General features: G+C 40.9%; 3 protein-coding genes across 6 annotated transcripts; 2 read left to right on the top strand and 1 right to left on the bottom strand.

Annotated features, from left to right (window-relative positions):
- Nucleotides 1–91916: 91916 nt before the first annotated feature.
- On the bottom strand, nt 91917–358073 carry LOC124782512 (adenylyl cyclase-associated protein 1). Of its 3 annotated transcripts, none has more exons than XM_047253947.1 (9): nt 357959–358073; nt 153765–154008; nt 153007–153202; nt 152737–152822; nt 148533–148795; nt 130827–130999; nt 120802–121008; nt 107231–107374; nt 91917–97100 (listed from the first exon to the last, which is right to left on the bottom strand). In XM_047253947.1, the coding sequence occupies exons 2-9, from the start codon at nt 153881–153883 to the stop codon at nt 97017–97019; spliced, it is 1272 nt and encodes a 423-aa protein (XP_047109903.1). In that variant the 5' UTR covers nt 153884–154008; nt 357959–358073; the 3' UTR covers nt 91917–97016. The 3 variants fall into 3 exon arrangements, with proteins under 3 accessions (XP_047109903.1, XP_047109902.1, XP_047109904.1); XM_047253946.1 differs by lacking the exon at nt 357959–358073 and adding an exon at nt 155163–155265; XM_047253948.1 differs by lacking the exon at nt 357959–358073 and adding an exon at nt 154099–154481.
- A 58449-nt stretch (nt 358074–416522) lies between these two features.
- On the top strand, nt 416523–418196 carry LOC124789714 (U5 small nuclear ribonucleoprotein 40 kDa protein). The gene has a single exon (XM_047257168.1). The coding sequence runs from the start codon at nt 416821–416823 to the stop codon at nt 417853–417855; it is 1035 nt and encodes a 344-aa protein (XP_047113124.1). The 5' UTR covers nt 416523–416820; the 3' UTR covers nt 417856–418196.
- Nucleotides 418197–431311: 13115 nt separating this feature from the next.
- Nucleotides 431312–548129, top strand: LOC124715438 (zinc finger protein 62 homolog). Of its 2 annotated transcripts, none has more exons than XM_047243097.1 (7): nt 431312–431680; nt 431850–432032; nt 452643–452959; nt 453239–453427; nt 488482–488658; nt 489387–489576; nt 547742–548129. In XM_047243097.1, the coding sequence occupies exons 1-7, from the start codon at nt 431546–431548 to the stop codon at nt 547895–547897; spliced, it is 1347 nt and encodes a 448-aa protein (XP_047099053.1). In that variant the 5' UTR covers nt 431312–431545; the 3' UTR covers nt 547898–548129. The 2 variants fall into 2 exon arrangements, with proteins under 2 accessions (XP_047099053.1, XP_047099052.1); XM_047243096.1 differs by lacking the exon at nt 547742–548129 and adding an exon at nt 518230–518320 and having other exon boundaries at nt 431404–431680.
- The last annotated feature ends 16240 nt before the right edge of the window (nt 548130–564369 follow it).

Genomic DNA, 564369 nt, shown 5'->3' with positions numbered 1-564369 from the left:
AGTATGAAAAATGTGTTAAATATGCGAAATGCATTTAAATATGGCGCAAACAAAATATTAGGCAAACCCACACGTCTTCTGTTACCACAACATTCATTTCTCATTCGCCGAGTTCCACGACTGTCAACAAAATTATTGCTTTTCAACCTAATGTAGACCTCAGACTATGCTACAAATAAACTTGTTACTCCAACCAAGGTTTTTAGCGAAAAAGGGGAAGGGGTGGGGGACAAAATCCAATATAGTGCTCTTGCCCAAATATGTGTTCTTGCCTACTATGTGTTACCGATATGCTTAAATTTTGATCGTCGTTGTTCTGTAAACAAACAGCTACAAGGCAATCACATACTCCTGCACTGTCAAACAGGGTTACTTGGGACTGCAGTCCAACTTCGGACAACATAAACGCAAACTTCGAAATATCTTTGACATTCATTGCATCAGTGAAGACCTACCATAACGCAACAGGTGTCTGAAACTGTATGTTTACATGCAAGATACACATTTTTCCAGGAAATAGCAAGGTAGGGGTGTAACTGTAGTTGGATTTAAGTGACGTACCTAATTTTCTCGAAAAATACACGTTAAAACTTTGTACGTATTAGCTTAGGTAATGAAATTGTAAAGCTGATGAGGTTGCATTGTTATAACCCTACTTTTCAACAACAGCAGAGTTGCTTTGTATTCTGCATAGCTGCCAACCTAATGAACCAATTTTTTTTAAGTTGTGAATTTTAGTTTTGGGTTTACTTGGGACAGTGTCCCAAGTTACATTTGATTCAATAAGCGTCCACAAAATTAGTTACTATTGATTGTTTTCACTACTATTGATTGTTTTAATTATATTTCAGACTAATTAACATGCCAAGGCAGTACAATAGGTGGTTAGGAGCCCGAAAATACCATGACTTTTCGGATGATAGCCTTCAACTCGCTTTGGAAGCTGTGAAGAAGAAATAAATGTCAATAAGGAAAGCTGCTGAGAGATATGGCGTATCTAAGAGTACAATAGCTCGTAGAATAGCTGGGAAAAACACCAAAAAATATGGGCATCCATGCATTCTATCAACAGATGATGAAAAAATATTGACAGATTCTATACTCCTGATTGCAGACTGGGGTTTCCCTTTGACCGAATTTGAAGTGCGACCAATTGTCAAAAGATATCTTGCCAAAATTGGTGTGCAAGAGCCAAGATTCAGAACCAACATGCATGGTGTTGACTGGGTGAAATCATTTCTGAAGAGACAATCTGATCAACTGAAAGTGAGGTTAAATGAGAACATCAAGAGAGCCAGAGTTGCTGTAGATCAACAAATAATAACAAACTACTTTGAAGCATTACAGGTAACAGTAAATGATGTGCCCACCGAGGCAATAATTATGATGAGACAAACATGTGTGATGACCCAGGAAGGAAGAAAGTTATTGTTCAGCAGATAGGCAAGCATCCTGAATGACCGGTAGACTTTTCTAAGTCAAGCACTTCAATAATGTTTGCTGGAACAACCAGTGGGCATTCACTGTCCCCCTATATTGTTTATATGGTAGATCGCCTATATCAAACATGGGTGCAAGGAGGACCTCAGGGAGCAAGATACATCAGATCAAAATCTGGGTGGTTTGGAGGTCCAATTTTTGAAGATTGGTTCTTTACTCTAGTTTTAACATATTTGAAATCATTAGGAGATGGACCAAAGGTTATTATTGGTGACAATCTCTCAAGTCATATTTCTGTAAGAGTGATCCAAGAATGTGAGAAGAACAATATCAAATTTGTTCTACTGCCACCCAATGTAACACATCTGCATCAGCCACTAGACCTAGCATTCTTCAGACCCTTAATATTTGAATGGAGAAAGGTGCTAGAAGAACGGAAAAATAAACATTGCGGAGCAATTCCTAAGGACACCTTTCTATGTCCACTGAAGAAGGGTTTAAATCGTCTTGCTGAGAGAGCAGGCGAGAATTTGATAAGTGGATTCCAGGCAAGTGGAATCAGTCTACCTGATGCACAACAATGTTAGCAAGGCTACCAAAAACAACTATTGAGGAGAGTCACTGGACAGCATCACGACAAGAATTTTTGCATGAAACTTGGACTTCTGAAACTAAAATCCCGAAAAAGCAACAGAGGCTTCAGCTCACTGCAAGTCAAAGCATTTCAACACAAATGATTGAACATCTGAAGAACAATGGGACTAGACGGGCCCACCCTAAGGAGCATAGAACGGGTGATTCCAGTGAAGTGAAACATGAGGTAGACTCCAATTTAGTTCTGCCTGAGACCCAAAAACAGAAGCATTGTGATAATGATGACTCAGAGTCTGCATCTGATACTGCATCATTCTCAGGTCATAACACGTGTGATGAATTTGACTTTGATAATTTTGGTGCATCAGATGAAGAATGTGACTCCGAGTTTTTGGATCCCATTGCAAATGATAACAAAAATTTTGAGGAACCCTCTGGAACCACCCAGCCAAATGTTAATGATTTTGTGATTATACAACTTTTGTATAATGAAGGCAACAAGAAACAGAAGGAAAAGTTTTTTGTATGGCAAGTGCTTTCAATAAAAACTGACAGAACCTACAGGTGCAAATTTCTTCGTAGCTACCAAGGAAAGAAAACAAATATATTTGTATTTCCTACAGTTGATGACATAGACAGTGTTAAGACACATCAAATAATGAAAGTTATTTGGCCAACTAAAGTAATTAGTAGAGGTAGATATGTATTCAATGTTCCAGTCTATATTTGAATCAAGTGCAATATTCTGTAATTTGATATGTTGTGTACTAAAGGGGAGATAAATGCATTAGTTTGGAAATAAATCAATGATTTGTCTTATTTGTTGTTTCTGCAATGTGCCAAATAACCAAAAATATAGGTTAACTTGAGACACAGACATCAAGATATATGAATACTGTTAAGATTAAGTTACTGACCCAGGTTACCCCATATCAAGGGTAACTTGGGACAGCAAGAAAATATTACTTTTCAGGCATAAGCAAAGGATAAATACTCAGTTCATGTCAAAACTAATTAGAACATACGGCCACTGGTATTCATGCACAATCAATGTCTTTGTGACACTTAATTTCTACAGTTTACAGTAATTTGAAAAATGAAACCATCCTAAGTAGCCTCACTTGACAGTACATAGTTTTTCAAAACCAGTATATTTTTATATGATCTTTTGATAAAAATAACTGAATGAGGGATTATTAGTACGAGGTGTGTTTTTTAAGTAAGTACCATTTTGAAATTAAAATAAGACATGCTAAGATATCTCAATAATTTTATTTTTACATGAAAGCCTGCACCTTAATCTACTTTTCTACATAATTTCCGCCAATATTGAGGCACTTGTCATAACGTTGTACCAGTTTTTGAATACCCTCCTCATAGAAGTCTGCCACCTGACTTGTTAACCACTGCATCACCACTGTTTTGACTTCGTCATCGTCTTGAAGACGCTGACTGCCCAAGTGTTTCTTCAAGTGCAGGAACAGATGGTAGTCACTGGGTGCAAGATCAAGGCTGTACAGAGGATGATCTAGAGCTTCCCATCGAAAAGATGTGATGAGATCTTTGGTCTGATTCGCCACATGCGGACGGGCATTGTCTTGCAGCAAAACGAAACCCTCCCTCAATTTCCATGGACTGTTGCTTTGATTCTGGTGTGACGTAGGCCACCCATGTTTCATCACCCATAGCAATTTGGCTTCAGAAATCATCACCGTCGTTGTGGTACCGCTCAAGGAAAGTCAATGCACTGTGTAAACGTTTGGTTTTGTGCACATCCGTCAACATTTTCGTTACCCAACGTGCGCACACTTTTTGGTAATTCAAGTGCTCGGTCACAATGCCATACAAAACACTGCGAGAAACATTAGGAAAGTCATCCTGCAAGGTAGAAATCGTAAAGCGTCTGTTTTCTCTCACCTTATAGTCCACTTCCTGCACCAAACTTTCATTAACGACCGAAGGATGCCCACTCCATTGTTCATCATGCATATTTGTGCGGCAATCTTTAAATGCTCTCACCCACTTTCTTACCATTCCATCACTCATAATTTTTTCTCCGTAAACTGCACAGATCTGACGATGAATATCGATCGCTTTTATGCCTTCAGCACTAAGAAATGTTATAACAGCCTGTCTGTCTTCACAGTCGGAGGGACTCACGATTATCAGAGGCACCTTAAACACTCAGTACACAACGGAAACAAGGAAGAATCAGACTGTAATGGCGTCAGTGCGTAGATTAAGGTACAAGCTTTCATGTAAAAATAAAATTATTGAGATGTCTTAGCACATCTTTTTTTTAATGTCAAAACGGTACCTACTTAAAAAACACGCCTCGTAGATCCAAACCATACTGTTATCTCCAAATTGTAAGACTGTTATAGCTGCAACTCACTGATTGTCAGGTACAGATAATTGTGGAAGAAAACATTTGAAATAAATCACGAAGCTTTAGGTTAGTTTCAACTAATATTTTGTAATGTAGTAGGCAGTCACAATTTTCTTCCATATTTTAATATACAGAGGGGTCCAAAAAATGTGTCCACTGTTTAAACGTCCATAACTTGAAAATTAATTGACGGAGTTGTCTCATTTTTGGTGAAAGTGTAGCTTAAAGTCCAACTTAAAGAAATCACTGTAGGTGTTCGAAATTGTCATCATTAACCATTAACATTCACACACAAACGATGCCGCCGAACTGCAGCACGAACTACTGACTGCAACGTGTTCAGTTGGATATTTGCAAGTGAATGTACGATGGATTCTCGAAGTTCATCCAATGTGCGTGGCTTTTGTCGATAAACGACGACCTTTAGTGTTCCCCACAGGTAAAAGTCCAGAGGAGTTAGGTCTGGGGAACGTGGTGGATACTCCACAGCACCTCTATGGCCTATCCATCTTCCTGGTAGATTTTCGTCGAGATACGCCCTAACACGATTTTGGTAGTGGGCTGGGGCACCATCTTGTTGAAAGTAAACTCTTCCATCTCCATACAAGTCTCGGATGCCAGGTAAAATGGATGTCTGAAGCTTCTGAAGGTACACCTCACCGATAACTGTGCCGTCAAAGAAGACTGGCCCAATCAAGCCCCAGTAAGACAACCCACACCACACATTTACTCCTGGCAAACTCACAGCTTTGTCTACTTGGATGTTCGGATTTTCGGCGGCCCAGTAGATGCAATCGTGGTGATTTACTGTGCCATTGAGTTTGAACTGTGCCTCATCAGACCACACAATCATCTCTGCAAACTCTTCATCATTGCGTACCATGTTAGTAAACCACTTGCAGTACTCCATTCTACAATCTGGGTCGTCCTCGTTCATTGTGTGTAGCAGTTGTGGGATGTAGCACTTCCACTTTCTGTCTTCAAAATTCGCCGAACACTTGAGTGACTCACTCCAGTTTCATGGGCACACTGTCCCACAGACTTCTGTGGTGAGTGAGTGAATTGTTGTAACACACTGCGGGAGTTAGTTGGACTGTCCCGAATGCGACGAATCGCTAAACGTGTCGGTGGCTCTGTTTGATACTCATTTCGCCATTGCCGTTGAACCTCATTAATGTTTTCGTACTTAAAATACCACTTCAAACTGACTTCCTTTCATCGAATATAAGCCTTGCGCCAGCCATGTTTAGTCGAGTAACTAGGTGCAACTAAGAACAAAACACTGACTATCTGGGGACTGTCATCTGACAAAACAAAACAACGCAATACAACGCGATTGCCGGAGCTACAAACTATTACACTACCAAAGATGAGACAACTCTGTCAATTAGTTTGCCAGTTATGGACTTTTAAACAGTGGATATATTTTTTTGGACCTCTTTGTATATACATACTACACAAGCAACCAAATAGTGCACGGAGGAGTGTACCTTGTACCACTATAAATCATTTTCTTTCCTGTTCCACTCACAAACAGAGTGAGGGAAAAAAGGCTATCTGTAAGCCTCCATACAAGCCTGATTTTCATATGTTCTAAATTTTCTCAATAGTGATCTACAAAAAGAACATTGTCTTCACTCCAGCAATTCTCATATAAGTTTGCCAAGCATCTTTGCAATACTCGCACAGTGTTTGAACCTACGGGTAACTTATCTAGCAGCCCACCTCTGAGTCGCTTCAATGTGTAGGTTAATCTGACCTGGTGGGGATCTGAAGCACTGGAGCAGTACTCATGAATGGGTCGCACAAGTGTTCTACATGGATGTGTAAGTGATCTTCCCCTCATTTCCAATCTTGCAAAACATATTCATCTTCCCAGAGAAAGGAACTAAAGTTCCTGAAAGCTAGAAATAGCTTTTTATTCAAGTGCTGTTTTTCTCTCATACTTCATACAAAGCATTTCATAATTTTACAGAGAGTAATGTCAGCATTACATATAATTCTGTATAATATGAACCTTACTGTTAACCAGCATATGCAACCTTGAGCCCAAACATTACACTTAATTATAATCAGTTATAGAAGGAGAGGCTAATAAAATAATTTTTTACATTGCATTTTTTAATATCTTAGGATTTCCAGTTTTATGCATGATGTCTAGCAGCAACTTGTTAAACACTTTCATATCAGAATGTAAAATTCCATTCTGAATCACAGGCAGGGATGCATTGTCCACATGGACATTATATCTTTTCTTTTTTCAAGCCAAATCAATTTGAAAACTCCACGGAAAGAAAATGACTAGTAGTGGTACAAGATACCCTCTGCCACACTCCACACTGTGGCTTGCAGAGTATTTGTGTCGATGTAAAACTATGTTAATCTTTCCTCAGCAATTTTCCTTTCTCAAGTGCATGTTTCCAGGCAATGCTTTGATTATACAACCTAATTTGAAATTATTTTAAAATGTTATGTTTTGTATTTATATAAATTAACTTATGCGTGACATTGGATCTGTTCTTGCATTTAGCTAAGACTATCCGCATGTAGTTTGTTCATGTGAAAATGAAAGTTTTATAAATGCTCGCAAAGCATGTAACTGAGGCAGGACTTGGATACCAGCCCAGTACTCACCTAACAGGATGTTGAAAACTCCCTAAAAACCATATCCAGGTTGCCTGGCACACCAACCCTCGTCGTTAATCTGTCGGAGGGACACAACATGACCTGTGACCAGCGCACCTCTCCATCTCAGAAACGGCGTTTTAACATTCACACATATCTAGGTGTGTAGATTGTGTCTTGCTTTATGTGCATTAAAATTTCTTTTACCCCACTTGTGAAATATTATGTTTAACATAGTGCCAAATTTTTACTGTGATCTGATCTAATGTATTGTTTATAATATTTAGCTTTTGTATAAGATATTTATTTCTCAATTGAGTCTGAACCTCTTTAATGACCAATGCTGCTTTGGGAAATATATCATATATGGTGCCATCAGCTATGTTATTTCTTCTTAAAATACCACCTATTTCTTTATACAATTCCACATTGTGTTTTTGTCACAGTATTTAAAGCTATACATGAAAGACTCCATTAATTCATATTTGCGACGTAAGTTGGTATTGCTTGGATTCTTAGCGACCCTGTCATGTCCAAGGATTTTTGTCTATGCACAGATGCCTCATCTGACGGCCTGGGGGCATGCTTGTTCCAGATACGAGAAGAAGAAGGTAAAGAAGTACCTAAGGTCGTCAGTTTTGCTAGTCGAACACTATCAGAAGCAAAAGGATCTTACTCTGTATCAGAATTGGAAAGTTTAGCTGTAGCATGGGCATTTAAAAAGTCTGAATATTTTTTGTGGGGTAAGAATACCAAAGTTTACTGTGACCATCAGTCACTGTTATTTCTTTTGACATGTAAACTATTGCACCATAGATTAGCTAGGTAGTGTCTGTATTTACAAGGATTCAGTTTCGAGATCATTTATATTAAAGGAAGTCAAACTGTTATTGCAGATGCCTTGTTTAGGTTACCACAAGGTTTAGAGGAATTTAGTGAATTAACAGAGCATAGGAATCAGGGAAGTAAATGGGTCTCTTCCATGGTATTGTAGATTATGTTCAAAGGATAGGAAAACTGCGGAACAGGAAGGGAAAGTTAGAGCCCTTTAGGCTGAACTGGATAGTGCTAGGGAGGAACTGATGAGGTTAAGGGTGGAGGAGGGTGACGACAGGTGGGAAGTGGTAGCAAGGAACAGGGGCCACAGAAATAGAACAGTTTCAGACAGTTTCATCATTGGCACAAAAATAGATCAGGTAGATGTAGGTGTAGTCAGCACTCAACAGACTTAGACTAGGAAACCAACTGTTGCAAAAAAAGTAGAAAGTAGGAGGAAAGTTCTGTTGTTAGGTAGCGGCCAAGGAAGAGGTGTGGGACAGATTTTGCAGGAAAAATTAGGTGACAGGTACCAGGTCACAAGTATTTTCAAGCCCAGAGCATGTCTTGGCCAAATGATAGAGGATGTAGGATCATTGTGCAAAGGTTTTACAAATCAGGATCATGTTGTGGTAGTGGGTGGAGCAGGAAACAGTATTGATAGGGATCAGGGCTACAATATTGAGTGTGACCTGGTAAAAATAGCATCTGCAACGAACCATACAAATGTTGGCTTGGTTCCTGCTTTCATGTGGATGACCGGCCCCAATTAAGCAGCTCTGTTAGGAGGGTCAATATGGAGCTAGATCAGCTGCTTTGGGCGGCTACTTTGTCAAGCATAGTTTTGGTTCCTATTGATGGTATTGGTAGGTGGGACTTCACAAGACATGGTCTGCATCTCAATAACAAAGGGAAGGGTAAAATGGCTGGGACGATAGCAAAATCTTTAAGAGGCGGCACTGAAACTCATGGGAGTACTTTTTTAGGCTAAGATCAGTATACAATCATCCTACATTGATTGAAATTAAGCTTAATGAAAAGTTCAGACAGGCAGGTACTAGAGATGTGAAAATATCACAAGATTCTCATAACAGTACAGTGAAAACTAATGTTAGTATGTCACAAGGTTCACATAAAAGCACAGTAAAAAATAATGTTAATGTATTGCATCTGAATATCAGGGGATTAAAAAACGAAGTAGATGAGCTTCTTGTTTGTATAGAAGATTCAGAAACTCATGGTGGAATAGATGCACTATGCTTGTCTGAACATCATATAGTCACAGGTATGGAAATGGTAAATGTAGGTGAATATAAGCTTTCAGCACGTGTAAGTAGAAACACTATGGGCAGAGGAGGAGTTGCCATATTTTTTAAAATCAGTCATAGTGTGAAAAATTTGGAAACTAAAAATTTTTGCGTAGAGCAACACATAGAAACATGTGCATGTGGGCTTAAACTAAATAAAGGCACTTTTATAATTGTAGCCGTGTATAGGTCTCCATTGGGAAATTTTCAACTATTTTTGAAGAACTTTGATTCTTTGTTGTGCTACCTGTCAGACAAAGGAAAGCAAATTATTGGTTGTGGGGATTTCAACATAGATTTTCTGAAAGAGTCAGATAGAAAGCTTGACCTTGAAGTATTACTTGGTTCTTTCAATTTGACATCAGTTATTGATTTTCCTACTCGGGTGGTACAGGAAAGCATCACACTGATAGATAACGTTTTCATAGACCAAATAAAAACTTTTCCTGTTAAGAATGGTCTGTCTGATCATGATGCACAGCTAGTTACAGTATATGATATAGCTCCATACAGTAATGCAAAACAGTCCTCCAACATAGTGTGTTCCATTAACGATTTCACACTTCAAAAATTTAGGGACAACTTGCAACAATTAGACTGGGATGAGGTGTACAGGGAACATGATGCTAATTTAAAATTTAACTTATTTCATGATACCTTTGTGAGTATTTTTGAAAGCAGTTTCCCTAAGAAAACAGTGAAATATAATTCTAAGAAACCATATAAAAGGCAATGGCTTACTAAAGGGATAAAAATATCTTGTAAACAGAAAAATGAAATGTATCTTATAGCTAGAAGGAGTAATGATCCCAAAACAGTGAAACATTATAAAAACTACTGCACTCTATTAAGAGAAATTATTAAAAAGTCCAGAAGTATGTGCATTATGTCTGAGATTAGCACATCTGATAATAAAATTAAAACAATTTGGAATATTGTGAAAAGGGAAACAGGGCAACTGAGAGCACAAGAAGACAGTATTTATGTCAAACACAATGAAAAGTTTGTTAACAAGAAGTCAGAAATAGAAAACATTTTTAATAATCATTTTTAAGTGTTATAAATTGGTTCCAGCTAGTCATTAGAAAATGCAAGGAAGTATGTGGAAGAGGCAGTACCTATGCAATTCGATAAAACTGAAATTCAACCGACCTCTCCCACTGAAATTAGGAAAATAGTAAATTCACTCAAAAGTAAAAGCTCACATGGAATTGATGGCATTTCCGACAGAGTACTAAAAGCTTGTTTCCAACAAATAAGTAGGGTTCTCAGCCACATATGTAGTAGCTCACTGAAACAGGGAATTTTTCCATATAGATTGAAATATGTTATTGTTAAACCATTGCATAAAAAAGAGAATAGACCTGATGCTAACAACTACCGCCCAATCTCACTTCTTACAGCTTTATCCAAAATTCTTGAAAAAGTAATGTATTCAAGAGTAGCATCACATATTTGTAAAAATGAAGTACTAACAAAATGTCAATTTCGTTTTCAGAAAGGCTTTTCAACAGAAAATGCTATATATGCTTTCACTGATCAAATATTAAATGCAATGAGTATCTGAACATCACCCATTGGGATATTTTGTGATCTCTCAAAGGCTTTTGATTGTGTGAATCATGAAATTTTTCTAGATAAGCTTAAGTATTGTGGTATGAGTGGGACAGTGCACAAATGGTTTAATTCGTACTTACCTGGAAGAATGCAGAAGGTTGAAATTAACAGTACAGATAGTCTACAAAAACCAGCATAGTCCTCTAACTGGGGAGGTATCAAGAATGGTGACCCACAGGGTTCAGTCTTGGGTCCCTTATTGTTCTTAATACACTCCTGGAAATTGAAATAAGAACACCGTGAATTCATTGTCCCAGGAAGGGGAAACTTTATTGACACATTCCTGGGGTCAGATACATCACATGATCACACTGACAGAACCACAGGCACATAGACACAGGCAACAGAGCATGCACAATGTCGGCACTAGTACAGTGTATATCCACCTTTCGCAGCAATGCAGGCTGCTATTCTCCCATGGAGACGATCGTAGAGATGCTGGATGTAGGATCCTACGGTCTTGGCGTGCATCCGTGCATCCCTGCGGTCCGGTCCCAGGTCGACGGGCACGTGCACCTTCCGCCGACCACTGGCGACAACATCGATGTACTGTGGAGACCTCACGCCCCACGTGTTGTGCAATTCGGCGGTATGTCCACCCGGCCTCCCGCATGCCCACTATATGCCCTCGCTCAAAGTCCGTCAACTGCACATACGGTTCACGTCCACGCTGTCGCGGCATGCTACCAGTGTTAAAGACTGCGATGGAGCTCCGTATGCCACGGCAAACTGGCTGACACTGACGGCGGCGGTGCACAAATGCTGCGCAGCTAGCGCCATTCGACGGCCAACACCGCGGTTCCTGGTGTGTCTGCTGTGCCGTGCGTGTGATCATTGCTTGTACAGCCCTCTCGCAGTGTCCGGAGCAAGTATGGTGGGTCTGACACACCGGTGTCAATGTGTTCTTTTTTCCATTTCCAGGAGTGTAGTATTTGAGAGTTGTAGCATCGCGCTTTAGTGTTTACTTCGTAGATTCTTACTTAAATTGGGTGTGAGTTTCGTATAGGAGGTGTAATTTCGAGTTTTAGTTACTGTAATCGTAAATTCAGGCAGATTGTAGCGCAGTCGTTAGGCATTTGTACAGGTTAGTTAATACATTCTTTGCGTGTTTCCCTTGCGTTATCTAGGCACGGACTCGTGTTTCAGTAACGGTTGGTCAACATCGATTAGAATGGACAGGGACTGTGATTGCTGTGTTCAGATGAGGGCTGAGTTGGCATCCCTTCGTTCACAGCTACAAACGGCGCTGACTTCGGTCGCGCAGCTTGAGGCTGTTGCCAATGGGCACCACTGTGGGAGCCGGACTTGGGTATCACGGGGATGTCAACCTCGTCCCGTCTGTCCCCAGATCGGTCTGCCGCTGTGGTTGCCCCGGTTGCTGCCCGCAGTGGGGCTGAGCCCTCGCCTGTGGTTGACTGGGAGGTCGTTCCAAGGCGTGGCAGGCAGCAAAAGACCTCCCCGGAGGCTGATCAGAAAGCCTCCCCGGTGCGTCTGACAAACAGGTTTCAGGCACTGTCTCTGGCTGAGGCAGATGCAGCTGCCTGCCCTGTTTCAGAGGATGATTCTCAGCCTTCAAGGTTTGGGCAATCACAGAGGGTGGGCTTATTGGCAGTTGGGAGCTCCAATGTTAGGCGCGTAATGGGGCCCTTTAGGGATATGGCGGCTAAGGAGGGGAAGAAATCCAGTGTGCACTCCGTGTGCATTCCGGGTGGAGTCATTCCTGATGTGGAAAGGGTCCTTCTGGATGCCATGAAGAGCACAGGGTGCAACCAGCTGCAGGTGGTGGCACATGTCGGCACTAATGACGCGTGTTGCTTTGGATCTGAGGAAATTCTCTCTGGATTCCAGCGGCTATCTTATTTGGTGAAGGCTGCCGGTCTTGCTTACGAGATGAAGGCAGAGCTCACCACCTGCAGCATCGTTGACAGAACCGACTGCGGACCTTTGGTGCAGAGCCGGGTGGAGGGTCTGAATCAGAGGCTCAGACGGTTTTGCGACCGTGTTGGCCGCAGATTCCTTGACTTGCGCCATAGGGTGGTGGGGTTTCGGGTTCCGCTGAATAGGTCAGGAGTTCACTACACTCAGCTGGCGGCTACACGGGTAGCGGAGGCTGTGTGGCGTGGACTGGGCGGTTTTTTAGGTTAGAAGGCCTCGGGAAAATACGGGGTGGGCTGCAATCTCAAAGGGTGCATGGCAAATACAGGACGTTCTTGGATCAAGGAACAGTCGGAATTGTAGTTGCAAATTGTTGTAGTTGTGCTGGGAAAGTCCCTGAGCTTCAAGCGCTAATAGAAAGCACAGAAGCTGAAATCGTTATAGGTACAGAAAGCTGGCTAAAGCCTGAAATAAGTTCTGCAGAAATTTTTACGAAGTCTCAGATGGTGTTCAGGAATGATAGATTAGGCAGAATTGGTGGTGGAGTGTTTGTGTCTGTCAGTAGTGGTTTATCTTGTAGTGAAGTCGAAGTAGATACTCTGTGCGAATTGGTATTGGTGGAGGTTATACTTAACAGCCGAACTAAGTTAATAATTGGCTCCTTCTACCAACCCCCAGACTCCAATGATATAGTTGCTGAACAGTTGAGAGAAAATTTGAGTCTTGTAACAAATAAATACCCCACTCATACGGTTATAGTTGGTGGGGACTTAAACCTTCCCTCGATATGTTGCCAAAAATACTTGTTCAAAACCGGTGGTAGGCAGAAAACATCTTCCTAGATTGTCCTAAATGCTTTCTCCGAAAATTATTTCGAGCAGTTAGTCCACGAACCCACGCGAATTGTAAATGGTTGCGAAAACACACTTGACCTCTTAGCCACAAACAATCCAGAGCTGATAGAGAGCATCATGACTGATACAGGGATTAGTGATCACAAGGTCGTTGTAGCTGGGCTCAATACCGTTTCTTCCAAATCCACCAGAAACAAACGCAAAATAATTTTATTTAAAAAAGCGGATAAAGTGTCACTAGAAGCCTTCGTAAGAGACAATCTCCATTCCTTCCGAACTGACTATGCATATGTAGGCGAGATGTGGCTCAAATTCAAAGATATAGTAGCAACAGCAATTGAGAGATTCATACCTCATAAATTGGTAAGAGATGGAACTGATCCCCCGTGGTACACAAAACAGGTCCGAATGCTGTTGCAGAGGCAACGGAAAAAGCATGCGAAGTTCAGAAGAACGCGAAATCCCGAAGATTGGCTAAAATTTACAGACGCGCGAAATTTGACACGGACTTCAATGCGAGATGCGTTTAATAGGTTCCACAACGAAACGTTGTCTCGAAATTTGGTAGAAAATCCGAAGAAATTCTGGTCGTATGTAAAGTACACAAGTGGCAAGACGCAGTCAATACCTTCGCTGAGCAGTGCCGATGGTACTGTTACCGACGACTGTGCCGCTAAAGCGGAGTTATTGAACGCAATTTTCCGAAATTCCTTCACCAGGGAAGACGAATGGAATATTCCAGAATTTGAAACACGAACAGCTGCTAGCATGAGTTTCTTAGAAGTAGATACCTTAGGGGTTGCGAAGCAACTCAAATTGCTTGATACAGGCAAGTCTTCAGGTCCAGATTGTATACCGATTAGGTTCCTTTCAGATTACGCTGATACAATAGCTCCCTACTTAGCACTCATATACAACCGCTCGCTCACCGATAGATCTGTACTTACAGATTGGAAAATTGCGCAGGTCGCACCAGTGTTTAGGAAGGGTAGTGGGAGTAATCCATCTAACTACAGACGTATATCATTGACGTCGGTTTGCAGTAGGGTTTTGGAGCATATACTGTATTCAAACATTATGAATCACCTCGAAGGGAACGATCTATTGATATGTAATCAGCATGGTTTCAGAAAACATCGTTCTTGTGCAACGCAGCTAGCTCTTTATTCGCACGAAGTAATGGCCGCTATCTACAGGGGATCTCCGTATTTCTAGATTTCCGGAAAGCTTTTGACACCATTCCTCACAAGCGACTTCTAATCAAGTTGCTGGCCTATGGGGTATCGTCTCAGTTGTGCGACTGGATTCGTGATTTCCAGTCAGGAAGGTCGCAGTTCGTAGTAATAGACGACAAATCATCGAGTAAAACTGAAGTGATATCAGGTGTTCCCCAGGGAAGCGTTCTGGGACCTCTGCTGTTCCTGATCTATATAAATGACCTGGGTGACAATCTGAGCAGTTCTCTTAGGTTGTTCGCAGATGATGCTGTAATTTACCGACTAGTAAGGTCATCCGAAGACCAGTATCAGTTGCAAAGCGATTTAGAAAAGATTGTTGTATGGTGTGGCAGGTGGCAGTTGACGCTAAATAACGAAAAGTGTGAGGTGATCCACATGAGTTCCAAAAGAAATCCGTTGGAATTCGATTACTCGATAAATACTACAGTTCTCAAGGCTGTCAATTCAACTAAGTAGCTGGGTGTTAAAATTATGAACAACTTCAGTTGGAAAGACCACATAGATAATATTGTGGGGAAGGCAAGCCAAAGGTTGCGTTTCATTGGCAGGACACTTAGAAGATGCAACAAGTCCACTAAAATATATATGACGGTAGTATCTGTTCCCGAAAGAACAGTTACCGTGGATGACCATGCAGCTTTGCTAGAAATGAAATGATAATTAAATGGACACCCTAGCTGCAAGCAGGCGTTGATATACTTCATTGAGGACATGTTGAAAATGTGTGCTCCGACCGGGACTCGAACCCGGGATCTCCTGCTTACATGGCAGATGCTCTATCCATCTGAGCCACTGCGGGCACAGAGGATAGTGTGTCTGCAGGGACTTATCCCTTGCATGCTCCCCGTGAGATCCACATTCCCAACATGTCCACACCACTATATTCGTAGTGCGCCTAATAGATGTTTGCCCATCATACTCATTACTCGTGGCAGATTAATCTACCAAGTCCCGTACGAGTTCGGGCGTAGCGTGTGCTGCAGCTAGGGTGTCCATTTAATTATCATTTCAAGTCCACTAAAGAGACAGCTTACACTAGACTCGTTCGTCCTCTGTTAGAATATTGCTGCGCGGTGTAGGATCGTTACCAGGTGGGATTGATGGAGGGCATCGAAAGGGTGCAAAAAAGGGCAGCTCGTTTTGTATTATCACGTAATAGGGGAGAGAGTGTGGCAGATATGATACGCGAATTTGGATGGAAGTCATTACAGCAAAGACGTTTTTCGTCGCGGCGAGATCTAGTTACGAAATTTCAGTCACCAACTTTCTTTTCCGAATGCGAAAATATTTTGTTGAGCCCAACCTACATAGGTAGGAATGATCATCAAAATAAAATAAGAGAAATCAGAGCTCGAACAGAAAGGTTTAGGTGTTCGTTTTTCCCGCGCGCTGTTCGGGAGTGGAATGGTAGAGAGATAGTATGATTGTGGTTCGATGAACCCTCTGCCAATCACTTACATGTGAATTGCAGAGTAGTCATGTAGATGTAGATGTAGATTATATACATAATATGGTAGTTCATTACATGTTTGTATATAGCATGCTGAAATAATGTTCAGTTTGCTTTGTTGTCACTGCAGGGTTTTGTGCCTGCGCACTAGTAGGTTTGGCGGCAATACATGAGCCGCTAATGGTCAACATGCTAGTTACTACCATTGTACTGCATACACCCATTTCTTAGTGTTAATTTCACATTGAGAGTCACACTTTCACCTGAGTATTACATATTAAAGAATTTCCGTGGCATTTGTCTTCATTCTGTGTGTGTGTGTGTGTGTGTGTGTGTGTGTGTGTGTGTGTGTGTGTGTTAGTGTGTGTGTGTGTGTGTGTGCTTATTGTTCAAAATCTGATGCTGTGTCAGAAGATCTCCATTCTTATGGCTCGGGTGTCATTATTACCATGGCCAACAGCATCCGTTGACGAGGTAAGTACTGGCTCGAACAACTATACTTCACTTATTAATGTATCAGGCACACTTTGCCATCCAAAACATTGTATAAATTGCTTGTTATAAAGTTCACTCCTTTATATGGAGTTTAGTTTCCAATGAAAGTTCATACAAATATTGAGTTACAACAATATATAACATGATAGCTTCTACCTAATTTCTTAAGTTTTAAAATGTCATAAATTTTTCATTAACTGGTTTCTGTTACTACAGTTTGTTTGCTAATTTTAACTTATCTTCGTTCACATCACATCACAAATTAATTACATTGGACATTATTATGGTACAATACAAGCATATGATACATTTTTACTTCTTTTTATAGACAGGCTTTTATCACTTAAGGAAGCTTATTTCTTGCTTGGGCAGAGGAGGGAGAAAAACATTCAAAATAGGACTAAAACGTTACGCATTGCCGGCCTAACTATGCTTGGCGCCGCCTCCTTTTCATGGGAGAGAAGGAAGGAAATACTCATCTACCAGTTCAAGGATTTATGAGGAAATGTTACTCGTGCAATCATGGACCAGTTGCCAAGGAACACTTGTTTCAAGGAAATAATGTGTACTGACTAATCATTCATGTATTATCATGTTGTTTCTTCATGCACTAGTGCTGTTTACTTCAAGTCACATGTAGCTTAGTGTTAATTATGAAGGAGTTTCAACCATTGTAGACTTATCTTTCTCAAATACCTGGAAGTGTCATTATTTATGCTTTCATGTGAAATGATAAAAAGTAATTGGTTTTTGAAAAATCACATGCTTAAATGTTTATCTGTACTTCGCAGCGAATAGGACTAATAAATGTCACGGAGCTATACTGTGATGATGCATATTTTCATTTTTCATTTGACTTATGACCTCTGTATAAATACCCTTATAACTAAATTGTTTACTTGCGGTGGGGTCGACTTCTTCGTTCGGTACCTGCTACTCTCGACGTAATTCTCTTCTTCTTCACCATGACAATGCACTTGTCACTTAAACAAAAAACCTTTAAACCAACTGAAAACTATTTGCGTTATGTAGTTCGATGGCCACTGGTACATTTGGTCATTACATCCGTCCACAGATATTTCCATACTTTGTTTAAATTCATAGACTTTCGTTTATTCTGTTTCCCTTTATGATCATTTACCCTGCAAAGAAAAATATTTGACATTTCTTACGGTATTTTATCGTTTCTTCGTAGCTTAGACGGCTCATATTTTTTATCATAATGCTTCCCTTTGCTTGTAAATATGTTGTATGTAGCTTAGTATTTAATTAAATTTTGTATGCATATATCAGTAGTTTCCTTAGTTCTTATACGGTAGATGTAATTGCTTGGTATTTCCGTTTACTTTGTATTTAAGTTAGGTACTTGTACATATTGAATCCCTAATTGGTTGCGCCTTCTGCCAGTCTGTCACTCATGTGCACACGTCAATGCCTCCTCTCATGCTACTGATGTTAGCGCGTATTGTTCAGTGCACACAGCTGATCCATAAGCTAATTCTGGCTATATTTTCGCTTTGCATGAAGTGGTGTATTACTTCTCATTCCTGTTGATTTTATGCTTACGTGTACAAATCAAAAGAATTACTTATATCTATACACGTTACTTTATTCAAAACTACCCTCCAGAAAAAAATTGCTCTTAGAGTTATGTACATTACGTACAATACCCTGTGACAGAAAGAAAAATGTTACCTTGCTTCATGATCCTATAAAAGCTTTTATTTCTTTGTGAGGGTGGAGACCTCTGTCGCTCCCTGTTTTCTCATAGACTAATTTTTATGTTCCAGGGTAATGTATTTTTTACATTTTGTATGAGCCTGGATAGAGTAATTGCCACTTCTTATTCAGTTTGCCAAATTTTGTTGATTTTATGTGTGCCATAAGAGGACGTGTTGCCCTTCAAAAAATTGTGTAACACGTTTCAGTTTCTTATTATAAATTTTCTTTCTGTACTCAGCCCTGTTTTTTAGTGGAATCATGGCTAGTTTGATTTTGTCTTGTAGTGTCATTTCTGTAGTGGGTACTTTTGGTATAGGCGACTCCCACTCATTCGTGTGTTTTGTCCAGAACATCAATTTGTTAGGTGTGAAATCTGTTGAAGCATGTGGAAGGTTATTTATGACAATTATGATGAAAGGAGTTATTCTACCCATCGGGTGTGTTTGTGAGGGATGTATATCCTAATAAACAGGTTAAGTTCCTAAAGACTCATTCTACTGGGCTTGCTTCTGGGTGAAGAAAGCCTGCTAGTACACGTTTTATGCTCCGTGTGTGTGTCTTATAAATTCGTCGATATAATACTGAGGAATACATACACACCATTGATCGGATTTTTCATGTTTCCTGTGAAACAAAATGCCTTTGTGCTCCTGATACCATTTACTTGCCTTTCCACCTTCATCTTGCTTGAGGTATTGTATGACTTAACTCCATCTGCGATCTTGCTGTTGCATAATTTTCATTTGCTTACAAAACTTATTGTACTCTGACTGTTGTGTTTTAACTTGCATTAATAACATTTTGATTTCTGTATTTTGCACACATACATACAAACACACACATTAATCCTTGTTCCATATATCATGAATACGACATTTCGTTATGATGTGGAATGTGTCACTTTAACGTACGTTTTCTTTACACTAAATAATTAATTAATTTTTTTACAGTTACTACTTCATATCTAAGAATTCATCTATTGAGTAGAAGAAGTTGTCATGCAGAAATTTTTTTAATTTGCTTTTAAATGTTGGTTGGTTATCTGTTAACTTTTAATACTATTTGGCAAATGACCAAAGATCTTTTGGCAGCATAATTCACCCGTTTATGTACCAAAGTGAAATTTAATAGTGGATATCATCCTTTCTTCTAATGTTATAGCTATGCACTTCGCTGTCATTTCTTAAATGGGATGGGTTATTAATGACAATTTCATAAGAGAATATATGTATTGCGAAGGTACTGTGAATATCCCGAGTTCCTTAAATGAATGTCTGCAAGGTGATCTTGAGTGGGCTCCAGCTATTATTCTGATTACACACTTTTGTGCAATGAATACTTTCTCTCTTAATGACAAATTGCCCCAAAATATGATGCCATATGAAAGCAATGAATGAAAATAGGCATAGTAGGCTAATTTACTGGTATGTTTATCACCAAAATTTGCATCGATGTGTTTCTTCCAATTCAAGTTCTCATCAATGCACACACCCAGAAATTTTGAGTATTCTACCTTAGCAACAGACTTCCATTCATAGTCTATATTTATCAATGGTGTTATGCCATTTACCGTACAGAATTGTGTAAACCGTGTTTTCTCAAAATTTAGTGAGAGTCCATTTGCAGAGAACCACTTAATAATTTTCTGAAAGACATTATTTGCAATTTCCTCGGCTGATTCTTGCTTCTCGGGTGTGGGTACTATACTTGTATCATCATCAAAAAGAACTAACTTTGCATCTTCATGATTATAGAGTGGCAAGTCGTTAATATATACACTCCTGGAAATGGAAAAAAGAACACATTGACACCAGTGTGTCAGACCCACCATACTTGCTCTGGACACTGCGAGAGGGCTGTACAAGCAATGATCACACGCACGGCACAGCGGACACACCAGGAACCGCGGTGTAGGCCGTAGAATGGCGCTAGCTGCGCAGCATTTGTGCACCGCCGCCGTCAGTGTCAGCCAGTTTGCCGTGGCATCGCAGTCTTTAACACTGGTAGCATGCCGCGACAGCGTGGACGTGAACCGTATGTGCACTTGACGGACTTTGAGCGAGGGCGTATAGTGGGCATGCGGGAGGCCGGGTGGACGTACCGCCGAATTGCACAACACGTGGGGCGTGAGGTCTCCACAGTACATCGATGTTGTCGCCAGTGGTCGGCGGAAGGTGCACGTGCCCGTCGACCTGGGACCGGACCGCAGGGATGCACGGATGCACGCCAAGACCGTAGGATCCTACGCAGTGCCGTAGGGGACCGCACCGCCACTTCCCAGCAAATTAGGGACACTGTTGCTCCTGGGGTATCGGCGAGGACCATTCGCAACCGTCTCCATGAAGCTGGGCTACGGTCCCGCACACCGTTAGGCCGTCTTCCGCTCACGCCCCAACATCGTGCAGCCCGCCTCCAGTGGTGTCGCGACAAGCGTGAATGGAGGGACGAATGGAGACGTGTCGTCTTCAGCGATGAGAGTCGCTTCTGCCTTGGTACCAATGATGGTCGTACGCGTGTTTGGCGCCGTGCAGGTGAGCGCCACAATCAGGACTGCATACGACCGAGGCACACAGGGCCAACACCCGGCATCATGGTGTGGGGAGCGATCTCCTACACTGGCCTTACACCACTGGTGATCGTCGAGGGGACACTGAATAGTGCACGGTACATCCAAACCGTCATCGAACCCATCGTTCTACCATTTCTAGACCGGCAAGGGAACTTGCTGTTCCAACAGGACAATGCACGTCCGCATGTATCCCGTGCCACCCAACGTGCTCTAGAAGGTGTAAGTCAACTACCCTGGCCAGCAAGATCTCCGGATCTGTCCCCCATTGAGCATGTTTGGGACTGGATGAAGCGTCGTCTCACGCGGTCCGCACGTCCAGCACGAACGCTGGTCCAACTGAGGCGCCAGGTGGAAATGGCATGGCAAGCCGTTCCACAGGACTACATCCAGCATCTCTACGATCGTCTCCATGGGAGAATAGCAGCCTGCATTGCTGCGAAAGGTGGATATACACTGTACTAGTGCCGACATTGTGCATGCTCTGTTGCCTGTGTCTATGTGCCTGTGGTTCTGTCAGTGTGATCATGTGATGTATCTGACCCCAGGAATGTGTCAATAAAGTTTCCCCTTCCTGGGACAATGAATTCACGGTGTTCTTATTTCAATTTCCAGGAGTGTATAATACGCCCGAAATTTATGAATTAAACAATGCAACTACCCAAAAACACGCAAAGAAAGTAAGAATTAAACTATGTAACAAACAAGTAAGCTAGGGGTATACGACTTGCTGCTGCAGCTGCTTATCCAACGACGGCAGGGAGCACACTGGCTGTGACCAACCGACACTGACCGTTCAAAACAAAAACAGAAGACAGACGACTACGCGAATTTACACTATTCAGGTACTAAAGCGCGATGCTACAACTCTCAAATACTATAATACGCCCGAAATTCATGAATTAAACAATGCAAGTACCCAAAAACACGCAAAGAAATTAAGAATTAAACTATGTAACAAATAAGTAAGCTAGGGGTAGGCTATACGACTTGCTGCTGCAGCTGCTTATCCAACGGCGGCAGGGAGCATACTGGCTGTGCGTTCCGTTTAGTTACATCTATATCATAGTCCGGAAGCCACCTAATGGTGTGTGGCGGAGGGTACTTTTGGTACCATTATCTGATCCGTCCAACTCAGTTCCACTCACGAATAGTATGTGGAAAGAATGATTGTCAGTAAACCTCTGATTGTCTCTAACTTCTCGAATTTTCTCCTTGTGGTCTACAAGCGAGATGTATGTGGGGGGAAGTAATATGTTGTCTGACTCCACCTGAAAACTGCTGTCTCGAAACTTAAATAGTAAATCTCTCCGTGATGCACAACACCTCTTTTGTAATGTCTGCCAGTGGGGTTTGTTTAGCATCTCCGTAACGCTCTCTCGCCTGCTAAACGATCCCGTGATGAAATGCGCCACTCTTCATCGGATCCTCTCTATCTCCTCTATCAGTCCTACCTGAAAGGGATCTCAGATAGATGAACAATATTTAAGAATCTGGCAAACAAGTTCCTTATAAGCCATTTCTTTCGTGGATGAGTTACATTTCCTTAAGATTCTTCTGATGAATGGTGTCTGCTTTTCCCACTATCTGTTTTAATGGTCATTCCATTTACGGTCAATCTGGATAGCTACGCCGAGACATTTTATGGCAGACGCTGTCTCCAGTTGTTTTTCATCAGTAGTGTAGCTGTACAGTAGTGTATTTCTTTTCCTATGTATGCACAATATGTTACATTCATTTACGTTCAGGGTCAACTGCCCAAGTCTGCACTATTCATCAATTCTCTGCAGGTCATTCTGCAAGTTCTTACTATCTTCTGGCGTTGCCACTTTGGTATAAACAAATGCATCATCTGTGGATAACCTTAAAGAGCATCCGACGCTTTCTATTAGATCATTCCTATATATATATATATATATTGTAAACAGCAATGGTCCTATCACACTTCCCTGTGGTACTCCGGATATTACCGTTGCATCTGTCGATTTAATTCCGTTAAGTGCTAGATAGTCTTGAATCCAATTGCAGGTCTGCTCTGATTCTCCATGAGCTTGTATTTTTTTTATTAAACAGCAATGTGGGATGGTGTCAAAAGCCTTACTGAAATCAAGGAACATTGTGCTGTGGCTCTCATGGAGGAACAGAGCGAGCTAAGTTTTGCAGGATCTCTGTTTGTGGAAACCATGTTTATTTTTATAGAGGAGATGTTCATTTTCCAAGAACATCATAATTTTTGAGCATAAAACGTGTTCCATAATTCTATAACAGATTGACATATGGATCTGTCTTACGGCCTTCCTTAAAGATGGGAATGACATGTGCTTTTTTCCAGTCATTAGATACCTTTCATTGCTCAAGCAAACTACGATAAATTACTGCTAGAAGGTGAGCAAGTTCTTTCGCATACTCTTTATAGAATCTTATAGATATCTCATCTGGTCCTGAAGCCTTTCCGCTACTAAGTGACTGTAGCTGCTTTTCAATTCCGCGATCAGTTATCTCAATATCTGCCATTTTGACGTTTGCACAACGATTGAAAGGAGGGACAGTGTTACGATCTTCCACGGTGAAACAGCTTCAGAAGACCGATTTCAGTATTTCGTTCTTCTCTCTGTTATGTTCCGTTTCGGTGCCGATGAGGTGGCTGAGAGAATGTATAGATGATTTTGACCCACTTACTGATTTTACATATGAGCAAAATCTCTTGGCGTTTTTACTTAGATCGGTTGACAACGTCTTACTTTCAAATCATTGAACACTTCTCTCATTGCTCTCCTTATGCTCATTTTCACTTCGTCCAGCTTTCGTTTGTCAGTTAGGGTTTTACTTCTCTTGAATCTGAGATGAAGTGCTATTTGTTTACGTAGCGCTTTTCTAACAAGGCTATTAATCCATGGTTGATCTTTCCCATCCCTTAAAACCTCACTCAAAACATACTTGTCAAGGGCATATTGAACAATGACTTTGAATTTTTTCCATTTGTTTTCCATATCTTCATCCTCATCACCGAATATTTGATGCTGACTTCTGAGATATTCTGAAATTTATACCCTGTCACCCCAGCTGAGCATATATTTCTTCCTACCTATCTTAACATTTCTTATAAGACCCATAATCATAAATGCTGTCACAACATTATGATCACTCATACCTTCCTCTCCGTTAACTGATTCAATAAGTTCAGACCTGTTTGTTGCCAGGGGGTCTAAGACATTACCCTCTCCAGTTGGTTCCCGAACTATCTGCTAAAGTAATTTTCGGACAAGGCATCCAGAACAATGCCATACGATTCACTATCTCTGGCACTAGTTTTGACAGCATAACACTCCCAATCTATACCTGGAAAGTTGAAGTCACACCCTATTACAAGGGCATGGTCAGGAAAATTACCAATGATATTATGCAAATTCTGTCTGAAGCGGTATACAACTATAGATCCAGGTGGTCTATAAAAGTATCCGATCACCATTTTTTACTATTCTTTGATACTCAGTTTCTCTCAGATTAATTCACATTTGGAATCCGTGATAACCTCACTAGATTTTATCGAAATTTTTACTGCAATAAACATGCCACTACCACTGGTGACTAACTTATTCTTATGATAAACATTCCAGTCTGAGTTTCGTTGTCAATGACGTCTGGTTTCAACCAGCTTTCTGTTCCCAATATTATCTGTGCATTATAGCCTTCAGTGAGCGATATTAATTCTGGAACATTTCCTTGGATGTTCCTGCAGTTTACTAAAATCATATTAATCTTTTCTATCTCTGATCTGCGACGATCAAGATTCTCTGAGGTTGCTGTGGCTGATTTAAAAGGCAAATTGCCTTTGCACCCAAGGAAGGGCTCCTCTAACCTAAAAAAAGCCCCATGTGCATGCCACACATACTCCGCTACCCTAGTAGCTGCTTCCTACACGTAGTGCACGTCTTACCTATTAAGGTGAACCCTACAATTCTGCACTGGATAGTGGAGGTCGAGAAATTTGCATCTGATACCATCACAGAACCATCTGTGCCCCTGGTTTAGACCTTCCATTCTGCTCCAAATCAGAGGACCACGATCAACCCTGGGTACAATGCTACTAATAGACAGTTTAGCCTGCACCCTGTGTAAATTGCTAGTTGCCTTCACCAAATCAGCCAGCCGCTGAAAGGAGTCGAAGATGGCCTCAGAACCCAAGTGGCAGGCATCATTCATGCCGACATGTGCCACTACATGCAGCCAGTTGTATCCAATGTGCTCAATAGCCACCGGCAGGACCTCCTCCACATCACAGATGAGACCTCCCAGCAAACATACCGACTGCATACTGGAATTCTTTTCCATCTTGCCTGCTATCTCCCTGAGAGGCTCCATCACCTGCCTAACATTGGAGCTCCCAATGACTAGCATACCCACCCTCTGTACTTGCCGGGACTGGGCAGGAAAGTCAACCCTGGTCCAATAGGAGAGGCATCCTATGCTGGCTGAGAATTATCATCAACACTGGATAGCACCTCGTACCTGTTGCTAAGATGTAGGGAGCCAGCTACAAGGCCTGCTCCCTCTTTTGTCTTCTGCCCAGTGACACGCAGACCTACCACTGTCTGTCACCCACTCTGGGGTGAGGACGGACCAGTCAGATGTTGTATACTGGAAGCTGCAGTGACGTCTGGGCCACCAGGGGATTCCAGTGGTATCAAAGGTATCACAGATCTCGTCACTGACGCCCCAACGTCACCACAACTTTGAGTATTACCTAGAAGCTTGTCGATGGTAGTCAATGCAAGTACAAGCTGTTTATGGATAGCAGCCAACTCTCCTTGTGTCTGCACACAACCAGCAAAATCCCTAGACATATCGTACTGTGTATAAAATAGATATAAGGTCTCAAATGGCGCTACTGAGTTTGAAAATATAACAAAGGAGAATGAGGTAACACTAAAGTCCCTTTGCAGATTTCTCACTGTTCTCTGAGACTGCAAGCTATTAAACAGAAATAAATTTGTCTACTGAAGTTGATGTATTTAAACACGTACCTGTTATTAGAAATCCTGTTTGCCAAAAAGTTACTGCACGAGATAAATATTCAGACTAGAATGCACTGATCTAAACCATGTGCTGCCTACTAACACAAGATCAGAACTGAGTGGCATAAAGGAGTTTCTGGCGACAGGAAAATTTACACAAGGAAGCCGCCCTACACAAGGATATTCACAAGACTTATGGAACAACAAAAGTTATGATTAATTTTCTAACCACTAGTGTACACAGTAAAATACACACATACAGTTCACTTCCTTGTACAAGCACATAAACAAAAAACTAAGACTAAATTAATTTACAGTTTATCTGACAAGTCTGCCGCTGCTCTGCTGCATGTTCTCTTGGCTTGGCAGCTGCTGCTTGTAGAACTCTAACATACATAGGAAAAGCTGACATATCCATTCCATTGGATGAAAGAGAAGCCACCAAATCAATGGCATCAACTCCTATCAGCAAATGTAAATATATGTTATGTACATGCAAAAACACTGTACATCTCCATACTATGTCAATGTATAGTGAAGGAGCAATTGTGTAGGTACATGGTGAAAGACCCCCCAGATATAGTGAAGTTAAAATTTATTAAAAAATGAAACAGCGATAATGACAGAATCAAAGACTAACCATAATTGTCAGAAAGGACATTAATTATGAATGCACTGTAAGGTGCAGACAAATGAACAAAAAACATCATTCACTTTTTGTACATGATTTTGTTCCACTCTCTTGTATGTAGAAGGATAGCTAAGATGTATTGCTCAGAGTATGATGTGCTATGAGTGTTTTGTATTATACGTGATTCTGAATAAGAGAAGACTTAACAACACTATTAAGTGTTTTTATTGAACTGAAGTGGAGCCAAGTCGGGAAGAATTTCCTTCATGTTTTATATCATCTTGAGGGGCACTGGTGTTCCCTGGACCCGGCTGCCTACATCTACAACTGAAATCGGATGGTCATATTTTTGCAAGAGTAACAAGAAGGAGAAGCATTCAGAAGATGGCAAATACTATTAAAATATATATAGTGATGGACACAGAAAAAAAGAGAAGATGGGAGGTAAAGTGAATGAACAGCAGCACAATTTTATACACACAGAACATTTAATAATAATGCAATTGTACTATCTATTCATTTTTCCATATATATATATATATATATGTATATGTATATATCCCTTTTTTATTATTATAGTACACGGTATGGTTTACCACCCTGGTCATGTGTGAACAAAGAGATCATCACTGCAATAGAACGGCTCTCGAAATATGCAGTCAGTTTACAAATTGAATGTTCTGGATATTAATAGTACCGGCTGAATATTCTATACCACAGGCAGCCTTCATTTGAATGGCCTTGTGGAAAAAGTTCATAACTCAAAAAAAAGTCAAAACAATCACATTTAATTCTCTCAGTCAGATACAAGAGAAGTTATAAAAAATTTGTACCTCCCACTACAAAAAAGAGAAATAGTGATTATTTGCACTGCAGCACATTCCTGTAGTAGTTAAAACCCAAAGAAAACCTTTTTTAGACTAGGGGTATAGGAAAAGTTACAGAGTAAATGTTGTACCCTTGAATAATAATTTAGCTCATATCAAATCAAACAAAGAACCCTGTCAGAAGTGCAATAGTTTACGTGAATACTATAAAAATATTTCACCAAAACATAATAAGCCTTCTAAAAAAGGCAGAACTATTGCTTTTTCTTCAGAAAACTGATGAAACTATTGCTGATGTACTCTTCCTAACTGGACATCACCTAGAACCTACAGAAATCAATTGAATACTTTTAAGTAGTTACAGAATTGTTTCTTACTACTGTGGGACTGTAAAATCCAGAGGGCTTGATCTTTGGACCACTGATTTTCCTGATCTACATTGACGATCTACCAGTTACAATTAATGAAGAGCAAAAATAGTTATGTTTGTAGATGATACATGATTCAGATCACGGGTCTCAACTCCACTATGCAGGACACAGCCCTGACAGTCACTAACCAAGTATGCATATGGTTCACAGCAAATAGCCTAACCCTACATTTTTCAAAAGCTAACATTATATTGTCACGTAAAAGGAGGTGTAATTAAATGAATGATGAACACTAACTTCATTTAATGTAGTTTTATTCAGCACTTGCACATACAAGATCACTCAGCAAACTGCCTCCGGCCAGAACACATATAGTACATATACAGATACAGAACTTTCCAGTACAATAATTCTTGACATTTGTGGACGCTTCTAGAATGTACTTAAACCAAATATAGAAATTAAAATCGTACAATCCAGGTGAGTTTCGAACTCACGACACTCAAGCCAACAGTTTAGTATCATAACCACTACACCACAGTGCTACTCCACGTCTTGTACAACATGGCTCTCTCCTTCTGCGAACAGCGTCTCGGTGTTACGTCATCCTAGTCCGGGAACGAGTCATCGGTCCTGCATATTCCGACTCCTGATGACTGATCCTCACCCTGGAGGTGTTCTTCTAAGAACTTCTTCCACCGCTTCTTGGCTGTCGCTGGAGCTTCGAATTTACCCTGGGTTGCAGGATCCTTGTACGGCATCATTCGAAGGACGTGGACCGTATCTCTGATCTTTCGTTGTCTTGTGTTGGGGTCGAAATCTTCAGCTTCATAAGTAACATCAGACAACTGTCTTACAACCTTATAAGGTCCAAAGTAGCGCCTGAGGCGCTTCTCAGAGAGACCAACCTTCCGAACAGGAGTGAAGATCCAGACGAGGTCAGCAGACTGGTAGACAACAGGGCAGTGGCTGACGTCATACCTTCGGTGATCGCTTCGTTCAGCCTGCAGAGTGCGGAGTCGAGCTAACTGCCGAGCTTTCTCGGCTCTGGTTAACACCTGGCCGATGTAGGTCTTCGTCCACGTCATCAGAATGTAACAGAACACAGTCTCCATCGTAGTAGTCGCCTCACGCCCATGCACCAGGATAAATGGCGAAATCCTGTGGTGTCTTGTTTGGTGGTGTTGTGGGCAAACTTCATGAAAGGTAGCACCTCATCCCAGTTGCTCTGCTCAACATTGACGAAGATTGATAGCATGCCGGCCAAGGTCTTATTAAGGCGTTTAGTAAGCCCGTAAGTTTGCGGATGGTAGGCAGTCGTCATGTGATGAGTAATGTTGAACCGACGGTTTACCTCTGTCACAAGATTCGATTGAAAAACTTTCCCTCGATCCGTAACTAACGACCTTCGGGCACCATGTTTTAATCCAATGTCTTCCATGATGAATTTGGCTACCTTGGATACTTCGGCTGTTTTAACGGCTTTTGTAATGGCAGAGCGTGTCAGGTAATCAGTGAAAACAATAATCCATCTATTGCCACTAGCAGACGTTGGAAGTCGACCGAGGACGTCAATCGCAACACGCTGGAAAGGCGTTTCGGTTGGTGGAATGGGTATGAGTCGGCCAGGTGGTTTTTGAGGAATTGCCTTTCTCCTCTGGCACGCTCGACAGTGCGACACCTAGTGACGGACACTCCTAAATAAACCTGGCCAGAAAAATCTCTTGCGAATTCCATAGTAATTCTTAATAAATCATAAATGTCCGGCCTCAGGTGTATCATGGGATTTCTGTAGAGCATCTAAGCACATGTGTTTAGGAATCACTGGTAGCCACCTCTTTCTTAACGGATCAAAGTTTTTCTTGCAAAGTAATACATTAACTACCTTAAATTGTCCTTTCACATTCTCTGACCGATTTAAGGCAAGCATAATTTGAGATATCTTGGCGTCCTTCTCCTGCTCAGCAGAGAGATCCTGGAATGGAGCGAGACTGTCACTATCTTTATCAAAGTCTTGATGGTCTTTCACAGGGTTTCTTGAGAGACAGTCGGCATCTTGGTGTATTCTTCCATTTTTGTACACTATGGTAATGTCATACTCTTGAAGACGTAGTGCCAACCCGGCGAGTCATCCTGTTGGATCCTTAAGACGTGTGAGCCAACAAAGTGAATGATGGTTTGTAACATCTGTGAATGGCCTTCCATAGAGATACTGTCGAAATTTGCACATGCCACAGATCACAGCAAGACGTTCTCTTTTTGTAGTTGAGTAGTTTCTCTTGGATTTTATAAGTGTCCTAGAATCATAGGCTATAACCTTCTCTTTTCCATCCGAAATTTGCACCAGAACACCTCCGATCCCATACCCTCTGGCATCTGTGTGTAGTTCCGTAGGTGCTATCTCATCATATATACCAAGTACGGGGTCAGTCATCAGAGCTTTTCACAGCACATCGAAAGGATCTTGTTGAGCACCACTTCAGATAAATTTAGCACCAGCTTTTAATAACTCTTGGAGTGGCCTGGCTTTGATGCAAAAGTCCTTGATAAAACGATGGTAATAAGAACATAATCCGAGGAAGCTTCTCACATCTCTAATACTTATAGGAATAGGAAATTACGTTATAGATCTCACCTTTTCTTGGTCTGGCCACACACCTTCGTTTTACACAAGGTGTCCAAGTACTTTAATTTCTCTTGCTCCAAAGAGACACTTTCTTGGATTAAGTTTCAGTCCGCCTTGTTGGAGACACTTAAGAACGGCCCTCAGTCTTTTTATATGTTCATCAAATGTCTCTGAGAACACTATAATGTCATCTAAATAACAAACACACATCGTCCACTTGAGGTGCCTTAGAAGATTATCCATCATCCGCTCAGAAGCTGCTGGTGCATTACACAAACCAAACAGCATTACCTTAAACTCATACAGGCCCTCAGTGGTGATGAATGCAGTTTTCTCACGATCAGCCTCATCTATTTCGATTTGCCCATAACCCGAGCATGTGTCCATGCTTGAAAAAAACTTAGCCCCTTCAGACAATCTAGCGTATCGTCAATTTGTGGAAGAAGGTAAACGTCCTTTTTAGGTATCTTATAAAGCTTCCTATAATCAACACGAAAGCGCCAACTGTCATCTTTCTTCCTGACGAGAACCACCAGTGACGACCATGGGCTCTGCGAAGGCTGAATGATGTCATTCTTCATCATTTTCTCTGCCTCGTCGCGATTTATACGACGTTCCATTGCTGACACATGGTATGCTCTCTGGCTTATTGGTTGATGGTCTCCAGTGCTAATCTGGTGTTTCACTGTCGATTTGTCTAATTTCCTCTTCACCTGTGGATTGAAGCGTTTGGAGAACCTTTGAAGAATGGCAAGTAGCTTGTCCTGTTGTTCTTTAATGAGATCTGGTGATAGTCGAGCTAGAAGATCTTGTCTCGTAGTGGTAGCTCCAATTTCGCCCAAAAACTAGGCATGGGAGGTTTCTATGACACTTAACTGTTTTTCTTCTTGGCGACAGTAAACGATCCACAATTCACCAATTCCGTTCTTAAACGAGACAACAGAGGCTGGGATAACCAAGTTATTCTTCAGTGGTATGCTTCTCTTACATTCCACTACAAGATCCATGGGTTGACGCATGGCGTGAAACGTGACAGTTACCTTTCTAGCACTGACTGCAGGAATGATCACTTCATCCAGCACACACCCAGATGTGCATCTTTCTGCCCACGGTATCTCATCTTGCTTAGCATAATCTTCGAACGACCACAATCTATAATTGCCTGAGAAGTTTTCATGAAGTCCCATCCGAGAATGACATTATGACCACACTCTTGTAAGACGATGAGTTCTAAGAGCCGTGTATGGCCACTTATACCCATATGAATGGTACATCTTCCTGTAGGTTTTACGTATTTCCCATTAGCCACCTTCAGCAGAGATGTTTTGCTGTCAACGAGTACGGTTTTTTGCAACTGGCGACGGTACTTCTCCGAAATGACTGAATATGATGCTACAGAGTCCACAAGAGCTTGGGCTGGTCGGCCACCCATGAGTATATCGTAGTTTCCTACCATTTTTTTAGTAATCGGCGGTGGAAGATTTTTCTTTTTGATGGCCTCACCTCCATGAAAGGTCGCAACCTTTAGTTTTCCATTTTGACAAAAGTTCAGTCTTGATCACACCATTTATGTTTTAATGATATAGGTAACCGGTTTCGATTTTTTTTACAAAACCATCATCAGACCTGTGAATAAATTTTAGGAAATACTAGAAACCAATCTTTAAATAAAATGAAAGTGTCTAATGATCTCAAAATTTAACAAAATAAAATAAAATTAATTATACCCATAGCTCCCTTAGGATGGAAGGCGGAGCCCTCTTCGCTGCTACGCAGTCAACTGATGGTTATGAGTACTGAGCACGAGCTTAAATATGCAGAGGCTCCGCCTTCTTCCTGTCACACTACTTCACAACTGCCAATCAGCGTTCATAATATGACGCTATCGTCAAAGTATAAAAGTAGGAAATACACTAATAACATAAAACTGATTCATTTAAATGTCTGATTAACAGATAGTTAGTATGTGTACAGCTTATTTATATTTTGGATAAAATCAGTAAACTACGATGTGTAATAGTTGTGCCCTCTATGGGCAACCTTAATACTATTACAGTGTCAAAATATAATAATTAATTGATCACTGTTTTCCAAAAATGTTTACGAAAATTTAGTTTTCCAGGTTGCAGTGGCTATGTGATCGGCTGGAGCTTCTAAATGGCGATGGAGACCTTGATCAGCATGTTGAGGAGTGTCCTCTCCAGCGGCTAGCTTGCGGTGATGGTGACCTATGTCGTCCTGCAATCACGTATTCTTGTTCATCTTCGTCGTCCTGGAGTTGGTGTCGGCTAAGATTGGTCTGCTGTCTTCTGGCGCAGGTGTCATCAAATATCCACCGTCTTTCTCGACAATACAGCACCTCATGTCCCGGTCGTCCACAGTGGAAACATACTGGTTGGTTATCCTGGGTCCTCCAGACGTCAGTCTTTCTTGGTGCCCAACAGGTCCTCATGCAGTATTGTAGGAACATAGCTTCGCCTGGGTCTCGAATTTTTCACCGTTTTAAAGGGAAATGAAGGACGAGAGATCGGGTTCAATGTCTGTTCTACATCCTCCCTTACGACCTCTTGAAGCGTCTCGTTTTTTTTTTTTTTTTTTTTCTAGCCGTGTAATCTAAGTGCCTTCTGCACTTACTCTCTCACTGTCTGACGAAGAACACTTGTGAAATCAGTTCCTTCCTCCATCACAGACATCGATACGACGTTTGGAAGCTGTTCAAACTTCTTGCGTGTAATTCTTTTTTGATGCATTGTATCGATACACTGGCACCATTTTATGAAGTTGTCTGCTGTCGAAACCTCCTTCAGGAGTAGGGCTTGATACATGTCCTCAGCAACACCCTTCATGAGATACGCAACCTTATCTTCCTCGTTCATTCTACGATCCACTATTTTACTCAGCTCCAAGACGTTTTGAATGTAGGATGCTGCAGCTTCTCCTGGGCGCTGTGTCTTGCATTTTAATTTATCTTCAGCCTTTCACTTCTCTTGTTGCGAGTCGCAAAAATACCTTTGCAGTTCCACCTGGAATACTTTCCAGCTTGTGAACTTATCCTTGCTGTTCTCATTCCATTGTTTGGCAGTAACGTCCAAGTAGAAAAATACGTTAGCCAAACACACAGTGTCATCCCATTTGTTAAATTGGCTATTCGCTCATATACTTTCAGCCACTTGTTTGGACCTAGGCCATCGTCACCAGAGAACCAGGAAGGATGTTTCATGTGGTGGCACACAGTTGCTGTCATCGTAACGTTCTCTTCTTCTGTCTCCAATAGATGGCGATCTGTTGAATATGGCTCGAACTCGGGCTCACATAAATGGCGGCTCTCTCGTGGCCTGATAGGAGTAACTGTGTCGTTGATAATGTGCGCTATCAGAAGTCCCAATACCCAGTGTCTCCACCAGAATAATGTCACATAGGAGGTGTAATTAGATGAACGACGAACACTAACTTAACGAAGGTTTATTCAGCACTTGCACATACAAGAGAATTGAGCGAACTGCCTCTGGCCAGAGCACGTACAGTATATATACAGATACAGAACATTCCAGTACGATGATTCTTGACATTTGTTGATACTTCTAGAATGTCCTCGAGCCGAATATAGAAATAAAAATTGTAGAGTCCAGGTGAATTTTGAACTCACGACCCTCCAAGCAAAAGTTTAGTATCATAAACACTACACCACGGTGCTACTGAGCTTCTGCTGCGACAGTATCGTTTCAGACAGTAAACAAATAACTCCAAGTTCCTGAAATGGAGATCAACAACCAAACCATTTATGAAACTACACTGTAGCGGTTCACCTTTATTTCTTCATTGACTGTCCTCTGTGTTGACGTACTGCATTGTTACACTGGCTGGAAAATGAGGTTTCTAATTCTGACTGTAAATGATGTAGCGAACCAGTGCAGAGTTGCATTTCACAATGCGTTAATTTCACTGTTTACTACCCCCCAATATTACATAGTTATAGACCAGGGCACTATTGCTTCACTTTCGATAAGCCTCATTAATAGTTTGCAGGCGAATTTCCACATACTGTTACAATAGTTTACTGTTGAATATCTGTGTGCAGTAAAAACAGAACCACAAAGTCAGCAGTTCTTTCGGAATAATCAGGTATGTATGGAGCAGTCACTGTCAGTGGTTTAACACACGTCGTACTGGTGTAACACTTATTTCACTGTTAAGTTAATGTACTGTTGTCATTCTAACCAACGCAAATTCCTCGTCTGAAACTCGACCATGAACTGACTGATACGGGACCAAAAATCGGACCCTTATATATCATCACAATAATAGATACTGGAATTACAAATTGATCAAAGTTAAATTTATAGAAATTACAATTAAAACTTCACTCATTAAATTAACTGAATACATCGAAAAATTCCGTCTTTTTAACAGTTTCTTCTACTGCAAGGTTTAGGCTGAATATTTTTTTTAATGAAGAAATTAACGTGTATAGTTATGTAAACAGTACTTTTGAAAAAATGTTAATTACTTTGGGATTAATGATGGGGTGGGTTTGCTAACATGTTTTCGAAAAGAGCCAAATAGATCCTTTAAGAATGCTACTGTTCCGTCTCCCAAATGTTTATAATTAGTACAGAATTTATATTTGTTTGTACGTCAACAATAGAATTTAAGTTACGGAAGAATCGGTGATTTCACTCTATAACAAAAGATACTACAGAGAAATAGTCGAAATAAATTAGCAAATCAATTACATATGTGGGTATTACGTGGTGTAGAATCGTAATGACACACTTTTGCAGTCGAATGAATATTTATCTTACCACTGAACAGAGCGAACACAAGAGAAGCTGACGAATATGGCGTGCAGTGACACAAAGTGAACTGAAAGTAAAGTCAAAGAACATCGGTTCAAAGACATGGAACTTCACACCAGACCAGATGTGCCACAGAGCACTCCCCCCCCCCCCCTCGCCCCCGGCAGTTCTGAGCACGAAGCTAGCTCACGTCAAGACAAAATCCTTGTGCCAGTGCAGCAGATAAAGGCGACGTCCAGCATGCAAAGTGGGCATCTCGGAAGACGTGTTGGTCAGCTGCGCAGGCGGTGGTGAATTGTTGGAGGCCGGGTCAGTGGCATCAGTGGGCAATGTGTCGGTGAAGGCAGGCCAGCCGGGGGCAGCGAAACATGGCTTGGAGATGGACCAAGCAGTTTTTAATCAGTGTCAGATGTCCATTGAGTAGAATCACGAAGGTACTAACTCTGTGGCGTTAGACGTGGTGCAGACCAGGTGGCTGCGGAGCCGCCCATACAGAGTCGTCTCATAGCATGACGAATTCGCATGATGCCAGGTCTTCGTGTACAAACACTGGCGGCGTCGAATGAGCGCGAGGTGAGGGTGGGCGAAGGCGAGCGATGTGCGCACACACTCATTCTACAAGGGCCAGAAGGTCGGTTACGTCGATCAGGGGTGTGTCCTCGATTAAGCGGCTGGCAGGACGAGAGGTTCTCCATATAAAATCTATGCCAGCGAAGCATTCGTGGGTTCCTTGTGGGCAGAGCAGATGCCGAGAAAGACCCAATGAAGAGCCTCAGACCAAAGTCCACCATGGCACATTAGTGCAGCTTTAAGAGTTCTGTGCCATCGCTCAACCAAACCATTTGCCGTGGATGATAGGCCGTCATGTGAAATTTCGCTACTCTGCACAACTCGCACAGTCGAGCGAAAAGCGAGGACTCGAATTGTCGTCCCTGGTCCATAGTAAGTGAAAGGGGGCAGCCAAATCTCCCCACCCACGCCGATAAGAAAGCACGAGCTATACTCTCTGCAGTAATGTCAACCAGAGGAACCACTTCAATCCAACGGGTTACGCGGTCGATCATAGACAAAATGTATTTGTACCCCTCGGAAGGAGCAAGAGGACCGATCACATCAAACGTTCACGTACCGCAGGCGCCCCTTGGGGACGTTGAACTGTCCTAAATGAGGCTGCGCGTTTCTTCCCACTTTACTACATTGACAAGGAACACACACGCATGCCCAGGAGCGGCAATCATGCCGCACGCCTGGCCAGACAAAACATTCAGTCACTAGTCTTGTCGTTGTTCGCGTCTCGAGTAGGATCAGATTGTAAAGCATCGATGATCCCGCGCCAAAGGGCGGACGGCACCAAGGGGTGGGGGAACCAGTAGAGGTGTCACAGAGGTCGACGACCCGTACACGATAAGAGGTTTGATGGTCAGCGAATATTTGTCGTCCGAAACCAGTCGCTGGATGCCCGCGTCCTCAGTCTGATGTCACGCCATTTCATCTAAGTTCAAGGGTGCGGAGATCACCCAGATACAAGACAGAGTCAGCTACAACATTTTCCGCACCGCGGATGTAACAAGCATCTGAAGAATGTTGGCAAATGAAGGCCATGTGTCGGAAGCGGCGCGGCGGTAGATCCTTCGCCGTCTTGCGTATTGCGTCAACGAGGGGTTTATGGTCCGAGTAAGTAGTGAAAGGACGCCCCTCCAAGTCGCTCCTGAAGTGTTTGACTGCTTCATAAACCGCGAGAAGCTCGCGGTCGAAGGCCGACCATTTACACTGACTCCTGGTTAGTTTTTCCGAAAATAAACGAAGCAGCTGCGAGGAGTCCGCGGTGTGCTGTTGCAAGACAGCGCCCACAGCTGATATCTTAGCGTTAGTAGTGATAGAAATAGGGGTCTCAGGGTCGCAGTGAGTGAGAGTGACTGCTTACATGATGGCCGATTTCTGATTGTCGAAAGCATCGAGCATGGGGTGAGTCCAGTCCAACTTTCGCTTCCTCGTGGTGCTTTTACCGGAGAGGGTGTCGGTGAGAGGCACTGGACAGAGGCAGCCTGGGGGATATGGCGTCGATAAAAGTTTATCATACCCAGAAAGTGCTGGAGTTGCATGTAATCCTCAGGAAGAGGCAGTGTGAGAATGATTTCAACACGAGAATCCACTGTTTGGAGGCCGTCGGCCGACACCATATGACCAAGGGCCGTAACTGATGCCGAGCAGAGGTGGGATTTGTCGTTGTTGATAATCACACCGTTGGCCGCGAGAGCCATACGAACTGCGTCAAGGTGACATTTGTGTTCCTCGGCAGATGAGGAAAAAGTAAGTATGTCGTCCAAATAGGCAAAAGCGAAACGCAGAGGTAGGAAAATTGAATCAATGAAGCTTCGCCACGTCTGCGCAGCGTTTTTCCCGACGTAAGGCACGTAACAGTATTCCAATAGACAAAGGGTGTAACGATGGCCAAATGATGGCTGTCTTCGGAATATCAGGTGGGTGCATGGGAATTTGGTGGTACCCCATTGAACAGTCTAAAACAGATAAGAACTTCGAGCCATGCAATAACTGAGTGAAATCCTGGATATGAGGGATGGGATAGTTATCAAATGGTTCAAATGGCTCTGAGCACTATGGGACTTAACATCTATGGTCATCAGTCCCCTAGAACTTAGAACTACTTAAACCTAACTAACCTAAGGACATCACACAACACCCAGTCATCACGAGGCAGAGAAAATCCCTGACTCCGCCAGGAATCTGATAGTTATCGATTATTGTCCTAGCATTAAGGGACCTGTAGTCTCTGCATATGCGTAGCGAGCCATCCTTCTTAGGCACAAGGTGGATAGGCGAAGACTAGTTGGTGTCCGATGGTTGGAGCATGCCCCAAGCCAATAAATCCTGAACAATTTCTTTTGCTCATAGCAATTTGCAAGTGTTATGTCGTCTAGCGTTATGACATACAGGTGGGCCATCCATGGTGTGGATTCTGTGACAAGTGTGATGAGTGCCGTTGCTGATTGCCGAAACCTGTGAAGGGAGGCAGATGGGGGTGGACGAAGGGGGCGGAAGGGGGGCACAAACAACGGCGGTTCGCTGACCTTGCTGGGCCGGAATGGGGGGAATGGGGTGGGCAGTGCGTTAGCAGCGGACGACGACAGAGGGTGTGGCGAAGCAGCCATACGATGCGAGGGATCCCACGGAGTGAGAACATGCACGTCCTGTAGGTTCAACTGGGATGGTGCGGAACAGGAACCAGGGGACGATAAGCTCGGCCTAGCAGTGTTGCAGAATGAAGATGCAGCAGAAGCGGCTGACGAATCTGAAAGAACTGTCTCTGCAGACAGACTGCCATGCGTGAAACAATTCAGTCGAGGGGACAGCAATGCGTGTGCATAACTTCTATTTATGTGTGCAGGGCCCAACGATCTGCGTTTGGACGTCTCCCGAGTCTACATATACATCTACATGGATACTATGCAAATCGCATTTAAGTGCCTGGCAGAGGCTTCAGCGAACCACCTTCACAATTCTCTATTATTCCAATCTCGTATAGCGCGTGGAAAGAATGAATACCTGTATCTCTCTGTACGACCTCTGATTTCCCATATTTTGTCGTGGTGATCGTTCCTCCCTATGTAGGTCGGTGTCGACAAAATATTTTCGCATTCCGAGGAGAAAGTGGGTGATTGGAATTTCGTGAGAAAATTCCATAGCAACGAGAAACGCCTTTCTTTAATGATTTCCAGCCCAAATCCTGTATCGTTTCTGTGACACTCTCTCCCATATTTCGCGATAATACAAAACGTGCTGCCTTTCTTTGAACATTTTCGATGTACTCCGTCAGCCTATCTGGTAAGGATCCCACACTGTGCAGCAGTATTCTAAAAGAGGATGGACAAGCGTAGTGTAGGCAGTCTCCTTAGTAGGTCTGTTACATTTTCTAAGTGTCCTGCCAATAAAGCGCAGTTTTTGGTTACCCTTCCCAACAACATTTTCTATGTGTTCCTTCCAATTAAAGTTGTTTGTAATTGTAATACCTAGGTATTTAGTTGAATTTACGGCTTTTAGATTAGACTGATTTATCGTATAACCGAAGTTTAACGTGTTCCTTTTAGCACTCACACTTTTCGTTATTTAGGGTCAACTACCACTTTTCGAACCATTCCGATATTTCTTCTAAATCGTTTTGCAGTTTGTTTTGATGTTCTGCAAATAACCGAAGACGGCTGCTCAGATTGTCTCCCAAATCGTTTATACAGATAAGGAACAGCAAAGGGCCCATAACACTACCTTGTGGAACGCCAGGAATCACTTCTGTTTTACTCGATGACTTTGCATCAATTACTACGAACTATGACCTCTCTGACAGGAAATCACAGATCCAGTCACGCAATTTCACTACGAGCTGTGGTACAGTGTCAAAAGCCTTCCAGAAATACGGAATCGATCTGAAATCCCTTGTCAATAGCACTCAGCACTACGCGTGAATAAAGAGCTAGTTGTGTTTCACAGGAACGATATTTTCTAAACCCATGTTGACTGTGCAATAATACCTTCTAGCAGAGATGCCCAAGTGGAAAGCGTCGCCAAGGTGGCGGAGAGTGGAGTCGTGATGAACTCGTTCAAGCACAGAACGTTAGAACCAGATGTGTGGCAGAGCGTTGTGTCCTGCAGGTCTGGTGAAAGTTCATAAGGGTGAAGAAAGTCCAATCCGATCACAGGTTCATCCACGTCGGAAATGTGGAAGGTCCAAGAAAGGTTGTGACCGATGATAGACGAAGTGACATCTCGATGGAGCCGAGGACCGTGACAGGATAGTGATTTGCAGCTATCAAAGCGAGGTTGGCAGGAGAAAGCGTGTTGCCTGCTATCTTGGCCGGGATACCGCTGACACCAGTGCCAGTGTCAACAAGAAAGCACATGCCCGATGACAGGTCCTTGACATAGAGGCAACATGCCGCTGGAACAAGCGGTGCGGCGTCTGAAAGTAGGCGCCATCGACGATCATGGTGGGATGTGACGCCTAAACGCGCCCGCCAGAATCGTTTGGGTACACACAGGGCACTCGACAGTTATGAGTGGCGTCCCCTTATGTTGCATGGTACCAGCATAGGAGTGGTGCAGAGAGGGAGGAGGACATAGCTGACTGCGTCGTTGCCTGAGACCGCTCGGGCTGCTGCTCAGGCGAGGTCGGCTGCTGTTGCGAGGTCGCAGGCAGTACCTCCTGTACGTCACCAGGAGGCACCTTCTGGCAGGCCACTGAACTGCTGAAACACGGGCGCTGACCCCTACTGGCAGGGTGCGGGACCAAAGATGCAGGCATGCCAAGGAAGGTGAAGGCGATGTCGTCCGTGACAGATGGTGTCGGTGACAAATGATTCAGTAGACCTGATCAGTCATGTGTAGATGAAAATCGAGAGGGTCTGCTACATGAGATACTAGGTGAAGTTGTAGGTCCGACTGAAGCCTGACCGTCCACAGGGTCCACAGTGCGGCGTCTCGTAGAGCTTGGTCATCAATTAATGCACAAAGGCACCACCAAAGCTGCGAAGATGTGCAGTCGTCGATGTGCTTGTCATGGATGGTGTGGTGGATAGTCTCTGCTGGAGGGCGAGAAAGGCGTTCAATGAATAATGTTTTTTTCCGTTAATACTTGGGCAAGGCAGGCGGTGAGAGGAGCAGATCACTGATGAGTTCTGGATGAGCATGGAGGTGGCTCACCAGGCAGACGAAACATGCGTCGTTGTCCAAAATCCCGTAGATATCCAGTAGATGATCCACCAATGTTAACCAAGACTTAAGGTTATTCTCTTGCAACGCAGGCAGCTTAGGAAATCTGCCGAGTAACACATGTTGATGCAGTACAGGAAGGCGAAGATATGTGTGAATGGTGTAGGAAGCCCCCGACGCCAGGAGTGCAGTACAGGGGACGATGCATTGATCGAGGTCTGCGTGGGGGGGCGGCTGCAGGCAGCACACGATGTGGAGTAAGCCGGTGCCACTGACGGCATGATGTGTCCCAACTGCAGGCCCGGAGGTGGGCACGGCGTGCGTGTAACGGCCGGTGCCGTTACAACAGCATGCGGCAGGCGGTCGCGATGCAGCCAAGGAGGGCCAGCTCCAGAAACTGGCACAGACGAAACGGCCAGTGCCTTTGCGAGAGTGGGTGGAAGGCGAGTGTGGTGTGACCACAGAACGATGGTCGCAGAAACTGGCACAGTTGAGGTGACCGGTGCCACTGAGACGCCGTGCGGGGGAGGGGGGGGGTGGGGTGTAATGACGTCAGGCATATAAGAGTGTGCAACCTCGTGTACATGAATGTTCGAATTACAGTTCTCAAACTTCGTTGTTACTCAAACCAACCCGAAGGCGACTGTTTATCTGCGGCATGAAACACAACGTCCTTCACATGGTTATCGTTCACAATGTCACTAAGCGGCGTGCACTGCCCGTGCAGCAGGTGTTGCTGCATAGTAGCATTTGACGGTGGCCATGTTGGGCCAGTAACAGTTAAGAGGCCACCAGTATATTTGGGGCCAGGTAATTGTTCACTTTTAACCAAATGTACATCGAGAACACTAGTAAGAATGCAAGCATAGTTAATAGGGTGCGAGGCACAAAACGATACTGGTATATCCATTGTTCCGAGGACAATAGGGGCCGGCACACGAAGTTCGTTAATGATGAAAAGAAGCACAAAATAGTTTTCGAACACACGACAATGATGTCGGTATCACCACTGTGGGTATCACGTGGTGTAGAACCATAATAACACACTTTTGCAGTCGAATGAACATTTATTTTACCACTGAACAAAGCGAATTCAACAGAAGCTGTCGAACATGGCGTGCAGTGAGACACAAAGTGAACTGAAAGTAAAGTCAAAGTACATCGGTTCAAAGACATGACGTTTCAAGCCAGAGGCGCCACACATACATAAAACTAAGCACAAAATTAGATCTGGTGTTATATTTTCTAAAACTGAGGGCCACTCTTTCTCTTTTACGAAAATTCAGATTATATTCAGGTAGGTTAATGGTAATTAATTCAAAAATGAAAAAAAAAATAATTTTAAGGAGTCATATGGCAAAACAAGAGGGGAAGTAAAAATACCCCAGCTTGCTCTGTCACAACATGTACAAAATTCCTAGGCATCCAGCTAGCTAAAATAGAGAGAGCAAATTGATCAACTGGTCAACAAACTTAGCACAGTGTGTTTTGCCCTGAGAGCTATTTCTTATCTTGTTGACAGAGATATATTGGTTTTGTCATATTTTGCATTTTTTTATTCTATACTCTGATGTGGTATTATCTTCTGGGGAAATGCTACAGGAGTTGAAAAAGTCTTCATACTACAAAAACGAACAGTGCGGTTAATATGTGGAGCCTCAAACAGAAAATCCTGCAGAGGTCTCTGTAAGACTCTCAGGATATTTGCTTTATATATATAAGAGAGACAAGAAGGCATCATGGCTCGATAACGAATGAGGTAGTATCATCTCGTAATAAGTGGCCTATATCTGGACCTGAGACGGGAATAAAAGTACACAACAAGCTTCCCATGAATATGAAATAGGAAATTAATGACGTATAAGTATTCAAAAGAAAACTAAAAGCATTCTTCAGAGAACAAAATGAATGAATTCTTACAGTAATAAGGCATCCTTCTGAGTAAAAGTAGAGAAAATCACTTAGATTAAAAAAACCACTCTTAAAAGAAAATCTTTACTTATGTCACGACGATAAAATTGTGTATTCTTAACATAAATTATAATGATAAAATGTAAATATATTTATATGTTAGGTTAAAATGTGTTCTACCATTTATTCTACACTACTAAGTATATCTTGAATTTACTTAAGTGATGAAAATTAAAAAAAAATTATTTTAATTTAAACCTTAATGGCAAAATGTAAATTTATTTATTTGTGGTACCGAGATAAAAATATATACTTTGATTCATCTACTATTTTCAGCATACACTTCAACTAAAACCAGTAAAATGCTGGGTGTAATGTTGTCTGCATCCAATCGTTCACAGAAAATAAGTATTTGTGTGATATATAAAATGCTCACACAATTTTGTATTATTCCACTTAACTTGTCCTGTATAAATAAAAGTATAAAAAAAATTTAAATCAAATCAAAGACTTGCTGCCTTGGGGCTTTCGTCACATGGTCCTCATTTGTCAGTACACCACTGTCTCTATACCAAAGGAGCCGAGAACATGATCGACAACTACATGTCTGATGTGCACACTATCTCTCCACTGTGGGGTGACATGGTACGGCTCCAACAGGATGGTCCAGATATAGGCCACTTATTACGAGATGATACTATCTCATTCGTTATCGAGCCATGATGCCTTCTTGTCTCTTTGTGTGTGGTGCTACGTGACATCTTTGCAGGTACCGTACACCTCCTCGTCCCAGCCCCCCCCCCCTATGCTACAAAGTCCTCTTGGCTATGCATGAGCTCACCTATCCTGGTATTAAGGCCACTACTTGCCTTGTTACCAAACGTTTTACATGGACGTCTGTAAATTGGACTGTCACACCAGGACACATGCATTCCTACCATACCAACACAGTAAAGTTGGGCGCCACACCTGCTCTTCCTCTGGTAAATTCAACACTCCCAAAGGACGGTTCTGAAGTGTTCATCTCAACCTCATCAGTCCTCTTTCCCCTCAGAGGATTCCAATTATGTACTTCTGTTATTGACCATGTCACCAGGTGGGTGAAGGCTGTTCCTGTGCTGAATATTATCGCAAATACTGTCACTACTGCAGTTGTCACCTCTTGGACTGCTCACTTTGGTTGCCCCTAATCTATTATTACTGACTGATCAAGGGCGACAGTTTAGATCCGTCCTTTTCAGCAGGCCCTGCGACTTGTGTGATGCCAATAACTTCCACACTACAGCTTGGTGCCCATAACTTCTGGACTACGACTTATCATCCACGAAGTATTGGGTTACGAGCACTAGCACTGTACCCCTAAGGCAGCACTCATGTGTCATTCTATTTCCTGGTCCAAGGCTGCCCCCTAGGTCCTAATCAGAATTCACACCACGTTTCAGGTGGACTACAATCTTCCGTGGCTGCCATACTTTACAGTGAACCCCTGACCTTACCTGCTGAATTCATTGAAGACTCAGAGCCGTCCCCACTTCCAAGCTCTCACCACTAGTCACGTGTATCCACGCTCACATTGCTCATATCCATATTCTGCCCGCAAGCCCCCACACTGCCCCATGTGTGTTTGTTAACAAAAACATAGAGCACTGTGATTGTGTAATCTTCTGCAATGACACCATGTGGTCCACTCTCCAACAGCCTTGCTCTAGCCTTTGATATCCTCTTACATGGTAAGCCACAAACTGTCTCCATCCTCCATCAAAAGTCTCAAGTCAGCCTGAGCAGTTGATGGTGACTTCCTCCCCCCCCCCCCTCCTCAATCCAACGGATACCCTGGCATCTCCTCTGGCTGAAGAGTATGCTCCTTCCGTTGTGGCTTCCTCACTGTCTGACTGCCCTAGTGCTGACAATGCCTGCAGTCCACGTTCTTCGTGTGCTCCATGTGCTATGGGTACTGTGTGTGACATTCCATCCTCCAACACTGGCACCATGAGCACTTGTCTTGAACCTCGCAATTCGCCCACTCCCCCTTATGTCATACATTTTAATGTTGATGTCTCTTCTCTCTCTGTCAAGGACCTGAGCTTGGATGATGGCACTCTCTTTGTGCTCCACTCGCCTCACTGTATGCTCAACACCTCCACTCATAATGTCACACTCTTGCGTGCCTTCCTCCTTCATCCCGATACGGAGGAAGTCAGCATCATAACCTTGATCAATGCCCCTCGTCACCTTACTATCCACATGCCTCTTGCCACGAGTGCTGCTGCCACAGGACAGGACTGTCAATTCCTGTCTCCTGCATAGGCCACCCTCTCTGCTGTATGGGATGGCATCAAGAGTATGTCATTTCAGTCCTACACAACTCTGTACCTGCCCGTTCTACAAGAAGTGGTCCAGCCGTGCCCCCCTCTTGGGCAGCCATGATACAGCTGCTTAGTCACACTGGCCACACAAGATGCCCAATGTTGACCGACTGCCACATCGCCTCACTGACCTTGGCTCCACTATCTCACTTCCTCCCCAGTGTTCCTCACTGCCAGGGAGGGGGGGGGGGGGGGTTGAGGCGGGGCTCTATGGTGACCACCTATATCAAACATGTGGTTATTGACTTTGACAAAAACTACTGTGGTTTGTGATTTGAGAATCTTTGACACAGTTTTGTATCAATGGCCATTGTAAGAGTTCGCTTCTATTACTGTATGGTGCTTATGCTAATAAAGTGCTTCATTTGTTTGTACAATTGTGCTGATGATCTCCTCTGCCCAACAGTTCACTGTGGGAACAGAAATTGCCACAACTTTTGTTCTCTAAAACTGCATTACATAAAATGAGTGACAAGCCAACTTGCTGTCTCACTCCTGCCTGCATATCAAACAAATTGGAGAATTCTCCCGTGAACTCACTATAGATATTATATTTGTTCATGTTTGCTGGAATAGCTTTCTAGTCTTATCTGCCATCATTTCTTCCAGTGTGCTGAAGACTGTTTCTCTGCTTATGGAGTCATATACCTTCTATCACTACATCAAGGATTTTTGAAAACCAGCACTCGATAAAACTGAGGATGTGACATCATTCCCATGCTAACACATTTGCTGTCACTGGTGTTTAAACAGTAGATGACATTATGTAACATAATTCTAAGATCTGGTAGTTTTGGCTCACTTGCAGGTAGATGGAGAAGTGTGTGTCAGATTCATACAAGTATGGTCACATCCGCTTTCTTTCTTTTAAGAGTTCTTACTCAACTGACACAGAACTATTTTAAACCACTGTTAATACGCAGGATATTTCACAATTTATGTTACACACTTCTAGAGGTGGTAGCACAAGTTTTACATAGGAACCCATGTCCTGAAAGGATTTGTTTCCATGTAACAAGGAAAATGAGAGGTACAGATGTCACTCATGTTTACCATGATATTATAAAAGCCGTTCGATGTGACAACCACCAAGTTCAGTGCACATGGTGTATCTGTGCAGTAAGTTTACATAAACGCTGTCCAATGTGTGGCGTATGGTTTTATCATTCCTGCTGCAACCATGATCTATGAAGCAGATCTTCTGCCAACTTGACAGGCGACTCTCATGTGATCCAACAAGAAAAAGTCCAATCTGGGGATTGTGGTGGCCAAGCATCTTGTGCACCTCAACCAGTCCACTTGTCCTCGTAGACTACATGCAGATGATTTCAGACACGAACTGCAAAATGTACTATCACACCATCATGATGGAACCACAAATCATGCCGAATTCTCAATGGCACATCTTCCAAAACTCCACCAGCACTTGTTGCTGGAATATCAGATATCTGATACCAGTTAGATGAGGAGGAAGGATGTATAGCCCAGTCACAAGAACATTGCAGATACCCACTCAAACATTTATGCCACAGGGGTGCTGAATTCTTCATGCACACATGGATTTGTGATATTATTGATCCCAAATATGGCTATTTTAAGCATTCTAAACATTTTCCCTGTTGAAATGCACTTCATCACGAAACAAAATTTGCATTGGAAACGTGAAAATCCACATGATGGTGTAAAAACCAAGTACAGAAATTGACAATTGGCACAAAATCCACCGGGAATGTGGGTTGTACTTTGTGAGGGTGGTATTGGTGGAGTTGCCATTCATGTAGAACACACCTGATAGATGAGTGAGGCACATGCAAGCCATGTGCAATGGATCAAGTACTCATTGATGGATGCTGTTCAATTTGATGAAGTGCTTCCTCTACCATTACAACAGTGCACTGCCTTCAAGGAGCATCACAATTTGCTATATCGCTTGTGAATTTCCCACTTTCTTGCAATTCTTTGTTCTGCTCTGGCAAATACAGGATGAGATGGAGTCACATGATTTAGAAAGTATTCATGGTACAGATGTTGAGCTTCTCTTCCTTTACGGTGAGCTTCGCTGTAAGTCAATAACATATTGATGTACTCTGCGATTGTGTACTCAGGCATCTTGTTACTGCAGTGCTAGTCACCATTGACGTCAACTGACGAAGAAGCGTGAAAACAAGGCAGATGGAATCGGAGGACATCACATGACATTGCGCCATTGTACTGTTCATGAACATTGGTAGCCTATAATAGCAGGTGAACTGTGTAAAAAAACATCTAGAGCATGACTGAGTAACTATTTTTTTCTTTGTAACATTGAAATGAACTATTTCTCGACATGGGTTCCTATGTAAAATTTTATCTACTAAGTCACCTCCACAACCTCCAGAAGTTTGTAACATGAATTGTGAAACACACTGTTTATATATATATATATCTCCTCTGTTGACTTGTCCTTTATCTGTACATGTCACAGGACTAAAGTTAAATAAATAAATGTACTCGAAATTTTGGAGAACATTGTCTGGTTCACAAGAACAAAGTGAGTTGGGAAATATACTTCACCAGAGGAAGTTGCTCAAAACAAAGAACGTGCTATGATTTCGTATGAATAAAACTAGAGAAGCTGCTTCACTCAAGTGGAGAACATTCTCTGTTTTCTGAAGTGAGGTTTGTAGAATACTTAGAGCTGAGTACTGTTGTCGGTAAAGTTTTACCGACTTTTTGGTAGTAATGGCAGAATTTATGCTGCTTGGAAGGCAAAGTACAAGATGCATTCCATAAGTAATGCGACCAAATTCATAAAAAAACATTTATTGAATATATTCGTACAAATAATCAAAAATTTTCAAAATAGCAACCTTTTGCGTCAATACACTTGTGGAGGCGGTGTTTCCATGCCTGGAAGGCATCCTGGAATGCCTATTCCGGAATGTCCTTTAGAGCTGGTGTAACATGCACCTGGATGCTTTAAATTGTGTCCCAATGTTTTCCTTTCATGACTCCTTTTAACTGAGGAAACAAAAAAAAGTCAGTGGGAGCCAGGTCAGGACTGTAGGGAGGCTGGGGAACCAATGGGGTCTTGGTCCTAGCCAGGAAGTCGTTGACAATGAAGGCGCTGTGACTCAGCACGTTGTTGTGGTGAACTTTCCACGTGTCCTTGATGTCGTTTCGGCAGTGCGAGACCCTCCTTTTGAGTCTTTTGAGCACTTACAAGTAGAAAGCTGAGTTCACTGTAGTCCCAATAGGTACGAATTCGTGGTGGACAATGCTTCTGACGTCAAAGAAGATAATGCACATGGTTTTGTTCCTGGACCTGCTCATGTGTGCCTTGTTGGAATGGGGCGAAGATGGGGTGTACCACTCTGAACTCTGCCTTTTTGTCTCAGGGTCATACTCAAAAATCCACGACACATCACCAGTAATAACTGAGTTTAAAAAATGAGGATCATTTTCACACATTTCCAACATTTCTCGGCATCGAAGCACTCGCATGTGCTTGTGTTCGTCGGTCAACACGTTTGGGACGAGTTTGGCACACACTTCTTGTGTTCAAATCTTCGGTCACAATGCGGAAAACGGTTGTTTTTGACATGTTTAGAGTTTGTGGTGTCAATTGAAGGCTCAGCCGTCTGTCAGAGTTCAAACAATCGCGCACACGCGTCACATTTTCGTCGACTCGTGGTCGCATTACTTATGGAACACACTCTGTAGATATAGGTAGCCCAAAGACATACTGAATGAGTTGATGACCGTCCACTGCGAGGTTCGTTGGTGATCTCCTCTCGGCCCTCCATGAACGACTTGTGCCATCGGAGAACGTGATTTGGACAAGCAATCATTTCCAACATGCTGAAGTAATGGAAACGTTTCGGTGGCGGATTTCCAAAGTTTAACGCAAAATTTGATAGCGCACGTCCTGACTCTCTGGCAGCTCGTAGCCGAATGAGACAAAGAGCGTTTTGAAGCTAACACCCCCCTCCACTTAGCCCAGCCGGTTACAACACGCTGTGGTGTACCGTTGCGTCAGAAAAAAATTGGTCGCATTACTTATGGAACGCGCTCTGTAGATATCGGTAGCCCAAATAAATACTGAAGAGAGAAACTATAGAATTTTGTATGGGTTTAACATAAAACATTATTTGCATGGCGGACTGACTTCCAGAAAATTTCGAAAGGAGAGGGGTGATCTTTCAAATGAAGCGAAAATTAAAACATTTTTCTCACTATTTAGCTGACACAAGTTTTCAGACCGATTTACGGGAAGACTCAGGCATACAGTAAACTACTGTGTTATTGACATTTACAGATATTCATTACTATGCTTCCTCACTGCATAAATTTTATATATTGCGATGTTAGATATATGTAGGCGGATCAGAAAAATTGCTAACTGGTTTGTTACAAACGTAGCGATCTAACAAACCATATGGGTGACTGCTTACATACTTGATATGCGTCGTATTTAACGAAAATTATCTTGTGTTGGAAAACTGACAGAATTCCCGTTTGGAGTAGATGAAAATGTTATGTAATTTTAAGATTTCCTTCGCATATTGTGTTCACCTAACATCAATAACAAGCATGTTTCCCGCATGTCGAAAATTCGGTAATATCGCAAGAAAATGCATTTTACTAAACTGTCCGTAGTCGTCTTAATAATTTGTTGCCGCACATAAAAGTAGAACTGGAATATAGTGCAACTCTTCTAGAACACACTGATGCCATGATGCCAGTTCCGTATTTTTGCACCGAACAGTTTGCCTGTTTGAGCAGGTTGGATGAAATGCAACATTACACATGCATTCTGTGCCAGACAACACACAGCGAGAACATCGTCAAGAAGAAGGGAAGGTAGTGAGAAGGAAATCCCTCGTCAGAGAATATTCTTCCAATTTTTTACTCATACGAAAACAAGAACTTCCTCAGAAAAAGTTCTTGTGCTCTGAGAATCTCTTTTGGAGAATGTTCTCTTTCCCATTCATACGACCCATTAGGCTCACTGCAGGGATACTTCTCCATGACGTCAGTCACTCCATTTACATGGGGCTGGTATCTGTACAGATCACTGCTGGTATCTGTCGAGATACCAGTCGTGGTCTTGCAGCTCTCGAAGAATGAAATTACAATAAAATCAGACCTTTAGCTGCTTGCAGGCGTTAATGAATATCAACGGGGACAGTTGAAAAATGTGTGCCCCTACTGGCACTCGAACCTGGGACCTCCTGCTTACATTGCAGATGCTTTATCCGACTGAGCCACCGATCTTCTCCAGTGTAGATGCACTCCGATTACCAGAACTCTTACGAGAATCAGTAAATTGACTGTTGTGAGTAATGAATATGTTGGGCAGGGGTACTACAAATGTAATGTATGGACAGAAAGTTGGAAAGTGTGGGTCTGACAGGGAGCACGCCAGAGATAAGCCCCTGCAGTCCCACTATGCTCTGTGTCCTTGATAGCTCAGTCGGATAGAGCGGGGACGGCTCGGGTGACAACGCGGGCGTCACCGCAAGAGGGGGGGGGGGGGGAGAGGAGGGGGGACACCCCGAGTGCTCCCCATATGTATCCGCCACTGTATTGTGGTCAGCTCAGGTGGAGGCACGCTTTTCCTACGCCAGAATAACTGTCGATGTCGCAAAATTTTCTTTGGTCATAAGCCTGCTCGACCAGCGATATGCTACAGAGACCAAAGACATAATAATAACTGTTCTGACGGTAAACGCCTATGACACATTAATAGCGGAGCTCATACGCCTTACAGCGCCTTCACAGGAAGATCGAATTTGCCAGGCGCTGGCTCAGGAAGAAAGGGGCGACGGGAAGCACTCACGATACCTTTGCCATCTTTGCAACAAAGTGGACTTCAGCACCATTCCTGACAGCCTCCTGCGCACAATTTGGAGCAACCGTCTGCTGGCCCAGGTAAAAGCCATTGTTGTTACACAGTCGGACATGTATCTGGACACGGTCGCAGAATTTGCTGACCACATTCAAATGCCATTACGCCATACTCGCAGGTCAATGCAGTAACTGTTCCTACTAGTGTTACGTCCATAACCCAACAGTATCACATTCCAATTACGGTACGCTAATCGCCAAGATGGATCTCTTAAGCTCTGATGGCAGCTCTGCTTTCACGCAGTAATAACGAGCCGCCATAGAGGGCATAGCCGACAAAATTCATGGAGTCGCACCACTTCACGTTCCATGGCAGAGTCTAGCTCCACAGTTTACTGGTACCATTGCAGATACAGCGAACAGTCGAAAAAGTGTACAAGCACATGCACATTCCCAAATGGGAACGTCAGTCGTTAGTAGGCGCCACGGACTGCCACACCACCTATCGGCACCTATATATAACGGAATGGATCTCTGGAAGGAAATATCTATTAGTTACAGGATCTGATCTAAGCATTTTACCTACGAAGTCACTCCGCTGCTGCAGGCACCGCAGTCAAGTTGGCAGCTGCTAACAATACAGAGATCCGAGCTAATGGTACACTGTGTGAAATGTGAATTTAGGCCTGCGTAGACAATTTACATGGAATTTCACGGTAGCGGACGTGGCGGTGGTGATTATAAGCGCTGAATTTTTCGCATATTTCAAACTTTTGCCTGATATATCTAGTTCCTGACTTGTGGACAGCCTTTCTGGTTCGACAGCCGCCAGATGTCACCATGACACTAGAACCAGTAGCATCCAGCTTGTGCAACTAGCGTGATTTTTCAAGATTTCCTGGCCTTAAACAGACCACTGGGAACGCCACAACAGGTGTTGCATGACACTATCTACCACATCAAAACTACAAATGGACCACCTTCGTCATATCACATGGATATCTCACAATAACAAATGCAGAGTGTGCCTTATGTTGAAGGAGGGAATTATTCTCCTGCCATGTAGTCCGTGGGTGTCAGCATTACACCTAGTCCCTAAAAAAAATGGAGCCTGATGTCCTTGTGGTGACTATCGAATGCTGAATACCATGACTATTCTCGACCACTACCTGGTACCATTATTACATGACTAAAACCACGTCGTTCATGGCTCAACAATATTTAGTTGCGCAAAGCCTTACATGCAGATCCCGGTCGTGCCAGAGGACACTCCCAAGATGGCCATAATTACGCCCTTCGAGTTGTTTGAGTCGAAGTTGATGACATTCAGGTTGCGGAACGCTGCACAGACATGGCAGCGGTTTATAGGTACCGTCTTGTGTGGGCTACCTTTGTGCTACAAATACCTCGATGACGTGCTGATCCATTCAGAAACCAGAGAAGAGCATCACTAGCACTTACGTGAGTTTTTTAAGCGTCTGGAGAAGTATGGCGTGGTTTTAAACACTATTAAATGCATTTTTGGCCAGCCTGAAGTTGAATTTCTGGACCGCTGCACATCGTCCTTTGATTCTGTTCCACTACCAGAAAAAGTTAAGGTCATATTACAAATGTCAAAGCCTACCAATGTAGAAGGGCTATGCAGATACCTCAGGATGTTAAAATTTTAGTGGCATCACTTACCACATACTATTGAGCAACAAGCGTCGTTAAATGCAGCACTATCAGGTACAAAGGTATGAGTAATGCTCCCATGCAATGGAATGAAATTACGGAAGCGGTGTTCAAAGCATGAAATGCAGACTCAGGTCGCGCTACTCGCTCGACGCTCCACTCGTCTTGGTCGTTGATTCCAGCCCGTTTGCTATCGGCGCGGCCTTGCAACAGCTGGTAGATGATGTATAGCAGCCACTGGAATATTTTTCGCATAAACTGACGCCATCACAGAAGTGCTGGAGCGCATATGACAGGGAGCTGTTGACCATCTACAAATCCGTCAATCACTTCAGGCCACAGATTGAAGCATAGGATTTCACAGTTTATACCGATCACAAAACGCTAGTATATGCACTTCGTAAGCACAGTGATAGGTGTTTACCACGGCAGTACACTCAACACGAGTTTATAAACCAGTTCACTGCAGACTTGCAGCACATTTCCAGATTGACCAACATGGTGGTCGTCTGCTTGTCCAGAGTATTTGGCATTTCACAACCATTGAACATGACAGAACTAGCAGCCACACAGCAAGAAGACCCTCAACTACAAGCAGCATTATGCGATGACAGAAGTTCGGTAAAATTGCAGCTGGTCGACATTCCAGGCGAAACCGGCAAGGTCTAGTGCCATGTACTGCATGGCAGATCACAACTATATGTGCCGACTGCATTCTGCTGGACAGTTTTCTATAATCTCCATAACATGTGTCACCTGTAGTGGGTGCGACTGTTAAGCTGGTGTCAGAGAGGTTTGGGCACCAGTGCATGGACAGAGATCATTGTCAGTGGACTAGTTCTTATGCGAAGTTGCCCGACACATGCACGCTCCAATAGGGGAGTTCCTCAATATCAGTGTGTGTTTTGCTCATATTCATCTAGATGTGATAGGACCCCTGCCTCCCCCAGACGGCTAACGCTGTCTAATAACATATTGGCCGGAAGCAGTACCTGCTGACGACATTTCAGCAGAAATGCTTGCAGCAACTTTCATGTCAACATGGCTCACCAGATTCGGTTGCCCTCTCTATATAGCAGCTGACAGGGGGACACGGTCTGAGGCTGAATTGTTCATGCAACTAGCCACTTCTGCGTATACTCGCACCATAAGACCACAGCCTACCTCCTGGCTAGTAATGGCATGCTGGAAAGGTGGCACCATACATTGAAGGCAGCATTGATATGTCCCAGAACCACATGGACTTCTGCACTGCCCATCGTTCTACTTGGTCTGAGGACTGCATTCGAACCAGATATTAAGGCTTCAGCAGCAGAGCTTGTGTACAGAGAGTCACTGCGTCTGCCAGGTAAATTCGTCGATGCCTCATAGGCATGTGACGTTAACCATCAGCCACAATTCCTTTGTACTCTTTGTGAGATGGTAGACCACATGAAAAAAGTGAGAGCCCCTAGGCGTGGACTGCACATGACGTTCATGCATAATGATCTGGACACGTGCACTCAGGTTATGCTTTGCACGGATGCTGTCAAACCACCACTGCAACCACTCTACACTGAGATCAATTCTAGTGTTCCGTTCCACTCGTTAGCTTCGAGCAATGACGTCATACCTAAGGCAAAGAAGCTATCTATAGGCAATCTATGAAAGCAATGGATCATACTCGTGAACATACATATATAGCATGCAATGAAATTACAATCACATTTCACGCAGTTATTTACTTAGTCATGAATTAGATCGAAACGAATTGAAGATAACGAAAATAATTAAGAGCAAGAATTTAAAAAAAAATTCGCATGTGATAAGAATTTATTTATGAGAGTACAAAAAGCACAGATAAACTTTTAAATTGCATTACAGTAAAGTGCATGGCGAAGTCATACTATTGTAAAGTAGGTTTATTTTTAGTATTAATTATTGAATCTAACAGAAGAAGAGTAGGGAAGTTGGGGTTTTGGACGGGGAGAAACTAAAAAGTAACAGAATAACTGGAAAATGAAATGAATGTTAACAAATACGAAACAATAGCATGAAATATGGAGAAACCGACACACTAAATTCTAAAAGAAAATCCGGTGCAAAACTAACGAAAATCCACAAAAAATAACGAATATTGGAATCCATAACTAGAATTAGCCTATATAGCTAAATCACTGTCACCAATTCCAACCTTTCCATGGTTGTATATAAATTCTTTTTGCAAGAGTTTTATGCACTCAAACGTAATAGCATTTCCACGTTTGTAATTGCTCTCCAAAACGACTATGGTGAAATAACAAAAATTGGAATTGGTAACTAGAATTGGTTTATATAGGTTCCTATGTTAGTCATTTTCTGCAGAAGTTCAGAGAGCAATTGCAAATGCAGAAATCCTACTAAATTTCAAGTGCATACACCTGCTGGAAAAAAGAGCTAAATTATGTACAAAGAGTGTTTAAAAAGTTTTGCACAGTCGTCTCTAAATTTTTTTATTTTTTGCAGGAGGAGAATGAAATTTTTGTGAACATACTTGGAACATTTAGCTATACATTGAGCCTACTCAATGTAGCCTCCATCAGCTGTGACGCATCTGGCCCAACGTTCTTTCCATGACATAAATGCGCTTTGGTAAAATTCTGGGTATTGACTTTTACACCATTTGCTTGACACAGGAATTAAGCTCTTTCTCACTATCAAATGTGTTACCATGCAGGTGGGCCTTCAGACGACCAAAGAGGTAAAAATCAGACGAAGCAGAATCCAGACTGTAGGGAGGATAAGGAACAATTTTCCAACCCATTTTCCTAATTTTCTCCTGCATCATAAGGGCTGTATGGGGTTTGGCATTGTCATGGTGTAGTCTGATGAGCTCACCCTGAAGCTGTGGTCTGTGGGTCTTGATGGCTCGTCGCAGCTTGTCCAATAACAAACAGTAACGATCCCAGTTGATTGTGGAGTCAGGGTCCAAAAAGTCAATGAAAATGACTCCTTCTTCTGATCCCCGAAGAAGGAGGCCATCACATTTCGGCCTGCTGTTCATGAAAGTCTTGGTTTCTTCTTCAAAATGGAACCCGGATGACGCCACTCCATGGATTGGGTTTTGCTCTCAGGTTCAGACAAAAACAACCATGTTTCATCCTGGGTAATGATGCCATCTTCAGTAAAGGTCTTCATGAGACCCTCGCACACATTCTTCCTCATCGTTGTCATTTCTCTTCTCAGTAATCTAAGCACCCAACGTGCACAGATTTTTCTGTACCCTAGTGACTGTACCAGTGATACCACACTACCCAATGACAAACGAGTCATTTCAGCAAGCTGTCGTGTCATCACACATCTGTCATTCTGGACGATTCGATCATTGGTCTCCTTATTCACATCACTCACTGCTATCGATGGTCTACCGCATTGTGGACTGTCCAGTAGAGAGAAATCATCTTCTTTATACCTCTGCAACCACTACCGGATACTGCTGCGATCCACTGTGTCCTCCCCACAAACTGGGAGCAACTTCCTGCGAATCGACGTGGCAGAGTCATCGCCAGTCTTGAAGAGGAACTCCATCACCGACCGTTGTCGCAATCTGACATCTACTTCACGGTCCATTATGGCTCACTTGTATAGAAGAAAAAAGTACTTTTATATACCAACTTATAGCTAAATGTTCAAAGTACGTTCACAAAAAATTTCATGTAAAAAATAAAAAAATAGAGACGGCAGTGCAAAACTTTTTGGACGCCCTTTGTACCATGGAATGGTTGGAATCAGTAACTAGAATTGACCTATATAGCTTAATTCTAGTTAGGATTCCAATATTTGCTGGACCATACGTTTTGTGAATTTTCGTTGCTTGTCTACTAGGCCCTTAGTTTTTAATAATAATTATTAAATCTAAACTTTATTTCACAATATTATGACTTCATCATACGCTATACAATAATAGATTTAAAGGTTCTCTGTGCTGTTATTACTTGTATAAACCACAATAATATTTTATTTCAGACATGTATACTCCCCTTTTTATGTTCTTATTTATTTTCGATACCTTCAGTTCTTTTCGACATAATTTATGGGTAAGTAATCACGTGAAGTGTGGTTGTAATTTTATCGCATAGACCATATATAACATAGACTGCGCATGTCCCTACCGCTGCCTTGTTATCGCTTGAAACCAACATCTATATCATGTGACTCAGGGAAAAAAGTCGAGCTCCTGTCATTACACGCTGTGTGGAGCTTAAAGTTACAGTTTTTCTCATTTACAGCTGAAATCAAGAACTGATTTTGACAATTCAATGAACTGTAGCACTACTCTTACACATGTAACAGTGCAGTTAACTTAGTTTCTCCGAAATTCCTGATTATAAAGCAATGGTTATCATTTTACGTGTGGTCAAGTTGAAACGGAAGTGCTTTAGTAAATACTTGTTTTGGACTCTGAACTCTTATAGTTTACCACTTCCACAGGAGTGGAAGCAAAATAACAATTTCGCTCGCAGCTCTAGTTTTCTAACGATTCCACAAGAACACGTGTGAAATGTTTTAGTATGCTTTTGTAAGAAAGGAATTCGTTTATGTGCATAATGTCACGTATTTGCACTAAACAAGCGCATATGTTTTCCGACATTTGCTTAATCCACTACAGATACCGAAACGATATCAAGATAGGAAGCGTAATATATTGATTATACTTGTGCAGTGAGCTAGATCTTAACGATATGTCGTCTCAAAATCTTAGCCATTCATCAAGTTTTACAGGCAGGGACCAAAATCCATCCTAATTTTCACCTCATGGAAATACCTCTGCAAGGATTTTGAAATATTTCCCTTTCATAACTGAGATTTTGATCCTTTTGTGAAGTGTGTAGGGTCAAAAGAAGACTTCTCTGGTCGTATATGAAGGTCATTAATTATGCTGCTAATTCAAAACACAAAATTTGATCTGGAACGAAACTAAACTGAAGATGGAGAACCCTCAGGGATGTGGAATGAGTCAAGATCTACAGTAACAAACAAATTGTAGACAATCGATATTAACATTAAAGTACCTATCTCTATACTGCACAATTGTATTCATACCTACAGCAGCTAATTAATTAAAGTAAAAAGAAAGTTGCTACTCTGAAAAAAAAAACTTCAGTATCCACAATTACACTTGCAGTGCATTAGTATTTAGCATACGGATTTACAACAAACATTCGTACCTACCAAGTAGCCAACACAACTTTTTAATTATTGGGTCTAGATCTTCAAGTAATAAGAAGAGTGGTTAATTTAAGTATAGTTTTCTTTTGAGTTAATAGAAATTTCCAATTTCTTGCTTTGTGTTAGATGGGAGCTCGCTGAGTACTTTTAACGTAAACTGGAAATCTTTTAGCTCTTATGGTTATAAATGGATTTCATTTCTTATAAATCCATAACAAAACATTTCACACGTTGTGTTGAGGAATCATCAGAAAACTAATGTTGCCTGCCAAACTGCTATTTTGTTTTCCACTCCTGTGGAAACGGTGGACTAAAAGACCCATAGTGCAACAAAAACAAATACCCACTGAAGAACTGTAATTTTGATGCTTGTAAACATAGCTGTCAGTATGAAACTTCCTGCCAGATTAGAACTGTGTGCCCGACCGAGACTCGAACTCGGGACCTTTGCCTTCCCCGGGCAAGAGCTCTACCATCTGAGCTACAGAAGCACAACTCACGCCCGGTACTCACAGCTTTACTTCTGCCAGTATCTCATCTCCTACCTTCCAAATTTTACAAAAGCTCTCCTGCGAACCATGCAGAACTAGCACTCCTGAAAGAAAGGATACTGCGGAGACATGGCTTAGCCACAGCCTGGGGGATGTTTCCAGAATGAGATTTTCACTCTGCAGCGGAGTGTGCGATGATATGAAACTTCCTGGCAGATTAAAACTGTGTGCCCAAGAGACGAGAGACTGGCAGAAGTAAAGCTGTGAGTAGCGGGCGTGAGTCTTGCTTCGGTAGCTCAGATGGTAGAGCACTTGCCCGTGAAAGGCAAAGGTACCGAGTTCGAGTCTCGGTCGGGCACACAGTTTTAATCTGCCAGGAAGTTTCATATCAGCGCACACTCCGCTGCAGAGTGAATATCTCATTCTGGATAGCTGTCAGTATGTTTCACCTGGGCACACGTAAAAAACGATAACCATCGCATTACTATTAAGAATTTCGGAGAAATCAAGTTAACTGCACTACTACATGTAAAATAGCATTAAGGCACATTGTTTTCCTGTTAAAATCAATGCTTCATTTCAGCTGTAAACGAGAAAAACTTTAATTGTCAACTCATCTTCACACAGTGTGTAATAACAAATGGTTCAAATGGCTCTGAGCACTATGGGACTTAACCGCTGTGGTCATCAGTCCCCTAGAACTTAGAACTACTTAAACCTAACTAACCTAAGGACATCACACACATCCATGCCCGAGGCAGGATTCGAACCTGCGACCGTAGCGGTCACGCAGTTCCAGACTGTAGCGCCTAGAACCGTACGGCCACTTCGGCCGGCGTGTAATAACAGAAATTCGGCGTCCTGCCCTGACTCACGTGACTTAGGTGTTGGTTTCAATGTAAAGACGTCACGCGCAGTCTGTGTTATCTATGGTCTACGTTTTATCGTACGTTAAATTCATTTGCTTACGAATATCATCAGCTGCTTTCAAACATTGCCTCTATGTAGCTTCTCTGCCTTAGTGTGACATCACTGCTCAAAGCTGAAGAGTGGAACTGGACTCTAGAATTGACCCCTACACTGGACTGCACTGTGTTCTGCGCAGGAGTTTGGATACCAAGGACATTCTCATTAACGACAAACAAGTTACAGTTTCAATGAATAGGATTAAGTCGGCCTACATGTTCAAAGAGATGCGGCCTACACTGCTGAAGATTTTGAGAGGAGAAAGGAAGGGGCTACAAGCCAGCCTCCCTCTCCCCACCACAACTGCTTCAAGATAAGCCACTTGCTCAGAAAGATATGTTCATTTTCCTGGCAGGTACAGAGAAAACTTACCATCCTCCGCTCTCGCCAAGGGGTAGAAGGAACTGTGGCTGCACTTCTTTCAGAGATGTACTTTGGCTGAAGCACCTGGATGAGACCATATTGAATTTCGTCAAGCTCGTATTTGGTGTATTTTATATTACAGTCAACTTATGATTTAGGTCCTATAAATAAATGCTTTTCCAAAATACTAACACATTGAGGATCTCTTGAAAAGGTACCATATATTGGTGCTGAATTTCAAGTAAAGAGTTATCAGCATTAAAAGCTTCAGTGTCTGTATGACACAAAACAAAGTCACACATTTTGTAGTGGGTAACTTAATTTGATTAGGTTAAATTGCTTGGGTAGAAATTTTGGTTCGCGTTCCGCCATCTGCAAAAAATTTTAACGTTCATCTTCATGTTTCTAACAGCTTCTGTGACTTGTCAATGTCAATCATTTTCAATTTAAGCATGAAATATGGAAGTGAGAATGAATATTAAAAACACATTGTTTATTTGATAAAAGCTAACTACTACTCATCATCTCAACAAAAAACATAAACGAGACTGACATGTCTGACTCTGCAGCGGAGTGAAAATCTCATTCTGGAAACATCACCCAGGCTGTGGCTAAGCCATGTCTCCGCAATATCCTTTCTTTCAGGAGTGCTAGTTCTTCAAGGTTCGCAGGAGAGCTTCTGTAAAGTTTGGAAGGTAGGAGACGAGGTACTGGCAGAAGTAAAGCTGTGAGGACGGGGTGTGAGTCGTGCTTGGGAAGCTCAAATGATAGACCACTTGCATGCGAAAGGCAAAGCTCCTAAGTTCGAGTCTCGGTCTGGCACACAGTTTTAATCTGCCAGGAAGTTTCACATCAGTGCACACTCCACTGCAGAGTGAAAATCTCATTCTGGATACCTTTCTACATCTGTTAACTCGTAACTAGGTGTGTACGTACTTATGAGAATTGCATTTCCTACTGTAATCTGCAATTAAGAAGTGTTACTGATTAACAGTACTACAACAAAATTCAATTTAAGGGGGGGTAGGACGTCAAACGGGTCGACTTGGAGCATGAGAGGCACCACAGGACATTTTATTTTCTACTGTCTATACTTTTACAAATAAATTCATAAAACTTTGTCAGCATGACCAGGAAGGATTCACAATTCACACTCATAGCAGTGGAAGTGCAAAAACATAAGAAAATAATTTTTTTTAGATATGAAATTTCATCATTTTTTCACTTACTGTTGGCTGCATTTGTTGCTATAGGTACATTTTCTTCACAAGTAAGAGAGATTCTTTGATGAATTTTGCACAGCATACAAATCATACTTACAGGTGTATGAAACTCTAGAATTTTCCAAACCTATGAAAAACTATGGTAAAAATTGAGATAATTAACTACAAAAATTTGATTTTTTTCTAAACATAAAGTTTAAAACGTAACAGCTCATTCATTTTTTCATAAATGAAATACATTCTAGAGTTTCAGACACCTGTAAGTATGGTTTGTATGCTGTGCAAAATTCTTCGAACAGTCTCTCTTACTTATGAAAAAAAGTGTACCTATAGCAACAAATGCAGCCAATAGTAAGTGAAAAAATGATGAAATTTCACATGTAAAAAATATATTTTGTTATGTTTTTGAACTTCTGCTGCTACGAGTGTGAATCCTGAATCCTTCCTGGTCATGCTGACAAAGTTTTATGAATTTACTTGTAAAAGTATAGACAGTGGAAATTAAAATGTCCTGTGGTGCCTCTCCTGCTCCAAGACGGCCCATTTGACATCTTACCCACCTTAAGATCAGAACTCAACATAAATGATATAATGGCTTGTTAATAGCATTTAGTCTCTTTTGCTTAACAGTCCCCATTTCATGCAAGAAGGGATACCTTATGCAAGCGATAATCATTTTGGCATGATTTTAATTTTATTGTACCACAGTACAGCCGTAACAAATTATAAGTAGGCCTATAGACTTACAATCATTGTAGGACTCATAGCAGTATGACTCCATAATAGTGGATTCCAATAGAAGATGCAATTCTCGATTGTACGTACACTCCTAGTTATGAGTTAACAGGTATAGAAACATAGTTTGTCTGCTGAGTTGAGCGAGGAAGCAAGCTCTGGCCTACCTTCCCGGCGTATGCGCTGCGGCCTGTCTTTCTTGTAGGCCTTGGACACTGTGGTCAGCATGTGCTCTAGTCACTCGCGCCAGTCTCAAATTTTGTTCGACACAGTTCACAAGCGACTGTGACAACAGAAGGAGGTTGCCCTGACGCTGCGCGCTTCTGCCGCTAGGGGGGCGGTGATACACCTGCAGCAACATGCTACACTTTTCTTAGAATAGCAGAGTAACTACTGATTTTTACTCTTTGTTTGAGACGTTCTGCTACTCAGTTTAAGAACAACGCCAAATATAGTAATGTGGCTTTGAGAGATAATGTTGAAGTTCCATCTCATTTTAGATTGAACGTAAGTGCAAGTGCAGAATACTCTCACATAGTTGTACATCGTGTCAATGGTTTGTTGTATTATACATATTAACGTTTTTTTTTAATTTAGAAGCAATATAATCACCAAAAAACTGAAATTCTTAATTATGTTCTGCATCATTTCTAATGCATTTTTTAAGATAGCATCAAAATCTGCCATTATAATTTTCTTCCTTTTGTAAGGGGTCTTTGCGACTTTGGTTTCCATAAATTTTTCCTTCAGAACTATCTGACTATTTGTCTCCATTCATTTTCTTTATTTCTATGTCAGATACCCAAAATAAATATCATAATGTAGTACATATCTTATTAGTCACATGAGGAAATCCCAGATATAACTTTTTATAATTTTAGGTACCTTCAACAGAAGAATAATTGTTACTGTGGTGGCCCCCCTCACAGCTGTGCAGACGCTAGAACTACTATCATGGCTGACACAGCATTTGCAGCGCGTGCGTGCACAGATTTACCATTAGCCAAAAGCCTGGCAACGGCGCAGCACACACCAGACGTGTGAAGACAAACCAAGAACCAGTGGGAGCCAGGCAGCAGAATGCACCAGACTCATTGCACGAAGAGCTGTGCTACCTAGTCACAAAGCACGTGGGTTGAGCGATTGCGGACTCCCCACACGTGCACACGCAGAAGCCTGCCTGTCCGTCTATGCAGCCGCTTCTGCCTCGCCCATGAAAAACGTCACACTCCACGGATAGTGCCAGGAGCCGGCCGTACAGAGAAGAAGCATGGAGGTAAAAATAAGAGGAGTTGTCATGACGTCACAAACTTGAAGCCGATCCAAGAGAAGGTCCGCCATGTTAGCTACCCCAAAACATTCGCTTCTGGTGGTTTGATTCCGTGTAGTCGTGAAGTGTTTTGATAAAAAATGCCGGCTTGCATCGCTCACGGGTGTACTAATCGTTCTGATTGTAGCCTAAAGTTTAAACAAATCACATTTCATTCGTAAGTGGACTTATTTAAGTGCTATTTTCTTATATATACTTGAAATTCTGATGCACTGTAAAGTTTTACAGTATGGTTTTATTTCTGTGATTTAACTTTAGATTTCTATCAATCCAAGGCGAAGAGCTGTCTGGAAGTGAGCATTACACTTGGTTTTCACTGTGTGGTTATTCTGAAGTAACTGAAAAGTCCTGGCAAGAAATATCCTGGAAATGGGGACTAATGTTTTAATATGCAATAATTTAATATAAAACTAATGTAACTAAATGTAGTTAATTAAATCTTCAGTAAAATGTGTGGAACACCTGTTACAGTGGTTAAATTATAAGTACTTAAATGGTTACATATTTGTTAAAGCAAAGTTCCCTATCGAAGTCCAGGCTTAGATCATTACATTAATCACTGTGTTGTCGTGTTACCCTGTAAATTTCTGTTCTTAGCCACACTGAATGTCATTTGGTAGGTACAATTTAAAAAGAAAGCAGATGTGGAAATTGCAATGGGCCTGACAATCTTAAATTCAGTTCTGTTCCTTCGTAATTTAACGTATTTTTCACTTTGTTGACATGACAGTTGGCTTGTTTATATCATCCCTGCATACATCTATGGGACACCAAAGGAAATAAGGTAAGTTTCTTGCAAACGTGAACATTTAAAATTTGCATTTGACTTGAAAATGTAACGAATACAAATCGGTGCCTCTAAACTATCAATCATTGTTTTTGGAGTTCTGGCTTCATCAATTATCGACACAAACACAATGAAAGTGAATAGAAATGGATTACAAAAGCACGGTTTTCATAGCACATACGTCTCTTCTCGGTTATTCTAAGTGTATAAACAAAAAGGAATTACAGTACTGAGGCAAGAAGCGTAACATTTTTACGTATTACTGTATCAAATACGCATTTAAGACCAGAAAAACGTTTGAAGTTGCGTCCCTTATGCTGTGTTGTTCACTAAAACCGAGTAACATTTACTATATAAAACAAATGTCATGTGCACACGACATAAATAACGAACAAGAAGCAATTGTAATCACTCGTCTGCTAATGTTTTGGGGGATCCAAGATGGCGGCAGGCCTCGCCCACTGGCTTCAAAACAACGTACAGCGCAAGTCTGTAGCGCCATCTCCCCTTATTCTACCTCCATGAGAAGAAGCGTCTCGTGGGCCCCGAGGAATCATGACGTCACATCATGACATGACGTCGTCTCTCACGCTAGCCAATATCGCTGGTAGTTTTCGAAACGCGGATATTCTAAAGCTTTTCAATCACGGGAAAAAATTGATAATACTTGCTGCAAAAGGAGAAAGGATAGTTTATATTCCAGATAATGGACGGTTAGCAACTTCCGTTAGTAATCTTATAATGCTCAAGAAAAGTAAAGTGTATGGTAAATCTACAGAAATTTCATTCTTTGTGCCTATAGTATTCTGATGCATTGTTACCCAGTAAAGTTTCTTTCAATGCATCTATGTGGATTATTTGTGGTAATAGCGTATTCTCATAACAAATGGCTTTGGTATTTAAGTTGCAATCATCGTAACTTTTTCCTGATCAAAAATTGTGTAGTAACTGTATTCTAACGTCAGTAACCTGCACATTTGAAAACTTTTGAATGTTCAAAATTACATCATTCATCATAGTCAATATTTTTTACAGTAAAATAGGTATGAATTGCAATGACTGAATCCAGATTTGTGAGTGATGTAATCTGTTTTTGTAATGGATGTTTCAGTTTCTGAAGTGAAAATCCAAAGAAGAGAAGACAGCGAGAAGTAGCTTTTTGTCTGTTTCATGGTTTATAGGCCTACTGGGGAAACTCGCCATGTAAAAAAATCGAGTAACGCTTCAAGCTTGGTGCCTCTATGGTGATGTGGAAATCCGAGCGTTGTTAATAAAGAAATTAATTCAGTGTGTGTGTGTTTCTTTTGATTCCTTTATCATGTTGCTTATAGTAGACCAAATTTAATTAAAGTACCCAAGTGATAATCTCAACATAAATTGGACTATGTGCATAGCTGTTTCTAATGGCTTTGGCGCTTCTCAGAGGCAAAGTATGAATATTTAGTATCCTCTGGCATGTGCGTTCACTAGTCATTTATGGCAAAAGAAATCACTGACTGAAAGCAAATTTGACTTGGTAGACATAATTGGAAATGACCTTTTTAGTTATAATTTTACGTTTTTAGATTATAGTACTCCCTGAGAGATCATCATCCGCATTTCTTGACCCTGACATGACTAGTAATGGATGTTTCACCACCAGGTTACGCATACAGCATTAAGTGTCCTGCTCTGCTGTGAGCAGCATGGTAGTGAATGTGTTAAGCAGGCATTTAGGAATTTTGAATGTGAAGTATATGCATCTGTACAGTCGTGGCTAAAAAGAACAGCTAGAATGCTAATTACTGTTTCAGGAATTATCTTTTACCCAGTTAAATATGTATCTAAAAATGAATTGATGAATAACTTTGTAGTCATTTAATCCTTTGGTTTTGGAAGACATTTAAATAAAAATACTGCAGACCCAAAAATAGTCTGGAAATGGCAAGGAATATCAAATATAAGTAAATATTTTTCCTCAGTAAGATAAAAGTGTAAAATTGCTGATACCTGGTTGTTATTATATCACTGCTGGCCCCAGCAGAGCAGTCTGCTGTGACCACCGGCACATTCATGCCAGCCAACAGGTTAATACACAAAACAGGGCAGTGCAAGACTTGGTCTGTAATTCTCATTGGTTGAAGCAACTAAAATCAAATTCCTGAGGTGTGCTGGAACTGTGTTATTGCTATATTCCCCAGCATGATTTAAAATTTTTGCATTGAAATGGCACTGACAGTGCATAACATATTTTGCAACTGAGAATAGATACTAAAAAATTTATGTGGGAATATATTTCAAGAAACCCTTTCATACCAAACCTGACAATTATATTGACACACAAGTAAACCCATCTGAATGGCACACTGGGCTATACAAGCATTAGCTGTAGGTGTAGAATAGGTAATTTACACAGAAAACTTTTCATACAAATTTTATTGTAAAGCACACTAAAGTTAAGGGAAAGGTGCAATGCCTAGATGAGATAAACGTGGACACGCAAGAACTGGTTTTGCTCAGATATATGGAAAATTAACTGTAGTATTATATGACATACAACACATCTGAGGTGCAAATTTGTGGAGAGGAGAGATTGCATTGAACCTGTTGTGGATGGTGCACATTTTGTTACAGTGCTGGGATGATGTCATCCAGATTTCAAAATTAGTGGTCTAGTAATGGAACTGCCATCAGTTTTAATATTTAAAAATAAACATGCCTGAAAAAGGAAGCTGAATTAGGACTTTCAATTAAATTGCAAAAATGTTCTTGTTTTGCACATTCACTGTGGATGACACTTAAAAGCACGGTGTTCGTAGCTCTTATTGACCTTTGTGTCAGCCACAGTGAACATGTTGAAGGTTTTAAAGTAACAAAGTAGTTGTTGACATTGAGGTATTAATGGATGACAGCAGGAAACAGCAATGAAATAATGTGAATTACTTAAACCAGGAATTAAACCAGTCTACATAGCTTTGAACACAGCCAAAAAATGGTTGGTTCAAATGGCTCTGAGCACTATGGGATTTAACTTCTGAGGTCATCAGTCCCCTAGAACTTAGAACTACGTAAACCTAACTAACCTAAGGACATCACACACATCCATGCCCAAGGCGGGATTCGATCCTGCGACCATAGTGGTCACGCGGTTCCAGACTAGCGCCTAGAACCACTCGGCACCCCGGCCGGCGAACACAGTCATTTCACACTTCTTATTCACTGCATATTTGTGTGCTATAACTAATACAGCAACCTTTTATTTTCTCATCTTTGATCTGGAACATGTGTCACATCTTACTTGTTTTCCTAGAGCAACTCTAGGTTCACAAGATCCACATTTCAGAATTCTGGTAATTGCTAGTCCTACCTCATGCTGAAAGCGTGGGTTGATAGCTGTCTCTTCAGATATGATCTCATCAACTCCCATTTCAGAAACTTGAAGCAAAAATGTGATTATTCAATTTTCTGTCAGTGATGAATCACTAATGTATAGGTATATTCATGATAGTATAGAACAGTGCAGGGCCATCATCTGGAACACCTGCTGGGTAGACTAAACTGTGCACTTCACATCCAGTGCATCAATTTCTTCATAGGTAGTATCATAGTACACTACTATCTCAGACTTGATTGTTGCGATGCTCAATGAAACAGCATTATGCCTTGAAGACACTAAACTAACAGCCTTCTTAAGTTTTTGAATGAAGGATATAAGAAGTAATATATCCAAAAACAATTAAGTTTTACATTTTGCTGTCAGGAACTCTTTTGGAATCTTTGCTTTTATTATTGTTTTGTACATGTGTGGCCTTTTTGTTTCCTCGTCACAGTTTGACAAGCACATCTGATTTGCTTAATGGGGATATTTATGGTTACAAAAAAAATAAAAAATAAAATAAATAAATAAATATGTGGATACAATGCAACCTGCAAACCAAGGTCATCCTCCAAAACTTTATGAGCCTAAGAAATAAGCACAATGATTTGGACATAGCAGCATGTTTTAATAAACCAGATGTTTCAGTTATTACTGAGCATTGGTATACCAAAAAAGAATCTTATTATGCACCCATTAACAAAGAATTTCTGCTCATCTTTCAGTAGGGATATCAAACCTTATGGTGATGTTCCAAAAAGTGGCAATAATTGGTGCTCAAAGATGTAATTCCTATGTGTTGAAGGTGTTACTCAACTTTCTGCGATAAGCTATAGATGGGAAAGGAAACATAATTTTAGATATAGACAGACCTCCATCTGAAATTACAGATTTGTTTTAGCTAATCTCTATCAGTTGCTTGTAGAGAGAGATAGTAAATACTAAGGGAAAACGGCTGGTAATTATGCTGATAACTGTTCACAGTTTGATAAAACCTTATCTAACACAAATCAGTTTTCACTCATAAGGATGGCGAGTGGCACACACAGATCTAACATTACTTATAGGTAGTACAGGGTACCCATGACTTTGTACTGGGATACTTTCTTTTGTTGATTTGTGTAAATGACAAAATACTGCTCCTCAAATTCAAGGATAGTTCTGTATGCTGATGCTACACCCATTGCATGCAAGTGTAAAGATCGTGAGCAACTACAAAAACTATGAAACTGCATTACAAATGAAATAACTCAGTATTTCTATGAAAGTCATCTCATTGTCAGCACAAGATAGCAGCAGTAACGGATTTTCACCCCACAAGACAGATTTTTAAATTCAGTTGTGCACTGGAACTGATATTGTCATCAAAGAAAACTACTGCTTGGTTACAGTTAAACTTTCTATATTTAACATGTTATAACAATGGAAATAAACGGTCCTTATCAGAGCCAACTTTAACTATCATATCTATAAATATTGAAGGCATATCATCAGCCTATGCCGTGACAAAAAATGCGACGTCCTGTGTATACAAGAGACGCATAGAGATGAGCGACAGAGACGACCAAAAATACCGGGCATGAAACTAGCTGCAGAAACACCGCACTCTCAGTACTGAAGTGCTATATTTGTAAGACCAGGGCTTCAGATAACCAGTGCTCACTGCACCGTAGAAAATAACATCGAAGTCATCTCAGTGGAGCTGAGTAACTGCGGGGCTACCTCTGTGTATAAGCCCCCTTCGGCTGCATTTTCCGTCACACCACCCAGGAACTTCCATAACAGCAAGACGTCTGTAATAATCGGTGACTTTAACAGCCATAGTCATTTGTGGGGATACTCTGAAGATAACGAAAATGGGGAGGCAGTCCTCTCCTGGGCTGAATCCTGCCAGTTGTCTCTTATACATGACAGCAAGCTACCCCCTTCCTTCAACAGTGGCAGGTGGCAACGTGGATTTAACCCCGACCTCCTCTTTGTGAGTGAAGACATCACACAGCTTTGCTCCAGATCAGTGTGCTCGCCCGTACCAAAGATGTAACACAGGCCACTACTGTGTCAAGTTCTTCCAGCAATAAGGCCACACGAGATGAATTTCAAACGGAGATACAATTTCAAGAAAGCTGATTGGAAAAAATTTGCTAAGATGCTGGACAAGGAGATTAAGTCTGTGTGACCTATTCCTGAAGAATATGACAGCTTTGTTTAAACTGTCAAACATTGCTCCCGGGCATCAATTCCAAGAGGGTGTAGGACAATGTATCTGCAGGGTGTGACACCTGAAACAGCTGCTCTGCTGGAGGGATACTATCGACTATATGAAGAAAACCCTTATAGCGAGGAGACTTATCTGGCTGCGCAAAATACTCTCTCCTCAATCTCTGAGGCGAAGAGAGAACAGTGGATTAAACTGATGACAGAATATGAGATGAGTAGAAGTAGTCAAAAGGCCTGGAGATTGTTACGACACCTTAACAATGATCCCTCCCAACCCAATACGCATACAAATGTGAAGGCAGACCAGATCGCACACCAGCTTTTGAAAAATGTTAAACCTGACCATACCAGTAAAATCGGGAGACGAACCCTGGAAAGGGAGCCCGAACAAGAGGGAAACACTCTGTCTCGACCATTCAGTTTGAATGAGCTCAACTCAGCTCTAAATAAGTGCAAAGTCGGAAAAGCAGCAGGGGTAGATGACATAAGAAGTGAACAGATCAAGAACTTTGGTCCAGGCGCAAAGTGCTGGCTACTCGAGCTAATGGATAATTGTGTCAAGAGCGGCAAGATACCAAAATCTTGGCGGAGAGCAAAAATTATAGATATACGTAAACCAGGGAAAGACCGGGATGACCCCAAAAGCTATAGGCCAATCTCCCTCCTGTGCCACCTGTATAAGGTATTGGAAAGGTTGATCCTCCAAAGAATTACAGATATGATAGAACCATTACTGATCCCTCAACAGTCAGGATTCAGACAAGGGAAGAGCTGTACAGCACAGGTGTTGAATTTGACACAGCATATAGAGGACGGCTTCCAAAGGCGGCAGATAACAGGAGCGGTGTTTATAGATCTTTCAGCCGCCTACGACACTGTCAACCACAGACTCTTGTTGCTGAAGCTATACAACCTCACCACGGACTACAAACTAACCTGTCTAATTAGAAATCTTCTGCAGAACCGAAGATATTTTGTGGAATATCAAGGACAAAGAAGCAGATGGAGGCAGCAGAAAAATGGATTGCCACAGGGCAGTGTACTGGCACCCACCCTCTTCAATATATACACTAATGACCAGCCGTTACCAGAAGGAACACAAAGCTTCATATATGCAGATGACCAAGCAATCACAGCACAAGATCACAGCTTTGAGAGGGTGGTGTGGGAGCTAACTGATGCTCTGAAGGAATTAACTGCCTATTACAGGGACAATCAATTGAAACCAAATCCTTCTAAGACCCAGACCTGTGCTTTCCACCTCTGAAACAGACAGGCTAGTAGAACCTTGCAGATAGATTGGGAAGGAATCTCTTTAGAACACTGCAAGACTCCAAAATACCTCGGAGTCACTCTGGACCATGCTCTTACATATAAGGAACACTGCTTAAAAACAAAGCAAAAAGTGGCTGCCAGGAACAATGTGGTTAGGAAGCTGACTGGAACAACATAGGGAGCACAGCCAGACATAGTGCGCACATCCGCATTAGCCCTCTGCTACTCTGCAGCTGAGTACGCTTGCCCAGTATGGTGCAGATCTACACATACGAAGAAAGTTGATGTTGCTCTGAATGAGACATGTCGTATCACTACGTGTTGTCTAAGAGCCACACCTGAGGAAAAACTGTACTGCTTATCCGGCATAGCCTCCCCGGACATCCGAAGAGATACAGCAGCAGAACATCCAAAGCCCACCCACTACATGGCCACCAACTGGCACAGCAAAGACTTGTGTCTAGAAAGAGCTTCCTTCACAGTACAGAACCATTCGCTGACACTCCACATCAACACCGGGAGAAGAGATGGCAGGTCAGATGCCAGCATCTGGAGGAGTGGCTGATCCTGCAAGAAGTTCTTCCCCGAGGCCACACAGAGAAACAGAGAAATGGTCCACTTGGAAATCACTCAACTGCCTGCGTTCTTCTGTCACAAGATCCAAGAGTAATATGTAGAGGTGGGGCTTCCAGGTGGACTCTCTCCAGTGTGACTGCGGAGCTACCGTGCAGACATCAACACATCTACTACAATGCACATTACCTCCAACTGAGTGCACCATGGAGGACCTCGTAAACGCTACACAAAGTGCACTGGACGTTGCAAATTTTTGGGCATCCACTGTATAGATTAAAATTACCTTATGTTTGACAACACAATCTGTGTCTAATCATTTATTTCATTCTTGACTAGTTTAATTTATAAACCATAATGTATGTATGTATCTAATATTGTTTTTTTTAGTTTGCTTCTGACACGATAAATAAATAAAATAACATGGAAACTAATTACCGTACAAGAACATAACTTGGTAGCATTAATGTCAAGGACATGGGGAAGAGAAATAATGCAGAATCAATTCAATTGAAACACTTTTAATGTGCTGCTACAGTACACCATACCATTACATACCAGTACCATTACTGCTGATGGTGATGGAGGCTGTTATGAAAAGCTTGCAATATTATTCAAATCTGATATGGCAAGTTAACAGAACTTTTGATCCATGTGAGTAAAATTATTGTGTAAAATCGATAATGCAGCTTCTTACAGAAGTCTCATCAGGGCCTTCGGAGTCTTTCACTTTCATATCAATATATTTACTCCCTAATAGTATTTGTTGTTCATAATAGGGGTAATTTTACTCTGTTCAGTGAAATGAACTTGCAAAATACTGGAAGGAAAAACAATGTCCATGTAGACTATACTTCCCTGCCTACGATTCAGAATGGAATTTCACATTCTGATTGAAAGTCTTTAAGAGGTTGCTGCTAGACATCAGGCAGAAAACTGAAAATCCTAAGATATTAATAAAATACAAAGTAAAAACATTATTTTATTAGCCTCTCCTATAACTACAATTAAAGGTAATGTTTCGACTCAAGGATGCATATGCTAGTTAACACTAAGGTTCAAATTAACAGGGTTTTAATGTTACCATTATATGTAGGGCTGCCAGTATTCATTGTAAAATTCTGAAATGCATTGTACGACGTATGAGAGAAAAACAGCACTTGAATAAAAAAACCATTTCTAGCTTTCAGGGTCATTACTTCCTTCCTCTGGGAAGATGAATACGTTTTGTGACTGGAAACGAGGGGAAGATCACTTAGACCACCCGTATAGAAGACTTATGTGACACATTGATGAGTACTGCTCCAAAGTTTGAGATCCATGTCAGATTTAAGCAACACATTGAAGCAACTCAGAGGCTGGATGCTAGATAGGTTACCAGTAGTTTCAAACTATGTGCGAGTATTATTTTGTATAACACTATTGAGAAAATTTAGAAGGCATGAGAAACCAGGGCTCGGATGATAGACAGCCTTTCATCCCTCTCTCTATTTGCGAGTGGAACGGTACCATTTGGTTGCTTGTGTAGTATGTATATACATAAAAATACGGAAGAAAATTGGGACTGCCTACTACATTAAGAAGTAATAGTTGAACTAACCTAAAGCTTCGTGATTTACTTCAAATGTTTTGTCCCACTGACACACTCTGACAATCAGTGACTTCCATCTATAGCAGTCTTACAATATGGAGATGTCAGTATTGATTCGATCTATTAATATTCCGTCATTGAGCTCTTTTTATGTTAAGATCACATAAACTGGATTTTTGAGAAACTACATACAGGAAGATGTGATTGGCATATAGCTGTTTGTTTACAGAAAAACAACGATCAAAATTTGAGCATATCGGTAACACGCACAGGGCAAGAGCACATATCTGGGCAAGAGCACTATACTGGATTTCGCCCCCTTTTCCCTAGAAACCTTCACTGGAGTAATAACTTTATTTTAGCATAGTCTGAGGACTACATTAGGTTGAAAAGCGATAATTTCGTTGACAGTTGTGCAACACAGCGAATGAGAAATAAAGGTTGTGGTAACAGACAGACGTGTGTCTTTGCCTACTATTTGTTTGAGGCATATTTAAATGCACTTTCCCACATTTAACGCATTTCTCATAATAAAAAAAAAAAAATAAAACTACTAGGTCATCCCCAAAAAACATATATTAGAAAATGAACAAGCATCCGACGTGTTTTGATGCATATTACGTACAGATATCGTACACAAACTGGAAAAATGCAATGGGCGTTCCACTACGCATCCTTTACCATATTTGATTCGTTTTTCCGCATTTGCTACTGCTGGTATGGGTTCAAAGACAAATTCGTGCTGCAAACGTCTCAGTGGTAGTTAGCCTACATTAGTAAGCTGCAGTTAATGCGTTAAAAACATTTAGACACATTGTCCGCAATGCGTAATATGTGTTATGCTATAAATCACTCTGCCTTTCGACCAATAATTTGTAATCAGTTGGCTTCAATCAATCACATACGGCTCTAATATGTAACTTTGACTACGCTGCGAATTTATCATGTCACCATAATACAGATTATTCGCATTTAAACCTTCTTTCTACATTTTATTCTGTTAACAGAAGCTTCATTCAAACAATCTGGATTGATTTGACATTCCAAAACAACAATTGAAGGCAAGTCTGTATAATCACTGTAGCCAACATGGAGGTAAGAATAGAGGGAGACGCCGTGACGTCACAGCTGTGTAGCTATGTGAAGCCGAGGGTAGCCATCTCAATCCGACCAAAACATTGCTGCTGTAGTCTTGTGTGCATAGGCTTGTCGCTCGCTTTTGGAAGGATTTTGCGCTATTATGGTGACTTGTGTGGTGTTCGGATGTACGAATCGTTCTGATTGTGATGCGAAATCGAAGGGAATAACATTTCGTGTGTAAGTTGTCTCGTTAAGTGTGATTTTACAACTTCATTGTGAATGAACGTGTGCTACATCGGTACTCGCACTATAGCGTGTTTTTCTCCTGTATGATTTTAGATTTCCTAAAAATGAAAGTCGGAAAGCTCTGTGGGAGAATGCCGTGAGGAGGAAGAATTGGCGTGCGTCTAAATGGAGCACTATATGTTCTCATCATTTCCGAGAAGAGGACATAGACCGAACTTCCCTTTCAACAGTAAGGCTCCGAGAAAATGCTGTACCATCAGTTTTCCCTACACAACCAAAACATTTGCAAAAGGTATGTTAATTCAAAGAATTAAATTCCTAGTTTTCAAGTTCACGTTTCAGTATAATACGCACGTATCGTCGATAGAAGTGTTGAGTAACTCACGTTGTCTTCATCATGTACCAAATTAAAAGCTAACACTACATTAACTGGCGTAAAGTATAGGCCTAAACAGGACACTGTGTAGATTTGCCATTCTATGTACCATATTTCAGTAAATATTGGTGGTAATGAACAGTGTTTCCCAATAGTGTAACGTAACGGAAATGTCCCAGTACATATTACAAACAAGATGTATTTATGGGGCTTTGGAGGGAGGGTATAGCTAACTTAGTTTTCAGTTTCTATTATTTAGTTTGTGATACACGTTTATTACTGAATTAACAAAATTGTATCGTTTACATTGAAGGCTAGCTATTCGTAATATTACATTAAAAACTATTTTTAATCAGAAGAAACGCGGAATTTCGTCTTTACGAGATTTTATTTTAAACAAAAACTTTGAAACAACCAATCTGATGACGTTACATGCGTATATGGTGCAATTAGCGACTGTAATACACGCAGCGCTATAGCACACTGGCAATGTTTTGGTGAGAGTGTCATGGCAGCGAGCCACGCCCCCATGGCTTCAAAACGTAGTACGGCTGGGATACGTAGCGCCATCTCCCCTTATTCTTACCTCCATGGTAGCCAACGTGTGACGTCACTTACGTCAACAGACTTGTTTACAGGTCTAGTCACCAGGCAGCGCTGTCACGCTTTCAGCCTTTTTGATGACGTCATGAAGCGATTCCTCGGGGCCCACGAGACACACGTGTACAGAGACTTGCCCGTGAGCACACGGCTACGTGATGTCTTTTGGAGTGTATACCCTCTGGATCGCGCACTCCATCACCTCAAGCTGTCAACCGCGGTCACGCAGTCGGCAATGGACTATATCAGGCACAATTGTACACATTTCAATCATTGTAATAATTGTGGTTGCCTCATGCCAGCATTTCATTTGTATTCAGTTACCTTGGCCTCCTCCGAGCAAAGTGCGTGGGCGCGACTATAGGGTTGGCTTATCACACAAATAATCGTAAGCGGAATTACGAGCAATGCCGCGCCACTGGTGTACCCGGAGTGATGTAAAGGCCAACGCGTGGTGACAAACTTTTCTTATTTACTGTTTTCCGTGCCTGAAACCGCTTATCTATGCTTATGACCTTGCACAATGACGATTTTTTTGTGATCCACAGTTGTGTGTGAATGCAAGCTAAAGAGTGGTTTTTGAGTTAAAATTTTGTGTGAATTTGTCTATCATTGTGTAAGATGGCAACTGCAGAGGACCTGGAAAGAACAGTCCAGGACGTGCTAAGGCGCAACTGGGTGCTGAAGGCTGAGCTACTGGCATGAACAGCCCGCGAGGAGCCGGCCCTCGAAAATTCACGCAAGCCTGCTGCTATCAAACCGGCAAACCCTACTACAAGCACAGGATGCGTGTTAATTAGGCTGCCACTTTTCTGGCCATGCGATCCATTCCTGTGGTTTAGCCAGATGGAGGCAGTAGAAGTGTTCTACAGCTACAACGTGTCGTGCGAGCGCGCGAAAGTCGGCCACGTCGTAAGCCAGCTCGACCAGAACGTCGCTGTTGTAGTGCGAGACATTATCACCACCCCACCAACACAGTCCTCATATAAGCGGCTGAAGGACGGACTAATCCGCCGTATTTCAGCATTGCAGGAGCAACGGGTGCATCAGCTGTTGCAACACCAAGAATGCTGCAACATGAGGCCCATGCAGTTCCTGCGCCATCTACAGGACCTGGCGCAGCCCGATATGGTCTTGGATTCGCTGTTATGCGCCATCTGGGTGCACAATCTGCCAACGCAAGTACAAGCAGTGATTGTGGCCCAGCCTGAGAGGGAGTTGGACGGCATAGCAGACCTGGCCAACAGAGCCCTCAATACACTCTCAATGGCGCCAAACACCGCCTACTCTGCAGCCTGTGCCACCGTAGAGCCAGCACCAATGCTCGGCCCACATCGAAACGCTGTCCCCGGCCACACCACAGCGGATGCTGAGCTCCACACTGGCTGCCCAGGTGGCATCACTAACCACACAGGTTGAGTGCTTCTCGTGTTACCCTCCAGAGTGCAGCAGGAACTGCAGCAACAGCCGTTCTGGCTTCGGACAATGCAATCCGAACCGCAGTAGCTGGCCTGGTGGTACGTCACAGACATCCGAGTCAACGCCTGATGGCTACTGCTGGTACCACACCCACTTTGGCAATGACGTGACAAACTGCCAGCCTCTGTGTTCACACCCAAATGCCAACCGCAGCCAGTATTAGATGCACCCAGCTGCAGTGCCATATCAAGGCATCTCTGTGTAGCAGAGCAGGATGACGGTGTCAGTTACCTAGTAGACATGGGCTCCAACCTGTTTATATACCCAAGATCTATGCTCAGGGACAAAAGATCGGCCGAGTTACTGTCACGGACCACGGCTAACAATTCCTCTATAAAAACGTATGGCACGTACTACCGAGAATTGAAGTGCAGGCTGTGCTGCATACTCGCATGGACATCTACTTTGGCCAATCCTGGGTGCGGACTTTCTGGTGCACTTCATTTTGCTAGCTGACATAGCGAACGCCCAGCTGATCAACTCTACGACTGGGTTGCAGATAGCGGCACAGCAGCAACACACTGCCTTCTTCAATGTGAAACCAGTGTAGTGCTCCGGTCCCTACGCCTACATACTAGACCAATTTCTGGAACTGACTCGATACCTGGCGCACCGAAAGAAGTCAAACATCCACAGTACATCACATATTATCCACAACCGGTCCACCCACCTCTAGCTGACCACATTGCCTTTCCCCCAATCGGCTTGCCATAGCTAAGGCTGAATTCGAGGCTATGTTGCGACAAGGCATCATCTGCCCGTCAAGCAGTCCCTGGTCTTCCGCCTTGCATCTAGCCTGAAAAAAGGAAAATTTGTGGCGTCCATGCAGTGACTACCATGTGCTAAATGCTTGAACGGTGCCAGATCCCTACCCGGTACCATACCTGCAGGACTTCAGCCACACTCTGGCGGGGTCTGTACTGTGTAGCAACACCAACTGTGTGGAGGCATTTACACAGATCCCCGCAGCACCCAGTGCATGACATTGAGCAGCCATTGTATCAGACGCCAGCCAGACAGCTATAGGCGTGGCGTTGCAACAATGCATCACCGATAGCTAGCAGCCACTCACCTTCTACACCAGGAAGCTCTTCGAATCGCAACGCGTTTGGAGCACTTATGGCTGTGAGCTCTTAGTGATATTCGAGGCTGTGAAACACTTCCGCCCATCTGTCAAAGCTCGTCCTTTTATTATATTCACGGACCATAAATCGATCATGGACATGTTTGTGAACAACTGCAACAAGTGTTCACCATGCCAGTTCTGGCAGCTGGAGCACATCTCGCAGTTCTCCATAGAGATCTGCTGCATCTCTGGCATTGACAACATTGTGGCCGACTGCCTATCTCATGGATGTGCCGTCATCTCTCACCCTTTGAACTTTGTGGACATTGCCAACGTACAGGAGAGTGACGACAAACTAAATAACCTCCGCCACGATGACTCCAGTGGCCTACAACTCGAACTGGTGCCTGTGCCCAGCTCCAATCGCAAGATCTGTTGCAAGACTTTGACAGGCAAGCAGCAGCAGTTTTTTCCCAAGAAATTCCAGCACACCGCCTTTGACCGTGTGCAGGGACTCTCGCAACCCGGTGTCAACAGCACTATGTCGCTTGTGGCTACACGTTTTGTCTGGCCAGGGATGTGGAAAGACTACAATCAGTGGGCATGTGCCTGCATTGCATGCCAGCGTGCCAAGGTCGGCAGACATCCAAGCGCCTGTCAACGCGTTCCCCAATGTGACATGGCGCTTCGAACATGTTCACATGGACATCATGGGTCCTCTTCCCTCGTCCCATGGCAAGCACTACCTGCTGACCATGGTAGATCGTTTTACACGCTGGCCGGAAGCGACACTGATTGCAGACATCACCGCCGAGACAGTCGCCACCACCTTCGTCGAAACGTGGGTGGCCCACTTTGGATGCCCCAGCCACATGACCACTGACCACGACCACCAGTTCGACTGTGCACTATTCACACACGTCGCCTGACTGTGGAGTGCAGCTGCAATAAACGACAAGCTATCATCCAGCATCCAACAGCATGGTAGAGAGGCTCCACAGGACGCTAAAAGATGGCTTAACTTGCTGCAACACGACTTGGACAGAGGCACTTCCCCTGGTACTGCTCGGCCTATGAGTTACTCCCAAGGAGGAAATCGGCGCTTCATCTGCTGACCTCATATATGGACACTCACTGGCTATTCCAGGGACTTCGTGGAGGAAGCACCACTACTGCATAGACTGATGGCTGCGCTGTCATGCAGCTCCCAAGCTCCGCTCTACAAGGGGGGATCTGTGTGGCGGCCCACCACACAGCTGTGCAAATGCTAGAACTACTATCGCAGCCAAAACAGCATTTACCATTAGCTGAAAGCCCGGCAACGGCGCGGTGCTCACCGGTCGTGTGAAGACAAAGGGAGAACCACTGCGAGCCAGGCATCGGAACATGCCAGATGCATTGCACGAAGAGCTGTCCAACCTACCTGTGAAGCACATGTGTTGAGCGATCGTGGTCTCCCCACACAAGCACATGCAGAAGCCGGCCCGTCTGCTTATGCAACTGCTTCCGCCTCGCTCACGAAAAACGCCACTCTCCATGGATAGTGCCGGGAGCTGGCCGTACAGAGAATTGCCCGCGAGCACATGGCTACGCAATGTCTTGTGGAGTGTACACCCTCTGGATCACGCACCGCTCCACCTCAAGCCGTCTACCGCAGTCACGCAGTCGGCGATGGACTATATCAGGCATGATTGTATGCATCTCAATCATTGTAATAAATGTGATTGCCTCACGCCTCAGTCACCTTAGCCTCCTCTGAACAGAGTGTGTGGGCGCAATATAGGGTTGGCTTGTCGCAAAAATAATCGTAAGCAGAATTATGAGTGATTCCATAACATTACCAATTGCTAACAATTGCCAACAGTTTTGCAAATGGATGAGATCTGTCAAACTGTATTTGTGCTATGAATGCGAAACATGTAGCCAAACACCCTCCCAATAAAGAAGGCAGTGTATAGTTAAATTATAAAGGCACACTTAGCACTGTGTTATTAGGACTGGTTGGGCCTGACTATAGAGTTCTGCACTTCGATGTAGGCAGTAATGGCTGTGGAGTTTTTAATAACTGTAAACTGTAGGAATGCCTTGAACATAATACTTTGAATTTACCAGTTCCTCCCGCCAACTTTAGAGCTGTTCTGACTCCATATACCAGCTGATAATGCATTTTAGAGGTTACCCAATGCAGCATCGAGTGTTTGATTATTGGATCTCTTACAGCACGAAATTTGCATGAAAACATCACTACTTTTTAATGAGAGGAGAGTATCACATTTGACGCTAGAGCTTCCCAAATTCAAGGAGAATGGCACAAAGATAGACAGTAGGCAGAAACAAATGTACCACTGGAACCCACAAAAGTACACGATTAAGCACAATAAGCCGAATTTACAAGTTCCTTTGATTCGCCAAAAGGGGAAGCAGACTGGCACTACCAACGTCATTAAATTTTCACCGAATTCTGCCTGTTAGCATGCACATGTATCATGTTTGTAAAAAAAGGTAAAAGTATTATTTGTAAAATGTAAAATTTATGTCACATATAAATTTATCGTCCATCTCCTTTGGCGTGCATCAGCGAAACATATATTTCAGTGAATCGAAATATTCCCACTTGTTTCTGTGTACATCACCAGCACTCTGTCCACTTTTCAGTTACCTCATTTTGTTGTGTTCCTGCGCGTATTGTGCGCCCAAATTAATATTGTTTTTTCGTATTTCGGCGTCACTTGTACAGAAATCTGCCACTATATTTTCGAGAGCGTTCTGTTTCCTTATTCAATTTTTGAAGTACACCTGCCTTACATCCCACAATACAGGGAAGCATTCCACTTTTTATATTAACAACTGCGTTTTCTCACAACGACACTGACATTTTTAACAAAACACAAAATGTCTGCAAGTTGAAGAAAGCTTCCAGCAAACAGCTAGTTTGACAAGTAGTTGGAGCAATTCGCACGAAAATGATCCACTAACTTGCGGAAGCTACTTCTGCAAGCTGTCCGAAATCGACTTGCTGCGGGTATTGCCACATCAAAGAGCTTGCAGAAGTAGCTTCTGCCCATGATGCTACTAGCATTCTTAATTAGGGAGTGATCCGGTGACCTTGCTGGCCAAGATAGGTTTTGGCAACCACAAGAGCGGCAGAAACACTGGCTGTGTGTGGACGCGCATTATCTTGCTGAAATGTAAGACCAGAATGGCTTACATGAAGGGCAACAAACCAGGGCGAAAAATATTGTCCACGTACCGGTACCGCTGGGATTGAAGGGGTGCTGTAGGTGATAACCAAGGGCGTCCTGCTATGAAATGAATTGGCACTCCAGACCATCACTCCCGACCGTCGGGCCGTATGGCGAGCTACCATCAGGTTTATATCGTACCACTGCCTAGGGACGTCTCCATACTAAATGACTGGAGTAGAATTGTCTTCAGTGACGAGTCGTTCTTCGAGCTCAGCACCTGCTATTACTAAGGTACTGTTTGCTCATGACACTTTGGTGTACAAGAAGATCTCGTCTTCAAATGCCTGTAGGGGTATGCAAGATGACGTAGACAGAATTTCTTATTGGTGTGATGATTGGCAAGTTGTTCTAAATGAAGAAAAATGTATGTTAAAGCAGATGAGTAGGAAAAATAGTTCTGCAACGTTCAAATACAGCTTAGTAGAGTACTCGTTGACGCAGTCACATTGATTAACTATCTCGGTGTAACATTGTAAAGTGAAGTGAAATGGGATGAGCTCCTCAGTTTGACAGCAGGGAAGGTGACGCTTCACTTCATTTTACTGGGAGAACTTTGGGAAAATATATCTCATCCATAAAGGAGATGGTCTACAGAGCGCTAGTGTGGCTCATTCTTGAGTACTGTTTGGGATCCCCACCCGGTTGGATTGAAGGAAGACACTGAAACAAATCAGATACATGCTGCTAAAGTTGTTACTGCTATATTTGATGAGTGCACAAATATTACTGAGATGCTTTGTGAAGTCAGAGGGGAATCCCTGGAGTAAAGATGGCATTCTTTTCACAAGGCACTGTTGCGGAAATTAAAGGCAGCAGCATTTGTGGCTAACTGCAAAACGATTCTACTGCTGCCAACATACATTTAGCATAAGGGCCATAAGGATTAAATGGGAGAAATTAGGACTTGTATGGAGGTTTTTTAGACAGTCTTTTTTCCCTCACTCTATCTGCGAGAGGAACAGGAAAGTAAATGAGCAATTCTGCAAGGTGGTAGCCTCCTCCTTGCACTATACGGTGACTTGTGGAGTGTGTACAAGTTGACACTGATATTGCCGTAGATGATGTTAAAGTTTGTAGTCTTCTATACAAGTATGTACGAAACAGAGATGTTGTTCAATTTATAGATAGGTTTATCGATATACTTCTATTCATGTGGATATTCCATAATGAATACATAATCACAGATAGAATTCACATTCCAGAAACATATTTAGTAATTACTTTGAAGTTGAAGGCTTTTTACTGTGACAGCTGGCTTCTCTGAATTATATGTACAAGTTGTGAAAGAACTTACAATTTGTTTCCGTACTGTAATGTTGTAGATTGGCTGCCACCTAACATCATAGCCATTTTCTTGCACACTTTCTTTTGCAGGCTATCATCTGCATGTCAAGTCCCTAAAAGCAGGCTTCTTTATACATTTTATAACAATTTTTTCCATCCATGAAAACAGAAAGCTCCTTCTGCAGAGATGCAGTAACAACAAAAAATAATAAAATGTAAAAAAATACACACAGCTGGAACAGCATCGATGGCCGGCCACACACCGGCAATCTAGCACGAGTGCTGGCCCATTCAGCTGCACACAACTTTGGGCAAAGTGAATAACTGGCTGAAGGCTGGTCGCTTGACAAAACACTGGTTGGATGGGGCAGCAGTTTGCAAATTGGCTGTGTGAGTGTTGCACATTCGCCTGTCTTGTAAACCAGCAGCAAGTGTGGCCATGGCTACACTAGTGTGCCACAATGCCCTTTACGGAATTATGTTTCTCTAACACAACTACCCCCCCCCCCCCCTCCACTGCCCCGTTGCCAATTATGGGGGCTTCTGCGCCTCAGCGACACAGGTAGTCATACTGTAGGTGCAACCACAAAAGAGAGGCATATGTTAAGACACGAGACAAGCATGTGGTTCCTGAAGACGGCCAGCAGCCTTTTCAGCAGTTGCACGGGCAACAGTCTGGATGATTGACTAATCTGGCATTGTAACATCAACCAAAACGGCCTTGCTGTGCTGTCACTGCAAATGGCTGAAAGTAAGGGGAAGCTACAGCCATTATTTTTCACGAGGTCATGTAGCTCTACTGTATGTTTAAATGATTATAGTATCCTCTTGGGTAAAATATTCTGAAGGTAAATTAGCCCCACATTTGAATCTCCAGGTGAGGACTATGCAGAAGGACGTCATCATCACGAGAAACGAAACAGGTGATCTACAGATCGGAGTGTGGAATGTTAGATCCCTTTATCAGCCAAATCAGTTAGAAAATTTCAAAAGGGAAATGGATAGGTTGAAGTTAGATATAGTGAAAATTTGTGACATTCAGTGGTAGGAGACCAGGACTTCTGGTCACGTGAATACAAGTTTGTAAATACAAAATCAAATAGGGGCAATGCAGGAGTCAATTTAATAATGAATAAGAAAATAGAAAATAAGAAAATAGTAAGCTACTATGAACACCATAGTGAACATATTATTGTAGCCAAGATAGACAGACACGAAGCTCAGACCCACCACGGTAGTACAATATGCCAACTAGCTCTGCAGAAGATAAAGAGATTTAAGAAATGTATGATGAGAAAAAAAGGAATTGTTCAGATAGCTAAGGGGATGAAAATTTAATAGTGATGAGGGACTGGAATTCGATAGTACGAAAAGGAAGACAGGGAAAAGTAATAGATGAATATGGAGTGGGGGAAAAGGAAAGGAAGAGAAAGTAACCTGAAAGAATTATGGACAGACATATTCATCACAACACTTGGTTTGAGAATCATGAAAGAAGGTTGTATACATGGAAGAGACCTGGAGACACTGGAGGGTTTCATATTAATTATGTAAATGCAAGACAGAGATTTCCGAACCAGATTTTAAAATGCAAGATATTTCCAGGTGCAGACGTGGGCTCCAACCACAGTTAACTTGCAAAAATGTAGGGAATTAAGGACACGGGACCTGGATAATCTGAAAGAAACAGAGGTTGCTGAGAGTTTCAGGGGGAGCATTAGGCAATGAATGACAAGAACAGGAGAAAGAAATACTGTAGGAGATAAATTGTCAGTTTTGAGAGATGAAACAATGAAGGCAACAGAGGATCAAATAGGTAAAAAGACAAAGCCTTGTAGAAATCCTTGGGTATCACAGGGGGTATTGAATTTACTTCATGAAAGAAAAGAATATAAAAATGGAGTAAGTGATGTAGGCAAAAGGTAATACAAACATCTAAAAAATGAAATAGACAGGAAGTGCAAAAGGTCTAAGCAGGAATGGCTAGAGGACAAATGTAAAGATTTAGAAGCATATATCACTAGATGCCACCTAGCGGAAAATTAAAGAGGCATGTACTAATATCACGAGCTCGACTGTAAAATGAGTCCTAAGCCAAGAAAGTAAATATGAAAGGTGGAAGGAATATACAGGGTGTTTCAAAAAGGACTCTACAACTATAAAATTTCATATAAATTTATTGAAGGAAGATGTAGAGCTGGGTTTACTGTTGTTTTATAGAGAAACATGTCAAGTTTTTTTTACCTTGAACCAAAGATGTTGTATGTGGCTTCTGTCAGTTATCCTGCACACATCCTATCATAAGTCAATTTCTCCCCAAACTTGCTGTGGCATTGCAGGTGTAACTTGCTCAGTAGCCGCGTAAATTCTTACTCTTAAGTTCAGGTATAGAAGACGGCACAGTAGGTACAAACACGATATCCTTGATGAATCCTCATTAAAAAAAAAAAGAAAAAAAAGGTGAAAAAAAAGAAAAAAAAAACAGTGGTTTCAGGTCTGAGGAACGTGGGGGCCATGCAATTGGCACATCATGGCCAATCCATTGACCTGGAAGGCGGTCACTGAAAAAATCCTGGACGTCACCCAGATAGTGCCGTTCGTGCAACATCTTGCATGAAGTAAACATTTTGTTCTTGATCATCCTCATCAATCTGTGGTATCAAAAATTGTAGTAACATATCCAGGTACACTATCCCGTTGATGGTTCTCTCATGGAAAAGAAAGGGTCATAGACTTTGTTCTTGCTCAATGCACAAAAAACGTTCAGTTTAGGGCTATCATGAACATGTTGCAATGTTTGATGATTTTCACTGTCCCAAATCCTACAGTTGTGTGTGTTAACCTTGCCACTTAAGTGAAAAGTTAACTCATCAGAAAAGATGATTTTGTCCAAGAAATGTTCATCCTCATGTAATCAATCTGACATATCAGCACAAAAGTTCTCGGGAGCAATTTTATCAGTGTCTTTTATCGCTTGTATAATCATCAATCTGTACGGTTTCAAATGCAAACGGTTTCGCAACACACGCCAAACAGTCTTATGTGGGATTTGTAGTTTGCGAGATGCATGTGGGTCGATTTTGTACCACTGTTGACAAAATCCACTCTATGATATTGTTAGAAGTGCATGGATGACCTGATGATTTTCCATGTCTTACCGAGCACCTTGTTTCTACAAACTATTTATGCCACTCATCAATTGCAGACCTACTAGGAGGATCTTTAGAGTACTTGGTACGGAAATTATGCTGGATTATTGTCGCCGACTTCAATTCTTCAAACCAAAACACATCTAGAACGCTAATGTCCAGTGAAGGCAGGCATCTTTAATGCAACTGCCGCTAGCGCTCCATACGGTGCAATTTGGCACTAGTGTATTACGTGAGACAAAACTTGATGTATTTCTCTACAAATTGACACTAGATTTACCTCTGTAGGTACTATGAATTAATTTACATGAATTTTCAAAGTTGTAAAGTCCTTTTTGAAACACCTTGTGTAGAGGATCTATATAAAGGAGGTGTACTTGAAGGCTGCAGAAATGGAAGAGGACGTAGATGAAGATGAGATGGGAGATATGATACTGTGAGAATAATTTGACAGCACTGAAAGACCTAAATCGAAACAAGATATCACGAGTAGACAACATTTCAGCAGAACTAGCGACAGCCTTGGGAGAGCCAGCCATGACAAAACTCTTCCATCTGGTGTGGAAGATGCACGAGACAAGCGAAATAACCTCAGACTTCATGAAAAATGTAACAGTTCCAATTGCAGAGAAGGCAGATGCTGATAGGTGTTAATATTACCAAACTATCACTTTAATAAGTCATGGCTGCAAAATGCTAACACAGAAGAATGGAAATACCGCTAGAAGCTGACCTTAGGGAATATAAGTTTGGATTCCAGAGAAATTTAGGAATACACATGACAGCACTGACCCTATGACTTCTCTTAGAAGATAGGTTAAGGAAAGGTCAACCCATGTTTATAGCATTTGTAGACTTACAGAAAGCTTTTGACAATGTGGACTGGAATCCTCTCTTTGGAATTCTGAAGCTATTAGGGATAAAATACAGGGACCAAAAGGCTATTTACAACCTGTACAGAAACTAGACAGCAGTTGTAAGAGTCATGGGGCAAGAAAGGGAAGCAGGGGTGGAATAGGGAGTGAAACAGGATTTTGTAGCCTATTGCCAATGTTATTCAACCTGTACTTTGAGCAAGCATTAAAGGAAATCGGAGATCAGACTGCTGAAGGAATTAAAGATCAGGGGGAAGAAATAGAAACTTTGAGGTTGCCAATGACATTGTGATTCTGTCAGAGACAGAAATGACTTGGAAGAGCAGTTGGACAGAAAGGACAGTGTCTTTAAAGGAGTATATAAGATGAACAACAACAAAAGCAAAACGAGGATAATGAAACATAATTCCATTAAATCAGGTGATGCGAGGGACTTCAATTAGGAAATGAGAGAAAGTGGTAGATGAGTTTTGCTACTTGTGCAAGGAGGATATAAGAAGAACATCAGCTAAAGCAAAGCAAGGACAATGGAATATAGTTGCATTAAATCAGGTGATGCTGAAGGACTTAGATTAGGAAGAGAGACACAGTAGTAGATGAGTTTTGCTACTTGTGCAGCAAAATAACTGATGATGACCGAAGTAGACTGGCAATGACATGATAGGCATTTCTGAAAAAAGGTAATTTGTTAACATAGATTAAGTGTTACGAAGTCTGAAAATACATGTATGGAGTGTAAGCCATGCATGGAAGTGAAACATGGACAATAAATAGTTTAGACAAGAAGAGACTAGATACTTTTGAAATTTGGTGCTACAGAAGAATGCTAAAGATTAGTGGGTAGATCATGTACAACTAACTAATAAGGAAGTACTGAACAGAATTAAGGAGAAAAGAAATTAGTGGTAAAACCTGACTAGAAGATGGGATCAGTTGATAGGACACATTCTAAGACATCATGGAATCACCAATTTAGTATTAGAGGGAATTATGGGAGGTAAAAATCATAGAGAGAAACCAGGAGATGAATGCAGAAAGCAGATTCAGAAGGGTGTAAGTTGCTGTTGTTATTCAGAGATGAAGATGCTTGCACATGAGGGAGTGGCATGGGAAGCTGCATCAGAGCAGTCTTCAAACTGAAGACCACAGTAACATGATAACTGAGAATTCCCCACACTTCTTGCACTTAAGAAATGGGCTAGCTTATTTAGTTTTACTTGCTTTTAGGAGTAACATCCCATTGCTAAGTTGCTCAACTGATTTTAGTGATGTTGTTAAACATCCAAGCACTTTCCCATTTCAAAAAGAAGACAGCTATCAAATGTCCTCTCCACCCATTTAACAACAATAAATACATTTTGACACACATGTATCTTGCCACTGTCGACATTTCTGAGGCATTGCTTATTGCTCAGGAGGATGAGCCTACCAAGCACTCTTTGGTGGTTGGGTGGGAGGTACAACCAGTGGTCCACCTACCCACTGCAAGATTTTCTTTTTGCAAATTATGAAACATCACATTCCCATGAACAGCTAGGGAAATAAGAGTCCACCCACACAAAGACCCACTGTTCTAGGTAAGTCTTATACAGCTGAGATACAGTAGGTTCCACGGAGGCTGCCCACTAGGAACCATTTCACCTCAACAACCATTTACCTCATCAGCACAAGCAAACCTTAAGGTTGAGGTTTGGAACTTCCTCACAATCTGGGAGATTAAATCAAGATTCCCTTTCCCTATGATACACAACATTCCACCAACACACCACACAATAATTGCTGAAACGTGTGCAGAGCTTATGGTTACAGAGGACTAGCAACGCTATCCAGCCCCAAGAGCATATGCGGCTTCATTGACAATACCCTGGACATTGTAAGCATTACCATGCCCTCTGCTGTGCCATGGGTGCTGTACTGCCATTATACACTGGGGGTTTACTATCTCAGATACTCTCATCATGTCTCACCTTTTTGTTGCTCTGGGCATTCTACAGACATTGAGAGAACTAAGAGTATTTATTGTAGCCTTCGGCAACAATACAGTCTCTAAGAAAAGTGTGAAAATTTCAATCCACAGAAAAATAAGATATATTCTGAGATGTCATCTATTAGGTTTTGAACAAATAATAAGGTGTGGTGAGTGCCACCAGTAATGCTGGAATCAAAAGGACTTCATATTACACCACAACTAAATGATTAATGAGGGTAGGCCTACATCTCAAAACTTCTACAGCACCCAACTGCATTTGGGGAATGTCAGCGCTGAACTACTTTAAGAGCCAACCACACTCGGGACATGTGGCACTTTTTGACACCTGTGGAAGTTCACTGCAGTACAAGAGTTAATACATTTTTCTCTCTGTCTCATGGTGTGTTGATTGTGGTATGAAGACTTTTAATGATGTATTTGCTGACTAACACCCCTATAGTATTAAAGGTGATGGATGTGCATAACTTAAAAACGTTTGTTCGTAAGAGCTTTGTTCGTACAAAATGGTCTTATATTACAGCTCTTCCTTGCCATGTGCTATGAGGGCTTCAATCGTCTTCAACATGTGATACCCACTTCAACAGTAGACATGTGTGTAGCAACATAGTTAATAACAAGCACCACCATTTGAGGCAATGATGACCTAAAACAACATGTGGTAGAGAGGAAGATATGTTTCAACAGTAGGATAAAATTAGCTTCAAACCATCTGCACATCCTGGATCAGGTATGACAGTCTACTTTGTCACAGTTTGTGCATAGGCTGAGCAACCCAGCTCAGTGTTGAGTTAATTTCTCAGGATGGTGGCAGTTATTTCCTTCAAATGACTTACCGTATTTACTCGAATCTAAGCCGCATTTTTTTTCCGGTTTTTGTAATCCAAAAAACCACCTGCGGCTTAGAATCGAGTGCAAAGCAAGCGCATGTTCTGAAAAATGTTGGTAGGTGCCGCCACAACTAACTTCTGCCGTCGAATATATGTAGCGCTACACAGGCATGCTTTGTAGGCACAAAGATAAATACTGGCGCCAAAACCTCTGCGTCAGTAAATAAATTAAAAAAAAAAAGGTGGAAGACGAGCTTTTTTTTCCTCCGCCCCGAGCTTCGACCATTCGACCACTGCATTTTCATACATTATCCAACGAAGTAAATACAAATTCCGTATTGTTCATCTTCGAATGTAGCAGAATTTCAATGTACTACAAAAATCCGACTGGCAAGACTGTTTGGGATGTTTGTCAATATGGCCAACTCTACGTTCTGAATTTTTTCCTACCTGTGAGAAGAGATCGTTGCTAATAGGAACCTGATGAAATGTGAATCACATGCAGTATTCTCTTCACCATAAGAATAATACGAATATAAACATTGTGCCATGTATTCTTTCGTGTTTGCTGCAATCGCATTTAAATCCTGTCTGCCTAATAAACTACGAAACTAGAGTGAGACAACAGCAAACGCGGAAGAATATACATATCGTGTCATGTTTATATTCGTATTATTCTTATGCCTAATAGTGATAGTCAGAAATGAAGCACGGCAACTGACTAGATTTTTAAATCTAAGATGACACTAATTTCCGCGCAGAATGTAATGTACTAAAGAGGCGTCTGCAAAGATTTTCAGACGGAGAAAATTTTTCATTAAATTCTCATTCAAAACATTTTCTATCACATGCAGTCCATTATTTGGTTTTTGTTGATCATTATCAAAGAAAGCAGCAGTGTAAGTAACAACAAATAGCAGTCTCTTGCCATTGTTTCGCTAGTGAGACGATTCCTCTCTCTCTCTCTCTCTTTTAATTGTAAGCGGCGGTAGCGCGCACAAATGCAAGCCATGCCGCGAGTGGCGGCAGGCCATAAACACGCACTATCAGAATGCAACAAACAATGCATGACTGAGTACAGTAATGCATTTTCAGCTTAGAGTGACGTAAACACCTATAACAAAGAAAACGGCACTTATCAGATCAAAGCAAAATAAGCAATCGATTCAAACCAGACGAAGCACGTAAAAAAGGAAGGGTACTCGTATAAATACGGATGGAGCGCCTGACGCATAGCAATGGCTACCTGGTAAAGCTTAACTGCTAAGCTTACGACTTGAACCAAACTACTGTAGCTGTATCATCATTCATTCGACGTAAATTGTGTCTCGTATTACAATGGACCAACTTTGTTTCGATTTGGAGGTGCGGCCTAAAACTTTTCTCTCCCTTGAATTTTGAGTCTCAAATTTCACATGCGGCTTACATTCGGGAAATTTTTTTTCCCTTTATTTCGAGTCTCATTTTTCAGGTGTGGCTTAGATTCGAGTGCGGCTTAGATTCGAGTGCGGCTTAGATTCGAGTGCGGCTTAGATTCGAGTGCGGCTTAGATTCGAGTGCGGCTTAGATTCGAGTAAATACGGTACCTAATACATCACTAATCAAAGGAAATGGTAAACTCCTAAAGGATGTAGCAATGGTTATTTTGTAGTGTGTATTTCTCATTAGTTACACCATCCTTTGTAATCTCTGAATGCATGTACACACACACACACACACACACACACACACACACACACACACACACACACACACACACACAGCACCACCACAACAACAACAACAAATTGCACTTATTTATGCTAACAAGGGAACCTCCCCATCGCACCCCCCTCAGATTTAGTTATAAGTTGGCACAATGGATAGGCCTTGAAAAATTGAACACAGATCAATCGAGAAAACAGGAAGAAGTTGTGTGGAACTGTGAAAAAATAAGCAAAATATACAAACTGAGTAGTTCATGGGAAGATATGCAACATCAAGGACACTGGAAATGCAGGAGCGCCGTGGTCTCGTGGTAATGTGAGCAGCTGCGGAACGAAAGGTCCTTGGTTCAAATCTTCCATCGAGTGAAAAGTTTAATTTTTTATTTTCAGTTTATGTGACAAACTCTTATGTTTTCATCATTTTTTTGGGAGTGATTATCACATTCACAAGAAAACCTAAATCGAGCAAGGCAGAAGAATCTTTTTACCCATTCGCCAAGTGTACAAGTTAGGTGGGTCGACAACATATTCCTGTCATGTGACGCACGTGCCGTCACCAGTGTCGTACAGAATATATCAGATGTGTTTTCCTGTGGAGGAATCAGTTGACCTATGACCTTGCGATCAAATGTTTTCGGTTCCCATTGGAGAGGCACGTCCTTTCGTCTACTAATCGCACGGTTTTGCGAAGCGGTCGCAAAACACAGACACTGAAGTTATTACAGTGAACAGAGATGTCAATGAATGAACGGACAGATAATAACTATGCAAAAATAAAGAAAGTAAAATTTTCACTCGAGGGAAGACTTGAACCACGGACCTCTCCTTCTGCAGGTGCTCACGCAACCACGGGACCACGGCGCTCCTGAGCTGCCTGTCTCCATGATGTTGCCTATGTGGCCCATGGACTACTCAGTTTGTATATTTTGCTTATTTTTTCACAGTTCCACACAACTTCTTCCTGTTTTCTCGATTGATCGGTGCTCAGTTTTTCAAGGCCTATCCACTGTGCCAACTTATAACTAAATCTGAGGGTGGTGCGATGGGGAGGTTCCCTTGTAAGCAGTAAGAAATTTACACAACACTAAAGTAAAAAAACTATTATTAATAGATATTATCTTTGTGAAAATAAGAAGTTGCTCATATTAATCATCAATAATTTAAATTTATTTTTTGTAGATTATTTTACAAAGAAGACAATCTAAAAATAATCCCTACTGATAAAATATGTGAAACACCTACTAAATGCAGAAGCTGAGGAAAATATACAGCAACACTGACTCACAGCGGAGGTGCACAGGTAAATTTTATGAGCAAATCATGTTTCCACATAAACATCATGCCTGAAAGTACATTCAGCAATCTTTCCACTGCAAGAAATACTTGGCATAAAATACCAATTTTGCTAAAAATAAAACAGTACCATCTTTTTCAGTTTAATATGATAAGTAGCAGAAATTTAATAATAGTGACAATTTTATTTACATTATCAATGTAGAACACAGTATTTAAGCTTTTTTCTGAATATTTTTGAACATTTACACAATTTTCAGAAAAGCTTAATGTATATAAAATTACATTCTATTATTTATGCCAACATGTATCAATATGTCAGGAAAAGTAGCTATAAAAAACGTTTTAAACAGATAACCTTTCTGTTACGATATGATCCTGTTTAACAAGTAGTAGCCTACACAGTTTAGAGATGTGAACAAAAATGCTACTCCAGATAGTTAAGTTTCAGAAGTTTATTTCTTGGTATACACTATAAAATTTAATATTTGTTATTATGAATAAGAATTTTTAGTGTTTAATGCTTTTATTTTTATTTAGTAAATATGTCATTCTAAATATTGATACAATTGCTTATATAGTAAAACCACCGAAGAAAATGTACAGGGGATTTTTAATTACAATTAGCCTATATCCACATTCATGGAAGGCAGTGATTGTTCATTTTAAGTTAATAACCAAGAAGAGCTCCCATACAAGGATAATATTGTGAACAGAACAAGAACACATTACATTCTCTCTACCCGCATTCACTAAAAGTGAGAAACTCTGGAATCTCCTGTATGTAAACTACTTTGGGCAGGGCAGGGGGGATGCGACACAAATATAACTCAGTCATTACACAAAACCAATAGTATGTAGTATGTCAAACAATGCATGTTTCGTTGTTTCATGTTTGAGACCTATAAAATATTAGGCTTATATCATTAAATTTCAAGTTATATTTCTGTCACAGGAATATTTATTGCATCATTCTTTAAAACTGAATTTTCTTCAGGAACAGTGTAACATTTCATTAACTCACTTTTAGCTTAAACAGCTCAGGGATAAGGTTTTTATGACTGTTTCCACTAATGCTTCCTTTTGTACATGTATACATGCAATACAGACCTTGGTGGTTTCACTCTATAAATTATACAAACAACTACCATGGCCGTATTATGTTATGTCTAAATGGTATTCCAAAAATAGGTATAGTGTTCCTGTAAGGATAAAACCACTTAACATAGGAAGTAAAAACACTACACCTGGAAATATTTCCAGTGTGATTTATTACAGGCAGTATAATCTGACTCACTCCCGTCTATGATGCACATTCAGAAATAAAAAAAATGTAATTAAATGAAAATGACTGAACCTGATTGCTTCACTACGGTTTACGTGTGAAAGGTAGCTACACAGTTTTGTTCAGCTATTTGCAAATCAGATGCTGGGTCAGCAGAGTTATCACATAAATCTGAGCGCTTTAAACAGTTCAATTTTTTCTTCAAATCCATACAAATAAAATTAATCATCCTGTCAGAAATAGTGTGCTGGTGGTAGCTGAGTGTTCCCAGAAATAAGATTTCTGATTAAAATTGATTTTATTATTAAGACAAAGCAATTGCTCAGGAATAAGTTGACTGTCTTCACGATAATTATCTGGACAGGGAGGAATTCATTTGGTATTGTAAATCTAGTTTTGATGAAGCACTAATTTTACAGCTGTGAGACAGGAACTACAGAAGAACATGTCTCCCATGCCAGAAGCATGAGAACTTGCAGTTAGTTTTATAATTCAGATGTTTGTGTGAGCTACGTTATTCATATATCGAAATTTTTTTGGGGGGAAGAAGAAACTCTAGCATGTTGTATATTTCAGGATCCCAAATTTATAGTCATGGACATTGGAACCTTTGCCAGTCATCTGTTCAGTGCTCCATTGATATTTCTACACCATTCTTGTAAGAATGTGTTCATGGTAGGAGTATAATGACTAAAATAAAATAAATAAATTAAAGTTGTTGTTCCTCAAAGGTTCTGAAGTACTATCGGCTTACACTGCTGAAGGAAGAAGAGCCCAAGCTGAGATAAAGTATTATGTATGTCAGCATTAATATTGATGAATGCTAGATTTTAACTCCATTTCCTCCATCTATGTACTAAATGATGGCAAAAATTTAAAGAACAAAAATTGTATTCCAAGTACGCTTTGCAAAAGATGTTGTAGCAGAATAAATATTATTTTTGTTGAATCCAAGCAACTGCTTTATTTGGAAGTTTGGTGAATAACTGCAGATCTGATAATGAAGGTAATGAGTGCATAGTTTCACAAAATTTGCAGATGTTGATGTGTTGCCTGCATGGTATGGAGGTAATGGTCCTGCCCAAAACAAGAATAAGACACTGTCATTAAGAGTTGGATAAAAGATTGGGATTACCTAATGATATTTTGACTGCAGGATGTGGTATATGAAAAGCACAGAGTATCCAGGTAACAGGAAACTGGGCCAAGGAAGTGCTCTCTCTCTCTCTCTCTCTCTCTCTCTCTCTCTCTCTCTCTCTCTCTCTCTCGCCCACACACACACACACACACACACACACACACAACCTTTTTTCACATGGGAAAGGGGGGGGGGGGGTAGATTAGACTTACAGCGTCATGTAACTATTTGCAGGGTGACCAGAAACTACGAGTATAATTACAATTGATTGAAGTTGGTCCAAATCTAATAATCATTGAAATCTAATAAAATGTATAAGAATTTACATTTTGAACAGTCTGTTTTGTTAGTAATGGCATTTTGTAAATACCATACTATCCCTGATTGTCTCTTGCTTTGAGCAAGAGATGCTGGCATCATCATTGTTACCTGTGGTGGAAGGAACATCAAATGTGATATGTGATAATGTAATGATGTGCAGGATAACCCACAATATTAAGCATACCATATTTGGTGACTGTGTATCCTACAAAATATGCAAGATATTTTACTCTGCTAACTGAAAATAACTTTCCACCACACTGTGGACATAGAGCACATTAGATTTTAAAAAGAAGTTCAGCATGTAGCAACATTTAAAAATTAAGTTGTGATGCGTATGTAAAGTGACTTGTTTCACATAATTAAGAATTACTGTGCAAATGATCAACAGAACGTGAAACTAACTAACAATAAACTGCAACTGTCTGTAAATAACAACTCCATCTAATGGAATTTGTATTCCACTCAGGACTTTTCACTATCATATTTGTAACTCCATCAAATGTTCAGGTCATCTGTAAAACCTTAAACCTTCAAATAATGTGCAGTTCTCTCTTAACCATCCCGCTATTCTCTGTAAATCTCACTCGCTCACACACACACACACACACACACACACACACACACACACTAGCATTTAGTCTCTCTTCTTCTGCAGCAGCACCTTGAAAAAGTTGTTTATCCACAATCATTCTTTCAATTGTTATTCAATATATTAGTTTCCTGGAATACTGCCAATCTTCTACTATTTTCACATGATCATAACATGCTTCATTTAGAAAGCTCTTTTGCTGTATACTCCTCTGGTCACAGGACAGAGACAAACATCAGCAAGTATTAAAAAACCTAGTGCAACCTCAACAATTTACAATACTATGCAAATCTTATTTCTTTTCTTTTTTACACGTTCATCAATTTAGAATGAAGTCTGCCTTGGAGTTCAAATTAAAATAGTCATAGAAAACAATATCTACATTGCAAATGCACATGTCCATAAGCCACAATATTGGCTGCTGTAAATGATACAATAAATTTCAAGTGATATTTATTAACTTCAACACTTTCAATAATTATGGCCAAAATATTTAAGAAAAGCTTAACACATATAGTCATGCTGTAATACACAGAAATTTTCCACACAACTAAAATAGAAGGTAAAAAAAGTCATTTTCCAGGTGTAAAATAGCAAGAGAAGAAATGAATGTCCAGTGAATAAACAAAATTATGAACTATACGATTAATTCAAACCCATTTTCTTTCTGACAATGAGATGATAAGTATGACAACAAAAATGACTGCTGCTCAGATAAAAGGATGGAACAGGCGATATGAAAATATATGAAACTGTATAAATGCTAATTACAAATTTAGCACCCATAATAGTAGAAAAGACAATATTTTTGTTTAAAAAATAGCACCATTTACATAATACATAGTACAGCTTTATTGATTTGACATAATTCACACATTAAAAATCTTTTCAAAAATGATGTGTCAAAAATGTGACCACTTTAATAAGAAGAAAATAATTTATCAGCTGTAAAAATTAAAAAATCTGTACACACCCAGCATCATGATACTTGCACAATAATTCTGACAGTTCAAAAGTACAATCTTAACTCTCAGAGTGACACACACTATCAACTGACAAGTAGCACAAAAAAATAATAATCAACAATCTGCATTGAAGTACTATTGAAGTCAAACAGGGAAAACTCTCACACCTTTGTCTGCAGAGGAGTCATAACAGCGTTACTTTCAGTCTACTGAGAAAATTATTTCTATCTGCATTTGACAATAGCAAATTATAGTAAAATTTTATAATAGAAAATATGAATGAAACTTCATTTCCAATCTTTAACATAAGACAAATTTCAATTCCTTGTTCTGCATTAATGTTCATGACAATGTAATAAGAAACCCTAGAGTAAGACTTTCATTACTCTTAAAAATATATATACATAAACTCAGTTGCTTGTTATTGTTCACTACGGCTTTCAAAAATGATACAAATTTCAAGCCACAGAAACGTCTAAAAAGTAGATTTATCACATCAAGCAATTATCCTGTACACCAAATTTTAACAGTTCATATACTGTACTCCTTGCATCTATCATTCTTGTCACTTATTTTTAATATGAAGATAAAAAAATGATTGCATATTGATTTATGATGATTGCACAATATTTCTACATCTAATGAAATGGTTTATCCTTTATTTTCAACAGCAATGGTCTGCAACCCCTTTTGGCTTACAGTAGTTTTAAATTGTTCTGGTACAGGGAATTCCGCCTGAAACAAATCAAATTAGTAGACACTTAAAGCCAGTGTAATATGCAATAACAGCTGATGGATATACAAGAAAGAAACTATTACATCACTCACATTTAGTCTTCAAATAATTTGACAAACTATTATTAGTCTACCAATATCTTCATGTTACAATGAATTACAAAGTTGGTGCACAATATTATAGAAGAGGGAAGCTAGATTTAAAATGGAGGAAGAAGCACAATCATTGAGTGCATTCTTTAATGGGAGGCTGGCAAAAGTATCACCTAACTTCTCTCTGCCTTGTGCATGATGCATAAACAGTGATACAAACTTATGTTTTACTTATTACCTGGCCAACCGAACTACTAACCTGGCCAGTGTGGCATCCCCATCATGTTTACACAAGGGAAGAAGGGAAGGCAGAACAGCACACACTTACAAGTGAGGTGCTGCCACACACTACATGTCTGTATGTCAGTGCACTGCTGTTTAAGTGCAGCTTTGAATTTATACATGCATCTAGTGTTTTTAGAATCGATGATAGGTCTCTGGGGATAATGAGGAAGTCAGTTTTCCTTTTTTGTAATTTGTCTCGCACTTCCTTAGTTTTATGTCCGTGGAAGCTGTCCAAGACCAACATGTTACATAAATTCAGTAATGCACCAGGACGACGTTGCCAAACATGTGTCACCCAGTCAATCACAAGGTTATTGTCTACCCACCCCTTCGGATTTGCTTTCACTAATATGCCTTTCTCTAATATTTTTGGAATAGTTTTTCTTTTAAATATCACGTAAGGTGATAGCTTTCGTCCATTGCCTCTTACACAAACCATCATTGTACACCTTTGCTTCTCACTGCCACCAGTTCTTATCATGATGCTGAATTCTCCTTTCCTGTTCACGGTGTTGTCAAGCGACATCTCACAATACACTGGCATTAAATCCACATTACCAATTTGCAATAATATATAAGACTATTTGTGTCACAGACTTACCACATAATGATGAAAATACACTATTTTTCCTCATACCCACCTGGAAGCCATTGAGTGATGGTCATTTTCCTTCAGAATCCTAATCCATTTCAGTTGAAAAATCTTGATAGCCAACCCTGGCTAGCTTTGAAATTGGTAATGTGTAGTTCTTTGGCTAAAGCCAATGCTTTAAGTTGGCACATTTCACTCATCACTGCACATCTGTATTATCGCTTCTCATCTTCATAATCACAGAGCATTTTTTTCAAGGTCCAAATGCGTCACTTTTTGGCCGTGGATTGCCCGGTGATTACTGTTAGTTTCTTGAAGTCATAGTTTTTTTTGCCAGTCGCGAATACAACTCTCATTCACATCGTACTTTCTTCCAGCTGCCCGGTTTCTAACTTTCTTGGCTTCTTCAATAATTTTCAGTTTTTCTTTAGCAGTGTACAAGCGATAATGAGAACTCGTAGCCATAATTAACAAGTTTGAAGACATTGTTAATACTTCACTTCTAACATGCTACTATGCATCACAGACTGGGGCCACAACAATGCAATAATATAATGGGATCTATTGTTGGAGGCGGAGCAGTACTAACCTTGTTTTGAATAATCGTCCTCAAATTTGGGAAAAAATGTGTGGGTTATTCAAGTATATGCAGTAAATTGTTATATATATTACTTACTGTCTGGAAAGAACCACTTTGAAAGTAAGAACCACCTACCTCTCATGCGGGTGTGTGTGTGTGTGTGTGTGTGTGTGTGTGTGTGTGTGTGTGTGTGTGTGTGTGTGTGTGTGTGTGTGTTTGGGGGGGGGGAGGGGGGGGGGGGGAGGGGAGCTCATGACATACAAACAGCCAGACTGTATTCACAAAATACTTGAGAGTGAGAGCACTTAGTGACGTGCAACCAACATCAAAAATGATTTCAAATCTTTAGAGAATTTTATTGCTGCAACCCCCCCCCCCCCCCCCAAACACCATTCTCTCTCTCTCTCTCTCTCTCTCTCTCTCTCTCTCTCTCTCTCACCCCCCCCCCCCACACACACACAAAATGATGAAATGTAAAAGGTTTATTGCTTATTACATTTTCACTGTTCACGCATTAAAACTTGAGCATCAGATGCAACATTTTAATTTATTACTTCTTCCCTACCAAATCTATTTGCAACACAGTTGCAGACACTATCCACATATAGAACTGAACTTACCTGCAAAATTATACAATTAAATGACACATAGTTCAGGAGATATGACATTGTAAACATTAAGCTGCATGAAAACAAAACCGAATAGCAAAATTCGCGAGATATACAAGTGAAATATGTATACAACTATGCGTGAAATACATTAAATACATGTGACGTATGTGTGCGCAAGCAAAGCCCTGGGTAAAATGCTCCTCCTAAATCCCTGAATTGATTTCATCCAAAATTGGTACACTTATTACTATCTGGAAAGAAATAATGTGGGGGGAAGAACCATCAGTGGGAGTGATAATGTGGAGTGAGTATGGGGTGAGGAGAAGATGAACGGAGGGGAGAGGAGGAGGTGGGTTTAGAGGGGGGTGAGAAGGAGATAGAAGGGGGAGAAGGTGACAGAAGGGGAAGGAGGAGATGGACTAATAGAAGATTGGAATAAATACGTACTAGTGAAACAAATACTAACAAAAAGATAGAGGGGCTGGCCAGTACTTACCTCAGCTCAGTACAGCCGATAGATAACACAAAACAGAACAGAAAATTTACATTCCTGGCTTTCAGAACTTTGTTCCTTCATCAGGGAGGAGAGAGGGGAAGAAGGGAAAGTGGATTTAGTTACTCACAACCTAGGTTATGAAGCAGCAGGGAAAGGTAAACAGGGAGGGTAGCAAGGATGGATGGTTGTCAGAGGAAAATGTAAATTTTCTGTTCTGTTTTGTATTATCTATTGGCTGTACTGAGCTGAGGTAAGTACTGGCCAGCCCCTCTATCTTTTGTTAGTATTTGTTTCACATCTTTATATGAGATTTTCCATTAATCACTTAAATACATACTAGGACAAGGCCAGGTACCCATCTAGTAATAAATGAATTTGTACCTACCTCCTGAGTCATTAATCATTTAATTTTATCCCTTCATAATCTATTTTGTAACCAACACAACTAAGGTGGTTTATAGGTATCATCAAAAGTGAAAGTAGAGCAAAAAGAGAGAGAGAGAGAGAGAGAGAGAGGACAGAATTCATTTTATAGTAGGATCGAACCCGGAAACTCTGTGTAATGGGTTGCGACCTAAAATATTAGGCTATCATTAGGCTATCATGTTATTTTGCAGACTGCAGTTATTTTAATTCATCATAACTAAATTCATCTAATCACTTCTTTTGACTGGAAGCCACCTAAGATGACTGCTTCTAGAATAAGACACTGTGTACCTTAAACTGTTCCACTATTTAGGCAGTTCTCTGTTCCCCATCTCTGACCACATGCACTCCTCTTGTCAGTTTCTTTACTAGCTACCACTTCTATACGACACAAGCTGTAAAGTTCTAGCAATGTTTCTATTTCCTTGTGTTGTTCATAAAAGCACAGAAATTGTTGCTGAATAACACATTTATCCACAATGTCAAGGCAGGTATGCCTCACATTTTGCTTGCACATTCCATCACACTTCCCTTCCATAGCAAAAAAAATTTAATTTTGCTAACAATATAACTATCTGTTAACGATGTCTACCACTTTAACTGGAGTGTAGCTATATCTAGTCAAGCGAACAAGCTAGTTTCTGCTACTGTTGGAATATGTTTCACTTTGCCAAGGAATATCTCCTTTGTTTGTTATCAAAATGTTAGTGATTCATACAACTACAGGGTGTATATGCAGACAAGGGGATTTTTCCCAGATCTCCCGGTTAAAAATGCACTTTCCTCCCAGGTGAAAATACACTTTTTCTGTGTTAAGTGACAGTATACTTTTCCTAGGAACTGTACGACTTGTCAATCCTTTGATTAGTTATGGCTTTATACAGAGGCATAGAATTTCCCGGCACTTTAGAAAACAAAACTCTCGGTGGGGCGTGGAAGGGGGGGGGGAATCACTTTTTGGAAAGATCTTTGTGGTGCAGCAACATGTATGCTGTATATTTTTGTATTAAGAAAGTATAAATTCGAATTCCACCAAACACCACATGTTACTTTTTAAAGCATTGTAATCAAGATTGTGCTGTGCTTTTGTAAGCCAGTCATAGCTCATATCACGTGATCTCACCAGCCGATGACGGCGGATATTCAGAGCGTAGGACATGTGATGTAGTCAACCAATTGCAATACCACTGTTATGTAGCCCAAACACACAAATAGGAAAAGTTAATGGTTTAAATTAATTTATGTAGTGTTGCTACAAAAAAAAGCAAAGGTTTCGCATATAATATTGGTCTCTAAGATTAATAAGCTGCAAGAGAAGCTAAGCTTTTACATATAATGTTGATCTTTTTTGCATGTGTTACATTTTAAGATACATCACACAAATGTGCCAGTAAAAATTTTAATAACAACAAACGTCAGATTTTCTGGGCTCATAATTCTTGTAAATGGCCGTTCTCAAAGAGTTGATTTTTAAATGAGAGTTTAATTCATCGTACATTCTCGCACATAGTTCATCTCGTGTAAAAGGAAATTTGCTTTCAAAGTAATGCTTTTCAAACAACCATTTGCAATATTCTCCCACAACCTGTAACATATAGGTTCATTTCAGCAGTTGCCACAGAGCGCCAGGTATCAGGAGTCATCACGCTTACGCAGCTACAATGACGCAGGAAGCCCGCATGTTCGTACGTGTGAAAGGTCTTATATTATGTCACAAAAGAAACATGACATCACAAGTTACTCCAAGAGCATCGGAATTTTGTGAGCCACAGTGGGGAATTAAACACTTCGTTTTAAATAAATTGACTGCCTCAGGGGAAAAGATTAATAAAAGCCAAATTTCTTTAGCAAATCAACAAAAATAACTTCATTGTTCTGCAAGTCGATTAATGCTTGACTGTCAGAGAGATGGAAATAAATAAAATCTGAAACTAATAACATATATCAGCCTTCCATAATTATGTGAATATATTTTAATTCACTTGACAGCCCCTGGCACAGCAATCCGTTTTGTATTCGTTTGACACGAGAGCAATAAACGAAGATGAAACAGCAAAATTACTAAACGTAAACACGAGGCATGTGGAGACTACCCAACTCCCCACTACAACTCGGACTGCTCTGCACCATCAGACCCGAACCAACGATATTTTCGAACTGAGGCAATAATATATCTAGATAGTTCCCTTCTGATTATACACACTTTTTCCTGCACTTCTGCCATTGATGCTGGAACTCACTTTCTGTAATATCCTCTAAGACCCTCATCACAGCTTTTTGGACATCTTGTGTTGTTTGAAAATGGCGTCCCCTGACCAACGTTTTGACTCTTGGAAATAGAAAAAAGTCACATGGAGCGATATCTGGTGAATAAGGTGGCTGCGGTAGTACTGAAATTTGTTTTGAGGTTAAAAATTGCTGTACTGACAGAGCCATATGGGATGGCGCATTATCGTGATGCAGAATCCAATTATCAGTAATGTTGGCACGAACCCGAAGAACTCTCTTTACGAAGTCTTTCTAAAATTTCTTTGTAGTAATATTGGTTAACTGTTTGTCCAGGAGGCACCCACTCTTTGTGAACAATTCCCTTGGAATCAAAGAAGCACACAAGCATGCATTTCACTTTTGACTTTGACATACAAGCTTTTTTCGGTGTGGATGATCCCTCTGTGCACTATTGCGAACTTTGGCGTTTTGTCTCTGGATCATACTGAAAAAACCAACTTTCATCACCAGTGATAACAAGGCTCAACAATTCTGGATTGATTTCCGTGTTTCTTGCTGTTGTGGTGTGAGGTTTTTGGGGACAATTTTTGCACAAATCTTTCTCATACCAAGATCTTCAGTTATTACTACACAAACCATTTCTCGATTGATGTTCAGTTCTTCCGCAATCATTTTCACGGGTAATCTTCGATCAGATCGTACGAGTTCATGCACCCTGGCCAAGTTGACATCCGTCCATGAGGTTGATGGTCGTCCATTGTGGTCGACATCTTCAACATTCATTCTGCCTTCACTAAACATTTTATGCCAACGAAAAACTTGAGCACTTGACATAACCTCCTCTCCAAAAGCCTTCTGAAGCTTACCATAAGTTGTCGTCACATTTTCATCCAATTTAACACAAAAAGAAATGGCATACCACTTTGCAATATTATGCAGTTCCATTTCCATGACAAGAGAGACAAACACGTGTTAACTTATTACAACACAACTCACAATTGAACAGCTGCATCGATGTGCCGCTTGGACTAGAAGCAGCTTATAGACCAAGGTCAAAGGTATTGTGCCTATGCGAGCCTACATGGTTGCCACATCTTGCAAAGAAAATCAGTCTCATTACTTTATTGTCGCACCTCGTATTTTGTAACGGATGCCATCAAACTATCTTCAGGACAGTGGAAATTAAAAAAGTCCTGTGGTGATTCTCCTGTCCCTCTTTTTTTTTAAAAAAAAAAAAAAAAAAAAAAAAAAAAAAAAAAAAAAAACCCCCTCGCAATTACTGGTTGGGTTTATTTGTAACTGGGAGAACAAGTACTCTTCAGAAAATTTGCACTCTTTATTGCCTATTAGCTAATAACTTGTGTTTTCTGTGACATAAGATTAAATATAGGGTACATAAAACCAGTAAAGACAAGAGACAAGCAAGCAGTACACGTTTCTTCAACCTTTAAGTTCTAGCATTTTTTTCTCTCTAATCTTACTACAGCTTTACAGAGCATGCTTTTCTTTCTGGAAAAGAATCTATTACCTCACCAAAGTTCATCAAACGTTTTGCTGCATGAAGAAAACGAAATGTCGTTATCTAATATGGTAAAAGTTGTTAATACAAACAGTACCCAAGCCTGGTGTGGTTCCTCAATCTGATTACGTGTAATTTGTCACTGTTTGCTAGACAAAATGCAAGAGGCCTGTCTAATATTACAGTAATCATCACACACACCAAATAAATGAGATTGTTTTGGCATAAATGGTCATTTTTATAACATTTCAACATAATTCATAAAATACAAATATCAAATGCCTATTAGGCCAATTAAAAGCAAAAAGCTTTATGTTAGAAAATAGTTTCACATTTCATTCATACACCCCAGATTCTCAAGCATGAGATCCAAAAGTAGTAGTACGAAATTTTTACATAAATTTGGAATCATCATATTCTTCTATAATTTGTGTGATGTCCCCGTTTCCCTCATTCTAATAATCAATCTTGTCATCACTAATTCTGTAACTATTCCTGCCAGTGTGAAAACTTATTCTTCGATTAACTTCACTAACCCTGTCACAATCACTAGTTTTAGTTATCCTGTGTTTATTCTCCAGTTACGCATTATTACATGTTCGTACAACGTGTTTTCTGCACTACTCCCAGAATAGAACTTAGGCAGCTGCTAGCCGGAAACTGTACAACTGGCTCTTAGTAGTGTAGGGGTCTGGCCAAAAATGTTCTGTCATTTTCTTGGAGACACCGAGAAGATAATATGTAATCTTTCTTACCTGCCTATTCCTGTTAGCCATTTATTCTCCACTCTGGTAGTCTGAATCTATGGATTTCACTAGTAATTATAACAACACTTATCGTTTGCAAACCCAGACAACCGCATATACAAACAGCAATAGGCATTCACCCGTTCCGCTTTACTCCGCTTACCTCATATAGCCCTGCCACCTTTTGTCTGGAAGATAGTTTATTTACATATACGATGGGGATTCCCCTAGCAGGGAAATCATGTACACTATGCACGCATTCAAAAATCAACTTATGATTCATTTGGAAATCAACTTAGAATGCATTCAAAAATGTTCAAAAACCAACAGGGACAAGTTTCAAAATCATATGAATAATCAATAGACCAATGTGTGCTGGATGCTAGGTCCTTTGTGAAACAATGTTTTCTTCCTCAAGATATGAACTTGGTGCTCCCCCCCCCAAACTGCTGCCCTGGGTGGATACCCCGGTTTGCCCCCACCCCTTTGATCAGGGCCTGTTGTGCAAGTGTGAATCTGGTAGCTTGCACACGCCAGTAAAATTTTTCTGGGCAGTATCTGGCTGCTTGCTGCTACTGCTTGTACAGCTAACAGCCACACTTCCGTAGGCAGAAGTGGGAGAAGATACTACTCACACGTGACTCAACAGTGCATGCGCATGAGTCCGCTCGCACTACTCAGATGAATCTAACATAAACAATGGTGACGTCACGCTCATCACAGGCAATTTGTTGTTCTGAAGCATTGCACAGTCTTCCTAAGGCCTTTGACACATTTTGCTGTTGTTAGACACCTTGTATGAGCACTGTGTTTTGTTGTTGTATATGGTGCATTTCCCTTGCAACTTAAGTTTTATTTTCGTTTTTTTTTCTCTCTTTCATGTTTTATTGTTGCACTATTATTCTGCCGTGGCAGGACACAGTAATATCCTTTGTTAGAGTATTGGTTCTCAACAGCCAAAATTACAAAAATTTAACTGAAAACTAAAACAATGAAAAGCTCTAGGAATTCTAAAAAATTCCCCGGTTTTTCCCAGTTTTCTTCCTGATGAAAAACTTTCCAGATCTTCTGCTTGTCCCAGGTTGTATACACACTGAACTAATACTTGTGTGCCTGATAACCTCCAAGATGAAGTATCAAGCTCTGAGTCAGTTTAGCTTTATTCCTGGGTCCAAAGCTTATCTTGGCTGCAAGAAATTGCATATTACAAAATTATAAATGGTGTCGTCGGTTGGGTCACAATTATACAGATAGTAGGGTGTCCTAAGCTAAGTACTTTGAATGAGAAGCTAGTAGTTGGAAATGTCCAGTTAGTTTCTTAGTGCTTTACTAGTAACTTGCACTTTTTAACAACAATTAAAGCTTATAGCATCTGTTCAAGGTGATAACTGCCAAGTTGATGGCCAATTATCGAGTTCTTTGTGTCTACCAAAGGCAAGAAATTTATTAGAATCAGGATGATTGATGCCTTTTGCTTCTTTCCCTGTATATCTGATCATTCGTCCTGGCATTCCTTCCATTATCCATACATTAACTGCATTCCTTCAGGTTCCTGTAGTGGCTAATGTTTTGCCATGGACAACCAGTCACAAATTGTAAACAATGATAATCTTTATCATGGACACATCACACACAATTGGTACTGTTTTTCAAGTTAGTTTCATCAACTTCATTGGGGCAGGCAACTATTTGTCTTACAGAAAACTTTTACAATAATATGTTTCATACATATTGCTTGTTCATGACCTAACAGTGCCTGAACTATTCAGTTGCAAACATTGGGCCTTTTCCTCCAAATAATCAGCATAGTTCTTCTCAAACACGTAAAATTTTGACCCTATAATTTTGGGCCAAACTGTATATTAACCTTTTAAGTGACGCTGGTAAATATGTATGCCACTTTAACTACCATGTATAATTTATTTTCTTCTGATTCATTGGTATGAGTATTTACCACTCCACGCCTCATGTTGGATTTAGAAATAAGTTAAGGAGTTTTATTCATTACTATTTCCACAGAGTACATGCTGACATGCATTTTGTCACTCAAAGGATTAAGTATTTTATAAAAAGTGCTTAAAACCACATCAAATTCATCTGTTAAGCAAGTCTCCAAATTTGATAATCACTCAATTGAAATTTTCTCATTGCCAAAAGCCACCCCTGCCCCCATATCAGTTTAATTGTGAACTGAGATTTTAAGACATCGACACCAAGTGTTTCTGAATATGAACTTCTCAGTCAGATCTATGTACATAAGAAACGCCTATACAATTTCCGCTGTAGCATCTGTTGGGAAGATTACGGAAATGTTGGTAAAACGAAAATAAGTGATAAGTCAACTGGACTGACGTGTTAATGTAACTTAAATAATTTCACATCTTTACAAAAAATTCTTGAGTCGTGAGCTATATTGCATTATGAACTCTACTACACAGAATACTACAATTGTAATTGTTCTTCTGAGCTCAGAGGGGATAACTGACATGGTGTATATTCATTAACCCTTTAACAAAAGTCTGTGTTTAATATACAACCAACATATATACTTACATAGTCACCATTTCCCTTAGGCACCATTACATTCATTTCTGATGATTTGGAACTGACAATTTCAACATCCAGTGATTCAGGACTAAGGTACATTTGGCAGCCATCAGTCTTGTCAATGGTTATTGTCGGTACTTTACCTAACACCTTTAAAAGTAACAGACAGGCATTAATATAAGTTGAATACATCCAGACTCGAATGGCTTATTATGTAATAGGAAGTACAGTAAGGAAATTTGTATTTTGTCAGGAGGCCTTTTATATTATACTTTCTAGTGAGAAGAGATGATGACAACAAAAACAACAACATAATACTCTACAGGCAGACAATTGCAAAATCTGTTACTCAGTACACCAGCAATTCAGTATACGTGACACTGAGTGGTTAATGGCTAAATAGGGAGGTACATGATGAATGCTAAACAGGGAGGGACATAGAACACACAGTGACATCACTAATGTGATCCTCTGTCTTTGTTCCACATCAAATGCTCTAATTTTCAGTGATGTTACAGTCTTTATTTAGTTACAGTAATCATAATGGCCTGCAACAGTTAATATACAATATAGGGAGTGATGTCAGTTTTGGTTCGGACAAAAACAATTCCTGAAATTAAATATTATCCAATTGTAACCACACTCAAGTCAAAATCCAAAAGCCAGGCCATTAATGGAGCACAGAACACAAAACTGAAAGCAACTTTTTTTATGAACAACAAGGAACTGCTTGAACAGAACTGACTTCCTGGATGGAGAATGCATCCATTTACATAAACATTGAATATACCACAATGTACAAACATAAGGTATTTCACAACCATTCCAGTAATGATAAACAGTAAATAAAAATGACTGCTGGTGGTCGGATATGAACTAGCAACCAGCAACACACCAGCCAGAGTCACTAACTACAATGTCACAATGTGTGCGCCACCATTTCACAGCATTGTTCCTCTCCCGGACAAGCAGTGACCCACTGTTTCAGAAGTTCTCATTGCAGTTAACTACAGCACTCTGGATCTACAACTTGTCAATGGTCGTCTGTATAGCAGCGCTGTTGGATCCTCATGTTTTAGTCATGATATTACATCCTCTTCAATTTATTAAGCAGCAACAGTAGCACTCCTGTCAAAGTTTCATGATCTTCAGTTTCCTTGAAGGAAGAGTCCCCATCATCGATCTGTGCCTCTGCACCATAGCTGATCTGTGTGCGGAAGACATGGGCAATGTCTCTGTGCTTTTGTCTTAACAATGCAGGGTCATAATACTCTACTTCATATGTGACGTCGACAATGGACAAAGGATACAAACGTCCCAAACTAGTACATTTTCTATTTTCTTGATAGTCCCCATTTTCTGCATAGGCATAAAAATTCAAACCAAGTCTCCTGTGCAGTATCTCACTGTTTGGTGCTTGGTATTTTAGCTGTCTCAGTCTTCCTCCTGAGTATCCATGGTCCATCTGCAAATCAGTTGCCTTGCTTCTATGGTTCCAATGATTAGGTGTTTCATGTAGTCATCCTGTATACATCCAGTTAAACCAGGAACATTGTATCCACTATCATTTCAACCAGACTCTATTCTATCCTAATATCTCCATTCGACATTGACATACATCAAAAGCTTATCTTCCAATCTTTTATTAAAGTGTTCTGTGAGGTCATTATCCGTAGATGGTAGACAGTTTTCATCCAGTGAATGATGTCACAATTAGGTGTAAACTCTTTTACTAGTGTCAACTGGAAAACTTATCTACGATCACAGTTCTTCACATGGGGCGCTCCGTGCTCCAAAATGATGTCTTCTACAAGGCACTTCGCAATTTCTGGAGCTTTGGCAGTTGGCACAGGTTTGATAACAAAATAGTTGCTGAGGTACAAGTCTACTCGAAAGAAGAAGAAGAAGAAGAAGAAAGAAGAAAGAATTGTGGGAGGGGAGGAGGGGGGGGGGGAGTGAAGGAAGCAAGCTCCTAACAAACATGACACAGTGCTGGCAACATATTTACATTTACATACAAGCTGTGCTCCAAGCAGCACTGACAGTGTCATCTGTTAGCTGCTGCTGATGCTGCTGCTCCTGTGACAGCTGTCAACCACTACATTTGGCACATCGACATAAGTAAAAGCCAAGATGGGGTAATAAAAGCTCACAGGATTTGTGAAATCAAAACTGGTTGTTTCATGTTGAATACTGGTGCTTGCTGCTACTAATTCCACATCAGTTCTCAGAACAATTTGAAATTAAAAAGAACCAGTAGTAAACCTTAACACAATGGAATAAAAAAAGAATGAGTAAAATTATGAAAATTGTTATTCTCATACATAACGCCGAATTGCATACACACAGAAGTAACTCAGAATCAGTCCCCGCGCATGATTCATTATTCTTGCTACTGGCTGATTCAGCAGTATGAATAATGATTTTATGTATTGATAGTTTGGCAACACCATTTCACCACCACTAATCTTGTTCCACTTGTTGGGCCTTCCTGCAGGACCCTTTCCCAGCTGTCATCAATTACTGGCAGAAGGGATTCATTTGCAGCCTTAACAGGTTGTCTTTTACATGTCCCCTGAAATGAAACACTCCCTAAACAACCGTGTTACTTTTGCCGTGCCGGTTCTGCTGCACTCAAATCATAAATGTAGGATGGCAAGCAGACAACAATGTGCCCTCTCTCTTTTACCAATTCATTGATCGTTAGGTTTTTGCAAGTCTATGTTCTTGACTTAAAGTGAACAGGGCCTGCTTTTCATGCTCTCATTACAGGCAACATGTCTTTTTTGCAGCCATTCCAACATACTCACTTTCATATCATACTGTGTGGGTGTTTTTCCCCCACCTGTCTATTATGGTATTGAACACTGTCCACCACAGTACCCGACTTTGGAGGAAGATTTGGGAGAATCATATTTGCAAACCACCTTTCAAAGTTTCCCGAGTTCACTTGACCACGTTAATCACCTTTTGTGGCTTTAGCTCACAATTTTTGTTGTGTATCCCTGATGAATCCCTTACCTGATACAACACTTCCAATAATAAGTCTTTCAAAACTGGGTTTCCCACCCCATCACGCCGACATCATCCTTCTCCCGCCAATATTTACCAACCATCACATTACTGTCTATCCAAGTTTCATTCAGATGGAATATTTCAGTGGCTGCTTCCTCAACATTTTTCATTTTTACAATAAAATGCAACTGCCAATCAATAATGTCTCCATGCTCTAACAGTAAAGACCTCTTATTTCGCCACTTCAACCCACATGAGTGAGATGGATAGCGAAATATTTCATACAGACGTAATACTCCAAGTCCAGCCAATCTTTTCCTTGAGTTCCAGTTGAAGTTTCCACAGACAGGGAGCAATCTTCTGCACCATGTAGAGGTCAATGTTTTGAGTGTCTCAAGACACCTCTGTCAGAGGTATCCAACTTGGTTCTCCCAGTAGATATTTTTAAAAAAGTCAAAAAATATGGCTGCATTATTTGCAGTTATTGTATAGTTACAAGTAACAAGGAGAGGTCCCCAGAGGAAAGATTGACTTTTCGAAACCACCATTTCTATTATGATGTTAAAAAAAAAAAAAGGACATAAAGATATGTGGCAGGACTCATGCCAACTACCTTCAGTGACTTAACTACAGGTTTTTTTTTTTACAAAAAATCAACTTCATTATTTCAGCTTTAGTCGCCTACTGCATGGCAAGAAATTCTTTTGCACACACAAACAAAATGAATACTTAAGTAACAAATTATTTAGGAATACAAGAGATAACTCACAAAGGCAGAAGCACTGCGTCATTTATAGACACACAAACAAAACGTACAGAACTTGGCTAGCTTTCAGAATGCACTTCCTTTTTCTAGCTGTAGGAAACAGTCAGTCAGTCAATGAAATCTTGCATGTTGTGTGCTCTGCTGCATTTGTGCCACTGGGTGGTCCACCTCGCTTTTGGCAACAGTTTGTCAGTGGCCATTCATTCTAGTTGACAGCTGGTTGGTTGTGGCAGAGCTGGTATATAACATGGCTGCTTTCATAGGTGGCCCAGCCTCTCATGAGGGTAGGACAAACCTGTGATGGGACTGAAGTAGGTTGTGCTGAGTGGGTCGACTGGGAAGGTCTTACATCTGGATCTTCCTGTGGCAGGGTATTGTGGATGGGAATGGCGAAGGGATATTACCCAAGGTACTTCCAATCCCTCCCATGGGGGCATTCTACTGCATACCCAACCTCCACAACATCCTACTCCATCCCTATCCCACTCCCACTCACAATCCCCTGCCACAGGGATCATATCCTTGTGGAAGGCTCAGATGCAAGACCTGCTCAACCACTCACCCAGCACCACGAACTCCTGCCCTTCCACAGTTTTATCCTACCCCATAAGAGGCCGGGCCACCTGTGAAAGCAGCCATGTTATATGCCAGCTCTGCTGCAACCACTGCACAGTATTTTACATTGGTACGACAACCAACCAGCTGTCAACTAGAATGAATGGTCACTGCCATACTGTTGCCAAAAACAGTTGGTCCACACAGTGGCACAACATGAGCAGAGCATAACATGGGAGATTTCAATGCGGCTGCTTCACTACCTGTGCCACCTCGATCCCCCCCCGCCAAGCTTTTCTGAGTTGCGCAGAGGGGAGTTATCCTTACAGCACATCCTCCACCCCCATAACCTTCCTGGCCTAAACCTAAGTTAAACCGCTGCCCTCCTCCCCCACAACACACAAGAGTGTGTGTGTGTGTGTGTGTGTGTGTGTGTGTGTGTGTGTGGGCGCGCGCACACCATCCCCTGGCCAATTTGCCCCCCATCAGCTAGTTGTGTGCTGTTAACTCACACCTTCACCCTAGTCTGTGAAATCATGTGACTTGCCACCGCCCCCTCTACCTGCACCCCTAGCTAGCCCAGAGACACTCCCCACTCTCCCATGAGTCACTTCCCAGCACACTTCCTGCCTCCTGCTCTCTCCATTTCCCTCACCCCACCCGACCTGTGACCTGACAACCCCCTCTCACCCTAGTATACACACTGTGAGCCAGCACAATGCAGTCCTTCTGACTTTTGGTGAGTCATCTCCTCTTAAGTAATTTGTAATTTTCAACCAGAACTTGCCATACATGACTACTTAAGAAATTCAGACAAAGGGAAAGGCAGTGTCAAAGCACTGTCAAGTTCAAAAGTTTAACTGAAATTTTCCTGTTTTTGCCAGGAGCTTCTTGTGATTTCCTGATTGTCTTTACAAAAGCTGTTAATTCTTCTCACAGAGTTGATTTTGTCAGCTAAGAGAGAGGGTGGAGCAATTCTATTTTTCGTCTGTTGTTCACTATATTCAGTGACATCATTAATTATTTTTCTTGCTTCACTCCATAATTTGTACCATTGTCATTCTCTGAGGAACAGGAGGAGTATCTGGCGTTGCCTGTGATGGGCCAAGAACTGCTTCACCACGCATAAAGAGGTGCATTACTTTACTACACAACACAACACAGCACAACAGTCACTTCATAAGGGCTACATGTGCAAGAATCTGTATTAGATTGCTGGGGTTGGCAACGGCCAGATGAAAAACATGAGTTTGCCAAAGTCAATCAGCTTCTGTCAACTCAGAAACTAGGAAGCCCTTGTTGTTCTCTTTGCGAAGAAACCCATTGTGAGTGTAGATAATTATCCATTAATTTTCCATTTTCTGACCTTAGGGACCACCAATCGAGGTCAACTGCAATTCAGTGGAATAGCGCTGCTGCATGTGAGATTGGTACCATATGCCCCACAGGTTACTGTGGCACATGGTTCTTTTGCTGGCAATGCTTACAGTGGCTCACGTAGTATCTCACAGATCAGTAGAGTCCTGGCCAGTGATAGATGCATCTGGTTCCGCCTACGGGCTTCATGAATCCCATGTGACCAGATGTTGCAGTGCAGTGGAAGAACTCCAGTGTAGTTGGATGTAGATGAGCAGGGATGATAAGCGACCATTTGGCCCCACTCTATCATAGTTTCTATAACACAAAGCTCTGTTTATTAATTGGAATTCTCCTTCGATCCGTTCCTCATTCTTCAAGGCTTCTATGGTTTTCTGCAGTGCTGGGTCTATCTTCTGTTCAGCAGCAATATCATTTAATGGAGAAATAATTGAGATTTCATCCATGTGCCTTGCATTTGCACCCATTTTTGTATACCACTGTGACATCATACTCCTGAAGCCTCAGTTCCCATCTTGCTAGTCAACCTGATGGATCCTTCAGGCTATGCAGCCAGCACAGAGATTGGTGGTCCACCACAACATCAAATGGTTTGGCAAACAAATGTGGCCAGAACTCTTTGATGGCCCTAACAACAAGGCACTTTTTCTTGGTTGTAGAGTAGTTCATCTCAGGCTTGAGATTACTCTGAAAACCACTTCCTAACTTTGCACTAGAACTATCCTTATCCCATAATTGCTAGTGTCTCAGTCAAGTTCTGTCTCGGCATTCTCAGCATACAATGCTTGGACTGGAGAAAATGTTAGTGCTTCCACAAGGACGATGAAAGATCAATCTGGCACCTTATTTCAGAAAAGTTTACCGTCTCCCTGCAGTAGTTCTTCCACGGGACGTACATTAGCACATTAGTCATTAATGAACTGCTGGTAGTATGAGTACATTTCAATAAAACATCTCACATCATGAATATGCCAAGGAGTCAGAAAATATGTAACTTCTCTTATTTTCTCATGGATACGGATTCACTAGATGTCCCAAAATTTTTATTTCTTGAGCAGCAAGAAGGAAATTTTTAAGATTTATACGCAGCCCAGCAGTTTGAACACATTTCATCACAGTTGTCAGGTGGCTTAGATGTTCCTTGAAAAAATGATATCATCCAGATAGCAAATATGCATCATCCATTTAAAGTTTCGAAGAAGTTCGTCCATCATATGTTCGAAGTTGACTGGTGCGTTACACAATCCAAACAGTATAACTCATAGAGGCCATCAGGAGCAGTGAATGCAATCTTTTCTCTGTCAACCTCAGTTCTCTAGTAGCCTGTTTAAATGTCTATAGTTGAGAAATACGTTGCTTCTTTCGAGTAGTCTACAGTGTCATCAATGTGCAGCAAAGGATAGACATCTTTCTTCACGATTTTGTTCAGTTGTTAGCAGTCGACACAGAAATGCCATGTGCTATCCTCCTCCTTCACAAGGACCACAGAGGCGGACCAAAGACGCATTGAAGGTTCAATGATGTCACCTTGCAGTATCTTCTCCATTTCCTCCAGGACTGTCCGTCATTCATCCGGCAGCACATTATGTGAGTATTGGTTAGTTGGTGTACAATTCCTAGTGTTAATCGGCTACTTGGTCTGTTTTTTCTCTGCACCAGATCTGAAAGCATCTGAAAATTGAGCAGAAAGGCTATCAATTGCTAACTCTGCTCTTTGGTCAGGGCAACCCTACTCACAGTTTCGTAGTAGTGTCTGCTAGAATCATTTTATAAGTACATCTGTAAGACTACATGGAGGAGTACTGCAGCAGCTGCAAGTGGCTGGTGAACACAGGGTGTTATCATTTCTGTTATAGCAACCAAGCTGTTTAATTACTGTAACACAGGCCAAGCTCACTTGATGGAATCCATAGCACAGTGGTAATGCAAAGCACAGGCAAAATGGTTTCTCCACCTGCAGGTTTCAGTGGTGCCGCTGAGAACACAACCAGAAGAGGAACATTGGTAAGACAGGTTTTAAAATACCTGTTATTTTTGAAGCAGTTTCATTTGCAGCCCAGCAGCACTACTAGGATGTGGGTGCTACACCAGGTGAGGGAATCACAGGGAGCCTCCAGTAGGAGGTATGAGATCAAGAGTCAGTTGCAGTCCCAGCTTCCAATATTAAGCCCACCCTCTGGACTTGTGCCACACCACAGTGGGCCTTCCAGGCTCCCTCCAGCAGCAATCAGACTCCTGCCCAAGGGGGCAGTGTGAGACATCCCTTGCAGGGCACCTGTTTTCCATCAAAGTGATGGTGCCACTCCATGCTCCACACCAACGACCATCAGGATGCAGTCGTCCACCACAGAGCTGGCTACCACAGCAGGACTGCCAACCATCTCCGAGCATCATTGACGCAGTGTGATTGACACAACAGAGTCGCGTGGCGTGCACTGAGCACAAGAGTCAGCAAAGCTAAGCAAAAGCATGATGCAGCCACTCGGCCATCTTACTGAGGAATGGAAGCAAGGTCGCTGGCTCACAATGACACAGTACTAATGTATGAGAAGAAAAGAAAATATTAATTTTGGCAGCTCCATCTTCCTGGGCCTCCACTGGCCTGCTACCCTGCTTCAATCCTGCTCCGTCTGCCATCCTGACATCATAGCCAACCCTCCACCCCATCGCAATTACAGCAGGTTCCTCCCCAGTGTTGTCTAGGATAGTAGTGAAGTACAATTCTATGTCAGTAACATTAAGCAACCCCCCTAGATTGGTTTGACTGTCCTTAAGCACATACCTTTAGGGCTGAATTGTGGCTCCTGTTTACAATTAGTGTTCCAAAGTTCTCCCTGGCACCTGGCAACAATTATGATCTTCAGTAGCATGTAGATTTCTTTAGTAATCCTGAGTAGCTCTTTGTAATCAACAAAAGCTTCACAGTTTAACTGAGCATCTCGAGTGATGATTGGAACTCATCTCAATGATGACAGCAGAATATCAATGTCTTTAATGACAAACACCCACCCAGAGCAATCTTCATTAGGCATGCTCACTGGAACAGCTTCACAATTTAGAGCTCTGACCTTCCACAGTCTATGATTGCATGTAGTACCTGCAAGACTTCCCATCTCAGAATAACATCATGACTACAGTCTGCTAAAACAATGAATTTGAATGCCATGTTCTGCACTGATAGCTCTTCTAATAAGATGCATTCCTGTTGGCTGCACGTATTTCTCATTTGTGACCTTCAGCGCAACAAATTCTGTATCATAGGAAACAGTTTTCTTTAATTTATGATGATAGGGAATCCACTGCCTCAACTTGAGTTAGGACAGGTTGGCCACCAATGATGTTGTCAATGTGATTTCCTGACATCTCAGTTACTCACATCCACGGAGGACTTGCACCTGTGGAGGCCTTGCCTCCATACACGGTTGTATCACTTAGTTTTTTTAAGTTGACGGCTATGCCAGAGATCGGTACCTCTGTACAGTGATGGAGAATAGCTAAGGGATCTTGGGGAACAACCCTGTCCTGGGTACAATGATGGGCTTCATCCCACGAGTTGACTATAGTGATTTGCAGTTGGGTGGTGTGAATAGGACTGTTATAATGGCTCATTTGTTGTGGCATAATGATCATCAAACACTTGTCTTCAAACACTTGTCTGCAGTAGTATATAAGGTCTCCAGGGCATCCACAGTGGAAACATAGCAACAGGTCGACATTTCTCCTCCAAATGTCTGTTTCTCTGTGTGGCATTGTACTTCATGGAGGAGTTGCTTGTACCCACATTGGTCGGATGCTTTATTATTTGACAATTGCAGCGGAAGTCCGAGTTGGTCTAGTTCATTCTTCATGGCGTGATCAGCTAATGGTGGAGACTGCTCCTAAAGAACGATACATCTCTTCTTCAGCATTCTCTATTACCACTTGACGTGTGGGGTCAAAATTTATGGCTGATCTCTCTCTTGCATACTCAGTCTGACATTTCAGGCTGCTATACACTGTTTTATCTCTTCTCTTGCTATCTCACTTATGAGAGGTGAGCTCATGGTGGTCTTCCACAACTGCCTTAGAGACCACACTCAGTAGTTGCTCATATCTCTTTCATCCAATTCTTCTTCTTCTGTAGCATTTTCTTGATTAACTGGCGTCACTTGATGAATTCCTCTGTTGTCTACCAGAAGAGCTTTGTACATTTCTGTGACTCTTTTCAGCAAGCACAAGATTTTGTCAGCTTCTGTCATATGCAGATTCACAATGTGCCACAGTACCCAAACATTTTGCATGTAGGGCTGTACCATTTCCCATGCCTGTTTTTCAATTGTTCTCTGCTACGCACACTAGCTGTGACTGTCACCAACATTTTCTTCACTTTGGCTTGGAATCTTTCCCGGCTTGAGCTTCTCTTCCTGATCACTGCTGGGCTGTGTCATTCAAGTAGAATTACACATTTGCAAACACATCATATCATCCCACCTGCTGCACTGGGTGATTAGATCAAATCTTTTCAGCCATTTTGTTGAGCCCTGACAAGAATCTCTCCAGATAACACCAATGGATGCTGATGTGCAGCTGACTTACAGTTGGCTTGCAATCCATTGGTACCCTGAATATATGGACCCTGGAAATGATGTACTGCTTGTGTTCCTGTCTGTGTAGGCAATGGCTTTTATGTAGCCTAACTGAAGCCACAGTCACATAGGTGTTTTCAAATGTCCGGGTCGCCACCAAAAAATGTCATGTCATAATCACAATCAAGGCCAAATCTGAAAACAGGGTGTCAATGAAGTACAACACTTAGCACTGAAAGCAATTTCATAACAAACACTCTTTACCAATAGAAAAGAACTCACTTCCTGGACAGAGTGCACCTATTTTAACAGTTATATTCCAGAATTCTTGTATTTACACAAACCTTGATTACTCCAGAATATACAAACATTCAAATAAAACATTTCAAGAACCTTTCAGAAATGACAAATGCTAAATAACAAACAATTGCTGTTGGTCAGGTTTGAACTGGTGACCTGCAGCACATCAGCCAGAGATGCAAACCGTTATGCCACACTGCATGCACCACAGCTTATGGAAATATTTTCCTAAAACAGCAGTTTGTGGTAGTTTTCTTGTGGTTAGCCATCCTTCATTAAGCATCTATACTAGAACAGCTCATCCCCCCTTCTCGTTTTCATCTGGACACTGTGACCAACATAAAATACAGTGCACTGTGTGGAAACCCTTACAACACATAGACATATAATGAAGATTATCACACCCATCATTTTTTTCTTTACGTGACAAAATTTACCTGATATTCATCAGTAAAAATAAACATAGCTATATGGAGGCATAATAGCAAGTTTCATGCCACCACTGTAACACATCAGTACAGTATTAATAGAGTTCATACAGAAAATCCAAAGAAGAGCAATGCTTTTTATTATTGCAAAATAGGGGAGAGAGTGCCACTGACATGTGCAGGGTTTGGGGTGGACATAATTAAAACAAAGGCGTTTTTCACTGTGGCAGAAACTCTCACAAAATTTCAATAAACAACATTCTCCTCTGAATATGACAGTATTTTGTTGACACCAATCTACATATGGAGAAATGATCATCATAATAAAATAAGGGAAATCAGAGATCACATGGAAAGACAAAGGCGTTCATTTTTTCCATGTGCTGTCCAAGAGTGGCATAACATAATTATTGTGAAGGTGGTTCGATGAACCCTCTGCCAGGCATTAAGTGTGATTTGTGGAATATCCCTGTTTACACGATGCCTCACACATCAGGTAAAACTTGGATAAATCTGTGTAGGAAACAGTCTTTTGGAATAGACACTCCTCTACTAAATATTCACCAATTTCTGTTTTTCCTCCAAAGGACACTACATACAGATGAGGAAAATATGCATGACTTTAGGCCCAAAAGTAACGTGAAATCATTGTGGAGGAACCAATGCACCATTAAATGAAGGACAAAAAGTCAGATAACCATTTTTTGTAATATGGCACTGTATTTTTATATTCCAATTTCAAGTGAACATCATAAATATGTACTAATACTGGACAGTCTCTGCAATATTGCATCATCATGGTGAGATCTTACCAGATGTATGAAGATCAGTCGATAAATCTAATTTCATGAATCAGTATGAGCTAGAATCTTTTCTGAATAGAATAATGGTTGTAATGTGTTCAAGCAAACAAGACATTGTGTCAAAACCACAAAACAGTTAGTCAAATGCCCTAAAACATTCTCAGCAGAATGTTGTATCAGCAGCAGTTTGGTACAACTCTCTTTGTCTATACTTTAGGAACTGCAAGTATACAAAGAAGGACAACAGGAATTGTCACGTTTGTCTGATGCATGGGAGAGACATGTAGATGCTGAAGAAACTGAACTTGCAGTCTTGATGAAAGACGGAAATTATCCTGAGAAAGCCAACTTTGAAACTTTCCAGAACCAGCTTTAAGTGCTGAATCTAGGAATATACTACAGCTCCCTACGTATTGCTCGAGCAGGGACTGAGAGGACAAGATTAGACTAATTACAGCATGCACAGAGGCATTTAAGAAATCATTCTTCCCATACTATATATGTGAATCAAATGTGAAGAAGCCCTAATTACCAGTACATTAGAAAGTGCCCTTTGCTTTATATTTCATAGTGGTTTGTGGAGTGTATACATAGAAAAAGGCCATGTCTTACACCCCAACAATATGAATGAGTATTGCAACCATCAGACAACACTGCCAACAGTATTATTAATAATAAATATACATTTGATTGTCTCTATGTTTGTGTGGGAGAGTGAGTGTGCTTAACAACAGAAAAAGAATGGTAGCTCAAAACCTAGTAGCAACTCTGCACGGTGCACTTTTTTATGTGCCATACTTTAAGCATCTACATGTGAGTGGCTGCCCTCTGTATTCTTCTCTATTAAAAGGGCAACCTTCTACCTATACCCAAATCTATAGAAAGAGAGACTACTAAAATATCCTCAGATGCTGCATTTTAATGGCATACATTATAAGGGCTGTGTGCTGTACTGAACTAACCAATATACAATTACTGCATACAATAACTTTGAGAGAACTTCTAAAGATGATGACTTGCTTAACCCTCTACTCAGCATATTACTGTGTTGACAAGCAAAGCATGGCACTGTCCTTTTCCCACACAGGATCCATATTTCCAAGACTTCACTGCTGACATGAAACAATCCAGTCATTACCTGTAAGAACTATATACTTAGATACAGTAGCCACTTGGAAATTCTTGGGCAAAAATTTTACTTTCTGCTGTACATGTGACAGAATATCTGGATATGACATTTTTTTGTTTAATCAGTACTACTTACATCACCAAACAGGGAGCTTTTCCACCCTAATTACCACTGAACTGCCATTTCACATCTTATTGTCACACTGCATATTATGTTTAATGGTGACTAGTTTCAAAAGTGTGTTCATTTACAAACAATTACCTGCATCTCTAACATTTAAGAGTAACATAATTCGAAAGGAACATTCAAAAGCACTGTTCTACATCAGGTCAACGTAACAAACATTTTTCGGTTTTTCACTTATCATTACCATTTCTATATTCATGAGAGACACAGACCAAGTTACAATGTAACTGGCTCGTAAAGTGTAATAACAACTTCTCTGTACACTAGTGTAGAGGTAAAGCATACATGTGATGTGTTTTTTCTCCAACATGCAAATAACAAAACTGATGATAACTTAAAAAGCTCTTTAGTCAAGAATTTATATTCAGTGCATATTTCACACACCTTTCATGAATTGCATTATATTTCATTTGTAAATTTAAAAATAAGATGACGTTAATAAATAACATTTACCTGCATTTGAACTGACTGGCAATTCACGAATTCAATTGATGACACCAAGTTGTCAAAAACAATTGATGCTTTCTTACAAGAGTCCAACACAACTGAATTTATCTTGCCTTTGACAGTAAGAGTAGAATCTTGGCATTTAAACATGTACACAACATTATTCATCTCTGCATTCTCTACAACAAGAGAATGATTGCCTTTTTGGTATTCCTGAAAGGAGCACAAAGAATCAGTACAAGTGAATCAACAACTGTACATGAAAATTACTTAACAATCTTTTTAGTGACAAAGCCATTATTACATTTTCCTCTTAAGGCAGCAAAAAAGCTCAATGGTTTGACTAATATCCTCAACTGCAGGCCAGATCATTGCAAAATAATTATCAAATGATGATAAATTAATTCAGCCTTGTTTCTTTGAGAAAACTACAGTTTTTTAATTTGTTAAGGTAGGTACTAATGTAATTATGAGAATTTAGCTATGTGAAACTTACTGAAATGTTAAAATTCTCAGTCTGCAAATTCGCATTGCATAAGTTTTTTTGTGTATATTTGATTTTAGCTCACACATTTCTGTGTATGAATTGTAGATAACATATCGATATTTTACTTCAAATTGAGAGCAGAACAATGTCTCATTTTGTTCTCAAATTATTGGCTTTTATATCAGGCAGGCAGTTGTGCACAATGTGCCAAAGTCTGTCCCTGCACACTAGGAATCCTGCGGCCATAACAACAATCATATTTCATAAATGGCTCAAGAGAGAAGGATGATGTTTCCTGCAAATGATAGCACACAAAGAGGCACATATGCTTTACGATATGTTCTCAATTTTTTTTTCCACTGATATATGGAAGTAAAACATCTGCAGCAGTTATAGGGTCAGTGGAATGAAATGCAAAAACATATCAATAGCACTTAGGAAAACCCCATAGGTTGCATTTAAACATGTTCTCAGCACCAGGGGAGTGGCGGAGCATGACGAGATAACTTGTTCACAGCAGTCAAAGGGTCAACAAGTGGTTACATGGGGTACATGTAATGGATTGCTGAATGGCTACAAATAATGGCCTCCAAAACCAAGATGGTAATTAATATATTGCTAAATTCAAAAACAGTAATGAAAAGTCCTTGGAAAAATATAAATAATCAAGAGAGTTAAGGTAAAAAAATCACCAAACAGTTGAGACACTGAGTTTTCAATAGACAAATGTACAAGACTGAGAACACTGCTGAGCTTCTGAACAATTCTTCCTTCAGAGATAACATAACATAACATAGGCACACTCTCCGAGTCAACTATATTTTACTGGTACAAGGTATGAGGTCATGACACTGTGTGTGTGTGTGTGTGTGTGTGTGTGTGTGTGTGTGTGTGTGTGTGTGCGTGCATGCACACTTATCATCTCTGATGAAATGTGAATGCAAAGAGGCAGACTCAGGATTTAGGATGGAAACACATCAGCATAGAAAACTGGGAAAAGAATTATGTTTTAATGACAATCGCGACAACACGTGTGCAATGTGTGAGAATTTTTGATAGAGAGGCATAAAATAGGAGACCTCTCTAACTGGTTTACAGAGTATTCGCACAAAGCACAGCCATGGTTCTGGTTAGTGAAGTGATTGTACTTTGTACTGGTAAAGAAAAATACGAGAAGGAAAGGTGTGATGCTGGGCCCTCATCTTCGTACACCAGGCAAGAAAAGAAGTAATCAGAAACTTGTAACTAATCTGGATCTTTTGGCACAAGAAGCAATTCAGCACCACTTATACAATTACCATCATAATCAAAATTGGTCTACATTAGATCAGCTGCATATGACATTGCACGAGCTCGAAGTTTTTGAAGGCAACAAACTGTCATTGCGACAGGTTCTGCAGAGGTTTTTTTTCTTTTTCTTTTTTTAATATAAAAATATTTCAGGTCATAAAATGTTGGTGAAACAAGAAGACATAGTCGCATGCCAATGCAGACATTAATTTCATGGACACTGTTTGGATAGATGAAACGTCATACTCTTATAAAAGGTTGGAGTGATGGCAAAGGAGAAGGTATGGCACTCCCCAAAGGCAAAGGTGGCAGAATTACTCTTTTACATGCTGGTATCTACCATGGGTTTATTCATGGCTGTCAGCTGCTTTTCAGATCCAAGATAACGTCAGAGTACCATGAAGAAAGGAACTGTGAAACATTTTTAAATTTGTTGTGACTCGCCGATCTTTCAAAGTGCCACTGCACAGTTACGTGCGTCCTCTACATGTGGTGCTGTCTGCCAGCCATGCAGCAGCAGCAGCGCCACCTAAGCAGCCAGCCAGCGCCCGCTAGACTTGGACTCTAGTATGATTTGACTGTTAAAGTGTACACACGTCTTACTCTGTTTACTTGATCTGTGACTTTCATGTATGGCATCTTCCTTGAAATATATTTGTTCAACTTGAAGTTATTACAATTGGCAACAAGGTAGTGATTTTTCTTTTCCCTCGTTGACCCACATGTTTCCATGGCTACTTTAGAGCAACTATTGCAAGGTCTCATAGAACAGCAAACGCTTCTCACAAATGCGATTCATGATTTCATCGCGGCATCAAATGCGGGGCGTCTCTCGTCGTTGTCTCTACCTACTTTTCCTCCTTACAACGAAAGACTGGTCTGATTACGAAAAACGTCTTCGACAGCATTTCTTGGCATTTCATGTTCCTTTCATGGATTTCACTTCAAATGTATCGGTTGTTGTCGCAACTGGCTCCTTTGAAAGATCCCGTGTCTTTGTCCTTTGCTGAAATGTGCTCACTTCTGTCCGTCTATTTTCAAAAGCAAACGCATGTGGTAGCCTCTCGTGTTGCCTTTTATCGTTGTCAAAAATAACTGAATCAATCCTATCGCGCTTGGGCTGCTGAACTTCATGGCATCAGTAGAAAGTGTCAATTTGTTACTGAAGTTCACAAAGAATCCTACGCCGATTCCATGGTATGGGATGCTATTATCCGATCGGCACCCAACAAAGTAAGGCAACGTGCCCTTCAGTTGGCAAATCCGACTCTAGATGAAGTCCTATTCATCGCTCAGTCTTTTGAAATTTCTCGCGCCGCTGGAGCGCAAATAGAGGCATGGGACGACGTCGGGGAAATACAACCTCTGTGCGATGTTGACGAAGCGTGTGGCGTGTCCCCGCCGGCCGACGTGGCCGCAGTACGCTCCCAAGCACAGCTTCGGCCTAACCGTAAACAACCCTCTAAGAAACTGCAGCAAAACCCATGGCAATGTCCTTCATGTACGCGGTGTTTTACGAAACATTCACAAGAAGATTGTCCACAACGTTGGGCCGTGTGTCACAAAAAAAAAAAAAAAGAGGGGGTCATGTGTCATCCGTTTGCAAATTCGACTGCATACATGATGTTCATGAACATGACGCTAATTCTGATTCTGTGTTGTCTCTCAATGGTACTTCTTCCTTTTCAGTTATTCCTCACTGTCCAAATATTTGGTCGAGATATTCGCATGCAGGTGGATGCTGGTTCTGCTGCCACTATCATCAATTCTCAGACTATCTTCATTTGGGTTCCCCAATCCTGTCACCTGTCACTAGGCAATTACGAACTTACAATAAACAGAAGATTTCTCTCTTGGAACAATTTGATGCTGAGGTATCTCACAAATCTGTCGTTCGCACTGTTCCCATATTTGTGGTCAACCATAGTAACGTGGAGAATCTTTTTGGTTTCGATGCATTTCGCGTTTTTGGGTTCTCCATAGATGACTCTGTCAATATCGTCTCTGATGCTATTCCTTATGCTCAATTGGATTCCTTGACGACATTTTCATCCCTTTTTTCTGCTGGGTTAGGCCGAGCAAACGACTTTGAAGCTCGTATCACGCTCAAACCCACTGCTCGCCCTAAGTTTTTTCGGGCTCGGCCCATTCCTGTGGCCCTTCGTGATCAGGTCAAACGGGAGCTGGATCATATCAGCGCACACTCTGCTGCAGAGTGAAAATCTCATTCTGGAAACATCCCCCAGGCTGTGGCTGTCTCTGCAGTATCCTTTCTTTCAGGAGTGCTAGTTCTGCCACGTTCACAGGAGAGCTTCTGTAAAGTTTGGAAGGTAGGAGACGAGATACTGGCAGAAGTAAAGCTGTGAGGACCGGACACGAGTCGTGCTTCGGTATCTCAGATGGTAGAGCACTTGCCCGCGAAAGGCAAAAGTCCCAAGTTCGAGTCTCGATCGGACACACAGTTTTAATCTGCCAGGAAGTTTCATATCAGCACACACTCCGCTGCAGAGTGAAAATCTCATTCTGGGAGCTGGATCGTCTCACTGCTTCAGGGGTCTTGCTTCCTGTCACTTCCAGTGAGTGGTCCTCTCCTGTCGTCGTTGCTAAGCCAAATGGTGATATTCGTCTCTGTGGCGATTTCAAAGCCACTGTAAATGCTCAATGCCTTAGCGACACTTACCCTATGCCTCGACCTGAAGAATTGTTCACTAAACTGCTGGAGGCCAGTATTTTTCTAAACTTGACCTGTCAGAAGCTTACCTTCAACCTCCTCTCAACACTGCTTCCCGGCAGTTTCTGGTCCTTAACACGCCTTTCGGCCTCTATCAATACCAACTATTGCCATTCGGGGTTGCCAGCACACCTGCTCTCTTTCAGCGCTTCTTGGAACAATTATTGCTCACTGTCCCTGGGTGTATAAATTACCAGGACGACATTGTTGTCACTGGCTCCACCACTGACGAACATCTTCAAAATCTCCGCACACTTTTTCATGTCTCTCAGACTGCCAGTCTTAAGTGTAATCTTCAGAACTCAAAATTTTTTCAGGCATCTATCACGTACTTGGGGTTTCAACTCTCTCGGGATGGTATTCGTCCACTTCAGCAAACTGTTGCTGCGATCGATGTCCTTTCTCACCCTTTATCTGTTAAGGAACTGCAGACGTTCTTGGGGAAAATAGCATACTATCACAAGTTTTTACCGTCTGCTGCTTCAGTGGTTCAGCTGTTGCACTTTTCACTGGTCCGCGTCATGTGATGCGGCTTTCCAGAAATTGAAGACTATGCTGAAACAGGCCCCGTGCCTGGCTACTTATCGACCTGGCCAACATCTTGTTCTTGCCACGGACACCTCTCAATACAGGGTCGGTGCAGTCCTTGCGCACCGTTTTTCTGACGGTTCTGAACAACCCATTGCTTATGCCTCCAAAACGCTCACAGCTGCCCAACAAAAGTATTCTCAAATTGAAAAAGAAGCTTTGGCCATTATTTATGCTCTTCATAAGTTTGGTGTTTTTCTCTATGGATCCAAATTTCATCTTGTTACGTCACAAACCACTTGTTTCCTTGTTTCATCCATCAACGTCACTTCCCAACAAGGCTGCACACCGCCTCCAGTGTTGGGCCCTTTACTTGTCTCGTTTCAATTATGATATTCATTTCCGGACGACGGCTCAACATGCGAATGCTGATGCACTGTCTCGCCTTCCCATGGGTCCTGATCTGGCATTCGATAGGGACGAACGTTTGTGTTTCCACCTGAATGTTGCCGAACAGTGGGTTGTGAACGGGTTCCCCATCACCGGGGACCGGCTGGCGGCTGCTACGGGTTCTGACCCTACCCTCTCCCGGGTTTTCCGCTATATTCAGAAGGGTTGGCCAGATCATCCATCTGCTAAGACTTATGATCCGTTGCGGAACTACTACGCTTTGCATTACCGCCTCATGGCTAGGGATGGTGTTATCCTCCATTCCACCGAAAATGCTTCGCCGCATGTTGTGGTACCTGCGTCTTTGCGTGCTTCAGTCTTGCACCTCCTTCACCAAGGGCACTGGGGTGCCTCTCACACAAAATCTCTGGCGCGCTGTCATGTGTACTGGCCCGGCATCGACTCTGAAATTGCACACATGGTCGCTGCCTGCAGCCCTTGTGCGTCACAGGCCGCTACCCCGAAGTCATCTTTGTCTGATAATGGTCCGCAATTTGCCTCTTCCGATTTTGGGGATTTTTGTGCCCGTCACGGCGTCATGCATGTCACGGCCCCTCCATTCCATCCACAGTCAAACGGTGAGGCTGAACGACTGGTCCGCACATTTAAGGCTCAGATGAGGAAACTCCTGACTTCTTCTGCTGATGATGCGCTTCTCCAATTTCTGGCTTCTTACCATTTCACCCCCATGGGCGACCACAGCCCAGCTGAGCTCTTACATGGCTGACAGCCCCACACACTACTTCATCTTCTGCGGCCTTCCACCTCACGGCTGTGGGTGCCTTTGCTTGGACAGTTCACCGCCGACGACCTTGTACGGGTACGGGGATATGGCAGGCGGCCAAAATGGAGTCCTGGCTGCATCTTACGACACCGTGGCTGACGCCTGTATGAAATCCAGATGGACACAGGTGTTGCAGTGTGTCATTCAGACCAGCTTCGGCCTTGTGTGCCGGCAACGCCTGTTCCGGATGCCGCTACACCACCTTCGGCTCTACCTGACGCTTGGGATACTGGAATCTCTCATTACTCACAACACAGTCCTCTCATCATCATATCGGTGCCAGCACAAGAACTGACGCCACCAGGAGACGTGCCCATGCAGGAACCAGATGACCATCATCTGCTGGAGCAACTCTACTCGTCTCCTTCTCCTACGGACGCGGACACATCGTCCATGTCTCCTGTTATAACAACAGGACTTGCCGCAACAGGCAGATTGGTGCACGGGGCCCCAGCAGATTCGACACCCACGTCTCCTGTCATCTCGACCTGTTACCATTGGGGGCACTTCCGACCGTACAGCAAGCCGCCTCCTCGAGACTTTACGGCCCGTCAAACAACACCTATGGACGTTAGCAATCTACAGGCCACCTCCATCAAGACCTGTGCAAAACATTCAAAGGGGGAAAAAAATGTTGTGAGTCGCCGATCTTTCGAAGTGCCACCGCACAGTTACACGCGTCCTCTACAAGCAGCGCTGTCTACCAGCCATCCAGCCGCACCGCCACCTAAGCCGCCAGCCAGCCAGCGGCCACTAGACTTGGACTCAGTTATGATTTGACTGTTAAAGTGTACACATGTCTTACTCTGTTTACTTGATCTGTGACTTTCATGTATTGCGTCTTCCTTGAAATATATTTGTTCAACTTTAAGTTATTACAAAATTGGTTCACAAAAATGTTGCCATCAGCAATTTTTTTCTACAATGCTTCGTACCATTTAGTTTACAAGGATAAGGTTCTAATCCTGTCCTCTCAAAAGGAAGACAATATTCAGTGGTTATGGAAACACAAAAGTAACTGTGAGTGACACACTGAAAAAAGCACATTATTAGAACTCTTGTCACTTCATAAGCCACAATTCCAATGTATGTTATTTATGAGGTAGTTTATAAACACAGACATAGAGTCATAAGACTGCCACCTTATCACTGCCACTTTAACACAACTGAACTTATCTGGATGCAGAAGAAAGAATATGTTACTCACGAAAATAAAAAAAGTTTACTGTGAGTGAAGTTGAGAACTAACTATTCAGAGCCAGGAAAATGTCAGTGAAATGGACTGGAGGACTACTGTGATGCATACAAAGTAACTGACGAAGCATGGAATAATGAAGATTTTCTCTAAGATATGGTTATGGAACTTATTACTGCTTCCAGTAGCTCAACCAGCTTGCAAAGTTCAACTGGTTTGAAATGAGCAGTATCTATCCTCTTTTGGACAATGCAGTTTGCAATCAGTGGAGGCACATACACAAAAAAAAAAAAAAAAAAATTTATTCCTCTTAAATAGTATACTTTATTTCTGTATGCTGTGCCTGTGTCACCTATAACCTCTAACCTGTAATGTGTCAGCTTGTGAAGCCAGTGTGAGGGTAATTTCATGTAACCAATCAAAGCAAGATATTACAGTCTGCTTTTAGCAATGATTTCTGTCTCAGTTTGCTCATTAATGTTAGCTTCACACACTGTGAACACAGCAAGTGGGATGAATAGTTCTGCAACTAGTTGTTGACCATCATTTTCTTGGATACATTTCGCATCACTGGGTTGTGGTAATGTTAGCAGTTCTGTCATTAGTCAGCTGTTGACAGGGCATCTCGTGTTTGCGTCATACCTCATGGCGGCCACTGTCGCACTGCTCAGGGTTTCATGTAAATAGGGGTTCTCACACTTTCAGTATTATTGTCAATCTATCAATGTACTGATTTCTTAAGGGTGGGTACTGGCATACTGTCAATACTAGAAATACTGATGAGCAGCATTGATGGCTCCAAAGACATTCTCAGTATTATTATTCTTTAAGAATCAAGTTTGCCAAATCATTAGTAATTCTTTTTATTACTATTACTGGTTTCGACAGACCTATGCTGTCATCATTGGATTGTGTGACATTATTATATGTACTTGCTTGATTCTTCAAGAATAATATAACTTTCAGATTGCCCTCCAACAACTGATGCAATGTGAAACATATATTCTCAGTATTGTCAATATGTACGGAATGTGTGACTGACTTTTGGCAGTTCGATAACATTCAAGATTCAGATGTTGGCAGAACTTCATAAATCAGCCACAAAGCATTAGTGTCCACTGTTTATGTTTTCAGTTCACCTTTGAGTATGACATCTCTCCGGTTCAGTTTTTCAAGTAGTCTTTTAACACAAAACAATTTTAATAGGACTATGCAGTAGCAGTCATATCTACCACTTTACAGTGGTCAGTGGAAGAGTCTCTATGGCACTGCTTTCTTTATTAATTAATAGGCCTTGCCGTATCTATACAATGACTGAAATTCATGTCCGCCACGCTAGCACGCACGCGCGCGCCCACACACACACACACACACACACACACACACACACACACACACACACACACACACACATTACATTAATTACCTGAATATATCATTGCAGTACACATTATAATTTCTTCATGTGTTTCAATAACATTTTTGCAAATTGTTTTTGCTGATATTACACCACTAAACTTCAAGCATTCAAATGACATGCCTGTTGCCACAAATCTCAGTTACCTAATCTCTCATTGACTGCAACTCTCTCTCCCATTAACAAATTTTGCTTCTATATTTTATGTTGCATCTATATTAATAATTTGTCATAAGTTGCAGGACTCACGAAAATAGTTTACGACACATTTTGCTTCATGGCTATGATTTTAGAGAGTATATTAACATGTGAGAAGTCACTTCTTTTTTCAGCCATTCTCAGACTTATTTCCTTTTTTTTATTGTTTACCAGCAACAGCCAAAATAGCTGCACGACACACTTTCTTTTGGGCGTTCCGACATCCTTAACCTCACAACATTGCTGACAGCCAATGTGGCAACACTGTAGTGACAGGAGTCGGATGTCAACTATCAAGTAATTTCAATCAGACTATAGCAATTACTAGAACAATTCAGTACACTAGGCCACAGCTGATTCTTCACCTTACTGTTGTCCAATGGAAAAAAGCTCAACAGTTTAATGAATTCACTGTCAATACTGTGAACAAGATATCAAGAAAAATGATTTTTCCTGTTATGGCTTGTCTAGGTTTGTGTAAAAACCAGAATAAGTTTTTCTTTCTGCTGTTAGTAAAAATGTGATAAGCTATAGCAAGAAGAAGTAGTCCAACATCTGTGTGCACATCTTCCTTCCCCTTCAACCCTTTTACCAAAAGAAGGGCCTACTGGCTCCAAAAGCTTGCAGACTTTAATACCTTTCATTTTTGTGTTTTCCTGCTGCCGCATGTTGAGTAAATTTTTTATCTCTCAAATTAAATTATATTTTCAAAAACTGCTTATTTGTGTGCAATAAGTTTGAATAGAAAGCTGTAGTAATTATTAACTGTTTTAACACATATCTGGAATTTACAATGCTTTAATAGCTTAGTAATTTTGATTTTAATGATGGCTGTACTGCTATACATTTTCCTCATTTCACAATATATATGATCATACCATCTGTATGCCAGTCAAAAGTAACAATAAAAATGTTAAATTTCTTATGGCTGTTAATAAAAGATTTTCTTACCACCATCCATTTCTTTCCTTCTTTAGTGAAAGTTGGTGGTTTGTCTGGAACACTAACTGGAGCAGTAACTGGTCTCGTCGTCAATGACTGTGAAGGTGCTTTGAAAGGTGCTGGACCTGCTCGTAGAGCTGTATTCTTGTGTGTCTGCATGTCAGGTGTCACTCGTTTCAGGGCTGAAATTCACAATCCATACCATGAGAAATACTAATCTTTTTCCTGTGGAAATGAGTTCAAAGACATCATGTAGTAGGCTTTATGTGAAATATGCTAATCTTTTAACACAATGCATCTGTTTTCGAGATGACGGTTAGTTCTGTACAATACACTGAATGTTAAAATTTGTGTTCTTTCCTTATTAATTTCTATTACAAAATTTATCACTATCATTGTGTGACAACAATGTAGTTAACAATTACTGTGAGAAGACACAAGTAACAATTTCAATCAGTGGATTTCACTTTTCCACCCATAAATATCCTTCCAATTCATGGCCCTTCAATTTGACAGCTTTCTAGAAGATAAAAAAAATTCTTACTTTATTATTGGCCATAATAGCTGGCTCTGCCTTCATACTTCATTTCTTCATTTCATATGTGGCCTGATGCACAGCAAAACTCAATAATGCTCTTATCCTCAAAGGCACACGTCTTATGGGCTCTGGATTTTTATCTATAGTTAAACTTACTGAAGTCTTTGTGAAGCAAAGGCATTGGAATAGTGTGTTATCAATATAGTTCACTACCCTACTAATAATGGTATAGTCCTTCACTTCCCATAAAACCTCAAAAATTAAATTGATGTATGTATCTTTAACCATTATTTTGTAACTATCTATTAAATTATCAATGTAAACATAACACATTTATTAAGTCTACCTAAAATGTTATTAGAAAAAAGTTAATAGTGCTAAACAGTATCAAATTGATGATTATTCTGAGCCACTTGATCAACCATAGGGTACACTGGTTCATGTTGTCCTTGTTTTCTGTCTAACCCTATCCTACTTCGGAACATTTCATCTGCTCAACTGAGTGCCGTATAAACAAATGGAGGATAGTGTCCATCACGTTCTGTGCTCAAATTGTGCCAACAAAATCTAAACAGTGGCATTCAATCATCACAATCAGCACCTAAAACCCACAAGGTAATGCCAGGTGAACTTCCAGTCTCCAGTTTTTAACGGTGCATTATGAATCACAATCTGGGAACCTTGCAATGCACTGCAATTATGGATATGACAGCACTCCAAATTAACTAATAGTGTATCTTTAAGAGCGGGAAGATTACTCAACAGTTAAGTAAAACTGCTATAAGCAGATGCCATTTGTGCTCCAAAGAGAATAGAAATACTTAGGTCAGATTCAATGTCGCACTTACATTGAAGTAATTTGTTTTAGAATTGTGAAAGAAATCATCCCTGACATAGCTAAGGAATCACTCTAAATTTTACTTGAAGCAGTTTAAAGAAACCACAGACATTCAAATGAGGATGACTTGACAAGAATTTGTGCTCCTTTTGGTCCTAAATATGAACTAAGCAACTTAAATCACTTCACCATTTCACTTCACTGTGCTACAGAAAACATAAATGAGATATCAACAGTTATATGATGAATTAGAAGCACCTGTTTTGTAGTCCGAAACTGTACTGTATGAGTTAGCTGCTCATTAAATACGAAGCTCAATAGGTATGAGTGGTTATCTCTTGTGATCATAATTTTAGACAAGCAACAAATTAAAAAGCAGACATCTGAAGTACTTTGTTTCACTTGAGTGTATATACATTGTGAGAAAGTTCACTCAAACAAATGGGAGTGTTTCGTTTTGCCTCGAGTCCCCCCACCCAAACAGCACCTTGTACACTTTCAGGTTGAGTAACAATGTCCCTGGATCTGCCAAGCACGTAGCCAGTCGTTATTAGCCAAGTTTCTTACTTTAAGTCCTGCCTATTTTTTCTTTCATAAACACTAGGTGGTACCTATTTGTACATTCTTTCCCAAATTATTTCAAATTGGGTTTCCTTTACTAGCTATCACTGCACTTTTAGCAACAATTAAAGATTTCATATGTGGCAACTACCCATGAAGGTAGTACTTCACACTAAGAATCGAGTATTAAATAGCATGAAATAAAAATGATAACATTTTTATAAGTTCTATGACTTTCTTCCAAGATCTTCTACTTAAGTAATAGTTAATAGTTCCCATTCCTTCTGTAGGTTAACAACTACTTTGGAAACCTTACTGAAGTAATGGGCACAATGGCAGAAAGAAAGCTGGAATCTACCATCTGCTCTACTTGCACCTCTACTAATAATTAATTTCTTTTATTTTACTTATTTTTTCAATTTCCGTACATTTTCTAAGTAGGTGGCAGGTGCTCCAATATTTAAAAAGCCTTAACTAAGCTTTTCCCTTATTTAAATTCATTATTTAAGGCATTATTTTTAATGTTCTGATTCCAGTGGTGAATCTAGTTTACTGGAAAATCTGTTAATCAAGAAATATGACAAACTGAACTTTTCACTGTAGTTTGACTGCAACTTTTGTGTGATCTTATATGTATTTATGACAACTCATTAGAAAGACTATGCATTCCACCACGTCAGTAATGTATTCCAATGTCTGTGAAACTAATTAACTTATAATTAACATTAAATTTAAGGAGTAACTGTATTTTCCATTGCAAATTTTGCCTCTATGCTTGACAAAGACCTTTGCCATTATACTTTTGTTGACTTAATTTTTATGCACAATATGATGTACTTCTCTAACTGATTATGCAATTAATAAAGATTTTTGTATAATTTATCATAATTTTCAATATGGTGCCTGTATTCGTAAATAGAGTATTCCCAATGCGGCTGCATAAAATGGTTTCATAAAATTCTCTAATTTCTTAGACCACCATACATTTCACACACAAAATTACTGTTAATACTCATATTCCATTCCAAGTGGTAAAATCTAACCTATCCATTTTTCAAATCATTATTTAGTTTCCGAGATCACAATACGTTCATGCATCAGTCTTTAAATAGCTGGACACCAAAATTTTCAGCCTAGACTCAGATACATCAACAGTAACATCTACGAACAACTTGGACCATAAAAGGTCTGCACTTGGGGAGTAAACACATAACACATAACACCTCTGTGTAGCTTTAATGTAAGAGACTTTGTCATGTGAACAACAAGTAAAATCAATGTCGATTGTGCCTGGAACCAGCTATTACATGTCCAACACCTACATGAGATTTCGATAAGCCAAGACTTGTCTGAGTATTGTACTGTACTGTATTTATTGGTCCTCTTGTCTACAAAGCAGCTTATGCATAAGACATTGGACAAGTCAAGTTATAAGTATACAGCTGAAAGTCATTTCTAGGCATACTTATTTAAGGTCACAATAGTACACTTTATATATTAGTATTTACATAACACACTTCAAAAATTTAAATATTCTTCAATGGCGTAAAAGCAGTTATGCTGTAAATATGACTTTAGAGACTTTCCAAAGGTATTGACTTCAGTAATAGCTTTTATGTTTTCAGGAAGGTTTTAATAAAGCTTAATGTGAAAATTACCTTTTAGGCACAGAGCTGTGCCGATTTGAGTTATATATAAGTTTCTGTTTTGTCTGGTAAAGTGATCATTTATATCACAGTTTTTTTTGCAGTCTGCAGTCCTTTCCTAATATATTTATTTTAAAGAATAAAAGCGTTTCTATAATGTATACACATGGTAATGGAGGAATATCAGATTTCTTAAAACAGAGGTTTACAAGAGTCTCCAGGTTTGCAACCAAATAAGATGCTAATGGCCCTTTTTTGTAGTTTAAAAGAGCTACTAACTGTCTTGGGAGTTTCCCCACAAAGTGACCCCACATCTAAGACAAGAGTGAAAGTAGGCATGATATGCATTCATTACTGTTACCTCACTACAACATGATTTTAGTGAGCAAAGAGGGTTACATGTTTTTCTCAGTTCTGCATTGATTTATTCATTATGTCTATTCCATTTTACACTGCTCTCCAGCCAAAGTCCTAAGAATTTGATTTCAGTACTGTTACCAACTAGTTTGCCATTGACAAAGACTGACGGAATAAACATGTTCTTATTAGGAGCATAGTGGTATTTTAGTGCGATAGTTATTTTACTGTTTATTACAAGCTGATTATTCTGTGCCCAGCTCCTAAGTTGTTTTGTGACCATGTTTGCCGATTGCTCTAATCTGCAAATATTATTGTTTTATGTGCATCAACATTTAAGCTTAGATCATTCACGTACAGAAGGGTCCCATTTTCTGACCCTTGGGGTACACCACATTTAATTTGTTTATAGTCAGATAAGTGTTCGGATACTGTTTTTAGTTCAACATTTGTGTGCTTGAGGTCAAAAGCTTTCGACATGTCAGTAAATACTCCTATTGATTCCTGTTTTCTGTCCATCAGGTTTAGGATGGAACTGATGCACTCGTAAATAGCAGTTGTCACTGGCGTCTTATTTCTGAATCCATGTTGTTCATTACATAGGATGTTGTTTTTATTTATAAATTTCATAAGTTTGACATACATAACTTTTTCTAATACTTTTGAAATGAGGAGGAAATTATGATGAGTCTGTAGTTATGTACATTATCTTTCTTTTTTATATACTGGAATAACTTTTGATGTTTTCAATATACCAGCGAAAGTGCCAGCCTGAAGTGAGCAGTCGCATAAGTGTGTGAGTATTTCAATTAGGTTTGATGCTCTCTTCCTTTTTTTATTGTCGCAGGTACACCATCAATGCCTGCAGGGTTTGAATTTTTTAGTCCTTTCATTGCTTTAGCTACTTCATCTCGTGAAACAGAACTGATGTAAATTGATCCTCTACATGCACTTATTTTATATTTATTTGCCTGGTTGTTCTTATGATAGTTTCATTGTAACATATTACCAGCAACACCAGTGAAATAATTGTTAAATGTGTTGGATACTTATAAGGAGTTTGTTACTTTTTTATTTTTTATGATAGTGTTATATTTTTGCAAGATTGTCTGTATTCTCCAGATTCTTTTTTATAACACTTCATATAGCCTTTGATTTATTAGCTGAATTATAAATGTATTTATCATTATGTATTATTTTGGCTGCTTTTATTACTTTTCTTAATATTGTGGAGTATTTTTTATAGTATTCACATACTTCAGGTGAGGAATTTGAGTTACATATTTCATGAAGTAGTCTTTTCTTCTGGCATGAAACCCTTATTCCCCTTGTGATCAAGCAGTTTGTTCTAGAGTTCCCCGTATGGTTACAGTTTTCAGTGGCAATGCAATTTGAAAGAAAATGGATTCATGTATCACTGAAGGTGCTGAATTTTTCCATTTATATCATTCATTTTGTACACTTATGACTAATTTTTTTTTCTGTAATAAGATGTTGAAGTAGTTTACATTATCCTGATAACTTCTACATCAGATTCTTAAAGACATGTTGTTAATAACACTGCCTTTTACTTTTATGCTTAATATTTGAGCAAGATGGTCACTAAAACCTGCATTGGAAATTTTTAGTGAAATGTTGTTAAACTCTTCTTGACTAGAAATTGATCTAGAGCTGTTCCGCATGTTTCTGTTACTCAGGTAGCAGCTATTACTTCAGCCTTTAAATTATAGGATGTTACAAGGATCAAAATGGGCTCTCTATTTCCACTAATTGTGAGGAAATCAATACTGAAGTCACCAAAGATTATCAAATCACAATCCATTTTATTTACTTTATTTAGGAATGACTCCATTTTGTTTAAGAAAAGTTCGAAATTTCCAGATGGTTATCGGTAAACTATAGTAATAACCAGGTTGAACTCAATAATTTTTATAGCTGCAATTTCATTATACTCCTCAACTTTTATTCTATTTAAGTCAGGTAGGGTAATAAAAATCTACATTCTCCTTTGTGTAAATTGCCACCCCACACAGCTTGCTGTTTTTCCTGCAGCAGTAAGAAGCCAAAATGAATTTGTTTATTTTCGTATTCTCTATTCATTATGGGTTAACCTAGTGCTCAGAAATGCATAACACTGAGATATCTTCAAGTTTATCTGTTAACAGTATGTTAATTTCATCAATCTTGTTACATTTAGTGTTTAAAATTGATTTTAGCATTTGTGCTCTATCTTTACATAGTGCTGACAATTTACCATATTGACATACATACAACTAATCAGTATTCATGCAGTTAACATTTAACATTCCTATGAATGGATTGTGTATATATGACTAGCATGGATGTGTGGATTTGCCTGACGTACTTTTATCAAGTCTTCTGAACCAAAGAATGTGTTTTAGTTCGGACTGTTATTGTGCAATGTACTTTATATTCAATCATCTCAGTTACCGTCTCAAAACTCGAATGTGTGCACTGTTTACATAATTTACAGCTACTGTGTTCTGTAAATATTCTCTCTAACTTCAGACAATGATTGTGGTTGTCACTGTGGCACTGTATTATAAGAGAGTGCGGGTGTCTGCTTGTACAGAAACACCTGATGTGCAACCAAATCTGACCATCACAGTCTTTTTCATGGTAATACATGTCAAAAAAGCCTTTAAATGGCTTTCATTTTTTTCTGAAGCTTGATTTATCACTATACAAACTTTACAACACACATCTACCTTACTATTACGGGTTTTTGATTTAGCATTGATATGTTCAGCAGATGACAATGCTTTAGTTTTATGTGTTGGCACTCTCAAATATGTCACAGTTTTCAGACAGAGAAATTACAGTTTTCTTTTTGTTTCATTAAGATCCAAATATCATTATCAGTTGATGAATTAACAGCCTAGTTGGGCAGAGCACCTAAAGTGTGGTAGGTTGCACACTCATAAATGTTTTCTCCTCACACATCATAAAATGGTAAAGCAATACCAAAAAAATTTAAAAAATATCTACAACTCTTAAGCACTACTCATTCTACTAAATGATAATGTTGCAATTCCTATTCATAATTTGAGTATTCTGGTAAAAATGTTTGAAGTGTCTGTTGAACACTAGATTTAAAATTATAGGTGATACTAGGCTGCAACAAAGGAAATGTACTGCATACATTTAAAACCCTGTTGGTGGAACATTAAACCCAATCTTCGTTTCTTCCTTCATTCTAAACCTTGTAAACTGGGTTTAGTATTACATCAGCTTTAAAACAAGCAACTGTCATTAGACAATTTCAGCTACACAGTAAAGTAATTATGTCAAAAATCAATTTTAATTTGGGAAATTTATCCATAAAATTACTAGACTGTTTAAGCACGGTATCAGTTGTGAATACAAGCACTCCGAGAATCACAAGGCATAATAATAACAATAATAATAATAATAATAAGAAGAAGAAGAAGAAGAAGAAGAAGAAGATTCTGGTTACAGACACAGAATTTTCATTTTTTGTTCAATCATGTTTTGAAAAAGCAAAGCAAACACTGTGAGGTGACAAGAGATTTCTTCTGTGATTTGGTTCTCTTTTTAAATATGTTTATTTCACCAACAATATTACACTTATCGTACTGAATTATCGGTCTCAGTGTCACAGCAATAATCTTGCCAAGTGATTACCATACTGAACTGCATGTAATATCAACGTAGAACAACATTTTGATGGTGCATGTAGTTTCACCACACAATAACTTGCTAATATACTGACATGGCAGCAATATGATCTAAAGATGTTTGCTGGGACAGCAAAAACCAGCAATTCAATACAATAAATATTTAATAGGAACAACCTGGTGACAATTTTGATTTTCCATGCACTGCTATGAGTGAGACCTTTTATCCTATGCTATCATGCAATGAGTTGTTCAGTCTTGAAGGTTGTCCAAGTACCATAGGTGATAGAAAACACCTGCAAAATATTGTGGGTGTGATAAATCATTCTACTGCTTCTAGTTTCTATTGATAACTCTATGTAGTTGAAGATACTGCTTTCCATGTAAGACAGCACTTGTCAGAATCATGTGATTAAGTTTCACCAGTGTGGCAGCAGCCATGAGCAAGCACAGCAGTATTCAGATGATGTTTTTCACAGCTTTTGAAATATAACTACCACAGATATTAAAACAAAACAAAAAATTATTGTATTACATCACTACCTGAGATTTCATTGTGTCAAACACAGTCATTTGCTCTAATTATGAATCACTAGAAATATAATGCACAAAATATGGAGAAGATGAAAACTCCTGAGATATAGTAGGCCAAAAGAAAAAGGTAAGCCTCTTCAGGAAAAGGATACTACCTGTACACTACAAAGAGTTCTGTAACAAATGTTTTTAAAACAAGCATTAATTTTTTGAACAGTTAGAAACTGACAACAAAGCAAATGAGAATATTATGTACTGCGCATCTGCAGTCTCTTCTCCGCAGCAAAGAGACTTGTGCATCTCTTCCAGCAGGGTGCATAAGGCTGGCAGCACATTCAAGTCTCACCTGCACATGTGTGTGGACCTGCAGTGGTAGGGTGGGGGCAGTAGTGTTGCACATGTGTTGCAGCTGTTAGTTGTGTTACTGTCTAGTTCTTGTGAAAGACAAGTGTAGTGGTGATGCTTACTATTGCAGAGAGCATTTTCAGTGGAAGAGGAAACTTCAAGAGGAAGAGGAAACTTTACAGAGTGTGTAAGGTGGTAATTTATATTGCATTTTCGTGCTTTGAGTTGACCGCATTGTGACGCTGTACACAATTTAATTCACAAATTTCAGACAACAGCCTCACTTCATGATGCACCACGAACTGGTAGGCCCACAGTTTTAACAGAAAGAAGCTTGATGACATTTCAGACTCTGTGTTGCGGGGCCCAACAAAATCAGTGACAAAATGATCGCAAGATGCTAAAGTCTCTTCTATGACAGCATGTTAGGCTGTATCCAAAGAACTGAGAATGTATCTGTACAAAATTATTGCCATTCAACAATTACATTGTAAGGCCCTCACAAAATGAGGAGCATATTGTGAATGATTTCAGCGATTTGTTAATTGAAGTGGAGTTGGTATATTAGATGAAACCTTTGTCACTGATGGTTCTTGGTTTCACCTATCTGGCTGCATTAATTCCCAAACTTCATGAATATCACCATCTGAGGATCCACATGTCTTAAGAGAAACACCAGTGCACCTGCAGAAAATTGGAGTGTGGGATGCCGTAATGTGAGGATGAATTATAGGCCTAATCTTTTTTGATACTACTGTCATTTCAGATGTCTATTGTTTCTGGATGATTTATCGATTTATTGCCCTGGTGAATGAAAATGAGATTGATAGTTCACTTTTCTAACAAGGCAACCCTACTGCTCATATGGCACACTAGTCCCTATGACTTTAGATGAAATCTTTGGAGGCAGAATAATTACAAAAGGTCCCTGGCCCCCGCACTCACCAGATCTGTATCTGCCTGGGTATTTCCTTTGTGGTGTGGCTAAGAGATTTGTGTATCAAAATAATCCAGAGACAATGTATGAACTGTAGACAGCAATAATTAATTATCCGCACTGGATTACATGAGAAACACTGGTAAAGGTGTTTGCAAACAAATGTAAAAGTGTTGAACTATGGCTTCAAGAAAAGAGGAAAACATTTCCTGCACCTACTGCGGCACTGGTGAGTACAGTCCATTTAATTGTAATTAATATAATTAATTTCATTGCTTTAATTGTAATAATGTTGATTTTCATCTCCCTATATAACTGCAGCCACTAACAATGAGTCCCCAGTTCCTAGCTTATACAGCTACATGAATGTGCTGTCAACCTTATGCAACCTGCAAGACAACACACACACACGGCCTCTGTGGTCTCTGGGCACTGAAGCCTGAGTGCAGTGAGCAGCAATCTTGGCTGGGATGCTCATTACAATCAGACTTCAACACATGGAGGTGACAGTGGCCATCCAAGTGTGAGTTCTGAAGACATTGTCTGATGGTCTATTTTACTTTTAAATGCACCTGTCTGCCACCATGAGCCTCCTTTATCTTTATTCATGTAATTGTAATACTATTTTGGACTTTCCAGAGTCTTAAAATAAACTTGCAGATATTGAATAAATCTCAGGCAAAATGGAAAGATTTGTTTACAAATAAACCAAATCTGTAATTCTTTTTCTGGTGCCTTTTTCCCCGCACTGGCATACAGTTGACATGGTTATGAATGTATTTGGGATGGATATGAATGTATTTGGCATGGTTATGAACATATGTGGCATGGTTAGTTTAAGTGGTGGCAGGATGCCCTTCTATTTGCACCATGTCACCACCCCCCTCCCACCCCCACCACCCACCGTCCCCACCCCTCGGATGGAATATGTATACCCCAGCTGTCTGCATGTACGGTTATTTATGAGAAAGTCAGGGAACAATTGGAATGGACTGCATTCAAACAATTAATAAATTATATCAGATGTAACAAACCTATATCAGTCTTGCATTTAGAGTGATCACAAACATTTAGAGTGATCACAAACTTTGTCAATATTGAGTAAAAATAGGAGCAGAGTACATACGAAACAAACTCATTAGGAAAGATGCAGAGTAGGGAAATTCATTTAAGAACAGGAATCTAGATTAGACTACATTAAATATTAAGTTCATTATAATAGAAATGAAGATTGTACAGACACAGGCAAAAAGGAGAATTATTTCACAAAGTGAACAACATGAGATGTTTCAAGCGTGAATAAGGCACATGAAGAAAAGACTTTCAAGCACTAAACTAAATAGAACTATTCAGCTGTCTCTTATGGATGTGGGAAGGCAGAAAAAGGAGGGAGGGAGGAAGATGAATGCTTCATTAAAGTCTTTGGAATCTCCAGATTATGCTGGCTAACACTGCTGTCAATAAATACTGAAACTTAGTACTGAAACACCATGAAGTTGGCAAGTTACGAACGTCAAACAGCCATGAAGTGTACCACAAACGTTTTGCATTTCAGCATAATGTCACAAAGTAGGAACGAGCATAGCAACCTGCATTATGAATACGAAGAAAAAGACAACACAATTGGTTTTTTCTTCAGAAATCACATTTGAATGTCGGCTGTTTGTGAGAAGACAATGTTATGTCTCGTGTAAGGCCTACGAAGATTTACACGACTTGCACCAAGTAAGACAAATTATTTGCTCAACTGTGCACAGTCAAACAGCTGCATCACTTATGCTGAGCCAAGAAATGTGCCTCCGCCAGCAGCGAGAGAGAGAGAGAGAGACAGACAGTCGTGTGCTCCAACATAACACTGCATACGACTGGTATCACGTCATATTTTCAGATGAGTACAATTCAGCAGACAGCATCATAAAGGATATATTCAGGTCCAAAGGCTCTGAGGATTCGGAATATACCCAACTAAAATCATGATCATTATCAACATGACTATGTGAGACCATAAGGTGCCAGTGCTGTCCTGATATGCTAAGGTACAGAAGTTGTTCAGCCGTTGTTCTGACCAGCATGTTCTCCAGCTCTCTCACCAACTGTAAAAATCTGGTCACACAGTTTGCCAAGAGAATGCCACATCATCCCTTGGCTGCCACTGAGATTGACAGGCCCACAGAGTTGAAGGATCATGGAATTGCATAGCCATAACTGTCATTCGAACTTACTTTGACTTTATGCCCAGCCAGATTACAGCCACTGTTGCTGCAAGAGCTGGCGCTCTATGTAGTACATTTCTCACCCTTTATGACTCCAAATCTTTTACAAATTTAACACTAAACCCATCCTTGACATGCAATGATTCTTCTGCTGTTGAATCCAAACTTACACTGGTAGACACTTCTCCTTCTTACATGAAGCATAATACAGTCTCCTTACAAACAACCAGCAATCCAATCCAATTTCTAAATGAGAGAAACACTGCAGTATCTTTCCTTATACACAGAATGTAGAAGCTTTACTCCAAACTACAGTGTGTGGTTGTGATGAAATGCTAATAATGGCATTTTCACGCACAGAAGTACATTTACATCGACATCTACATCTACATCTACATTGATACTCCGCAAGCCACCCAACGGTGTGTGGCGGAGGGCACTTTACGTGCCACTGTCATTACCTCCCTTTCCTGTTCCAGTCGCGTATGGTTCGCGGAAGAACGACTGTCTGAAAGCCTCCATGCGCGCTCTAATCTCTCTAATTTTACATTCGTGATCTCCTCGGGAGGTATAAGTAGGGGGAAGCAATATATTCGATACCTCATCCAGAAACACACCCTCTCGAAACCTGGCAAGCAAGTTACACCGCGATGCAGAGCGCCTCTCTTGCAGAGTCTGCCACTTGAGTTTATTAAACATCTCCGTAACGCTATCACGGTTACCAAATAACCCGGTAACGAAACGCGCCGCTCTTCTTTGGATCTTCTCAATCTCTTCCGTCAACCCGACCTGGTACGGATCCCACACTGATGAGCAATACTCAAGTATAGGTCGAACGAGTGTTTTGTAAGCCACCTCCTTTGTTGATGGACTACATTTTCTAAGCACTCTCCCAATGAATCTCAACCTGGTACCCGCCTTACCAACAATTAATTTTATATGATCATTCCACTTCAAATCGTTCCGCACGCATACTCCCAGATATTTTACAGAAGTAACTGCTACCAGTGTTTGTTCCGCTATCATATAATCATACAATAAAGGATCGTTCTTTCTATGTATTCGCAATACATTACATTTGTCTATGTTAAGGGTCAGTTGCCACTCCCTGCACCAAGTGCCTATCCGCTGCAGATCTTCCTGCATTTCGCTACAATTTTCTAATGCTGCAACTTCTCTGTATACTACAGCATCATCCGCGAAAAGCCGCATGGAACTTCCGACACTATCTACTAAGTCATTTATATATATTGTGAAAAGCAATGGTCCCATAACACTCCCCTGTGGCACGCCAGAGGTTACTTTAACGTCTGTAGACGTCTCTCCATTGATAACAACATGCTGTGTTCTGTTTGCTAAAAATCTGACATTTGTTGCAAGTCCTCCTTGTGATGTTACTGTTTTAATAGACAGTAGTGTATTTTTCATATAAACCATTTCAGCATTTGTGTTAACTGGGTTAGGGAATGGTGGGAAGCTTAAATTGGGGTGGCCAGAGAGGAATTGGAAATGCAGTCCACCTGAATAAAAGTCTATTGTCTTAACATTATGCCACCTCACTCGGTGAAAGTATGATGTAACAAGCTTTCTTTGGAAGAGGATTAAGCACACCAGGCTGCTTGCAAGTTGTGGATGAATTGTAAAACCCAGCAATGAGTATGAACTAATACTCAGTCTGCGATCCATTGTTTTTGAAAGGTTTTCACTCATGTCAACGAAACCTGTTTAACACCCATTGAGAACCAAGCCACGAAGATAAATATCCTTCAACAGTGAATATAGGAACTTAATTATGTAGTTTGAAAGTAGATTTGTAAAAAAAATAGAGCAAGCGATAAGTAGCGCATAGTAAACTCTCCAAAAAGATGTTGGTGCAAATTCAATTACGAGGGTGTGCTGAAAAGTAATTCCTCCAAAATTTTCAAGCAAAAACTCTTAAAAGGTTTTTAAATAAAACAAATGTTATTAACATTCTTCATCTTTTTTCTTCATGGCTACATATTTGCAGCCCTCTGCCGCTAGAGGGCTCCGAATTGTAGTGTGTAACATGAGAAACGGCATGTTGTAATGGAGTTTCGAATTCAAAGAGTTTGTCTACATGGAGCAACCAATTCTTCAGTAAGACAATGCCAGACCACAAACGAGTGTTGCGACATCTGCAATAATCCGATGCCTTGGGTCACTGTCATCGATCATATTTCATAAAGTCTCAACTTAACCCCATCTGATTTTTAGCTGTTTCCAAAACTTAAAGAACACCAATGAGGACTTCACTTTGATAGTGATAAAGTGGTGCAAGCATAAGTGAGGTTGTAGCTTCCTCAAGAAAGTTAATCATTCTACAATGACAGTACCAACAAACTGGTCTCAAAATAGGTTTGGCGCCAAGGTGACTGTGTACAGAAATAAATACATAGATAATAAGAACAAAGATGCAGAATGTTAACATTTGTTTTATGGAAAAAGCTTTGAGTGTTATCACATAAAAAAAATTCAGGTGTCACTTTTCAGCACACCCTTGTTATAATGCATAGCATCGATAGATGAGGCTCTTTTTGTATTTAATACATTCGAAGGCGCCAGCTGTATGGACACAAAAAACTGAGCTGAAACTGGTTTGGTCAAAAATGGCTCAAATGGCTCTCAGCACTATGGGACTTAACATCTGAGGTCATCAGTCCCCTAGAACTTAGAACTACTTAAACCTAACTAACCTAAGGACATCATACACATCCATGCCCAAGGCAGGATTAGAATCTGCGACCGTAGCAGTTGTGCGGTTCCAGACTGAAGCGCCTAGAACCGCTCGGCCACACCGGCCAGCGAAACTGGTTTGGGTTGCTTGTGATGAACCAAATAGGAGTTTCAAAACTAAACTTCCAATGTGTCTAAAAGAGGAAGATTACAATCGGTGTTTATTACCAATTTTTACTTATGGCAATGAGACATGGACTACCAATGCAAAAACAATTCAAAAACTGAATGCTGTCTAGCAACTGACAGAAAGATGAATGTCTGAAATTACTAGGAGTGATAAGAAAAACAGGTCAGGAAACACAATGGATCAGAAAATGCAATTATGACCAATAAAAATGAAACTGAGGTGGGAGGATGTGTTGCCAGGTAAACTAATTATAGAAGACCAACAATGTTTTTTGCCGGGTTGCAGGATATAAGAGGGGAACAAGATAACGAACTAATGGAATGTGGGTGGACAACATTAGAAAACATGCAGGAGCAACATGTATCAAAATACTTCAATAAAAGTTTTCCAGGTATGTGACTGCATTTTACATTGTTTCTTGCTACAATGGAGATTAAACACACCACCCCGATTAAGATCACTTGCATCAGCAGTCAAAATTTTGGTCTATAAAAACAATATGACAATGGCACCAAACACCAGGAATGGTTTACTGAAGAGGCCACCACTGCAGAAGTCTACATTTGCAGATGGATACATACAGAGAAGAATGTAATGGATGGAGAAGTTTTGATAAAGCCTTTAGAGAGCAGTGGATGTCAATCAGCTGAAAATGTTGATGAGTTATAATAACTCATGTTAAGCAAAAGCACTCACAGCTTTGACTCATACATACATGCTGCACCTACGCAGTTTCACAGTAAAAAGGCACGTAAAAATGACAAGAATAAAGTTCAGAATGAATTCTCTGCAGAATATATTTTCCATAGCTCTTTCACCATAATTAAATCATAAATCATGCTGTAGGCATCCGCAGATCCTTGCTGAGTTTGTACTTGTGAGTATGAGCACAGAAAGTGAGCAGCTGCACATATGAATTAGAAAAATGAGACTGTGCATTCTTGTTCGTCATACATGCTCTAAACTTCTCAATCTAAACTCTAAAAGGATAAATTTAATTACTAAACTTAATAGATAAAACCACTGTCCTAACAGTAATTACATCTTTACAACTGTTATTCAGTGTGGTACGGAAACTTAAAGTTCCCAATGTTGAAGACATTCACGTCCAGCCAGTTTAGTTGCAGCAACTAATACAAATCATTAAAAATGCATGGATGCTGTTCCTAAAGTTTGCAGCATAGTTCTAGCAGGTCCCAATGATTTATAGTGGGACAGCAATTTGGGGACTCTGAGAGTATGTTTGAATTTATGATTGCACCTAAACATATGATGCCAATAAATTAGTTTTAGCTTAGATGACATAGATCATCATTTTATGATCATCACTAAGATCACGAATGAGTGTCAAAACTCTTGTCATTCAGGAACTGTTCAAGGTTCTTGACCAAAGGATCTATTTCCGCAAAATTGCACTGCCTAAAGCCTGCAGTACTCCATCCAACTTTAACAATCGTTTGGATGCAGTCCATCCATAAGCCTTCGAAGACCACCTCCACCTCCACCTCCTCCCCCTTCTTCTTCTTCTTCTTTCTGAAATGTTTCTACTTATGAAGGTCATTTATAGTGTCTCTTCCAAGCCACTCTTTTTCTCCTAAAGTCTATAATTTGGCATCTCCACTCATTGCAGTCCCCTTTAATTCACATCGTTCTTCACCTGCTTTCTCAATCTTGTTCATGATCTTATTGTCCAGATTCTGTCCATTCTAGGACTCTTGTTCGAAGTCTTTCAGATCACATTCTTTTGTCGTAAACCATTTAAGCCTATTACTCTCCACAGCTTCTTTTTGAGACTTGATTTGTGGGGTGTTTCATATTGTTTCATTCCTTATCCTGTTACTTCTCATCTCACTCAGGGTCCCAGAAAGCACATCTCTGTTGCTTGTATTCTGCTCAGACCTTCCACTGTCAAGCTTTTGTATGTCCATCCTTTTAGCACGACATCTCTGGGACGACGGCCATTTACTATCGTTACAGTTGATGGTTGGAATACTGACACATTATCTGCAAATCCAGTAATGCTGCAAAATGATGGGTTGTGCATGGGGATCGTATCAACCTGTACCGCATCAAAACAGACTGAAGATGACGCAATTAAGTGTCGAAACTGGTAGTGACAAAATAAAATAAAATCATAAGGATGGCTGAAGGTGTTTTTATTTTTTCACTGTCAATGTCCAACATTCTGAGCCATTTGTCAAAACTGGCAGATAATATGATCTGTAAGCCAGGAACTTTGCTTTTGACAGATATTTTCCAGTTTCTAATAACATCCAATACACAATAACAAAATTTTGAACTATTTTCTATTCTCTCTAAAGTTTCATCCTTGGTTGGTTGGTTTGGGAAAGGGGACCAAACTGCGAGGCCTTTCGTCCCACTGGGTTAGTGAAGGATAGGCAAGGAAGTTGGCCATGCACTTTCAAAGCATCCATCCCAGCATTTGCCTGAAGCGATTTAGGGAAATCATGGAAAACCTAAATCAGGATGTCTGGATGCGTGTTTGAACTGTCATCCTTCTGAATGTGATTACAGTGTGCTAACCACTGCATCAACTCACTCGCTAATTTCATCCTTGATGCTTCCTCTCTTGGTTGATTTACTTCCTGAATACTTGAAAGCATATAATTCTTTATGCTCGAGATATTTAGTGACTGTATCAAACTAAGCAATTTGCCTTTTAGGTGATACATATCGAGTATTCCAAAACTCGCTGTCAATGTCTTTTCATTTGATGTAACTACACAAAATTATGAAATAGAGGCTCTGCCTATGTATCCCTGCAATAGAAGTTAATGTGAGTCAATTCCATCAGTGCTTATTCACAAATTGGTGTGAAGGAACTTGCATGGATGTTTTTCTGTAGTTTCTGCACCAGATCCAACTTAATTTCAGTTATAAAACAGGAAATTGGTATGGCTCCAAACTACTTGCGAAGGACATCTGCTACTAAAGGTAAACATTTAGGACAGGTTTTTCACAAAATGAACTATGGTATATGCAAAAATAAAATGACATTTGTTTCTTCAGAGATGGTGGACAAACTGTTAACAAGATAGGCACTAACCTGCTGTGCAGCTGCGGGCAGACTGGACACTATTACTTGTGCAGAAACTTCCACGTGTGAATGACAAAGCTTTCAATGTTAGCATACACTAGTTCTACAACTAATTAAAGTCATAGTGCACACAGAGACTACTTACAGGCTGTTATACTTTCGCCTTTGTTGATTTCAGCAAAGAGAGCAGACCGGTCCTGTGCAGAGCTATCAAGTGATGGGGCAATGTCCCCTGTAGGCAGTGCAGGGGGTGGAGGAGGCAGGCCAGGAGGTGGGGGAGGGGGTGCAGCAGAACTCGCCTTACCACCACCCCAAACCAAGCCTGTCGTATGATGCTGTTTCACAAATTGTTGCAGCTCTGTCAATACTTGGCCCCAAGCCTTAACCCATTCAACGTGAGTCTTGTCTCTGAAACAGAATAACTTTACATGAATCATAACTTAATGGAACTTAATAGAAACATTATATCTAAATGCACGAATATTGAAAAAAAAAAAAAACTCAAACAAGTGTTAAAAATGTTAAATGCCTACTTCTAAAATGAGTGGTCTAAAGGCCACTAGAAAACCTATCACAAAGAGAGACTTGTGCTTCAAATCATCAACCATGATTATTATGGTAATGGTAGTGAGGATCAGCAAAAAAATGAGTGGAGGATGAAGAAAATTTTTGCTAAGAAAGGAAAATGTTCCTTTGAAAACCATAGTGGTGTGATAGAAGATATGATTCAACTGACCTCACTTCATCCAATCTGTGAAGTGGCTCGCCCAGCAACTACATAAGAATTTATAACAACACTCATATTAAAGATTAATCCATCATTTTTCATGCACATAAAGCACTGTAAAGCTGGAAAGAGACACACCAGAAAAACAAAGGAGAAGAAGGAAGAAGAAAAAAGGATGGGAAAAAGTGAATTTCTATCAGGTTTACAGCTAAGTTAACGTTTACTAAACAACCTTTGGGCAGGAAAAATAAAATAGTTATCAATTTGCTCATTCAAACACACAAGAGAGTATTTAGATAAGGATAAACCACAGAAAACCGTTACCATGATAGCCAGGTGGAATTTGCACAATTGTCCATTATCTTTAATTTTACTTCATCTCACTTAGTAACAGACTGCACTACCTCAAACTATAAATAGTAAAATGAAGAGGAGCATTGTTAGACATAATTACTGACTAAAGAATAAAAAGTAATTCTCTATGATCCACTCTACAACACTGAACAAATAATTTTGTATAGCAATTTCTCTCTTTTAACAAAGGAAGGAGTGACATTTAAAATTTTTTGGCACCAACTTCTGGTATGGAATATCCTTTGCATTGACTGCACTGTAGGTACTTATTTAGTGCAATATTTACACCACTTCCCACTTTTCAGCCATTTTGCTCTACAGAAATGTTGAAAGGTGTATGATTGGAATATAAACTCAGTTCTTATGAAGTCTGATACTGTGGCTGAATGGTGTGTTCTGCACACATTACAACTCTCATATCATGTTCCATTTAGTTTACCTCTTCAACAGCAGTTTATGTTGGGTTCATATGTCAAATTACTTTCTTAAAGTTTGTACAAGAGTTTGTTAGTGAGTGCAACGTTCATAAAACAAAAATTCAAGACTCTAAGCTCAAACTAGCTTCAGAGAACCAGTAAATTTTATATTAGGTGTAACGGGTGTTCTCCAGTGGAGGATGGTGGGTTGCGGGTAAGTCACAAGCAGTTCATTGCCCAGTAGCAGCATTTATTCATGTTCCGAAAGTGTTCACAGGAGGCTCATGCTCACATGAAATGAGGATTGGGGAGGTGGGTCGTCAGTGCACAAAGCAGCCAAATGTAGCCATGTCTAGCTAAGCACAGCAGTGCAGGGACCTTGCAAAGCCTGCATACTCAACCTGATGGTGGTGATGACTCAGTTACAGTGTGAGGTGGCATAGCCAGGCTCGCATTAAGTGACCCTGGGTGGCGGGTAGGCCTGGCACTAGTGGGCACTAAGTGGCTCGGTTTGAACCTCAGCCTATCAATGCTATGACTGGGGTCCCTAGCAGGTGGTCCTGTCAGGCAAACAGTGGAGTCAAATCAGCCCTGTGGCAGAAGCTGAAACTACTGCGGATGCTGACTCCACGACTCATAGATGTGTCCAGCCTGGTCGGATGACCAATATTTCGACATGCCAAAGTGACTTTTTTATTGTGTGCCTTCCACAGATATCACACATGCTGCATGTTCATTTCAGTAACTGCCCGCTCGCTGACCATCTGCAGGACCTAAATGTGTGCAATGACACAATGCTCTGCCAGCTTATTGTAGTAAGTGGCTGTCTGTGGCAACAATCCTCCTGCATTTAAATATGCGGTGTTACACAGGTTCTTCTCCCTTTATAACACAAAATCAGTTTTTGGGTGTTAACTGCTTAAGGTTTTTTCGAGGAAGCTTTGTAGTTGAACAGATCCAGAAATCAAATGGAATTTATCAAGTGATTTGACTTGCACGAATCTTATTTTAGGACCTCTCATAAAATCCAAACTGATGGAATCGATGTTAGATTCTTACCAGAATTTGCCACAGAGGTAAGTTCTCTTTTAACCATAATATGCTGTAGGTCCCTTGAACAGAAAACTGTGTCTAGCAGTTGAAAGAGAACACACAATACATCTGTCGACGAGTAGGGTAGCAGAACTAATTCATAAACCTACTGTCCAAATCTTTGACAACCATCTATTGTGGTATCCTGGATTCATGAACTCAAACATAATGAGATAATTCTAACAGAAACACGTACTCCGTACCAAACAGTATGGATTTCAAAAACATCGGTTATGTGAAAACCAATTTGTACTTTTTTTTTTTCCAAACAACATCCTGAATGCCAGAGCTGTGACTCACGACAGTGAGCTGGATGGGGTATTTCTCGACTTCTGTAGTAAAGCATTTGTCTCAGTACTGCACCAAAGCTTATTAGCGAAAGTAGTATTATATGGAGTTTCATATGAAATTTGAGACTGAATTGAGAACTTACTGGTACGAAAAATACAGCATGTTGTCCTGGAAAGTGAGTAGTTGACAGAAGTACAGTAACTGCATGCATTTCCCAAAAAAAAAAAAAAAACTGTGTTGGGGCTCATACTGTTCATCTTGTATATTAATGACCTGACATGAGAGATTAATAAGTAATCTTAAGATTTCTGCAGATAATGCAGTTGTCTATAATGAAGAAGTACTACCTGGGAAAGTGGCACAAATATCCAGTCAGATCTTCATAAGATTTCAAAGTTGTGCAAAGATTGGCAACTTGCTTTACATCCCCAGAAATGTAAAACTGTGTATTTCAAAAACACAAAAATTTATGACCAGTTAGCTCTTGCAAATACCTCGATGTAACAATATGCGAGTATTTGAAATGAAATGATCACACAGGCTTAATCATAAATGAAGCAATTGTCACATTTCGGATCATTGATATGTGACACTAGGAAAATGTAGTCCACAAAGGAGATAGCCTACAAAAACACATGCGTGATTCATCCACGAATACTGTCAAGGTGTTTAGGACTCATACCAAAAAGAATTAACAGGTGATAATGAAAGTATACAAAAAAGGTGACACAAATAGCTGCACATATGCTGAAAAACGAGCTAGCAGATACTTGAAGACTACGTGTCAACTGATCCACAAAATCTTACTTTCAAATATTCAAGAACCAGTATTAAGAGAGGAATCTAGGAATATACTACAACCATGTAAGGAATGCTCCCATAGGGACTGCAAAGACAACAACAGACTAGCTACAGGGCATGCAGATGCATTTAAGCAGTCTCTCTTCCCTGCTGCATATATCAATGGAACTGGAGAAAACCCTAATAATATGCGGTAAAATAGAGAGAACTCACAGTCTTGCATTTTACAGTCATTTTCAGAGTATGGTTCCATGTGCCTGCATTTAACTAGAACACCCTCTGATCCTATTTTATTACTTCAGAAGAATAATGCAAAAAAATATGCTTTATTGAACCATTTCATTTAAAACTTCATAGGTATATATGACTCATAAAAGAGTAGCTAAGAAAGAATCTCCATAAAACCTCACCAATAGCACTCTTATATTTGTTAGTTTTTTTTCTTATTTTACTATTAATGGAACTAATTTCATTTATGAGAAAAATGAACTCAAACTTAAGATGTTAGCAAAGATGTAGGCTCAAAATTTTTCAATGTTCATCTACAACACAGTTTGCTTAGCTGGATAACTGCTCAATGTATCTTGAAATAGTTATACAAATAGTTTTTAAAAATTCTAATTGCATGTGTATCATCATGCTCTATCTCGAAAGTACTAAACACTTACTTTTCTCTCCATTCCTTCAGTACCCTGTTTGAATAAAATTGTGATGCATCATTCATCTCCTTGATGTATGGCGAAGGTGCTGGGCTCTGTTAACACAAAGTATTGCATATTTAAATAAAATGTATTCTAAAAAGAAATTATTTTGTTTTGTAATTCAAAACGGAAATGGTTGCCACTGAATTTTAAGGCAAATAATCAAAGCATGAAAGTCAGAAACTTTATATGGTGTCTCGTCAGGAAAATACACATTTATAAGGAAAGTTTACGTACGACAGTAACCCATCCTAAAGCAGCAATACTCTCACTAACTGCACTCAGGTGGAAGAAGTGAGGAGAATCTCTGTGTTTCTCACGGTACTCCTGAATAGCCTGAATGTGAGTAGATGTTGGTTTCAGAAGCTCTATATTTTGCATCTGATTAGGTTCTTTTGACTGAGCAGCATTTGTCAAATATTGTAACTGGGCCCTGCAAAATAAAATAAAAAGTAAATCATACTGAAATGTTTGCTACAAATCTCTGTTCTACAATTTCAAAATCTGATGATACTAATTAAGTAGATCTCTGTCAACCAGTGTCAATAAAATAGATACAATTAGTATTTTTCATTTTGGGGGGATTCTTTGTTCAATACTATTATCTTTATCAGCATCAGCAGGAGAAGATGATAATTTGTAAAGTGTATTAAAAAAGGTAGTTTTATCCATTTGAGTGGAGAAGACCATGGCTGTTTTCATAAATTACTCTGTAGGAAATACCGCAATCTTCCACACTTGGGGGTGGTTGCAGTATTTCCTACAGTGTAATTTAAGACAGTAGTTTACAGGCTAGTAAAATAATTCACTTTTACAGGTGATTGTATGCTGCCCACTGTAAGCAGTATATATATTAACAATAAACTCTGGGCTAAGAACGTGTGAATTTAATTACAGTACATTTTAATGTTGGAAAGCTTTAGGAAATACGATTTGTGAAGAAAGTGACTGTACAGACAACAACAATTGCAATGCAAATGAATATTTATACTTACTGAAATGCCTGACTGACAAGGTTAGCGTGCGAGGCAACATCACCACCTATTTGCCCCGAAAGCTTCAAATAGGAAGCCAAAGCCCCTTGTATTATGTCATTATATCCTGCAACACTCATGTTGGCACGGAGGTTGAGGGCAGATTCAGCAACTTCAACTGTTTTCTCTAGGCGTGTCGTTACTTTCTCCAAACGATTTATCAGTACTTCGAATTCGGCAGAGGAGGGGCGACCGTCTGCTTCACCTGTGTAAACAGAAAAGAGAGCGTACATAAATCACTGTAAGTTTCAGAGTCCATATATTTTAAACATATACGCGACTGAGAGTTACACACTGTTAATTATTTTCTTGTTGTTCTTTTTACATTAGGTCAGCACATAGATCTTGAAAGAAATGTAATGAATTAGGCCTAGTTAAACAGGGGTCATGCAGGTCATGTCCAGAAAGTAGTGTGCTGTGATTCTTCAGACTTTCCCGGTATTGTATTGTTCACCAATCACCATGACGATGGCTAAAATCTCGGGCTAATTGCTTTTGAATTAGGCTAAGAAAGACACCTGCAATAATATGTCGTTAAATGCTGTCAGATGTGTTATGATTACTGTGGCTTGTTGGCTAACAGGTATACGTATATTCGCGTGACATCGGGCTCCGTGCAATGAACGGAGATTTGCAGTACGGATCTCGCACAGGCCGCACCTGGCAGATGTCTGACCCGAATACACACACCATGACTCACGCCGGTACTGACGTTGCGCAACGAATGATACGTCGGCTCCAGCTGTGCAAGATTTCTTCAAAGATCATAGTCAGTTTTATAAATTTCTGTTCAGTCACTTGCGTATGATGTTGCGCCAAACAAAAGTGTCGGTTTATAACGCGGAACTGTGCAGCATATAACGCTGTGCTTCGCGGGAATTTCTAATAATTATTTGACAACGTAATGATGTTGGCAGTAAACTCTTCGTTAACCTGGTGTAGCTCACATCGCGCGGTCGCTTTTCTCAAACGCTACGTGATGCAGCTGGGAACTTTTTTTTTTTTTTTTTTTTTTTAATCTAACCGTGAATACTGAGGTACACAGAAGGCGAATAAGCATCAGAAGAGTCACACGGGCTAATAAATATCAATGACGTGAAGTCCTCGCCATAATTCATCGTGAGATGGAGACACTGATGATCTTGCATGGACGACCACAGATAGAATTTCGGTCACACGACACGAACTCTTCGGCGGGTTGGCCGCTGCGAGATCATATTCCAGCTGATTGTGAACTCATCTACCAAAGAAATACAAGGTAGAACCATAGATGATGAAAATGTGGAAAATAAGAGGAAAACGCCAGATGACGTCATAGTACGGCGCAAATAGAACACACGACACAACGGGAGGACTCACCCACGAAGAAGCTCGCAGCACGCCCACGGGCAGCCGGCGCTGTACTGACTGAACCGCGAGCGGCGCGCGCCGACGGCAGCAGGCTGCACCCGCTCGCCACTGATTCACGCACCTTACCGCGAGATATTTTAAGGCGGTGGTGAAGACTGCCGTTAGCTGTGCGCAAACGCCGTGCACACGCCCACGCGATCTCGAACGGCTCCCGGCAAGACCACACGCGATACGCATCCCTAGCCCGACAACGACAATGATACATCGATTGCTAAATTTTCCTTGTTTCACCCTTTGACTATGCTAGTCTATCTACACGGGACAGGAGGAGGAAGCAACCCGTCTTTTTCCGCATGACTTCTCCCATAGGTAAAAGAGCAACTATCCACACGTCCTTCACTGTCTTGGATTTAACGACTGCGGCGTCAGGGTACATTAGCATTTAAAGAAAGACGGGTGGCTTCCCAATATTTTCTCTTTAACGTTACCAACAAGTTGTTAATCACGATACTCCTTCATACCTGCCAACTATTCGCGATATGCGTCAATTAAAACGACAATTTCTATGGATACTGATGTAGATCAACCTCCCAATATCATTCACCATTCCAAGCGGTTAATAATTTCCGTTATTTTGGCTGCAGTATTGCCTCTCTAGCAAGAGGCATATCGATATGCGCATCGGACGACCTAGTACAATGGGAGCTCTTTAATGGCTCTGAGCACTATGGGACTTAACATCTGTGGTCATCAGTCCCCTAGAACTTAGAAATACTTAAACCTAACTAACCTAAGGACATCACACACATCCATGCCCGAGGCAGGATTCGAACCTGCGACCGTAGCGGTCACGCGGTTCCAGACTGAAGCGCCTAGAACCGCACGGCCACACCGGCCGGCGGAACTCTCTACCCGAATGTGACTCACAATTTCCACCATACTTCTCACAACATCGACTGTGTTCATGGTACGCAGCGGAAGCGAAGATTACTAACACCGACCTGGAATGATAACTAACTGCTTTCTACATCTGATGCTTGCGGAATATTTTACGAGTTTCTTAGATAGACAGTATCAGATGAATGACGAAACATTTTTGCAGAAGGCACAGTGCAGTAGTATCCCAGCCAGTACGAGACTCAGCTGATGCTGCTGGCTGTAACAATTTCACGGAACGGACCCGAGCAGCTTACTGCATGATATAATTCTCTAGAAGGCTGCGCGCGGAGAGAGACCAGTGGGACGCTCAAGGTTTAAATTCAAGGGCTCCTCCAGGTATGAGCTGGAGATAAAAACATAAAAACAGACTTATCAGCTGCAACTACCGAAAAACAGCTACTACCAGGAACTCGCCAGAATGGGTCCTGAATGGCGTCACTGCTTGAGTGCTGGGATGCGACGGTACTTCTACGCTCGACTCATCAAGCTGGAACCGAAGTCCACAAAGATTCACATTCAATTGGGAAAGATTGATAGGAACTGACGATGTCTGTTCAGCCATAATTGCAGACGTCACAGCACTGTCAACTGTTAATACTAGAAGCTGTGATCATGCAATAAATGATCACTGCAGCGAAAATGAAAGAACATAGCTCCCCTCGACGTGATCAGAAGCGAGGCGTTATCTAGCGCTGGGCAAAACTGGGGAAAGGAATTGTCCACGATCCTTTTCCAATTATCATTCTTCTATCAGTAAAACTGATTTTGAGAAAGCAAGGAAGTCCCTGATCAAGCTGGTAAGACATGGATCCGAGCCCTGGTTCTCTCCAGCGCGACTCTACAGTCTTCTGCAGCGCCTCCTAATACGGCAAATGTGTTTAGAATGGTCACATCGCGTTGCCCGTTGGCATTTTGGGTGTTCCACCACCAACATTAGTATCGATGCATAACGCGTAATTTTTGTAATACACCATTTAAGAGTTTGCGTGATCTCTGTGTGAGTATTCCCTAAAGTGTTATCTTCTTATTGTCACTTCTACTCCCCATCTACTCCATTTACCTGTCCATTTTTACACTGTTTTTCTCTTTAATAAGCGTAGGAACTGTCTCCCACCAACGACGTACTTAAATTCGTACTGCCTAGTACGACGTGGCTAGTTGGCTTAGGATGCCAAACTACAAACCCAAACTCCTGGGATTCAAACCTCACACGATGCTGAGTTATTTTTTCTATCACTTACCACTGATTTCACCCCTGACCATATTCTAAGCTGTACCGTTGTTCGGATTCTGCGCTAAATTGTTGGTGCACAGTATAGGTAACTGGAGTAAGAGAGCCATAATTAAAGATTAATCGTCATCAGACGTGCGACATTCGACATTCATTGCTGGATAAGTCCGCCTCTAGAATCCATATGTTACAGTCTTCCGTTTTATGCATCATGTCCGCTACTACATGTTTCCTAACACCGCCTTGCTAGGTCGTCGTCTCGGGATGTTTCTACCTGTTTGAAGCTAAACAACTGCCTGTCACCGTTGGTCTGGCTAAATGTCTCGCCCACTCCCATTTCATTTCCAATACAGTCACAAATAATTACGTATTACACTTGTGAGTGTTCCTTGTTGCACATCTTTGTTTTCCTGAGTCTCTTAGCAACACCCATACGTCTCTCCATTGCTCCCTGAGAAATCCCGATTTTTTAACGGTTTTTGCATTAAATTTCCACGCTTCAACTCCATTTATGTCAAAACCACCCATACACAATGATTCCTTTTCAGATAAATACGTGGCTCGTTTCTTTTTCTTTTTTTTTTCTTCAAATTCTGTCCATCCAACTGTCTTCAACTGCCTTAAATGCAAAAACTCACCAACAGCTTCTGGGACTTTAATGTTGAGTTTTACTATTTTCTTATCGATATTTTTAGTCTCATTGTAATTAACTTTCATGTCTACTTTAAAATTTGCTCTATTAAGTTGTTCCGTTCGTTGGGGAAATTTATTCGCACCAGAGGCAGGCAAACAGTACTACGTCATCAGCAAAGCTAAAGAGGTTTGGTTACGTGCCATTAACACTTACTACTCCTCCGTTTTACGAGCTTAAGGATCCGAAATCATCCTCTACGTCTGCTTCAAAGAAGAGTTTTGGTAGTATGGAATCCCTTGCTTCAGTGTTTAAAGTCTCATCGAATTTAACAGAAGTGGAGCACTAAATTGACATGGCAAGGATGATGAAATTAGATAGGAAGCACACCAGAATTTGCATGTAGCGACTTAACGCAATCATGGAGAAACGAAATCACGACAGCAATACGGCGATTTGAGCCCACCTCGCCGCGTCTCCACACAGCATATCGCTTGATCTAGGGGCAACACCCCTGCCTTCTGACGTAAATGTGTCGGGTTCGATTCTGCGCGTTGCGTGACACATTATCAACGCGTATCAACACAACAGTCGACTGTTTTCCATGGAGTTTTTGCTTAGGTCCCTTCGGTAAGCAGCCTAGTTATGAAGTATAAATGCCACCTCGAAAAGCTGATATTTCCAAAAGGTATCTGCAACTTAAAATTTTCATGGGTAGTAGGGAGAAAGACTTTCCCTTAAATTTGCAGACTTGTAGAGCCTGGCCTGATATCAGAAACGCTAAGGTAAATGCTAGTTTCATTAGTTGTAAGAAATTGATCGCCGTTCCCCAAAACAAGTCTACTTTAAGTAGGAAACACTTTGGCTACATACTTTATGAACGGCAAGTGAATGATGCCATTTGAAATGTCGCAATTAACACGTGTGCATGTTAAAATAACGTTGTTTAAAATTGAATGTTAGGAACTTTTCTTTGAACATATTTCAATAAGATTTTCTAGATAAAAGCCGTCTTCTGTCGAGTCACTGTCACACTGAAACTGCATGGCTTAAAACTTAACAGAGAGATGAGTCATCACCATGAAATAAAGTAGTCATCCCATGGCGAATTTCTTATAGGCTTATTTCTTTCCTTTGTCAGGGAATGACTCGTATGTCTTGTAACTGGACAATCTCGTAAGTATGTAGTTCTTAAACACCAACATACGAAAACAGTCAGGTAATGCCAGTTCCTCAATTAAACTGCAGTCTTCACAACAGTGGTACGCTGGGAAGATACTTGATGCTGCGGTAAACGCAATTCAGGTTCCAACGTGGGGTGTGCGCTAGTGCAATCGGCCTGTCATGCGGTACAGCCACTAGCGCTATTGCCTACATACTTTTACCGTGAAGTAGTTACTTCTTTAGCACACACGACCAGTTAAGCGCCGCTGCTGTTTCTGAAATTCGCTAAATGCGTTTACAAAATACAAAACTCTTTATTCCTTGAACAACCCTATGTAAGTCCTCACATTAATATAAAGAACACTGATCACGTTGCTGTAAACGAGAATGATACAGATTAATACACGCAATGTACCAATAAGCAGACCGGACACTGCACCTTTCTTCTACGCCTTATTCATTACTTCTTTACACGGAATTTTTACGATTTTTTCGCAGCAGCTTACTACAGTAATGAAAACTTACTCTTATGGACTTTCTGGTATTTTCCATTGTTAAAACCTACTTATTCTCCTCATCAAGACAATATGAAACAATTTTAGTGTGTAATAGGTGTAAGATTACAGACTCTCCTATTAAGCAACTTGGAAATGGTAACTTAGAAAAGACTTCACGAATGCACTAGCTTTATAAGTAATGACTAAATACGGCGGAGACACTTTTACCTTGCAGATCTATTCGGAAAGTGAAATTTCGAAGGGTAAACCGGCGGCATATGATAAAAGTTATATCCTTTGATTCGACACCGCACCGCCTGAGAACAAAATTCCTCTGCGCAATGCATGTCACGTGCATCGCTTTTAATTAACCTACAAATAATGCAGAGCTCAGTTTCTATATACACTACCTGAAGCATCCAATGGATATGGTCGGATGTCAATGTAACTGCAAACAAGTAAACAACATCGCCGGGTGTGTAAAGGATTAGAAGTGCAATTCTCTGTGAAGGGTAGAACGGCTACCATAGTGCATAAGTGTTGGTCATGTTTAGTGTTGTTACCAGGTTCCGGTAGAATATACAGGGTGTTACAAAAAGGTACGGCCAAACTTTCAGGAAACATTCCTGACACACAAAGAAAGAAATTATGTAATGTGGGCATGTGTCCGGAAACGCTTACTTTCCATATTAGAGCTCATTTTATTACTTCTCTTCAAATCACTTTAATCATGGAATGGAAGCACACAGCAACAGAACGTACCAGCGTGACTTCAAACACTTTGTTACAGGAAATGTTCAAAACGCCCTCCGTTAGCGAGGATACATGCATCCACCCTCCGTCGCATGGAATCCCTGATGCGCTGATGCAGCCCTGGAGAATGGCGTATTGTATCACAGACGTCCACAATACGAGCACCAAGAGTCTCTACATTTGGTACCGGGGTTGCGTAGACAAGAGCTTTCAAATGCCCCCATAAATGAAAGTCAAGAGGGTTGAGGTCAGGAGAGCGTGGAGGCCATGGAATTGGTCCGCCTCTACCAATCCATCGGTCACCGAATCTGTTGTTGAGAAGCGTACGAACACTTCGACTGAAATGTGCAGGAGCTCCATCGTGCATGAACCACATGTTGTGTCGTACTTGTAAAGGCACATGTTCTAGCAGGACAGGTAGAGTATCCCGTATGAAATCATGATAACGTGCTCCTTTGAGCGTAGGTGGAAGTACATGGGGCCCAGTCAAGACATCATCAACAATGCCTGCCCAAACGTTCACAGAAAATCTGTGTTGATGACGTGATTGCACAATTGCGTGCGGATTCTCGTCAGCCCACACATGTTGATTGTGAAAATTTACAATTTGATCACGTTGGAATGAAGCCTCAACGTAAAGAGAACATTTGTACTGAAATGAGGACTGACATATTGTTGGACGAACCATTCGCAGAAGTGTACCCGTGGAGGCCAATCAGCTGCTGATAGTGCCTGCACACGCTGTACATGGTACGGAAACAACTGGTCCTCCAGTAGCACTCTCCATACAATGACGTGGTCAACGTTACCTTGTACAGCAGCAACTTCTCTGACGCTGATATTAGGGTTATCGTCAACTGCACGAAGAATTGCCTCGTCCATTGCAGGTGTCCTCGTCGTTCTAGGTCTTCCCCAGTCGCGAGTCATAGGCTAGAATGTTCCGTGCTCCCTAAGACTCCGATCAATTGCTTCGAACGTCTTCCTGTCGGGACACCTTCGTTCTGGAAATCTGTCTCGATACAAACGTACCGCGCCACGGCTATTGCCCTGTGCTAACCCATACATCAAATGGGCATCTGCCAACTCTGCATTTGTAAACATTGCACTGACTGCAAAACCACGTTCGTGACAAACACTAACCTGTTGATGCTACGTACTGATGTGCTTGATACTAGTACTGTAGAGCAATGAGTCGCATGTCAACACAAGCACCGAAGTCAACTTTACCTTCCTTCAATTGGGCCAACTGGCGGTGAATCGAAGCAGTACGGTACATACTGACGAAACTAAAATGAGTTCTAACATGGAAATTATGCGTTTCCGGACACATGTCCACATAACAGCTTTTCTTTATTTGTGTGTGAGGAATGTTTCCTGAAAGTTTGGCCGTACCTTTTTGTATAAGGGGCGTGAACAGCGTTAGATGTTATCACTGTCAAGGACACGGAGATGCCGCGTACTCGTGTTAGTGGTATCAGCACCTGACGCACTTTGAAAGAGACCTCACTGCAGGTTTTCATTTGGCCGGCTGGCAGAACTGTGCAACATCCACGTTTGTGGGGCATTCAGATAAGGCAATAGCCCGATGTTGGACTGCAAAGGGAACCTGATGTCAGGCACACACATTGTCATGTTTCTGGTTGATCAAGTTTGACCATTACGAGGGACGATCGCCGTATTGGGCACCAAGCACATCGTAGTGACCCCTTCACTTCTGCGCCTGCCAAGTAATGGACTCCCTGCAACATTGGTCGGGGCTAGCAAAGCCATACTAAGGGAATTAATGTCGCATATGTAGGCTGCCACTAATACCACGATACAAACGGCTGCTTTTGAAGTGAGATTTTGACCGGGAAGCACGAAATAGTGAATGGTGTCGCAATGTGTTCAGCGATGAAAAGCGGTTCTGTACTACTGCGGATGACTATCGTCGGCGAACATACAGCAACCTAGAGAGAGGTGCCGTTCTTCCAGTGTTTTGGAATGGCAAAGCGGTGCGGGGAACCATCAGGCAAGACTCGAGTCATGGCTGGTAGTGACTGAGGGAACTTTGACGGCACAGCGATACGTTACGTTACGGTACGCCACGGACATCCTGCATCCTCATGTGTTTCCTCCCACGCGACAGAATCGTAGTGCCATTTTTTAGCAGGACAATGATTTTCCACACGCGGTAAGGAACTATGAACTGTCTGCATGGTGATGAGGCACTCCCAGGCCAGATCTGTATCCGACAGAACATGTGTGGGACCAATTGTAACGCCAACTCCGTCCCAGTGCCAGAATCAAGGACGAGGTACAAAAGTTGTGGGCCAGCTTGCCTAAAGAGACGATAACGACAACGATGATGATAATAATAATAATAATAATAATAATTTCCTGTGTATCAATGGCTTGGTGCAAGTCTTTCAGTTGGACGCCACTTACGGGACCTGCATGTCCCTAACTTACCCCTGTTATCCAATCGGGGAAAGGAGGCCTACTGTTAACATGGAATCCAAACCATCTGTCCTTTCTGTCGACTCCTCACAAAAAGAGATGATACAACGGTTTCCCAAATGAACCAGTGCAGACATTTAGGTCAGGGGGAGTGCAACTTCATACTGACAAGTTGGATCATACTGCCAAGTTCTTAGTAAATTTGACTATTTTGTAATCACTGAAGTAACATCACGTACCCTTCAAATTGTGAAGTTTCTTTTCTCTTCCTCCTCCCCTTTCGGGTGTTTAACTTTTCGCGGTAGGCAACGTAACTGTAGTTACAAGGTACCTCTGGCGGCGGAAAATTTGTTCGCGGCTATTTGCGTTTCTCATACAAATTGCAGCGATTGTAAAAATCTATTTGTAATAGCATATTTTTTGTAATGAGTCACTATATTGTCGGAAATGAGCTCGCTGGCAGTGAAGTGCGAGTTCGGTTTTACACTAACGGGGAAACAAATCGGGCGTCAGCGGATTATTTCTGTATTCGTCTGCAGTGATCTGGATAAAGCTCGGAAGAGTAAATAACTCAGAACGGGCTGTGCACGAAATGCATCCGGCTCCTCGCGCTACTGTCTCCGTGGTGAATTTGGCAGAACTTTCAATGTAAAAACGTGGCAAGGTTGGGTTTCCTATCACTTCCATATTGGTTCGATCGATATCTTATCAAAACACATAGTCATAACTTGGAATTGTTTTTTAATGTTTGGATACATGTGAGATTTTGGATTAAGTTCTGATCTCAAATTATGAACAAAGAATCACAGAAGTTGTCAAAGATGTCACAACCGCTATATCATTCTTCATCACGTACGAGTTCATTTCTATTCATTTATTTTCTTCAAACACCTAAGACGTCCAATCACGAATTCAGGCGCCTCTTGGATCGTAATATCCCATAATCACGAAGACGGAAAAATTAACAGAATTTTTTAGTCAAATAAAAGCGTACAGGTAACTGTTCTTCCACCGCACTATTTATGGGAAATACAGAAAGAAGGAACTCATTCTGTAGCTACTCAACAACAATTTGTAAATTCGGTAAATATGGGTATTATGTAGTACACTCATGAATATCCTGATAACAGTTTGTGTAGGAAAAAAACAAAAAAAAAAACACTTTCTTTGTAGCATTTAATTTTACACGGATCGCTTGTGTTCTGAATATTAATAGTTAAATGTGAGCAGCAGATAATCATGCTAGAAGAATGGGAGATGAACTGAATTAATTTCATCTGCAAATCACGGAGAACTGCACAGCAGAAAATGTTATTCTTTGTTTACAAACCACTTAAAATAAACTAGTTCGTTCACAGATAACTGGTAAACTAATCTTTTCATAATCCTTGCAAGACCAGTATTCTAGGGAGCACTAGTGTATTCCTCAGTTGACATTTTCGGAGTTCACTGTCTTAATGAAAAATGTGCTCGAGGTAGGCCACTGTATTGAAACTTTAAATACCTTCTCTACAGCGCTTTTGTTACTGTTGTTAGTATCCCACGGGACATAGCAAATGGTTAAACAAACGGTCCTATCACGATAGTAATAGCCTGTTAAAATATTAGAAGAGTCCATCTTTGGATACCACATGTCCTCTTGCGCGCTCCAGTAGACTTGTCAACTGTAGCTGCCGAAGTACGATCATATTTCGTCGGGACGCTCGCAGCGTGCCAAGTGAAATGGAAAAATAACAGCCTGATGGCGAAACGCGCGGAGGTTCTTAAAAGTGACGTAAGGGCGCCACTCGCCACTGCTGGCTGTGATCCCGGCGACGCCGGAGGAAGCAGCTCTGCTGGCGGGACCGGCGACCGATGGTCGCACACAAAGCAGAGCCCCGAACAGCCCTCTAGGGGTTTCCATACATGGCCTAATGCAGTGATTCCCAACTTTCTGAGGCCGCTCATACTTGAGTGCAATCAGATATTAGCTGGTGCACACACCCCCCCCCCCCCCCTAAACATTATCAACATTAGCGTCAAAATAAACTTTAAGACAAAAAATAAATTTCTCTGAACACTTTTATTTTTGAAATGACGAAAGGTAAATGGCATTCAGTAGTTATATGTGTCTTAGTAGCCCATGATTAGTAGCTAATGATTCAATGAGATAATTGGCGCTGATTCATTCTAAAAAGTTTTTTTAACACAGTGCTGTAGGAATTTTCGGTGAACAGCGAGCACTACCTGCAACTCTTTCCCACAAAAGAAAGTTATCTATCACACTAAGCGCAGACACTTGTCACAAAACATGCTTCCTCTCCCTAGCAGCACTTCCTTCACCCACATTCAGCACCCCCGTTTAACATCGACGAAGTTGCAACGTGTGCACTATATGTTTGTGAATCACTTGACTGCTGGAATCCTTCCTTCAGAAATCGCAGAAATTGGAAGATTTCCGGCTATCAATATTTTGTCTTTGACTAATGTCACTGTCTGTGTGTAGCGTGTGGACTGTGTGTGTGAGGAAGATGTTTATACATTTGCTTTACAAGCTTGAACCTCCACCACAGTGTGTCAGGCATTAATGCTAGGATTTGAAAGAAAAAAAAGTAATTATTGGTAACTTATGTAAACGGTAACACATTCTTACAAAACAGTGATAACAGTAATGGTCTTTTAAAAAATTTCATTTCGTGACTGAAACACCATAAATGGAATCCTTTTGTTTTTATCCCTCAGATAATTTCATAGGTTGCGAACCCTTGGTCTAATGGGACTCGAAGCGCATATTGCGCTGCTGGGATATGCAAGGTCCTGTGGTTTGTTGATGGCGATTAAGCATGCATAGACAGCATTTACAACTGCCATTGTTGCAAATTTTCACCATTTGATACTTGATGGGGAGGGGAGAACAGCTTATAAGCGTACGTATCAGGTGTCGCAGTTATTCATTCAAATTAATACCGGGGACTGAGAACGGGAGAGTGCGTTTGGAGTACAGTACCACCACACGGTCGCTGGTTTATGAAGTTAGAGCCTCTGTCCTAGCCTCAGACTAGCGAACGACAACGTGCAGCATACAATGTGCAAGTTTCTACAGAACAAAATCCATTAACTACAAAAGCCTGTGTTCATCTAGAACGGTTCAACGTCGTGCTATGCAAATATGCCATGAGTTATTTGACCCCCATGATCTCCTTCCTGTCTCAACAGACAACGATATTTCGCACTCCTCGACAGCAAGTTACCAAACCCAAACGTGCTGCAGTATGTGTCTCTGTGTACCAGATGAGTAACGTAGTTCCGATAAGGCAATGTGGTGTTGCAAGAGCCGTCTGGCAGCCACGTTCGGGAACCCACAGATGGGGTAAGGTGGCGCCACGAGTTGGGCGCCGAGGTTACCCGACGCCTCTTGTCTCGATTTCATCACTGTGAACATACAAGGTAGTTCGTACATCAAACCATAACTGGATCAGAAGAGGACTCCACCACAGTAATTTCTATCGTACTACTGCCGTTCGGTATACACCAAGAGTCTTTAGAACGTGCAGTCAGCATCTTGTTCTACACACAGTGATGTCAGTTGGTCGCACATTCGAGCAGCTCATGTAATACAACAGTTGCCTGTATCATATTAAACGACTGTCTCTGGTAGTTTTTCAAACTAATTTACCTCGGCTAACACAAAACTATGGCGGACCGGGATTGTAACCAGAATTTCTTGCTTTCCTGTGGTCTAATGGATAAGGCATCAGTCTCCTAAATCTGGGAGTGTGGGTTCGAGTCCCACCAGGAGTACGAAAATTTTTAATTTGAAAACAGATATGATCTGAAAGCACTCTTCGTAACTAACGCATTCGACTGCTTGCAAGTTTAATAAAGGTTCGAGCAGCCGCCTTAATCATTAGGCTAGCTGAGCGTGCCTGCAGACCTGGTTCAAAATCTCAGTGTCAGTGCTGTGAATGTTCCGTGGCATCACAATCTGCGCTCTAATGTGTGTGTGTGTGTGTGTGTGTGTGTGTGTGTGTGTGTGTGTGTGTGTGTGTGTGTGTGTGTAGGGGTATGATTTCTCTACCTCCCGTGTTAGAGAGATCCAACAGTTTTGGAATAAAATGTATATAGGGACGCTCTCAACGGATCAGGCCCAGTGGTGTGCCAAAAATGCTATGGACGTGACACATGGAATGGAATGTGAGTACAGCCGGCGCAATGAATAATGGTAACAATTTCACAATTCCATTTCTTTTCCTATATGCTCGCTTATTTCGCATTTCAGTGTTACAGCTGTAATAGTTTGGCATGTTATCAAGGGAAAACTGACAGAAGAAGCGATGATGATGGTTGTGATGGTTTGTGGAGCGCTCAACATCGTGGTCATCAGTGCCCATACAAGTTCCAAATCTTTCCATTTCCAGTCTCGGCACTTCCCGAATGATGATGAGATGATGATGACAACACAAACACCCAGTCGGCGGAGAAAATCCCCGATCCGGCCGGGAATCGAGCCCGGGACCCAGTGATCCAGAGTCAACAACGCTAACCACTAGTCCACGAGCTGCGGACATTGAAGAAATGACGAGATACTACAGCACACTAATCTTGCTTCCTTTTTCATCCTGCTCCGCACTTTTTTCCCCTTTCTTTTGCTTTTTGTCTTGTACTGAGATCAAATCAACGCCTGCTGTACGAAAGAATACGCCTGCTGTACGAAAGAACGGAGCTACAGACAGGGATACGTTAAGCTAAAAAATTGTGACCATCATACACTTCCTTATTTCTTACACATCTTGAAAGTTGTATAAACCATAGACCAACAAGATGATTCGGAAAACATACTAATTATTAAACTGGATATTACTACAGGTCACGTACTTACAAGCATAACGGTAGTCCTCCTAACAAAGTATAAGCTGCCCATAATACATATAATAAATTTTATGTGGACACAAATACACCAACAGTTGTAATACATTCCCAACGCTACTGACCATATCACTGTGTTTCAGGAGACGTGCTTTGTGAGACATATAATCGAAGTGCCGGCAGTCAGCATCCGAACAGCAGTTGAAATATACTATGTTCCCAGTATTCTTCTTTTTTTCATTTCTTATTGTTCGTTTTCTCGTCAAACATTTAGAGGCTTCACAACGAATAACCCGGAAAGCATAAAACAAGTTTTATCGTATATTAATTCATCGTTTTTCAAATTGTAGTAAATGACATTTGACGATTTACTGTTTGGCTGCAGGTTAAATACTTTAGTATGGTGATGAGGGAGCTGTGCGACTGCAGCGTAACGCACACTTATAAACGTACGCGACTGTTCTCGGGAAGATTTAGTTTACAATGCGCGGATAGATAATCTGATGATGCAACAGCAAACATGGAGGCACACAGAGGTTTTAAAATTACGTTGTAAGAGTGTAGTGCACTGGCGACGCACCAATACAGCCTCTCTAGCGCTGCATGCAGTCGGCAGCGATACTCACGTCTTGAACCATTGCCGTTCTTTTTTGCCGGGTAAGGTTTCGGACCAAAGTGTCTTCTGGGAAACTCTGCCATTTTGACAAATTAATTCCTCACTATGCCATTGGAAAGTAGATCACTAAATGGACAGCCGTTAACGACACCAGAACCAGGAAAACGTCTCTGGACTTAAAAGGTCGGAAATTAAACGTCATTATCCACTTGAAACGATAAGATACTGTTTCTCATGCCAGTACTTATCAGTTATTTGGGATTCGCCGTCTCTTCTCTTGACCTTCAGCTCTTAGCCCCTAACCGGCAATAAACAGAACGAACGACGACTATGACCATTGTTCCCCGACTGGTGCTTCGATTATTTTGCGCCAGAAGTATGTACTTGCCCAGTGCAGGAGTCGTTAACGACTCCTTTGATATGTAGTTTCAGTTTCTGTGCCATAAAACTTACAAACATCTGCGAGTCAGTTTAGCTGCACAGATATTCACCACGATATACTAACTATGGCTCCCATTTCTCTAGTCTAGAGTGGCACTACCTGAGGGCGGTGAAGCTTGCTGCATTCTTCTCCGCTACGCCAATTCTAAAAAAAGTTGGTGGTTTGAGAAGGGTTATTTGTTTCACTAAATTTCAGAGCACAGATTAAATCCAAGCAAAATATCACACACACACACACACACACACACACACACACACACACACACACACGCACGCACGATGGTCCGGGGGTGGGGGGTAAACCGGGATATCTGTCCCGGGCGGCAATTTCAGGGGGCGCCAAATTCATATTCTTGAAGGAAAAAAACTTTGTTTCACAAAGCACCTAACATCCAGCGCACACTGGTCTATCAATTATTCATATGATTTTGAAACGCATCCAGCTGGTTTTTGAATATTTTTTAATAAATTCTAAGTTGATTTCTGAACGAGTCGTAAGTTGGTTTTTGAATGCGTTCATAGTGTACAGTCATAAGTTGAGTGGTGCATGTGATGTGATGTGTCAGCCAGGGGAAGCTCCGTCGCATCTAGAAGTAAAATACTTTCCCGCATGGAACGGGACTATAGGAAATGAGTAGAATAAACCCAAACGGACAAATGCCAATCGCTGTTCTTTATGTGGTTGATTGGGTGTGATAATGATCAGCATTGTTATAATTACTAGCGAAGTCCACAGATTCGGAATACCAGAGTGGAAAAAAACGACTAACAGGAATAACAGGTATGCGCAAAACTATAGACCTATATCTCTTACGTCGATCTCTTGTAGAATTTTAGAACATGTTTTTTGCTCGCGTATCATGTCATTTCTGGAAACCCAGAATCTACTATGTAGGAATCAACATGGATTCCGGAAACAGCGATCGTGTGAGACCCAACTCGCCTTATTTGTTCATGAGACCCAGAAAATATTAGATACAGGCTCCCAGGTAGATGCTATTTTTCTTGACTTCCGGAAGGCGTTCGATACAGTTCCGCACTGTCGCCTAATAAACAAAGTAAGAGCCTACGGAATATCAGACCAGCTGTGTGGCTGGATTGAAGAGTTTTTAGCAAACAGAACACAGCATGTTGTTATCAATGGAGAGACGTCTACAGACGTTAAAGTAACCTCTGGCGTGCCACAGGGGAGTGTTATGGGACCATTGCTTTTCACAATATATATAAATGACTTAGTAGATAGTGTCGGAAGTTCCATGCGGCTTTTCGCGGATGATGCTGTAGTATACAGAGAAGTTGCTGCATTAGAAAATTGTAGCGAAATACAGGAAGATCTGCAGCGGATAGGCACTTGGTGCAGGGAGTGGCAACTGACCCTTAACATAGACAAATGTAATATATTGCGAATACATAGAAAGAAGGATCCTTTATTGTATGATTATATGATAGCGGAACAAACACTGGTAGCAGTTACTTCTGTAAAATATCTGGGAGTATGCGTACGGAACGATTTGAAGTGGAATGATCATATAAAACTAATTGTTGGTAAGGCGGGTACCAGGTTGAGATTCATTGGGAGAGTGCTTAGAAAATGTAGTCCATCAACAAAGGAGGTGGCTTACAAAACACTCGTTCGACCTATACTTGAGTGTTGCTCATCAGTGTGGGATCCGTACCAGGTCGGGTTGACGGAGGAGATAGAGAAGATCCAAAGAAGAGCGGCGCGTTTCGTCACTGGGTTATTTGGTAACCGTGATAGCGTTACGGAGATGTTTAATAAACTCAAGTGGCAGACTCTGCAAGAGAGGCGCTCTGCATCGCGGTGTAGCTTGCTCGCCAGGTTTCGAGAGGGTGCGTTTCTGGATGAGGTATCGAATGTATTGCTTCCCCCTACTTATACTTCCCGAGGAGATCACGAATGTAAAATTAGAGAGATTAGAGCGCGCACGGAGGCTTTCAGACAGTCGTTCTTCCCGCGAACCATACGCGACTGGAACAGGAAAGGGAGGTAATGACAGTGGCACTTAAAGTGCCCTCCGCCACACACCGTTGGGTGGCTTGCGGAGTATCAATGTAGATGTAGATGTAGAAAGATTACATATTATCTTCTCGGTGTATCCAAGAAAATGAAATTTTGACAGAAAATGTTTGCCAGAATAAACGCGGCATAACTGAATCTATGATTCTGGCAGCGTTGGAGAAGTTAACTGGGGGAAAAAGTTTTCACAATGGCAGGAACAGTTATAGAATTAGTGACGACAAGATTGACTGTTAGAACGAATGAGGAGAAGAAACGGGGACATCACACAAATTATGTGGTAGAATATGACGATTCCAAATTTATATAAAAATTTCATACTAACACTTTTCGATCTCATGCTTGAGAAACTAGGGCGTATGACTGAAACGTGAAACTATTTCCTAACATAAAACTTTTTGCTTGTAGTAGGCCCAACAGGCATTTGATATTGGTATTTCGTGAATTATGTTGTTTCGTGTTATTTATGTAAATGAGATACATAAAAATGACCATTTGTGCTAAAACAGATTCGCTTACTTGGCTTGTGTTACAACTGGTGCAATATTTGAAAGGCTTATTCCGTTTTATTTAGCAGACAGTGACAAAATAGACGTAAACAAATCGAGAAACCTCACCATTATTGGATACTATTCGCATCATCAGATTTTTCAATATTATACAACGACATTTTGATTTATCAAGTAACAAAACGTTCGATGAACTTTGATGAAGTAATAGATTCTTTCGCAGAAAGAAAAGCACGCCGTGTAGCAAGATTAGAGAGAAAAACATGCTGGGACCGAAGGGTTGAAGAAATGTGTACTGTCTTGGTTGACTCTTGTCTTTACAGGTTTTATTTTCCCTGTACTTAATTTTATGTCGCACAAAAGAGAAAGTTATTAGCTAATAGGCAATAAAGAGTGCAAATTTTCAGAAGAGTTCTTATTCTCTCGGTCACAAATAATCCCACCCAGTATCAATTGTGAGCTTCCCCCCCCCCCCCCCCCCTCCTAAAGGGGGATAGTATATCAAACCGGCCTACCCGACTGGGAGTAGGAGAGGCACCACAGGACATTTTGATTTCCACTGTCCTTAATATAGATTTGAAGGCTTGCATTACAAAAACATAGATGTTTGAATTCCACAGAGCGAAATAGAGTGACGTACGATAGAAGAATGCTGTGAGAACAGGAGTGACACTTAGCTTTGGGACACGTAAGACCGAAAAACATTCTTACATTTCCTCTAAAGCATATGTATTATATGTCAAACCGTTTAGAAAGATGTGCGCTACAAAATGAAGATATGTTTGAAAAATCTGTTTTCCTAAATTTTTGGCATTGTATCACACACACACACACACACACACACACACACACACACACACACACACACACAGCGTTTCGTTTCTAAATACATGGATATGTCTTCCAGACTTCACTACGAAAACCTCTAATTGCTCAATTACTTTTTTTATTGTCAAAACCTACAATCAGCATTAGTTGTTTGCCGCTTCTGCATTCCACAGAAATTACATTTCTCTTTATTCGTCATACTGTTCACCCTCGCCACATTCTGTGAAAGATCTTTCACGGTTCAGATAAGTGAACTATGTTGTTTGTACACAATAGTCGACAATGTCGGTCAAACCACAGTGAGGCACTGGTAGAGAAACATCAAAATTTGCGTCTCCATTGAATCAACCGATATTTCAAACGGTTTTGTATGTACATAACAAAACTCTACATAGCTCCATAATTTCCATGTTGAACGAAGCAACAGCAATCATATAATTCACCCGCTATACCACTGTCTCTATATACTATCAATGTCAAACGTACTATCATCAGCGCATCGGCTTTTTACGTCGAGGTTACAGCGTCAGTGCGTGTAAAGTCCTCTGTAGTGAAAGCTGACTGCGACGACGGGCAGGTGGCGATGGCAATGGCAATGAAACGTTAACCCGAAAATAATAACCAGTACCGATCGTCAAGTGGTGAACAGAAGAAGAACTGTAACAGTTTTACAAATGAACCAATGCATCTCTGCACCTATGCAGAATCGCACAGGATGAACAAAACAATAACGGCCAACAGAGCTATTATCTCCACACACGTCATGAGAACTGTCACGAAACCTGATCAGACGAGTGGGACGTTTTAATCACTTATCGATCTGGATTCATAAAAGGCAAAAACTCTGTGTCAGGACTTCCTAATGAGGGAACAGAAACCCAGCAACAGTTCTAATCGGGAAGAAACCGCGAATCAAACGCCGGTACTCATTTTCAATTTATTCACACGCCGTGCATCAATAGCGCATAAATTGCTTCCCCGCGCGGAAATATGCCGAATTTGTGAACTACATACTGGCGGCTAAAAAGCGTTGTTCATATAAATATATTGTACGAACTAGCTCATGATAGCTACGGCTATGAAATAAATGGAACAGTTATCATTAATTCTATTGCTTGATGCTGCAAGTGCTACATTGTTAATCCATATCAAATGTTGGTATAAATACACATAATAATAATAGGTATTGTAGATACTGAACTTGTTAATACACAGTCTATACATTAAGTTGTAAGCTGAACATTCCTTCATCTATGGTTGGAGTTTGACCCATAGTAGCAAAAATTTCAGTCTTCAACAAGATATACAGGATGGAAAATTATGAAATGCAGTGGGCCTGGAAGATTTAATTCTTAGGGAAGAGAAACCATTCTCTGAACTGGTGACAGTCACGATATTTTGTCCAGGCAGGACAAATACAGCAAATACTGAACAGAAAGGGGTGGGGGAGGGGGAGCAGGAGAAAATATCATATACTTTTTTTCTAAAGTGAATCACTTCACAGCACTGGCAACTGGACCCACTGTAAATGCTGTAAATTTTGTATGCAGACTGTGTGGTACGTAAATATTGTTACTCACTGAAATATTGAACTTTGATTCTAGAGACACAGAAGTTTCACCAGGTACTCTATTTAGGAAATGATACTATACCCAAATAAAATATCACCGTCCGTTATTTAGTTTGCAACAGATGAAATGTTGAATAGCTTTAGCTGCTGCATATGAAAAACGTAATAAGAAAGCTGACTGCAGCATTAAGAGTGGTTTAATGCTTTTATTGCGTATCAACCGTTGTAGATTAACTGCAAAACGAAAAACAAATAAAATTTAGACTGGCTACAGCAAGAAAAGAGTTCTGAAGAAGAGAAATTTGCCACAATCGAATACAGACTTAAATGATAGAAGACTTTTCTGGAGGTATTTGTATGGAGTGGCGCATCTATGGAACCGAAACGTGGTTAATAAAGTTTCAGATAAGAAGAGAATGAACGCTTTTGAAATGTGATGCTACAGAAGAATGCTAACGATTAGATGGGTAGATGGATAGATTGGGTAACTAATGAAGAGGTACTGACTGGAATTGGGGAGACAAGAAATATGTGGCACTTGAAGCAGATTAGAAGGATGTAGGTTGCAGCACTTAGTAGATCATGAGGCTTGCACAGTACACAGTAGCGTGGTGAGCTGCACCTAGCAGTCTTGGACTGAAGATGACTACCACGACGACAAAAACTACTACTACTACTACTACTACTACTACTACTAGTAGTAGTAGTAGTACTAGAACAATAATAATAATAATAATAATAATAATAAAGGGACCCGAATGAGAAAAGTTTAAATATAAACCTGAATGTGAGATGGTCATAACCTCCAACTCGCTATCAGAATGGTAAACAGACGATGAGGTGCCTTCTACATGAAAACGTTAGAATGAGGCAAGAAATCAGTACTTGAATGCCATAACAACAGCAGATTTGTCCTCAGAGAGAATACGTCATTCCGCGGAAACAAAAGCGACATTCCAAAAGTGACAGTAAGTGAGCAACTCTCCTTCCTGTGGCATACCTCTACTTGCTTTGTAGAGCACACTGCTGGTAGTCTAGAAGTTTCGAACATGATTCATAACACACAAAATTAAAAGTTAACAGTATTGAATACTTTCCCGTGGAACAAACGCAGAAAATATGAACAAAGTTTCAGACTGCAGAAAATAGTCTCAAGAAAAATAATCAAAATAGTAATCGCGTTCATTGGAAAAATATGTACATGTTTAAGACTTAAACTGCACCACGTCAGTAGATTGACAAGTCAATTACACACACAAAACGACCTACATAATTACTGCGTAAATTGTTTTAGCCATGGACGTAGCACAAGGCCTGGACAGAATTTCTATTTACCAATGAAGAATAAACATCAAATCTGTCAAGGAATAGAATTGCAGAATATATTTCTTTAGGAGATTACTAAAACAAAACTTATTTGAAATGGAATAAGTTTTGCTAGGTGGGGGTCTACTTAGGTAACAGAGTATGGGTTTGTCAAAAAATGTAACACAAGTAAATAATAATAATAATAAAGCGCACTGACCCACTAATAAAACTTGCCATCGACTGCCTTTTTTGAGAACTCCTAGCTTCTGCACTTTTCCTTCCTTCAGTACTCAAGGCGAGATTGCTCCCGCGCTCACGATATGTTTCACCAGCTTTGCTTACTAGGCAAGGTAAACTTTCGCCATGGGACAACACAGAGCATATTCTCTGAACTGCAATGTTCTCCTTTAAACAGCAATATGTTTCGTATTACATACGTAACCTCGAATAAAATATTTATTTTCCTGCAGAACTTCACACCAAACCTCTGCGTTGGTCAACACTACCGTCTTATCCTTTTACTGACTCAAGATCTCACTTATCATGGATGACAGATTTTTTATATAGAAGCAAATGGGAAGTGGGGTACACAAGATGGAAATCAAATATTATCGTCATGGTCTTGAACAGTATAACACCAGCCTAATACAACTACTAAATAATCTCATTCTGGAACTTATTTTCAAGAATGTATCAATCAACGAACCAGTATTGTACGCAATGGATAAATCGATACAGGTTGCATTGTTTTAAACACATTGGCCTTGTGTTCGGTAGGATAGAGGCCCTGACCTCGATCAGTCATAATGATTTAAGTTTTCTATGGTTTCCTCGTAACACCTGGGGCAAATGCCGGGATGGATCACCATGGAAGGTCGCGTCCGACTACCTGTTGCACCCTCATCACAATAGATGACAACTACGATAACTACTACTACTACTACTACTACTACTACTACTACGGCGGCGGCGGCGGCGGCGGCAACTGCTTGCATACAAAATGCTGATGAATATTCCAGATTGCAGAGGAGGTACTTCGGCAGATGTATATACTGATGAGCCAAAACATTATAACCACTGCACACTATGACGTTGGAAGCCGCCTGGGGGCGTTGCGGGGACGTGACGCGGTAACAAAAGTATGTAAAACGGAAATGAGCGTTTGGCGTCTTTGGCCGGGAGGCCCCTGGCGGGGCAGGTCCGGCCGCCTTGGTGCAGGTACATTCGACGCCACATTGGGCGACCTGCACCCCGGAAGGGGATCAAATGATGAAGAAGACAACATAACACCCAGTCCCTGAGCGGAGAAAATCCTCGACCCAGCTAGGAATCGAACCCGGGCCCCTTAGGACGGCATTCCGTCACGCTGACTATTCAGGTATCGGGGAGGACACAAAAGTATGTAAGCAGAGCAGACACGGAAGGGGGTTCACCCTAACCAAGATATGGGCTGCAAATGGGGAAATCCATTGAGATAAGCGACAGATTATTATTATGCAGAGCCAGTGAACGACTATCTTGAAAACGGCGAAGCTGGTCGCATGTTCACGTACTATGTCGTGAATATCTACGGAGAGAGTTAGAAAGACAGTGAAACTACCATTAGGGGCTAACTCTTCACAGATCGCGCGGTTCGGAAGCTTGTCTGCTCTGTAAAGAACGATAGATGGTGATCTGAGACATCTCTGCCGAAAGAGCACAATGCTGGTGCACGCGCAAATGTTTCAGAGCAACACCGGAAAATGGAGCTCCGCAGTAGACCACCCGTAAGTATTCACATGTTGATCCAACTACATCGTCAAGTGTGATTGCAGTGGGCAAGGGACCATCGGGATTCGGCCGTAGAACAATGGAAAGTGTCTGCTCTCTGGGCCAATCACATTTTTGCTACACTAGGTCGATGGTCGTCTCGACAATCGCCGTCATCGAGGCGAACGGCGGCTCGAAACGTGCAGCGCGCCACAAATGGCTCTTTGCACTACGGGACTTAACATCTGAGGTCATCAGTCCCCTAGAACTTAGAATTACTTAAGCTTAACTAATCTAAGGACATCACACCCATCCATGCCCGAGGCACGATTCGAACCTGGGACCGTAGTGGTCGCGCGGTTCCAGACTGAAGCGCCTAGAAACGCTCGGCCACCGGGGCCGGCAGCGCGCCACAGATGCAGGCTGACGGGAGCAGTATTATGCCGTGGGAGACATTCTCCTGCGCTGTGGTAGCAATCCAAGAAACTACGCTGATAGCTGCGAACCACCTACATTCCTTCATGCTCGATGTCTTCCCCGACGGTGATGTCATCTTTCAGCAGTATAACTATCCGTGTCTCGGAGCCAGAAACTTGCTACAGTGGTTTGAGGAGCATTACAGTGAATTCACGTTGATGTTTCTCCGACCAAATTCGCCTGGTGCGATCCTGTGAAACTCACCTGGGTCACTATCGGGCGTCATCTACATCTACATTGATACTCCGCAAGCCACCCAACGGTGTGTGGCGGAGGGCACTTTACGTGCCACTGTCATTACCTCCCTTTCCTGTTCCAGTCGCGTATGGTTCGCGGGAAGAAAGACTGTCTGAAAGCCTCCGTGCGCGCTCTAATCTCTCTAATTTTACATTCGTGATCTCCTCGGGAGGTATAAGTAGGGGGAAGCAATATATTCGATACCTCATCCAGAAACGCACCCTCTCGAAACCTGGCGAGCAAGCTACACCGCCATGCAGAGCGCCTCTCTTGCAGAGTCTGCCACTTGAGTTTGTTAAACATCTCCGTAACGCTATCACGGTTACCAAATAACCCTGTGACGAAACGCGCCGCTCTTCTTTGGATCTTCTCTATCTCCTCCGTCAACCCGATCTGGTACGGATCCCACACTGATGAGCAATACTCAAGTATAGGTCGAACGAGTGTTTTGTAAGCCACCTCCTTTGTTGATGGACTACATTTTCTAAGGACTCTCCCAATGAATCTCAACCTGGTACCCGCCTTACCAACAATTAATTTTATATGATCATTCCACTTCAAATCGTTCCGCACGCATACTCCCAGATATTTTACAGAAGTAACTGCTACCAGTGTTTGTTCTGTTATCATATAATCATACAATAAAGGATCGTTCTTTCTATGTATTCGCAATACATTACATTTGTCTATGTTAAGGGTCAGTTGCCACTCCCTGCACCAAGTGCCTATCCGCTGCAGATCTTCCTGCATTTCGCTGCAATTTTCTAATGTTGCAACTTCTCTGTATACTACAGCATCATCCGCGAAAAGCCGCATGGAACTTCCGACACTATCTACTAGGTCATTTATATATATATTGTGAAAAGCAATGGTCCCATAACACTCCCCTGTGGCACGCCAGAGGTTACTTTAACGTCTGTAGACGTCTCTCCATTGATAACAACATGCTGTGTTCTGTTTGCTAAAAACTCTTCAATCCAGCCACACAGCTGGTCTGATATTCCGTAGGCTCTTACTTTGTTTATCAGGCGACAGTGCGGAACTGTATCGAACGCCTTACGGAAGTCAAGAAAAATAGCATCTACCTGGGAGCCTGTATCTAATATTTTCTGGGTCTCATGAACAAATAAAGCGAGTTGGGTCTCACACGATCGCTGTTTCCGGAATCCATGTTGATTCCTACATAGTAGATTCTGGGTTTCCAAAAACGACATGATACTCGAGCAAAAAACATGTTCTAAAATTCTACAACAGATCGACGTCAGAGATATAGGTCTATAGTTTTGCGCATCTGCTCGACGACCCTTCTTGAAGACTGGGACTACTTGTGCTCTTTTCCAATCATTTGGAACCTTCCGTTCCTCTAGAGACTTGTGGTACACGGCTGTTGGAAGGGGGGCAAGTTCTTTCGCGTACTCTGTGTAGAATCGAATTGGTATCCTGTCAGGTCCAGTGGACTTTCCTCTGTTGAGTGATTCCAGTTGCTTTTCTATTCCTTGGACACTTATTTCGATGTCAGCCATTTTTTCGTTTGTGCGAGGATTTAGAGAAGGAACTGCAGTGCGGTCTTCCTCTGTGAAACAGCTTTGGAAAAAGGTGTTTAGTATTTCAGCTTTACGCGTGTCATCCTCTGTTTCAATGCCATCATCATCCCGGAGTGTCTGGATATGCTGTTTCGAGCCACTTACTGATTTAACGTAAGACCAGAACATCCGAGGATTTTCTGTCAAGTCGGTACATAGAATTTTACTTTCGAATTCACTGAACGCTTCACGCATAGCCCTCCTTACGCTAACTTTGACATCGTTTAGCTTCTGTTTGTCTGAGAGGTTATGGCTCCGTTTAAACTTGCAGTGAAGCTCTCTTTGCTTTCGCAGTAGTTTCCTAATTTTGTTGTTGAACCACGGTGGGTTTTTCCAGTCCCTCACAGTTTTACTCGGCACGTACCTGTCTAAAGCGCATTTTACGATTGCCTTGAACTTTTTCCATAAACACTCAACATTGTCAGTGTCGGAACAGAAATTTTCGTCATCACCGCGTACGCAAATAAGCGGCCATTTATTTAAGCGAATTATATGACCTGTGCGTAGACCTCTAACGCCACGCCCCTCCACAAACTTACCAACAAACTGTCGGATCCCTGATACGCACAATCACTGATGTAGTTCCAAACACGGACAAGCAAGCAATTAAGCATGTGGTCATAATGTATACTTTCCTCAATACGTGACATGACCTATGATTAATCAACACGCAAATTCTTTAATTTCGAACGCAATCTTCAGTGTGATTGTTTAAAGGAAAGAAAGAACTTAGGAAATTAAAGAGTTTAACGCCCCGTCGACATCCAGGTCATTAGAGGCGGAACACAAGCTCCGATTGCGGAAGTATTACGATGGAAATTGGCCGTTCCCTTTTTCAAAGGAAACATCTCGGAATTTGCTCTAAGCGAATTAGGGAAATCACAGTAAACGAATATGTGGAGTGCCACACGGGGAGCTGAACCGACGTCCTCCTAAAAACGAGTCCAGTGTGCTGACCACTGAACCACTTTGCTAGGTACTTTTCTTTAATTCCCAGTTTAACTATAGACGAAAATAATTTGTTGTAACGAAACTGCGACAAACACAATTTAGACGGTTTCAGTGTTCTATTCACTGTATGAACATGCATCGTGGCTTTGAAATGAAGTGCTGAAACGTGGAGCAGAGGAGCCCATAGAAATGGGGCCAGGTATCGAAGACCGTCGAGTGTATATGCTTACACACGAAACCAGCAACATACATAGCACACGCGGCTTCGTATAGGAAACCTGACGTTTGAAACATCTACACATCGAAGAAGGGAAAAAAGTAAAGAAAGGGAAGCATCAGTGTGCCACTAAATCACGAAAAAACAAGAACTGGACGATATAACTGACACATTTGTAATATTTGTCACCGATTGATTTTTGTGCGAACTCTCGGCTTCTGGGTGCCTTCAGTACTCCGGGAAGGTTACTCCTGGCGCTCACGAAATGTTTCCACCAATTTTGCTCTCGAGACAATGTAAAATTTAGCCGTGGGACAAAACAGTATATTCTATGAACTGTGCTCATTTCAACAGCGATATGTTTCGTATTAAAAACGTAACCCTGAGTAATATCTAAACTTCTCGTTATAGACGTGGAAATCACGAGAATAGTGGCCACCAGTCTTACAATCAAGACCAACGAACGTAAATTCGATATTAAATATCTGGGGGTCAGGCAAATGATCCTTTTACCAAACAGTAAAAAGAAGTTCCGGAAATGACGGCAACAGTAGTCACTTATGGAAATGCTAAAGTAATAAATATCGAAGTCACGAAAACAAAAGCTATCAAACAGTAAAAGAAGAAATAATATTGAATATGGAAGAACTGGAATATATCCAAGAACTAAAAATTTAGAAATTAAAAGAGACGGATGTACGCAGGAAAAGTTTCCTGTTTATAAAGAACAGGAGTATATTTTTGCCCCATTATTGACTTCAGTCTGAGGAAATATCTTATAAATAATTTGTGTTGTGTGTTACGTTGAAAACTGCAGGAGCTTTGGCACAGAGAAAGGACATAGAAAGGGCAGATACTTGTGGAAAGTGGGTGCGATGAAGACTGAAAAAGTGGGGACGAATTAGTCAGGCATTAAGTGCAATGAACAGTGGGAGAAGACAAAAAGATCTGTAAAAGAAAGAAACGGATAGCAGGAAATGATGACAGAAAGGAACTGCTCGCCGAGAAGACAACAAATGAATCAAAACGAATTACATATTATAAATATACAACTACTACTTTTTTTTGTAGGCTTCTATTAGAATGTTTGAATTTACACAACAGAAGTAATTGGTGCCGGAGATTACATGCAGCAATCGATTGTGTGTCTCAGCAACGAATTTAGTCAATAACATTAATTACGTCAGAGAATGTGAAGGAATCATCTACACAGAAAATCAAACAACAGGCTTATATAGGGGGATACCGTTTAGCCTCCTTGCTGCAACAACTACTGCAAGCACATTGCAGCGCACAACACTACTACTTTTCGACAGAAGCCGTTTGTATTGAGAGCTAAATTCGGAGTAACAGCGTGTACTGCAGAGGCAGACACAAAGGCGCGTCTGTCAGAGGCAGTGCAGAAGAGGCGTGTCCGGCGAGGCTCAAAGCCGACACTTGATAACCGCTCATCCGGCTGGCCTGTTCTGCCGCACATGGGAGTTGTACCGACAGCAGCCGAGCGGACACACAACACTCGGCGCTCAGGATCGCCGCGCTAACTCCCCAAGTACTCCACGCTGGTGGTTAATACTGCAGGGAACACGAGGCACAGGCCAATGGCCACTACGCAGCAAGCTGGGAGAGTCAGTGTGTCAACTCTGTTAAAGTGCCTGACACGTTAAGGTTACAGATTAAAGAGTCGAAATTCAGCCGCGGCTACTCTAGACCTGGCGATATTAACTACGACCAGTAGTGCTGCTTTTGACTCTAGTTTAACGCAGTGATCGAGCAACAGCAGCTCAGTTGGCCAAGAATAGAATAGTTAACCGGTCGAGATCCTACTGAATTTCTAAGTTGGCATATAGGGGAATAACGGAAACTTAAATCAGTATGGTAGAGAAGGGACCGCACGGATTGAATTGTCCACAAAGATTTTCTTCATACTTCTAGTGTGAGAAGATCAGTGTCCGGACATCAATTTCCATAAGCACACTTTCTAAAAAAAACTCGAAAAATCTACTTTGAACGTTTAAGAGCGCAGTTAAATATAATAAATTTCGAGCGATTTAACGTAACTGCTTATGGGCAAGAGTGCGGCGTTGGAGCCCAGTAATCGCCAGGTTGCTGATTCGATTCTCGCTAAACGCTGTCTTCTTTACTTTTAGTTGAATTCTATATTATATCACACTGAAACGTTGATTAACAAATACCGAGTAACGATAGTTAATAACCAATTGCTTGAAAATGAGGGTATTCTTAGTAGGTGGAAATTTGGTAAAAATGCGAAACGTCTTATTGTTAAATGAAATACAAGGTGTTTCAAAAGGAATGACCTCATTTTGGACGGTAATAATTACTAAACATGGGACGCGCCGCCAAAGAAATGTGTGTTGTTTGAATGGGCGCCGCCTAGAGTTTCAAAAAATCTCCGTGCGTCTTCTCAGTTTGTAGTATGAAAGAAGAACGCGTTGTGTGTGCTGCAGTTTGCAAACAGTCTGACGGTCTGTAGCACGTCATCTTCGTGGTGTAGCAATTTTAATGACCAGTAGTCTATTTTAATACGGTTTCTATCAAGTCATAGTACTAAAAGGAGAACCAATTTTGCTGAAGATTAATACCTTCAACCGTCTTATCTAATGACATGCCGACGAAAATGAGAACAGCCAGAGCTAACACAAACGAATCGCGGTCTTGTTGGAGGAACTGTTACCGTATTTCATAAAGTGACTTAAGGGAAGTGCGAAAAATTGCGTCAAGGATGGGGATTTTGGGCCGTGTTAATACTTTCTCCACAAGTTTCTTTCCACCGTCTCGATCGATGCGCTGTAGAGCACCAGTAACTGTTAAGTCTTCGCGCTTAGCAGAACGTGTTAACTGCTCGGCCCTTCCTGCCCATGGAGACTGGGGCCGTTACTCGAATTCGCGTCGAGAGAGACGAAAGGAGAGAGGAAGGAAGGAAGGAAGATTAGAGTTTTAAGATAAGGTGGTTTGTGGAATACAAATGTACATGGAAATCCCACTGATGAAGTTGTAACTATAAAAAGAAAGGAGATAATGGTTCAACGCCACGTCGGCAGAGACGTTATTTAAAAGGCAGAGCACATGCTCGGATTGGGAGTGGATGATGAAGGGACTCTGTTACGTTATTTTCAAGCGAGTGACACCAGCATTTGTCTTGAACGATTTACGAAAACCTAAATCGCGATGGTCGAGCGGGGATTTGATTCGCCACCCTCCAGAATGAGAGTCACTGTGTCACCCCGAAAGTGTGGACCTTTTGTTGCAAATGTGGCTGGAGTCCAATATTGTATTAGCACACATCATTTACTGTAGCATAAATACGTACGACACTGAATTTCAAGAGATCACACACTAAGGTGCAGTGTCTTTCACAAAATAAGAAGAAAATAACGGTAACTTAGAATGTTGAGTGTTGATTGCAATGAAACTGAGCCAATACGTAAGACATACGAATCGGCATAAGTAAAACGTACCAGTACATTGTCTCAGTGCGTCGAACCTCTGTGGAGGGGTATTAGCATCAACATGCTCTACGGCAGTGGTTGTCAACTCTGACGGAACACTTAGAGAATCCTTGTATTATTGTGGGAAAAGTTTATTTTGAAGAGTAATAAAAATTTTAATGAAACTAGAAAAACCTGTTTTATTCATTGATTACTTCAGTTTTAAATCATAACCAATAGCATACAAATCATAAGAAAATCTTTAAAAAGTAAGAAAAATGTCGAAAAAACCGCCATGTTATTAATAGTTTTTCACGCAGCACCTATACACTTCCCGCGGAACGCCAGTGTTTTAAGGGACGCAGTTTGGCAAACTCAGCTCTACGGAGGCAGGTTAGAAGATGGATCTGGGCATTTCACGAGCAGAACTGTTCTCTGACAATGATATCAATCCACGAGAAAAACGCTGCTGTATTGTAGGTTAAGACGATGACCCACTCCACTTTGTAAGGATGTACACAAGCATCAAAGAAATTCCCCCTATAAATATGAGCAGTAACAAATCTACTGGAAATACCAAGAGCTGTGTGTATCGTAATAGAACCGTTGTATGAAACCTAATAGTGTTTTCTAGCAGCTAAATGCACACGGTGCCATCGCATCTGCGTTCAAGTACTCAGTGATACAATAGTGATAAAATAACTCTTATATCTTTAGAAATTCACACACTGCTGCGTCATCCGCATACGTCAGCAACTTCTGCTTTACGCTAACGCTTAAAAATAAGCAGACGTTCATCTTCAAGGATTGCTTGAAAATAAATGTTTGTGGGCAATGCAAACAGCATGCTGGATCGAGACGTGGAAACAGGCACCTCTCTTTCGTTTGCGAGGTTCTCCTATCGAGTTCCGGATATACTTCACGGGCAGCTATAAAGTTGTAGCATGCGACTAGGTCCTTACGATTCCTTCCAGATCTGAGATGTCGAGACGAACAGTTTGCGACAGAAATCGCTTTCCCTAATCGATGTTCAATGCAATGCGAGAACTGTTAGACATGTAACAAGATAACAGTCGCATATTTAGGATAAACTCAGCCAGCAAAACATTCCGAGTATGAAGGAGGAAACACTTCAGGGCTATATTTGTACAGTGTGAACCAGAACACCGACATATTTTCAGAGGTTGTTCAGTGACACGTTCTGAGTACTTTGGTAGAAGGGAACCACGCTCCCGTGGCTCGTTACAGAGTTATTGCATTTCGTTTGGTTCCTTGCCACAATTAGCTTCGTATCTGTGTTCCAATGGAAACAGGGCACATCAGAGCAAGTGGCTACAATATGAGCTGTGTGTCTGATTTCCATTCGCTCACGGTAGCTGCTGTTGACAACGGTGGTACACATTTTACTCTTCATCTTTAAGCTTGTATTCAGTACTGCTCGTTCCTGTCTTCGACTTGTTTTTCCGGCAGTGTTAGTCGTACGTTCACAGTGATACTCGGCTATACGGCTACGTTTACTGACGAAGAGTTGGCCTACACATAGCTGGTGTCCGGTTCACCGAATACAATGGAAGAGTGGCACAACGACGCTATGCTGAGCCTTTCTCACAGCGACGGTAGCCACGCCACAGTACAGTATTTCGTTTGAGGGCTGTTGTATTACTGTGTATTGTGAGGGGTACGTTTTGGCTAATGCACATTATGGGATTCTTCACTGCTGTGAAGGTATTTTCACAGAGGGTGACTACGGTGAAACACCGAGTGAATCACAATTACATTATTAGTTTGTAACGAGGCGCCGAAGACCATGGGTCTCTTATACCATAATACTCAAAGTACCCCTGAACAACCTCAGAAAGTTTGTCAATCGAGTTCTGCCTCACCCTGTATACACTGATTGAAGTGAAAACCGTTACATCATGACCACCTTGACCGAAGGCTGCCAAACAAATACTCCAGAAATTGCAGGCCTGTTAGATCCAGATTTCATCCTTACGAAAGCTTATTTTCAGTTTGGGAAAATTCATCCCTAAAGATGAAAGAAGCAATAGAATTAATAGAACTTTTAGAGTTGCCATTGTCTTTCAACTATTTCCAATTTAACGATAAATATTACTACCCAGAAAAAGGTTTGCTCACGGGGAATTGTCTTGCGGGAACCTTGGTACATATTTTCGTCAACGACCTTGACAAAAAATTATTTACCCAATACCGAGTACACAAGAATATTTTATGCGGTATGTTGATGGCATTATAGCTCTAATCCAAGGTGATAAAAATATGTAGAGGTTTATTTACAGGACTTCAGCGGTATGCACAGAAGCACGCCGTTCACTGCTGAATTTGAGGATAATGACAAAGGTAACTTTTTGGGTTTGACCATTGACAGTGGTAGTTGTGGTAGTTCGTTTCAGAGCTTCAGGAAACCATGTACCACTGATCTGGTAATTAACGCCAACTCGTGTCACCAATCTAGCTATAAAAAAGCATATTTTCGTTCAATGATATATAGACTTTTGAATCTCCCCTTAGAACAACCAGCAATTGATGAACTTACTGTTTTGAGATACACTGCCATTAGAAATGAATATGAGTCATCCTTAGTAGATGAATTAAATATAACAATTAAAAGGAACCAGATCAAAAATGAAACACGTTTGCTGGTTAAAACCAAGTACATGCCAATGACCTACCAAGGAACCAAGCAACTGTTTCAGACAAATGTTATAGCAGCTTTTAGTATGGGTCATAAGATACAATTTAAACTTCACCATAATGGTGTATCACCCCGCGATTTATGTAGCAAATCAGTTGTGTACATATGACATTGTGGGGGGAGGGGGGTGACAGTTTCTTTGTAGGGCAGACTGGCAAATATTTTTTTGCAAGATTTGGTGAGCATATGGGTAATCACAATAAAACAACTTTTGGTGAGCATTTACGACTCTCCAACCATACAGTCTATGAAACTGAACACATTACGAAAATATTGCCACCTAAGAGTAAAAAATTAACAGTTCCTTTAATAGTTTTGAACATATATTGTGAAACTGAGACCCCCCTCCTCCACTCCCTGCTGCTCCTTCACAAAATTTACATGCAGTCTTCTATCAGAGCCCACCCCCTCTTTATTTCCCACAACTCCCACCCCACTTTTTCATTTTTTCACCCCCACCCCAAATTTCCAACTCCCCTTTATTCTTGCCATAACAAACAATTTTTAACCTTGCACCACCCCACTCCACCCATCATCTTTCTGCCCCTCCTCCTGTACATTTCCCTAACCCTGTAGGATTCCTTCCCCTTCCCGCTACCCCTTCCCTCCTTTCCACTATCTCCCCCCAAGGGCCGCCCTTTCTCCTCCCCCGCTATCCACCCATCCTCTTACCCCACCCCCCTGCTTTTTGGATTTATTGTTCTACGGTGGGTACAATAATTTTTTGTATGATTAGGCTTGGCTGGATCAGTGAATGGTATGTACAGGATGTAAATAAAAAGATTGTCATGTACAGTGGACGAACTCATCGGATATTGCGGAGTACTGAGCGCGTTGTAGCACATGATGACAGTCTAGGAGGATTATAAATGTTTGTTACCATTAGGTTTTCCATACATGTAATTTATAACGGTGAAATGCGCCATATCAGGCGTAAAGATTTACCTTAGTGGTTCCTTTAGTCTATAGAATGTTTTTAAATTGTGCATAAAAATTTTTTTTTGGCCTAATTTCAAAATATTTCAATATATCGCCGATTAATGCGATGGCGCCACCTGACGTCTACACGGCTAGTCACAAGGGCACTGCGGCGCCTCAGTTTAGTCCACGTGAGGTCGTCAACATGGCGTTTAGTTTTAACTCTACTGCTGCTATGGATGTTGTACTTTTACCTTTTATTCATTAGACAACCCATCTGGGAGCATTCTGTTTTATAAATGGCACACCACGTGTTTTTTTCTTATGGACGACACATGTATGTGAACATATATGCAAAGGCAAGTAAAAGTTTTTGTACTGTTTGAGTCTTCCCAAAAACTGGTTATTATCTTGTGCAGATTACCGATTGCCTACTTTCTTTTCATACAGTGTAAATCTGAAGATGACAGAACGATTCTGTCGAAACTAGTATTTGGAATAAAGGCCGTAAAATCAAGCGATCTTTACTTTCACAAATATATGTAAGATGAAAGGTGAGAGTACACGATGGCTAAGGTGTATATCTGAATTAAATGGCCCTTTTCAAGTGGAAATCGCAAAATAGCTTGCCTAGTGGACGTGCACCTACAGCTTATCGCCATTTTTCGGACAGATTGAAGAACTGGTATGAAACATTTGATAACTTCGTACTGACATACCGTACGTACACTTGGCTGTATGCAATGAATGCAGAAAAGAGTGTTGACGAGATGGGCTCAGGCTGAGAGGGTGGCAACTTCGAGTGTCTGACGAAAAAATTGATGGCAGAAGCTGAAATCCGGGCAGAGGTTACAGGGAGAGAGTGACTTCAAACCGTCGCGAACTCCTACTTGAAGCTCGGTTGAGATCTCGAGCTGCCATGTGCTGTTTACTGCTGATGCCACACCACAAACAGGGACTCTGACAGTGTAGAGCCAGTGTCACCTGGGGCGGTGGCTAGCATTCCGCCGAGTTCTGGCGCGAGCTTTGCTTCCATTTGTGGCGGTTAGATCGACACAAATGTTTCCTTAGGCGATCTGGTGAAATTTCACACGGAGCAGCGATTCCTGAGACCCATACCAAACAAACACTTGGAATCGTGGGGAGCTATTGGATGTGACAGAAGGACTGAGTTAGTAACTGATGAAGGGAGCCTGAATGCTCACCAGTATGTGACAAGAAGGGTAAAACCTGCTGTCAAACTCTTCATGACCACAGTACCGAACGGCATATTTCAGCACTATAATGGCGAACCAACATCGCATTTCACACCACTAACACGTTGAGTATCGCGCGGATGCTTGGTTGACCTGCCAGATACCCTGATTTGTGACCCAAAAAATATGAGTAAGATCCGATGGGAAGTAGTATACTTTCATTCCACTGAGTAACCATCATGAATTGAGACAGCAAGGATTTCTACCATAGCAAGAAATTCCTCAAGATGACATTCGCATACTGTTTTCTTCTATGACACAAAAAATAGACGAATATATTCGTACCGTCGGAGATCGCACAGGCTCAAAATGATGATGAATGTCTTCACAAGTTTAATAATTATTGGTCTAGTGTTTCATAGTGTGCTATCTTCCACTTCTGTTATTTAGATCATAAATTCAGCGTAACATTACTCAAACCATTGTTGTCAATCAGGTGCCAGGTGCTTGACACAATTTCTCCAGTTTAATACTGCTACTTCCTAAGTTATGTTACTAAAAATTTCGCTGGGAAAGATTATTGTTATTTCGACATTTGATCACAAGTTAAATAACTAGGTAAACTATTATTCTGGCACACACGAATGTGTATACAGAACCACACTGGAACCTGCCCTCAGGCCAACAAGGCTCAAATTTACAGCTGGCTTGACAAGCGGCAGCTGTTGGCGCGGAACAAGTCGTACACAAGTCTTGTCAAGGGCTGCGCCGAGGGACTAGTTTATGGAGGCGACTGCGACTGCCGCACTCGCGCGTGGCCGGCAGCCGCACTCGATAGCGCTCCGTTGCGAGGGCGCCGATCGATGGCTCGTCGCACAACAAATGCGGGACGCCACGCCGCGCCGCGCCGCGCCGCCCGAGGCCAGGCGACCGGCTCTTCGGAAGTGGGAGGCTACTGTGGCGGCCGCCAGGAAACTTGCGCCAGTTCCTCTGTGCTCCGGAACTGCAAGTGGAGCGGTCGGCAGGGTGGGAGTGACAGTCGCAACTGCTCTGATGCTGGCTGAAATTCACGGCAGCAACTCCCTTGAGGCGTGCACTACAAATATCTGATTGTCGGGGAGACAATCTGAGGCCGTATGCATATTGGTTTCACGTATCGAACAGTCCAAAAACTCCGGTTGTCTCATACTGTGGGCCCTCAAGCTGTGCGGGCTCTCGGTTGGTAAAAGGCAGTGTGGGGAAGGATGCGTCTCAAACAGCCCCTCCTCCTCAAGTGCCCTTACCTGCCTTCTTGAGGCGGAGCTGTTAAGCCTTCGGGCAACTGAAGGGTAGGGGCGCGACAGTGTACCGAACAACTTGTACACTGGTTCTGATAGCTGCATTTGCTGTGGTGGGATCCTGCCCCAAGTCGGCGAAGGCCACTCGCCTTGTCTTGGACCCCAAGGCATGCTCCGCCAAGCCGGGGCGTGGTGACATGTCCCCGGTCAGGTTAGATGGGTCCAGACCTCCGAACGTCTGGGGGACCGGCCCGGCACCTGAGTAGGACCGGGTCTTTGGCCTTTGGTGGGAACCTGGCCTAGTAGGGGGCGAAGGACGGAGAGTGAATCCGCTCTCCCGGAATGCGGGTGGCATTCGCCGATAAGGGAGCGGGTGAAAACTGTGGTGGTGTGGCTGTTGAAGAGGACTAGTGCGCTGTACCCTTGGCGTGCTAAACCTGGCAGCTCAGTTACTGATGGCTCTTGGTCAAGGGGCGGGACCGGTGAGCGAGCTGTATATAGCCTCCCCCCATGCCAGAGAGGCCGGTCCGGGGCAAGAGGCGGGCCTCCACTTTTACACTCTCTAATTATCAAAATGGTTGAGAATCAAGAGAGTGGTAATACGTTAGATACTAGCGAAATTTCGAGCCTCGAGAATGTGTCTGTCGCTGAGCGACATGCGAAGTTTTTGAAATTGCTGGATACTAGCATCAAAAATGGTAAGATCAGCAATTATGCTATTAACCATATTAGGGACTTTGTAGCCAACTGGGCAATCGCCCACTCTCAGTTAGAGGGTAGGGTGACAGAATTAGAGAAAGAAAATGAAAGACTTAGAGGTCAACCGGCCCGGTCTTATGCTGCGGTTGCAAGGGCCCCAGTTGCCAAGGCACCGACAGCGAAACAAACTATACAGGATAACATTAAGAAAGTTACTCCCACAGTGTTCATTAAACCTAAACCTGGTGATGACATTAAGGCTGTTAAGTCAGTATTCGAGAAGTGCATTGATCCTAAGAAGGATAAGATAAAGATAAACAATGTACGCACTGCAAAGAATGTGCTGATAGTAGAAACGGCATCACAAGAGGACTGCCAAAAGATTTTAAACAATGAACAATTAAGCAATAAAGTGAAGTGTGAACCTCCTCGCAAGCGTCGACCTTTGATGTGTCTGTATGACGTACCTACGTACATGACAACAGACAATCTGGTAGACGCAATATATACACAAAATTTTGATATGAACATGTCAAGAGGAGAATTTGATGAACAGTTTAAGTTACGCTTTAAAGTAGGACCACGTGAGAAACTGACAGTACACCACGTGGTAGAAGTCTCGCCAGGTTTATGAAAATCACTAACGAGAATGGGTCGGTTGTATGTTGGCTACTCTGCGTTGAATATAAAAGATTACCTGGCGGTGCCGAGATGCACTAAATGCCAGGACATTAATCATACGAATAAATATTGTACGCAACCCGATGTCATATGCGGCCATTGTGGCCTCTCTGGACATATTAAGAAAGGCTGTCCTAATAAGGACAAAGCAGCAGTATGTGTACCATGCAGAAGACGAGGCCGTAAGTGTGGTGGACCTAAAGATTGTCCAATCCACCGAATGTTCTTAGATAGACTTATCCAAAGAACAGATTATGGCGATATTTAAAGTGGTACAAGTCAATGCCATGCGCAGCCAGATGGTTGCACATGAGCTAAGGAAAGTAGCGGAACAAGAAGGAATAGATATTCTATTGATACAAGAACCGAACTCCTGTGCGGGTCGAGTCTCTGGTTTTCCCGCAACAGCACAGGTGGTCTCCTCGGGTGGGAACCCCATGAGTGCAATTATAGTATTGAACAAAACTATTAAAACTACGATATTAAATCAGTTCTGTAAGCATATTATAGTTGTACAACTTAATTTGTTGTCCTACAGTATGTACGTTGTAAACGTCTACTGCCAGTTCAGACATGACATGAAGATTTATCTTGATCAGCTGAATTGGATTCTAAGAGTTTTAGCCGGGCAGGCTATAATTGTAGCTCTTGATGCTAATGCTAAGTCCCCACTCTGGCATAGTGATGTACAGGACGGTAGGGGTGTGGAGCTTGTTGATTTGATAATGGAAACGGACATGCATGTGCTAAGCTTGCCTGGGTACCCCCCGACCTACTCAGGGAGGGCGGGTGCAACAACAAATATTGATGTCACACTAGCAAGCGAGAGGGCAGCACCCCACGTCCATAACTGGCAAGTAAGAGAACATCTAACTGTCAGTGATCATAACTGTATAACATTTGAAATAGCGCCGACCATCGCGGATGTGCCAGGCGAGTGGGTGGAACGGTTCAATTATGCTCGGATAGACTGGGACCGACTCGTGCAGGGGTTCAGTCCTCCTGAGTTCGGGGAGGACATAGGTAATATTGATGAAGCTGTGGAGGAGCCGGTAAGCTCCGTGCAAACGGCTATCACACTGGCTGTACCTCGAATAGCGAGATACATCTCCAGGGAGTCCACCCCATGGACCCCTGAATTGACTGTGCTCAAACGGTCAGTCAGAAGGGCGCGAAGCAACTATCAAAGGAGCTTTGCCCACGACGAACGACAATACCACCTGCGTATTTATCGTCGTCTGAAGCAGAGATACAAGGATCAGTTAGACATTTCAAGGCGCCAATCCTGGGAAAGATTTGTGAACGATCAGCTGGGAACAGACCCTTGGGGAGTTCCTTACAAAATCGTTCGAGAAAAAATTAGATCGCCCATGATGCTGTCTACGCTACGTGCTGGGGATGGAGACACGACCAAGAATTGGGAAGAAACAGCAAGATTGCTGTTGGCACATTACTGCCAGATGACATCGAGGACCAGGACTCGCACGAGCAGCGGGTAATACGTCAGGCGCTCTCGATTCCGTATCTTAACGATACAAACGTGTGCCCTTTCTCAGCAGAAGAGGTAGAAGCAACCATCTACACCTTTGCAAGGAAGAAGGCGCCGGGTCCTGACGGGATCCCTGTGGAGATCTTACAGGGACTCGCACACTTGGTCGCCCCGGCACTAAGTCGTATTTACAACATCTGTTTACAAAGGGGCTATTATCCACTAAGGTGGAAAACTGCAGAAGTTGTAATTATCAGGAAAGGCCCTGATAAAGATCCAACAGTGCCGAAATCCTATCGGCCTATCTGTCTGCTGGATGTAATGGGCAAAGCATTTGAGAAGTTGCTGGCTGACCGTCTCCAGAGTCATCGAACTCTGCATGGTATGAGTGATAGGCAGTTCGGATTCCGAAAGGGTCGCTCCACCCAGGATGCGATCAATGAGGTTTGCCGAATTGTTCACTCTGCGACATCAAAGTATGTACTTGGCATAATGATAGACATCTCAGGGGCCTTCGACAACCTGTGGTGGCCGGCACTCTTCTCTCGCCTAAGAGAGATTGGGTGCCCGCAGCTGCTGTATGGCTGTCTGGAGGCCTACTGTGATGGAAGGACTGCTAAGATAACGGCTCCTGGAGCCCTCGTATCTAAAAGAGTATCCCGTGGTTGTCCCCAGGGATCGGTGTGTGGTCCCATTTTCTGGGATATTAACATGGAACCTTTGTTGAACGTCCTGCAGCGAGAGACTGCAGTTCTGGGAGTCGTTGCTTATGCGGATGATCTCGCAATTCTAGTAGAAGGTGACACTCGCAATGTGATCGAAGACCGATCACGACTGGCTATTGAACTGTTAACCAACTGGTGTAAGAAGACTAAAATGTCTATTGCACCACAAAAATCGCTATATATGCTCTTGAAAGGCAAGTTAAATAGGGACCCAACAGTCAGAATTAATGGCCAAGCAGTGTCGCGACAGAGATATGCCCGTTACTTTGGGGTATATTTAGATGAGAATTGGAGTTTCATTCCGCATATTGAGCAAATAACGACAAAGTCCTTAGCTTTGTTCAATAAGATAATATCAATTGGACAAAGAAGGTTCCATCTGCCGTCAAAGGCAATAAATATCTATCACAACAGCATATTGGCACCAATAGTAGGGCACGCATCCAGTGTGTGGGCCCACAGGTTAGCTCTGGTGCGGCCTGCCGCTGCTGTCAGGCGAATACAGAGGAACGTTCTGTTGAGATGCATTGGAGCATTCAACACGAGTCCAACAGATGCACTGTTGGTAATTATGGGTCTATGTCCATTAGACCTAATAATAAGGCAGCACGCAGCCTTCTATTGGTTGCGCAAACAGAACATCGACAGGGTACAAAACATAATGGGCATTCCTCTGGTAAGCGTCAAAGCCATCCGCAAGAAAGTGCTTGACATTTGGCAGGACGAATGGGATGGATCCAGTACGGGCCGTAGAGTCCATGGGTTTATACCCACAGTGAGGGGAAGACTAAATAACAAGATAATGAAGCCCTCGCAGGGCTTAGTTCACTTCCTCACATGACACGGTCCCTATCCCACGTACCTGCATAAAATAGGGAAAAGGCCAACACCGGAGTGTGACTGTGGTGCCCACGAAGGATCGCCAGAACACATAGTGTTCGAGTGCCCAATATATGAACAGGTTGTCTCAGGGGAGAGGCAGCTTCTGCGGACTATAAATGTTAATGAAATATTGACAGAAAGCGAATTGTTCAGCAATTTCGCAAAATTGGTTAACAAAATCTCAAGGGAGGCCCAGCGAGCCTACCTTGGGAGAGAGTAAATGCGCTTAAGATCTAATGCGCAATTGTATATATGTAAATATTATGTTTGTTTAAGTGTTGACTTAGAGTAGTTAGTAGTTGTAGTTAGATCAGCATGGTGGTGGGGGGAATAAAAGAGTTGCATAAATGGAGTGGTTTCTCTAGTAGTAGCGGCCCGCCTCCACGTGGCTAGGGACGGGCAACTCTCTGGCAGGATTCCAGAGAGGCTAAGAGGCCGATAATTCACAAATGGCAAAGTTGCTTAATAAATAGAAAGTATGCAGGCACTAATAAACCACTTCTGTAATGCTAATAGTAGAGATAGTTAGTCTCAATACGCCCACTCAAAAGTATTAGGAAGTGGGTTATGGATGGTTCATAAATTTGGGAAAAAAAAGTCCAAAAACTATTTTACATGAATTACTCATATATCGGCCTCTTATCCACGATACATCTACAAGCCGAGATGCCTTTTTCTTTTGAGCGTAACCTAGTAGGGCAAAAAAATTAGTCATCTCAAGACACATCACGCTTAAAACCGTGTAAAAACACATCTAGACGTGGTAATGGCCTCAATTCAGCCAGGATGCAAGTACGCAAGTTTGTTTACGTACGTCATATTCATCTGAAGCCCATCATTGACAGTTAGATCCATAGAACCAGCAAGTCGCGGCGATGTCTGTTATTATGTGTCTCCCGCTCTTCCAAGTAGTCCCATACATTTTCTACGTCATTTACATAGGAATATTTAGCGTGCCAATCGAGATGCGATAGGGAGCCTGAGTGTTCGTCAAACCAACAAATGCGTGCAGCTAGTGAACATGACTTCTTACCTCCGTAGACGGGGGCGTCCATAAAAAACTTAGCAAGAAAGGGCAAAATCTGGTCACCGAGAAGCTGCATCCACATCTACATCTACATGATCAGTCCGCAATTCACAATCAAGTGCTTCGCAGACGGTCCATCCAACCACCTTCAAACTATTTCTCTACCGTTACGCAATCGAACTGCGCGCGGGATAAACGAACATTTATTAATTCTTTCTGTGTGTGAGCTCTGATTTCTCTTATTTTATCATGTTCATTTCTCATTATATAGGTGGGAGCCAACAGAATATTTTCGCAGTTGAAGGAGAACGTCGTTTATTGAAATTCACGAGATGATCCCGTCGCAATGAAAAACGCCTTTGTTAATGATTGCCATCCTAAATTGTGTATCATATCTGTGGCACTTTCTCCCTTATTTCGCAATACAAAACGAGCTGCCCTTTTTTGAACTTTTTCGATGTACTCCATCAGTCCCATCTGATGTGGATCCCACACGGCACAGCAATATTCCTACAGAGGGCGGACAGGCGTACTGTAAGTAGTCTCTTTAGTAGATCAGTTACATTTTCCAAGTGTTCTACCAATAAATCAAAGTATTTGGTCAGCTTTGCCAAGCTACATTATCTATGTGATCGTTCCAATTTAAGTTATTCGAAATTGTAATCCCTAAGCACTTAGCTACATTTACAGCCTTTAGAATTGTGTAACTTATCGCGTAATCGAAATTTAGCGGATTTCTTTGAGTATTCACACTTTTCATTGTTTAGAGTCAATTGACACTTTTTGCAGCATACACATATCTTATCTAAATTATTTTGGAATTGGTTTTGATCATCAGATGACTTTACAAGACGATAAATGACAGCATCATCTGTAAACAATCTAAGAGGGCTCCTCAGATTGTCTCCTATATATCGTTTATCTAGGTCAGGAGCAGCAGAGGGCCTAGAACACTTCCTTGGGAAAAGCCAGATACTAATTCTGTTTTTTTTTAATGACTTTCCGGCAGATATGACTAAATGTGATCTTTCTGAAAGGAACTCGCGAGTCAAGTCGCACAACTGAAGCGATACCCCGTAGGCATGAAATTTGATTAGAAGAGACTTCTCAGGAACGGTGTCAAAAATCTTCTGGAAATCTAAAAATATGGAATCAATTTGACATCTCCTGTAGATAACACTCATTAGGCCTACTTCGTGAGAATTGCTGTATTTCAAAAGAACGATATTTTCAGAATCCGTACTACTTGTCAATAAATCGCTTTCTTGGAAGTAATTCATGATGTTCGAATACAGTACATGTTCCAAAATCCTATTGCAAATCTACGTGAGTGATATGGGTCTGTAAATTAGTGGATTACTCCTGTTTCCTTTCTTGGGTACTGGCATGACTTGTGCAAGTTTTGTCTTTTAGGTGCGAATCTTTCAACGAGAAAGTGTTGAAATAAGCATTCTACTGATATGAATTTTTGAATTTAAGTCGTAAGCAGACGTTTATCAAATAGCGATGCGGGTTGTGCTATTTCCTGCTAGACAGTTTGGTGGTGAAATGGAAGCAATCGCTTAAGAGAAACAATATATAGTTAAGCGGCGCTCACAGAATGTCGATAGTAGCGCATACATGTCTAACTATTGCTAATACGTTACTAACGGTAATATAACATTGTTATCGTTTATGAGCGAGCAATGGTCAAATTTAAAGAGCGATAACAGGGCGCTCGGCGGTTATTTCAGCGTCACTGTAAAATGTACACGAGCTCATTTTGGGATCAAAGTACCAGTACTAAAGCCCTTCATTCAGTTGTAGATGACAAATCTTATAAACTCACCAAGCCGCATCTACGTTACCTAGGAAGCAGACGACGCTCGTTCGCCATCGTTCTGTCTGTAAAAAGTGTAACACGATACCAGTTGTTTCTAATCCTATGATATCTTCTTCCGTACAGTACACTATTCGTAAGAATCGTTTGGACTATGACACTGGTTGTCAGTGAACTGCCGAGCAGCTTCTAGAATTGTGCCCTTAGGGACAACTATGCCGACAATCAACTGGAACAGACTTTCCCAGTAGCGTGCAGCACCTCACTCGCCATGGCATTGACTCCACAAGCCACGCTGTTCCACGACCGCTCAAAACCACTAGCAGAACGAAGACTCATCACAGTAGCGTCCCAAGCAGTTTAATTAGCTCAATAATAGCTTAGATAGGTTCAACAGCAAGTCAGTAGATTATGGAGGCCAGGTGAGAACCTTTATGTTCGCGGAGCTCTTGGTAAACCACTGTTCTACTGTCCGGGGATGCAGCGCTGTCCTAATTACTGCGCAGTAGAGGGGTGCAACAGAATAATAAATGGATATCGATGGACGATGGAAGAAGTAGCAGAGTCTATATTTCCCCTATGAGGGCATCGCCAAGGACAATGTATCCGTTCTTAAAAATGGCTCTGAGCACTATGGGACTCAACTGCTGAGGTCATTAGTCCCCTAGAACTTAGAACTAGTTAAACCTAACTAACCTAAGGACATCACAAACATCCATGCCCGAGGCAGGATTCGAACCTGCGACCGTAGCGGTCTTGCGGTTCCAGACTGCAGCGCCTTTAACCGCACGGCCACTTCGGCCGGCGTATCCGTTCTTAAAATCTGATCGAATGGACTGCAGCTCAGATATATTCATTCACAAACTACGCGCTATAGCTGACCATAACGGTGACAGTTTTACAAGAATCGAGGCCGCACCGTCCTTGATGCGACGCGACACCCCATAAATGTCCAGTGTCTGCATAGCAATGGGAGTGGAGAGTACCATTCACTTTTCTCTAACGACCTTTTCTATATTTAAAGATTAGTTATACTTTTCCATCTCGAACATTACACTTCAATACTTTCCTACTATAATCGAAAGTAAAACATCTTTGCAAAGACAGTAAGAAGCAATTTTTTTCTCTAATGGCATTTCGCAAACCGTTTTTTTTTCGTGTGCTCACATTTTCTGCTATGATGCTTATCAACTGTTTACTGATTTTTTTACTTATTCCATTATGTACGAATTCTATATTTCATGTATTCTAAAATAAAAGAAAATTCACTGATGATGGCGAGTGCTCGCCGAAATCAGTCTGGAGAGAGAGTCCTTCAAGATGTACTCACAAACCCTACACTGCGATGTCTCCGCAGATTGATTAATGGTGCGCTTCGGAGTATTCAGACAACAACGCCGAAGGATATCATAAATCCTGTAATTTTTGATTAATGAAAGTGCATGTCCTAATGAAGAGCAGTTATACACAGTGAACGTTTGAAAATCCCTTTTCTCCCTTTCTTTAGGGAGTTGTCTAACAGTTATCCTACAGAGCAGTGAATCATTGTTGGGTAAGAAGTCCGTCTGTTCCTCAATTAGCCTGTGACACCAGCGTCCCCGTAAATCACCGGCGTTGCTGATAAGTTTTTTGAGGCCTTTAGTGAAAGCATTTTATAATTAGGGAGGTGACGCACGGTTAGCAAGCTGGACACGCATTCGGGAGGACAACGTTCAAATCTCAGTCTGACCATCCAGGCATAGGTTTCCCGTGATTTCCCTATATCGCCGAAAAGCAAACATGCCCGGCCGGTTCCTTTCGAAGGGCATGGCTGATTTCCTCCCTCATCCCTCCCTAATTCGTCTCTAATTACCTCGATATCGATTGGACGTTAAATACTTGTCATCCATATGTCGTATGTAACAGAAAAAAAATTATACAATGCCGGGGGGTTCACAGTTATGTCATAAAAAATGTGCTTTGGCGCAGCAGAAGGACAAAACTGTTCGCTCGGTTATACAACAAACACAAATATTAAAATTTCTCCGACTGAGTTCTCTAACTCACTGCTCTTTAGTTTTATTATTCTTCTTACTCAATATTTGGATACCTAAGCAACTGGAATGAGTTTACTGGACAGAGCTCTGTAAGTTCCTAAATACATACTTAAATCAGAAGGAAACGTAACGCCGGGGCACGCCTAATTGGAATGTAACAGGACACTTATTATTCTGAGTTCTACTCTTGTCAATATATATAACCTAAAGTGGCCTCCTCGCGTCCGTGTGTATACGCAGGGTAATCTCAAGAACTGCAGTAGGTATTTTAACCCGGTTTTGACTAGTTGCTACACTGATTCACGAGGAAGGTTTGTGTATACAGTTAGTAAATATTTCGTATAAACTGTCTGAATTAAGTTGAATTAAAGTTAAGTTGTGAAAACGATGTCGTTTCCACCAAGCGAACAGCTGCCATAAGAGTAGCTGCGACTCGAGAACGCGTCTAGTGGGACCTAGTTCAAAAAAATGGTTCAAATGGCTCTGAGCACTATGGGACTATACATCTGAGGTCATCAGTCCCCTAGAACTTAGAGCTACTTAAATCTAACTAACCTAAGGACATCACACACATCCATGCCCGAGGCAGGATTCGAACCTGCGACCGCAGCGGTCGCGCGGTTCCAAACTGAAGCGCCTCGAATCGCTCGGCCACACCGGCCGTCTAATTGTGTTTTTAAAATGTTATTATGACTTCTGTGTTATTATTTATGATTAAAACCACAAGTAACCACTGAATAAAACAACTTTTCTCATTTAAAAAAAAAAATTATTAACTTGCAAAATATACAAGGTATTCAAAGTACAAGGAGTCTCCAAGTGTTCCGTCAGAGAAATGGTTGGGTATCCTCTGATTAAATGAATAGGGAAGTGTAATAAATGTCAGTGACGTCTGTCATTGACTAAAGGAACTACATGGGATAGTTTAGTCGTCTTATGAGGGTCACCGAGTGAGGTGGAATACTCATAGAGACACTGAACTAATATTCGGGAGACGTGGAGTTCAAATCGCCGTCCGGCGATCCAAATTATGACTTTCTGTTGTTTCCCTACGTCTCAGTACCGGAAATGGCCCTTGAAAAGGGACATGACCGATTTCTCACATCCTTGCCCAATGATCCGTTTCTCATGACTTCGTCGCCCACCGGACATTAACACTTTATCTTCTTCCTTCATTTTTCTTAACCCCTCTCTTGAACAAACGAAACCATTTACAACTTACAAGATATTTCGATCGTACTGCATGAATGACGAAACGTAGAATGAATGACACCTTCAAATGTGTGGAGTGCGGCTTTAAAGCTTCAGGGCAGCGGTGGAAGTATCGCATGGTAGGTATTGTACTTCAATTTAGCTGGTTCTGCGACAGCGAAATGAGTGCTTAAACGGCCGCCGGCAATAAAGTGCAAACAAAGCAACAGGTCGGTGTAAATCAAACAGAGAGAAACTTGCTCACTCAATACTGGAGTAGTCTGTAAGTACATTCGAGCTACAAATTGCCATTCTGCCAGAGATGTGTGCAAACAGCAACAGCTGGTAGCGCAGCCAGAGGTCTCTATTTAAAATGAAAGCAGAATCAAAGCTAGGGTTAGATTAACAGCTTACAGCATGCGATGAATAAATTGACGGAACAGGAATTGAATTGCTCGTACTTCACAGATGACTGCATAACATGAATAAAATTGCTTTTTCTGTCGCTTAAACTACCTAGAAACACACATTTTTCTCTTTCAACATGTTGCTCATAGCACTCCAAAATTGTGATCCGATGTTAACCGGCAATTGACCTCCTTCCAGATTTTATGCCACACACTCACTCCAAGAATCATTTCAAACTTTTAATGCATATAAAAATTAACCAAATTCACATTAAAAGGGACAACTAATATACACGTTTAGTTACCACGGCAACGACAAGTTCTGTTCCCTCTCCCCTACACACACACACACACACACACACACACACACACACACACACCTTTTTCCACAATGTCCACAAATTACTTTCTTGCCTGTCTGATGGCGAACACAAGGGAGTGTGGGTAGGCATGATACCAAAATTTTCTCCAGTTTCTTCCCCTCTCCGGCCATTCGTGCCCAAAAGATGTTATCCAATATGATTAGATATATCGTCCGTTTTCAAAGAGCCGATTTTTTTTTCTTAATCAGCAGTATTCTTCGCCTCCCGGTATGGAACAAGTAGTGTTTGCTTAAATCCCCCATCCTGTTTTTAGTAAGCTCTTCCTAGTTGTTCTTTCCTTCTCTTTTTTTTTTGCATTATGTCCCACATTCCTGATATCCTTGGTGTACTTACATACGTTTTACTTCCTTCTCTTCTGCTTCTTTTTTCTCTCGAGACACCCTCTTGAGTCTCTTTCCTCTGAGATGTTTCGTTCTCTCATTAGCTATCACTAGCAAGACTTAACGCACAACTCAAACTTAACTTCCACTCATAATGATTCATGAATAATGAAGTTTAGATAGTGAAATCGAGTTTCCACTTATGTATTTACAATTAATCACGACATAAAGGTAATGTTTTCAAGATACGATTCACAGATCCCCTTGAAGCACCAACCACATCAACTCAATTTCGTACAATCAGGCACTATCCGTAAATCAATACGATTTTTGTGTGACAGTGAGAAAATTGTTAATGAGTCACCACAGTTGAGGTGTTCATCTATTACCACTCCAACACATTTCGCAGAGGGAGAGAAATTTATGCATATTCCATTTAGGATTAAAGGTGGTAGGAATTCCCATCAGTTTTTACTAATGAACCAATGACCAACCAGGATCGCATGGACTAGCTTTCAGATAGACTGAGCTTTAAGTGTATGTTCCGTCCCCATACTGATAATTTTCACTCTTCAGCAACGATCATAGGCTATCCTCAAGATAGCTGTTTCAACACTATGTATAACTGGAAGCCAAAACCTTAGTTGTAGTATACGTACTGAGCCAGAACAGTTGACATGTATCTGCCGTACAATGAGAAGGGTATCTGACCTAATACCAGACTCTGAGGTACGCTTGATATTATCCGTTCCCATTGCTACTTATTGAAGCAGATGGCGTGTTATAATGTGTGCGGAAGCCTGGCTGTTATTCGGTAAGCTGGTCACATGTTAATTACAGCAAGGAACTGCGTTTAGTTACCACAATATCACAACTTGAATAATTTCCTTTACATGGGACGATATCTCCGCATTTCGGTCTCCTATTTCTGCAACAAAATGTAATTGAGAAACCCACGATCATTTTTAAAGGACAATGTAAAACTACTGCACTACGTACCGCACTAAAACTGCGTAAGCACTGGCATTATATAGTATGACCATCTGTTTGGCCCCGCGTATCGAGGTCATGTTAAGCTAGTAGCATATTGGGAAAGAACGCACACCAAGTTTCAGCCATATTGGTCTAATTCTTTGTGTTTGGCATTCGTGTGAACCAAGGAAGTCGAGTGATTGTCAAAAAATGAACGAAGAAGAATTTCGTGTGGTTATTAAACATTACTTTATGAAAGGCACAACGCCTCAGGAGACTAAAGAGAAGCTTGATAAACATTACGATGACTCCCTGCACCTTCAATTAGAACAGTTTATAAGTGGTTTCAAAATTTTAGGAGTGATGCTGAACTCCCTAGACGCCCTGTGGAGGTTATGATTCCAGAAATCATTGATAAAATCCATGATATGGTGATGGATGACAGAAGAGTTAAGGTGCGTGAGATTGCTAGTGCTGTGGGCATCTCGAATGAACGGGTACATAATATTTTGCATAAACATTTGGACATGAGAAAGCTATCCGCAAGATGGGTTCCGCGATTGCTCACGCTTGACCAAAAACGGAAACTTGTGAAGTGTTGCAAGGATGGTTTGCAGCTGTTCAGGAAGAATCCACAGGACCTTAAGCGTCATTTCGTCACTGTGGATGAAACATGGATGCACTACTATACTCCTGAGACCAAACAACAATCTAAACAAATGGGTTACCAAGGGAGAATCTGCACCAAAAAAGGCGAAGACCAGTCCTTCGGCAGGAAAGGTTATGGCGACTGTCTTTTGGAATTCGCAACGGATAATCCTCATCGACTATCTGGAAAAGGGTAAAACTATTACAGGTGCATATTATTCATCGTTATTGTACCGTCTGAAAACCGAGCTGCAAGAAAAACGCCGGCGATTGGACCGCAAAAGTGTCCTTTTCCATCACGACAAGGCACCAGCACACACCTCAGCAGTTGTGGTTGCAAAATTAATGGAAATAGGATTCCAACTCGTTTCACATCCCCTCTATTCTCCAGACTTGGCTCCCTCAGATTACTATTTGTTCCCCAATTTGAAGAAATGGCTGGCGGGACAAAGATTTTATTCAAACGAGGAGGTGACTGCAGTAACTAATAGCTATTTTACAGATTTGGACAGTTCCTATTATTCGGAAGGGATCAACAAATTAGAACAGCGTTGGACGAAGTGTATATGTCTGAAAGGAGACTATGTCGAAAAATAATAAAAGGTTTACCCAAAACATGTAAGTAGTTTTTATTTTTGCACGGACTTTTCAAACGCCCCTCATATTTGGTCTATATTTACGAAAAAAACTCTCATATATATATATATATATATATATATATATATATATATATATATAACAAATGCCCAATATGCGCAATTAAATATTTTTTAATTTGGCAATACGATAACGTCACTCTGCTGGCAAACGAATTTAATTATGAACTGCCTCTTTGCTAGCAAAACACAGTTCAGTCTTCTAACCTAATACAAGGTTCGCCATCGCAGAGCAGAAGATCCTTAAATTTTGGCTGAATAATTTGTGATCTTAAACGGGTTCACATCTTTTTTGACAGTAGTTATCTTTCTCGTATTACAATCTCGTATTTATATTTACGAATTATCTGAGACCAAACTATAATTTTTTCAGCAGTCCAAAGCCATCCAAAGTTCCTCAATTCATTCTCAAATTTTATTAAAGTACTTTTCATTTCATTAAGTTATTCCGTTTATGTGACCAACACTTTTTCAAAATTATTATTTCAACAGTCACTTCAAACTAGAGCAACCCAATTTACTTATAAAACAAAACGGAATACACAGATACTATGAGCTAGAAGTTTTGGGATCTTAACACTGATTCAGGCATTAATTTCAATTAGATTTCTAATATACGGAACATCATAAATGACTTTGTATTTATCCACGACAATATGGTTATACAGACTTTGATGCCAATAAATTCCTCTACAAACTGGACATCATAAATGAGTTTGTATTTATCCATGACAATATGATTATACAAACTTTGACGCCAATAAATTCCTCTACGATATACAAAGTACGTTGCAGTTTATTTGACATTTATTTAAAAATGCTTTGTAGAGTTGTGACGGTTGGCCTCACCGTTCCAAGGATATTACGAATAAAACATTTCACAGTACAACATCGTTCTTGTAAAAAAACTTGAAAACATGATATATAGCATCTTTATGCATCGGTTCGTAGTATAAAATGACGATCGCTAGAAGCATTCCACTGTAATATGGCAATTACTGCCGGGAGATTCCGAAAAGATTTGCGGCTCGCCTTAGATAAAGCTCTATCCATCTAAGCACACAGGCGACTTCTTTAAGGAAACTAGAATGTCAGGAAAGAAAACAGTTCGGAAGGAATTGGTGTGGCTTATAAAAAGGGAACAACCCGTATATGCCGAAATAGGAAACTTTAGAATAGTATTCTCAAGGTGTCGGCGGATATTCAAACCATCTGGGCTCCCGAATCCAGGGTTTGCTAACACAGCACCTCAAGGCGAAGAGCTACCCCGCACGGTGACGAATTTGGAAAAACTGGTTGTTGTACACTGTTGCCAAATAAAATAAAAGGCATCACTACAAAACATGGAATTTTGACTCTGAATGTTGTTCCTTTAATTGTACATGTTTCGTCATCTGACAGTGCGTGGATGAACGCATATCTTTAGAGTTAGTTGTGCAGGGAATTTGTACCTTCAGTTATTATCTATTAGTTCGCAGCTTTTATCTTAAATTTAATAAATACAACAGGTACACATAACTGAGACATTAGTCATCAGTAATATTTTATCATTAACTGTTTACAACAATCTGCGAACGCTGGTGAAACTTTTCGAATTCGTGACTGTGGAAATCACGCGATGTTGAGGTGGAAAACTCGCCGAGCCATGTTCGGAGCGAATTTTTATCCGGAAATGAAGCTCCTTTAACATTGTTCTACAGAGAGCGGAAGAAGTGAAAATCTGAGGGCGCAAGCTCAGTGGTATAAAGTGGGTCCGGAATGACTCCTCAGCCCAAAATATGTATAATGTTTTTTGTCAATCTTGCAGAATGCGAGCGGCCGTTATCGTGTAGTAGCAGCACTTCACACAGTCCTCCTGATCGTTGTTTTTGGACTGACTCTGCAAGACATCTCAGTTGTTGACAATAAATGTCAGCAGTGATGGCTATACCTCGGGAAAGCAATTCGTAGGACACCACACCTTACTGTTCCACCAGATGGGTAACATCTTTTGTGGATGAGGGCAGCTCTTTGTACGGGAGTTGCTGCTTTGTTTGGGTTCAACCATTCCTTTCTTTTCCTTGTGTTAGCATAAAGACACCTCGTCACCAGTAACGATACAGTATAGGAACAGTCGATGTTGAGCCAACTGACGACGGGGTACAAAAAGAGATGCGCGTACATATAATCACCCGCTGATTTTTGCAATTTTGGCTTAGATCCTGCGGTACCCATACATCAGATGTTTGAAACTTTCCCACTGGATTCAAATGTCCTACGATGGTGGAATGATCATAATATTTGCCAGTTCTAGAGAACACTGACCTGGATCATTGTGGATCAATACGTTTAAACGATCTTCTTCGAAGCCCGAAGATCTTCCTGAACGTGGAGAGTCACCAATGTCAAAACGATCCTCCATAAAACGAGAAAACTTTTTTGTTGCCTTGATCTGTCGAACGGCATTATTCTCTTACGCAGGATAATGTTTCTGGCTGCTTCCGCTGCTGTCACCTCTCTATTGTCATAGAACAGAGGAATATGTCGGAATTGTTCCGATTTCTCCACTTGGCACACCGTTTTCTAGCGTCCGCAACTCGACCTACTACCTCGAAATGAAAAAAATGACAATATGTAAACTCAAATAGCGACCGTGAATTACAAATAAAAAGTGGCAATCGATAAATAAACCCACAGCAAAACAAAACCGTTACCAACTTACGCACCAACCAAATATTACACGAGTGTATATAGATTTTGGACGAAAAAGGAGAGGGAGAGGGGCAGGGGGGTGCACGGCGCAGTCGGCTCGGATGAATTCAAGCAGCCCGCTGAAAACATCTTTTAGAAACGAACGAACTATATAACGTGTTGTCATCACATACCTCTTTCGCTCTCCACAAACCCCTCCCAATCGTAATTGAGTACAGCCTGGGTAACCAGATTGGGCGATATTTTCCCATCCACACTAATATTGATAGAATTTTGAGCAAATTTTTTAAAGAAATGCTACCATCGCAATTTGGGTGATATGTTTATTGATCAACGCCATTTTTGGGCGACACAGGAAATCCTGGGTTGAAGACACCCGTTTGGTAAAACGCCGTGTCCTGCTGCTTGCAGAAGTCCGTTAGTGCCTGCTACAACGGGAATCGTTGGCCCTTACAGGCCTTTTCTTAAGGAGCCGGAGGCGCAAAAATCGCCTGGGAGACATCGTGACTATGGGGCGGGTGCTCGACTGTCTCCCACCTGAGTTCGCGCAAATTCTGCGTTAGACTTGCGGTATGGGGACGTGTGTTATCTTGAAGCAGCACCATCCCTTGTTGCACCATTCCTCGACTGTGCTTGTCGACAGAAGTGCTTCCTCATACACATTCTTCAGCCTCCGACAGGTGACTACCACTGTTTGCTGTTCTGCAGCCAAAAAAAGAATATTAGCATGTTGGTCCTGTTTAGACGCATTTGGTAACAACGTCGTTATAGATCATGTTTCCACATTTACCCCATGCACGCCGATAAGACACTAATGCTACTTTAATCCCTTGCCCACATACCAGTGCTTACATACAGGCACCGGAGCCGCGATATGATGCCTGTATACTGCAACAACGCAATCAGACGGAAAGTTTTTGATCGCCCATTCTATCTTTCAGTTTCACTACACCGAAACAATTTCGTGTGTAATTTCATTTAGTGATGGGGAGGGGGTGAGGGTTCCGGATCCTTCTTTGGCTACGTCCTTGAAACAACTCTACCGCATTCTGATAGGTTTCTACAGGTACAGAGAACACTGATATCTTGTACTGCTTCCTACACTTTTTGCAAAACGTGTACGATACGACTGAGAAAGCGAATATGATGATGGCAGTGAGTTAACAAACACTTTAAATCACGAACATACTCTTCCATCATTTGCCGGTATTTCTAGCAGTGTGACAATGAGTATTATACCACTTAAAAAAAAAAAGGAACTGACCCCAGGAAGATGGCCTCAATGTTAGGCCATTTCTTTGTACCATAGCCCCATTCGCCTGAGGGTTTGATGAACTGTTAAGGCAGACACGAGACAGTTTGCGGCCCGGTTTGTTTTGGGCAGTGGTCTTTTCCAGTAGAGCATATCTTTAATGGCGAATCCGCCTCCGTAGGTAAGTGGTCAGCTTAGATGACTGGACATGAGGAGGATCTGAGCTAGATTCGCTGTACTATCAAGGGTGTTTCCTCGGCGAGAGGACTAGTGAGGGTGCACTCTGCCTTGTGATGCCAACTGAGGAGCCACCTAAATGAGAAGTAGCAGCTAGACGGTCTAGAAAGTCGGCAAAGCGATGTACTGAACATATACTACTCCACATCGCATCCGCATGACGCCGCAAGGATGACACAGCGGCCGGTCGACAATCCTTGGGCATTCATGGCCTGGACAAGGAGCTTTTCCTTCAATGGCGAAAAGCCGGCGATCATCCATGACCTTGAATGTATCCCACAATAATGGAAGTCTTTCTCTCTCTCTCTCTCTCTCTATATATATATATATATATATATATATATATATATATATATATATATATATATATATATATCTCACTAGAGCACATCAGGTGGACCATGTAGTGGGCTATAGGTAATTAAACGCCTCAAATCTAGGAGACTGTCACAATGATGCAAACTGTCAGACTATATCCTTCGTCTTAAGGGAAACTCCACTTTCAACATTTAACGAGTCTTTAGCAAAACAAATTTTGTCTCGTGGGGCACTCGCCGAAGACAATCTAATGTGTGCTTTAAAATGTATGCGAAGCAAGCAGCCAAAGTTTTGAGGACGGAACGCATACTAAGGGAGCCTGCTCTCTGAGGGGTTTATTACTTGATCATCTTCTCGAAGCAGCGAACTCGACTGTCAGTCTGGAACCGTGAGTCATGCACTAGAAGTGCAACGTAAAGTATTTTCATTTAACAACGGAAGCGAGTATCTTCTCGATGTAACGCACAAATCCACCTCATACGAGGCGTGTTTTTTTAAGTAAGTACCGCTTTGAAATTAAAAAAAGACGTACTAAGATCTCAATAATTTTATTTTCATATGAAAGCCTGTACCTTAATTACTTTTCTACATAATTTCCGTCAATATTGAGGCACTTGTCATGACGTACTTTTTTATGAATACCCTCCTCATACAAGTCTGCCGCCTGACTTGTTAACCACCGCATCACTGCATGTTGAAGACGCTGACCACCCAGGTGTTTCTTCAAGTGCAGGAACAGATGGTAGTCACTGGGCGCAAGTTCGGGGCTGTACGGAGGATGATCTCGAGTTTCCCTTCGAAAAGATGTGATGAGATCTTTGGTCTGATTCGCCACACGCGGATGGGCATTGTCTTACATCAAAACGATGCGCTTGCTCAACTTCCACGGACTGTTGCTTTGATTCTGGTGTGACATAAGCCACCCATGTTTCATCGCTCGTAACAATTTGGCTTAAGAAATGATCACTGTCGTTGTGGTACCGCTCAAGGAAACTCAATGCACTGTCTAAACGTTTGGTTTTGTGCACATCCGTCAACATTTTCGGTACCCAACGTGCGCACAATTTTCAGTAATTCAAGTGCTCGGTCACAATGCCATACAAAACACTACGAGAGACATTAGGAAAGTCATCCCGCAAGGAGGAAATCATAAAGCGTCTGTTTTCTCTCACCTTGTCGTCCGCTTCCTGCACCAAGCTTTCATTAACGACCGAAGGACGCCCACTCCGTTGTTCATCATGCACATTTGTGCGGCCATCTTTAAATGCTCTCACCCACTTTCTTACCATTCCATCACTCACAATGTTTTCTCCGTAAACTGCACAGATCTCATGATGAATATCGATCGCTCTTAGGCCTTTAGCACTAAGAAATCTTATAACAGCCCGTACTTCACAATCGGCGGAACTCACGATTATCGGAGGCATCTTAAACACTCAGTACACAACGTAAACAAGGAAGAATCAGACTGTAATGGCGTCAGTGCGTAGATTAAAGTACAGGCTTTCATGTAAAAATAAAATTATTGAGATGTCTTTGCACGTGTTTTTTTAATTTCAAAACGGTACTTACTTAAAAAACACGCCTCGTAGATGCGGAAGCAGTCGACACAACAATCCACATTTACAAATACACGGGGAAAGCTGCTGTACATGATGGAGAGTACTTCGTACCCATGTTAGCAATCTTCTGTCTTACTCTCTTCGCGTACTAAGCAAGGGAAAGATTCTGACTGTATATCTTGCCAAGTGCCCCAGTCGAGCGTAATTTCACGATCCCTACAGCCCTACACGAGGTACACTGTGGTGGCAGCGTAATTGTAGTACAGCTCTCCTCTAGTATAACGGATCTCTAAATTTACCACATACACTTTTGCAAGAACAACGTCGCTTTTCTTTCGAAGATTCTCAAGTAAGTTCCTTCAGGTCACTTTCGTATGGTGTATACAGCCCTGTTAGTTGACATACTTTGCATACCTAGAGATATAAATGTTTAACACGCAGTAAAGTAAAATTTGAAAACATACTGAGAAAGTTTCTCCTTCATACCTCCTATCCGGTACAAGATTTGTTTTTATTATAGTAATGTGTACAAAAGGTGGTGGGTAGTGAATTACTAACTCACATCTGTATTTTAAAAAACTGAATGTCCAGCGTGAGCCATATTTACAAAATAATTTATGATGTGAATATAAAATGATTCGTTCCACTTCCACATCATTAAAATTTATCGTGTAAATGATCCATGGAACATGAAATTAATTGAAACACTAAATGTCTGGTTATAGCATCAGAATTTGATCGACATGTGCTGTCATGCCTTGTTTGATAAGTACTCCAGACGATGGTGCAGCCCTCTAGACTTGTCTGCACTAGCCTCATGTATGTGGGAGGACTTTCTTTACGAAATCACCGCCCTTTCAAAAAACTCATCCAACAAATCTGAGTCTTCAGTGAACCTTTCCTACTTCCTACTTTACGCCTTCGTCCCATTTCAATAGCTTCTTAGAGTTAGCCTTAATCATTTTAAACATGATGTGACTGGCTCCAGAGGTTTACCATTAACCTTGTAACTGGATATTATAGGGCTTTGTCTGCTGTATTTAATCGCGTTTAATGAGAGCTGTCATTCATTACGTTAACAGAACATTTTGGACAAGTCTTCCACATAATCTTACGATTGTCCGATGACATTTTCTAGTAGACAGCATGATCAATGCGATAACGCAGCTGACCCTATTTGAGAAATCGTTACAAACGATATATTGAGAACATTTGTAGTATCCTGGGGTTACGTTAGTTTCTACTGAACATCTGCCGTCCAGAGTACGAGAAGAAGTTAATGCGTTTCTCTCTCTCTCTCTCTCTCTCTCTCTCTCTTTTTTTTTTTTTTAATAAGAACGCACCGAGAGCAAAACGTTTTGCCGTCCATGCATCGCCGGGAAAAATAAAACAGCCTGCCGACCCGAGTCTATTGAGAAGCCGGGCAAAAGGAGTGCAGCACAAAGCACGGGTCTTTAACATGCGCGCACTATAGCTGTGCGAAACCTACCCCGCGCCCCATTGCGTTACGCTGTGAATGGACGGCTCAGGAGCTTGCAGTGCTGCCAAAGAATGCGGACATCTTTCAGTGCTTCGACTGCTGTACTGCGAAAATCTGCTCCCTCGTACTCTACATCAAAATAACAAGGGGCTGACTTATACCAGTGATCACACAGAAATAAAACACGTTATCTGTAACGGTAATGAATCTAACAGTAGAAAACTATTCCCAAATAAACTACAGTACGAGGGGTACATTTTTATATGCATTTTAGTTACTTAACGAAATACAGATTTCATGACTGTTGGGAATCACACCATTATTGGAGAATAAAAATGTATGTTATATAGAAGCTTCAATCACGCCACTGAATGACACAGACTATTACATTAAAATTATTTAGTTTTGTGGCACAGTAAGTGACAGACCGTAAGATGATCCTAAGTGGCCCCCACATTTTTATTTCTGGAAGAAAAAAGTGACATTCATCTCTGGCAATACTTTTTTATGTGAAGAAATAAAGGTGCGGGGTTTTGATTGGCGTTATAATCTAGGTCACCGTCCAATAAATGGTTGAGTAATTTGACTTAAGTCGGAGGAAGGTAAGAGCGCACAATCTCTAATAGGGCCACATGAACACACATATACAGTCGGCAAGCTAATTTCTGGTGCGTGGCGGAGAGTGCTTTGTATACAACTGTGACGACGGCTAGAAGAGCACTGTGAAAGTCGAAACCGACATCCCGTTAAAATCTTTGTGAACACAATGCGAACGGATTCCGAGTTTACTCGAGTTTCACGCCATCCGTTACAGATGGATTTCGAGATAAAAAAAATTTCTACACGCTGTCTGAAGACGTCATTCGCTATGATATATTTTAACTAATCTATTTGGAAGTTTGCACCTGTAGTCAATGTATCAAACTAGATTGTCCTCATGTATTTTTTACTTATTTAGCATATAGTTGTATTACTTTTGTCTTTAAGTTCCTCCCGCTTTTATGGATGGCCTCTTCAGAAAACGGAAGCAATTAAACGACACTGAAATACCTTCGGAGGTTTTTGATGATGATTATTCAATACTTCCTAGCGAGAATGAAGATCCTGATGACTGAGTGAACGGATGAACTTTCTGTTATGGTTCTGAGGATGATTCAGGGGACAGTGGCATCATTAGACGTGTGAGGTGTAAGGTGGCAATGTTTTCAAGTGAGTCCGACAATAACGATGAAGGTGATTCTTCTTGTGAATGATTTTTTCTTTATGTTAAACCTTTCGAGATGGCGCCAGTCTCAATCGGGCACTGGCTATGCCAGTGCAATAGTGGGACTTCGACACCGTCTCGAGTATATTAATAAAACATGAGTGCCAATATTCTTATCAACATATATATCTAGAAATACTACTTTCTTCGCGTACTACTACTTTCGATAGAATATTTTCTTCTACGGTCAACTCCCTTCAAACTGTTCTCGTCAGTAAACTATTGGCAGCCTCTAATAATAAAAGTAAAAAAAGGGGCTCTTTACTTACATATCTTGCAATGACCAACATAAATTTCCTAAATTCTCAATCTGTCGTCGCTAATTCGCCTATAAACTTTGGCAGCACCTTTTCCGAAATGGTAACTGTGGTATAAAAGACTCAGCTGTACTGCAGGTTACAACGAATATGTTTAAGAATTGGAATATTATATGCTGAAAATTTAATATCCACTTGCTCGTCGTTACTCCTACAGTATTTACCAAAAAAAATCTATTTTATCACTGTAGGTTTCATTGCGAGTGGAATTTCCCACGCGGTGGTAGGAAATAACTCTGATGTAGCAGAAAACGAATGATGCACTGATAGCCAATACCTTTAATAAACTCTATATGATCACACAGTTAGAATTAAATAGTTTTTTTTAATTCTGACGGTGGCAAATATGTGTCACTGCAGTGCCCAACGGCGTACTCACCCGTTTATTTCGATTACGCAGAGAGGGTTTGCCTGTACGTTCGGTGGTCTGCAAACACATAATGTAAATTTTCCGCTTCATCACCGCTTTACAACATGAATATCGCTTAAAATATGAAAGGGGACAGAACAAAGTGTACACGGCACGCTCGGTGTTTACTGTTTTCACCCGGCTCCAGCAGACGTTTGCTTTTATGCAGTTAACCCTACAATGACAGGTCTAAGCGTGATGTAAGCCCCCAAGCGAGGTAAATGTAAAACTTTCATCTCCAATCATTATAGTGATTAAAGAAAACGTATCTAACGTGTTAAGAGGCGTACTTTAGTCATTTTGAAATTACAAGCCCCTTCTAGCACAAGAAATCTAAGAGAAGAGAGTCTCATCTCATCTCAACCAGCTATGGAACACCAAGACAGCCACAACTATGAAACTATATTACACATAAAGTAATATAACTTTTTCTCCGGTGCACATTGTAACCCTGCAAGCTGAAACACCGAAATTACATAGCTACTGCCAAAAACAACTGGAGACACACGAAAACGGCGCAGAGGCAGTCCTAGAATATACAGTAATGTTACATATAATACGTCTAAAACTGGGGCTACGGTTTCGGTGACAGTAAATTAACACGTGGAATTATTTTTCCTTTTGTTTTTATTAAAAAAGAAGAAGTCTGCAAAAAGCATTCTTAACTTTGAAACCATTTCTGGTTGTCGTCGAATGAGAGTTATTCTGCAGCAAAATGGGAGTGACTAATGGACGTATTATACAGAGTACATTTGAAGTAGCGTGAACGAAAGGATTGCACGCAACACTTTGCTTTGATGCACGTGATGTAGCTGCAATTGTAGAAACCTCCTTATACAAAAAATTAAGAAAACTAGGTCTCGGTCATGTAACAGTAATAGCGCAGACTAGGAGTATCACTGACAAAACTCTCGTCTGATCAATTCTTGAGTGTTGTCCGCATTCCGAGAGTCAAGTTGTCCTAGTAAAAGAGACACAGGAAACTGCTCGATTCGTTATCAGTTTGTTTAGCTAGGGCAAGTGCTTCGAGCAAATGCTCGTCTTAACGCTAGTGGGAGGAGCAGAATGAAAGAGGCGGTACGAAAAAAAATTCCTATAGCACGGATTCCGAGACGATGCAGGAGACAATACCTACCATAAATCATAAATCGAATAATAATTCTGACTTACACGGGCGGCATAATGACAGCTGTACATCGCATGTTAACAAATGAATTAAATTTGACGGGGTAGTCAAAGTTTTAATTATCACTTCCAAGAAATTAAGTTCCATAGTTAATTTTTTAATGTGTTTGCAGGTACATGCCTGCAGTCTGGGTACACACTGAAACCCCTGCCACAATACCGTAGATGTGTCGAAACAGAACGGCGTACCCTACTGAGAGTGGTGTAGGTTTTCTGCTATTGCAAGGGAACAAAAATCCAGGCTGAATTGACGGAAGTCTACGGCAACAACGAACCATCATATGAAACGGTGGCGAAGACTCTTCCAGTGTTCTAGAACAAGTCTGAATTACCTGAATATATATATATATCACCTGTGAACAATCGGCAATGTCATGGTAAGTGGAGGTCCTGTTGCTCGACGACAATCAAGAGGAAATCAGTCACGGATCAGGTTTCAACATTTCGCACGACATTTTAAATATGACAAAGGTCGTCGTCCACCGGGTTCCGCGACTGCTCACACCCACTCAAAAGGCCGCCGAGCCAGGGCAGCGGCGCAAATGTTGCAGCTGCGTCAGACCAGCCCAGCTGTCTTCCTTAGTCATCGTAGGAGAACTGCTGACGTTGTGGTCTGCTACAATGATGTGGTGGTAAAGCCGATTTCACACGAACGACTTCCGGTCAAAATCGACTACTATTCAAAGTGTGTGCGCCTTTTGTGCCTGCGTGTAAATCAGCAGCCAACCACGTCACTAGTACGTCTACGACTTCAATGATCCATAGATTGTGGAGGTCTCATTTTCGAGACGCTGCGAACTGCGCATGCCCAGAAACGGGCAGCGGCACTGCAGCAGTCTCTGCTAACTTCGGAACTTAACCTATTGTGTACGAGCTCACTCCTTTTACAGAAATGGATTTTCTACTTTCGTGTGTTCTTAATCTTTATTGTGTTGTTTGCTTTGTTTTCGTGGCACTGAAAAGGTTTCACGAGGTCCTGGTATTTTTCCTACTAGTGTTCTCCTCAAGAGCGACGAAGTATCTGAAAGATGATAACTATCTTTAAGGAGAAAATGCGTCCACTATGCATAAATAAAAATCTAAGTATTTTAATAAAATTATTTCGACAGTGAAAACGTCAGAATTATCTGACGCGAAAAATAATTTTCGATGTAACAAGATACGTAGGGTAAAGTAAATAGGCGCGGTTCATTGCGTTCTAGATATTCACTGATGTGTTCGCAAGTGTTCTCGAACAAACAGATGTGTAGGTTTTTCATTAAAATTTTTGGACGACACTTGACCTATTCTTTCTGCTCTCAGGAGTGTAGAGAATAACCACACCTTTGACGAGAATATCAACTATGAATTTTGCTTTGGTCATTAGTAAGCTATATTACCGCGTGTTCTTAATTTTGTTACTATATTCGATTTTTTTCGTGAAAACGGTAATATCCCATAACCTCACTTTCACCTTCAGATGCCAAACTGCACAGCAGACAGCTCTCACATTTTTGGAGCTGACATGTTAAACGAATACGACCATTCGAAACAGACGATAGTCAGTACACGAATGAAAAGTCTGGGGCGCTGCAGCAGACTCACTTATCTGGAGTTGTCAACTGACTGTGAACAAGAAGGTCGCTCGTTTAAATGGGGCTTAAGGGGCGAATAAGAAAATAGGAATGTGGAACCTACTATGAACAGCATAGTGAACGCATTATCATAGCTAAGACAAGACACGAAGCCACACTGGAGTCGCATTCGGGAAGACGATGGTTCAAACCCGTGACCGGCCATCCTGATTTAGATTTCCCGTGATTTCCCTAAATCACTTTAGGTAAATGCCGGTTTGGTTCCTTTGAAAGGGCGACGGGACAGATGACTTCGCTGTTTGGTCCCTTCCCCCGAATCAACCACCAACCACACGAAGCCCACGCCTATCACAGTAATAAAAATTTACATGCCAGCTAGCTCCACAGATGATGAAGAGACTGAAGAAACGTATGACGAGGTAAAATAAATTATTCAGATAGTTAAACGAGACAAAATTCAATTGTAATTGGGGATTGGACCTCGATAGTAGGAAAAAGGAAGAGAAGGAAAAATAGTAGGTGAATATGGACTGGGGGGGGGGGGGGGGGAGGAACGAAAAAGGAAGCCGCCTGGTAGAGTTTTGCTCAGAGCTAATTTAATCATGGCTACCACTTGGTTTAAGCTTCATAAAAGAAGTCTGTATATATGGAAGAGACCTGGAAACACCGGAAGATTTCAGATTAATTATGTAATTGTTAGACAGAGGTCTAGGAACTAGATTTTAAATTGTAAGACATTGCCAGGGGCAGTTGTGGACTCTTGACCACAATTTATTGGTTCTGAACTGTAGACTGGAACTGAAGAAACTGGAAAAAGATAGGAAGTTAAGGAGATAGCACCAGGAAAAGTTGAATGAACCAGAGGTTGTTGAGAGCTTCAGGGGGAGCATCAGGTAACAGTTGACTAGAACAAGGAAAAGGAATACAGTAAAAGATGAATGGGCAGCTTTAAGAGATGAAACAGTGAAGGCAGTAGAGGATCAAGATGGTAAAAAGATGAGGCCTAGTAGGAATCCTTCGACAGCACATAAGATATTGAATTTAGTTGATGAAACGAGAAAATTTAAAAATTTTGCAAATGAAACAGGAAAGGGAATCGGGAATCAAACGTCTAAAAAATGAGACACACAGGAAGCGCAAAATTGCTTGCTAAGCAGGAATGGCTAGAGGACAAATATAAGAATGTAGAAACGTATTTCACTAGGGGAAAAAAAAGATACCGCCTAGAGGAAAATTAGAGAGACCTTTGGAGAAAAGAGAACCACCTGTATGAATATCAGGAACTCAGATGGAAAACCAGTCCTAAACAAAGAAGGGAAAGCCGAAAGACAAGAGTAGTACACAGAGGATCTACACAAGGGATATGTACTCGTAGGATAATGACAAGGTGATTTTCGAGGTGGGAAGTTTCCCAAACAGCCAAAATGAAGACATCTGCAACGAGTGTCTCCAACGAGTCATCCACCATGGAAAACATTATGTTGCACTGATGATGTTGGTTCGTTGGGCGCTCAACATCGTAGTCATCAGCGCCTGTACAAGTTCCTGTCTCACCACTACCCGAATGATGATGAGACGACAACGACAAGACAAACATCCAGTCCCCGGACGGAGAAAATCCCTGGCTCGGATTATGTTGTATTGAAGAGTGAACAGATAGAGGGCGGGGACCAACGGCATCGCCAAATATTTCAGTTGCAGCTTGACTTTTTTTTTCGATATGATAATTGAAGCGTTATGACTAGCCCACCGAGATAAAGGGAGGGGGATAATTCCTAACACGCTACGTCGAAAACGCGGTTAACGGAGTAGATATGTTGATGCAAACAGGAACAACAAAATAAAACGATGAACTTCAAAAGTCGTTGAAGAGATCATGTAGAAGAACATATCCAGAAAGAAATGGGAAGGGGAGGCTCAAGCTACTAGAATGGCGGGCTGGAAGTAGTAGCTGCTGCTGCTGCTGTTGCTGCTGCAGCAATGGCAGCAGCTCGGCCGGATACAGCTGTGCTGTGACAAGACGCAGCGCGGAAGCGCTGACAGCTGAGGGGCGGCAGTTCAGTCGCCATGAAAGGGTAGCGGCGCGCTTCTAACCGCAAACACTGCGCGGGAATTTCCTCTGCGTCGCAGATCACGCCCCTTCTGTGCACAGCTTCTACGCAGCTGCTCGCTGGTTCCTTCCTCAAAATTCTGTACACGTAATGTTCTGCGTGTTGTTTGAAGGAACATAGTTTTTAGGTTTCCGTGCCTCAATCTGTAAAAATGACAACACTTATCGGCGAAGGCTACCACGAACGTTTCCGTTTCTCGCGTAATCTCTATTAAATATTACTTTTGTAATTAACGCTGTCAAACCACGACAAATCGTCTGTCGTATCAGCTTCATTGTAGCACTAATACATGTAAATTTACGTTTATAGCGGTATACCTTCGACATAATTGTCACTTTCTTTCAAGGAAATAATTCTGATTGCCGTTTGATTTTAACTTTTGATATATCCACTGGTTTTTTTCCGGAATCAGGTCTTTATATGCATTACAGTTGGGTAAACGCAGGCGTAAAGTCTGTTGTCCTGACGCTGAAAGCCAAAAAGGAAACCAAGTGTAAATAAAAAGAGAGGAAGAAGAGTTGTATCTGACAAATATGTTGTATTGTATGTTAACCTTGGGCCTAGAAACGACGGAGAGGCTCCGTCCCCGCCACGGCCGCAGTGGTCCACAACCCCACGACGACTACCGCAGTCCACTTCACCCCTCCGCCGCCCCACACCGAACCACGAACCACTCTTTCAGGGTTATTGTGCGGTTCGGCCCCCGGTGGACGTCGCATTTACACGATACTTTTGTACAACAAATCGTACCAAAAAGGACGCGTTTTTGGAATTCTTAACATGGCGCATAAATTAATGCGTATATTTTCATAGTAAGCAAGTATAGATATAAAACCCACCAAACCCACCTATACCGGCACTTTTGTTTTTCAAATACGCAAATCAAAATGGCGACAATTGGATTTGCTTCTGCGAACCAATCATAGAACAGAATACGTGACGTCACACAAACACCATGATAAATGGAAAAATTGAAGTCATATTGTACGAGCAGAGTGATTACTAGCTTCTTATCGAGTCACGTTCATGATTTCGCCAACTCTCAACCAAATCATCATCTATCAACTTACCTAAGCCTTGAGCTACAGAACAGATCAAGCTGTCACCACAAACTGGATACATAAAACAGTTAAGGTAATATTGATTAAATATTGAAATAAGCATTCGAAGTGTCCTAGTTAACCACCAGAAACACGTTTACATAATGTCACGTGTAATGTGCTATGATTGGCTGCTAGAATGAAATCGAGTAGGTGCTATGTTGGCTTACGTGTTTGTGGAGCTAAAGTGCGTATTTGGTAGGTTTATATTTGCACATTACTAAAATATGAACCTTCATTAACACAACGCGTCGAAAACTTCTCCAAACCGGATTATTTTTAGTATGATTTGTTGCACAAAAACAGTGGGAAATGTGAGGTCGTTGTATACAATTATTACCACGATTCGAAGTTAAAAAGAGTTTGAAGATTGGTTCATTATTGCAGGAAAAGGAATTTTAGGTAATGTAACCAGTAAGCATTTGAAAAATATGCAGGGATAGATACTTCACGCAGGGATAAGGAAACAGAGAAACGTATCGGGTTGCATCTTCAAGCTAGACAACTCTTATGGCCATAAATCCGTGTAGGTCCGTTTCACAGCCCTAGTCATTTGCTCTTGTTTCAACCATACGATGCCGTACGGAGTGGCAGCGCAGTTTGAGGCGGCATATCACGAATGTGTGTGTGTGTGTGTGTGTGTGTGTGTTTTGTCCTTAGCGTTAGTTTAAGTTGGTTTAAAGTAGTGTGTAAGTCTAGGAACCGATGACCTCAGCAGTTTGGTCCCTTAGGAATTCACATACATTTGAACCATAGGATGACTATGACTGGGGCTCTAGTAATGTCGAAATAGCAATGGGATCTGTTATGTGCACCAGGAATGGCAGGTTTCAGACGTGTCCACACCCAGTGGGAATATAAATTTAGTGGAATAGTAGGTTCTCCTGCCAGCACGAAATGTGGGTATTACCAAATGTCTCGTGTTATTCTCAAGGTAATTTGTCTTTCAAGTTCACATTTGAGTGCTGTTTTGACATCGGCATATTTTTTTTCTTCAGTTGATTTGATTTAATGGGTTTAACGCATTTTAACGCACATGGTGTTTTTAATAACAAACGCGATCTGTCATGTCAAATACAATGCGATTGTTAATTCCTATTATAGAACCTTCTGGTGCTCTTCCATAGAACAATTTTCTGTTGTTCCAGATCTGAAGATGGCTGTATAATCAGCGAAAACTAGTCGTTACTTAATGTTATTTACTTGCGATCTTGATTATTAAAAGTTTTTACTAAAAATTTTAACTTTAAGTAAAAAATGTTGTATTTTCATCTTCTACATACTGAACACCGAAAGCTAATGAAAGAAGTCAAAAAAAAATAAAGCCACTCGGTACTTCGAGAAACTTCCGCTAGAAGCTAATTTCAAAACTGGCAAACAATGACACCAAAATTAGCAAAAAACAGCATAAAATAAAATAATTTTTACCTGTTCACAGGACGCAAGACAATAGGTCTTCTGATTGTTAATAGCTTCTTTTAACCAATCCATGTTAATGCTGAGACACAAATCTTCATTATTCAAGCGATAAGCGAACAAAGACAGACGGCTGTTTCGTTACGCAATTAACATGTCCTGAGCTAAAGCTTTAGAATGTCAAACGAGTTCGGTGCCGAGTGCTTCTAAAGACTTCATATTTCCCGTGATCTAGCAGTTTATTTTTGTCACTCTGAGCTGGATCATTCGGGTGTGGGACGAAACTACCAGAGATTTAATTAGTGGGTGCGCTATTTCAACGAAACGAGTAAAAGTAACATCCTATTTGTGTGATGGCCTTCATTAACTGTACTACACTGATACTGAACAAATGGTCGCGGGATCGCCACGCCCATTTAAACGCGTATGATATAGTCACGATTCCTATACATACAATTCACAAGAAAACTTCGGGAATCACAGCCTAACATGTCTTGTAATTGTTATACAGGGTGTTACAAAAATGTACGGCCAAACTTTCAGGAAACATTCCTCACACACAAAGAAAGAAAATATGTTATGTGGACATGTGTCCGGAAACGCTTACTTTCCATGTTAGAGCTCATTTTATTACTTCTCTTCAAATCACATTAATCATGGAATGGAAACACACAGCAACAGAACGTACCAGCGTGACTTCAAACACTTTCTTACAGGAAATGTTCAAAATGTCCTCCGTTAGCGAGGATACATGCATTCACCCTCCGTCGCATGGAATCCCTAATGCGCTGGTGCAGCCCTAGAGAATGGCGTATTGTATCACAGCCGTCCTCAACATGAGCACGAAGAGTCTCTACATTTGGTACCGGGGTTGCGTAGACAAGAGCTTTCAAATGCCCCCATAAATGAAAGTCAAGAGGGTTGAGGTCAGGAGAGCGTGGAATGAACCACATGTTGTGTCGTACTTGTAAAGGCACATTTTCTAGCAGGACAGGTAGAGTATCCCGTACGAAATCATGATAACGTGCTCCATTGAGCGTAGGTGAAAGAACATGGGGCCCAATCAAGACATCACCAACAATGCCTGCCCAAACGTTCACAGAAAATCTGTGTTGATGACGTGATTGCACAATTGCGTGCGGATTCTCGTCAGCCCACACATATTGATTGCGAAAATTTACAATTTGATCACGTTGGAATGAAGCCTCATCCGTAAAGAGAACATTTGTACTGAAATGAGGATTGACACTGTTGGATGAACCATTCGCAGAAGTGTACCCGTGGAGACCAATAAGCTGCTGATAGTGCCTGCACACACTGTACATGGTACGGAAACAACTGGTCCTCCAGTAGCACTCTCCATACAATGACGTGGTCAACGTTACCTTGTACAGCAGCAACTTCTCTGACGCTGACATTAGGGTTATCGTCAACTGCACGAAGAATAGCCTCGTCCATTGCAGGTATCCTCGTCGTTATAGGTCTTCCCCAGTCGCGAGTCATAGGCTAGAATGTTCCGTGCTCCCTAAGACTCCGATCAATTGCTTCGAACGTCTTTCTGTCGGGACACCTTCGTTCTGGAAATCTGTCTCGATACAAATGTACCGCGCCACGGCTATTGCCCCGTGCTAATCCATACATCAAATGGGTATCTGCCAACTCCGCATTTGTAAACATTGCACTGACTGCAAAACCACGTTCGTGATTAACACTAACCTGTTTATGCTACGTAGTGATGTGCTTGATGTTAGTACTGTAGAGCAATGGGTCGCATGTCAACACAAGCACCGAAGTCAAAATTACCTTCCTTCAATTGGGCCAACTGGCGGTGAATCGAGGAAGTACAGTACATACTGACGAAACTAAAATGAGCTCTAACATGGAAATTAAGCGTTTCCGGACACATGTCCACATAACATCTTTTCTTTATTTGTGTGTTAGGAATGTTTCCTCAAAGTTTGGCCGTACCTTTCTGTAACACCCTGTATAAGGTGCATCCAAAGTGCAAATCATTTATTCAATTACTAAATAATCTCTTTCGGCAAGTCAATGGAGAAATTCCGTTCCCGCGTGGAGTTTCCGAACGCCGTAGCACCGAGATTAGATCATCATTTGGTGCACACATTCCGCAGAGTAATGCGTTAGTGTGTCTTCCGACGAAAAGATTGCTCTAATTACAGCAGGTCACTAGGGAGCCGGCGAAATGGACGGCGTAGTTGCATCGCCGGCGTGAACACCGTGGCCTAGACACACAAATATTGCAGACAAGCAAATAACAAGGCACGGCGCGCTGCTGGCAGCCAAAACCATTACTGTAGCTCAGCTGGAACCGTCCATTCGGACTGTGCCCTACGCTCTAATTACCCCAGAGGCTGCGAAATACGCATTTCTAACAAAATATCACTATAAGCGATAGTTAAAGGTGGCGGACTGTGTCCGAGCACAACATTCTCAAAGGGTCGGCTGGCACCCACAGTATGTTGCTGTGGTCATGTGGTTCATAGTGCCTGTACAAAAATGGCACAAAAGCTAAACGAAAGTGCAGACATCATGCCAGAACTTGCTGTTTGGCTTTTTCATACCATTTTTGAACAGGCACTATAAACCACATGACTACAGAAACTTGCTGTATGCATCTTATTGTTGATACTTGCAAATAATGCAATAGTTATAACCTTCTGAAGAAAGGCGCTAAATGCCTTTAACCGATGAATAAATAAAATTTCTTTTATGCAACTGGATGCTGATTATTTCGATATGTACAAAAACAGTTGCTGAAGATGTATAAAATAGTAAAACTGATAAATATTGTTTGTTTGCTTTACGTCATACATTGTTAAAACACAGTTCCGCCTTCAATGCTAAAATTTGCATCGCTATTAGCATAGTATCCTCCCTTTTCTAAAAAAAAGCTGCTGAGGCCTGCAACTGTAAAGCGAAGCGCTTGTAGTTCCGAAGACGCAACTGTAAAGCGAAGCGCTTGTAGTTCCGAAGACGCCGCAGGTTTCAGTTCAGCACGCCGAAACATATTTATATTTTTGAATAGTAGTTCCAGCTCGGTATACACTTGCACATACGTCAAAGTTCGATGAGCGTGTCATGATGGATAGTACTGACTGCACCTCATTTCGTTGTCCCAGTGAGTGCAGACAACACACAGAGTGTAACTGTAGTGGGTGCCTCTCATACGCCCGTCTCACTCTGCACCTGGCAGTTCCATCAGCACAGCGTTATCGTACCTGCTGCTGTTGCTCATTCCAGCACGCATCACTAGGGTCCGGAGTACCGTATCCTACGCCGACACCCGAGACATTACTCTTGTATGTATGTGTGTGTGTGTGTTCCTGTTCTATCGTTCACAATTCACTAGATAATCGCGATTGAAGTGACCCAGTTTAGGATAATATGCGATTGTATTCTGCTCGATGTCACCTAATGCTTCCATTATGTCGGCAAGTCCACGGAAGAGAACCAGTAGACTTCTGCCGTGACAGGGAATCATTGCTGTAACAATCCAAAATTGTTTCCTGACGTAGTCCCTTTTGATTCACGCACTACGTCCAACATTTTTGCACTGCATTGATTTCATCCCTAAAGTGAGATTATAATAGAGGGTCTGCAAAAACCCATCTATGGCTGACTGCCTAACCTCGTCATAAGGATCCAAATGTTTTCCATTCATGAATTTCTCTAGAGGTGGCAGAGGTCCTAAATCTGTCCCATATTTATGTACTCGCGGCGCGCCCCGACTTCGCACGGGTAGCACTAATTATTTAGGACTGGAAGCCTTCCGGGGTGTTCCCCCGTGAATCATTCGGCTTGTGAAACTCATTTCAAAACCCCTTCATATGCACACAGGAAAACGCGGCGGGGGACTTCATATTGTGTAGATTTACAAATCTAGCTTGTGCTCGCGTAATAGATACATTCAGCTTTGATAATTTGCGTAGTACACTCTAATCACCCACGATGGAATTATCCGACGGCGGAAATCAGTAGACGTGATGTACATGTATAGACAAAGAAATGTAAAAACCTTTATGTATTCTTTGCATGATTTCAGGTAATCTGTATGATTTATTCAAGAGAAAGAGCTACACAAACTGACCAAGTCAGTAACCCGTTAGCCCACCTCTGGCCCTTATGCAAGCAGTTATTCGGGTTCGCATTGATTCATAAGAGCTGTTGGATGTCGTGCCATATTCCCTCCAGTTGAGTCGTTAGATCATCAAAATTCTGAACTGCCCGTAAGGCTCCAAAGGTTCTCAACTGGGGAGAGGTATGGCGACCTTCCTGACCAAAGTAGGGTTTGGCAAGCACTAAAAACTTTCGGCGTTTGAGGGCGGGCATATCTTGCTGAAACGCAAGCCCATGATGCCTTGCCATTAAGGGCAATGAAACGAGGCTTAGAATGTCGTCGATGTACCGCTGTACTGCAAGGGTGCTGCAGATGACAACTAAAGGCGTCCAGCTATGAAAAAATACGACACGCCCGAGGCGGGAGACAGATTGGTATCCTACCGCCGTTCGGGGCATCTACAGACGCGTCTTCGGACTGGCTCTCATTGTCTGGAGTAGAACTGTCTTCAGTAACGTGTCCCGCTTCCAACTGAGCCCCGACGACCGGCAGTGGGATACCGACCTCACTGTAGCCCACCACGCGTTCCGATGACCAAAAGTGATGGTCAGGGGTGCCATTTCTTTTATAGCAGGACCACTTTGGTTGTCATCCGTGGCACCCTTACAGCACAGCGGTCGACGACGATATTTTACGCCTCATTTTGTTGTCCTTCGTGGCATGCCATCCTGAGCCCACATTTATGCAACATATACCCGCCCGTACACAGCGAGAGTTTCTACTGCTGATCTTCGTACTTGCCAAATACTGTCGTGGCCGGAAAGGTCGCCGGATCTCTCCCCAATTAAGCTCGGGATCTCGGGATTTTGACCATTTATTGCTTCAACTAGACACAATTTGGCACTATATACCTCGGGAGGCCATTCACACAAGAGTCATGTATTTGTATAAATATGCCGTCAAACTTTCCAGAGGCTCTCCCCTCCCTCATACAGCGAGCCAAGTTCGAAAATTTTGCTTCTTGATCAATCCATTTCGTAAAGAAACGCGCGTAAAGCCAACACGTAACACTACACACAGAACAAAAACACTAGCGCTGTGTAACGGCATTTAGTGGTAGTAGGCCAGAACAGTGTAAATCTGTACCGACACAGCAGTGGGACACTGATTTTGTGTTCCCAAGATGCTGACAACATTTTGCGAACATCAATTGTCCAGTACTAGCTGCGAACAATGTTTCAGAAGATGTTTAGAGCTCAGAGTAAATGCGCTTTTGGTAAGTAGACGTTATGAAATCATTTCCAGACAGGTTTACGGCATACTCAGAAAGGAAATTATTACAATCCATAAAACATTTTAGTAGGATATGATTAACGAAATTTAAACTGCACATTCTTCGTTTGTTATTGTTGATAATGTCACCAGTCCAAAGACTGCTTTGACGCAGCTATCCATGCTACTCTGTCCAGTTCAAGCCTCTTCATCTCCGAGTAACTACTGCAACCTACACCCTTCTGAACCTGCTTACTGTATTCATCTCTTGGTCTCCCTCTGGGATTTTTACCCCCCACCCCGCGCGTTTCTCTCCAGTACTAAATTGGTGATTCTGACGCCTCAGAATGTACTCTGTCAAACAGTCCCTTCTTCTAGTCAGGTTGCATCACAAATTTCTCCTTTCCCCAATTCTATTCAGTACCTCTTCATTAGTTACGTAATCAAACCATCTAATCTTCAGCATTCTCCTGCAGCACCAGCACTTCCTGATAACTTAAATCTATACTCGATGTTAACAAATTTCTCTTCTTCTTTTCTTGCCATTGACAGTCTACATTTTATATCTTCCCTACTTCGACAATCATCAGTTACTTGCTTCCCAAATAGCAAAACTCATCTAATAATTCGTGTCTCATTTCCTAATCTAATTGCCGCGCGGGGCAACCGCGCGGTCTCAGCCGTTTGTCACGGTCCGCGCGGCTCCCTCCCGTCGGAGGTTCGAGTCCTCCCTCGGGCATGGGTGTGCGTGTCGTCCTAAGCGTAAGTTAGATTAAATAGTGTGTAAGCTTAGGGACCGATGACTCAGTAGTTTGGTCCCATAAGACCTTACCACAGATTTCCAAAATTTCCTATCTAATTCCCTCAGCGTCACCTGATTATCATCGTTTAGCTTTTGTTGATGTTCATGTTATATCCTCCTTTCAAGACATCGTCCACTCTGTTCGACTGCTCTTCTAAGTCCTTCGCTCGATTTGATTTTTTTTTTTTTAAACATCAAGTTGTAAATTGTCTATTCCGTAATTAAAGTGATAATCCCGTAACGGTACGGGAATCCACAATAGTTGGCAGTCATGAAACACATCCAGCATGACTAAGCAGATCTAGGTGGTATTTGGTTTACATGGGCCACGCAGCAAATTCGAACGTAAAAGAAAAAGTAAAAATAAAACAAATTTTGTAAATATCAAAGAAATCTCCTCTTACCCAAATTCGTATATGTAAGGTGACAATGAGCTGAATGATATTTAGCCGACAACAGAATAGACATATCTTGAAAGATGTGAAACATTTCTTCACTAGTTTCGTTCTGAGCTTCAGAAAACAATCACGGACACATGCATATAATTTTGAATTCATGAGACGAATAAGAAATACGAAACCACTTATTAATCAGAACACGCAGTATAATGTAGCTTGAACCGCGTGGCCATACGCGAGTACAAGCAGCCAACGAAAAAATGTGAGCAGCTTAGTGAGCTACCAATAAGGCTGAGGCACTGGACGTACGTCAGTCGTCTCTTCCTGGTATTTATAGCAATTTGCTAAAGGCAAGAAGGTCGATAGCTGTTTTCTTATGAACTTTATGGACAACGGATAAGGCATCACACGAATAAAAATGTCTTCTCTTGTAGCCCGTTAACGAATACGTTCAATTTTTGCGTGGAACAGTGATGCGAATCAGGTAGTACAGAGTCGCTAACGGACCCTCAGGATAAATGCACTTCATCTGAGGTGATTCGTCGAGCACTCCTGGCAAAAGGAAGACAAAGAAATACTACAGTCTGCTTCTCATCGTCGCACTGAGGCGAAAAGGGCAGATATAAAAGTAAGCGAGGAATTTATAATCGACTCACGTGCCTCGATAAAGACCGCCGCAACCTATGGGGTGTCCGGTCGATTATTTGCCTATTTTCTGGAGACCGAACAATTTCATTGCAAGATACAGTTCTGTACCGTCGCCTATTAAACAAAATGGTGCATAAGAAATATACGAGCAGACATACAACTGAATTAAAGACATTTTTAGCAAACAAAACCTAGCGCAAAGACAGAGTTTCCCAACATTAATAAAGCGCGTAAACATGTACAAACACCCGATGATATCGTACGAGTACGTGGCCAGTAACTAGCTATTGCGGAGAAATTACAGATGGAATGGCCACAAAGACCTATCAATGGTGAGTGTAGGTGGCAGACTCACATTTAGAAAGAGAACCCTAAAAGGAAGTGTAACTCACGGGCGAAAGAGCTCGATTACGAAACTCTCGTTCGCCCAATTCTACAATCTTTCTGCCCATAAAATATCCAAAGTGCGAATATAAAGGGGGTGAATATGAGTAGTGCAATTTTTATACTCTGACACAAACTCCGCGATGGCTTTCGGAGTACTGATATAGATAGAACAGCAATAAAAACAACGATACAACCGCATATATCGAACGACATAATGTTTCGCTGATGCCAATTCCCATATGGCCAGAACACCACAATAACTGTAGAGCTTGCACTATGAGGATCACTGCCTCTGGCAAATGCATTAGTTATCTTGCTTAGTAATTCCAAACTTTATCATAAATCTCAAGCGTAACAACGTTCCCCAAGAACGCAGGTCTCAAAACGTGTAAGTTTCTAGCACGAACGAACTTCTACGAAGAAGGCGTTAATGCCAAACTACCTGTCTGAGACACCTGCAGACATCCACTTCGATTAATAAATACTTCTTTCAGTCAGCGTACCTGTTGTCTATAATTTCGTTACAAAGCCTGAAATGTCATGTGCAACAATATAATATTTTCGGAATAAATCTTCGCTATCCGCATCGGAGTGTGCACTGTTTTGAAACTTACTGGCAGATAAAAGCTGTTTGCTGAACAAGGACGCGAAACCGGAAGCGGTGTCCAGCATTACTCCGCCAGGAAGTTTCAAAACAGCGTACACACTACTATCCTTTCTTTTCAGAGTGCTGGTTCCACTAGGTAAGCAGGAATGCTTCTGTGAAGTTTGGAATCTAGGTGAGAGCTAGTGGCAAAAGTGAAACTGAGAGGACGAGTCGTGAGCCGTGCCCGCAAAAGCCAAGGTTCCTGGTGCGAGTCACGGTTCGGCGCATAGATTCAATCAGCAAGGAAGTTTCAGTCTAATACATGTCCACACACCCCAGAAAAGTTAACAGTCTCTACAAAAAACTATTACAAAAGTATTGCAATAAACGTTGTTATTTTAGCCGTGACGAATGTCGTCGAATTCAGTGGTGGTTGTTCATAAACTGGAATTAAACGATACACGTAATAACAGACCGCGATAATGCATTGGTGTGGTGTAGCACCAACATCAACAGAGGCAGTGATAACCGTTACATACATCCCTGAATCAGTTTCACATGGATGTTGGATACTTTGTGGAATTACAGTTGGAGAAAAAAAACATCCGTCATTCTTACAGGCCTAGTTTGTTAAGGATGGGGCAGGTATTACTCGTCGTCTTCCCGGTGTTTGCCTGAAGTAATTTGGGGAAGCCACGGAAAACTGAAGTTTGGAATTACATCCTCCATCCAACAGAAGACAAGGTAGGTCTGCTAGCAACAGCGCAAACTCGTTCGGTTTATCCCTAGTGTACGATGCTGTTTTGTTTATAAATTTTCGCAAAGAAATTTTTTCATAATACAGTTCGGGCCAAAAGTCATTTGTCACAAATGCGCTTGATGTAAAAAGACTAAACAAAATAAAAGTAAAAAATTATTAGTTCAACGAACCTACGGAAGATGGTCGGTGTGGTTTCTATGCTGATGTAAGCAAATACTTCATTTTTCCACCCCTGATTTACAAAACTTTTAGCAAATCCTCTGGGACTGTAGGTTTTCATATTCCGATTGGATTTGTTCCTTCAAATGCTCAACATCCTGACGGAATAAACCTCATTTTTTAGTATATCCAAGACTGCAAAATCCCAGGGTGTGATACCGGGGGATCGTGGAGGCCAATCTAAAGTACCCCCTCTATCAATCCACTCGTCTAAGTTTTCATTTGGAAAGTCTCACAATAATTCCATAATGCTCCATCTTGTTGCCACATCAACTGCTCCCTAAAGTGGCTGCAGACGTTCAAAAAGTTACTGTTTTCCAGGTGTAACAACACTTCTTAAAGCATATCTAGGTAATTTACAGGCTCGACAGTACTGTTAGAAAATAAGGTCCGATTAGTCCATACACTCACACAAGAAGAGTTTGTCTTCAGCGCCAGATAGGAATTCGTAGAAACTCAGCAGACACAGTTGTCTCTCTTCATCATGCTGCCATTCACCTTATAATTCGCTTCGTTGCTTTAAAGAATGCGTTTCCAAAACTTGGGATAAGCTTCTTGTCGGACGGCGCGCGATTTTTAAAATTCCATACGCCTGTCCGAATCATCTTCACTTAGTTCTTTAAGGAAAGTAGGGTTGCATGATCACAATTTCACCTTTTTGTTAATCCTTTGTAAGCCTGCTTTGCTATTCCGAACTCCTTGAACGCTTTGCTTTGAGATTTGGTCGTTGACTGCACGAAACATTGGGTGACAACATTATCTTTAGCAGTAACGAACTTTGACCTACCTGAACGAGAAAGCACCGCTATCGACTCAATTTCTTCAAGTCTTACATTTATTTTGCGCGTAGCTTGTCGTGACGGAGGCTGGATGTTTGGAAAAAGTACCACGAACAAATCACAAACACTACCGGAATTACGGTCACGTTTCCACCATATTTGCAAAACAAACACACCCTGTTCTGCAGTAAAGATTCTATTCATTCTTTCTATTCATATATGGGTATATAACACACAAACAATATAAGCTCAAATTGCCAGGATCAACTGACTTAGGGGACCTACGCACAAGTTCACAACTGGCTACCACTACGCTAGGCAAAACAAAGTCTATGTATTGCTTGTGACCACTAATTTAAGTCCCGACACGTACAATGTTTGTGCTACATTCCTTGTTCATTTCTCAGCATCACTCACTGTCCGACAACAGAACCGAGAGAATAACTTTTGGTTTCCATTTTGTGTACCGTAAATTTCCAAGTCTTGCTAAAGGCGTCGGAGGTAGCTGTTGTATCTCAGCGTCAGTACTGTCCAGTTGGTCGCTCGCTCTTTGCCTGGACGGTGCTACCGTAACTGCCGCTAATGCTCATTCCTGCACGCGCTACTGGCCACGCACCTCTTCCTGTAACCGACCGGTATAACAAGTGACGCATTATTACGTGCGCTACCTGCCCCCTACATTTCACACAGTTTGTTGCCATTAATTGTAAGCAAAGTCACGCACAAATGTGCCATTACGCCGTATGGTCAAGCGCAGTTTAATAATGCGTCCATCATATATTTTGAGTACCACGAACAAATCACAAACACTACCGGATTTACGGTCACGTTTCCACCATATTTGCAAAACAAACACACCCTGTTCTGCAGTAAAGTTTCTATTCATTCTTTCTATTCATATATGGGTGTATAACACACAAACAATATAAGCTCAAATTGCCAGCCAGCATCAACTGACTTAGGGGACCTACGCACAGCAGAGATAGAGAGAGAAACTGCCGCAAAAATGCAACACCCTCTAGGACAAGGTCGTTTTAGTGGCAAGTGAGGTGACAGGTAGTTCATCATTTTGGGAGTTTATGAAAATCATTTCAGACCAAATGAAACACACATGTGTAAAGTGTGTCCAAACAGTCATATCAGTACACAGTGTAGTCCCCTCTGGCTGCAACGCATGCATGTATTCTCGTACTCAAACCAGTAGAAAGGTGCCAAATGGCATTCTGCGATAAACTGTCCCAAGCTCATGCGCCTTTGTTACAGTTCGGCAATGATTCTCGTAGGCCCTGGAGAACGAGAAAGTTCCCGCTTCATCATGTCCCATACGTGTTCAATTTGTGAAAGATCTGGCGAACTTGCACGTCTGGGCAATAGTTGTACACCACGAGGAGCACGTTGCATTGTAACGCCCGCAAGTGGACATGTGTCGTCATGCTGGAAAAACACGCCATCTTTCTGTCCAAGACGTGGCAGTAGCATGGGGATAACAGCCCATGCAATATAGCAGGCATTTTTACTTTATGCTGCAAAAACACCAAATGTGACCGCACGTTGTAACTAATACCGCCCCCCCCCCCTCCGAAAAAAAATCCATGAATTCTGATATGGGACCCATGTGTCTTGGGATACACCTGTTAGTCCATCACTAGCATACATACAGACAGAACATTCTCTCAATCACTGAAGACAACACGGCACTATTCCAACCTCCGGTCAACTCTCTCACAACAACACAGTAACTGTGCTTCCCATAGGCCCACAATGCGATCCCTTTCAAACGGCTGTAGCTGTTCAACAGCAGTACGTCAGTGCGGCTTGGCCGAGACCTAGAATGAATGTTCCAAACAATGATTATAATGATGATGATTTCAGGTGAGGGGGGCTCAACATCATGGACATCAGCGCCCTGACGAAAAGTCAGCATGGCAATCTCATGGGTGGGGACGAAGGCAGTCCACACATGCGGAGCAGTTTACAATGCATTAAAGTCTGCCTCACTTCCGTAACAATTTAGGGATGAGGCCAGACAGTTCACAAAATGTCACATCTCTGGTAAAACTGGAATCAGTATCAGTGAGGATGGTTGGCATATCTCCATCGAGACTGATTGCTGCCTGATATCAGTATATAAGACAAACGTTGCAAAATATGGTTACCTGAAAGTGGCACACCACAAACCTCACAGAGTAGCACGTGTTAAAAGGCTATGTTCGATGCGCAGCCTGGTAAGCAGAACCTCCTTCCAGCAGGGAGGCTGACATTAAGTGTGATCGATTTGAGCGACAGTAGTTTGTTTCCATAACCTTCAACCATTCAGTCTCCCACTGACGCATGATGGGTCTGTCAGAAAATGGTATGATGGTGTGCAACGGGATGGGACATTGGCAGACAACACCATGCTGATATGCTTCCTTGGCCGCTTTGTTCACCTCTAAACCTGGCATGGTTACTGCAAGCAGAGTCAAAACAGAGTCCACAGACAGGCCTCCTGAACGCTATATAATTGTCGGTGACAAATGACTCACAAATACTACAACCCCTCAGTATGTGGATATGATACCCTGGTGCCACTGAACACATTTCCCATGGGCGATGCATTTCTTTCCTGCTTTACATGTAATATAGGGCAGAATTTCCTGGTACACATCATGTGGGTAACGAGTCATTAGGTATTCAGCATTTGTACGTTATGTGACAACAAAAGATTTGATATAAGACACGTAGTGTGAGCTAACAGGCGGGAACCTCGATCATTTGTGCGGATGTACTCGTTGCCCTGGAGATCTGCCGGCGTTGCAGTGTATCAACACTGAAGTTCACATACCGAATGTGGCGCTGTATTGATGCAGATCATTGACAAGTACACATCGTTCGCACAACAAGTTCAGAGACTGATTTTATTCTTAGCGTATAAGCGACGTCAGCGGAATAATGACGGTGGCAGCTTGAACTAACCACTGTAAACAAGAGAATCGCGCATTCGACCAGTCAGTTGCGAACAGTCAGTGTTAAATGGTGGACGGGCGGCTGTAGTGTGTCAGCTTTGTTGTGTCACAAATCGTAATGGAGTAACATCTCCAAATCAAGTATTAAAGACGTTCTACGGAATCATTTCAAGAGGAGAATAGTGTGTGTGAAATTAGTCATCCATACTGATTCCAGAACACAAGCAACGACGCGTAGACACCTGCCGCGACTTTACTGAAATGCAGGAAGTGGTCCACCATAGTCCATAGTTCAGCAGAAATTCTTCGTCTTTCCTCTTTCTGCTCGTCTGTTGGTGTGTGAGGGGCGATTTTCGCATAAACTTTCCGTTTCCCTAAATCATCGCGTTCAATGACACACATCACGATTCGAAATATTTGTTCTGATAATGCAAGCACAGTTACACGACGGTCTTCTAGCATTAGCTGCCTTACACGCTTCACGTTAGCATCGTTGTGTGCTGCAGACGGGCTACCAGCTCTGGGTTCGTTTTGCACTGAATCTCTGCCTTTTGTGCAACTCGAAAACACGACTACTCGAAAGTGTCTCGCCTGCGTATGCTTGCTTACGTTTCACTTGGGATGTAACGCAGAACTTTGTTCAATCTTTGCTCACAGTCATCACCCACTGTGTCACCGAAACTAATACGCCAAAAATCTAAATAGTATGTTACTGAGCACAGCCCTGCTACCTAGTGAGTTTACGCGGAAGCTTGGCCAAGGTCATTTCAAAGACGCACAGATACTAGGTGACATAAAAAAACAACATCTGTTCCTTTTTTTAGTGTTTCAAACTCTGGAACTTTGCTGACAAAGCGAGTATTTTATTTCCAGTATTCGATCTTATGAACTTCCAACATCTAAGCTTTCCCTGACCACTACCATCTCGTTCCTCTGAATCAGTTCAGTACTTCATGGAACGGCACGTGAGCTGGCATAGTTCAAGATTAATACCGACCTCTCGCAACAGTAACATGATGTCATGTCGATGCTGTGAATAATGTAGTTCTTTATAATCGGTAGGTGTCATTATTTAGCGACTACGTAGCACAGATGTAAATGCAAAGACAAAAGAGGTGCAAAGGAAACTAATGGGTTTAGATACGTGCAAAACGATTCTGTACAAAACGCCAGCTTAAGCGGAAAATAAAACGCTCCTAAAAAACTGGGCTAGACTAGCCTCATCTTGGTACCTCACGCGCGACAACACACAAAGTACACCACCTATATCCTCCTCTGATGCAGAAAACTGGATTACACAGCAGGCTGGGAGTCTCGTTACGAACGAAAATAGCTTGCACCGGCGACAAGTTAAATACTTGTTTCCGGAAAAAAGTGATTAGGTAACGTGAGAGAAATGCCAAAGCTAAGGCTTACTGCAAAACGCATCATGACTTTGTAATTAAATTATGTTGCGCGATTATAGTATCACTGGATTCTGCAATCTTCCTATGGATCATTTGTGGACTAACACTGATCTAAGCAACTAAAGAAGATACGACTTCTGTTTTCTTCACTACATGCGTAGAACGGGAATGGTGTAATACCGAAGCTGTGCGAAAGTTTCTTGGTACTTCGAATCGAATCGCAGCAATTATGTTCAAGGTTACACTCCTAACAAACTATTTCCTTCTATAAAATGCTTAAATAAATCTTTTTTGTATCTCCACATTTGTATTTTAAGGGAACACTAAATATAGAGACCGTGATTAAATACAGCAAAAATTAAAACATAAATGAAATATATGCATATAGAGAAGTCACCTCTACAGCATTTACCAGAGAGCCTTACGAGGTGAGCTTATACTATCTGAATTCAGCGATTACAGAGATATCAATGAAGTTTCGTTATTCTGCAATATTTCGTTCACTTGTTGATATACATGCAGTAAAATCGGTGTGTTACACACCTGAAGTTACGTATGACAGTCGATATTGATATCTGAAAGGTGAAAATTCAAAATGGTCTGGAACCAGTGAAGAAATTTCTCAGCAGCCTTGCAACTCATGTTCACTGACGTAATCAACGGAGGATGGCCGAATCATTCAGATGTTTCAGGAATCGGGCATGAATCACACTTCCCTTATCAGTAGGTGAACGTAAGTTTCAGATACTGAAACTCTGACAGACCCCACTATCTAGACAATGGCACACATCAGACTCCAGCACATTCATCCTAAAAAATTGAACTTGGGACGTATATGTTTCTCCCTATCAGGTGGCAGTTACGGGAAGATCTGTCGATACGATATTGGATAATTAACAGATACATAAAGCACATAATGTTGTCCTTTAAGTTAACGGGTAATTTAACTCGCGTCGAAAGTTAACCCGGAAGTTCCAAATTTCTAGGCGTTTAGTGAAGCTCAGTACGGATTATTATCGTGTAGAACGAAAATAATTTTCTTTAGGAGCATTATTTGTTTCTTTATCAGTTTTCGGACTGGGTTAATCCGTCTTGCCACAGTTTCTCTTCTGTACGAATTCCTTCGCCTCGGAGTAGCACTTACACCCAAACCGCTGAATTACTTATTGGATACGTTCCAATATGCCTTCCCCTATAATTTTGCCGTCTACGGTCCCCTGTAATGCCATATTGAAAAAGATATTTCTTGCGAAAAATAGGAGAGAAGAAAGATTAAATATGGATTCATGAAGTTCCGATACGGATATAACCACGAAACGAAGGCGGGTTAGCGTTTAAATAGGGTCTCGTCGGTTCGACGTCATTAGAGGAACAGCTCGCCTTAGTTGGAGAACGATGGTTACTTAAGGGGAGTTGGAATGCCCTATCTCGCCAATGTTAAATTTGCTAACTTTGTGTACCTTTTTCTTTGGAACTATTATCTTCAGAACTTTGAAATTCTGGCAGAGGTTTTCAGCATATATTGTGAGCCCACTGAACTAGAACCAATGTTTTCTTTTTGTTGGTATAGTATTTATGAATTTTTTACCATTAAGCCATTTTTTATTGGAAAAAGTATAACATAAACTTCCCTAGTTCAGAGAATAAGCCAGTTCTTGTCATGATTCTAGTTCAGTGGCCTCTTTGAACTGTTTTGCAGCATTTCTGAAAATTTGAATGTTGTTGGTTGAGTGGTTTATGAGATAAAGGTACATGTAACACTAAAAATGTCAAATGCCAGAAAATGCGATTAAAGTAATTTATTATGAAAATTCACAAATACCTTTTATTCTATTATCAAAAGTGTCCAGCAGAGTAATCAGGGTCATCTTCTAGTTCTTCTTCTTCACCTAGAAGCTTTCTTCTCCTTGCTGCCCTTGCTTTTTTTGTATTAAATTCAGCTGCATACTGAGCCTTCCTTACTCGCACGCTGTCCAGAAGCTGAAGACCTCTGATGGTGTTGATACCAGGAGCAATGCCGAGCCTTGCCATGACCTTTAGCCTACCCATATGACCATCATTGAATGAAATAACAGCATCACTGACTCCCCATTTCAATGTTTTTATCCCAACAAATACATTCTTAGGTACACGAGTCCAAATGAGGTTGTTGAACGACTCGTTTTGATTCTGGGTACAACCATGAAGACATTTTCGCAGAAGATCAGGATGCCCCAAGTCTCTATATATTGGTTTAATTACTTCCATAACAGCCAATGGAATATAATTTTTATGGTGATAAGGATCCCCAGTAGCTTGAGATTTTCTATAATTGCACCATGACTGAGGACCATCTGGACAAGCAAAATGTTGAGGATTATCATCAGTTGATGATCGATGTAAATATGTGGCCCATACAGCTTGTCTCATTTCCTGCAAATTATTTGCATTATTTCTTATTGCCATACCATAGTATTGTTGTAATTCATTTATAATTTTATCTGACAGGCGACCTCTAATGGTTTTACCATCTGACAAAATTTTGTCCTTCAGATTCTGTTTCAGTTTCCTTAGACGAGTGCCCATTCGTTTCTGAACATGACCGACACATTCTAGTTTAGTTATTGTCTTATTGACATATGGCATGGATTCTGTAACACTTTTGTATGCCTTGGAGTCCCCATCTCCAAGGAATTTTGTGTAAAATACTCCCCGTTCTTTTTCTGATCTGCTAAACATTTTCACAGCAGCGGCAGCCTCCATGCCTCCACTCGTACCTTCATAATTCTTGCTACATATGTGAGCTGCTTCTATCTTACCAGATGCACAATGGTAACAATGTTTAGTGAGCACTTCATAGTCCAAAACTTTACCGCTGTCCACACTAGTAACAGTAGCAACAGCATTTTTGGATGTGTGACCCCTTTTCTGCCAGGTTCCATCAAAAGCAACAGGGATATCTGGGTTTCCTTCATTTATATATTTTGCTTCACTGGCAGCAGCTTTCATTGATAAATCTGCTACAGACTGAACAGCATCTCCTATCACTTCAGTGTAATTGTCAATTTTAGCAGGTGGAGGTGGAAGATTCATTATGGCACAAAATGTTTGAGCAGCAGTATGTCCTTTACCAATTGCTCTCATTGCATACATTAGCCTGATATTACTCTCAAACAAATTGCTACTGCATGTTTTAGAGCTCCAAAAACAGGTCTCATTTTCACAACTGGCACAAACTATAGCAATTTTGCAGGAAAGTCCTATAGATTTTGTTATGTTCATATCAAAAGAACCTCCACAAAGATTACAACACAAACATTTCTTCATAAACTCAGTAAAAACAGGAAAGTCGACTAAAACATATTGTTCATTAGAAGCTTCATCTGTAATTTCACTTGCACAGTTTGATAACTTCTTTTTTGATGCACTGGTGGGCGTGTCTCCTTCACACATCTCAGCTGTACAAACGTCAGAACTTTCACCAGCATCAACAGGTGCTGAAGCAGAATCACTTGAACAAACGTTATTTGTAAATCTATTACCGCGAAACTTTCGCTTTTTAAATAATGATGCACTCCTAGGCATCGTAGAAACTACGCACTCACCACTGAAAGTCAAAACAAGACAGATAACAAACTCCAAATGAGCGACAAACTAAACTCGAGGCTCAAAACAAACACACTCAGATCAAAAACTGAACAATAAACACAGCTAGTCGTAAAAACAATGGTACCTATGGAAGGATCAAAGATTCTACAACTGAAGAGTGAAATCCACAGCCTTCTATATGTAATGTTTTCGGAAATGCGAAGATTTAAATGTGTACAAATCACAAGATGGGTAACTTTGCTGGGCGCACATGTAATTTTGAAAAATTAAATAAAAATACTTCCAATTGGAATTTCTTAACAAATTTTGCACCATTTTAAGCAGAAAATTTCAAATTAAGTTATAAGGTTAAAAACTGAAAATGTGAATTTTTTCCATTTTCCGGCATTCCAACTCCCCTTAACGGACAACGAAGAGATAAATGGAAAAAAGGGCTGACGAAAATTCAATTCTCTTCCTTCCGAACATCAGTTCCGTTGTAAACACTGCGCCGTCTCGCTGTGACAATTAATGAACAGAAAAGAAGGTCGACACTGAGGATAATTAATGCATTAAACGACAGACGTTTCTTTCGGCTTAAATGTGTCAGTACGTACTCTTTGCGAATAGCAATAAACAAACTTGCTCGATTTATTATGTATTTCTAAGTCTACCTTGAGCTATGTGTTAGTAAATATCATGCCACTGAATCGGGAACAGAACAACTATACATGGTAATTTCAGAGGTATATTTACTGACCAGTATTACTTAAAGCGTTAAATATGTTTCATATACAACAAGCCACAGGATTACATTAGGAAACGAAATAACCGCTAACAACACAGAAAAATAAATCGGAAAGCTCTGGATCCATTTCATGATAAAACTCTCCTCATTCGAAAAGCTATTGCTCCGCGCTTTGGCTGAAGTAACAAGTTTCCTACATGCAAATGTGTATGGTTGCTCGACCACGATACAGTTTTCTCTGTGATAGTTTTTACAGCTAAGTGTTTACAAACAGATATAACAGGCCAAGTAGTTTGGTTGATATGCTTCCACGTCGGCAAATATTTCGTCAATTATCAAAGATGCATCTTCAATGTGCAGAGAACCGTTGTAGCTTTCAGAAAAACGATGAATATGGCTACCGCAGTTGTGGAGTAAACGAAATTGGAACTCGCCACTCGGGACGATTAGTTATAATCTATGATCTGGTACAATCGATTATTTTCATGAATCTTAAGACTGATGTGCGAAATACGAGCGTTTATCGTCGGAAATTCAGTTCAAGATCCTGGAGCAAGACTTTTGCAGCTACATCATACCTAATACTGCGTATGCTTGCAGACAAGTTACGTGTACCACTGTACTCTATACAACTGAAACCTTGGCAAGAACTGATGTGTTTTCTCTGTCGCTTCCATTACTATCCCCACTAAAATTTTCATAGTAACTAATAATAGAGGCATTTGCTACGTAAAGCACCGACTCTACAGCGGGTTATGAAACACAGCTGCCAGACACTTATGGTAAAGTTTTAAAGCTTGACGTCAGTCAGTGGGCCACATTGTTGTAACTAACATACTGTCGGTGATAGACAAACTCGCGTTTGACTATAGCTAAGCGCACAATGCTCTCATCTATCGAAGTTTCCATTTCTCGGTGAGAGTTTTTCTGCTATTTGGTAATACTGCAGTAGAAAGAACTTCAATTACTACACTGCGCACTAGGACCAAGTACACAATGTTATAGGTGAGATATTTCTTAAATTCTCCTCGCATCTGTACTGCACTTGAGAAAAACCATTAATTACGGCCGTAAATCCATACTTTACGTATCCACTGGACAGCGGGATAAAAAGTGCCATCAATCACGTGTGTTCCCCGGGCGCAGGACACTGATTACATAGCCATCGATCAGTGCTCTTTTTTTTACTCGACGTGCACTCTCCCAAGCAATGCACGTATTGACTGGATAACTGCAGAAGCCGTAGTATGTTAGTCCTTTCTGGATTAAACAGCGTTGTGGGAAACATGTGACTTGTAGCAATTCGTCAGGTTATTAGACATCCCGCATGCTTTTTCGTGTTTGAATAATTTACGTTTCATACAGTTTTAAACTTCACAAACGATGTCGAAATTATCCAAATTAAATCCATTACATCAGAAATGCTTTGTGTGTTCTAATTCAGTCAGAGGACTAAATCGATTACGGCTTACCGTGTTATTCTAAATACATTTCCGGAGTTCAACCTGTGTTCTTGACATCATAGCACATAAATTGTGTCATGCTAAAGGGAATTCTCCCAAATACGGGGGAAAAAGTTCATAACTGTAAAGTCTGTACAGTTTGAGAGTCACCAACCACGAGTCTGAGTTTGGTGCACTCTTGAGTTGCACGCTAAAATTGGACTCCATGCAAGAGTGCAATCAGGTAGCTACTCAATGAAACAATATCGAAATTTTGCGAAGTATTATTCCCTTTCGCTTATCTAGTGGAAGAATAAAGCATTTTCAATAAGGATTCTTGAATTTAAAATCTTTGCCTATGTTTTACGCGAAGCTGATACTACTTTTACGCTTACTACGTGACTAGTCGTGGCAACACAGTCATTTTTAGTGAAACCCTGTGTATTCAAAGCTTGTTAGCTTCAGAACATGAAGACGTGTGACGCCGACAACCTGCTTTCGCAAGCGCGCGAGAGTTCTACTCCTTTTCGGTACGCGTTCCATATATGGCTCTCCAGTAGCTCTCAACGGGGCGACGGCACAGCGAGTGACGTCATTCATAATTAATGATACGACATGTTTGCATCTGGCACCAGACGTCGCATTTAAGAAACACACACTTTGGGTAAATATGCAAATCGTGATGAATATAATGGGAAGCTACATGTTTCAGAGACTAGCGTCTATATGAGAAGAAAAATCAGTTTACTGCATGCTGGACGGTCGACTGGTTCAAATGGCTCTGAGAACTATGGGACTTAACATCTGAGGTCATCAGTCCCCTAGAACTACTTAAACCTAACTAACCTAAGGACATCACACACATCCATGCCCGAGGCAGGATTCGAACATGCGACCGTAGCAGACGGTCAACTATGTCTCACTCTACTTCCAAGATGCAGAAAAGTATACAAACTGCAAGATATTGCCCGCCGGAATGGCCGACCGGTTCTTGGCGCTTCAGTCTGGAACCGCGCGACCGCTACGGTCGCAGGTTCGAATCCTGCCTCGGGAATAGATGCGTGTGATGTCCTCAGGTTAGTTAGGTTTAAGTATTTCTAAGTTCTAGGGGACTGATGACCTCAGACGTTAAGTCCCATAGTGCTCAGAGCCATCTGAACCATTTTTGTGGCTATTTGTTGATGCTTTGGCTTCCGTCTCGAGATCGACTGAAGTTCGTTTAATAATTTTCATGACGTTTCCCCAACACTAATGGCCGGCATAAAAGATTCACCTTGGCGTTTCTGGTGACGGACTGGGCTCGGTTCCAGATATAATCCGACCCAAGCGAGACTAGAAAAGAAATGAAGATTGGGGTTCAATGGTTCTTCGTTAACACGGACGTCACATACGAAGAACAAACCTGGGCAGGAAAACGATAGGGCAGGAAATCAATCCATAACATTTTGAAGGGAACCACTTGGCGTTATCTTCGAGTTATTCTGGAAAACATATTAAATGCTTAAACTGCACACGTGAACATTGTTCTGAATCCCAGTTGTTCCGGATGAGAGTACAATAATTTAACCACTGCACGGAATCACTTTGTATACGTCAGGACTCTGTCACATACTCTCTAAAGGTGTCTGTAGCCTACAGACGAAACGCCAAATTTACGACTAAAAACTGTGATTCTTGTCTGCATAAAGTAGACAAATCATCGTAAGATCGTTAATATACGCGTTTTTGCTGGAGAAAAGCTCGCGGAGAACATCCCTTACACACATGCACTTTGTCACTATATTTTTAAACAGTTTCGATCCCACACAAGCCGCTTCTGATTCATGCATCATCATCTGTCTGTACGGTTATGCAAAAATGGAGAGAAAAAAACGTTGATGGGAGGGTGTTATTAGGAGCTGCTGCAAAAATTCTGTAGCAAAAAAAACTTGGTGGTTCAAATGGCTCTGAGCACTATGGGATTAACTTCTGAGGTCATCAGTCCCCTAGAACTTAGAACTAGTTAAACCTTACTAAACTAAGGATATCACATACATCCATGCCCGAGGCAGGATTTGAACCTGCGACGGTAGTGGTCGCGCGGTTCCAGAACGTAGCGGCTAGAACAGCTCGGCCACTCTGGCCGGCAAAACCTGGTGATTCAGCCCTTTAAAATGTGTGGTTATTCACTGGAAATTAGATGGTGCTTAACAAACAAAAATGTGGTAATGGTCTTATAATTGGTTGTTATGATAATTCCTGAAACTTTATTATACGAACATCAAGAGCAGTGTAAATTAACAATTCATTATGAATTGTGCTTTTGTTACAAATATTTTGAACTGATATAACAATTCGACTTGAATGCGGGAGGGGCTATACCAATATTAAGCTGAGAAAACTAGTGTTGAACAACCTTACACCACAAACCAATCATGGGAAGATAATTCGACAACTAATCTCCACTGATCAGGGACATTTGGACAAACGAAAAGTCTGATTAGCAGGATAAATTTGTTCTTAAGACGCTAATACGTTTTGACCTGATTTCAGGAATATAACGACTGTTTCCAAATTTTTCCTGATCCTATCTACATCACATATAAGAAATCCTCTGTAGCTTCTAGTACACTAACAGAACGATCTGAACAAAACAAATACAAGCAGCAGTCAAAAGAAATGAGACAGGCTATAAATAACGAACAAGGCGTGAGCACTGGTAACGCGGATAAATGTGTGTATAGAGGTGTGCCCTCTAATGGCAATCAGAAAGGAACAGAACAGCGCGTACGTTTATTGCTGCGCTATTCGTCTGTTAGTCATGCTCGGCGTGAGGTCAGCGAGTCGGTTTTGACTGTGGAAGGTGTGCCGGGGCGTGAAATTAATGCCCAATGTTTACTGTGTATGGAGAACACAACAAGTCAAATGCGCGTGTATTTATATGGATTTCGAGAAGATCGGGTGCCACTGAAAGACAGCAGTCGGCCAGGAGAGACTCCTCGTATCGTTACCCATTCCGTTATTGCTGCGCTGGATGCTGCAGTCAGGAATGACCGATGGCGATCGGTGGAAGGCATTCGGCTCATGCTAGGCATCAGTCAATCTACCGCTCACGTCTTCATGCAGAGCATCTTAAGTTCCCGAAATCTGTTCGCGCTGCATTCCCCGAAGCCTGACGGAGGAGAAGTTGAACAGAAACCACTGCAGCACTTGTGACTTTATCAAGATGAAGAACATCGTTCCCTGACTTGTATTGTCAGGGAAGGCGTAACGTGGTGTCACCATTTTGAGCCGGAGTGCGTCTGAGCCAACAACGGAAGCACGAGGATTCTCCCCCTGGAAAAAACTCCGAAGCCGCTCACGCCAGCTCCGGGAAAGTCATGGCGACCTTCTTTGACTGCAAGGGCCCGCTGCTCTCTCACTTTCTGGAACACAGCGCAACAATTAACGCACTTTGTAAAAACTGATGCGCACCATCGAAGTCCAGCCGCCGAGGGATGTTGACGGAAAGGCATAATTATGTTGCAGGATAATGCCCGACCACATGTTGCCAAGGTTGTGTCGACTACGCTGCAGAAGTTCCGCTGGGAAACCCTTATACATCCCCATACTATTTGGCAACGATATCTTGACGACTTCGTTAGTGCTGCCAGAAGCGGAGAAAATAGGCACTATTTGAAAGCTATTCATTTGTCACCGAGACGCGAAGTACTACGATATGCTTGTGTTCACTACCAAGTAACTTCTGTAAGCACTTGCTGAGGCGTTTACTTGTCTTCAAGTCACTAGGGCAAGTTTATTTCAGAAGAATTAAAAAAATAGAAAAATTATTTAGTGTACATATTTAAGTTAACAAGGAACACTATTCATTTAACTAAAAACCAGAGAATTTCACTTACATTATATACCTTGAGGATGTATGCAAATTTCGAAACACTCTTGTTAATGTATAATCAAATATTCGACAGCAGGAACCAAAAGTGCGGCGCGACATCACCAAGAGAAGGCGTTTTAATTACGCTTCGATTTTTACAAGCCGTATTTTCTACTTTCATCAAAAATGTAATGCATTTTTTATGGTCACATTAAAAAGCCAGCTAAAATTTAAAGGTATCTGCACTGCCATTCTAGATTTTCTTCTGGTGAAACAAATTGGTTGGTAAACTCATTTCGCATTTCCTTGACTGGTGGTGCCAATTATGTGTGTTTAGGGATTTCAATGCTACATTTGTTTTGGCCCATCTCTCTTTGTACCGTTCTCCTTTTAGGCACTGATATTTTCGCACCGGTACTTTACGCACACAACTTCCGAAAGTTTGCTAAAAACTTCCACGAAATGACAAATTCAGCAAGTACTTGCAGGACTTTGCAGGAAACTAGAACGGATTTTCACCATGCAGCGGGGTATGCGCTGATATGGAAGTTCCTGACAAATTAAAACTTTGTGGTGGACCGGGACTCGAACCTGCGAGCCAGGTCTGGCACACAGCTTCAATCTGACAGGAAGTTTCATGTAAGAAATTGTTTCCACTAACATGCGAATTTCTTAAAGTGAATTAAACTGGCGGACGTCAACCCGCGGTGGCGGGGGGGACTGAAGATAAGGTGGCACCTAATATTTCAACCAGTTCTGTGCTACACCCCAGCAGGATGTTCACAGAATGCTTAATAAATATGATTTCAGGGTTAATATCTTAACAGTCATTGCGAGGCACACAAACTGCTACGACTCAATGAGAAAGGTTGAACTGTTGTCTAAAATAAAGCAAAACAAACCGTGAAAGTGTACATCGTGGATGAAACCGCTAAAAATGCACGCCACAAAGAAGTCATTTTACCTCCCTGCAACTGCGATCTAAATCATAAGAAACTGGCATGGACCACAAAAAAAAAAAAAAAAACAGTTTCAGGGAGAACAATGTCGCTGGCTACATGTCGAAGAAAGATTGCAGAATCTTATTAACGCTGCTTTCTTTTCAGTTCCTGCACAGAGCTGGCAAGGTTACTGCAGGAAAGTGTAGCAGCTGGAGCAAGAGTATTGGACACGACATGGAATAATGGAAATGGCCATTGATGAAACTATCATCAATACCACGAAGCGATAATGGTAATATTCTTGAATCAAACACAAATGACAGTGATATTTAGTGAACATATTTCTGACAATTCTTTGAGGCACAGTCAAGTACACTTTGTAAACAGTACTGCTGTCCTGTATTTAATAAATGCAATGTGCAAACAGATTCCAAAATCCAGTTTTTTACTTTCGATTCATAGTGTTGTAAGTCGTATAACGGGCATTCAAATGAAATCCATTCACTAGTGTACAGTAACGGTAACGTTTTTATTAACCGTGTGTGTGTGTGAAATCTTATGGGATTTAAATGGTAAGGTCATCAGTCCCTAAGCTTACACACTACTTAACCTAAATTATCCTAAGGACAAACACGCACACCCATGCCTGAGGGAGGACTCGAACCTCCGCCGGGACCAGCCGCACAGTCCATGACTGCAGCGCCTAAGACCGCTCGGCTAATCCCGCGCGGCTTTTATTAACTCAAAAATGTTATTATACACAGTACACATACTCAAAAATAGTCGCCAAAACTGTTGGCACATTTATCCCACTGCGACACTAGCCGATCGATTCCATCCTTGAAGCAGCTAGTAGGCTGCTGTCGGATCCAGGCCTGGACCCAGTCACACACTTCGTCGTCCGTGGCGAATCGATGTCCGCGAATAGCTTGCTTTACAGCTCCAAGCACGTGGTGATTCTGCGGTCGTCCAAAACTTCATTCACTTCCGCAATCATTTCCGGTGTGATGACACGATGAGCCTGTCCAGGACGAAAATCGTCTTCCAGTGACTCGTGCCCCTCAAAGCATCGTTTGTGCCATTCCACAACACTTAAACAACTCAGACTGTACTCAACCGTACACAGCCTTCATCCGTCAGTAAATTTCACTCCTTCGCTACCGAAAATCGAATCACTCCTCGTTGTTCCTGCTTACTCTCCTGCATGTTCGGTAGTCGGCGATAACTTGTGTGACCACCTTCTCTTCGGCGTGAAACCACACTGGCACTATGCAGCATCAAACAGTGCGCACGTGTCAAGTCGCTCTACCAATAGATAGCGCCACCATGCCCGCAGTTACTTGGTGCCACCTTACATGTAAGGCAAAGGTAGACGCATTGGACCGGTTTCAATTGAATGAACCTCATACAATCATTTACTTTCGTTTTTCATTACTTTCGATGAATAAATAATACGTTAAGTTGTAGGCAAAACTCTCGAGCTTGAATATATCAACAAACTGGGTGATTCGCGACCCGATGGAAGTGTCACTTAAGCGGATAATACTTCCACGAGTGAAGTCTCCGATTTCGTGTTAAGCACAAAATGTTAGGTGCCTGCATCGCCGCAAGCCGCCGAAGCTGCCTTCCTCTCACCTCCCCTCATCCCTCGGCAACCATAATGCGGTGGCACGGCCGTTCCAGACAGCCACCGCGCCAATCGTCAACTTACCATGGACAAACAGTACAGACGCGAACTCTCCTCAAGCGATTTCCATATTTTTGGAGCCCTGAGGAAAGGCATTCTTGGCCCTCGATTTGCTCGGACGAAAAGATGCACGCCTGGGCACAACCATGGTTCCGTGTCTGTCTCGTTTTGATTTGACTGGCCCTCGAAATGTGAGACTTCGAACTCAGAGGGGTTTTAACCAACTAACGAAATATCCAGTGACTGGGAATAAGTACGCCATGTTGTTGATTTTAATGTTCAGTGAATCTAATACATTATACACATAAAATTACATGGAAGAGCAGTTATTTGGTCGTTCTCTTGTCTTTGGTCAACAATATTCTGCACAGTATCGTTTTCTTTAATGAGTTTGCAGCAAAAGTCATGACATTGTATAATCGGCACGAGGCCTTCATGATATAGCTAAACGAATGCTACTTTTACGTCGAAACAGAAACGTCACCTGCATTGTGTGTCAGGGAGGATATCTATTCTGGTTGGGAAAAAAAAGATGAGCACTTTTATTTGTATTTATAACAATACTTGCACAGATAACGCCATTTATCTCCTGAAGAATTTTTCTCGTAGCTAAGACAAAGATTGTAACAACACAGGCAGCGAATCGCAATCAAGGACTTGCGTTTCCTTCTATCAAATTTACTTGGCCAATAAGCTTCAGCTAGTTACTCTTTTCTAGACGTTGCCACTGGCTAAATCATCTACGAATAAAAAATATCGGGGAGGGGGAGAGAGAGGAAGGAAGGAAGGAAGGAAGGAAGGAAGGAAGGAAGGAAGGAAGGAAGGTAGATAAGGTTAGAGTTCAACGCTCGCCGACGATGAAGTGATTGGAAACGGAACGCAAATGCTCAGACTGGGGAAAGAAACCGGCCGTGTCTCCTTCAAATGAGCCACCGCAGTTCCAGCCTTGATATTTAGGGAAAACGGATAAACCAAATCTGTATAGCCGAACCGCGATTTGAATCACCGCCTTCTAGTGTCGTAACACCGCGCCACCTCGCTCGTTCAGCCATCGAGGAGAAGACGTAGCTGACGACGATAGTACCATGGTGGCAACCTCGCTCTACACAAAAAAATCAAAGTTTCAATTATTTCAAACCGTTTGGCCAACGCATTTCGAGAGCAAGTTGTTTGCACGTGTCGCACGTACAGGTACACTTCAATATTTTAAGGATGTGCACTGTTATACTTAACTGCACATTTAGATATCAACATCATCATCAACTTTATTGCCTCTGCACATTGAAAATGTATGAGAGATTTCAGAAGGTAAGGTACAAACGAAATTGTGCATCAATCCAAAATATGTAACACCGTGCGAAAATCATAAAGTACCATAAATGAAAGCTTGTGTCGTAATAAGTGGGAGAAAAAAAACGCGGCTTGGTACTATCAAACCATTGTGACAGCAGAGGTACACTTCAAGAAGTAATGTGAATGTTAAAGAGAATTACCGAAAGTCTGCAGGCTTTTATGGCCTTTATCTTTTACATTGTTATATGAGCCGTGTCACGTTCTTTTTCAGTACCTTCTTACACAATCGATGTTTCAATCCCTTTGCTGGAACCTTCTTCAGAATGATCTGGTGTTCACGAACACTGAAGAGGAACATGACGCGACCTAACAAGTTAGGAGATTTTACTTTCAACACTATCACACTGAGAGTTGAAAACTACACTTTAGCGACGTTCATATGAGAATACGAGGCGGAACAGTGGAGAAAAAATATTAGCCTCTTTCGCGATTTTCTAAACTTAAAAAGCACAAAGAGAGAGAGAATAGTGTAAGAAGCAAACACAGGACACAGCAGTGCATTTACCGTGAATGAGCTGGTTACTGTCAGCCGCGAAGAGAGACCGCAGACACTCAACGCAGACAAAGCGCGCGCGGGTTCAGCGTCGACAACGAGCCGAGGTGAAAATGTGGAAAAAGCCGGCGGACGTCACGGATTTCTGCACGGCCAGCTGGCCGCAGATCCCAACCGGTGCAGAATCCAGCAGCACGTGCGCTTGTTCTGCCGGGCCGCCTTTGTGGCGCACGCGATTCTTTCGTATTGTGTGCGCAGCCAACCAAATAGTTCCAGCGATTTAGTCTTCTAAACTTCGTAAGTTACAGAAACAACCCAAGCCTATGCGATCAGTCATCAAAAGTATTTTTCGAAAAAAACCATTTAAAACATCCTTGTTAATAGTGTTTGTGAATACTAAGACAGTAATAGCCTGGCTGTGGCCAAAAGGCACAAGTTACTTCTAGGTGCTCGTCGACTGGGATTGCCTGTCTCATTGCCGTATCTTGTTTTTCTATTCTTTCTCGTATTAACATCATCAGTAAAAAATTCTTGTCCATAGTGGTATTATTAGAACACTGTAACGGTTGAAACAGGTAATTTATAATAAATTAAATGCAACCAGTTGTTTTTATACGCGTTTATTTTTCCGTGATGACACTTCAAGATGCCTGGCATCCCATCTTCAGAGGTTTATATTTACGCGTCGTAAACAATGTTTCTTTACTAGCGGCATTGCATAATTATGCAACAGCGCTGCTGTCGCGTCACGTGACGAGCCATCACAGGAGCTTAAGTATTTAACACATCTAATGCAAAAGATCGTAAGTACAGAAACAATGTTCAGGACGCACAAATAAATGTATCATCTGAACATGGGGTGAATATAAAATGAACGTATTCTCGAAAACGCATGATTTGAGGCCTATTTTGTTAGCGTGGCGTGCAGGTTCAAATGGCTCTGTGCACTATGGGACTTAACATCTGAGGTCATCAGTCCCCTGGAACTTAGAACTACTCAAACCTAACTAACCTAAGGACATCACACATATCCATGCCCGAGGCAGGATTCGGACCTGCGACGTGGCGGCCGCGCGGTTCCAGACTGTAGCGCCTAGAACCGCTCGGCCACCCCGGCCGGCTTTGACGTAGAAGCGCTGCTGTCGCGTCACGTGACGAGCCGTCACACGAGCTGAAGTAAGCATATGATTCAGGCTCGTCGGTCATCAAATGTTACCCATGCCTGCCCTTGACAGTCAAAATCTTCACACGTAGAATTTTATACCACTCCATTTTTTAATACGCCACAATGGGCCGATAATATTCAATCTGAAGATTAAGAAAGTTGGGAAAGACCTAAGTGTTTCCGAAATTTGAATTTTGCTCGCAAATTGTTTCGAGTATACTGAAATACTTCCCACCCGTTCTCCATAAATCGGTCTGAAAAGTGGCTGAAGGCTTGAGAGTTTAGCTAGTTGGTGGGAATATTTCCACTATCGTATTTATGCAGCCTGTTTTCTTTTTCTTTCTTTCTGCGATGGCACATCTTAAAGACCACTATTGTTTTAGACTTGGGAAAAGAGCCGCAGAAATGCCATCGTCTAATGATGACCGTTCCGGTCGGCCATCAACTGGTACCACACCAGAAAATGTACAGCAGTGAGGGATCTAATTCTGCAAGGTCGTAGACAGACCATTAAGCCCTTTGCAACACCTCGGAAGTAAGTTTTGTCACTTGCGAATGTATTCTGTCACAGTAAATGAACACGTCAAGAACTGTGACGAAGTCTCTGGCTCAAAAATGGTTCAGATGGCTCTGAGCACTATGGGACTTAACTTCTGAGGTCATCAGTCCCCTAGAACTTAGAACTACTTAAACCTAACTAACCTAAGGACACCACACACATCCATGCCCGAGGCAGGATTCGAACCTGCGACCGTAGCGGTCCCGCGGTTCCAGACTGTAGCGCTTAGAACCGCACGGCCACCCCGGCCGGCGACGAAGTATCTGCCACGATTACTTAAGTCGGTCAAAGGCAATATCGCGTGAAAGCCTGCAGGAAACTTAACTGTTTAAAGACGATCAACATTTTCTTTTGAAGGTTGTCACTGGTGACGAAATTTGGGTTTATTGATATGACTCTGAGACCAAGAAGCAATCACTGCAGTGAGAGAGTTTTTCGCTTCGGACAAAAATAGCTCGAGAAGTCAAGAGTAACATTAACAGCTTGTTGATCTTTACTGACGGCACTGTTCATAGCGAATTTGTTCCACCTCGTCAAATGTTCAATAGAATTCTATCGTCATTTCTAAGTTTGAGGGAGGAGATTAGGAGGAAACTTCCATGAGAAGTGGCGTATGAACGACTGGATACTTCACCAACACAATGCACGACCGAGTACGGACTAAATTATTCAGAAATTTCGTATTAAATGAAATATGACAGTTGTTTCCCACCCGTCGTATTCAACAGGCTTCTTCCTCGCTCCACAGATAAACATCGTGTTCGATGAGCGAAGGTTTGATGCAGTGTAGGAGATTCAAGCGGAATTGCAGAACGTACTAAACACTCTCTATAAGAAAGACTTCCAGGATGCATTTCAAGACTGGCAACGATGACGCTCTGAAGAATTACTCTGAAGGTGATGGTGCAAAATAATCTACGTAAGACGTAATAATTTTAATTGTAAATTTCAGAAACTTTTGAATATCACTTCCCACATCGTCCTCACGACATCAAAACAATATTGGACATTTTCAACCGAATGACAATGGGGGTTATTACCCTGGAAGATGCTGTCAACAGTTGTAAACGATGCTTCTCCAAATGAATCAACTTGGTCACTTAAAATCATTTCACAGACCTACCAGCTATTGTTAGGATAGGATAGGTTAGGTTACTGTACGACCAGCAACCACGCCTCACAGTTGGAAAAATTCCTCTGGTGTCCTCCCCGTGTACTTCACTTGCATCACTGCACTTGCTGACTTTGATTTACTTGGTTCGCAAGATGTCTGTCAATACCAGCTCTACCATAAATGTTTTGTTTACGGAGTTCCCATCGCTGTTTTCGCTCACATAGTTCTGTAACCGGATATTACTCACAGATCTTTTGGTGGTACAGATCTCTTTTCTAGAACGTTAACGCCGTCCGCGTATTTTAGAAATCCATTTTTTTCCCTTACTGCGTTCAGTGGACGGTGTTTTAGTACGATCGTGGCTTGAAACCAAATCACTAGCCGCATTAGCTGTGCATACCGGTCATACGTGTAGACAATTACCGACTAGTTTCACAAATGCATAGATTAGACATCTAGAATGCACTATCATTGAAAATCAGTCTGTCTGACATAACGGCAGATGAACAGAGTGTTACACTGAAGACAAACACCAGATAATAGCGTAATAAATAATTATAGACCTTCCGAGAGTGAGATGCCTATACCAGGATGTTCGTAATATTTTCTGTTCCCCCTGTATTTATTCTCGCCAGTACTGCAGTATATTAATCATGTGTAAGTACAAGATAATGTCAGACAGTTTACACAGCCAAGTTAATAAATAATTATACACGTTCCGGAAGAGAGATGCCATACCAGGATATTCGTAATATTTTTTGCAACCCATGTGTTCATTCTCAGCCGTATTGCAGTATATCAATCATGTGTAAAAGAGAAGCCGCGAAGGAGAGGATGCAAAACGACAGTACTCCACTCCACGTGCACAACAGCTAGCAACTCTGGCTTTTGCAAGTACTCATCATAGATTTTCTAATTCGTTTGCAAGAGAGCTACACGATAGCTTTCGCGCATGCACATTTGTATTTTTATATCAACTATGATGTATTTAGAGCTACCATGTCAGTGTAACGAGCAGTGCACATGTTTCATATGACGTGTGGGATCCCTGTCAAGGATGTCACATATGGTAGACAATGGCTGAAACGCTAAATTGGATGTGTGTGATACACATTTCATATCAAAACCTGATCAGAGCCTGAAAATCGCCATTTACTGTAGCAGTTAGTAATTTCAGGACTGACAAAAACACACTGAATAAGTAAATAAGAATTTCTCCTACTACTACAGCAACTTAATAAATTAGGTACAGCGACCTTCTCTCTATCTCTCTCTCTCTATCTCATATATATATATATATATATATATATATATATATATATATATATATATATATATATATATATATATATATATATTCGAGACTTGGGCTTAACGGGAATTTGAAAATAACGTAAAGAGTCTGGTCGTCAAATCGTTATGACTCTTAACAACAAAAACTACGAATGTTACTCCGAAGACTTACATTCACTATGTTGTATAGTAGCTCGAAGATATGGACTCACTGTGTTTCAAATAGGAGTGCTACCACACCAACACACTACTATGAATGACTGTAGAACGTTTATAAAGCAGGACTCGCCGAAACAAAATTTTCATTCAACAGCGTTGTGATTAAAGCAACGAAGCAACCTAAGGTCGGCGCTACACTGTCTAAGTTATTTGACAAATTCTTTATATATATAAAAAAAATGGTTCGAATGTGTCTGATCACTATGGGACTTAACATCTGAGGTCATCATAACTAACATAAGGACATCACACACATCCATGCCCGAGGCAGGATTCGAACCTGCGAGCGTAGCGGTCGCGCGTTTCCAGACTGAAGCGCCTAGAACCGCTCAGCAATTCTTTATAAAAGTTATGATAAAAGCACCCTAGTACACCCTCAAAGATTTTATAAAACGTCTTTTATTCACAACGATCTTTTGCGGTACAATAAGGACGTAAGAGATTAAAATTGTTTGCCGGACCGAGACCCTTAATGAATAATTTTGTCTTTCCACGAGCAGTTACGGGGAGTAGGAGAACGAAGGAGTGAGATAATGGTACCGAAGCTACGAGTTGGCCCGCTAAAGGTGCTTGGGTGTTGCAGGTAGAGGGACATATAAACGCGGATCTGAGGTCCCAGTCAGAGAAGGTAAGTGTACTTTCAGTTATGAGAGCCTTACATACCCTTAAGTTTAAGTTGTACACGTAGAGATTTCTACCTATTCGGTCAATGGAAGGAAAGCAAGCTCACAAATAAGTGAGATATAACGGCAACTTAGTCTATCCTATCGTTACTACTGCTCTGCCACGATAGTTACTGAATTGCAAGGTATCACTTAAGAACGCAAGTACAAATTAATTTCTTTCTTGGTGACAATGATCTCTTCGTATTTCCAGTGTAGGTCAGGGAACATTTTACACTTAATACATAGTGCCCATTAAGAGTAAGATTTTGGAAATAAATAAATTAGGATGTGTCAATAAGCGGAGTGTGTTTATTTTCTCACATGTCACTGAACTGTAAGAGTCTGAGGTTATCGAACTAATCACTAATTCAGAAAGTTCTGAAAAAAAGTAGTGTATAAGTATATGTAACAATACAGCAAAAGGTCCTATGTTGGCATGAGCAGCACCGCGGAGAATGAGTCGAGTGTGAAACCATAATGCCTCTGGTCTTAGTTATACTTTTTCATGTTTGTCGGGAGCTTGCTGAAAATGGTATTTTCTCAAAAATGCATAAATTTCTGCACAAAGTCTTATCCCAGTACAAATCTTTTTCTATGCAGTGGTCACGGAGCGAAAATAAATGCTGTAATTACTGTTGACAGAGTCTGGAATCAATGTTACAGAGGCTAGGTGCACTACCTTTAAAAAAAATTAAAAAAAAAATAAAGGAGATATGGAGGGACACAATGATTTTAGTGTCAATGTTGTTCACCAACAAATAAATTTTCTTTCTTTCTTTGGGCCTTGTCCCGCGTCACGCAGGGTCGGCCTTGTTATTACGGATTTGGCAGCATTAGTTGCAGAGGGTGGCTGGATGCCTCTCCTGCTGCCACCCTCGAACCCCCCCGGGACGTAAGTAGTGTACCCCAGCTGTTTGCGCCTGGTGTAAGCCATGGCATTGTGCGAACGTCTGTGAGTCGTGTAACTGGGGCGTAACGTGGGTACCAGACCGTTACTCACCTAGCGGGATGTGAAAAACCGCCTAAAAACCACATCCAGGTTCTCCGGCATACCGGCCCTCGTCGTTAATCCGCCGGGCGGATTCGATCTGGGGCCGGCGCGCCTACCCGAGTCCAGGAAGCAGCGCATTAGCGCTCTCGGCTACCCTGGTGGGTTGTTCACCAACAAATAAAGCTGACGTAATATTCATTTATATAATATAATTAACGAACCGTAACTTCTTCAGAAACCGCAGTTATTGGAGAACAACACCGTAAACAAAACCGTATTACAATGCAGAGTAGTCCTGTTGCCCAGATGCAGCCTTCATCTGCTCTAATGGCATATGCATTAACTGTGGCACTACCGAAGCAGCAATTTTGCATTTGCCCATGTGTAACGTGAAGGAATAGGCCGAAGAGAATGCCTCCTAGGCAGTTCATCAATCAACACTACTGACGATAATATCGCTATTGCCCACTACGAGCACCATTAACCATTACATGTTGTTGTTGTTGTGGTCTTCAGTACTGAGACTGGTTTGATGCAGCTCTCCATGCTACTCTATCCTGTGCAAGCTTCTTCATCTCCCAGTACCTACTACAACCTACATCCTTCTGAATCTGCTTAGTGTATTGATCTCTTGGTCTCCCTCTACGATTTTTACCCTCCACGCTGCCCTCCAATGCTAAATTTGTGATCCCTTGAAGCCTCAAAACATGTCCTACCAACCGATCCCTTCTTCTAGTCAAGTTGTGCCACAAACTTCTCTTCTCCCCAATCCTATTCAATACCTCCTCATTAGTTATGTGATCTACCCACCTTATCTTCAGCGTTCTTCTGTAGCACCACATTTCGAAAGCTTCTATTCTCTTCTTGTCCAAACTGGTTATCGTCCATGTTTCACTTCCATACATGGCTACACTCCACACAAATACTTTCAGAAACGACTTCCTGACACTTAAAACTATACTCGATGTTAACAAATTTCTCTTCTTCAGAAACGCTTTCCTTGCCATTGCCAGTCTGCATTTTATATCCTCTCTACTTCGACCATCATCAGTTATTTTACTCCCTAAATAGCAAAACTCCTTTACTACTTTAAGTGTCTCATTTCCTAATCTAATCCCCTCAGCATCACCCGATTTAATTTGACTACATTTCATTATCTTCGGTTTGCTTTTGTTGATGTTCATCTTATATCCTCCTTTCAAGACACTGTCCATTCCGTTCAACTGCTCCTCCAAGTCCTTTGCTGTCTCCGGCAGAATTACAATGTCATCGGCGAACTTCAAAGTTTTTATTTCTTCTCCATGGATTTTAATACCTACTCCGAATTTTTCTTTTGTTTCCTTTACTGCTTGCTCAATATACAGATTGAATAACATTGGGGAGAGGCTACAACCCTGTCTCACTCCTTTCCCAACCACAGCTTCCCTTTCATGCCCCTCGACTCTTATAAATGCCATCTGGTTTCTGTACAAATTGTAAATGGCCTTTCGCTCCCTGTATTTTACCCCTGCCACCTTCAGAATTTGAAAGAGAGTATTCCAGTTAACGTTGTCAAAAGCTTTCTCTGAACACATTGACACCGGTGTGTCAGACCCACCATACTTGCTCCGGACACTGCGAGAGGGCTGTACAAGCAATGATCACACGCACAGCACAGCGGACACACCAGGAACCGCGGTGTTGGCCGTCGAATGGCGCTAGCTGCGCAGCATTTGTGCACCGCCGCCGTCAGTGTCAGCCAGTTTGCCGTGGCATACGGAGCTCCATCGCAGTCTTTAACACTGGTAGCATGCCGCGACAGCGTGGACGTGAGCCTTATGTGCAGTTGACGGACTTTGAGCGAGGGCATATAGTGGGCATGCGGGAGGCCGGGTGGACGTACCGCCGAATTGCTCAACACGTGGGGCGTGAGGTCTTCACAGTACATCGATGTTGTCGCCAGTGGTCGGCGGAAGGTGCACGTGCCCGTCGACCTGGGACCGGACCGCAGCGACGCACGGATGCACGCCAAGACCGTAGGATCCTACGCAGTGCCGTAGGGGACCGCACCGCCACTTCCCAGCAAATTAGGGACACTGTTGCTCCTGGGGTATCGGCGAGGACCATTCGCAACCGTCTTTATGAAGCTGGGCTACGGTCCCGCACACCGTTAGGCCGTCTTTCGCTCACGCCCCAACATCGTGCAGCCCGCCTCCAGTGGTGTCGCGACAGGCGTGAATGGAGGGACGAATGGAGACCTGTCGTCTTCAGCGATGAGAGTCGCTTCTGCCTTGGTGCCAATGATGGTCGTATGCGTGTTTGGCGCCGTGCAGGTGAGCGCCACAATCAGGACTGCATACGACCGAGGCACACAGGGCCAACACCCGGCATCATGGTGTGGGGAGCGATCTCCTACACTGGCCGTACACCACTGGTGATCGTCGAGGGGACACTGAATAGTGCACGGTACATCCAAACCGTCATCGAACCCATCGTTCTACCATTCCTAGACCGGCAAGGGAACTTGCTGTTCCAACAGGACAATGCACGTCCGCATGTATCCCGTGCCACCCAACGTGCTCTAGAAGGTGTAAGTCAACTACCCTGGCCAGCAAGATCTCCGGATCTGTCCCCCATTGAGCATGTTTGGGACTGGATGAAGCGTCGTCTCACGCGGTCTGCACGTTCAGCACGAACGCTGGTCCAACTGAGGCGCCAGGTGGAAATGGCATGGCAAGCCGTTCCACAGGACTACATCCAGCATCTCTACGATCGTCTCCATGGGAGAATAGCAGCCTGCATTCCTGCGAAAGGTGGATATACACTGTACTAGTGCCGACATTGTGCATGCTCTGTTGCCTGTGTCTATGTGCCTGTGGTTCTGTCAGTGTGATCATGTGATGTATCTGACCCCAGGAATGTGTCAATAAAGTTTCCCCTTCCTGGGACAATGAATTCACGGTGTTCTTATTTCAATTTCCAGGAGTGTACATCCTCTTCCATTTCCATAATATTGTCCTCAAGTACATCGCCCTTGTATAAACCCTCTGTATACTCCTTCCACCTTTCTGCTTTCCCTTCTTTGCTTAGAACTGGGTTGCCATCTGAGCTCTTGATATTCATACAAGTGGTTCTCTTCTCTCCAAAGGTCTCTTTAATTTTCCTGTAGGCAGTATCTATCTTACCCCTAGTGAGACAAGCCTCTACATCCTTACATTTGTCCTCTAGCCATCCCTGCTTAGCCATTTTGCACTTCCTGTCGATCTCATTTTTGAGACGTTTGTATTCCTTTTTGCCTGCTTCATTTACTGCATTTTTATATTTTCTCCTTTCATCAATTAAATTCAATATTTCTTCTGTTACCCAAGGATTTCTATTAGCCCTCGTCTTTTTACCTACTTGATCCTCTGCTGCCTTCACTACTTCATCCCTCAGAGCTACCCATTCTTCTTCTACTGTATTTCTTTCCCCCATTCCTGTCAATTGTTCCCTTATGCTCTTCCTGAAACTCTCTACAACCTCTGGTTCTTTCAGTTTATTCAGGTCCCATCTCCTTAAATTCCTGCCTTTTTGCAGTTTCTTCAGTTTCAATCTGCAGTTCATAACCAATAGATTGTGGTCAGAATCCACATCTGCCCCTGGAAATGTATTACAATTTAAAACCTGGTTCCTAAATCTCTGTCTTACCATTATGTAATCTATCTGATACCTTTTAATATCTCCAGGATTCTTCCAGGTATACAACCTTCTTTCATGATTCTTGAACCAAGTGTTAGCTATGATTAAGTTATGCTCTGTGCAAAATTCTACAAGGCGGCTTCCTCTTTCATTTCTTCCCCCCAATCCATATTCACCTACTATGTTTCCTTCTCTCCCTTTTCCTACTGACGAATTCCAGTCACCCATGACTATTAAATTTTCGTCTCCCTTCACTACCTGAATAATTTCTTTTATCTCGTCATACATTTCATCAATTTCTTCATCATCTGCAGAGCTAGTTGGCATATAAACTTGTACTACTGTAGTAGGTGTGGGCTTCGTATCTATCTTGGCCACAATAATGCGTTCACTATGCTGTTTGTAGTAGCTTACCCGCATTCCTATTTTCCTATTCATTATTAAACCTACTCCTGCATTACCCCTATTTGATTTTGTGTTTATAACCCTGTAGTCACCTGACCAGAAGTCTTGTTCCTCCTGCCACCGAACTTCACTAATTCCCACTATATCTAACTTTAACCTATCCATTTCCGTTTTTAAATTTTCTAACCTACCTGCCCGATTAAGGGATCTGACATTCCACGCTCCGATCCGTAGAACGCCAGTTTTCTTTCTCCTGATAACGGCATCCTCTTGAGTAGTCCCCGCCCGGAGATCCGAATGGGGGACTATTTTACCTCCGGAATATTTTACCCAAGAGGACGCCTCATCATTTAATCATACAGTAAAGCTGCATGTCCTCGGGAGAAATTACGGCTGTAGTTTCCCCTTGCTTTCAGCCGTTCGCAGTACCAGCACAGCAAGGCCGTTTTGGTTAATGTTACAAGGCCAGATCAGTTAATCATCCAGACTGTTGCCCCTGCAACTACTGAAAAGGCTGCTGCCCCTCTTCAGGAACCACATGTTTGTCTGGCCTCTCAACAGATACCCCTCCGTTGTGGTTGCACCTACGGTACGGCCATCTGTATCGCTGAGGCACGCAAGCCTCCCCACCAACGGCAAGGTACATGGTTCATGGGGGGAACCATTACATATTATTATGAAATAACGATGTCAAATGAATATTTTGTTTTAAATGTCAAGGAACGCCTGTTGTATAGGATACGGTCTGATTTTCATGTGCAACAGCTGGGAAATCCATGTGCTAATACTGGTTCCCAGCTGTTCCCTCACTTCTTCAGCGCGGCTATTCTCCGCGCACTCATCTTTGATATTTATGTGCGGCTTACACACACAACATTGTTTACCAGTGGAGTAGAAAACATAAGCTATCATTAACAAAGGCGTGATCAGCAGCACAGCACGTGGCCGCCTCGTCTGTTACACGATAAAAATCATGCTGCGTTTCTTGTAGTTTCTTACAGTAATAAACTAACTTAAAACAATCGTTGGGAACGTTAGCAACTTCATGTGGTATTTCTCAGTTTTTCATTCGTACCTTTGTGAAATGAATTCACAAGTAACTATAGACGCGAACGCTTCCACTTAAAACAATCGCTTTTTTTCCATTAAGAGTAAAATACGCGAAACTCACAGTGTACATAACTGGTGAACAGGACGACAGCACCAGCAACTTGTGCTTCGTCTCAATTTTTCTGCTATTTAACTGTCTTTGAGGGCAGTCGCATCATCATACCACTCTGAGAACTTTTCATGTTTCATGTAACCCGCTGGGTAACGGAATGAAATTGAGCGTACTTCTTACACTAAAAATAAATAAAGTGCAGTTTTGGTGATGTGAAACTAGCCATTACGTCTATTAATGCATAGTACATGTTAATGTGGCCCCCTTTCTCAATTATTTCAAACGTTACACAAAAGTATTACTGCATATTCCTGGCTGTAACATTTTCATAAACTAGCCTATTTTTAAACCAACAGGCATATTAATACCACTAAGTACACAAATCGCACTTTCTTCACTGTGGAGTCACAAATGTCACAGTTTTGCATAAAGAGGTGCAACAATTACTGGTAACTTCCAAGCCGCGGCTTCACTACGAGCGATACGTGCCGAACGTGACTCTCGACGCGGGAAATACGGATATTGTTTTCTATTGTGACGATGAAACGTCGCATGGGACTTGAACGTCCCACGAGAGTAAATATCTGGTAAATTATCTCCTGTAAGACACTCCCAATTTTCTAAAATTTGCGTCAAAAGTGTGGCCTGCGTAGGAGTTAAATGAATGGTGCCTATACCAGGCGGTATTGTTCACGACGACGGTGTACCTTATGAGTAATGTAAGTGATATTATTCATTTCTTAAAAATTCCCTTGAGTGAAAAAAAGTGCTGTTGATCTCATTTTTAATGACTTTCTGTTTTCAATACGTTCGCCTTTCGTCGTTTCTTTTGTCAACATCTCGAGAGACGAGCATTCGACACATATCTCTCCTAGTGAGGCCACGATTTCGATGTGCACAGTTTCTTGTAAAATCACCTAAATACCTAGCGATTCATATAATGATGTAGACATACAGGCAAAAGTCGGTAGCCCAAAGAATAACAGTGTAAGTTTATCTCAGCAATATGTACACGATAATGGTCCTTCCCTGCTCGTATAGGATAACACTGGCGCGACAGAGATAAGAGCCAAGCAGGTCGCTTCCTGGTGTACAAGGCAGCTTGACTGAGGCTTGTACGATGTTTCCCCCACATGTGTTTAGGAGCGTTTCAGGCGTATCCATCTTGGCTAGAACTTCGTTCCTGTGATCTGTTGCTTATGTGAAGCAGCTCTATAGAGGAAACAAAGCCCTATCGTCTCTCGACGGAATATTCTCCCACTCATCTCTGTCAGTTACAGAGGACTTCCTTTGTAGATCTCTTAGAGCTGTCTGAAATGACAATCGTACAGCACTCTTTTAGTGCTCTAGATGCTGAAACTTAAATGAACTAATACGGTGAGAAGTGAAGTTGTTCTGAGTAAAATCAGCAATGAAAGGAATATGTGGAGCGCACTGACTAGGAGAAGAGACAGGATGATAGGACACGTGTTAAGATATCAGGGAATAGTTCGGACAGGACTACAGGGAGATGTAGAAAGTAAAAACCATAGGGGGAGACAGAGATTGGAATACATCCAGAAATAACTGAGGACGTCGGGTTTAAGTGCTACTGCAAGACGTTGAGGTTAGTACAGCAGAGGAAGTCGTGATGAACCACATCAAACCAATGAAAAGACTTTTAGTCCAGATGGTGACTGCTTCAGTTTTTATGGGTTAATACGGAACTGCTTGGATTACAGCTCTTGAATCGTTAGCGAGGAGCCTCATCATGGGAGGGAGGGAGGGAGGGAGGGAGGGATGGAAGGAGGGAGAGAGAAAGACAGAGAGAATCCACAGTACGTAACTGAAGCCATTAATAAAGAGAGAATCAACAGTACGTAACTGAAGTCATTAATAAAGAAAGAATTCCTTACAGTCGCCACGAAAGAAGCAAGATTCAGTAGACACAAAATTACATCTCATTTATTACAACGGAATTTCAGTGCACGTTGCAAGGTGGCGTAATGCATCGCAATAACATGCGCGTACTAGCGCCAAGAACATGGGCAGATACGACATGATCCATTAAGAGCACCGTAGCAGACTCGTGGCCACTTACGTCCATCGCGCAGAGCGGGCAGTACAGGAGAAAAAGGGCATCCCAGCTGAGGCGCCGGAATTGGCCGCCACGGGCTCCTCCGCCGCCCTACATCGCCAGCGCGCGTTACGAGCACATAACAGCGCCAGGCCGACACCCATCCGGGCGCGTTAACTGACCGTGTCTGGCAGCGCCTGCCGCCAACGAGCGGCTGGGGCCGCTGGCGCGCCGGGGCAGCTTCTGCTCTTCACGGCTGTGACTGCGCCGCCGTCGCTTCTCTCCTGCACGGCTCACCGGCCTTTTTTCATGGTTTTTACTCCAGTGGCGAAAACCGTCATGTATATCCAATGTCTCTCTTCCAGTCTTCCCAGTAGCGAATCAATCTACGCGGACGAGTGGCTACCAGTTCTCTAAACCGATCTCGAGAAGCAGCCACACAACAAGACAGCTTTCGTCCTCCTCCGCGGCGTAGATTTAAAGTGTAATATTATAAGCTATATACGATGGGCGATCGGTAAGTAATGGATCGCATTTTTTTTCCTCGGTCAATTTCCGTTGAAAAAATGCTGTATTTGCTGTGGGACATGGTTCCCCTCTAGCGCCTATAGTTTAATGAAGTTCCGGCAGATGGCGGCGCTATACGCAGCCCTCAAAATACCGTCAGTAACTGATGTGCGTTCCAAGCAGAGAGCTGTCACTGAGTTTCTTTCTTTCTTTTTTTCCCCTCTTTTCATACATTGTAGAATGTCTACAGAGACCAGGTAATGAACAAAAGCACAGTGAGGCATCTGTCATCATCGCAACAAACCTGTCCGACCTCCCGCGTGCCAGCCCGCCGCACACACTTTTGACTCTTGCAATATTGGAACGTGAGTGTTCGTCGCCACAAAAATGCACACGAGCTTCTCCTTCTCCATAACAACGCAAGCACTCTCACAAATCTGCGCACCTGAGAGGAGCTCACAAAACTTCACTGGACTGTTCTTCCTCATCCTCCCTACAGCCCCGATCTCGCTTCTTCCAGCTTCCAACTGTTTGGCCCAATGAAGGACGCACTCAGTGGGAAGCAGTACGTAGATATTGGGAAGATTGTCGATGCAGCAGGCTGCGACGCCGACCGTTACAGTAGTATAGTGTGGGCATACACGCCCTCGCAGTAAGACGGCCAAAGACCGTCGCACTGAAAGCAGGTTACATTGAAAAATAGGTTTTTGTAGCCAAAAGAGTGAGCAATAACATGGTGTATTAGAGTCCTGAATAAAATTGGTATCAAGTGCACCACATAATGCGATACCTTGCCAGTGGAAATGATTAGCATTTCAACGCAATCGCACAAAACAGGTGTGAGTAGCGACATCTACATTCCGTAAATACGCAAACACTACACAGAGTGCCCTCTTGTTCAGAAAACGCATCTGAATGTTTGCAGGTAGTGACACGATTCTGTATGTCTTGTGTAAGAAGGAGAAACGTCTGTCGGTACATGTCTGTTTTCAACGGTGGCACGATCGTGGCCTACAAGAGACTGCGGTTTTCCGCTTCGTTTGGATCCGACGACTGTCACGCGAATACGGAAACGGTAGATTCAGGACAGCCGTACTAAATGCCATGCAGAATCTCAACGTCCCAAGCCGGATTACTATCCGAGACGACAGACTACTGTTTACTCGGCCGTGCAGGATCGTACAGCCGTACTCTGATTCAGGAAATGGGTTTGTCTGCAGCAAGGTAAGCAAGCATCCGCATGCACAGTGACACTACGTCCTGGGCACCAAGATTTGTCAGCACGGCAACCGTTGTTGCCGCTTCCTTTGACGCGAAATCAGAGGAAGGCGCGCCGACGGCGCTGCTCCCAACGACAATACTGCACACGAGAGTGACACAGCGTCGTCTTTTCAGTTGAGTCCCGGTTCTACGTACAGCATATCGTTGGACGGCAGTATGCGGACGCTCCGGTGAGAAGAAAAGTTGCTGACTGCACTTCACATCGTCATAAGGGAGCAGGACATGGTGATGATGGTACAACTTCACGACCACATTTGCTCCGCATAAACGGTAATTTAGACGCCACCACTCCCCGGCTACTACGACAGAAAACTGAAAGAGCTGAAACCGGGTGTAATGACATACCCGCAACTGCCATCCCAGCTCAGTTCCACACGATGCCCAGCCGGGTTACAGCCATTCTTGCAGCCTGAGGTGGTAGCTCCGTGTCCTAAGTTTGGCACTCTGTATACTCCTAAACCACCAACAAATTTAATCATTTACTGTATTCTTCCTACTACACTATTACGCACAATACGTGAGACCGTTACTGACCGCTATCTCTGCCTTCCCCTCCTCTCCTTCCGGTGCTCTTAATGGATCTAGCTGCAACAATTCACTGTAATTTAAGAGCCACAGTGCAGTATAAATATAAAATCATTCACATGAAAGGAAATTATTGTTGCCTCCAGTATGACTGGCGTAGTGAGCTGTAGGTTTACCTGCAAGTTATTTTTAAATGCGGATAATGAATTTTTCTTTTTCATGAGATAGCAGACAACCTTGTGCCGAGATACATATAATTAAAGCATGAGCTTACCATCTGTAATTTATTCATCCAATGATAAAAACAGAAATCCTTTTTCTACGATGTAACAAAGATGGAAAATTTGTTTTCTGCTTAATCAAGCCACAAATATACGCAACTAATCTAACGACAATAGTTATAACAAACTTTGCCTCCCTTGCTCGTGCTTTTTAATGCTCTGCACGAAATTATGAAAAACTAAAAAATATTCCTGCAGTGTTCATTAATGGCAACTCAAAACGCGAAAAGACGTTCGTAAACACCAATGCTCTTGTCGCATGTCTCTCCTGTTGTTCCCCATGCCAGCTTCTGCGTGTCATGCAGGTATACATGCACCAGAAGGTGAGGAGTGCAAATTCACGATCTACCATCTCGATCTGGATTTTCCGAGATTTTGTTAAATAGCAACAGATAAATAACGGGATTGTTCCTTCGGTGGGGTGACTGAATCCTTCTCTCGTCTTTGGCTAATCGAATTAATCCTTCGCTTCCAATGCTGTTAGAGCGGTTACGGTTCCCCACATGCAATTATAAATGTCGCGCACATAAGCTTGTGAAGCACAGTACTGTCTCTTAAGTGAGAAAAACGTGACCCTTCAATGACAGCTTTCCCTTTGCAGAACATGTTTACCTGCAGTGCACAGTGAACGGATCGTACAAAAGGAAAATGTGTCAAATGCACGTAAATTCTGAAGTTCGTAGCAAGCAACGGATTCCAATCCAAGGATTTCGCTTGCACATCCTATCAAGTCGTAACACTTATTTCCCCACCAGTAATGCAAAAATGAAATGATCGTGTGGCATTATCGGCCTGGAGACCCGATCTGAGGCGTTGGGCCGCGTTTTGTTGGTCGCCCTGTTTGACGTGACTTCGACGACTTGCTCGATGACGACGACGGCGACGACGACGACACAAACATCCAGTCCCAGAGCGAAGAAAATCGATCTGTTCGGGAATCGAATCCAGGCCTCCCCTAATTAGAGAAAGCTACGCTAACGACTAGACCCAGATCTGCGGGCTACGAAACTAAATAACAACGGCAGAACAGTTCCGAAAGGCTGACGGTGTGCTGTTCAAAGACGCATGAAACTATTGTCTTTCTGGCGTACGTAATCATGATTTCCATACGTATTGTTGCGATGCGGTCCATTAGGGGAAAATTCTATATGTGCTTCTAAGGGAAATTGGCGCACATTCGATATTTTAGTGTCCTACATAAACGACCAAAGAAAGTATTTCGTACTGCTAAAAATTGTGAGACTGAAAAGGAAATGCTACCGTAACATTTTCACCTGTTCTTAATAGTTTTGCTATGTTCACTGAAAACAGTTATAAGGCACTCATTCCCAAAGACCAGAAACGGATTTTGTGCCTCAGTCCACAACAGGGGTTACAGAGAAATCAACACAAAAACGGAAACGCATGTCAATTAAGTTTGAGGAAAGCCTCAACACCTATAGCAAATGGGGAAAAGATAAATATTTCTACTTAGACATTTCCTGGAAAATCTGTTACGTTCGTTCTTAAAATCCCATAACGCCAGATTCAATCGAGCCACAGCCTGTTCTGAACAGCAAATATGCACAACTCTTAATTCAGAAACAGTGCTAGAGGTGCCATTTTATCATGTCTCGACTAATGATGATAGTAAAAGGAAGAAATAACTATATATATATCTCTGTGTGCGTGTGCGTGTGTGTGTGTGTGTGTGTGTGTGTGTGTGTGTGTGTGTGTGTGTGTGTGTGTGTGAGAGAGAGAGAGAGAGAGAGAGAGAGAGAGAGAGAGAGAGAGATAGGGGGGGGGGGGTGACTATCTGTTGAAGGCGCTGGGCAAATATTGCTCTCCATTACGTAAATTAAGTCTGTGCCTCCCGCTAGAAGCACTTGAAATGGTATATAATTGAGTAAATGTTAGAAGGTTATACCGAGCTGTTCAAAGGACTTTAAAACAAATGGTGTACGTTTACGGAGAAATGCTGCTACGAAAGGTCACCAAAAACAAAGCATTGGAAACGGCATCCTGTAAGAGGTACGGCGGTGAGCGTCGCAGTAAAGTAAATCTTTAGCTTCCGTGGGCTATTTCTTTGCCTTTGTGGATACTACCAATCAAAAATGGCTATTAAAAGAAAGTAAAGTAACGTAACGGACACTGCCTGACAAAGTGAAGAGCCTAGAAATGGAGGAGGAAATGAAATGAAACTTCATGAGTTGAGAGATTACGAGACGTTATTTCTGTGATTGGAAAATAGAGTCAAATTTACAAAGAACTTGGTAGTATGACACCACCTAACAGTCTGACGTTGCACCAGCTCTGGCCTGTATGCATGAAATGATTCGGTTGGGAAGAGTATCATAAAGCCGTTCTATCATCTCCTGAGGCAAGCTGGCCCACAACTATTACAACTGGTCCTTGATATCCTGGACATTAACACTGGGACGCAGTTTATGTCCAAGCTGGTCCTACACAAGTTGTATTAGAGACAGATTTGTGAAACTTGCTGGCCACGTGAGTACCTCAACATCGCACATGCAGTTCATAGACACACGTGTCATGTGTGGATTAGCACTATCCTGTTGAAAAATGGCACCACGATCTTGTAGCATGAGAGGTAACGAATGGGAACGCAAGACGTCTGCGATGTAGCGCTGTGCCATCAAAGTCCCTCAACCAGTACCAGCCGTGATCTGAAGGCATACCAGATGGCTTTCCACAACATGACACCAGGAATAACACTGCTGTGTCTCTCAAAATCCGTGTTAATAATGGAACCATCCCTTAGGTCGCCGCCGTGCCCGCCGACGATGGTCATCCGATCTAACGCAGAACCGATGTTCGTTGCTGAACACAATCCGACACCACTTTCAGCATTTCTCACTTCTCGGTCATCGCACCACTCCAGACGCAACCGTTTGTGTTGCGCTGTTAACGGCAGCCCACGCATCGGCGGTAATTCTTATACTCCGTCTGTTGATAGTCCTCGCCCAATGGTGCGAAATGACGCACGATGTTGCTTGGAGTCGATTGCTTGTTTTCGGATGGCAGGTGCAGATGTACAGTGGGTGCGACGTTCCCGGTGCGCAGTACGGCGGTCCTACCTTGTGGTGGTCACACGGAATCGTCGTATGTTCCCCATCACGTTCCCACGCAGTCCAACTTCAGACTCTCACATCCGTACGCCCCACAAATCTGGATACTGCACGATTCGACATAATTACAAATTAACAATTACTTGTGTCGTGAAACCTTGCTTCTTGCCCAATTCCTCGTCAACGGAAAGTATCCTGTAGCTTTGAATCAGTGACTATATAATAAAACGGCCGTATCTCTTGATTGCATTGATTTAAATTGCTTAACTTCTTTACACCACCGAAGCAATAGTCCTCAGTATATGACATAAATTAAAACTTGATATGTCTAACCGTTCCACAGAAAAAGTGTTCTTAACAGACAGTTCTTATCAGTCTGATAACAAATGACAATTTTTTCATGTGACGTAATTACAAATTATTTTCGGATTTCTTTTTCTTTGACTGTACTATGAAACTTCGCTTCTTGCCAAAGTTCATGACTATACGTCAAGGAGAAGATCAGTGCGCATTCGAATCTAAAAATATGACATAATTGGCCGTATCTTTTGACTACACTTACTTAGAAGCTTCCATTTTTTACGATCGTCAAGGCTATAGATCTTAGTATGTGACATGAATTTCAACAGAAAGAGCCTATAAAGGTTCTGTTTTTACTGACTGTTGTCCGGAACCCTATAAATACAGAGAGCGTGGCGGTGAAAACTGATATCGTTATGCTATGAGCATTTTAATAACAAATATCAAAGTTCTAGCACTGCTGTGCTGGTAATAGTATCCAAATTGCAATTTCGCTAACACACAAAGGCAGAAAATCTGGAATTTCAGATTTTCTCTTGGCTCCGCACCTAACACGGCATCTCATTCGCAACCAAAGGTACGCTACTTTCCGAATCTTCAATACAGTACAAACTGCTCTCTGTAAAATGTACCTAATGTCACCAGTCAACAGAAGCAAGACAGAATGCAGCTTTATTCCGTGCAAATATATAAATTCCTTCACACAGTAAGGACACATGCTCGCTAACTCTCCCATTACGTCTCTGACCATAGTATATAGCATTCTGTGAATACCACATTCGAATCGAAACACAAGCGCTGATTAGAACAAGTCTCGCGTTATCCTACCGCTACTAACGAAGTGCATTCCGCTAATTAACAAGGGAAGAAAGAAGGAACGCGAAAATGTGACTAGGCGAACATAATTAAACAAGTAGAACATATTTAGTTAACGCTTTACAGGGAAACGAAAGCCGTTCAAACGTTTCTCATATAGTTTAAATGTAGCCGGGCACTGGGACGGTTGGAGAAAGTTCTACAGATACGTATACTTTGATTTGAAGACGATAAAAGTCGGTATACATACATCGTATTCCACGTCTTAAAAAAACCTTCGAAGTGAAATGTTCACCAGGCTAGCCAATTTAGGAAAAAAAAATGCGGTACCAACGTCGCGCACGTTGTGCAGGGAAGTGGATACTGCATAAGAAAGATAGTATCTCATCTTTCTCAAACCAAGATGTCTAATTACCCACGTCTGAAAGAAAGCCAATTCGGACACGGCATTATATGAAATGTAGTAATTTTGAAGAAATTATAGTTCTAATATTAGTTTCGACCGTACTCACCCACAATATGGGGGTTAGCTTAAATTCCCGTACCATTTTACTGCTAGTGAATTATTAACAAAAAAAAAAAAATTGTTCAAATGGCTCTGAGCGCTATGGGACTCAACTGCTGGGGTCATCAGTCCCCCAGAACTTAGAACTACTTAAACCTAACTAACCTAAGGCATTACACACATCCATGCCCGAGGCAGGATTCGAACCTGCGACCGTAGCGGTCGCGCGGTTCCAGACTGTAGCGCCTAGAACCGCTTGGCCACTCCGGCCGGCTATTAACAACACACAGAACATTAGCTTTCTTACTGTTAACAGTATCTCCCACATTTTAGAAAGTGGACAACTTCGTTATCGGAACATTTTCATAGCTAAACGAAAAGACGTTTCAGTGATCCAGATGCTAAGAGATGAGCCAACCGTATACACCCATCTTCCGCGATTGCCTTTACATTACTCAGACAAATAAACTGACATGACACGACAGATGATACGAGGCTATTTAGGAAATATAGTATTTCAAAAAGTACGTGATTTTTATTAAGACCAGGTAACACTTCTCATGATCAGGACGTTAGACACAATGTGATGCAAATATATTTATTGCTTTTACATATACATATGCCTTATAATGCAAGTCCCCTCTCGGTCAATGGAGGACTTGGAAGGCTGTTGTATGTGTCTGCCTTCCAAGTGAAAGACGGTATGCCAAGGCTGCTTATCACTTTGCTGAGCACGTAATGCTCAAGATCTCGGCTATACGTAGGACGCTTGCACACAGTTCTCATGCTCGATGTAGCGGCGTCCTACTTAACGTATGGTAGAGATCTTTCAAGAGGAGACGAAATCACCTGATCTAATGCACACGACTTTCGGAATATGTACTCGGCAAGATGCAAGAACATCTACACTGATGACGATATGTAGACAACTAAATATCTGAAACCTTTTCAAATAATCGAAAAACTTAAGCAATATACAAATCCTTGTTCTGAGAAAATTGAAAGCAGCGTGAAAAAAGGAAATGTGTTGCTCATTAACAGTCTCCTGTTGCGCGCATTCACATTCTGATTGATTTTCGAATCTCACGTTGCAACTGGCAGTCCAGCAGTAAACGTAGAAAAAAGGAAGGGAGATTAGGGTTTTATGTTTCGTTGAAGAGGAGATCATTACACATGCAGGACAAGCTGAATTGAAGGAGGATATCTGCATTGTCCTTTTCAAAGAAACCATCCCGGCATTCGCCTTAAGCGGTATAGGGACACCGCGAAAAACTTAAACTGGATGGCAGTACGGGGTTTAGAACTGCCGGTCTAGGGTCTTACACAGTGCCACCTGGCGTGGTAACAATAAATATCTCACGATAGATTGACAGGTACAGAACAATAACGAATGTTGTCTTTATCAAATGAAACTGAGCACGACCTTCAGAATTGGCCCAATTACTAAAGAATGTGAACCTTCACTCCAGTAGCATGTATTGAGAATGATGGGGTCAACACAGAGAGATTGACTGTTTAAGACGCAAGGCACAACCGAACGGAGCCCAGTTATATTAATTACATCTGAAGAGGCCATCTGACAGACAGCGGCATCTACACAGCATCCACCTAGCACACGTCGGCAATTGGAATAAATGGGGATTTAGCGTCATGTCCACAGTAAGATCATTCGGAACGAAATAATTAATCGGTGAGATTCAGCATAGCAACAGGCAGTAGCCGATGTTTTTGGCAAGCAATTTAGTTGGCATTCAGATACAAGGAAAAATAAAATAAAATTCAGTTATAGAAGTGTCGATCAACCATTATATTTAAGACGTGTGCAGAGTTATTCTATACCGTAATCTTGCTTAGCAATCGACACCTGTACGCCTGTTATAAACGCACGTTGAGATGACCATGTGACGTTACAAGAATTTTGGGACAGCACAGTTACTACATTCTTTTCTTAATATACAGGCAATGATTACTGCAGGGTTGGTAGAAGCCGACCTCTGAGTATATCAGTTTGCTCCCTGGAGGGCTACAACCACACGCATGGCAATACTCTAGCCCTGCGAGTTATCGTAGAAGACAGAGTGAAGGAAGGTAAACCTTCATTTACTGCATTTGTTCTTTCATACACAGCTTTTTACACTACTGCCTGAAGAACGGTCTTTACAATTTTGAAAACAACGGGGATAAAAAAACAGGGATCGAAAGAAATCTACACCTTGTACAGAAACCAACTACCATCTCAAGAGTACAAGGACATGACAGGGAAGCAGCAGTTGAGAAGACGTAAAACGAGGTTGTGGCATAATCAAACTATGCTTACATTAAGCAGTAAAGGGAACCACGGCGAAACTTGGAAGCGAAACTAAAGTTCAGAGAGAAGAAATAAAATCTTTGACATTTTCCGATGAGATTTTAATTCTTCCAGAGACAGCTCAGGACTTGAAAGAGCTGTTTGAACGGAACGGGTTGTCTCTTTAAGAGAGAAGACACTATGAATATCAACTAAAGTAAAACAACGAGGACGGCCGGTGTGGCCGACCGGTTGTAGGCGCTTCAATCTGGAACCGCGCTACCGCTACGGTCGCAGGTTCGAATCCTGTCTCGGGCATGGATGTGTGTTATGTACTTAGGTTAGTTAGGTTTAAGTAGTTGTAAGTTCTAGGATACCGATGACATCAGATGTTAAGTCCCACAGCGCTCAGAGCCATTTTAAAACAACGAGGTTACCGTAATGTAGTCGAATTACATCACAATATGAGACACTAAGAATAGTACACAAGTACTGCATTGCTATCTGGGTAGCATAATGGCAGACGATGGCTGAATTAGAAAGGACATAAAATGCAGGCTGGCAATAGCATGATAAACATTTCCGAAAAACGGGAATTTGTTAACATCTAATATAATGTAAAGTGTCTCTTCTGAAGGTATTTGTGTGATATTAGATATGTACGTACGTGAGATATAGACGATAAAAAGTCCAGAAGAGAACAGAGGATTTTAAAATGTGGTACTACAGAAGAACGAAGATTAGATGGCTAGATGGGATAACTTATAATAGGCCACTTTGTACAATCGAATATAAGAGAAATTTACCTCACATCGTTAATAATCGGAGGGTCTGATTGACAGGACACATCCACAGGCTTCAAGGAATGGTTAGTTTGGTAATAGAGAGAAGTGAAAGGGCGGGTAAACGCCTGGGAGAGAGACTAAGGCTTGACGACAGTAAGCAGGTTCAGATGGATGAGGGTTGCACAACAACAACAATAATAAAAACCACTATCAAACTCTTCCATGTGCTGTTAAAACTTACGACGAACTAGCGTCAAGCAAATTTTCAATAAATATCTACAGGAATAAGTATGAAGTTCAAAACATTATTATTGGTAGTCAATGGCACATAAATAACCAAAGTGCCTCCCAAAACGTTTGGCACAAATCTGAAATTGTCCCACGGGTGATAAAACACTTGGCCTGAGAAACGAGCAATCGACTGAAGGAAACGAACTTTGAATCACTCTATGATCATAGTAGGAACTGAGAAGTGTTGCACAATATACACTAGGTGATCAAAAGTATCCGGACACCCCCAAAAACATACGTTTTTCATATTAGGTGCATTGTGCTGCCACCTACTGCCAGGTAACCCATATCAGCGATCTTAGTAATCATTGGACATCGTGAGAGAGCAGAATGGGGCGCTCCGCGGAACTCGAGAACTTCGAACGTGGTCACGTGATTAGGTGTCACTTGTGTCACACGTCTGTACGCGGGATTTCGATTTCCACACTCCTAAACATCCCTAGGGCCACTATTTCCAATGTGATAGTGAAGTGGAAACGTGAAGAAACACGTACAGCACAAAAGCGCACAGGCCCACCTCGTCAGTTGACTGACAAGAGACCGCCGACAGTTGAAGACCATCACACACCGAGCGAGGTGGCGCAGTGGTTAGACACTGGACTCGCATTCGGGAGGACGACGGTTCAATCCCGCGTCCGGCCATCCTGATTTAAGTTTTCCGTGATTTCCCTAAATCGCTCCAGGCAAATGCCGGGATGGTTCCTTTCAAATGGCACAGCCGACTTCCTTCCCCGTCCTTCCCTAATCCGATGAGACCGGTGACCTCGCTGTCTGGTCTCCTTCCCCAAAACAACCAACCAACCATCACACAGGAATTCCAAACTGCATCAGGATCCACGGCAAATACTATGACAGTTAAGCGGTAGGTGAGAAAACTTGGATTTCATGGTCGAGCGGCTGCCCAGGAGTCACACATCACGCTGGTAAATGCCAAACGACGCCTCGCTTGGTGTAAGGAGCGTGAACATTGGACGACTGAACAGTGAAAAACGTTGTATGGAGTGACGAATCACGGTACACAATATGGTGATCCGATGGCAGGGTGAACGTCATCTGCCCGCGTGTGTAGTACCAACAGTAAAATTCGGAGGCGGTGGTGTTATGGTGTGGTCACGTTTTTCACGGAGGGGGCTCGCACCCCTTGTTGTTTTGCGTGGCACCAAAACAGCACAAGCTTGCAGTGATGTTTTAAGCAGCTTCTTGCTTCCCACTGCTGAAGAGCAATTCTGGGATGGCGATTGCGTCTTTCAACGCGATCGAGCATCTATTCACAATCCACGGCCTGTGACGGAATGGTTACCGACAATAACATTCCTGTAATGGACTGGCCTGCACAGAGTCCTAACCTGAATCCTATACAACATCGTTGGGGTGTTTTGGAACGCCGACTTCGTGCCTGGCCTCACCGACCGGCGTCGATACCTCTCCTCAGTGCAGCGCTCCGTGAAGAATGGGTTGCCATTCCCGAAGAAACCTGACTGACTGAAAGTATGCCTGCGATAGTGGAAGCTGTCATCAAGGCTAAGGGTGAATTCCGGCATTACCGATGGAGGACGCCACGAACTTGTTAGTCATTTTCAGTCATGTGGCTGGATACTACTGATCGCACAGCGTATAATTTATTTCACAGAAACATGTAGTTGGATGATTTCTGCCTCTCTTTCTTTCTTTCTTTCTTTCTTTAGTTTTCGCGCTGGCATTAATGCCTCGTCAATGTCGATATCAAAAAGCGAAGTAATGTTCAGCTGAACATGAACAGAGGGAGAATTTTAATTCTAGTGGAGATTTCTTGAAGTAGTCATCCCGGAACCTGACATGTAGGTAGCCACAAAATACGTATACTGGATTGTCTTTAGTTCGGACTTCAGGTTCTCTTCCGTCGACTTATCAAACTCATCATTTATCTACTGCAGGGGTAAGGAGAGTTTCACTAATAGTAATTAAGCTTAAGGAATACATACTGCAAGTACATTAACGGAGCATTTAATCTGTAAATAAAATTTAATGTGTAAATTGCTTTCGCCGATGAAAATTTATAATTTCTGGATTGACAGCAAGCACAAAACTTACAATTTACATTTATGATTTGTAACTGTGACAGAAGATCGAAAGGTCACATTTTTCTATTAAGTTGTCAAATTGCTGTGTCTCAGAAATGTAGTTAAAAAAAGAAACACGAACTTGGAAGAAAGAGCTGCACAGACGTATACACAGGTATATAATTAGTTTATGGTTCTTCACTATGGAACTGTATGTAGGACGGCATTCCTGTATTAACATACGTGATGGACTTCCTGCTATGATGATAGTATTACGAAACGCCATGGACATAAAATTAATTGGAAATGTGTCAGAAAAATCGCTAGAAAATGTTATTTAAGGGAATGGGACCTTACCAACCTCCTCCAATCAAAATTATGCAGTCAGCTGGCTATGTGTTTTCATCGTACAATAATAATCAGCATCGCTTCAACCAGCATTAATGCTCAAACAAAACAGTGTGAACAAACTGGTTGCTGAACTTGCTGCAACGAACAACGAGAGCCACACGAGCCCCAGCATTTGAGGGCCGTATCGCGCACACTGAGTTTGTATTAAGAGCCAATTCTGACAGTGTTGGTTGCCACTTCGGGTCGCATAAGAGTATTGCCACGCGTGTGGTTGTATTCCTTCAGGGAACGATCTTATTAATTGGTAACCCACATAAATTGATATCTTACGAGCCCCCAATAAGACAGCTACAGTAAGGGCGTGACAAATTGGCCGCCGGCCCGCTGATCGTCAGAAGTCCGCACCATGCGGGAACATTACTTGTCGACTGTTCTCTGTTTCAGTTTGCTCCACCCTCAGCGACTGCAAAGTTGTGACACTGTAATTGCCTGACGGAGTGTAGCTGCGTTGTCCGTGTGATACGAAGTTTAACTGATTGACAAGAGTAACTGTACTTAAATTTAAATCCATTATGCAATATGAGACACGATCATAAATGTTTGCTAAATGTTGCTAATGTCCTCCTTCTTCTACTCATTTCACTATATTACAACAGCCTTAATTTAATTTCATATTCCTTGCTACAAATATCTATTGCACTCGAAAATGACTGTCTCTATAACGTGCTTTCACAAATCCATGTGACTTCCGCATGAAATTTTTACCATAGCAACTGATCGGTACAAGTCGCGCATGTTCATGAGTTGTAAGTGCTGGAAGACAAATAATAAGACTTCCTCCCTCCCCCGCCCCTCTCACATCCTCTAGCCCCGCAGTGGCTACGCTACTTATCTCATGGACGAATTCACCTACGCATTCTAAAATTAAGCATATATTAAGATGTTACCGTTTCTGTAAGTATTTCTGTGCATTACTGAGCAGGAAAAATCAAGAAGCTCTTAACGATAGTTGACATTTTTGGATCTGACCGCTAGTAGCTACTTGCCCATTATTACAAAATGCATCTGAGAACCGCGGGCCTCACGAGTACTTGATTCGGGACGCATGCGACCCACGGCCTGCACTTGACGACCACTGGCCTATATGGTACCCATTGTTGGGATGAAAGCCAGCAGATTACTGAACGCTATGGCGCACCTGAATTTCTAACATGAAGAAAAATTTGGATGCTGGCCCTTCGAATCTAATTCATGATTACTGCTGGCAGCTTAGTGGTTTTGAGAATGGCCAAGGGCAACTCACGGAATAATTTTTGGAAAAATAAGTGCTTCGTACTAAATCTTTTTTTATATTACTTGAGAACCTATCTTCAGATACAACCGTGGCTGTCACGCTACTGAAAAATAATTACAAATTTTTAATCTCCTCATTTCGTCTCCTTACATCATTCTCGTGGTAGATTCTTCCCTTCGTATTGCTTGCAGTAGAGAAGGAGCAGCTAGTTTGAATATGTATAGAGAATGTACAAAATGACAAATGCCATACTATGAAGGTAAAACTGTTCACTTGGTAAACGGAACATTGTCATGATATGATGTTAGTACCCTTTATATGAGAAAGTTGATACTAATGTGACCGTTACACAAACGTCTATTTGTAAACGATCTCGTAGAGTAACATCGAGTCAGAATTTCAGAAAGAATGGACCGCCGTGTCCAATTATCTACCCGATCTATTCCAGATACTGCCATTTTATTCGGCATAAACTGCAGAACACAAGATGCGATAATGTAGATTAACACAAAACCGAGACACGAACCGTCAAGTTCAGGAATTTCACTGGGGAGAAGAGCTCGTCGAACGCCAGGCACGACGGTTGCAAAAACTTGTCAAGCTGCTGTAAGGCAACTGAAACCACAGCTGAATGAACGTTCATCAGACTGTACAAAAACCGTTGTACGCCATGCACCCAGTATATAGAGTAGCCCCTTATTACCGATGGCAACGTTTCATAGCGAAGAGGACAGTGGGCAGAGCATCAAGTATGAACTGCTGAAGGCTGGAGCAAAGTAGGGTAATCTGATGAGTCACTCCTCGTAATATTTCCGGTAATAAGATGGGTTTATGACTGCCGCAAGGAAGAATGGATACGAATGGGAACAAGACACTTGCCGTCCTATGTCACTAATGATTCATCTACCACAGATGCAAATTTTTGAAGATGACAATCCATCGATGCACAAAACAAGTCATTATTTGAAGAAATTACATTTTTCGTCTCACACACACACACACACACACACACACACAATTTTTTCTTGCACTTGAACGTCGCAGCCTCACTTCTCATTGTTGCTGAAAGAAATAACCAATGCTTGCCACTAAGAACAGCTATGTAAAAGATACCTTCAGCCTATTTATGATGGTGTGATCATCGAACGCATTATATTTTTTCCTTCACTCTAGTGAACCGAATCAGGGAGGGAAATCTCCGAATATGGCACTACTTGACTAAAAGAAAGGATAAGCTGACAGGGCACATCTTGTGTCATCAAGAAATATCCACACTGATGAGTAGGGCCCGGATTTTAATGACAACTATTTTTTTCTTGAATTTACGAATGAATTTTACAACAATGTATGCACAAATCTAGGTATTAAAGTGTAGAAAAATATATTTTAATTGTCCATATAAAATATATATTTACTTCTTTTTTAGTAATAGGTCACATTTCGGCCAGATTTTCCCAAAAATGCTTATATTTGTCATATCTTTAAAAACACAAGAAGAAATACATGAAAATGTTGCTCAATGACAATGTTTCAAGTTATACTGTCTCAAGTGCACACAATTACTACAAGACTATTTATCAGGACTACAGTAGACAAACAGCGTAACACGGTAATCGGTTCGCTGCCGTAAGACACTCTTGCGCGAGATCAACACAACGCTCAGCGAATAAAAACAAATTCCGACGTAACAAACATCGCTAGCGTAGTCACACTATTCAGTTCGAATACAAACTCAGCCTGGTTCATGCGGAAAGTAAAGCGCCCAATAGCATGAAGTTGCGAGGTTTTGTTTGTGATTCTGGAGAGATTCTTCAGCACTGATGGGTAAACATTTTCTAAATTATGAGAAGTTAGTGCACACATGCGCTTTAACACGCAAGAACACTGTAATATCATCAAACGCAGCAGCTGTGCTGAAAATGACAGCAGACGAACGCTGTTATTTTGAACGGGCAGGTCAGTCTTAGAGAGTGTTATTATCTCACAGGAGAAGCTGAGGAATCCGTGCTTGAGACAGTTCTTGGGAAGTACACATCCAGTTCCTCGTGTGCTACGAGGGCTTGCTCAACAAAATACTAATTAGTGTGGTTGGCCCAAATGTCCATAGATGAAACCATCGAAGTGCGTAGGGGCTATGCTGAAAATGTTATTGGTATTCTAATAGTTGACGGGCCTGCAGAAATGTACATTCTAACGTGCGACTCTCACTCAAGAGTAAACAACTCTACTATTGCCATTTTGTTTGGCAACTCTCTGAAGCTATTGTAGCCAGATGGGTCTGAACAGAGATAACGTTTTGCTGCTAGTAACAGATGGTGTTTCATAAATGGCTGAAGCAGCAAGGGACTTCAAATCCTCTAACCCAATGCGGTATATGTCATATGCCTTGCACATGTGTTACACAGAGCTCCAGAAGAGATGTGGTCAAATAACTCTGATGTGGACATATTAATTTCCTGTGACAAGAAAATCTATGTGAAAACTCAGCTGCGGGTGCAAAAATTCACAACAAGCACCTTCGTTGCTCCTCCCCCTACAGCCTGTTCTTAGACGATAGTCGATAGGGTTCTCGGCTTAATCCTACTGAGTATTACTTCACCAAAATAAAGACATTCTTTTGTGAGGCTTAAATGTGATTAATCCACTGCTACCAAAACTGCGAAAAAGGTCTTTGTAGACACCTTGTCTGGAAACTTGGCATATATCAACGGCATATTTTCAGTAGTATCAAAATCCATCACACTATTGAAACCTGCAAGTACTCAACTATGCAACATGCGCAAAGTGAGTTGGATGGAGCTCGCGGTAGTGGAACTGACAATGTGAACAACAAATTGCGAAGAATCCTGGGCATTCCACAATGCGCAAAATTAGTGACAGTTTTTGGTTCAAATGGCTCTGAGCACTATGGGACTTAGCATCTATGGTCATCAGTCCCCTTGAACTTAGAACTAGTTAAACCTAACTAACCTAAGGACATCACACACATCCATGCCCGAGGCAGGATTCGAACCTGCGACCGTAGCGGTCGTGCGGTTCCAGACTGTAGCGCCTAGAACCACTCGGCCACACAATTTGTTCAAAAATTAATTTTGCACTACATGGTGCATAAAGCAAATCAAGAATATTTTTAAATAAGCTTACAAAAGTCATATTTAATTTTTAAGGTCATATACGTTTTAGGTCATAAATACTTGAATATTTCACTATTTTCAGATCATTAAAATCCAGACGCAAACGATGAACCAAAACATATGAACACTACCCGCCGCGAGACTGAATGCCGCCCGCGTTGTGGACACGTGACGTTGTGAGGAAACTATACAGTATAGGCCTACGTGTACAGTGGAAAAATGGAGAATCATTCTAGTGACTATGGGGGAAATCTTCTGACAAAAAAGACTTTGAGAAATGGGCAGACTGTTATGCCCGGCGCCTGGGAATGAGCATCTAGAAAACAGCGAAACTGGTCGGCGGCTGTTCACGTGCTGCTATCGTCAGCATCAGTGGAAAGCGGCTGAAGGACGGTGAACCGCGAGAATAGGCGACAAGGAACATCACGTTGACGCCTTACAGAATAAGGAGCGCTCTGGCTTGCCCGATCTGTAGAGCAGGATAGGCGGCGAAGACAACTCTTTCGGAGCACACCATTCAGCGCATATTGCTGAAATGGGTCTCTGCAGCAGACGACGCCTGCATATTCCGATGTTGACTCAACGACACCGTTAACTACGACTGCAGTAAATGCCGGATCATTGACATTGGACAGCAGGTCAATGGAAACGTGTCGTCTTGGCGACTGTGTCCCGTTTCTTGCCATACCAGCTTGATGGTCGTGTCTGCATGTGCTGTCATCCAGGCTACAGGCTTCTCGAAATATCCATGGTGATACGGACGCAGGCTGCTGTGGAGAGCTTTATTCTGTGGTGGACGTTCACCTGGGCCTCAATGGAACCTATGGTTCCAGGATAATCGGAGGCATCGTGACAGCTCTCGACTACGTGGACGATATTGCGGACATTTGCATCTCTTTCATGCATGATTCCCCAAAGTTGATGACATCTTCCGTGTCTCATGGTCATAATCGTGTTACAGTGATTTGAGGAGTGAATCCACGTTGATATTCTGGTCACCAAATCCACCCATCTGAACCCAATGGATGACACTTGGGACGCTATAGGATGTCTGCTCCGCGCCATCGGTCAGTAATCTATGGGTTTTTTGCGACTGTGCGTAGACATCTGAAGCCACATACCAACGGAAACCTACTAAAGACCTGTCGAATCCATGCTACGTGCAATCACTGGTGCACTGCATTGCAGAGGCGGATCTGCACTATTAAGCAAATAGTCATAATGTTCAGGATCACCAGTGTAATGTGGTGATGAGGGGAAGAGTTGGGGGTAAGGGCCTGCTACAACAAGCAGTTTGAAGTGAATGTAGATTGTAGTAATCATACAGACATGAGGAGACTTGTTTGTGTTTACTGCGGAAAGCAGGATCTAAACAGTTTTCAGACTGGACACCGCGACAACGACACTACCGCACCCTAATGTACAAACCCCATGTATGTGTGAATATTGTAGGTGGCTCTCATCAGGACGACGACATATAGTCCACCTTAAGGAGGTGAAAAGCAGTATCGGCAGAAATGTTGGATTTTAAAATATGAGATTGTCACACAACCAAATGAACTTTACCAGGAACAATAGGTGCTCACACAATGACATGAACATCTGGCAATGATGTAGCCAGTTCGATCTGCTAGATGTCATTTTCAGACTGGCAGTAGATAAAAAAAAGGAAACAAAGATTCGTTCTATAATCTATGAAATCTGACAATGATAAAAAAGAAGAAACTAATATCTAAAGGGATATGCTGCAAGCAGTTTCCGTTGCGTTCTCAACATCACTGAAAGGAGGTTTAGTAGTTGGAGTGCAATACTGTGTGTGTGTGTGTACTCATCCATGTCAATATTGCGAAAGGAGTATCTAGTTCGGCAGATGTTTATATACTGGCAATCTGAAGATGATCACTAGGTGTTCGAAACCGATTATGGCATTGTGGAATCGTCATGGCACTGTGTAGTCGTATAAAATATAAAATAATAAAAGATCTAAGTAAATAGAACTTGTTTCTACCGGACAATACAGGGTCTATCTCCTACGGGTAGTCGGACCCATTTACTGTGTTGTTTCGAAAGATATTTGTAGTTTCGTTTTTGTAAAGTGTAGTTGGACTCAGCCCAAACAAATGATACCCATCACGTCATTCCTAGGATGGAAAGCGTTGGTCTGTTTCCAGTTACGGGCAAAATTGTTTTTTAAAGCGGAATTTTACGCGTCCTTCTATAGAGTGGCTTCAAATTATGCTAGTGTGATATTCGTTTTATCGGTATGTATTGACAGAGACAATAAATGAAGAATAAACAATATTCCAGCAGCGACAGCACCGCCGTGGACGGCACTGCTACCGCCGTGCAGTAGGAGCGCTAACCGGCCGCTGCTGTAGTGCTGGTTGTTATTCTTCGTGTTTTATTGCCCCTGTTAATACATACCGATAAAACGCATATCGCACTAGCATAATTTGGAGCCACCCTATTGAAGGACGCGTAAAACTCCGCTTTAAAAAATCATTTTGCTCGTAACCGGAAACAATCTTACGCTTTCCGCCGTACGAAAGACACGATGAACAGCATTGTTTGGACTGACTCCACCTAGGCACTGCAAAAACGAAATTGTAAATATCTGCCGAAGAACCAGGAAAAGGCGCATGACGACTCTTAGGAGAGAGACGCTATAGAAAGTTCAGATAACTTACGGCAGTGCAGGCGTGTGATGTCTTGAACAACCGTGGTTGTCGAACACATCACCAGGCTGCAATCTGTTATCTGAACACACGTCAATCACTTGATCTCCAAGACATTACGTGGCTTTTTTTTTTTTTTTAACAAATTAATGGTGTACTGGCGGGGATTCAGTCGGTATTTCTGCACGATATTTCGAAGACGGACCCAGTCGTAGTCGTCGTCGTCGTCTTCTTCAGGTGCTTCGAGCTGTGTTGTTACGCGTACTCGGTAGTCGGTGCCTGGACCCCCGACTGCTAGCGAGCGGGCATAACACAACTCACAGGCCCTGAAGAAGAAGACTAGGTTGCTCGTCGAAATATCGTGCAGAAAAATGGAATCGACAGTTCGACTGACCATCCGAAAGTATATGACTACCAAATGGTGAGAGATTTACTGGAATCGGAGGGAAGCGAGGCGTGAGGGCGGGGACTGACCGGCTTGCGGCGCGGGCCCGGCGACGGTGGGGCCCAGCGGGTCGAAGCGTACACGGTGCTCGACGCTGGCCTTGGCGGCGCCCAGCAGGTCGGAGAAGAAGCGGTGCCTGCGCAGCGCCAGCTCGTCGCGGCCCACCGGTGTGGCGGGCGGCTCGCCGCCGCCCTCGAACACCTCGTCGTCCTCCTGAGACAGCCACTGCGGGATGGCGCCCAGCCCGGGCACGGAACCTGATCGCTTGGCCGGGTGCGGCGTCGGCACCATGGCGCGCAGCGCCGCCGCCTCCGTCTCGTCCAGCGGCTCCTCTTCCTCGTCGTCGTCGCCGCCGCCGCCGCCAGGGGCGGCGCCGCCGCCCACCTCGGAGGGCTCCTCGGCCTTGTGCCGCTCCCCCTCCTGGCCGTCCTTCGCCTCGCCAGGTGCGTCCTTGGCCTGCTTGGCGTGCTGCTCTTCTTCCTCGGTCTTCGCCTCCCCGCCTGCTCCCGGGTTCGCCTCGGCCTCGCCCGCGCCGCCAGGCGGCTCCGGACTCCTGGCGTCGCTGGCGCGCTTCGCGTCGCTCGGCCGCTTTACATTCCTGGCATCCTCTTCCGGCGCCCGCTGCTCTGCGGCTCCTTTGATCTCGACCAACAGCGACTTCTTCCTCTCCGGCGCCGCGATGCCGTCGGTCTGTATCTTGACGCCTTCCTGTTTCACCTTGTCCGATTTAGGCGACTTGCCATCCGCTATGACGGCCGATTTCGCCGGCAATTCCGTTACCCCGTCGACATCTTCCGCCTTTATTTCTATAGGCCGCGGCTCCTTCACGTCGGACACCTTGTTGTTCTGTATACTCTCCTTCGTCTCGTCCGGTTTGTAGACGTCCATCTCATTTTCCGCGCATTTCTGCTTCTTCGCCGGATTGCTCTTGCAACCACAGCAGTTTTTGAACATGGCGCACCTCTACTTTGGTGGACCTACCTCGTGCACAGAAACAAACTTGGACGCCAGCGGCTCGGAGACGCTCAGTAGTCCTGAAGCGCGACGCAGCCGGCCGAAAACGGAGGCGGAAGTCACCTACCCGACGATACGTACACTAGCTGTGTCGCGACGCGCATTGTGCGGAGTGTTCACTACAGATGGTGCGCGACACGACACCGGCCGTGCGGGTCAGCGGCGTCGCCAACAACAGCCGCAGCCGTTATCAATGGGAGTGCTGGCTGCCTCGTGACCCACTTCGCGCCGCCCGGTGCAGCCCAGGCACGGCCGGGAACAGGGCGGCGGCGGGGGCGATTGCTGTCGCACCGTCTCGGCGCTTCGCGGAAACACCACAGTCGAAGCAAGCAGGCGTGACGGTAGTCGCCCAATAGCCACGCAACGGGAGGCGCGCCCCTGTGTGTCAGTAGCGCGCCATTACGGACGCAACACGGCAGGGCACGGCACGTTCGGGGAGGAGCAGCGCGACTGCCGGGATCCGACCGAGCGCAGAGCCATCTGGCGCACGGGACCCGCACCGCGCGCAGAGTTCAGCACGCAGCCTCCCGCCCGTTGCGCCGTCTTACGCGGCGGCGTTCAATACACTTGCGATCTCGACGCCCACACGCCACCCGGATAGCGCCAGTTCGTGTACGTGCACTGGCGTGTGTGTGTGTGTGTGTGTGTGTGTGTGTGTGTGTGTTACTACTTGTCGATGTCAAGTTCACTGCAAACAAGGTGGTCTTCGATCGAATTACGATTCTAACTTCTATAATGACATAACACCTGTTGTTCGTTCAGTAACCACTCATAGTTTGACTATACACAATCCAGGACGGATATAAAGTATATAGTTATGTTTCATTTAATGATAGCACTGAAGAGCTATATTATAATGTAATCCCTTAAGCTTTACAATCAGTAAAAGATTAGGACTCAGTAACACTGTTATCCGAAAAGCAGCTACGAAACGAGGGGAAACTTGATTCCCGCAACAATAATGCTTCCCTGCTTTTGTTTCCAGCTGTCATTTCTATTCAGTCTCTGGCTATTACTGACACACACACACACACACACACACACACACACACACACACACACACACACCATTCCAGACAGAAAATACAAATATCAAATACTGCATGAAACGAAAAACAAAAATGAATGTTGGTAGGCTGGGAATATACGTAAGTGGGTTCCATATCTGTGCCTGTGTCTAACTTCTTTCGATACTTATTACGGACAAAAGCTTGTTACAGAACCAATAGCACTGCTACATGGTGCATGGCACTCTTTTGGACGGGTGTGAAAATACAAATTTGTCAACCTGGGTACAGGAAAATTTATTACTCTTTGTTCCTCTGGTTTCCCTCTCCTCTTACATGACCTTCGTCAGATACCTCTGACGACTGCATTGCTGTACAATACAATGAAATTAACCTGCCTATCTGTATAATATCTAACTATCTTCTCCCTACACAAGTAGAGCGAAAAATCAACCACACAATGTTAGAATCTGTTTGTCAACAGATATAACAGGAATTTCCACTAGGCAGCAAACTTTCGAAAGCAGTTTTCTACCAGGTAAAGTCAGCACAATAAATTCAAACATGCCCGCAAAGCACTTGCCTGCATTCTTTCGACCACTTCTGCGAAAGTTTTACGCGAGTTCTTACCTGCTAGCATATTTCAACCTTTCTTCCTTTCCCTGTCCCTCCTTTTGTGAGTTCCGAAACACGAACGCGTGGCCTCTGATACACTTTATTGTCATCACAGTGCTAACGTTTTTCTTTCTGCTCCTCCTCTTCCTCCTGACAAGTTGGACAATTGTGTTTTCACAGCCGTATTTTAAATAAGGAGCAGTACAAAGAAGAACCACTACCAATAGTGTGCAGCAATTATTTATTCATTTATATTTCAGTTTTGAGCACTTGTCTGTCTTAACTACATTATTTCTAGATTCTTGTAGGTGAATGCAACATCTTCAAGTCGTTTATGAATATGTCGGAGTAATTTTTATGATTTATCGCTCTGCCTAGAAGCCAAAGAGATCGAGACAGCTTTTGAATTCAGTATCAAACAAATCTTTACAAACCCCCCACTCAAACCAGGCACCGTCTAAACTTATGTTAATATAACTGAAGAATATATGCATCAACGCCACATCTTCCATTTTATTTGGCCACGAAAGCGGAAAATTCAGATTTGAAGGAAGTCAGGCAAGGAAATTCGCTATCACGAGACCATTCTCAGCGGCGCTGGGATACGCTTTCACATTCCTAATTTAAGAAAAATAAGTGAGTGGGACGTGCCTGGACTACGTTCGTCTGTTTGATGATACTGTACTTTTTGTACGAGTCCAGATAAACTTAGCAAACGAATCGACGAAGTTTATGGAGCAACTATGAAAGTAGGTCTGAGAATAATTTATAACAACATTAAAAATAATGTATAATAACACAATAAAAAGAAAAATGTAGAACTCTCTACAAACTGACTGACCCATCATCGCTCAGCCCAAACCGCTAAAGACAAAAACTTGGAAATTGGTGGTTAGTTCCTATAGGACCAAACTGCTGACGTCATCGGTCCCTAGGCTTACACACTATTTAATCTAACTAATGCTAAGGACAAAACACACACACACACACACACACACACACACACACACACACACACACGCCCTTGGGAGGACTCCAACCTCCGACGGAGGGAGCCGCGCGAACCGTTGCAAGGCGCCTCAGAAACTTGAAATTAGGAGGTTATGACCTTATGCTGTAGGCATCGTTTAAGAAGTGATTTTTCGAAATTCCACCCCTAATGAGGCGAAACAGGGGAAGAAAGGTTTTTCGAAAGTATGTCGCTGTTACTGCAATTTTGAATCTAAAACTACAAAAATTGATCGTCGGTTTCTCGGTCAGAAATAAAGAAATATGTGTTTCAGCATTTTTTGAAATTTGGCCCCTATGTGGTGAAATAGTTGGTGAAAGCTTTTTTTTTTAATGAATATAATTATTAAAGTCATACTATAGCATTTTGAAGATACATTTATGAAAATCGTAATTTACATTTATGGCAGTAAAAGACGATAAATGGACGGAATGCAAAATAACAAAACAAAAAACAAAAAAAAACAAAAAACAGAAGAGTAAAAATGGTCTGCAATGCTTTTGATAAACTAAACGATTCAAGACTAAACTTCCGATGTGTGTGAAACAGAAAGTATACAATCAGTATGTGCTACTAATTCATGGTAGTAGGGTTGAATTTTACTGTGCAAATCACCCAAAAACTGAGAGTTGTTAGGCGAACGATGGGGAGACGCATGTTGCGAATTGCTTGAAGAAGGCAGGAAAACAAGCAAATGAATCAGGGAATATAGTGGAATGAAAGATGTAACTGCGACTGCGGCGAACTTGAAATTGTGGTGGGCATAGCTTGTGTTCAAGCGAAGTGAAGGGCGAAGACATACTCCGGAAATTATTTGTTGGATTCTTAGAGATGGGAAAATTCCGGAATGACACCCTAATGGAACGTGGAACGATGACAATAGGAAACAGCAGCAACACGGATGCCTCAATATGGAGACAATAACGCATGGAAAAGTATGGAGGACGGCTTTATCCAGCAATTGTTGTCCAATAGGAATGGCACATGTGGTTATTTCATTTATTATAGTTCTCCAGACTGTAGAGCTGGCACATACAAAGAACGAAATGGAGTTACTTTATATAAGTCATCTATTTACACATTTTATTTTTGCTTAATAAGCTAATATTTGACCCGTTACAAATTATTTACTGAATTCACTTTTGATTTCGACTGATACCTGATAATGTTCAATGGAGCCATTTTTACCCATTAGATATGATACCTTTCGTACCCCTGAATAACCTTAACAGTTCAGGTGAAAAGTGGTTACTTTCCTACCAATAACACTCTGCAACAACTCACAGTGCAACTTAGTTTCCCCGCGCCGCGAGACAAGCTGAAAAGTAGATGTATTTTGTCACGCGCAGTGGAATACAAAATGTGAATGTGAAAATACGATGTGAGACCCTGATCGCCCAGTGTTCGTTCATCCTCTGGCTGTTTTCTTGTCGTCTCTGTTCGGTCCATTGTGTTCGTTTGTTGAGTGGTGTCTCTTGTAGTTTGTTTCTTCTGATCAGGTTCCTAAGGAGTGTTTTGTATTGTATCCTGTGTGATGTTGAGTTGTTCCATGTCATTTCTTACTTCATTCATCCATTTGTTGTTTTTCCTTGTGCTAACTCAGTCCAAGATCTGTCTCGGTATTCTATGTGGTGCCATTCTGCTGAGGTGTCCGTAAAACTGTAGTCTTCGTTTCCTGATTTGGTCTTATTTTCTCTGTGTGTTCGTATAGTACTTCAGCTGACCTATTTATCCATAATCCGTCTTTTTGCATCGCCCCGAATATTTTCCTAAGTATTTTTCGTTCCGTTTTCTCTATTTGTTGTATTCGTGTCTATCCTTGTACTATTGTGCTTCTGGTAGCACCACCGTCTCCTAGTATCGTAGCTTGGCCTTTCGTGAGATAGCTTACTTATTGTAGGCCTTCTCTAGTTTCGCTCTTCTCTCTTCATTAGATAACTTATTTCTTCCTGTAATATGTATTGTTTTTCCTAGGTACTTGAAATTTTCTGTATATATAAAATATAGTCCATATTCAAGTAATGACCTCTAAATAGGAGTTGTTGTTAAGTTCACGTATGTTAATCACCATAAACGAGAGAGCACAGTACACAAAACACGGAAAGAAAAAAACGTTGATCGCAACTGGAGCGCGTCATGGATCTCACCGTTTCATATGTGTCGAATATATTAAGTCTTATTTCATCGTGTCCAGTTAGCTTCTAAGATTTCCTAATGCAACCGGCAAAAACATAAGAACACAACAAGAATGAAACCGAAATACTCTGAGGTGACAAAAATTGATGGGATACATCCTAATATTGTGTTGGGCCTCCTTTTGTACAGCGTAGTGCAGAAACTCGAAGTGGCATGGACTCAACAAGTCGTCCTGCAGAAATATTGAAACATGCTGCTTCTACAGCCGTCCATAATTGTGAAAGTGTTGCCGGTGTAGTATTTTGTTAATGAAATAACCTCTTCATTATGTCCGATAAATATTCGATAGGATTCATGCCGGTCGATCTGGGTGGTCAAATCATTCGCTCGAACTGTCCAGAATATTCTTCAAAACAATCGCAAACAACTGTGGCCCTCTGACATAGCGGACTGTCATCAATAAAAATTCCATCGTTGTTTGGGAACATGAAGTCCGTGAATGGCTACAAATGGTTTCTCTGTAGCCGAACACAACCATTTCGAGTCAATGATCGGTTCATTTGGACCAGAGGACCCAGTCCATTTCATGTAAACACAGCCAACACCATCACTGAGCCACAACCAGCTTGCACAGTGCCTTGTTGACAACTTCGGTCCATGGCTTGCATCCTATCAGCAGCTCCTACCACCTGAAATCGGGACTCATCTGACCAGGCCACGGTTTCCCAGGAGTCTAGGGTCCAACTGAAGTGGTCACGAGCCCAGGAGAGGCGCTGCAGGCGACGTCGTGCTGTTAGCAAAAGGTACTCCCGTCGGTCATAGTCCATTAACGCCAAATTTCGCCGCAATCTCTTAACGGATACGTTCGTCGTACGTCCCATATTGATTTCTACATCTATTTCACGCAATGTTGCTTATCTGTTAGCACTGACATCTCTACGAAAACGCCGCTGCTCTCGTAAGTTAAGTGAACACCTGAACACTGGTTGTCCGTGGTGTGCGGTAATGCTGAAAGTTGGTATTCTCGACATACTCTTGACACTGTGGATCTCGGAATATTAAATTTCCTAATGATTTCAGAAGGGAATGTCCACTGCGTCTAGCTCCAACTATCTGTTCATTCCCGTCGTGCGGCACCTTTTCACATGAGTCACCTGAATACAAATGACAGCTCCGCCAATGCACTTTCCTTTTTTTCCTTGTGTATGCGATATTACCACCATCTGTATATGTTCATATCGCTATCCACGACTTTTGTCACCTCAGTATACTTGCAGTGTGCCAACAGAAACGCGGTTAATATAATGTGGTCTTCGTCACAGCTGGACTGAATAGAAGTAGCGTTTCGATGATGGATGACCAAGACCTTATAACCACAACCTCAAAACTGATATAAGTGAATGAATCCGTAATTACACACACCCAACGCTGTAACATTTTCTGTGACGTCAGTCGTAAGATGCATCGGGAGAAGTTGTACTAGACGCTTGCACTGAAGGGAAAAACAGTTTCAATCGATCATGGACAGGGGCGAAACAACATGTTAATCGAGTTAAAAGCATTTATCGTGATATGAGCCTAGCGTACCCACCAGATTAAGGAAATATTCCGCTGTATCACAGGCTACCTTGACAAAACGTTGTAAATGATGGCGAATATTGCGGAATGTAACGTTTGGTACCGATATCAAATGGTTGTTTCCCCGTGTTTTTAATGTTGATTGGCTGAACGCCAAACTTCCTTAAAAACGAATTTACATTCGTGTGATTGGCTTATTTGCTTAGGGTGGTGCAGCCAACATGTAACTTGAGATGTAAGCTCATAATGTGAGAAACCTATAACTGACAGTGGCAGTTCTGTGGAGTTTGGGGAAAATCAAGAGAATATAAGAAGTCGTATAACTATTTTGGAAATCGACCTCACGATTGTCAGACACTACATTTCGGTTAGACCACCTTACACATACAACCGCAAACAGTACTCTCCTATATCATTTTCTACAGTTCTCTCTCTCCAAATGAATTAGCGTATTCTATTTCTCAAGTATTCAACTGACCTTACCTGTCTTCCTCCCAAGTAAATACGTCCAATGCAGTTGATAGCATAGAGGAAAAACTAAATGTATGTTTTTGGAAAGCTTTCGCGATCAAATTCCGAAAAACAAAAGACATCTACTGAGCTGGATATGAACAAATTTATAGCGAACTGTGTTTGCTCATGTTCATTGTGTAGTCTGTCTGCTAACATTTGGGACAGAGGATGGCGTGTATTTTTTGGAAGTTTTATCTTTACCAAGAAACATTGGAGTACTACCGTTTGCAGTGCCTTTGAATGGTGAACATAATCTAGCGGTTTCCGCTGCCTCCATAAGAGAGAGAGAGAGAGAGAGAAATACACGTAAGGTGGTTATCTGTTGCAAGGCATGCATTTCTTCTACAGCTACCTCCCATTAGGATGAAAGAGCTACGGCTTAGCCGCAAAAATAAGATGAATTTTCGTCTAAACGAAAGCTTCGTAATCGCTTTAAAATGTGCTTGCAATCAATTACAAAACGCCCTTATTACAGGGCAACTGCAATGAAAGGAGCGACACCTCCCGCGAGAAGATTAATCAACGAAGTGAGAGTGCTCTCGGCGAGGAATTAGTCACTCGCTCCTGAGTGAAACTCAATTATTTAATATCTGCAGCGCGCTCTTTAGCCCGGACTGGAATGGAATGGACAAAGCAACTTTCCTCGAGAACCCGAGGCGGGCGCAGGCAGAAAGATTAACTTAACATTCCGACACGGAAAGAACGCAAAGCGGCTTGCTAATTCCAGCGAGAATACTGGCACAGAACCGGAAAAAATAAGACTACATGAAGCCGAATTCATAAGAGAATATCAGCGCCACTCACTAGCAGCACTTCCAATGCAGCTTTATTTTTTCCTTTAGTGGCAACACGCGCCTCCGTGCATTGTAAAAATGGTACCAGATGCTTCCTGAATACAGGCAGGAGCATAGGGGGTTTTCTTAAAAGTGCGGCTCGTACAAATGACTACATTAGTATGGTTTTGATCCGTGCCCCTTTCATCATCAGCGATGTTCTCTATGTTGGCCAATTCGTGGAAGCAGATGATGCGCTGTATGTTGCAGCAGAACAAGGTGTTGGACATCTTGCCAAACATTGAGAATTTCTATTTTAGGTCGATACATTCTCCCCGAGTGGAATCCAACACAGCTGAGGCAACATCTCATTTTTTTGTAATGCAACGCATTACATACTATGCGTACCAGGCGATAGTAACTATTTTCCGAAATAATATATCGAATGTGACAACGATGTTGAAGGCTTTGAGAGATAAGAGTTTTCGTTTTAGTAGCAATTTGGAGTAACAAAGATCCAATTTTGTTTTATTTTAGTAAGCATCAAACTCTATCGGAACGACTCCATACGGGCAACAAACAGCTTAGGGTGATGGTGCAACCAAAATAACGCAAGAAAGCAGGAGAGACTGATGCATGGCAGCATAGTGCTACTGGAAGCATCGACCTCAATATTGCCTATTTAACCAACTCTCTTCTGCAGTTCGCCTTTCGGATTCAGGAAAGCAGGGCCGTCAACAGTAAAATCTCTCACCGAAACCAGACTAATTATAGACTAACCAGTCGGTCGAGTGAAAACTCATTTGGGGCGTCAAGAGAGAGTAATATTTCAGACAGAGAAACGGTGATGGAAGTTTTATTCAAAGGAAAGATTTATTTACACAGTAGATTTATACAAGCTACGCATGTCCGTCCTCTTTTGGAGTACGATTGTGCGGTGGGATCCGTACCAGATAGTATTAACGGAGTACATCGAATAAGTTCAAAGAAGGACGGCACGTTTCGTATTCTCGAGAAATAGGGGAGAGACAGTCACGGACATGATACAGGATTTGGTGGGGTCACCATTAAAACAAAGGCATTTCTTGATGCGACGGGATCCTCTCACGAAATTTCAGTCACCAACTTTCTCCTCCGAATGCGATATTTTGTCGACGTTGACCAACACAGGGGCAAAGGTTTATCACTAAAAAAATCAGAGGTCTCATGGAAAGGTATAGGTGTTCGTTGTTTTTTTTTTCGCATGCTGTTCGAGAGTGTAATAATAGATAATTATTTTGAAGGTAGTTCGATGAACCCTCTGCGAGGCACTTAAGCGTGATTTGCAGAGTAGTCATGTAGATGTAGTAATATGCAACGCTTCACACAAAGGCAATGTTACGATGACAATATGTAAAAATCACGATTTTTAAGCTATTTGAAAGAGCGAGGGGTAAGTACTATAGATTAAATTAAATAGCTTAAACTGGTACTGCGCATTTCTTCTCGTATTTCGTTACGAAATTTAGGTACATTATACTTATCAATCTATTCGTTGTCCTTCATTTCTTAGTGGATCTTGTGAGCGGTGGTTCTAATACAGTGTTTATTAATTTTTGTGGTTAAAAGTTGTCACAATCAGTTGGGCAGTATGAGACCAAAATTTGCTGGGTCAGAAAATCGTCACTTCATCTCAACAGGAGTATCCTAATTGAAAACAGTACTTGCAATATCTCGAAGTGTAATAAAAAGTTACAATTGATAGGCGTACTTTAAACGAACAGTCTCCTGTATCTCGATACAAAATGTAACGACCGCGACGTATCGTTGCGGACTCTGAACGTAAATAATAGTTTAAGTACTGCGCATAAATACGAGACAAGACCCATTACTGTTCAAGTATGAAACTGGCGAAAATTCAATGCACACCGTAGTACTTGGACCACCAAGACGATCAGTATCGATAATATTCTTGGGTACAGTACGTATTCACACTTCTCGCCGTTTTAGTGTACGTAAGCCTGCTCTCATCCGAGAAGATCACGCGATCCCACTCCTCATTCTTTCATTCATTTCCATCTAGTTGTTAATGTGCTATGTTACTTTATTTGTCACGTCCTCAACTTTTGGAGAGTGATATGGTAGCAACTGCTTGTGGCGACAAGCCGAAAGAGGACGCCTAAGTGCAAAATTTATACACAGTGTGTGTAACAATTAGTAGCTGAAACTGACACGATAGAAAAGGGTGATAGGGTGGGGCGGGAAGGGGCGCCCAATTAGAAGTAGCTTGTGTGGAAAAATGTTTTCAAGCCTGTCGTGGTCACAGGATATTTTAGCAAATGCGAGAAGGTTACGGAGATGCTCAAAAAACTCTAGCGGTAGACTAGGCGTTCGTAATGTCTCGCACCTCCCTCGACTGCGAAGTGACAATGCCCGTTTAGTTTCGTGCTTGTGATGCAGCGTTTGCTTTATTATTTTTTCGTCCAATGTTACTCTGATATTGGCCAGGCGCTCACTTGAGCAAATACATCTCTCCTGCCGACTCATTTTAATGTCACCCACGGACGGAGAAAAACAAAAGAAAAATTACTTGTCAGCTTTCTGGAGTTTATTACTGAGAGCAATAGCGCACCAAATGTCATTTCACTTTTGGGCAAAGAGAGATTTGGCGTAGATCCGCAGCTGGAATGACGAAAGGGAGGGGTTCTCTAGCTAAACAGTCAGCCAGTTCAGTTCATTCCCTGGGATACTCTCAAGAGTTTTGGCCCAGAGAAAGACAATTGAGCAGGAGGCAAAGCCGAGAGCCGAGAGAAGGTCATGGATAGCAGAGACAAAGGGTGACGAGAGTAGCTTCGCCCTACTGTTTACAGGCTGCTCATTGAGACGATGCACATTAAAACACTATGGAGGGAGGCCTGAGTAACAAAATGCAGGGCCCTGTTAATGACTAGCAGCTCTTCTGTGACACACTACAAGATCCTGGCAATAAATGATGTTCTAAGCCAGTAGGATATGTGAAAGCATATCCCGCCTTGCCTGTTGTTGTGGTCTTCAGTCCTGAGACAGGTTTGATGCAGCTCTCCATGCTACTCTATCCTGTGTAAGCTTATTCATCTCCCAGTACCTACTGCAACCTACATCCTTCTGAATCTGCTTAATGTATTCACCTCTTGGTCTCCCTCTACGATTTTTACCCTCCACGCTGCCCTCCAATACTAAATTGGTGATCCCTTGATGCCTCAGAACATGTCCTACCAACCGATCCCTTCTTCTGGTCAAGTTGTGCCACAAACTTCTCTTCTCCCCAATCCTATTCAATACTTCCTCATTAGTTATGTGATCTACCCATCTAATCTTCAGCATTCTTCTGTAGCACCACATTTCGAAAGCTTCTATTCTCTTCTTGTCCAAACTGGTTATCGTCCATGTTTCACTTCCATACATGGCTACACTCCATACAAATACTTTCAGAAATGACTTCCTGACACTCAAATCTATACTCGATGTTAACAAATTTCTGTTCTTCAGAAACGCTTTCCTTGCCATTGCCAGTCTACATTTTATATCCTCTCTACTTCGACCATCATCAGTTATTTTGATCCCCAAATAGCAAAACTCCCTTACTACTTTAAGTGTCTCATTTCCTAATCTAATCCCCTCAGCATCACCCGATTTAATTTGACTACATTCCATTATCCTCGTTTTGCTTTTGTTGATGTTCATCATATATCCTCCTTTCAAGACACTGTCCATTCCGTTCAACTGCTCCTCCAAGTCCTTTGCTGTCTCCGGCAGAATTACAATGTCATCGGCGAACCTCAAAGTTTTTATTTCTTCTCCATGGATTTTAATACCTACTCCGAATTTTTCTTTTGTTTCCTTTACTGCTTGCTCAATATACAGATTGAATAACATCGGGGAGAGGCTACAACCCTGTCTTACTCCCTTCCCAACCACTGCTTCCCTTTCATGTCCCTCGACTCTTATAACTGCCATCTGGTTTCTGTACAAATTGTAAATAGCCTCTCGCTCCCTGTATTTTACCCCTGCCACCTTCAGAATTTGAAAGAGAGTATTCCAGTCAACATTGTCAAAAGCTTTCTCTAAGTCTACAAATGCTAGAAACGTAGGTTTGCCTTTCCTTAATCTTTCTTCTAAGATAAGTCGTAAGGTCAGTATTGCCTGACGTGTTCCAGTGATTCTACGGAATCCAAACTCATCTTCACCGAGGTCGCCGCCTACTAGTTTTTCCATTCGTCTGTAAAGAATTCGTGTTAGTATTTTGCAGCTGTGACTTATTAAACTGATTGTTCGGTAATTTTCACATCTGTCAACACCTGCTTTCTTTGGGATTGGAATTATTATATTCTTCTTGAAGTCTGAGGGTATTTCGCCTGTTTCATACATCTTGCTCACCAGATGGTAGAGTTTTGTCAGGACTGGCTCTCCCAAGGTCGTCAGTAGTTCCAATGGAATGTTGTCTACTCCGGGGGCCTTGTTTCGACTCAGGTCTTTCAGTGCTCTGTCAAACTCTTCACGCAGTATCGCATCTCCCATTTCATCTACATCTACATCCTCTTCCATTTCCATAATATTGTCCTCATGTATATCGCCCTTGTATAGACCCTCTATATACTGTTTCCACCTTTCTGCTTTCCCTTCTTTGCTTAGAACTGGGTTTCCATCTGAGCTCTTGATGTTCATACAAGTGGTTCTCTTATCTCCAAAGGTCTCTCTAATTTTCCTGTAGGCAGTATCTATCCTACCCCTAGTGAGATAAACCTCTACATCCTTACATTTGTCCTCTAGCCATCCCTGCTTAGCCATTTTCCACTTCCTGTCGATCTCATTTTTAAGACGTTTGTATTCCTTTTTGCCTGCTTCATTTACTGCATTTTTATATTTTCTCCTTTCATCAATTAAATTCAATATTTCTTCTGTTACCCAAGGATTTCTACTAGCCCTCGTCTTTTTACCTACTTGATCCTCTGCTGCCTTCACTACTTCATCTCTCAAAGCTACCCATTCTTCTTCTACTGTATTTCTTTCCCCCATTCCTGTCAATTGTTCCCTTATGCTCTCCCTGAAACTCTCTACAACCTCTGGTTCTTTCAGTTTATCCAGGTCCCATCTCCTTAAATTCCCACCTTTTTGCAGTTTCTTCAGTTTTAATCTACAGGTCATAACCAATAGATTGTGGTCAGAGTCCACATCTGCCCCTGGAAATGTCTTACAATTTAAAAACCTGGTTCCTAAATCTCTGTCTTACCATTATATAATCTATCTGATACCTTTTAGTATCTCCAGGGTTCTTCCATGTATACAACCAAGTATTAGCTATTATTAAGTTGTGCTCTGTGCAAAATTCTACCAGGCGGCTTCCTCTTTCATTTCTTAGCCCCAATCCATATTCACCTACTACGTTTCCTTCTCTTCCTTTTCCTACTATCAAATTCCAGTCACCCATGACTATTAAATTTTCGTCACCCTTCACTATCTGAATAATTTATTTCATCATACATTTCTTCAATTTCTTCGTCATCTGCGGAGCTAGTTGGCATATAAACTTGTACTACTGTAGTAGGCATGGGCTTCGTATCTATCTTAGTCACAATAATGCGTTCACTATGCTGTTTGTAGTAGCTTACCCGCATTTCTATTTTCCTATTCATTATTAAACCTACTCCTGCATTTCCCCTATTTGACTTTGTGTTTATAACCCTGTAGTCACCTGACCAGAAGTCTTGTTCCTCCCGCCACCGAACTTCACTAATTCCCACTATATCTAACTTCAACCTATCCATTTCCCTTTTTAAATTTTCTAACCTACCTGCCCGATTAAGAGATCTGACATTCCACGCTCCGATCCGTAGAACGCCAGTTTTCTTTCTCCTGATAACGACATCCTCTTGAGTGGTCCCCGCCCGGAGATCCGAATGGGGGACTATTTTACCTCCGGAATATTTTACCCAAGAGGACGCCATCATCATTTAATCATACAGTGAAGCTGCATGCCCTCGGGAAAAATTACGGCCGTAGTTTCCCCTTGCTTTCAGCCGTTCGCAGTACCAATACAGCAAGGCCGTTTTGGTTATTGTTACGAGGCCAGATCAGTCAATCATCCAGACTGTTGCCCTTGCAACTACTGTAAAGGCTGCTGCCCCTCTTCAGAAACCACACGTTTGTCTGGCCTCTCAACAGATACCCCTCCGTTGTGGTTGCACCGCCTTACCTATCGTCTTAGAAATATCAGTGTAGGAGATGGCAGCATCCTGGAACTCTGCAAGGATGGAATGCATAAGACGCCAGAAGACCATAGCAGCGACGGAGACCTTACGACCCTGGAATATGTCGATCCTAATCCATGGTCTAGGTAGCATCCAAGGGTGATTGGGGGAGGGAGGGGGGAATACACAGGGCACATTCCAGTAAAGAGACATTCCAACCGGCAATCCCGCCTGCGAGCGGTTATCGGTAGGGAGACATCACTCATTTGTGAAGAGGAATTTGGTCAGGGAATCGGCGAATGGCGGTTGGTAATTGTTTAACAACCAAGGAGTTGGTTCCATCATATTTGCAGAGAGGAATCCCCTCTTCTACGAGGAGACCTAACGGGACTAGTGTGAAAGGCACCAATAGCTAGACGCACCCCTAATGGTGAACAGGGTCAAGCATTTTCAGAGTGGAAAGAGCCGCTGAGCCATAAACCTGATTGCCATAATCTAGTCTGGACATGACAAGAGCACAGTAAAGATGGAGAAAAGTTGCACGGTCTGCTCCCCAAGATGTTTGGGCCAGGAGACGGAGAGCATTCAGCTTCCACATGCATGTAGTCTTTAGGTAGGAAATATGGGGCAGCCACATCAGCTTCTGATCAAGCATAAGACTCGAGAAATGAGACTGTGTTACAACGTCTAGGTGTTGGTCGCCTAAATCAAGTTCTGGATCGAGGTGTACTGTGGGTCGACGACAAAAATGTATAGCCCGCGTTTTGGAGGGAGAAAACTGGAAGCCATAGGAGACGGCCCACGCAGAGGACCGTCGGATAGCGCCTTGGAGCCGGCGCTCAGCACATGCTACTGAGTGGGAGTTGCACCAGATGCAAAAACCTTGTGGGATACCACTCTCCTGAATCTGAGAGGCGCTGAGTGAAGTGGGAATTCGAAACTGGAAAAGCTGGTGGGGTAAAAACACCTGGATAAAAGTCGGAAGGGGACCACGAAAACCCCAGTCATGGAGGGTAACTAAAATGTGATGGCGCCAAGCTATATTATATGCCTTAGGTAAGTCAAAGAAGACACGGTTCGGGCGGGTAAATGGTCAGCTGGAGATCGTCCTTCACAGAAGCTACACTGATACAGGGACAAAAGACCCTGAGATTCGAGTACCCAAGTTAATCAGAAGCTAACCATCATGTCAAGCAGTATCGGGTGGTGACTGTCGAGAGACGTTGGGTTCTTCCCGGACGTAATGACAGGATAACTATACTGTCTCGCCATGGCGAGGGGAAGGCACCTGCGAGTCAAATTTGGTTGAAGATCCTGAGTATGTATTACCTCTGGGTAACGTTCTAGTGTTGGATCATCTGGTTGTGGATCGAATCCGAGCCTTGGGCCATGTCATGTGAAGAGATAAGATCCTGCAACAATTCCCATTCAGTGAAGGGTGCATTATGGGGTTCAGCTTGGTAGGGGATTAAAACAGAGAGAGGGGGGGGGGGGGGGGGGGGCTCTTCAGCTTGGCGCTTCTGCCGAAGAAAGGTAGCATAACAGGAAGAGGATGCCAATGTTGTTGCAAAGTGTGTCGCGTTGTGTTCTGCAAGGACCAATGGATCAATACACACAATGCCTTGGACGATAAGTCCTGGACAGTTGACATTCCTGTCAATTTATCCATAAATGTAAACCATTTCAATTTTATCTTGTATCGTAACAACCTGCGTACTAATAAATAACGTGGTCAGGTTATGACGGAACGTATTTAAGAAATGAGATACGACGTGAAAGCAATTAGATCAAGTCAAATAATGAATAAATGAATGTTTCGAAACAGCTGCACGGAGAAAACTGCGCAACACTGAGGTGTTACAAGTTCAATTTTATTTTTTTGAACCAGTTCATTTTTCTCGAGATAATACCGTTTCCGAACTCAGCTGTGTTGGTTGCACTCGTTGATTAGAACGCCATCTATCGCGCAATGGGAAAAGCGTTACATACAAAATAAACGTATTTTTTTCCGACAGAATCCGAATCTACAATACAAACAGGATGTTCCTATTTAAGATTTCAAACACTGTTATCGCCGGAGAGAATGTTTTACAATATTTAACACTTATTTGTTCACTGTTTAATCCGATGCTTAGTTTGAGATCTTTCGTTGTCTCATGATAAAAAAAAAACTCATCACGTATATATGCATTTTAGTGATTTCAGATTTTTATTAAAATGGTATTGATGCTTTATTCCAAAGGAGGTACTGTATTTGTGTTTTTCAACTAGAGCTCAATTTATAGTTAAAAGGTAGCTTGGGAGCGAGAACAGTGAGTAAAAAAATTCTGTGTTTCATTCTCTCTCTGATTCTGCGCCAGCAGGGATAAATTCAAGAGAGGTTCCACCTTATGGAAGGTACCGGCTTTTTTATCTAAACTCATTTGAGCACTTTTGTGCTATCTTCAGTGGGTTTTTTTTTTTTTTATTGCTGAGTGAAACTTATAACAATATGGAATATCTGAATTACTGCTTAAAGTAATTTATATACATATAGAGGAAGGGTAAGTAGTCGCCAAACTATGTATTGGTTCACATATATAGTTGGCGACATGTTGCCCAACTGTAAAGGAAAGCAAACAGCGCGTCTTTCATAAGGCGGAATATCTCTCCACTTCATGAACTCATATACACTGAGGTGCCACAAGTCAAAGAATACATCCTAATATCGTGTCGGACCTTCTTTCGCCTGGCGCAATGCAACATCTCGACGTGGCATCAACTCAACAAATTAGAAGTCTCCTGTAGCAATATTGAGCCATGCTGCCCCTATAGCCGTCCATAACTGCAGAAGTGTTGTCGGTGCAGGATTTTGTGCACGAACTGAACTCTCGGTTATGTTCAATAATTGTTCGATGGGATTCCTGAGGGGCGATCTGGGTGGCCAGACCATTCGCTCGTATGACCAGAATGTTCTCCAAACCAATCGCGAGCACTTGTGATCAGGTGAGCTTGCACAGTGCCTTGTTGACAACCTGGGTCCAAGGCTTCGTGGAGTCGGTGTCACACTTTAACGTTACCATCAGTTTCTACCAACTGCAATCGGGACTCGTCTGACCAGACCACGGTTATCCAGTCGTCTGGGGTCCAACCGAAATGGTCACGAGCCCAAGAGAGGCGCTGCTGGCGATGTCGTGCCGTCAGTCGTCTGCTGCCATAGCCCATTAACGCCAAATTCGCTGCACTCCCTTAACGGATACGTTCTCCGTACGTCCCACACTGATTTCTGCGGTTATTTCACGTACTGTTCCTTGTGTGTTAGTCCAGTTCAGCTGCTCCCGGTCGCTGTGTTGTCCGTGGTGAAGGTTAATGCCTGTGTTTTGGTATTCTCGACACAGTCTTGATCCACAATATTGGATTCCTAACGATTTTCGAAACAGAATGTCCCATGGATCTCGTTCCAACTACCATTCCGGGTTCAAAATCTGTTTATTCAAGTCGTGCGGCCATAATCACGTCGGCAACTTTTTCACACGAATCACCTCAATACAAATGACAGCGTCAATGTGCCGTCCTTTTATACCTTGTGTACACGATCCTGCCGCCATTTTGTATATACGGATGTCCCTATCCCATAACTTTTGTCGCTTCAGTTTTTATCTCTGCTATTCTTGGAACGTACAGATGAACGTGGTTGGTGTAACAAATGAAGTAAAACAGGCACGAAATCTTTGGACTTGGGCCATAGTGTTCCTGTAATGCTGATCGCAGCCGAGCAACAGGTTTCATGTATACGAGAGAAGGTAGCCAGCAGGACAGGAACAGCGCGCCTGTCCCATTACCGTCGCTGTCGGCTGTACCTTACCGGCACTGGAGCAGGCGCGTAGTTCCCTGCGTCCTGATCTCGAGCAACGCACGGAATTCTATTTCTGGACCAGCCGCGCCCACCCCCCTCGTCGCTGACGCGCCGCTGGGAGCTTCCAGAAGCCTGGTTCTCGACTGTCCCGAGTTTCCTCCCGGGATCGCGCTCTGCTGCGCTACGCCGCGCCAGAAACTCGCCTCTTATCGAAATCTTTCCGGTTTCCGCGTCAGCCGCTCGAGTTCGCAAAACAGCCGCCACTGATTTTGAGCAGCGGCAACTGCTTTCAAGTCTGAGCCGCTCCTACCACTTCTTTCGAACGACACGTCAATCGCATAGTTGTACGATGAGGGAAACTGCAAAGTTCATCAAACTATCCATAGCCCCAAGCACATGCACTGGCTTCCATTTTCTAAACTCTACTGCAGTTAGGAAGCTTCATCGAAAGAAATTAAATTCCTGATACGTTCTAGGGCTTTCAGGTTGAAAATAAATATTTTCGTCATTCTCAGCGATTTTCGTTTCATGAGCATGAGGTAGCGGCACGCGGCGGAGAAACAATCCTTTGCTCGAGGCGTAAAGCCTGTAAAACAAAAATCACCGAGAAAGACGAAAATAAAGTCTGCACTGCAAGATCTTCGTAGTTGTTTTTACTACAGTGTGAAAATTATTTAAACCGACAAACTCTGGGAGGTTGCACAGGGCAGCAAAAGAAGTATTTTTCTGTAGTTATTCAAACCGATGGAGGGCGTATTCACTTTTCAGTTTTAATGACTGTTGTTGTAAAGGTTTCTGTTACGCAGGTAGAGGGTATACTTCACTCTTCACTTGTACAACTAAATGTGAATCAGCCATCACACCTCAACCCAGCACAGTACTTGTTTACTAAGGGGTCGACATACCTGGAGTACAACGATGTGCGTACTTCTGCATCCACTAGCCACAGTTACTCGTGCTCGTCAAGTGCGGTTCTACGTGAATGTGATGGTATGTGCTGTTGGTGACAGTTTAATTGGGCCATATCTTCTACCTAGGCCATTAAACGGCAGTCATTATTACAATTTCCCGTCGGAGTATAGTCAGGATTGCTGGATGACGTATCACTCGCTACAAGAGAGCGCACGTGGGTCCAGAACGACGGGGCGCCGGCACATTTCAGTCGACCCGTGCGTTGATTCTTGAACAGACAGTTTACATAAAAGTGGATTGGCAGTGGTGGTCCTTTACCATGGGCTACGCGATCTCCTGATTTCGGCCCTTTGGACTTTTTCTGTGAGGAGAGATGCGCAATCTTGTTTACAGGACGGCTGTTGAATCGGAAGACTATCCGGTTGCTCGAATAGTAGTAGTAGTAGTAGTAGTAGTAGTAGCAGCAGCAGCAGCAGCAGGAGCAGGAAGTAGGAGACACTCCTGCAGTTTTTGACCGTTTTGGACAGAACATGACCCGCCGATGTAACCTTTCTTTACAAGTCAATGGTGGCATTTTTTGAATCTCTAGTGCAATTGAAGTAATTGTGTTGTGTTAATGGTCCTGTGTCTTGGTAATAAAGGATTAAAAATTGTGTTACTTTTTATGTACTGTAAGAAATATTTGATTTTCTCGTAAAATGGTGACTCTCAGGAAAATACATGAGAAAAAGTGTTTTCAGTGTCCCATGTAACGTACCAAAGTTTGTTGGTTTAATTAATTTTCATCCAGAGACAACTCCTTCCAACAGTTTAAAAATTGCTCACAGGAAATATGACAGCACACAAAAATATTTGTTTTGATATCCCGTGCAATCTACCAGAGGTTATCGGTGTAATTAATTTTCACCTTGTATAAATTAGTTGGAGTGGCCTGCTGTTTGAAGCAGCCTTTTTCAAAACATGTACTTTTTTTTTAATCGCGTGCCCGTTTTTCCTTGGTTTCCACATGTGAAGGAGGAATCGATGAAGGAGTAGTCAACAGAGAAAGGGGATAGCTGAGCAGTAAGCGTGAAGACGGAAACACAAACAGCCAATAAATACGGCGACGGCGACGACGGAAGGCTGAACAAGGAGGAGGAATAAGTAGATGAGTTAGTGGCAGAGATGACGGCGGTGTAGCATAAGGTAATAAACGTCTCGTCGCCATCTATGCCGTTCAAGACCGAACTCTAACTTGATCGCTGTGACGTTCGGTAATTTGAAACAGTGTTCTAGCAGAAACGTCACTGCGTTTACAATAAGCTCTGTGGTCGACTTCGCTAAAGCCTTCCTTAAGCGGGACGTGAAGGATAACATGGATTTCAAGGCAGAAGGGAAGTATTATTCGTCGACTCCGTTGAAATTCCACATTACGAGGCACTCGCGCATGAACAACGGCATTACGTCCCGTCGGATAATGGCAGCGCGCTACGAAACCAGTAAGATGTAAGTTTGTACATCACAAATTGAATCCAAACTACAATGCAGTTTACTGATGTGCCATATTTTGTATTAGAACTCGTGGCAAGGGAAAATGTGCTGTTCCAGGGTATTAGCACTTTAATCAGATACAAAAAATGCGTCGTTTCTGACAGGATTTGCTGCAATAATACCTCGGGAAACAGTACTCCTTAATCAGGAGTGCTACTATACCTCAAAGTGCAAATGCATAGGTTGTAGCAAGACGCTACCATAAAGTTCTTCGTTATTAATTTAAGCTTCTATTTCGCACGTGTCCAGAGTCGGAACCAAAATCTGTATGAAGCCAGTTGTAGCCGATAACAGCTGCTCGCAATTATTGCAGTCACAGATCTTGTTGGCGAGCACATAAGACAGTCATCCGTCATTGGGCGCAAAAATTAGCCACGGTAGTATCCCCTGGTACGGCAAACAAACAAACACAAACACACACACACACACACACACACACACACACACGCAATTACATCCACAGATCGGAGAATGGCTAGGTTTTTGCTGAAGGTAGCAGCGCAGTTGAAGCATCATTCTCAATGTTCATTCGCATTTGCAATCCACGTTTACTTGATTAACATTCAAGTATTCACATTTGCTATATAGATGGGAGCCCTGCATTCCCCCATACTGACCAACAGGTATTGCCCTATACTATTCATCTACATCCGAACGAATTATTTTGGGTATTCCGTTGTAGTTACCTGTTCTTATTTTGCGACGGGAATTGTGTTTCTGCTGGTAGATATGAGTGGACCAACTGCAACATTTTCAAGAACAACGAGACTCGTGTGAAACCATATCGATATTTTCAAAATAAAGTTTGTTGTCGATTTGATATATCATTATCAACAGTATCATTTCTTGTCGAGGAGCCTATCTGAAATGAATTGTACACAGTTTATGCCTGATTTTATTATTTCTAACTGCAACAGTGCACAGTAGTTGTCAAAAGACCACTAGTCAGCTGCCTGTCGAGTAGCCCTACTTTCAACATAGTAGATGGTCTTACAGTATTGTAAGTACAGTACGAGTTCGTTCAATACACGCTATTGCGAAGATAACATTCTCTGCCAAGCTTGACATTTTCTCTTTTTCTGTCGATTAGGAAAGACTGATCTAAAGATGGCGAGATGGTGGCTGAGCACTTCGCTTTGTAATGGTGCATGTGAGTAACTTTGTTACGTACACTTTTGTGCATATTTAAGCGTTTCCACGGCTGCTATATGATTGTTATTTGCATTACAAAAAACAAGAGGCATATATCTATAAGCACGATTTCCTTCTCACGTTATGTATAATAAATTTTATACTGCTGGCTTGTATTATTATTATTATTATTATTATTATTATTATTACTATTATTATTATTCCTGCTACTGTTATTAAAGGGCATCAAACAAAAAAGGTATGTGTGCAACAACTTATTGCTGATTGTGAGATAATTACAACGAAACAGTGGCGCAGGAAACGTGGAAAACGAATTAGCAAGTCCTGATGGGCATTTGTATTCCCACTTTTCACGAAAGGAAATTAGTGTGTCAATCATTTGTCATCTTGCTCGATGTTCTCATCAATAGAAGGAAATGAGAAACGCAAGTACACACAAAATACACATTGCAGAATACGAGATGCGCAATGAGTCTTCATCATGATGCTATGATATGTTACGATTGTTATTCTAATCAGAGAGCAATGGACTCTATAGCAAGGTATCCGTAAACTGACCTGTTACAGCCTTAACTAAACATAAGTTTGTGGAAGAAGCCATACTAAGAAATCTCACATAGAAAATTTGCACTTAGCAGCCTTTTCATATGGCTGGTGGTTTTACATAAATTTTCCTTTCGCTTAACAGAAGTGTAGCATTAGTAGGATGAAACAGTTACTCTGCACTGAAAACGTAGATCGTGAAGTGGAAAATAGTAAAAACTGAAGTGAAACGTGTTAAGTGCACACAATAAATGAGGGAGCTGTGACTTTCGTGCCCGCCTTTACGTCTGTGGGCAGGGAAGCCCTGGGAGTCCTTATCGAAAGCGGCTGAGAATGCCACTGAAAGGTTTCGTCGCAGAAGCAGGGAGAAGAGAAATGGAAAAGGAATACCGCTGGCTGCTCCGGTCTGAGTGTCTGCTTTGATTCCATGAATACAAAGTACTAAGTAGGAAACTGTGGTCTGGGTTAAAAAGGGCACCACTCTACTCTTGAAGGGCGAAGAACATAATAGCATTGTATGAAGATGGTATATATTCTTCTGGACATGTCCGAAAGAACAGATACCATATTCATATAGTTAAGGCTAACCGGCCATTGACCTCCTCCTCCTGTGCGGATGCACACGTATTGCCCGAACTCTTACAGGAATCGGCAAGATTATCTGCCGCCAGTAATGAGTGTAATGGGCAGGGGCACTACGAAAGTAGTGTGTGGACATTAAGTTGGGAATGTGGGTCTCACGGGGAGCGTGCGAGGGATAATCTCCTGTAGTCGAACTATCCTCTGTGCCCTCGGTGGCTCAGATGGATAGAGCGTCTGCCATGTAAGCAGGAGATCCCGGGTTCGAGTCCTCGTCGGGACACACATTTTTCAACTATCCCCGTTGATGTATATCAACGCCTGTTGACAGCTTAGGGTCTTGATTTAAGTATCATTTCATAATAGCATTGATCCAGCTATGTACTAACTGTCGTGAGAAACAATTTAGTAAATGAAGTATGTGGTGGGCTAAATGTGGATGTCATTTTGTCCTTTCTGTAATGTTAGGGACAGAGACGAACTAATTTCACAGTTAGATGCTGCATGTAGTTAACCAAAAAATTAGATTGCCGCACTTTTTTATAGCCTCAGTTGCTGATTTACGTAACCCACACCGTTTGCACTTATTGGGGAACTCTGTTGCAATACAGTAGAAGCAGAGTTCCACCTATTACGACAGCAAGTTAATGTTTTCACGCAGTTTGCAGATCACAGATGAAACGGCGATCACATGACCACGGCTACGATTGTGAAGTTATGCACTTATCATTACGCTTTCGCACACAACCTATGATATTTCTCTCTCTCTCTCTCTCTCTCTCTCTCTCTCTCTCTCTGTGTGTGTGTGTGTGTGTGTGTGTGTGTGTGTGTGTGTGTGTGTGTGAGAGAGAGAGAGAGAGAGAGAGAGATGGGGTGAAGAAATTGTCGCACAGTGGATTGTTTGCGCCATTTATCGAGTAATACGAAACTTAATCTTCTCGTCGTTTATATGTTATTGTTTATTATTTTTTCTTATTTCACTTTTATTACTTATTTTTATACTCAAATATATTAGTTCTTCAGAGTTATATTCACACTACATGTTGTTAAAACGACAAACGTGCCGAGTTGCAAATATGTTTAACAATTCTGATAGCCAATCTAAAACAAAACAACACTTACGTAACTGTATTCTCAACAGTTACCGTTCCAAGTCGGTAGTAGATGATGATGATCATTATTATTATTATTATTATTATTATTATTATTATTATACATAGTTCTTTCCTTCTTTCCTCCTATCATTCATGGGCTGAGCGAGGGAAGAATGCTCGTTGCCTCTGCTGTGCGAACTGTTATTAATTTCGTCTTCACGGTTTCTATAGGAGCAACGTATAAGCTGCCCCAGAATTTGCTTAGATTCTGTTTTGAAAACCTGCACCTACAAATTTCTATGTTTTCGCAATACATAAGACGTCTCTCATCCATCAACTATCTACATTTCAGATGTTGCCGAGTTTATACTACTGTTCCCGGCAGCAGCAGTCGAATGAGATACACGCCGACGCTCTCGTCCTGAGAGCATACATCTTAAAACTGAAAAAGGAAATGTTATTCAAAAGAGAAATAAAACAGCGTGTAATCTTTACGCTCTAGGAATACTGAAACACTCTTCAGCAGACACTTGATACTGTGTGACCACTGTATACGGGTGTGGGAGAAAACAAGTTATCTCTATTTCCTCCATAAAGAGAGGTGTAATTGCAAGGTAGACTCCAAGGATAAAGCTGCGGCCATAAAATCCCCAGCGGAGTGGCAGCAATTCGGGGCGGTTAACGGCCGGCGCGTATCGTTATCAGGTGGCCGTGGTAACGCCGCCATTGAGCCGGCTGCTACATCATTCACGGTCTATCGGCTACCGCGATCTCCACCCAGATATGTACATGCTCCCGCGCGCAGCTCTTCAGCAATCAGCTGCAACTGGAACACAAACAGCAGTATTATGCAAACCCGTAAAACTTGCGCAACTTTCCACCGCTTGCCAGAAGTTTAAAATAACTTCTTCTGACGACCACATTACAGGCGCCTCTATTCGCGATGGAGAACCCATACCAACACATGTGGCTACCTGTAAGCCTTCAGAATACAGAAATCCCGTTCGAGGTAATGCACAGTTATTCCACAGACAGATACTGATATTTACGAAGAAGCGATAAGGTAAAAGAAGAATGATAGAGAATGAGGCCCTGCAACAGCTACGTTCTTAGTTCCTGTCCTAGCCTTCACATGCTTCTCGTTATAAGCAAAATCAAAGAACTGAAAATTCCTTGACCTCTGGCTGTGGGTCAAATGCCGCTAAATTAATTCCAGTAAATTTTGGGTTATTTTAAAAATGAATGACGCTGTTATGCGTGTGGCATTTCCACCAGCATAATGCAGTTTCGCAAGGGATTCATTTTCTTCTTTTTTTTATACTATGACCGAGAGTTCAGAACCAATCCATGATTTGAAAATCACCTCTAAAAAATAGAAAAATAATGTATAGTTGTAATACAGCTCCACTGAAAATGCTATCAAAAGCTGAGAGCATTTAATAGAAAAGCAGACATAACAGTTATATGAACTCCAAGGAAAGATGGGGACCGATGTTTGAGAGCTGCTGACGAGAGTGAAATATGTTGTTCTCGGGCGCTGCTTCAGATCCTGTAGCTGAAACTTCCCAATATTCGGTGTTTCTCTTTTAGTGTTCTGATTCACGTTTCTTTTACTTATTTTTCTCATACCATGGCTGCTGTTAGCCATGAACGAACTGTCTCTCCTATTTTTAATACATTTAATGCCATGTTCTTTCTCGCACAGTTCCTTTACATGTCAACAGCATATTCTACAAAATGTCTACTAGCCACGTAAATTATTCTGTTAGGGACACAATTCTCCGCAAAGGTATAATTACTTCGCTACTAGCACACACTTGTATTTCAGATATTTCGCGAAGCTGGGCGAGGGATTACGACTTCAACATACACATAAACGCTACGAAACAACGCGTTGACAGCTGATAAATGATTTGCGTACATAAAGGGCAAGATATAACAGAAAAAATTTGTTATTGTAACAACTAGACCGTTTGTCCACGATAAGCGGCAGTCGGGTACGTCGTGCCCCTCTGCTGAGGGGAGAGGAGCGGTAAGGGGAACGCAGCGTCGGCTGTGCTCAACACAAATCGAAGACGGCACTCGCGAATATAACGCCCGCTTAAGTGACACTTCCGTCGGATTGGAAATCACCTACTTTGTTGGCACATTCATGCTCCAGAGTTTTACATACCACGTATGTATTATTTATCGAAAATAATTAAAAATGAAACTAGATGAATGTACAATTTACGACTCAGTGAATCAAAAGCCAAAACTGATTTTTGGAATCTATTTGCACACTGCATTTATTTAACATAGCACGGCAGTAATGTTTAGAAGTATAATTAACTGCGTGTGAAAGAAACGTCGAAATGCCTTTCACTAAAGATAACACAGACATTTATGTTTGATTCAAGACCATCATCGTCATCATCATCGCCGCCGCCGCCGCCGCCGCCGCCGCCGCCGCCGCCGCTTGAGGACGCGGCATTGATGAGAGCTTCATCAATGGCCATTTCTATTATTCCATCTCCTGTAAAATACTCTCCCTCCAGCTGCTGCACTTTCCTGCCGAAATTTTGGCAGTATTGTGCAGATTCTACAGTCTTTTCTTCGACAAGTCACCTGTGACATTGCTATCCATGTTATTTTGGCCCATGCCGATTCTACCGGGTTCAGATCACAACTGTAGGGGGGTAAATGGACTACTTTGTGGCCTATGCTCCCGGAAATTTTATTGACGACACACATTTCATGGCTGGTTTGTTTTATTTTATTTTAGACAATAGCTCAACCTTCCTCAATGAGACGTTACAGTTTATTTGCCTGTGTCGCAACCACTCTAAATTCGCAATCCTGAAATCCTAATTGTTAGGCATTCTGTCGAATTTCCTTCCATGGTATGGCGCATTACCTATACAATCACAGAAGTGGGTGGAGTATTCGGATCCACCAAATCTGCAACCCGCGCCTCCCATCGACGTCCGCCAGTTTCGTCAACTTCAAGAAATTCCCAAGTTAGTCGAAACACCGTCTTGCATGAAACTTCCTGGTAAGTTAAAACTACGTGCCGGACAGGGTTCCCAGGTTCGAGTCCCGGTCTTGCACATAGTTTTGTCAGGAAGTTTCAAAACGGCGCACACTCCGCTGCAGGGTGAAAATTCTTTCTAGTTTCTTGGCTCTTGCTGCAAGTACTTGTCGAATTTGTCACTTCGTGGCAATTTCTCTCAAACTTATAGAAGTTTCGTGTGTTCAATAATTTTGCGAAAATACCTGTGTCAAAAAGGAGAAATGGCACAAAGATATATGGTCACAAACAAATGTGCCATATGTGTCAATATGAACCTAACACAAAGCGACAAAGTGCAGAAATTCACATGGAGGGTCAACACTTTGATGACATAACCAACATTCGCGCCAATGTGACGCGCGAGTTGAACAACATCCAAAAGGACGTCGTTTGACAGTTTCACATGGCTGGTTGAAAGTTCTGGGCTTCGTAATCAAGCGGGAGGAGGCTACGTAGAACACCTGAAGCGTTAATGCCAAAATTTTAACTTTTATTTTTATTAATCCAGTCACAAAACTTTTTGGATACCAAATGCTATGCATAGAACAATTAGAATAATGTAGCGCGGACACATTTCACCTGATTTCTATTCGAACTGAAGACAAGCTATTACCAATACCTGGAATTGAACAATGATTTTTTTATTCGTTAACTAAATACTGCATTGCCCTCGGTATGAAGACACTTGTGGACCTTTGCGGTTAGGGCATAAATTTCTTCTCAATGTACCAGTCTGCTGCAAGACTGACACCATGCCGTATTGTTCATTGCTTTCGAGGCAATAACGACGCATACATAACGCAGTCAGTCGTCAAACCTCTGCTTCGTTATCTAGTGGCTACTCACACAACTAAGTTGTGAGCAATTTCCATCACTCCCTTGGAATTTTAAGTACAGAGAGGGACGGAAGGACGTCCGTTCAACCAGAGACGCACAATTGGTGCAGTCGACGTACACGCACCGGGACCACGACTTATGTCCGGCCTGGATGGAGGCTGGAGACAGCATGTTGAATACACAATTTTAATTTCAACTAAAGAAGCAATGAGAAGGCATTACCAAAGACCAAAAACGGAAGATTAGGGGTTAATGTCTCGACCATGACCGAAATCATTAGATGGAACGCAAGCTCGAATTAGGGAAGAAAACCGGCTGTATCCTTTAAAAAAGAACCAAACCGACATTTACCTCAAGTGAATTAGGAAAAATAAAGGAATACCTAAATATGGAAAGCCACGCAAGTCTAGTGCCTTACCACTGCGCTAACTTAGTCAGCAGGTGTCAATGACAAAGCAGTAAACGTGACAAGTGATTCAAATGTAAACGTAGGCTTCCGCGGCCGTTGTCATAGACAATTAAGAAATGATTCAAATGTTTTGTCTTTGAGATGAAATTTGTATATGCCAAAGATACGGAATGTAAGGTGAATGACCTAACAAGAATATTAGTGAATATCAGATTTATATATGTACGACGTCTGTTCAAAAACTTTCGGAACTTCGTCCACAAAATTTTTCTTCGCTTAACTTTTACTTACTGTGCACGATGACCATCGAAATATTCTCCTCCACAATTCATACACCGCTCACAACGCCGTTTCCACTTCCGGAAGCAGTCTCACTACGCCTCTTGCTGGAGAGCGCCGTCTGCAGACTTTTATCTCGTCTATCGTTACAATCTTCGTCCTTTCAAAGGGGTTTTCACTTTGGAAGTTAAAAAAAATTTAAAAAAAGCCCGCAGGAGCCAGGTCAAGAGAGTACAGAAGACGAGGCAGCGTGTGCGTTATCGTGATGTAAGGACCCACGATCTGTCTCAACACATTTCCTTCCAGGCCGTTTCCTTCTCACATTTTCTCGCAGGTGTCGCAACACGTTACGATAGTACCATCGATTAACAGTTTGTCCCTGTAGCACGAATCCACGATGAACTAATCCCTTAAAGTGAAAGAAAATTATGCATGGCTTTGGCATTTGACCTGACCTGACCTGACGAGCTTTTTCTGGTCTTAGAGAACCTTTCCCGACCCATTGTGAAGATTTAACCTTGATCTCAACATCATAACTGTAGATCCACGTCTCTTCGCCAGTTAATATGATTCTGTCAAGGAACATCTCGACCTCATTTGCGCGATCCAAAAGACCTTCACAGAATGCGAGACGATGGTCTTTCTGGTCTTGCCTCACGAGCCATTGGACGAACTAGGCGGGCAACACGATTCATTCCAAGATGCTGTCAGAATTTCAAGAGATGATCTAACTGAAATGTTACATTGTTCTGCAATCTCTCGGACAGTCAGTCTTCGACTGGCACGCACAATTTTGTTGACGTTACTGGCGTGATCGTCGTTTGTAGGCGTCTAAGCGCGTCTTGAACGAGGTTCATCGTTAACATCCGTCCCGCCATTTTTAAACCGAGTGAACCATCCGTAACACCGAGTACGGCTTAAGCACTCTCATCGTAGACTTCCTGCACCATTTGGTGTCTTTGTCATTTTTTTTTTTTTTAGTTTCATGCAAAATTTTATGCAGTCGCATTGCTCCCCTAACTCTACCACCGCGAAATTCGCAAACTGTGCGGCACAACATTTTACTCAATACAGTACTGAACAATAACTAAAAGACATACAACTTCCAGCAGTTACACATTAAACACAGGCGTGTGCAGGTACGCCAACTGCATTTCCCTCCAACACACCATTATCGCGAAACTATGAATGATCCAAAATTTTTTGAACAGACTTCGTATATAGCCATATATAGGATTTTGGGAAATTCCCGTTACAAACTTCTAGGACTTGCAGAGGGGAGTGAGTGAACAATATTTTGAATACGAATCCATGTCTAGAAACGTACCGCTTCCGTAGAACAGTATCAATACAAACGTATAATGCATCCATCGCTCCTGACGGAAAGAGAAAGGTCTCAGAAATGCTTCTCCTAGTATGCAATAGGGTACACACGATGACGCGTACTACGTCAGACTGTCACCTGATGTCGAACACAAAGTTTAATTTACGAAAGTCCTGTTGAGACAGAAGAAGATCTGCTGGCACGAGTTCTGGTCTCTGAATTAGAAACTGAAGAGACACCAGGAGGGATGAAGTGTACCAGAACATCCTTCGTAGCTACATTGTAACAACGGTGGTGGTCACCACACCGAGCCGCTGTTGTAATGCATCAGTGCTGTTCTGTACGTACAGAATAGGTACTTTTTGTTTGTGAATAATGTAAATACACAATGTTTACGTGCAAAACAAACAAATGTGCTTGATAAATGGATGTAACATTATGTTTCATTTCGAAATGTTACCTAATAACTGTACTGGGCGAGGACTAATTCAATTCCTAAAGCAGAAATTGATAAGGTAAACATCTGGGCTGAAATTGTCTTACAATGGAAACAGAACGTCTCCGGCCATGGGTTCGCGTTCAAAATATTACGTACTCACTCCCCTCTACAAGTCCCAGCAGTTTGTAACGGGTATTTCCTAATGCCTTGTAGACACGTAGAAAGCAGACTAGGGCTTAATTACTTCAAAGTGCACAGTTGTAAGCCATAACTTACCTAAAATAGTATATTTCGCTTTCAAAATGGTCAGTAACTATTTGGGATTGGAATAATGAATGAAACCGCTCTGTTGCGGCTACTAAATAGTCGTAAAAAGGGTTAAATGAAGATTATAAGATAAAGGTATACAATCATTAAATGCACAAAAACCATATGATAAACAACATTTACAGAAACGGCAATTATCATTAAAAAAAAACCATTCGAAGCAATATTCAACGAAACATGTCGGCATAGCAGGCAAATTAGTGTGTATCCTGTATTCATTCTTTAGGAAACCCGAATATTTGGACCGACACAATCTTTATCCTAGAGATTGCAAAGTTAATACTGGTAATAACAATAATAGGTCGAATTGCGATACTTAAGAGGAGATGGAACGCCTTATCCCGACAATGTCAAATTAGGTGACGGCTTCCCTGTCTTTCAGGAACCACTGTAGCCACTGACATGAACTTTTTACAGGATATTAAATTGTGTGCTCTGAGTCTACTGAACTACAATAATTGCATTTCAGCCACTGCTTTCAGAAATACAATTTTTAATGACATGGTTAAAATTTTGTGTGCCTTTTTTTATTACGTTTACCTACATAATTTTAATTATTATATATAATATTATGTTCTTCTTTTAGTTCAGTAGACTCAGGATATGTACGTTATTACTCCATGAAAATCTGAATACTCTACTCGAAGCGCATCACTGACCCCCATTTTAGTGTATTCATTCCAACAAAAACATTTTTTGGTAAGCGAGTCCATGTAAGATTGTTGAACGACTAATTGGGATTTTGAGTCAGACCATGCAGACACTTCTTCAGTAATTCAGGATTTTCCAGGTCTCTGTAAATAGGTTTTATGATATCCATGTCTGCTGCTGGAATGGAATGTTTATGGCTGTATGAACTATTTGAGTACTGGGCATTGCAGTAATTGCACCATGAATTATGTCAAGGAGGGCAAAGGTGGTGTACTGGTTTTTCATGAGTTGACAGTCTGTGGATGAACTGCTTGCTTCATTTTCAACAAATCCTCAGCATTATTTCTAATGGTCATCCCATAATACTGCTGTAGTTCATCAATCATTTTGTCTGTCAGCCTGCCTCTTATGGTTTTACCAGCATAAAGTTTCTTGTCTCTCAAACTTTATTTCAACTTCCTCAACCTGGTGCCCATCCTCTTCTGGACATGCTCAACACATTCCTGTTTTGTGATAACCTTCTCACCATAAGGATGAGCGGCTACTACACTTTAATATGCTTTTGAGTCTCCATAACCTAAGAACTTAGTAACACACTCCCCTTTCGTTCAAAGATCGACTAAAAATTTCAATAGCTTATTTCTTCATAATTTCTGCCCCTGATTTACACTTATAACAATGTTTGGTTAAAATCTGGAAATCTATTACCTTTCCAGTACCCACACTGGTCACCGTAACAACAGAATTCTTTGAAGTACTGGTATGTCTGTCATACCATCATTTATTTAAACAGCTTCGTTTGCAGCACCCTTCATTGACTCACATGCAACAGATTCCATAGCAGCTCCAATAAATCGTGTATACTGGTCGATTTTCAAGGTAGGCGTGTTCAAAATAGTTCAAATGGCTCTGAGCACTATGGGACTCAACTGCTGAGGTCATTAGTCCCCTAGAACTTAGAACTAGTTAAACCTAACTAACCTAAGGACATCACAAACATCCATGCCCGAGGCAGGATTCGAACCTGCGACCGTAGCGGTCTTGCGGTTCCAGACTGCAGCGCCTTTAACCGCACGGCCACTTCGGCCGGCAAGGTGGGCGTGTCATATTCATCACGGCACAGATTGTTTCTGCTGCGATGTGTCCTTTGCCAACAGCTCTCAAACCATAAAACCACCTAACATTTACTTCAAAATAATTATCTTTACACTTACCAGAATAAATGAGTATACTTACAACTGGCACAATTAATGATAAGTTTCCTGGGTAGTCCATTTGATACCTCACTGGCTTCATGTAAACTAATTGGCCTTCCACATATTTTACAACACACACACACACACACACACACACACACACACACACACACACACACACACACATTCACGTAACATCCTTGTTAGAATGTGTAAATCTATCACAATATAACCTAACCTACATTTACATCACTTTAGTTTCGAGAAAACTGTATCACAACGTTTTATTTTAATCTTCGAAGCACTAATGGGCGTTTCTCTAGATACTGACGAGTTTACCTGTATTTCATTGTCTGTGACTTCACACGCCACATGTTGAACACAGTGTTTCCCTTTATTCGAAAATCTATTACGTAACATGAAACCCACTTTTCTAAAAAAAACGTCGTTTTTGCATCATTATTCACTTACAGAGATTTACCAATCTATTTGTCACTTTTCCTTGCAAAAACGTTAGCACTTCGACATACAACACGTGTTTATACTATGAAGCGATACGATACTGTTTTGGACAGTGTTACCAATACAAACAGTTGATTTAACCTTAATAACACAGCAATCCACAGCCTTGTATATACAAAATTACCGATTTCATTAGATATTGTAATGCAGATACAAATTTTAACATTTTCATCCACTGTAGATTATATTTAAAAAATAAAATACTTTCCATGTGCGTTTATAAGCGATATATATATATAATTATATTCGTAAAATTGCAAATTTTATAATGACAAAAATCCGAAAAATTAAAAAAATCCGTTGTAACTCCCCTTAAGTTGAAGTTTAAGCACTACGTAAGCTTCAAAAGCGTGTCAAAAGTATAAATTTTTAATTTTGGTTCTCATACACCATGAATTAACATAGTTTACAGGAATGAAGTTAACAGGACACGACCTTAACTCAAGTGTAGGTGAATTAGTAACGCGCTATTCATTCAACTCGGTAGCTCGTAGCAGCGTCACGATCATAGCATATGACATTTTTTGCGAGCTTCGGTGATAGAAACTGTGTTTTGTATGGCACCAGAAAAAATTTTACATACTTTTTCTGTATGCACACATTTCGTTGATTTAGATGTACTACATCGAGAAATTATGTCCTAAATAAACAAAAGAAAATGTGCAAAATTTGTATACATCTTTCTACATGTACACGAAATGAGTAAAAGTTAAAACCGTGTTCAACTCACTCCTGAGTGCATTAATGCCATAAAAAGCGCTATTTTAATTTATGTTTCATCAGGACCCAAGAAATACATAGTGACATTCACTTTCATCGTGTAAATTATCATCAGTCTGTGCAACTGCACACCATTAACATTTATTTGATTTTACGATGGGTTCGTTTTTGAGACAATAAATAATACTTGCCCAAGTTCAGCTACTGACCTGACTGTATTTTGGATTCTCGGGTTGAGGTACGTTATGTAGAAGGTTGCGTTGTCAGTCAGCGTAGTACTTTTGTCAAGTTGCGTAAAACACTTGCGATGTCATGTGTATTGCATATAGGGGAACCACTTATTGAACCCCGAGGGACCTTTGCTGTTTCCCACTCAACTGGTCTCATCCCAGAGCGGGGTCCGCCGCAGAGGTGTTGCTTTAGGTAATGGCGTCCCCCGCATAGCGCGCTGTTTGCATGGCGCTGGACGCAATCTGCGCGTGCTCGAGCAGGGATCCGAGCCGAGCGCGTGGGAGGGTGCAGCCTGCACGCGCCCTGACCTCCCGTGCCCTCCGCACTGCGCCGCTCGGCCGGCAAATCCGCTCGCGTGCGGATCACCTGGCAATGTCCCGCCGACCGTGATGCCCGCAAAACGTCCACCTCGCATTAACTCTGCACTTCTGACAGTCGAGCCGATTCACAAGAATTTCACAAATCGCCAGATGCGAAATATTCACTGCCGTTACTGGTTTGCTACGTTCAACAATTCGCAAGTACCTGACAGTTCTGACAGCCGATAACTGTTCTCTAGAATGAAGGAACTGTAATAACTACAGCAGTTAGGGTTGCCAACTAGCCCCTACAGTACGGGATTTCCCATATCTGAAGGTTAAAAAAGATTATCCCATATCGACCTTGCATGCGACGCTAAAAACCCATGTCTAATGTTTTTCCGTTAATACACAGTTTGTCTGACTCACTTGTCGAGTTTGTATCAATGTTCCGTTTATATGTCGCTGATCTCTACACCGAGGCGCAAACTTGTCTTGCAACACGTTTGTCAGAAACCCCATACTCTACATCGCGTTAGTTATTTACCCTGTGACAAAAGCCATGAATGATCTAATATCTTGTCGGACCTCCTTTTGCCCGGTGTAGGGTAGCGACTCGACGTGGCACGGGCTCAAATATTGAGCCATGCCGCCTCTATAGCAGTCCATAAAGTAAAGGAAACAAAAGAAAAATTCGGAGTAGGTATTAAAATCCATGGAGAAGAAATAAAAACTTTGAGGTTTGCCGATGACATTGTAATTCTGTCAGAGACAGCAAAGGACTTGGAAGAGCAGTTGAACGGAATGGACAGTGTCTTGAAAGGAGGATATAAGATGAACATCGACAAAAGCAAAATGAGGATATTGGAATGTAGTCGACTTAAACCGGGTGATGCTGCGGGAATTAGATTAGGAAATAAGATGCTTACAGTAGTAAATGAGTTTTGCTTTTTGGGGAGCAAAATAACTGATGATTGTCGAAGCATAGATGATATAAAATGTAGGCTGGCAATGGCAAGGAAAGCGTTTCTGAAGAAGAGAAATTTGTTATAACACCGGGTATAGATTTAAGTGTCAGGAAGTCTTTTCTGAAAGTATTTGCGTGGAGCGTAGCCATGTATGGAAGTGAAACATGGACGATAAATAGTTTGGACGAGAAGAGAATAGAAGCTTTCGAAATGTGGTGCTACAGAAGAATGCTGAAGATTAGATGGGTAGATCACATAACTAATGAGGAAGTATTGAATAGGATTGGGGAGAAGAGAAGTTTGTGGCACGACTTGACAAGAGGAAGGGACTGGTTGGTAGGATATGTTCTGAGGCATCAAGGGATCACAAATTTAGCATTGGAGGGCAGTGTGGAGGGTAAAAATCGTAGAGGGAGACCAAGAGATGAATACACTAAGCAGATTCAGAAGGATGTAGGTTGCAGCAGGTACTGGGAGATGAAGCTTGCATAGGATAGGGTTGCGTGGAGAGCTGCATCAAACCAGTCTCAGGACTGAAGACCACAACAACAACAATTGTGAAAGCGTCGGCGGTGCACCATTTCGTGCACGAACTGGCCTCTCGATTATGTCCCATAAATGTTCAATGGAATTCATGTCGGGTGATCTGGATGGCCAGATCATTCGTTCGAAATGTCCAGTATGTTTTTCAAACCAATCGCCCAGTGATATGACGCACTGTCATCCACAAAAAAGTCCCTCGATGTTTGGGAACATGAAGTCCATTAATGTCTGCAAATAATTTCCAAGAAGCCGAACATAACCATTATGGAGCCACCACCAGCTTGCATAGTGCCCTGCTCACAAATTGGGTCAGTGGATTCGTGAGCTCTTAACAAATGAAATCAGGACTTACGTGACAAGGCCACAGTTTTCCAGTCATCTAGTTTCCAACCGATATGCTCATGAGCCCAAGAAAGCCAGCAGGCGATGTAGTGATGTTAGCAAAGATACTCACGTAGGTCGTGTGCTGCCACAGCCCAATAACGGCAAATTTCGCCGCACTGACCTAACGGATAGGTTCGTCGTACATCTCACGTTGATTTCTGCGATTATTCGTTAATTCACACAGTGTTGCTTGTCATTACCACTGACAATACCACGCAAACGTCATTGGTACCGGACGTCCGCCTCGATAGCTGAGTGGTCTGCGCGATGGAATACCATGCTAAGGGGCTCGGGTTCGATTCCCGCTGGACCGGATATTTTTCTCCGCTCAGGGACTGGATGTTGTGTTTTCCTATCACCTCCCTCCCCATCGACGCACATGTCGCTGAAGTCGCATCAAAAGACTTGCACCAGGCGAACAGTCTACCTGACGGGAGGCCCTAGCCATACAACATTTCGTTTCACTGGTACCGGGCGTTAAGTGAAGACTGTCGGCCACTGTGTTGTCTGTGGTGAGACGTAATGCCTGAAATTTGGTATTCTCGGCACACTCTTGACACTGTGGATCCAGAATATTCAATTCCCTAACGATTTCCCAACCGAAATGTCCCAAGTGTCTCGCTTCAACTACCATTCCACGTTCAAGGTCTGTTAATTCCTGTAGTGCGGCCATAATCACGTGGGAAACCTTTTCAATAAATCATCTTAGTACAAAAGACAGCTCCGTCAACGCACTGCCCTTTTATACTTGTGTACGCAATACTATCGCCATCCGTATATCTGCACACTCCCAGGAATTTGCGTCATTTAAACTGTATCCTAAGTCAATTGTCAAGGCAACTTACATAATAAAATCTACCTATTACAAAAATTCTCGTACATTATCTGATCGAACGTATCCGGACACGTTTATGTAATGTAGAATTGACCATGATAGGTGGACCCGCCAATATAAAAGGAGGTAGCGAATATCCTGTTGTCAGGAGCCTTTCAATCACAGCTAAACTAAGACCAGGTAGATGCCATGTACTAACTGACAGGGGACGTCGAGCAATGCCAAGGGTGGTTATCAAAAATCACATGAAATCAGCGGAAGGTGTCACTCGCACGCTCGGAAGTGCTACCAGCACTACAGCTACCACAAAATGACTGTGCGAGGGAATTAAAAAGAATGGGATACAATATTCAAGCAGTTCCTTATGAGCCACACATTTCTGTAATCTACACTGTGTGACGCTTGAGGTGGTGTAAAGAGTGGCATCGTTGGACAACGGATGACTGGAAACGATGGATTTGGAGTGATGGATTACGCTGTTCCCTGTGGCAATCCGGTGGAAGGGTTTGGGTTTGGCGAATACCTGAAAAAGTTACCTTACATCATCCGTAGAGCCAACCGTGAGGTACGGAGGCGGTGGTGTTAGGGTACGGCAGTATTTTTCGTGATTAGGTTGTGGTATCCTTATTGCACTTAAGAAAACGCTAATAGCGGAAGGATATCAGCACATCTTACGGCATTGTGTACTGCGTACAGTGGAAGGAAAATTCGGAGACAACGATTGTACAAGCATGGCAATGCATCGTGTCGTGAAGCAGCATCTGTGACGCAACGGTCAGTGGACAACAACATTCCTAAAATAAACTGCCTGTCCAAAGACCTGACCTGAACCCAAAGGAATATCTTTGGGATGAGGCAGAACGTGGACTTCGCTCCAGAGCCCAGCATCTACCTTCTCTGGTTTTGGCTATTGAGAAAGAATCGGAATATGTAATAGAAAGATTATTGTAAATTACAAATGTAAAGTACTGAAAAGAACTGACCACGTACGTCTGGGAAAACCTTTTACAAAAGAAGGGTGTGTCCCCAGAACAACTCAAGCCGTCGTAAAGGCGAAGGGTGGATATACCCCACATTGTATTGTATTGTATGAAATTGGGGACCTAGAAACGACGGAGAGACATCCTACCCGCCGTAGCCCTCAAAGGTTCACAACCCTACAACAGGCTACACCGGTCCACTCACCCCACCGCCGCCCTACACCGAACCCCGGATTATTGTGCGGTTCGGCCCCCAGTGGACCCCGGGAACGTCTCACACCAGCCGAGTGTAACCCCAATGCTGGAGTGGTAGAGTAATTATGGTCTACGCGTACGTGGGGAAAGTGGTTGCGCATCAATCGCCGACATAGTGTAACTGAGGCGGAATATGGGGAACCAGGCCGCATTCGCCGAGGCAGATGGAAAACCGCCTTAAAAACCATCCAGAGACTGGCCGGCACACCGGACCTCGACACTAATCCACCGGGCGAATTCGTGCCCTAACCGGGCGGCCTACCACATGTTAGTGCCACAGATAGGTGCCGTACACTTCTGATCAAGGAATGTACTTCGAAGTTGCGACAATAATGAAATATGCTTTATTTTAACGAACCGATAATAACATCAGCTCCAAATCAATGGCAATAACGATTAGACAATAGACATCAGTCGTTAGCGGTCGACACTCAACATCATTTGTTAGCGATACGAATACGGTTAACATAGAAGTAATAACGACTAATCCACCTAAGCGAGTTAAACGGCTGTTTGTTTATCTGCAACGATAGGACACGAAATTTTTATTACTAGTATGCGTCAGTAACAATTCTTTCGAGACGAAATACTTCTAACTTATACTTACAGTTGTCAGGATAAAAAAAAATTATGAAACTTGACTAAACCGACAGAAATAGGTACATACTATTCCGTCAGAGATTAGTGCTCAGTGTTTAACATTTTTAATGCGTTGTGTCAACAAGTTATTTAGAATTTACATTCAAAAATATCAATGCAGTGTTTTACACTAAACTGAGTAACATACGTTTCCAAAGTTGTTACTTTGTGCACTAATTTTCCTTAACAAAACACAGCTGATCGGCATAAAATTTTGGAGTTATTCTAGAAGTTCCGTATTGGGGTGTTGTAGAAGTAGGCATCCCTCACTGCGGCACCGACTCTGTATACCGGGTTCCCGGGTTCGATTCCCGGCGGGGTCAGGGATTTTCTCTGCCTCGTGATGGTTGGGTGTTGTGTGCTGTCCTTAGGTTAGTTAGGCTTAAGTAGTTCTAAGTTCTAGGGGACTGATGACCATAGATGTCAAGTCCCATAGTGCTCAGAGCCATTTCGACTCTGTATAGCTGTAAGGATACAGCTCACTGGACGTGTCCGTTTCGACTACCGATTCACATTTCTTCTCTGATAAGTGATATTAGATGTGTTACATGGAGGTATGGACTCGAACCTCCGCTGGGAGGGGCCGCGCAATCCGTGAAATGGCGCCTCTAAACGCGCGGCTATTTGTAATTTAGAATAATCTTGCTATAACACATTTCCGATGCTTCCACTTATTTTTCTCTTTTCCCACGGACAACGTCTGATACTCATACAATGTCGTGATTCATCAGTTTCGTGTACACTCTTACAGAATAAAATGATCTTCGCTAGCGCCCGTCTGTTTCTGATGTCACCCAGGTTTCTCCCTTCTCCGCGTTTGATATTAGGCGTTCTTTTACGTAAGTTTTTGGTTCGTTCACCCTTAAGCCAATTTTTTCTAGTGATGTTCTGTCCCATTCAACAGTATATATATATATAATCTCCCCTACTATTATTTACAAGGATTATGCCGTCTGCAAGCCGCAAACCTTACTAGAAGTAAGTTTATTCCTTTTCCGGTACTTTTCTCTCTACATTATTCAGTTCTGCCAAGTACATATCAAAAGGACAGCCACATGGTAAAATCCTACCTTACATTGTTTTCTTTTTTATTCCTCTCATTTGGTGTTTGTTGTTGTTGTTGTTGTTGTAGTCTTCCGTCCTGAGACTGGTTTGATGCAGCTCTCCATGCTACTCTATCCTCTGCAAGCTCCTTCATCTCCCAGTACCTAATGCAACCTACATCCTTCTGAATCTGCTTAGTGTATTCATCTCTTTGTCCCCCTCGACGATTTTTACCCTCCACGCTGCCCTCCAATGCTAAATTTGTGATCCCTCCATGTCTCAGAACATGTCCTACCAACCGATCCCTTCTTCTAGTCAAGTTGTGGCACAAACTTCTCTTCTCCCCAATCCTATTCAATACCTCCTCATTAGTTACGTGATCTGCCCCTTGTTTTCCTCTTTTCCTCCTTCCAACATAACTACACCCAATATCAAAAATGATTTCTCTGTTACCTTAAGTTTTCGTAATTCAAAAGACTTTTTCGGAACGGTACCTTTCCAAGCTTCAGTCTTCTACTGTTACACTTGTCACTAATTTACAAGCTTGAGATTATTCACCCATTTTTTTAGTTCGTGCGTTTCTTAGCACCGTGATAAAAATTATTTCTTGAAACATACATGCTTTGGACAATCGGTCAGGTATTCATTTACTTCTTTCATGGATATTAAATTTAATGGCAATCGGTACTTTCATATGCACAAAAACTAACAAATGTGAGATTCTGGGGCGGTAAGTGGGGGTTGGTAATGTCGCATTATGAAAACGTGCTTGACTTATACGCGGGAGAAGGAAACTTGAACCGCCGAGTCTATCACTCTGAATTTTATTTCCTGTAGTACTGAACCAGTCCTCAACAAAGGCGAATGCTAGAGTTATTCTAAGGCCACTGTCAGCTCCTTCCGCAGTCAAAATTGTCACTTCTGAATCTTGTAATCTCTTCATGGATAGAAGGAGGTTAAACACAACAACAAAAAAGGATCCATACTTCTGATAATATTTCATACTTGTCTTGCTTGCTGCGTTGGTGTGTAAACAGTGCTAGATTCAACTCCAACCAGGCAAATTTCCACCTGGTGTGTAAATTCTAAAAGCAGGTTCTGGAGCCTGTGTGAGGAGGCGTGGCGGGTAGCAACTCAGGCAGTGTAGTTTACTGTGTTGAGGAGTGTCCTCATAGGTGACGCAGCACAACGAATATCTCGTTCGCCTTGAGTAGCGTGGGGCGCAATACTGAAGACGGACCGGCAAAAACGATTAACTACTTTTAGAAGAACCAAAGGTTCTCTCATCATATAAGTGCCGAATTTAGCAGGTGTGCCACCACGCACTGTCCTCTCGGTTTGCCGATAGGGATAAACATACAAACCTACAAGAAATTCATGTCAGAATTGTGGACAAAAGACGATCATGGCGTATCACAATAGCGGGGTGTCTCCCGGCTGGGAGCTGAAAATCCGTTCCTTGCGATATTTAAAGCACAGTTGTACGACCACCGCTTAAGTTTGTGGTGGTTGCACATGCAAGAAACTTTTCCAGTCCTGCCAACACAGTTAACTTACCACAGAAAGTGAATCGACAGCGAAAATAGACCAGAACTGAAGATTTGTTATTCACTCAGATGAATCATATTTCTGCTGCACGTAAATTATAACCGACGTAGAGCCCATCGTGGAGTGACGGCATGCAAGGCAAGGTGTGATCAGGATGAGGCTGCGTGATTTTCTGTGGATGTTTTAATTACTCATCACTGCGTCTTTTGGTGGCCGTGACACATACCTTGAATCAGAATTGCTAAAAATAGGTAATCAACCACGAGGCTTTACCGTTCATCCATCAGCTTATCGAAGACCATGCCACTTTCAGTCCTCTCTTCCCATCCGACAATATTTACATTCACCAGGGTATAATAGTGACTGTATGAATCAGAAATCATCAGCTCCAATCACACATGTTGACGGTTAGTAAAGAGCCTGTATTCGAAACTTGCTGAAAGTCTTTGGGAGGGCCAGCAACAATGTGGCGACGTGACGGATTGTATCCGCGCTATACTCGTCCGACATCCAGTACCCTGTAGAATCCATGCCACAGCGAATCGCAGTTGTTACAATGACTCTTCGCGGGGTTACATGAGATTACGAGGTGAGCTTATTAGTGTCTTGGAGTCTGTCATCGTGCAGTGTGCCGCCTTATGGCTTATCGGACCAGAAAGCCATTTTAAAATAATAAAATGCTATTTTTATTAAACGTGCTTCGACGATAAATTGTCCTCATTAGGTTTATGATTTACTTTAGGATCGCGTAGCACTAAAAGTCGCAAATTTATTTACACGGTATTATTCGTTTGCTGGAGAAAATTTCTCTAGCCTTCAGTTGTTGCAACAATAACAACGCTGCATAATGACTCTGATGGCGACAAACGAAGTAGCAAGAGCTCAGACTGGAGGAAAATCAGAGTTTATAGTGTCTCGTGGACGTCGTTAGAGAAGCAGCGCTAACTGCGTTGCAGAAGGGCTGGCAAATGAAGCGATCGTAGTCTTGTCGAAGGAGTTATTTAGACATTCCCCCGAGAGCTTTAAAGAAACTATGGAAGAAGTCAGGATTGCGTAACGAGGATTTGTACCACGCTCCTCCGAAAACGAGTACAGCGTCTTAATCAGAGCCCGATATAGCTATCCAAAATGTTTGTTTAAATCGTGTAACCCATTACTTGAAATAAATTGGATGATCGGCTATATACGAATGCCATTTTACATGAATAATCGTGCAGTTCGCAAACAGAGGTAGTTAATTACTGGGTATGAAAATGGTTGAATCATTCATAGAAATAAAAGAAATATTAGCTCTATTTATAAGTTTCATCTAAACTAATTTCTCTATCAGTAGCAAGGAAATAATATCTTATGCAACAGTATTACAAAGATTATCCGAGAAGGGAGATACCGAATACCAACACTACTTCAGTACAACCTAGACAGGTTCCAAGAGGTCTTTTCGTATAGTGTATGTTGCTTCGGCTGATATTTTACCTGTTCTTACAAGAAATTTTTGTGCAACACAGTCACCAGAAAATTTAGAATTCGTATACATGTACTGTACCAGCTTTGCTATGTATCCCTCGGTAGAACTGTTCTGTTGCGGAGGCACTAAGCGAAGTAGCGCACACTGGTTACTGCACTATACTCGTATTCGTGAGACGCGGGCTTCAAATCTTCTCTATGGTTTCCCCAAATCGATTAAGATGAATGCTGGGACGATTTCTTTACACAGACTATGGCCGATTTCCTGTTCCACCTTTGATCTACTCATAATCTGTACTCCGTGTGTAACGATCTCACATCACATCAGCGGGAGTGAAACGATGCTTTTTCCTGTAATGACTACAACGAATTTGTTGTTGCTTCCGTCCTTACCACTAAATTATGTTCAATGGGGCAGAGCAGCTATCGACAAGCGATTTAGAAGGAACTACAATCAAATCTGTCCCAAGTTCCTGTTTCCCCAGAATCAGTCTGAATAAAGTAATTGAAATTTCTATCTTGCAGTATCGTGGTTTAAGCGCTTTTTCAATAGGCAGTAATGTCTAACATGCCTGACTGCTGGGCAATACACTCACAGGCTTTACTGAATCCGTTGCAGTATCCATGATCCGTATGACCATCGTCCCGTATATCACCCTCACATTACTATTCATTTAATTTTACTGCAGATGTGCACTCCTCCAAAAAAGCCTTCATATTTTTTCTGAGATATATATAACTGCTATGAAACACAGTTATGTTTGTATAGCCTCCAGAAGCCGATTCAGTAACAGAAGGGCAAAACTTCTTTGTGGACAAATACAGAATTTCCAGACCGATGGAGCGTTCCATCTCGAACAGCGCAAGGACCGAACATTCCCCAATTCGTAGCGTCCCCACTGTACCAATGAACGATAAGCTGCATGTATTAAGATGTACTGTTGACGGCACTGTGATCACAGCCAAGTGACTGTCCGCAATAAAGACTAGATGTCCAACCAAGAACTAGTGGTTCAGTGGTATAATTAACACCGACATGACAAAATGAAGAAGCATTCTAAAGGAGGGGACTGCTATTGAGGATGAAGTCTACTGGGGGCCGTGGTTCCCGTGGCCGCTATGGTAACCGTGAAGACAACAGCATTACATACAGGAACAGAATTTTACTGAACAAAGAACGGCTATGAAGACAGCATCGACCGAGCATTGTTTGCAAAAATAACAGCATTGTATGTGAACGCCGCAGCTAGCGTCCTTCGCTACCAGGTCCCCGCAAACGACAGCATGCAGACGCAATGGCAGACGCCGTGGCGGTTGATCTCGCGGAAGACGCTCGCCCACCGGCCTCTCACTGTTTAAATTCTCACCTATCTTATTTTTATTCAATAAATAACTCTTTGAAGTTAGAACGATAAGTAAATAAACTAAAATTTTAAAAAAGTTGTGAAGTCCCAGACTACAAATACAAAGATTTCGGATTCGAACCACAGTCAATCCTACGATTTTTATCTGCCACTTATTTCATCTTTCATGTCTGCCGAGTTGGTTGCTGTGAAAAATTCCGAGTTACACCGCATTCGGAATACACAAACTATAATTCCCCCTGTAACTGGTGGGGTCAGTCAGTTCAAAGCTCAATGGAAGGCAAAGGCATACCGCCTAAAACAAGACCGTACCTGGCAAAGCTCTGTGATCTACATCTACGTGATTACTCTGCTATTCACGATAAAGTGCCTGTCAGAAGGTTCAATGAACCACCCTCACGCTGTCTCTACCGCTCCACTCTCGAACGGCGAGCGGGAAAAACGAGCACTTAAAATTTTCTGTGCGGGCCCTGATTTCTCTTATTTTATCGTGATGATCACTTCTCCCTATGCAGGTGGGTGCCAACAGAATTTCACAATCGGAGGAGAAAAGTGGTGACTTAAATTTCATGACAAGATTCCGTCGCAGCGAAAAACGCCTTTGTTTTAATATTGCCACTCCAATTCATGTATCATGTCTGTGGCACTATCTACCCTACTTCACGATACTGCAAAACGAGCTGTCCGCAGCTCGTGGTCGTGCGGTAGCGTTCTCGCTTCCCGCGCCCGGGTTCGATTCCCGGCAGGGTCAGGGATTTTCTCTGCCTCGTGATGACTGGGTGTTGTGTGCTGTCCTTAGGTTAGTTAGGTTTAAGTAGTTCTAAGTTCTAGGGGACTGATGACCATAGATGTTAAGTTCCATAGTGCTCAGAGCCATTTGAACAAAACGAGCTGCCCTTCTTTGTACTTTTACGATGTCATCCGTCATTCCCATCTGATGCCATACCGCACAGCAATAGTCCAGAATAGAGCGGACAAGTGTGGTGTAAGCAGTCTCTCTAGTAGACCTGCTGCACCTTTGTGTTCAGCCAATGAATCACAGTCTTTGGTTTGCTGTACCCACAACATTGTCTATGTGATCGTACCAATTTAGGTTCTTTGTTATAGTAATCCCTAAATATTTAGTTCAATTTACACCCTTCAGGTTTGTGTGACCTATCGCGTAATCGAAATTTAGCGGATTTCTTTTAGTACTCATGTGAATAACTTCGTACTTTTCTTTATTCAGGATTAATTGCCACTTTTTACACCATGCAGATATCGTATCTAAATCATTTTGCAATTAGTTTTGGTCATCTGATGTCTTTATAAGACAGTAAATGACAGCATCATCTGCAAACAATCTACGAGGGCTATTGAGATTGTCTTCTATATAGTTAATATAGATCAGGAACAACAGAGGACCTATAACACTTCCTTGGGAAACGCCGGATATTACTTCTGTTTTACACGAAGACTTACGTCTATTACTGCGAACTGTGACCTTTCTGACAGGAAATCACGAATCCAGTCCCACAACGAGGCGATATTCCATAGGCACGCAGTTTGGTTAGAAGGCGCTTGTGAGGAACGTTGTCTAAAGCCTTCTAGAAATCGAAAAATATGTAATCAATTTAACATCCCCTGTCAATAGCACACATTACTTAACGTCATTCTTGTGTTTCACAAGAACGACATTTTCTGAGTCCATGCTGACATGCCAATAAATTGTTTTCTTCGAGGTAATTCATAATGTTCGAACACAGTATATGTTCCAAAAAACTACTGCAAATCGACGTTAGTGATATGGGCTTGTAATCCAGCAGATTATTCCTATTTCCTTTTTTCGGTATTGGTGTGACTTGAGCAATTTTCCAGTCTTTAGGTGTCAGATCTCTCTGTGAGCGAGCGGTTGTATATAACTGCTAAATGAATCTTCAGAACAATCTTCGAACTGATGGCAGCTTTACTTTTTCACTGTCCAACACAGCAAGAAAAGCATAATGGCTGGACGTGTCAGAATTTAATACAGCAGCTACAAATTACGCTTCGATAAGTTACAAAAGACTTAACAACTATCTGTCTTTCATGGGTAAGATTTTGTATTGGTTGAATTTAAAAACGCCATTCTACTAAGGTTAGAACTGTTTTGGCTTTAACAGCTCCAACATATGAAATGAACTATCGGTAGTTTAGTGAACCACACTGCTAATACGAATCAATTTGCCCATCAAGTCTTCACAAGAACAACTTCAAGGATTCCTCTGCTTTTTAAGCAGTTTCTGTTTCATCACTGTTAAGTCCACTGTATGTGCCCTTATCTGAAATTAGTAGTTTCCAACATCAATGAAACGTTTGTGCTTCACTGCAGTGTGTGACAATGTCTGTCAGAAACACAGCCTTTAAAATGTATTCTGAGCATTTAAGGCTGACAACTGTTTAACCTCTGGAACAAAGAAACTGGAATTTGATACAGTGTTGTGTGTAGTAAACAATCCTAGCGAGGAGAAATGGACACAGGACTTAAGTCCAAAAATAGCCTCCCTGCCAAGAGAATCATGTTTTTGTGAGGTATCACCAAACTCCAGGCGAGACTGTCCACAATCTTACCTTCAAGTGTATGTTAGTAACACCTATCGCGAGAAGCAGAGCAGTTGTTTCGCACACCAAATTATGTAGCAATTATATGTCATAAATAGGCTTTGCCAAAACACACACACACACACACACACACACACACACACACACACACACACACACACTACCACCTACCAACTTAAACTGGGCCTTTGGCTATTTTACACAAATTAGTGCTTGAAAATTATTACAACATATGACGTGTGAAAGAAGGGCTATTCACATAATGTCAGTAATTTGCCCATAAAAACTTCATCTTGTTTAAAGCTAAATATTGACCCATTTTTCCAGTGGTTGCCTCAGACTTAACTTAGGCACATCTTATTGGTACCTTCTTAAAATCATACAGAAGCACAGCATTTGGATGGCATATAGAAAAGTTTAGGTGAGTAAACATCATTCTTAAATAGGCCATATGTTGCAACTGTAACCACAAACAGTTTGCTATAGTGACATGCATGTGGAGGGGGGGGGGGGGGGGTGACTCATAGTAGGCACTGTACCACATGGCATACCAGCCAATACTGTCAGTCACACCAGCCTGAAGAGTGTGCAATGTATGTGCAGCACACACTTAGACATTAGTGCACATACGTGAACACTATACAACCAGAAAGGAAAAAAAAGTGAAGCACCCAAAGGATACGGTCAGATGCCAACATAACTTTGTAAATGCACATATCATCAACAGGTGTGTAAATAACTAAAGCTGCAGTTACCTGTGAAAGGTAGAGTGGCTACCAGGGTGCATTAGTGTCGTTACTGTTTGGTGGTGTTACCAGGCCTGCTGGTATATATAACGGACAAGAACAGTGTCAGATAGTGAGTGATCACTATGAAGGACACACAGATGCCACACACTCTTATGAGACAGCATTATCAGCACTTCACAGAGTTTGAAAGGGACTTCATTGTAGGTCTCCATCAGGCCAACTAGTCAAACTGTGCAATAGCCAAATTTGTGGGGTGTTAAAAATGTTACAGTGGCCCAATGTTGGACTGCATGGGAATGTGAGGGCAGGCATACTTGTCACAATTCTCTTCAACTATGTCTGACCATCTCAATAGGATTGCCTTGTTATGCACCAAGTACACTGCAGTCCCTTCACATTAGTGCCTACAATCCAAGAACAAGTAATTGACCCCATACATTATTCTGTGTCATCCTGCATGGTTTGCCAGAGACTATCAGCAGTCAGACAGGATAATTACCATACCATGCATACTGCCATTAACTCTGTGTTTTGGAGTGTTATACGTCCAGGAAGCATGGACTGCTACACACACACACACACACACACACACACACACACACACACACAGTGTTCAGCAATACATCGAGGTTCTGCACTACCCTGTTCAACCATCGTCGGTGAGTGTGGCAGTCACCTGGGAGAGGCCTCATTCTTCTATATTTCAGAGAGTCACAGAAATGTTAATTCTGATTTCACAGTGCAGGAGACAGCGGGTGTAAAATGTAAACCATTTTCATGTGACATAGAAGTCTAATTCTGCCTCCACTGTACATACATTCCATAATCGTTTTGATGCAGCTGATATTGACTCAATCAACAAAGGAAATTGCAACATTCATTCAGTTAACACTAGATGTTACAACAATATGCACTTTGGTTCCACTTCCTTATGTATTGCACACAAAGGTGTGCAGTATTCAGCATGTTCCATTTCAACAGGCTTCCACCAAAATGGGAAAAAATTCACTGATAGTACCTCAATTATTCAAACCCAAGTCTATGTGTTTTCTTGTGGCACACTGATATATTGCACAGGAGTCAACTGGTTGAGAATTTCTCTCTATAATATGGAAAGGACAGATTGCTATTCACCATATAATGGAGTTGCTGACTAACAGATAGGCACAACAAAAAGACTACCCAACAATATGCGGCTAAGCATCTCCACTTTACAGTGAGTAGCAATCTATCGTTTCCACAATATTGTCATTATTCCATCCTAGGTTTTCCATTGTCTGATATAATATGTAATATGTTATTTTTTTCTGTATTCTCTGGATGACTGACTGGTCTGGTCTTTTAATATCAACCCAAATGGCATTCTTGTGCTAGTACTGCGAACAGCTGAAAGCAAGGGAAACTACAGCCGTAATTTTTCCCGGGGGCATGCAGCTTTACTGTATGGTTAAATGGCGGTATCCTCTTCAGTAAAATATTCTGGAAGTAAAACAGTCCCCATTCAGATCTCCAGGCAGGGACCACTCACGAGAACGTTATCATCAGGAGAAACAAAACTGGCGCTCTACGGATCGGAGCAAGGACTGTCAGATCCCTTAATCGGATAGGTATGTTAGAAAATTTAAAAAGGGAAGTGGATAGGTTAAAGACAGATATAGTGGGAATTAGTGAAGTTCAGTGGCAGGAGGAACAAGACTCTGGTCAGGTGAAGTCATGGTTATAAATACAAAATCAAATATGGGTAATGCAGGAGTTGGTCCTTGGGTAACAAAACATATACTGAATTTAACTGATGAAAGGAGAAAATATAAAAATGCAGTAAAAGAAGCAGGCGAAAAGGAATACAAACATCTCAAAAATTTGATCACCAGGAGGTGCAAAATGGCTAAGCAGAGATGGCTAGAGGACAAATGTGAGGATGTAGAAGCATATATCACTAGGGGGTAAGATAGATAGCGCCTACAGGAAAATTAAAGAGACCTTTGGCGAAAAGAGAACCACTTGTATGAATATCAAGAGCTCAGATGGAAAACAAGTTCCAAGCAATGAAGGGAAAGCATAAAGGTGGAAGGAGTATATAGAGGGTCTATACAAGGGCAATGTACTTGAGAACAATATTATGGAAATGGGAGAGGATGCAGATGAAAATGAGCTGGAAGATATGATACTGCATGAAGAATTTGACAGACCGCTGAAAGACCTAAGTGGAAACAAGGCCCCAGGAGTAGACAACTTTCCATTAGAACTACTGATAGCCAGCCATGACAAAACTCTTCCATTTCACGAGCAAGATCAATGAGACAGGCAAAATACCCTCACACTTCAAGAAGAATATAATAATTCCAATTCCAAAGAAATCAAGACGTGAAAATCACCGAACTATCAGTTTAATAAAGCATGGTTGCAAAATACTAACACAAGTTCTTTACAGATGAATGGAAAAGCTGGTACAAGGTGGCCTCGAGGAAGATCAGTTGAGTTCCATAGAAATGTTGGAACATTCAAGGCAATACTGACCTAACAACTTATCTTAGAAGACAGGTTAAGGAAAGGCAAATCTACCTTTCTAGCAGTTGTAGACTTAGAGGAAGCTTATGACAATGTTGACTGGAAGACTCTCTTTCAAATTCTGAAGGTGGCAGGGGGTAAAATACAGGTAGCAAAAGGCTATTTACTATTTGTACAGAAACCAAATCGCAGTTGACGGTCATGAAAGGGAAGCAGTGGGTGAGAATTGTGAGAGACAAGATTGTAACCTATACTCAGTGTTATTTAATCTGTATATTGAGCAAGCAGTGAGCAAACAAAAGAAAAATTTGGAGTAGTAATTCAACTCCATGGAGAAAAAATAAAATCTTTAAGGTTTGCCAACAACATTGTAATTCTGTCAGACAGCTAAGGACCTGGAAGAGCAGTTGAACGGAACGAACAGTGTCTTGAAAAGAAGGATATGAGATGAACATCAAAAAAAGCAAAACAAGGATAATGGAATGTAGTGAAATTAAATCAGATAATGCTGAGAGCCCCCCCATGAACCATGGACCTTGCCATTGGTGGGGAGGCTTGCGTGCCTCAGCGATACAGATAGCCGTAGGTGCAACCACAATGGAGGGGTATCTGTTGAGAGGCCAGACAAACATGTGGTTCCTGAAGAGGGGCAGCAGCCTTTTCAGTAGTTGCAAGGGCAACAGTCTGGATGATTGACTGATCTGGCCTTGTAACAATAACCAAAACGGCCTTGCTGTGCTGGTACTGCGAACGGCGAACGGGCGGGGACTACTCAAGAGGATGCCGTTATCAGGAGAAAGAAAACTGGCGTTCTACGGATCGGAGCGTGGAATGTCAGATCCCTTAATCGGGCAGGTAGGTTAGAAAATTTAAAAAGGGAAATGGATAGGTTAAAGTTAGATATAGTGGGAATTAGTGAAGTTCGGTGGCAGGAGGAACAAGACTTCTGGTCAGGTGACTACAGGGTTATAAACACAAAATCAAATAGGGGTAATGCAGGAGTAGGTTTAATAATGAATAGGAAAATAGGAATGCGGGTAAGCTACTACAAACAGCATAGTGAACGCATTATTGCGGCCAAGATAGATACGAAGCCCACACCTACTACAGTAGTACAAGTTTATATGCCAACTAGCTCTGCAGATGACGAAGAAATTGAAGAAATGTATGATGAAATAAAAGAAATTATTCAGATAGTGAAGGGATACGAAAATTTAATAGTCATGGGTGACTGGAATTCGAGTGTAGGAAAAGGGAGAGAAGGAAACATAGTCGGTGAATATGGATTGGGGCTAAGAAATGAAAGAGGAAGCCGCCTGGTAGAATTTTGCACAGAGCACAACACAATCATAGCTAACACTTGGTTTAAGAATCGTGAAAGAAGGTTGTATACATGGAAGAACCCTGGAGATACTAAAAGGTGTCAGATAGATTATATAATGGTAAGACAGAGATTTAGGAACCAGGTTTTTAAATTGTAATACATTTCCAGGGGCAGATGTGGACTCTGACTACAATCTATTGGTTATGACCTGTAGATTAAAACTGAAGAAACTGCAAAAAGGTGGGAATTTAAGGAGATGGGACCTGGATAAACTGAAAGAACCAGAGGTTGTACAGAGTTTCAGGGAGAGCATAAGGGAGCAATTGACAGGAATGGGGAAAAGAAATACAGTAGAAGAAGAATGGGTAGCTTTGAGGGATGAAGTAGTGAAGGCAGCAGAGGATCAAGTAGGTAGAAAGACGAGGGCTGGTAGAAATCCTAGGGTAACAGAAGAAATATTGAATTTAATTGATGAAAGGAGAAAATATAAAAATGCAGTAAATGAAGCAAGCAAAAATGAATACAAACGTCTCAAAGATGAGATCGACAGGAAGTGCAAAATGGCTAAGCAGGGATGGCTAGAGGACAAATGTAAGGATGTAGAGGCTTATCTCACTAGGGGTAAGATAGATACTGCCTACAGGAAAATTAAAGAGACCTTTGGAGATAAGAGAACGACTTGTATGAATATCAAGAGCTCAGATGGAAACCCAGTTCTAAGCACAGAAGGGAAAGCAGAAAGCTGGAAGGAGTATATAGAGGGTCTATACAAGGGCGATGTGCTTGAGGACAATATTATGGAAATGGAAGAGGATGTAGATGAAGATGAAATGGGAGATACGATACTACGTGAAGAGTTTGACAGAGGACTGAAAGACCTGAGTCGAAACAAGGCCCCCGGAGTAGACAACATTCCATTGGAACTACTGACGGCCTTGGGAGAGCCAGTCCTGACAAAACTCTACCATCTGGTGAGCAAGATGTATGAAACAGGCGAAATACCCTCAGACTTCAAGAAGAATATAATAATTCCAATCCCAAAGAAAGCAGGTGTTGACAGATGTGAAAATTACCGAATTATCAGTTTAATAAGTCACAGCTGCAAAATACTAACACGAATTCTTTACAGACGAATGGAAAAACTAGTAGAAGCCAACCTCGGGGAGGATCAGTTTGGATTCCATAGAAACACTGGAACACGTGAGGCAATACTGACCTTACGACTTATCTTAGAAGAAGGATTAAGGAAAGGCAAACCTACATTTCTAGCATTTGTAGACTTAGAGAAAGCTTTTGACAATGTTGACTGGAATACTCTCTTTCAAATTCTGAAGGTGGCAGGGGTAAAATACAGGGAGCGAAAGGCTATTTACAATTTGTACAGAAACCAGATGGCAGTTATAAGAGTCGAGGGACATGAAAGGGAAGCAGTGGTTGGGAAGGGAGTAAGACAGGGTTGTAGCCTCTCCCCGATGTTGTTCAATCTGTATATTGAGCAAGCAGTAAAGGAAACAAAAGAAAAATTTGGAGTAGGTATTAAAATCCGTGGAGAAGAAATAAAAACTTTGAGGTTCGCCGATGACATTGTAATTCTGCCGGAGACAGCAAAGGACTTGGAAGAGCAGTTGAATGGAATGGACAGTGTCTTGAAAGGAGGATATAAGATGAACATCAACAAAAGCAAAATGAGGATGATGGAATGTAGTCGAATTAAGTCGGGTGATGCTGAGGGAATTAGATTAGGAAATGAGACACTTAAAGTAGTAAAGGAGTTTTGCTATTTGGGGAGTAAAATAACTGATGATGGTCGAAGTAGAGAGGATATAAAATGTAGACTGGCAATGGCAAGGAAAGCTTTTCTGAAGAAGAGGAATTTGTTAACATCGAGTATAGATTTAAGTGTCAGGAAGTCGCTTCTGAAAGTATTTGTATGGAGTGTAGCCATGTATGGAAGTGAAACATGGACGATAAATAGTTTGGACAAGAAGAGAATAGAAGCATTCGAAATGTGGTGCTACAGAAGAATGCTGAAGACTAGATGGGTAGATCACATAACTAATGAGGAAGTATTGAACAGGATTGGGGAGAAGAGAAGTTTGTGGCACAACTTGACCAGAAGACGGGATCGGTTGGTAGGACATGTTCTGAGGCATCAAGGGATCACCAATTTAGTATTGGAGGGCAGCGTGGAGGGTAAAAATCGTAGAGGGAGACCAAGAGATGAATACACTAAGCAGATTCAGAAGGATGTAGATTGCAGTAGGTACTGGGAGATGAAGAAGCTTGCACAGGATAGAGTAGCATGGAGAGCTGCATCAAACCAGTCTCAGGACTGAAGACCACAACAACAACAACAATGCTGAGAGAATTGGATAAGGAAATAAGACACTGAAAGTAGTAAATGAGTTTTGCTATTCGGGGAGCAAAATAACTGATGATGGTAGAAGTAGAGAGGATATAAAATGTAGACTGGCTTTGACAAGGAATGCATTTCTGAAGAAGAGAAATTGATTAACAATGAGTATAGATTTAAGTGTTTGTATGGGGTGTTGCTATGTATGGAAGTGAAACATAGACTATAAATAGTTTAGACAAGAAGAGAATAGATGCTTCCAAACCATGGTGCTATAGGAGAATGCTGAAGATAGATGGGTGGATCACATAACTAATGTGGAGATATTGAATACAATTGGGGATAAGGGGAATTTGTGGCACAACTTGACTACAAGAAGGAATCAGTTGGTAGGACTCGTTCTGAGGCATCAAAGGATCACCAATTTAGTGCTGGAGGGAAGCATGGTGGGTAAAAATCGTAAAGGGAGAACGAGAGATGAATACACTAAGCAGATTCAGGACGACTTAGGTTGCAGTAGTTACACGGAGACAAAGAGGCTTTCGTAGAATAGCCGCATGGGTAGCTGCATCAAACCAGTCTCTAGACTGGAGACTACGACAACATTTTTTCTCAATGTTGTTCATGTTTCATTAATTCTTTTGTTTATAAATTTTCTAATTGGCATTATGTACACTATACACTGACCTGTTCCATGACGAAGTAGGTTTGACTCATATGGTCCAAGGAACCTTACAAGTACATTAAAGAACTTGGAAAAAAAGATACATATGAAGATATACAATAGGTCAAAGAAACTGTTGATGCATCTCTAAATGATGCTCATAATACAGCAAATATCCTCTAGAGGGCCTACTCTTTAAAACTTTAAGATTCTAATTTAAACATTGAACTTTAAATTCTCAACTGGCAACTCATTTGCTGAACATTATTTCGAGCATCTTTCAAAGGCATGCCAAATGTTCCTCTAACTTATTTTATTCATTACCTTTAGCCAAATCAATTCAGAAAAAAATTGATAACTTCTACTTCTTGCATTTTTCTTAATTTTAAAGTTCAGAAAGCACGAAACATAATTTATTTAAATATTGACCAGTATTCTATTACTTTCATGAGCATGCAAATTAAGAGAAAGCAAGGAAGTTTCATTTTATGCTATAGTTGGATGTTTATTTTATTTTTTCAACGTGAAAGAAAAAACTTTATTTCCACACCAACGAAACTTTTTATGCACAACATACCTAGGCCTTGAAGGGATGAAATTTTTGACTCTTCATTTACGTAATTAGTAACAGTTGTTCTTAATTACTTTCAAACAATTGTTTTTTGCAAAACTAGACCTCGCACTAGTTAATTTGACCACATTTCTCCATTTTGCACACTTCATTTGACTGCGAAAATTTGGACAAAAATCTTCCCTTGAATAACTTTTCCTTGACTACTTTCAAACAATTGAAACTTTTTTTGCAAAACTAGGCCTCATGCTGGTCAATGTGATACCCTATTTCTCCATTTCCAACACTTTGTTTGGCTATAAAAATGTGAGTCCTGTTTTTGTTCCACTCAAGAATTTAACCATTGACTTCCTTGATTGATTTTTAAAGTGATAGTAATTCTGAAAGCCTTTCACGCCTTAGGCATACCTTCACCTTTGGCTTTCTTGGTGTATCATTTCTTTGAGGCATCAGTCTTCTGACTGGTCTGATGCAACCCACCACAAATTCCTATCCTGCCCTCACCTCTTCACCTCATAGCAGCACTTGACCCTAAGTTCTCAATTATTTGTTGGGCATATTTATACAGTTTTTTTTTTTCCCCTCTACAGCTCCATCTAGCACCATGGATGTCTTAACACATGTCCCATCCTCCTGTTCCTTCTTCTTGTCAGTGTTTTCCATAAATTCCTTTACTGATTCTGCGAAGAACCACCTCATTTTATATTTTATCATTCCACCTAATTCTCTACATTCTTCTTTAGCACAACATCTCAAACACTTTGATTCTCTTCTGTACTGGTTTTCTCACTGTCCATGAGTCAGTATTATACAATGCTCTACACCAAACATACAGTAACTTCTTCGTCAAATTAAGGCTTATGTTTGATGTCAGTAGACGTCTATTGGCCAGGAGTGCGCTCTGCCTGTGCTAGTCTGCTTTTTATGTAGTCCTTGCTTCGCCTGTCATGGGTAATTTTGCTTCCAAGGAAGCTGAATCCCTCTGATTCGTGATTATCAACTTTGATGTTAAGCTTTTCACTATTCTCATTTCTGCTGCATGTCATTACCTTTCTCTTTCTCCGGTTTACTTTGAATCCGTAATCCATACTCATTAGATTGCTCATTCTCTTCAACAGATCCTGTAATAATTCTCCATTTTCATTGACAATAGCAATGTCATCAGCAAATCTTACCACTGATATCCTTTCACCCCCTGAATTTTAATTCTACTCTTCAACCTTCCTTTCATTTCTTTTTCAATGTATCAATTGAACAGTAGGGACAGAAGACTATATCCCTGTCTTACATCATTTTTAATCCAAGCACTTTTTTCTTGGTCATGCAGTCTTAATTGTTCCCTCTTGGTTCTTGTACATATTGTACAATACCTGCATTTCCCTATAGCTTACTCCTATTTTCCTCAGAGTTTCGAATGTCTTGCACCATTTCACACAGTCAAATGATTTTCCTAGGTTGACGAATCCTATGAATGTGTCTTGACTTTTCTTTAGCCTTGCTTCCATTATTAAGCACAACATCAGAATGTCCTCTTATGTGTATTTCCCAAATTCTACCTGAATGTCATCTAGCAGATCCTCCACTTTCTTTTCCATTATTCTGTATATTATTCTAGAGAGCAGCTTGAGTACACAAGATGTTAAGCCGATTGTACGATAGTTTTTCCACTTATATCCCCTTGCAACTTCAGAATTTTGTGGATGATATTTTTCCGAAAATCTGATGGAGCATCACCAGTCTCATAGATTCTACATATCAACTTGAACAGTCATTTGCTTGCCACTTCAGAAATTCTGATGGTATGTTATTTATTCCGTCTGCCTTATATGGTCTCAAGTCATCCAGGGCTCTTTTAAATTCTGACTAATATTGGGCCTCTTCCATACTGACTTCAATTTCTTCTTCTATCAAGTCATAAGCCTCAAAGAGACGTTCAAAATACTTCTACCATCTATCAGCTCTCTATTCTGGTGGAATTTCCATTGCACACTCAATATTACACTTGCTTTTAATATCACCAAAAGCTGTTTTGACCTTTCTATATGCTGCTTCAGTCTTTTCAACGATCACTTATTTTTCAATTTCTTCACATATTTCCTACAGCCTTTCATCCATGGTTGCCCTGAACTTGCTATTAATTTCATTCCTAAATAATTTATATTGCTCTATTCCTGTTTTTCCCTGAACATTTTTGAACTTATTTCATCGATCAGTTAATCTGTCGATCTGTTGCCAAGGTTTTTTGCAATTATCTTCTTAGTACCCATATTTGTCTCTCCAACATCTGTGATCCTTTTTAGACGTCTCCACTCCTCTTCAACTGTGCTGCCTACACTGGTTTCCTTATAAGTGTCGATAGCCTTAGCGAACTTTGAATGCATCTAGTCGTTCTTCAGTACCATACTTCCTTGCACACTGATTCTTTCAAACAATTCTTGTAATGTTTAGCCTACACTTCATCATTATTAAATTGTGATCTGAGCCTATATCAGCACCTGGGTGCACCTTACAATTCAATATCTGGTTTTGGAATCTCTGTCTGGCCATGATGCAATCAAATTGGAACTTTGCTGTGTCTACAGGTCTTTTCGGCATTTACTTTCCCTCTTGTGGTTTTCTATCGAAGTACTCACTATTACCATCTGAAATTTATTGCAGAATTCAATTGGTCTTTCCCCTCTCTCATTCCTACTGCCAATCCTATATTCTCCTGTAACCCTTTCTTCTATTCATTCCCCTACAACCACGTTCGGATCCCTTACAACTGTTAGATATCCATCTCCCCTTACATACCAAATTACTTATTAACTATCCTCCTACACTTTCTCTGTATCTTCATCTGCTACTTGCAACATTGGCATATATACCTGAACTATCACTGTCAGCACTGGTTTGCCGTCAAATCTGATGAGAACAACCATGTCACTGACCTGTTAACGGTAGCTCAATTCTCTGCCTTACTTTCTTCTATATAATGAATCCTACTCCAGTTATAACATTCTCTGAAGGTGTTGATATTACCCTAAACTTATCTGACCAGAACTCCTTATACTCTTTTCATCTCACTTCACTGGCCCCTCACATACCTAGATTGAGCCTTTCCATTTTCAGATTTTCTAGCTTTCCTACTATGTTCGAACTTCTGATATCCCATGCTTGGACTCTTGGAATGTTATCCCATCATTGGTTATTTAATCTTTTTCTCATGGTCACCTACCCCTTGGCAATTCCCTCCTGAATATCCAGATGGGGGACTAATCTGGAATCTTTTGTCAATGGAGAGATCATCACAAATTTTCAGTTAAGCTAAACACCCTTGGATACAAGTTATGTCTCTTTCATTCTGTGGTTTCCATTGCCTTCTGGATCCTAATGCTGTTGTGTTGATCATTTTTTATTCTTTCACCTTTCAAGGGCAGTTCCCATTCCAGGGCAAGGGGGTGCACTGAACCTCGTCCCCCTCCTCTGCCCTCTTAACACAGATATTGGCATAATGAGAGCAATTTCTTGCGCCAAATGTCTTTAGCCTCCACTGCGAATGATTTTATTCAAAATTTAAGTAGTGGCCGGGTTTGAAACCATGGTGCAGAGCGCTTTGATCAGAAGTCAAAGACGCTGCCTCTAGACGAGCAGTAAAGGGTCTGTGGAACACGAATGAGTAATTAAGCATGTACGTAAGTAAGTAAACAATAAATAAATATACAAATGAAATATTCTGCATCCTTGGGTGTTCTATTGGATTGGGAGACACTATGTTGGATCCCACAAGCAGAAAAAAAAAACACAATTCACCAATCCAACTGTAGAGGTCTCAAATTTTCGTTTTTGGTTGGTATTTAAACAATACAATCTTTACTATTGACTACTACTTTACATGTCTGCTTAACTTTAAATATACTGGCACACAAAGTCCCAAATGCTTCCAGTATCTTCTATAGTTTCCCCTATGCTCCATGTTGTGCTCTCATGTAAACACTGTTACATATTTGCAATTCCACAAATATCTTTCTCATATGAGTATTAATACTTGATAGCAGTAGAGCTCGCTTGTTTATGACAGCTTTCATCACTTCTAACAATTTGCTTCTGATGTCTCTTTGAACTGGTTACTTCATGCAACCCAGTTTCCAAAATGGCAGGACATTTCACTACTCCAACATCTCTTTGCAAGTTCTGATAGTTACCAAATAACTATTCTCTCTACTATACAGAACTCATTCATTTTGCATTGTTTATCCTTTACTTAAATGCAATGTTGTGCCTTATGGTCTATTTTATTCCCAGTTTCTTCTCAGTCATGTCTTATGTTAAATTGAAGTCTCTTAACTGTTTGCCTTAGTTTTAGCCCTGTTCAGAAATTTTTCTCTACACTTTCATTGGTTTTTCACACTAGTAAACAATAGCCTTCACTCTACCGTAAACTCTTATAAACATTAAATGTTCTTTTTTTTCTTATTTTCCATTTTAATTACTACTTCTTGGCTTTCCTCAGTTATTAGTTTGTGTTACAACTGCATGGAATGTCAGTGTTCACCTTACAGTTTTCTTGTTTGTCTAGTCATACCTTTGTGATGATAATACTTTTCCAAAAACCTTATGGCAAGTCTCCTCATCAATAAGTACAATAAAAAATGGAAGATACTCTAATTCCCCATTTCCCACTAATCCAGAAGCATCTCATCACCATCTCCTCCTCAATTCTTTGAACGTGAATCATTTATAGCTTTGACAACCTTTCAGCACACTACTGGATAGCTCACATGAGGACTTCAGATGTTCTCTTACATGCCTGTCAGTTCATTCTTCTGCAAAAAAAACACACACACACACACACACACACACACACACACACACACACACACACACACAACTCCAATAATTACCTCTGATATCATCGAGTTTCCTGATGGCAGTTATATCTCTGCTTTTCTTGTATCTATGGTGGCCTCTCTAGCTCAAATTATTTTTTATATTTCCTCTTTTTTTTCTGACAGGACAGACTCACTTGGCCAAGTGACAGCACCTTCTCAAATAATTTGTAACTTGTCTCATTTTCTCCAATTTAATTCTGCTTCTTTCTATTCATCATCACAACATTACGTTCTGTTGCGCCTGCAACCTATTCCACTAAACACAGAAATAACAATATTCTACTCCATAATGGGAAAGAAAACTACTAGCTTCTGGTCAGATTCAGGAAACACGCACATATCTCAAGTTCCTGAATGTAATTTTAGAAAGATTTATAACATAGTGGATTCTGGTATTATTTTTGGAAACTGGCTGTCATACTTAAAAGCAACAAGAAATTATTGGGAAGACGAGATGGAACTTCTTGAGAGCAGATGCAACTACGCTATGAGTAACTGTTCTAGCAACAGCTGAATACTGCTCTGCTGTGTGGCTGAATAGCTCCTATACTCAACTATCTTCCTTGACTTATTTCCTGATGCTCTTACGCAGAGCACAGAGCCTCAACAAAGCTCCACTGGGGCATTTCAGATTATCTTCAAATCTGCAAATGTTTCCCCTCCCCCTCCTCCTCCTCTGTGTCTTCTTGCACTGTGCTCTCCCGGAAAGGTCTTTGGCCTGTCTTGTCTCCTTTCACCCCTTGAATTCCAGCAGAGTGTTTTACAGCATCCAGATTTTTTCAAAGGGTCTCCGATCTAGCTTCACTTCCTTTTTTTGATTTAGATGGCAATATGTTGTTCTCTCATTTGAGTCCAGAGGCCTTCACTGGGTATCACATTTGACCAAAAGATTTTAAGAATTCAGTTTTTTTGCATTGTCACCACTGCCAAAAGCACCTTCCTCCAAAATCATGTTTCAAGTTCACGAAGAACTCATTGTCAAAAGGTGGAAGATCCCAACCAAATCCCTGAAAAAGGTTTTGAGTGATGCCAGCAGAACGGCGACGTTCATTGTCATGGAGGAACACAGTGCCTTGTCTGAGCATTCCACACCTTTCATTTTGAATTGTGCACTGAAGTTTCTTAGTGTTTCACAGTATCTTATCTCATCGATGGTGTGTCTTGTGGCAAGGAACTCAACGTGCAGAACACCCTGTCTGTCCCAGAACATAGTGCACGATTTTTTGTGCTAACATTGTTGGAAATATTTGTTTCCTGGGAACATGAGTGCCTTCACTTCACCAAATTTTTTTTATTTTTTTTATTCTGGAGTGACACGACAAACCGAAGTTTGATCACCTGTCACAATTCTGTAAAAGACTTTATCTCCCTCAACAGTGTTCAGTTCTGAAATGTCAAAGTACTGCCAAGCTGCATCATTTTGACGACTATGTAAGCGTTTTCAGAAAATTCAAGTATTTTCGACAGTCTCATGCTAAAAAGTTTTTGAAATTTGTGGACATTCCTCACTAGGTGAACTGTCTGTTTTCATACATTTTCTCATTCACTTTCACAATCAAACCATCATCATGGATAGCAGAAGGCTGCATACTCTGTGCTTTGTCATGAACAGTTGTTCATCCATCATTCAACTGTCTCACCCATGTTCTAACCATTCCATCAGCCATAACATTTTGACCATAAACCTCTAAAAGTTGAAAATGAATTTCAGCTGGCTTAACATTTTATGCATTAAAAAAGAACTATTATAGGAATACACTTCAGTCAGGGGGGGCTCAAATATTGCGTTAAACATTTCGAATGACCTGTAACAAATGTAAACACAACACAATCTGGCTGTAATGGCATCAGTGGAAAGACAATGACCCAGAGAGAAGTGCAAATATGTGTGACTGTGACACTAGTGCTGCAAAATGGTACTTACTTTCCAGGCATGCTTCATAGTTTAGCTGTTACAGAAATTTCTCTTGTCCTCCTTAATGGATACAGCTGGACGAGAGCCCTATTCAAAATTTTGGGTTCTTACTGTGACATAGGCAGATGTTCCTCCCTCTTCACTAACTACACTACCATGGTACGTAAACTCTTTTATCCTTTCAACATCCTCATTGAACACTTTCAGCTTTCTCATTTTCTTGTATTTATTTTCATAATTTTCATCTTGGTAACATTGACTTTTAGACCAAAAATCTTGGCTTTCCCTTCCATGTCAACATGGTTCAGCAAGAAGAGGCAGATGATGTCAACAAAATTAAGACTCTCCACTTGCTCAGTTAGTTCATATTGTAACCCCCCCCCCCCCCCCCCCCCAAAAAAAAAATTACTTTTTGTCCATCACTTTCATCACCACTTCATCCAGCACTGGTAAAAAAGATAGTTAAAGATTAAACACACCCTTGACAAACTCCAGACTTAAGTGGGAAGGATTCTTAACTTTACCCTTGCTGATGACATGGCGTCTGTATATTGAAAGCCTCCCTGACAACCTTTTCCATCTTTTCTGATATTGTGTACTTTTCAAAGATTTCCTCATCTGCCTTCTTTTAATAGAGTTCAAGAACTTTTCAAAGTCTATAAAAAGAATATAAGGACTAGTGATGAATTCATTTGATTGTTCGATAATGACTAAGCATGTTTATTTGATCTGTACAGGAATGGTTACTTCTCAAACTGCACTATTTGGATTTCAATTTCCACCTTGACTCTATTAAGGATTATCTGCATCAACACTTTGCTAGGAATCATAAGCAACACGATTTGCCTCTAATTGTGGCTGTTGATGATGGCTCCTTTATTTGGGCAAGTTGATGAAGAGTCCTCCTCTCCACTACTATGGTTCGCTGTCCAAGTTCCAGATCTGTACCAAAAGAGGGTGAAGAAGATCTGTGGCTGTGACAGAATTCGTGATCAGAAATTCTGGTGCAATGTTATCCGCCCCTAGAACCATTACATTCTTTAGCTACTCTATTATTGATCGATTCCTTTGAAGATGGTTCTGAACTAATCTTATTTCCTATCATTTCAAGATCAGCTTCATCTTCAGGGTATGTTTCTTGTCCATACTCTGCCTCATCAATCTCTATTCAGCAACTTCATAAAGTGCTCACGGCACCTTGAAAGGTGTGCACTATCGTCAGTGAGAAGATCATCCTTTGCCCTTTATAGGTCAACTGCGGGCTACTTTCTTTCTTGTGAGGGCATCTGCGACATCCTAGAGTTCTCGTATTCAACTGCTTGATATTAAAATTTACCAAACAGAAAATCATATAGGATATGTTGCTCTCCAATTCTGTCCAACAGACACCCATTCTTCCTTTTTCTCTCCCGCAATACCATTCCAATCAGCCACAGTTATCAAGACTGACGTAGCACTTAAATATTTTATAAACTTCTCCTTCATTCCATTCCATCAATAGTTTATGCTGTGTGCTTGTAAAGCAGTGTAATGGTGACTAGCATTTACACCCACATTTCTTTTCAAACTCTCTAGTTTTCACAATATTGATACTGAAACCAAATATTCGTTCAAAACAATCTAAGTGTTCTTATCGACATATCTGAAAAGCGATCGCACATCAGTTAGTATACAACACTGGTTGTTTCCAACAATCTTCAGACTTCTCTGGTCATAAATATAGTAATATGCAAGAAAATAGGTTCAGAAACAGGGACGGGGTCTGACTAGCATATTGCTGAGGTTGGAAGAGGAATTAAGAGCTGTAAAAGGACAGTGGGTAGTTTGGTTGTCACTTTGGAGATGACTTACTACAATCACACTACTGTATATGGAACTGTGAGGTTGTTACTCTGCACAACAATATAGTATTGTGTATAAAGAGACTTAAGTCTTGTTCTTTAATGTGAGTCATTGGTTCTACAGGAAGCTTGGGAAGAACAGAACCTCTACCTGTGTATTTGAGTAGTAAATCAACAGTCAATACACTGGACATAAAGTCGTTCATTGGGCCCCTGACCATTTTTGGCTCAATAATACACTGAAGAGCCAAAGAAACTTGTACACCTGCCTAAAATTGTGAGAGCCCCTGTGAGCAAGCAGAAGTGTCGCAACACGACATGGCATGGACTCGACTAATGTCTGAAGCAGTGCTGGAGGGAATTGACACCATGAATCCTGCAGGGCTGTCCATAAATCTGTAAGAGTACAAAGGGATGGAGATCTCTTCTGACCAGCACATCGCAAGGCACCCCAGATATGCTCAATAATTTTCATGTCTGGGGAGTTTGGTGGCCAGCAGAAGTGTTTAATCCCAGAAGTGTGTTCTGGACCTGTGGGTGCTGCACTGTCCTGCTGAAATTGCCCAAGTCCATCGGAATGCACAATGGACATGAATGTGTGCAGGTGATCAGACAGGATGTTTACACACAAGTCACCTGTCAAGAGTCATACCTAGAGGTATCAGGGGTCCCATATCACTCCAACTGCACACACACCACACAATTGCAGAGCCTACACCAGCTTGAACAGTCCCCTGCTGACATCCAGGGTCCACGGATTTGTGAGGTTGTCTCCATACTCCTGCACGTCCATCCACTCGATACAATTTGAAATGAGACTCAGAAACTTCCTGGCATATTAAAACCGTGTGCCAGACCAAGACTCGAACTCGGGACCTTTGCCTTTCGCGGGCAAGTGCTCTACCACCTGAGCTATCCAAGCTGAGTTCGAGTATCGGTCTGGCATACAGTTTTAATCTGCCAGGAAGTTTCATATCAGTGCACAGTCTGCTGCAAAGTGAAAATCTCATTCTTGAAATGAGACTCGTCTGACCAGGCAACATGTTTCTAGTCATCAACAGTCCAATATCGGAATTGACAGGCCCAGACAAGGCATAAAGCTTTGTGTCACGCACTCATCAAGGGTACACGAGTGGGCCTTCGGCTCCAGAAGCCCTTATAGATGATGTCTCATTGAATGGTTCGCACGCTAACGCTTGTTGATAGCCCTGCACTGAAATCTGCAACAATGTGCACAAGGGTTGCACTTCTGTCACATTGAACTATTCTCTTCAGTCATCGTTGGTCCCGTTCTTGCAGGATCTTTTTCTGGCCACAGCAATTTCAAAGATTTGATGTTTTACTGGATTCCTGATATTCAAAGTACACACCTAAATGGTCATACACGAAAACACCCACTTCATCACTACCTCTAAGATGTGTGTCCCCCATGGCTTGTGCGCGAACTGTAACACCACACACTAACTCATTGAAATCTTGATGACCTGCCACTGTAGCAGCAGTAAACGATCTCACAACTGTACCAGACACGTGTTGTCTTATATAGGTGTTGCCGACCACAGCGCAGTATAATCCCTGTTTACATATCTCTGTGTTTGAATACGCATGCCTAAACCAGTTTCTTTAGCGCTTCAGTGTATATTCTTGTCTAGATTGCTCAATCAACCACCAAACAAAAGTCTCCTACAGGTACCACAGCTGCACAAGAGACAGTCAGGGGACGGGTACTCATTGTTGCTGGGCCTAATGGAATAAAATATTAGTAAGATAGAGGTCAATGACAAGAAAGACTGCTCCAGATCAAAAACACTGAGCAATTCCAACTGTTCTTGAAACAATGTGTTGATTTCTATCAGCTGTCACGACAACCATTTTCTGTCTATTCTATCATACTTTAATGAGTTATTTAATGCTATATGCAGCAAATATACTCAATGAGTAATCCATGAACACCTTCAACTAAGGGAGGTGTGAGCAACACATCAACTAAATGTTCTTTCATTACTACCTACAAGCCTTTCTGTTATACTCTTCTCCCAGTTTAACTTTATAACTTTAGTTCCTTATCACAGTGATTGCTGTGTGGCTGCCACTGGCCACAGCAGAGCCTCACAATGCTGTGTGCCTGGCTTGCCAGTGAAATATCCATCACTAATCGTTAGGCAGCCAGCACGTTACAGTGGTGTTACAAATTATGCATATTTCAAACAACAAACAATGCTTTATCATTCATGTTTTAATTACACTTTTAGGAAATCATTTTATACTATTGCATACATAGTCTAGAGGAAAAACTTTTATATCTGTTGTCTTTTTTTCCCCTTAAGTCTTACGAGAAGATCCACACTGTTCAAGACTGTCGCTATATCTTTTCTACACAATGTCCAAACCCCAGCATTGAATGATGATTCAGCTTCCAAACATGTTACCTTTTGTATGTAGTAACTGCTGTTCTAACTTCCATTGTCCTTTTCTCATCTACTCCTCCTCCTGACAGGAACACCTTGCTCATTACTCTTTGTTATCGATTCACTTTCTATTACTGTGTTTATTTTTTCTACATGGGCCTCTTTGCTAAGAAGACTTAAATGTTAATATATGGCAGAATAATAAACTCATCCAGCAGATTCTGGTGATGACCTCTGTATTTAATATCATTGTACAGTAAATATTCAATGGAATCACATGAAAGATTGCTTGTACATGTCTACATTCTCTCTCCTTTGCGCAGTATACTCAGTCACACCAAAACAGTTCCAAACCCCGTTAAATCTAATTTAGTCAACACAGAAAACAAAAATACAACAGGACTGGTTGGTTATTGTTAAAAATATTTCATTTCATTGTAATAGTAAATCAAAACTAACCACCAAATAAAAGTTAGTTTAATATTTGAAATTATTCAAAAATTGGCAGAATACCTCTGAGCACACACTGTTCTGTTAATACATAAGTCACTCCGGTGCAGCACATCAAGACAAATGGACATAAAGTATGTAAATTGTGTAGAGAATCTGAAGTGATCCAAAATGTAACAAAAGTTCTGTCTGTGAAAACTAACAGCAGCCAGTAGGTGCCATGACTTTGCTGCATATGTGGCACCTCCAACTACAAAGTAACTCATAACAAGAGATCATACTGCACTCTAAAATGCTCTCCAACTCCTGCATCAATCTAGAAACCTCTCCTACCCAAACATTCTCCACACTATTCCTGTCTGCCTCATATTTTCTAGTGTCTTTCAATCAGCCTACACTGCGTCGGTATTGGTATGGTACTTCTCTAATGTGCAAAGAGCCAACCATTCACATATACAGGATATTATTACAATGCGTTGCCACTCCCAAACGCATTTTAAAGCTACTGTCAGATCCCTCCCCCTCAGATAAGAATCCATGTACCCCTTTCGTCTGCATTTACTCTAATCGCATGGCATCTTTTTTGAAAGATGTGTGCACAAAGTAACTCTGGCACGACATGAGAACCAGATCATTGTTTACCTTGATGGATGAGGAAAACTGCCCGAAAATCGCATCCAGACTAACCAACACACAAAGCTTCAAGATTAAAACACAAGGCAGATTAAATCCGAGATCAGTGCACCTCCCTGTGTCCCAGAAGTGACTAACATGCTCAGCTATCCAGATGGGGACTCCTGTCCGCATACTTTAAAAATCGACTTAAATGTTTGCATTGACCTTTACATTGGTGTGAGCAATGTTCAGATCAAAGCAACAACCTCTGCCCCAGCCCACGTAAATGTCCTCAATTTGTTATATAAAACATGCCCTCTTACAATAAACTCATCCACATAGTTTCCTGCTAACTGTACATCAAATATCAAATATGGGTACCATACCCCATTCTGTATGCACTGTCTTCCTGATCTCTGCAATTTCACATATGAACTAATTTCAAAACGATCTGAAAGTTCAAATGCAATTCTGTCTATACACATTGCACCGAACAATCATAACTGTACAGTAACATTACTCTTAGTACTTTATATAAGGAGACCATATGCAAAATAATCTATATGCACTATAAGAAATTTTGAGTAGTGAAAAATAACCTGCACAAACTATCAGAAAGCTGACAGAGCTTTTCCTTAAAAAAAGATTAACAAATCTATATAGTAGCTGATAACATGAACATTAGTAATTGGCTATTTAAATATTTCTTGGACACACAGTGTGTTTTGCAACTGTATGATGCATTCAGTAGATTTTGGAAGACAATGGGTTTCCATTTCGTTTTTCTGTCAGCTTGCAAACCCTCTTACTATTGTGACAAGGATTGGAAAGAACAGACATGGGCTAATAAAGATACCAAACTTCTTACAAATTATTATTATTATTATTATTATTATTATTAATTCAATGAAATGTTCAACTCTGCAGTGTTACAAATTAACACTTCACAAGTACTAGTTGAAAAATTAAACAATACTGTAGCATCAAAATATGGTGAAGTCAAACCTACTGACACCAGTAGTAGTTTATTCAACATCCATTTTGTAGAAAATAAAAACTAAAGTAACAATATTATGAAAAGGAAAGTTGCCAGTGAAGTGTTGCAGGTCAGACAGAGGGCAGGCAAGAGGCGGTAGTGGAACAGGAGAGAAGTGGAAGGACTGGGTGTGATGGTGGAATGTGGTCTTTGCTGTGCTGGAATGGGAACAGGGAAAGGGCTGGATGGGTGAGGACAGTGACTAATGAAGGTTGATGCCAGAAGGGTTACAGGAACGCATAATGCATCGCAGTTAAAGTCCCCACCTACACAATTCAGAAAAGCTGGTGTTGGTGGGAAGGATTCACATGGCACAGGCTGTGAAGCAGTCACTGAAATGAAGGATTTCATGTTTGGCAGCGTGCTCAGAAACAAGGTGGTCCACTTGTTTCTTGGCTACAGTTTATCGGTGGTCATTCATACAGACAGACGGCATGTTGGTTGTCATGTCCACATAGAATGTACCACAGTGGTTGCAGCTTAGCTTGTAGATCACATGACTGGTTTCACAGGTAGCCCTGCCTTTGATGGAATATGTGATGTTTGTGACCGGATTGAAGTAGGTGGTGGTGGGAGGATATATGGGACAGGTCTATTACAGGGGTTGGGTAGGCAGCAGGGGTTGTGTAGATATGCACGATTATATTGTGTAGGTTCGGTGGGCAGCGGAATACCACTGTGGGAGAGGTGGGGAGAATAGTGGTCGGAACATTTCTCATTTCAGGGCACGATGAGAGGTAATGGAAACTCTGGCGGAGAATGTAATTCAGTTGCTCCAGTCCTGGGTTGTACTGAGTTACGAGGGGAATGCTCCTCTGTGGTCACACCTGCAGTGATGAACGGTCCCTCGAAATATACTGAGGGGCACACAGAAGCCTTCCTTCACAGACCGTAATTATCCTCTCAACCTTGTACAATCTCCCGTGCCTTATCTTTCCAGTCTCCCACCACCTCCCAAAGTCCCAACATCTGGCTGCAGAGGAGCATTCGCCTCGTAACTCAGTACTGGCAGAAGTGAAACTGTGAGGACGGGACGCGAGTCGTGCTTGGGTAGCTCAGTTGGTAGAGCCCTTGACCGCGAAAGGCAAAGGTTCCGAGTTCAAGTCTCGGTCCGGCACACAGTTTTAATCTGCCAGGAAGTTTCACATCAGTGCACACCTCACTGCAGAGTGAAAATCTCATTCTGGAAACTGTAGCCAAGAACCAAGTGGACCACCCTGTCACTAAGCATGCTGCCTAACATGACATCCTTGATTTCAGTGACTGCTTCACAGCCTATACTGTATGGATGCTTCCCACCAACATCAGCTTTTCTGCACATTGCAGGTGGGAACTTTCCCTGCAATATGTCCTACGCTCCCGTAACCCTCCTGGCCTCAACCTTCATTAGCCACCGTCCTACCCATCCAGCCCCTTCCCTGTTCCCATCCCAGCACTACAAAGCCCCATTCCACCATCGCACCCTGTCTTTTCACTTCTCTCCTTCTCCACTAACTGCCCCCCCCCCCCCTCACACCACACTCCTCACCTCTCCCATGCCCTCCATCTAACCTGCAGCACTTCACTGTCCACCACCCCTACCCTACATCTCTCCTCCTCCCCGCCCCAGCCTCCTCCTTTCCTCCACCCAGTCGCCATTTCCATCATGCACTGGTGCTGCTGTTGCTCACAGTGTGGTTTCAGTTGCCCGAGACTGCAGTTGTGTGTGTGTGTGTGTGTGTGTGTGTGTGTGTGTGTGTGTTTTGATGACAGCCTTACTGGCTGAAAGCTTTATTTGTGACAATCTTTTTGTTGTGCCTATCTGTGACTTAGCATCTCTGCTATATGGTGAGTGAAAACTTCCTATTCGTAGTACTGTTACATTCCATCCTAAATTTTCCATTGTTCAAAAATTAAGTAAAGTATTCTTATGTACTGTAAAAAAATTAGGAAAAAATCTAATTTTATCATAATGGCCAATAGCAGCAGTGTGACCAAGTCATATGAGCATGTAATAAATACTGCCCTACATGAAGTCCACTTCATCCTCTTCCATTATATCAAAATTGTTCCTACCGGCATTTTCTTCACTGTCACCTATACGGCCTACTTAAATAGCAACTTCAGCAGCAAGGAGCATTTTGTAGATTTGCAATTTTTTTGTTTGCATTCCAGTTTTCACCAGAGTGGGGATATAAAAGTCACCTGATATTCTTCAGTTTTGGTATCTTCACTTTAACGCCTTTTCAATATCTTCTATGCAACTGATCTGCCTGAAGTCCCCCCCCCCCCTCTCTTTTTGCACATGCTTTCAGATTAACTTACTTCAATGTTGTAAAATGGGTCATATTTATCTAAAGTCAACTTTTTGCTCTTGCTACATCTGATCGTAACTTTTTATGACTTCTGGAATTTGAAATGTTGATTGGGTTGTTTGAGGATACCACGCGAGTAGGATTTCCAGCTCTCAACTGCACAGCTTTGTTCCAAGTGGATTACTGTAGCATGCCTTTCTAGCAGATCTGTCTCTTCATTTGGGCTCTCAATCACACACCTGTGGCTGAATGCTCTTTTCAGTTTACCAATAATTCTGTCATTTGTACTAAAAGTGTGTGAGCTTCTAAAAGCAGCTAGTGTGACACCATTCCCCAAACTCCTTTATTCTTGTTATGATCATCACAACTGTCAGAAAATAAATGCACTGTTGGAAGATTCTCCGAAGTGGAGTTGCATAGTCTGTGACGTAGTGCTGAAGCAATCTGACTGTATCCTTTGGGATACATATTTTTTCTTCTTGTAACACTACTGAAGGCTCTTCTGCTTCCACCAAGTCACTTTCTTTTCTGTGACATCTCAACCAAATAAAGTACGATAAACAGCACTATAAACGGAAGAGCAGGATGTCTTTATTGCCAAGGGCATGTATTGGCAGGCTCCAGGGAAGATAAATGAACCCGGGAAGCTGTTTACTCCACACAGTGAAGAAAAATATCTTTGCTTGTTTTTTTAATTCCCTTGCTAGTTGCAGCATAAACATTACTTTTCATTCCCAGAGAAGAGGTCACTAAAGTGGTAGGAAAATTTAGCTGATTTTGCACCTGTAAACTCAGTGACAAGGCAGTGGCCATAACAGCTGCGATGAATGTAACTTCCCAGGAATATCGCTGGCTTTCCAAGCACGTGGCTTATGCACATAGCGCACTTTGAAATTTAGTGCATTTTTCTTTTCTCATTTTAGAAGCTTATAGTGCATTTTGCATCTCAGATTATAGCGAAATCTGTCGGCCATAAAGTAAAGAAGTCTGGGAGAGGAAAACCCCAAAATCAAATTTCCTGTAATGTACAACTCTTATGTTCTACTCACATACAACACCATCTGTGAGGTGGTGTCAGAATCCCAGAATCATTTTCTTCCTCTGAAACTGATAACATATCCAACATACATTTACTATGAATAGATTACTGCAATAAAATCTTTTGAAGTGGAATGTTGTGTGCGATCGCAGAAATTACAAGAAGGTGAGAGAAAATCCAGTATCTTAGGATTTCATCACATTAAACGTCCACTTATTATGCCCAACTGCCAGTTGGACTCTGTCACACTGTACTGCCCTATTTAACACTTTTCATTGTCCGTGGGAACAAATCCTGGAAACATAGTGGGAGTTTTAAAAAAAAACACAAATCTACGCACTTCTTTAGCTAGGAGACTGAAAAACATGGTAGAAACTTTATCATCTGCTACTAAGCATTACATTAAATTATGTAAACCTTGTTACCAAAGTCATATGTTTATGAGTTCTAGGACTGGCACACACTGATGGGTGACTTCAGTACTTTAATAGGCTGGTTGAATGAGCTGAACCTACAAATTGTGTACATCAGCTTCATCCCATAATGTAATGTGGTGAGGTGTGTGTCATATGTTTGCAAACAGAAACAGGAGAGACGAATTACAGCACTTCTTTTGCATCCTTTATTTTATTAAGTGTATGCTATGGTCAGGGGCTGATTTCCAGTGTACCACAAGATGTAGTTTAGGTTGAAAGGTGACAGCTTGGTTGCGAGCTAGAGTGGCGGTATTTAATATTTCAGTTGGTCCAGTAATTTTGCTTAAGGCAGAATTCCAGATACATGTCCAGTGGAATACAGAGGGAATATGGGAGTTCTAATAACAATTAGGAACCTTTCATGTAAAAGTGTGCCCGACTGAGACTCGAACTCGGGACCTTTGCCTTTCGCGGGCAGGCTGTGGCTAAGCCATGTCTCCGCAATATCCTTTCTTTCAGGAGTGCTAGTTCTGCAAGGTTCACAGGAGAGCTTCTGTAAAGTTTGGAAGGTAGGAGACGAGATACTGGCAGAAGTAAAGCTGTGAGTACTGGGCATGAGTCGTGCTTCGGTAGCTCAGATGGCAGAGCACTTGCCCGCGAAAGGCAAAGGTCCTGAGTTCGAGTCTCGGTCGGGCACACAGTTTTAATCTGCCAGGAAGTTTCATATCAGCGCACACTCCGCTGCAGAGTGAAAATCTCATTCTGGCTTTCATGTAAAAGTTACATAATGGGTTTCCCTTGCATTCTTCATAGTTTATGTATGATATATACATACATAATATGCATCAAAATACTCAGATGTGATCCTTATCTAATGCATTTTCTGAAATGACCTTTCATTTTTGTTTACCTGATGAAAAGTTCATTAAAGACAGCAAAGCACACTTAAATGTTACTGCTGACGCAAACGTTAGGCTCTGTTACAGGCCAATCTATTCCAGTACCACAGCCTTTATTTGGAATTTACATTTGTTTGTTTGTTTTGCGAACTCTCAACCAGATTATCACCTTTCAACCTAACCTAGAGTCCAGGCTATGCTAGATGTCAGTAGCACCACAACCAAATATCAGCTTGGGGAGGAGGGAATGTTCCAATATAAATTACCAGAAAGGAAACACCAAATGCTACACACACACACACACACACACACACACACACACACACACACACACACACACACACACACCATTAGACTCAAATCCTTCCAAAGAGAAGTGACCTAAATTGTTATCAGAGGGGACAATTTTGTGTATTTCAATAAGCCTTTTGTTCCTACAAAAATTTCTTATCATCATTTTATCACTACACAGCAGTTCTATATACAGATGAACATTTCTTACTAGTATCTTTATCATTACTCAGCACTTCTATATGTAGATGGTTATGGTATACATGCAACTTTATCATGTTTATGGTCAAGTATACCAATATACGTACTCCTGAAAACTGCTATATCGCCATCCAATTTGTTAGTGAAACTGTACGAAAGTTGAATTGGTATGAATAAAACTGGTTCTCACTTCCACACTCATCTACCAAATTAAACAGTTGGTAAATGATTTAAGCCACAGATGGAAATGGTGGTGTCACTGTTAGATACCATGAAGTGTACTGTGATCCTAATTGCTTATATGTGATATTTATTCAATCATTTGCAATGTTCAGTAAATCCCATGCAGATGAACATTCAGGGATATGGAATGAGTAAAGGTATATATCAATGAAAGACGAGCAAATAAAAGATACAATCAGTATGAACAATAAATTATCACTATCACACTCTATACAGCTTTGCCATTCATATCAAGCTCAATTACGTCGTTTCCATATTCTGTTTAGCTGACACTTAGCATAGCTCCCGTTCACTGCCCAAGGTGTCTCCATTAATGTCACCTCTCCAATTCGCTCTCCCTTCTATGCAGTCCACACGTTAATACATCAAATTTCTTGAGTTTTGGTTTCCTCCAAAACCTGGACTTCCTTCTTTTTCGCTTTGTATGGATTACTGACAGTTCCTTCATATCTATTTCACAACGCTCCACCGAAGATGGTGTAGGACTACATAAGCTCCAAATTAGGTCCAAAAATTTTACCACACTTTTATCATGCAGCTTGCACCCCACTCACGACAATTCAATACTTATAATAATTCGCAAACCAAACTCTGAACCGCAAATAAACCACGGCACTGTAATGGGTGAATCAGGTGCTCAAATGTTGCAATCCATCGAAGACAAGGCACGAAATCAGAAAAACTGTGCACGATACAAAACTACAGCAACTAGGTAGCTAGCAAAAGGATTCGTCAAAAATGCAATTTGTATCTCGCCGGGCATGCACTGTGCTTCAAAGAAAGAAAACGGATTTTTACAAATTAATGGACCATGGAAAAAAACTGTCAAACACTATCTTCAGACTGCTCGTACACGCACATCAGAATGACGTTAATTTGATGTTAACTATCAGCAGCGTCCAGTAAACAACAAGTACTCGGATACGCAGACGAAAACTTGTAACAAGCTATAGCATTACGTTTCTATGGTCAACGTACTGACTGTGACAACAATAAAAAAAAAACCACATCATATACCTATTAAATATACGTTGTAATTTGATAGGTAGTATATAAATTATACTCACTGACAGAAATTTTAATATACTTCAACCCCACACCTCAGCAGCGACTATGACATATTATTCACTTGCCAACTACAAAGCAAAGATTACAAAGATGGGCGTGAGCAGGAAATGGAAAACATCCGACGCGCCGAAATACTTCTCACCGGCCAATAGACGAATACGTAAAATTATCACAACTTATCATTCATCAACTGAGTACCAAATATGTAAGACTTAATGAAACTCACATTCGCAAGATTAAGAATCTGTACGTGTTGGTACTTGCGCTCTGTGTGGATGCGTCGTGTTCCAAACGGATTTCTTCAAAAATTTCAGTGCGCATTACTTGCACATATCACATTGTATTTAAGACGGATATCTTTATGATAACGTGTCTAGTCTATTAATTTCTGAGGAGTAGGAAACATGATTGGTATTTTGTTCAAAGGCTGCAACCAGTTCTAATTAATTCATCTCTCTCCCTTCATTGGTTACTCCTGCATGAGGTATCGTAGGCATCGGATTTGATTCACCTATAGTTTCAAATTATTTTACTAGAAAAGATTTTTGACAGTGTGCAGACTCCAAAGACTTGCACAGTATCCAGAGTGCCAACAAAATGTAAACAGTGGCAAAATGAGGAAGATAGTTATGCTTCTGTCAGCCGTGGATAAAAACTTGCAAGCAAACTCATTGAACAAGATTTAATAGTAAAGAATTTGGTGACCTCAAACACTCCTGTGCCTGTAGTAGCGCATGACTGAAAGCAGGCTGGTCAACAAATAACAGATGAAGTTAAAACAACTGAAGAAGCATGTTTATGAAATTTGTATTTTTATTTCTTTATTGGTCCTGTAAATCGTGATTCGAGACATAGTTTGCAAGTAATATATAGGACAGGTTTGAGATAGTAAATACAGTTTATGCACACTATGATTTTGAAATAATAACTCAATATGTGTTGCATATTGGTAATTTAATTATAAAACCAAATAAAAAATCTGAATGGGATAAGTAAGCCCTATGATTAAGAATGTGTGATCAATTACGACAATTTTTATGCTGTTCCAAAAATTCAGCAACAGAATACAACCAGTTTCACTCCAGTCAAATATAAATTTGGTTTATGTTAAAAAACATATGACTTACAGTTATACATTACAGTGTCAGAAATGTTCCTAATTCTTGTATTGTTTATGATTCTACCTAGTATCATAAGAGTGACAATTTTAATTACACTTGAAGATAATGTCTTCTTTAAAGGGTTGGGTTGTTTTGAGGTAGAAGACCAGACAGTGAGGTCATCGGTCTCATCGGATTAGGGAAGGACGGGGAAGGAAGTCGGCCATGCCCTTTCAAATGAACCATCCCAACATTTTCCTGGAGCGATTCAGGGAAATCACGGAAAACCTAAATGAGAATGGCCGGATGAGGGATTGAAATGTCGTCCTCCTGAATGCTAGTCCAGCATGCTAAGCACTGCTCCACCTCTCTCGATTTCTGTTAAGGCATTTCACTTTGTGAAGATAAATGTTTTGTAGATATATAAACAAGGAATGGGCAGTATATTGGGATTTTTAAATAATGGTTTATAGGCGTATTTTATGTGTGTTTATGTTGTTTTATTATTCTGACATGCTTTCCTGTAATGTATATGTTTTTCTGCTAGTTATGGAGTTTCCCCTAAAAAAGTTTCCTGTTAGCGATAGGATACTGCCACATGATAGTGTTACCTCTGATGCATGCCTTGTATTTTGTGTGAGGACTCGTACATAAATAATTGCATTTAGCTTTTTATTTAGATCATTCAGATGCATCTCCCTCTCTACATATGTGCACCTAAAAATTTTCTCACATCTATCACTATGATCATTTCTTCAGTAATACTAAAAATTGATGTTACATGGTGGGATTTCTGTGGAGTGTCAAAACGGAGTGTCACTGTTGTTTCAGAATTTATTCTAAGCCTGTTTTTTTAAGCACATTATTCAATTTTGTATTACAAGTCCAACTGTTTCCCGTGGGCTATCTTCATTGTATGATCTAGTGAGGATGTTTGTGCCATCTGGGAAAAGTTTTGTTGCGCCATCATTCACAGAAAGGATGGACAGCATGGGTCCAAGAACTGACTCTTGTGGGACTCCTTATCTGTTTTTCTTTGTGCATTATTACAGAAACAAGAAACATCGTATTTTTCCGCTTCTTTGTATTTTCTTTGAGTGATTTGTTGATGATAAGAACGGAGTCATATGCTTGGTGGGCCTCGAATTACATAATTATTTAGTTTCTGCAGTAGATTATCATCAACTATTAGACCAAAAGTTTTGCTAATATCAAGGGACATACCAGAAACATGTTGTTTACTATCTACTGTAGATAATATTTCATTTAGGAAGGCTGTGACAGCTAACCCAGTGGAACTGCCAGCTCATAATCATGTTTTATCAGTTCCCTACGAATTCTGCCAAATCATGATTAAACTATACAGGTCTAAAGTGCACAAATTCGTCTCCTTTATTGTGCAGTACCCATAGTTTCGGAATTCTCAGATTTTCGGGAATCGACCACTAATGACTGGTGAATTGTAAATATCTGTTAATGGTTCTACAATAAATATTATACTTGCTTTAATGATAATATTTGGTATTTCATTAGCACTCACTGATTATTTACTCCATCATCTTTTTGTAATCACATATAATTCACTAGATATTATAGGTAGGAGATTTGAATAGTGTATTGTATGAATTTTTGAATCTGGAATTAGTCACTTGCTATCTGTTGAGTGTTGTGATGTTTGGTAATCAGCTGTTGTGCTATGTTTAAAGACTAACTCTTAAATGAACTAATGTGAGGCCAGTTTCTACACTGTAATCTTCATTTAGGTCTATGTTGCTGTGGCAAATGATATTGCGCCTATTTTTTATGATTTACAGTTTGCTTTAGTCTTATTACTGGAAATTTCTGTTTGTTTCTCATTTTCTAATCTCTTTGAGTTTGATATCACTTATCTAAGAACATTTTTCTATTGTTTAAAACAGTTAATAAGACACAATTCGTGGGTCGTTTTGAGTACTCATATAAACTCTTTTTATTCTTATATGATCTTTTTAAGACTGCTCCAATTCACTTTTTATAATTTTGTAAAGAATGTATTACTATTGCTCAACTGGTAAAAGCTATTTCAAAAGAAAAGTAATCTAAATTTTCATTACTAAACTTCATGACATTCACTCTTTTGTGGAGGTTTTTATGTCTCCTGTAATAGATGGTATTATAATTTGGGGTAAGCGATCGCTAAAAGCAGTGTTTACAACTTCATTATTTAAATAATGGAAACTGCTACAGTTGCTTAGTGCACATACTGCACTTTAAAATGAGAATACATTCTTGAAACCCATTATTCTAAGAATCAAAAAATAAATAACTGGTGCAGTTTTGAAACTTCCTGGAAGATTAAAACTGTGTGCCGGACCGAGACTCGCCCTCGGGACCTTTGCCTTTCGCGGGCAAGTGCTCTACCAACTGAGCTACCCAAGCACAACTCACGCCCCGTCCTCACAGCTTTACTTCTGCCAGTACCTCGTCTCCTACCTTCCAAACTTTACAGAAGCTCTCTTGCGAAACTTGCAGAAGTAGCACTCCTGAAAGAAAGGATATTGCAGAGTCACGGCTTAGCCACAGCCTGGGGGATGTTTCCAGAATGAGATTTTCACTCTGTGGCTAAGCCGTGTCTCTACACTATCCTTTCTTTCAGGACTGCTAGTTCTGCAAGGTTCGCAGGAGAGCTTCTGTAAAGTTTGGAAGGTAGGAGACGAGGTACTGGCAGAAGTGAAGCTGTGAGGATGGAGCGCGAGTCATGCTTGGGTAGCTCAGTTGGTAGAGTACTTGCCCACCGAAAGGCAGAGGTCCCGAGTTCGAGTGTCGGTCCGGCACACAGGTTTAATCTGCCAGGAAGTTTCACATCAGCACACACTCCGCTGCAGAGTGAAAATCTCATTTTGGTGCAGTTTTCATTATTTAAATCATGAATGACACAGTTGCAGGCTTTTTTGAATCGTCTAATATTTCTTGTTTTTTCCTCCAGCATTGTCATTGGCTTGGGGTGGGAACCATTTTCTGGAAACTGGTGCTCTGAACACAGTGGCAAATCACTGTGAGCATCATTCAAACTATTTAGATGTGTTAAATCTACCTGTAGAACGTATCCTATGTGAAATTCTGCTGGCACATTTGATTTTTTTGCCAATTTGGTGCTTTCCTTATCAGACAGACTTCGAAACCCTTCAACAGGTAGAAGTTGTTACATGATGCCCATATAAGTTGTTTACACCTAAGTAAATTATGTAACTTAAATCATCAGATGCATTACACTGTGTGTTGGACACAAACGATCTGGATCCTTTTTATCACTACACCAAGCCAGATCTTTCGTGGGGCACCATGTTAAAAAAGACATCAAACTCTTGATAGATGTTGATATGTTATTTTTTGAATGAGGGATTCATTGTAGGATTTGTCCGTGTTTCTATAGGCATGCCAAGGTAAACAACCTTCAAAGTGTGAACGGTGTAATGCATCTCATGATTTAAGTTACATCATGTACTTCGGTGCAAACAAGTTATATGGGCAATTATGTAACAAATCCACCTGCTGAAGGGTTTCGAAGGCTGTCTGATAAGGAAAGCACCAGATTGGGGTAAAAAATCAAATGTGCCAGCAGAATCTGAAATAGGGTATGTTCTAGAGGTAGATTTAACGTATCCAGTTAGTTTGCATGATGCTCACAGTGATTTCCCACTGTGTTCAGACACTTTCACAGGTTGTTTGCCTATGGAAACACTAACAAAGCCTGCTATGAATCCCTCATTCAAAAAACAACACATCAACACCGATTAAGAGTTCAGTGTTGACACATGTCTTTTTTGACATGGTGACCCACGAAAGGCCTGACATGATGTAGTAATAAGTAGGGTCCAGATCGTTTGTGTCCAGCACACACTCCAGAATCAAGTGAAAATATTTGCAAGTAAGCACATATCTGTGTCCGTATAAAGTTTTGCATAATCCCTTAGATTAGGGATGTCAAACTCCTGCTATACACTCATTGGGTGTCCCTATTCTGTATACGATATGGCAGTGCCTGGAAGCATACAGGGGAATGTGGTTATATCAGACAATGTGGTTTTGTTGATCTTCTCCCACAAATCCAGAGGTTCATATGGGTAGACCCCACTCTTCGTTATGAGCTGAAACTTAGCATCATTGAGAAATGCAGTTCGACTTAGATGTCATTCCTACTGATCTATCATTTCAGCACGTTTCTGTAGTGGTGCCTGCATGAATTAAGTGAGTCAAGGAATCTCAGTGTAATCTTCTCAGTGACTACCCTTGGAAACGAAATGTATCTCTCAGTGGTGTCTGACAGGATGCTAACATGGTCTCTGCTGTTTTTATAATCAGTCAAGTATTCGACTAGGAAGTGAGCATCATACTGACTTAAACTGTCAATGAAAACGGATATGTGTCCTGGCAGTTCTTAATCCAATTTGCTTGCAATTTGCAGAACACCATGGAATTTGCCTGTTAGATGGCAGTGATCCCTACATGGTGTTTCCGCTTCTTTATCTAATGGCTGCTAACAACTATAACAGTCCACAGCATTCTTGTACAGTAATTTGTCCTTCTTCGTTTTCGTCTTTGGAATAGTGTTATTATAAATATCATCAACATTCCTTGCAAAGGCTTTCGGGCTCAGAAAGCAACCAATCCACAGGGTTATTCCCAATGTACAAATGAAAATGATTAAGACTTGAATCACTTATGTATGTAGCTTGACATGATGCTATAAAAGGTATTTGCCCTTCTATGAGTGTGATACGTGAGGTAGTAGGAATGCCCCCACAGCCCACCATAGGAGCGAGGAGATATTCAGAGTCAGCATATATGGTAAATAATACTCGCTCCTTACCGAGAAAATTCTTAAATATGCCGGATCTTTCATAGAGCAGTCCACTAGATGCTGTGTTAATCAGCCATTCGTTTTAAACAAGTTCATGAGTCTAGGATACAAATGCCATGCACCTTTATTTTTCGATATTTGGAAGGACAGAATGTGGGACATGCTTTGGCTCAAGTGGTAGTTTCGTTTCTCACAATCATAGATTAACAACAGATCTGCATGTGTCACATACCAACTAGCAAACCTGAAAACAAAAGGGGGTCCAACAACTATGTGTCTAAAAACAACATCAGCTGACTTGCGTTCTCTCAGGCCATCTACATGGATAGATACGAGGTGTGGCTAGAAGAAAACCGGACTAGTACTGGTGAAACAATAAAACGAATGCAATAAGGCTGAAAGTCGCGTGGCCTGTCACGTGACTCTCGCTCCGCCTACTGCTCGAGTTTCATCTGCCTCCTGCACTCAGTCTGCCCATGGCGTCTGTTTTAAGTAGTTGACGTTTTGTCTGTGCGTCGGAAAATGTTGAGTGTACAGAAAGAACAGCGTGTTAACATCAAATTTTGTTTCAAACTAGGAAAATCTGCAATTGAAACTTTTGTAATGTTACAACAAGTGTACGGCGATGATTGTTTATCGCGAACACAAGTGTTTGAGTGGTTTAAACGATTTAAAGATGGCCGCGAAGACACCAGTGATGACACTCGCACTGGCAGACCATTGTCAGCAAAAACTGATGCAAACATTGAAAAAATCGGTAAACTTGTTCGACAAGACAACAAGTCAACTCCTGTTAACTCAGACACTGCTCTGATTGTTAAACGGCGATCTTGTCGAACAAGTAACACACACACAAACACACACACACACACACACACACACACACACACACACACACACACAGGCAAAAAGAGATATGTAGAAACTCTGTGTCGTTGTCATCGGTATCGCCATCAGGCTCCGGTGATGGGGCGGCCAATGTCTGAGTACACAGGTTACTATTTATCTGCCAGCCCTCAGATGCTAGTGATACTGAAAACAGGGTGAGAAATGGGTCATTAAACTATTCTCGAACAGCATGAATGATGCAAGAAAAACTATAGACACTTGCACATGTATAGAGTGCAAGACTTACCACCAAGATCATCAGGATTCTGGGAAGTCAGTGACATCAGGCTCTTGTGATGATGTACCCACAGGAGATATCCTTAATTTATTATCATTAAAACCCAGATTTTATGTAACTACATATATTGTTCCTCTATATTTAGGTGTAAGAGAAAGTAAAATGTCGACGAATTACGTTGAAAGGAACCTTATTTCAAAGTTTTAAATTACATACTTTGTTATTATTGCAGAATTATTATACAGTTTGTAGGTCTCATACATTTTCTTTATACTGCAAAAAAGGAAAAAAATAAGTTTATTATCGTGTTTCACATACTGCCAAAATCGTTTTACACTCAAAGCTAAATTGCACAAGTTCGATGCATGCAACAATGACTCATTTAAACGCTATCCTTTCTTGTTCTCAAACATTTCACAATGTGTAACAGTCAATTGTTTTTTGATTAGCCATGGCACTGGCTGCGTCTTTGTTGTCATAAAACCTGAAAACATGGATTTCTATGGATAGTGCATTAGCTACTGGTGGTAAAACAGTTCTCTGCCAGATCTGTGACAAACATATAGGTTGTTCAATGAAATCTGAGTCTGAACAATATCTACAAAGCAATCTACATATTAGGAATAAACAACGGATTTCTTCAAGAAACAGGTTCTACTTACACAATTGCAGGGACAGGAATTTTACAAAGAATTGCGTTTTGGATTGGTTGCAGGGAATGTCACCTATATGGTTTAGGCTGATGAGATGATCGATGCCGTAAGCCTTTTCATCGCTAATCTTATTGGGCAAACTGGACTCTGAGGCTGCATCTAAACCCTATTTAATTTATTGTAAACCTTTGGAGGCAGCAAATAATTTAACAGTTGCCAGATTCATCAATGACAGGCTTAAAGTACTATGGACAGATGATATAAAAGAAGAGTGGGTCCTACTAATGTACATAAATGCAGTTCCATACATGTTGGGACTTAGTGCTTATTACATGTATGTCTCTTGCATTGCAACGAGTGGCAGATACAGTCAGACATCTGTTTCTAGAAGTAAATGCACTGTTATCATATATAACACTACAAGCACCAGGTACCTAATGGTACCATGGCCTCCAGTGGCAGTGATAATAAGCTGGGTAACATGGACTACAGTTGTACTTTTCTGCAGTAAGTGCACTGAAGCCAAGAAGGCAGAGACGCACAACATTTTTTCAGATCCTGTAGTGTCTGTGAGTTAATCCTTGTCAGCATTCAACAGCTCTAAACTGCTCATTTCAATTACCTACATCGCTGGCTTCCTGAGATTATCAAGAAACTGGAGACTTCAAGTATATCTCTCTTATCTCTCCAATAGGCTCTGGAAATAACGAAATATGCAGCTCAGAAAGCCATTATGGTACCAGGTGAAGTGGGTAGAATAGTTTCCAGTGAACTACTATAAGAACTCTGGATACTCAAATCTTGGTATTTTGTCTCGCCTATTTAATGGTGGAATTTCAGAACTTCCCGAAAAAGTTAATCCTAACACAATTGCTCTATATAAATATGCGCCATTGATTTCTTACAAAGGTGAACGATCTTACTCTACTCATAAAAATTTATTGTCAGACAGAAGACTGTGCATAGCAACAGAATATTTGGAAGAGTATGTTATAGTTAACTGTGCATCCCCTTCCAGTGTGACTTGAACAGGACACACGTGTACTTCAGTACTTTGTAGCAGAAGTGAACTAATTGAGAATTAACATAAATATTAGACAACCCTACATGTGAACTTATATTTTCTAGAAAAAAATTAAATTTTGGATTTTACATATAATTGCTTCATTACATATTTATTCACACATCTCACCAATGTCTGTTACGTATTTATGTGCATCTACATCTCCGCAAGCCACCACATGGTGCTTGGTGGGGGTACCCTGTGTCACAATTAGTTATTTCCTGTCCTGCTAAACTCGTTAACAGAGCAAGGAAAAAACGATTGTCTACATGACTCCATATGAGTCCCAGTTTCTCGTATCCCATCTTCGTGTTTCTTACGCGAAATGTACGTTGGCGGTTATAGAATCATTCTGTAGTTGGCTTCAAATGTCGATTCTCTAAATTTTCTCGATACTTGTACTCAAAAAGAACGTCACCTTCCCTCCAGGGATTTCCACTTGAGTTCCCAAAGCACCTCCATAATACTTAGTGTGTTTCAACCCATTGATAACAAATCTACTCTCCTGAAACAAAATTGTTTCGATTTCTTCTTCTAATCCGACCTGGTGCGGAGCCTAGACACTCGAGCAGAACTCAAGAATATGTCGACTAGAGTCTTATATACTGTCTTCTTTCAGATGAATCACACTTTTATTGTAATTCTCCCAGTAAAATGAAGTCAACCATTCGCCTTTCCTAGCACAATTCTCGCATGCTCGTTCCTTTTGCAACAATAGACCTGGATATTTACATGGTGTGACTGTGTCAAGCTGGACACTGCCAACTCTGTATCAGAACATTACGGACTTTTTCCCTTCTCATCCACTTTAACTTACATTTTTCTATATTTAGGCTCGTTGCCATTCATCACACAAACTAGAAATTTTATCTGGGACATCTTGTGTCCACCTACACAGAATCAACTTCGACAGCTTACCATACGCCACAGCATCAATCAGCAAACAACTGCAGATTGTTGCATACCCTGTCTGCCCCATCATTTATGTATACAGAAAGTAATATCGGTCCAGTCACAGTTCCCCCAGGCCACTCCTGACAACATCCTTGTCTCTGATGAACATTCGCCGTCGAGGACAACATACTGGATTCTACACTCCTGGAAATTGAAATAAGAACACCGTGAATTCATTGTCCCAGGAAGGGGAAACTTTATTGACACATTCCTGGGGTCAGATACATCACATGATCACACTGACAGAACCACAGGCACATAGACACAGGCAACAGAGCATGCACAATGTCGGCACTAGTACAGTGTATATCATCCTTTCGCAGCAATGCAGGCTGCTATTCTCCCATGGAGACGATCGTAGAGATGCTGGATGTAGTCCTGTGGAACGGCTTGCCATGCCATTTCCACCTGGCGCCTCAGTTGGACCAGCGTTCGTGCTGGACGTGCAGACCGCGTGAGACGACGCTTCATCCAGTCCCAAACATGCTCAATGTGGGATAGATCCGGAGATCTTGCTGGCCAGGGTAGTTGACTTACACCTTCTAGAGCACGTTGGGTGGCACGGGATACATGCGGACGTGCATTGTCCTGTTGGAACAGCAAGTTCCCTTGCCGGTCTAGGAATGGTAGAACGATGGGTTCGATGACGGTTTGGATGTACCGTGCACTATTCAGTGTCCCCTCGACGATCACCAGTGGTGTACGGCCAGTGTAGGAGATCGCTCCCCACACCATGATGCCGGGTGTTGGCCCTGTGTGCCTCGGTCGTATGCAGTCCTCATTGTGGCGCTCACCTGCACGGCGCCAAACACGCCTACGACCATCATTGGCACCAAGGCAGAAGCGACTCTCATCGCTGAAGACGACACGTCTCCATTCGTCCCTCCATTCACGCCTGTCGCGACACCACTGGAGGCGGGCTGCACGATGTTGGGGCGTGAGCGGAAGACGGCCTAACGGTGTGCGGGGCCGTAGCCCAGCTTCATGGAGACGGTTGCGAATGGTCCTCGCCGATACCCCAGGAGCAACAGTGTCCCTAATTTGCTGGGAAGTGGCGGTGCGGTCCCCTACGGCACTGCGTAGGATCCTACGGTCTTGGCGTGCATCCGTGCGTCGCTGCGGTCCGGTCCCAGGTCGACGGGCACGTGCACCTTCCGCCGACGACTGGCGACAACATCGATGTACTGTGGAGACCTCACGCCCCACGTGTTGAGCAATTCGGCGGTACGTCCACCCGGCCTCCCGCATGCCCACTATACGCCCTCGCTCAAAGTCCGTCAACTGCACATACGGTTCACGTCCACACTGTCGCGGCATGCTACCAGTGTTAAAGACTGCGATGGAGCTCCGTATGCCACGGCAAACTGGCTGACACTGACGGCGACGGTGCACAAATGCTGCGCAGCTAGCGCCATTCGACGGCCAACACCGCGGTTCCTGGTGTGTCCGCTGTGCCGTGCGTGTGATCATTGCTTGTACAGCCCTCTCGCAGTGTCCGGAGCAAGTATGGTGGGTCTGGCACACCGGTGTCAATGTGTTCTTTTTTCCATTTCCAGGAGTGTATTACTTAAGAACTCTTCGAGGCACACTCGTATCTGGGAATCTGTTCCATATGATTGTACCTTCATTAACAGACTAAGGGGGGGGGGGGGGGGAGGGGGAGGGAGAGGCAACCTGCCTATAGCTCCAGTAATGATTTCTGAATTTGTGCTGACTCGTAGTATAAGCTTCTTGGTCTCAAGAATATTTGTAATATTCCAACTGAGAAGATGTTCAAGGATTCTATTGCAAACCGATGTTAGGGATATTGATCTATAACATTGTGGTTCCGTTCTTTCCCCTCTTCTGCACAGGAGTTACCTGCGGTTTTTTCCAGTCGCTTCGAGCTTTAACTAGACGGGAGATTCGCGATAAATGAAAAATAAGTAAGGGGCCAATGCTCACTATAAAACCAAATTGGAATTCCATCTGGACCTGGCGATTTATTTGTTTTTAACTCTTTCAGTTGTTTCTCTATATCAGGAATTGTTACCACTATGTCAACCACAACGGAGTTAGTTTTATTGTCAAACGATGGCATGTTTGTACGATTCTCCTGCTCGAACGATTTCTTAAATGCGAAATTTAAAACTTCGGCTCTTGGTTTGCTGTCTTCAACTGCCACACCAAAGTGATCAACGAGAGACTGGATGGAAGCCTCATAACTGCATAGTGATTTTACATACGACCAGAAATTTCGCAGGTTATTGGCCAGATCTTTTGCTAAGTTATTATGGTAGTAATTGTTGTATACTTCTCACACAGACCCTTTCACAGAGCACAAATCTCTATAACATTTGCCTGTTGTCATTTTCGCGTTCTCTTTTGAACTGGCAGTGCAACAGCCTTTGCTTCACCAGCATTTTCTTAATTTCGTTGTTAAGCCGTGATTGGTCTTTTCAAGCCTTAATCCATTTACTGGGTACAAACTTGTCCAGAGCACGATTTACAATCTGTTTAAACTTTGCCCATAATTGCTCTATTTCAGTCTTACTACGTGACGTCACTTCACTATCTAAGTGAGATGCTAACAGCTGCGTATCTGCTCTTTCAGTCTAAACGCTCTCCTAGCCTTCTTGACGGATTTATTAACTTTCGAAACCAAGGTTACTAAATGACATCATGATCACTAATTCCCATCTCTATACTGACGCTGTCAATAATGTACAGTCTGTTTGTAACTACAAGGTCGGCTGCATGCGGGCTGTCGAACTAGCTGCTTCAGACAGCTTTCAGAAAACATGTTCAAAAGTACTTCGTAAGACTGTCTGCCTTTCAAGGAATTCATATATATCCCAGCTTATACTCGGTAGGTTTAAGTCGCCTCCCACTGGTATTGCATTATCTGAGTATTTACGCACTACTGACTAGACTTTCTTTGAATGACTCTCTAACTGTCACAGCGGAATCGCATGATCAGTAAAAAAAATTGACTTGGTTCCGCCTAGACGTTATATGTGGCCAAATAACTTCACTGTCACTCTCAAATTCGACCTCAATAGACATAATACTTTTGTCCACTGCAATGAACACTCCTCCTCCTGTGGCATCTAACCTGTCTCCCCAATATACTCGTATGTTCCATGACTCGCTAAATATCTCAGAGTTTTCTGCTTTGTATTTCAACCAGCTCTCAGACCCAAGAATAATTCGACTGTGAGAACTTTTCTGGATAGTACTTAATTCAGAAACTTTGTTACCAATACGTCAACAATTTTACCGATAAAGTTTTGACAGTCGAAATGCCTTTACTCAGAACGTGGTCAGACTTATCTTTTTACATATCGTCTGGCGAGTGTTCATCAGAGTACCTCAAACTACCGCTCAGCCTGAAAAACTCCAATGAGAAAACACTGATGTGCACTCTACAAGTAGTCTGCTACCTGAGTAGCTGATTTCTTTGTGTAATGCACACCCAACCTACCAAAGTGAGGCCTGTAAATCCCCACTTGATACTAAAGTGCAGTCAAGAGTGACACACAGCCGAGGAAGCCTCTGGTCGAGACCCTCCACTCAGCTGCAAACCGAAGGACCTGGATCTACTCTGGGAACAATGCTGCAAACTGCAAGCTCTGCTTGCACACAACACACAATGCCAACAGCCTTCACCAATTCTACCAGAAGCCTTTTTGAATTGAGGCTGGTCTCAGAACCCATGTGACAGGCGTCCTTGGTGCTGACAAGAGCCAAACTTGTAGACAGCTGCACCTTGTACTCTCGATAGCTGCAGGTACAGCCTCCTCCACATCTCGGATGAGACCCCCAGGCTGACATATCAAGTGCATATTTACTTTTTATCCAACCCTGAACGCTATCTACCTAAGAGGTTCCATAACACACCTAACATTGGATCTCGCTATAACTAGCAAACCCCTAATCATGTGTGCATGTTCAGGCCCTGCCAAAGGAATGGTCATATGTTCACTCACAGAGTGACTGGTGAGGCCAGATGGTCAGCCTCCACATCATTTATTTACAAACCAAATAAACGTTACTTTTACATTAACTAATGTTAATACAGAACGTTTATTCCTATTCTTCTTCAGCCTAGGGTGAGGCAATGGAGAATGTCCATATGTTTGTAGATCTCTAACAGAAACATCTTGTAAATATCACACATCCATAACGATTTTTCACGACCTTCCATGTAAACAATTGATTCTGTGTGATCGAAATGTCGAAGTAATATCACTAGATCTTGAAAAATCATTTCATCTTCTTCCCTGTTAGTGCTATGACAATATTGCTTCAACCTACTTTTACACGTTTTCAGGCATTTTGTGGCTCTGTAAGGCTTACTCTGAGTTAAGACTGTTGAAACTGTTGTGGGTACTTGCCCTCCATTCATAAATGATAAATATACGATCTATTTAAATATCAAATGTCCATGTTTATCATGAAAAGTTTTCGCATATATTACGTTGTTAGCTGTTTCAGGTGCCATCGTGAAATGCTTTAGTTGTAATGCTATGTCTATCAATTTATACAAGTCTCTGCAGAATTCTGGTAAGTGGACTGTAGTTCACGATCTGATCATGTAGTATTAATGTGAATGCTGTTCTGTTTTCTGGGAAAGTTTTAGAGACTCCAAATTCAATATGATCGTCAATAGGACTGCTCTTTGCCGACTCATTCTGTTTGGAACAATCTGTAACAACACTGGAGCTAGCTCCCTAAATTCCCTTGGACTGAGCAATCATCTCTTATTCTCATCTCATAGTATGCAGGGTAAAACGTAGTGTACATATGGAAAGGGAGGCTGTAATATTATTATGCTAATTTTACTGTAACTTCTCATATTGGTAAAATTGGACGTTTAAGTTTTTCGTGGCGTTTGTTAAAATACAAATTTACACACATCAAAAAAAGTTTTGTGTCTCCCCGATTCACAGAGCTCCTGGAGATAGACTTTGACTGTGGATATTGTATTAGAGACACAGTCCCTTTGGCTGTTAGGAGATGTCACTAAACCCACCCATAGATGTAAACAAGCATGCATGAGCAGCGCCTATTAGACGGAGGGCGTCCGACAGCCGATCAGTTCCAATCCTTCCATCAGGAAGGAGGTACACGGCTCGTGTTATCTTTAGTTCTACCTTGCCTAGACGGTCAATACCGCGGTTCGATCACGTCCGCATTGTTACTTCGTCCCAGGAAAGGCTCTCCACAAGTGAAGTGTCCAGGTGTCTTGCAGTGAACCAGTGTGATGTTGTTCGGACATGGAGAAGATACAAAGGGACAGAAACTGTCGATGACATGCCTCGCTCAGGTCGCCCAAGGGCTACTACTGCAGTGGATGACCACAACCTATTGATTATGGTGCGGAGGAACCCTGACAGCATCGCCACCATGTTGAATAATGCTTTTCGTGCAGCCACAGTATGTCGTGCTACGACTCAAACTGTGTGCAATAGGCTGCATGATGAGCAACTTCACTCCTGACGCCCATGGCGAGGTCCATCTTTGCAACCACGACACCATGCAATGTGGTACAGATGGGCGCAACAACATGCCGAATAGACCGCTCAGGATTTACATCATGTTCTCTTCACCCATGAGTATCGCATATGTCTTCAACCAGACACTCGTCGAAGACGTGTTTGGAGGCAACCCGGTCAGGCTGAACGCCATAGTCACACTGTTCAGCAGGTGCAGCAAGGTGGAGGTTCCCTGCTCTTTTGGGGTGGCGTTATGTGGGGCATACTCCAACCGATAGTGCAACCATATCGGCAGCATATTAGCGAGGCATCCGTCTTCATGGACGACCATTCACGCCCCCATCGTACACAGCTTGTGAATGACTTCCTTCAGTATAACAATATCGCTCGACTAAGGTTGCCAGCATGTTATCCAGACATCAACCCTATCGCATATGCCTGAGATAAATTGAAAAGGGCTGTTTATGGACGGCGTGACCCACCAACCACGCTGAGGGATTTACGCCGAATCGCCATTGAGGAGTGGGACAATCTGAACCAACAGTGCCTTGATGAACTTGTGGATAGTATGTCACGACGAATACAGGCATGAATCAATGCAAGAGGACATGCTACTGGGTATTAGAGGTACCAGTGTGTACAGCAATGTGGAGCACCACATCTGAAGGTCCCGCTGTATGGTGGTACAACATGCAATGTGTCGTTTTCATGAGCAATGAAAAGGGCGGAAATGATGTTTATGTTGATCTCTATTCAAATTTTCTGTAAAGGTTCCGGAACCCTTGGAACCGAGGTGATGCGAAATTGTTTTTAATGTGTGTAGAATTCAAAAAAATGATTCAAATGGCTCTGAGCACTATGGGACTTAACAGCTGAGGTCATCAGTCCCCTAGAACTTAGAACTACTTAAACCTAACTAACCTAAGGACATCACACACATCCATGCCCGAGGCAGGATTCGAACCTGTGACTGTTGCGGTCGCGCGGTTCCAGACTGAAGCGCCTAGAACCGCTCGGCCACTCTGGCCGGCTAGAATTCACTTGGTTCACATTTCAGATTCATTACCTATTGGTGTGAAACTCGAGAATGATAAATCAGGATGTTCCTAATTGAGGAAACATGTTAACAGTCCAAGACTGTCTGGATGAGCTTGGAGGTAGAGGATATTCAAACAGATCCCATGACCTGAAATTTAAATGAAGCTGAATCCCAGATCCAAGTATATTTAAAAGTCTCTAACGCTCTTCATCATGTACAGAGGCGATTCACCTTGTAAATTAATTTCTCAAGAACAATCTTGTTCTCTCCTCCATTGACAACCTGGATGTGTGCATTATCGTCAGTTTCACTTCATAACAACAGAAGTTCCTTCCTCACATTAACTATAATCCTCCTCATACCCTCAAAGTATCTCACAAGCGTTTTGAAAGGTATTTGTGCACTAAATGCTTGCATTCGTTTGCTGATGGTGGTTTATCCATAAATTATCCTGTATTTTTTAAAACATTCAAGTTCAATTTTGATGCTGAAATGTTTGTTTCTAAGATTGATGCGTTACATACATTCTTACTACGATCAATTTCAACACCATTTAGCTTGTATCTTATTTTCTGAAACAAGAAAGCTAATTTGTTACATGTAAGATGAGATGATGCCATGGGCCTTTTAAGTACAGCAAACTCTTGCTTCGAACTGTCAGAACATCTTGATGCTGGCTCACAATGCTGTCCTCAACATCGTTCTTGAATTTAGTTGAAGCAAAAGGTTTGTATGAGAAATATTCCTGATGAATGATTCATTCATCATACTCAACTGGGGGGTTATGTTGAGTGATGATGTTGTTCTTGTGTGGTTTCAAACGCAACGATTTAAGGAACTGATGTTCCTTTGATGTTAAAACATGGTGTTTCAGTTGTAGAGTGAAGTGCTGCTAGCTGTGTGTGTGGTTGTTGTATACCATATACTCATCCTGATTCAGACGAAGGTATAATACTAAGATCTCTTCACCATAAAAATCGACGAGACGGCCACTCTGGTTGACAACTCTCAACTCAAGATATTTTAACGTCTGAACAGACAGTGGGAGGTAAAGTGTTTTGCGTGGCATCTCCAATATTTTACATCCTGGACTGGTATAGGGAAGGCATCGTAGGCAATGTGAAACAGATTGTTGTTGAGAAACGAGTTCTTTGCATTATTTCCACTTAATGAGCGGAGTTGTAAGACTCATTTGGATATTTTTGCAGAATTTGATGTTTTATGAAACCAAGTAGTGATGATATTAAATTTTCCTTTACAAAATCTGTTATGTGCCTGGTCGTCCTTACTTCAGTTTTACGTGTGCGGCCATTTGTGCATAGCATGAAACCTGGTACTAGCCATTTTAAACGTTTGTTTAAATATTCAGTGTCATATGCGCCTTGAGGTACTTGTGCAACTTCATCCCTTCCCAGATGTAGATTGCACTTTGATGCTGAGATATTTGGAATTGTGTTGTACGTTTCTGAACCTACCAGTGGAATACTCAAATCCCTTTCCTTAGTTCGATTGATAGGAAGTATTTCACACTTAGTACCGATGATCGACCATTTACAGTCAAAGTATATAACATGGCTCCTGAGGTCAGCTGACGACTGGTGAATATGATTACTGTTTTTACATCTTCTTTGTAACTATCAGGATGAAGATGAAACAGAGATGTCCATAGATCTACGTATTTAACTTTTGGTAGGATTGAATATAGTAAAATATTAGGTTACCTGTAAAGTAGCGATGTAATTCTTCTGGAGCAAGTAAATCGCCAAATGAGTCGAAGTAACAGATATGTACTATTTCGGATTCTTCTTCTAACAAACCCCACACAGCGATTTACAGGCTCCCCCACAATGTCTAAATTTAGAAGTCCAATTATGTTACATTTTTGCATGGTTTGAGGTAGTGTACTCCACATGAAAATTCCACGAAATTTTGGGAAAGAGAACTTCTTGACGAATTTAAGTAAATCGACTTTTGTAACTGATCTGAGGGGCAATATAGCTAACAGTTTCTTTAACGAACAACTCAAGCCCGTTCCTGTGCAGTTTGAAATACAATCTTTTCCAAACAGATACATTCCATGAATCTTTTATGCACTTTGGCTTCGTCAAGCTGCTGCTGTCCGTTTCCCACATTTTTCACTGGTCTGGTGATAACTGCTGCACCACCGACTAGGAAACCAACTGCTGACAGTCCCGCCAAGGTATTAAGAAAGAAAGGATTTCACCTGATGTGCATTGCAGTGGCAGGACTCTAGGGATTTAATCACGTGTTCTTTTGATGCTCTTTTAGCCACAGCCAACTTCTTGCAACTGTCACTTTAGCATAGTCAAAAGGAGATTAAGGAAGGTAGATAGAATTTATACTGTGCTCCAGTTAAATAAATTGATAATACAAGTAGCCCCACACGAAATTTCTCAGTAAAAGAAGTGAATAGCTCAAAAGAAGGTTTGAGTATCAAACAGTGGTGGCCTGAGTTCTACAAGAGGACATCTGTATACCTAATCATGTCATACAACCAGAGGAATAAGAGAAATTATGTTGGCATAAGTACACTGCGTCTCTTCATTTATGATTCCCTTATCTCTTAGTTGATATACATCAATGGTTTGGTCAAGCATATCTTTTATGCTGGCCTAAGTCTGCGTGTTAAACTACCTACAAATGTATGCTACCCTTCCAGTGAAGTGCCCATAAAATGCAAAAGATGGGGGGGGGGGTGTATTTATAAAATCATTCAGTGAAGATAGCTTTAGAGAAAGAAAATACTGAATTAGAGGACTAATATGAAATTGTTACACATGTTTTTCATTTCAGTTTCGTTTCCAAGCATTAAAAAAACGTGGGGTCATGAACATGCATTAAAAACGAAAAACATTGTTTTTTAATCCATGTTTGCCTTTGAAAATTTCTTAAAGGGAGACAATTATGGGGTTTCTGAAATGTAAGAACATTATCATTCTGCTCAATGTAAGCTACTTCATATCAAGCACCCTCATTAATACTGGTGGAAGTACTGTGCTGTGGAATAGAAAATTTGAGGAAAACTCATGAGATGTACTAATAAATAAGATTTTTCTTCATAGCCAAAAATTCATTCTGATGTATATCTGCCCTTTTAACATATGACTATTCATATCCTTAACAACTTAGGGTCTGTCAGTCCTTTAAAACTTCCCTTTGTAAAGTCCATAATTACGTATGGTAGACTGTGGTTGCACGTACAGGCACATTTTGATTCTTGTTGCATAATGTACTTACACCAAATATACAGAGTCGTCATAAACAGTCTGAAAAGATGGTAAGAGTGTTGCAGGGTAGGTTGTGCTGAGAACTAATTGTTAAAAAAATTTGGCTCATTGTGGTGTTTTTGAGTTAATTAACATTGAAATTAGTCAGTCAGGCCACTGCCAATGCAAATTCAAACAGACAAACAGAGACAGTGTCACAAAACGCGTTCTTCATTTGAGTCCTAAAACCAAACAATAGAGCAATACAAATATTGGACAAACCAGTTTCTTCTCCTCTTGTTGTAAAATGCTCAGCAAAGTTCCAGACAGTACACACATTCAGCAGACAACATAGTGCTGTAGCTGTGATAGTTGATGGGTCACTTGCCAGGAGCTTCAGCTAGGGTTTGTCTCAATGTCCTGTAGAACCAGCTCCTCCAAATCTTATGTACACACAGTCTGCCGCTTCCCTGCATGCCTGTCTGTCTGAAAGGACCCCTGATCACACAAACGGTCAAAAAGGGCTTGAAATATTGTGTCATGTGGTTGGTGCTTGTGGGTACTAGTTTTGGTATAGCTGTTTCCATCTGCTTGCCCATACACAGACATCATGTTGGCTTGTTCCTGACATGAATACCAGACTATTCTACTGTTTACAGTACGCTGCGTCAATCACATAGCATGCAATACATAAGTAACACATGGCCTGTAGTCAGAATAATCATCATTCATCAGCGCCATATACTGTCGTAAAAATGCATTTTTGAACACATGTTCATAGGAACTTTCTTCCTCCGTTTCAGCGCCATCTACTGTGGCAACAATACATTTTTTAACACATGTTCATAGGACCTTTCTTCCTCCATATCCAGTCAGGAATCTGTCGCAGAGAAAACAGAAATGTTCATTAAAATAGAACTATGGCAAAGCATGTATAGGACCTTGATATGAAGAACGACTCTGCATGACTATAAGAGAACAACTTTGCATGACTGTAAGATATATATAAATTTTTTTATACCTAAACTATATGTGAGATCTATATTTTAAACATGTTCATAAATTTCAGTAATAATTGTCTCTCTCTAGGCATCAATCAAATCAATTTATACAGAACTTATTGTCCATTTTGAATCCTCCATATTGTCATTGTACATCACTTCACTTCACTGGTTATGCCCTCACTGCAGTCTTCCCATTGCTTCCACAGTATTGACCCCTCGTAAAGGCCCCAGCTCCATCTGTGCATCAGTAGACCACCTCTCACTTTGAAGTACAGCCAACATTGCATTGCACTACTAATCAGACAAGCCATGTCCTGACAAATATCCAACAAGTGGACCAAATCAATAGTTGTTTATAACTGTCACCCCATGGCTTCCTAATAATCTGGCTGCTGAAACCCTCCCTTGTTTACCATGTGTCTGCTGCATCAGTTCAGAATTACCACCACCCCCAGGCACCTGCCTCAAGCTCCGGGTGCAACTTTCCTTCCCATACTAACAAACAAAATACTGTCGCTCACAAGCTTTCTCCATATGTCCCAGTTTAATTCCTGATGCAAATACAATCATCATAATCCTCACATGTAGCAACCAATCTGATATTATTCAACATACACAACCCTTTTTCACTGAACAAAACCCCTAGAATAACAATTATATTTATGCACAATGATGAACCCTCTACAAAATTTCTTGCATCTATACATAATATTGTACATCTGCAGCATTTGACCATTTCATGCTTCCTATTCATTTAGTCTTTCTAATCGTATTTTCTCAACTTAGTTATATCCCTCAGTTCAAACGTCTTTTTGGACAGTTGATACGCTACCCTAAAAACATTAGGGTGAGGACAACCAATTATCTCAGAGGGCTCATGGTTAAGTTCAATGAACCTTTTGATTTCCCCATCAGGGTTACTGGATTTTTTCTTGGTCCACATAACACTTTTTCACACTATTTAAACTTAGTTAGCTTGTACTTTTTTCCACACCTCTTCCTTCTCTCATGTTCTTTCTCTAACATCTGCTATATGGCCAGCTGTACCCTCTCCTGACTCGTTAAACCAACTAAACCAGAACTAAACCAAATGCAACAAACAAAAACGAATTTCATATTGACATGTGTCGAGCCATTGCTGCAGCAAAAATACCATTCAGTACAGTTGAAAATATCCAGTTCAAAAGTTTTCTACAGAAATAATGTCAGCACAGCAGTGTCAGAATCCACACTGAGGGACAACTATTTAGATACTTTATATGAAAATACGTTGAGCAGTATAAGGGGAGATACAAGCGATTCATATAAGGTGATTATAATTAATGTTAAACTTTCAAAACGCTGTAGAATAACATCATTGGTCAGAATGACATCAAATTGCAACGGAATATAATCGGAGAAGGGGGAAACGTATGGCAGGAGAAGAAAAAATAGTGTGAAAATTGATCAACAGATGGCGCTGTATGCGTCACAATACGTAAATGAAAACATCTGACATGGACACGACTCATGAAAGGTGGTATAAACACTCTGAGTACACGGCTTTTCCTCCTTTCGTGTCCGTGACTTTCGCCATGACTGTCTCAATGCAGAATCGCGCTCTGCTTGTAAAACTGTATTACAAGAATGATGAGTGTGCACACGTTACTCTGCAGAGGTTCCGGACGCAGAAGGATTTCAAAAAAGGCGTTGGTCCGATGACTGCCGTGGGTCTGGAGAAACTGATTCGGAATTTCGAAAAGACGGGTATGTTTTGGCATGCAACCTGGTAGAGGGAGGAATCGAATTGATTCGACGTCAGTGGAAGGAATGGCCACAGCAGAGCAGGAGGAGATGATTGGTGGTGTGCAAACGTGTAGTGCACGGAGAAATGGCCGAACATTGGACATATGCGTGAGCACGGTGCGTAAAATCCTACAAAACATCCTTCTTTGCTATCCATTCAAAATGGCCCATGTGCACGAGTTGCTTGCTGTTGCCAGCAGGAGAGATCTTTACTTTAAAATTTCTTGCTCACATGGAAGTGAACAGAGGTTGGCCGTGGAACATTTTGTGGGCAGGCAAAGCCCACTTCCATCTGACACAGTATGTCTATACACAGAATTATTGAATATAGGCAACGCAAAATCCACACACAATTCAACCAGTACCACTTCATCCTGAAAAGGTGACTGTGTGACGCGGGTTTATGGCATCACTTGTCATAGGGCCATATTTTTTCGAAGAGACAGGTGCTTCCAGTCCTGTTACCTGTACCATTACTGGTAAGCAATATCAGTGTCTTTTGGGCAACCACGTCATTCCAGCTCTCCCACAGCGTGGATGTGTGGATGGGATCATTTTTATGCAAGATGGCGCACCTCTGCATATTGCAAATCCAGTGAAGCAGCTGCTGAAGCGCCATTTCGGAAATGCTAGAATTTTCAGCCGCCATTTCCGTACAGCCTGGCCATCCCAATCACCTGATCTTTATCCGTTTGACATCTGGCTGTGGGACTATCTGAAACATGTTGTGTTCAGTGTTCTGATTGCAAACTTAGCTGCATTGAAGGTACACATTGCGTAAAACATTCTGAACGTGACCCCAAAACATTTTGATCAGTTGTGGAACATGCTGTTTCTCAATTTTAACTTCTACATCTACATCTACATCCATACTCCGCAAGCCACCTGACGGTGTGAGGCGGAGGGTACCCTGAGTACCTCTATCGGTTCTCCCTTCTATTCAAGTCTCATATTGTTTGTGGAAAGAAGGATTGTCGGTATGCTTCTGTGTGCGCTCTAATCTCTCTGATTTTATCCTCATGGTCTCTTCGCGAGATATACGTAGGAGGGAGCAATATACTGCTTGACTCTTCGGTGAAGGTATGTTCTCGAAACTTTAACAAAAGCCCGTACCGAGCTACTGAGTGTCTCTCCTGCAGAGTGTTCCACTGGAGTTTATCCATCATCTCCGTAACGCTTTTGCGATTACTAAATGATCCTGTAACGAAGCGCGCTGCTCTCCGTTGGATCTTCTCTATCTCTTCTATCAACCCTATCTGGTACAGATCCCAGACTGCTGAGCAGTATTCAAGCAGTGGGCGAACAAGCGTACTGTAACCTACTTCCTTTGTTTTTGGATTGCATTTCCTCAGGATTCTTCCAATGAATCTCAGTCTGGCATCTGCTTTACCGACGATCAACTTTATATGATCATTCCATTTTAAATCACTCCTAATGCGTACTCCCAGATAATTTTGGAATTAACTGCTTCCAGTTGCTGACCTGCTATTTTGTAGCTAAATGATAAGGGAACTACCTTTCTGTGTATTCGCAGCACATTACACTTGTCTACATTGAGGTTCAATTGCCATTCCCTGCACCATGCATCAATACGCTGCAAATCCTCTTGCATTTCAGTACAATTTTCCATTGTTACAACCTCTCAATACACCACAGCATCATCTGCAAAAAGCCTCAGTGAACTTCTGATGTCATCCACAAGGTCATTTCTGTATATTGTGAATAGCAACGGTCCTATGATACTCCCCTGCGGCACACCTGAAATCACTCTTACTTCGGAAGACTTCTCTCCATTGAGAATGACATGTTGCGTTCTGTTATCTAGGAACTCTTCAATCCAATCACACAATTGGTCTGATAGTCCATATGCTCTTACTTTCTGCATTAAACAACTGTGGGGAACAGTATCGAACGCCTTGCGGAAGTCAAGAAACACGTCATCTACCTGGGTACCAGTGTCTATGGCTCTCTGAGTCTCGTGGACGAATAGTGCGAGCTGGGTTTCACACGACCATCTTTTTCGAAACCTATGCTGATTCCTACAGAGTAGATTTCTAGTCTCCAGAAAAGTCATTATACTCGAACATAATACGTGTTCCAAAATTCTACAACTGATCGACGTTAGAGATATAGGTCTATAGTTCTGCACATCTGTTCGACGTCCCTTCTTGAAAACTGCGATGCCCTGTGCCCTTTTCCAATCCTTTGGTACGCTACGCTCTTCTAGAGACCTACGGTACACCGCTGAAAGAAGGGGGGCAAGTTCCTTCACCTACTCTGTGTAAAATCGAACTGATATCCCATCAGGTCCAGCGGTCTTTCCTCTTTTGAGCGATTTTAATTGTTTCTCTATCCCTCCGTCGTCTATTTCGATATCTACCATATTGTCATCTGTGCGACAATCTAGAGATGGAACTACAGTGCAGTCTTCCTCTGTGAAACAGCTTTGGAAAAAGACATTTAGTATTTCGGCCTTTAGTCTGTCATCCTCTGTTTCAGTACCATTTTCACAGAGTGTCTGGACATTTTGTTTTGATCCACCTACCGCTTTGACATAAGACCAAAATTTCTTAGGGTTTTCTGCCAAGTCAGTACATAGAACTTTACTTTCGAATTCATTGAACGCCTCTCGCATAGCCCTCCACACACTACATTTCGCTTCGTGCAATTTTTGTTTGTTTGCAAGGCTCTGGCTACGTTTATGTTTGCTGTGAAGTTCCCTTTGCTTCTGCAGCAGTTTCCTAACTCGGTTGTTGTACCTCGGTGGCTCTTTTCCATCTCTTACGATCTTGCTTGGCACATACTCATCTAATGCATATTGTACGATGGTTTTGAATTTGTCCACTGATCCTTAACACCATCTGTACTTGAGACAAAACTTTTGTGTTGAGCCGTCAGGTACTCTGTAATCTGTTTTTTGTCACTTTTGCTAAACAGAAAACTCTTCCTACCCTTTTTAATATTTCTATTTACGGCTGCAATCATCGATGCAGTAACCGGTTTATGATCGCTGATTCCCTGTTCTGCGTTAACGGTTTCAAATAGTTCGGATCTGTTTGTCACCAGAAGGTCTAACATGTTATCGCCACGAGTCGGTTCTCTGTTTAACTGCCCAAGGTAGTTTTCAGATAAAGCACTTAAAAAAATTTCACTGGGTTCTTTGTCCCTGCCACCCGTTATGAACTTTTGAGTCTCCCAGTCTATATCCGGCAAATTAAAATCTCCACCCAGAACTATAACATGGTGGGGAAATCTACTCGAAATATTGTCCAAATTATCCTTCAGGTGCTCTGCCACAACAGCTGCTGAGCCAGGGGGCCTATAGAGACATCCAATTACCATGTCTGAGCCTGCTTTAACCGTGACCTTCACCCAAATTATTTCACATTTCAGATCTCCGTCAATTTCCTTCGATACTATTGCACTTCTTATCGCTATTAACACGCCTCCCCCTTCACTGTTCAGCCTGTCTCTGCGGTATACATTCCAATCTGAGTTTAGGATTTCATTACTGTTTACATCTGGTTTCAGCCAACTTTCTGTCCCTAGTACTATATGGGCGTTGTGACCGTTTATTAATGAGAGCAGTTCTGGACCTCTCTACAGACGCTCCTGCAGTTTACTATTAGTACATTAATATTGTTATTCCCTGTCGCATTTTGCCTACTCCCACCTTGCCGCATCTCAGGAGGCGTCTTGTCGGGCCTAGGGAGGGAATTCTCTAACCTAAAAAACCCACATGTGCTCTCCACACGTATTCCGCTACCCTTGTAGCCGCTTCCAGCGTGTAGTGCATGCCCGACCTATTCAGGGGGACCCTCCATTTCTCCACCCGATAGCGGAGGTCGAGAAATTTTCACCCCAGATCTCCGCAGAATCGTCTGAGCCTCTTGTTTAAGCCTTCCACTCGGCTCCAAACCAGAGGACCGCGATCGGTTCTGAGAACGATGCTACAAATAGTTAGTTCTGATTCCACCCCGTGAGCAAGGCTTTCCGCCTTCACCAATTCCGGCAACCGCCTGTACGAACTGAGGATGACCTCTGAACCCAGACGGCAGGAGTCATTGGTGCCGACATGAGCAACAATTTGCAGCCGGGTGTACTCAGTGCTCTTTATCGCCGCCAGCAGGGCCTCCTCCACATCTCGGATGAGGCCCCCCCAGCAAGAAGACTGAGTGAACACTGGCCTTCTTCCCCGACCTTTCCGCTATTTCTCTAAGGGGTTCCATCACCCGCCTAACGTTGGAGCTCCCAATAACTAATAAGCCCCTCCCCTCGTGTGCCTGCTCGGACCTTGCTGAAGGAGCGGCCACATGTCCAATCACAGGCAGAGCGGGCGATGCCACACGGCCAGCCTCCACATTGACCCTCCGCCTCGTGCGCCGCGAATGCCGCTGAACCCGCCACTCCCCTTGGGGAGAGGGTGGCCCAACCGCGCCCGGTACCCGCGAAGATGTCTCGACAGCAGGGACAGTGGGTGAAGCATGTAACACCTGGGGTGTACCTTGCGACGCACCAGACTCCCCACTGCCGCTACACTCCGAGGCAGGAGCCTGAAGACGGCTGACCGTGGCCATCAACACGTTCAGCTGTTCGCGAACAGTGGCCAGCTCCTCATGCGTCCGTACACAGCAGTCACACATCCTATCCATCCTAAGAAATCAATTTACTGCAGAGAGTTAATCAACTTTTAACTAGACTGCTAATTCACTAAAGGCGGCTGATTGTTGACTAAACTGTGGTTGCTAGCCACTTCTTGTAGAAAACAATGGAAATAGCACTACCTGTCTCTGGTCTGTATTGAAAACAAACACTAGCACTACTGGCACTATGGCTGACTAAAGGGACTCTCTCTGACTGTATTCAAAACAAATACGAAATCTATGGAACACTATTACTAGCACTCGACAATTAAAGCTTCCTAAAAGCAAACACACACGGAAGAAGAAGTGACAAGTAAGAAAAATACAGTTAATACTTAAATTAAGGTAGCTCGCTGCACAGCAGACGTGAAGCAGACGGCAGTTACGACGACACTTGGTGCAGAAAACGATGGACAGCACATTGAACGTGTTTTGAGCCAGTCACAGGGAAATTAATAATCCGATTTGATTTTGATTGATGCTTTTTATGCTGTTTGTTAAATTTTGTAACTGTTTATTTTTCTTCTGCCATATGTTTTCCCCCTTTTCCGATAATACACTCCTGGAAATGGAAAAAAGAACACATTGACACCGGTGTGTCAGACCCACCATACTTGCTCCGGACACTGCGAGAGGGCTGTACAAGCAATGATCACACGCACGGCACAGCGGACACACCAGGAACCGCGGTGTTGGCCGTCGAATGGCGCTAGCTGCGCAGCATTTGTGCACCGCCGCCGTCAGTGTCAGCCAGTTTGCCGTGGCATACGGAGCTCCATCGCAGTCTTTAACACTGGTAGCATGCCGCGACAGCGTGGACGTGAACCGTATGTGCAGTTGACGGACTTTGAGCGAGGGCGTATAGTGGGCATGCGGGAGGCCGGGTGGACGTACCGCCGAATTGCTCAACACGTGGGGCGTGAGGTCTCCACAGTACATCGATGTTGTCGCCAGTGGTCGGCGGAAGGTGCACGTGCCCGTCAACCTGGGACCGGACCACAGCGACGCACGGATGCACGCCAAGACCGTAGGATCCTACGCAGTGCCGTAGGGGACCGCACCGCCACTTCCCAGCAAATTAGGGACACTGTTGCTCCTGGGGTATCGGCGAGGACCATTCGCAACCGTCTCCATGAAGCTGGGCTACGGTCCCGCACACCGTTAGGCCGTCTTCCGCTCACGCCCCAACATCGTGCTGCCCGCCTCCAGTGGTGTCGCGACAGGCGTGAATGGAGGGGCGAATGGAGACGTGTCGCCTTCAGCGATGAGAGTCGCTTCTGCCTTGGTGCCACTGATGGTCGTATGCGTGTTTGGCGCCGTGCAGGTGAGCGCCACAATCAGGACTGCATACGACCGAGGCACACAGGGCCAACACCCGGCATCATGGTGTGGGGAGCGATCTCCTACACTGGCCGTACACCACTGGTGATCGTCGAGGGGACACTGAATAGTGCACGGTACATCCAAACCGTCATCGAACCCATCGTTCTACCATTCCTAGACCGGCAAGGGAACTTGCTGTTCCAACAGGACAATGCACGTCCGCATGTATCCCGTGCCACCCAACGTGCTCTAGAAGGTGTACGTCAACTACCCTGGCCAGCAAGATCTCCGGATCTGTCCCCCATTGAGCATGTTTGGGACTGGATGAAGCGTCGTCTCACGCGGTCTGCACGTCCAGCACGAACGCTGGTCCAACTGAGGCGCCAGGTGGAAATGGCATGGCAAGCCGTTCCACAGGACTACATCCAGCATCTCTACGATCGTCTCCATGGGAGAATAGCAGCCTGCATTGCTGCGAAAGGTGGATATACACTGTACTAGTGCCGACATTGTGCATGCTCTGTTGCCTGTGTCTATGTGCCTGTGGTTCTGTCAGTGTGATCATGTGATGTATCTGACCCCAGGAATGTGTCAATAAAGTTTCCCCTTCCTGGGACAATGAATTCACGGTGTTCTTATTTCAATTTCCAGGAGTGTATTTCGTTGCAATTTGACGTCATTCTGACCAGTGGTGTTATTTCCACAGCGGTTGGAAAGTTTAACTTTAATTATAATCACCCTGTACATGCAGATCTCTGTCCATGAGACAACTGACAGACAAGGTTGATATATGGCTAATCTGATTGGTGGAAAGTTAAATTCTGACACTCACTCTGTACCTCATCTGGTCTGCAGCAAGGAGCTAAAAAAGACTAACCAGGAAACATTTGCTCACTTTGTTAATAAAGCCCTCAAATTATTTTTCCCCAACAGTCTGAATGAAAATAAAGTACTTGTCATCTACACTGATGTAGCCACATACATGATTGCTGCTGTTAAATTGTTGAAAGAATTTTACCCATCTTTTCTCCACATCACTTGCCTTCCCCACTCCATCAATCGTGTAGCTGAGACGATACATCTCGAATTTCCACATGTAAATAAGGCAGTTTCAACCAAAAAGGTTTTTATAAAAGCACCTACAAGAATCCAATTATTTAGAGAGGAAAGTCCCAACGTACCACTTTCACCAGAATCCATACTTACTCGCTGGGGAATGTGGCTAGAGGCTGTGGAATATTACAGCGAGCATTTGAAAGACATTTAAGAACATTGCTCTTAAATTGCAGGAGGGGTCAGTGAGCATTACTTCAGCTAATGATCTTCTAAAGGATCCAACAATTTCCAACGACACTGCATATGTAAAATCTCATTGTGCATTTTAGTCTACAGGAAACTGCGATTGATAGAAGAGGTGACAGAAAAAATCAAATTGCTCCTAGGTTCTATTGGTACGAAAGTTAGTGAGAAACTAAAGACAGCGCTACAAAAAAAACCAGGACTGACCACCGTCTGCACACTGGCTGACATCTTATCAGGTAAATCAACAGAACATGAGTGTGCGGTTCCATTGCACCTAATACCGTGATTTAAATATGCTCCAGCGACACAAGTTGACGTGGAACGCTCATTCTCGGTATGTAAGATGCTAGTAACAGACAAGAGATGCAGTTTCTCAATGGAAAATCCAGAGAAAGTGTTCGTTATTTACTGTGACTGTGATTATGAACATGGACAATGATACAGGCTGAGCACAAAGTCTTGCCCTGATCACAAAAATTTATAACAGAATAACTGTTGGCACTAGTGCTCCAGAACACCGATGCGGTCTGTTAGGTCACGTTAGTTGCTGGCGAAATAGTGTCGAAGCAGGAGAAAGCGCAATGTGTGCTTTGGTTTCACGAAACGAAATCGCCCATCAGTGTTCAACGTATATGTCGGGCTTCTTATGGACGCTGCCCTCTTGACGTTAAATCAATAAAGCGATGGTACGCAAACTTTAACGAAACAGGCTGTGTTGAAGATCGCCCTCGAAGTGGCAGGCCTCATGTGAGGTATGCAACTGTTGATCATGTGAACTTCAAATACCGCAAGCAAGTGTGGTGAAGATTCTTCATGAAAGGCTTAGGTTGCATGCTTACAAAGTGCAAATCGCAGAGGCCTTGCAATCGAATGCTTTGCTGACATGTGCTAAATTTGCAACTGAGATTCTCAACAAGGTTGATGGCGCTAACGACTACTTAAACCACAGAAGCTTTACCGATGAATCCACCTTTCATGTCAGTGGAATGGTAAATAGGCATAATTTCCGTATATGGGGTTCAGAGTCTCCACATGCTACTGTACAGTTACAGCGAGACAGCGAAAAAGTGAATGTTTGGTGCAGCCTCATGCATAACAAGGTTATTGGACAGTTTTTCTTTGCGGAAAAATCCATTACCGCTAACATTTACTAGGACGTTTTGCAACAGTTCATTCCCCCCAGTTAGAAGAATGTCAACCATCAATAATTTTCCAGCAGGATGGATGACCGTCCTCTGGGCTTTGATAGTGGGTGGTTTTCTGGATGAAACATTTCCGGATCAGTGGATTGGAAGGAACAGTCCAACACCCTGGCCACCCCACTCTCCAGACATTATGCCCCTTGACTATTTTTTCTGGGGCTGTATCAAGGACAGTCTTCGTCACACCAGTTGCTGATGTCTAGGCTGCTGAAGGCTAGGATACAAGCTGCTGTGGGTACTGTGACAGAACACATGTTATGAAACACCTGGCAGGAACTGGAATACTGCCTCTAGATTCTCTGAGCTACCAAGGGAGCACATGTTGAGGTTTACTAACGTAAGTGCGCTTAAAAAAACTAGTAGCACTAACCTATGTAATGGCATAAAACGTAAATTATTATGTCAAACGGTTATTCTGTAATATATTGTTATAATCAGGGTAAGACTTTGTACTCACCCTGTATAATGTGGATTTTTGTCAATATATTTATCTTTCTAGACAAGAAAATGTCAGATTTTGGTAACCTATTTGTGATTTTTATAAGCTATTTTTGTATTTTTTATTTTTATTTACTCGCCAAGTTCCGTAGGACCAAATTGAGGAACAAATCTCCAGGCTAATGGAAAATGTCAGTACATGCAATCCAACATAAACAAAATAACAGATAAAAATAAATGTTCATGAACCTTAAAAAAGTCAGTCCATAAGTTTAAGTAAACGCTATCAGCAATACAATAACAATCAGCTTAATTTTTCAAGGTACTCCTTGACAGAATAAAAGGAATGACCGATGAGGAAACTCTTCAGTTTCGATTTGAAAGCGCTTGGATTACTGCCAAGATTTTTTAATCAGAGTGGCAGCTTATTGAAAATGGATTCAACAGTATACTGCACACCTTTTTCCACAAGAGTTAATGAAGTCCAATCCAAAGGAAGGTTTGATTTCTGCCGAGTATTAACTGAGTCAAAGTTGCTTATTCTTGGGAATAAACTAATATTGGTAACAAGAAACGACAATAAGGAATATACAGGGTTATTACAAATGATTGAAGCGATTTCACAGCTCTACAATAACTTTATTATTTGAGATATTTTCACAATGCTTTGCACACACATACAAAAACTCAAAAAGTTTTTTTAGGCATTCACAAATGTTCTATATGTGCCTCTTTAGTGATTCGGCAGACATCAAGCTGACAATCAAGTTCCTCCCACACTCAGCGGCATGTCCCCATCAATGAGTTCGAAAGCATCGTTGATGCGAATTCGCAGTTCTGGCACATTGTGTCTGTTCACTTCACCATTAAGAAAAAACGTTGCTTCATCACTGAAAACAAGCTTCGCACTGAACGCATCCTCTTCCATGAGCTGTTGCAATCGCGCCGAAAATTCAAAGCGTTTAACTTTGTCATCGGGCGTCAGGGCTTGTAGCAATTGTAAACGGTAAGGCTTCTGCTTTAGCCTTTTCCGTAAGATTTTCCAAACCGTCGGCTGTGGTACGTTGAGCTCCCTGCTTGCTTTATTCGTCGACTTCCGCGGGCTACGCGTGAAACTTGCCCGCACGCGTTCAACCGTTTCTTCGCTCACTGCAGGCCGACCCGTTGATTTCCCCTTACAGAGGCATCCAGAAGCTTTAAACTGCGCACACCATCGCCAAATGGAGTTAGCAGTTGGTGGATCTTTGTTGAACTTCGTCCTGAAGTGTCGTTGCACTGTTATGACTGACTGATGTGAGTGCATTTCAAGCACGACATACGCTTTCTCGGCTCCTATCGCCATTTTGTCTCACTGCGCTCTCGAGCGCTCTGGCGGCAGAAACCTGAAGTGCGGCTTCAGCCGAACAAAACTTTATGAGTTTTTCTACGTATCTGTAGCGTGTCGTGACCATATGTCAATGAATGAAGCTACAGTGAATTTATGAAATCGCTTCAATCATTTGTAATAGCCCTGTACGTATTGGGAGGCCAATGTCAAAATACCCAGACTCATGAACAGAGGTCGACAAGAGGTTCGTGAACTAACACCACTTATTGCCCGAACCGCCCATATCTGAGCCAAAAATATCCTTTTAGAATGGGAAGAGTTACCCCAAAATATAATACCATATGACAATAGCGAATGAAAATGCAAAGTAGACTAATTTTCGTGTCAAACGATCCCTCACTTCTGATACAGTTCGAACAGCAAAAATGGCATTATTAAATCTTTGAACAAGATCCTGAACATGGAATTCCCACGTCAGCTTACTGTCTATCTGAACACCTAGAAATTTTAACTGTTCAGTTTCACTAATCATATGCCCGTTCTGTGAAATTAAAATGTCAGATTTTGATGAATTGTGTAAGTGATGGAACCTATTTTAGGGACCTAATTTAAGATTTTTAGAACCTAAAAGTCCGAGGTCTAGCCATCAGTTTTGGGGAGGAGCCTCCTGGCAGAGCTAGTTGCTCCAGACACAGCAGCAAATCAGTGTGCGCATCATGCAAATTATTATATAGTATGTGAGCTCTGCCTTCACCACATACCCTACATCAGAATCAGCTGCCATACCCCACATGATTTTACCACCAGTCCCTTGCATTCGTCTTTGCGCACCCATCAAAACTCACCAATTGGCAATGATTGTTGCATGGCATGCCTGTAGAAGTTATTTACATCCAGATAAATTATGTAACTCGAATCAAGGGATGTGTTGAACCTGTCACCCATCTGTGGGTTATTTGCCTTCGTGTTCCTATTGACACATTGGCAAAGTACCCCATGGATCCCCTGCTAAAAGAAAAAAGCATGTCAGCATCACTCAATAATTCTGTACTTTGAATTCCCACTAAACGTTCATGGTATGCTCAGAATCTGCGTCTGTTATGGCATCGCCTGTAAGGTTACTGGAGCACGCAGTTGTGTTGGGTAGCTTGTTGTCATTGTGTTTCACCATCTATTACATACTCATTTGGGAAAAACCCCTTCGTAGCCACGAGTTGAAACTTTTCCCCATCAGGAAACGCAGCTCGAGTGACATGCTTATTCCCATTGAGGTACAGTTTTAAGGAGTTTCTCGAGTGGTGCCTACATAAAACGTAGCGTATCAAGGAAGTGGAGAGAAATTCTTGGAGTCATTCATTTCGAGAATGAAATATCTACTCTCTCAGGTAGGACACTGACCTGATTTTTCTTCCAACCCAACTTAGCCAAGTGCTCATCTATAAATTATCTTAAATTATGGAAGAAAACGGTTATGTGCCTTGGTATCTGGTACACAAATTTGCACATATTGTGAGCTGCGCCATAGAACTTCCGCAAAAGACGACAGTGGTCGCTACGAGGAATTTCCACATTTCTGCCTAATGGCAGCCCCAGATATGGCACACAACTGCGTTATTGTAAAAATCTTCATTCTCCCTCAGTTTGGTCGTGGGAACGTTGTCGCTGTAAAGCTTACCAACCTCCCATTAAAGTTTTGCGAGCTCAGTGAGTAGCTTAACCACAGGATTATCCCCGACATAAGATTTCTAGCGGTTAAGACTCCCATCATAGGATGATACAAGTTGGTGCACTGCCGCATATGGTACGAGTTTGTCCATAAAGGTGGTATGTGAGGTCGTGGGGACACGTTGACATTGGGTCACAGGAGCGAGGAGGCATTCAAAGTCGGCGTACCATACAAACGGGCTTTGCTCCTGGTGGTGTGCATTTTTAAAGTTAACGAATTTGTTTTCCTCAGCAGGCATAATAACGCCTACTGAGTCCTTGGAAGCGCAATCTACTAGATGTGCTGCTAATAACTGATCTGAGGAAAAATAATTCAGGCACCTTAAGCAAATGTGATTTTTATGCTGATATTTACTCAACTGAGAGATTAGGAGTTGGGACATGTCTTTGATCTAAACATAGTGATAATTACCACCTTCAGAGAAAAGTAACATGTTTACATGCATCTGACACTCACCAGCAAATTTTGAGAAATGGTCAGGGCTGACGACAGTATGCTGGTCCTGCTCATCTGGCTTGCTTTTCTTCTCCAGACCATAAACATGAACCGATATTTCAGTATTGTGCTCCTGAAATTTAGGTATGTCCTAGATCTTGATTGGCAACTCGATACTTTCAAAGTTATACCCTCCATGGATGGTATCTTTAGGTACTCAGTATGTACCGGGATGGTCAGGATGATCCCTACGATTGTAATTTCTCTTGCAAGCCAGCATTGACCATGCAAAACAAGCCCATTCCTTTGTATTTTCGAGATTAATGCATGTCCTTTTATTAGCTATATCTTTAGGTAGCTCTATGTTGCTAGAACCTCCATTTACCAGATCATAGACACTTGTATGGATTTGTAGTATCCGGCTGAGTGCTTTAGTTGATCCTCTCACTTCCTCTTCACTGCCACATATGGTGGGTCAGTGGAGCAGTCAAGGTGGATTTACGAAACCTCTCATTCGACAGTTCGATGCTGAGCACTGCACTACATTTAATGGCGGAATACTGTGGGTCATTGATGACTACCTTGAGGAGCTCCTTTTCCATGACAGGAAGACATGTACTTAGAAAACCAACAGGCTCGCGGTACCCTCGTGCCAGATTCTCGATCCCTGTGAACGAAATTCGCTCCTCAAGGCGTCTGCAATCACTGAGTATTCTAACTGTGATATAGTGTCACTGACTTGATGTCCTTCACTAAAAGAACAGCAGAGGGAACTGCTAGTAGCCACTGGATCATCTCTATTACTAATACCATAATTACAACTAGGTGATGCAGCTGCTTGCAGTTATGCATCGAGGGGTATGTGCTGTACCTCACGAGATTAACATGATGGCGGAAGAGGAGGACGAGACGCTGCAGAGTCGAGCCACTGTAACGAGCACAGTTGCTGCAGCCCCGACCCAGAGGCCCGCGGGAGGGCAGTTCCTGGACGCCAGAGCGGTGCTGGAGTGATCGCAGCAGTGGCGGCAGGGGTGGGTGCGACGGCAGTGGCGGCTTCCCGCGCGGCGACTAGCGGCGCCCTTGATGGCGAAGCGTACCACTGGGGACCCAGTCCCACTTTCATAGTCTTAGCCGCCCCCAGTACCCTAGCCATGGCGTATTGTGGAAATTGTTCCCCTGACTCAGCCACTGTAGAATAACGAAAAAAAGTTTAAGCATATCGTTCTAGACATGTCTTGCAGTCACTGCAGCTGCAAGGAAAGAAATAATACTGATTGTCTGTAAGCAGAGTGAGTATATATTACCTATTTCGCTCTGACTCATGGGCATCTCGCTCATCTCGTCACTATGACAAAGGTCCCTCTCCATCTTCTACAACTGCCGTGGCATTTCACTCTCGCCTGAATTTGGGAAGATTCATTGAGTCATCTCTCCTGTATCACCTACAACGTAACGATCTAATGATGACAAAAGATGCACACACGCACACACAGAAACTATGGGTACAAAATATTTTTTTTAGAATATACACTTACATGAAATCTGCATATCTCGAGCACATACCTCTCCCTGTCCCCATTCTTTGTCTGCCAGGAAGTCATCTACAACAATAAAGAATATACACCATGTTCATATATGGCGAAACTTAAGTATGTATACACAGTACTATGGAGATGAAAAAAATGAATATGTATACAGAAACAATACGAAATTCTTAGTGAAATAAAAAAGGAAGTAACATTTATCGATTTTGGTCCCCAAAATCATACAAAACAACAACAGTGACAACATATTACATAAACGATGAAATTTTTCAGGAAGAAACTATATAACAATACGAAATTCTTAGTGAAAAAGTAACCTTTATCGATTTTGGACCCTCAAAATCATCTACAACAACCTCAGACTCGTTGGTCACAATATATTACGTATTCACACACACACACACACACACACACACACACACACACACACACACACACACACATATATATATATATATATATATATATATATATATATATATATATATATATAACTTACTTACGATGGTATTTGCTGCTGCTGCAGTTCCTGCCACTGCTGCTGCTGCATCCACTGTTGTTTCTGTTGCTGCTGCCACAGCTGCAGGTGCAGCCACTGTTGTAGCTGTTGCTACTAGTGTGGCAGCCACTGTTGTTGCTGTTGCTGGTGCAGTTGCAACCACTGTTGTTCCTGCCACTGATGTTGCTGTTGCCTCTCGTCCTCTTCAATTACCCACTTAATATATGCTGAAACAGTAATACATGTATTCAGTACGAAATTCTTAGTAAAACAAAAAGTTACAGTCACCGATTCTGATCTGTTGAAATCATCTACAGACTCACTGGTCACTCCAGTACTACAAAGATGGAATATATGCTTACAATGACGCTGTTGATGCAGCAGCTCCCGCCACTATCTCTGCTGTTGCACCACAGCATTTATTTCTCCAAACTTTGTGGTATTGGTGGACATGCAGTGAAACAATAAAAAGAAATGTATTCAATTATACGAAATTCGTAACGGAAGAGAAAAGTTACAGTTATCGATTTGAATCTGTACTTACTAGGTAATTCCCCACCCCAGTCTAATGGCCTATGCCGTTTGCCACTACTAGCACTACCGACAGTGCTTGATGTAGCTGAACGTTGCATTTCTTTCACCTAAACTGATAACAAGCATGCAAAAAAGGAGCATATTGACACTCACGAGCGAGAGAAAGACGGTCGACCTCACACTACCGTGGTTGACGACAAATTGAGGGCGACTGGGGATGGAGTGGCCTTTATATACCCTCTGCCCCCTCCACCCACCACTTCCTTCAGGGAGCCAATAGCAAGGCAGCATTCTATCCCACAAGCAGCTGAATGCTGGTCTGAGCGCGCTGGACAGGTCGGTGCCAGTCTGACCAAACTGGTAAATTCTGTGCTAGTCCGTCAGCGCTGTGTATGTCCTGGTCGTTGTGGGATTTTTGCTATTAGACAAAACCGAATGTAAGATTAAATGTAGGTAAAGCTCGCTCCCATTTCTCGATAACTGTACGTTCAGATTTCTACGCATCTTGGGTTGCCATAATTTCTGTCTGACAAACCGGAAATTTCTCTCAAATTGTCTGAAAATGGACGTAATTCCAGAAGGAGAAATCGGGGCAAAGCTGGCTACTTATCTTAAACTTAGAAATATGAAAGACTGGAGCAAACGCTGCTTTTCTTTGCAAACAACTGCAGCTATACTATATATATAAAAAAAAGCCAGAACTTTGAAAGATCACCTTGTATTTGCTCGACAGTGCGGGCGCTAACCAATTTTTCACAAATGCTGTTGATTTTGTTTGCCCAACGTCACGCTTTTTGCGACTTTGTAAACATTAAACTGTTTGGAGCTTGGAGTGAAAGATAGTTCACTGGTTTAAAAGACATGATCATGTGTAACGGCATGATAGCAAATAGCTAATTTCGGCGCTGTTACTAATTGCCCCTGTTTGAATGAGTTTGAAACAAAATAACTGTCCATTTCTTTAAGTGCTTCCAGAGTGCACGTTTCATTTGTGCTTTACGTCAGCTAAACGATCGCTAATATCTGCTCTCCCCCATCCAGAAAAAAAATCATAACACTTACAAATTACACATTCTGCTTCATAGTCACGCCTCCCGAGTTTTATGAACCATTCGTCTGAATATTTTTCTTGGAATGAACACTTCCTCTTCGGTACTTTGAGTTCACTTGAAGCAATCAAACACCTTATTAACAAATTAGCCGCGATACGACTTAGAGAAACAGAGAAACACATTACTGTAAAACTTAAACCACATTGACATAAGGGACACAGATGGTGGTCCATCAATCTGGCATCACGCATTCGAGTCATAGTGCTTAAAGCGGGGCTCATACTTAGAAATGAGTTCATCCTTTTAGATATGTCAGGCAGCAATTATATATATATATATATATATATATATATATATATATATATATATATATATATATATCGACATACTAAATAAATACTGAGTATAGTGAAATTCGTTAATTTTTACGATTTGTGATTGTTGTCCTCATATTGTCATAAGCAGAGAGTCAACATCTCCTGTCAATCAGTGGTACCACAAACAAAATTGAATGTGCACAGTCACGTGGACGCCTCCCAGCAATCTTTGTACCTCCAATAAGCCGGTTAATACCTTCTGAGTTCAGGCAAATAAATATATTTTTGCGTAGAATGGTGCAGTCTTGAAGGTGAAACCGAAGGTGTCTTTCAGAACGAAAGGTAAGTGACATATTATACCTTTCTAAATGAGGACATCGTGATTGAAATTTAGGACATTATTTCGCTGTCTTTTTAGTCATCTTACGGATATCCACAATGCCCCGAGACCAATATAGACGAAGGACACCAGAAGAAGTTATAGAGCTCCTTAAGTCATCTGAAATTGACGATCTATCTGATGATCCTGTCGATAATTTTGAACAAGAGGACAATGATGGAGGTAATGTTAGACGTTTCATATCATACGCTATCTTTTAAGTTCAGTAGCCTAGACACAAAGCTCGCTAACTGCATGATAAGTGACACTGAGAAAATCAGGTAACACTCTTCCCATCCAAACGAAAATGCATTGGCAGCGAGAATGTTATTTTTGCGTACGAGTGTGTTACAGTGCAGCCAGCCTAAAGCTGAACAAGAAAAATATCCATTCTAATCGTAGCAGACTGAAAGGTAGATTTAAATGTCCTGATTGGTAAGTCTGATGGCTGTTCACGTGCTCTGCATCCAGACATGGCAGTGCGACAGCCACGCCTATTGGGCATTTATTGGGCTTTGCAGCCGAAGACAACAAGCGGGTAGCTCCTTTTGAAACCGAACACGATTTTCGACGGTTTATAGCTGGTTTTACACCCTGAAACATGTTCTACCACGTAGTTGCTGAAAAAATCTATACAGCCCTGTGCCCACATCAAAATCGACATAATATGAATTTTGACGCTTTTTCACCTGGGCTACTCAGATGTTACCATCAGAATTAGGTGTTTCTAAAAGTAAGACCCTTGATTTGCTTCACTTTAGGGCAAGTGTGACTAAAGTACTGACAAAAATAGATAAGCCACCGGCCAGGAAAAGTGGGCATCCCACTAGTGAAAGTCCATTGCTATTTACAAGTACTTCAAAACGAACCAGTGCGTAAGTTTGTCCAGAAGCTGATGTTCGTTTGGACAACGTTGGGCATCTTCCAGCGGCCAGTGACAAAAAAACATTTGACAGGTGCAAGAAACCAGGTTGCAAAGGAGAAACCAAATTTTATTGTGTAAAATGTAACATTCACTTACGTCTGGATAGAAAAACTGTTTCTTTGATTATCATTCTTCATAAGTGTAAAACCATAGTTTATGTATACAGTCATTAAGTAGGCTTTGCGTAATTTATGTATTTAAGTGAAATAAAACAAAAGAAAATACTTGACTTTTCGACTTATACTGCACCCACTTGAACACAATGTCATCATTTGGGGATACATTGTTACCTCCCCCCCCTTGGGGGACACCTCGGAATATTTTATACATCTGAAAAATCATAATTTAATTCGAAGAACTGGATAGTAAAGCCATGATTTTTTCAGGAAAAAAATAATTCTTTACGGAAAAGGATAATCAGTTTCATATAAATATACAAGGGAATGTTACACACATTTCTTGACTGACCCGCTCAAACACGATGTAAGCAGTAACATTTTCTTTTCACAGTGGATGTACTTTGTAGGAAATAGTTGAGGAAATAAATTTTGGTTTTGATGATAAACTTTTAGAAATAAAATCTGAAATTAGCAATCATAGTGAGGGGCTGGGGAATAAAATCAGCGCTGTGAGCAATACGATTCATCAGCTGGAAAATAAATTTGCAAAAGTAGAAAATAAGCTCGAAAATAATGTTAAAAATGTTGAAGTTTCTAATAGAATCAAGTGGGTGGAAAAGAGATTATCAGAGAAAATGGAAGCCGTCAAAATAATCTTATTGAGCAAATTTAGGTGCGTGAAAAAAATGCCCATTACTTGAAAGACAGACAGGGGCAGAAATTAAATCACTCAAAACAGGAATTTCTGGCATAAGTGGATCAACAACAATAAAAGGAACTAGAAGAGGAAACAAATGTATTTAGAGAAACAACTTGTAGTGTAGCAGCAAGGAGTGAAAATGTGTTGTTGGGGTATCCTCTGAGATATGGACATCTGTCAAAACTATTTCAAGAATACGAAGTGCTGAGGTGACTGAGGCTCATAAAGCCTCAAGCCTCATCCTGGTGGCTGAGGTGTGTCTCACAGGACCGTATTTCAGGAATGCTGTCTTCACCTGCCCTGGCACCCATGCCATTGCGTACTGTGTGAGTAAAGAGTGGATCACACTCCCTGCGGAGTTGGCTCTCCAACTGTAGAGAAAGAATAATGACACATGTTACCGACTCGCCTGCTGCTGTAAAGAAAGAAAGAACATGGATTATATTTGCCACAATAAATAAAGATGGGTACATAAATTACTTGAAACAATGATGATGTCACTCTGCCTCCTCTATGACACTACATCCCTGACATAATCACTGGAGACAGCCTCCACCCAATCAGATATCAGTGATTAGACTTCACACAGCTCTCACTCCATTTCTTCCACACACTTTGGCATCTCCTCGGTTGGACTGTGTTGGAGCCACCAGTCCAGCTGACTGACATCACCACCATCAACAACAACTGCATAATGATTTAAAAAGTGTATACAGCACTATGAAAACAATTTAACATTAACAGTATGTGCTTAAGTGATATCTGTATTAGATTCATCTACCCTCGAAAACACCTTGACAACACCAACACCTGCAAGAACATACTGATTAAAAAGGTATGCACATACACAAATTATAACCCCAGGAAAAAAGTTTAACGAGAATATATATTTACATGGGGGGAATGAGTGATAGAGTACGCACAGGCTCTTACCCATATGAAATAACGAAAATATAATTCGAAATGAAATATTTGCTACTAAATTGGTTTTAACATATTGATTTGATAAAAATGTGCTACATAACATACGAGCACACGATGAACACTTGCTATTAAATTCGTTTTAACGAAATCTGAACACTCAGAGCAATGAAATAGCGAAAATATACTTCGAAATCTGAGCACTCAGTGCAATGAACACATAAACATTCGGCACAAAATATGTTCTTACATGGTAATTTCTCCAGGTACTGCTTCAGACTTCTCCTGTTGCCACTGATGCTGCTGATTCTGGTTGAAGATGCTGATCGCTTCATGGTGGTGTTAGATGATAACTCGACAAAAGAGGCGGATGGATGCACCAACGACGACGACAATAGAGTACAGCACAATGAAGATGGATGTGGAGGGCACAGGGTTTCTATAAACTCAAGCTCCACTCACCAATTTGGGGGGAACCAGCAAAAGTGCTTAGAAAGGAGGAAAACCTTGGTCAGCAGGTTCAGACACATTAGGTGTTGTTGTGCCACAGAACATAGGTGAAATGGGAACCAGTTCTTCTTCCTACAGGAATGTCTTTGTCAACATTCACCAGCTGTCCCAAAAAAAAAAAAAAAAAAAAACTGTTGTCGGCTACATTAAATCTGGCGCAAAATTCTCTGGGGCAGATATTGTTTGCAAGGTCAACTTTCCAGGAATGTCTCTGTTAGTGTTCACCAGTCCACCGTGTGAAACCGGTTTTGAGCTACATTAAAGCAAAGGGTAGCTGGTCTTTGGCATACAACTTTTCTGGATGCCTTTGAAACAAGCACTTGTGTGTGGGGGGGGGGGGGGGGGCGGGGGGGTGAGGGGGGGGGGCGGTGGATGTGTTTGTGTATGTGTGGATACAGGAAACACACTGTCCTTCCAGGAAACACTTCGTGCTTTTGTCAAGTGTGCAGGTGGTCACTGTCCTTACAAGAATAATAGGCTAAGCCGAGGAACAGCTCAAAACACCTGTTTGTGTGTGATGACAGGAAAATGCACTGTTCTTTGTCGATCTTTCTAGGAAGGCCTTTGAAGCTGCAGCTACAGGTCTGCTGACTCAAACATGTTTCAGGTCGAAGGGGTATGCACAAAACTACAGCATCATCCTTGGAAAGCAGGAGGCTTATTGTGAAGCACCAAATTCTCAGAATGATGGAGTGATTGATCGATGGCTCACAAGGGAAGAACAGTATTTCTGGGAAATACTTCCAGTTTCAATGTGTTCCAAGATAGGTTTAGTCCACTGACCTTCTGACTCAAGCACTTCCGGTATTGTTCACAAAGAGCGAGCAGGATTTCTGTGAGACACACCCTGTTCAAGGGTGTGAACTTCCAAGCTCTCCTGTGATGTTAAAAGTACCTGCAGGCCCAGTGAGTCTTCTGGAATGCAATGTCCGCAGCTCGTGGTCGTGCGGTAGCGCTCTTGCTTCCCGCGCCCGGGTTCCCGGGTTTGATTCCCGGCGGGGTCAGGGGTTTTCTCTGCCTCGTTATGACTGGGTGTTGTGTGATGTCCTTAGGTTAGTTAGATTAAAGTAGTTCTAAGTTCTAGGGGACTGATGACCATAGATGTTAAGTCCCATAGTGCTCAGAGCCATTTGAGCCATTTGGGATGCAATTAGGTAGGCATCCAGACCTGGCCATATGCAGACAGCTCTGGGTTACCCCTGGGGGGCACTACAGGATGCGAGAAAAAGCAAACTAGTTACACAGGGGCCCATGCACCAAGCGAAGGCCGGCCGCATGAACCAACATCTAGCCCAGGCAGTTACCAGCTAGCCATTGTCACGGCCAGGCCGACAGGGTTAACACAGGCACTTCCAGATGGTAGATGCTGCTGTGGCAGTTTGCACCACCTACCAGATCACTGACTGCTGCGGCACATGAATGTGTTCTCAATACTGAGCACTGCACGATTTTCCACGAATTTCTATCGGTGTGATGGATGTAAAGTGGTGTCAGTTCAGTTTTCTGTGATTATTTTTGCATGTGTTGATGTTTTTAAGTATCACTTTTTCACTATATGGGTAATTTAACGTCAATTTCTATGTGCATGGTCAGTGTAAAGTGGTGTCAGTTCAGATTCCCACATTATCGTCATTACTTTTACCTGTGACAATGTTTCTGACTACCTCTTTTGTCATAGGTAAGACTCACCATCAATTTCATTTTATGTGTAATTAGAGCAAGACATCTTCCCCCAATACTGAAGCATTTTCCCTTTGGGAAAACACCAGTTGTGGTACCTTGTATTGTATAATACGATTGATGATCTGTAATTAGTGCATAGACGAATGTTTCTCTCCAAAAATTTTAAATTCTTGTGGTACTGTGAACTGGGTCACAGATCAAGGGTGTAGGGTGATTGCCAGTTGTTGCCCGTGGTTTTTCTTTATTATTTTTGCCTTTGACGATTGTTTTTAATGACCGTTTTTTCATGAGATCTACTATTTACCATCAGTTTCTTTGTATGTTTATGCAGGACATCTTTCCACCAATTTTGAAGCATATTCCGTCGTGGTTACACCATTTGTCGTAACATGTATCGAATCATAAGACTGATTATCTGTAGTTAGGACATAGGCGAGTGTTTCCCACAAAAAATTTGAATTTCGAGCGGTACTGTAGACTCGGTCACACACCAAGGCTATAGAGTGATTGCCAGTTCTGTTCCCTGCGGTTTTTGTGATTACTTTTACCTATGACGATGTTTCTAATTACCGTTTTTTCGCTATATGTATGAATTACCGTTAAAAAGACCTGTGTTGTGTCAGATATATCTGGACCGACTACATTTAGTACTAAAATTGCCATTTGCAGTAGTGTAATTCGTTCAGTGAGTGTTTACATTGATGCTGACGCCAATTTCGTGGTAGTATTGCATGCACAATCAGAAGAAAGCTATCTATTTGCATATTTAATTACCCTTTGACAGGTCGATAACTATTTTTCGAAGTATTTTACAACGCTTGCAGTTTCCAAAATCAAATAAACAGCAGGGAATGGTAGGTTTTCTCGCCAAATAAAGAGATCCAGCCCCTGCAAATTGAATTTTATAAATAAACAATTACTGCTTTATCCTTTGCACTGTAATTCAAGTTGATTTCAATGTCGAGTTGTGAGATCCTTTCAGTCCAACAGCTCAGCACAAACTGAGCGCCTCCCGCCATTTTTTCAGGTGGAGGAGGGGAGGGTTGAGCTTTTCTCGCCAATTTCCAAAAGGATAACACCCAAAATAAAGAAAAAACCAACCTATGTCCTTCCACGCCAGTGGCTCAGCACAGACAGAGATTTTTCCCTCCCAGTTAATTTGATATCAACCGTATAGCAAAGCTGCGCCAAATCTCTCTTTACCCCACTACTAATGTGAGCCTTTTGTGTGTTGTTGTTTAACGAAATTGGAACATCAAACAATGTGATGTTAAAGTGGCTTCACTGAAAGATGTGCTGGGATAACAAATTTATATACAATAATCACTATATGTTACAGGTTATGGGTGGAGATTGCTTTGAAGCTTGTTTTTATTGAAGCAAGCACCAAAATGTTGTACAAGTCTTTGAAAGAATATCTTAAGACACAAGCAACCTTGATCTATGCATGTATTTTAATGAGAATTTAATGCTTTTATTTCATGTGGATGATGGGTTGATAAAGGGATCTGATGACATGGTTTACAGATGTGCAATACAACTGAAAGAAATGTTTGATATTGTGGTAAAGCGAAGTGGGTTGCTATCTTGGTCTTCAACACCAGTAGTTTGAATACTGTGTGAAGCTTAATCAGACCACAACTGTGGAAAGAGTGTCTCCAACTTATGGTATGTCTGATGCAAAACCAATATCATCAACAACTGAAACTGGATTGATACCTAGCAACTCACCACCATCTACTGATATTGACACAAACCAAGAAATTATTGGTAGTCTCACATATTTAACATTGAGAAAACGTCCATATCTAATTTATGCTATTAATGTTGCTTCGAGACAACAAAATTTGCGTCCTGAAGCCACCTTATATTGCCTAAACCAGTTACTTGATATCTGACAGGTCATGTTGATGAATGAAAATTGCAAACAGTTGCATGTAAGATTCTTTATTTGAAATCACAGTCGGTTATGTAGCTCAGAGGCATATCTTTACATGAGTATCTGAATAAAAATTATTTAGATATGACCTGAAGATATGGCTGTGGTTCAGAATAAAAGACCTTATATACAGCTGTTTGCGGTTTTCATTCCACAAGATGCACTTTTGCAGCTATGGTCGACCTGAACGCGAAGTTGTTTGATATTTGTGACGTAAAATTGATGACGGAGTTCAGTTTAGAAAAATAACAGTAACTCCTACACACCCTTATTGTAAAGCCAATCACACAGGTGAAAAATTGACTAGACATTCAACAGCAGTGTGAGTGAAGTACTATGGTGGATTAGTAAAGTGAAAAAGTAAACTTCAAGAATGTGTTTCATAGTCATAAGTGGAACCGAATTTGTTGCTACAAGTGAGACAAATAAATAATTCATGTGCCTGGATCATTTAGTGAAGGAAATTAAAATTATTGATGAAGGATGAAGTCCTGTATTATCTTTTGATAATCAATATACTGTTAAATACAGTACATAAAAGGTAAAGTTTCTATGGAATTTGTTAGGTATTTTATTCTCAACATAGTAAATATGCTGCTTGTATAAAGCTGATGTCGTTTACACAGATATGTCACTTCTAATGATTAAAATCACAGGTGAAGTAAGGAAGTTCTAAAAAAAAGTATTAACTGATAATACACTCCTGGAAATGGAAAAAAGAACACATTGACACCGGTGTGTCAGACCCACCATACTTGCTCCGGACACTGCGAGAGGGCTGTACAAGCAATGATCACACGCACGGCACAGCGGACACACCAGGAACCGCGGTGTTGGCCGTCGAATGGCGCTAGCTGCGCAGCATTTGTGCACCGCCGCCGTCAGTGTCAGCCAGTTTGCCGTGGCATAAGGAGCTCCATCGCAGTCTTTAACACTGGTAGCATGCCGCGACAGCGTGGACGTGAACCGTATGTGCAGTTGACGGACTTTGAGCGAGGGCGTATAGTGGGCATGCGGGAGGCCGGGTGGACGTACCGCCGAATTGCTCAACACGTGGGGCGTGAGGTCTTCACAGTACATCGATGTTGTCGCCAGTGGTCGGCGGAAGGTGCACGTGCCCGTCGACCTGGGACCGGACCGCAGCGACGCACGGATGCACGCCAAGACCGTAGGATCCTACGCAGTGCCGTAGGGGACCGCACCGCCACTTCCCAGCAAATTAGGGACACTGTTGCTCCTGGGGTATCGGCGAGGACCATTCGCAACCGTCTTTATGAAGTTGGGCTACGGTCCCGCACACCGTTAGGCCGTCTTTCGCTCACGCCCCAACATCGTGCAGCCCGCCTCCAGTGGTGTCGCGACAGGCGTGAATGGAGCGACGAATGGAGACGTGTCGTCTTCAGCGATGAGAGTCGCTTCTGCCTTGGTGCCAATGATGGTCGTATGCGTGTTTGGCGCCGTGCAGGTGAGCGCCACAATCAGGACTGCATACGACCGAGGCACACAGGGCCAACACCCGGCATCATGGTGTGGGGAGCGATCTCCTACACTGGCCGTACACCACTGGTGATCGTCGAGGGGACACTGAATAGTGCACGGTACATCCAAACCGTCATCGAACCCATCGTTCTACCATTCCTAGACCGGCAAGGGAACTTGCTGTTCCAACAGGACAATGCACGTCCGCATGTATCCCGTGCCACCCAACGTGCTCTAGAAGGTGTAAGTCAACTACCCTGGCCAGCAAGATCTCCGGATCTGTCCCCCATTGAGCATGTTTGGGACTGGATGAAGCGTCGTCTCACGCGGTCTGCACGTCCAGCACGAACGCTGGTCCAACTGAGGCGCCAGGTGGAAATGGCATGGCAAGCCGTTCCACAGGACTACATCCAGCATCTCTACGATCGTCTCCATGGGAGAATAGCAGCCTGCATTGCTGCGAAAGGTGGATATACACTGTACTAGTGCCGATATTGTGCATGCTCTGTTGCCTGTGTCTATGTGCCTGTGGTTCTGTCAGTGTGATCATGTGATGTATCTGACCCCAGGAATGTGTCAATAAAGTTTCCCCTTCCTGGGACAATGAATTCACGGTGTTCTTATTTCAATTTCCAGGAGTGTACAATGTGCATAGCCATTCCTTTTGGTTTAACATCCCATCCTTTATCATTGTAATTTGATATGCATTTAATGTACTTGGTTTATGAAATTATCCATTGTCCACCAGCTTTTGTGTTGGAGCTCATGTTGTAGAGACATATACTGCTAATGCAACACCGTATTTCTTTCATCAAGACTTTAAATAGCAAATTTTCAGAAAGATCATCTGTATTATACAGCAGCACATGTGATCTGTTTTGCCAATATGGATGTGTATATATGGTGTCAGACAAAAGATTTGGGGAAAGTATTTGAAATGCTTGTCAGTTTCCTGCTGGATATACTCAGTGAAACTATCAACCACCTGAAATACTTCTGAAACACTAAATTGCTCTATAAATGTGGTACTGGACAGATATCTCGCCTGCTTGCTGCTACCATGCACTGGCAGAATTGACAGTTACATTAAAAACTCGGCCCATTTTATTGAAAAACTGAGGGAGATTAATGTCAGCCCAAGTGATATTCTCGTGAGCTTCGATGTAGTGTCATTGTTTACCATGGTGCCTGTAAACGAAGCTATTTCATATATAGCATATATTATACAGACTGACATAGTGGCTTTATTTAAACGCTGCCTGACAACAACTTATTTCCAGTACAACAACGAGTTTTAGGAACAGATCGATGGGGTGGCGATGGGAAGCCCTCTCAGCTACATTTGTAGTGTGGACTCCTGGTGAAGAAGAGCTGGATGTCTTCTTGGTGCATCTTAACAGTATTAACCCGAAGGTACAGTTTAAGATGGATAAAGAGAGCAATGGTCAACTCAATTTCCTGGATGTGTCGGTAATTAAACGGGTGGATGGGACGCTGGGCCACAAGGTATATAAAAGAACACTCACACGGATTGATACCTCCAGAAGGAATCAAACTATCATCCTAGGCAAAAAAGAGGTGTCATGAAAACCTTGGTGGACAGAGCCTACAAAATCTGCGAGCCAGCTTACTTGCAAGATGAATTAAATCACTTATGGTCAGCCTTCATGAAAAACGGATATACCAGCAAGGAAATTGATCAAGCCCTACATCAGAAAAGAAAAGATGCCAGAAGTCAAGAGGAACAATGGTCACCTACTGGAAAAGTTTTCCTACCATTCATTAATAAAGTCACGGACTGTATTGGGAAAGTTCTGGTCAGGTATGGGATCGAAAAAATCTTTAGACCCAACAAGAAGACTAATGAATATTTAAGAACTGCAAAAGACGCCCGACACCCCCTAGCAACACCTACGGTATACAAAATTCCATGCAGTTGTGGACAAGTATATGTTGGAACAACGAAAAAAAATGGTTCAAATGGCTCTGAGCACTATGGGACTTAACATCTGAGGTCATCAGCCTCCCAGAACTTAGAAGTACTTAAACCTAACTAACCTAAGGACATCACACACATCCATGCCTGAAGCAGGATACGGTCATGCGGTTAGAGACTGTAGCGCCTAGAACCGCTCGGCAACCCAGGCCAGCTGAACAATGAAAAGTTGTGTAAACACCCGCATAGACAAACATAAAAGAAACTGTAGTTTAGGACACATCGAAAATTCGCCCGTAACTGAGCATGTTTTTCGAGATGGGAAGAACGAAATTAAATTTAATGAGACAAGCGTTCTAGCACGAACATCCCATTATCATGTGAGCATGTATAGAGAAGCAAAGTTTCAATTGAAGACAACATGGGCCGTGAAAGCCTACACTGTATGATGTTTATTCTTTGCTACACAGTGAAACATATATTCACAAAACACATCAAATATGTCTGCCGCCCAAGTACTAAACGTATGGGTTGGGGGAGTGCATTTTATGCAATCAGTATTACTTGGTGAGTACTTGTCTGCCAAAGAAACATTTCAGATGTTCATGAACTATATAAAGGTTAATGCACACAGCAGCAACAGCCAGATGCAGTAGTTGTGGCGGATGTCGTGTATCATCAACATCGACAAGTGCAATGAATATGGATGATACGATACTCTATGGTATTCTGCGATTTGATTTCACTTTTTTTTTTAGCAGTTCATTGATTTGATTTTATAAATGATACTGACAAAATTATACACATGTATAATGCACTATTCAAACTACAACTTCTCCCGGATAATTATTTTGTTCATTGCACAAGAATTCCACCTGACGTAGTGTAATAATGTTGACTGTAAGCTGTGTTCATATCACTAAAATTACAGATCGTACATCAGAGCTTTTATATTTTTATCTTCGATGGATTTAATTATGCTTAGCAAATTGATCATGAAAAGGAACCACAGAATACCACCCGCACACAACACTGATGTATGCTACCAGAAATATTTTTCTCCGTGATTCGATCGTAGTTTAATTTTGGCTACATACATCAGCAATGGAATCTTGTTCAACAATTAGTACCATCAGCGCTGTTCTTAGAAAATGCAGTCTGATTCGATTAATTTTTTTCTTTTATAAATAGAGTTCAGTACCACCGGTGCACATTTATTTATTACACATCGGAATACTGAAAGTTTGCAGTTTCAAGAAATTTAAATTTGCCGCTGTAATAAAAGTTAAGATGGCGGCCAACAAAAGATAGAGGTTTTCTTTTTTAATTAAGGTTTTCCTTTTCCCAATAAGTCATTTAAATCATTTAAATTGATGCCACCAATAAAAAAATTATTAAATTGTTTTGAAAATTAGTTTAACACAAACCCATGCTATTTTCAACTAGAAGTACAGACGAAGTTGCTATATAATCGCAACTAACAATGGCTGCACTTCTTGCAACTATGATAAAACAACTAATACAAAATTATAATTAAAAGAGGAAGCAAATTTTCTATAATTAATCATAAATAGTTTTAACGCATTTGGCTCTATTTGTTTTTACCAGCAAATGAACATAAAAGTACAATAATTTTACATTAAATGTTTTTCATTTAACAGACCTAAAATCGATTCACGTCTTGCGTCAGCGATGTACATCAGAAGAAGATGACAAAAGGGTACAAAACAAAACAAAAGAATGACATAGATTAACAAAGAATGTGAGACAAATATTGTCTCTGTTTTACACAATTATCATCTTTTTAAGAAATAATAAATAATTGAATGAATATTATCCACACGTTCATATTCTACTCGTAATAAATATATATATATATATATATATCGTGGATGTTATATTGCCCCTTGGGCTGATAGAAAAAAATAGTTTATTCACCATGTTTATTTCTCATCACCCTTTTTTTTATCGGTTCACATAATCCACGAAGATTAATTGTTTTTAATGTCCGAATATTTGACTTCAATGTAAGTTGCCAAAGAAAATTGTATTTGAATTGAGCAATAAAAAAAAAAAACTCCGTGACTGTATTGCCTCGGAAATTGCTTCGAATACTTCCCGGATTATCTTATTCCCCCCTCATTCAGATTAGCTGGAATCGGAAACCAGAATCAAAACCGTCCAAGGGGCTTCAAGACAATACATTCACTTACTATTTACAGTCACGTTTGACATAGATGAGATTGTACAAGCTGGAACACGAATTTATGTTTCTGTCGTATGTGCGAAGTACATTGAAGTTTTATGATTTTTTTTCAACAGTTTTAATACATTTCTTGTGTATGACAAAAATTTCTTCCACGTCGACCCGTCGGAACGCAGTCAGGTAGTGACTGCCGCCGGTCCGCCCCTGGCCGCGTCGGCGTAGCGTCAACTGCCGTCGGCTGCGTCGTGATTGCGATCTGCTGCCGGCCGGAACTACCCCTGCAGCAGCTCTGGATTCTCTTGTGCCTCGTCATTCAGTTCAAGATGGGCACATGAAATGTCAAAATACATGTGTCAGTGACAAGATAAACACTCTTACCATCCTGTGGAGAAAATTTGTTAGTGTCCATATCACTCGCATTCACACAGAAGGAATTAATTTTGTGCTGTATCTTGACACTGTTCAATACAATGTAGTGATTCATTTAGGAATTCATCACAATATGCACATTTCAATCACGGCACTGTTAATCACACACGTGTCCGTAGCGTGCTTTGTGTATACTCAGAGAATGTGATTACACTTTCTCTCTCGCGACGCGCTGCGAAGGCAACGTTGCATTGTTTTTGTGCGGCGCGGCTGGCTCTACGGTCAGTCACATAACATTTTACCCGCAAAGACGCTCCGAATCGAATTATTAGAGGTCACGAGTTCCTTTTAACTGCTAATATTGGCAACAGAACTTAACGTCCATAGCGTTGCTGTTACCTTCGACACTACATGAGTGTTCTTAAGGTTTCTTGATCACAGTTTATCACTGTTCACATTTTTCGCTAAGTAAATCAGTGTCCACTAGACTTTTGTGCAGTTCTTGTAAGACACAGATCAAGTTTCTGATTTCTGTGAATACATGTCCATAGTACTTACACACAGTCTATATGCGAACGACATCTTTCATGAAAAGAGGTCTGGTACATTTGCACATATTTTCGCATTACAATGACTGAATAACAATATCAAAATTTTATCCAGTTACGTAAACATCATACAGTATAAAACTTTAGGAATTTGCTACATTGTTGTGATCATTAGATCATTCTTGAACAATCGAGAGTACATTTCCATGTTCATGGCAAATACACATATTTTATAATTTCTTGGGACAGAGATCCATGTTTGACTTCTTTTAACCGGAATGTCCTTGATAAGTCATTTTATATGACTTCATATTGAAATGTGTACATTAATTAGTATACAGTCAGATACTATTCGAGAGGTGGCTGACAGGATCACACAGCTCACACATGACCAACACTCGTTACATGTATGGGACTATATGACTCAATCTCATTTAAAATATTTTATGCATTTCATTGATATGTATGCTACATTAAAAAAAATTATTACATCTAATACAATAATATGTAACTGAACGTTTATGAAGATACTGATTTCTTTTATTAAAACGTGTTTATCATGGAGATTCTTTACTCCTTGCACAAATAATTCAAGAATATTGTGTTGTGACACTTGACGTGTAAATCTACAAACTAACAAACATATAATATCATTCCATTACTAAAACTAAACATCACATTTATTAATGTTCGGTACATTAGCACCTCGTATTAGTCTTTTCTAAATACAAACATTTTATTGCAAATATTTTTTCATGTATTTATGGCAATATAGCCCCTTCCTCTTCGTCCAGGGAACCGAGTAAGCTGCTCTGCAATAGGTCTTGTGTGGGAATACATTCATTTTATACTGATAATCTTTTATGATACCAGGTTGTTCAACGAATACTTCATGATATTCAGACAATAATTCGGTCAATTGCTTAGCCTCAGAAGTATTAATGCCAGTTGTCTCCTTTATTTTTTCTTGTATTGTTGCCACAATGTCATTCGCATCGCTGGGTACATCGTTATTTCGGTTTTGACTATGTATCTGTGGGTGCTCTTGGTTCAACATTAACATCTTCTGTTTACTGACAGAAAGGTGTACCTTTCGCATTAATGGAAGGTTTGCACCGAACTCCCAATTCAACATCAAAGTTATCGGTCGCTGCTGGTGATTAAGATCACACGTCCCCCGGGCAAGATTAACTATAGCTTCCTTTTCCCGAAGGAACCCAAGTCCAAGTACCACTGGTACATATAACTTATCTATCAATAAGAACGTGCATGTCAAGCAATCATTTCCTAAGGTAACTTCCGCCTGTGACTGGAATTTTATGGTTTGTGTCTTATTTCCCAATGCTCCAATAACCTTGCAATTTGCGACGGGTAAGATCAGTAATATTCCTAGTTGCGAAACCTTCTTGAAAAATTGCATATTCACTACGGATACATTTGCACCTGTATCGAGCAGAACTGTAGTTGGTATCCCATTTATACTCCCTTTGACACTTGTTTCAATTATTTCCTTTTCTCTCTTATCAGAAATGACGGGTTCTTGATATAGCTCATCTTCCAATTTATTTCCATCCTGATATCGAATCATGTTTATATTGTGCTTCTTCGACCTATTGCCTTCCTTGTTGCCCTCGGTCGCGTGGTGAAGGCCTACAGGGACAGCAATTAGTTTGTCGGCTTCTGTGAATTTTGTTTGATATCGAAAGGTACCTCTGTTATTTTCACATCTTGTGAATTTTCTGTTGTAGTTGGAGGTGGCCTGCTTGTATCCCACCACGGTGGATATTGGCTGTTTGACATCGGAATAGCTTGGACGTAGTTTACCGGCTGGCCTGTATTAAAAGAACCTTGCGACGGTTGCCAATGGCTTGGTCCTGGTTGCCGCCAATACTCGTTATCTCCGTGCATATTCTTTGGCTTATCTTTGTACGGACTGTTTGGTCTGTGATCATTCCGTCTTTTTCAGTTATTAATGTCACTATGAAAATTTGAATTCTTATTGTGATGCTGCCTTGGATTACCATTCAGCTGTTGGTATTCTTCGGCTTTCCTGTAATCCTTGTTATTATTATCGTTGTAACCACAGTCTTGGTCGTATTGGTTTCTATTACTGTTATTGTTGTAATTGCTGTTTCCATCAGATTTATTTTTATTTTGTTTAGGACTAGCTTTGCCCGTATTTACCTTGTTTGAATTCCATGAATTCTTTCCGTTCGGACCATTTGAATTGCTGATAACATCAGAAGTTTTTCTGGCGTCCTCCTGCACAAGATCCAAGTAATCGATTACAGACAGAAATTCTTTTAAGTCGGTGTCAGTAACATTGAACAGTTTCTCTCTAACGTGGATTGGTAGTCTGGCTTTTAGTACTCGTAACAAATCGGTAGTGGTAACTGGCTCATCCCAGTATCTAGTCATGTTACCATATTTTTCAAAATACTTCCTTAATGAACCTGATTTAGGATTGTAGACTTCGGCATTGTATACTATTTTACGAAGTCGCTCTTGAATAGTCGCTGACCAAAATTGATCTAAAAACGTCTTTTCAAAGTCATGAAACGTTTTACAAGTTTTTGCTGCATTTAATGCCCATAATGACGCATCACCAGAGATATGTGATACCACAAATTGTATCTTTTGTTCTTCTGACCATGATTTTGCGAGAACACTTTTGAAATTACAGATAAATACGACAGGGTGTACGTTTCTTTTGCTTTCTTCATTGAAGATCTGAAACTGCCGATGCTTGATGTTACTCTCTTCATGCATCAGAGTTGTTAGTTGCATTGAACTGCTATCATTTGCTGGTGTTGCATTTACCTTTTTACAAGTACACTCTGCTTCGTTATCACGATTGTTTCTTGTTGTCACGCATTGCTGTGGCAAAATCATTTGATTACCAAAGTCTGGTTTTCTTTGTGGCACAACAAGATTCAGTGTAGAATGTTCTGTGTATGTTTGCCTGGCAGCATCAGTGTTGTTATTGCTGCATACTGACAGATTTTGTGGGTTACGGTTTTCAGGATACATCGCTCTGGCTATCTCTGTTTTGATTTGCCTATGAATTTCGGAAGGAATATCTTCCTGCAATGTTATGACAGCTGTGGCTAGACCTTTGAATCTATTTTCAAGTTTATCGACATCAGTTTGAAGGCTGCTAACCTGAACTGGAATTTTCACTAATGGTTCGATCATGGATTTCACTGCATCAATCTCTTGTTTCACATGATTAGTAATTGCACTATCCCATTCGTTTAAAGTTTGATTGATCTGGCGTACAATTTCCTCATCTCTTTTAAGAAATATGTTGTTGATATTTTTAACTAATTTCCTTTCCCTTGCTTGGTCTTTAATTTCTTGTTCCTGTCTCTCTGTAGACCTTTCTTCCCTCTGCTGGATAGTAAATTTTTCGTATAATGCTGTTAACATATCATGCAATGGCATAGCTTGTGCGTTGTGCACTTGTGCCCCTGGGTCGGTACAAATAGTGACTCTATTTTCTAACTGATTGACTGGTGGAGTGCCAGTTTGCTTCGGCAGCTCTTCAGTCTCACTACCTGTCAGAACATCATCTACAAAATTGTCATCGGTAATTAAATTCTCTAATAACTGGGTAGGAGTGTGAACAGATTGTTCTAAGGAGGATCTGATATCATTTCTGCCTCCATATCCTCACTAGGTTTAACTAGTTTCCTGGGCCTAGCCATTTTATACACAATATAACACAACAAGTGTATATATATATATATATATATATATATATATATATATATATATATATATATATATATATATATATATATATATATCACTGACACATATACATCAACACAAAATAATCTTATAACTAACACACACACACACACACACACACACGCACACACACACACGCACACACACACACACACACACACACACACACACACATATATATATATATATATATATATATATATATACACATATATATATATATATTTATATTAACACTAAAAACTCTTTAGATCTGTGTAGAGAAGCAGTAACTCTCTCGCAGCTGGTTTATTGGATCTGTACTACTTATGGCTGCTGGTGTTGAATCTAAGTTGAATGCAACTGCAAAATTAATAAAGCAAAGATGGATCCCTGTTCCTACCTTTGTACTCTTCTGAAGTGGTCAGCAGTGCTCTATTTGATTTGTCTGTCACACCAGCTCTAGTATTAGTAGTAACAGCAACTCGGTGGACAGGTGTCAACGTTCGTGAAAAACAATACATACATATAATTAACAAGTTGTTGTGGCAATTTATACCTGTAATAAATTACAATTTTTTGTGTTATTATTTCATTTAAATGAACAAATGTGCATTGGTGGTCCCTGTTTGGGCGCCAGTGTGGCGGTTTTTTGTGTATCATCAACATCGACAAGTACAATGAATATGGTATTCTGCAGCTTGAATTCACTCTGTTTTTTTTTTATCAGTTGCATTGATTTGATTTTGTAAATGATACTGACAATATTATATACATGTATAATGCATTATTCAAACTACAACTTCTTCTGGATAATTATTTTGTTCAATATTTGTTCTTGATCAAGACTCGACATCGGGACCTTGACCTTTTTGCAAGCAAGTGATCTACCGACTGAACTACCCAAGCACAACTCAAGACCCATTCTCACAGCTTTACTACCACCATTACCTCATTTCCTACCTTCTTCTTCGCAGAAGCTCTCCTGCGAAACTTTTAGATCTCGCATTCCTGCAAGAAAGGATATTGTGAAGATATAGTTTAGACACAGCCTGAGGGATGATCCCACAATGAGATTGTCATTCTTCAGTGGAGTGTGTACTGATATGAAACTTCCTGACAGATCAAAGCTGTGTGCCAGACTGAGTTTCGAACTCGAGATCTTCAGCTCAAGTTTCGGTTTGGCACTCTGTTTCGATTTGTCAGAAAGTTTCATATCATTACAAACTCCACTGTAGAGTGAAAATTTCATTCTGGAAACATCTGTCAGGCTGTGGCTGAACCATATCTCTGCAATATCCTTTCTTACAGAAGCAATAGCCCTACACGTTTCGCAGGAGAGCTACTGTGAAGTTTGGAAAGTATGGGATGAGGTACTGGTGGAAGTAAAGCTGTGAGGATGGGTCGTGAGTCATGCTTGGATAGCTCACTCGGTAGAGTACTTGTCCACAAAAGGTTAAGCTCCCAAGTTTGAGTCTCAGTTCACTACACAGTTTTGATCTGTCAGAAAGTTTCACCATCTGTACATTATACTTGGAATGCAAAATGAGGCCCACCAAATCTAATTTGATTGAACTGAGGTGGTAACAAATTCAGTCCAGTTATCGTCACCCTCGACCAAGAAATTATCATGATTATGATGCACACACTAAACAAAACACAAACAGACCAAACTTACATGGAGTTTTGTACCAAACTGTACAGTCAACGGAAACAAACTAGTGAACAATGCCACACAACATTATAAATAGTATGTTAAGTGTAACAACAAACATTAAACAGCAGATGGTCTGGGCGCAATGTAAAAAATACAATTAAGGTGCTATGCTACAATGAAGACAATGATATAAGGGAAGAATTGATCATCAATATGTTGAAGTGCCATGAACAAAATAAGGAAATTGTACTATACATGCTCTCATAGGAGGTATACCAATTGACTGATACAGATGCAGTGGTAAGTATTACAAACATCAGCCACATACCCTGTCCAGTACTGTCGAATTCTGGGTACTATCGGAATTTGTTACCTCCTTTGTTATTTGTTGCGATGATGTTGAATGACGACTGCTCGTCTCTTCTCTTTTAATTATTTCTTACGCTCCAATGTGCGTTTTGGTGCATAGCTCGTCGTTTGCACGATATTCATGCTCATTCTCAGGAGAGCATTCGTTCCCTGTAATTCTCGATTGTATAACTCCACATCGAGAGGGTATGGCCACCTCTCTCCCTGGATGGGCCAGTGTCCATATTTATTGTACCACTATTTGTTTTGATTATGCAGGGTTTTTTTGTCAATGTCCAAAGCCGACGGGTTGTATCCCCTGCTACACTAGACCCGTAACTTTTCCTGTTTCTTTTTCGCAAAAGAAAAAGGCTGGGAAATTAGTGTTTGCAATTCAGTTTACTTGGTTGTTAACCAAAGATACAGAACCCTCCCGTAGCAGAAGCAGGACACAGACAGCAGATCACTTTCGAAAAAAAATGCTAAAGGTCGCAAGTCGACTTGGTGACATTCTTACATTCGCAACTAGCGTGGCAAGTTCCTCCAGGGAAGTTAATTGCTGCAAGGACTTGCCAATGTAAACTCAGCTTTAACCATGGAGGCAGAAATTCTACCTCCATTGCTTTAACTTTCTTCCATTTCTAGTAACTTTGACACACGCTTGGTTCGTAAACAAAACGGTGTGTGTGCCGTGAACGTTTTATGCGGTGTTGTGTGGACTTGTGACGTAGTGATATTGTTGTTATTGCTAAATGTAGCTTTATTACATTAATTGTGACAGTCAGAATAAAATCATCAAGATGGAAGTGAAAAGGAAAGCTGAAGACATGGCATTGGTGCCAGATTCAAAACGATCTAAAAGTGAACTAGTGTCGAGTAAAGGTACCAGCATGGTACCAAGTGACATTCCGAGAACATCGAGTTTGTTTGCGCCTATTATGTTGCTGGAGGGACATCAGGGAGAAATTTTCTCGGTAGAGTTTCACCCGGAGGGCCAATATCTGGCTTCTGCTGGCTTTGATCGGCAGATCTTTTTATGGAAAGTTTATGGAGAATGTGAGAATATTTCTCTTATGGCTGGACATACAGGAGCAATAATGGAGGTCCACTTTTCTACAGATGGAAATACACTTTATACTGCAAGTACAGATTGCACAGTGGGAGTTTGGGACATTGAAAGTGGCGTTCGCACAAAGAAACTCAAAGGTCATTCTACGTTTGTAAATTCGTGCCATTCTGCAAGGCGTGGACCTGCTTTGGTTTGTAGCGGTTCCGACGATTGCACTGTAAAAGTATGGGATCCCCGAAAACGTGGTCAGTGTACAACACTCACAAACCAATATCAGATAACAGCAGTTACATTCAGTGATACAGCAGAGCAAGTTCTGTGCACCGGGCTAGACAATGATATCAAAGTCTGGGATTTGAGGAAGAACTCAGTGCTGTATAAACTCAAAGGGCACACAGATACTGTCACCGGTCTGTCACTCTCACCTGACGGCTCCTATGTTTTATCGAATTCAATGGATAATACAGTTCGCATATGGGATGTGCGTCCTTTTGCTCCCCAAGAACGTTGCGTGAAAATTTTATCGGGGCACCAACATAATTTTGAAAAGAATCTTCTGCGCTGTGCTTGGTCTCCAGATGGATCAAAAGTGTCTGCCGGCTCAGCTGATCGTTATGTTTATATATGGGATACAACATCGAGAAGAATTTTGTATAAACTTCCAGGACATAATGGCAGTGTAAATGACGTAGATTTTCATCCCAAAGAACCGATAATTCTTTCTGGCGCAAGTGATAAAATGATATATCTGGGAGAAATCGAATGAATGGTATTACTTATTATCTGCTAGGCATTTTTCTTTTTAATACTAGAAAAGCTCTGTTATTGTCCAACTGTTTCAATATAATTTTCCTCATATGAAGTACAAGTTCACCAACGGTGCACTCAAGCTGGCCCAGATAGTTTATTACTATTGTAAATATTATTAGAACTCAAGATTGAAGATTAGTTGGTGGACTAGTGTTTAGTTGTGTAATGAAGTGCTCTACAATATGCGCTGAGCAATCCACTGACTTTCATGGACGGTGCAAAGGTCTGTGTGTGTGACAAGTGTGAATCTGTCTAATATTGATGTGAAACAGAGTAATAAAAATGTTTCATTAGCTAGCCTCAGATTTTAATATATTTGCCTTGCTATCCATCCTTGTGAATCCCTAAGGATAACATAGAACAATAAATTGTTTACTCTTCTTTCAAATGCAAACATTTCTATCATAAAAATTCGTGTAAAGTGTTGGGGAGGGGGGAAGAGATTTTTCTATTACGACATAGGGCATATGGAGTTCTCTTCTGATTTGTATCATGAGTGAAGTGTGAAAATACTGATGCAGAGTAAAAGCTGTAATTAATATTTTTTAGGTTGGTTACATCATGTTAGAAAGATGTCACACGCCAATACCTCGTTGGCTAGAGTGTGATAGTGGGGTCGACAGAAATCTTTGCTGTGTTGACACATTGATGTTTAACATAGCGTGAGGCCCAGGTTAAGCTGGAAAGTAATAATTTGGTTTAGAGTTGGAGAAGCCAATGGTTGTGAAATAGTGTTTGTGGTAACAGATTGGTCTGTGGTGTATTCTGATGTCCGAACAACTTGTTATACCTCTACATTAAAAGTTTGATAATCTTTGCACAAATCTTGACATTTTATCAATATCTGAGGTGTTTATAACAATGTAGCATTTAGATAACTGGATCATTTGCAGGTAAGTCCAGTATATCAACTAATAATCTTTGCAATGTCATTAATGTATAACAATCCTGACTATAATGATCATCACACGTCCCAGGGCGACACTTTGTGGGTTTACTTGATTCCACCCATACCAGATGTGATGTAGTCAGTGTGATGATATTTGTGTGCAGAGAGAGAACAGAAGACTGATAATATATGTTTTGCATCTGTATTATTTTTTGAAACATAGGTTTTTGCGAAAGGCTGATCTGTAATGCAGCCTAAGGTCAAGATAGATGATGACAAAGTGATAGTGAATTGTCAAAGCCAACAAAAGTTGTGTCATGGATGTAACTATAATTTTGCCATGGACTGTATTGTATACATTGTTGATTTTCGTTAGTGGTTTTGGTCTGCAGATGTGATGGCATTGTGGGTCTGGGCAGCTGGGTTGTTTCGGTAGCTTCAGTATTTCTCACAATGGCTGTAACTTTGCCATTTGTGGGTTACTGCTAATCCTGAATAAAATGTTGTGTTCCACCTGTCAAAAAATCCTCAGTCTAGTCATGAGCTTATTTGGGTATCCCGTGGTAAGTGTTGGAGTTGTTCTGAATGAAAAATCCTGTAAAAGGTTAAAAAGACTTAATCCACTTCCGGTTACCTTCATGTTTTACTCTTATGTTGTAATTCATGCGTGAAAAGCAAGTGTTAAGTTTCACATAATTGGTCGGTATTTTCTGAATCCATGATAATGATTGTTTGATTAGGTTAGATTAATAATTGTACCATAGATAATGAGCATGATACTTCATAACAGTGTGAAACATATCACTTTAACAAAAGATTTCTTTATATGACAACTTATTTCTTTCTAATAATTGTTAAATGGCTAATCTCTATGTAAAATTTCATCTCTTTCGTAGAAGGAGTTATCATTCAGAATTTCCTTTAATTTGTTTTTAAATGCTGGGTTGTAATTCTGTTTGATCCTTAATAGGCTACTGAATTCTGTTGGTTAGAGGGTTACTGATATAGTAGTATATTGGGTCAGTAAGTGGTCCAGATGGAGAGGAACAAAATCTGTTCATATATAGTGTGAGGAAGAACAGATATCAAGATGGCTCTTTGATTTTATCTAAATTTTTATCATTATTTGCTATGTACATAGGTGAAATTAAAACATGTCTTCATCTTCGCTGCTGTGAAACACATCTCTTGTGCTAAACAAGTTTTCATAGCCCTTAAGGTAAGCATCTTAGCCCATGTTTACTAAAAAAATTTTCTTGTATTGATCCATACTGCTACCTCCTAAAAAATATGGAAAGCAAAGACATCGCAGTAGAAGAGATTTGTTTAATAGCATTGAAGATGAACAAGTGCTGATAGCTCTTAGGGTGTGCCTTTTAGAGCCCACGTTTACTGGAGTTTTTTGCTTGGAATTATGGTTTCTGTCATATTCCTGAAGAAGCAGATAGATGGAAACAGTACATTGAAGGCTTCTGTGAGGGGAAAGAATTGGCTGATGACATGATGAAGAAGAAACAGGAGTTGATAAGGAAGGGATGGGGAAAACACTATTAGAATCAGAATTTAAAACAACTCTGGAAGTTTTACTACCAAATAAAGCAGAAGGGAAACCTAACATTCCATCGGAACTTCTAAAACTGCTGGGGGAAGTGGCATCAAAAAAATGACTATTCACATTGTTGTGCAGTGTGTGTGAGACTGGCATTACACCATGAGACTTTCAATGTGGCTTTAGGGAAGACAAAGGCATCAGAGAGGCAGTTTTGACACTGTACTTTATAATAGAAGCATGATTGTCGAAAACTCAGGACACATTCACAGGATTTGTTGACCTACCAAAAGTGTTCAGCAGTGTAAAATAGTGCAAGACATTTGAAATTCTGAGAAAAATAGTGGTAAACTCTAGGGAAAGCTAAGTAATATACAATATGTATAAGAACCAAGGCAGAACAAGGAAAGACCAACAATGAAGAGCTCTGGTTGAAAAGGGTATAAGACAAATGAAGTTCTTCATCTGTACTGTTCAATCTATACGTCGAAGAAGCAATGACTGAAATAAAAGAAATGTTCAGGAGTGGTATTAAAATTCAAAGTGAAAGGATATCAATGTTAAGAATCACCGTTGACATTGCTATCCTCAGTGAAAGTGAAGAAGACTTACAGGATGTGTTGAATGAAATGAACAGTCCAATGAATACAGAATATGGACTGAGTGTAAATCGAAGAAAGACAAAAGTAGTGAGAAGTAGCAGAAATGAGAACTTTGAGAAAGTTAAGATCAGAATTGTGCATCATGAAGTAGACGAAGTTGGAAGCAAAATAACCCACGATGGACCAAGCAAGGATGACATAAAAAGATGACTAGCACAGGCAAAGACAGCGTTCCTGGCCAAGAAAAGTCTACTAATATCAAGCATAGACCTTTATTTGAGGAAGAAATCTGTGGGAATGTACATTTGGAGCACAGCATTGTAAGGTGTTGAAATATAGAATGTGGGAAAACCAGAAGAGAATCAGAGCATTTGAGATGTGTTGCGACAGAAGAATACTGAAAATTAGGTTGACATCAGGGAAGAACCTCCATAGTACTAAAGGGAGCTGTAAAGGGTAAAAATTGTTTGGGAAGACAGAGATAAGAATACATACAATAAAAGAGTGAGAACGTACACAGCAAGTGCTACTCTGAGATGAAGAGGTTGGTACAGGAGAGGAATTTGTGGGTGGTTGCATCTAACCTGTCAGTAGTCGGATGACTAAAAAAAACCATGTTGCTATTTAAGCTCTCAGATTTATTTTCTGTAGTTTACCATCCGCCCTGAGAGATAAAGGCCCAGATGGTCCCTCCTTTGATATTATGGCCAAACTTAATTCCTTATTTATGTTGACAACCAATTGACCCCAACGGCATGATGGATAAAGTATTATTATATGTTGCATTTATGTCTAGTATATATGGCTTTAGGTAAGTTGTCCCCGACATAATTTCTTGCTTCAAGCTTATGTGGATGATTATCTTAGCCCTCTGGATGCAGCTATGAGTAAAACACAATGTTTTGCCCTTTCTTGTTGTTTTTCATAGTTAAGTGTAATGGAGTAGGTACTGGGTAATGTAAGCCCTGTTGGAGGGTAGGGGAGCAGATGTAAGCTTGTTAGAGTGGTCTTTCCACACTTTTCACCATGAGGGTGGGGTTTACCAGTGGAGAGCAGGAGCAAATTTAGTATTGGCCTTGTTAAAACCTTATACATTTATCAGACATGGTTATGGTACAGTGATGCTCCAGTTTCATGTGCAAGGGGCAGTATGGGTTTTGACCCACAGTCCTTGGTGGCAGTGTGCTGTCACAAACACAGTCACAACTGTGAACAGCTCGATGTCACTTGGAGTGGAGCATTCTTGCTGGGGCAGACAGCATTTGACTGGTAAGTCAGTGCTCGGGATGAGCAAACTCTGGCCTACAACGTCTGGCTGTTGGTGTCTAGTGATGGCAGTTGCTAAGCGGATGGTGACTAGTATGGTCCCAGCATGATTGCACAGCAGCCAGACACAGTGGCCATGTGTGTGTGAGAGTTGTGTTTATTCTATTTCTGAATGAGGACATTTTTGTTCAAAAGCTTAAATTTTTAGTAGTCTTTTCACTGTGCCTGTCTGCAATCCGACATCTCCTCTGCACGGTGAGTAGCTATCTGTCCTCATAATACAGTTGTTGTTCCATCCCAGAGTTTCCATTGTTTGTATATGTGTATTATTATCATATGGCATTACACAACATACTCGTATAAACACGCAATGCGTTTACAGGCAAATGTTTATATGCAACAACTAGACTGCAACACTCTTATCACTTCATTCAGTTTATTTCTGACCTCCTTTGAGCTGCAAGTCCTTCACAGTATGTTCGTCTGCACTACAGTTACAAGCAGCACCGTATTGCCATTGTCCCATTTAGATGCAGTTGAGTCTCTACCATCTGCAATGGGAGAGGTAAAACTCTGAAGTCCTTGTCTTGAATTAGGTGGGCGGTCTAGGATGATTGATTGTTCCAGAGTTCTTTCCATTTCATGGTGACATTGAATGTCTGTGACAAAAAAACGACCCAAAGTGGGTTACCCGAGTTCAGGCATTTAGCTGTTGGGTTTTAGTACTATGTGGAAGTGAGTTCTTAGAATGTGCACCATGGCAGCTTTGATCTGGAGGGGAAACAATATTAGATAGAACAGGCAACTATTAAATGCTGATATATCAGACAGTAATGGTCCTTATGGTCCATTCAGACAAATAACTATCTTAGTTGTATGTGTGCTGTTTTCCGATGCAGGGGTACAATACTCAGAAGCTGAGTATGCAGGTGACATCGCGTCATTGCGTAGCATATCTGATTTTGCTTGCCAGTTGTATTCAGCTATTTTGTGGTGAAGGTTTACTGATAAGACGAGAGTCTTTGATAAGTTTGTGCTGTGCTGCTTAAATGACAGTGTGAAATCAAGTGCTACAACTAGGTGTTTAGGGAAATAGTTATGGGAAACTTAGATCCCATTAAAACCAGATGTAACATCCTGTGACCCTCTGTATTATGGATGTGGAACTCTGTGTCTCCTGTTTTACTTAGATTTGGTTGGAGCCTTCTGCAAAACTACTCATTCAGTATGGTGACACCACTTGAGTGTGTACTCTCACAGTGCTTGATATCTTTGTTGTGGCATGTTAGTGGCAACTCATATTGGATTTTCTTGAAAGTTAGTAGCTCGTATATAACAACATGCAAGATAAACAGAAGAGGAACCAGGACTGAATCTTGGGTCAGGCCATTATTCAGGGTTCTTCATTGAGAAAAACTGAAAGCCTTCACTCACAGATCATACTGCTGAGTAAACTTGTTGGCTATTGACATGGTATTACGTCAACAAAATTGCTGTACATGCTAACACTGATCAACCAAGCACTGAATTCTGATGACTTATACGTGAAACGACTGAAGATATTCTTTCAAAAATCCCACTCCCATATTCCTAAATCAGAATAGGAATATTTACTTGTGGTATTCTTCTGAATTTTAACATTATTTTAGTGGTGGGGATATTTCCTTTACTTATATGTTCCTCAGATGGACAGCTGCTAGGCATCTTCTGGATGTATATATGAAAAATTGCACCAGTCTGACTGTTTTGTTTCTTTGTTCCAGGCCTTCCCAGACTAACTATTTTCTATCATTCCCATGGTTTTTTTGCCCTCTTGTGGTTCCCTCCTGCATACCTAACTTGTTTCCAGCACATTTTTATTGCCAATAATATGCAGGCACACTACTCTACCTCTAGAAACATAAACCTTAAATATAATTTTTTTGTCTGTGAGATCCAGTATAGCTCATTAAAACTCAAAATTACTATACAGTTTATGCATCTGAAACACTGATGTTGTGCAGTCCCCATTTGTAATTATAATTAGATGTACAGCTTTGGTAAAATTTGCCATCAGATCCTTTTCGCCATTCACTACCGCATTTATTTGTCCCTTTATAAAGAAGTTATATGTCCTTTTGTAGTATATCAAATTCTGCTTCTTTTTTTTTTTTTAATTTCCATCTGTACTGTTCACCAGCAAATAGTCTTACTTGTCCAGAAGTATTCACACCATGACAGAAATAAACAGCGCAGATAATAAGATTAAAACTATCTGAGATATTGTCAAACACCAAACGGAACAGCCAGTCAATGTACAAGATACAGTAACAATTAAACTAAATGACAATGTTGTGACTGATAATGCACAAGTTGCAAGTCGTTTTAACAAACATGTTCTAAATAAAAATAGTATTAAATGGTTCAGTTGAAGAAGAAAGTGAATATTTTAAAAATTATGCATCTAGAAATAGCACCAGCATCCTTCACTGAAATTAATAGAATTCTGAAAAGTAAAACCTCAGGCAGTGTTGATGGAATTTCAGATAGAATTCTGAAAAGTTTTTCCTAACTCAACATGCAACGTCCTTAGTGATACATGTAAAATCAGTGGGGCAGGAAATTTTTCCAGACAGTTATTTTTTATTTTTTAAAGTCACAGTCTCCTGACTGGTTTGATGTTGCCTACCAAGAATTACTATACTGTGCCAACCTCTTTATCTCAGACTAGCACTTGCAACCTATGTCCTCAAGTATTTGCTTGATGTACTCCAATCTCTGTCTTCCTCTACAGTTTTTACCCTCTAGTACCATGGAAGTTATTCTGTGCTTCAATTTGCTTCTGTTCTGGTTTTCTCACAGTCCATGTTTTGCTATCATACAATGCCGTGCTCCAAATATACATTCTCAGAAATGTCTGCCACAAATTAAGAACTATGCTTATTACTAGTAGACTTCTCTTGGTCAAGAATGCCCTTTTTGCCAGTGGTACTCTGCTTTTTATGTCCTCCCTGTCTAAGTAGCAGAATTCTGTAACTTCACCTCCTTTATGATCACCAATCCTGATGTTAAGTTCCACGATGTTCTCATTTCTTCTACTTCTCATTACTGTCATCTTCCTTCAACTTACTCTCAAGCTGTATTCTGTACTCATTAAATTGTTCATTCCATTTAGCAAATCCTGCAATTCTTTTTCATTTTCACTGAAGAACACGTCACCATCAGCGAAGCTTATCATTGATATCCTTTCACCCTGAAATTTAATTCCATTCATGAACCTTTCTTTTATTTCTGTCATAGGTTCTTCAATGTACTGGTTGAACAGTAGGGACGAAACACTACAGCCCTGTCTTAACCCTTCTTAATCTGAGCACTTCGTTCTTGGTCTTCCAATCTTATTGTTTCATCTCAGTTCTTGTCTATATTGTACATTACCAGTCTTTCCCTATAGCTTACTCCTATTCTTCTCAGAATTTCGAAAATCTTGCACCATTTGACATTTTCAAATGCTTTTTCCAGGTCAGCAAATCATATGAATCTGTCTTGATTTTTCTTTAGTCTTGTTTCCATTATCAACCACAAGGTCAGAATTGCCTCTCTAGTGCTTTTACCTTTCCCAAAGTCAAACTGATCATTTTTGTACTTCCATATTTGGTTGATCAACTGAAGTATTTCGTAGAGATGTCCATTCCTCTTCAACTGAACTGCCTGCTGAGCTATTCCTTATCACAATACCTGTAACGTCAGAGAACTTAAAACATATCTCTTCATTCCTTAGTACTTCCGTATCCCACTTCTTCGTGCACTGATTCTTCCTTACTACCTCTTAAAACTGTTAAACCTCTTCACAAGAAAGGTGGCAAGGTAGAATTAGGCAATTATTGTCTACTTTCTTTACTGAACATGTTTTCCAAAATATTCAAAAAGTAAGGGGTATTCTCACACTTACATGGAAATAATTTAATTAGCACATCATATTTGAGTCCAGAAGGGTTGCTCGACTGAGGGTGCTATTTATACTTTCACTCATCAAATAATACAAGCCTTAAATAATAAAACAGTGCTAGTTGGTATTTTTGTGATCTTTCCAAGATGTTTGAGTGTATAGATCACGTTACTCTCTTAGAAAAACTCAAGTTTTGTGGAACTGACAACTTCATGCACAGATGGATTGAATCATACTTAGCAAATAGAACACAAAAGGTTGTGCTGAATAATTCAGACCGTGTCAGAAGGGTAGAAAATCTTAGTTACTGGGGAGAAATCACGAGGGGAGTCCCACAGGGTTCAGTCTGAGTCCACTCTTATCATTTATATACATGAATGGCCTTGCAATCAATATTCAACAAGCAGAATTGGTATGTTTTGCAGATGATAATAGTGTTAAAATAAATACTGTTAGAGATAAAGCAGCAACAGAAGAGCTGGTAAATGATATTTTCTAAAGAATTATCTGGTAGTTCTCAGAAAATGGATTCTCCCTAAATTCTGAGAAAAAATCAGTTTTGCACAACAAAGAGAATCATACCAAAAATTGATGTAGCACGTGATCAGGAGTCAGTAAATAGGATAGAATGTTTCAGATTTTTGGGTGCACATACTGATGATTGCTAGCCTTGGGAACAAATGAATCAACCGCATGACATATTTTGCATATTTCCATTTAATAATGTCTTAATGGAACAATTTTCCCTTAAAACTTACCACTTAGAAAGAAAGTATTTATTTCGCAAAAGTGAGCAGTGAGAATAATATGTCATGTTCGCCCAAGGACATCATTCATTACCACTTCAAGGAGCTAGGCAGTTTAACTGCAGTATCACAGTACATATATTTGCTAATGAAATTCATCACAAATAATCCATCACAAAGAACAGTAATGTGCATACCTGCAATACCCAAGGGCAAAATGACCTTTATTACCCTGTTAGTGGCTAAGAAAGGATCTCAATATGCAGTAACAAAAATGTTTGATCGTTTACACAGTAACATAAAATGTCTGTCAGATAGCAAAGCAAATTTTAAATCTAACTCAAAATCATTTTTTTCCTGGACGACTTCTATTCCATTGACATATTTCTACTTGAAAACTGGCAGCCAATTTTTATTTTCTTAATTTACTTATTTATATATATTTTAAAAACCTTTTGAAGTGTGTGCATGAGTAGAACTAAAAAACAGTGCTTCATTAATGTTAAAGCTTAATCCATAAACTGACTCGTTCCACATCATTTCAATAAAAGAATCATTCAAATGATCTATGGAATATGTAACTAACTAACTTGCAAAACTGATCGTCTGTATTACCGACATATGTCAGACACAGTAACTGCCCTAATTTATTATTCTGTGGTGTCCTCATATATGAGGGTGAGTCCAATGAAAATATTAAATATTTTTTTAAATATTATTTATTGTGCAGAAGTGGTACAAAGCTGTATCACTTTTCAACATAATCTCCCCCATGCTCAATGCAAGTCCTCCGGCACTTACAAAGTGCCTAAATTCATTTAGAAAAAAATTCTTTTGGTAGTCCGCGCAACCACTCATGCACCGCGTGGCGTACCTCTTCATCAGAACAGAACCTCTTTCCTCCCATTGCATCTTTGAGTGGTCCAGACATATGGAAATCACTTGGGGCAAGATCTGGTGAGTATGGTGGATGAGGAAGACACTCAAAATGCAGATCTGTTATTGTTACAACTGTTGTAAGGGCAGTGTGGGGCCTTGCATTGTCATGTTGCAAAAGGACACCTGCTGACAGCAATCCACGACGCTTTGATTTGATTGCAGGCCGCAGATGATTTTTTTGGAGATCTGTGTATGATGCACTGGTGACAGTGGCCCCTCTAGGCATGTAATGCTCCAAAATGATGCCTTTCTTGTCCCAAAAGAGTGTCAGCACAACCTTCCCTGCTGATGGTTCTGTTCGAAACTTCTTTTGCTTTGATGATGAAGAATGGCGCCATTCTTTGCTCGCTCTCTTCGTTTCCGGTTGGTGAATGTGAAACCAAGTTTTGTCCCCAGTAACGATTCTTGCAAGGAAGCCATCACCTTTCCGTACAAAGTGCTGAAGAAGTTCTTCACAAGCATCAACACGCCGTTCTCTCATTTCAGGAGTCAGCTGCCGTGGCACCCGTCTTGCAGACACTTTGTGAAATTGGAGCACATCATGCACAATGTGGTGTGCTGACCCATGACTAATCTGTAAACACGCTGCAACGTCATTCAGTGTCACTCGGCGGTTTTCCTTCACTATGGCTTCAACTGCTGCAATGTTCTGTGGAGTCACAACTCGTTGTACCTGACCTGGACGAGAAGCATCTTCCACTGAAATCACACCATTTGCAAACCTCCTACTGCATTCGCAAGACTTGCTCTGTGACAAACATGCATCACCGTACTGAACCTTCATTCGTCGATGAATTTCAATAGGTTTCACATCTTTACTATGCAAAAACCGAATAACAGAACGCTGTTCTTCCCTGGTGCAGGTGGGGCGGCTATCTTTATACTGATACTGCGATGGTATGTGTGCATCTGCACTATGCTGCCACCTACAGGCCATTCTGCGTGCTGCTTTTAGCACGCTTACCAACTTACAGGATAACGGTGCGAAATTTCGATTTATTATTACAAATTTAAGGTTTTCAATTCACTCACCCTCATATATACTCCCCATCCTCATCCACCATCTACTTTGATGTCCGCCTCATTAGCTAAATGGTCAGCGCATTGGCATGCCATGCACGGAGGTCCGGGTTCGACTCCTGGCTGGGGTGGGAGGTTTTCTCCCCTCAGGAACTGGGTGTTGTGCTGTCCTCATTGTCATTTCATCCCCATTGTCAATGCGCCAAGTCACCCAGTGTGGTGTTGAACTCAATAAGACTTGCACTTGGTGGTCGAACTTCCTGCTTGGGAACTCCTGGCCACTAACGCCACACACTCATTTCCATTTCCGTCTACTTTAATACTTTTGCCTGACACTTGAACAGGTGGTGTTATGTCACTGCTAATGATAGGAATTCTTTAACAATGTACGGCAAAAGTAAAATGTTCTTACCATTAAGATGACACCGTAAGTTGCAGACAGGCACAACTAAAAGACACTTATACATTAGCTTTTGGCCACAACCTTTGTCAGAAAAAAACCACACACACACACACACACACACACACACACACACGAGACCGCCCGACAGCTCGGACCATAATGTCGAAGCTGCCAGTGGTTGTTGTGATGTGTGCATGAGAAGTGCTTTTGTATGTGAAATTTCCTTCTTTCTGCTGAAGAAGGCTTTGACTGAAATCTATAACGTGTAATAGCCTTTTTGTTGTGCCTGTCTGCAACTCAAAGTGTCATCTGTACTTAGAGTACAAACAATTATTTTGTACTGCAGAAGCATGGTGGATTCCATTGTGCAGAATATTGTCAGATTTTTGTAGTTACTATGAGAATTTACATCATTCTACATTGTGGCCAGCCTTGTCATTGGATAATGGTACTTATGCGGTGGTCGCTACAAACAGTGGAGTAAAAAAGGAGTGACTATTATGTACTAAAGAGTAGGCCTATCAGCACCATCATGAGTCAACAAATCTGCTGGTAAAAATGAGAGCCACCTCAATGAGTTACGTTATGACTGACATATGCACTAGAAGACTGAAAAATATATGTTTCAATTGAAATAAAACCCAACGAAATTAAAGTACATCGTATTAGGCTGACATTATCTCACACAGATGGCAGTGTCACAAAGCCATTTCATGAATCATAAAGTAAGTGTGTGATGATCCAGACTGGTAAATCATCTTGTCTCTGAGTAGGCCTACCAACAAATAGGGTCCATAAGAGTTAACATAAGGGCTGAGGACTTTTTTCTGAAAGAATGATTGGTGACTGCAAATTTGGTTGTATGTTGACAAATTATTCACTATTACTTGCCGTTTATATTGTTCTAAATCTGTAGAACAAAGATTACTATTTAATTGCAGAAAATATTTTGCAGTAACACTTGATAATGGCTTTAAGGCCGTAATGGCACATGTGAAATAAATAATTTCTACAGTCAACAGCAAAAGACGATGTCCTTCAAAAAAATTATATAATAAACATATTTTGTAATTATAAATGCAATCGCCATGAAAGGGAATGCATTTGGATAACCCTCGCTCATTGAAACTGTTATTACGAGACAATGAAGAAACCACGGAACAAGAATTGAAGTCCATAATTCCCCATATCATATTTCGTAAACCAGATGTTTCTTAGTGTATACAATTTAATCCTGGGCGTCCATGAGAAGTATAATCAGTAGAGAGCGTTATAGTGTCGTGAATCAGGTAATGTAACAATTTCCATAAATTAGAGTAAGTATTCTTCGGAGCGCTAACTTCACAAAGCTGTAAATATTTGTCGGAACAGTCTCTTCTCATTTCTCCAGAAATATAACGGAGTTCAAACGTGCTAAAAGAACCAACTAATTGGAACTGAAACAAAAGTACTGCTTGTTTCCGTACAGTTTCAGCACGCTTGCCAAGCGACAAATACCGGGTGGCTGTGTTTTCTTTTTATATATTGCACTGAACCCTATACGCTATAAAATAAACTGCTTTGTACTTTGTGGCATAGACTTGAGAACTGAAAGTGACATGGAACATGACTCTCTCTCACACACACACACACACACACACACACACACTTACGCACGCGAGACTTGTTTAATAACATGGACAAATAACTGTAAATTTACTGAATGTAAACAATAGATGGCAGGTAATTCGCATCCTGTGCTGCGACCTGCTGTGGGAAGCGACAGTATAAGGATGAGCTTTTGGGTGTGACTGGGAGTCGAACTAAGCACCTTGTACATAATGTCAGATGCAAGCAGAAACATGATGCGTTGTTCTACCTTCGCAAGAGTTTATCACAAAGAGACTTTTATATTTTTCCGCTGGAGTAGAACGAAATGGCGCTTAAAATCATAATCGAAAAATTAGCACTGGTTGTTACGAGGTACGTAAAACATTTAAGAATTCGTTTTGGAGTCAAATGGGTAGGTTTACTCATTCGCGGAATGTTTGTTTCTTTTTGTTCCATACAGCCGCGCCGGCTGGGACAAGCTAGAGATTGTTATTTCGGTTTTAAACCACGCTCTCTCCCAAATCTACGCGAACGGAATGCTATTGAAGTATTGAGCGTCGTTCTGGTACGACGCCTTAACCAACGTCATTTGTTCATCAGTGTTTTTACGGCGTCGTCGTTAGAGGTCATAAGTAAAAAGATCGTTAATAATCAAGAAAACTCTTCATGCACTCGGCTTTTTGTGAAATGGACGACGGTTGAAAAAAGTGTTAGAAAATGGGTACAGTACCAAATTTAGACAAATTATGTCGAATATGTACAAATGAAAACACGGAAGGTGTGCCGATATTCGGCGAAGATGGTAAAAAATTGTACTTAGACGAAAAAATCAAGAAGTATTTAACCATTACGGTGAGTGTTGGATCGGTTCGCTACTGCTGTTCTCCTATTGTTTTTAATTCATCTTAGAAAAGGATTATTAGATTCACATAACCACAACATCGCAGGTTTTACGATTTTTATCTGCTTTATAGAAATTAAAATACCAGTGAACATGTCTGTTTTATTTGCAACATTGCAGGTGACGTCTGAAGACGATTTACCGAAAATGGTTTGTGGAAATTGCTGCAGGAAGCTTGATAGCATTCATCGTTTTGTATCGATGGCAATTAAAATGCAAGACAAATTGAAAGCACTTGTCGAAGCACGGGGCAAAGAAGAAACGAAAAAGGAACACAGTATTCTGCATTCAATTTTGAGTAAAGTAAGATATTTGCCCAAAAACGGTGGTTTTTCATTTGTGTATTTTGACAGCGTCTGATTGTTTACTATCTTCAGTGACACATGTTATTACATTAATTTAATTTTTTACACGTCTTGGTTTTGTTTACTTAATGAAAAAGTTTTCTTCGAGTCATTCATGAGTAAGACAGTCACACGAATTTTGGAAAGGCAGCAATACTTTTCTTAAAAAAGAGAAAACTTAATAATTCCAGAAATAAACAGATAAGCGGATATTGAATAATTAGGGAATGACAATGAGGAGTATAACTTTTGCAATAATTTAAAATAATAACGATTTTAAATTATTATGCAGTGGGATGGAGAGACTGTGTGGTCAATACAGCATAAAGTAATTTGGGGCACATACTCAGAATTTTTATGAAGGGGCACTGTATTTATCTGCCCTTTAAATAAGTACACACAGGAGGCCTATACTTTGATATTGGACACCTTTAGTCCAAGGCCACAATGTTTTTACTTACCATTGAACTTTATATATTATGAATTAACACATTTATATCAAGTATATTAGGTGTATTGCATATCATCTGTGAGTTGGACAGCTAAAATACTTGTGTGTATCATCACAACATCCAAATTTTCAGTTACTGGAATGGTACTGTAATTATGCCCTTATGTTTCTCTTAAACATTTTTACACCTATGGCATATTTGATAGTGCCTGGAGTTTGTTGCATTGTTTTAGCCACATGTGAAAATCTACTTTTGACATGTTGATCTTTGTAGGTATGATATGAAGAGTAATTTGCTATCTTGTACAGAACTATGAATGTAGAAATTCTTATTCTTATAGTTGTCTAAAGTAGCAATGCAAATGGAACTGAATCACCAGAAAATAACTCTTGCAGAAATACCAACATTTCCAAAGTTTTGCCACCAAATTCTATGATTACTTCATCACAGCAGCTGCAAGCACTGCATCCAGAAAATAAACATTCAAATGTAGATACACTGGATTTACTTATGTGTATAATAGGTATACCACATCATTTCATCTTAACAACAGATAGGATCAAAGCACTCTTGCCATTCATTGTGGAGTCAAATTGAATCATAATTCACAACCTACACATCACCTTCAAACAGCTGAAAAAATTATCAGCAAAAATTGAAACATAGAATTAACCTGATTCAAAGCTGGCCAATGCATAGTGGGGTGCTTCCACCACAGAACTTTTAAGAATTAGCGCAATAGCCCTGGTACACTCAACCGCTGAACACATGCTCCTATCTGGATCAATAGCTGCCATACCAACTGTGTCAACACACAGTTAAATCATCCGCAACTGGAAGTATTAGAACGACTCTGCTGCAGTGGCTACCATTGTTGAGTAATATCACACCTCTCCAAACTATATGACTGACAGCCCTCAAATCACAGTTGGAAAAATGTAATGCCAAACTATCTCTTCCCATTCATGTTGATGCAGATTCCCTAAATGGCAGCAGCTGAGACTAAAGTCAAGACATCCACCTGGAGCAGCCACCATTAAACTCAACTACATCAGTGGTCACTGGTCATCTCTTTGGAAAGACCAGAATCTCATGAACTCTCAACTCATGACAGGTCCAGTCTTGACGGTACCAGGATTTTGTCTTCCCAGAAGATAATGTGGCAACATCAATAGGATATGCACAAACCATGGTATTTGAAACAAGAGCCCCTGATACAACCACCATGGACCCATGACCCACTTGGCCCTGGTTTGCCCTTATACTTCCTTCAGGGATGCCTTCGAATGGCTGGCCCACTGTGACCTGCATTTCTGATAACAGATGTCTGTTCCTTTAGTTCAAGTTTTGAATAGTTATTGTAATATCTCTCTCTCTCTCTCTCTCTCTCTCTCTCTCTCTCTCTCTCTCTCGCTCTCGCTCTGCCATTTTGTTGTATGATAATTGACACTATAGGTGGTGCTCAGTGTGCACTTAGCTGCTCTTGAATTTGGTCTCGTGCACTTGCTCCTGTAATATGTGGACATTGTTGATGGATGTGTAAAATGCCAGTACCTCTAAATGTGCCCAAAGACAGAAATCCAAGGCATTAATGGCAGATGAAAAGAGGGCCATGATGTTGGACCTTCTTAACCAACCCATCGCTCATTAAATGTTTGTTAGGTACTTTCATGTGAGGCATTGTGCCTCATGCATAAACCTACTGAAGTAACTTTCACCTTTAGTGTGTGTAATTTTTCACCCAGAAATTAGCTATAAACAGAACTTGCTAATTTGTCTAGTAAAGTGAACATTATGAGTCATTTAAAGTCAGCATCGAAGGACAACCTTGGCAAGAAGTCTACAACACAGAAAACTTGAAGGACCAATATAATACATTTCTTCAAGTCTTCAGCACTTTCTTTCATAGCTCCTTCACATTGAAAATTGTCGACAGATATGCATTACCAATAAGCAACCAATATGGGTAATTAATGGCATAAGAATTTCACGTTGGAGGAAACTGAAGATGTATTGTAACAATGTGGACAGTGAGATCCCATTTACAGAACTTTTCTGCAGGCAATGCAGCAGAATGCTGAGTAATGTTTCAGACAGGCTACTACAATACATCACACAAAGGGAATACAGAGATCTCAGGACAAAATTATAAGTATATGTTCAATTGTGAAAGAAGTATCAGGTCAAAATGTGGGTGCTCAATTTATTACAGCTCTCTTGTGTGACACTGACATTGCTAGTGATCCACAAGAGTTGTGGCAAGTTAAATCAAGATTTTATTGATACAGGTAAATATACAGAACCCCTGGACACTAGTGCCTTAGGACAACTATATCACAAGCAGCTACAGCATACAAGCAAAGATGAAATTGAATCAATAATTAAATTGCTAAAGAACAGACTCCTGCAGATATGATGAAGTTTTATATGGTATTATGATCTTCTTCTTCTTACGGCATTACAACCCTGTGTGGGTTTTAGCCTCATCATAAAGTTTCCTCCATTTTGCCCACGATTCTCTACCATCCTTGGACTCTGAGAGATTTCATATTTTCTTCCACATCATCGATCCACCGTTTTTGTGGCCTTCCTCTATGTCTTCTTCCGGTTGGCCTCCATTCAAAAATCTTTTTAGTTGTTGTTCTGGTGTTCATCCTGCCCAAGCCAGGCTATTCTTCTACTTATTATAATTCTTATGATGTTAGCTCCTTGTATAAGGCGGTTCAGCTCAGTATTCGTTCTAGATCTCCAGAAGCCATTATTATCCTGAACTGCCCCATAGATCTTACACAGCACTCTACGTTCAAATATCCTGAGCTGTTGCTCATCAACACTCTTTAGCATCCATGTTTCACATACGTAGGTTACAACTGGCTTGAAAAAGCAGCTGCATTTAACAAACAACTTGGCGGTAATAACTTGTTTGCAGTGAGCGAAGGTTGGCTATCAAACTGGAAAAATCAACATGACATTCAGCAGCTGACACTCACCAGGGAAAGTTGCTCAGCTAACAATAAGGATGCTGATGAGTTTGTAAGCAAGATACGGAAGATAATAGAGGAAGAAGATTTAACTGCTGATGCCTTGTATAATGTTGATGAAACAGGACTCTTTTACAAGATGCTTCCTTCAAAAACATTAGCTGCCAAGAACAAGAAGGAAGCTCATGGTTGCAAGCAACAGAAACAGCACATAATATTAATTACATGTTGTAATGCAAATGGGAGTCATAAACTACCACCTATAGTGATTGAAAAATCCCAACATCCACATTGTTTTCAACACACTGACGTAAGTACTGTACCAGTGCAGTATTACACTCAGAAGAAAGTATGGATGGACAGACAAATATTCTCTCTTGTGGTTCAATGAAACGTCTGTACCAGCAGTGAGAAAAGAGTTAAAGAAGAAAAAGCTTCCACTGAAAGCTACCCTTATAATTGACAATGCTCCCAGTCATCTGTCAGATGTTTCTCTAAAGCCCGATGGTATACAAGCACTCTTTTTCCCACCCAATTGACTGCCCTAATTAAGCCCATGAACCAGGGAATTTTGGAATCAATTAAACATCATTATCGACATTAGCTTATCTTCTCCTTGCTGAACTAAAGTGGAAATGACTGTGTCGAGACTATGCTGAAGGCGTGGAAAGCAATTAACATATGTGACGTGGTTTTCCAAGCAGCCGAAGCCTGGGATAAAGTGTAGAGTGCTACCATAATGAAGAGCTGGAGAAAATTGTGGCCATCCATTGATGCCGTGTTGGATCCGGTAGTGAGTGACAGCGATGAGCCAGTCAGTTTGGAATTATCAATTTACTTTGTACACTGACATGTTCCACAACCGTCCACGAGAAGAAATTGATGGTGAAAATGTTACTGAGTGGCTGAATGAGGAAAACTGTGATACGGACCAAACTTTTAACAGATGAAGAAATAATCAAAAGTGTGCAAGAAAGTAATGATGAAAGTGGTGAAGAAGAGGACACAGGAGGAGAGCGCATGAGGATTTCTCACACTGCTGGTACTGAAGCTGCCGAGGTCTTCCTGGAGTACTCTATGCAACAACCAGATTCAAGCAGTACCAATGTAATGCTTGCGTGGTAAAGCATACCACCGTCACATATCATCATTGCGACAGTTAAAAATTAGGGACATGTTTCATTGTGAGTGATACGACTGTATAATTATGTACAGTATACACTCAAGGACTAAGTTTTCTTTGAAAATTAATGTATTTTTGGATTTAATAAAGTATATCCTCTATGTTTTAAAACTGTACCATTTGGTTTAATAAAGTACTGTACACTATATCCCGTATGTTTTCAAAGTAAGTGAATAAAATAAATTTCAGACACTCAATAATCCAGCACTTCCGCTAATCAAGCACCCATGTGTGCCAGGAATGGCCAGATTAGTGAGAGTCTAGTGTATTTCAATTGACATGGAATTTGTGCTATTAATATTAGAGCCCAAACAGTCAAAGTTCTGCACACGTTCAAAGTTGAAACCATCTGCTGATAGTCTAACCAAGTTATTATTTTCCACCCTGGTGAAATTCGTGTACTTAGTCTTCGTTTCATTTATAGAAAGGCCTCTAGGTCCTGTGGCTTCTTTCAGCTCAAATATTGTCCTCTCTATTGATACCATTCTTCTACTAATAGTTGCTACATCATCAGCATATGCACGTATCTGAGTCGACTTTGTGCCTATGTAACCAGATATCTGAAGCTTCCATATGGCTGCTTCAAGAGTCTGATGAAAAGCATTGTAGAGTGTGTGTAGCCTTGTTTGACTCCATTGCTAATGCTAAACCAATTGCTCAGTTCTCCATCTACTTGCACTGCAGCCTTGGAATCAGCCAACATTGCTTGAATAAGTGAGACATACTTCAATGGTAACATCAAATCATTTAGCATTTGTGCTATGTCGAGACTATCAAAGGCCTACTTGAAGTCTTCGTAGAGGTTATGAAGCTCAATGTTATGTCTTTTTGTGTATTTGCCTCCACACAAATATCTGGTCTGTTGTTAATCTATTAGGCCGAAATTCACACTGATACTCCCCCGAATCTCTTCTGCATATAGTGCTAACCTGTTGTAGATAATACTAGAGAAGATCTGATAGGTTACATTCAGCAGGGTAATTCCTCAGTGATTTGAACAACAGGTCTTATCTCCTTTCTTGTGTATTGATTGGATTACTTCTAAGGTCCATTCTTCTGGGATTCTTTCTTGATTCCATATCAACTTAATAAATTTGTGGATCCCCTTATGAAGATCAGTTCCCCCATTTTTTAGCAGTTCGGCAGTTATTTCATCAGTCCCTGGTGCTTTACAATTTGTTAGACAATGTACTACCTTCCGTACTTCCTCTAATGTTGGTTCCTCTATTTCTGGATCTACGATATAATAGAGTGACTGCTCATTCCTGGTAGGATTGTCCTCCAAAATTCCCTTGAAATATTCTCTCCATCCATCCAGAATATCAGCAAATTTCCCTCTTTGTGCTAACAAGCTGTTATTTTTGGTCTATATCATTAAGTTCCTTCTTTAATTTTCTTATAGAATTTTCTGCTTTCATTCCTTTGGTAGTGCTTCTCCATCTCGTCTATCTTTCTCTTCATGGCTTCCCTCCTGCATACCCTTGCTGCCTCTATTCTTTTTTCGTTATATAATGCCTGATTTTATCCAGTATTCCGCTGCAAGCATTTCAGCCTTGCTTCCTTTTTCTGTTCCATTGACTGTCTATATTCATCATCATACGAGTCTTCATTCCTAAGTCTCCTTGCTTCCCCCAGTATTTCATGTGCTGTTGTCCTAATGCTATCTTTTTTTAGAGTTCCATTCTTTGTCTATATCATCTCCACTATCTTTTGTTTGTAACTTCTGTGTCAATCTGTTCTGGTACTCCTGAACAAGAGACCTATCTTTCAGTTGTTCTATATTCCATTTCTTTACTCTGGTACTACCACCTTTGGTAGCCATGGCAAGTTTGTTTCATTTTGACTCCTACTAGGTAATGGTCAGAATCGGAATTAGCTCCTTATAAAGTGCGCGCATTATCCGTGTCAGATGCCCACCTCTTTGATATCAATATATGGTCATGTCCCTTTGTAGATATTTTTCTTGGAAAACAGGCACTACTGCCTTAAACTTATTTGCGGAAGTAAACTGGGCAACTCTCATACCATTATTATTAGTTTTGTCATGCAGACTTTCCTTACCAAAGACATTTCTGAATGCCTCTTCCTTTCCCAGTTTTACGTTATAGTCACCAAGAACTATTTTGAAATAATATCTGGGTATTCTGTCACACACCACCTGCAGTTGATTATAGAAGATATCCACAGTATCTTCATCTGATTCTTCAATTGTTGCATATACATTCACAAAGTTCACATTGTGGAATTTACCTTTCATACAAAGAGTACATATTCTTTCATTATATGGGGTGAAAGCAATAGCTGATCTACGCATATCCTTGGAGACTATAAACCCAACTCCATACTCCTCTTGTCTTTAGTCTTTCCCTGAATAGTACAAGGAGAATTTCTGCTTATAAATCTCTCCTCTTCCCTTCCATCTGATTTCCTACAGTGCAACAACTCCCATTCAATACCTTAGCACCTCTTCTGCAACACTATTCATTGCTCCTGTTTGCAACAGCCTACGCACATTCCATGTTCCAAATTTAAGCACCGATAAATCCATATTCTTGTTTCCTAAAATAGTTTGTCTACATAGGGGCAGTCTGGCATACCTTGTTGAATTATTCACAGTAATAGATTTTTACAAGGTGAGGGTATCAACCTTGCGCTCAACCCCCAACCTGCAGGCTTTCATTTTGGGGTTAGCTCCCCTAGAGGGGTTGACGACCTAGCCTATAGAGTCCTCCCTCCCCTATGGTGTGGGACACACTTCTTCTGGCTCCTCAGTCGAGACCACTCCGGCTTGGGTGACCCTGTCAATAGCTACGCTACTGCCGGTGCAGCTCTCGACCTCATCAGAGCATACAAACCCACCTGCCCAGCACTGAAGGTGCCTACGATAAGGCGGTGTCCCCTGGGTGGGATAATATCATGATCATTGCACCCTATATTAGTTCTGTACTCAAGTCACTTGTGAAACATGCCTGTCAGGAGTGGCCAGTTTCCTAACAAGTTTGAAGTTCTCGTTAATGAAACTGCTTTATAAAAGGTGGAAGGCTGCAGACAATTATGGGCCAATTTCTTTGGAGTCAGTTTTTTTAATTATCTTGGAAAGCAATATACAAGAGAGTAGTGGCACACATCAGTATGAATAATTTGCTGTCAGACTCGTTGTGTGCCTTCAGGAAAGGAGTGTCAGTTGAAAATGCAACTTTTTCTTTTGTGTGTGAGGCACTAACAGGGTTAAATGATAGGTCAAATAGACACTTAGTTTCTCTTAGATTTGGTCTTGTGCACATGCTCCTGCAATGTAGGTACATTGTTAATGGCTGAGGACTACATGAATGCCTTGGAATGTTCCTGTAGCCAAAAATCCAAAGAATTAAAATCATGTGAACAGTGAGGCCATGCTGCTGGATCTCCTCGTCCAACCCATTGTTGTGTCCATTGTTTTCCATGATGTATGTCAATGATCTGTTACTGAACATGATTGATAACTTAAAAAAATTTTCTGTTTGCATAAGACACAGGTGTTATTGCAAACATTTGTAAAAGCAAAATTTTATTGTCTGCAGGTAAACAGTCAGTGAAGTCCACTATTTTAGATTTTTAAACAGAAAACTTCCTAGGTTGCATCACATTTGAGTTCTTGAGCAGAAACTGAATGCTACTATCTATATTAGTAAAAAACTGACCTGGTTTGTGGTACCTGGCCCCATTTGCAGGTTGTGTATCGAACAGCTTCCAGAGCCAACAAAAATTTGCTTTTCAGTACTTCATATGACTATTGACAGAATTTAAAATGTTATCATAATCTACTTATTAAGAGGCAAAGAGGCATAATCTTACACGAAAGGTTTAATGCAGTAAGACAAGTATTACATTGAGAAACTGTGTATGCCTTGAGGCAGCATAGGTCACTACATGCTACTTACTCAGACATTATTCATCCTGTGTTTGAGAGGGGGAGCACTTAATGACTTTCAGCAAACTTCACACATAATTTCAAACCTTTACAAAACATTTTCTTGCTGACACCTGCTGTAAAATGATGAAAGAAAAAGCATTTATTGCTTACACATTTTTGCTGTTCAAATAGTATAAATTTAGCACTGTTCAAGAGGACTTAACGTATTACTTCTTTGCAACTAACTCTATATTCGCAACACATTTTTCAGACAGTTTCGACTTACCACTGGACATATCTGCAAAATTATGTCATTGTATGACACATAGTTGAAGAGATGCAACATTATAAACATTTAGGTGAATGAAAAGCTAGCTTTTACTTAAAATGGATTGCAAATTGTGCAGGCTGTATTCATTTCATAATGAGAGCACTTAGTGACTTCCAAAAAACTTTAAAGATAATTTTAGACCTTTTCTAATCTTTTTCAAGCTTGTGTGCTTAATGTCAAATATTTAACACAGTAATTCATTTATGAAGTAATCAGAAGTTTAAGCTTTTTTATGTAAGGCAGTTTCATTCTTTAAAGAATCACTAATTTACTGGTATTTTCTCTAAGAATAATCTCCAGTGTCTCTGAAACTGAAATGCAAAGGCTTGTTTACTCTCAGTCAATTATCTGATTTGGTGTTATATTTTGGGGCAACTCTGTACATTTGCCAAGAATGTTGTTAGCCCAGAAAAGGGCAATCAGAATGATCGGCAGTTCAGTTTGCGAACTTTGTTTAGGCCGTTATTCAGGGCTCTTGAAATTGTAACTCTGCCAGTTATTTTCCATCATGAGCTTTATTTTGACAACATTGACAATACATATATAAAGGTGAGCACTATTCAGAAGATTTCATTTTCAGTAGGCTTCCACTAGAACTGAAGAAAATTGAGTGACAATCCCCAATTAGAGGAACACTAGTTTAAAGATTTTGTTGTGACACAGTTGTATTCTCTATAAAGAGTTTCTTGCAGTGGTTCAGAACATTTCTCTGTAATGTGTTATAGCCCGAGGATTTGCATGCACCCTAATGTAGTTATTTATTATCTCAGTCTTTGCAAACACTGCCTCATCTGTAAATAAAATGAAAGCTGTGAGCTGTGAATATTCAGCTCTCTGACTTAGAATCCATTGGGGGAACTATGATCTGTATGGTAGTCTTGTGGGCTGAGAGACACGTAGGAAATGGATCAAGTAACTGCTCATCCAGGAATTAACATGCAAGAGTGTGGTTTTTGCCATCATGAGGAGCCCCACTCATAATGTAAATATATTGGATCTAATGGAAGCAAATAGACCTGATGTCTTTGAGGATGTCCACATCAAAACTGGCGTCAGTGAGGTTGTGGTAACAATGATTACCAAAGTACAAAGGGCAACTAAAAAACCAGAAAGATGTATATCTTCAGTAAACTAGATAAAAAATCAGTAGTGTCTCTCAGTGAGGAACTTGAAACTTTCAGTACAGGTCAGGAGCATGTAGAGAAACTTTGACTCAAGTTTAAAAGAATAGTTGACCATGCATTGGATAGCTATATACTCAGTAAAACCATTCATAATTCTAGGGAACCTCCATGGTATACAGTCACTGTAAAGAATCTACAAAGAAGCAGAGATTACTGCATAATATATGTAAAACAAAGCTTTGGGCTACAGATAGAGAGATGCTGATTGAAAGATGCATGGGTGTCAAGAGCGCAATGCATGATGCCTTCAGTCACTACAATAGCACAATATTGTCAAATGATATTTCACAAAATCCAAAAAAATTCTGATTCTATGTAAAGCCAGCAAAGTTGGTGTCCACTCCCGAGCGAATGAGACAGGAAATGAAATTGTGGGCAGCAAAGCAAAAGCTGACATGCTTAACTCCATTTTCAAATGTTCCTTTACAAAGAAAAACCCAGAAGAATTTCCCCAATTTAATCCTTGTACCACTGAAAAAGATGAATGAAATAGTATTAATGTCAGTGGTATTGAGAAACAGCTGAGATCTTTAAAATTGGACAAAGTTCCACGCTCCCTCGGAATCTCGGTCAGATTCTGTAGTGAAATTGCGCCTGAGTTAGCCCCTCTTCTAACTATAATCTACAGTAGATCCCTTAATAATAATAATAATAATAATAATAATAATAATAATAATAACGACTTAGAAGATACAAAAAAAGTGAAAATAGAAGGAAACAAAACCAAACATTCAGCACAAACCAAAAGAAATTTTACCAGACAATAGACAACACACACATTAAAATAGACAATCCACCAAACATAACAGATATGGAACACTTCTGGAGCGGGACACAAACAAGATGATACCACAAATGCCTGAAGTGATAATTTTGTAACATGAAGTCACCCAAGCAATTAATTCTACTCACAATTGTAAAGCCCCTGGAAAAGATAAAATAGCAAATTTCTGGCTAAAGAAATTCACCTCAACACATTCACATCTAACTAAATTATTTAACAGTTACATTGCAGACCCATACACATTCCCTGATACATGGAATAACTTATCTGAAACCTAAAGATCAAGCAGACACAGCAAACCCAGCTAAATATCGCCCCATAACATGCCTACCAACAATATACAAAATATTAACTTCAGTCATTACACAGAAATTAATGACACATACAACACAGAACAAAATTATAAATGAAGAACAAAAAGGCTGTTGCAAAGGCGCACGAGGATGTAAAGAGCAACTGATAACAGATGCAGAGGTGACATATCAAGCTAAAACTAAACAAAGGTCGCTGCACTACGCATACATTGATTACCAAAAAGCTTTTGATAGTGTACCCCACTCATGGTTACTACAAATATTGGAAATATACAAAGTAGATCATAAATTGATACAGTTCCTAAACATAGTAATGAAAAATTGGAAAACCACACTTAATATCCAAACAAATTCAAATAATATCACATCACAGCCAATACAGATTAAGCGTGGAATATACCAAGGAGACTCATTAAGTCCTTTCTGGTTCTGCCTTGCTCTGAACCCACTATCCAACATGCTAAATAATACAAATTATGGATACAATATTACTGGAACATACCCACACAAAATCACACATTTGCTATACATGGATGATCTAAAACTACTGGCAGCAACAAATCAACAACTCAAGCAATTACTAAAGATAACAGAAGTATTCAGCAATGATATAAATTTGGCTTTTGGAACAGACAAATGTAAGAAAAATAGCATAGTTAAGGGAAAACACACTAAACAAGAAGATTATATACTGGATAACCACAACGACTGCATAGAAGCGATGGAAAAAACAGATGCCTTTAAATATCTAGGATACAGACAAAAAATAGGAATAGATAATACAAATATTAAAGAAGAACTAAAAGAAAAATATAGACAAAGACTAACAAAAATACTGAAAACAGAATTGACAGCAAGAAACAAGACAAAAGCTGTAAATACTTATGCTATACCAATATTGACCTACTCATTTGGAGTAGTGAAATGGAGTAACACAGACCTAGAAGCGCTCAGTACACTTACACGATCACAATGCCACAAGTATAGAATACATCACATACATTCAGCAACAGAAAGATTCACATTAAGCAGAAAGGAAGGAGGAAGGGGATTTATCGACATAAAAAACCTACATTATGGACAGGTAGACAATTTAAGAAAATTCTTCATAGAACGAGCAGAAACTAGCAAAATACACAAAGCAATCACTCATATAAATACATCGGCTACACCACTGCAATTTCATAACCACTTCTACAAACCTTTAGATCACATAACATCAACAGATACGAAGAAAGTAAATTGGAAAAAGAAAACACTACATGGCAAGCACCCGTATCATGTAACACAGCCACACATCGATCAAGACGCATCCAACACATGGCTAAGAAAAGGCAATATATACAGTGAGACAGAAGGATTCATGATTGCAATACAGGATCAAACAATAAACGCCAGATATTACAGCAAGCATATTATTAAAGATCCCAATACCACAACAGATAAATGCAGGCTTTGCAAACAACAAATAGAAACAGTAGATCACATCACAAGCGGATGTACAATACTAGCAAATACAGAATACCCCAGAAGACATGACAATGTAGCAAAAATAACACATCAACAGCTTGCCTTACAACATAAACCTATAAAACAACATGTTCCCACACACAATTATGCACCACAAAATGTACTGGAGAATGATGAATACAAATTATACTGGAACAGAACCATTATAACAGATAAAACAACACCACATAACAATCCTGACATCATACTCACCAATAAAAAGAAGAAATTAACACAACTAATTGAAATATCCATACCCAATACAACAAATATACAAAAGAAAACAGGAGAAAAAATTGAAAAATACATGCAACTGGCTGAGGAAGTCAAGGACATGTGGCATCAGGATAAAGTTGGCATACCAATTATACTATCAACTACAGGAGTCATACCACACAATATCCACCAGTACATCAATGCAATACAGCTACATCCAAACTTATATATACAACTACAGAAATCCGTAATTATTGATACATGTTCAACTACCCGAAAGTTCCTAAATGCAATGTAACATATACCGTACAGTTAAAAGGAAGTCACGCTTGATCAAGGTCCGTGTCACTTTCCATTTTTGACCAGATATAACGTCTGAGAAAAGAAAGAAATAATAATAATAACTGTGCCTACTTCTTGGAAAAATTTATAGGTCACACCCGTTTACAAGAAAGGGTAGTACAGGTGATCCACAGAACTACCATCCCACATCCATGACATTGATTTGTTGTAGAATCTTAGAACATACTCTGACCTCAAACATTGTGAGGTACCTTGAACAGAATGACCTTCTCAGTCCCAAACGACAAGGATTTTGAAAACATCGGTCATGTGAAACTCAATTTGCACTTTCTCACGACATACTGAAAGCTTTGGATCAAGGCAACCAGATAGATGCTGTACTTCTTAAGTTCCAAAAAGTGTTTGATGTAGTACCAGACCTATGCTTGTTGTCAAAAGAACAATCATATATGGTATCAAGTGAAATTTGTGAGTGGATTGAGGGCATTTTGGTAGGGAGGATGCAACATGTTATCTTGGATAGAGGGTCATTGTCAGATGTAGAAGTAACTTCAGGTGTTCCCCAGGGAAGTGTGTTGGGATCATGTTGTATATTATATATATTATATATTAATATTGTATATTATACAGACAGTAATAACAGTAAAATTGAGCTCTTCGCAGATTGATGTAGTTATCTATAATGGAGTACTGTCTGAAAGAGGCTACGTAAATATCCAGTCAGATGTTGATAAGATTTCAAAGTGGCGCGGAGATTGGCAACTTGCTTTAAATGATCAAAAATGAAAAATTTTGCACTTCACAAAAAAAAGTAATGTCCTATGACTATAATATCAATGAGTCGTCGTCGGAATCGGCCAACTCATACGAGTTAACTCATACCGGTTACAGGCTTGAGGATATCATTCAGCATAGACAACATGCCTGCCGAATAATGGTGTTGGCTGAAGTTTAGCAGATTACTATATCTGCCATTTCCCAAGTTGAATTGTAGGACACCATATCACTGTTTATACTGTGCACACACTACAGAATCTCTAATCTTGTTCTGATGACAGCACAATCTCAGAAATGTGTTTGAAATAGCTGATCTGGGAGACAAGTGTAAGGACTATGTCTGGCAACAGCATTTCAGCCAGAGGACTGAGTACAGAGTGAGATGCAAGCAATAAGAAATGAGCAGTGAACCTCACAGGGAGAAAACCTACACCACTCAATACTGATTGTTCTTGACACAAATATTATGGTCCATATTTCATTAGGTGTTTTTTCTGAACATATGTTTATGACACTTTTTTCTAGTTTTGACCAGCATTATCTGGTGTAAGAGCAAGGTACATTTATTTTTAAACACTTAGTATAACTTTATTTGGAGGGTTCTTGGGTGTCCAGGCAGATACGATCATCGAATGCCCATGATGTATACACTGGGAAAGCCTCAGATCGCGCTCAGTATATTGCTTATGCTGTTAAGTGTATCTGTAAAAGCAGAGGTCAACCACTGAGTCTGCTGTTTTGTCCAAGATGAAGGCCGATGGTTCAGCAAAGGTAAATGTCCAGTAGAGCAAAATATCATCCAGAAATATATACTCAGATACATCCAGTGTGTATCATCTCCCTTCAAAAGCAAGAGGAACAAAAAAACAATTAGGATGTGATGGAAAGAGAGAAACAAATACTTCACTCCTTATGCCATAAAATTACATGCTGACAATGTATCACCTGGCGTGGAAGCCATGAAGAGTGAAATACTTAGTCCTTAATCAACCTTCCACTCTCAGTGCTTCTTTCCCCATACATTTGAAAGGATAAAATAAAAGTTCAAGCCTCTCCTTTTGCAGTGGAGTATAAATGGCTTATGGAGTCATGTCAAAGAATTAAAAATTCTAATGTGGGAAAAGCAACTTTGTGTATATCTCCAAGCAATTTGCATTAAGAAAAGCTGCCGTGATGCCGTTCTCAAAACTGGGAAGCAATGGACTACATCCAAGTATTTTTCAAAGTGTAGCTTTAATGGGCTGCCTGTTTCAGTTCCTAACCTGGGCGTGGAGGGGGAGGGGGAGGAAGCCTTTGAGACACTCCACATATGAATTCAGACAGTATTGATCTAGGTAGCAATCAAGCACTGTATAATCTGTTTAACTCGTATTGCGAGCACCTCCTAGTAGGAGTATTCTTGGACGTTGACTGAGAATTTAATGCTGCTTGGAGGCAAAACATTGCCCTTCAGTGCCAGAAATGGGTTTTCTATTGTCACATCTTTACTGCAGTGAGATCGTGTCCTGCATAGCATTATTTTAGATATAAAGTTGGGAATCAGCTCTTGGACATCTCCTACAGGAGAATATCATTGGTCAGCGAAGAATGTTAAGGAGTACCATGTTTGTTATGTTGGTAAATTGTGTGTCATCCACAGTCAAGTCCTGTCCAGCATTCTCAGTAGACCAGTTAGTTTTCTTTTCAGCTACAACCTGTTACTACTGCTGACACTTTAAAGGCTTAACAAATGGGCAAAGATAACAACATTTATCTGTTCATCGTAAGAAGCTATATATGTTTTAACTGTCTTCATTCTGTCTTTGACTTAATTAGCTACAACTAAGGGATATCATTCTCACGTCTGTGAGATTTATTGGACTCATGTTTAGTAAGACATTAACATGGTTGTTGTACTAGAAGGATCTGAATGTAAGATACATCACAACTCTTAAAAATTTTGAAGATTCTGAAACAGAAGAACTGAGGACCCAACAAAATTGTGCATACTGCAGTTCTATGAGAGCTTCATTTGATAGTTGGTGTATTACAGCAGTATGATTTTCATACGCAAAATACACTAAGAGAGCATCAGGTTAACCACTTGGGCACACAGAACTGCCCCAAACTCATAACCATATCAAGGCTAGCAGTTGTTATGATACGGGATTGAAGCAAGTTTCCACTTTGGTTATCAATAAGGCCTAAGTTCTCCAGATTTGATAGAGTATAGGAAGTCCTTTACTCTGCACTACATTTCTAAGTTATTTTAAGGAAATTGTGCAGTGCTAAGATGTAAACTACACTGAGAATCCAAATAGGGAGATATCCTGAACTGCTCCACCATTTTCCTTCACTGTACCACTGAGGAAGGTGACACACTAGTAACTCACTGGACTTGTGTTCTGGAGTACTCTTTCTTAAATTGTTTGAATGTAGATTTCAGTGTGTATCAGAGTGCCTTTGTTTTTCTAATTTTTTTTCCAGTCAGCAACATATATTCGATAAACAAAGAGCGTGTGTATGAGTGTGGAGGGAGAGGGGGGGGGGATTGGGGAGAAGTATGCACAGACAATGTAGTGGATGTTGATGTGTCTGTGGAGGTGCTGAAAATGATGCTACTGTTTTCCTTGTATGCTGCATATTGCAATGGTATAGAGAAAAGGGATTGGAAAAATCACTGATCAGTGACTCCCATAAAATTTCATGGCTTGTGAACGGATTTAGAATTTATGTGGGGCAGGACCACACACTTAGCACCAAACAATATCACCTTTGTCTATAATAGGTGAAGTTGGAAACGTTTGAAGGAAGGAAAATCAGAGTTCTGGATTAAATGCATGTTGGGGTCATTAGAAACTAGGCACAAGGAAAGACCTTTCACAGGAACCATGCCACCTCTTGCCTTAAGGGACTTAGGAATGTTGTGGAAAACCAAAATCTGTATAGCTAGATGATGATTTCAACCGTTTACTTCCTGAATATAAGTCCTGTGCCCCTTGACAAAAACATTTTATAGTCCTGAGCAATGAAACTTCACAATTCCCAGATAAAATACATTACTCATTAGTTACACACACATATCCTCCTCACCACTAGCTTGCTGGCGGTAACTGTTGTCGTCCATACATTGGACAGATTATTTGCCAACAAACAGTGAACTTTATAAAGAGGCCCTTATTAGGAAACCTGATCCACCCCTTCATCTCCTTCCAATTATTCTCAATTGTTGGGGACTTATATCTTTTTGTATCAGAAGATATCTATTTTCCCAACAAAGCTCAAGAGAGACAAGGAATATTGCGTTGTTATTCTTAACAATGAAGGCAATGCAACATCGTATTTATCAGTGAATACCCGGTAGTGGCTTTCAATTAAAATGTGCTCTCCTATACGGAGATTACAGCATATGTATACAAGTTGTGATGCAGGAATGACGACATATGGATGTTTGGGTCTGGCTGGAGGTCATGCATGAATGGTCAAAACTCTTGGTACTGAGTGCTGCGGGTTTCAGATTCGCTCCAGACGGCATGGACCTTGATTACCGTTAGAGATCTCTGCAGCCGTCGCGCTGTAAGCCGTGGCTGCGCGCATTCCTAACCCACGTATAACGTGAGGGTGCCACAGTGGAGCACATGATACATGACCCCAGCAGCCAATAGCGATGTACCTTATCCTGTATTTAAGTGCTTGCCTCTCACTCAGTGAGGCAGTCTGATATTCATGTGAGTCTATCGACATCTTGGCTGCAGACAGTGTGTTTACTTTACTTTGTTTCTGTGTACAAGTGGACGTTGTGGATTCTTGAGGTTGTCGCTTGTGACCCAGCTGCTTCTTGCGTGTTGTTGTTCGTAAGATCTTCCTCGGTCGTCCGGCATTGTTTGTGTCCATCCTTTCCCATTCATTTGTTTGTGGGCCACTCCCATTTGGTCCTGCTGCACTCTGTTCTCGGCAACCCCGCGACCTTTCCGGTTGCGGTTACAACAAAAACGCATAAGGCTCTCGTAAAGTGGGAAATCCAGGTTTGAGTTCCAGTTAGGCACAAATTTTCACTGTCGTTGTTCCCTTATGTGGCTTATGATTGTCAATATTTGTGACTGTGGATACATTTGGTAAGAGCTGTAGCTGCCACAGTGCCTGTTCCTTCGGACATACATACATGTCTGAAGGAACATTGCATTGTTCTTCTTAACAACATAGGCACTGCAATATCATAAAAACAGGATTGCATTTTCTTGAAAATAAGTGGCAAATTCGAACTCAAAAAAAAAAAAAAAAAAAAAAAAAAAAAAAGTTCTCATATTTCTACAATTACCAAATTTAATCTCTCAAATGTAGACTGACAGCAGCACACAAGGCATGGTTATGTTTCACTAATGTAGATGATTGCATCAGAAAAGTTGGTGTGACACAACATATGAAATCATTTGAGATGCATTCACAAACAAAAAACTTGCATCAAGGAATTAAAATATAAATAAATACATTGACAAATACTCACTGTTACTGTCTGAAAGCTACCTATTTTGCTCACTGCTTGGTGTTGCATAACAGATGCATTTATGTATTTCCTTACTCGTATAAAGATAAATTTGTGTTAAAAAAACAATGCCACCTTAAAATATCTTTCAAAGTCCATTTACTTCATGTATAAATCCCCCCCCCCCCCTCCCAACCCCAACTCAACTGAACAAAGTGGAACAGTTGCTACACCCTTTAACTAGCATTCTGTGTAGGCTTTTATATTCAGGATTTCTATTGTTTTTCTATTTCACTAATGGTGAATCCTGGGACAGTATTTTTAAATAACTTCTGATGATACTGGCAAATGCATTTTTGTGTACTGTCAAGGGAATTATATTCTCAGTTCACTCTTCAGCATTGTATTGAGGACATTATACAACATTGGTCTTTTTGTTCTGCTTTCAAACACTCGATGATGAATTACATTTAAGTGATGACTTCCTCTTGTGGAGCTATCCATCAGGTAGACTACTTTTTGAAAGGAAGGAACTGGAATGAATTCTGGCAAAGTAAACAAGATATTTTTAAGAGAGCTGGCTGTTTTCTGTATATTAAAACAGCATCATCAGATTAGATAGGTTATGTAAAACTGTGATCAGCCATGCTATGAAAGCATCCATTCTGATATTTTCATGTTAGCTTAAATAACAGTCTTTCACTTGGTGGAACAATGAGGGTTGTTTTGTGTATTCCAAAAGCTGAAACATTGCAACCTTACACATCACTTTGAGTTGTGAATTCAAAGGATTAAAGAGTATGAAGGGATCATGGCAAATCTTGACAGAGTCAGTTATTCCAAAGCTCAGTTTGATGTGTGTTTGAAACGTAATTAGCAAGTAAAAATTCAGCATGGAAGCCTTTGGCAGACCAGAAACCTGTAAACTGCATTGAGAGAACAGCTCTTCCTGTTGTAGTTTTGTATTTTTGTAATACTTGTTCATACAAGTCTCAAAAGCTGTACCACCCACTCCTTTTATCTATGTTATAGAAAACTGTAAATGTGAGCCAGGTTAAAAGAGGGGATTAATAATTTTTATCTGCGAACACGGTAGGAAGTGAACATTAGTTCAGTTGGAACACAGATTTTAAAGCCTTCACTGCATATTGTGCTACACAAATTTGCAAGTCTCCATTGTAAAATAAAAGCCATTTCTTCCTTCTAACCGTTTATGAGAATTTTAAGAGCACTCTTAATTGCGCGATTGCTTCTATTCATTAGCAGACTTTGTAGAACCTATAGAACACCAGAACCTTGAATTAAGGAAGTGCAAAATTTGCTGCTACAAGTGGAGTAGAGATTCTTGTGCATTTTCTTCAAGTTACTTCATCTTTTATTTAAAATCTAATTGATATAATCTTTATGTAAATAGAATGTGTGTGAGTTTGGGGGGGGGGGGGGGGGGTTGCAGTGGCTGTTGCAGTGCATGTGTTGTGCACACACATGCACATCTTGTCTATAAACAATGTGCACAATAATTTTTAAATAAAATGAAATGAAATAAGATCTTTGTAATAATTTGTTAGTATGAAAAGCTTTTTATAGCCAAGATGGCTTAAATTCTTCTTTATTTTCAACAACCGATTTTGTAAGATTTTGCTGTCTTCTTCTGGTGTCTAAAATTTTTTTGTTACAAAACGTGTTCATTGAGAGTTAGAAACTCATGCCATGTTGCTGTATTAGTGGATAAAATGTATCACCTTATACAAGTAAAACATTTATAATTAAAAAGTACCTCGTGCACGTGGTCATGTCCATATGTATAGTGCTCACAGGTGATTGTTAAGTCTAAAAACCACAGTATGCAGTAAAATGCCCCTTTAAGCATCTGTTTGTGTTTGTTTGCTTGACATGTTCGATTCATTGATGATACAGGTATCTGGTACAACTAAATTTGTGAGGATTTCTGGTAAACTGAATGTAACTTACTGTAGCCATTCCAAGCCTGAATTTCTACATTGTGTTACATGAATGCATTTTTATTATTCCATTTTTTTTGTGTAAGCTGTTTGTGTGTTATAGTCTATTTATACTTATTACATCCTGATAGACATATGTATATTTGAAGCTTACACACACTGCTATAAAAAAACTATTTTTTGTAGATATTTTCTTACGATAACATTTTTATTCTTGTAGGGTTCTGAAACTGACAGTGAAGTCACGGAAGTTGAAGTGAGAGTTGACCCGATGCTTTTTCTTTGTGCCCTTGAAGATGGTAGTCATGACAGTGATGAGTCATTTGAAGCAAGTAGCGATATAAACCAGTGTAACATCACAAATGAAGAGCAGGATACTAGTGACAAAGATGATTCAAATGTTACTTGTAGTGTTGATACTGCTCATGACAGTGATACTGACTTGGCAGAAACCAAGGAAGCAGACGAATGTGATACAAGTGAATGTGATAATAAAAGTGAGACTGATATGCCAACAAACAATACAGTTCATGCAAGGTATGTTGTGACAAAAATAGTGTGTTGTAAAGGTATTTAAAAATTACGTGTGTTACTAAATTTTGAAAGCATAGTTGTTTGCTGTTTCAGCTATGAACAATGTGTAGCTGTCTCTTAAAATGTAATGTACTTCATTCCTCCAAAAATTATCCGGATCTATAATTTATTATTCATGTATTTAATGTATGTGGATGAGTAATATTGTCTCTTGAATAGTGTTTGTTTGTCAGCCTCATGTTACATTTGCTCTGTAATTTTTGTGTATGTATTTACATTCAGAGTAGTGCCGGCCCATGTGATTACACATGCCAGCATTCCTCCTATTCTGGAAAAAGAAACGAAGCCATATCAATGTACGTTGTGCTCAAGAGGTTTTAATAATGATATTGGTTTACAAAACCATTTATGGAGTCACCTACCAAGGGATCGTCGTGTTCTTGGTACCAGTGATGGTAATCATATGCAGCGGTAAGAAATATGAAATTTTTATGTAGAGTAATTTAACAAAAGTTATCCTGGAACCCTCTGAGGGTAAATTTATGTTGTTATTGTTGCAAGAATAATTTTATCCAGAAAATAAGTTGCAGACTATTTTCCCTGGTAAAGTACTCACCCTGGCAGCAGCAGTGGGAATGTTTGTGGTGTGCACATATGAAAAATGTTTGCGAAGCATGAAAGTACTACATGTTATAATGCTTAAACAAAAAGAATATTTGCAAGGGTAGTTTGTAATTATTATTACTGTCTCTTGCATGTATGAGCTTAAGGTGGGGTACTAATGTGACACACTATCAGGGTTTGATATTGCTTGAATTATATTGTTTCCTGCTATGACAATTAAAAATTTGTTTTACAATTTGTTTGCACAGTAGCAGTCATCCAAATCCTCTGACCAGAAAATAAGTAAGAGACTGAAATTTGTGTCTGTTATACTGAGGATCTGAGACTGGATGGGAGACATAACTAGTATTAATTTCATAAGGATGGAGGAAATAAAGTGCAATTTCTTACAACATAGAACTCAGATCTATTGAAAAACTGTGTTTATTAATCACCAAACAAGCGAATGGTACCACTTTTTGATGAGTATCTACTACTTTCTTTGTACTTCTTACGTAACTGAGAGAGTACAATGCATATGAGATTTGTATGTATTATGTTGCTGTCATGCAGGTAACTCTCAGATGTATGTGAATATTTTCTGTATACACATTCCAGTGGTTTTGGACACTTGGGTTTGCACACACCAAAGATGTCAGATTGAACATTCAAAATGGCTGGAAGCTTTCATAACACAGAGCTAACTTACATTTTAAGTTGTAAGGAGAAGTAACCAATAAGCAATGTTAGTGTTATCACTTGACTTGGACCCATCTCCTTATAGTACATGTGCTCCATTATTCAGGCAGAGGAATTATGAATTTTCCATAACCTGTTCTTTAATTTCTGAATAACTTATTTTTGACCACTACTTGTGGAAGTTGCTTATTTGCCCACTATTTTATGGATATACACAGGAATGTTCTTCAGTATTTTCATGGCGACTGGTTTGCATTAAGCAACAGTGTGTTGATTCGAGTTGACATAATAGCTCCTTAACCCTTTCCAATTCAATTTTTTCTACTCACTGTGTTCTCCCCAAACCTTATTTATTTTATGCGGATAAAGATGCACGAGATTTACAGATTATTTCACTACTGTTTTTAAAAAATAAAATTCAATATGAGGTCAGTTGACAACAATATATTTTTTTACATTTGTTTTTGAAATTATTTATGGTGTTTTTATTCATGATTGTTTATAATTTTCTGTTTTCTGATACCTCGTAAAACATTCTACCGTGTGAAGCCCAAGCTACTTCTTGCATGTTTCACCGCAGAAAATTGTTTGTCTTCTTCCTCCTTTCTCCCTGTGTTTGCTGCAAACCATGCAATCTTTTGTTGATTTCTTTTTCATTTTGCATTATTAAATGCATCTTTCTCCATTTACTCTCTCCTCAGTGTCAGATGATGATTGTGTTCCTTTCTTCTTTAAATTTGTTTTTCTCATTTGGCCTACTAGATGTCTGATTAGATTTCTTCTGTAGGAAATATGAGTCTGCAGTTGTTCTCCACAGTTGTTTTGTCAATTGAGTAAGGAATGTAACTGTTTACTACAGCAAATTTAATCAGCCAGAAGAATAATTTTTTCCATCACATTTATGATTGTCTTGTAAAACCATTGCAACCACAGTATTGATCATCCCTGCCAACTCCTCCCATAAACTCCAAGTATTCCAAAATAACAGTGGGTTTCAGAAACTGCACAGATTCTTCTCTTTCTGTAATTGATCAGTTGGGTTTGAGGATCAAAGAAAATACTCAACATTGTCACTAACCTTATGTCAGGGGACAAAAGGCATGTAATTTTCATTTCACTTTGATGGGCACATAACTCATACCCAGCAGGTTTCATCATCTTAAAATTACTTGAAAAATCCTTTCTAGAAGTGTAACTGTACTTGTTGGATGAAATTTCATTTTGTGCAATTCCTGAGCAAGTTGGGTGCATGGATAGAACCTGTCAGTAAAGATGTGGTAGCTTGAACCATGTACACAAAGTAGCAGTTGTTGTGCCAAATGAACAACTATTCAGGTTGCAAGAGGTAAATTAGGCTGAATTAGATTTTCTGTAGTTGTCTTAACATAATACAGAGTGTGGGGAAAAAAACCCCACACACAGCCATTTTCTGAATCTCACAGATGTAAAATTCATAAACCTCACTTTGTAAGCTTCTTTGGATTGTAGCACTTGAACTGAAATCTCCCTTTAAAGCCTACTGTGCTCTCAGCTAGAGCTGTCTTTCCTTTTGGTACATGAATTACTGTCAGTATACTCACTAATGTTCTTCACCTTTCTCCCTCTCATATGTTGACATCCCTGAGCTGTGGGGGACAATTATAAGAGAAAACATTCAAATTAAAGGCCAAGTTCAATATTACACCAAGGAAAACCTTCAGTTCACAGTGAGTGGTCTGTAAGTGGAGTGACCTTTTGTATATTTAAGTTCAGAATTTGGTCGAATACCAAGGAGTGTTGAAACCATATTGTATGACAGAAAATATAGGAAGCACTGGTTACAGACAGTGAGTGAAGAAACTTTATTATTCTTTGGCCAACAGACAGAGTGGTGTTTGCTCTTTATATTTGTGAGATTGTTCTTGAGTTCGTTCTCTGCTCATTGGTTGTCAAGTGATAATTAGCTGATGTAATCATTAAAATAAATATCTGCTGTGGGGTTCTCCGTGAGTGTCTGCTTTGTAGCCTACACTATCAGCAGTACCTATAAAATGTTGGTTCTGAGGCACGGAAGTAAACAGCAAATTTGAGCATGGTACAAAGTGAGATGGTGAAGTCGATGGACAAAACCGAAAGGAAGGACAACCTTGATGCTGGGAAGAGGAACTAGAGAGATGTACTACGGATCTGCAGACACAAGTTGTCACATAGACACAGAGAGTTGCATTGAAAAGCAGTATATACAGCAGACAAACGAACTACAGAGTTGTAACATGTCCACCAAGTCAACGATGAAAATAAAACTGCCGTACTTCCTGCTGGAGAAATCTGTACCTTGGTTTGCAGTGAGAGCTAGCGTTTACGCAGAGTAATTTCATGAATTACTATACAACGTCTGCTGTGGCAGTTAATATCGTGGACACTCGAGCAGTGGAGATGGTATTGGAAATCATTTTGAAGCCTCCTACGCATAGTCGATATCAACATTTTAGAGCCATGGTGATCCAGCACATGGGCAAATCCTCAGACCAACAGATGCAATAGGTCCTACACTTCGAATGTGTTGGCAACAGGACATCTTCCAAATTCTGGCTGCAGTTCTGGATTACTGTGGAGGAGGCAGCAATATGGGATCACATGCTTCGGCATGAGTGGCTTATGCAGTTGCCGCTGTCAGTAAAAATGGCAATAATCTTTTGTGGGACAAACAACATTAGTCCTGTTCTGTCAGTCACTGATAACATACATGTGACATTGTGGCAAGTGAGTGCCTCAGCAGTAACACAAGTAACTGACAGCTGGAAAACAGCAGAAGACACAGTCTAAAGCTAGAATTAGATGAAATGAAAGGACAGTTATTGCTGCTGGAATCAAACAAATGAGACATTGTGCACAGCAGTAAAGTAGAAGGACATTTGCCCAGCCAACAGAAGTAAGGGCCAGAGGGACAAGATGGCAGAGTATGTTGATTCTACAAAAGGTTTGACATGCAGACCATGAGGTCCGCAGTTCCCTGCACAGTCCAGCAGCTTGCAATAGGCGTAGCAGGCCCTGTAGCTTCACAAGACTGCAAGCGTGGATATGAAGGGATGGACAGACTGTGATGGACTGATAGAAGACAGCTGAGATGCAACACTCAAGAGTGACAGTGTTATTTGAGGCATTGTTTCCATGCACATTTAGACGTGTAAGCAAGTTTGCCCACTCACTTTATTGTGCTGCTTGTATATGACAGGCGCAAAGGCAAATCAAAGTTACCTGTTTGACTCTGGCTTGGACTTTAGCACACTGCCATTTAATCGGATTCGGAAAGAGGCAGTAGACACAGCACTCCACCTATTTGCCACTAACAATTCACCCATTATGACTTATGGCGAACAGGAGATGACAGTGGACATAGGTTTTAGCAAAGTTTTTAAATGGAGATTCGTACTGGCTGATGTACAAAAGCCGATTCTAGGTGCACATTTCACCCATCATCATGGCCTGGGGTTTCAGCTGAGCACAGCACAAGTTAGGTGGAGGAGTGCGATGTTGATAGGCAAAGTAGGCAGAAGTACAAGGAACACGGTTGCTGTATCTGGTGATTCAGGTGAACATGAAACAGGGCAGAAGATATTGCATACCATGTTGCACTACATCAAGACTACCACAGGCCAACTGGTCTTCTGATGACTGAGAACACTGGCGCCCACTGGTTCTCAGAGGCAAAAGCAGAATTTGACAAAGTTGCAGGCAGGTATTGTAAGAAAATTGGATAACAAATGGGCTTCACTATTGGGCCAGAAGAGTGATGGCACATGAAGGTCATGCGGGAATTACCGGGGTTGGAATGCATGAACATTATCTGACCACTATCCCGTATGAAACTTGTGTGATTTTATGAATGTTGTTGCTAAGGCTACAATCTTCAACACGATAGACAGCAAGAAGGCATACAACCATACTCTGGTTGCTGAAGAGGACTATTCCCAGATGGCTATGATATCATATTGTATGGACACTAAGATGCACTTTTTTCTTCGAAAAATTGCCTCCAAAATTGAAGTGCGTCTTATGCTTAAAATTAATATAAAAATGTCCAGTGTTAGATATAAAATTTCAGTCTGTCTTAAAAATGGCCCTGTATTCAATACTGAAAAGTGACTGTATATTCGATGCCATAGGAAACCTATCTCAATCTGGAAAACTGGATTCACCTGGCAGCAGCAGTGCACCCCCAGAACACTGTCTAGCCTATGATGCATCATTGCAGTCTACGGTGCCAGTGCACTTTATTGAAAGTGATTTTTGTTATTGGTAACATTATAATATTTTTGTTAGTAGCTGGTTTCTTAATGGAAAAGAATAAAATGCGTTAATATGATGTGGGCCATAAATTGAAAGTAATGGCATATGCAGAAGAACATGGGAACAGAGCAGCCTTCCACCAACAGAAAAAACTATTCACGATTGGTGGACAACAGAAGAAACTATTCATGATTGGTGGATTAGTAAAGAAAAACTGGAAAAAAAATGATGATGCAGAGGACTGAATGCAAAATGACGAAAACCAGAAGATGACGTATTGAAATGGATTCAAGGACACCGTCAAAACAGCATTGGAATTAATACAAAAATGATTGGGATACATGCTTGTAAGCTAGCGCTGCAGTGGAACTTGACAGATTTTATGGGTGGAGTTGGTTGGTGCTTCAAGCTTACGAAGTATCATGAACTTAGCATTCAAACCTAAACCAAAATATCTCAGAAAATGGCACAGAAGTATGAAGAGAAAATTATTCAACATCAAAAGAAAACTAATGTGGACTTAAGCCAAATAGTGAATATGGACAAAACTCCTTTGATGTTTAATGTGCCGAATAACAGAACCATTCCCATGAAAGGTCTAAAACTGTAACTATAAAAACAAGTGGACATGAGAAAATGCACTACAGAGGTGTCTTTTCATGTTGTGCAGATGGTGCTAAACTTAATCCAATGATTGTTTTCCAGTGCAAAACAACACTAAAAGCTTCTGCAATACTGCCATGTGGTGGTGTTCTCATACATGACAAGGGTTGAATGGGTGAGACTGGTATGAAATTATGGATTAACAGTGTGTGTTTTATTGAAGAAGAGTTCTTTTCTTGTGCAAGATTAGTTAATAATCATTTGAAAAATTCTGTGAAATGGAATTGGACAGAGAAATACAGAGTTTGCTATTATTGCGGGATGACTTACTTCACAATTGGAACCCCTTAATGTCTTGATGAGTAAACCATTTAAAGCTTAAGAGAGAGGAATGGAACAAATGGATGATGGATGAAATCCAATGGATTCACACCTAAGGGAGCTTTAAAACGACCTACAATCAAACAAGTGTGTCAGCAGATAAAACAGTTGTTATTGTTAAGTCTTTCTAGAAGTGCAGGCATAAGTAAAGCTTTCGATGACAGTGAAGTCCATCGTATATATGAAGAATAGAACGATAACAATGAAGAGGAGGAGGAGGAGGAGGAGGAAGAAGAAGAAGAATGTTCAGATGACGATTTTCAGGAATTTTAGTTCGGTTTCATAAACGGAGATTTTTTTTTTTTTTGTCTGGTTTTGCAATATAATAACAAAAATTTTAGTGTAAAAAAAAAAAAGCTTAAAAATTACGGTACATCTTTTAGTTCGTAGTGTCTTATAATCCATAGCGCCAAAATGATGTTTCTCAGGCAGGTGGTATCAGCATCTGGTATCCATCTGTTCAAGAACTTGGAGGCTTTATGGAGCATTCCAAAGCCAACCAATGACCAGCAGTTACGAAGATTTTTTGGAATAATAAACTTTTGTAGACACCTTATACCGGGTGCAGTGGGAGTGCAGGCACTGCTTGCAGAGGCACTAGCAGATACTAACAGAAAGGGCAAGCAGCCCGTATCAAGTACTCCAATTGTGCAGCAGGCTTTTGAAAAGATAAGGGCTAGCTTACAAAGAGCACTACTGTTGTCTCACCCAGTTCACATTCCACTGCTGGTGATTGTCGTAGACTCCAGGCAGTTTGCTATTGGTACAGAACTCCTTCAAAATGTGGAGGGCAGTTATAAGTCTTTACGGTATTTTTCCGGATAGCTATCGTAAACACAGGCTAAGTGTAGTGTGTATGGTTGGGAATTACTGCCCGTTCATGAGGCCATACAACACTTCTGGATATATGTGGAAGCTCAGCCTTTATGGACTACACCAATCATAAGCTGATCATGTTTGCTTTCCAAGAAATGAAAGAGAGGTGTTCTCAGCAGTTTCACCAACTATAGTTTTTCAGGCAATTTATTGCTGGTATAAGGCATATTAAAGCACAATTTCTGCAACAATAAATTATGACCAATTGAGAACGGAACAAGCCACAAACAAACAGCTACAGCAGTTGTTGCAGTGCAACTCAACATCCCTTAAGCTCAAGCAAGTTTGTTTGCTAGGCAGGAAAAACCTAATTTGGTGCAATGTTCCCAAGAAACAGACTACACCATTTGTGACTTAGTCATTGTGAAAGTCAGTTTTTGACAGTGTCCAAAACCTTGCACATCTGTGAACATCACGCTCAAGCTAATGGTGGAGAAATTTATATGGCCAGGTATGAAGAAAGATTGCTACAACTGCAATGTTGTGCAATATTGTCTCTGTTTCAAATAGTGCAGTTCATGACATAAATTCATGGCTTGTAGAAAGTAAACTAACACTAAATCACAGTAAGACTCAGATTTTACTGTTTTTAACACATGATTCAACAAAAATAATTTCACAGAATGGGCATACGATAAGTAAATCGAACAGTTCAAATTTTTAGGTGTTCAGATAGATAGTAAAGTGTTGTGGAAAACCCACATCGAGGATCTTGTTCAAAGACATAACACTGCTATTTTTACTATTCGAACGGTATCTGAAGTAAGTGATAGTTCAACATTAAGACTAGTCTACTTATTTTCATTCGGTTATGTTGTATGGTATCATATTTTGGGGTAACTCTTCCCATTCTCAAAGGATATTTTTGGCTCAGAAACGGGCAGTTCGGGCAATAAGTGGTGTAAGTTTGCGAACCCCTTTTTGACCCCTGTTGACTAGTCTCAATATATGTATTCTTTACTGTCATTTCTTGTTAATAATTTCACCTTATTCCCAAGAATTAGGAACTTTCACTCAGTTAATACTAGGTAGAAACTCAATCTGCATTTCGATCGCACTTCCTAGACTCTTGTGCAGAAAGGTGTGCAGTATACTGCTGCATCCATATTCAAGTAAACTACCACAAGAATTCAAAAATCTTAGCAGTAATCCATGCACTTTCAAATTGAAACTAAAGAGTTTCCTCATGGGTCACTCCTTTTATTCCTTGAAAAATTAAGCCGATTCCTATGTTATATCATTGATTGCATTTACTTAAACTGATGGCTTGTCTTTTTTTGGATTCATAAACATTTTATTTTATATGTTATTACTTTTATGTTGTAATTTCATGTTCTGACACATTCCCTGACCTTGGGGATTTGCTCCTCAAAACTAGAAATGCAAAATAAAATAAAAATAAATACTTGATAATACCTGGATCTTTTACTTTTAATGGCTGCTGTACAACCCAAACCATCTGGATCCTCCCTTCCACTACCAGTTTTTCTGCACTGAGAGTTAACCTTACAACACATTTTGCACTCTCAAAATTATTCCAGTGTCAACCTACAGTAAACTACTGTCCCCATGCCCTCCGTACCACAGTTTCTGCCCTCTCTGTCCTGTCATTTCATCCCTATTTATACCCTCTCACTCTCATTATGTGTCACCCTCTGTAACGCACCCACCTATCTTTCCCATTCCCTGCTCCTCTCCTTTTATGTCCTCCTACCCCACACTTCCTTGCCTCATGGCCTCCCGATGCTGACCCTAGTCGTCTTGTCATGCCTCCATCCAGTTCCTACATGTTCTGCCGGACAGTGCTCATTGCTGCCCCACCCATACCCTGCTATCCCTCTCCCCCCCCACCCCCCCCCCCCCCCCACCCCGTCAAAACCTCTACTTTTGTTCAGTGAGACAGTTACATTCTGGTCCAAGCTGCCGGTGATGGGGTCATGCTTGCATGAGATATGCTTACTCTTATGAAGATTGTGTGTGTTTTCTCTTCTGAAGAAGGCTTGGGCCGAAAGCTAATGTGTAACAATGTGTAGCAGTCTGCCCTTTTCCTAAAATTTTTTCATTAGTACCATCATTTGTGTCTGTATAATACTACCCTGTGCTCCACCATGTGTTAAGTCAATAAGTAAGTCCCATAATTGATAGTATCTAATTACCTGCTTATTGCTAAATAGATTCACAAGAATAGTGACACCTTTCTACCTAGAGCATTTGTCTTACACTTCACAGAGTTAATTATATCCAATAGGCCCTTTTGGAGTGAACCACTGTTGAATTCAGACAGACTAAGCATTGATATTAGCTTTGATTTTAGAATGATTAAATGAACTCCTGTGATATGATGAACCTGGATGTATTACTGTAACATATTAAGGTTGTATTTATTTGCACAAAATTTAGGCCAGATTTATCAGTCCTCATTCAGTGCCCTAAATGGCAAAAATTTTGCCATTTCACATTATTATGGAAACTTTCAGAACAGAGCAGGAGCATCTAGAGGAACTTTGGCTCAAGTTTAAAAGAATAGTTCACCATACGCTGGATAGACGTGTATCCATTAGAATAGTTCATAATGGGAGGGAACCTCCATGGTGTACAGTCACTATCAAACAAACTTCTAAAGAAACAGAGATTGCTGCATAATAGGTTTAGGTCTAAACAATGCGTAAGGCTATAGATAGAGTGTGCTGAATGAAATGTGTTTGGCTGTCAAGAGAGCAGCATGTGATGCCTTCGATAACTGCCATAGCAGAATATTGTCAAGTGATCTTTCACAGAACCCAAAGAAATGCTGGTCATATGTAAAGGCTGCTTAACTCTGTTTACAAATGTTCCTTTACAAAGGAAAACCCAGGAGAACTGCCACAATTTAGTCCCCGTACCACTGAAAAGTTGAATGAAATAAGTATAAATATCAAGGGTGTTAAGAAACAGCTAAAATTGTTAAAATTGAACAAAGCTTCAGGATCCGATGGAATCCCTGTCAGATTCCATATTGAATTTGCAGATGAGTTAGCCCCTCTTGTAACTATAATCTGTCATTGGTCCCTCGAACAAAAACCCACGCCCAGTTCTTGGAAAAACGCACTGCTCACACCCGTCTACAAGAAAGGGTAGTAGAAGTGATCCACAAAACTACTGTCCAAGATCCTTGACATTAATTTGTTGTTGAATCTTAAAACGTGTTCTGAGCTCAAACATAATAAGGTATCTTGAACAGAATGACCTCCTCACTGCCAACCAGCATGGATCCGAAAACATCGATCATGTGAAACCCAACTCGCACTTTTCTCAGAGGACATACTGTAAGCTTTGGATCAAGACAATCAAGTAGATGCTGTACTTCTTGACTTATGAAAGGCGTTTGACTCAATACCACACCTATGCTTTATGTCAAAAGTACGATCATATGGGGTATCAAATGAAATTTGTGACTGGATTTAGGGCTTTTTGGTAGGGAGGACTCTTCTTTTTCTTCCATTGGCACTACATCCTGGGATGAAACTTGGCCTCCTCAATAATTTCCTGCCAATCCTCTCTGGATTTCGTCGTGGACCTCCAGCTTGGCAGCGTCCTCTCCAACCTCATTGCTCCATCTCAACCTAGGTCGTCCTCTTGCTCTTCTTCCTATAGGTTCACTGCAGCAAGATTTCCTTGTGGTATCTGTCTTATCGAGTCGCATTACATGTCCAGCCCATTTCAGTCTACACAGCTTTATGAACTTGAACTTGCCCATATCATCCTCATAGCAGTCATAAAGTTTGTCATTCCTTCACCATTACAAGGTCCCATTTTCATATACAGGTCCAAAAATCCTCCTCAGTATACTTCTTTCATGTGATCTCAGTTTGTTTTCACCCTGCTTTGTAATTGTCCATGTTTCTGAGCCATAAGTAAGTACTGGGCGTATTAGCATTTTGTAAAGTTGGCACTTGGTCTTTCGTGATAGAAGCTTGGATTTAAAATGTCGCAACAGTCCAAAGTTGCATTGGGTAGAAGCATTTATGCGAGCCATAATTTCAGTAAAGGTGGTGCCATTAGCTTCTATCTTTGAGCCCAGATAGGTGAAACATTCCACTCACTCAAATGTCATTCCACCAAGGGTTATTGCAGGCTGTAAGCGTTGGTTAGTGCCATTATACATATACTTCATCTTTCCTTCATTAATTCTCAGGCTCATCTTTTCTGCAGTCAGTTTTAGAGCTGAAAATGCACTTTGTAGATCTCTAAGTGTTCTGCTCATTAAATCCAAGTCATCTTCATATCTCAGCAATTGTATAGACTTATAGTAGATAGTACCTCTTTTCTGAATACCTGATTCGTGTACCACTTTTTCAAGTGCCAGGTTGAAAAGTAAGCAGGAAAGCCAATCTCCTTGCCTTAACACAGTTTGAATGGGAAACTGAGGTAATAGCCTGGACTGCACTCAAACAGTACACTGGGCTACTTTAGGGTGACCTGTATTAAATGCACCAATTTTCCAGGCACTCAAAATTCCCACATTGCCTCATAAAGTTTGGCCCTGTGTATTGTCATATGTAGATTTAAAGTCAATGAAAAATTGGTGCACACCAACATTGAATTTATTGGTCTTTTCTACTATTTGTTGAAGAGTAAATACTTGGTTTACAGATGACTTTCCTGGTCTCAACCCGCATCGATAGCTTCCAGTAATTTCTTCTGCAATAGGTGAAAGTCTACTAAACAGGATATTTCATAATACTTTATATGTAATATTTAAGAGTGTTATGCCTCTGTAGTTGCTGCATTCAAATAGATCTCCTTTCTCAAGCACCAGGCACACTATCCCTACATTCCATTCTTCTGGCTAGATCCTACAATTTAGCTCAACTCCTGGCAATTGCTTTGTTCACTTCTCCTTGGGAATGGAGAGATACTGTGGCATTATCTTCTGGAGGGACTGGGACATCTTCAATAGGGGACTCTGAAGCATCCAACAGTTCACTGAAATACTCTACCCAATGCTCCAATACCTCTTGATCCTGTCAGTAGTGTCCCATTTTTGCTTTTACACAGGTTGATGCACAGCTTAAATGCTTTTCTTTCACTGTTTGGTTGAAGGTCAGCTGATCAGGGCTACACCATGTTACTTTATGAATCCTTCTGTGTGGGAACGTAGTGCTACCTACAGCCATGTTATGTGACAGTGCAAACTGAATGAATGTGTGGCCATTGTCATTTGTGTATTCATGGAGGCTGTGCTTTCCTACTGCTGTGAGGTAATTGTCTTCTTTAGCAATCTGTGCATTGAGGTCTCCAATAATTATTTTAGTGTGATGCACAGGGCATCTGTCTAAGTTCTCTCGAAGTTCTCAAAGAAGGTGTCTTTATCCTGGTCACCTAATACTTGTGTTGGTGTATGTACATTGGTCAATGAGTAGTTTGAGGATCGGGACTTCAATTTCATATGTGAGAGTCTAGATGTTATTCCAATGAATCCACTCACTAGGTGCTTAAATTTTTGTCTTACCATGAACCCTGTACCAAATTCATGGTGGCTCTCTGAATCATTGTAGAAAATTATCCAGTTTTCCATATCAAGCACTTGTGTCCAGTCCATCGCATTACCTGTAGGGCAAGTATGCATGCCTTGGTTTTATCGAGTTGTTCTAGCACTGACCTCAGGGTCCCCACCCTGTATAGCAATTGTATGTTTCAGTTTCCAATAAAAACATCATTTTTTTTGTTTTTGTTTGCCTTTAATAGTGCCATGTTGTCATCCATAAATCCATCCAACTTATTTACTTTGAGGTTTCTGAACAAGAATTTTTTTTATAGGAAGGGGTTGTTAGCCACTTGCCCAACCCCCAAATTGGAGGACCAGGATTTATATGAGGTTTATTCCTTTAGGGAAGCTGGCTTCACTACACCTATGCAGCCCTCCCTGCCCTATGTTGTGGGACACACTTTGTCTGGCTCCTTTGTCAAGACCACTCTGGCTCTACTGCTGACACAGCTCTTGACTTCATCGTAGGTGCAAACCATCCTGCCCAGCATTGAAGGTGCCTTCGATAAGGTAGTGTCCCTTGGGGGGGTTGGTAGGGAGGATGCAACATATTATCTTGGATAGTGTGTCATCGTCAGATGTGGAAGTAACTTCAGATGCACTCCAGGGAAGTGTGTTGGGATCCTTGCTGTTCATGTTGTATATTAATGTCCTTGCAGACAGTAATAACAGTAAAATTGAGCTTTTCGCGGGTGATGTAGTTATCTGTAATGAACTATTGTCTGAAATAGGCTACATAAATATCCAGTCAGATGTTGATAAGATTTCAGAGTGGTTTGGAGATTGGCAACTTGCCTTAAATGTTCAAAAATGTTAAATTTTGCACTTCACAAAACAAAATAAATGTAGTGTGCCATGACTATAATATCAATGAGTTGTCGTTGAATTGGGCAACTCATACAGGTATCTGTGTGTAACACTTTGTAGGGATATGAAAGGGAATGGGAAATATACTTCAACCCCTTATGTATTGCTCAGCTAGGGATCATGAAGATGAGATTAGAATGATTACTGCACAACCAAGGCAGTCAATCAATCATTCTTCCTGTGCTCCATATGTGAATGGAACAGGCAGAAACCCTAATAACTGGTACATCAGAATGTACCCTCTGCAAGCAGCTCATGGTGGGTTGCAGAGTGTAGATGTAGATGTTGGTACTGTGTAAGACAGTAATTAATGAAAAGTTTATGGAAGCTGCACGAAACAACACAATTGTTTATGCACAAATGTATTATTTGTTAAAGTAAATAAATTTGTTTTTTCACTCATTCAGAGATGATCTTACTATCTTCTAGAATTCGTCGTCATAATACAATGAAAATAAATAGCTCAGAAATAAACATACACACAGACTATATAAGTATGCTTTAAGAGGAATTGATTGGCTTTGACCTTGATGAATGAATGATCCCAGCATTTGACTGGAGTAGTTTAGGAAAGCCATGGTAAATGTAAATCAGGATGGCCGGACAGAACAAGCTCCTTCCTCCAAAATGTGTGGTCAATGTCTTAACAACTGTACTTCCTCATTCATTTGAACCCTTGTTCTTTGATATAAACACAGTTTTACTCTTCATCAAGGACCTCTGTTGATGACTCGGGAACCACATAGTTTCTGGTATACCCCTTGCTCTAAATCCGATCCATTCAGAACATGAATAGTGTGTCATCACAAGATATTAGCTGTTACAATCTGATAATAAATCTGTGAGAGTCCATGCACATGACATTCCTTTTGCCAGTGTCTGTGTGTCCATTCCATGTTAACTGACAATTAGTATTCATCCCTAAAAACCTTATGCTTGTTATATTATCTGTAAATTTACTACCTATGCTTAATGTGATAGAATTGTGTTCCGTGATTATGCTGAAGTACGTACTGTTTGTTTTCTTGATTTTTGGTGTTAATTTATTACAAACTGCCCAGTTGTGTGGAAAAGTTTCATTTGCTTTCCCTAATAGGAGTTCTGGTGTTTTATCAGTGATTATGGTGTTGCTGTCATCAGCAAAGTGAACTTTTGCTCCATATCTTATACTGTGGTTATAATTAAAGCGCAACTCTTCACAGGGGTCCAGTGTGGGCTGTAATTATTGTATGTCAGCGGAACTTGGTAGGAACGTCAATGAATTAATGTGGAACCAATTTACACTGGAAAAAAATTAGTTCCAATTTTGGCCACCAGGTGCAAATCTGGTGCTTTGATGCAAGAAAGGCATATAGAAATGTTTCTGTGTGTAATGGATTAGGAACGGAACATGGGGAGAAAAGGTCAAACAAGTGAGAGAGGCATAATGTTGATGTTATTATTAACCATTATGGCTTGTGAAACGCCAGCATGGATGTCATACTGTCATACAAACAGTGTACAGTGCCAGATTTTCACCTGATGGTCAAAATTGGAACTAATTTTTGTTCGTGCTTAAATCGGTTCTGCATGAACACATCAGAGTATCTACCAAGTTCTGCTGTCGTATGATAATTACAGCCCACACTGGGTCACCGTGAGTAGCTGCACTTCAGCCATAGCCACCTGGTATATTAAAAACAATTCAGTCTAATACACTACCCAGCGGAACACCTTTGCTCATGTGTTTTTTGTCTGACAATTGTGTCACTAAAAATTGAACACACAGGTGTGTGAACTATCTCTGCCAACAAAATTTATATTGGCTAAACTTCCTTTCCAGGAGACACCACCTTAAAATAGTACTGTCCATGTGGGCAGAGAGGTTTCAGTTTTCATACGACAGTAAGGGGTGTGCTGGCAGTAGCATCGCTACTGGTGGTGTCTCCCAAGCCAAGGTCTTTGTCAGTGAACCAGACGAAGTTTGTTTCACGATGCCCTATCTTCCTAGTCCCTGTCCTTCATCCTTTCACATTTTTAAGAAGAGGGGAGATGAATCTTGACAGCTGTAGAGAAAGCAATTCATCTAGGGGGAGGCTACCTCAGTATCAGAAACCCTGTTCCTGCAGGTTGTTAATTGGTGGTTACTTGTTAATGGTAAACAAACCACAAGGAAGCCTCAGAATATGAGAATACAAAATAGACGAAAAGTGTTTGAACAAGATATTCAATTTGGAACATGGAATATTTGTGGTTTATATAAAACAGGTGTCTGAAACAGCCTAGTCAAGGAGGTCGAAAGATATAGGGTGGATTTATTTGCTTTACAGAAAGTTCATTAAGTTCATTTGGGGGGGGGGGGGGAGGAGGGGGGGGGGGGGGACGACACTGGTACCCTTGATGTCAAAAAGTATACAATCTTTTATGGAAGCTGTGAGACAGGGTACAAACAGGATATGAGATTTTGTGTAAGGATCTAGCTGGTAATGTATCTGGGTTTCTGTCAGTGACCCCTACAGTTGCAGCATTTCCAATAGATGTGAAGATACATAAAGTGTCATTTGTGAACTGCCATGTACCCACAGAAGGAAGCACATGTCAACTGAAAGATGAATTCTGTGCGGAACTGGAGGTTGTCAGGGAAGCCATCCCCAAAAGAAAATGTAAAGCCCTATTGGGCGATATGAATGCTAGAGTGGGAAGAGAAGATGTATTCCATTCAACAACTAGAATACATGGTTTACAGGAATCCAGCAATGATGATGGCATTATGTTCTTAACCTATGGCATTATGTTCTTAACCTTTGCAACCTCAAATGGGATGAAACTTTTTGGCAGACTAAAACTGTGTGCTGGACCGAGACTTGAACTCGGGACCTTTGCCTTTCGTGGGCAAGTGCTCTACCAACTGAGTTACCCAAGCATGACTCATGCCCCTTCCTCACAGTGTTACTTCTGCCAGCACACAGTTTTAACCTGCCAGGAAGTTTCATATCAGCACACACTCCGCTGCAGAGTGAAAATCTCGTTCTCAACAGGGATGTTCATTAGCAGCGCTAAATTTCCAAAGGAAGAATGTACATAAAGGAACTTGGGTGTTGCCAGATGGTAAAGCAGTTAATCGTATAGCTCACATTGCTGTTGGCATCAAAGCAAAGAACTGAGTGGTGGATGTGGAGACAGCATGGGGTGCAGAGAGTGTGTGTGTGTGTGTGTGTGTGTGTGTGTGTGTGTGTGTGTGTGTGTGTGTGTGTGTGTGTGTGTGCGTGTGCGTGTGTGTGACCACTTCCTAGTAAAAATATGGCCTGAAGTACAACCCATAGCAAGAGTTAGAAACAGTCGTAAGAAAGTAATGTGCTACCATGTTAATGCACTCAGCAAGATAGATACCAGGTGTTTCATACTGTGGTAATGCTGATAAACTGAATATCTAAATTGTTGAGGAATGTAAGGACAAACGTTACTTGTTGATACATTGCACCATAATAATCTTCCACCAGGGGTTTCTTGATGTTTAAACTTCAATGAGGTATGAGGATTAGAGTGAATTTTCTCAACTTCATCAGTTACTTGAACATCTGCTGTCTTCTCATAATAAATTGCTACTAATACTCCCAGTTTGGATAGGTTGTCAGTCACACTAGTTTCTTTTCCAGAAATGTGTGTAGGGTCTGTTGCAAATTGTGATATGAATTGCACGTGAAATGAATGAGCATATGGCATCGTTGGCCGGGAGGCCCCATCTGGGGAAGTTTGGCCGCCAAGTGCAAGTCTTATTTCAGTCAGCACCACATGGAGTGAGTTGCGTGCTGGTGATGAGGATGAAATAATTATGAGGACAACACAATACCCAGTCCCCGAGCGGAGATAATCTCCAACCCGGCCGGGAATCAAACCCGGGCCCGCTTGCTTGGGAGGCGAGCACGTTACCACCCAGCTAAGTAGGCGGGCGCGAATTGCAGGTGAAACAGTTGCATAGGGATTGCCTCGTCATTCCTTGCTTAAAAGCTTTCATCACTGGAGCTTGGTTAGTATACACTGCAAATGAACATCCTTCAAGGAGGTTCTTGAAATACCTTATTGCCATGTATTTTGAATATTTCTTCTGGGATGGCAAGAACTTTTTGGAGTAGAAATCAGTTGGTGTCCATATTCTTTATTTTTTTCTGTTTCAGCGCTGTACTGGATGCAAAAATCTGAAGTATCTACAAACAATGAAAGATCATCGTTTACGTCTGGGAATGTTAAAAGGGGTGCATTTGCAAGATCCATTTTGCTCTTCTCAACCTGATTTACTGCATCTTCTGTCCACTGTATGCTTCTTTTGTTATTTTTCAAGTAATCATTTAGACTAGCTTGACATTCTGTGGCATGTTTCAAATGCATTTGGTGAAAATTCAGTACGCCAAGAAACTATGTAATGTTGACACAGTCGCCGGCCATTGTGGCCGAGCGGTTCTAGGCACTTCAGTCTGGAACAGCACGACCGCTATGGTCGCAGGTTTGAATCCTGCCTCGGGCATGGATGTGTGTGATGTCAGGTAGTTCTAAGCACTAGGGGACTGATGACCTCCGATGTTAAGTCCGATAGTGCTCAGAGCCATTTTAACCATTTTTTGTTGACACAGTCCCTGGAAGTTTGAAATTAGTTATTATTTGTACTCATTTTGGGTCTGGTTTGGTATCTTCTACAGTTATTACATGACCTAAAAAGTTAATTTGTTGAACTCCACACACACAGATTTTGCAACATTAATCCTCGAATCAAAATTGTTCACTTGTTCAAACAGGATACTTAAATGTTGAGTTTGTTCTTTTGGAGACCTAGAAGCCATCAGTATATCACCTAAATATGCTAAACAAGTCCAAAGGGTGTGATCACAGTACTCTTTTCCTTATCATATCCAGCTACTGGGATTTTGTAATATGCTTTGAGGAGATTGGCTTTAGAGGCTATTTTCTTGCTCATGAGGATGAAATTTACATAATTTATGTGAGGAATTGGATAGTGGTCAGGAAAAGTCCAGTAATTAAGACATTAGTTGTCTCCACAAATGTGCCACTGACCTTCCAGCTTTTCTACCACGCGCAGAGGACTAGTCCACGGACTTTAAAGGGGCAAATTTTTTTATGATTCATTAGGAACTGAAATTCTTGTTTAGCCAAATTTAGTTTATATGGATCTAATGTGCAGGCCTTTTAGTACATTGGCGGCCCACAGCTGATTGCAGTATGGTGTTTATCATCATGCTTAATTTCTACTGGCATAAGGGTAGGTTTTGTTTGGTCAGAAAACGTTTTAAGTTGTTCAGAATATTTACAATTAGCATGGAGTGAAGTAACAGATTAAGACAAATCAATTGCACACTGTAGTGCAGCCACATGAAACTGAGTATTATTGTCATAATAATTTTCTTTTCAGATCTCTTAATAAGCCAAACTGATAAAGAAAGTCTGCACTGATTATAAGTTTTGTTGTGTTGGCCACAATGAAAGGCAACTCAAAAGTACATTTTAAACCTAAATCAAGATTCAGTAACTTTGATCTATGAGTTTTAATCTTGGAACCATTTGGAGCATAAAGTTTGTGGCCTCTTTAACTTTATCCTGGGACATATACAGGGTGTTACAAAAAGGTACAGCCAAACTTTCAGGAAACATTCCTCACACACAAATAAAGAAAAGATGTTATGTGAACATGTGTCCGGAAACGCTTAATTTCCATGTTACAGCTCATTTTAGTTTCGTCAGTATGTACTGTACTTTCTCGATTCACCGCCAGTTGGCCCAATTGAAGGAAGGTAATGTTGACTTCGGTGCTTGTGCTGACATGCGACTCATTGCTCTACAGTACTAGCATCAAGCACATCAGTACGTAGCATCAACAGCTTAGTGTTCATCACCAACGTGGTTTTGCAGTCAGTGCAATGTTTACAAATGCGGAGTTGGCAGATGCCCATTTGATGTATGGATTAGCATGGGGCAATAGCCGTGGCGCGGTACGTTTGTATCGAGACAGATTTCCAGAATGAAGGTGTCCTGACAGGAAGACGTTCGAAGCAATTGATCGGCGTCTTAGGGAGCACGAAACATTCCAGCCTATGACTCGCGACTGGGGAAGACCTAGAACGACGAGGACACCTGCAATGGACGAGGCAATTCTTCGTGCAGTTGGCGATAACCCTAATGTCAGCGTCAGAGAAGTTGCTGCTGTACAAGGTAATGTTGACCACGTCATTGTATGGAGAGTGCTATGGGAGAACCAGTTATTTCCGTACCATGTACAGCGTGTGCAGGCACTATCAGCAGCTGATTGCCCTCCACGGGTACACTTCTGCGAATGGTTCATCCAACAATGTGTCAATCCTTATTTCAGTGCAAATGTTCTCTTTATGGATGAGGCTTCATTCCAACGTGATCAAATTGTAAATTTTCACAATCAACATGTGTGGGCTGACGAGAATCCGCACGCAATTGTGCAATCACGTCATCAACACAGATTTTCTGTGAACGTTTGGGCAGGCATTGTTGGGGACGATGGAGCACCTGCACATTTCAGTCGAAGTGTTTGTACGCTTCTCAACAACAGATTCGGTGACCGATGGATTGGTAGAGGTGGACCAATTCCATGGTCTCCACGCTCTCCTGACCTCAACCCTCTTGACTTTCATTTATGGGGGCATTTTAAAGCTGTTGTCTACACAACCCCGGTATCAAATGTAGAGACTCTTCGTGCTCATATTGTGGACGGCTGTGATACAATACGCCATTCTCCAGGGCTGCATCAGCACATCAGGGATTCCATGCGACAGAGGGTGGATGCATATATCCTCGCTAATAGAGGACATTTTGAACATTTCCTGTAACAAAGTGTTTGAAGTCACGCTGGTATGTTCTGTTGCGTGTGTTTCCATTCCATGATTAATGTGATTTGAAGAGAAGTAATAAAATGAGCTCTAACATGGAAAGTAAGCGTTTCCGGACGCATGTCCACATAACATATTTTCTTTCTTTGTGTGTGAGGAATGTTTCCTGAAAGTTTGGTCGTACCTTTTTGTAACACCCTGTATAGTGGAAATATCATAATTACTGTCAGCCAGGAAACTCAACCCAGAAGTTTTATCTCTAACAAATAGTTGATATCACAACATCAAAAATAATCAATTTTTGGCAATATAATGTAATTTGATAGATAAAAAATCTAAGTGACGGCAGGAGAACACACACAGGAAAAGGTTTGACTTTTGCAAGCTTTCAGAGCCAGTGGCTCTTCAGCAGAAGAATTGAAGGGAACGGAAGAGAGGTGAAGGAAAAGGACTGCGGAGATTTAGGAAAGGGGGTACAGTTAGGAAAAGTCACCCGAACCCCAGGTCAGAGGAGACTTACCAGAAAGAACGAGAAGGAAAGACTCTGCAAGAGAGTGAAGCTTGGAGTGTGAGAAATGGTGGGAGTTGCAAAAACGAAAGACAGAGGGTGGAAAAAGACTGATAAATGGAAGAAAAAAAGGAAAATTTGGAAAAATCAGAAAATCTCCTACAAAAATTGTGAGAACTGACAATGGTTAACAAGAGGCAATGAGTGGGCAAGAATTTCTCGTCTGAAGAGTGGTCTATATGATACAAAAAAAAGGTTAGAAAAGAAAAAAATTGATAGGGAAACTTTTGAAAGGAGACAAAATTTTAAAAACTGGGCAAACAGAAAGAGAAAGTCATAGGAGAGAAGGTTTCGTTTCATCCCGTCCGGTAAGTCTCCTGTAACCCAGGATTCTGGTTTACATTTCTGAACAGTACCCATTTTTCTAAACCTCCCCAGTCCTTTTCCTTCATCCCTCTTCCATCCCCTTCAACTCTTCTGCTTTAAGGAGGAACCACTGGTGCCGAAAGCTTGCATAAGTTAAATCTTTTTCTGTGTGTGTGAGTGTGTGTGTGTGTGTGTGTGTGTGTGTGTGTGTGTGTTTGTGTGTGTATGTTTTCTCCTGCAACTGCTTGGTGAGTAGATTTTTTATCCATCAGTTACTTTAAACAGTTGGTGTTGGTGGCCTGGGATACCACTGCAACAGAGCACCAGCCGCTACTGTGTCTGCCGATTGGAGTTTCCCTCATTTCTCCATAGAAAAGTTTGGACTCAGTTCTCAAGTCTGCAGTTTGAGCTGTATCAGAATTAAAATAGCAGTACTTTCCTGAATTACTGTATCTCAGCCTGCTGCAGCCTCTGCTGTGAGAACATCATCACGACTTGGCACTGTTGCTCCTCAGATCTGGATTTTTGGATTTCGGTTTCAATCTACTCGATCCTTACCAGAAGATCTTTCGCTGATACAGAGTAATCATGTGCTACAGGGGCATTGAAAATGATTGAAGTTCCTGAGTGCTTCACATTTACATCATCCTATCAGCCATTTCTACTAGTTTGTTCACATTTTCTTTGGAAATTATTAAAATATTTCGGGTGCTGGCAGGAAGTTTGTCTACCCAGACAGTCTCTAAAACTTTACCTGGAACATTCAATTCTCCATAACCCTTCATTTTCCAAAGTAATTGACAGGTTTCAGATCAGTAACATTTAATTTACTAACTAGTTTCTTAATTTGACATTATTCACTTTCCTTAAAAGTGATTAACAGTCTTTCCTTAGCTAACGAATATTTGTTGCTTGTGTCACTTTTCGTGAGACCCCATATATTTTCGAAAAATTTGGACACTTAACTGTGCCAACAAAATAACTGAATTTGGTCGCTCCAATCTGTATTCCCATGATTGTGAATTGTGCTTCAGCCTGACAAAATCATATATCAGGCTTTTCAGTCCAGAATTGAAAAAGCTTCTCTCTAACTTTGTCCACTTCTATTTTTGTATCATTTTTTGGGATATTGCTGTCCCCTCTATCTGGCATCATATTTGTTTCTTGTTTGGATCATATCAGAGTCTTCCTGTGCAATTAATCATAAAATGCAGTATTTTAGATTAAAAAATATTATTTGGAAACATCAAGACAAAAATCTCACACTCAAACAAAACAATTGATACCTAGACCTCTTACTTTCTGAATTTCATAATTTCATTTATTTTCAAGATATAAAGTTACCACAAAGAATATTTACAGACCTGTGGGTTATGAATATGAACATAACCTTACAAGATCCCCAACTGTGATGAACCTAAAGATCTGTTTGAATTTCAATCTCCTAACATTATAGATTTAGATGATCTACTGCCTACCCTGGAGAAAATAAAGATTCGGATAATGAAGCTGAAGAAAAACAACAGTTCAGGAGAAGATGGAATCCAGGCAGAAGTCTTTCAGGCTGGACAATAGAGACTCCAACTGATCAAGAGTATCTGGATTTTGGAGGAGATGGCAGAAGATTGGAAGTCAGTGGCCATCTGCTCTATACAGGGTGAGTCACTAACTATTGCCACCAAGAATAACTCTGAAAGTATGACAGTAGCTGAAAAGTTTGTGGGACAGATGTTGCATGGGACAATGGGGGCTATAATATGACGTTGGTTTTTCATTGTTAGGTGGGGTCATGTCAGAGATATGGAGGCCAACTTTGTTTTTTTAAATGGGATGCTATAGAGTGATACTTATTTTCTGATAGCGGCTATTGAGACGAATCCAATGATGTGTAACAGTAAGATCTTTGAAGGTCAAAACAGTGGCATGAACGCCCATTTACAGAAGGTGTTCAAAGTGATGACCATTGGTATCAGTGCAATGCTGGAATCTTCTTATCATGGATTGAGTGGTATTCCTTATCATATTGGCACTTATCAAAGCACATGCTCTGACAATTCTCTCTAGCATATCTTCAGGTGTAGTTTGAACATCTTTATAAACAATGTCTTTTATGAATCCCCACAAGAAACAATCCAGAGGCGCCAAGTCTGGCAAACGAGCTGTCCACAACACATCTCCTCCACATCCAATCCAACGATTCGGGAATTGTCTCTGCAACTCATTTCTAGCCATCAGCAAAAAATGTGCTGGATGTCCATTGTGTTGATACCACTTCTGTTCCTTGTTGCTAAAGGTATTTCTTCCAATAACAGACCTAATGTTTCTTGCAGAAATGTGGTGTACTTCCTATCATTAAGATTTCCTTTGATGAAATAGGGGCCTGTAATTCTGTCCTCCAGAATCGCACACCATACATTCACTGACCACGGTTTTTGGTGTGCAACTTGCTGCAGCCAACATGGATTTTCAGTTGCCCAGTAATGCACATTATGCAAATTAACATTTCCGTGGTTTGTGAATGTAGACTCATCAGTAAATAAAATCAAATTAATAAATGTGTCTCCCTTCTGAATCTGAAGTTGAGCCCATCGGCAGAATTCAATGTTACGCATACAATCCGTACCAGTTAATTCTTGGTGGAGACTTATACGGTAAGGGTAATATTTATGGTGATACAGAACATGAACAACACTACTCTGGCTCATGCCAGATTCCCTTGCGATTTGATGCGGACTAACACAAAGATCTTGAACCACAGTGGCAAGAGTACCAATTTCTGTTTCCTTGTTAATAACTTTCCTTTGCCGGATATGTTTCTGATACGTTAAAGATCCAGTTGTTCTCAATTTATCGTACACATATTTAAATGTATGACATTTAGAGTGAGTACGTTGAAGATATCTTTCAGTGTATAAGTCCTTAGCTCTCACTGAAGTTTGTTGGCATTATTCGTAAATGAGAAGCGTATCGACTTGTTCTTCGAAGGAACACATCATTAACATTCGCTTGGTTCAGCGATACTAGTCTCACCATAACTATTCGTGTTGTATTGCGGAACGGTTAAATGGCGTTTACATGTCAATGGCACATTAAATGGATATGCTGTATTCGGTGAATATTTACTATTTGCACGATATATGAGAGAGAATTGTCAGAGCATACGCTTCGATAAGTGGCGAAGTGGTAAGGAATACCACTCAGTCAATGATAAGAAGATTGCAGCACTGCATTGATACCAATGGTTATAACTTCGAACACCTTCTATAAATGGGTGTTTACGCCACCTTTTTGACTTTCAAAGACCTTGCAGTTAAACATCATTGGATTCGTTTCGATAACCGCTATCAGAAAATAAGTACCACACTATAGCATCCCATTTAAAAAAACAAAGTTAACCTTCACATCTCTGAAGCGACCCCACCTAGCAACAAAAACCAACGTCATATTATGGCCTCCGTTGTCCCATGCAACATTTGTCCCACAAACTTTTCAGCTTCTATCATACTTTCAGAGTTATTCTTGGTGGCAATAGTTAGTGACTCACTCTGTGTACAAGAAAGGTGACAAAAGAGAATACTTCAACTATAAAGGAATCACTCTCCTAAATGTCTACTATAAGGTCTTGTTCAACTGTGTACTGTATGGAATACAGCTGTTTGCATAAGAGATGATTTATTTATTTATTGCAAAAAATATTCTATAGATCCAATTCTGCATGTTAACGCATGGATGTGGAACATGTCAAAAACATTTAGTTCATTATTACATTAGTTTCCATAAGGACAATAAACAAATATTAATAATACAAGTTGGAAACACGATCGGTAAGATCAAATTACACTCACAAGCAGAGTTCCAGATATAGCATTCTGATTTTGTCCAAACAACTTTTACAGATCACCAATTAATCTGATTAACATAGCAAGATATATTGAGGCAGGAATATAAATAGTATTTGGGAAATAAAATTATCTATCTCTGCTATAGAATTCTTCTAGAGAATAGAAACGTTCTTCAAGCAAGAACTCCTTTAGCTTATTTTTAAATAGTACTTTTTTTTAATCTCGTAGACATTTTATGTTACTTGGAAGTGCATTGAAGATTTTTGTGCTTGTGTATTTCACACCTTTTTGCACCAGGGACAGATTTTTCAGGTCACAGTGTGTGCCACATTTCCTCCTTGTGTTGTGGTGATGGTACATTTCATTTGTTTCATATTGAGAAGGATTGTGAAGCATGAATGTCATGATTGAAAAGATATATTGTGAAGTAGTGGTTAGGGTCCCTATTTGTTTAAAAAGATTGTGACATGAGATTCTTGGAGGCACTCCTCACAAAATTAGGACAACCTTTTTCTGACTTGTAAAAACCTTTTTTGATAGTGGTGAATTGCCCTTGAAGATTATTCCATAACACATAAGTGAATGAAAGTAGCCAAAGTAAGCAGATTTTGAGACATTGATGTCTCCGATTTTGGCAATCATCCGAATGGCAAATGTTGCTGAGATGAGCCTTTTCAGGGTTTGGTTGATGTACTGTTCTCAGTTAAGCGTGCTGTCTACGAGGCGTGTTTTTTAAGTAAGGTCTGTTTTATTGCAGACACTAGTAGTTCACGCACATACCACAACGAGTGCGTGCGTTGTGTACCGGCATGCCTCAGGAACAACTGTCCTCAGTTTCAGTTCTGTAGCTAACCTGTACGGTTCTATTCTGTGCTTTCAAAATATTTAAGACTATCAACTCGCCGCTGCGTGTGAGGTTTGCTCAGTGACATGGTTTATGTCAGCAAGGAACCTGTCTGCTGCAGAAATTCATAGACAGATTTGCAAAGTGTACGATGATACTGTTATTATTTCCTGTGGACTTTTGTGACCAGAATGGAAATGAATGTAATTAGTTTTGCTGAGGTTTATTGATAGAGAATTTGCTGTGAACTAATTCAGAACATCCTCAAGTAAATGGTTGGCATTTAATTCCAGATCAGAGGATATCTTACTATCAGTCACAATACTTCTGTCATCAGTAAACATTGTAAAATTGCTTTCTTTGTTTGAGGACAATGGTAGGTCATGAGTAATAGCAGGGGACCAAAGACAGAGCCTTGTGGAACTCCATATTTTACTGTCCCCCAGACAGACTCTACCCCTCCTATGTGGCTATTGTTACCATCTAGCACTGTTTTCTGTTGTCTGCTCTGTAGGTAGGATTTGAGCCAGCTGCCCATTTTACCTCGGAGTCCATAGTGGCATGCTTTCTCTATAATTATTCTATGACTAACACAGTCAAATGATTTAGACGGATCACAAAATATGCCCACAGGCAATGTCTTTGTTGAGGCATTCCAAAATGTTATTTGTAAACAAAAATATTTCTTCGGTTGTGGAGATACCTTTTCTGAATCCAAACTGGTTTTTACTAATTATTGCATGTTTTTCTAGGTTTTCTAGGTGATTAACTATTCTGGCATATATTACCTTTTCGAGAACTTTAGAAAATGTCATCAAAAGAGAGAGAGGCCGGTAGGTTGTAACATCTGAGGCATTGCATCTTTTGTAGAAGGGCTTTACAATAGCATATTTCATCCTTTCAGGGAAGATACCTTTTTTGAGAGAGGCATTGAATATATGAGCTAGGACTTCATTGAACTCATTGCAGCAGGCTTTTAGCAATTTGCTAGAGATGTCGTCAAGCCCAGTTGAATTTTTTGCTTTTAGAGAAATAATGGTTTTTCTTACTTCCTGTACTGTTATAGGGGCTATACCTATCTGCTCTACGGAGTTTGGAAAATGACCTTTCAGTATTTTTAATGCTTCATCTTAGGAGCCATTGTGTCCTGCTTTCTCAGCAACACTTAGAAAATGCTCATTGAAAATTTTTGCCACAGTATTTTGATTTTGTATATGTCTATCTTCATTATTGAGAACAATGTTTTGGGACCTACCTAGTGATTTAGCTGGGTGTGGTTGTCTAAATTTTTGTGACAGTGTACAGTTCTTGTTTCATTTTGCATGAAATCTTAACACCAGTGGTTATCCAGGGCTTTTCGGTATGTTTTGTGTTTTAGATCTTGTATATCCTTTTTGGGGAAGGTGCTTTCAAATCCCAGTGTCACTTCATTACTGAAAAAATTGTACTTGGAATTGCCATTTTCTAAATTATACATGGGTGCCCAGTCTGTGGCTTGGAGATATGATTTAAAAATCTGGGTAGTTTCTTCAATAACTGTCCTAACTGTTTTCCAACTGGGGCCACTATCATTTACTTAAATACTTGTGCTGTTTATAGTGAGTCTTTGTCCATCATGGTCAGATAGACCATTCATGACTTGCTTGGTAGTCAAATCACCTATTTTGGTCTGGTCTATAAATATATTATCGATCAGTGTGCTTGTACATGAAGTTATTCTAGTAGGTAAACTAACCACAGAAACCAGATTATATGTGGACATCAGACTTTCTAGGTCTGATCTGTCTCTAGAATTTATTAGAAAGTTAACATTGAAGTCCCCAGGCACTATCACATCTGTTTTGTGTTTGAATATGTATATTAGGAGAGCATCTAGCTTATTCAAAAAGAGACTAAAGTTCCCTGAAGGTGCTCTGTATACTGTGACTATTGATATATGGGAATTATTCAAGGACAATTCTGTGGCACACACTTCCAAATGTTGTTCTGGACAATAGTTGTGCACATTAATTACTCTACATGTAATATAATTTTTAACATAAATGGCAACATCTCTTTTTTCTTTACATTTTCTGAAAAATGCTGTTGCGAAGTAATAATTGTTTATTATAAGTTTTTCTATGCCAGAATTAATATGGTGCTCACTAAAACATAAAACATGGGCACAATCTATACCTTGTGGCTCATGTATATTGATTATAAGCTCATTGATCTTACGACTGAGACCTCTAATGTTCTGGTGATAAATTGCAAGTTTTTGTTTATGAGAAGCAGCTACACTCTTTTCTCTAAAAAAGAAGTTTCAATTGAAGGTCTGGGCAATGTATTTTTTACTACCCATCTCTCCAAATTAGCCTGTTTCCACACACTTGCAGATTGGGAAGACGTACTTTTTTCTTGTTTTTTTCACCATCCAGTTGTCCAATGCAGTCTGCCTATATCCATTCCTGCAATTATTTTATGTACTGATACACTCTTCAATAAAATCTGTTTCTTTTGTGTTCACATTGTTCCTTGCCTTTGCAACTATGTCACAAATTATAGTCACTAAATGATTTTTTCCACGCCAGTTAAGGTGAAGACCATGAGTGGTGTAAAGTTGTCTGCCAGATTTGTGAGTTTCGATCCTATGAGTACTTGTAAAATTGCTGCAGATATCTGCTAATATCAATTTGTTGCAATTACTGCCTTGTTTACACACGAGGATTGTAATAAGTTGTGCCTGTGTGGAATATCAACTACAATTACGTTGGAATGCTTCAGGTGGTTTAGAGTTGATTTTAACCCTGTGGCGCATAGTGTCCACTACAGTGGACAGCTGTTAATGGTCGCTTCTTTGGCAGGCTGAAAATGCACGCAGTTCACTGCAGTGGGCACTCCCTACTGGTGTTGTATCCTGCATGCATTTGCAGCCTCAATACTCATTGAAACCGCCAGAAAATTGACCATTAAAAGTTGTCCACTGCAGTGAAATTCATGCACCACAGGGTTAAGACATTAGCAGCATGCAAACCTTTGTTATGCGCATTGTCATTTGAACCACCGCAGATCACGATGTAGTCTTTGTTCGTTATCTTTTGAGCAATATCGGTTATTTTGAAAGTACTTGGTCAATGCGAGCACCTGGTTTGATATAACCTAGGGCACTTACCTCTTTGTTGGCATTTATTATTTCGTGAGCAACGCTTCTAAGATGGCTGTCACCCAGTAAAAACACTGTTCTTTTGACGGCATTTGTTGTGATAGTTACATTTGCTGTCTTCTTGAGTGTTGGAAACATATTACTTTTGTCTTCAAGTGTCGATTTCGGCTGGCATGGATGCGTAGGTTGTGTAATGATTGTGAATATCAAAGGGGTTTCAGAATGGGCTGTTCGACTGTCAACAACATCTATGTGCTATGACAGTGGGCTGAAAGATGTGGGAATATGGAGGAGATGTACATGTGCTTCTTCATTGATTTTAGACAGGCATATGACTGCATCCATTTGGAAGAGCCTTATGAGTTGCATAACCATATTTGGAATACCCAAGAAACTCATCAGCCTAGTTTTAGCTTGTCTCACTGATTCCAAAGGCAAAGTGAAGCTTGGGAACCTAGTCACGGAGAGCTTTTACACAAACGCATGGTTGAAAAAGGAGATGGTGTGTCATCAGTACTGTTAAACGTGGCACTCAAAGAGGTAGTGAAAGAAGCTTTCCATAAGAACTTCAAGGGGATCAATATAGAGGGTGAGAAAATCACACACCTTGCATTTGCTGATGATTTGGCCCTGTTGTCCAGATCTAACAAAGAACTGATGCTGATGAGTGATGGCTTGGAGGCGACAGCAAGCAGAATCAGTCTCCTTGTGAATCAGTTGAGGACTGAATATCTGGTGATGAGCCGGACCCATGCCTATTCAAGAGACCCACGCCATCCTCTGGTACTCAAAACCTGATCATATGAAAGGATTCATAATTTTAAATATCTGGAGTATTCTTTACAGAGAGTGCATTGTGTGAAACAGAAATCAAAGTGAGAATCCAAACTGCAAATTGATCATATTTCAGTGTGAGTCAGCTTTTAAATCCACGGTCTCAAGGAATTTCAAACTTCAGCTGTAATAATAATAATAATAATAAAACCTGATTCAATCCGTTACAGTTGTGAAACTTGTAGTGTCTGGAAAAAATATTTAAATAAATAATCTTCTCATTTTCAAATGAAAGTCTCAAGGAAATCCTTGGTCCAGCACAAGATGAAACCACTGGAGAATGGAGAGTCTGGCGTAAAATCTACAATGGACCAAACATGTCTGTCTGATGTGAAGCAAGTGTCTAATTGGGGAAGGATATGTCTCTTGAATTGTTAAACACAATGTCCTTTCCGTGGATTGTACTCCCTGGAGTAGAAGACCACTAGAAAGAGCAAAGGAAAGATGGAACCCCTGAGGACTTGAAGATCAGAATAGAGGGTGATTGGCGACAGAAGGCACAAAACAGAAACCAGTGGAAGAGGAGCCTTGTAGCTGTGCATGGTTGTGTGGGCCTGATCGTGTAAAGTAAGTAAACTTTCTGTAGTAAAAAAAAACTTTGACAACTTTGATCTTTTTCAGTTTTTTCAAAAAATCTCAGTTTCTTGTGCTGCTAGTACTTTAGCACCTATTTCCTTTTTAAAAGAGCACAGAATTCACTACAAATTTGATTACTACAGTTTTTTTTCTGCTTCCAGTACCAAGGGTGCTACGTTTCATCAGAAAGTATCAATCTTTCAAATTTTGTGCAGAATGGCAAGAAATGTAGTTTTTGAACACTTGTTTCAGTTTCTGTTCATTTAGCAGAAGTGTAATATATATAATTTGTATCTAAAAACAAAGATGATGTGACTTACCAAACGAAAGCGCTGGCATGTCGATAGACACAAACAAACACAAATATACACACAAAATTCTAGATTTCGCAACCAATGGTTGCTTCGTCAGGAAAGAGGGAAGGAGAGGGAAAGACGAAAGGATGTGGGTTTTGAAGGAGAGGATAAGGAGTCATTCCAACCCTGGGAGCGGAAAGACTTACCTTAGGGGGAAAAAAGGACAGGTATACACTCGCACACACACACACACACATATCCATCCACACATATACAGACACAAGCAGACATATTAAAAGGCAAAGCCTGCTTGTGTCTGTATATGTGTGGATGGATATGTGCATGTGTGTGCGAGTGTATACCTGTCCTTTTTTCCCCCTAAGGTAAGTCTTTCCGCTCCCGGGGTTGGAATGACTCCTTATCCTCTCCTTTAAAACCCACATCCTTTCGTCTTTCCCTCTCCTTCCCTCTTTCCTGACGAAGCAACCGTTGGTTGCGAAAGCTAGAATTTTGTGTGTATATTTGTGTTTGTTTGTGTGTCTATCGACGTGCCAGCGCTTTCGTTTGGTAAGTCACATCATCTTTGTTTTTAGATATATTTTTCCCACGTGGAATGTTTCCCTCTATTATATTTATGTCAATATATATAATGTTATATATTGGAACTGAACATCTCACTTTGTGGTGTTGTATTACCTTATGTGCAGTTGTGTGATTCCTGGGCCGCATCCATTGTGATTTGTAAATCACTAGTTGAAGTTAAGTTTCAAGGTGTTTCAGCCCTGACTGATGCAAATTTATAAAACTACATCACTTCCTCATTGTGTTATATATATTAAATAACCAGCAACAGGAAACTGAACTATTATTACCTGGAATAAACAAACAGACATAGGTAAACACACAGAAATAGATAGCTATAAAGAAACAGTGCAATACAAATGAAACATAGGTAGCTGTATTATAATTAAAAAGGCATTAACATGTACTAACAGTTAATATTATCACTTCTGGGTGCATAATGCTTCTGACAGCGTACTTCAACCTTTGGCCCACTTGACATGGATATATTAGTCACTCTGACATGTTGATGTTCCTTGGTGTCACCAGAAATGCCTTGAGTAGTGGAATCAGTGTGAGTAGATAAATTGGGTTTCATATTGACCTGTTCTTACAACAGTGAGTGAGCCTCTTCCATTTTGCGGATTTTGATGTCCATTTCCTCAATCATTTCCGTAAAATCTACTACTTCTTGGCTTTCTACATATAAAAATTCTGGTATTTTTTCACAATTTTCTCTGCTCCAGTTCTTCCAAATGGAAGAACTTTCCAGTTCTTCCAAATGGAAGAACAATTGAAACATACTTTTCTGCAGGAGAATAATCTGCCACAGCTCAGCTTACACGAGCATGAAACAAACTTGAACTGACTCAGGTGCTGGATCTTGGCTCATTACAACAGACCTTGAACTGTGGATACTAAGAGCCCTTCCACGTATCTCAGGAGGTTTCCAGTTTCCCGTTCAACTTTGTGCTTGCTGGTAACTCCATAATGAATGATGTGGCATGGCATCCTTTGTGGATGGCAGCCTTGCAAGATTCAGTTTGATTTTTGTGGAAGACTTGGCAAATAGTTGCTGCTGCAAATCACGTAGTGTCTGGGAATTGCTGACATCACTATTTCTTTGTGGGTAGCGTCTGGTTTGTTGAACATAAGAAGTGCTGAATTTAAGTGTTCATTGTTCTTAATGTGTTACAAAACTTAATTTTATCCTTGACAAAGAAAGCAGATTTTATATCATGTTCACTAACACCGTGAGTGAACAGAACGTGTTCACTGTTGAGCTTGTAGGATGCAAACTTGTTGTCTGCACTTCCTCTTTCTGGCTTTATTAAAGATAAGTTTTTTGAGCCTTCTCCTTGATCAGTCTTGAGCACAAGGTGGTCAATGTCATCTCCCCATATGGCCACACTTCCAAAATCGTTAGTTCCTGAAATTGCAGTTGTTACAATCTGCCTGGTCTACCTCAATGTTACTCTCGAAATTCCTTTCTAAGAAGTGTGATCAGGTGATTTTTGTTTCATTCGTTATACAAACACTTGTCTTAAGGGACTTGATTTACCATCTCTGCTTCAACAACTAATTCAACTGTTATTGTCTGCTTAATAACAATTCCTATGCAATTTTTCTTATAACTGATCATCATTAACATCATTCAGCTACAAAACAGCAACTATATGCTATTAGTTAGTCTTAAAAAAAAAACCACCACCTTCACGCACGCAGTCTAACCTGATTGTGTTAGTAGGAATTGAATGCAAAGTCAACGATGCTGTGTATGCTGGCCATGTTGCGAAATGAGATGGTCAGTTCCAATGTATAACATAACATATAATACATTTCTATTTTATTAATGGAAACTGAAATAAAAGGGCTCAAAAACTTACTGTTTTGTTTGAAGTTTGAAAAAGTATAAAGGAAAAAAAAAAAACTGAAGTGTCATTGGTGCAGAGTGCAGAAAGAAGTTTTGGTAGTCAAATTTATAGAGAATTTTGTGCTGTTTTAAAAATAAAATAGATGCCAAAGCTCTGGGAGCACAAGAAACTGAGATTTTTTGAAAAACTGAAGAAAGTCTGAAATTGTCTGTGTGTTTTTTTTTTTTTTTTTTTTTTTTAAGTACAGAAAGTTTAGCCAGCATAAATTTTGTTGGCATAACTAGGTTTTACCATCTTTCAACCATATGAATAAATTTAAAAAATTAAATCCTCTACCCTACCTTTAGCAAGGTGTAGGCTTTTTTCCGACATTTTGACTGGAGTGTAGTGCTTCTAAATTGTTTAGTAGTAGTTTGTCATCTACAGTGTAAAAAACCTTGGACAGGTCTAAGTATGTGCCCCTTCTTGTTTCAAGTACCACAGCCCATAAAACTTATGGGTTTATGGGCCTGAAGAGTACCCTAAATATTGAAGTCCTGAATGCTTACAAGGCAATGTAGGCATCAGCTTTTACAAACTCATTTTCTAGTTTAGAGACAAGACACTGGGCTCTACATCTGCTACATCTGGAGAACCTGGCCTCAGATCCACAACTGTGATCTTGATTTTATCCCTTCAATATTTAATCCAAAGGAGAAGATTCTCTTCTTTGCCTTCTACTGAAATGGATGGAACTGAAGCAGTGTGAGGTATAGAGTTTAAAATGCGTGCTTGATAAAGTTTCTTGGACTAAAAACAAAAATCAACAAGAAAAAACTAGGTTGCAGTAAAGATAAGAATAAGAGATGAGGGTTTTGAAACTTCCTTACAACTGTGTGGGACTTGGTTATAGGATTCAAACCGAGAATCGTGTTGCGGTACCACACCGCCTGAGCTATTCAGTAACAAATCACAAACCACCCTCACAGCTTCAGTTCTGTCAGTACCTCTCCTACATTCCAAATTTCACAGAAGCTTTGCTGCATAGAGCCTGTGAATTTTGCAGAGAAGTGACAGAAACAACGGAGGAGTAGTTTCCAGAATGAATTTTGCATTCTGCAGGTGGGAGGGCAGGTCATGAATTGTGAATTATGCCTGGATAATTCAGTTGGGAGGGCACTGCCTGCAAAAGGTGAAGTTCTAGGTTCAAATCCTTATTTGATACGCAGTTTTAATCTGCTAGGATGCTTCAAAACTGCACACACACTATTCCAAATTGTAAAGTTCATTCAAGATATGTTGGTGTTTGAAGGAAGAAAAAAATCACTTGTAATGTGGGTGAGGAGAGATGCAGATGTAGGAAAGCTTTCAAAAGAAACAGTTGACAAAATCAAAGTTTTGATTCCATAATACTAATAATGAGCTGTTGGTAATTGACGGATGAAAGATGGGTTGACAGAGAGCTAATAGAAAATAAAGGCAATTCAAAGCAGAAAAAAGGCAGAATTTTTTTTTTTGGGGGGGGGGGAGTCTAAAACAGAGTGGCAAAATTATGACAAACTAAAATAAAATGGAGAAGATAATGCAAATGGAGACAGGAGAAGGGGCTAGAGAGTTAAGATCAGGTGATTTGCAAGAGTAAAACACAGGCTCATGAGACACTAACCAAATTATCAGAAAAGTTCGGAGTGCAACGAATTCAGTTAACATTCTGCTATTGGCACATGGCCAAGGGAATTGGTCAGCAATATATCTGAAGATTTCTTGGTGAAAGACCCAATGAGCATGCTAATTAATGAGCTCCTTTCAGTGTCTCCAGCTAGTTATATTACTTAAAGATATGATTAATGCACCAACAATCTCAGTGTGTGCTAACATTTTCAGCAAAATTTGATTATAGGATGAAGAACTAGAGCTGTAGTAGCTCTAACCCATGCTAACAAACAATGTCAAGATTCTCAGTGCATGTTACTTCAACAAAACAATAAAACATGACGTTACTTTTAAAATTACATTTGTTGTCTATCCCTCAGGCACCTTCCAGTGTACTCCTCAAGAGGAGTTCTCCATACCAATACTGCTGTTGGAACAGCAGTTCGTTTTGTGTGTCCAGTGTGTGGCAAGAAAATTTCGACTAAAGGCAATCTGAAGGTACATCTTGAGACACATCGACCCAAAGGAAAATATGGCTGTGATATATGTGGAAGGGTGTAAGTTTACTGTGTAGCAGGTAGCATTTAGGTAAAGTTATCTAGTTTATTTTATTTGTAGGTCATGAAATGTGGACTATGTTTGCCTTTAATGGCAAATACCATTTTATTGTGTATGTTACATGATATTATATATGGACCCAACTTAATTTTATTTAGCTAGGGATGTTCAGTGTTTTACCACCGAAACATGAGTTGTGGTCTGTTTGTTGAGCTTTTTCTTTTTGCATTCTTTTCACTCTTGTAATCTGCAAATGTAACTGGGGGGACATTACTTTAGGAAGTACATTGTGGAAAGAAGCTTACACAGCAGTATATAAGGAACAAAAATGAGACGTGTGATACCTGCTTGGTTGTTTATAACAAACACATTCATATAATTCATTCAGTAATTCAAACATTATGCTCTTTCTAATCTCAAGATTGTAAAATTATGGTCCAGTGGTTTGATATAGAAACATGCAGTGTTCTATTAGAGGCTGTATTTGTTTTTTATAGTTGTTTTGTTTGTTATGTATTTTGACATATTATTGTAAAAATATATGCATACCTGTGTCTTGGGCGCCATAATGAATGTGTTGGGGAATATTAGCTAGAATTGTTTCAAGTTTTTTTTTTCTCCATCCTGTTTTCTCAAATTTCTGCTATTGTAGCTTTTTGCAGTTGGGCTACTATGCTTGAATAATCCAATGATGATTTATTAGTTGGTACCTTTTTTTATATTGCAGATTCAAAACTCAGTCTAACTTATACCGACATAAAGAGTACCATGGAGGTGTACAGTTTCCCTGTGGTGTCTGTGGCAGGGTTTACCCCACAAATAGTACATTGAGAGCTCACAGTATTACACATAGTGACTTAAGGCCTCACGCTTGCCCATTGTGTGATAAAACATTCAAACGAAACCAAGACCTAAAGGTGAGTGATAAATAGCACGTAATTATATACTATCTTCTCTTATAGCTAGCAAGGTGGTGCCATTTGTTTGCAACATACGAAAGCAATTATGGGTGTGGAAATTCAAAAACTGTCTTACAAATTACATCTTTAACGATCTGGACTTTTTAGAGTAGAGAAGTTTCTTACTCTTACAGACACACCATAAATGCAGCTGCCCTGTTGTCCAGATACAAAATTCTCTTTCCACTTTTTACTCTTTACCTGTGCCAATTTACAGCTAGCATGTCTCACGTAGTTGGGGACAGCATTTTCAGTTCATTTGTAATTACTGTTATATTTTGACAGAAGTGTGAGCTGCTGCAATACTTGGTTTATGCAAAACATTTAGCAGGGGCATTGAATGATAACATTGCAGTGTTGCGTATTTCCAATAATTTTACATTTATTTGCCACATTTTCTTGTGGTCTTATAGACATATCCTCTAAAATATGTTAAAATCAACAATCTTTGCATGTTCTGACAACGCGCCACAGTGTAATTTCAACAGGTACAAGTCTGCAGCTGTATATAACAGCAGGTAGAAACATCGCTTGCATCTGCCCTGGTGATTATAGCATACTTGCAAATCCCCTATGGGAAAACAGTTCCAAATGTCGCTGTTAGATTGCACCACGATGTGAAGATGATTTCATCCCTGCTTCATTGCCTCTCGCAAGAGTAATTTTTTTGCATACTGCTAGGTTATGGATTTTAACATATGTCAACACCGTTATTTTGTCAGCAATCATAAATGTTTTGGTTCATTTACAAATTTATAGTGAGGACTGTGTTAGGGAGGAAATGTTTACTTGTGAATATAATTTCATTTTACATTTTTGTCAAATGTAAATAGAGCTTAGTGCCAATGTTGTTGCATAGTGACAGGGTATTGTCAGTGTTAGGACGTTATGTTTTTGTTTCTCTTGTGTTACAAGCTTTGTGGTGGTTTGAGGTGATTGTTTTGATTTCAGATAGCTCTTGCATCATGTGACTTCCTCTGTTCCTATTTGCTGATGGCTCTATATTAGATTAAACTGCAGTCATCATATTTCATACATTTTGCTTTCTTGTATTTTGGTGCATGATCGTAATAGCGTCTATTTATTGTAATCCGCACATGATTTTCAAAACACATATTTTGAAGTATAATTTATTGGAATGGCATCTTGGGATGCAGGATGTGGAGTTAAAAAATCCTTCCTTTCTAAGTTTCTTATTTAAAAATCTGACAGTGAAAACTTTGCTGCAACACCCAGCTTCAAGTACTGTCAACTGCCACTGTCAGTCGCTGTCATTATATGCTGTTAGTTTTGGATAGTGGAAGATCGAGAGGGAAGTGTTCTTTATGAGTCGGTACAGGTAGAGATTGTCACTGTTGTCGCTGTCTGCAAACAGCTACAGACTGTGTTGGCAACAGGCGACAAGCCTCAGGCCGTTGTGTTATTAACAGACATTTCATAATGGGCTGTCTCTGATAGTTTATACTAGAATAAGGATATTTTTACCTGTACTGTGGTTCTTTGGTAATATTTTATCTGTCTTTTTCAATCCAACATGGCTTGGAGCTACAACTCCATTTTCATGGATTATTGTTGTTGTTATGAAAATGATGATACTGAAGTTTCTGGCACCATATCTGCCTCAGTTTATTGTCTAGAACTAAATGTTTCACATAGTTGTTAATTTTTTGAGAACATTGATTCTGATAAGAATAATGAACAAGTAAAGAATTACTAGTACACTACTGGCCATTAAAATTGCTACACCAAGAAGAAATGCAGATGATAAACGGGTATTCATTGGACAAATATATTATGCTATAACTGACGTGATTAAATTTTCACGCAATTTGGGTGCATAGATCCCGAGAAATCAGTACCCAGAACAACCACCTCTGGTCGTAATAATGACCTTGATACGCCTGGGCATTGAGTCAGACAGAGCTTGGATGACGTGTACAGGTACAGCTGCCCATGCAGCTTCAACACGATACCGCAGTTTATCAAGAGTAGTGACTGGCGTATTGTGACGGGCCAGTTGCTCGGCCATCATTGACAAGACGTTTTCAGTTCGGTGAGAGATCTGGGGAATGTGCTGGCCAGGGCAGCAGTTGAACATTTTCTGTATCCAGAAAGGTCCATACAGGACCTGCAACATGCGGTCGTGCATTATCCTGCTGAAATGTAGAGTTTCGCAGGGATCGAATGAAGGGTAGAGCCACGGGTCGTAACACATCTGAAACGTAATGTCCACTGTTCAAAGTGCCATCAATGCGAACAAGAGGTGACAGAGACGTGTAACCAATGGCTCCCCATACCATCACGCCAGGTGATACGCCAATATGGCGATGACGAATACACGCTTCCAGTGTGCGTTCACTGTGATGTCGCTAAACACGGATGTGACCATCATGATGCTGTAAACAGAACCTGGATTCATCCGAAAAAATGACGTTTTGCCACTTGTGCGCCCAGGTTCGTCGTTGAGTACACCATTGCGGGCGCTCCTGTCTGTGATGCAGCGTCAAGGGTGACCGCAGCCATGGTCTCCAAGCTGATAGTCCATGCTGCTGCAAACGTCATCGAACTGTTCGTGCAGATGGTTGTTGTCTTGCAATAGTCCCCATCTCAGGGATCGAGACGTGGCTGCACAATATGTTACAGCCATGCGGATAAGATGCCTGTCATTTTGACTGCTAGTGATACGAGGCCGTTGGGATCCAGCACGGCATTCCATATTACCCTCCTGAACCCACCGTTTCCATATTCTGCTAACAGTCTTTGGATCTCGACCAACGCGAGCAGCTATGTCGCGATACGATAAACCGCAATTGCGAGAGGCTACAATCTGACCTTTATCAAAGTCGGAAATGTGATGGTACGCCTTACTTCTCCTTACACAAGGCATCACAACAACGTTTCACCAGGCAACACCGGTCAGCTGCTGTTTGTGTATGAGAAATCGGTTGGAAACTTTCATCATGTCAGCACGTTGCAGGTGTCGCCACTGGCGCCAACTTTGTGTGAATGCTCAGAAAAGCTAATCATTTGCATATCACAGCATCTTCTTCCTGTCGGCTAAATTTCGCCTCTGTAGCACGTCTTCTTTGTGGTGTAGCAATTTTAATGGCCACTAGTGTAGTTACCTTTGTTTAGCCACAAAAGATTATCTTCTGTAGGGGTAAAAAACTTACACATTTGTATTTACGGTTCAAATGATTTGACATGTTTAGGTCTCTGACTTAAATGACATAATTTAATTTATGATACAGAGAAGTTTCAAAGTAACAAGTATATTCTTTTTCTTTTTGTAACAAATGAAATAAACGTAGTTTAAATTATTCATAGCAGCAGAAGTTAAAAAGATTTTATGTTTATTAGCATACAGGGTGACTCAAATTACTTGTCTCAGTGTTCTACTTCATATGTCAGAGTATATAATTAGTCAGTATTATAATACCATTTCAGTTTATGAAAACAAACAAAGAGAAATGGAGTGATACACAGTGTGTATGTGTAAGTATGTATGTATGTATGTATGCGTGAGTGTCTGATCTTGATGTTATAATTAAGTTAATCAAAAAAATAGCCGCAAATATGGATACTTGCTATCCATAGTTGACCATCTCCGTAAAACGTAGAAAAGAAGTTAAATAGAAATGAAACGAGGCACTTATTAGCAACAGCCAAAAAATATACTAAGATATTGCTGTGCCTGTGTTATTCCAAATTATGATGTAATGTTCCTTCAGACATTGTTATCATTCCATTATATGGCTGATGGTTGTCCATTTTGACAGCTGCATGTCCAAAGGAAAATCACATTGTAATTTGGAATAAAAAAGGCACTGCATTATCGTATTTATCAGCTGACACCAGGCAAGCGACTTTAAAGTAAAATGCCTCGCCTGTGCGGGAATATACATAATGGATGTATGAGTATGGGTTGTGTAGACACATGATTGATGACAGTAAGGTGACCACTATGATAAGTGGGAAATCTGGGTTTGACTCCTGGTCCGTCACAAATTTTCATTGTTGACCTTCCATTATACAGCTGATGGTTGTCCACCTGAGTACAAATGAAAGCACTGCCAATGCAATGCCTTTTTATACCTTCTGTACGTGATACTACCATCATGTGTATATGTGCACATCGGCATCACATGACTTTTATCACCTTGGTGTATTTGGAACTTTTGTTGACGCAGAGCTTTCTAATCTTGGTGTACACCAGATATCTGCCCTTACTCAAGGGTGAAGACAATTATCATTTTGGGCTCTAAATGGGTCACAATTTTTTAGAAGTTCTTTAACACATTGACAGCCAAGTGCAAGAAATGTCCATACCTGATGTCCTGGCCACTGGTAGGAAATGAGTTTTTACATAAAGTCAGATACAAAAACATTCATAGCAAATGTGTGTGATTTACAGGTCTTGGGCATGGAGGACAGGTATGGCAAATTGTCTGGGCATGGTGGAACAGAATTTTTATTTTCACAGTTGGAATAAAGTAACAGAAAAGTCCATACAAATATTTTAGCTTTAAACTTAAAATGTATATTTTGTGTTGCTAATGGTAAAGAAAATAAAGTTTTTTTAATTGATGATTTGTCTTCAAGCATTCTTCCACACAAAGAGCTGGCTCTTCTTCACAAATGGGACCCAAGTACCACGATTCACGGCGTTTTTTTTTTTGTTGCTGCATGCATACTCTGCACGGTTTTGTTGGCCAGACAGTTTTCTTTGTGGCAAATATTGCCTCCAAATAATGAAAACTGTCACTTGGCCTGATTTTCCTCCGGATGTCTGGCATCTTATCCCCAATCGATACCTGAATAGAGCTTTCTGTAAAAGCTAGAGACTTGGTGCTCCTTTCTGCTGTTTGTTTAAAAATCCAAAGGGCATTATGCAAATAAATTTCCATTACATGTAGAGCAAACTTTTTCAGCCATTTAGTAGTTTTTTGCAATGCTGAATAATACGACAGCATCTGATCAGACTGGTCAACACCTGCCATGCCACTGTTGTAGTCTCAGATTTTTTTGGTTTCAAGGCAACACTGCCATTTCAGTTGCGACGAGCTTCCACTATTTTGGTATGGTCCGTGTTAGAAGTGGTCAGGACTTCACTTTTATCCTTCCATTTGCAAACAAAAACATTGTCATTTCTTTCCCATGCCATCTGATCTTTCTTCAGTTTCGTAGTTACTAATGATGTTGGGTTTTCCTTTCTGTTGTTAAACAATTTTCCATACACATCGGTTTTGTAAGTCAACAACAGTTTTGAAAGTGGTACAGAATTATAAAAATTGTGCATATGGAGCATGTGTCCTTTGTTCAAGGAAACTTTCATCAGGTGTAAAACAATTTCACATGCATGACCCGCCTCAGTCTGCTCCTGTGACCTGCCACAGTACATTTTTGTTTTGAGAACCACAGCACTAGATTCAGAGTTCATAAAGTTTTACTCTGTACATGTGTTTCTTGTTCTTGATATACAGCCAGAAAAATTACAAAACTTATTGATTCTTCAAAGCAGAGATTCTGGTCTGGAACTCAATTATTCTTCATGATGCTACTAAAATGGTAAAAACTACTCTAATTTTGTAGAGACTCATTAGATTGCAATGAGTTATCTGAGAAGTGTAGATATCTCAATAACAGCTGAAATCTGTTTCTACTCCTAACAGATTTCCAGAACATGACAATGTAAACAGGACTTGTACTCCAGAAATGTTCTATTGATGGAAAACAAGAAGATTCCATGTGCAGCAACAGCCCCAGAAATACTTTTTTTTCCACAACATTTATCTCTCTCCATTTCAAGAGCCTGGTTGATCTTCTCCTCCCATGTTAATCTGCTTCCTAGCTTACATGTGTGTTTGTTTGTTCACATATCGCGTATCATGTCATTTCTGGAAACCCAGAATCTACTATGTAGGAATCAACATGGATTCCGGAAACAGCGATCGTGTGAGACCCAACTCGCCTTATTTGTTCATGAGACCCAGAAATTATTAGATACAGGCTCCCAGGTAGATGCTATTTTTCTTGACTTCTGGAAGGCGTTCGATACAGTTCCACACTGTCGCCTGATAAACAAAGTAAGAGCCTACGGAATATCAGACCAGCTGTGTGGCTGGATTGAAGAGTTTTTAGCAAACAGAACACAGCATGTTGTTATCAATGGAGAGACGTCTACAGACGTTAAAGTAACCTCTGGCGTGCCACAGGGGAGTGTTATGGGACCATTGCTTTTCACAATATATATAAATGACTTAGTAGATAGTGTCGGAAGTTCCATGCGGCTTTTCGCGGATGATGCTGTAGTATACAGAGAAGTTGCTGCATTAGAAAATTGTAGCGAAATACAGGAAGATCTGCAGCGGATAGGCACTTGGTGCATGGAGTGGCAACTGACCCTTAACATAGACAAATGTAATGTATTGCGAATACATAGAAAGAAGGATCCTTTATTGTATGATTATATGATAGCGGAACAAACACTGGTAGCAGTTACTTCTGTAAAATATCTGGGAGTATGTGTACGGAACGATTTGAAGTGGAATGATCATATAAAATTAATTGTTGGTAAGGCGGGTACCAGGTTGAGATTCATTGGGAGAGTGCTTAGAAAATGTAGTCCATCAACAAAGGAGGTGGCTTACAAAACACTCGTTCGACCTATACTTGAGTATTGCTCATCAGTGTGGGATCCGTACCAGGTCGGGTTGACGGAGGAGATAGAGAAGATCCAAAGAAGAGCGGCGCGTTTCGTCACCGGGTTATTTGGTAACCGTGATAGCGTTACGGAGATGTTTAATAAACTCAAGTGGCAGACTCTGCAAGAGGGGCGCTCTGCATCGCGGTGTAGCTTGCTCGCCAGGTTTCGAGAGGGTGCGTTTCTGGATGAGGTATCGAATATATTGCTTCCCCCTACTTATACTTCCCGAGGAGATCACGAATGTAAAATTAGAGAGATTAGAGCGCGCACGGAGGCTTTCAGACAGTCGTTCTTCCCGCGAACCATACGTGACTGGAACAGGAAAGGGAGGTAATGACAGTGGCACGTAAAGTGCCCTCCGCCACACACCGTTGGGTGGCTTGCGGAGTATCAATGTAGATGTAGATGTAGATGTAGGAAATCTTTGAGAGAGAAAAAGAAGAAGCAAATCAGCAAATACACAGACACCAAAGTTTTGTAAGTATAATTCCAATCCCACATTCTTGTTGAACACAAATACTGATGGATCTTGAAGGATGTCACTTCACTTGTCACTACTATTTGTAGTGCCTGCTATTGGACCAACCTTCTCATTTTCTTCATTGCATTTACTTTTGTCTGCCTCTGAATCCTCAATTGTATGTGGTTCGTAGAGACTTCCACAATCCGAAAATTCATCTGTAAACTTGTGCCATTCCAGTTTGTTATGTTAGCTAGCTGTTAAAGTTTTACATCACCCAGTTTCTTCTTATTACTAGGCATTTTATGAGGATTATTGAACACAGATAACGATAAACATCAGTGGACCATCTACAACAAAGACTGAACAACTACTTGAAGCACTTACAGCAAAAACATGGATCGTATTGTCAAACATGCTTCGAAATTTTTGGTCATGGCAGTCAACATGTTGAAAACACACACACACACACACACACACACACACACACACACACACACACACACACCCACACCTTGACAGCAGTAAGTCAGCTCCACATGAGACATCTATCAGTATTTTCTGATGTCTGGTTAGGACCCGGCTAAATAGCTGAAAGGATTTGACCGAGTCACTAAATGCAGCAGGTGGGATCACGTGATGTGCTTGGCAAATGTATACTTTTACATGGACTGCACAACCCAGCATTGGTTCAAGAACAACACCGAGATGATCGATAGCTAGGGCAAGTTCTAGGTCAAACTGAAGAAGAAATTGGTGACAAATCCATTTAGCAGAACAACAATTGAATAAGAGGACCTAATGTCCTGATGAAATGACAGTCTAATATGCAGAATGTTTTGGCCCTTTGCAAGTTGTGAATGACAGAAGCTGACAAAATCTCACAGGACATGTACCAAGCTCTTCTGGAAAAGGGTGTTCCAACAACAGAAAATTTCAAATGGTGCCAGTGAGTCGAGGAAATGCAACAGAAAAGAGTTGGATGAAAGAGATTTGGTGGACTTCTGAATGTTGTCCTGTATGCAAGACCACTGTGACCTAACCTCTCTCATACATTGTGAGAGAAGAGATACAGTATTTAATGGTAGCAATAACTTTTGGATGAAGTACTTGAGAAATAATGGCCATGAATGTCGACTCCATATGTCAGGATGCAATTCAAAATGTAGAAGAAATGATGTATTAATCTTTGGCACTAGTCTCCACCACCAGTCAAATGCACCAAAAAGAATGGACTCGGCCAACTTGGTTCTAAGTCACTGTTTCAAACAACCTCCATGCATCTGACCAACACAGATACAATCAACTCCTTCACCAAGTATAATGCCCCCCCAGAACAACAGAAATTTGGAAAACAAGGGACGACATGCTAGTTAGCTTTCACTACAGATGCCCTGGAAACAATGTATGGCCAAATTTTCATCAGTATGTATTGTATGCCCAAAAATTTGGAGCATTCTACCCTGTTTATTGACTTCTGGTCATGTGCTACATCAGTTGTTGGTATGACTTTATTTGTTGTACAGAACTGACATTTTCTCAAAATTTAGAGAGAGTCCATTTTCAGAGTACCACTTTATAATTCTTTGAAAAATATCATTAACAATCTCTTCTGTTGCTTTCTCTCTAATGGGATGTATTATAAGACTAAAGTTGAGACAGCACAAGAAGATCTCTGACAACTTGCAGCAGTGTTTGTGACAGCTTTCAACTGAAAAGTACTTTATGTTTGTGGGTGAAAACAGTAACTGTTTATAGAGCTGTGAAAGCACTTGAGTTATTGCGATAGAGGCATTAACAAAATCGCGTTAAGCTATTGATTGAGGTAGCCACATAAAGCTGCCGTGCCAAGTCCACTGCAACTGTCAGGGGCCAACTTGTGCTGACTCAACTGTCATCTGTGAATATACGAATTCTGCATTTTGAATGTAGAGTGGAAGGTCATTCAGATATATAAGGAACAGGAATAGACCCAAAATTGAACCCTGTAGGACACTTTTCTGCTTTCTCCCTATCATTAAAATTTTCTACCTTTTCAGCATGATTTGAATTAATACTCATGACTTTTTGCATTCTGTTTGTTAAGTACAATTCAATCCAGCTATGCATGCAGCCATCAATTCCATAAAACTTGAGGTTTTGTATGAGTGTAATATGATCTACACAGATGGTTTGGAAAGATCACAAAAAATACCAGCTGGCAATATTTTATTACCTAAGGCTTTTAATATTTAGTGAGTGAGTGTATAAACAGCATTCTCAGTGGGGAACCCTTCTGGAATCCCAACTGTGATGTTCTAAGTAAATTATTTGTGCTTAAATGTGAGACTACTCTTGTTTACATAACTTTTTCGAATATGATAGGAAAAAAAATCTCATACTAACAAAGAGATAGAGGGGCTGGCCAGTACTTACCTCAGCTCAGTACAGCCGATAGATACACATAAAACAGAACTGAAAATTTACATTCCTAGCTTTCGGAACTTTGTTCCTTCATCAGGGAGAAGAGAGGGGAAAAAAGGGAAGAAGGGAAAGTGGATTCAGTTACTCACAACCCAGGTTATGAAGCAACAGGGAAAGGTAAACAGGGAGGGTAGCAAGGATGGAGGCATGGTTGTCAGAGGGAAGCCAAAGATATTCTACTGTAAGTACTGTGCCAGCTTCAAACCAAAGAGGATGCATACAGAAGTAAAGAGGTATATAGTATAAAGATAAACACAACTATGTAGGATGAAAAGATGCGTGAATGGCTAAAGAGGAAAGGGAAAGAGGAGAAGACTGAAGATTGAATGGGAGTGAGGTTGTTTAACGTAGGTTCAGTCCAGGGGGATGGCGGGATGAAAGGATGTGTTGGAGTGCAAGTTCCCATCTCCGCAGTTCAGAGGGACTGGTGCTGGGCGGGAGAAGCCAAATGGCACATACGGTGTAGCAGGTTCCTAGGTCCCTAGAATTATGCTGGAGGGCATGCTCCGCTACTGGGTATTGGGCATCTCCTAGGCGGACAGTTCGTCTGTGTCCGTTCATGCGCTCAGCCAGTTTAGTTGTTGTCATGCCGATGTAAAAGGCTGTGCAGTGCAGGCATGTCAGTTGATAAATGACATGTGTAGTTTCACACGTAGCCCTGCCTTGAATTGTGTATGTTTTACCAGTAGCGGGGCTGGAGTAGGTGGTTGTGGGGGGATGCATGGGGCAGGTTTTGCAGCGGGATCGGTTACAGGGGTAGGAACCGCTGGGTAGAGAAGGTAGTCTGGGAATATTGTAGGGTTTAACAAGGATGTTACGGAGGTTAGGGGGGCGACGAGTGGCAACTCTGGGTGGTGTGGGGAGAATTTTGTCAAGGGATGATCTCATTTCAGGGGTTGACTTGAGAAAGTCATATCCCTGGTGGAGTAATTTGTTGATGTTTTCGAGGCCAGGATAATATTGGGTGACAAGGGGGATGCTTCTATGTGGTGTGGGGGTAGGAACATTGTTGTTGGACGGGGAGGAATGTATTGCTCGGGAAATCTGTTTGTGGACAAGGTCTGCAGGATAGTTGCGGGTGAGGAAAGCACTGGTCAGGTTATTGGTGTAATTGTTGAGGGATTCGTCACTGGAGCAGATATGTTTGCCACAAATACCTAGGCTGTAGGGAAGGGAGCGTTTGATGTGGAAAGGATGGCAGCTATCAAAGTGAAGGTACTGTTGTTTGTTTGTGGGTTTGATATGGACAGAGGTGTGAATGTGAGCTTCAACAAGATGAAGATCAACATCCAGGAAGGTGGCTTGGGTTTTGGAGAAGGACCAGGTGAAATTCAGATTCGAAAATGAGTTGAGGTTATGGAGGAAATTAAGGAGTGTTTCTTCACCATGAGTCCAGACCACAAAGATGACATCTATAAACCTATACCAGGCCAGTGGAAGCAGCTGTTGGGTCTTCAGGAAAGCCTCCCCCATGCGGCCCATGAAGAGGCTGGCATAGGAGGGAGCCATCCTGGTTCCCATGGCCATTCCCCTGATTTGTTTGTAGGTCTGGCCTTCAAAAGTGAAGTAATTATGGGTGAGGATGAAGTTGGTAAGTGTGATAAGGAACGAGGTTCTTGGAAGATCTTCGGGTGGGCGTTGGGAGAGGTAGTGCTCAAGGGCAGAGAGACCATGGGTATGTGGGATGTTTGTGTAAAGGGATGTAGCATCTATGGTGACAAGAAAGGTTTCAGGTGGGAGAGGAGTGGGAATGGATTTGAGGCGTTCTAGGAAGTGGTTTGTGTCTTTGATGTAGGATGGGAGTCTGCGGGTGATAGGTTGTAGGTGCTGGTCTACCAGAGCTGAGATACGTTCGGTTGGGGATTTGAAGCCTGCTACAATGGGACGGCCAGGATGGTTCTCTTTGTGGATTTTGGGTAATAGGTAGAAGGTAGGGGTACGTGGCTCAGGTGGAGTGAGTAAGTCTATGGAAGCCGTTGTGAGGCCTTGTGAGGGACCTTGGATTTTTAGGATTTTTTGCAGCTCAGTCTGGATGGAGGGAATGGGATCCTGGGTAACAGCTTTGTAGGTTGAGGTGTCAGAGAGTTGACGCAGTCCTTCTGCCACATACTCCACACGGTCAAGTACGACAGTTGTGGAGCATTTATCCGCCGGGAGGATGACAATAGAGCGGTCTATTTTCAGCTCCTTAATGGCACGGGATTCAGCTTGGGTGATGTTGGGGGTTGTCGGGATGTTCTTCAAGAAGGACTGGGAGGCAACACTGGATGTGAGGAATTCCTGAAATGTCTGCAAGGGATGGTTTTGGGGGAGGGGAGGAGGATCCCTTTGAGAAGGCAGTCGGAACTGTTCTAGACAGGGTTCAACACTGGGTCTAGTATTTGGGGGCTGTGTTTGGGTAGTGAAGTGATATTTCCAGTTGAGGTTCCGGGTGAATGAGAGGAGGAAATTAAGGAGTCACCATAGATGCTACATCCCTTTACACAAACATCCCACATACCCATGGTCTCTCTGCCCTTGAGCACTTCCATAGACTTACTCACTCCACCTGAGCCACGTACCCCTACCTTCTACCTATTACCCAAAATCCACAAAGAGAACCATCCTGGCCGTCCCATTGTAGCAGGCTTCAAATCCCCAACCGAACGTATCTCAGCTCTGGTAGACCAGCACCTACAACCTATCACCCGCAGACTCCCATCCTACATCAAAGACACAAACCACTTCCTAGAACGCCTCAAATCCATTCCCACTCCTCTCCCACCTGAAACCTTTCTTGTCACCATAGATGCTACATCCCTTTACACAAACATCCCACATACCCATGGTCTCTCTGCCCTTGAGCACTACCTCTCCCAACGCCCACCCGAAGATCTTCCAAGAACCTCGTTCCTTATCACACTTACCAACTTCATCCTCACCCATAATTACTTCACTTTTGAAGGCCAGACCTACAAACAAATCAGGGGAACGGCCATGGGAACCAGGATGGCTCCCTCCTATGCCAGCCTCTTCATGGGCCGCATGGAGGAGGCTTTCCTGAAGACCCAACAGCTGCTTCCCCTGGCCTGGTATAGGTTTATAGATGACATCTTTGTGGTCTGGACTCATGGTGAAGAAACACTCCTTAATTTCCTCCATAACCTCAACTCATTTTCGAATCTGAATTTCACCTGGTCCTTCTCCAAAACCCAAGCCACCTTCCTGGATGTTGACCTTCATCTTGTTGAAGCTCACATTCACACCTCTGTCCATATCAAACCCACAAACAAACAACAGTACCTTCACTTTGATAGCTGCCATCCTTTCCACATCAAACGTTCCCTTCCCTACAGCCTAGGTATTCGTGGCAAACGTATCTGCTCCAGTGACGAATCCCTCAACAATTACACCAATAACCTGACCAGTGCTTCCCTCTCCCGCAACTATCCTGCAGACCTTGTCCACAAACAGATTTCCCGAGCAATACATTCCTCCCGTCCAACAACAATGTTCCTACCCCCAGACCACATAGAAGCATCCCCCTTGTCACCCAATATTATCCTGGCCTCGAAAACATCAACAAATTACTCCATCAGGGATATGACTTTCTCAAGTCAACCCCTGAAATGAGATCATCCCTTGACAAAATTCTCCCCACACCACCCAGAGTTGCCACTCGTCGCCCCCCTAACCTCCGTAACATCCTTGTTAAACCCTACAATATTCCCAGACTACCTTCTCTACCCAACGGTTCCTACCCCTGTAACCGATCCCGCTGCAAAACCTGCCCCATGCATCCCCCCACAACCACCTACTCCAGCCCCGCTACTGGTAAAACATACACAATTCAAGGCAGGGCTACGTGTGAAACTACACATGTCATTTATCAACTGACATGCCTGCACTGCACAGCCTTTTACATCGGCATGACAACAACTAAACTGGCTGAGCGCATGAACGGACACAGACGAACTGTCCGCCTAGGAGATGCCCAATACCCAGTAGCGGAGCATGCCCTCCAGCATAATTCTAGGGACCTAGGAACCTGCTACACTGTTTGTGCCATTTGGCTTCTCCCGCCCAGCACCAGTCCCTCTGAACTGCGGAGATGGGAACTTGCACTCCAACACATCCTTTCATCCCGCCATCCCCCTGGACTGAACCTACGTTAAACAACCTCACTCCCATTCAATCTTCAGTCTTCTCCTCTTTCCCTTTCCTCTTTAGCCATTCACGCATCTTTTCATCCTACATAGTTGTGTTTATCTTTATACTATATACCTCTTTACTTCTGTATGCATCCTCTTTGGTTTGAAGCTGGCACAGTACTTACAGTTGAATATCTTTGGCTTCCCTCTGACAACCATGCCTCCATCCTTGCTACCCTCCCTGTTTACCTTTCCCTGTTGCTTCATAACCTGGGTTGTGAGTAACTGAATCCACTTTCCCTTCTTCCCTTTTTTCCCCTCTCTCCTCCCTGATGAAGGAACAAAGTTCCGAAAGCCAGGAATGTAAATTTTCAGTTCTGTTTTATGTGTATCTATCGGCTGTACTGAGCTGAGGTAAGTACTGGCCAGCCCCTCTATCTCTTTGTTAGTATTTGTTTCACATCTTATATGAGATTTTCCATTAATCATTTAGAAAAAAAATCTCATTAAGAATATTTATCAATAATTATTGAAGTCTTTCTTGTCACCTTCCTTATAAAGAGATTCAACAATTACATATTTTAATCTGTCTGTGCCAGTGATACATTACATATATCATTAAGGACGTTACTGAGTTAGAACAACTTTTAAGAATTCTATTTGGAATTCCATTAACACTATATAAAATTTGCTTTCTAGAATTTTTGTAGGTCTATTAATTTCAGTGAAGATTGTTGGTGCTACTATAATTGCTAAAAGCTTTGTGGAATGACATTTTAAGTATACTCTTTTGTGTCTTCAACTTAGCCATTTAATCTTATTTTTGCTACTACATATTTGCAACACCTAAATTATCTGTCACAACATTGTTATTTAGTGTAACTGCTGTGGTATCGTGTATACTGACTAGCTGTCCTGTCTCCCATTTGAAAATATGTTACATAGTTTTAGTGTTATTATCTGCATTATTAATTTTTGTTTGGACACACATACTTCTTCACATTTTAACGAGTTCCCTTAAAATATTAAAGTATTTTTCTAGTATGCAAGTAATGCTGAATCTTGATTTATTCTGACCTTTTTATAAATTTCTGTCTTCCTCTTTTATTATGTTTCAGTTCCCTTAGTTATCCATGGCTCACTTGCTTTTTTAACAGATCTTCTGCATAAGGTTTTATGAGAGCAACATTGAATTACTGACATAAATTTACAGTGGAATAAATTGAACTTGCCATTTTGTATACTGTTCTTATTAACAAGCCTCACTGCTTTGTATGAACGTGTCTCAAGGCTGTGAGCTTCTATATTGCTTATTTTCATTAATTGTGCATCATAGATAGTCCATAACAGTTAGATACACATTAATTGTCTCAACCTGAGCACTATCTGTAAAAATGTTATCAGTGTTCTACTATTTTACTGCACATGAGTTGGAATGTTGACTACTGCAATTTGATTGAAACACCCAAGTAATAACTACAGTTCATTTTTCTTGTCTATATCTATTATGAAATCTGTATGTGGCAGTTGTAAATAATGAAAAGCATGAAATAGAGGCAAGCATCAAAGCTGCATCCAGAGCATCATACACACTCAGCAAACTACTGTCATCTAAAAATTTTTCAAGAGGAACCAAAGGAAGAATATATAAAACCATAATCAGAGCATAAGAAATAAAAAAATTGTGAACAACATGGGCAGAAGAAAGGAAGAGACTTCTTGGGGAGAAAATGAGGGAATACTGGAAAAATAGGAAACAATAACAAAGGAAGAAGAGGAACTGAAGTTGTTAACATGATACTAATTGGCCAATACAATTTGGGGGGGGGGGGGGGGGGAGGGAATATCAGACCACCATTACTATATGGGGCAGAAATATGCAGAATAGATAAATACATGGAGAGAAAGATAAAAGTTATTGAAAATAATATCCTGCAAAAGATATTTGGACCAATCTATGAGGGAGGAGAATGACAAAGAAGGAAGAACATGGAACTCAGGGAAGTGTACAATGAACCAGATTTAGTTGCGAAAGCCAAGACAAGACGACTAAGATGGGCCGGCCACGTCTATAGAAGAGAGCAGGGATCTTTGCTGAGAGGAGTCTCGGAGAGTAAACTGGAAGGACGAAGACCCATAGGCAGGCTGAAAATGAGCTGGAGAGACCAGGTTGCCAAGGATATCCAGGTACTAGGAGCAAGGAAACAAGACACCAAAGACAGAATACTGTGGAGGCCAAAACCAGACTATGGTTTGTGGGGCTAAGGCAGTAAAAGTGAGTAAGTAAGTAAGTACATGGGGTAGTCAGATGAAAATGAGAGAGAAGGAAAAAACATAAGTAAATTGCAAATTATATCAAAAGTAATCACAATGACTGTTAATATATGAGGGTAAGTCAATTATTATCTGCAAAGCAGCTATAAAATTTTATTGCAATCAAATAGGAATCTTACAAGAACATCATTTTTTGACATAGAGTCCTTGCATTTCAACGCACTTGGTCCATCGTTGTACAAGATTCCTGATGCGCTCATAAAAGAAGGTCCTCATTTGAGCTGCGAGCCAGGAATGCACCGCTTCTTTCAGTGCTTCGTCCAAGGCAAATCGACTGCCCCTTAATGCCTGTTTGAGTGGACCAAGCAAGTGATAGTCAGAAGAGGCAAGATTTGGACTATATGGAGGATGAGTTTCTGGAACATTTCAGCAGTGTGGCCAGCAGTATGTGGACGAGCATTGTCATGCAACACCACCACAGCTTTTGACAGCAAACCTTGGCTTTTGCTTTGAATTGCAGGTTTTAGCCTGGCAGTAAGCATTTCACTTTAACATACATTGTTTATTGTTGTGACCCTTTACCCATAATGTTCCAATATTGGACCTTGTGCATCTCGGGGAAAAAAAAACATAAGCATCAGTTTTCCTGCAGACAGTTGGGTCTTGAACTTTTTCTTGCATGGCGAATTTGGATGTTTCCATTCCATACTCTGCCATTTACTCTTCAGCTCGTAATGATGGATCTGTGTTTCATCACTAGTAATGATCCTGTCTAAGAAGTTGTCCCCTTTGTTACCATAGCGATCCAAATGTTTTTTGCAGATGTCCAAGTGCATTTGTTCATGCAACTGTGTGATTGTTCTGGGACCCATCTTGCACAAACTTTATGAAACCGAAGTCTGTTGTGGATGATTTCATAGGCAGAACCGTGACTAATTTGCAGACGATGTGCCACTTCATCAGTAATTAATCATCTGTCTAAGAGAATCATTTCACGTGAACACTCAATGCTTTCTTCATTTGTGGTGGTAAACAGTCGTCCGGTTCCTTCATTGTGCGTAACGCTTGTGTGACCATTTCGAAATTTTTCAATCCATTCATAGACACTCTGTTGTGGCAAAACACTGTTCCCATACTGTACCGAAAGTCTTCGATGAATTTCGGCCCCTGATACGCTTTCCGTTGCTCCTCTTTGGTGCAAATAGACAGTGGAGTAGCCATGATGAACAGCACGGCAATGATAACGAAACTAACCTAGTAGCTTGAAAATTGCAAACATATAGCAACAAATGAACAAAGCATGTGTCATCAATGTAAAACTGCAATACTACCAAAATAAACAAAAATATAACTAAATTGTGGATAATAATTGACTTACCCTCGTATTTACCCCATCATGAGACGAGACGGTCAGTGTCTTCATGCAAAAAGTTTGCAGTTGCCTACAGAACCATGATTGCACCCAGGCATGCACCTCTTTGTTCAAGGCAATTTGACCATCAAGTATGTCTTTCTTAAGGGCTCCAAAAATGAGAACGTTGTATGGGGAGAGTTTATGACTGTATGGAGGATTTGTAAGGACTTCCCAGCAAAATCTTTGGCAGCATGTGGGTGGGCATTATCCTGCAGCAGAATGATGCCATCTAGCGACATTCCTGGGTGTTTGGACTTGATGATATGGTTCAATTTTTGCTATCACATGGGTTTTTCAAGTACACTGCAGAAATGGACACTTTGCAAAAATTGAAGCTCGTCATCAAGTCCAAACGCCAAGAAATATCGCCAGACATCATCATTCTGTTGCAGAATAATGCCCACCCACATGTAGCCAAGGTTGTTTAGGGTACACTGTACATGTTTCACTGGGAAGCCCTTACACATCTCCCATACAGTCCTAGTCTCTTCTCATGTGATTTCCATATTGTTGGAGTCTTGAAGAATCTGTCTCATTTTCATTTGTCTACCCCTTACTCATTGAAATCTCCACAAACTCCTTACTGTTTCTTCTTGTCTACAAGTAACTCGATAATGCATCTAGATTTCTCATAAATAGCTGAAAGTTTTGCTACAGGTTATCTGCTGACAGTTACAATTACCAGGGAAGTGTTCTGCAGTAACAACTCACAAGTACAAGTTTCTAGGTGCTGTGTTAGACAAAAACTTTTTGTTTCAGTATTTTTGACTTTGTATCCAAGTTTCACATATGTTACAACACTTCCTTTTGCCATGTTAAATGATGCTAGTCTATAATTTCTGTAATGTCTCCATCCCTCTGGTTGCAAGTGACAATCAATGGAGATGAAAATCTGATGAGGATGACAGTTACCAAGATGACAGGAAATCTCATTTACATTGTCATCGATGGCCAACCTGTCTGGGCCTAGTTAACTTGGGGGCTTCTTTTTCTGTAATGTCAAGCACTTATTGTCACCAGCTAGAGAAGAACTATGTCCTCTGATACAAAAGTAATGGCACTGAAGGTTTCAAATGGGAAATACATCAAGCCAATAGGGACATGTATTGCAAGAAAAACTATCAATGACAGAACATAGCCCTTAAAATTTGTCATTTTGAAAGATTGTAGCCATGGTGTTGCTCTTGAGTGGGAGTTTTTACAAGCATCACAAGCAGTCATAAGACAGTCAAAGATCAGTGCTCTAGATTGATGAAACTATTCCAACAAGCACACATAACAAAGATTGGTCTGGATAGTTGTGTGCTGTTGAAGACGTTATCCCACAATCATCAACAAGATGAGTACCAGCCAAGATTGAGGTGCCCATTTAAACTTTGAAGTTTTGTCAATTGGAATGTACATGGCACCGACAAGCATAAGCATTGTCGCTGGTCAAGGAAAAGTTTGGATCACTGATTGCCACCAGCAGCCACAATTCTCCCTACGACATGTGCACAGGAACAGCTGAACCAGTCCAGGAAGTGCAGCTTGGTAGTGTTATTGATGAAGAATTGTGCTCTGCTACGTCTTCAAGCAACGCAAGGAAGGAAGCTACTTTCGAACTGCCAATAGTATCTGTTCTGGCCAAAGTACAACGTTGACAACTAATACCCATTTTGTGACACTTTTCACGTGCTTTCAAATCCAGATTGGAGAAAAGACATATCAGGCGGCCCACTGTAAAATACTGTGTCGTCCACCAATTAGCCTGTGTCCATTTATTGTGTTGCCGGCTGAACAGTGGGTAATCTGTGAGTAGACGGACATGATGCTTCAAGGTGACAGCATCGACTCTTCAGAGAGTCCTTGAGTCTTCCCAGTGGTCCATGGGAAGGAGAAGGACAGCACATGGTATTTGTACATTGATCACTGATGACTGAACAAAATTACGAATAATGGTATTTATCCATTGTTGCACACTGCTGATGCCTTAGACTTCTTGAGTGAAGTCAAGTATTCCTCTGCTGTGGACATGAAGACAGGCTGCTAGCAAATTGAGGTTGATGGGACTGACTGGGAAAAGATTGCCTTCATAACTTCTGACAAACTGTATGAGTTCAGAGTTATACCATTAGGACTGTGTGGTGCTCCGGCCACCTTCAAATGTATGGTGGACGAACTACTTCGATATCTTTAATCGATGCCTGTCTAGGTGACATGTCCTTCCCCCCCCCCCCCTCTCTTTCTCTCTCTCTCTCATTCACACACATGCGCGCGCACACACACACACACACACACACAGATGTTTGAAGAATATCTAATCTGCTTGACAACCATGTTGAAGTGTCTTGCGACCATAGGCCTCCACCTGAATCCAAAAAGTGCCTCCTCGTCCTCCAAGAAATAAAAATATTGGGTTATCTAGTGATTGGCGATGGAGTCCATCCTAATCCAGAGTAGTCACAGATTTTCTGACTCCTCCACACATTGTGATTGAGAAGTTTCCTCAGAATACGCTCTTACTGCTGACAATTCATAAAGGACTTGTATACCAAGGCACATCCCTTGCAAGAACTATTGCAGGGAGATGCCAAATTTTGCTTGAGTGAGGCACAAGAAAAATCTTTCAGGAGGTGCTAATATTGTCCCAATCCCAACATTGTCCCAGTTACGGGATAGGTGCAGTTTTAGTGCAAAATTAGAAAAGTGCTAAAAAGGTTATAGCTTATGCTTCCATAGTACTCTCTCAGTTTGATATGAACTACTCTGCAATCAATAAAGAGTGCCTTGTAGTTGATTGGACAATCAACAAATTCTGGTTGTATTTATTTCACAACCATTCACTGTTTTTATGGACAGCCATTCTCTGTGTTGGGTGACTAGCCTGGAGGATCCCTCAGGCCGACCAGCAAGATAGGTGCTGATGCTTCAAGAATGTGACATCACAGTGGTATACAAAAGCAAACATGAACAAAAGGGCACCGACTGCCTTTTAAGGAGTCCTTAAGTGAAGCACAGCTGTGTGGATGAAGTCTCGGTCATCGCCACATTAAATAACATTACTGCTGAATACAGGAAGATTCACTGCTGAAAGTCATACGAGGGTAGTTTGAAAAGTTCTTGGAATGGAATAGCAAAAAAGTACTTACATCACCGAAACATCTTTTATATTTCAATGGAGTCTCCCTGCCGATTAATGCAGTTGGTCCAATGATGTTCCAGTGCCTTGATGCCATCTTGAAAATAAGTTTCCCCCAGCCTGCAAAATAATTGTCAACTCCAGCTATCAATTCTTCGTTTGAAGTGAATCTTTGTCCACCAAGAAAAATTTTCAATTTTGGTAAGAGATGGAAGACTGATGGAGCCATATCAGGTGAATAGGGTGGGTGTGTCAACAATTTATACCTTAATTCATGTAATTTTGTCATGGTGACGGCAATTGTATGGGCGCGCATTGTCTTGATGGAATGTAACGTTCTTCCTTGCTAAACCTGGCCTTTTTTCGCATATCTTTTGTTGCAATCTGTCCAGGAGTTTGGCGTAGTATTCTCCAGTAGTTGTTTGCTCAGTGAGGAGGTAATCTACGAACAGAATCCCCTTCGCATCCCAGAACACTGATGCCATCACACCATGACATTTCCCGCTGAAGGAATTGTCTTTGCTTTCTTTGGTGGCAGAGAATCAGCATGTTTTCATTGCTTTGAATGTTGTTTTGTCCCTTGGGTATAGTAGTGTACCCAAGTTTCATCTGTGGTCACAAACTGGCACAAAAAATCATGTTCGTTTCTCCTTTTATTCTGATATGTCCATTCTCATGCGTTTTTGATCCACCATCAAGAGTCGCGGCACCCATCTTGCAGATACTTTTTTTCAAGTTTAATTCTTCACTTAAAATGTGATACACCCTTTCAGATGACATCTGGCAGGCGTGAGCAATTTCAAGCATTTTGAATTGCCGATCCTTCATGACCATTTTGTGCACTTTTTGTAATGATTTCTGGAGTAGTGACACATCTTGGCCGACCAATGCGCAGATAATCATCTAAGCTCTCCCAACCAAATTTAAATTTATTTGTCCACTTGGCAGCAGTTGAATATGAAGGAGCAGAGTCCTCGAATGTAGTCTGGAAATCGGTATTAATGTCCTTTGCTTTCATACCTTTCTTTACGAAGTACTTAATCACTGCTCAAACCTGATTTTTTTTTCCTTCTTCACATATCACTACACAGGAACAACAACAGAGCCACGTACCACCACAGCTCTCTTCCAAGAGCACTGATGTGGCACGTGTGCACAGGCAACAGTACAATGAATATTACGTGAAAAACTCATTGCGCTAGCACTGACCTCTCATGGTGAGTCTGAGAACTTTTCAAATCACCCTCGTAGAAGCCTTGAAGGAAGAGGAACTGACCAAAGGAGAATTCCAGTTGATAAACAGAGCATTGTGTAAGAGAACTATGATCCAGTGGGACAAAATGGCTGCTTGCCATCCCAGGTTACCTGTGGACAGCTATCTTGAAGTATTTCCTTGATGTTCCAACATCTGGTCACCTGGAACTTGTGAAGACTAAAGGCAGAATCAGATTCAGGTATCACTGGCCAGGTCTCTATCAATTTTCTAGCCACTGTGTGAGCCACTGTAAGAAGGGACGTCTAACAGATGTGCAGAATTATAGACCTATATCTCTAACGTCTATCAGTTGTAGATTTTTGGAACACGTATTATGTTCGAGTATAATGACTTTTCTGGAGACTAGAAATCTACTCTGTAGGAATCGGCATGGGTTTCGAAAAAGACGATTGTGTGAAACCCAGCTCGCGCTATTCGTCCACGAGACTCAGAGGGCCATAGACACGGGTTCCCAGGTAGATGCCGTGTTTCTTGACATCCGCAAGGCGTTCAACACAGTTCCCCACAGTCGTTTAATGAACAAAGTAAGAGCATATGGACTATCAGAGCAATTGTGTGATTGGATTGAAGAGTTCCTAGATAACAGAATGCAGCATGTCATTCTCAATGGAGAGAAGTCTTCCGAAGTAAGAGTGATTTCAGGTGTGCTGCAGTGGAGTGTCGTAGGACCGTTGCTATTCGCAATATACATAAATGACCTTGTGGATGACATCAGAAGTTCACTGAGGCTTTTTGCGGATGATGCTGTGGTATATCAAGAAGTTGTACCAATGGAAAATTGTACTGAAATGCAGAAGGATCTGCAGCGAATTGATGCGTGATGCAGGGAATGGCAATGGGAATGGCAATTGAATCTCAATGTAGACAAGTGTAATGTGCTGCGAATACAGAAAAAGAAAGATCCCTTATCATTTAGCTACAATATAGCAGGTCAGCAACTGGAAGCAGTTAATTCCATAAATTATCTGGGAGTATGCATTAGGAGTGATTTAAAATGGAATGATCATATAAAGTTGATCATCGGTAAAGCAGATGCCAGACTGAGATTCATTGGAAGAATCTTAAGAAAATGCAATCCGAAAACAAAGGAAGTAGATTACAGTACGCTTGTTCACCCACTGCTTGAATACTGCTCAGCAGTGTGGGATCCGTACCAGATAGGGTTGATAGAAGAGATAGAGAAGATCCAATGGAGAGCAGCGCGCTTCATTACAGGATCATTTAGTAATCGCGAAAGCATCACGGAGATGATAGATAAACTCCAGTGGAAGACTCTGCAGGAGAGACGCTCAGTAGCTCGGTACGGGCTTTTGTTGAAGTTTCGAGAACATACCTTCACCGAGGGGTCAAGCAGTATATTGCTCCCCCCTACATATATCTTGCGAAGAGACCATGAGGATAAAATCAGAGAGATTAGAGCCTACACAGAGGCACACCGACAATCATTCTTTCCACGAACAATACGAGACTAGCATAGAAGGGAGCACTGATAGAGATACCCAAGGTACCCTCTGCCACACACCGTCAGGTGGCTTGCAGAGTGTGGATGTAGATGTAGTTGTAGAAATGACAGTGATGGAAGCACTTGTCGCAGTCTGTCTTCAGCAGCACCATTCCACCAAATTGGAATTGGGTTATTGGGTTATTGAGAATTGACAAACAGGAATCAATGGACAGTAGTCTTCACTGACTACCTCACCTACTTTGCTGTCACCAAAGCTGTGCAGACAGCCGGGGCTCATGAAATTGCCAAGTTCCTTGTAGAAGATATCATTTTAAAACACAGAGCAGCCTTGTGATGTCCTCTGATTGATTGAAAAGTTTTCGATATAAGACTAGTATCAGAGGTAATTTTACACTGCGTCATCACCCACAGGGTGACAACTGCCTACAATTTAGACATGAATAGCATCACAGAACACATTAGCAAGGCATTCGTAGATACGCTCTCGAGGTCCATTGATATCGAACAGTGACTGAGATACAATACTGCCCATCGTGACATTTGCATACAACAAAGTGAAGCAAGATGCAGCTGGCTTCTTACCTTTCTTTCTCTTCTACAGTTGCAAGTCCAAAACGACAATGGATTCACTTCTCCCATTTCAGCCAAACAATAGTCAGGATGACTACATGAAACAATTCACCGTCAGGACTGGTGGAGCAAGGCAGCTGCCTTGGCTACGGACCCCGGACTCCCAGGAAAAAGACTGAGTGTGCTACAACGCCAAGCGCCGGCCAGTGAGGTACAGCACGGGAGACTTGCTATAGACTTTTATGCCAGTGCAGGAAGCGTGACTATCGGAAGAGTTACTAAAGTGCTACTTTGGGTCGTGTTGTGTTCTATGTCTCTTGTCAGATGTCACGTTGAAGTCAAGGATTATGACCCTTCACCAAGAAGGCAAACATGCAGAGATTTTTCCATGTCCTCTGTATGAAACCCCACTCAGTCCAGAGATGTAGATCAGTGATGGGAAGTTCAAAGAAACTGAAGACCCACTTGACGATTGCAAAGCTTCAATGGGAGAGGCTACCATCAATGATTATCATAGTGAATAGGATGTTACAACATGAACGGAAATTGAAGATTTGCCAGTCCTACCATACAGAGGGCCAATGAGTAGACCTAGTCAGCTTGAGTGAACAGCTGGAGGTCACTGTTTTTTCAGGAGCAGGAGCATTGCTACTAGCTTTGTTGCATGCAGGATGATGGAGTGGTTAGTGTCACTAACTGGGTGTGCTGTGGATCACCAGTTCAAACCATACCACCAACAATTATTTGTTATTTGGTACATATCAGTTCACGAAGGTTCGTGAAATATCTTACATTGTAAGTTCTCGAAATATCTTACGTTGTAATGTTTTTATGTTCTGGAATATTCGATCTATGTATAAATACCAGCATTCTAGAATATTCGAACTGTATAAATAGCTACACTCTCGAGCTAGGAGGTGGTTATGTCCTGGCTGTATGTTGGTGTTCGTAATAACTGTGCTTTCAGTGATAAGTGCTGTATTTCATAGGCAACCCTAATATCAGATCTAGACTTCATTCTGGTCACAATTGACAGTATCTTATATGAGCACTACAGTTATACTAAATTACTGTTAATTCTGATGTATCTATGTACCATGACAATCTTACTGTTCTGTACATGAAATTTATTTCCACTTGTGTATATGGATAACCATCAGCTGTATAATGGAGTGATGACAGTGAAAATTTGTGTCGGACCGGGATTCAAACTCGGATTTCCTGCTTATTACGAGTGGTCGCCTTACTGTTTGGCTATCCGAACATAACTCATGGCCAGACCCAAACTTCCATGTGTCATCAGCTATGTGTCTACAATGTGTACTCATAAATCCATTATGTATATCCCTGTACAGAGGAGACATTTTACTTGAAAGTCGTTCGCTGGTGTCAGCAGATAATAGTGATATTGCAGTGCCTGTGTTATTACGAAGCAATGTTCCTTCGGATATGCTTGTATGTCCAAAGGAACAAGCACTGTGACATCTACAGCCATCACAAAATACATGAAATGTTTTCACAGTTGTGAATATGGACAGCCATCAGCTGTGTAATGGAATGAGGACAATTTCCAAATGAATATTTCATTGTAATTCAAAATAACAGTGGCGCTGCAACTTCATATTTATTTGCCACAACCATGCAAGCAGCTTTCAAGTAAAATGTCTCGCCTTTACAGGAATATACATAATGGATGTACGAGTACAGGTTTAGACACATGGGAGATGACATACTGAAATTTGGGTCTGACCATGAGTCATACTCGGATAGCCAAATGGTAAGGCGACCACTAGCAATAAGGGGGAAATCTGGGTTGAGTCCTGGTCCGGCACAAATTTTCATTGCAGTCGTTCTATTATACAGCTGATAGTTGTCCATATTCGCAACAGTGAATACATTTCATGTATTTTGTGAAGTCTGTAGTCGTCACAGCGCCTGTTCCTTTGGACATGCATGCATGTCCAAGGGAACAATGCATCGTAATTTGAAATAACACAGGCACTGCAGTATCATATTACTGTTCTATGATTTGTCAGATTATGTTTGCAAAGTCCTGTATAGAACAGTTGCCTACAGTGTCCCCCTCCCCCTCTGAATCCCTCAAGCCCCTCCCTCCAGTGCCATTTACTTTGCCAGTAATGGCTTTTCGTTTGTAATACACAAACACATGAGCATTTCACAGTGTCGTAACCATTTTGGGCCATCTAATGGTCGTCTTTTAACCATCAGTAGATAAAAGGATGAGACAAATAATTGTTATAGAATCTATGAAATTTCCCGAGTGACTCTTTACGTAATGATAAAAAAAGAATAAGGTGTCGCTTTTCTTTGAGCATACTTCAGAAACAGTTTTGAGTGTGATAGTTGTATTTTATGTTTGTCATAGAGCAGGAAAAATTGTTTTTTTGGATCACAAGGATGTTCCAAACTCCTGATAAGGATAAGACCTGAGCTATGAAGTGAACTGCATGTGGATGAGATGGATGGCTGTTTTAGAGGAGAAAGTCAGTGGTATCAAACTTTTGAGGCAACTGCCATACCCTAGTTGTGTTAAGCCTACATAGGGTTCTACCTTTCTCAATAACTTTTTTATAATGTCTCATGGGACTAAAACAGAGCCATCAAATTATATTAAAAACACTTCCTGTAGATCTTGTGTACTAGTGGTGAACATTCACTTCCAATTATCAAGCTAAGTGAGGTGGCACAGTGCACCTTTAAGCTCCTCTCTCTGGCTGCAGGTTCCTGTTGTCCACAATGGCACTGCTTCATGGAACCAAGCAAGATTGCTCAGTATGAGATTTTCACTCTGCAGCGGAGTGTGCGCTGATATGAAACTTCCTGGCAGATTAAAACTGTGTGCCGGACCGAGACTCGAACTCGGGACCATTGCCTTTCACGGGCAAGTGCTCTACCAATAGAGCTACCCAAGCACGACTCACACCCCGTCCTCACAGAGGAGACGAGGTACTGGCAGAAGTGAGGCTGTGAGGACGGGGCGTGAGTCGTGCTTGGGTAGCTCGGAAAGGCAAAGGTCCCGAGTTCGAGTCTCGGTCTGGCACACAGTTTTAATCTGCCAGGAAGTTTCAAGATGGCTCAGTGGTTAACACACAGATCTCGCATTTAGGGTGACGATAGTTCATATCTGCATTTGGGCATCCTGGTTTGTTTTCTGTGATTCCATAAATCACTCCAGTCAAATATTGTGATGGTTTCTTTGACAGGTCATGACCAGTTTCCTTCCTCATCCTTGAAACAATATAAACTTGTGCTCTGTTTGTAGTGGAAATGGAAATGCTGTGTGGCTAGGGCCTCCCGTCGGGTAGACCGTTTGCCTGGCGCAAGTCTTTAGAGTTGAGGCCATGTTGGTGACTTGCGTGTCAATGGGGATGAAATGATGATGATAAGGACAACACAACACCCAGTCCCTGAGCGGAGAAAATCTCCGACCCAGCCAGGAATCTAACCCGGGCCGTTAGGTATGACATTCCGTCGCGCTGACCGCTCAGCTACCAGGGACGGACCTGTCTGCAATGATCTCATTGTTTATGGGACGTTAAACCATAATTTTCCTTCCTTCCATCAGAGAAAGCTCAGGTAGACAGCATGCTAAAGCAAACTATAGAACAGTCTATAGATGTGATGAGTAACAAATCTCAGTTGTACTTACAAAGTGACTACATGGCAGTCAGATTTATGTAATTTTTTGGATTTGTGGTGTGTGTTGCTAAGAACTGAAATATCAATCACCAAAAGCAGTCAATGTGACTCTGAAGAATTCTCAAGAAAATCAGCTTTAAAGTTGTCAGAGTGATGTTAATTCAGTGAAGACAGGTCAGTTTTTTTTTTTCTTTTTCTTTTATTTTTTGCCATTTGCTCGAAGACTTAACATAATTTAAATGTAAAATTCTTAAAAATGTGGTAATTAACACACATCTAACTTCATTTTCTATGAAGATTGCATCCAAGTTGAGAGGTAAATGCAGTACTAGATTCATAGACAAATATGTGATTATGAGTTTGTGGACTTGTCATTTTAGTAAGCTCGACAGAACTACCAGCAAGGTACGACCCATAACTTGCAGGAGTGAGCATTAACTGCTGCAAGCCAATTTGAAATTTTTTATCTAAAACTTCTGATAGGTTCAGATGTTCAGAAAGAGGCATCAAATGCACTTGGGTGGGGGTCATATAATTTGTAATGGAAAGAGGAACACATGGACAAAATCCTGGCTGCTGGTGAAGATTTTCGAATCCAGGCTTGTGATCTTGTACCGAGCTTTGATCCTGACCTCATCATTAATACAGGTCAAACAGTTATTGAAAACATTGATTTTTTTATTGCTCGTAATTAAGTAAACAAAACACCTGTCATGAATTAGGCCTGTTCTGACTGGCTGACTGTTGGGTACAAGGCAGTACGAAGTGCAATATATGATTGTGGGACTCATGATCGGCATGTCGCCAATTGTTCCAGCCAGTAGATATCTCCAGTTCATGCCACCACTGCTTTATTCCTCATTTGGACTCTTGAGGCTGAGTAGATGCGGTTCCGTATCTCTCTACCACAGAAAAATCTTAGGACGTCCCAGAAATCGATGACCTGAGTTCTTCTGCAGCAAAGGCTGTGGTGCTAACCATTAGGCTTTGGAGGCGGGTGTAAGTAATCGAAGTACAGATTTTTGTGTGCAGTGTTTTTTGTTTATTCATTTATCTTTTATTTGTTTTTCAGGGTGCCAGTACCACTCAACTTTTGACAGAATTCTGCCGACTAAAGGATTGAAGGTGGTGCTAGTGACGAGGCTGAATATGAATAAAGTCACCCATTCCTATACTGCACACTATTCTGTCACCCTCTCAGGAAAACTGTTGTCCCTCATCTTTATATGTGTACAAGAAACCACAGGTTCATTTGGACATATGGTTCAATGTCTCAGAAAGTACAGAAACATTGCAGTTGTGTCATCAAAATCAGGAAAGTCGACTAGAAATCTGCATGGCCGTTTTTCAGTCAACACTTTAAAACCATATTTACGAAAGGAAACGTTTCTCATGCTAACTGATTCTTGCCTTATGTACTAAAGGAAAGGTTTCTCTTGCCAAGTGATTCTTGGGATGGAAAAACCAACCCCATGTTGTACAATGAAGTTTTTTGAAATGATAAGCATATGCTTACTTGCATCGTGCAAGTAATTCCACTAAAATGCACACCATTAGTACAACCTAGTGATGCGTATTTTTACTACTGAGTAAAAATCATCATTAAGCACCTGCAAATCTGCACCTGTGTGACAGAATGAGGACACAAAGTTAATGATAGAGAAAACTGAATGAAAAGCTATTCAGTTGTTCAGCACTAGTTGTCCTCTCCAATCTTCAGTGAAATGATCAGGCAAGCATGGTTCCCATCAGAACCTTCTGATAAAAGAGAAGTCTTTATTAACTTCAATGAAGTTCGATTTCCGAATGACATATTGAAAAAGATTGTCACTGTAATAGTGCAACAAGTGTGTGCTGTGTTCAATGGCATGAAAATTATAATTGTTTTCTGTGTTTTTATGGCACTTATCACTCTGGCTTCTGTGAGGCCATATCTGTGGTATAAAACGATGGGTGCAGTCCAAATAAAGACTATTTGAATTCAAACCTAAGGTTTTTTTTTTTTTTTTTTTTCATTTTTGCCACAAAAATTTAATTTGCAATGTATTTTATACAAGGTGTACAACTTTGCTTCTGCCGGTTTTTCCCCAACATTTGAGGCTCTAATGAAACAAATTGGTTACACATGTATCATACAAAGTATTTTCCATCGCTGGCCCCTACTTCCTCCCATCTCTTGGGCAGTGTACGAATCCCGCATTGAAAAAATTGTTCATCTTTTGAAGCGATCCATGAATCGATCCAATTTGCGACTTCTTCATGAGATTGGAAGTATTGGTCAGCCAAGCCATGCGCCATTGATACCAACAGATGATAGTCAGAGGGAGCAATCTACATCTGCATCTACATCCATACTCCGCAAGCCACCTGACGGTGTGTGGCGGAGGGTACCCTGAGTACCTCTATCGGTTCTCTCTTCTATTCCAGTCTCGTATTGTTTGTGGAAAGAAGGATTGTCGGTATGCTTCTGTGTGGGCTCTAATCTCTCTGATTTTATCCTCATGGTCTCTTTGCGAGATATTCGTAGGAGGGAGCAATATACTGCTTGACTCTTTGGTGAATGTATGTTCTCGAAACTTTAACAAAAGCCCGTACCAAGCTACTGAGCGTCTCTCCTGCAGAGTCTTCCACCGGAGTTTATCTATCATCTCCGTGATGCTTTCGCGATTACTAAATGATCCTGTAACGAAGTGCGCTGCTCTCAGTTGGATCTTCTCTATCTCTTCTATCAACCCTATCTGGTTCGGATCCCACACCGGTGAGCAGTATTCAAGCAATGGGCAAACAAGCGTACTGTAACCTACTTCCTTTGTTTTCGGATTGCATTTCCTTAGGATTCTTCCAATGAATCTCAGTCTGGCATCTGCTTTACCGACGATCAACTTTATATGATCATTCCATTTTAAATCACTCCTAATGCATACTCCCAGATAATTTATGGAATTAACTGCTTCCAGTTGCTGACCTGCTAGTTTGTAGCTAAATGATAAGGGATCTATCTTTCTATGTATTCGCAGCACATTACACTTGTCTACATTGAGATTCAATTGCCATTCCCTGCACCATGCATCAATTCGCTGCAGATCCTCCTGCATTTCAGTACAATTTTCCATTATTAGAACCTCTCGATACACCACAGCATCATCTGCAAAAAGCCTCAGTGAACTTCTGATGTCATCCACAAGGTCATTTATGTATATTGTGAATAGCAACGGTCCTATGACATCCCCTGCGGCACACCTGAAATCACTCTTACTTCGGAAGACTTCTCTCCATTGAGAATGACATGCTGCATTCTGTTATCTAGGAACTCTTCAATCAAATCACACAATTGCTCTGATAGTCCGTATGCTTTTACTTTGTACATTAAATGACTGTGGGGAACTGTATTGAACGCCTTGCGGATGTCAAGAAACACGGCATCTACCTGGGAACCCATGTCTATGGCCCTCTGAGTCTCGTGGACGAATAGCGCGAGCTGGGTTTCACACGATCGTCTTTTTCGAAACCCATGCTGATTCCTACAGAGTAGATTTATAGTTTCCAGAAAAGCCATTATACTCAAACATAATACGTGTTCCAAAATTCTACAACTGATAGACATTAGAGATATAGGTCTATAGTTCTGCACATCTGCTCGACGTCCCTTCTTGAAAACTGCGATGACCTGTGCCCTTTTCCAATCCTTTGGAACACTATGCTCTTCTAGAGACCTGCGGTACACCGCTGCAAGAAGGGGGGCAAGTTCCTTCGCGTACTCTGTGTAAAATCGAACTGGTATCCCATCAGGTCCAGCGGCCTTTCCTCTTTTGAGCGATTTTAATTGTTTCTCTATCCCTCTGTCGTCTATTTCGATATCCACCATTTTGTCATCTGTGTGACAATCTAGAGGAGGAACTACAGTGCAGTCTTCCTCTATGAAACAGCTTTGGAAAAAGACATTTAGTATTTCGGCCTTTAGTCTGTCATCCTCTGTTTCAGTACCATTTTGGTCCCAGAGTGTCTGGACATTTTGTTTTGATCCAGCTGCCGCTTTGACATAAGACCAAAATTTCTTAGGATTTTCTGCCAAGTCAGTACATAGAACTTTACTTTCGAATTCATTGAATGCCTCTCGCATAGCCCTCCTCACACTACATTTCGCTTCGCGTAATTTTTGTTTGTCTGCAAGGCTTTGGCTATGTTTATGTTTGCTGTGAAGTTCCCTTTGCTTCCGCAGCAGTTTCCTAACTCGTTTGTTGTACCACGGTGGCTCTTTTCCATCTCTTGTGATCTTGCTTGGCACATACTCATGTAACGCATGTTGTACGATGGTTTTGAACTTTGTCCACTGATCCTCAACACTATCTGTACTTGAGAGAAAACTTTTGTGTTGTGCCGTCAGGTACTCTGTAATCTGCTTTTTGTCACTTTTGCTAAACAGAAAAATCTTCCTACTTTTTTTAATATTTCTATTTACGGCTGAAATCATCGATGCAGTAACCGCTTTATGATCGCTGATTCCCTGTTCTGCGTTAACTGTTTCAAATAGTGTGTGGAGAATATGGCGGGTGAGCTAGGACTTCCCATTTTAACGTTTCCAAGTATGTTTTGACCTCTTTTGCTATATGGGGTCGAGCATTGTCGTGCTGCAAAATCACTTTATCGTGCCTCTCACTGTATTGCAGCCGTTTGTCTTTTAATGCTCTGCTCAATTGCATTAATTGCATTCAGTAACAAGCACCTGTGATTGTTTCACTTGGTTTTAACACCTCATAGTACATGACGCCACTGCTCCCACCAAATGCAGAGCATGATCTTGGAGCCGTGAATATTCGGTTTGGCCGTCGATGTGGAAGCATGGCTGGGATATCCCCACGATTTTTTGCATTTAAGGTTATCGTAATGAACCCATTTTTCATCCCTGGTCACAATGCAATGCAGAAATCCCTTCCATTTTTGCCTCTGAAGCAACTGTTCACAAACACACAAATGCCGTTCAGCATCTCTTGGTTTCAGCTCACATGGGACCCAAGTTCCTTCTTTGTGAATCATGCCCATAGCCTTGAGACATTTTGAAATGGCTTGCTGTGCCACTAATTGTGCCAATTCTTCTTGAGTTTGACGCAAGTCTTCACTCAGCAATGTCTCCAATTCTGCGTCTTCGAAAACATTCTCTCTTCCACCACTATGCCACTCTATGACGTTAAAGTCACCATTCTTGAAGTGTTGAAACCACTCACAGCATGTTCTTTCACTAATAGCATCCTTACCATACCTACTTGAGAACATTCGATGAGACTCAGCCGCTGTTTTCTTCATATTGAAACAAATCAGTAAAAACTGACATTTTCAATCAAGAACAACTTTATGATGCAGACACAAAACGACTCATGTTTGAATGAGGTTAAGTTGACTGAGGTCCAAGATGACTGCCTGATGTCTGCGATCTGTTTCTTTTGACTGCTACTTACCGTTGTCGCCACCTGTCAGCAAACGGCAGAAGCAAAGTTGTACTCCTTGTAGATTGGCAACTAGGAATTGATATTTGCAATGAACCAGAATTTTGCATGCCATATGTACTTAGAATTAAGAGGACTTGCATTTTTCGTGAAAATGGTAATTAGATACATGTTAACTAGCACAAATTTGATGAATTTTATAGTTAAATAACATGGACATTTGAACTGAATAAAAAAAATTAAAAATGGCTGAAATATGAGTTGAACCAGTGATTACCAGTTCTAGCACTACTTGTAGAGCCATGTGGCCCGTTTGAAAATTCTCCTCCTTTCAGTTAATTAAGTCACTTAGAGAACTTAAAGGTCAATTTTCTAGAGAATATTTGAGAGTCACATCCTATTGCTTGGGATGACTGATACTTGAGTTCTGAACTTAACATACCATAAATAAAAAAATATATCTAAAAATAAAGATGCTGTTACTTACCAAACGAAAGCGTTGGTATGTTGATAGGAGACAATAAAAAACACACAAATATCAGGCTTTCGCAACCCAAGGTTGTGGGTTTTAAAGGAGAGGGTAAGGAGTCATTCCAATCCCGGGAGCGGAAAGACGTACCATAGGGGGAAAAAGGGACAGGTATATACTCGCGCGCGCGCCCACACACACACACACACACACACACACACACACACACACACACACACACACACAAGCAGACATTGTAAAGGCAAAGAGTTTAGGCAGAAATGTCAGTCGAGGCGGAAGTACAGAGGCAAAGATGTTGTTGAGTGACAAGTGATGTACGAGGAGCGGCAGCTTGAAATTAGCGGAGGTTTAGGCCAGGTGGGTAACGGGAGGAGAGGATATATTGAAGGGCAAGTTCCCATCTCCGGAGTTCTGATATGTTGGTGTCAGTGGGAAGTATCTAGATAACCCGGACGGTGTAACACTGTGCCAAGATGTGCTGGCCGTGCACCAAGGCATGTTGTCACAGGGTGATCCTCATTACCAACAAACACTGTCTGCCTGTGTCCGTTCATGCAAACAGACAGTTTGTTGCTGGTCATTCCCACATAGAATGCTTCACAGTGTAGGCATGTCAGTTGGTAAATCACGTGGGTGCTTTCACACGTGGCTCTGCCTTTGATCATGTACAACTTCCGGGTTACAGGACTGGAGTAGGTGGTGGTGGGAGGGTGCATGGGACAGGTCTTACTTTGTAACTGCCTCTGGTGTAAGACCCATGTGGAATGTTTCCCTCTATTATATTCATAAATATAAAAACTTAGATAAATGTGATTGCTATGTGGTTTCCTTGTTTGATGCTGTTTTTTGTAAATCCTTAAAGGTCTCTTGCAGTCAGGAGAACTGTAATGATTTGTGGGACAGTTAACAAAGACAGGATGTTGGATATATTCTTGTGAGGAAAGACTGTTTATTTAATTTCCTTGCACAGTGCTAAAGTTTATAATATGATGGCAGGAGAGCTTCTAAGGTTTCATGGACTGTTGTACAAAGGTATGATGTTGGATATATTTTAATGGGGGAAAATTCAAAATGTAGTTCCTTCACACTTAGCCTGAAGATGGAGCTTGTTCTCTCAAAACACTTCGTTCAACAACTAGAACAATATCACGTGGTTGAGTGCTGTTATTTAAAGATATGGTTTAAATTTTGTTGATACTTTCAATGAAGACACTCTTTGCATAGTGACCAGAAATAATTGAATATAGGTCCACCTTATGACTTCTGTCAAAACAGCTTCTCCCACCAGGCATCATGCTTATAGCCTTCTTAAAGTGAGCAGTTGATAGGTGCAGTGGTGAGGATGGATGTTTATCTCTAGACCAGCCCAAGAGACATGGCATAAACCATGACAGAATATTTTCCACATTACCTTGTCGCAATAAAAATATTTACTGACCTCAATATAAATGATTAACCATTACCTTATTACTTTTTTAGTTCCGCTCTCAATTTTATGATTACCACTGTAAGTATACACATCAGACACTAATTCATGTTGTGACACACAGTACTGTAGTATATCGCATGCAAAACCATGGTGAATGTGACATTTAACTTACGAATCAATGTGTAACATCTGATCATACTGTAGACACCTTGCCTCCTTCAACATTTTTTAATTTAAGCTTTATAACTTTAAAGAGGGGTTCTAGCTAATGACTTAAACCTGCCATTATCATGTTCATATTTTTGTAGCTATAACTGAAATGAATAACCACTTAGAACTCATTGACATTTGCCATATCTCTCAATGACAGTGCTTGTCATTATATTTTCTGAAGTTGTTGAACATTTTCTGCTGTGATTTTATTGTTTTCCAGCCTTGCATTCATCACTACAGATTTCCCCCCCCCCCCCCCCCCCCCCCCTCCTTGCACCTACTCATGTACATGCTGATTTATGTTTTCAGATATGCCTACAGTCATGCTATTGTTATCTAATTAATTCCTAAAGGCATGTTTTATTTTCTCGTATTTGTATTACAGTAATGTAGCACTTATCGTTCTATGTGACACAGCTTTTTAAGATCTCATTTTTCACTCTTTTTAAAAGCTCTCTACAATATATCAAGCCTGAATCAAATTGCCGTGTAAATGCAATGTTAATAACAAGTTAGCAGGTTCTCTTACATTAATATTTCTTCTTGCTACATGCACATGCTGGTGTTGTCACATGTAATATCGTCTTATTGCCCAGTTGTGTTGACTCTGCTACTGCTGGTGCTGAATGTAATCTGCCTTCACCTCCTGTAATTGCTGCTCAAACTATATGCAAGCAGCCATTAATGCCAGCACTGTTTCAGGCATAGTACCACTCACCGCTGCATGAATTACTGTGTTTGGCCAAGTGTACCATCTTACTGACTCACCCCATCACAGGATGTTGGAATCTACTGATACTGTATATATCAATATGTCAGGTAACAGGGTTCATTTTCAATAGGACTTACAACACTTTCTTGCCAACTGCCTTCATCAAAAATTAAGTTCACACTTGTGGTTTATTGTGTTTCATTTGTACCTGTATCAATCCTTTATTTTTTGCACTGCATTCATCCCTTACATCTTGTTTTCTTGGGTGAAACCACACCCTAAATGCTGTGTTCTGGTCCTGTCCTACTTCTTTAACTATCTCATTCCACCAACATATTTGATTCCATCTTTTAATATTGCTTATTCTTTCACAAACTGATGTAGCTTCAGAAAGAGTTTTCTTAAACCTCTCCCATTCCTTTTCCGTTGTTTTAGGGTCACCTGTAAGTATCTTGTTCCTCAAGATCGTTTGATACTTTTCTGTGGTTTCTTTCTCTTCCCAGTTCCCAGACATCCAATTTTCACTCCTGTCCATGTGTCTCCTTCTATCCATCATGGCCCTAAGATTCATCATTAGTAGCCAGGAATCATTATCTAAGTATTCTGAGGGTTTCAGATTTACATCAGTAACATGCTGCTTCAGCTTCCTGACAAACATTATTTAATCCTCAACAGATGCCCTTCTCCAGTCACTGCTGAATCATCTTACCATATGGCTTCCTTGTTTTTTGTATTAGGAAATGCCAATCACTAACCTGTTTCTCTTGCACAAATCAAATAGTGTTTTTTCTTCAACAGTTTGTTACCCCACCTTTCCTTTCCCAAAATCTCCCAGTATCCATTTGTTTCTGTGCTGATGTAAACATTCAGGTCACTTCCAGTTGCTATGTTCTGGCCATTTAGCTGTACCTTATTTTCTCCTAAAAGTCCAATTTTTCTGGCATTGGGCAACCTTCTTATTTAGCATGTATGCAATATCTCAAAACTCCCTATCAAGACTGATATTTTATCATCTTGTCACTTCCTCATTAACTCTATTTCTCAAGACAATCTCTACTTTCACTCTTATTGCTTACTCATTCCATTCCAGTATAATTCAAAGCCTCTCCTCAGCTCTCTTCTTCCTTGTCCCCCTCAACCTTGTCTCTCCAAATTGTAAGATGTCCACTTTTCTTCTTTCCATAAAATGTATTTTTTACTCTTTTCGCTGTTGTTCCAATTCTTAATCCGTTTTCACACCCAAGTCTGTTTTCCTTAGACCCACCCTTTTCCAAGGGTTGTCCGAGTTTTAAAATCAATACTTGATCTGTTGCTGGCTTGCTAAGCCTAAATAGATTGACCAGAGCCCTATCAGCTGACAGTTTCCAGAATTTTGTGGGGATTTCACATCTACCATAGTGGTCACAGGGCACTCAGTCTCCATTGTATTTCATGCCATTACTCATCTCTCAACAACTTGGACTTAAGGGAGACCTTAATTCATATATAAAAATTAAATTACTTTTCATTCCAATTACATGTGTTTTGATAATTTTCAGTTTTATTGTAATAATAATTTTATGTGACCCTACAACCTGGTGCAAGTCTTCCTGTTGGATGACACTTAAGCAGCTTTCATGTCTCTAATGTACCCCTATAATCCTACTGGAGAAAGCGATACATGGTTTAAATGTGGAAACCAAGCCATGTGTCATTCTAGTGAATTGTCACATCATGGAGAAATGAAGGCTAGGTTAAATGCAGATTGAAATATGTGTTCTGATTGGGAGTCATTTGCCTGACCTTAATGTTTCCACATGTGCATTCCCACCAGATCACCAGGCATGAAAATTCTATAATGAACTTACTAACAGATCAGTATATGACAGAAAATAAAGAACCTGAGATTAGATGTGGAGTCAGTGTCCAAGGTATTAAAGCAATGGTTGTAAGCTGGTGGTAGTGCACAAAAAAAGTTGAAGTGAATTTTTTGTGCCAGTGTTTTTGTATCTGAGAGCGACTTGGATTCTTCACATAGAACAGGTGTGGACACGTCAGAGGTACTAAAGCTGCAGGAAGCAGCTGTGGGCAATTGTCGTAAGGAGAGACACTGCCAATATATGAAGTGTAATCGAAAAGTAATGGGAATTTTTTAACTTTGTGGTGATCAAAAAGTAACAAGAATTTTTATAATTTTGTGGGCTTTATACACCTGGTTTTCAAATTCTGTTATATTGTTGGTATGCATGTTCCTGATGTGTGTTTCCAGTTTTTGGCTGTTGTGAATGTTTAGTTTATTGTTCACAGCTGAAAAGGCTATAAGTGTTTTTGAGTGCTTGGCAAATTTTTTTACTTTCAAAAAAGGTGGATCAAGGAATTTGCATTAGATTTTGAGTGAATAATGGAATGAAATTCAGCAGCGTGTTCAGAATGTTGACTGTGTCTTTTGACAAATCAACAGTGACTAAGACAAAGAGTTCACAAGTGGTATAAACGTTTTGAAGAGGGTCGAGAAGACATTGAAGGAGATGATTGCCCTGGATGTCCTAGCACGTAGGTTACTGGTGACAATGTGGAAGAAGTAAAGAAAATGGTTCTGTAAAATCACCATCAGAGAGATTGGTGATGACATTGTAATATCTTTTGGCCCAAGCCAAGCAATTTTTTGTTGTTGATGTTTTGGACATAAGACATGTAGCAGCAAAGCTTGTTTTATTTATTTATTTTTATTTTACATGTCTAGTTCCATAGGACCAAATTGAGGAGCAAGTCTCCTAGGTCATGGAATGTGTCAGTACATGAAATTACAACATAAATGTAATAACAGATAAAATGAAATGTTTATGAACCCAAAAAAAGACAAGCCATAAGTTCATGTAAACGCAATCGACAGTAGCTTAATTTTTCAAGGAACTCCTCTACAGAATACAAGGAGTGACCCACGAGGAACTCTTCTGCTTCAATTTGAAAGCATGTGGATTATGCTAAGATTTTTGTATTCTTGTGGTAGCTTATAGAAAATGGATGCAGCAGTGTACAGCACATCTTTCTGTACGTATACTTTAAGAATGGGAAGAGTTACCCCAAAATTTTATGCTATACATCATAAGCAAATGAAAATAAGCAAAGTAGACTAATTTTCATGTTGAACGATCACTTACTTCAGATACCGTTCGAATATTAAAAATGGCAGCATTTAGTCTTTAAACAAGATCCTCAACGTGGGCTTTCTACGACAGTTTGCTATTTTCTGAATGGCAAGAAATTTGAACTGTTCAGCTTGACTAATCATATGCCCATTCTGTGAAATTAAAATGTTGGGTTTTCTTGAATTGTGTATTAGAAAATGTAAAAACTGAGTTTTACTGTGATTTAGCGTCAATTTATTTTCTGCAAACAATGAACTTATGTCACGAACTGCACTATTTGAAACTGTGCCAATGCTGCACACAACATCCTTTACTACCAAGCTAGAGTCATCAGCAAACAGAAATATTTCAGAATCACCTGTAATACTAGAAGGCATATCATTTATATAAATAGGAAACAGGAGTGGCTTCAGCACTGATCCCTGGGACACTCCCATTTGACCATGCCCCACTCAGACCCCCCACATCGTAGCCATTCTCAGCACTGTGAACAGTGACCTGTTGCTAAATTAAGAGGTGAACCAATTGTGCGCTACTCTCCAGATTCCGTAATGGTCCAACTTCTGGAGCAATATTTTGTGATCAACGTAATTTAACACCTTAAACTTTTTGTTTAATTCATCCAGCACCTCATAGAAAAAAGAGAATGTAGCATTTTCAGCTGTTAAGCCACTTCTAAAACCAAACTGTCCATTTGATAGCAAATTATGTGAAATAAAATCATCAATTATCCTTACATTCACAGCCTTTTCAATAACTTTAGCAAACACAGATGGCATAGAAATAGGTCCAAAATTGTCTACATTGTCCCTTTGTCCCTTTTTATAAAGCGGCTTTATTAGTGAGTACTTTAATTGTTCAGGAAATTGACCTCTCTTAAAGGAAAAATTACAAATGTGGCTAAGTACAGTGCTAACACATGCAGCACAGTACTTTAATATTCTGCTAGGCACTCCATCGTATCCATGAGAGTCCTTAGTCTTCAGTGATTTAATTATTGGCTCATCTCCCCCTTTTCAGTACCACAGAGGAGTATTTCACACTCAAGTCTTGTAAATGCATTTTCCCAAAGAGTTATATGATTCCCTGTAGAAACTAAGTTTTTATTTAATTCACCAACAATGTTCAGAAAGTGATTGTTAAATATTGTACATATATCTGATTTACTAGTAACAGAAGTATTTTTACTATGAAGTGACTTCATATCATCGAACTTGTACTGCTGACCGGACACTTCCTTCATGACTGTCCATATGGCTTTAATTTTATCCTGTGAATTAGCTATTCTATTTGCATACCACAAACTTTTTGCCATCCTAATAACATTTATAAGCACCTTACAATACTGTTTGTAATGGGCTACTGTAGCTTGATTGTGACTTCTTCTAACATTTTGTTATAATTCCCACTTTGTTCTACACAGTACCCGTATCCCACTAGTCAGCCAGCCAGGCTGCCTTTCAGTGCTAGTACCATGTTTAGAATGTTGTAATGGAAAGCAACTTCCAAAGAGCACGAGAAATGTGTTAAGGAAAGCATTATATTTGTCATCTGTGTTATCAGCGCTATAAACATCCTGGCCACTCCTGTTCCTTAAATAGGTGTAAAAAAACTCTCTAAAACTGAAATTCTGAAATTGTTGAATTTCGACCAAAAACAGTGTCGTGAACTGCTGAATGAAACCAACAACTAAACAGAACTTCTAAAGAAGGTTACAATACGTAATGAAAATTTGGTATATGGGTATGGCATTGAAACCAAGGCACAGTTGTCCCAATGAAAACTGACTGAAGAGCCAAGACTGAAAAATATAAAAATATTTGACAAGTTCGTACACTTGTGAATTTTCTTCTCACTGTTTTCTTTGATTTCTATGTGACAGTGCATTATGAGTTCCTACCTCGAAGTTATGAGCCGTTTGCAGGAAAAAATCTGAAGACAATGACCAGAACTGTGGCAAAACCACTTGTGTATCACGATAACGATAATCCTCCCATTCCCCCTTTGACATCTTTCTATTTGTGAGCCTGGAGAAAACCACAAAAGGATGTTGCTTTGCAACCATTGATGAGATAAAAACAGAATCACTGAAGGAGCTGAACACCATAACAAAAAGTAAGTTCCAGAAGTGTTTCCAAGATTGGAAAAAGTGCTGTTACAAATATATCTGAGGAGAATTACATTGAGGGGTACATAGTTGATATTGATGAACAAACAAAGATTCTTTAAGAAAAACAAAAATGCCCATTACTTTTTGATCACACCATGTATGCATGTAGTGGTGTCGCCCGGTGGTGACTGTTTGCTGCTGAGCCTGCGGCCTGGGATTGTACTTTGTAGCTGTCCATATTCTGCCATTGCACAGCCGAGTTGACTCAGTTTGTTTTCTGGTCTTGAGTGGTTAGTGATTTGGAACTGTTGTATTTCTATATTGATTTAACTACATCCCAGACTTGTCAGTGCTTCGTTCACATAGTGAACTCTGTCTGTTGTGGACTTACAGGAATGCTTGTTCACTTCCCTGTTGTTTGGTGTACCCACCAGAGCAAGTGACAATAAACAGTCTGCCTGTGCCACACAGGATAGAAAAAATGTTTTCTTTAATGATTACGTTTGTTGCTGTTTAGGGGCTGAGTGGATGAGCCTGATGCAGTAACAGAGGTTTCTGTTTTATGCACAGTATTTAGTTTCTGTTTTTCATGTACTTCTATGAAGAAGAAATTGTATCAGTGTATTTTACTGTGTAGGCACGTGTTTACTAATTTATCCTAAGTTTTGCATAAATCTTAGTTCATCAGCTTTGTGTGAGCTGAATTTGGAGAATAATAAAAAAGAAAATCAGAAGTACATAGCGTAATAGCAAAACATAAATTGCACCCAGTGACTTCTTAGTGTTCCTTTATTTATAAAGATGGATAGGGACTGCACCTGGTGTGTGCGATGCGGGGAATTGGCCACTATCCATAAATTTCTGAAAATGTGTTGGCCACAGTTGACAGGCTTCAGGCTGCTGTGCCCTAGCTGCAGTGGCATTGAGAACCTGGGAATAATTCTTTGGCACCTCTGCTGCTACGTCTTCTGATTCATGCATCCAGGCCAGTCAGCACTTACCTGGCAGTGATTGGTCAACATTGGTGGGGTTGGCAATTTCTAGACCGAAGGTACAAGTGAGTATTAGCTTCATGAGTGTCCCCTTATGTCTTAAAAACAGGTTTGAGGTGTTGCCTACTGTTGAAAGTACAACTAACCCACCACAGGATGCCACACTGTTGGGACTGTGGCTGATCTTCATGAGAGGTCTGGATGAGCAGAGAGACTGGAATTACTTATCATTGGGGGGGGGGGGGGGGGGGAGGAATAATGGGCAGGTTGCAAGTGAAAGCCAGTGTCCACTGTCCACTCTGATTGGTGGGAGCCTATGCCCTATATGTGTAAGAGGCTCTGCTGGCAGCAACTGAGCATGCTGGGTGCACCAGCTACAAATCATGGCATGAATGATGGATACCACCTGGATTCAGAGGCAGTCCTCAGTTCCTAAAGGTAGCTAACTGCGGTGGTGAAGACAGGCAGACTCACCCAAAGGATAGAAGCAGAGTTGTCATTTTACAAAATATTTCCCAGAACCAATTGATTGTAGTGAAATGCAGAAAGATGTGCAGAAGATCAACACTTGGTGCAGGGAGACGCAGTTGACCCTCAACATAAACAAGTGTAACATATTGCATATACGTACACAGAAAGACCCATTATTGTATGATTACACCAATTACAGGACAATCACTGGAAGCAGTTACTTCCATAAAATATCAAGGAGTATGCATACAGAGTGATTTAAAGTGTAACGGCTATGTGAAACTAATCACAGGAAGGGTAGGTCCCAGACTGAGATTCATTGGATGTTTCTCTTTTGTTCAACCAATACTTGAATATTGCTAGTCAATATGGGACCTGTACCTGATAGGATTGACAGAGGAAATAGGGGAGATACAAAGAAGTGCAGCAATTTTATTATAGGAGTATTTAGTAAGGACAAAAGTCTGATGTAGATAATCAACCAACTCCAGTGTCAGATGCTGCAAAAAGTGTGGCAGCAGCACAATGTGGTTTAATGTTAAAGTCCCAAAAGTTTACATTCCTACAAGAGTTAACAAGTTTGTTTTCTTCTACGTATATCTTGTGAAAAGACCATGAAGATGAAGTTAGAGAGATTTGAGCCCACATGGAGGTGTACCAGCAATCATTCTTCCTGCAAACCATTTGGATCAGGAAAGGGGGAGGGGGTCTTAGTGGTACACAAGGTAACTGCCGCCACACACCACAAGGTGGCATGCAGTGTATGGATGTAGATGTCATGTGTTCATACCGTATTTACTCGAATCTAAGCCCCACCTGAAAAATGAGACTCGAAATCAAGGAAAAAAAAAAATTTCCCGAATACAAGCCACATCTGAAATCCGAGACTCGAAATTCAAGGGGAGAGAAAAGTTTTAGGTTGCACCTCCAAATCGAAACATAGTTGGTCCATTGTAATATGAGACACAATTTAGGTCGAATGAATGACGTTACAGCTACAGTAGTTTGGTTCGAGTAGTAAGCTTAGCAGTTAAGCTTTACCAGGTAGCCATTGCTACGCGTCAGGCCCTCCGTCCGTATTTATATGGGTACCCTTCCTTTTTCACGTGCTTCGTCTGGTTTGAATTGATTGCTTATTTTTCTTTGATCCGATAAGTGCCGTTCTCTTTGTTATAGGTGTTTACGTCACTCTAAGCTGAAAATGCATTACTGTACTGTGTCATGCACTGTTTGTCGCATTCTGATAATGAGTGTTTATGGCCTGTCACCGCTCGCGGCATGGCTTGCTTTTGTTACTAACACTGATGCTTTCTTTGACAATGATCAACAAGAACCAAATAATAGACTGCGTATGATAGAAGATGTTCTGAATGAGAGTTTAGCGATAATTTTTCTCCGTTTGAAAATCTTTGCAGACGCCTCTTTAGTACATAACATTCTGCAAAGAAATTAGAGTCATCTTAGATTTCAAAATCTAGTCAAACGCTGTGCTTCATTTCTGACCATATCACTATTAGGCATAAGAATAATATGAATATAAACATGAGATTATATGTATATTCTTCCGTGTTTGCTGTTGTCTCACTCTAGTTTCGTAGTTTATTAGGCAGACAGGATTTAAATGAGATAGCAGCAAACACGAAATAATGCATGGCAAAATGTTTATATTCATATTATTCTTATAGTGAAGAGAATACTGCATGTGATTCACAATTCATTAAAGTTCCTATTAGCAACCATCTCTTCTTACAGGTAGAAAAAATTAAGAACGTAGGATTTGTCATATTGACAAACATCCCAAACAGTCTTGCCAGTCGGATTTTCATAGTACATTGAAATGTTGCTACATTCGACGATGAACAATACAGAATTTGTATTTACTTCGTTGGATAATGTATGAAAATGCAGTGGTCGAAACTCGGGGCGGAGAAAAATTCTCGTCTTCCACTTTTTTTTTTTTACTGACGCAGAGGTTTTGATGTCAGTATTTATCTTTGTGCCTGCAAAGCGCTACATATATTAGACGGCAGAATTTAGTTGTGGCGGTACCTACCAACATTTTTCAGAACTTCCGCTTACTTTGCACTCGATTCTAAGCCGCAGGCAGTTTTTTGGATTACAAAAACCGGAAAAAAAGTGCGGCTTTTTTCGAGTAAATACGGTAGTTTTGTTGAAATTTTTCAATGCAATTCAGGGTGAAGATGTTGTCATTTAAAAAATTAATGTTTCTTTGGTATATTGCTAAAATGCATGAATAGAGCCCAGGACAACAGAAAGATAGAATCAACTTTTCATTAAGGCACCTCATTTGCCCACAAAGGTGCATTTATAGTGAGAAAAAATGAGGGATTTGAAGTACAACTTGTTGGAACATTCAGCCTGTCAGCCTGGATTGGAAACCTTTGATTTTCACTTATTCCCACATTAAAAAAAAAGACACCTGTAGACTGACAATTTGGAGACATTTCAGAATCACACTTCAGCAATGGAATCCGCTCACTGGATGACACTAGGTAGTAGGAAAAGTCTCATCAAAGATAATATCAGAGACAAAGTACTGTACAGTGGCTTGTGGAATACATGGCGTAAGTAGAAATAGAAGCTCAGATAGAGCGTTGACATGGAAGAAATCAACTGTGTCCATTTCGAAGTAACCATCCTGGTATCTTTAGGGAAGCCACAAATACCTTAAAATTTGGGTAACCAGATAGGGATTTGAAACCACCTCCTCCTCCTCCTCCTCCTCCTCCTCCTCCTGAATGTGAATCCAGCATGCCAGCCACTATACTATCCTTCACAGTGTAAAATATCGAATATGGTGTATTGTTTTAAAAGGGAATACATTAAATATAAGTTCAATTGTTACCTAATAAGCAAATTTTCATTCCTATTCCAGTAATTGTCACCATAAATATATATAAAAATTCAATTAATAATTTATACGCTAATAATACTACAACAATTGGAATTGTGTATACATTTCCAGTTGTAAATTTTTCTGGAACACTAAACGGAAGAAGTGTGGGGAGTGGAGAAAACGAGTTCCATCAGGCATATGGACTACCACTCGGAGAAGACTGGTGCTGAAGAAGTAATACTCCCTCACATAATGCAGCTACTAATCCTATGCATTATGCTTTGCTCCAAGCATATATCCTTACTGGGAAGTGCTATATTTTTTCTCAATAAGGAATATACTAGGAAATGCTTCCTTGCTCATTCTGTATATATTAAGCCTAGCACAATGAAACATTGCGTACATTTTTGTTACAAACAACTGTTAAATTTTTGTGGTTGGCAATAGTTAGGCACAAAACACTTGTGGCTTTAAATGTTCCCTCTTCTATTGATTCAGGCCAAGGGGAGATGAACAATAAAGAAACATTCACAAATGGTGCACATATACTATTCTCAAGTCACACCACTTTACTGTTCTTTCTTTGCTAGAGTGATTACATAGATTGTACTCTTTCGTCTTTAAGACTTACTTAAAGACCATTGAAAATTTATTTCATCTGATACTGGAGATTATTTTAACAATAATGTGAAAAAGATAGATTGCTACTGACCAGATATATTGTTGTCATGTATTCCCCTGTAAAATAATACACCATGTTCAATATTTTCCACTGAGAGGGATAGTATAATGGCTGGAATGCTGGAGTGACTATAAGGAGGAGTAGGAGTAGGAGGAGGAGGTGGTGGTTTCAAATCCCTAGAGAGGAGCAGTCTATCCTTTTCATATTTTTTCATTATACCATCCTGGATTTTCCATTGTTTGGAGATTATTTTATATGTATATAGCACAATTTTGTGATGTAGAGTTCGTGTGCAGGTCTCTTTTGAGTATCATTCCAATTTTTAGTTTGATAGTAATGAACTTGTGGTTTCAGTGCTAAAAGTTTGCTTTATGAATAAAATTGTGGTAGATTATGATTGTAAATTACTTAAAATGTGCGTTTGTTAGTAAGAGCATTCTTTATTCTACTACTAATTTTTGAAATTTGAATGACTGTTTCCGTAAAACACTATTTCCCTGGAACAACTGATTGTATCTTAGTCACATTTGTGTATATCAGTAGTAACCTGATAATACTCTTTTAGTATTGCAACAGTCTCTTAACATTCGTAAAACAATGTATTTACTAAATCTTTTCTTGAATTGTTCCACATGTTTCTTCAGTCTTAAATAGCTCTCTAACCAGACACTCAGAAATTTATTGTAAGACATTTGCTCTTTATTACAACCCTCAAATTACAACAGTATATTATTTCTAGCTATTGTTCATATATTACTCATCCTTACTGCTTCCTTGCCGTTTACAACCATGTAATTTTCCCTAAGCAATCTGCTTCTTTTCGTGTCTTTGGATCTTCTCTTGTCTAACTCTGCTTCAATAAAAAAACTAATGTGATCTGTAAGTACTACTGTCCCCACTGTTGACAAGTAATGCGGTAACTTTATGTGCATAATTTCACGAATACATTCCTTCAAACAATTACTGATGCATACATTTCTTGTCACCTGTCATGTAGAGGGATCTCATTTTTTTGTGGAGATAATAAAATATTCATTGTGATTTATGTGCAGTTTGTGTTCTGGTACCTACAACAAGAATAGCATCTGGTGTCCTTGGTATCACATGGCTTTCTGGATTTATTAAACCTGTGTAGTAATTAAAAAACTGGTAAGTTTAATTGCATAGTGAGAACGAATTTTCTCTTGGTTTAGCGTTTCATTTTCTTACCTATTTTTAGGCACTCCAAGGATTTTTATTTTGCTTTACCACTACTCAGTGGTATAAAATCTGTTAAACAGTTGCAAACATGTTTACAGATGTGGTGTACAGATCCTGCACACCACAATGGAGAGTCATAAATCTTTGTGCATTTTGAAACTTATGTACACTTTGCTTCCATAATAACATCTTCAGTTTATGACTATCCACCTGCACATCAAATATTCAAACATTTCTTTGAAAACTTAATGCCATTCACCCTGTGAAAAACAAATTCTCTCAGAATGAGTAAATGCCAGCAGTAGAAAATATTTTTTGGTTTGTTTATGGGAAAAGAAACTGGGATCTAGGGTACAATGGTAGATAGGATAAAAAAGAAGATCAAAGTAAATCTTGCTTAATTATTCTCAGAATGTTTTTGTAAGAAGGTAGCCAGTGTTTAGAACTAAAATTTAATATGAGATATGTCTCAAAAGTACACATCAAACAGTGGAAAGTCCATTATTCAATAATAACAATATGGAAAGGATAAGTTGCTCCTCACCACACATAGGAGGTATTGAGTCCCAAACAGGCACAACAAGAAAGAATCGTAGAAATATTTTCAGCTTTCAGATAAAATCCTTTTTCAGAAGAAGAAAACACCCAAAAATAACTCATATATCCATGTCCACTATCTTGGGCCACTAAAGGCTAACTGCGAGTCCATCCGACATGAGCAACAATCTGGCTGGGATGGGTAGCAAGAACAAGGAAGAGGCGTGCGGTGGGGAGTGAAGGTGATAGCAGATGCAAGTGCTGCTCGTTAGAGAGTACAGGGATGTGGTGTGGACAGGATAGGGCTAGGGCTGCGGCTGCTTGGTACAGCATTGGATGGCTATGTGTGTGTCGGAGGGGGGGGGGGGGGGGGGGGCAGAGTAGGGAATAGGAAGTTACTATGTAGGTGCTTGGTATCTAGTACGTATGTGTTGATGGAATAGATCAGCTGCTTTCACATGTAGCCCTGACTTTGAAGGGTATGGAGATGCCAGTGACAGGACTGGAGTGTGTGGTAGTGGGACGTATGGGACACGTCTTGCATGTGGGCTCATACAGGGATGTGAGCCATGAGACAGTGGGGTTGGGATGAAAGGACAGTAAGTAGTAGGGAGAAGGATATTTCTCATTTCAGGATTGGATGAGATATATTCAAAACCCTAGAAGAGAATGTGACTCAGTTGGTCCAATCCTGGGTGTTGCTGTATCATTAGAGGAGGACTACTTTATGGCCAGACTGTGGGTGTGTAAGGGTATTAGGTAAGGAGGACAGGGCTCAGTAAGACCCTTATTTCGAGAGGGGCAAACATCATAGAGATGCAACGACATTGGGTGGCTAGAATGTATGAAAGGCAGTTTTTGGTGTGGAACAGGTGGCAGCTGTTGAAGTGGAAGTGTTACTGGTGATTGGTAGGTTTGATGTGGACGGATGTATTTATGTAGCCATCCTTGAGATGGAGGTCAACATTGTATAAGGTGGGTTGTTGGGCTGAGGAAGGCCAGGTGAAGTGGGTGGGGTAGAAGATGTTGAGGTTCCGTAGGGATGTGGCTAGGATGTCCTCACCTTTGGTCCAGATTTTGAAGATATCATTAACGAATCTGAACCAGTAAACCAGACGAGGGGTTTGGGATTCAGGATTGTTAGGAAGGATTCCTCTTGATGGCATGTAAATAGTTTAGCATAGGATGGTGCGATGCAGGTGCCTGTTGTTGAGCCATGGATTTGTTTGTAGGTGATGGCTTCAAAGGAGAAGTAATTAAGGTTTGAGGATATAATTGATCATGGTGACCAGATTGGAGGTTATAAGTTTGGAGTCAGAGAGACATAGGGAAGTAAAGTGTGTGGCACGGCCAGGGGAAATTGGAGATGGTAGTGTAGAGGGAGATGGCATCAACAGCGGCAACCAGGTTACTGTATGGTAAAGAAACAGTAACTGTGGGGAGTCTGTGGAGGAAATCTTTTGTGTTTTTTGTCTAGGAGGTTAAGTTATGGGTGAGAGGCAGAGGTGTTGATACACAAGGGCAGAGATTCACTCAGTGGGCACAGAACCAGCCATAATGGAACATCATGGATGGTTGGTTGGATTTATGTCTTTGGAAGCATGTAACAGATAGGAATGCTGAAATTGGTGGGGGTGCATGTGTAGTGACAAGCAGCCCCTCTCCAAATATGCTAAGGGTCTTACCGAGGCCTTCACAGACTAGAATTACCCTCCCAGCCCAGTCTAGAAACTGATCTCCCATACTTTGTCTCATCAGTCACCTACCATCCCCCACATACCCAGTCTGGCTGCAAAGAAGCACCTTGGACTGGAAAAAATGAATCACATTCTCCGCAAGGATTTTGACTATCTCTCATCCTATCCTTAAATGAGAAATATCCTCCTCCCCAGTATGCACCACCCAAACAAACTACACGGTATCTTTGTCCGTCCCCACTACACCCCTGCTCCCAACCTTTCGTCTTTCTACAAACTTAGTTGCAATCACTGTGTGGCATTCTACATGGGAATGACAACTGTCCACATGAATGGTACTTCCAAACTGTGACCGAGAGACGCCTGGACCACCCAGTTCTGAACATGCCACCCAACACTCTGTGCTACACTTTAATGGCAGCTTCACAGCCTCTGCTATATGGATTCTGTAGTGGCGTGGCAAGACAGCCAAGCCACTTGGAGGTAGCCGAAAGGCACGCGTTAAGCTCACGCAGATTGGCGTGAGGTCTGGAACAGTTAAGGGAATTCTTAGTAGCAAATAAAGTATGTAGTTGATGTAATACTTAACTTTAATCCATAATTGTAGAACATCGCTCTTGTTTAGACATGCTTCAAGATAAATATCAAATGTTATGGCGCCTTGCTAGGTCGTAGCAAATGACGTAGCTGAAGGCTATGCTAACTATCGTCTCGGCAAATGAGAGCGTATTTTTCAGTGTAGCATCGCTAGCAAAGTCTGCTGTACAACTGGGGCGAGTGCTAGAACGTCTCTCTAGACCTGCCATGTGGTGGCGCTCGGTCTGCAATCACTGACAGTGGCGACACGCGGGTCCGACGTATACTACCGGACCGCGGCCGATTTAAAGGCTACCACCTAGCAAGTGTGGTGTCTGGCGGTGACACCACAGATTCTTCCCAACCGCACCAGCTTATTTAAATTGTGCAGTTGGGAGCACTCTCTACAACCTATCCCTTATTCCCATAACCCCCTTGGCCGCAATATTTGCTAGTCCATGGCCTTCATCTCCCTGTCCTCTCCCTGCGCGAGCGCGCGCGCGCGCGCGTGCGCGCGCGCGCGCGTGCGCACACACACACACACACACACACACACACACACACCAGTACTACACACACTTCTATCCCAGCGGTGCACTTACGTAGCCCTTTTCTCTTCTCTTCTTCTTTTGTATTTCCTCTCCCTTTCCCCTTCCCCTCGACTGTTCCCTCCCTTCCTCCACTCTGCACAACATTCTGATGATGCACCTAGCAGCTTTATCCTGTCATTACCATATCCCTACACACTGCCACAGTTAGCACTAACATCATCCTCCAGCACTACCCTGCTGTCCATCTCCATCTCCTCCCAAGCCTTTTTGTTACCCCCACTACCCAGTGCAGCCAGAATGTTGCTCATGTCAGACACGATCACAGTCGAGCCATAGTGCCCAGTTGCAATTAGGGTTTCGTGTCAGGAGACAGTGGAAATGGGCGTGTGAGTTATTGTGTATTGTGTGACTGTGTGTGTGTGTGTGTTTCCTTCTTCTGGAGGACGACTTTGTGCAAAATAAAAGTATATTGACCACTGAGAGTCACAGTGCTCCCTGGAATGGGCCCAAGAAACTTATATGAACCCATTACCAAGGGTGCTCAGGTTTCAGCGATATGCGGGGGGGGGGGGGGGGGGGGGCACATTATTCCAGGTGTAAGCATTGCAGGCTTTTATTGCTCTCTTAATGGTAATATCTATTCCAAGCCATTAATGCCTCTATCATTGCCAACCATTCAACATTTCTGCATTGTTCAAGTGGCTCAAAGCACTATGGGAATTTCTGCATGCCATGATATCCTCTGCTGTGAGGTGTAGAACAGCTAGGACACGTGGGGCTGGGTCCAGAGTGGAATCATGATTCAACGTTCTTGGTCCTCCGTTGTTAACAGTATGATACCATGTATGATGATAGACAGTGATGCAGTGAAATACAGTTTTTGTAAGTAGAGTCTGTTTCTTTATTGGGGTGTTCTGGGCAACCCAGCTGTACTGAAACAATACCTTTCAAAGGACTTCCACCCTATAACTGTTAGCGCCTCAGGATTGATGATTGGTCTCAGGAGTGCTGATTTGGAGTCTGTCAAAGATTTGGTGTAGGTTGTTGTTTGTTATGAAAGGCGCAGTCTCATGTCTGCCAGACTCATTTTCAGCGTAAGTGGGCAGACAAGAAAGTGCTGCCTTTACATGCTGATTGGGGGTCAGTAATATACAAGGCTTGGAACTTAAATAGTGGCAACTATTTATTCTCAATTGATACAAAAGAGTCGCATGTTTGCGCCTGTTGCTGTCCTTCAAAGTAGTCACCAGCGTTGTGTAGAACCCATTGCCAGCGATGTGGAAGGCATAGTATACCGTTAGCAGAGCCTGTTCTGTTGATGGTGTGAATGGAGCAGTCTAAAGTTATGATGATTCTTGTGTACAACTGTGATGGTGGTATCCTAACACATTACGTTCCTCTATGGCAGACCGTCAGTGTACAGTATTACTGTTCATTTTCGGAGCAACACCTGCAGCCGGCTTTGCAAAAGAAGTGGCGATACTTTCTGTACAACCCACCCATCGTTTTGCACGACAATGCACGGGCGCATACAGCGCAAGCTGTGGCTGCCCTGTTTGGGCAATGGGACTGGGAAGTACCATACCATCCACCATACTCCCCGGACTTAAATCCGTGTGACTTTGATTTGATTTCAAAGATGAAGGAACCACTTCATGGCATTCACTTCAGAACTGTTCCAGAGATTTGGCAGGCAGTAGACCACTCCATTCGCACCATCAGCAGAACAGGCTCTGTTAACGGTACACTACGCCTTCCAGATCGCTGGCAACAGGTTCTACCCAATGCTGGTGACTACTTTGAAGGATAGTAACAGAGGCAAACATGTAACTCTTTCGTATCGGTTGTGAATAAATAGTTGCCACTATTTGAGTTCCAACCCTCGTATATTGCCATGTCATAACCACAATCAAGTCCAAATCCAAAACCAGGGTCATCAGTGAAGCACAAAAACATAGCACTACAGGTACATTTGTTACAGACATACACATAGACAGAACAGAACAGAACTGACCTGACTCCTGGATAATGAGTGCTACTATTTGCACAAACATCAAATATTCCAGACTATGCAAATTCTGAGAGTGTGATAAATACTAAATAACAAATATTTGCCCGTGATTGTATTTGAACTGGTGATGTGCAGAATACCAACCAGTGATGTTAACCACCACTCCATGTTAGATGTAGCTCAGCTCGCAGTAGTATTACAACTAATTGGTAATGTATAAGGCCCACCTTTGCAATAAATGAACAGTTTATCCAGTAGCTTAGAAAGCAGACCAAGCTTGATGATCAGGTGGTTTATGACAGGGTGAAATTTATTGCCGTGCAGGAAAATGTGGAATTTCCTTATCTCACAGATAATGACTAGGGCTTCTTTTTCTGTATGAGAATAATTTAGCCCAGGCTGCTGTAATTTTTTGAATGCAGAGGACATTGGCTGTTCCCTCTAATCTGCATTTATATGTAAGAGTATATGTTCTTATGCTGTACTGCAAAGTTTCTGTTACCATTGTTACGTGCTTACCAGGGATAAATGTCATCACAAAGATCAAATGTCATTTCTTAATTTCATGAAACCTTGCTGACACTGGTCAGAATATGTGAACTTCACATCTTTATGACATCACATGCTCTGGTGTGTGTTTAAGCACATTCTTACTGAGAATATGGCCCAAATATTTTATGCTGAGTGAAGAATGCTTGCAGATTGGCTACATGTTAATTGCACATTGGTTGGACCATATGTTACCATACTATCAAAGTAATTTGCACATTTTGGGATTGTTGGTAGAGAACACAAGAAGCCACAAATACTATTAAAAATTTATTTTAATGCCACTACCTGTTTTGACATATCGTGTCCACATCAGATAGCCATGCTTGTTTAATAAAAGTGATATGTTCATCAGCAGTATGCTGTCCTCCCCTGCAGTTTGTTCTAGTGGGTGATGTTTCATATCATTTTGGTCTTTACACATTTTCAAGATAAAGCACAAAGTGTTCAAATCTAAAATGTGTATACATACTACATAAATGACAGTGGCACACAACATTTCACAATATTCCTCATATCAGTTGCAGTTCCACCTGTTATAAGTATTTGTAGCTGGTTGCATTCTCCACCAACAACTCTAAATTGAAAAACACACACAGAGTTTCAACAGGATCGAGAATGGCAGTTTGAACAGTTTGGAACACCCTGTATTAACTGCTCAAGATAGTGCTGAAAAACTGATGAGGCACTTGCAACCCTGAGCAGAAATGAGTTGTATCTGTATGTACTGAAAGTCATGTTAACAATGACGTTGTTAGATTGTTCTTCCAGTGGAAGCTGCATGTAGGCTTTGGCTGGCTCAATCTTTAAGAAAGCACTAGCCCCCAGCTTATTTAGACAATAAGTCCTCTGGGCATAGAATCAGATGTAACTCTATGCTATGGCATTGAAATCATTGCATATGCAGATATATTCATTTGGATTTTTATTGATACTGTTGAGGTTCTCATTGGTTGGTTCTGTAACTTTCCTGCAGCCTGGCCAAGTTTGAATTTAACTGTATCCTACGTATTACCAAATGAAAAGACAGTAGACTCTAAAGGTACTTCAGTATCAGATTTTCAATCTGGATTATATGAATGTTTATAAACTGAATGTGTTGTGTACTACAGCTGAGCTAACTACTAAAAATATTATTCTGTGAGACACTTGATTTACACTGATTTGTCTCCTCCTGGGAGCTGTTGGCCACTGTATGATTTGGCTTGCCACTGAACTTTTTGGAGTCATGTGGCACCAGGGATCGGTTTGTCTACCAGTTAATTAGTAACACTGCTGTTCCTGTGCCCACTTGGCACTTGGTTACTTACATTTAATTCCAGCGGAATCATCAGTCAGGTTCATGATTCACGTATTGGCATGTCCAGCTTGATGACATTAAGTATCTGTTTTTCCCTGATGACATTGCTGCCATCAGACAGTGGCTTGTGACAGGTGCTGCACTCCACCTCATAATGTCGACACTATTTACATTCATGCTCAGTATAGAAGTTGGGGAAAGATTTACATTATTTATAACTATGGAGGGAGAAGACAGAGCTGAGAAGCGGCAGCTATGATGGGCTGCATTAGCTGAGGCCCATTGATGATTTATGAAAATGATGTTATACATGTACGGAAAATGACGTAATGAAATTGTCACTTTCCAACTGAGATAGTAATTTTGTGTAGAATGTATGAAGATTCTGAGAAAAAATTGTACTATCTTGATACTTAGATGGTAAATTATGAGAATTCGTTATCAACATAGGTACAAAAAGGTTAACAAGCTTTAACGCCATGTGCACTGTGTTGATAAGGTAATATTTTGATTCCAGTGATCCATTGAAAAATCAATCCTGTCTGGATATCTTAGTCTGCATTTGCTATCCTGTTTTTGATTTTCAAATGCAGTCTTCAACTAAGACACTGTTTTATGCATGTAACATTCACATACTTCTGCTGATAAACTGTAGGAAACTGCTGTTACTTTTAGTTAATGTGATATTTGTGCAGTTAGCGTAAAAAGAATGTTCATTGAGTTATATGTCTTTTAAAAGTCACAGGCTTTACACAACAGTATAGTATAAAATTCAAGGAGTTTCAGAGATGGCATTACTTGCACAAAAGTGGTGAAACATGCTTCATAATGCTGTACTATTTCAGTGTGATAAACTTTCGTAAAATTAGCAACTGCTCTTGCCAGGTTCTTGTCTGATTTTAATCAAAGGTTGTGGTTGGCTGTTTTGGGGCCGGGGATGAATTAAAGGATGTTTTAATGGTTTTTGTAAACTGATGTTTCCAAAGTCTGATATAGAGTCTTATGTGAAAAAGTTAAACCCATCTATCAATGTCTCTGTTGTAAATGTTTTTATCTAAAAACAAACAATGGAAACTCTGCTTGAAGTATCAACAATGTAGGGAACATAGATTGCTACTTACTGTAAAGATGATATGTTAAGTTGCATACAGGCATAGTTAAAAGACACTTACACATAAGCTTTCAGCCACAGCCTTCGTCAGACACACCATTCATTGACACAAGCAAGCACACCTCACGCTTGCTTGCGTGAATGAATAGTGCGTGTTTCTCTCTCTTTTTCTGGTGAAGGCTGTAGCTGTAAGCTTATGTGTTAGTGTCTTTTAATGATGCCTGTCTGCAACTTAATGTGTTATTTTACAGTGAGTAGTGATCTATGTTTCCCTACATTGTTGTTTCTAGGTAAAAGTATTTTTTAAATATACTAAAACGCACTTTTCATCACTTTGCTTTTGTCCAGTTAATACAATTCCAGAAAATGTTTTCTGCTCAAGTCACTCACTGTTGTATAAAAATAAACTCAAGGTCACTTCAGAAGCAACTGACTAATTTTATTTTATCTACAGTGTTCTTTCTAATTTTGTAATGTTGTAATTCTACTGACGATGCTGTTGGCCAATGCCCACCTTCTCAAAATCGCAGACTTGTGCCACACAATCATCTAATGGCCAGTTCTGTGTTTCCTTTACTTACTGAGTGTGACTGAAGGGGGAAAGTATGTCTCACACTTTACATTTTATGAAATTACATAGTACTTTGAAAGAACTAGTGATGACATTTGTACGTGTATTTTAATACTGTTATCAGACAATTATTAGGATGCTTTACCTTATATCGTGACTGATCATGAAACACGGACAAGAGGCTGAACCCACCCCATGAGATATCTCAGCCAGCAGTGCCATATGGTATTTACATTTTTTACGTGGATTAAGAAATATTCAGTGTCTAGTTAAACAGCAGTGCATACCATAACACGATAAAATGTTCATCAGAGCTGAAGAAGTTCAGACAAACAATTTGCCGAAAAATCGCAGCTATTGTGTTGAAAGAACAGAAAGGTTTGCTGTTAGTTAATTTCTTGATGCCAGGAACATATGAGATGTACTGCTAAACATTTTCGGAACTGAGATCTACCATTCAAAACTGACTACATGTGAAGCTGAGATTAGAAATTGTTTTGATGCCTGGCAGTGCTTGTTTGATACTGTCGTCTCTATTGTACAACTGGATTGAACCTTTTAGGCTGTAACTTTTGAGACAACCTCTCCTTACGTCCTTAGTGTTGCAACATGTGTTGGAGACTTTGGTTCTGTTCTGAATTAACTGAAGTTGCAGAAGGCTGAACTTGTGCAGTTGGTTGAAGCTGTTTTCATGGTTCTGAAAGTGTCTGGTAAATAATGGTGTCTATATAAAGAAAGACTAAATGATGGTTTTTGTGAACTGCTAATTATTTTTGTATCTGCATCTGGAGTGATTTTTTTCTTGCCAGTCAAGTATTGTATTTGACCTATCTTATTAACTTTAAGTACGAAAGAAAATTAGAGTTAAATGCCATGTCAGTGATGTGGCTATTAGAGATGGACCATAAGCCCAGGAAATCTGCTGTCCCCTTCTCAAAGAAATCACCTTGGCATTTACCTTAAAGAATTTAGGGAAATAACGAGAAACTTAAATCTGGAGCTCTAATTCGGGATTTTACTGCCGCCATCCCAAATGTAAATCCAGTGTGCTAATCACTATGGCATCGCTCAGTTTCTTGCTTTTAACTGACATAAAAGAAAAGATATGATATAAAATGTCATTAAACCAGTAGTATTTTTTGATAAAATTTTTGTTGAAGTTGTCAATAATTGTCAAAGTAGAGAATGAACAGAGTAGAAGGTACTTTTGGAAATGAATGTAGCACTTGAATCACATGCAGAATGTAAATTTAGTTGTCAAAAGAAAGATTAAATGATGCCATACTGACAGCATTGTAAAAGCAAAGAATTGGACCTAGATAAATATAATTGTTCAGAAAAATAAATAGCAATTTACAACTTAATTTGGATTAGATCAAGGTTGTCAAATATTCTAAATTGAAGAAGGGGATGTGATAAAATGACTTCATTTCACCAACAATATTTTCTGTTTTCTGTAAATGACTAAACAGGGGTAAAGAAAAAATATGCTTCTATGAATATTATTGGAAACAATCACTGCACTGATAGCATTGTTTTCTACTCTTATAGAAACTGGACGATGCAGGAGAGGTGAAGAATCTTAGTTTTTCAAAGATGTTGTTATGCATTATGAAACGAGATATGTGTCCATCAATAACATGCTGATTACTTCCACATTTTATGTTTATGACAAAATATTAAATCAGAAAATAAACTTCTGCAGTTTTCTATTTGCAGAGGCGTTTATGAATATGTAAACATCAAATTCAGTTGTATGAAATACCATCTTTTTGTAAACCATATTTTCAACGATGTTATGGTTTTATTCCAAATGTCTGCAGATTTGTTCGTTGGATGAGACCATGGAGGGCTCAAAACGTATTATTTGTACCACAATTAACTTGTTGATGAGATTTGTACATCATTCCCTAGCCAATATTTTAGCCATGTTTCATGTTCTTTGTATTTTGACAGTTTCATATAAATCAGCATACGGGAGCACGACCATATCAGTGTCCCTACTGCCCTAAGGCTTTTGCCAGCTCAGGAAACTGCTTCTCGCATCGTAAACGTATGCATCCTATGGAAGTGGAGCGTGATAGAGAACGAGCAGCTCAGCTCATGAGGTGAGAGGAACACGTAAGGTATGGAAACAACTGTGACCTGCACACACCACAGTCCACTGAAGAAGTTTGACCAGTGGGGGCCCTAGGTATGATATTTAAGTTTCTGGTTTACCAGTGCTTTCCAGAACTATGTATACTTTGAAAGAACTCTTAATAATGGATACATTTAGTCTTTTACACCAGGCAGTGATGATCAGAGTGTATAGAAATAAATATTATTTGAATAGATGCTTTAAGTGTATCAAGAACAATAACAGATATCGTGTTCCCATCTGAGATATGATTGGTTTAGTGTTTTAACATATTTTACAAGTTTGAAAGAATAATTATTGTTCGGATGAAAACATTGTTATGTTACTTACCTCTGTATTTATATTTATATGAATGTGATTTTAACTGAGTTGCTTTGTTACTCCAGTTATTAACACCTAAAACTAGTTTATGTTTTGGGTGTTTAAGATATATTTTTATGAATAATTCACTTTTCTGAATTATATTTTTATCTTACTGCTTAGCTCCTTGAATGTTTAATGATTTGTGATTATAGAATAAGAATGTAATATTTTCATAGATGACAATCATATTTTATAACTCTGTAGGCAAAAGTGTTTTGCATATTACTGCTTTAGAGAGAAGGTACATATTAATAGGATCAGATAATGCAAATACCATAATTCATACAATTTATCATCTGAGTTTAGCTTAACCTTGTTGCAGTTTTAGTTCCTATGAAATTTAGGAACTACGTGAAAGTAGAAACTGATACCGTTTCTCAGTACTATTTTTTTGCCTCTGAATGCTAATAATTAAATAATAGGTCCCAATAACCCACACTTCTGCAGTCACCTATGTGAAGAAATTGGCATGAGATAAGCCCAACAACATAAATTTTGCCACATTTTTTTTGTGCTCAAAATGCTAGTGTCTCTTAGCAAACCAAATTTTCTTGCTAATACTTGGTAAACGTTACTGTTAAGTTCAAAACTGATAAGCGATAGCTTAATTGGAATCTACAGGGCTAGCTCCAAGAAATGCATCTCAGGTCATTATGAAATTCTGCATTTATCAGCTTTTTGTGTATGGTTGGGCAGCTCTGAATTTGCTCTTCAAGGTGATTAATGAGGGAAATACTTTTTCATTCATGACTTCTCTCTTGTTTCTTAATATGTTGAGTCATTTTGTCTGCAGAGTTAAATACTCTTAGTTATAAAGGTATTGTATTTTGTTATGTTCCATTTTCAAAATTCCTGCAGTATGTTTTGTGTTTGTAAGCATACAGCTATAGATTTGTAAATATGCAGATGTAGATGCAGTGAAGTACAACTCAATGATATCTTAATAGATTTCAGGAAATTAAAAAAAATACACCTACCTCCATTTTGTTGTCGACTGTGTGTCAAGAATGCAACCATTTTAAACATGCAATAACTTAGGTACACTACCTCCTCACTTGCATTTATCACATCTGTGAGACTGCTCTAGAAAATTTATATGGTACTTTTGATGTTGGAAATGTGGTTTTGTTTATGTGCCAATATATTCTTAGTCATTACATACTGTAATTGTAGCTGCCATGTATCTTTAGTGTATTTATTGATACACTCATTTGAACAATTGCAGTAGTTCAAGAATATTCTTGAACAATTTTTTGTGATAATCACCTTTGTCTCTATAGTGCAACAAACTTAATTGTAATGGAGTAAAAATTATGTTCATTTATTTAGTGTGGTAAAACACTAAAAAAAAAAAAGCAGTTCTGGTCTTCAAACACTAAGTTGAAGCTTTGTGCTTAGTATTGTACTTAGCATGTGGTTATGAAGAAATTTTTGAAGCATGTGGTTATGAAGAAATTTTTGAAGCCTTTGATGAGCATTCTCAAGGAGGTCCATTGGTTTTAGATTATAAGGCAACAGTATTTGGCTTCAGGCTAGTGAAATTATGTTCCTAACGTAGGTAATTTTTGCTAATATTAGTCTTATCGATTAGATAATCCAGTTTTACGTTAAGTTCAACTGATTTTGCTATGAATTAAAATAGGATTGGATGAATAATATATCTTATTTTAGTATTTTATTCACCTTCAGCAACTATAACTGAATAAACCAAAATAATCAGCAACTGGCTGCACAAAAGAAATTCTAATTTCCTTAACCGGTTTAAGGTGCTTAGTGCCCTTCTTCTGAAGAAGGGTGCGAAGTGCTTAAAACCACTGAAAGAAATTAGAAATTCTTGTATGCAACTGGTTACTGATTATTCTGGTATACAAATAATACAGAGAGTAAAAATGAGCAACCATTCACCTTATAGCTGAGGTGTTAAGTAATCGATAATTGTACAAAAAAGATTTTTCAAAAGCTCAGTGACGTTTCCATTGCAACTTTTCGGTTGTTTTCAATGTGAGTGAGTGACAAGCTATAAACGAGATTGTCTGAAAACTTAGTAATATTTTCATTGTACCTCCTTGGAATTAACTATTACTATATGCACATGAAAGGCTGTATTACGTCAGACAATTTAATTGTCCCAGCACTACATCCCAACTATGTTGCTTCATCATCTTTCAGTCATATACACTCTATTCCCACTTGTATCCCTACTCATCCCAATTGAGGCCACCTCCTTGTACACCAATATCCCATATGTTTGATTGTGCCACTATTGAACACTTCCTCTCTCAATGCCCTGCTGATTCCAAACCCTCCACTGCCTTCTTAATACACCTGACCAATACCCATACCCATAACCACTTTTTCTCCAAGGGAGAGATTTACGAACAAATCTGTGGCAGGACTGTGGGCACCCACCCACATATCACCTGCCTATGTGTCATCTGGAGGAATCCTTTGTAGCCACTTAAGGTCCTGTATCTCTTATTTCATTTGGATTTGTTGATAATACCTTCTTGACTTGGACTCAGGGTTAAGACACACTGTCTTCTTCCTTCCACAGCTTCTTCTCTCCTGTCTCTTCACTCGGTGATCTTTAGCAAAGTGTATTGCATTCTTGGACATTGATGTACACCACTTTAATTGCTCCACAAAAAGCTCTGTCAGTGTCAAGCCCATTAACCATCAACAGCACCTCCACTTTGATAACTGCCATCCATTCCGTAGTAAAAAGTCTGTCCCATACATTCTGGGCATGCACGGATGGTACAGCTGCAGTGGCAAGCAATCCTGTGGGTAGTCTGCTGTGACATTACCCTCAAAATCTAGTCTGTAAACAGAACTCCTTGTCTTATTGACACGGATGGTACAGCTGCAGTGGCAAGCAATCCTGTGGGTAGTCTGCTGTGACATTACCCTCAAAATCTAGTCTGTAAACAGAACTCCTTGTCTTATTGACACAAGTCTCTGATCCTCCAACCACTTCTGTGAACCAGTTGCAAAAGAACACAGCCCTTATTATCCAATACCAATCCAGCATTAACCACATCCTTTGCCAGGACTTTGACTACCTATTGTCATGCCCAGAAATAAAGGACATTTTTTTTCTAAATCTTCCCCATCTGTCTCAAAATGGTTTTCCACTGCTTTCTCAATGTAAGCTACATCCTATCCCGTTTTTGAATGAAATGTATTCCCAATACCTAGTCACATAGGTCGTATCAATTTGGAAGGCCCAGGTGCAAGACCTGTCTTATGCAACCACCCATTGCTTCCAAATCCATTCCCATAACAGACATATCCTGCACTGTCACAGGCAGGGCTACTTGTGAAAGCAGTCATGGCGTAACACTGTAATGTTTGAACAGCGTTTAAAGTGGGTGTGGCCATTGCCTGACTGTGAACAAGAACAATATTGACCACCCACTGGCAGAACGTGCTGTTGAAAACAATTTGCTCAACTTCAGCAGTGCTCTCTCTCTCTCTCTCTCTCTCTCTCTCTCTCTCTCTCTCTCTGTGTGTGTGTGTGTGTGTGTGTGTGTGTGTGTGTGTGTGTGTGTGTGTGAGAGAGAGAGAGAGAGAGAGAGAGAGAGAGAGATTAGTTACCTTTGAAGAAGAATATTGACTGAAAGCTCATGAGCTCCTGTTGACCACTCAATGCCTCAATTATACTGTGAGTGGTTAGCTTTACTCCTTCCACTATTAATCCTCGTTTATTCATCTTTTTAAGAAAATAAGGAAGTGAAAAAGCAAAATGCAGAATATGAACTTATTTGTTGGTAAGAATGTAACTCGCACCATACATTTAGTCCTCAGGACACATTTTTGAACAGCTCTTCTTTTTTTCTTTAGTTTGTTATGTTTCCATATTGTTTGTTATGTATTTTTTTACTTCCCTGACAACTTGTTGACGGGTACCATTGGCTTTAATATATTTTAATTACCTTACTGTATGATTTGCTAAATTCTATGTTCTGAGCAAGCTCACCTTCGGTTGTACCTTCTTCCTACATGTGCCTTATTTAACAGCTATCCATAGAAACAATGTTTCAGAGATGCAAGTCAGTGTGTTTCAGGACTATATTTCTGCAATGTATCTCTATAGAATGATGCATACTGCCTTGATTTTTCAAATATATAATGAGCATTCGAAAAATTATAGCTAGTTAATTAACAGTATCAAATGCTTTAATCAACACTAACTTTATCAGGTGCAATGGGGTGTTAAATCATAATCTTTCATTGTGAATTTTAACATTTTTCCCACCAAACTGAATATTCAGAAAAGTTTTGTGCTTGCTGCCAGTTGTCATTAACTACAGTCCATGATATTTCAATTTGCAGATGTCCAGTGGAAATATCATGCACAGTGGTTAACGACAACTGACAACAAGTCTGAAACATCTTTGAATATAATATTTATTTCTTCTTTGTTGAGTGGTTAGAGGGGTAGTTTGTCGTAGAGGAGTAGTTTATCTAAAAGAGTGTAATGAAAGTGTAAAGGCAGCTGCTTCAACCATACTTTAATGCAAAGATTTGAACTGAAGAAGTCAAAAAACCTTAATATGTAAAAAAAATTTGGTACAGGCATATGTACAGCATTTAGCATTAAATAGGTTTATTTTGTATCGTGCATATGGTATACAGATCAGATAGTCATCAGTTTCTTCTTGCCATTTTTTTCTTTGCATGAAGTAATTTGATTGTAACTTACAAACAATTAATCATATTTGTTGCTTTTTGGTATTGGTAAACCGGATTAAAAGAGAAGAGATCAGTGAATATTTTCCTTTTAGAAACTGTATTTTATATCGACTGCAACTATGAAATGTAGCAGTTGATTAAAGGTATATTTATTATTGCTTTGACTTCCTGCTCTAGGAATTGTATATTGTTAGCATCCAAAGTATGAAAAAAATAATACGAATGATGTATGTACATAAATAAACCATTTAAGTTACGTTAAGTTTCATTGTAACAGTTTTTAACTGAAACGTCGCACATTCTGAACACCAGGAAAATTGTATGTATCAGTGCTGCTCACAAGAAGGAGCAGACATATAAGTCCATAGAAATGAAAATTACTGAATGACTAAATGCTTACCCACTTGGTTACATCAATACAGATCCCACCACATCCTTCCTCCCATTCTCTTTTGTCATTATTTAACTTTATTCTTGTGATCAATGAGATCTGCTCACTTCCTTTCTCTCATTTTATTGTCCCAAATCTTATTTTGTCACTATCATTCAGTCATTGCTTATATGTATCTAATATTAATCAATGCTGTGTTTCCTATCTTTCCTCTTACATTGATTGATCTGATTTATGTTCAGAATTAATAAAAATTATGTTACATCTCATCAGTAATTTGATTATATGCTTTGCTCATTGATTTTACCTGGCACGTTGTGTGAAAATTTTACTGTCCGAAATTGCATTATTGAATCATGCATTGTGATAGAGGTTGTTCATCAAGAGTAAATGAATTTAATTATACATATTCTGATTTGATGTCTGTCCATTTATTCTGAGTCAGCTGCTCTCCTGCAGTACAGTATCTGTAACAACTGTCATTTCGTATAGGGGAGGGATTCAAATATTTTTACTAACTTCGTGTTTTATTATTAGTATTATTGTTCTTAAAATTTTACATATCTTCATTTATGTTGCACCTTGTATGAGTAATTGAATGTTTTTAATGCTATTTGCTCATTTGTCTTTGATATGCCCTCCTCTTTGCTGCTTCAGTCAGTATCAGCAGCAGCAAAGTAAATTTGTGAGCTGTGTGGATCACTTATGTGACTCTTTCTTATGTTTGTATTCCATGCCTTCTTCATGCTCTCTGTAGTTGCTCAGCATGATTTTTTTGTTCTCCTTTCTCTTGTCCTACATCATTGGATCCACATTCTCTCTGATTGATGTAACCTTTGATTGTTGTAAAGGAGACACATAAAAACAAAATAGCTAAGAAGAGAAAAAGATAGTCAGAAATCTGTACAACTAAAGCTACTAATAGGTGTGCTTTTGCAGTTTTAAACAAAGGAAAGTGAGACACAAATAAGCTTGGAAACAAAAGTGGAACATTGATGAAATAGAAATAGAAAAAAAAAACTGGTAAATAGGGCAGTATGAAAAAGTTTCTTAGAATGCATGAGAGAAAGATGTCTTGTGGAAAATGGGAACAGTAAACAGCAGGACTAGGGGCTGTAAGAGAATGAAGAGTGTGGAAAGAGTATGGGGAATTAGTAAATGGTGAAAGAATGAGACACATTAGTTGATTAGAACAAACTAACAGTATAACTGGGTATAATGATATGGGTATGATGTTGTGGAATAATGTGTATCCCACTAAAATTTTCTAGGTTGTAATGCCACATTGTTTTCCTCTTCCTCTTTCTTCTTTTTTGTGAAGTTACAATTTCAGGTACACTGTGGGGCTCTTTATTAAGTGTTCTTCAAGTGGCTGAACAATTTCTAAACACACTGTAATGTTGCTTGTACATCTTTATTAGAAAATTGGAATTATTGCTCAATAATAGAAATAGCTAAGAACAGAACTAGATGGTTAGAAAGCTGTACAATTGAAGCTACTGACAGGTGTGCATTTGCAGTTTCTTTAAGCAAGGGGAAAAATGAGACACAAATAAAGCTTGGAAACAAAAGCAGAATGTTGATAGAATAGAAAGAACTAGCAAATAAGGGAGTATTAAAAAGTCTCTTAGAATGCATGATTGAAAGATGTCTTGTGGGGAATGGGGATAGTAAACATCAGAACTAAGGACTATAAGGGAATGAAGAGTGATAGAAAGAGTATAGAGAATTAGCAAAGGGTGAAAGAATGAGACAAGTTAGTTGATTAGAATAATCTGACAGTGTAAGTGGGTATAATGATATGGGTACAATGATATGGGTACAATGATATGGAATGATGTGCATCCAAATTAAATCATCTAGGTTGCAATGCCACATCATTTTCCTCCTCCTCCTCCTCCTCCTCCTCCTATTTCTTCTTCATTTTTTGTGACGTTATAATTTCAGTCATGCTGTGGGTATCTTCATCAAGTGTCCTTCAAGTGGCTGAACATTCTCCGAACACATTGTAACATTGCTATATAAGGGGAAGTGCCTGTACACTTTTTTGGAAGAAATTGTAATTGTTGCTTAGTAATTATTACATTCTAATTGGTTGTCCATATTTATTTATTAAAATGGGGCTGTCAGTAGTGCATACAGGACACTGATACCAAACATTTCAGAAAAGAAATGTGTGTGTTTATTTTAACAAAGTGGCTTCTCAGGAGTTGTTTATTTTTGTTGTATGTAATGGCTGGCTGGTTGCTTTCTGACAATAACGTGAGCTCATAGAAACGGCGTTAAATTGTTCAGAAATATCTTCTTTTCTGTAAAAGTATCTTGATTGCAGATAGAAGTTGAACAAATCATATGTATCTGAAGTGATATTTTTGCCAATGACCTCCATTATTTTTAAATGATGTTGTCATACTGAAGCCCATCAAAATTTCATTAGTTGGTGCCTTCATTGTGTATAATTTTTTTGTCAAGTATGTGTAATCTTTCACAAATGAGACCATCGTAACAACTAAATGCTTCAGTTTTCAGAATGAGTGATGGTAAATTTCTTCCATTCTTTTATATTTAAGTAGTCATGCTCTTTTGTGTTCCTGTGGCATATCATATCTTCTAGTTCAGCCACTTGGCAACAAAAATTTTGCTTCTGATTTGTTAGGAAACTTTCTTGGTACAACTTAACAAATAGTGCTGGCTTACCAATGAGAGCCTCATAAATATTCCCCAGTAATTCACCTTTCCCACAGTAAGTGCAAGAGAACTTATTTTGGATAGGTATACATCATCTGACATCCACCTCTGTAGCTGAGCAGTCAGCATGTCTGACTGTCAAACAGAGAACCCAGCTCCAGTTCCTAGTAATGCCAGGATTTTTTCCTCGGTGAAAGGATAAGAACAGGGGGCACTCGACCACAGGAGATGAGCTGAGGAGCTACTTGAATGAGTCATAGTGGCTCTGAGGTCCAAAAAGCTGAGAATAGCTGGTATAACAAAGCACTGACCCCATAGCACGCATCTGGGGTACAGGTTAGTTGGAAGAGAATCAAGCAATCAGTGAAGTGATGGTGGAAAACAACAATGTCTAACAATGAAAAAAGAAATGGGTTGAAAACAACTCATAAACAAGTACTACAGTAAGTATATTCAGTACAAGAAATCACAAACATGCTGTAGTGTTTTAAGATAAATCCAGAAATGTCTATCATTGAGTACTTTACCAAAAGAATGTACTTCACTATTAGTAAAATAAAATGCATTGTAACTGTCCTAACATGAATTGATGATTTCCTCGAATCCCACCAACTTTTCTATTGCAATTTTACTTAGAATCGGAGTTGGTAATTTCTGAAGAGGCATTTCAGAATTTCTGCTGGCAGTATCACGATAAGCTGGTATTATTATAACACCTAGATGGTCCTTAAATGTTACTTTGCTTCTTATAAAATATTCCAGTACATTATTGGTGTGTGTAGGAAAAATAACAGTTACTCAAAATTTGTGTTGTAGATCTTTCTGCTCATTTGAAGTGCCTTAATTACAGGCTTCACTCTGAAAAAGCTTTGTAAGCTACTCTATCCTGTGCAAGTCTCTTCATCCTTGTACCTCCATTCATTTGAACCTGTTTACTGTGTTCAACCTTGGTCTCCCTCTATCGTTAATTCCCATCATAGTATATGATTTCATGACTTAGAGAATTACTTGTATTGTTAGTGCTGCATTCAGGTGAAAGCAGCATGACTCTGGGAATAAATCTCATTTTATGGAATGTTTGGGGCAACATTATTCCTAAATGTTATTTGTCACCCTGATCCTTTTTGACTTCGAGAGTGATAGAGTTAATAATTTTTTTTATCTTTGTGGTCTTCATTCAACTTACAGACATAATTATAATGATATTTTTTTTTTGGTGGGGGGGGGGGGACATTTGAAATTGACAGTTAATATTTCCAACACACTCATTTCTTCTGGTAAACCTTCCGGGATGTGAGGTCGTGGTTACCAGACCAGATCTTTACCAGAAGATATGTTATCCGGTCGTGAAAGCCTTCATACTACACTCATTTCTGTTTTTCTAAATTCTGATCTGCTTCTTGTTATGGAAAATTAATTATGTTTGTTGCTCCTGCAAAAGAGGTTTGTTATTTTCATTCAATCTTAAACTGTGAAGCGAAAAAACATAGCACTCTGTACAATCATATAAATTATATGCAAATAAATTTTAGATATCATTTTTAGCATCAAAAGATGTGGAACGAAACTTGTCTGTGGTAAAAAGGACATTTAATTTTGCTATGAAACTTTATATCTGGATATAGTTATTTTTGGTGACTGTATGTCACCTGGTAATACTACACTCCTTTCTTGTGTGTGTGTTGTCATACTTGGCTCATTAATAAGTTTTATATAGTGCTGGTAGAAAATAGTGACCAAAACTGCTATTTAAATTTCATATTCTTTTTATCTTTACTAATTTCATCTTGCTTTCAGACTGTTTACAGTTTTTTCTGGTTCTTGTGGAACATTTTTTACCATGCAAGGCTCATTTATACTATTGAGACATAACTGCCTATTTTAGTTAACATGAATGTGAGACCACAGACTTTTGGTGGTATGGATTTGATCATGATCTCTGCAATTTTAGTATTCATTAAACCCAAAATAAAATGTGTTATGTGCTATTCTAAACAAACTCTTAAAGAGAAAAATAAATTTAAAAATGCAAAGTAAGATTGCAGTAGTCAAGCATGTAGAGTACTTTATTTGAGTTTGTAACTATATGATGTTTGGACATAGAAAATTCAGTAGTAAACAAGATTACACAGCCATTATATCATCCAGACATATTTAAGTTGGTATGAAGTAATCCATGCTTTGTAATTGTACTTGTTAGAGTGCCTCTGTAATTGAATCAGTGAAAGCTGTTAACACAGTTCAAAGATTCATTTCATTACTGACTGTATAAGTACTGTATTTACCTGATTGTAAGACAATCAGATGACCTGTATATGATGAAAAGATTTCTTGGGAATTTAGACACCTACTGTAGGGAAATTCTGTTTTATTCCCACTGCCTTCATTCTGGTAATTTTTTGAATGGTAGGAAACCCTTTGTTGTTTTTCTGCTGTGCATATTGTACAACGTGTTACCATGACCTGTCCTGCTTAGGTTCCCTCTAAGTTTTCCGTGTAGAACAGGTATTCTTCTTTTGATGCCACTCACAAATAATGGTTTCTATTAGACCAAACATCCTACATATGTTTTGTGGCCTCTGCTTCATTACTAAAATTAACTTAATGTCAAAATGTGTGTGTGATCAGTTGAACATTCATAATTGTAAGTATCCATGTGTTTGAGTAGAAAAATCCATTTTAGAGTTGTGTTAATACAGTATGTCCTTCATAACTTTGTGTCAATATGTGTTTGTTTGTAAGTACAGCTTAATTTAATATTATTCTAATGAGATTTACTGGCAAGTTAAATACCAGCTATAACAAATAACATCATTTGTGTGTATTATGTGTAGAAACAGTAACTTTTTTTTCCTCTGAAAATGATGCGAAATAAGTTTGGTAAATTGTTATTGTCTTGATTTTTTATATCAATGTCTCATTGGATTTGTATGATGATTATGAACATCATCTTGTGGGTGAGTTCAAGGTTAATGAGCAGAATGCTCTTAATAGATGACATTAGTGTTTGTCATTTTTCCGTTACCTGAAATTTGGAGAGATGGACAAATTAAAAGTGTGTACCATTTCAAACATGATTTTTGACTTCATCAATGAAATGAACACTGATATTCAGTTGTATTTTTGTGGTAGAACTCTGAATATCATTCAGTTAATTGCATTATGGTAGGGATAGTTGCTATTCACCACACACACACACACACCAACTTGTTGCTATGGTGTATAGCAGCTATCCTTTTCATAATATTGTCATTATTCCATCCTGGATTTTCAGTTGTTTGATTCAGATAATTGTAAATAAGCTAAAGTATCATCTGCAAGAAAGTAAGTGATCTACTGTTAATGCATTTCTAATTGGCAACAGACATCTCTTAAAATGTTCTTTGTTGCTTACAGTACCTTTATCACAAAACTTGTTAACTAATTACTGTATAGCTTCTGTTTTGTACTCTCTTTTGCGTTACTGATATTAAAGTCTGTTAAAATGGAAGCTATCATTTTCAAGCATCTTCAATACTTGTTTGTGAATTTAAAAAATGTTTTGTGTTAAAAATACCTGGTGAAATTTTCTGGCATGTGTTAATTTCTGTGGAAAAATCTTAATTCTGAAAAAAAGTTTAAAATTTCATAAAAGTGAGCTCTCTAAATATTTTTTTCAGAAGTGTGGTGATAAATTCCATGCATGATGTAATGCTAAATAATTTTTTTATTCTGAATTGTATGCATATATTCATAAGCATTGTTACAAGCAGGAGTGTTGTTATTTTGTTGTAATCAATACTGTACTCTGTTATGGATAAATAAACTGTAATATGTAGTGACATAAGTATACTTTTGCATGGTAGTTGGAAAGTATAGAAATAATAACAGTGACAAAAAAGTTAGGAACTGTAATGTGATACATTCAGATATAAATGCAAGGCATTTCACTGATCTTGTAAATGAAACTATCTTACAGATAGTAAATGGTGTGTATTCTCAAATAAAAGTGTTTCATTTACTGTTTGAGAAACTCTTGTTCCCACTGTTCACTTGTCAGAGTTAACTAGTAGGTACTGTAAGAATGAAGCAAGTAGAAAGAATTTAGGCTTGTAGTGATATGGACTTACCTTTTTTGTGTATTTTGGTAGCAGAGTGAATATTTCTGTCTGAGGAAAATGAAGGCATGATCTAATAATTTATCATACTGACTACTTGAGCAAATTGCTTACTTGAAGAAGAGCAGGAGTTAACTCATTAGTTAGATCATGTTAGTAGCTTTGAATTTACAGAGAGTGACAGGAAACAAAACATTTTATGTACAGACATGGTTTCTGAAGAATTCTCTTTTCCAACTATATTTCTGTATGTTTTACAATTTGATTGTTATTGAGAATGATTGTCACAGTTTCATCTCATTTATATCAGTGCATCAAAGTTTCATTGCTTCACCCGAAACTGAAAGATTCCAATAAAAATTGTGAGTAATGATAATTTCTGGATATCAAATAGTGTATAAAGGTTTATTATCAAGTTAGAATATTTGTTACAGGATTTTATATTTGGTGAAGGATAAATTTTGTTTCACTATCATTTTCAGACCATACTCATCCATTCACAAAAATGGTATGGAAATGACTATTGGTAAGACTGTTTATAAGCTTGAATTCCTCTACCTCTGATTTATTGTTTTATCCATTCTGTTAGATATATGCCAAAAGGTAGCTTTTACTAAAAACTAGAGACAAAATTCTTGATATATCCACATCAGTGTACCATATCTCCATACTTCTCTTCAAATAAAATCAAAAGAATAACCAAGACAACCTTTGAGACATTAAGTGGTAGACAAGCACATCAAGGAAAAAAAGATACATAGTATTTCCATGGATCAGAGGCCCATTTTGTTGTGTGTGTGGGGGGGAGGGGGGGGAGGTATCTGTATGTGAAGAAGCCACTAAAGTGTTGATGGCCACTCATAGGGATGAACAAACTATTTACAGGTCAAGCTCACATTAAAAGCTTAGCTGTAACAGACTTGATATATAGTATGATTGCTTGCACTAGTGACATGGCTTGTGATGTGATAGAAGATATTTGTGGCAGAATGGGAGTATCAAATGTTGTGTGATGCATTGTGTGGGTCTTCAACTGGAACCCTTCACATGTATGTGATCCATGTGGTAAGAGGTTGGATGCAAAAGTAGCATGAGAAAAAACTAAGAGGTTTTTTAGATTGTGTGTGGTGTGTGTGTGTGTGTGTGTGTGGTGTGTGTGTGTGTGTGTGTGTGTGTGTGTGTGTGTGTGTGTGTTTGTGGAGGGAGGGGGGGGGGGGAGGATGGGATACCATTTGGGAGAGCTAAGATGGATCTCATGGAGATGCAGTTCCACACCAAGTTAATGTTCGTTAACATTTGGGTAGCAAGTGTGGTTGAAATATTATAAGTTTGAGAGGATATTACACAGGAGCTCTGCAACTGGGTCAGGTGGGGTGACAGTGTTTTGCATTCTCAGTAAGGAACTAGGTTGTCACTGTGGCTGTGAAGAGTGAATGGGAGAGGCCATTCATTGTCAAATGGAAGGTAGATAACATGGTGGAAGTATTGTTGATTGTTGGCAGATTTGATGTGGAGAGAAATTTTTATAGAACCAAGGATAGAAGTAACGTAAGGTAAAGTTCTTCATTCTGGCCCTAATGGGTCAGTCGGGTTTGACTGACCGCCATGTCATCCTCTGACAATGGCATTAGATGCGGTATGGAGGGGTGTGTAGTCAGCACACCACTCTCCTGGTTGTCGTGGGTTTTATTGACTTTGGAATCGCTACTAAGTGGTTTGGTGGCTCCTCATTTCTCCTCATGAGGCTGCATGCACCCCATACCAGTCTTCCCACCAAGGAAAAATCCTAACAGTACCAGGGATTGAACATAGGTCAACCACATGGCAGTCAGCCGCACTGACCACTCAGCTACAAAGACAGACACAGATCGAAGTGTATGTACATAATAGCAGCTAACTGAGCCAAAGAGGACCAGCTGATATAGATAATGAGAAAGCATTAAGGTAGAACAGGAATGAGGACATATTTTGAGTCCCTTTCATGAATGTATCATCAATGTGTCTTCAACAGATGGATGTGTGTAGCAGTTTTAATGGTTAGGAAGAACTCCTCCAGGTCCTTCATAAACAAGTTTGCATACGAGGTCGCCATATGTGCACCCATAGCTGTACTGAAGATTTTTTGTAAATCTTCTCTATAAAGCTTTATGTGGGAATTTCTCGTGTGTTCTCCTTTTTGTTGGATTTAATGCAAGAATGTCATTCTTGCCCATCTCACAGTTTGTACGGGGTAGGAGAAATAAGCAGTTCTCATCTGCAATCAGTTATGCACATTTTGACAACCATTTCCTTGGAGATTTTTCATAAAAATTATAACAACAGATTTTGTACATTTTCTTTGTTTCAAATTCCTAACAGAATAGTTTAGAGGAACAAGTCATTATGTCAGAAACCAAATTCATTTCTATCATAATGTTGTTGTTCATCATTAGTGTTCTTTGGCTTTAGTGAGGAGGATTATTCACTGTAAAGAATGATGTGATACTTGCCTCATTACTTCCAGTACCCACGCCTCTTCTGCATTGTTACAGATCTTTTATTTCAAAACAAACTGACCATTTGTGAGTATCAGTACTGAAAGTTTATTGTAAGGGTGAATTTGCAAGAAAATTTCATACATCTGATGTAAAGACTGTATAGCCCAAAGATTGCTGCGGTTGAAGAAACTAACATGAGTGATGTTAATGTTTCATGATAGTTTTCATATTTGACTCCTTCACTGCTGTTTTTTGTTAGCTTTTTTGTTTTGTTAGCAATTGTCATTTACTAAAATGCTTGATTTTTTTTACACACCATTGTTCTTCAATATGTTGTCGCATTTGTGCGAGCACTATAAAACTGGAGCTTTGATCCTAATTTGATATTTTTCTAGTCATAAACTGTCAGTGTTCAGTTGGCTTTAAAATAGAAGCCTTTTGTGATGCTTCTAGTCATTTTGTGAGGTTACTTTTTAAATTGTAAATTTCTGTAAGCTCTCTGTTTGGACACACAAATTGTAATAAGTATTTGTGTTTGCTTCTTCTCTTCTCTTTTTAAGTGTAATTTATATCTATTTTCAATGTTTATTATGTCTTTAAATATAATTAAATTCATTAGTTGCATGACCTACTAATTTTAAAGTGAACATACATGATTGTGTATACTATTCTGTAGATTTTATTCTTTATGGTTAAGTGATTATGCAGTGTCTTTTAGATTATTAAATTGGAAAATCATTTTGTTTACAATTTTCTTTCTGTTTGTCAACCTTTTTTTAACTTTTTAGTATCACTTAGACTGTTTGTATGATTTTTAATAGAAATTTAAGCTTTTTGTTCCAGTTCTCACAGTTCAGTTTTTCTTTTTAAATTTTGCACAGTTCCTTGATTGATTATGTTGTTAATGCACTATTTATTTCTATCTGACTGTGTTTTTTGTTACTGGAATTTGAAAAGATGTTCTAAATAAATCCAACAATTCTCAAAAAAATCATTTTTTTCATGGCTTTTTTATTTGAGTACCTAGTCACTTTGGAGAACTTGTGTGTGAGGGAAAGAATAGTAAAATATAAGAAGCAAAAAAGTTTTATGATTTTGGCAAAAAGACTAGCTCTCTCTCTCACACTTTCTCCCTTCTCCTCCATCCCCCTCTCTCACTCCCTACACACACACACTTTCACACAGGTATTGTATTTCCCAGTGCTGCATCCTGACTAGAGGACTAGCAGCAGTGAGAAGGTAGAAGGGGTGTTGAGAGGGAGAAACACAATGGGAGGGGATTTGGATAAGTGCTCATGTGCATGATCTTACACCTACATATGGACTCTGCAAGCCACTGTATGGTGCATGGTGAAATGTATCTTGTACCACTACTAGTCCATTTCCTTTCCTGTTTCACTTGTAAATAGAGCAAGGGAAGAACGACTGTCTGTATGCCACCATACAAGCCCTGATTTCTCTTATGATATGTTCATAGACCATATGCAAAATGTATTTTGGTGGCAGTAGAAATGTTTTGCATTCAGGTTCGAATACTGGTTCACTAAATTTTCTCAATAGTGTTCAGCAAACAGACCATTATCTTTCCTCCAAGGATTTCCAGTTTGAGCTCATGAAGCATCTCTGTAGTACTTGATTTTTGTTTGAACCTACTGCTAATAGCTCAAGCAGTACACCACCTGAATTTCTTCGATATCTTCCTTCAGTTCAACCTGATGGGGCTCCCAAACACT

The sequence above is a fragment of the Schistocerca piceifrons genome, chromosome 1, assembly GCF_021461385.2.
Source record: "Schistocerca piceifrons isolate TAMUIC-IGC-003096 chromosome 1, iqSchPice1.1, whole genome shotgun sequence".
Lineage (NCBI taxonomy): Eukaryota > Metazoa > Arthropoda > Insecta > Orthoptera > Acrididae > Schistocerca > Schistocerca piceifrons.
The sequence above is the reverse complement of the archived record's forward strand: the minus strand, read 5'-3'. Positions and strand labels throughout refer to the sequence as shown.

Excerpts from the sequence above, each read along its gene's own strand:
- LOC124782512 (XM_047253947.1), bottom strand. The coding sequence starts at position 153,883 with ATGAGTGTTGCAGGATATAATGACATAATACAAGGGGCTTTGGCTTCC. Across the intron at positions 152,823-153,006 it reads CTTTAGGATGGGTTACTGTC|AGCCCAGCACCTTCGCCATA; the intron begins GTACGTAAACTT and ends TTGTGTTAACAG. Across the intron at positions 131,000-148,532 it reads AGGCGAAAGTATAACAGCCT|CCCTGAAACGAGTGACACCT; the intron begins GTAAGTAGTCTC and ends TGTGAATTTCAG.
- LOC124789714 (XM_047257168.1), top strand. The coding sequence starts at position 416,821 with ATGGAAGTGAAAAGGAAAGCTGAAGACATGGCATTGGTGCCAGATTCA.
- LOC124715438 (XM_047243097.1), top strand. The coding sequence starts at position 431,546 with ATGGGTACAGTACCAAATTTAGACAAATTATGTCGAATATGTACAAAT. Across the intron at positions 431,681-431,849 it reads AGAAGTATTTAACCATTACG|GTGACGTCTGAAGACGATTT; the intron begins GTGAGTGTTGGA and ends GCAACATTGCAG. Across the intron at positions 488,659-489,386 it reads TGTGATATATGTGGAAGGGT|ATTCAAAACTCAGTCTAACT; the intron begins GTAAGTTTACTG and ends TTTATATTGCAG.